General features: G+C 40.5%; 4 protein-coding genes across 5 annotated transcripts; all 4 read left to right on the top strand.

Moving 5' to 3' along the window:
- Positions 1 to 32,525: 32,525 nt before the first annotated feature.
- On the top strand, positions 32,526 to 93,630 carry mtmr8 (myotubularin related protein 8). Its single transcript, XM_060832126.1, has 15 exons — positions 32,526 to 32,587; positions 33,285 to 33,367; positions 37,434 to 37,556; positions 39,000 to 39,162; positions 45,878 to 46,035; positions 49,792 to 49,920; positions 60,074 to 60,208; positions 64,663 to 64,795; positions 66,676 to 66,785; positions 69,806 to 69,931; positions 74,047 to 74,096; positions 77,971 to 78,171; positions 79,232 to 79,360; positions 81,074 to 81,200; positions 92,189 to 93,630. Exons 2-15 carry the CDS (start codon positions 33,344 to 33,346, stop codon positions 92,510 to 92,512), a joined length of 1,932 nt encoding a protein of 643 aa, XP_060688109.1. The 5' UTR covers positions 32,526 to 32,587; positions 33,285 to 33,343; the 3' UTR covers positions 92,513 to 93,630.
- Positions 93,631 to 109,670: 16,040 nt separating this feature from the next.
- Positions 109,671 to 118,532, top strand: asb12a (ankyrin repeat and SOCS box-containing 12a). The gene is made up of 2 exons (XM_060832125.1): positions 109,671 to 110,718; positions 118,266 to 118,532. The coding sequence occupies exons 1-2, from the start codon at positions 109,902 to 109,904 to the stop codon at positions 118,400 to 118,402; spliced, it is 954 nt and encodes a 317-aa protein (XP_060688108.1). The 5' UTR covers positions 109,671 to 109,901; the 3' UTR covers positions 118,403 to 118,532.
- Positions 118,533 to 133,557: 15,025 nt separating this feature from the next.
- amer1 (APC membrane recruitment protein 1) lies at positions 133,558 to 151,246 on the top strand. Its single transcript, XM_060832513.1, is given in 3 exon segments — positions 133,558 to 133,696; positions 144,891 to 148,279; positions 148,282 to 151,246. Coding segments are annotated over 2 exon segments (3,585 nt in total). The 5' UTR covers positions 133,558 to 133,696; positions 144,891 to 144,996; the 3' UTR covers positions 148,584 to 151,246.
- Positions 151,247 to 215,908: 64,662 nt separating this feature from the next.
- On the top strand, positions 215,909 to 565,761 carry arhgef9a (Cdc42 guanine nucleotide exchange factor (GEF) 9a). 2 transcript variants are annotated; one of them, XM_060832122.1, is made up of 14 exons: positions 215,909 to 216,218; positions 235,521 to 237,098; positions 246,972 to 247,328; positions 255,838 to 255,982; positions 278,959 to 279,089; positions 420,485 to 420,664; positions 453,274 to 453,465; positions 457,605 to 457,784; positions 459,534 to 459,766; positions 474,615 to 474,744; positions 489,528 to 489,659; positions 540,568 to 540,811; positions 559,689 to 559,757; positions 565,251 to 565,761. In XM_060832122.1, exons 2-14 carry the CDS (start codon positions 235,722 to 235,724, stop codon positions 565,430 to 565,432), a joined length of 3,552 nt encoding a protein of 1,183 aa, XP_060688105.1. In that variant the 5' UTR covers positions 215,909 to 216,218; positions 235,521 to 235,721; the 3' UTR covers positions 565,433 to 565,761. The 2 variants fall into 2 exon arrangements, with proteins under 2 accessions (XP_060688105.1, XP_060688107.1); XM_060832124.1 differs by lacking the exon at positions 540,568 to 540,811 and having other exon boundaries at positions 565,251 to 565,334.
- The last annotated feature ends 10,955 nt before the right edge of the window (positions 565,762 to 576,716 follow it).

The raw sequence follows: 576,716 nt of genomic DNA, 5'->3' as shown, positions 1-576,716 counted from the left end.
CCAAATCATTCCCAAGAACAAACTGAATTCCTGGAACTGACACTCTGTCAACCACTCCCACTGTAACTTCCCCAGTATTAAGTTGGCACTCCAATCTGATCTTACATAGTGGAATGCTAAATTTCTATACTTCCATCCCACACTCTCGGATAACAGATCAGAATGAGTGCATATTTGCTCATCCCTTAGAGTCATAGAGATGTACAGCATGGAAACAGACCCTTCGGTCCAACACATCCATGCCTACCAGATATCCCAACCCAATCTAATTCCACCTGCCAGCACCCGGCCCATATCTCTCCAAACCCTTCCTATTCATATACCCATCCAAATGCCTTTTAAATGTTGCAATTGTACCAGCCTCCACCACTTCCTCTGGCACTCATTCCATACACATACCACCCTTTGCATGAAAAGGTTGCTCCGTAGGTCTCTTTTACATCTTTCACTTCTCACCCTAAACCTATGCCCTCTAGTTCTGGACTCCCCCCACCCCAAGGAAGAGACTTTGTCTATTTATCCAATCCATGCCCCTCAATTTTGTAAACCTCTAAGGTCACCCCTCAGCCTCCGACGCTCCAGGGAAAACAGCTCCAGCCTGTTCAGCCTCTCCCTATAGCTCAAGTCCTCCAAGCCTGGCAACATCCTTGTAAATCTTTTCTGAACCCTTTCAAGTTTCACAACATCTTTCCAATAGGAAGTAGACCAGAATTGCACACAATATTGCAACAGTGGCCTAACCAATGTCCTGCACAGCTGCAACATGACCTCCCAACTCCTGTACTCAATACTCTGACCAATAAAGGAAAACATACCAAATGCCTTCTTCATTATCCTATCTACTTGCGACTCCACTTCCAAGGAGCTACGAACCTGCACTCCAAGGTCTTTTTGTTCAGCAATACTCCCTAGGACCTTATCATTAAGTGTATACGTCCTACTAAGATTTGCTTTCCCAAAATGCATCACCTCACAATTATCTGAATTAAACTCCATCTGCCACTTTTCAGCCCATTGGCCCATCTGATCAAGATCCTGTTGTAATTTGACTATCAGTGACTAGTTAGATCCTATATCTCTCAAAATAGTCCTTCTCCCCTGCTCTTTCTGAGTAAACTTTACCCAGAGAGGCAAATCCTTTGTAGAAATGAAGTACTAACTTCTTACCCAGCCCCCACCTTGGCTATGCACTCTCCTGCAACTCCTCAGCTCTTCTTGAGGTTTCCTTTACTAACTTCACTAATGCCACTAGCTTATCTTCTTTTACCACATCTTTTCCCACAGTTCTTTTCTTTAACAACCTGCACTGTGACTTTATGTGTCCCACTGTACCACAATAGAAACACTTGAGCCTTTCACCTCCTTTCCACCCTCTTGAGTTTTTTTATCCTGTGGTAACTCCTTACCAGTGCTCCCCACTCTTGGTTTCTTTGTGTAGGATCTCCCCTTCTCCCCACTTCTATCTCTCATGGGACAAAATTCTGGCCAGAAGCTTGAGTTCTGTACCAACACGTATTCATCTGTTAATTCTGCTGCCCTTCTCACTTCTAAAACTTTCTATTCCTCACGTGAATTCTTACCATCTCTAGAAGTGAGTTTTTAAACTCCTCCTGCAGAGTAATCTCTCTTAGAACCTCAAAGGTCCTTTCTATTTTCAAAGCATGCATCCATGAATCAAAATGACTATTTTTAATTCTTTCAAGTTAATCTCTTGATCCCTCATCTGACAGTGCGGCAAATACCTGACTAGCTCTGCCTACCAATTTAGTCTGAACCAGCATTACCCATAAAACCTTGGACCACTCTATCTGCCTAGCTAATTTTTCAAATGAAATAAGGAAGGCTTCAACATCTTTCTCATCAAAATGACAGTTTTGACATATTTGTCTATATCACTACCTTCTCATTTAATCTCCATCCTGTTAACTTGACTTTGCTGACTAAGTCGCAACTTCTCAAGTTCAAATCTCGCTCTTTTTGTCTCTTCCTTTCTTCTCTCTCTCATCCTCTCTCCTTTTCTTCTCTCTCTCTTTTCCCCTTTCTTTTCTCTCTTTCTCTCTCCATCTCCTCTCTTTCTTCCCCTTTCTCTGTCCTCTCTCTCTTTGTTTATCTTCTAACTCCACTTTTCTTAATAGTAATTTATGTTTTTCTACCTCTACTGCACTTGTCTGTTTCTCTGACACACCTAAATGTTTGAGTAACTCCCTTACAATTTCAGTTTTACCTTTGTCCATGGTTAAACCCAAATTTAACTTATTTGCTAAATCTAAAAGTATGGTCTTTTTCTTTTCTTCTGAACATTCTTAGCAAATTTGAGAATCATTTTCAAATCCCAGAAACACTTCAGCAATTTTAAGAGCCATTTCTCTCACTTTTAATTTAATAATACACCGAAATTAAACAAATTGTCTCACCTTCATTTTATTTAAAGATCTAGAACACTAACCTGCAAGTGTTTAAATCTACTGAGAGTTTTTGTACCCCCAAATCTATTCAAATCTGTCTAAATCAGTTCAAATTCTGGACCTGAGCCCCCAAATTGCTACAACACCGGGTAAACCCTCCTGCTTAATTTAAAACCAGCAACACAGAAACGATTTATTGCATGCAGTAATCTATAAAAATTCAATTGGCCAAGAACTACTTAAAATAAAAATTAACAACTTTATTTCTTAAAGTATAGCAGAGAATAATAAACCAACAACTATTTACATCTCCTTTCTCTAACCTATCTTCTATAATGCTAGCCCAATAAACCCTTCCCCCCACCAACCACCTATTAAAATTTACAGAAAAATTCAAATTTTAAAGCCAGCCAGCAGTCGAATCTTCATCTTCATCGGACTCCAGGTCAGTGTTGAGGTTCTTCTCTGTGCAAACTCCTTCTCTAGACAGTTATCCCTCAGAGAGTTCCGACTAGCTGTCCACAGCTGTTGGTCTGGTGGCAGTTCTCACTCCCAACTGTTCAATTTTCCCCAGTCTTATACCCCAAAGTATCAGATTGTGTCATTGGCTTTTAAGATCGTCAATAAACTCAATTCAAACTTGATTGGAATTTGGTATTTTTCGGGGTATAATTTAAACTGATTGGCCTAATTCAAATCTGTTTTGTTGTTTCCAGGCAACCAGCTACTCCAGCAGCTGGAACATATGTTACATTGTGTCTTATTGAGAGCACTTGGTGCTGTCACTGCTAGCTTTTATTCTCTTAAAGGTACATTACAACCACATCTTCATAACAATAACTCAAAGTAAACATTACTCTTCACTACTTTTTAAAGTTCAGTTGCAGGTGACTAATAAATGTTGTCCATGCCAACAACACCCATATCTAATGAATTAGTATCAAAAAAATGAGTAGGCTGCCTGCACCCTAGGTTCTTTGAGGAGGTGACCAAACAGGTAGATGAGAGTACACTGGTTGATATGGTGTATATGGATTTCAGCAAGGAGTTTGATAAGGTTCCCCACAGTAGGCTATTATACAAAATGCAGAGGAATGGGATTGTGGGAGACATAGCAGTTTGGATCAGTAATTGGCTTGCTGAAAAAAGACAGAGGGTGGTGGTTGATGGAAAGTGTTCATCCTGGAGTCCAGTTACTCGTGGTGTACCACAAGGGTCGGTGTTGGGTCCTCTGCTGTTCATCATTTTTTATAAATGACCTGGATGAGGGTGTAGAAGGGTGGGTTAGTAAATTTGCAGATTACACTAAGGTCGGTGGAGTTGTGGATAGTGACAAAGGATGTTGTAGGTTACAGAGAGACATAGATAAGCTGCAGAGCTGGGCTGAGAGGTGGCAAATGGAGTTTAATACGGACAAGTGTGAGGTGATTCACTTTGGTCAGAATAACCAGAATGCAAAGTACTGGGTTAATGGTAAGAGTCATGGTAATGTAGATGAGCAAAGAGATCTCAGTGTCCATGTACACAGATCCTTGAAAGTTGCCACCCAGGTTGACAGGGTTGTTAAGAAGGCATACAGTGTTTTAGCTTTTATTGATAGAAGGATCGAGTTCCGGAACCATGAGATTATGCTGCAGCTGTACAAAACTCTGGTGCAGCCACACTTGGAATATTGTGTACAGTTCTGGTCACCACATTCTAAGAAGGATGTGGAAGCTTTGGAAAGAGTACAGAGACGATTTACTAGGATGTTGCCTGGTATGGAGGGAAGGTCTTACGAGGAAAGGCTGAGGGACTTGAGGCTGTTTTTGTTGGAGAGAAGAAGGTTGAGAGGTGACTTAATAGTGACATATAAGATAATCAGAGGGTTAGATAGGGTGGACAGGGAGAGCCTTTTTCGAAGTATGGTGATGGCGAGCACAAGGGGGCATAGCTTCAAATTGAGGGATGATAGATATCGAACCGATGTCACAGGTAGTTTCTTTACTCAGAGAGTAGTAAGGGTATGGAATGCTTTGCCTGCAATGGTAGTAGATTCGCCAACTTTAAGTACATTTAAGTCGTCATTGGACAAGCATATGGATGTACAAGCATGGAATAGTGTAGGTTAGATGGGCTTCAGATTGGTATGACAGGTCGGCGCAACATCGAGGGCCAAAGGGCCTGTACTGCGCTGTAATGTTCTATGTTCTATGTTTTAGGTTTATACACGGCACGGTGGCACAGTGGTTAGCACTGCTGCCTCACAGCGCCAGGGACCTGGGTTCAATTCCCGCCTCAGGCGACTGACTGTGTGGAGTTTGCACGTTCTCCCCGTGTCTGCGTGGGTTTCCTCCGGGTGCTCCGGTTTCCTCCCACAGTCCAAAGATGTGTGGGTCAGGTGAATTGGCCATGCTAAATTGCCCGTAGTGTTAGGTAAGGGGTATATGTAGGGGTATGGGTGGGTTGCGCTTCGGCGGGTCGGTGTGGACTTGTTGGGCCGAAGGGCCTGTTTCCACACTGTAAGTAATCTAATCTAATCTAAAAAAAAACAATGATCACCTGGGGTGATACAGTAAAGAGTTAGCAGTGTTTGGAGATTTATATCAGCATAAGGTTACACGTTAAATCTTCCATCTATGCTTCCTATTTACCCAATTTGATCTACTTTTCTCATCATTTTATTACATTTTGTGTGAAATAGTTCGGGTTTCATATTCCTAATTTTTGAAATGGATGTTGTGGACATAAATAACAGCCATATGGTAGAATCTAGCTTCCATTTATTCATCATATGTTTTGAAATATTCTTTCACCTAACCTTTTCGTCTGTAATTGAAATAACTAATATTCAACACAAGAGTTTAAATTTTAAACAATCCTGAAACATTTGAAATCCCAATTATCTGGGGAAGTAATCAGCCCTTGCTTCCATTCCAATTAGAAGGTTAATATGAAAAACAGTACAGAAACATTTTCCCTTTTTTGAGGAGGTATGGGTCACCACCCTGTCCTTGACCCTACCTTCCCTCTGATGGAACACACTTCTTTCTTTCTGGTGGTTTCTATGCCTCATTATTACCCTTAGTCCTAAGCTGAGTCCATTATTGCCTGGAAAAGTAAGAGCTCCTCTCACTTATCTCTCCACCCTTCAGGCTCTCTGCCTGTATCCCTGATGAAGGGCTTTTGCCTGAAACATCGATTTTACTGCTCCTCGGATGCTGCCTGAACTGCTGTGCTCTTCCAGCACCACTAATCCAGAATCTGGTTTCCAGCATCTGCAGTCGTTTTTACCCTGGAAAAGTCAGAGCTCCTAGTGAAGTGTTTTCCTGCACCTCATTACCTTTACAATTAATAAACCCATGAAGAGCAGTAGAAACTCTACTTCTCACAATACCAAGTGGGATGGATATTCCCAAAAACCCAGGCTTGAACTTGTAATCCTTCCCTGGTTCTATATTTGTGTACTCTGATTGTACATGCTGTTCCTTTGTCCCAAGAATACATTGGCGTCATTCAGTTAATTGGACTGATGAAGTAATTCAAGTTTCAACAATTTCTATATGAACATTTTTCAGACTTATGTGAGGAATAGATGAGATCAAATTTATCTATTTCTTTAATAAGGTAGAATGCATATTGAGTGATTTTACATGGTGCAGTTGGTGGGGTTGGTTACTGATGAAAGTTTGATCTGGAATGTTAACTCCACTTCTGGTTCCACACGGACTGCTTCAGTTGCTGAGTCTTTCCAGCAATTTCTGTTTTTATTTCAGATTTCCGAGATCCATACTATTTTTCTTTGGTGATGTGGAGAGGGAGAAACTTTCCTCATTGTAGCTTAGTTCACTATTTAAAAAAAAACATATTTTGAAGGTGACTCTTCAATTAAGTCATTTGGTATTATTTGGTTGCATGATAGTAAATTTTAAGATTTTAATGTGAACACATATTGGGCACAGAATGGCATAGAGACAAAAAAAATCCAGTGTGTCTTTCATCTATTTTGTATTTCCAAATATCAAAGTGAATTGTATTTTGAAAGTTTGAATTATTACATCAAATCTTTTTTGAAAGAAATTGGAATGCTTTTTTTTGCTAATTGAAAAAGCAGGAAATAGAAAAAAAGAGATATATAAAGAGAATTATCCAGAAATCAGTGATAATTGGTAATCTTTTGGCTGAAGGCACCTATATTGTACATAATTAACCAAGCCAGTTTGTCACTATGACAACTGATCTTTCATATATTGTACAATGTATTTGAACATACACTACAAAACAGTAGCACAGCCTAGTCAACCCAAAAAAAATCATGAAAATGTAGAGAAACCTACAAAAAACTACAGTTTTTATGGAATATTTATAACAGAGAAAATAGACACTGCAAATCTAATAATATCGGTAAGGCAGTGCCTCCCTCATCTCACCTGATAAATTGCCACTGCAAGGAACCAATAATAAAAATAACATATAGCACTTCTAACATAATAAAAGATTGCAAAATACTTCAGAGGAGAATTATAAAATATTGCATCATGTTGAACCACAAGGGATATTAGGTCAGGTGACTAAAAGCTTGCTCAAGGAGGCTCCCAAAGGTATCAGCTAAGGGCATGGACGGCTGCAGAGATTGTATTCCAGTATATAGAGCCCAGGCAACTGAAAGCACAACCATTCATGGTGGAGCAACTAAAATCAGGGATGCATAAGTAGAATTTGAGGTTCACAGATATCTTACATTACTGCAGAGCTGGAGGAGATTACAGAGAGAGGGAAAGACATGATAAACAGATGGAATTGTAAAAAATCTCAAAAGACCACAATCTTGGATGAGTCAAACCTATATTCTCTACTTCCGGTTGGCAGGGGTCCTGTTTAATCTTGTGCGGTCCATTAAGGGCACCTTCACATTGAGGCATCCTCAATGTGCCATCTCCCCTCGTGACTGTCGAAATTCTAGAACTTTTAGGCCCTGTTTTGGTCTGCAGCGTTGAGACTGCACAGAGGCAGCTGGACAGAACAGCTAATTAGCAACTATGGCATCTTTTTAGATCCAGTTGAGTGAGAATATGGGCACTCAAGTTAACATCTCATCTGAAAATCAGCACCTCTAATATTGAAGTGCCCTCTCACTGCTGCACTTGGATTCTAATCTGGGGCACAACTTGAATTCATAAGCTGTCTCAAGGCAAGGACTACAACAACATACACCATTGCAGGTTAAATGTAAGCACATGAATAAAGTTGTACAACATATGTAAAAGACATAGGGCTATAAGTTATAGGAACAAAATTTAGGCCATTCAGCCCATCAAATATACTTCGCCATTCAATCATGGCTGATAAGTTTCTCAATCCCATTCTCCCGCTTTCTCCCTGTAACCCTTGATCCTCTTGGTAAGCAAGAACCTATCTTTCTCAGTCTTAAATATATACAATGACCTGGCCTCCACAGCCTTCTATGGCAATGGATTCCATAGAGTCACCACTCCCTGGCTGAAGAAATATCTTCCTATCTCCTCTCTAAAAGGTCTTTCCTTTACTCTTAGGCTCCGCCCTCGTGTCCTAATCTCTCCTACCAATGGAGACATCATGCCAATATTTACTCTGTCCAGGCCATTCAGTAAGTTTCAATTAGCCCTCCCCTTGTCCTTCCAAAACTCCATCGAGTATAGACTCAGAGTCCTCAAACGTTCCTCATATGTTCCCCTTTTCATTCCTGGGACTATTCCCATGAATTTCCTCTGAAAGTAAAAGAAGTTTGTGAGAGCCCCGTGTCACCTCTTTTTGGAAAGACCACCAATGTTGCTCCACTCAGAGCTGTTGTCTTCCTGTTGGATAAGAACCTTGATCGTGGATGCCACTTGCCAAGAGCTTCTGGTCAATGAGGGGGTGCCATGTCTATTGAATCATAGTTCGACTGGTGGTGAGGCCACTGTTGATATATATTAACCCAAGGCCATAGATTGTTGCTGGATCCCAGGCCAGGCATAAAAGATGGCAGAAGGGGCAGGATAGGAGTTTTGGGTGCAGTAGGATCAGGGGTGCAACTCGCAGTGGGCTTGCTTCATGATGCTGGCACTGAGTGCCTTTGAATGAAAGGCCCCACCCTCCATGCCTGGAATCTCCAATCAATCCTCACTGTATGCCACTGGGATAACACCAGAATGAGACCCTTAAGTGGGCATTAATTGCATCTCAATTGGCAATGTGATGGACTAGCCATCCACGGGTCTTCTTGTCACAGACTTAATCAGGGTGGTGGAAGGATCATGACAAGGCTTGTACCTGCCAGCATCCCATTTAAATGCTTCTCCACATATCCAACCACAGGGAGGACAGAAGTTTCCAGCCAAGTCCATTAATTTAAAAACATAATTGAATTATTTAAAGCTAACATCAGTATTTGAAATATGACAGTGTGTTTACTTCATCCTCATTTCATTTCTTCAGAGTTGTTCAGACAACACACACTTGAATCTTGCTGCAAAATCATTATGGTGACTGCAGGTGGATATCCTTTAGACCTCCTCAAAAGAAAAACAGAGCCAGCCAAGGAGGAGTGCAGTGCTGGAACTTGTCTCTGATTTTCTGTCTCGTGTTGATTAAACATTTTAGCACTACATAAATTACATATATGGAGGAAATAGCCAACAAGACTGAAATTTTAAGCACAAGTTTCCAAGTTCACAGAACAGTACGCTAACAAATATTGCAAGTGGTCTACTCTGACAGCATGTTTAGATAAGAATTTCTTCAGGGCATAGCAATTTTACACTTTAGCTCATAATGTTTAATCGAAAACATCTGAGCTAACCCAGAAGTCCTCTACAACCTGATAATGTGTGCATGTGCATGTATGAGGGTATTTACTGTGGAAAAGGTCATTGTGGTCACAAATGATATACTTCAAAGTGCTTTGTGGTGTCACCCATTTTATTCTTTACAGGAGATAAAGAAACAAATGTTTGTTTCAGAGTAAAAATGGAGGAAACATTGAAGCAAAAAAATATTGAGGAACATGTTTTTAATTTAAACAACGTTAAAAACACACATTTTTGAAACAGTGGGACAATTTTGAAAATGGCTACAAAAGTGGAATCCAGTTTATAATTATCTGCTGCTTGCTGGTATTCTGGTCACTCATCATGGACACATCTTCAAGACATTTTTGTTCGAGCAAGCCAATTCAGAGGGCTATGAAGGCCAATCTGTACACTCTAACTGGACATGTGATCAAAGCAGCCTTTCAATGGCAGAGTTACAGTTGAGGGTGAAGGAGTGGAAAAATGGGAAGTAGTCAGTTTTTTTGGCATGCTAGCAACATCCCCCCGCACTTGCCATAACCATTGGGCTTTAGCTGCAGGCCACCCGACCAGTGCAGTTGTCAGATTAATGTTGAAATGTTTTACAGCCTCCTCAATGGACACTTCTTGAGGCATCTCTCTCTGTCTCTTTCCTTCATCGCTGACTTAAGTGCAGCTAGGTCTCACGCTAAACCTCCAGCCTCAAATTTCTACCGTTCCATCTGAGGATATTGCTTGACTTGTGTGCCCTCTCGCCACCAATTTTAAAAAATTGTGAAGGGCATCAGTCAGTGACACCATGGAGGATTGGGACCCAGAAATGCATTCAGCATCAGGCTCCCCTCTGCAGAGCATAAATTCAGGACAATATGCCAGGCAGAATGTTGTGTTCATTGCACAACAGATTTTCAGCAAAATAAACCCGAAATAGCACCCACAGCACCATCTAGTGACTATGGACAGAATAGACCATGTCTGAACAGCCATGTTGAACCAACCATTCGTAATTGCACCATTTGTTCAGGGAAAGTTAACGTTGTAGTTTTGGATTTATGAGGCTGGCTTGCACTTAAAGCCTTATTGAGTGGCTTCACATTCCCGATTTAAACCAAGCAAATTTTGCAAGGGGGGATTTTGCTGGACCAAATGAAACAACAGCAGACAAGCAAATGTCTCATTTAAATTTTATAATTATTTGCATAAAGTCCCATGCTGCATTTTAATAGCTTTTGGCAAATCTCCATTTCCAGCAAATATGGATGGGTACATGCCAGATATAGAGACCTGGCTAGCTTTAACAACATTCTTAAAGGGAAATTGCTGTAATTGAGTGAGGTGTTTTGTTGTTTCATCATAAACATTTATCTTCTTCTGCAATGCTCTGCTTTGCTCAGGTGCTTCTGTAGTTGTTTGAGTTGTTTTAAATTCTACAGGAAAGTACATTTTTGCTGTCCTTAACTTTGATTCAAATTCAGTTCATACTAGTTTTCTTTTGGAGTCACAAGGTCCAGATTTCATGAGCTGATCCAGGACTCGTGTACAAAAACCAAGACAGACGCTTCAGGGCAATATTAATTAGGTGCTGTCTTTTGGAGGAAACATTGAACTCTGATGTCATCTTGCAAATGATACCATGACATTATTACAAATAGGAACATTTAAGCCTAGTTTCCTAGCTGATAATTATTTCTCAGTAACATTACAAAAACAACAATAAGATTATCTTATTATTTTATTTGTTTATGAAAACTTCCCATGAGCAAATTGGCTGCGATATAACAGTGGATATCCTTCAAAAGTATTTAATTCACTATTAAGCACTTTGAGTCATCCAAAGATTGTGATAAGTGCTATATAAGTGCAAGTCCTTTTCATAAATTAACCCATGAAGATGGAATATATTTAGGTATTCTCATTGTGTTCTGTGAAATATGTGCAGAAAAATAATTTCATGAGTTGAATCTTCCCCATGTTTTCATGTGTTCATTCTCGTTAATGTTCAAAGACTAGATACATCCTGTGATCCCTTCCTCAGCATTGGTATTCACTGTAGAGAGTGTTTCCCACCTATTCCATCTGTTACAGCCTGAATTTACAGTAATTTCACAGGCTGGAACATCTATGAAGTTCACAACAACATTAAATTTTTATATAACAGAACTTCTCAAAATAACTTGTTTAGATTTATTCCATATTTTGCCAAGGAATAAGCATGTAGATAACGTAGGTAAACTTATTTTGGCACTTTTGATATGGCAACATATTTATGCATCTGCACCCAGAATTGGGAAACTGCATTCGCCTATTCTATAGAGCCCACCCCATATGGCTTGGGCCAAGAATTAACAAGCTTTTGGCTTTAAAAGAAGAAAGCTTATCCTCCTCAGCTGAAACTTTGGCAGCAGGACCTCTGAAACATATCCAAAAGCATTTCATTTTGCATATTTTCTGTTGCTGTTGTTATTCCTCATTTTATACTTTGCAATAAAGGCTTGCTTCTGTCCACAGAAAACAAAAAGAGAGGCCACACAAAAATGAAGGGGAACAATTTACCTTGCAAAATTTGATGCAGCTGGTCCTTGTAGTTCTATCAAAGGGATGTCAATGCATTGGGTGAGTGCACAAAACTGGAGCCATATTAATTGAATCAATAATATTAATCAGTAAGAATGATCTACTCCTATCCATCTCTTGGCCACATGTTACAGAGTAATACAGATTAGCGAACCTTAACTCTTATTTCTTGTGTTCACTGAGTTTGATGATTTTTAGCTACAGCAGCAGTGGACATGCAGTTCAATTCAAGGACCTTTAGAAAAAGTGTGAGAGGACCTGGATGCTTTATGAGGACAGTCGAAGCTCTGCTGTGATGCCCTCACAATTAAATGACCTTTCAGCACTCAACTATTTTGGTTCACTCGTGGAGAACAGCATCTTGCTCAAGATAAGAGTGCATTCAAATAATAAATAATAATTAACAAGCTAAAGCTTTAGAAATAAAACATTGACTGTAATCACAATGGGAAACTGAAGTTTAATTTTCTGACTTATTCTTTAACACTGATGGTAATTTCCTAAAAATAAACTGACAAGCAAAAAGAACAGAAAATGTGTTGCTGGAAAAGCGCAGCAGGTCAGGCAGCATCCAAGGAACAGGAGATTCGACATTTCGGGCATAACCCCTTCTTCAGGAATCAGGGCTTATGCCTGAAACGTCGAATCTCCTGTTCCTTGGATGCTGCCTGACCTGCTGCGCTTTTCCAGCAACACATTTTCAGCTCTGATCTCCAGCATCTGCAGACCTCACTTTCTCCTCCAAGCAAAAAGAACAATCCATCTTCCAGATGTTCCATTAACTTCAAGAATTTCTTCAAGCAGTGGCCTAATCAGCAGAACCAATTCATATTTATAACAAAGATTTACAAGATCCATAATAATGACTATAAAGGTTTGTTCCCATCATAGAGTTGTTACTTAATGAAATCTGAGGACTTTTGTTCTTCTTACAAAGAAGATAGTGAAGAGTAATTCATTGCCGAAGAAAAGGATTTTAACACCCGACTTCCAGGACCATGGATGAATGCCAGGCTATCGCAGAACATTAGTAGATCAAGTCATAAATGAACTTAAACCCAGGGTCTGAAAAGGCAAGGATATTTTTGGTTGTTTTGAAAGAATTTGAGATCTCACAAAAGGGTTGTATTGACAGCAATGTCATGCAGCATTATTCAGACTGAAGAATAAGTGTGTATCTTTAAACAAATTTAGCCTAAATATTTACAATATAACCATTCCTGAGGAAATTAATTTTGGCTTTAAATGCATTAAGTAAATGTCAAAAATGAAAAAAAAAAGATTTTAGGAACATGACCCTATACTTCCTAACAAATTTGTGAATATCAGATATGTGAGCCTGTGTTGGTCTGAGCGGCTCACCCACTTTCTTCCTTTGGATGACAAGTTTTTAATTATTATGGCAAGAGACTCCATCCCTCTTCAGGAGCACATCCTGCCTCATGCAGCTGCTGGACAATCGGAGTTGGCAACTCCACAATACTGGCAGCAACCCCCAGAGAGTTACTGTCCACTGCCAGTACTGCAGCTAGGCTAAGAAAGAGGCATTCAATAATGGCGACAAATATTCTCCCAACTAAAGGATCTTAGGCCAGTATGCCCCACTGATGGGTGCAGGGAGGGTACATTGTGAGGGAGAGCTCCTCTGATTAGCACTGGGGATCTGAAAAGGAAGTAATCCTTCTCGTACTGGCCAGCAGTTTACAGAGGAGAAAGTGAGGTCTGCAGATGCTGGAGATCAGAGCAGAAAATGTATTGCTGGAAAAGCACAGCAGGTCAGGCAGCATCCAAGGAACAGGAAATTCGACATTTTGGGCATAAGCCCTTCATCAGGAATGATTCCTGATGAAGGGCTTATGCCCGAAACGTCGAATTTCCTGTTCCTTGGATGCTGCCTGACCTGCTGCGTTTTTCCTGCAACACATTTTCAGCAGTTTACAGAGTCAAACCTGCTAAGCTGCATGTTGGGCTCAGGACACTCATGTTTACCATTAAATCTGAGCTGTGGTGGGATGGGTACATTTAATGCCCACTCAAGGGACTCAACTAGCCCTCTAATGGACAGCTCACCTGTTGACTTACCAAATACTCAGAAAATTGTAGTGGGGTGAGAACAGGCGGGCTGATAGTGGATGTGCATCTGGCAGCTGATGCCTTATTTTATGAAATGACTCACATGGCCTCCCTGCCCATGGGCAGTCCATAAAATCCAGTCTCTTTTTTTAAGTTGCAACATTTTAAAAGACCTGAGGGGAAGTTTCCATCTTGAGGTATCATATCTTTCCCTTACCTGCAATACCAAGTTGTAGCTTCTACAGAGTTGGAGGAGCTCACCCAACATTTTTAATTTGATCGTGAACATGCAACCTAACTAATAGTTATTCATTCAATCAAAATTCAGTGCCCCTATGTCATGCATTTGATCTGATGAGTGCAAGATGAAAAGCTTTGTTAGCATATGTCTTTTCTCAACAATATTCAACTTTACAAATGTAAATAGTGAGGGCTTTACTACACACATAAAAATGCAAAAATAATTTAAGAGGGGGTAGGATAGTTTGGAGTGAAGGAGAAAACCTAATTATGAAGGATCAAGAAATAGTTGAGACATTGATGATAAATATTTATCATTAGTTTTTATAAATGAGAGAGGAGGAAAAAGAATGTATTTGTGCTAGAGGAGGATACAGAATAATTGTCAGAGAAAATTGTACAAAGGGAAATGTTTAGGAAAAAAATACCAGAACTCAGGGCAAATAAAACTGGCTTCTGGCAGCTGCAATTTGGGCTGTTGAAATTCAACAAAAAAATTGATGAAGTTTCTCTCACAGTTTTTCAAACCCTGATTAAATTGTAAATTATGCTAGCCAATGTATTCAAGAGAGAGAGAGGAGAATAAAGTAAATTGTGATAGACAAGTATGAACAAATTTATATTACCCATAATAGTATGATCAGACAAATTCAACAGCTTTGTATGTTTGATAAATAGACTGTTTTTGAGGATTTGGTGTAGATAAAGAAGAACCAGCAGAGTTGAGTACTTGGATTTCCAAAATACATTCAATAAATAGCAACACAAAATGTTAATACTCAAGATAAGATCTCTTGGAGTTGGAAGTAAGATATTATTGTGAATAGAGGAATGGCTAATGGAGAGGGAGCAAAACCTCAGAATAAACAGGATATTGCCAAATTGACAGGCTGCAGCTACTGGACTGCCATGAAGATTAGTGTTAGACCCTCACTACATACAATGTTTAATATTTCATAAACATAGAGACAGAGTATTATATCTAAGTTTTCCGATAATACAAATCTGGATGAGAATGCAAGATATGAGAAGGATCCAAGTAAGTTACAAAAATAGGTTAAGTGAGCAAACGATAAAATGGAAAATGGAGTGTAATGTGGAGAAGTTTCAGGCTATACACTTTAGGAGTAAGAACAAAAATGGAGAATGTCTTTTGAACACGTCAAATGATGTTTGGAGAGACTCATACAAAGAACATAGATAATTAGCAATCAATTAGAAAGCCAAGTGGTCTTACTGCATGGGGTTGACATACAAGAATAAAGAAATGTTACCATGTACACAGTTCTGGTGAAATGACATCCATATTATCGTATGCAATTTTGGTCTCTGTATTTAAGGAAAGCTTTACTTACATTGGAAGTTGCAGACTGAAGCTTCATTCAAATGGCCTATTAGAAGAGAGCATTGAGTATGTTGTGCCTCAAGTCTCTGGAGTTTAAATATATGAGAGGTGACCTGATTGAAAGATACATGATTATGAAAGGTTGTGACATGGTAGTTTGATTTCCCTGGCTGGGGATTCTAGAGTGCAGAGGCACAACTTCAGGATAAGGAGCCGATCATTTAGGACTAAGATAAGGACAAATTCCTTCTCCTAAACGTTTAAGTGTCTTTGGAACAATCTACACCAGAGGGTTTTGAATACATCAGCATTGAATATATTCAAGGCTGAGATTGACGCAACTTTGCATACCAGGAAATTGAGAATAAGGGAAGTTGATAAGAAAGTGGAATTGAAATATGATCGCATTGAATGGCAAAGCAGGTGCAATGATCCATCAAGTCCACTCTACTCATGTTCATACAGTCATGGTCATAGAGTCAAACAGCATAGAAACAGACCCTTTGGTCCAACCAGTCCATGTCAACCATAATTCCAAACCAAACTAGTCCGACCTGCCTGCACTTCGTCTATATCCCTCCAAACATTTCTTATTCATGTATTTATCCAAATGTCTTTTAAACATTGTGACTGTACCCACAGCCACCATTTCCTATGAAGTTCATATCTCACATGAACCACCCTCTGTGTAAAAAAAAATTGCCCCCATGTCATTTTTAAACTTTCTCCTCTCACCTTAAAAACTATGCCTCCCAGTCTTGAAATCACTGACCTTAGGGAAGAGGTACCTGCGATTCACCTTACTTATATCCTGCATGATTAATGTTCTTAAACAGTGGGAATAATTGTAAATGATTTCAGAAAGAGAAAATCATCACAACAGGAAAACAGGCAGATGATATAGAATAGTTCAGGCATATGAGAGATGGTGCATTTTTGTGGAACAAAGAAAGGGACTATATACTATGTAGCAATGAACTGAAAGACTTTGAGGTTCCTGAGTTATTTTAGGACTATTACCTTATACAACAGTTCCCAATGTGCAACTTACTGAAAGTAAAAGTGTAATCAGATAAAGTTACAAAAACAACAGTATTTTGAATTTCATAAATAGATTTATGGAGTATGAAAATAAATTAAACATTTTATAAAACATTAATTACAGCAAAATTACATGTGCATAAAGTACCATTGTGTCCTGTTCTCATCTGTTGAAACAATTCTTGTTGGAGTGCAAACATAATGTAAATTTCTTTTCTCTACTGCAAACCATCTTCTTAAAATAGAATAGGCCTTTCTAAAATAAACAGGTAGTTAGAAATGATACATGTGAGAATAACGTGTAGTTACAAATTGTCAAACAAAAGTTTCAAAGGAAATGTAGGCTAAACTGTGGCAAAATATCTGCATAATATAGAACTGAGGACTGATACATCCTGCCATGAAGGAATCAGTGGGATTCATGTTATGCAAGAAGAGTTGCATCTGCTTAAGATGTTATATAAAATAATCATGAATTAATTTACAAAGAGTTGTTTTACTAATTTATTTGCCAATGCATTTAAAAGTAGAACTCTGTCCTTGATAACAAAGCAACCTGAGCTGCTATCCCTCAACCCTGTTTGGCCATTCGATAAGATCATGGCTGATTTGATTGTAACCTCTGATAAGCACAGAGGTGAAAGGTTATTAAAATCTTTCTATCTCTACCTTAAAAATATTGAAAGACTGCTTCCACTTTCTTTTGATGAGAAGCGTTCCAAAGATTGAGGACACTGTAAGAAATATATTCTCCTCATCTCTGTCTTAAATGGGTGATCTCATTTTTGAATGGATTCAACAGGAGTTTAGAGTCATAGAGATGGACAGCACGAAACAGATCCTTCGGTCCAACTCATCCATGCCAACCAGATATCCCAACTCAATCTAGTCCCACCTGCCAGCACCCTGCCCCTATCCCTCCAAATCCTTCCTATTCATATACCCATCCAGATGCCTTTTAAATGTTACAATTTTACTAGCCTCCACCACTTCGTCTGGCAGCTCATTCCATACATGTACCACCCTCTGAGTGAAAAAGCTGCCTTTTTGGTCTCTTTTATATCTTTCCCCTCTCAACCTAAACCTATGCCTTCTAGTTTTGTACTCCCCATGCCAGGGAAGAGACCTTGTCTATTTATCCTATCCATGCCCTTCATGATTTTATAAACCCATATAAGGTCACCCCTCAGTCTCTGACACTCCAGGGACAACAGTTTTGGCCTATTTAACCCCTCCATATAGCTCAAATCCTCCAACCCTGGCAATATTCTTGTAAATCTTTTCCGAACCTTTCAAGCTCCACATCTTTCCAACAGGAAGGAGACCAGAATTGCATGCAATATTCCAAAAGTGGCCTAACCAATGTCCTGTACAGCCGAAACATGATCTACCAACTCATGTACTCAATACTCTGACCAATAAGGGAAAGCATACCAAACGCCTTCTTCACTATCCTATCTACCTCCGAATCTACTTTCTTCTTTCACCAGATTTTCCACATCTGCCCTGTCAAAGCCCCTCAGAACCTTATATATACCTTTTAAGCTACATGTTGTGTCATGCCATTGTAGCTGTGTTGCTTACAAAACTAGATACACAGATAATCCATGCGCCGGGATGAATCATATCAGTAACTGCCAAGTGAAACCCAGTAGCAGCAAGCTAGAGGATGCATACGCAGTTATATGGAACTGCAAGTTGTAGTCTGAATGTTAAATAAACCTCCCCTCCCCTATCCACTTTCTGTAAAGACCCTTCCCTCCCCAATCCACTTTCCCTTAAAACCATTCCCTCCACAACTTCCTTATCAGGTCCACGCCAACCCCCCCCACCCCCACCCCCCCAACCAACCAACCCTCCCATCCCAGCACCTTCCCCCTGCAACCACAAGAATTGCAAAACCTACACCCACATATAAGTCCCCAAAGGAGCCTTCCACATCCATCAGAGTTTTACCTGCATTTCCTCACATGTAATTTACTGTATCCATTGCTCCAGGTGTGGTCTCCTCTATTGAGGAGACAGGACTCCTATTGCAGAGAGCATCAGGAAACATTTTCCCGATGCCTGCAACAACTAACCCCCCCGCCCCATGGCAGAACACTTCAACTATCCCTCCCATGCTGCTGAGGACATGAAGGTCCTGAGCCTCCTCCATCCCCAAACCCTAACCACCCAACATCTGGAGGAAGATCGCCTCATCTTCCGCCTAGGGACCCTCTAACCACACGGCATCAATGTGGATTTCACATTTCCCCTCTACCCGCCTTATCCTAGACTAACCTTCCAACTCAGCACTGCCCTCATGACTATCCTACCTGTCCATTTTCCTTCTCACTTCTCCGCTCCACTCTCCTCTCTGACCTATCACCATTACCCCCACCACCTATCACACTCTCAGCTACCTTACCCACAGCCCCACTCCCTCCCATTTATCGCTCTACCCCCTCAGCTCACAAGCCTCATTCCTCATGAAGAGCTTTTGCCCAAATCATTGATTCTCCTGCTCCTTGCATGATGCCTGACCTGCCGTGCTTTTCCAGCACCACACTCTCGACTCTGATCTCCACCATCTGCAATCCTCACTCTCTCCCTGTTCAATAAACCTTTCCATGCTTTTTAAGTAAGCTGAATTCAAGCTACTTAATGTGCATAATTTTCCAAAAATATGTTATGAAGTTGATAGTGTGTACTGTACCTTTAAGATGGAATGAATATGGTTTTGCACTGAGAGCTTACAAGCACCTGTCATATAACTAGCTAGCAGTCTCAGAGTGTACTGGAAAAATTAAAATATGTAACATTTGGCTGTGAAACAAATATTTGAGTTGGTTGCTATTTTGACAACAATTCAAATTTGACCAATCAGTTTAAATTATGCCCCAGGATACAAAACCCAATCGAGTTTGAATTTATTGTTTTTGCCAACTTCAAACCAATGAGATGATCCAATGTTCGGGTATTAAAAAAATTTTGAACATTAGACAGAGGGTAAACTGCCATTGAGACAGACTGCCATTCAAAACACTCTCTATCAAAGGTACCTTTTTCATTTGAAACACTGTTGCAGCAAAAGACAGACAATGACCCAGGGAGATTTTCAGCTGAAAGAAGGAGGACACCGGAGATGATAGCTGTCATGTGGTTTTGAAATTAAGTTGATATAATTTTAATACAGGTTTTTATTGGAACAGTATATTGTTATAGAGCTGGAGGCAGATAACAAACATTTTAGAGAAGGGAGACTTTAAGTTGCAAATAGGTGTTGTTTAATGTTCACTTTTAGAGTTAAAGAATAAATTAATCTTTTTCTTTAAATAGTAGAATTTAGGTGTTCTCTGTCCCTCATATTTTAACAGATTACGAGGCGAGATGAGCTTTTCTGGATGTTTGGTTTAATTAGCAGAAGGGTTCACCACCATGCCACAACAAATATAAGAAATATGATTGTCACCTCTTACTCTTATTAATTCCAGTGGGTACAAGATGAACTTGTCCAACCTATCCTCCCAAGATAACCCATTTTAGGAATTAGTGTAGCACTCCTTCTCTTAACAGCTTTCAAAGCATTTACATCCTCCCTTAAACAAGGAGATCAATACTGTACTGCTGCTCCAGCTGTGGTCCCACCAATACCTTGCAATATAAATATAATGCTGTTCCAATACAAGGGCCTCAACTGACAAGGATGAAGGAAGACCATTCATGGGCCTTTCCGGCATGGAATAATCAGAGCAGAAGTTCTAATGAGGTTCTACCTGCCTCACTTCCAACAGATTAAATGCACTGTTCCCCACCAAAAGATCCATAAAAGGGGATAGACCAAAATTCTGCCAATTGAATCACATGATCAGCACTTTGAATTATAAAGAAGTAGGATTACAAAAGTCAAGTATAGAGCAAGAAAAGACAAGAAGACATTTGTTTTTGGCTGTGTGTGTCCCTTAGTATAAAGTTTTCTTGTTGCAGCATTACAATGAAGTTGCCCATGCAGCTTGAGGTGCAGCATTGAAGTGTAGAATTGGAATGTAAGTGGATTGGAGAAGTAACATGAGGTTTCTAAGAAGCTGGTACATATTGAGTGCCAATATCTGAGTATGTGGGATGCAAGTGGCTAGTGTCCATGGTATGTCCCATGAGATGTTGTTTCCCAGTGTCCAACATGGAATTAAGCAGCGAGTTGAAGTAATCAGGTACCTACTCTGGCACTCATGTTGAGAATTCTTGGCATCTAGTTTGCTCACAGCAGATGGAAGGACATATTGCTGCATATTAATGAGGTGAGTTGTGGAATTAATAAGGTCATTAACAAGCAATAATCTCTTTTTAGACAACTCACTGTTCCCAAACAAAAATCTCACTTCAACGTTTGGAACTTAAATAAAAGATGATGTGAGTTACTCCTGACATCAAGATAGCCTTGCTGGGCTTCTTGTGTGATGCTGTCACATTTTTTTTCCTAAAGCTCACATTGATTCTGCTGCTATTGTATGAGATGGACTAAAATAGAATCCAGAATTGACATACTGAAGAAGATAATTGTTGAGGCATAGAATAGCTTCTGAACTGAATGCTACATCAGAAGCTGAACAAGTACATATACTTTTGTATACTTGGGAGGGTAGCAGATTAGAATCATAGAGTCATAGAGATGTACAGCATGGAAACAGACTCTTCGGTCCAACCCGTCCATGCTGACCAGATATCCCAACCCAAACTAGTCCCACCTGCCAGCACCCAGCCCATATCCCTCCAAACCCTCCTATTCATATATCCATCCAAATGCCTCTTAAATGTTGCAATTGTACCAGCCTCCAACACATCCTCTGGCAGCTCATTCCATACACGTACCACCCTCTGCGTGAAAAAGTTGCCTCTTAGGTCTCTTTTATATCTTTCCCCTCTCACCCTAAACCTATGCCCTCTAGTTCTGGACTCCCCGACTCCAGGGAAAAGACTTTGCCTATTTATCCTATCCATGTCCCTCATAATTTTGTAAACCTCTATAAGGTCACCCCCTCAGCCTCTGCCGCTCCAGGGAAAACAGCTCCAGCCTGTTCAGCCTCTCTCTGTAGCTCAGATCCTCCAACCCTGGCAACAGCCTTGTAAATCTTTTCTGTACCCTTTCAAGTTTCACAACATCTTTCCGATAGGAAGTAGACCAGAACTGCACGCAATATTCCAACAGTGGTCTGACCAATGTCCTGTACAGCCGCAACATGACCTCCCAACTCCTGAACTCAATACTCTGACCAATAAAGGAAAGCATACCAAACATCTTCTTCACTATCCTATCTACTTGTGACTCCACTTTCAAGGAGCTATGAACCTGCACTCCAAGGCATTGTTTTTTAATCGTTCATAGGATGAGGGCGTCACTGGCTAGGCCAGCATTTATTGCGCATTCCAAAGGCCAGTTAAGAGTCAATCACATTCTTGTGGATCCAGAGTCACATGTTGCTCAGACCAGGTAAGGCAGTTTTCTTCCCTAAAGGATATTAGTGAACCAGATGGGTTTTTCCAACAATTGACAATGATTTCATGATCTTCCTTCGATTCTTAATTCCAGATTTTTAAAAATTGAATTCATATTCTTACATCTGCCGTGGCAAGATTTGATACTGAGTCCCCAGAATATTTCTTGGGTCACTGGATTAATAGTCCAGTAATAATACCACTATTGCCTCTCCAGTGATGAAGCCATTTCTCATTAAGAGACAAAAGAGTCAACATATTCAAAGAGGCACTGAATGCTTTCAATAATTATTTCAATCTTAGAATTAATAATATTTTGAAAGTGTGAGATTTAACATAAAATAAAGCGTCTAGGAGAACCCATAGATGACTTCATTCATGATCTCTACAGACTACAGAAAAGGTACAATTAGAATGATTTAAAGTCAGAATTCATAAGAGAACAAATTGTTATCAGCATTATTAATAAGTCTTTGTCAGACCTATTACAGTCCAAAGCAGACTTGAAGCAAGAGAAAGTCATACAGCTGGCAAATGAAGCAGAGTTCGAGAACTAACTCATATCAGTGCTAAGGGAAGATGATGAGAGATATTCATAAGAGCCAGAGCCACTGGAAATGCATGTGACAATCCAAAAGGTAGGACAGATACCAGACATCAAAATCCTGTACAGCAATAAATCTGACAATCAGGAACAGTGTCCAGCTTTTAAAACCAAGCATTTTTATTGTAAAATGAAAGGTCTTCTTTTTAGAAATTGTGTTAAAGCAGGGCACAGCTGCAGAAAATAAAAAAATCCATACAAAGATGTAAAAGTAAACTTTCTTGTGGAAATCAATTATATTGCAAAGACCAGGGCCCAAGTCTCACACAGCCATCACCTTTGTACTCACTGACCTACATGGACTCCATTTAAGCAACACTTCAGTTTTAAAATCAACCTTATTTTCAAATGCCTCTACTGCTTTGCCTTAGGTTTCCAACATTTTCCACTCTGGGACTGCGTTCATCTGGTTCCATTCTTATCTATTGTTATGAAACCATGCTTTAGGAAACTTATTCATTGAAAGCCAAACAATGATTTTTTTAAATAAAAAGACATAAGTTACATGCCGAGGACTTGAAATCATAGTAAAAGATGGATGAGCATTTGCAATATTGCAGTATCTGTGGTATTAATAGGAGCATCCTGTCATTAATTTTGATCAGTGGTTCGGAGATGTTATTAGATACCTCTAGAGCAGGTCGGATTTGAATCCGGGCCTCCTGGCTCATAGATAGGGACACTATGATTGTACCAAAGGAGCCTTCAGTTTTGTTTTATACCTAGAAGTGCTATTATGCACAAGTGAGTGACTTTCACACCATTGAAATCACTGTTATTTTTTATGTTTCTTTCCTTTTGAGTATCACCAGTAATCATCTGTGTAACCAATTAAATGTTTACAAGCAAAGTCTATTGTGGGCATTGCAAATGTGAGTCGTGGGGAGGAAGTGGAGGTGAAGAGGAAGAGAAAGGACAAATCATAATGGAGTTGGAGGGGGAGATTAGGCATAATAACCCTCCCATGGTGCTTACCATTTGGTGAAGGGATTGAGAACATTGATGGACACTGCATGCTCCCTCTCCAAGGACACCTGAGCACGTACATAACTGTGGAAAGTACTCTTTGCTTGAAGGAGTATGATTTGGGAGCACCTCCTACCAATTAATAAAGCTTGCAAAGAATAACTTGAATATTCAACTGGCTGTAGACAAACCATACACATAATCAGTTGGGTAATGGGACTCTGGCTACGAAAGGAATTTGTTCTGATATCATCTAAAGACATGATCCTGAACCCACTGTAACACAGAGAGAGTGCCAAATGACATGCCAGGTAATCCTTTGTGTGTGTAAGCATCTATTTTCTCGACAGACCAGCACAAGCATATGAGACACTGAAGAGGTAACAACCCTCCTTACTCCCAGACAACTGAAAGTTTCAAACCCTGTTTGCTGCTTTTTATTCTCCGTGTATGGCATTTTAGAGTTTAAACAACAATCAGTCTCACAATTCCAGAAGGACAGATAAACTATCTGACTACATGTTTAAACCACCTTGACAGCATGCTCAGGAGGACCCTAAATAGTCTTCAAGTGGCATTTAGCTTTTCACTTTAAATTTCCTAATCTACCACACTTTTTAATCTATTCGTGTCTGTGTGGTCTTGTGTGTGAAAACAGTATTTTTTTTAGACAGGGTTAAATACAATAAATACAATTCTCTTTTCTTTTTGAAAAGCTTAAGGGAACATGCCTGTTTGTATCTTTTGTAGTCACAGCATATAAACAGTTAAACACTCAGAATAGCTTCTTTTCCCATTGCCAGGCCATTATCTCTGTTGTCCATGAAGAACCTAATCTTCATGCTCTCCTATTCCTCATCAACATTAGCAAGAACAACATTATGATTTGCAGATGCTGGTGTTGGACTGGAGCGTACAATGTTAAAAATCGCACAATGCCATGTTACTGTCTAATAGGTTTAATTGGAAGCGCTGCTCCTTTATCAGGTGGAGTACACAATCGTAAGACACAGAATTTATAGCAAAAGTTTACAGTGTGCTGTAACTGAAATTATACATTGAAAAATACCTTGATTGTTTGCTAAGTCTCTCATCTGTTAGAATGACCATGATAGTTTCACTTCTTTCATATGTAAATCACAAAATGTTTTTTAAAAGTTACATTCTCAGGTTAACTGTAAAAATTGGTGTCAGCCAGATAAGATGTTGAAGGTGTAAGCCCCCTGTTTGCTTTTGTCTGTGCCACAATGTTTCGACTGATTCTAATCTAAAATATGAATTAACAGAATCTTACATGGATTCATGCAGTTTTTGAGCAAAGTACAATGTAACTCTGCAAGTACAAATTCACCAAACAAGGTATATGTGTATGTGTGCATGTGAGTTTTTGTGTGTACATGATGGAAGGTGTCCCCATATGTATTGGTGGTATAAAAACCTCATAAGAACAGGGTACAATGCTCAATTCATCACGCGCCAGTTCCGATGTGCCACAGTGAGAAACCACAATGACCTCCTCAGGAGACAGACAAGAGCTGCAAATGATAGGGTACACTTCATTGTCCAGTACTTCCCAAAAGGTGAAAAACTACGCCGTGTTCTTCACAGCCTGCAGCACATTATCAATGAGGATGAGCACTTTGCCAAGACCTTCCCCATACCTCCACTGCTCGCCTTTAAACAACCACCAAACATGAAACAGATCATTGTTCGCAGAAAACTACCCGGCTTTCAGGACAACACCATACAACCTTGTCACGGTAGACTCTGCAGGATGTATCAAAGTGTTGACATGGATGCCACCATTTCCCGTGGTGACGCCTCCATGATGTACATGGCAGGTACTGATGTGACTTGACCAACGTTGTCTATCTCATATGCTGCAGGCAAGGATGCTCTGAGGCATGGTACATTGGTAAGACTGAGCAGTGGCTATGGTAACAGATGAATGGACACTGCACAACAATCAACAGACAGGAGTGTTCCCTTCCAGTTGGAGAACACTTCAGCAGTCAGGGACATTCGACCTCGGACCTTTGAGTGACCATCCTCCAAAGCAGACTTCAGGACAGGCAACAATGCAAAGTGGCTGAGCAGAGGCTGGTAGCTAAGTTCAGTACCCATAGAGAGGGCCTCAACCGGGGCCTTAGGTTGATGTCACACTAAAGGTGACCCTACTGAACACACACGCGTGTGCACACACACACGTTTGGGGGTGAATTTGTACTTGCAGAATTACATTTTATTTTGCTCAAAAACTGCAACTATAAGATTGTGTAAATCCCTTTTTTAGATTAGAATCAGTCTGAACATTGGGGCACAGACAGCCTCACAGAGGGCACCTCACACCTTCAATGCATTATTTGGGCCAACATGGTATCTATTGTTAAAGTTCACTTGAGAATGTAAGTTTGAAAAATCGTTGTCTTCAATTCTTAACACAAACTCTGCTCCCTAGATACCTGTTCCTTCCCTTTCCTGTGCTGTACTGTTATATGTATAACAGTACAGCACCGGAACAGGCCTTTGGCCCACGACGTTGTACCAAACATGATGCCAAATTAAACCAATGTCTCTGCCTGCCCTTAGTCCCTCCATTCCTTAGATATTGATGTGTTTATCTAAAAGTCCTTTAAATGCCTGTATTGTATCTACCTTTGCCACCACTCCGGCAGCATATTCCAGAATCCAGCACTCTCTGTGTAAAAGACTTCCCCACACATCTTCTTTGAACTCCCTCCCACCACCTCACGTCAAATGCTTGCCCCCTAGTTTTAGACATTTCAACTCTGGGAAAAAGGTTCTGACTGTCAAGCCTAGCTGTGCATCCTGAAATTTTATAGACTTCTATCAAGGTTCCTCTCAGCCTCTGCCACTCCAGAGAAAACAACGTGAGTTTTTCTAGCCTCTCCTTAAAGTTCATACCCTCTAATCCATTCAGCATCCTGGTAAACCTCTTCCGCATCCTCTCCAAAGCCTCCACATCCTGACCAGAACTGAATGCAATACTCTTAAGTGTGGCCTAACCAAAGTCTTAGAAAGCTGCAACATGACACCCTGACTTTTGCACTCAATTCCCCGAACAATAAAGGCAAGCATGCCATACATCTTCTTTAGCACCTTATCTACTTCATGGCCACTTTTAGAGAACAATGGACCTGAACCCCAAGATCACCCTGTATATCAATGCTATTCAGGGCTCTGCAATTAACTGTATACTTTCCCTTAACATTTGATCTCCCAAAGGGTAGCCCTTTAAACGTATCTGGATTAAATTCTGTCTACCATTTTTCTGTCCATATCTGCAACTGATCTATATCCTGCTGTATTTTTTGACAACCTTCGACACTATCCACAACTCTATCGATCTTTGTATCGTCTGCAAACTTACCAACCCATCCATCTACTTTTTCGTCCAAGTTGGAACATCACTAGACACGTATCTTCCACCACTACCCTCTGCCTTCAATTGGCAAGCCAATTCTGAATCCACATGGCTAAGTCACCACTAATCTCATGCATCTTAATCTTCTAGATGAGCTTATCAAGAGGGACCTTGTTGAAAGCCTTACTAAAATCCATGTAGATAGCATCCACTGCTTTATCCTCATCAATCACCTTTGTCACTTACTCAAAAACTTCAATCAGGTTAATAAGACATGACCTGCCCTGCACAATGCCATGCTGACTGTCTCTAATTATGCCATGCTCTTCCAAATGTGCGTAAATCCTATCCCTAAAAATTCTCTCCAATAGCTTCCCAACCATTGATGTGTGTCTATAGCTTCCTGAATTATCCTGATTTCCTTCTTAAACAGAGGAACAACATTAGCTACTTGCCAATCCTCTGGGACCTCTTCTGTAGCTAGCGAGGATACAAAGATCTTGTGCAAGGCCCAGCAATCTCCTCTCTTGCCTCTTTCAATAATCTGGGGTAGCTACCATCAGGCCCCAGTAGTATGATTCACCTAATGTTCTTCAAGAGACCCAACACCACTTATTTCTTGATCTCAAATGTCTAGCAATTATATGCAGCTGTACCTGATGGTTGAACCAAGTTGTGATTCTAACCACTTCACAGAATCATTGTAGTGCAGAAGGAGGCCATTCAACCTATCATGGCTGCAGCAACTCAATGAAGGAAGAATTGACTTAAATCCATTTTTACACTTTCTCTCTGTATTCCTGGACATACTGCTCTTGTCATGTTACCCACATAATTCTTTACAAAGTCACAAATTACATCCTACATGATTGTGACAAAGATAAATTATCCTTTCATTTCTTTCTTGGGCTGTTAGTAGCTTCTGACTCCAAAATGAGTTCCTAACTACATATGTGTATCATCACCAAGCCTGCTTATTTCTAGTTCTGTATCATCTTCATTGACTTCATTCCTGCCTTAGCTCATAAGCTGCTAAAACTTCCAAACAAATTTTTGTCAACCTTGAACTATTCCAGCGCACTGGTAACAGCCTCTCACTTTCCATCCTCTGTAAACTTGAGGCCATGTAGAACTCGATGTACATGTCCTTCCTTGCATTAAATCCAATTCTCTGTTCATGCTTATTTTTGCTAACATACTTTGGCTGTCGTTAAGCAATGTCTCAACTCTTAAATTCTCAATACTGTATCAAATCCCTGCACAGCCTCTCCACTTCTTGTCTGTCTTCTTCAAGCCACAATTTTCTGAGGTATCCTTGCTCACCAAATTCTGTCCTTTAAAGAAACTGTAATTACAACTGCTCCACCATTGGCAGCTATGCCCAAGATATCAAGCCACCAAGCTCTGGAACTCCTTCCTAAAACTCTCTAGCTTTCCACCTCTCTTTCCTTGTTTAAGATGCTCCACAAAACGATAAAACTTTAGCCAAATGTCCAAATATTGCCTCATACAGCTTGATGTCAAACATTGCTTTGTAATAATCTTGTGAAGTACCTTTGGATTTGTTTACTATAAATACATTTATAGAAATGTATATAGTTGTTGTTATGTACAGTTTTGAATGTTGTATAATGGAAAAGACATTAAAACCATATTGAAATCAACGATGTGTTTCCATGGATTAAATGTGGTCTTCGAAAATGTACTAAAACTATTTCCACTGAGGCTAAGATTAAGGAATCCACTAAACCATTCCAAATTACAAGTTGTGAAGTGAGAAGAACTATGTCAAAATATTTGTTTTTTTGAAAGGTAATCAAATACATATTTGAAACTGAGAAAGCATCGGCAGAAGAAGAAGCAGGCAGGATTAATTTTGCACAGACATATACTGCTCCTGTAATAACTTCCCTGCTGTAAATATCTGTCCAGAACTGAATGCAGGCCTCTTCCTGAGGTTCCCAGCATCACAGTCAATTCGCTTCACTGCAGATGATATAAAGAAAGAACATAAGATACTGAATACTACAAAGATTGCAGCATGAGCTGCAACAACATTCTGGCAATAGTACTGAAGACTTTTACTCCAAAACTAGCTACAACCCTAGCCAACCTGTCCAGTACAATTACAACACTCACATCCATCCAGCAATGTGGAATATTTCCTAGGTATATCCTGTCCACAAAAGACAGGGCATATATAATCTGTCCATTTATCACCTTATCAACCAACATGATCATCAGCAAAGTGATCAAAGGGGTCATCTGCAGGGCTATCAATGACACTTGTTCAGCAGTGACCTGTTCACTGATGCTTAGTTTAGGTTCTGACAGGGTTACTTATTCCTGGCCTCATTGCACCATTAGCCCAAACATCAGAAGTGAAAGTCTGAAATCGCATGGAATCAAGAATTGAACTCTGCTGGTTGAATCACACCTAGCACAAAGGAAGTTGGTTCTATTTGTTGGAGGTCAATCATCTCTGTCTGAGCACATCATTGCAAGAATTCCTCAGGGTTGTGTCTCAACCCAAACATCTTCAGCTGTTTTATCAATTATGTTTCATCCATGATAATGTCAGAAGTGGGATGTTTTGCTGTTGACTGCACAAAATTCAGCACTATTTGTGACTCCTCAGATACTGATACAACTCATGTCCAAAAGCAGCAAACACCACCCTCAAATAGCAGTAGCACTCAAGTCGCACAAGTCTCATGCAATGATCACCTCAAACAAGAATGAGTTAACATTCCAAACAAGAGTCCATCTATAAGATACACTGTCATAGCTTACCTAGGATTCTGTGACAGCATGCTTCATATACACAACTTGTACAATCGACAAGGACCACCAGCACATATATTGGAATACCACTCTTTCCAAGATCCCCTTAGATCCACTCACTATCCTGGCATTGGAACTATGTCATAATATCTTCAATGTGACTGAGATAAAGTTCATGGAAACACCCCCTGCAAGTTCCACTTCAAGCTGCACACCACACCCGTGCCATGTGGTAGTTAGAGTAGAAATGAAAGAATAGGCAGGATTAATACGCGATTTAAGAGATGGTGCTGGAGGGAGGGGTTCAGATTTTTGGGACTTTGGACCGGTTCTGGGGGAGGTGGGACTATTACAAATTGGATGGATTACACCTGCGCAGGACTGGAACTAATGTCCTTGGGGGTGCTTTTGCTATTGCTGCTGGGGAGGGTTTAAACTAATGTGGCAGGGGGATGGGAACCAAATGAGGACATAAGTGGACAGTAAGGAGGTAGTAACTGGAACTAGATAATGAAGTTAGCGTGACCAAGGGGAAGATGGGCAGAGAGCAGATGATGAATACAAAGGGACTGGTGGTCTTAGGTGAATTTGTTTTCATGCAGTAAGTGTAGTAGGTAAGGCAGATGAATGTAGGGCTTGGATTAGTACCTGGGAGTATGATGTTATTCCTATTGCTGAGACTTGGTTGAGGGAAAGGCATGATTGGCAAATAAATATGCCAGGATATCGATGCTTCAGGTGGGATAGAGAAGGAGGTAAAAGTGGTAGAGGAGTTGCATTACTGGTCAGAGATGATATCACAGCTGTGCTGAAAGAGGGCACAATGGAGGACTCGAGCAGTGAAGCGATATGGGTAGAGTTCAGAAATAGGAAGGATGCAGTAACAATGTTAGGGCTGTACTACAGGCCTCCCAACCATGAACATGAGATAGAGATACAAATATGTAAACAGATTATGGAAAGAGGTAGGAGCAACAGGGTGATGGTGATAGGAGATTTTAATTTTCCCAACATTGACTGGGATTCATGAGTGTTAGAGGTCTGGATGGAGCAGAATTTGTAATGGGCATCCTGGAGGGTTTTCCAGAGCAGTATGTAAATAGTCCAACTTGGGAAGGGGCCATACTGGACTTGGTTTTGGGGAATGAGCCCGGTCAGGTGGTTGAAGTTTCAGTCGGGGATTACTTTGGGAATAGTGATCAAAATTCCTTTTTTTTTAAAGCAGCCATACCACCAGTGCTTCACCAGGTGCTCACTGATGATGTTACCTAGTATGGTGATGAAACACCTGAAAATGAACCTTCCAGCTCAGCGAGCAAATGTACATCCAGACCCTCAACCTGAGCTACGGATTTTCTCAAAACTCGCTAGATACATGAATGGACATGGAGCAGAGGCATACAGACCTTTAGAAAATAGGTGACAGGATTAGATAGAGGATCTGGAACAGCACAGGCTTGGAGGGCTGAAGGGTCTGTTCCTGTGCTGCAATTTTCATTGCTCTTTGACTTGGAACTATATCACCATTCCTTCAACTGTTGCTGTTTTGAAATCCTAGAACTCCTGTCCGAAGATTTGATTTGATTTGATGTATTACTGTCACATATACCAAGATATAGTGAAAAGTATTGCTTTGCGTTCCAGACAAATCATACTTTACATAAGTTCTTCAGGGCTATATAACACAATGCAGAATAGCGTTAGTGGGCGGCACGGTGGCACAGTGGTTAGCACTGCTGCCGCATAGCGCCAGAGACCTGGGTTCAATTCCCGCCTCAGGCGACTGACTGTGTGGAGTTTGCACATTCTCCCCATGTCTGCGTGGGTTTCCTCCCACAGGTGAATTGGCCATGCTAATTGCCCATAGTGTTAGGTTAGGGGTATGGGTGGGTTGCGGGTCGGTGTGGACTTTTTGGGCTGAAGGGCCTTACTTCCACACTGTAAGTAATCTAACCTAAGCTACAGGGAAGGTGCAGTAAAAAAATCATCTCTAATATATGAGATCCATTCAGAAGTCTGCTAACAGTGGAGAAGCTGTTCTTAAATCTACTAGTATATATTTTCAAACTTTTGTATCTTCTGCCCAATGGAAGAAGGTGGAAAAGAGTTGGCAGGGGTCTTTGATTATGTTGACAGCTTTTTCCTGAGGCAGTGGGAAGTGTAGATGGACTCATAAGAAGGATGGGCTGCATTCTCAACTCTCTGTAATTTCTTGTGGTCTCGGGCAGAGCAGTTGCCTTACCAAGCCTTAATGCTTTCTATGGTGCATCTATAAAAAATGGTAAGAGTCATGTGGACATGCCAAATTTCCTTAGCCTTCTCAGGAAATACAGTACTATTGTGTCAATACATCTATGCTTCCCAAATTTCTTCCTTAGGTGCATGGTTTGAAACCTGACACAATGGCTCTATGAGCAGTCAGGGCTAGGAAATGACTTATTGAAGCAGGGAGAAGGGGGAAGGTGTAACAATACTACATCAGAGGTTATGATGCAAAATTTCAGTTTGCCATCACCACTTTGGATCCCAACTTCCACTTTGGGGAGCCCTGCACAAAGACCAAGAAATGCAACCGTTCAAGAAAGCAGCTGACCACATCTTTCTAAAGTGCGACTAATGACGGACAAGACACCAAAAATTCCATCACACCTTTTGTGTAAAGCATTTTGAAAATGCAAAGCAACCAGAGAGTCAGACTTCAGACTAGCAACTATGCCGAACTCAGCTGAGGCACAGAATTAATGATGTACATTTATCCTGCTCTAATAGGTCTCTGGGGACGCGAGGGCGGGGGCCGGGGCCGTTCTCGGGGGAGGAACCAGGGGAGGGGCTATGCTCAGGGGCGGGACTGAGACCTGGTCCTATGGCCGGGGAAAGTGCGGTGTTTGCTCGAGGATGGGGCTTGGGGTAGGTCCGGACGGGGCTTTGGGTTGGGGGGGGGGTGGTGGAATTTGAGGGTTGGTTCTGGGCACAGCCTTGTGCCGGATTCGGGGAAAGGGAGCGGGCAAAGACATGGGTGGGGCTGAGACCTAGGATAAGTGTTGTTGCGCTGAATGGGCGGAGCTAAATGCGGGGGGTGGGGCTAGGGGGCGTGTTGAGTTCTGGGCCGGGGACGGGAACGTTTTGCGGGAATGGGCGGGGCCGAGTCTCAGCGGGCCGGTGCGGGTGGCGGGGGCGGGGCAGGGGCCGGGTAGGGGCGGGCGGGGCCGAGTTGGGAGCGGGGCCGGATTGGGGACAGGAATGGTAGGCGAGGCTGAGTCTCAGGGGACCGGTGTGGGGGCGGGGCCGGGAGCGGGGGCTGGGAGCGGAAGCGGGTTGGGGACTGGGATGGTGGGCGGGGCTGAGCCTCTGGGGACCGGTGTGGGGGCGGGGTCGTGCTGGGGGCGGGGCCGGGTTAAGGACAGGAAAGGTAGGCGGGGTTGAGTCTCAGGGGACCGGTGAGGGGGCGGGGCCGGTTGGGGACTGGAATTGGTGGGCGGGGTTGAGACACGTCCTGGGCCGGGCCCGAGGCGGAGTGACATCTCGCGTGATGTGCATGGGGAGGAGTGTGGTAACGATGGCGGAGTGTAACGGTGTTGATGGCTGGAGTTCTGTTTAAAAACAGAAATGAAGACTCCAAGCTTTTTGATTTTTCAGTCAAGTTCCTAATCGTGACTTCCCACAATGGAATACATTATAACACCTAAGGTAGGAGAAAAGCCCTCTCCCGGCCACGTCAATCTAAATATTAAAAGCTGCTGTAACTCCAACGGGTTCACGTTGACTCTCATCATTCACTTCTACCGTCTGCCTTTCATTTCCTTTCCCTGCCTCGGGTTTCCTGTTATTTTAAGCCTCGTTGGTTTGAAGTTATTTTTGTGTCACAGAAGAGCAGATATGCCGACTCATATTATAAATTCATAATTAACTAGAGTGGAGGGCTCAGATTGGAGTTGATAAAGTTGAAATGCTCTCCCCTGACAGTCGGTTAATCTGATTGAACAGAGTACTTAATGCTGCTTCTCAAATTTATATACGAATCGCTATTTTTGGGGAAAGCTTGAATGTTTGGGCTTGTTTCTGTCCTCGTTGCAAACTGATTTCCTTCCACTTCTAGTCCACTCCCTATGTCATAGCGAAAGTACAAGCTGATATTGAATCAACAAGAGTCGAGCCTTAACCTGAGTCAAAGTGGCTAATCTGAAGATTATTATCATATTAAACATATGGCGTCATGCAGCTGAGGTATTTAATGCAGCTAAGGTACACAGGATGCATAGTGAGCATGTTAGCTTATGCACAAGATTTCACATGATAAAATTACTTTTGTGTTTTAAGAATATATTTTCAAACTAGTGCCTTTGAGGTTATCACTTTTGATTTATCTATTGCATTACTAGTGAAAATGTTCTGCAGCTTGCCCTGATTCCCTCTGAATTTACCATTCAGGAAACTATGGGATTGTTGTCATTTTCTGGTTTCTTTGGATTCTGTGATGATGGAAAATCTTTTTAGCACTGCTGTTTTAAATGTTACATTTTTAAATAGAACTTGGAGTTTAGTTGGTATGTTCTTGTGTATTTGAACTTTGGCTGAGCTTGAAAGTATCCTTTTGCTAAAGGGTACTTTCCACCGCATTTCCACCTCAACCTTGGCGCATCTGTCAAAACCCTGTGACATTTTTATTTATCTCCAGGTTAATCCAGTACTGTCCAACCAGGCTTTCTGTACTGCACTGTCTCTGTATTGTAAAGCTCCACATATTGCAAAGCTTCTCTTAAAAATCTTACCTTAATCTCAAACTCCTCAAGGATTTTTACCACTTCTTAGTTGTGTAGCCTTGGCTAATTTGGCACATTAGAGACGGTGATGAATTTTATTATCAATGTCTACTTTTGTTGGGAGGTGAGTTGCAAAGAATGAGAAATGATCCACATTTTTTTAGAAACCTTCCCATGTTTCTACTTGGTTTGGGGGTGCAAAATACATTGTAATATGGTGGTCTGTGGCAGGGGAAGAGTCTTAGTTTGGTGAATGTGCAAGACCCATTTTCGCATTGATCACACACAATTTGTGGGACATGTCTTTCACACTGACGCCAAAACCCTGAAGCAATTGTTGTACTCTATGCTCGGTCATGGAAGGACACTCTCAGCAATTCCTAAAGAGATCAAACGTCATCAGATACACTCTTTATTATGTTGCCATTTTTGCAATGATGTCCATTTAAGAGATTAAGATGTAAAAGAGCCAAATACCCTCAATGTTGTCACATGACCACAGGTCACAGACTGCCGTATAGCTTTTGAGGTACAGATTGTGTCTGGAGTTGACACTCTTTATTAGTTTAGCTGTAAGAAAACCCACCAGACATCTTCAAATTGGGTTTAATGGCATATTTTTGTGAAGTATATTCTATACATTTCTGTCCTTTTGAGCATTCCTAATTTCATTGCTTCCTTATTGATGATGGCATTTATACCTCCCATGACTTTAACGTTTGGAATTCCATTCTTAAGCCTCAACTCCTCTACCTATTTCACTCTTCCTTTAACGTATTCCTGAAAACTTAGGTCAAGAATTCCAAGGCAGAATGGCACATTGGATCCAAAATTAGCTGAGAGGCAGGAAGCAGAGAGTGACTTGGAGGGATGGTTCTGTGATTGGAAATTTATTTCCAATGGGATTCTGCAGGGTTGGTGCTCGAGCCCACTTGAGGTGAAAAGTAATGTTTGGACATAAATGTTGTGGTATGATCAAGAAGTTTGTGGATGACACAAAAATTGGTAGGAGGATAGCAGCAAAGTGCAAGAAGATATCTACAGGCTGGTCAGCTGGATGGAGCAATGGCAAATGGAATTTGCCCTGGAAAAACATGTGATAATGCATGTTAGGGAGGGCTAACAAATCATGGAATTACAATATAAATTGTTGGACTCTAGAAATTACAGAAGATCAGAAAGACCTTGGTGTGTATATCCACAGATTCTTGAAGGTAGCAGAGTAGGTTAGTAAGGTGTGTAAGAAAGTATATCGGATTTGTCTTGTTATTAACCATGGCATAGAATATAAGAGCAAGAAGGCTGTGTTGGAACTGTATGTATTGCTGGTTAGATAACAAGTGGGATGATTTCCAATGTTCTGGTCACTGCTGAAAGGCTGCGATTGCACTAAAGAGTGTGAGGAGGGGATTTAACAGGTTGCTGTCTGAGCTGGAGGGTCTGAAGTGTGAGAGATTCTGTTACAGGTATCTTTACTAACTCATTCATCAGCTCGCTATATTCATCAATACTGCATTTTCATTCATTCATTCGTAACCTTTTACTAACCCATGGTTTAGTATAACACTGTTTCTGTCATTCATTCATAAAACCGTGTATTTGTAGTGCATTTTACTGTTGCCACGTAGACTAAATTAAAATATCCCTTCCAAACTCATTACTGCTCCTTCACATCTTCAACCATTTTCAGGCCTATTTACATCAAAACATGTCTCTGAATAAATATCAAAAGCTACTAGCCTATTCAGGAACAATACTCGCACCGCCATAGTGTCTCCATGACCCATCCAAAACTATGGAAATGTTATAATATTAATCAGCCCTTACCAACCATCTCTCATGACCCGAACAGATCGCAGAACATCAACAGTTCCCCAACTAGTACGTACTTGTTAAGTACATATTAAACAGGGCCAGTAAACTTACTATCAAAACAGGGCTTCTGTGAAACTACTTGAATGAGTGAAACTCTCACCGGCCAATAGTAACCTCTTGTAACATTTGAGCAGCGTTTAAATATTCTCTTGCATTGCCATTGCCTCTAGAGTCAAGGGCCAAAAGCTGGAAAATGAGATTAGTGTAATCAGATTTGTTGACATAATGGGCTGAATGACTACCTCCTTCATAGTACATAAGAGTCTTTGGGTGTCCATATGAAGCAAGACGTAGGTGACAACTAGGTTTGGTGTATACGTTGCTTATGTGTCAGACAGCTATCCTCTTTATCAAAAGAGAATCTAATCATCGTTGCTTGTCATTCAACTGCATCATCATCATTGATTGCCTCGTTGTTGATGTCCTAGTGGTTACTATTAACTAGAAACTGAATTTGACCAACCATGTAAATACTGTCGTGATAACTGCAGATCGGAGGCTAGTAACCTCTAGCAAATAACTCGCCTCACTTCTACCCTTGCCTATCCACCATCTACAAGATGCATTTCAGGAACTAACCAAAGCTTCTCTGATGGCACTTTCCAAACAAACACAACTACCCAGAAGGTTAATGCAGTAAAAGCATGGGAACATCATCTGTAAGTTCCATCCAAGCTACACACATTCTGACTTGGAAATATATCACCATTTCTTCAATTGTTATTGACTTGAAATCCTGGAACTCCTTTCCTCATAGCCCACCTATAGCAGGTGGATTGCAGAAGTTTAACAGGGCAGCGTATCACCACCTCCAGGATAGTTAGGAATGAGCAATAAATAGTTGGCTAGCTAGTGCCTTGCACATCCCATGAAGGGATTTTAAAAAATGTAGCCTTCAACCAATATTGACAATACCTAGTCAGCCATGTCACAATGACACCTGTCCAGTGGTGGGTAGCTACTAACATTTGAAATAACACTTTACAGATTTTGCACTATCATATTTCAGCGATAAAGAAGCTGCCCCTTACTTCTACAGGACACTCATTGCTGATTCATTGCAAGAACTTCAGAGTTGCTCATTTCAATCCTAACGTTTGCTTTTTATTTTTTTACAGGTAGAGCAAGTAAAGTTACTAGACCGGTTTACTTTTAAGAAGCCAGCTATAGGAACACTTTACTTGACTGCGACACATCTGATTTATGTAGAATCATCACCAGAGATTCGCAAAGAGACATGGGTATGTAGTAACATTTTTCTTTGCTACTTTTGAATCGAATTTAAAGCAGAAATTCACACTTTACTGAACACACCTGATGGGAATGATACACATTTGCATGCTATGCACCATCTAATTTTTATGTGCCTTTGACTTCAATAAAGTGTAACATGAGCTTTTGATCTAAACTTGTCCTGTTCCTGTTGGATGAAGCTTTTGATTTTAGGGTTGAGTTTTTAAATAACTTTCCAAAGACCTTTTATGTTTTAAGATATTTTATGAAATTGAAGTGATGCTTGAAGTTAGTATTATAAGTCACCAAAGTTTAACAAAATGAAATAATGCTCAGATGATGCAAAGCAAGATTATTAAATGCCCGAAGTTGTAGAAGAATGGAAAGATCAAGGAAGCAAAGACATCTAATTCATTCTTTTCTCAAAGCAGTTAGAGTAGTAAACTCATAAATGTTGACTTTGTGAGCCAAGATGTAGGTAGGAAGAAAATAGAATGTAGGATGACCTATTTGCAAGCGAGGAAGAAACCAGGAAGAAATAAGAAAGAAACATTTGAAATTTGCTGGGATAAACCATGTTGAACTTTTTTTTTGATCCAGATTTCAAATTCATATCTCATTCTAATAACTTTTCTTACAACTTACAGATATCCCAAAGTAGGAAAGCTGTGAATTAACTTGCAATTAGTGGTGCAATGTTATAAGACAATAGGCTTTACTTATGGAACTTAAATTCTAAACAAGCCTAGACAAATAAGATGTGTGTGTTTCCTATCCTAGTACTTGTGATCCAGTGTCAAATGGATATGGCTAACTTTAGTCCAATTCCTGATTGACATTGCTTATCGTTTTATACTCAATATTTATGGGCGGCATGGTGGCACAGTGGTTAGCACTGCTGCCTCACAGCGCTAGAGACCCGGGTTCAATTCCCGCCTCCGGCGATTGACTGTGTGGAGTTTGCACATTCTCCCTGTGTCTGCATGGGTTTCCTCCGGGTGCTCTGGTTTCCTCCCACAGTCCAAAAATGTGCGGGTTGGTGAATTGGCTCTGCTAAATTGCCCGTAGTGTTAGGTATAGGGGAATGGGTCTGGGTGGGCTGTGCTTCGGTGGGTCAGTGTGGGCTCGTTGGGTCTAATTTAATCTAATCTAAAAAAATTTGGAATTCAGAATTTTTAATTCTAATCAGAAGTTGAAGATAGGGATTGTTTATTCATTTCTCTTTCTGGCTGAATGCTACAGTAGTGCGCTTGCCAATAGACAGCAGTCATATCAATTTTCACTTCAAATTTTACTTAATAACTTGATCTAACAAAGAGAATTGGGAATACTGCATGCAGAGGGCTGGTGTTGTAACTGCTGTTCACAAATGGAATAATAGTAGAGCATTGTATGGACTTCAAAGGCCATTACTAAAATAAATTTCTAATTTTTAAAATAATACTTCACAGATTTTGCACCATCATATTTCAGCGATAGAGAAGCTGCCCCTTACTTCTACAGGATACCCATTGCTGATTCATTGCAAGAATTTCAGAGTTGCTCATTTCATTATTTGTCGAGAACGTGATTGCCACGATGTTTACAGTTCACTTCTCAGACTGTCACAACCAGGTACCATACCTTTAGTGTGTAAATTGATGACTGTATTTTAACCACTGTATGGATTACTTTCATTCATGTAAGCTTTTGAAGTTGCCATTGGTGTATTCCACATAGTCTGTACAAATGTATGTGATAGTGTGATGTGATAGTGCCTTATCACATTAGAAAAATGTGCACTGCTATCTTGGTGTGCTGCTTATGTGAGCAGTCATGACAGCTGATTTATACACAACAATATCCCAAGTAGGAAAGCAGTAAATTAACTTGCCATTCATAGGCTATTTCTCAAACTTTAATTCAAAGCACACGAGGCAAATGGATGGGAGTGTTTCCTGTCCTGGCTTAATGATCCAACATCAAATGGATGCAAGGGAAATTGTGTCTTGCTAACTTGATTGAGTTTTTTTTAAAAGAAGTAACGAAGGGGATTGATGAGGGCAAGGTAGTGGAGGTGATCTATATGAACTTCAGTAAGACATTCGATGAGGTTCCTCATGGTAGACTGGTTAGCAAGATTAGATCCTTTAGAAAATGGAAAAATAGCCATTTGGATCAGAACTGGCTCAAAGATAGAAGACAGAGGGTGGTAATGGGGAGGTTGTTTTTCAGACTGGAGGCCTGTGACCAGTAGAGTGCCACAAGGATCCACTGCTTTTTGTCATTTGTATAATTGATTTGGTTGTGAATATAGGAGTTATGGTTAGTAAGTTTGCAGATGACACCAATATTGGAGGTGTAGTGGGTAGCGAAGAAACTTACCCCAGAGTACAATGGGATCTTGATCAGATGGGCCAATAGGCTGAGGAGTGGCAGATGGAGTTTAATTTAGATAAATATGAGGTGCTGCATTTCAGAAAGGCAAATCAAGGCAGGACTTATGCACTTAATGGTAAGGTCCTAGGGAGTGTTGCTGAACAAGGAGACCTTGAAGTACAGGTTCATAGTTCCTTGCAACTGGAGTTCCAGGTAATTAGGGTAGTGAAGAAAGCATTTGGTATGTTTGCCTTTATTGGTCAGTGCATTGAGTGCAGGAATTAAGAGGTCATGTTGCAGCTGTACAGTACATTGGTTAGGCCAATGGAATACTGTGTGCAATTCTGGTCTCCCTGCTGGAGAAAAGATGTTGTAAAATTTGAAAAGGTTCAGAAAAGATTTACGTGGATATTGCCAAGGTTAGAGGGTTTGAGCTATAGGGAGAGGCTGAATAGGCTGGGGCTAGTTTCCCTGGAGTGTCGGAGGCTGAGGAAATCATGACGAGCATGGATAGGATCAATAAATGAGGTTTTTTTTACCTAGGGTGGGGGTATCCAAACCTAAAGAGCATAAGTTTAAGGTGAGAGCGACAAAATTTAAAAGGGACCTAAGAGGCAACTTTTTCACACAAGAGGGTGGTGCATATATGGATTGAGCTGCCAGAGGAAGTGGTGGAAGCTGATACATTTACAATATTTTAAAAGGCATCCAGATGTGTCTACAAATAGGGAGGATTTAGAGGGATATGGTCAAATGCTGGCACATGGGACTAGATTTATTTAGGATACCTGGTTGGCATGAATGAGTTAGACCAAAGGGTTTGTTCTGTGCTATACCTCTCTATGCTTCTCTTTGGTGATTTACAGTTTTTGAACTACTGACAGTGTTGAACACTCATTCGTAATGGGTTGAGAGAAAAAGAAAGAAAAAATACATTGATGCTTTTAAGGCCGACACCTATGCCAAAATTAGGTGATAAATGAGAAAAAGTTGGAGACTGCCACATCAATAAAAATGACTTGTGTTTATGTTGTACTTGAGAAATGTTCCAAGGAGCTTTATAGAAACGTAAGCAAGCAAATATGACACTGAATTAAGGGAGAAGATATATTAAGGGAGCGAGTAAAAACTCAGGCAAAATGCTATAGGAATTTCCTGAACTACAGCGTAGATGTCTAATGAAACAACTAATGCTATTGAGATGAAGGGAGTGGAAGATACATTAGAGACCAGAGTTAGAAAAATACAAAGTTCTTGGTAGGGCTGCAGAACATTACAGATAGGAAAGTTTTAATATTCTGAGAAAAAAATTGGAATCTGTATCTGAAATTAAAGCATTGCAGACAGGACTGATGTGAGAACTAATGAAGATAAGTGAAAATTTGCTAATGGTTGAGCAGGATTTAGTGTGTAAACAATATTGAGCAATATTTTGGATGAATTGAATTTTGGACTGGACTTGAAGGACACTAGAGAGTTGTAATCGTTCAATCTGTAGTGAGAGGTACGATAAAAGATTATGGCACCTTCGGCCTAAGTGATATTAGGTTAGTCACCTGGCTGGAATTCTCTTCAACTATAAAATCCAAATAGATGTTTTGTCCTAGTGTAATCACAGGCGCATTAATCAGTGATTGTCTTTGATAACCTGCATGACTTTAACTAATTAAGCTTCAGAATCATAATACATACTTCTTGGTTCCAAAATATTTGATCTGCTGATGTGTGCTAAAATGCTCATATGTATCAACAAACACAGGAATGAGAAAGAGTGATTCACAGTGCAGAATGTTATGTGCTCTTTATGATAAGAGGCAAAAAGCCAAGAGATGTGGTAAATCTGCTTTTTAAAAACGTTTTTTCTCACCTTACATCTGCATCTTCTGCAAAACACTTTAAAACTGTGTCCGCTGGTTCTTGATCTGTTGATCAATGGAAACAGTTTCTCCTTATCTACTTTGTCCAGATCCCTCATGATTTTGAAAAACTCTATCAAGTCTCCTCTTTGCCTTCTCCTCTCCAAGGAAAACAGTTTCAATTCTAAAATAATGTGTGGCATACAAGGCATTCATCTGAATAATTCTATTCAATTCAGAACTCTGGATTGTAGAAGCCCATGTGACAAATCTAAGGACTGGTGAATATGGACCTTGGTTAGGCATTCAATAAGGTTCCCCATGGGAGACTGGTTAGCAAGGTTAGATCTCATGGAGACTATCTAAGGAACAGCTGTTGCGAGTGATGCACAAATTTGTTCCTCTGAGACAGGAAAGAAGGGTTAAGACTAAGGAACCTTGGATGATGAGAACAGAGGAACTTCTTGTCAAAAGGAAGAAGGCAGCTTACGTAACGTGGAGGAAGCAAGGATCTAGCATAGCTTTAGAGGATTACAGGCTTGCTAGAAAGGAGCTCCGTGATGGACTGAGGAAAGCTATGAGGGGGCACGAGAAAGGCTTGGCAAAAAGGATTAGGGAGAACTCAAGGCATTTTACTCATACGTAAGGAATAAGAGAATGATCAGGGAGAAGGAAGGGCCAATCAGCGATAGCAGAGGGCACTCGTGTGTGGAGCCTGAGCAGATGAATGAGTTTTTTGCTTCGGTTTTCACCAAGGAAAGGGAACTTGTTCTAAATGAAAACTTAGAGGAGCTGGGATACAGTCTTGACCAGATCAAAATTGATGAAGTTGATGTGCTAGAAATTTTGGAAAACATTATGATTGATAAGTCCCCAGGGCCAGACCAGATTTATCCTAGGCTGCTCCGGGAAGCGAGAAAGGAGGTTGCTAAGCACTGGCAAGGATATTTGCCTCCTCACTCTCCAGGGGAGTCATATAGGAGGATTGGAAGAAGGCAAACGTTGTTCCTCTTTTCAAGAAGGGTAATAGGAAAATCCCTGGCAATTACAGACCAGTAAGTCTTACATCTGTGGTCAGCAAAGTTTTGAAAAGAATTCTGAGGGATAGGATTTGAGAGTATTTGGCAAAGCATAGTGTGATTAAAGGCAGTCAGCATGGCTTTGTGAGGGACAGGCCAAGCTTCACAAATCTAATTGAGTTCTTTGAGGAGGTGTCAAGACAGGTCAACAACGGTTGAGCAGTGGATGTGGTGTATATGGACTTCAACAAGGCTTGGTAAGCTCATTCATAAAGTCAGGAAGTATGGGATACAGGGAGATTTGGCTAAATGGATTCAGAATTGGCTGGCTGACAGAAGGCAGAGTGTAGTTGTAGATGGAAAGTATTCTGTCTGGAGGAGAGTGTTGAGTGGGGTCCCACAGGGCTCTGTTCGTCGGTCTCTGCTCTTTGTAGTTTTTATAAATGACTTGGATGAGGACATTGAGAGGTGGGTTAGTAAATTTGTAGATGACACAAAGGTTGGAGGTACCACTGATAGAATGGAGGGTTATTGCACGCTGCTGCCCAACATAGTCAGGACACAGAGCTGGGCTGAGAAATAGCAGATGGAATTTAATCTGGATAAGTGCAAATTGATGCATTTTGACAGGTCGAACTCAAATGCTGAATATAGTTTTAAAGACAGGATTCTTGGCAGTGTGGAGGAATACAGGGATCTGGGTGTGCAAGTACATAGATCACTCAAAGTTGCCACCCAAGTGGATAGGGTTGTTCAGAAAACATGGTATTTTGGCTTTCATTAACAGGGAGGTCGAGTTTAAGAGCCGCAAGGTTTTGCTGCAGCTCTACAAGTCCCTGGTGAGACCATACTTGGAATATTATGTCCAGTTCTGGTTGCCTTACAATAGGAAAGATGCAGAGGCTTTGGAGAGGGTGCTAAGAAGGTTTACCAAGATGCTGCCTGGACTGGAGGGCTTGCCTTATGAGGAAAGGTTGAATAAGCTCAGACTTCTCTCTCTGGAGAGAAAGAGGAAGAGAGGAGACCTGATCGAGGTGTACAAAATAATGAGAGGAATGGATAGAGTCTATAGTCAGAGACTTTTCCCCAGGGCAGGATTGACTGGTACGAGAAGTTATAGTTTGAAGGTATTAGGAGGAAGGTATAAAGGAGACGTCAGAGGCAGGTTCTTTACGCAGAGAGTTGTGAATGCATGGAAAGCATTGCCAGCAATGGTGGTGGAAACAGATTCATTGGGGACATTTAAGCGACTGCTGGGCATGCACATGGATGGCAGTGAGTTGAGGGGTGCGTAGGTTAAGTTACTATATGTTACATTAGGATTAAATTTTGGTCCAACATCGTGGGCCAAAGGGCCTGTTCTGTGCTGTACTTTTCTATGTAATTATTTGGATACTGAACTGGCTCAAAGATAGAAGACAGAGGATGGTGATGGAGTGTGTTTTTCAGACTGGAGGCCTGTGACCAGTAGAGTGCCACAAGGATCGGTGCTGGGTCCACTACTTTTTGTCATTAACATAAATGATTTGGATGTGAACATAAGAGGTATAGTTAGTAAATTTTCAACTGATACCAGAATTGGAGGTGTAGTGGACAGTGAAGAAGGTTATGTCAGATTACAACAGGATCTTGATCAGATGGGCCAATGGGCTGAGGAGTGGCAGATGGAGTTTAATTTAGATCAGTGCGAGGTGCTGCATTTTGGGAAAGCAAATCTTAGCAGGATTTATATACTTAATGGTAAGGTCCTAGGGAGTGTTGCTGAACAAAGAGACCTTGGAGTGTAGGTTCATAGCTCCTTGAAAGTAGAGTCACAGGTAGATAGGATAGTGAAGAAAGCGTTTGGTATGCTTTCCTTTATTGGTCAGAGTATTGAGTACAGGAGTTGGGAGGTCATGATGTACAGGACATTGGTTAGGCCACTGTTGGAATATTACATGCAATTCTGGTCTCCTTCCTATCAGAAAGGTGTTGTGATACTTGAAAGGGTTCAGAAGAGATTTGCAAGGATGTTGCCAGGGTTGGAGGATTTGAGTTATAGGGAGCGGCTGTATGGGTTGGGGCTGTTTTCCCTGGAGCGTTGGACGCAGAAGGGTGACCTTATAGAGGTTTATAAAATCATGAGGAGCATGGATAGGATAAATAGACAAGGTCTTTTCCCTGGGGTAGGGAAGCCCAGGACTAGACAGCATAGGTTTAGGGTGAGAGGGGAAAGATATAAAAGAGATCTACGGGGCAACGTTTTCACACAGAGGGTGGTACATGTGTGGAATGAGCTGCCAGAGGAAATGGTGGAGGCTGGTACAACTGCAACATTTAAAATGCACCTGGATGGGTATATGAAAAGGAAGGATTTGGAGGGATATGGGCCTGGTGCTGGCAGGTGGGACTAGATTGGGTTGGGATATCTGGTCGGCGTGGACGAGTTGGACCGAAGGGTCTGTTTCTGTGATGTACATCTCTATGATAATTCCATAATAATTGGCTTAGGCAAAAAAAAAGCTGATTTGCAGAGATATTAACCTGTTAGTAAATATTCAGAAGATATAGGTAGACCTTTTTCCTAAAACACCTTTGGCATAACCACATAGATAGGTTAGTAACTTGGCTGGAATTCTCTGCCCAATAATTAGCTATAAAATCCAAATGGATGTTTTGTCCTAGTGAAATCACAGGCATATTAATCAATGATCTTCTTTGATAACCTGCATGACTTTAACTAATTAAGCTTCAGGATCATAATACATGCTTCTTGGTTCCAAAACGCTTGATCCACTGACCTGTGCGAAGATGCTTCTGTATCAGTGGACTGTGTTCCAAAGGGGGAGAGTATGCATTATATATTGGAGATAGAAACCCTGGACCTGGATGTAGACTGTTCAATTACTCAAATTAGAGACGTTCAACACAGTCATGAGTTTTCACATACTTAGACTTAACAGGTCAAAAAGCAGTGGAAGGTGTAGAATGCTGCCTAACACTTTTAATAATGGTGGATGTGTGGACTTCTTTATTGATAATTGTTGAAAACATTCCTTTAATACGACAAGTGTTTAACGACTATTAAATTTCTTGAAAATGTTATTTATATTTCAGTGGTGTTTGAGGAACTTTATGCTTTCTCATACAACCCTAAGCAGACTGAAATGAGCAGAGGAATGGGTTGGAAAATAATAGATATAGAAGATGATTTCCAGCGTATGGGAGTACCAAATGAATACTGGGAGCAGACTGATGTAAATGAAAATTATGAGGTGAGCAGTAATGATTCTCTGCTGCTTTTGATTTTTGATCCTGTGTTTTCTCTTCAGTGGCACTATAGTTATCAGATAGATAGCTATGAGCATCTCAACAATTCTTAGCCTTGCTTGAATAACCACTGCCTAGAATGGTCATAGAGAAGTACCGCATGGACGTAGTCCCTTTGATCCAACTTGTCCATGCTGATCTGATATCCTAAATTAATCTAGTCCCATTTGCCAGGATTTGGCCCATCTCTCTCTCAACCCTTCCTGTTTATCACACCAGAAAATGCTAGAATTGGAGTCTAGGTCTGCTCTAATAATTTAATTGGTCTCAGCCAGAGCAGCAGATGGAGTGCTATGGCTGTTCTCTCTCTTTAAACAAGGTAGAGATATAAAAACCACTTTAATTACAGTTCCCACTTTCTGATTCACAATCTATTGAATCCCAATCAAAAGTAAAAGAGTTAGCGTCAGATGAGAATTAGATTGAGGTAGGTTTTTAACATGCTGCATGGTCATGAAGAATGAGGAAAGATTGGTCCTGTTTCATTGAAGAATGAGAGCTGATGTTTTTGAAATGTAAAATTCTGAGGTTACTGGATGTGTTTTCCCTAATGGGGAATCTAGATTTGGGGACACAGTTTAAAAATAAGTGGTTGCCCATTTAAGACAGAAATGAGAAACATTTCTTTAAGAACGTTGTAAGTCTGCAGAATTCTCTTCTTCAGAGAACAATAGAAGTAGAGCCACTGAATATTTTTAAGGCAGAGTTAGATAGATTCTTGACTGACAAGGAAGCCAAAGTGCAGAAGGGGGAGAAAGGAAAATAAAGGTCATGATCAGATCGGTCATAATCTTTTCCAAGATTGGAAGAGACCTGAGGACCCATTCATGCTACTAATTTTCTATTCTTCTGTTCTTTATGTTCAGTTCTAGGAACTAGAATGGTTTTGCATAAATTCAAAAAGCAGTAAGATTAAACACTTCTGAAATGACAGTGGAATAATCCTGACTCTTGCTTGATCAAGTTTATGTTCAGCCCAGATAACTGGAAAACCTAAACATGAAGGATAATCATGTTTTCCACTCACTTAATTCTCTACTATTTTAATTGAGGAATTTGAGTTACAAAACTCACTTTTACAAAGATTCTGTATTTCATGACTTCTTGCTTTTTGATGCCTAGTGGGCAACACGGTGGCACAGTGGTTAGCACTGCTGCCTCACAGCGCCAGAGACCCGGGTTCAATTCCCGCCTCAGGCGACTGACTGTGTGGAGTTTGCACGTTTTCCCCGTGTCTGTGTGGGTTTCCTCCGGGTGCTCCGGTTTCCTCCCACAGTCCAAAGATGTGCGGGTCAGGTGAATTGGCCATGCTAAATTGCCCGTAGTGTTAGATAAGGGGTAAATGTAGGGGTATGGGTGGGTTGCGCTTCGGCGGGTCGGTGCGGACTTGTTGGGCCGAAGGACCTGTTTCCACACTGTAAGTAATCTAATCTAATCTAAAAAAAGTACCTAGTTTGCAGGAGCTGAATCAATACTTACAGCTCCTTTCTTTTTAAGGGATTTCTAAAATGCAACCTGCTTATTACTTTTCTACTGCTCCTACTTAGCACACACTAATAAAAGAAAATCTTCACTAATAGAAAAGGGAGTATTGAGGTCAGTCAGACTATCTCACCTTGCCAGTCTATTGCCTTTTTTTTTAGATTACTTACAGTGTGGAAACAGGCCCTTTGGCCCAACAAGTCCACACCGACCCGCCGAAGCGCAACCCACCCATACCCCTACATTTACCCCTTACCTAACACTACGGGCAATTTAGCATGGCCAATTCACCTGACCTGCACATCTTTGGACTGTGGGAGGAAACCGGAGCACCCGGAGGAAACCCACGCAGACACGGGGAGAATGTGCAAACTCCACACAGTCAGTCGCCTGAGGCAGTGGAACAGATTCACTCATTTACAAACGCAAGAAACAGTTGAAATGGGGGAAACAAACAGCAGATCTGAGAGAACAAAAATGTAAGTGTGACTAATTGGGTAGTTAGTTTAAAGAGTAGAAAGGGACATCTGTTATGATCCCAGCTGAATCCAAATCTAAATCCCAACTGGACAAGTCAGATCCCAGACTGAATTCTGGCTTGAGTGGTTATATTTTGTTTTAGTTATTTAACGAGGTGGTCTTTTGCTGAAACAGATCTGCAGTGCTGCAGATTTAGTTATAACAATAAAACAGAAACTCATTTTGCAAACAAAGAATAAACCAAGCTAGCTGTATCTAACATAAATTGAAAGATTTCAAAACATGCAGTAAAACTACACTCCCATCCATCCGAATTCCATCATGTTGAAACACTCAAACAACATGGACAGTTGCTTTTGTTTCACATCTATAGATTTAACATAACTATTTATGTTAATTCCCAGTCTAAAGTATCTGATAGCCTCTTCCTTGATTAGTCACAAAATTAAATTTAAACTTTCTCAGCTTTGAATAAACCCTCCAGCATTCTAAACAAATGCTTCTGGGTGTGGAGCTTTCAAACTGAAGTCCTGACAGCGAGTTTGTTTCCTAAATTTTTGAACTTATTCCTTTTGCTTGGCGAAACAATTTCATACATCAGAATTCAACCAGGATTTCTGTGAACTGAAATCAAAAGCTTTCAAAGCTGACATTTTACTTCTTAATGTTTACTTTGTTCATTTGCAAAACTCTTCCAATCAATGCTTCCTCTAAGCAGTGTGGTTGGACACAGACACAGCCATTCTGGTATTTGCACTTGGTGATTGGCATGCCAACATCGATTGCAACATTGACTTGCACTTCTGAAAGTTACTGTTAGGCGTGGAATTTGGAGGTAAGTGCAGAAGAAGACAACATTAGACACAATGCAATTAACCCAATGCAAACCAATTCCTATTATCAGCTGGAGTAACTCCCTCAAACTGATTTTAAAAAATTATGGGTCCAAAAATACTTACAAATTAATCATTAAACCCTCTCATACAGACCAAAATCCATATGCCACTTGTTCACAGACTGAATCATTTATTGTCACATATATCTAGGGAGGTACAGTGAAAAGTGTTCTGTTGAAACAAACCAGTGCCATTTTGAGGTATAAAAGAATAAAAAGAATGTACTTAAACAGAGTTCACCTTCATTGGCCAGGGTCTCAAACACAGCTCCAGGACTGCAAGGTCCCCACTCTGGGCCTACCACAGCCAGGAGCCCCCACTCTGGGCACTGCCACTGCCACAGCTGACGGCCGCCTGCTGCTGAAAGAGTCCACGCATCAGGCGTGACCTGGGAGTCACTGCTGACACTGCTCCCGCCAACTCAACTCCAGTGAAACATTCACAAAGGACAAAGATCCACACTCTACAAATATATTATTATTTATTTTAATATATATGGATCAGATACCTATGCCTTGCACCACTTCCTTCTGCAATGTTTTATTCACTTTCTCTAATATCTTGTTAAATGGCTTGGTATCATATTTTGTTTGATAATGCTTTTGTGAAGCACTTTGAAGGTTTGCTAGGGTTAAGGCACTGGATAAATGTTAAGTTGGTTTTAAAATCATATCCTATTCAGTTGAACTTAAATGTAAGAGCATTATAAGTTTTTTTCCTCAGTTTTGTACATTGGCAGCAAAATGAGGCTTTCTTGGGAAGTGTTATTCATTTTATAAAAACTGACCATCCCCTCCACGTACTTGTCAGATTCTACCATGCGATTGTTTTGGTTCCTTCTAGATTTGCAATACATATTCAACATTTCTGTGTGTGCCAAAGGAGGCGAGCAAGCCAGTAATAGTGGGCAGTTCAAAGTTCAGAAGTAGAGGGCGGTTTCCTGTTCTTTCATATTTTTCCAAGGAGAATAATGTAAGTATTTACCTATTTCTAATTTTGTGCTGAGGCTTGAATAGGACTTTAAAGAAATGCACTGTCTGCCTTCTCAGGTGAATGTAAAATATCTCCTGGTACTATTTGAAGATAAGTAGCGTAGTTATCCACATTATCCTTGTCAGTATATTTATTCTGCAATCAACATTACAAAAGATTTTCTGCTCATTATTATATTGCTGTTTGTGAGAGCTTGCTTTGCACAAGTTGGCTGCCATGTTTCCTACTTTACAACAGTGATTATATTTCACAAAAGCTTTCATCCACTGTAAGGTGCCTGGAGATGTTGAAGAGCAGTTGTCTAACTGTTTTTATATTGCTGGCAAATGCAACCTCTAATGCTTATCCCTAATTTCCCTTGAGAAGGTGAGTTGATTATTATGCATTTCAATATGTAGCTCAAGAGGCTGATGGCTCTCATATGAGGTGAATATTCAATTTACTAGTTAAAATAACAAATTTACTAATTAATGCTCAGTAGTTAAAGCACAAGTTTACTCCAGCATTTATGGTGTCGTGTTTTCCACTGTAAACTTTTAGGAGAGAGTCGTCCTTGTAGTATGGGATCTCTTTAGCCTTCCTACCAAAACTTATTACCTCAGACTTATTGAAGTTCATTCATGAGTTAAATTTCCCATCTGCTATATTATTAATGTCTTTGAATGTTTTGTCCCAGTCCTATGTGTTATCCACATATTATGAAAGTGTTCTTCTGTTCCTGAGACCGCGTACTTTAAAAAAGCTGCAACACAGTGATCCCAGCCCAAGCTCTTGTGGAAAATCAGTTTGCGCAATTTGTCAATCTGAGTGAAAACATCTTCACCTACTTCTTTTTTGGTCAGCTTGCATCCATGCTTCTACTTGTTTCGACTGCACAGATTCTGCCCTTCGTTATGAGTCTGCAACTTTTCTAGCTCAACTGAATAAACAAGAAGAGCTAGTAAGTTTCAGAACAAGTTATCTTTACCATGCTTAGAACAATCAAGGGAACTCTGGTCAACTAAATTCAGTCCCAAAAGATACAGGTCAGAAAGGTATCAATGTAGACCTATTCCTTTCATAGTTCATGTCTTGAATGAAGTACTTAAATTATGAAATATATCTGTGCCTCATCCCTGTAGTATGGAAATGGTATATTCATTTGTAATTTTAACATAAACTAGATTTTAATTATTTTAACCTCCTGATTAACGTTTAGCTGCTGAATTTGTCTATTATTGTATAAGAGGATTGATACATGAAATCATAGAACATTGAACAATACAGCGCAGAACAGGCCCTTTGGCCCTCGATGTTGTGCTGACCCCTGAACTATTCTCAGCCCGACCCCCCACACCAACCCATCATTATCCATGTGCTCATCCAAGGATTGTTTAGATCTTCCTAATGTGGCTGAGTTAACTACATTGGTCGTTAGGGCATCCCATGCCCTTACCACTCTGAGTAAAGAACCTGCCTCTGACATTTGTCTTAAATCTATCATCCCTCAATTTGTAGTTATGCCCCTTCGTACAAGCTGACGTCATCATCCTCGGAAAAAGACTTTCACTGTCTACCCTATCTAATCCTCTGATCATCTTGTATGTCTCTATCAAATCCCCTCTTAGCCTTCTTCTTTCCAATGAGAACAGGCACAAGTCTCTCAGCCTTTCCTCCAGACCAGGCAACATCCTGGTAAATCTTCTCTGCACCTTTTCCAATGCTTCCACATCCTTCCTGAAATATGGCGACCAGAACTGTACACAATATTCTAAGTATGGCCGCACTAACATTTTGTATAGCTGTAGCATAATATTGCGGCTCCGGAACTCAATCCCTCTACAAATGAAACCTAACACACTGTATGCCTTCTTAACAGCACTATCCACCTGGGTGGCAACTTTCAGGGATCTACGTACATGGGCTCCAAGATCCCTCTGCACATCCACACTACCAAGAATCTTTCCATTGACCCAGTACTCTGCCTTCCTGTTACTCTTCCCAAAGTGCATCACCTCGCATTTAGCTGCATTGAACTCCATTTGGCACCTCTCAGCCCAATTCTGCAGTTTATCTAAGTCCCCCTACAATCTGTAACATTTTTCTAAATTGTTCACTACTCCACCGACTCTAGTGTCATCTGCAAATTTACTAATCCATCCACCTATGCCTGCATCTAAGTCATTTATAAACATGACAAACAGTAATGGTCCCAAAACAGATCCTTGTGCCACACCACTAGTTACCAGATTCTAGGCTGAATATTTTCCATCAACTACCATTCGCTGCTTTCTTTCAGAAAGCCAGTTTCTAATCCAAACTACTAAGTTACCCTCAATCCTATGCCTCTGTGTTTTCTCCAACAGCCTACTATGTGGAACCTTATCAAAGGCTTTACTGAAGTCCATGTATATCATGTCAACTGCTGTACCCTCATTTACATACTTAGTCACCTTCTCAAAAAACTCGAGGTTTGTGAGACACAACCTGCCCTTGACGAAACCATGTTAACTATCTGAAATCAAATTGCTGCTTGCTAGATGATTATAAATCTCATCTCTTATAATCCTTTCCAAAACTTTTCCTACAACAGAAGTAAGGCTCACTGGTCTAAAATTACTTGGGTCATCTCTACTGCCCTTCTTGAACAAGGGCACAGCATTTGCAATCTTCCAATCCTGTGGTACTAGACCTGTAGACAATGATGACTTAAATATCAAATCCAAAGGTTCTGCTATCTGTTTCCTAGCTTCCCAGGGAATCATCGGATAGATCCCATCTGGCCCAGAGGACTTGTCTTCTTTCACTCCTTCTAGAATTGATAACACCTGTTCATAACTAACCTCGATCCTTTCTAGTCTAATATCTCGTACCTCATTCCTCTCCTCTACAATGTTCTCCTTTTCCTGAGTGAAAACCGATGAGAAATGTTCGTTTAGCACCTCTCCAACCTCCACAGGGTCCATCTTCAATTTCCCACTTCTGTCTATGACTGGCCCTATTCCTACCCTAGTCACTCTCTTATTCCTCACAAATGTATAGAAAGCTTTAGGGTTCTCCTTTATTCTATTTGCTAAAGACTGCTCGTGTCCTCTCTTTGCTCTTCTTAACTCTCTCTTTAAATCTTTCCTGGCTGATCTATAACTCTCCATCGCCTCATCTGAATCATCTTGCCTCATCAACACATGAGCCTCCTTCTGCTGAACAAGAGATGCAATTTGTGTAGTAAACCACTGTTCCCTTACTTTATCACTTCCTGCCTGCCTGACAAGGACATACCTATCAAGGACACGCAATATCTGTTCCTTAATCCAGCTCCACATTTCCATTGTTTGCATCCCCCCGTATTTTGCAACCCCATTCTATGCATCCTAATTCTTGCCTAAACAATTGCATCTTTCCTAGTGGTGCATTGCAGAATTTACCCACTCATTGCATACCTCTTACGATTGTAAACTCTTCAATCATAGCTTTTTGTATTTAAGGAAAACAGCTCCAGCTGCTCCAATCTTTACGTAAAGTCACTCATTCCCAGAACCATTCTTATACCTGTTAAAAAAATATCCTCTAAAACCTTCAAATTGTTCCTAAAGTACCCAGTACTGGCTACCCACTGTGTCCACTTCAGCATAGAACTCCTTAGTTTATTTGTCTCTCCTTGTTCATCTACCACTTTGCATTTTTGAGTGAAATTGCACCTAGAACATAGAAAAATACAGTGCAGTACAGGCCCTTCAGCCCTCGATGTTGTGCTGATCCAAGCCCACCTAACCTACACTAGCCCACTTTCCTCCATATGCCTATCCAATGCCTGTTTAAATGCCCATAAAGAGGGAGAGTCCACCACCGTTACTGGCAGGGCATTCCATGAACTCACGACTAGAGTAAAGAATCTACCCCTAACATCAGTCCTATACCTACGATCCCTTAATTTAAAGCTATGCCCCCTCGTAATATCTGACTCCATACGTGGAAAAAGGTTCTCATGGTCAACCCTATCTAAACCCCTAATCATCTTGTACACCTCTATCAAATCACCCCCAAACCTTCTTTTCTCCAATGAAAACAGCCCCAAGTGCCTCAGCCTTTCCTCATACGATCTTCCTACCATACCAGGCAACTTCCTGGTAAACCTTCTTTGCACCCGTTTCAGTGCCTCCACATCCTTCCTATAGTATGGCGACCAAAACTGCGCACAATACACCAGATGCGGCCGCACCAGAGTCTTATACAACTGCAACATGACCTCAGGATTCCGGAACTCAATTCCTCTACCAATAAAAGCCAGTACGCCATATGCCTTCTTCACAACACTATTTACCTGGGTGGCAACTTTCAGAGATCTGTGTACATGGACACCAAGATCCCTCTGCTCATCCACACTACCAAATATCCAACCATTAGCCCAGTACTCCATCTTCTTGTTACTCTTACCAAAGTGAATCACTTCACACTTACCTACATTGAACTCCATTTGCCACCTTTCTGCCCAGCTCTGCAGCTTATCTATGTCCCGTTGTAACCTGCCACATCCTTCCTCACTGTCAACAACTCCATCAACTTTCGTATCATCCGCAAACTTGCTCACCCAACCTTCTAGCCCCTCATCAAGGTCATTTATAAAAATGACAAACAGCAATAGTCCCAAAACAGATCCTTGCGGAACACCGCTGGTAACTGCACTCCAAGATGAACCTTTACCATCAACTACTACCCTCTGTCTTCTTCCAGCCAGCCAATTCCTAATCCAAACCTCCAACTCACCCTCAATGCCATACCTCCGTATTTTTTGCAGTAGCCTACCATGGGGAACCTTATCAAATGCCTTACTAAAATCCATGTACACCACATCTACTGCTTTACCCTCGTCCATCTCCTTAGTCACCTTCTCAAAGAATTCAATAAGGTTTGTGAGGCATGACCTGCCCTTGTCAAAACCATGCTGACTATCCTTGATCACATTATTCCTATCCAGATATTCATAAATCCTATCCCTTACAATTCTCTCTAAGTCTTTGCCCACAACAGAGGTAAGACTCACCGGCCTATAGTTACTAGGGTTATCCCTACTCCCCTTCTTGAACAAGGGAACCACATTTGCTATCCTCCAGTCTTCTGGCACTATTCCTGTAGACAACGAAGACATAAAAATCAAGGCCAATGGCTCTGCAATCTCCTCCATTGCTTCCCAGAGAATCCTAAAATAAATGCCATCAGGCCCAGGGGACTTATCTATATTCACCCTTTCCTGAATTTCCAACACCTCTTCCCTACATATCTCAAAACCATCCATTCCAGTTAATTGTGACTCAATATTCACATCGGCAACAATGTCCTGTTCCTGAGTGAATACTGACAAAAAGTATTCATTGTGTCTCCCCAATTTCTTCAGCCTCCACACGCAACTTCCCACTACTATCCTTGACTGGACCTATTCCTACCCTAGTCATCCTTTTATTCCTGACATACCTATAGAAAGCCTTTGGATTTTCCTAATCCTACCAACCAAGGACTTTTCATGTCCCCTCCTTGCTGCTCTTAGCTCTCTCTTTAGATCCTTCCTGGCTACCTTATAACTCTCAATCACCACAATTGAACCTTCATGCCTCATCTTTACATAGGCCACCCTCTTCCCTTTAACAAGGGATTCCAATTCCTTATTAAACCACGGCTCCCTCACACAACCCTTTCCTCCCTGCTTGACAGGTACATACTTATCAAGGACACTCGATAGTTGCTCCTTGAACAAGCTCCACATATAGATTGCACCCTTCCCTTGAAGCCTACTTTTCCAAGCCACGCATCCTAAGTCATGCCTCACCGCATCATAATTTCCCTACCCCCAGCTATAACTCTTGCCCTGTAGTGCACACTTATCCCCCTCCATCACTAGAGTAAAAGTCACCGAATTGTGGTCACTGTCCCCAAAGTGCTCACCTACCTCCAATTCTCACTCCTGGCCTGGTTCGTTACCCAGAACCAAATCCAGTATGGCCTCACCTCTTGTTGGCCTGCCTACATTATTGTGTCAGGAAACCCTCCTGCACACATTGGACAAACACCTACCCATCTAACATACTCGAGCTATAGCTTTCCCAGTTAATATCTGGAAAGTTAAAGTCCCCCATAACAACCACCCTATTACTTTCACTCTTCTCCTGAATCATCCTCGCAATCCATTCTTCTACGTCTATAGGACTATTAGGAGGCTTGTAGAAAATTCCTAACAGGGTGATCTCACCTTTCCTATTTCTAAGCTCAGCCCAAACTACCTCAGATGGCGAGTCTTCATCCATCGTCCTTTCCACTGCTGTAATACTATCTGTCAAGTCTTTGCTTATTTTACTAGCCTCTGCCCTCTACAAGTTTATCAGTCTCGTCTATACAGTTTATTATACTTCCAAGTTTTGTGTTGTGCAAATTTTTGAAATTGTACATCAATATTTAAATCATAAATTAAGAGAAGCTGTACTCCAGCACTGATGTTTTGGGAGCACCACTCAAGGGGAGAGACCGTAATGGATGTCATTTGATGAGTGATCCAGAGATAAAGGCTAATGCTCTAGGAACACCACTAGTCAGTGGAATTTGAATTAAATTAGTAATCCTGGAATTGAAAACCAGTCTCAATCAAGATGATCGTGAGACATCATGAAAATCTCCAGTTGATCCCCTAACATTCTTTAGAGAAGGAAAATTTTCATCCTTACCTGATCTAGTCCATACGAGTCCAACAATGTTGTTGGCTTTTAACGGTCCCCTGCAGTGCCTTAGCAAGGCATTCAATTCAGGGGAATTAGAGAGGGACATCAAACACTGATATTGCCGTTGACGCCCAAATTGTTGATACATACTCTGACTCAGTCCGAAAAACAGCCATTCATTGCACCACGGTTTCCTGTCTTCCATCGTCTTATCCATGCTACGACTTCCTCTTTCATTTATGACACTTTATCAAACAAGTTTCGTTGGGCTGAAATTGAATTACTCAACAAAGTTTCCTGAATAAACTTCAGAAATCCTTCTCCTTCTCTTCCATTTACATTATTATGTGTCAAATCGTCTTAAACTCTTGATAACAGCACTGGCAAACTGCTCAGTGATGACATTTGGTCCTGGCTCTGTTTAGGTGGTACCTTACCTAGAATTGGTCTCAATGTTTTAGGAATTGACAACTCTCCCTCCTTCATTGTCCATCCTGCTTTGGATGCATCCTCCAAGTTCTGTTCACACTTGTGTGTGACATTGAGAGTAGTCCAGATATTATTGCATTTTTGAGGTCCTGTTTCTTATTTTCCTTTCTAGGTCCCTTAAACTTGTTTATACAATTTATCTCTTCCTCCTCTTTTATACCAATATGGATTATACTGCTGGTTCTACGCCCTTTTGACCCCTTAATGTTTTTAGGCTGCTCAGTAAAATCTTGCACATAGGCATCACAGAAATATCTAGGGATCATGTATGTGGACACCCTGTAGTTACAGGATCCCCTCTCACTGTCACTCACCCATCGTGCTGTGGGCTTGTTTCTTGACTGTAAACACAGCTGAATACTAATTAGAGAGTGAGATACATTTTGAGTCCTGTATCAAGTGTCTGGTCCTCCTTGACTGGTGATCAGACGTTCCCCTCTTTGTCTGCTCACTTTTATGTTGTGGGGTGACCACCTCGAGAAACTTGCAGTCTATGTAGTTTTTGTCTCATGGATGCATTGCAGTGACAGTACTTGGTGCAGAAGCTCTGAAACCTAGAGCTTGGACTTGAAGCTTTTCAGCTATTGACATAGGATCTGTATTCTGTGAGACTGATGTGTCCTGCACTTATTAGATTATGAAATAAATTAGGAGATAGAAACAGGTTTAAATAAACACCAAATACTCATCAATTCCATTCCTTCTGCTGACATCACTTTGCCCATGGGCCCCAGTTATACTTGTTCTATTGTGAGGGTTCGTGGAACATTCCTTGTTTCAGACCTAGTTGGGTGCCCCCTCCACAAATCCTTAATTCATTACATCATCAGAGCTGCTTCCCCCCTCATCAGGAAAAATGTAGCAATTTCACTTTCCACCCTACTCTCACTTTCACCTACTCCATTTTTGACTCCTCCCATTCCTACCTCGATATCTGTTTCCATTTTTGGGGATAGTGTAGCCTTGACATCCACTCCAAACCACCAACTTCCACAGTTATCTAGGAAATGCATTTGACACCCTTGCTTCCTGTAAAGACTCTATTTCATTCATCCAGTTTCCCTGCCGCATCTGTTCTGTTGATAACATCTTCTGCAGGGAGCCTCTGAAATTTCCACCACCTCAACCAAAGATTTCCCACCACCGTGGTTGATAGGGCCCTCACCTGTATCCAACCCATTTCCTGAACTTAGGCCTCACCTCTTCTCTTCCATCGCACAATTTTCATAATATCCCCTGGGTCCTCACTTTTCACTTCAGCAGCATTCACATCCAAATGATCAAAAGCTACCATTTCCAGCATCTCGAGCAGGATGCCACAATGAGACATAAATTCCCTTCCATTCCTTATCAGCCTTCCGCAAGGACCATTTCCTCCAGGATACCCTGGCCCACTCTTCCTCCACACCAGCATGTTCCTACACCCCACAATATCTTCCCATGCATTCACAGAAGGTTTTTAGATTAGATTAGATTAGATTACTTACAGTGTGGAAACAGGCCCTTCGGCCCAACAAGTCCACACCGACCCGCCGAAGCGCAACCCACCCATACCCCTACATATACCCCTTACCTAACACTAGCGGCAATTTAGCATGGCCAATTCACCTGACCCGCACATCTTTGGACTGTGGGAGGAAACCGGAGCACCCGGAGGAAACCCACGCAGACACGGGGAGAACGTGCAAACTCCACACAGTCAGTCGCCTGAGGCGGGAATTGAACCCAGGTCCCTGGCGCTGTGAGGCAGCAGTGCTAACCACTGTGCCACCGTGCCGCCCCGTGTAACACCTCTCCATTTATTTCCTCCCTCCTTAATATCCAAGGGCCCAGACACACCTTCAAGTTAAAGCAACTTCACCTGATCTAGTCTACTGAATGCACTGCTCACAATGTGGTTTCTTCTACACTGGAGAGTTGAAATGCAGAGTGGGCGTCCACTTTGTGGAACTCCAATGTTCTCTCTGCAACAGTGATGTCGAGCTTCTAGTTGCCTGCGTCCCCATGCTAACACTACTGTTTTGGGGCTGCTGCAGTACTCCAAGGAGGCTCAGTGCAAACTGAAGGAACAACATCTCATTTTCTGCTTAGGAAGCTTGTAGCCTTCTGTGTGCGCGCACGCGCGCACACAGACACACCCCCTTTCTAATGAAAGATGGCTGGTCCTGGAACATTGACTCTGCTTTCTCCTAATAGCTGCTGCCAGATCTGCTGAGTTTCTCCAGCAATTTCTGTTATTGTTTCAGATTTTTATCATTCACAGTTCATTTTTTGAGCACTCTTATAGTTTGGTTAACACAAATGTTTCCTTAGAATCTGAGATCTATAGATAATGAGTCAGTATTGTGTCGTGGGGAACATTATTTGCTGTGGCGGGGTAAATTTCAAACATGAGAGAATAATTTTAAATTTGAGCTAGATTGCATAAGGTTGAGGTCACGAAGCATGTTTTAAAACAAAGAATAGTGAAAAGTCTGCAATTCTTATCCTCAAAATGCATGTTGAAACTGGACCAGTTGACAAACTGAATGTTAACTTCTGTCAATTTTTATTGGGGGATATGTGTTAAATGTTTCTGCTATGTCTTTAAAACTTCTCAAATATTTCCACCCATATATCTTCCTCGGATAGTGCATTCCTCATTCAAATAAGCCTTTATTTGAAAAAGAATACTTTTGATCATTGTATTACTGTGGTTAATACTTAATTACTTAAAGTTTTACATGATTTATCACTATGCCTTACACATTGGTTGTTATTAAAATATGAAACTGGACTCTCTATCGCTTGTGACATGAAACATTCACAAGCTATCCAGCAAGAAATTATATTTCATTCAGTGACTGGACATGATGGATGTGTCCAAATGGATTGTTAAATCATTACTTATCAATTAATTTGCTCTTTGTTTCTCTACTCTCAGCTCTACCTCTAATGGAATCCAATGCTTGTTTCACCAGGCTGCTATTTGTCGGTGCAGTCAACCACTTTCAGGGTTTAGTGCCAGGTGTATGGAGGATGAACAAATGCTACAAGCTATCAGCAAGGCCAATCCAGGAAGTCCATTCATGTATGTGGTAGACACGAGACCAAAGGTATTTTTGTTCACCAAATCATGCTATGGACATGACTTCAAAAGTTACTAAACTGAATGCTATTAAAATGTGCTGTTGTGTTTCTGTTTGGGAGGAAGGAAATTGGCTCTGGTGCCCAACTAATCCCATCTGGGATTCATATTGAAGGATGCATGCACATGATCATTAGCAGCACTGGAAGCTAGATGTCCACTGAGAGGGGTGGTGGAGTCCAGCCACTTCTGGTGCAGCGGCTCTTGATGGAAAGTGCAGTAATGTGGAGATTCCTGGATTTCTTCCATGTGCTGACACACCTATATTTGTGCTGTCATGACGTCAAATAGCCTTCTCGGCTGACTTGAAGTTCTGTTTATGAACTAGAACTACACAACTCCATTTAATATATTTGCTTTTGTCTGCATTCATCAGAACATTCCATAACATAATTTCAAGTTGTAAACAGCATTTATACTGCATGAGCGGAGATTGCTGATTTGGCAAGTGGAGTCTAATTTGTAGAGGCTTTGGCATGTAGAATGTAAATATTGCTGATTAACAGTTATCAGCTAAGCTTTGATTAGACTTTAAATCAGGCAGGCTAACTCTGATTCTTCAGGACATTGCCCTGAGAAATGAACTGGTGAATGTTGTTACCTGTTTTGTTGAGTTATAGAGTCATACTGCACGGAAACAGACTCTTCTGCCCAACCAGTTTATGCTGGCCATAATCCCAAACTAAATTAGTCCCACATGCCCACGCTTGACCCATATCACTCCTTGCATTTCTTACTCATGTACTTATTGAAATATATTTTAAACATTGTAACTGTACCTGCAATCACCACTATCTTTGGAAGTTCATTCCACACAAGATCCACTCTCTGTATAAAAAATTACCTCTCATATCTTTTTAAAATCTTTTTCCTCTCTCCTTAAAAATATGTCCTCTAGTCTTGAAACCTCCTACTCTAGGGAAGGAAAGTTGAAAGAATGTTGAAATGGACACTGTCTGTATACATGTTTTTATGTCTGCAAAGAACCAGGTCTTGTGTATTAGTACTTAATGCTTCCAGAACACTTTGTCACTTTGATAGTCAGACTGACAGTCCTAAGTTGTTTGTCAGATAATCCTTTGCACATTCAGATTATCTAACAAATGTTGTCCAATTACAGAATCAGACAGAATGTTAGGCACTGAGCAAGATTGCAAGAGCAGGAGAGTTGTGTCCTGTCAGTACCTTGCTTGTTGAAAACAGCTGAAAAGGCATGCTTTTTGATACTATTCCTAGTCTTTGTAACATATGGCCAACATACCTAACATTACACTGGCACTAAAATACAGATACAGCATTACTTGTTTGTGGGATGGGCAGAATATCATTTTGACTGAATGACAGTATTTCGTTAGTGGCAAACCCCACTACTGCATTACAGCAACGTGAAGCAGCTAGTTTCGCCTATTGCTCAAACTCTTGAGATATGTTATTCTTCCACAGTAATTGGATATAGAGTGGGCATTTTTCAAAACCAAAGTAACAGCTTGGTGCTTTTTTCAGTTTGTCCAATGAACAATTATGATGAACAATTGGCTACTTATTTGGTAATAATTGACCCAACTTGCCAAGTTACCACTAATGCCAATCTTATAGTGCATGAAACTGTAGGAGTCTCAATATGTCTGTTGAATAATGGGGGTAGGTTTATGATTTTTCAAGGCATTTCATTTGACTGTTCCATTTCAGATATGATTTTTAGTGCAGGATGGAGCTCATGAGGACATGTCAGGATATTATTTCATGTAGTTGCAGATACAAATGTGGCATATATGTCAACTACAGATTGAAAATTTGCAAAGGGTGTGAGGTTAGTTGTCATTTCTTTTAAAGATATGTTTCTCATAGTATCCAACAAAGGTATTTGCAAGCATTAGGGCGAGTGGGGATCCCATGGTAACACCATCTATTTGGGCAATCATGTGATTGAAATTGAACTCAATTGCACAAATTGCTGAATTCATAAGTTGAACATGTAATGATGGCCAGTCTAGCGCTGCAGCAGAGATGTCACTCTGATTCTTTGGTGAATGTTCATGAACACATGGATGATGTATCACCATGGATCTGCATGTCCTAAAGTCCTCCAACATGTAAGTGGAAGACTTGGTCAAAATGTGTTGTAGCAATTCACCAAATCATTTGGCAGTTCATGGTGTGTAGAGGTGCTTATAAGTAAGATAGGGCCTAAAGGAATATCATTGTTGTGTCTTGGACTTCCTGCACATAAGCATGGTGAGATGTGAGGAGGAACACTATTTAATCTGTCACCTGGCAACATACATTGCTTTTGTACACATACAGTCTCAGGATATAGGGATATCTATTTAAGACTGAGATGAAGAAACATTTCTTCACTCACAGGATGGTGAACTTGTGGAATTCTCGACCATAGAAGGCTGTGGAGGCCAAGTGATGAATATATTTCAAGAAGGAGACACGTTTTCAGATTTAAAAGGCATCGAGGGCTATAAGGAGAAAGTGAGAAAATGGAACAAAGCCTGATTGTTCACTGTTAATCAGCATTAATGGGTGTATTCTCCATGGCAATATCTCTAACAATCAGAATTCACTTGCCAACTAATCAGCACTGTCCCCTCATGCAGTGGAAATATCAGCTTTCCCCTTGAATTGGTATTCTTGCAAAATGTCATGATAGGTGCATGGTGAGAACCTTCAATGAAATGTACTTTTTCAGTAATATGCAAGTTCTGTGTTACCAAACAACTATATGTGTTTTCCACTCACCACAGGATGTGTGGTTGAGTGCAGGAGAGGACCACGTCGAGTGTTGTTTAAAGAGCAAAAGCACACAACTTTCAAGTAAGATACTTTTGCAGAACATGGTAGTAGGAACAACCTTTGAGGTGTTTTGGTGAGTTCCTGGATTGGGTCTGAAGTGTTCTGCAGGGAGGAGGGCAAAGGATTTGATGACTGGCCACAAAGACTGCAACAGGTAAGGGAGTTGCATTTGCACTTCCCCTTGGTCTGCAATGTTATAGGAGGTGTGATGAGGCAAAGCTCTGTGCAGTGCCTTTTGCCAAGTTTAGGTAGGTTGCCTCCATGTTCCTTGACTTTGACAGAATAGCCAGTGCACTCACCATCTTTGTTTGTTTTCTCCTTAATGTTTTCCATGTCCACTCTTGTAAGATTTTCATCTGACTTCCCTGTAGCTGTATTATCCTTGATCTCTCTGTAAAATAAGCTGATATTATTCTTTCCTCCAGTCGTGGCTGCAACCTCCTTATGCTAGTGACTCACCATAAGCCCAGCTCTCAAATCTACACTCTCCAGTGAGGTGTAGTGCCAGTATCTGAGCTGTTGTCTGGGTCAGGTCAAATGATTTGCATCTTAGTCAGATCAATACGATTGTGTGCTCTCCCTCTTCCTCCTGGGTGTGCTTTTGTAGTACAAGCAGAAGTTGCTATGAGAAGGGGAAATCAGAAAAGGTATATTGAAGTGAGGGGAAGCACGAGGTCTGTAGCCTCATCGCAACATCACCATGATGGCAGATAGCAGGATATTGATGGAACAGTGAGTAGGAGCAGTTATTTGAAGGTGCATTTCTTGACGTTGACCAACCATGTGAAGTCATTGTGCTAGTGGCACTGCTGTCTGATCTCTGTGGTCAGGATCTGGGATTGAATTTCCCAAACCTCCAGGTGTTTTTTGATAGGTTGGTATTCCCTCTGTTATGTCCTTTACCATCACTAAGCTGTTCACTCAAATGCCATCTATTTTCCTTGTTTAGAATTGTAGCTGTTGTATTCTGCAGCAGGCTCCTATGATTCAAAGCAACTTCACTTTAAAACGAGCACACTGTTTGCCTATCTGCTGTTTGTGATCACTGTAGTCACCTACTGAGCGCTCAGGCAGCCAACAGCATAGGTCTCATTCAGAACAATGTAAAAATCAGAGAAATGAGGAGGCATTCCCAGGATTGAATGTTGAAGGTCACAAGTCATGACTCTTGCATCCAAAAACAACCGCAGACAGGTACTTTGTCTTTTATGTACAGATGATGAGTGAGAATAGCTTGAGAATCAGCCATGATACCTTCCAACTAAGGATCATAACACATTTATTCTTCTGGGTGCTCAAATCTTTGGCCCCAGTGCATGTTGTTTGCTGTTACTGCTTCTGTGGGGCTAAAAGAATCCAAAAGAAGTCATCTTTCAATTATGATTGAAAATGCTGTTTAATTATATAACTTGAGAAGAGGGAAGAAAATTCAGAATCGTTTCCTAAATTTGCATTCAGTTTTTAAAATTATTTTAATCTCAGGAGTAAGACAAATTGAATACTGCAGAAATATAATTATTGAATATATGTTTGTGGAGGTGAGAATAAAAATCCATATCAGAAAACAAATGAATCAAAATTGCAGGGATAATGTTCAACAGTACTGATTTCTTTTTACAGTTAAATGCCATGGCAAACAGAGCTGCTGGAAAGGGATATGAAAATGAAGATAATTATTCCAACATTAGGTTCCAATTTATTGGTATTGAAAACATACATGTGATGAGAAACAGTTTACAAAAACTTTTAGAAGGTAATGCTTATTTTCTGTTCCAGCTATCTGTGAATAAGCAGAATAGTAATTGAAGTTTTAATGCTTGATATCGCTTTGGTACTTATAACTGCTGAAGAATCCTTAATTGAATTTATGTGCACTTCTGATGTAACAAATATCAATAAAATCAACACTTGAGATTTTTGATCTGCATAAACAGAGCCACAAAAGCAAAGGATGGAAATCAGAAATAAAATTAGAAGGTGATAAAAACTCAGCAAAACAAATACCATCTGTGGAAAGAAAATAGAATTAAGGTTTCAAGTCAATTATTTTACATCAGGCTTTGTAGTACACCAGGAGAAAGTGAGAACTGCAGAGTTGAAGAGTGTGATGCTGGAAAAGCACAGCTGGTCAGGCAGCATCTGAGAACCAGGAGAGTTTTGAGCATAAGCTCTACATCAGAAACTGAATGCATTGTTGATTGTTCTACAGCATCAAAAAATATTGCTCATGTTTGGTCAACCTTCCAAAACAAAGCTGGATCTTTTCAGTAATGACATCAATGAACACTAAGTACCAGCCAGAATGAACACTGACTGTGACATGAAAAATGTGTTTTTAGAAGTTGCCTCCTTTCATGACAGAACTGTTGCTGGTGCTGTGTGATAAATTTTGCATTAAACAAAACAACAACAAAAATGTATGTGTACTTGTAAAATAATATATAGGTCACCGCTTGTGCTGCAGGTTTCCATGTGAGGGGCCTCAGAAGCAAAAAGGTTGAGAAAAACTGTTAAGAACCATCAAAGCAATTTATTGGGCTAAGCATTAAATGTTGCATACATAATTAATTTAACAATTTTGTTCTATCAGGCTACATAATAAATGACTGATTAATGGAGAGCAAACATGAAGATGTTATTTGAACTTCCAAACCTTTCTTGCTCTTTCGTCTTTAATCCTATAACCGCAAGGATAAGATTTTACTTTTTAATAACATCACAATTTATGTATTTGCTATGTATGCTTGAGGGGAGCCAATTAAAACTCACATTAATATTAAGCATTAATTATTTTAGAAAATAGTTGAAATTGTACAGAAATATTTGACCATTATTGGACCATTACTCTTCTTCAGTGGAAGCAAGTCATCCTCAGCCCTGAGGAGCTGCAGAAGAAGGTGGTAAACTACATGCAATTGGATCTCTGATATCAAAGTACTTGTCCTTGGCTCAAACATTTTTTGTTTCATCCTGGCTTTACCCCTTTAATTCTCTCCTTAACTGAAAGCACTGTATTGTGCTTAAATGCTACCACATGGGTATACCTTGGCAAAAGTCAAAACTGAGTCACACACTGTAAATGTCATTTGAGACTGCTCAATAGTCATCAGAAGTGAAACTCAGATTTTCTTTAACATAAAATAGCAAAAACATTGGAAACAATAAATCTGACAGCTCATATTTTCTCTCCGGTCTACTATTTTTGTTCAGTTATTTCCATAAAATTTATTGATAAAGTTAATTATTCATTTATAGTTAGTAATGTTAGTTAAACATTTTTTTTTTGAAGATTACACTTTGGAAGATGTCCAAAATGTGTATGGAATAGCTCATTATTACATAACCTTTGTCATTGCATTGATAAGTACTTTTGCATGTTTTATGTATGAGGGACCTTCAGGTATTGACATGTTTTCTAATTCTCTTCTAATGTTGCGTTAGTGAGTTGTAAGAGCAACAGTGATATGATTCCATAAGGTATTATAGTGGGATGCTCCTACTTCAGTAAATATGTAAAGTACCTTCAAATTGGGAATCTCAAACCCTTTGTCCGTTGTTTTTGACCTTCATTTGTTTAATGGGTAATGGGAAAGAAAATGTTACAAAATAAAGTTTAACAATTTTTTTCTTTAGTGTGTGAACTGAAGGCCCCATCAATGAGTGAGTTTCTCACTGGCTTGGAAAATTCTGGGTGGCTTCGTCACATTAAAGCAGTTATGGATGCTGGTGTCTTTCTAGCAAAGGTAACAGCTTGAGCTTTTTTTTTCTTGGCTTTCGTGCCCTTTCTAGCCTGTGTTGAATTCTGATTGTAGTTTGCATCTGTGGCAGAATGTACAATTGACATGATTCTGAGCTCTATAATCACACTGCCTTGTTTGCTACCATCTTTAAAGCTGCCTTATGTTGTACTTCTTTAGCCAGACTTTCCTAATCCCTTCTTCAAATTAGAATTAAGTGTCTGCTTCTCTCTTAGTTTTTGGTTCATTTTATTCCTGCACTGTGCTGCTTTCCATAAATGTTTCCACAACTTGTTGTATTTACTTATTGTAAAAGATTAATTTGATTGTGGACTGAAATGGGGAAGGACCATTTAATAATTAATAACTGTGGAAGGAATTTTGAAAGTTTTTACAGGAACTCGTCGTGAGTTGTGTTTATGCTGTTGCATTGCGAGCAGCACAGAAGGAGAAATGAGGTGGCATGGTACTGGTACTGGTGGGGGTGAGGGGAGCTGTGTGTGTAAGTGAGATTTGTCTGGCAACAGATTGACTGTTTTATGCATTTGTAATCAGTTGTAAATGCCAGAGATGATCAGCCTGACTACAGGTAATGGAGTTAAGTACTTTGCAGCCAATATCATATAAAAATAAGTTTATTTATAGTGTTACAACCGACTTGGCAAAGTAAGCGGATTTTCACGCCTCACTTTTCCTGAGGTTGCCACAAAAGTTAGTGATTTGGTCAAAAAATGCAATGTTCCCAATTTACCTTTCTAATGGAATCAGATTAAATGGCCAGGTTTCAGTTTTTAACGAGGACTCGTGTTTATTATAAGTAATTTCTGGCCACAGGTAAACAAAACTATGAAGCCTCAACATTTAACTCTACTCTTTTAAACTCTGATCCCCTTTTAAAACCTGGGTTGGTTTCTGGGTCAGTTGAGCAGCTGGTGTGTGGCAATACAGACACAGATGGTCTCTAGACTGGAAGAAGCAGGGCCTGTGTCTCTGTTTCTCTGCAGTAAAAGTATCCAAAGCCTGAAGAAAACTAGTTATTTTCTCCCATCAGTTGCTATAATCTAATGTCTTTAACCAGTAACTAAGATACTTTACAATTAATGTACCAATCACCCTGTGACTGCTGTAAAGAAATGAAAGAATTCAGAAAAGGGATTAGAGAATAGAAGATCTTGGGAAGTGAAAGGGCTACCTTGTCAAATATTGTGGACTGGTGTCATTGAACTATGCTTCCCTAGTGTTTTTCCTCCACCATAATGCCAACGTTTTTGTTTTTTCTCTCTCTCTGTAGGAGTTTTTAAAGGGTCTGTAAGTTAGCTTGCTGAGCTTGAAGGTATGTTTCAGATGTTTTGTCACCACACTAGGTAACATCATCAATGAGAGTCTTTGGTGAAGAACTGGTGGTATGTCTTACCTCCCTATTTATAGAAGGTGAGTGATGTCATATCTGGTTCTTTTTTTTCAAAGGAAGGTAGATAGGGTCTAAATCTGTGTTTATTGATCGAGTTCTGGTTAGAATGCCATGCCTCTGCGAATTCTTGTGTGTCTTTGTTTCGCCTGTCCTAGGGTGTGTGTGTTGTCCCAGTCAAAGTGGTGTCCTTCTTTGTCTGTATGTATGGAAACTAGTGAGAGTGGGTTATGTCTTTTGGTGGCCAGTTGGTGTTCATGTATTCTGGGGGAAAGTTTCCTGCAAGTTTGTCCGATGTAGTGTTTTTTTTTACAGTTCTTGCATGGTATCTTGTAAATAACATTAGTTTTGCTGGTGGTATCTAATGGAGCCTTTAGGCCATTAGTCACTGTTGAAGTGTGTTTGTGGGTTTGTGGTCTACCATGATGCCAGTGGTCTGAGTAGTCTGGAAGTGATGTTTGATATGTCTTTGATGTAAGGTAATGTGGCTATATTCTAGGACAGGTGAAACAAAGACACACACGAGAATTCTTAAGCGGCATGATATTCTAACCAGAACTCCATCAATAAACACGTCGACTTAGATCCTTTCTACCTCCCCTTGAGGAAAAGAACTGGAAATGACATCACCTACCTTTTGAGACCAAGACCTATAACTAGAGAGGCAGGACATACCACCAGCGCTTCAACAGACTCTCTCACTGATGATGTTACCTAATATAGTGACAAAACATCAGAAAATAAACCTTCAAGCTCAGCAAGCTAACTTATAGACTTATCATCAACCTGAGCTACAAATCTTCCCAAAAATCGCAAAGTTTTAAAAGGGGTTAGAGTTTCAAATAATAGAATTTAATGTAAACAGTTCATAGTTTTGTTTACCTATGGCTGGAGGTTATTTAGTTGTAATAGACTGTAGTTCATGTTTAGTGAAAGAATCTGGTCAAAAGTAAACTTTGCTTACTTTGATTAAAGCACTAATTTTTGTGGTGACTTCAGGAGTAGTGGGGCACAAGAATCAATGCACATTCCAAAATTTTGTTTAATTCAGTCATAGAATGTGGGCATCACTGGCTAGGTGAGCATTTACTGCCCATCCCTAATTATCCTAACAGTCAACAACATTGCTGTGGATCTGGAATCATATATATGCCAGACCAGGTGAGGACAACAGATTTCCTTCCCTAAAGGACATTAGTGAACCAGATGGTTTTTCTGACAACCAACAATGGTTTTGTGGTCATCATTAGACCCCTAGATCCAGATTCATTATTGAATTCAAGTTCCACTATTCAGTATGGTGGGATTTGAACCCAGAGCCCCAGAACATTAACAGAGATTTTGGATTCATAGGCAAGCGATAATGCCCTTCAGCCATTGCCTCCTCCAATGGGTTATACTATTCTTGCCAAACTTTTTTTTTCAAATTGTATTGATAGTGAAGTATTCTTAACAATAGCCCTTCCTGCACACTTCTTCTCTCCTAACATACTGCTATTCTGTGGTTTTAATTGATTATCACTTTATTGGAAAGAAGGAAAAAAGATCAAATTTGTACAAAAAAAGGTACTTGTAGATGACCTGTTTAAAGTTGCTTGTATTTTTTCATTACTGATAGGCAGTGTCTGAAGAAAAGGCCAGTGTGTTAGTCCATTGTTCTGATGGGTGGGATCGTACTGGTCAAGTTTGCTCGTTGGCTGCTCTTCTCCTGGATTCCTACTACCGGACAATAAAGGGATTTATGGTGAGAGTGTACATTGTGAACGCGAGTGTTTGAGAATGTATCTACTTTGGCTATTTCAAAAGAGGTTTTGTTGTACATTTTTTTAATCAGATTACGATATGTTTCATAAATGATCAAAACACATCTGACCAAAAAATGATTTTTAGACCCTATAATTATGGCATTACCCTGGATTATGCAGAACAGATGATGCCCAATTTAATTATTTATCAGGCTGTACTCTAGAAGGGGTGAGGACGGGTTGGACTTGGGTTGAGGATCAAAGGTGGTAGCACTGGCTCCATAATTTGTTTGAGCATTTTGATGGGGTGGGAAGAAAACCACATTTGAATTATTCTTCATAGTTATTCAATCAATTTTGCATTAAAATGTTCAGGTATAGACAAAGCAGTGTTCAATTATAATCTCACAGTGCAGTCCTACGTAGTTCAATGATTTTAATAATCTGCCAAGACTTTATGTTCCCATACAAAGCAATGCTGAGGTACTAAAGAACTAATGGTACTCAAGGGACTCAGCAATGATCAGCACTTTCAAAAAAAGGAGAAACTTATTTTTTTTGTGCTGGAAGCTGCAAAAAAATGAATATTTGTTTAAAAAACATTTTTTTTTTCTTGCTCCTTGTCTTTTATTTTAAATACTAACATTTTTCAAAAACATTCAAGTGCTGTTGGATTTTTAGGGGCAGTTTGCCCTGTGGTGCACACTGACATATTCACAAAATGTTTACTAGATAATATTGAACTATTGCCAACTTAAATAATTCTTTCTTCTCCCGGATGTAGTGGTAGTAAGGCCAATATTGTGGTGTGTTGACTGTACGCTGACTGAAATAATAACAGTTTGAAGTTGAATTACTTGAGCTGAATAGCTCAAACTTTTTTAAAGGAAATGTTTTAGCTGTTTTATTTGTAAATGTTATGACTTTCAGTTTCTATGTTTTTTTTTCTGAACTTTCATCTTAATCGCATTAGTAATTTAGCGTCATAGAGATGTACAGCATGGAAATAGACCCTTCGGTTCAACCCGCCCATGCCGACCAGATATCCCAACCTAATCTAGTCCCACCTGCCAGTATCTGGCCCATATCCCTCCAAACCTTTCCTATTCATGTACACATCCAAATGCCTCTTAAATGTTGCAATTGTACCAGCCTCCACCATTTCCTCTGGCAGCTCATTCCATACACGTACCACCCTCTGCATGAAAAGGTTGCCCCTTAGGTCTCTTTTATTATCCTTCCCCTTTCACCCTAAACCTATGCCCTCTAGTTCTGGACTGCCCCACCACAGGGAAAAGACTTTGCCTATTTACCCTATCCATGCCCCTCGTGATCTTGTATACCTCTATAAAGTCACCCCTCAGCCTCCGACACTCCAGGAAAAACAGCTCCAGTCTGTTCAGCCTCTCCCTATTGCTCAAATCCTCCAACCCTTGCAACATCCTTGTAAATCTTTTCTGAACCCTTACAAGTTTCGCAACATCTTTCTGGTAGGAAGGAGACCAGAATTGCATGTAATATTTCAACAGTGGCCTAACCAATGTCCTGTATAACTGCAACATGACCTCCCAACTCCTGTAACTCAATACTCTGACCAATAAAGGAAAGCATACCAAATGCCACCTTCACTATCCTATCTACCTGTGAATCCTCTACTAAGGAGCTAAGAACCTGCACTCCAAGGTCTCTTTGTTCAGCAACACTCCCTTGGACCTTACCAATAAGTGTCTAAGATTTGCTTTCCCAAAACGCAGCACCTTACATTTATCTGAATTTAATTCCATCTGTCACCTCTCAGCCCTTTGGCTTATCTGATCTAGATCCCGTTGTAATCTGAGGTAACCTTCTTTGCTGTCCACTACACCTCCAATTTTGGTGTCATCTGCAAACTTACTAACTGTACCTCTTATGCTCACATCCAAATCATTCGTGTAAATGACAAAATGTAGAGGACCCAGCACCGATCCTTGTGGCACTCCACTGATCACAGACCTCCAGTCTGAAAAACAACCCTCCACCACCACCCTCTGTCTTCTACCTTTGAGCCAGTTCTCTATCCATATGGCTAGTTCTCCCTGTATTCCGTGAGATCTAACCTTGCTAATCAGTCTCCCATGGGGAACCTTGTCGAACGCCTTACTGAAGTCCATATAGATCACATCTACTCATCAATCTTCTTTGTTACTTCCTCAAAAAACTCAATCAAGTTTGTGAGACATGATTTCCCATGCACAAAGCTATGTTGACTATCCCTAATCAGTCCTTGCCTTTCCAAATACATGTACATTCTGTCCCTCAGGATTCCCTCCAACAAGTTGCCCACCACCGACATCAGGCTCACTGGTCTATAGTTCCCTGGCTTGTCCTTACTATCCTTAAACAGTGTTCTGGCATTTGTTTAACAGGAATGTTTCATGCAATGGCAGTTTTTTAAAACTGATATAAGGAATAAAGAACAAAGAACAGTACAGCACAGGAAGAGGCCCTTTGTCTCACCGAGCCACTGCCGACATGACACCTTTTTTAAATTAAAAAGCTTTTGCTTCTACACAATCTGTATACCCCTATTCCATCTATTCATGTATCTGTCAAGATACTTCTTAAACATTGCCTCATCTGGCAACATATTCCAGTCACTTAACACCCTCTATATAAAAAAAAACTGCCTCACATCTCCTTTAAACTTTCACCCCTTTATCTTAAACCTATGTCCCTTCGTAATTGACATTTCTAGCCTGGGCAAAAGACTTCAACTATGCATTTGGTCCATGCCAGTCATAATTTTGTAAACTTCTGTCAGATTGCCTCTCAGATGCCAGCAGTCAAGTGAAAACAGACCAATTTCTTTGTCCAATCTCTTCTCACAGCTAATACCCTCCAAACCAGGCAATACACTGCTAAAATGTAAATAAAAATATAAAATGTAAAATCCCATTTAAAAATTGACTTCCATTTGAGTAATCCCTAAAACTACTGACACGTTTAATGGGTATTAACATAATGCCATATTTTTTTTTGTTGGAAGGGGCCTCTTAAGTTTGAATGCAGAGGTATTTAAACTTGTTTGCGTGACATGTGGCAACTTAGAGGCTTAGTGTACAACAACTTTTGGATTGCAGATGTGCTTTGTAGTGGGTAAATATCCCAATTTCAAGTTATTCTATCTCTTTTAGCATTGAGTCTCTTGGCAAGGTAACCTATCAATTTATTATTTCTGCATTTAACCACCTGGGTGTGGTTGGCAGGATTTGGTCTCCTGACTGATTCTTCAATTATGTTTTATATTAATGACTTCACTTTTTCACTTTTATTGTAAAATTCTGGCATTGTCTTTCATGCATTGGAGAGAGTAGGTCCGAGAATGTTTAGGTAGATTTCCCACAGTGTGGAAACAGGCCCTTCGGACCAACATGTCTACACCGACCCTCCAAAAAGTAACCCACTCAGATCCATTTTCCTCTGTCTAATATACCTAACACTATGGGCAATTTAGTATGGTCAATCCATCTAACATGCACACCTTTGGACTATGGGAGGAAACTGGAGCACCCGGAGGAAACCCTCGCAGACACGGAGAATATGCCCAAGGCAGGACTCTGGTGCTGTGAGGCAGCAGTGCTAACTGCTGAGCCACCGTGCCGCCCAACATGTGCAGGAAGTTTTGACATTTTCAAACTACTTCCATACCCAGATATTGGTAGAATTATGATCTTCTGAAAAAAAATCAATTTTTGTAACATTGAAGACTGAAACTGTGAAAGTAACTAGTCAATGTGGGGATAACACTGAGGAAGGTTGATCCTTAAGTATGACTGAGAGGTTTGACCGTGTTTGATTGTAATCACAGAAGGAATTAGGAGGAGTAACCTCATGGTTGAATTTTTGAGCAGTATTTGAATTTTCCAGATGTGGAATGAGGAGCTGCCCCAAAGTTTGAAGCCTGGACCTAAGCAAAACTGATGTCATTTACATAAGGATTTAGAGAGAAATTAACTATTTCAAAGGAATCTTAAATCATATATAGCTCTTAAATTGCTGATTGAAATGTAGAGGAACTGCACGTGAATCTAGAAAATTATTTACAAAAAATATAATTGTGTTTATTGTTTTCAAGGTTCTTATAGAAAAAGAATGGATCTCAATGGGACACAAATTTTCCCAAAGGTAATCAGCTGCTTTTTCATTGTTATTTGTGTAAATGTGTGTGAATTGATTTAGTTTCTCAGTTATAAAAAAAATTTCAAGCGTATTGCAAAGTAGTGGTAAACTTCCCTGGACAGTTGAGACTGTGGTGCTGGAAACGCACATCAGGTCAGGCAGCATCCGAGGAGCAGGAAAATCGATGTTTCGGGCAAAAGCCCTTCATCAGGAATGAGGCCTGAATCTTCCCTGGGCATCATGGTGTGTAAAGACATCACAAATCACATGATCACATCGTATTATTAAGTCAGATGAGACAGAATGGTCCAGTTCCAATTGTTGGTATTTGTATAATTTGTTGATCTCAGTCAAGATGATAGTGAGTTAACTTAAATATGTTTGGGTTATAGAAGATAAATCTAACATCTGTTGCTGTCAAATTACTTCTAAAAGTGCAGATGGTTGAGATCTTGCTGTCAATTACAGGAATATCATTTTTTTCTCTCTTGCTCAATTTCTCTCTCTCTCTCTCTCTCTTGTTCAGACGCTCATTTTTTTCTTATCTCACTTCAGTTTATCTTTTAAACTGCTGAGACCCCGACATAGAAACAAAAGCTGCTTAGGTAGGCAGTGCTTCTGGAGTTGTACTCAGTGAAAGTTGGCTGTGATGTGAACAAAACATTGTAACTAAAGAATGTCAGATTTGAAGGCTGACTGTAATAGGTTTGTGGGTTTATACCAATTATTTTGATTATTGTGATAAACCTTTCAGTCTGGTAGCATAGCCAATCTGGGTTAGAAATTTATGGGTTCTTGTTCCTCTCCTGTACTTGAATGCGTGAGGTACTGCAGTGAAGATTGTTTCTGTTTCAAACCTGACCCCATGAAAGGGCAGACAATGTGGTATTGTTTTGAAGAAGGAGATGCCCCCTACTGTGAATCCTTTCTCAATACTTTGCAGTTCAGGAAATATTGCTGAGTGACAATTGCCTGCCTGTTCCTGTTTCTTATATTTTTAGGTATGTTACTTAGTCCAAAATTAATCATTGTATGAATTTAGTAGGTGATTTCTTTCAATAGAAAATCATTTTTTGTTTTAGCAGATTTGTATTTCAGCAATGGCTGACAAGGACAGAACGTCAGGTCCAGTTTTGGCTTCTTCAAACGATAAATAGCTGTACATTAATCCAGGATTTTGCTTCAGCAGATCAACTGGCCGTCATCCATATCATCTGTTACCTCTAGACTCATGATTTTAAAAACCTCTATCAGAACTCCTCTTTAGCTTTTTTTCTTTCGAGAAAGAAAACTTCTTCAAACTATTGAAATTTCTCATCCATGAAACCATTCTTAAAATGTTTCTACACTCTCTCCAATGCTTTCACATCCTTCCTAAAATACAGCACCCTGAAATGTATGCAAAACTGTAGCTGAAGTCTAAAGTGTTTTGGACACATTCAGTATCAGTTTCTTGCTATTGTTCACAATGCTGTTATTAATAAAGCCAAGGATACTGTATGCTTTATTAATTGTTCCCTCCTAGGACTACTTAGATATTACCTTTCAAACCCACAACCACTTCCATAGAGAAGGACAAGGGCAGCAGATACAAGGGAATATTTTCACCTGCAAGTTCCCCTCCAAGCCACTCATCATCCTGATTGGAAACGTATATTGTCAATTGTTCAGTATGCTGGGTCAAAATCCTGGAATTTCCTCCCCAATAATCATAGGTCTACTCATGGTATATCAACTGCAGCAGTGGAAGAAGGCAACTCAGGATTACTTTCTCAAAGGCAACTAGAGCTGGGCAGTAAATGCTGGCCAGCCAGTGAAGCCTACATCTCATGAATGAATAAAGAAAAACTTATCCTGCTGTCTTCAGTGATCTATTCACATATACACCCAAGTCCATCTGCTTCTGCTCCCCTTTCAGAACTTATGTTGAATTGAGGGTTACCTCAGTTTCTGAATTTTCATCCTTGATTTCATTATGTCAGTTGATGAAATTTAGATTTTCATGAATAATTCTGGGATATCAAGTTTATCTCAATGAGGCCTACATCTGACTCCAGACCTTCAGCGATGGTCGACTTGTAACTGTTCTCTGAAGTAATCTAGCAAGCCACTCAGTCCATAGGCAATCAAATAAATGCTGCTCTTGCCAGCGGTGCTCACATGCTGTGTTAGAATATCCCTCCATGGGTCACCTCTCCTGAGCTCTGGAACCACCTCAAATTCTGCAATAGTCAGTGAAATCTGCACTCCTCCAGTTCTAGCTTTATTTTTGTACGGCCAATTCATTTCAACAATGTCTTTTGCTGCCAAGCTGGAATGCTCTCCTTAAACCATTCTGCCCAGTTGCTTCTCCTTACAGATATTCCTTATAACCACATTTTTGACCATAGTTTTGATCAGCTGTGCTGATATCTTCTCATGTAATTCTGTGAAGATTTTGTTGGGTAAATCTTTTCTTTGTAAAATACCCCAATAGGTACCATATAATGTCAAAGGCATTATATAAATTCCAAATTGTTTACAGGGAGTGGAGAGAGTGCAACCAAGGTCTCTGTTCAGATTACTATCCAGTGTCTTCTGCAAAGAATGTACTTTGTATGTATGTTGTGAAGAGGACAGTATTGAGCTTTGATATTTGAAAAGCTTGTTGTGGTTCTGTTTGCCGAGCTGGGAATTTGTGTTGCAGATGTTTCGTCCCCTGTCTAGATGATATCCTCAGTGCTTGGGAGCCTCCTGTGAAACACTTCTGTGATCTCTCCTCTGGCATTTGTAGTGGTTTGAATCTGCTGCTTCCGGTTGTCAGTTCCAGCTGTCCGTTGCAGTGGCCGACATATTGGGTCCAGGTCGATGTGCTTATTGATTGAATCTGTGGATGAGTGCCATGCCTCTAGGAATTCCCTGGCTGTTCTCTGTTTGGCTTGTCCTATAATAGTAATTTTGTCCCAGTTGAATTCATATTGCTTGTCATCTGCATGTGTGGCTACTAAGGATAGCTGGTCGTGTCGTTTCCTGGCTAGTTGGTGTTCATGGATGCAGATCGTTAGCTGTCTTCCTGTTTGTCCTATGTAGTGTTTTGTGCAGTCCTTGCATGGGATTTTGTACACGACATTGGTTTTGCTCATGCTGGGTATTGGGTCCTTTGTCCTGGTGAGTTGGCTGAGAGTGGCTTTTGGTTTGTGTGCTGTTATGAGTCCTAGTGGTCGCAGCAGTCTGGCTGTCAGTTTGGAAATGCTCTTGATGTATGATAGTGTGGCTAGTCCTTTGGGTTGCGGCATGTCCTCGTTCCGTTGTCTTTCCCTTAGGTATCTGATGATGAAATTGCAGGGGTATCTGTTTTTGGCGAATACATTGTATAGGTGTTCTTCTTCCTCTTTATGCAGTTCTGGTGTACTGCGGTGTGTTGTGACCTTTTTGAATAGTGTCTTGATGCAACTTCTTTTGTGTGTGTTGGGGTGGTTGCTTTCGTAGTTCAGGACTTGGTCTGTGTGTGTGGCTTTCCTGTACACCTTTGTGCTGAATTCTCCGTTCGGTGTTCTCTGTACCATCACATCTAGGAATGGGAGTTGGTTGTCCTTTTCTTCTTCTCTCATGAATCGGATTTCTGTGAGTGTGGCGTTGATGATCCAGTGTGTGTTCTCTATTTCTGTGTTTTTACTGATTACAAAGGTGTCATCCACATATCTGACCCAGAGTTTGGGTTGAATTTGAAAAGCTTGTCATGATACATGATTGCATGTTAAGGTGTTGAATCGGACAAACATATGTGAAAACAGGTCTTACAGATCTGCTTGGAAGAAAAAAATAAATACCATTTCACTTTAGAACTTCATTATATGTGAGATTGGACAGTCTTATTAATTTCTTTTCAAACCTTTTACAGATGTGGGCATCTAGAAGCTGACCCTAAAGAAATTTCTCCTGTGTTTACCCAGTTTATTGAATGCACTTGGCATCTGATGGAACAGTTTCCATGTGCTTTCGAGTTTAATGAGAAGTACTTGTTGGAAATCCACGACCATGTTTTTTCTTGTCAATTTGGCAACTTCATTGGAAACTGCCAGAAAGAACGCCATGAGTTGAAGTGAGTAGGAAGACTGTGCATGTTGCAAATGAGTTAAGCCTGAGTTGTTAGGGTTCAGAAAACCTTATTGAATTTGTGTTTATTGCGACACTAATACCCTATTTAGTCATCAATCGTAACAGGTAATGTGTTTTAAATTAGATTGAAATTGCATTTATTTATTTTTGACAACTAGTTAAAAAACTTCAGCCCAATACTTCAGCCCAGCACAGTCCTTTGTCTGAAATGTTTGGGACCAGCTGGTTTTCGGAATTTGGAACTTTTCAAATTTCAGAATAATTAACAGTTCAGTGGTGAAATTTTAAATAATCTGACTGAACAGCAGACTCACTGTGACAGAATTGAGACCTGCCAGTGCTGGGCCACGCCCTCACGTCCCATCTGAATGACACGCATCAAATGGGTGGGGAATTGGGTTAACTGTATGCACATCAAACGACCTTGTTAATGAGACAAAAACTAAACAAAAAAACCTTCGGAATTTGGAGCTTTTCGGATAAAGGGTTGTCTACCTGTATTATAAATCCCTTGATTAATGGTGATTAATTTGCAGTGACAATCATGAGGAGCTATACCAAAAGTCCTGAATTTTACCAAGTTAGCTAACCTCAGTCAGGACAATGGAAGTGCTACAGGTTCAACAGCTCTAACTAGGAAACAAGTCCAAATCTTAATGGCTGTGTATATTTTTCTTAATGGCTGTATATATTAGTCTTGTGTGTGCAAGACTGTTGAGGTCATGTCTGTGATGTTCTCCATAACTGAGTAACTTGTTGACAACTGCTGATTCAGCTCATGTTTGTAAAGTGGTCACTTGTTTGAGGTAACCGAGAGCTCCAATACTCACTCAACTGTTTTGCATTTCACGTTTGGAGCTTTCAGAAGCAAAGGAGAGAGTTTGATTTGAAGTCATTGCTTGCATGTCAATTTTCAACATTGTGTATTATGTTTGTATTTTTAATGAGTTGAAAATCCTGCAATTACACTATCAAGTTTAAATAATTGCCCAACTAGATACTAAAATTGGTTCTACATTTAGAAATAATTTTTGTGGTTATAGGCTTCAAGAGAAAACTTATTCCTTGTGGCCATTCCTGTTGGCAAAGCAATACCTCTATCAGAATCCTTTGTATAAATCCAGTGCAGTCAACATTGTGTTAAAGCCCAATACTGCCCCTTTTAACTTCAAGTAAGTATACTTCAGTTCCTTGATCAATTACTCATTGAAAGCAATGCTGTCTGTAATAGTAGCTTTTGTTGCTGCTAATACAATATCCCAAATGTAACACTTTAGCAGCAACAAATAACATGCAGAAACAAATTTATAACATATTATAACATGATCTGTATTTCGTTGGGGGGAGGTGAGGAGAGTTGTGAATGGCAGAAAATTGAATTATTAAAATTGTTCTTATGCCTTTTAATTAGTTGATCATAGTCCAGTAATACTCTATAGGAGCAATTAATAGGAAGGTTAAATACTTTAAAATCTAAACCTACCTTAGTTCTTTCCATATCTAATTTCAATAGCTGGATGCTGCTGGAGGGAAGGGCTAGGTCTAACTAACCTACTGTTGGAAGGCAAATTGATCACTTGAATCATTTAAGGAAACTGTCTGCCTTCAGTTCTGCCGTATTTTTATATTTCACTTGTGGAGTCTGAAATTCCTGGACCTAAAGAATTGTCCAATAATAGGCCAGAAAGGATAGATCTATACTATACCTTTCGGGCATTGATTGTGAACCAGAAAGTGTAGCAGTGTTTCCTTCAGACCCAAAAATTCTACCAGCTGCAAATAAAACAGCTGCAATCAGCTGACCCCATTCCTGATGATGTCCAGTTTTTCCTGAACAGTGCAATGTGAGACTTGCCTCGCAGATGATCTTTGACTGTTTTTCCAAATGTCAATCAGGTGGAAAACCTGTTGATAGAAGATGAAAGATATCCTGTGGAAAATATGCTGCAGGATGTTAGCAAGAGTTCCCACCCCTCCACCCCAGCTCTTACCTCCCTACCTATCATTGTGATTCTAAGTAAATATTGGGGTTAGTGTGTGTGTGTGTGTGTGTGTGTGTGTGTGTGTGTGTGTGTGTGTATTGACATCTGTATTTGACTTGGCTGCAATGCTGTTCATGTTTGAGTAAGACTCGTGTATGAGTAGCAGTCACTTGCCAGAGTTAAATGGGAACCTATGAAACCATACTCACTATTAGTCAGCTGACAATCTTATAGGCGGCTCACTGTCGTCTTATCGAGAGCAATTAGGAATAGGCAATAAATGCTGACATAACCAGTGACAGACATTTCCCATGAATAAATCTTTTAAAATTTACACAAATGCATCTTGTAATAAAATGCTTTGTTGATGGCATTAATTTTTCCACTGATGAAGTAATTTTCTTGTCTTATGTCTTGCTTATGTCAAGTGTAGACCTTTTGTTTAAAAGAAACATAAGTCGCATATTGCATTTCAAATAAAAGAATTGGCCAGCATGTTCCTTTTTTGCCGTTGCTGCCTTTAAGCCAATGCTGGGGTCAGTGAATCACCTGACTTTAAATTTCCCTTTATGGGATACTAAATTCTATTGTTATAATCTACATGTACAGTTCTGTATGATTTGGTGCTTTGGAAGATCCACAAAGTATTCAACTGATTCATTTTCTTAGACTGAAACCTCCTTTTATTGAGCACCTAATATGTTTGCTATTCATATTTTTATTATATTCTGATTTGTAATAAAAATAAGTTTAATAATTGTCAGGGGTTCCTTAAGTTTCTATTTATTCACATAAGCTTTGAAAATGATCAATTCCAAAATGGTTGGTTTTGACTGTGAAGGCTTATTGCCATTTGTTGAAGTGCCACTATCTTTATACAGTTGAGTCTGTTTTCTTGATCAGGTTCTGGTGTGGTATGTACAACCGTTTTGATAAGGGAATGCAGCCAAGACAATCAGTTGTAGATTGTCTGCATGCTTCAGTGAAACAGAAAACAGACTTCGAAGAAACTGTCGCAGACTTAAATCAGGTAAGTAAAGTTAAAATTAATTCATTGGAGTTCCATGATGCAATACACCAATTGATGTCACACCATGGCATTCAAATCCAAATTTCTAGTTGCAGATTGCATTCCGAGTTACAGTGCTACATTTTGCCTAAACACCTGAGTTCAACAAGTAAAAGTCAGTCAGTTTTTCTACTCTTATTGTGTGCATGGTCTTCACGTTAATCACATCATTAAGAGTGAGACTCCACTGCCTGTGTGCACCTTTCAGTTTCTCCTACACTGACTTCTTCTCTGTCAGCAACCATCTAATATGACCTCATGATAACTGTTATGCTCTGTCCAAGCACTTTCAACATTTTACAAAGATAGAGACAAAATAAGCTAAGAGATTTTTCCTTTTTAAAAAGAAACTGTAGTTTATATTAATTTCTATGTCTCTTCAAACAGTGGTACCTTATTTCCGTGCCTTATTCAATTTGCGCTGTTCTTAGAGTGATTGCAGCACAGAAGAATTTCATTTGTCAACTTCGTTCTGAAGTGGATTGGTGCTGGAAAAGCACAGCAGTTCAGGCAGCATCCGAGGAGCAGGAAAATCGACGTTTCAGGCAAAAGCCCTTCATCAGGAATACAGTGTATGAATTCTCCTGAGGATATAGTAAAGGAGGAGTCCTTTGCAATTCTGAGAGAGTGTGGCCCTCAGCTGAGGCAGGGCAGACTGTAGAGAGGTTAGGTGCCGGTGCATTGCTGCGAGCGTGGAGCGGAGGATCCTGTATTCCTGATGAAGGGCTTTTGCCCAAAACATTGATTTTCCTGCTCCTGAGATGCTGCCTGAACTGCTATGCTTTTCCAGCACCATTCTGCTCCAGATTCTGGTTTCCAGCATCTGTAGTCATTGTTTTTACCTAGTTGATTTTAACCCTACTGCAAATCCTCTTGCAAGGATGCCTGCCTTGAAGAAAGTTTCCTCCCCTCTCCTGTATTCCTGATGAAGGGCTTTTGCCCAAAACATCGATTTTCCTGCTCCTGGGATGCTGCCTGAATTGCTGTGCTTTTCCTGCACCACTCTACTCCAGAATCTGGTTTTCAGCATCTGCAGTCATTGTTTCTACTCTTTGTCAACTTAGTGCCAGGTCTCTGTGACAGCAAATCACCTAGTCACGTTACACCATCATTTTGTTTAAGCCCTGCATGTTTTGTCTCTTTAGCTATTTATCCAATTCTTTTTGAAAATTGCAGATGAATCTGCCTCCAGCAGGTACTCGCCAACACACACTCAGCCATTGCATTCTAAACCATAACAAAATTTGGTAAATTGGAAAAAAACATTCCCTAACTCTGTGCTCAACAATTCTCAACCTTCTGCTAACAGAGGCAGTTTACCACTGTCTATTTTGTTTACACCCCTCATGACTTTAAATACTACCAAATTACTTCTAGATTTTTTTTATGACAAACAGCTTCAGCTTCTCCAATTTATCCTTCTACTTGATCAGCCCTGGAACTATTCAAAATCTTTTCTACACGCTCATTAAAACCTCCATTGACTCTATGGCTCTAACTTTCCTTAAGTTGAAAGCCCAGAATTGTACTCAACAGTCCAGTTGGGGCCAAATCAGTCTTGTTTTACAAATATTAATAACATTCTTGCTTCCATACTCCAAGCCTGCATTTATAAGGCCCAGGACCCTGTTTGTTTTAACAATTCAGTTTGTCCTGTAAGACAAAAACAAGAATTAGGAGCAGGAGTAGACCAGGAGTTGTCCTTGCTACTTCATTCAGTATGACATGACTGACCTGGGGTTTCAACTCCACTTCTCTACACATTGCACACATTCTGTGGTTCCTTAAAACATCTGTGACCTGCAACAATTTTGTGCACATATTCCCCTGGTTCTATGCAGTCACTTTGCATCATACAGTCATGGAGATGTACAGCACAGAAATATACCCTTCCGTCCAACTCGTCTATGCCGACCAGATATCCGAACCTGAACTAGTCTCACCTGCAAGCACCCGGCCCATATCCCTTCAAATCCTTCCTGTTCATATACCCATCCAGATGCCTTTTAAATGTTACCAATTGTACAAAACTCCACCACTTCCTCTTGCAGCCCATTCCACACACTCACCACCCTCTGTGTGAAAAAGGTGCCCCTTACGTCTCTTTTATATCTTTCCCCTCTCGCCTTAAACCTATGCCCTCTAGTTCTGGACTCCTCACCCCAGGGACACCCCCACTTTGTCTGTTTACCCTAACCATGCCCCTCATGATTTTATAAACCTTTATAAGGTCACCCCTCAGCCTCTGATGCTCCAGGGAAAACAGCCCCAGCCTATTCAACCTCTCCCTCTATCTCAAAACCTCCAACCCTGGAAACATCCTTGTAAATCTTTCCTGAACCACTTCAAGTTTCACAACATCCTTCTGATAGGAAGGAGGCCATAATTGCATGCAATATTCCAACAGCAGCCTAAGCAATCGCCTATGTAGCCTGAAAATGACCTCCCAACTCCTGTACTCAATACTCTGACCAATAAAGGAAAGCATACCAAATGCCGCCTTCACTATTCTATCTACCTGCGACTTTCAAGGAGCTATGAACCTGCGCTCCTCGGTCTCTGTTCAGCAACACTCCCTAGGACCTTACCATTAAGTGTATAAGTCCTGCTAAGATTTGCTTTCCCAAAATGCAACACCTCGCATTTATCTGAGTTAAACTCCATCTGCCACTTCTCAGCCCATTGGCCCATCTGATCAAGATCCTGTTGTAATCCGAGGTAACCTTCATCGCTGTTTACTACACCTCCAATTTTGGTGTCATCTGCAAACTTACTAACTGTACCTCTTACGCTCACATCCAAATCATTTATATAAATGACGAAAAATACTGGATCCAGCATCGATACTTGTGGCACTCCACTGGTCACAGGCCTCCAGTCTGAAAAATAACCATCCATCAACAGTCTATCTTCTACCTTTGAGCCAGTTCTGTATCCAAATGGCTAGATCCCTGTATTCCTTGAGATCTAACTTGCTAAACAGTCTCCCATGGGGAACCTTGGCTCCATTATCAACCTGTAGGGAACATCATTGTATTGCAGTCTCCAGCCTGAATTACAACCATTCATCGTTGCCCTCCAAACCCTGTCATTCGGCCAATTTATTTTTAATGCTGCCACTGTCCTTTTTTCCTAGGGGCTTCAGCGTAGTCAGTAAGTGTATTATATGGCACTTTACACAAAACAGAAGAAATGGGAGCAAAAGTGGACCAATGAACTATTGAACTAACTTTGTCATTCAACACTAATCTGATGTCCACAATCTGGCATTCTTAGGATCAAAACCATTTCAGATTTTAGGTCTTCTTTGATTTTGGATTGCACATCGTTTTGCACAAAGCTATCACTGGTTCCACCGGCTTAGGTCTCCAAGAATGGTCTCTTCATTTCTGCACTTACTCTGTTCTTGGAAGAGTGCCTAGATTTCTCTATAGAAAAATATCCAGTTTCAACAGATTTTTGATAGCGTGTCTGTGAGACCCATGGCCGTTGTGACCATGTAACTAAAATTCCAAGGATGTAAAGCCCAGAGCACTAGATGGAAAGTAATTTTCTCCAGTCTTATTTTTGGAGTGATGGCATGCTGTTGTCTGTAGGGTGACTATTCTCCTTCAATTTAAAAGTTGTTCGGGTGTACTTGGGTCTGTTCTTGTCTGAATTCTGTCTTCTGAGCTTTCTTTTTTTTTGTCTTTTTCACACATAGAATGTAGAGACACACACTTTGTGTCAGCAGACTCTGGATGTTTCCAACTCTGCTGTTGAACTGCTCAAGGGCTTTTCTTTGGCAAAATTTTCTGAACTTTCTTAGTTCTTTGTGCTGTTCGACCTCCAATTCTCCCCCTTCCTGCTTCAAAAACCAATATTGTATCACACAGCACAATGATATATAGAGCCCTTGATTTTTACATTGAACACCTTTCCTGCTATTTCAATTATAGCAGTCCAAGTCTAATTTTAATTGATAGAGCCAAGAATGAAAAATATGTAGTCTTTTGCAGATGTGAAAACCTGACCATGGAGGGAGAGCTGAGGGCGGCACTGTGGCTCAGTGGTTAGCACTGCTGCCTCACAGCGCCAGGGACCCATGTTCAATTCCATCCTTGGGCGATTGTCTATGCAGAGTTTGCACATTCTCCCCATGTCTGAATGAGTTTTCTGTAGCTGCTCCGGTTTCTACCCGTAATCCAAAGATGTGCAGATTAGGTGAATTGGCCATGCTAAATTGTCAATAGTGTTCAGGGATGTGTAAGTTAGGTGCATTAGTCAGAGGTAAATATAGTATAATAGGGTAGGATGGGTTAATCTTCGGACGGTCGGTGTGGACTTGTTGGGCCGAAGGGCCTGTTTCCACACACCCACTGTGGGGATTCTGTGGTACAAAACAAATTTCCAGAGTTGGTGCTCATAAAGTAAATGTGACAGTTGCAACATGGGCCCAAAATTTCCCACGTGTCAGGGAACAGAGTAATGGTTAATGGATGTTTCTCACGCAGGGTGAAGGTCTATGATGGTGTTTCCTGTAGGTCATTGTTGGGAGTCTAGCTTTTCCTGATGTGTATATAGCTGATTTTGATATTAGAGTACAGGGCAAAATTTCAGAAATTGCAGTTGATTGAAAATATTGGGAACTGTGAGGAGGACAATGTAGAACTTCAAATGTTGATGGTTTGCACAGATACGAACTATATGATGATCAATATGGAGAAATGTAAAGTGATACAATTTGGTAGGAAGAACATAGGCAAAGTGAAACAGGGGTAAAAAATGAGGTCTGCAGATGCTGGAGATCACAGCTGAAAATGTGTTGCTGGTTAAAGCACAGCAGGTTAGGCAGCATCCAAGGAACAGGAAATTCGACGTTTCGGGCATAAGCCCTTCATCATTCTTGATGAAGGGCTTATGCCCGAAACGTCGAACTTCCTGTTCCAAAGTGAAACAGGGGTCCAACTCTAAAGAGGGTGCAGGACCACACGGACCTGTGTGTATAATTACTTAAATCATTGAAGCTAGCATAATGATTGCAAGAGCAGTTAATAAAGCACAAAGTATCCTAGGTTTTATTAATCAATATCTCAGCTGATAGCAATGATCCTATGATGAATGCCACCTGTGCACTTTCACTTCCGAATGTTTCAAATTGCACGTATGTATATATGTGCATTCAAAATCATGACAGGTTAGGATAGAATAAATAGGGAGAAAATGTTCCCACTCAGTTTAGAAGGAGAGGGGACTGATGTAAAGTAATTAGTAAAAGATGTGAGACTGATATGAGGGAAGGCTTTTACACAGACAGTGGTTAAAGTCTCTGGAAGGTACTGCCTTAGAATGTATTTGAGGCAAGTTCAATGAAGGCATTCAAAAGGAAATTAGATAATATCCTTTTCGGATAACGTGCAGTGTTGCAGCAGAAGAGATTGGCAATCAGTGAGATACTCTGAGACAGTGCAAACAAAATGGGCTGACTTGCCTCTTGTGTTGTAACAATTCTGAGTTTCTATGACCAAGCAGATGAAGAAAAGACTGAACTCCACGCAGCTGAAGTGCTGTCATTACTTCCATGCTGCCATAGGAGCCAAAGCTCAAGGAAGTGCCACGAACTATCGACAATTTGATCTCCCCAAGGAGGGGGGAGGGGGAGCACAACGAAACACAGGAACTAAAGTTGTCTCGTAGAGAGCTAGGATCATGGCGATTAAATTCTGTTTTGCAGGCTAGCCAACTGATAGACTATAGTCTTTGGAACTGAGATTATGAACACCTGAGATGTGAGATGATATTGGGGCAGTCTGATTTGGAGTTCTCAACTTGTTTAGTTTACATAGGACATAGTACAGTACAGCACAGTTCGGACCCTTCAGTCCTTGATGCTGTGCCAACCTTTTACCCTACTGTGAGATCAAATTAACCCACACACCCTTCATTTTGCTATCATCCATTTGCCTATCCAAGAGTCAATTAAATGTCCGCAATGTATCTGACACTATGCACCCATCTCTTTCTGTGTAAGAACCTACCTCTGACATCTCCTCTAAATCTTCCTCCAATCACCTTAAAGTTATGCCCCTTGTGATAGCCATTTCGCCCTAGGAAAATGTCTCTGGCTATCTACTCTGTCCTTGCCCCTCATTATCTTGTACACCTTGTAAAGTCACCTCTTATCTATCTTTTCTCCAATGAGAAAAGCCCTAGGGCCCTCAATCTTTCTTCATAAGATATACCCGCCAGTCCAGCCAGCATCCTGGTAAATTTCCTCTGCACCCCCTCTAAAGTTTCCATATCCTTCCTATAATGAGGCAACCAGAACTGGTGGTCTATATAGAGCTGCAGCCTAACCTTGAGGTTCTTAAATTCAGTTCCCCTGCTACTGAGAGCCAACATACCATACGCCTTCTTAACAGCCCTATCAATTTAGGTGGCAACTTTGAGGGATCTATGGACATGGACCCCAAGATCCCTCTGTTCCTCCACACTGTCAAGAATCCTGCCTTTAACCCTGTATTCTGCATTCAAATTCGACCTTCCAAATGAATCACTTCACATTTTCCAGGTTGAACTCAATGTGCCACTTTTCAGCCCAGCTCTGCATCCTGTCAATGTCCCATTGCAACCTACAACAGCCCTGCACACTATCCAGAACTCCTCCAACCTTCGTGTCACTGGCAAACTTACCCATCCTTCCTCTTCCTTATCTCCGTCATTTATAAAAATCAAAAAAGCCTGCTGGTGGAGAGAAATTAATAGCCAGATATTTAAGGTAGAGAAGCTGAGTCCCTCATCATGAAGACAATGTTTAAAAGATTTTTATGAATTGCGATGATCACTGATGTCAACATAGATTGCTGAGGGAATTTGTGGGCTCTGCCTTATTTGTATCTATTGTTTGATAGTACAGTATTCATAGTTTGCCTACTAATGTATGTGTCCCTCATACTAATTCTGAATGTTAGAGTGCAGGATAGATTGTACTTAAGATTACATCTATGACTCTTGCATAGTAAAAAAATTGTTTGCGAGTTTTGAGAAGATTTGTAGCTCAGATTGAGGTTCTGGGTGTAAGTTTGCTCGCTGAGCTCGAAGATTCATTTCCTCACCATACTAGATAATATCAATAGTGAACCTCCGGTGAAGCACTGGTGTTATGACCACTTTCTATTTGTGGTTAGGTTTCCTTGGGTTGTGATATCATTTCCTGTGACAATGTCATTTCCTACTTATTTTTTGAGGTTGGTAAATGGGGTTCAAGTTGATCTGTTTGTTGTTAGAATTCCGGTTAGAATGCCATGCTTCTAGGAATTCTCGTGCATGTCTCTGTTTGGCTTGTCCTAGGATGGATATGTTGTCCCAGTCATAGAGTCATAGAGATGTACAGCATGGAAACAGAACCTTTGGTCCAACCAGTCCATGCCAACCAGATATCCCAACCCAACCTAGTCCCACTTGCCGGCACCCAGCCCTTATTCCTCCAAATCCTTCCTATTCATATACCCATTCAAATGCCTCTTAAATGTTGCAATTGTACCAACGTCTACCACTTCCTCTGGCAGCTCTTTCCATACACGTACCACCCTCTGTGTGAAAAAGTTGCCCGTTAGGTCTCTTTTGTATCTTTCCCCTCTCACCCTAAATCAATGCCCTCTAGTTCTGGACTCCCCGACCCCAATGAAAAGACTTTGTCTATTTACCCTATCCATGCAGCTCATAATTTTGTAAACCTCTGAGGTCACCCCTCAGCCTCCGGTGCTCTAGGGAAATCAGCTTCAGCCTGTTCACCCTCTCCTTATAGCTCAAGTCCTCCAAACCTGGCAACATCATTGTAAATCTTTTCTGAACCCTTTCAAGTTTCACAACATCTTTCTGATAGGAAGGAAACCAGAATTCATGCAATATTCCAACAGTGGCCTAACCAATGCCCTGTACAGCCGCAACATGACCTCCCAACCCCTGTACTCAATACTCTGACCAATAAAGGAAAGCATACCAAATGCCGCCTTCACTATCCTATCTACCTGCAAATCCACTTCCAAGGAGCTATGAACCTAGCAACCCTCCCTAGGGCCTTACCATTAAGTGTATACATACTGCTAAGTTTTGCTTTCCCAAAATGCAGCACCTCGCATTTATCTGTTTTGAACTCCATCTGCCACATCTCAGCCCAATGGCCTATCTGGTCAAGATCCTGTTGTAATCTGAGGTAACCCTCTTTGTTGTCCACTACACTTCCAATTTTGGTGTCATCTGCAAACTTACTAACTGTACCTCTTATGCTCACATCCAAATCATTTATGTAAATAATAAAAAGTAGAGGACCCAGCACCAATCCTTGTGGCACTCCACTGGTCACAGGCCTCCAGTTTGAAAAACAACCCTCTACCACCACCCTCTTTCTTCTACCTTTGAGCCAGTTCTGTAGCCAAATGGCTAGTTCACCCTGTATTCTGATCAGTGACATCCCTGACCCGAGCACCTGGGAGACAGCATACCATCTGGGGATCCCGTTTTCGGCAACAGAACCTCCTATCTAATCCCCTCACAATAGAATCCCTTATGACTATGGCCCTACGAGTCTTTTTCCTACCCTTCTGAACGGTAGTGCCCGACACGGTGCCATGATCTTGACAACCGCTGCCCTCCCCTGGTGAGCCATTTCCCCCAACAATATCCAAAACGGTATACCTGTTTTGGAGGGAGATGACCGCAGGGGACACCTGCACTGCCTTCCTACTATTTTTTTCTGTCTTTTGGTCACCCATTCACTGTTTCCCTCAGCAATCTTAACCTGTGGTGTGACCAGTTCACTAAATGTGCTACCCACGACCTCCTCAGCATCGTGGATGCTCCACAGTGAGTCCATCCGCAGCTCCAGAGCCGTCATGCTGTCAAACAACAGCTGCAGCTGTACACATTCTTGCAAGTGTAAGAGTCAGGAATGTCAGACACGTTCCTAAGCTCCCGCATCAAGCAACAGTCACATGCCATGGGTCTGAGGTCCCTTGCCATTGTAAGCTTAGCTTTATATGAACTAACTAAAACCAAACAACACACTTAAGTAAATGAAAAAGAAAGATAAGAAATAAAAGCTTTACTGTACAAGGTGTTTTTCTTCCAGTTAGAGGAGGGGGGCGGGAGGGAGATACTACACGTGTAGTATCTCGGGTTTAGCACTGCCCAAATATATATTAAGCCCTTACCTTCCCGGCAGCCCTCGATTCACTCCTCCTTCTTTCCTCGCCGCTCTGGCAAAATGGAGGCCTGACTCCCGAGGTAAGTCCCTTTTTATGCGGGTAAACTTACCCTTCCCGGCAGCCTTCGCTTCACTCCTCCTTCTCTCCTCGCCACTTTGGCAAAATGGAGCCTCATTAATCCTCTTTACTATTCTTCAAAAAACTCAATAAAGTTTGTGAGACATGATTTCCCACGCACGAAGCCATGTTGACTATCCCTAATGAGTCCTTGCCTTTCCAAATACATGTACATCCTGTCCCCCAGGATTCCCTCCAACAACTTCCCCACCACCAACATCAGGCTCACTGGTCTATAGTTCACTGGCTTGTCCTTACCACCTTTCTTAAATAGTAGCACCACATTAGCCAATCTCCAGTCTTCCGGCACCTCACCTGTGACTATCGATGATACAAATATCTCAGCAAGAGGCCCAGTAATCACTTCTCTAGCTTCCCACAGAGTTCTCGGGTACATCTGATCAGGTCCTGGGGATTTATCCACCTTTATGCGTTTCAAGACATCCAGCACTCAAAGTGATGACCTTCCTCATCTGTATATAAAGATATTAGTGATAGTGGGTCCTATCTTTTTGTGGCTAATTGATGTTCATGTATCCTGGTGGCTAGTTTTCAGCCTATTTGTCCAATGTAATGTTCTTAAAAGACCCCACACAGACAACAAAAAAAATGAACGTCATTTACAAAATACCTTGCAAGAACTGTTACAAACACTATATTGAACAAACAGGCAGAAAACTAGCCACCAATATACGTGAACAAGAACTAGCCTCAAAAAGACATGACCCACTATCACTATTATCGTTACATACAGATGAGGAAGGACACCACTTTGGGACAACACATCCATCCTAGAACAAGCCAAACAGAGACACGCACGAGAATTCCTAGAAGCAGGGCATTCTGACCAGAACTCCATCAACAAACACATCAACTTGGATCCCATTTACTACCCTCTGAGAAAAAGAACAGGAAATGACATTGCCAGAAATGACATCACCAACCCAAGGAAATCTAAACACAAAAATAGGATGCAGGTCATAAAACCAGTGCTTCACTGGAGGTTCTCTGATGATGTTACCTCGTTATGGTGATGAAACGTCTGAAAATGAACCTTTCTGCTCAGAGAGCAAGCTTACTTTTTTTTTAACTTCTTTAAATCTGTGCACATTTTATTCTCTGAGTGAGTATTTGGGATTTCTAATTTGTCTACTATAAAAGAAAAAAATACAGGTCCCTTATTGAATTGTAAAAGACTGTGGCTCTTGCCTAGAATTGCAGCAGTTCAAAAAGGAGATCGAATCAATGGTGAAAAACTTTGCACACAGTTTCTTCTGCATTTGAAACTCTGTCACACACTGTTAAAGGAAAATCTGTTCTGTTTAAATACGAAGTTAACCATGATTGCTGAATTAGAATTCCATGCCCATGATTATGGGAAATTCTTTGCCCTCTGAATCACTTCGAACTGTGCTCTTGGTTTGCCTTCAAAAGCAGAGGAAGAACCATTGCTGTGACAAAGTTGTATAGCTGTTGGTATTTTAGGAAAGGTTAGAAATCTCTACCAATATATAAATCATGAGCAATTTTAAAATTGGTGTTTTAACTTACGAATTTATAAGAAAATAATTGGTGCCTTAATATATATAGCAGTGCACATTGCTACTTGCAACTTTTCTGATGCTTGTTCTATTTTTCTTACAACAGAAACTAACTCATCAGGATAAATCACATTCTGATTCTACTTTTATCTTACCAATGAAACTTTCTATTGAGGAAGATTCCACCCACTTGCAAGTAATTGGTGCTCCTCAGGACTATTTGGAAGAAGAACAGATGATGTTTACAAATGGCGCAGAAGAGGTAATTGAAACTGTTTCTGCTGGGAGCCAGGAAGTGGATAATGTAACAGACTCCTCTTTCACATGTCAGTCTACTTTGAATAACATTGACTCCCTTGAGCTAGTCAAGTTGAACATACATGTAGATGAAGACAACCATCAAATATCCCAAGATACGATTGAAAAATAATTACTTATCTCCATACAATTGTATGCATTTGTTCACAAATGTATTCATCTTGATATAAATATCATTTTTCAGAAGTGTCAGAAATGGAAAATGCCAGCAGATAGCCTTTAACAAAGGGAAAATACCGCAAGATCTTTCGGAGAACCTTGCTGCTTAAATGAGAGGATAGGTTTTAAAGGGAAATGTTATAAGACTTTGTGTGGATTCTCAGTTGCCAGAAGCCAATACAGAAATTCAGTGGACTGTTCATAATGGATAGGAAATTGTGCTCATTTTCCACCTGAATTCATTATGCATTTCTAGTGGTGAAATGCAGATGTTATGAACTGACCAGTAATTGAAGCCCGTCTTAAAATTTAATAGACCAATTTGAGTATGTTGCTTCATTGTAGTGTTTTAGTGTTTTACTACTGAAGAAGCCAGTGTTGGGTGTGGTGAACGTTTTTGAGAATCCTAAGCTGGCTGTTGTGTATATATTGTGTAAATGACCAATATGTTTTCTAAATTCTCAAAGTTTTAGATTAAATACTTTATATAAAGAATAAACATCATTGCATTTCCCTTTTTAATTTTTCTCCAGTCTTCTCCCCTTACCTGTCTTTCTGTTCCCCTTGTTCAGAAATAGTTCCATGGCTGCCACAAGCCCACTGATCTGTTGCCAAGTTGCCAAAGTGCCTGTTCTAACTGTAATCCAACAAAATAAGTTATTCTCCAATGATATTTGAATCTAATTCAGTTTGTGACAAATCTCTGCCACGTGCAAAAATTACTGCATCATAATTAGGGATAAGAGCTGACATTTTTAAGGCCAGCTACTCCCTTAACTAAGAGAATTCACTTGACCTATGAGATGTGGGGATTGATTCATGAATTTGTAGTCTTCGAGTGATTCAGAACCAGCTTGTATTGGAAGACGCTTTCTAGGCCAAATCATTGGAGGAAGCTGTATTTCAGTTTATTGTTTCTGCAAGACAATTTTTGGATTGTCCTGTTCTGTATATTGTGGACAGTATTGGTAATTCGCCAAAGGTTTAATAGCTCTTTGAGTGATTGTGAGACATTATCGTTTCATATTTTGCCTGCTGTTAAAATAGATTTGTTTTATTTTCTATGTTAGTCAGAGCCTGTTTCTTTATCAGACATCATGAGGAAATTTCTCAATGTCTCAATAATGGTTAGAATTTTACAAAATAAATCATAAAATTGCTATAAGTGGAATTTTATTATAAAATGCATCAATATACTTCTGTAAGACTGAACATTTGGTTCATACATCAGGATGGAAAGTAAGGGTCTTGTTAATACATTTTATTGTGATGAACAGTGCTGTGGTTCATGTTGGGAGTGCATTCATTTGCAAACTGGCTCCCATTCAATCAAGATTGCGCAGCACCACCTTTCTCTCAGGCTTTAGGTCACCCATTTGTAAGGGTATTAATATAAAGGGTATAAAGAGTATAGAAGGCATAGTCGAACTGTAGTTTATATCAGTACTCCTAATGGATACACCAAAGTCCTTCTGGACATCATTTAGTAGTTTTGCACTTTTAAAAGATATTGATTTTCCATCCTTGCAACCAAAACAATGTCATTTCATTTGTTATTTCGTCCAGTCACTTAACCTATCTATATTTTTCTACAACCACTTTTTATGGTTTCATCTCACAGTTTAAATTCCCACTTTGTATTATAGAAAATTATTTTACATTTTTTTTGTTGGAAATCTTCTATCAGGATTATTGGGTACCTGTCAAATCTATAAAAGCTGAAATGTCAAACCTTCATTTATATATGAATTAGCAAATGCTGATTTTTTTTTATTTACCAGAATACATGTTTGCTCTGCCCATACTTCACCAACTTATTTTATTTAAATACTTACAATAAAAGTGCCAGATTCTACACTCATTTGGCAGTCTGTGCAGAGATACTTGCACTATTACTTGGGGTCCCTGGATTTCGAAACCGCATAAACTGTGACTGACTCCCCATTTCCTCAGGCAGATGCTGAGGCCCTTTGAGAAGTCTTTTTAATAATTCTAAATTAAGACAACTGCCAGCACAGAATGAGAATTTAGTTTAAGACCTTTACAACTTAAATGGCTCAGTTGACTTTTATCTTGTTCATATATTCCTTTCTTAAACATTTTAAGGATAGTGTTACATTGAAATTGACTTGATTTTTAAATAGTGATTAAATAGACTTTAAGAAAATCTACCCAACATGAAGGCAACTCAATGAGCTTATGTAGAACGCGTCTGATTATTAATTTCTAGGTTTTTTTACTTGTCTCCTTTTGTGAATTGTAAAAGTTGTTGTCAGATCAAAATAAGCAAAATGGTTGACCTGCAGTCAGCAAAGGAACTTTATTTTTTTTTTAATTGTCATGTAGTTTGATTGCAGATCACTGTTTAATTTGTGCTAACTGCTTCTGTATAAGTTTGTTCTATAAGTTTCTATGGATAGCATGGCGCTTGTCATTGAAGTATTAATTGAGGCATGAACCATATGCATTCGTATACAGTATTTTCTTTCAGTTTTCCAGCAGCTGCATTGTTTCCTTTTAAACAATATTCAGTATTAATCTGTACAGTAAAATCAAACAGGGAAAGACTTACTGTTGCTGCTCAAATGTTGAGTAATTATTCAGTAAGCGAACAAAATTCCTTTAGATTTCACCATCGCTCTGAGTTATAATCTCTGAATTAATAGATGTTGAACATCAGCTCAAAACTGTATTTTTCTGAGCTGTTTTCTAATAGGGAAATTGCTCCTGCTTCTATGATTGTGATCAGCATTTCTTCTCGGCTACGTGAATGCATGACTGCACAGCACTCGAAGAACTCAATGCTCATGAGCTAAACAGACTGCCCCTGAGTAGCAGTTCCTTTAAGATTAAAAAAAAATTCTAAATTCTGCCTGGCAAATATTTATGACTGATCAAAATTTTAGTTTGGAGTTTACTGCATAGAAAGAAGTTTGGGATGTGCTTGAGAGATTGTTGTTGCCTGTGCATTTTTATCCTCCATTTTACCACCTATCCTTCCATGTTGTTGATTTGTGTTGGTGTTTAATTCAAGAAGCATTGGATGTCTTTTGTTATCATTTTCGAATTCCCATTATTTCTGAGGGTCTGATGGTAGCTGTAGGTAAGTTAGTTGTCATATGTCACTGTTGTTTAACGTGTATTTCCTGTTATAATTAAGTGATAGTGATCAGCAGAGGAACCACGGTTTATTTTTTTCTTTCTCCTTCTCACTTAAGTCAGAATGGTAATGATATTTGTACAGCCCTTACTCATTGCCCAAACTAGTAAATTTGAGTACTAATGGGTCAACTTTGCTATTGAGGGAAATCATTATTGTCAAATTTAAATTTTTCAACTTGTCACTATTGTATGCAGCAGTAACTCCAGCTGTAACTCTTTTTGACAATTTTTACCCTCCTGAAGACAGCCTTGCAGATGGATTTTTAACAAGCCCTTGATGTTTCGATACTTACTGAAATTTTTGTTCTCCATACAAGTGAGTCTGTGAGCTTTGGCAGTCTATTTCACCATTAGTACATTATAACCAAATTGGATGATATCCTCATATCACTATGCAGGTGTACTGTTTGTAGAGATCAATTGGTAATGACGAGGAACTGATATTCCCTCCATTCTAATTCAGGTGTAAAATGTGACTTGCCAGCAGGCTCTTATTCTACCCTCTGTCAGTGAGCACATTATTTTGAGCACTGGATTAAAATTGCAAGCAAGAATGCACACTGATTTTGTTTTATTCTCTTGTTGCCCCAAGAGGTTGCTGAGGTTAAAGTGCCAAATAACAGTACTGCAGATGTTAGAGATCTAAAGTGAAAAGTACTGGAGAAACTCCACAGGTCTGGTAGCATCTGCAGAGAGAGAAACAGAATTAATGTTTTGAGATCAGCATGTCATTTAGGATGGAGGATAGGAAATTAATTTTCATCTACTTCGTGAATATACATTATTATGTTGATAGTTTCCTATCCTTTATAATAGTTATTATGTGAATATCAATAATTCAGCTTCTGAACAATCTTACTCCCAACTGTGGAAATTGATGTGGTGGTACTTGAATGGTTAGTCTCTGTTTTAGTTGATTGTACCCCTACCTAAGTTAATTTTCAGTTCTTCAGAATGTTGAGCTGTTCCTTCTTTGCATCTGCACCATCTCCTTGGCCTGAGCCCATGTACGAACATCAACTTCTCCAGGACCCCTACGCCCCATGGTGATACTTGATGTAACATGATCAAATCCCCTATATCAGCATTTGGAGAGTGTTAGTAAAATTTGTGATGAGTAAAGAAATTAGTCATAAATGATAGTCTTTTGAATGGTCCCTGTATGATAAATGGGACTGATAGTTAACCATTTTAAGCCATTAATGAAAGATCAGTAATATGTACTTAAGTCCTGTTTCTATATCTAGCTGGTTATGAATTGGTTGTGATACACAACTTTAAACCTATTTTTTGGTTCTTGTCCTCATCTATTAGCCTTGCACCATTCCAAATTTCCTTCTAAACTGTGCTGTTGTGCAGCTACCTAAGGTTCCTGTGCAGGTTCATAAAAGTCGGTCTATTTCAGTTGTCATATGTGTGTGACTGACACTTTTTTTTAAAAAAAATGCCTGTACTCATCAACAAAATCACCTCTGACATTTTAATCAGTTCTGCTTTCCTTTATTCGTTCTAAATTTTGGCTCACCTTCCTTTTCCCCTGCCCTTGTTGCATCTGTAACATTTTCTAGTTCACCACCTAAACAAACATTGTACCTATTTCTCACTACCTGTGTTGCTGAATATATCCAGCACTTTGTTTATATTTGAGATGTTGAACATCGACAGTATCTTACATAAATTCGTTAAACAAAGTTAAGTTGTATTTTCAAATAAAGCTGTCTCAGAATGAATGATCAGTTTTAGTTTAAATCAATATTGCCTAAGCAGTAACCTTTTAGCTTACTGAGGAAGCTAGATTGTATCAGGAATTTCCTTTTCACCTGAATTAGTGAGATTTAGTTTTGTTTTCACCATCATTTGTCACACTTATAAATGTGGTAAGTCAAAGAAATGCTCAATCTTTTGGAGCTTTATGTAGTGAATTCTGTGTGTTATTTGAAAATGGGATAACATTACAGTTTTTAAAAAAAACATTACATTGCGTGTCACACATGGTTTAATACAAATACATTTGTAAAATATTTGAAATTCGATTATTTGGATATGCCAGAATATGTACACTTTTAGTTCATTATTCAGTAAGACTTATATTTGGACATTTCTAACCACCTTTCTGTTTCAATGTTGCTACTTCCTCCCCACCTAGCTCACCAAAGCAAATTGGGATATAGGAACAAAGCTGAATGATTTAGCTCCTTGAACCAGTTTTACCATTCAGTTTGCTAATGGCTGATCTGTAGCTTAACTCCATCTAATTGACTTTGTTCCACAATCCTTAATACCCAACAAAACCTAATTAAAAACAAGAAAAAAAACAAAGAATTGCGGATGCTGGAAATAAAACAAAACCTAAATTGCTGGAAAAACTCTGCAGGTCTGGCAGTATCTGTGAAGAGAAAGGAGAGTTAATTTTGAGTCCAAAACTTTCTTCAGTACCTTCTTCAATTGACCTTAGTTTTGAAAATTATAATTGGCCCAGCCTCGGCAAATCCTGGAGGAGAGAGTTCCTACTTTTTCTCCCATATTAAATGTAAAAGTGTTCTCTGACATTAACTTCGACCTACAACTCTGTTTTAAAGATATTATCCTTTTGTTCTCTCCAGCCCCCTGCTTACCTGCCTTTTCGCTGCCTCTGTATATTAAAACTAGTGACATCTGTTAAATTTTGCAATTCTAATGAATATTCATCATGCTGTTATGAGCTCTCTCAGCAGAAAAATGTGCCATGTCGGCCAAGACTAATTTTGTGAAGAAGCTGGAAACTAATGTAGGACCTCCGTTTCTGTGTACTGTGGACCTGATTTCAATTTTGAATACCAGCATGTGAATTTATATTTTCTAGTCACGTGATGACCAGATTACTTCAGTCATTAAAACGAAAACCATATCTTTACCAAATTTGGTCCTTTGTACTACTGAATGAATAAACTCCTGTATTGTATTAGAACACAAGCAACATTTTCAGGGAAGACAATTCAGTACTGTCCCATTTTGTGTTTAAAACTAATTTCCACAAGATGTATAATTTATTTTTGAGGCCAGATTGTACTGCAAACTCAATCTGTACACTTGTATTCCAGACAAGTATCAGAAAAGGGAATCCTATCTGTCTTTTCCTTATTCAAAGGTGCTGAAGTGACATATATTCCCAGTTGAGATCATCTAACTTGGCATAAAGCCTTTACCAACTGACGTAATCAGAGAAAATCTGTGAATTAATAAGTATGTTGACTAATTACAAAACAAACACGTTTATTTGTTTGCCCTAAAAGGGAATAAGTTATTCAATGTGCACTACTTTTAAAGAATGTTTTGTGAATCAAGCCATTAAATATTTTGTACCAGCATATTTGTCTTTATCATTCTTGTACTTGTATTTGTAAGCAGTAAAATGTTCTTTTTTGTAAATAATAAAAATATTGAGTCTGTCTCTCCTATGTAAAATTATTTATGGTTAACTATTTCTTCTCTACATTTGTAGAGAATTTGTGATTTTAAATTGTGGTTGAAAGACTCAACCTTTTCTGAAATAGAAATACACAGCTAGGGAGGACATTAGGCCCATTGTATCCATGACAAATGAGAAAGCTTTCCTGTCTTGCCTTTTTATTTCCCCAGGTTTTTCTGAAGGTGTTGACATTTTTATGTAGGCCAGCAATCCTGTTGTACCTTTTTGACCATTATTAATGTCCGCTTGAACAAAAGTGGTGGAAGCTTTATATAAAAAAAAGTTAGACCCTTACCTTTACAGTGGAATAGAGAACAAAAAACTAAGTTGTACTATGCTTTCATTAATCCCTGATTATCAGTTCTGGCTTCTATATTCTTTGGAGTCTAGTATGGACTAGAGACTGTTATAAAATGGTACTAGAATGAAGAAGTTTGGTTATGTGGATTAATGGGAGAAGCCAGAGTTGCTTTACTTTAAAGCATTGAACAAATCTAATAGAGGTGTTCAAAGCCAAAACGTTCTGACAGTAAAGGAAAAGTTCACATGACAGATGAGTTGGTAATCAAGAATATGAGTTTAAGTAGATTTCCAAAAGAATCCGAGATACCATGAAGAGAAAACTGTGTATACAGCAATGTTTTTGTGTGATCAAGTACAGGAAAGGTATTTGAAATATTTGAAGCAGATTTAATTAAAACATTCAAAAGAAAATTTGATATATACTTGAAGGGCTATGGGGAAAAAGTATGGTTTGAACCATCTACGTTAGATAGCTCTTCCAAAGTGCTGACAGACATGATGATATGATCTGTGCTGTATAGTTCCATGAGTATTAAATCAGATATGCCAATTTAACCGGTGGCTAAATTCTAGGAGCTGGAAAGCTTGAACATTAATCTTTGGGTGGTTTCACACCGAAACACAGAAACAATGTTGATTGATGGAAGTGCCTGAACCACAACACCCGATTAAAGCTTTTCAAACATCATGGTTACCTGAGTGATTTTCACACCTAGGGAAACATATGTCTCAAAATAGCTCAATTTGTTGACAAAATCACTAACGTGTCAGCTTTTACAAAGCAGCATAATCATTAAGTGAAAAAATGCAGAAGGTTGGATTTAAATCATTATCCAACAAACAGGATCAGTTAAGTTTGTCTTCCAAGACTCACTCTCTTTTGCAACCCTGGAATATTGATATCCAAGAACATTTATTTTTGCCAGGAATGATTGTATTTTTGCCAAAAGATGTGTATGTAAAATTGTAGAGATTTAGAGAGCAGAGAGATAGCTTTTAGTTTTTTATGCCTTCACTTTAACAAAATAATCTGCAATTTTATTGCTTGTTCTCACTGAACCTCATATCTTCCCCTGTTTCAGAAGTTTACTCTGCAATCAGAAAATGCTGCCTCTATTCCCAATGGCAAAGCATTCCATATTGTAACACCTTTTCCCAGTAACCTCTCTTTGAATTTGCAATTGGGAAATAATCTTTCTATTTTCCCCCATAAAATTCCTTCATAAACTAAAATGTTACACTTCTTAAAAAAATTCCTTGACTTATGAAATGAGGCATAGAGTGCAAAACAAAGGGAGTTTTGGTAAACATCTAAGTGGCTGGTTAGTCTCGCCTAGAGCCTTCTATCCAATTTCAGTCAATACACATGTTCCAAGAGACATCACTTGACACTTAGAATTGCATCTGCTAGCCACATGTCTTATTCTTTTCCATATCCTTAGTTCCAACATAACTTATAGCTGTTCGCTTTTGAACTTTTCTTTCTGAATTTGCTCTTATTTACAGAACCACAATTATTACCATGCAGAAGGAAGCCATTCAGCCATCATACCTAGTTCAGCTCTGTTATCTAGAGTCAGTCTCGTATCTTTACCCCAAGTCCAAGCATACTATTGCATTATTTTTAAAAATCTGCAGCCTTAATTGAAGCTGCCTCCATCACACCTCCAGATAATGCATTCCGTCCCTTAACAACTTGAGAGTGAAAAAAAATCACACCAACACTCTTGCTTTGTTTGCATATCACTTTAAATCAGTGCCCCCTTATTGTTTCTTTTACGAGTAGACATTTTACAAGCATCCGATCTACTCTGCCCAATCCACTCATGGTTTTGAAAATCTCAATCAGATTTCATCTCTGCCTTCTCTCCACAGAGAACTGTCCCAATCTCATCAATCTATCCTCATCTAAGATTTTTACTATCTGGAGATAGTCTGGTAAATCACTTCTGCACGGTCTCCAATGCAATCATATCTTTCCTATAATATTGCACCCACAAATGCACACAGCACACCAGCTGGGGTCGAAGAAGTGCTGTGCTTCAAGTTTAACAATACGTCTTTGCTGTTGTGCTTTAAACTATATATGAAGTCAAGAACACTGTTTTATTTACTGCCTCCTCCACCTGTCTTGCCACCTACAATGATCTGTGCACATTTACACGCCAGTCCCTCCAAACCTGCATTTTATTTAGAATTGTGCCCCATATTTTACATAGTCTTTACTCTCATTCCAACCAAAATGCATCACCTCAAAATTCATTGAATTCGCCTCAATTCTACATTGAACTACACCTGGCATCTATCTGTCTACTCCAAATGTCGATGTTCTTTTTGGTGTTCCACACTATCCTCACTATTGACAATTCTTCCAAGTTTAATCTCATCTGCAAATTTGGAAATTGTCTCCAGTACATCAAGATCTGGATCATTAATTTATATCAGGAAAAGCAAAGGTCCTTGGAGAATGCCACTACAAACCTTACGTAGGCAGGCAGGAGGCAGGAAGAACAGCAAACTCGGCAGCATCAGAAGGTGGAAAAGTCGACATTTCAGGTATAACCCTCCTTCAGAACTAGAAGCGGGTGTAAAGTGAACTGCTGATAAATGAGGTGGTGGCAGGGGGGTGGTGGGGAGGGAAGGGTGGTGAAGTGGGGATAGGTGAAGACAGGTAGAGGATATGAATTGACTGATCAATGGGAGGAATGAATCGGTTGGTGGCAAAGAGGAACGGAAGAGAAGGGACGGTCTGAAAAGGGAGCCGGGGGATAGGAAGGGAGATTATTTGAAATCGGAGAACTATATGTTGAGTCCTCTAGGTTGTAGGCTGCCCAGGCAGAAGATGAGGTGTTGTTCCTCCAATTTGTGCTGTGATTCATTGTGTCAATGGAGGAGGCCAAGAATGGTCATTATTGGAAAGGAAGTGGGAAGGGGAATTAAAATGGGTGGTGACTGGGAGGTCTGGTCGGCCCCTGCGGGCCCAGCTGCAATGCTCTGTGAACCATTCTCTAAGTTTATGCTTGGTCTCCCCGATGGAGAGAAAACCACATCAAGAGCAACTGACGCAGTAAACTAGGTTGGAAGAGAGGCAGGTGAACATCTGTCTTACCTGGAAGGACTGTTTAGGCCCCTGGATGGAGATGAGGGGGTTGGTGTGCCTGCAGCTTTTGCATCTTTTCCGATTGCAGGGGAAGGTACCTGGGGGTATAGTGGGGAGTGACACAAGCCAAGGACTGTAGAAGGGAATGGTCCTTGCGGAAGGTGGAGAGGGGAAGATGTTCTTGGTGTTGCGGTCTAATTGGAGTTGCTGGTAGTATTTAAGGATAATGTGTTGGATAAGGAGACTGGTGGGGTGGTAGGTGAGGACAAGGGGGACTCTGTCTTTCTTGATTGTGGGGGTTTTAGAGCAGGGGAACGGGGAATTGAGGTGGTGCAGCAGAGGACTATCTGGATGATGGGGGGTGTGGTTGAAGCAGAAAGAACGTAGTTAGAAATATGTGCATATCTATGATGCTCGCGAGTGGAATGTCTCCTCATCTGAGCAGAAATGGAGGAATTGGGAGAATGAGATGGAGTTCCTGCAGGATACTGGGTCAGAGGAGATGTAGTCCAGGTAGTTATGGGAGTCTGTAGCTTAGTGGTAAACATATGTCTGGAGACTCGCCGGAGGTGGAAATGGAGAGGTCAAAAAAGGGAAGGGAGGTGTCCGAAATGAGCCAAGTGAATTTGAGGGCGGGGTGGAAGTTGTGGGCGAAGTTGATGAACTGCTCCAGTTCAGCCTGGGTGCAGGACGCTGCGCTGATGCAGTCATCGATGTAACGGTGGAAGATTTGGGTTACAGTGCCTGTGCAGGTGCTGAAGAGGGAATCAATGCCATCCAACTAAGTGCCACCCACAAACAACTGTACTTGCTGTATGAATGCCTCAGGAATCAGGTACTACCAAAGTGTCTCGAATACAAACCAGTATTCAACACCCCACAAGCCAAAAGATTTGCAGAACAGAATGGCTGCAGAATATTGCAAGAAAAGATCAATGATGACCACAACCGACTCCACAAATACAATCGGGAAATTTCACACCAAAAAGCTTTATACACCCCAATGTGACAGACATGAATGGACAGACACACTAGAACGGGCTATCAGCATCAAACAACAGCAAACAAAGAAAATGAAAAAAAAATCTCTAAAGGAAAAACTGGACAAGCTCTCGTAAAAGAACAACACTGACATCTCAGAGGCTTGGATTAAAAACCTATTAGACCGACGACTAACAGACACAGAAAAAGCCTCCCGAATAAGAGGTTTGAACTACAACTACAGAGACTCAGATAAAAAGGGACTTCTTAGCAGCATTAAAAAATAACCCTGAAAGACAACCAACTCTTAGAAGAAACCCATCAGACCATCAGACAGAGAGTAGCACCAACACTAAGCAGAAAGAAGGAAGGGAATGCCCTCAACACACAGGAAAGCAAAACCCTAAAAGGACAAGAAAAGACAGAAACATTGTAATCTATTGGCAGACAATGGATGCACGACTGTCATTCTAAACACAATACAATACATTGAAAAGGTGAACTCACTGCTCACAGATACCAACACTTACCAACAGGTAGCAAAAGACCTGACTCCACAGCTAGAAAACTGTGTCACAGCTACCTTGAAGAAATTTTAAAAATCAGGACAAATGAACGAGACAGATCTCCAAAAAACTGGTCAGATCCAACACACCCTGCTCCCACGGACTACCTAAAGTACACAAACCAGGGCCCTCCTCAGACCTATAGTCTCACTACCTGGAACATCGTCATACAGACTAACCAAGGAACTCCACCAAAAACTGAAATACCACGTAGAAGAGTCATTCCACTCCATTCACTCCACCCACGAATCCCTGAACACCAAAGACACCGAGATAGAAGAGGACGAAATAATGGTCTCCTTTGACATAACAGCCCTGTTCACATCAATTAACATCGGCCTGGCCAAAGAAACACTGACCTCACTACTAGATGAACCAAGGACACAAACACCAGACAGCACCAAGTCCACCACCAAAGACAAATTTCCTCAAGCTAGTGAACCTGTGCCTCATTAGCCCCTTCACATTCAATAACAAGACCTACAAACAAATCAATATCCCAGCCTCATTCCTGAAGAAGGGCTTTTGCCCGAAATGTCGATTTTCCTGTTCCTCAGATGCTGCCTGACCTGCCATGCTTTTCCAGCACCATTCTGATGTAAACTCTGTTTCCAGCATCTGCAGTCCTCACTTTTGCCTAGTTGATTTTAACCTTACTTAGAATCATCTTGTAAGGATGCCTACCTTGAAAAAGTTCTCCTCCTCTCTCCACAAGAATCTCAGTGACTCTTTGCTACCTTCTCCTCAGCCCCATGCCCTCCCATTTATTTCTCCGCCCTGGAGGCTTCCTGCCTCGATTCCCGATGAAGGGCTTTTGCCCAAAATGTCGATGTTCCTGCTCCTCGGATGCTGCCTGACCTTCTGTGCTTTTCCAGCACCACTCTGATCTAAACCAAAAGACATGACCCACTATCACTAGTATCCTTACATACAGACGAAGAAGGACACCACTTCGCATCCATCCAATGACAGGCTAAACAGAGACACTCACGAGAACTCCTAGAGGCTTGGCATTCAAACCAGAAGTCCATCAATAAACACATCGATTTGAACCCCATTCACCAACCTCTGAGAAAAAGAACCAGAAATGATATCACCCACATTAAGAGACCAAGATACATAAGTAGAAAGAGGGACAGAACACCAGTGCTTCACCGGAGTCTCACTGATGATGGTGATGGTGATGAAACGGCTGAAATCTTCCAGCTCAGCGAGCAAACTTACATGTTGAACTCTTCGATATAAAAAAAATGGTAAAAGAAAGGAAATGTTTCCAAATCTGCTCACAAGAATTAAAAAACATTCTGGCCCAAGAGTATAATTCTGCAAATAAAAGGGGCATGTGTAGAGTTCACTCCCAAGCAAAGAATGCAAAACTCGATTAAATGCATTGTTTTGGTTGTCCTGCCTGTTATTGCAACTGTGGTCTAATCAGCTCAGATATGTGAAAGGCAGCTGTGGACTGATTGTAGAAAGATAAAATTAAAAGTAGCTCATCAGAAAGGGGCTCTTGAAGTTGCAAATGTAATGGCATTTACTGTCTGAGCCTGAACAACTTAAACAAACATAGCCATCACTCATCTAGGCCTCACTGGGGAGGGTCCACAGCCGCTGGATGACTTTTTTTCCACACAATGAGGCAGCTGGCAGTGTTGAAATTATCCCACAGGCAGGGTGTCACTCATTGATGTTTTCTTTGAAGGAGGCACATATATTTTCTTCTGCACAGAGAGTGAAATTTAATTAAATGCTTAACCAGCTGATTTTTAAAGAACAGGAGGAATGAGGATGTGCACTTAATCCATGGATTTTAGTATTCTGTACAAGAATCCTATAAAAATGATGAATGTAGTAGCAAGGGCTTTATATTACTGGAATTATTAATTAAAGGGCACTGCCTTTAAACAAAAGAGCTGATTTGGGCACAGTAGCCACATAAATTATTATATTTTTACACTTTAGAACCAGGTTCATACATCAGGATTTCTAGCAGTAACAGTTATTGAAGGCTTATTGCTAACCTTAAAGCCATACACTGTATCACTTTGAACAAAAATGGCTCCACTAAGGATGTTGATTTTCAGCAATCAAGTTGTGGAGGATTTACTGCAGGGGGTCCTCAAGCAAAGAATGCCCCCCACCCCCTTGGAAGAGAAGGATAATGCTAAAATAAAATGAATTAGGATGAACAGAATCAATCAATGAAATTACATCTATGGCCCAAACCTGGAAGTAGATGAGGAAGAAATTCTTTAATTTAAGCGAATTTGCAAAACAAAGAGAAACTAGCAGGGTAAAAGAGTGAAGTAAAAACAAAGAATGCTGGAAATGTTATTGGACTTAAAACGTAAACTGTTTCTCCCTCCACACGCTGCCAGGCCTGCCTGGGTTTCTCCAGCAATTTCTCTTCTTATTTAAAATTTCCAGCATCCAAAGTATTTTGCTTTAAATGGCAAAGAGGTTTTTTTTTGCCAACCTTCTTCATTATTTATTACTAAACCTGATAAAACACAATTGAGTCTAAATGCAAAGATCATTATCAACTTATGATCTTTGTAAATCAATGTACACTTTTTTTTACAATTTTGCTGTACCACATTGCACTATCAAATGGAACATGGGATTATCTTGACACATCAAATAAATTAGATAAAAACAAGGACTGCAGATGATGGAAACCAGAGTCTCGATTAGAGTGGTGCTGGAAAAGCACAGCAAGTCAGGCAGCATCTGAGGAGCAGGAAAATCGATGTTTCGGACAAAAGCGCTTCATCAGGAATAGAGGCAGGGTGCCTGCAGAGTGGAGAGATAAATGAGAGGGGGTGGGGGTGGGGAGAAAGTAGCATAGAGTACAATAGGTGAATGGGGGTGGGGATTGAGGTGGTAAGTCAAAGAGGAGGGTGGGGGAAGGTAACAAAGAGTACATTGGGTGAATGGGGGTGGGGATGAAAGTGATAGGTCAGAGTCATGGGTGGAGTGGATAAGTGGAAAGGAAGATAGGCAGGTAGGACAGGTCATGAGGGCGGTGCTGAGCTGGGGTTGTGGTGGGGGAAGGGGAAATGAGGAAATTGGTGAAATTGGTGTGAGGCATTCTTCCTCGAGGCGTCGGGTGGTGAGGGAGCAGCGGTGAAGGAGACCCAGGACCTTCATGTCCTCGGCAGAGTGGGAGGGGGGAGTTGAAATGTTGAGCCACAGGGTGGTGAGGTTGATTGGTGCGGGTGTCCCAGAGGTGTTCCCTAAAGCGCTCTGCTAGGAGGATCCAGTCTCCCCAGTGTAGAAGAGACCACATCGGGAGCAACGGATACAATAAATGATATTGGTGGATGTGCAGGTGAAAGTTTGTTGGATGTGGAAGGCGCTTTTGGGGCCTTGGATGGAGGTGAGGGAGGAGGTATGGGCACAGGTTTTGCAATTCCTGCGGTGGTGGGAAGGTGTCAGGAAGGGAGGGTGGATTGTAGGGGGGCCGTGGACCTGACCAGGTAGTCACGGAGGGAACAGTCTTTGCAGAAAGTGGAAATGGGTGGGGAGGGAAATATATCCCTGGTGGTGGGGTCCGTTTGGAGATGGCGGAAATGTCGTCGGATGATTTGGTTTATGCGAAGGTTGGTAGGGTGGAAGGTGAGCACTGGGTGGGGGTGGGGTGGGGTTCTGTCCTTGTTACAGTTGGAGGGGTGGAGTTTGAGGGTGGAGGGGCAGGATGTGGACGAGATGCATTGGAGGGCATCTTTAACCATGTGAGAAGGGAAATTGCGGTTTCTAAAGAAGGAGGCCATCTGGTGTGTTCTCTGGTGGAACTGGTCCTCCTGGGGGCAGATACAGCGGAGGTGGAGGAATTGGGAATACGGGATGGCATTTTTGCAGGGGATAGGATGGGAAGAGGTGTAATCCAGGTAGCTGTGGGAGTCTGTGGGTTTGTAAAAAGTGTCATTGTCAAATTGGTTGTCATTAATGGAGATGGAGAGGTGCAGGAAGGGGAGGGAGGTGTCAGAGATGGTCCAGGTGATTCAAATAAATTGACTATTGCAGGAAGAAGGAAACATGAAAGCTGATAGGGAAGCATTCTGCAACATGCAGGACTATTATTATTTTCACAGATTGCCTATTTGTTGATAGAATGAGACCGCTTTCTGTAAATAGTTAAGTGGCTGAGATAGATATTTGGGTTGCTGGGACTAGTTGGCTCAAGTTGAGGGGGTATTTACTCCAGTGGTTTAAGGCTAATCAGGTAGTTAGGGGTTAGTTATATGGTAGGGGGGGTAGTTAAAAGTGCTAGTGGTGGGGACATAGCCAGAGAAGTGATTGGACGGAGTGTCAATTATGAATTTATTCAGGCGTTTGACTAAATTTTTATCTGTCTAACATTTCCTGAGTAACTATCAAGATGATCTTTTTCCCCAAGTCTGTATTGCAAGCTTAGAGTTGGAAACTTTCAAGCAATTTCCTAAGCAGCAAGGAACGACCCATTAGAATTTTAAGCCCTTCATCGCTATTTCCACAGCATCCCAATGCATACCTGTCATTATAGGTTCGGTCTTCAATCAGCTGGAGACTGGAAGACCTTGTAAAATGTCATAAGTTGAACAACAAGTTATAATTAAATAGTGCCTCGAAGAAAACGAAATGTCACAAGGAGTTTTATAGGAACATTATAAACTAAGGTGTGACATTAAGTCATGTAAGACGATGTTATTTCAGACAATCAAAAGCTTGTTCAAAGAGGTGAGGATTGTTTAAAAGGAGGAGCATGAGATGGAGAGATATGGGCAGGGTACTCCAGAGCTTGGAACCCAGGAAACTGAAGGCACTGCCTCCGAACAGGGAGAGCTAATGGATGTCAGAGATGAATGTCAGTGGAGTAGGAATTGCCGAGGGTTAAGACACTGGCAGCTGAGAATGGAGTTTACGGAGAGTAGAATGTGAATACTGGCCAGAAGTGCACTGGAATAGTCAAGCCTCGTGATAATGAAGGAGGGGAATTTCAGTAAAGCCCAGCAATGACACTACTGATATTAAAAATAGGAGGTCAGAACCAATCTCAGGATCAAATGTAACACCAGAGTTGCAAACAGACTGGCTTATTCTTGAACTGTCTCCAGGGAGGTGAATGAAACAGAAGCACTGCAAGTACACTTTCCAAGAAGCTTTCACACTGCTGCATTCCTGAGTTAGATTGGGAGTGAACCCTGTGATTATACTATCTAAGACTATTAACACTAAATAAGCCTATCAAACCCATTTTTATAAGAACTCTGATGTGGTTATTTTACTTAAAGAGTTAATGACAATGTTTCCACAACCTTTTTGCTTTTACAAATTATATTTTAATGTCAACTATTTGTGATTTGACAATTTTGTTTTTTTTATACTTCAGTTTCTTACATTCCCTTCTTTACTTTTTCTCAAACAGACACAAGCCCACATTGTTACCTATCTATATTTACCCACACTGGTAGGCTGACCAAGTAAGGAAGGGCATAAGGGCTAAATTTAGCCTGTTCTGTGCATCTCTGTACAAACACACTTGCGGTGATATTTGGATAGGCTACTAGACTGAAGAAGTAGTTTGGATCAGCTTAAGATTTGGTTATTTGGTTACAAAAGTAGATCTGGGAATCCTGCATGTTACTGGATCAGTAGAGGGGCAGTAGAATATTTTGTTGCCTAACTTCATTTCTGCTCTTTTACATCTTTGACTGTATTTAAAATCAGCAAACGTTAAGGAGTGACTCGAGTGAATTATGTCGGGTTGTGGCTGCAATTGAGCAGATGATCTTTCAGTAACATGGAACTGGATATTATGTGGTCTATCAAAATGAGCCTTGTGGATATTACGAAGATATTTTCCATGTTTCAGCCAACTGAAGAAGAAGGCAATGGAGAAATAAGTCACTTAAACCAAGCAATCTCTAACGATGATGACAAACTACTAGCTGAACTTTTATCTCAGGAAAGGTACATGAGATTTATCAATAGTCGAAGTGGGTGGGGTGTTCCAGGCACTCCTCTACGTTTAGCAGCTAGTATGGGTCACCTAAAATGTCTGGAGGTCCTCCTCGCCCATGGTGCTGAGGTGGACAGTTTAGACGTGAAAGCTCAAACACCTTTGTTCACTGCTGTTAGTGGTAAGCATTTAGATTGTGTCCAAGCTTTGCTTAGGGCTGGAGCTAATCCTAATGGTAGTATTTATAACAACAGTTCACCTCTTTTGATTGCTGCAAGAGAAGGGGATGTGGAGATTTTAAAGGAACTGCTGGATCATGGAGCAGAAGTCAATGTTCGTTGCAAAATGCCAAATTGGGCCTACAATCCCTGTGCTTGCAGTGGTCCTCTCTACCTTGCTTTGGTTTATGGACACTTCGACTGCTTTCGTCTTCTTCTGTTATATGGAGCCAATCCAGACTTTAACTGCACTGAGGAAAAACTACTGTCAAGAATTAAATCACCAAAGACAGCTCTGGAGATGTGTTTTAAATATGGCTGTGGAACTGAGTATGTCCAGTTGCTCATAGACTTTGGAGCAAATCTTTATTTACCAGATCTGTCAGCAAGTAAAAATATAAAGCAAAATGAAGTGCTTAAACTTCTAGACAGAGCCAGAGGTAAGTATGTATTTAATTGCTCTTTTTATATTAAGGAGTCATACTGTTAAGTAGCAAGTCTTGTGCATTCATTGAACAATAATGACCAAATCATTATGTATTTTCTCATTAAATGGCAAGCTAGTATAAAAGAGAAAAATCCATCTTCTGACCCTCAAACAAAAACTATTTCAATAAAAACAAGAGGAAGAATCACTGTCACTACTTACTAACCAGAATTTAAGTATTGTGGAGGTGATTGTGGTGATTTTTCAAAACCAAAATTATCATTGAAATTTTGCATATGTACAGAGTAGTTCTAAATATATTAACTGTTAAAAATTATTAATAGAATCCCCTCAGTTGCAAAGTTAATATATTAGCATGGATTAAAGATTAAGTAAAAACACAATACTGCTGGATAGCTGAAATTAAAACAGAAAATGCTGAAGGAGTTTATGTCCAACAGCATCTTTGGAGGAGGAAACAGAGTTAGCATTTCGAGTCCAATATTGTTATTCTTGTGAACTGTAGATAGAAGGCAGAAGATTGGCTGTCTGGGGAGAAAGCAGAAACTATGCATAAATAGATCCTTATCTGATTGATAGGCTGTGACAAATGGAGTCCCACGAGAACTTGTGATGGGGCCTTAACATCTTAAAATTTATATCTATTACTTAGATGAGGGCTATGAAGACTTGATAGTTGAATTTGCTGATGACACAATGAAACATAATTGTGAAAAAGACAGGAAGTTTACATCCAACTTAGGGAATACTGGAGAAACTAGATTGGTATGGCATATCTGTGGAGAGAGAAATAGTGTTAACATGTTGAGCCCTGTATGAATCTTTTTCAGAATACAAAAAGTAAAATATTAAACAAGTATTTTGTATCAGTATTTCCTGTGGAGAAGGATATGAAAGCTAGACAACTTTGAGAAATAAATACTGATATCTTGAGAAGTGACCATATTGCAGTTGAGGAGGTGCTGGACTTCTTAAAAAGCATAAAGGTAGGTAAATCTGTGGGACCTGATAAGGTGTATCCCAGAACTTTGTAGGAAGCTAGGGAAGTGATTGCTGGGCCCCTTGCTGAGATATGTGTATAAGCAATAGCCACAATTGAGGTGCTAGAAGATTGGAGGGTGGCTAATATGGTGCCATGATTTAGAAAGGTGGAAAGGAAAACCAGGGAACTCTAGACTGGTGAGCCTGACATCAATAGTGGGTAAGTTGTTGGAGAGGATTCTGAGTGACAAAATACAAATACTTGTATTTCAAAAGGCAAAGCCAGATTAGGGACGGTCAACATGGCTTTGTGCATGGGAAATCACTAACTTACCAATTTTGAAGAAGTGACAAAGAAGTTTGATGAAGGCAGTGCGATGAATATTGTCTATATGGATTTCAGCAAGGTTTTTTTTTGATTCTCTACAGTGTGGAAACAGGCCCTTTGGTTCAACAAGTCCACAATGCCCCTCTGAAGAGAATCCCACCCAAACCCATTCCCCTACACTATATTTACCCCTGCCTAACACAGTGGGCAATTTAACATGGCCAATTCATCTGACCTGCACATCTTTGGATTGTTGGAGGAAACCAGAGCACCCGAAGGAAACCCACGCAGACACAGGAAGAATGCGCAAACTCCACACAGGCAGGAATCGAACCCAGGACCCTGGTGCTTTGAGGCAGCAATGCTAACCACTGAGCCACCCTGCTGTTCCACAAAGGTTGACAAGGTTCCGCATTGTAGATTAGTTAGCAAGGTTAGCTCACATGGTATCCAGGATGAGGTAGTCATTTGGATACAAAATTGGCATGAAGATAGGGTTAGAGAGTGGGACTGAAGGGTTGCTTCTCGTAAAGGAGGCCTGTGACCAGTAGTGTGCCGAAAGGATCGATGCTGGGTCCATTGTTTTTTGCCATTTATATAAATGATTTGGATGTGAATATAGGAGAATTGATTGGTACTTTTGGAGATTACACCAAAATTGGAGGTTTAGTGGGCAGTGAAGAAGGTGATCTCAGAATACAACAGACAAGGAGTTTAATTTCGCTAAATGTAAGATGCTGCATTTTGGAAAGGCAAATCAGGACAGGAATTATACACTTAATGGTAGGATCCTGGGGAGCGTTGCTGAAAAAAAACCTTGGAGCACAGGTTCATAGTTCCTTGAAAGTGGAGTTTCAGTAGATAGGAGTAAAAAGTGAGGTCTGCAGATGCTGGAGATCAGAGCTGAAAATGTGTTGCTGGTTAAAGCACAGCAGGTTAGGCAGCATCCAAGGAACAGGAAATTCGACGTTTTGGGCCAGAGCCCTTCATCAGGAATAGGGTAGTGAATAAGGTGTTTGTTACATTTGCCTTCATTGGTCAGTGTATTGAATATAGGAGTTGGGATGTCATGTTGCAGCTGTAGAGGACATTGGTTAGACCACTTTTGGAATACCGCATTTAATTCTGGTCTCCCTGTTATAGGAAAGATGATGTTGAACTTGAAAGGGTGCAGAAAAGATTTACAAGGATATAGCTGGGGTGGGAGGATTTGCATTATAGGGAGAGGTTGCATAGGCTGGAGCTATTTTTCCTGGAGGCTGAGGGATGACCTTACAGAAGTTTACAACATCATGAGCGACATGGATAGGGTAAATAGACAAGTTCTTTTTCGCAGGTAGGGGAGTCCAAATCTAGAGAGCACAGATTTAAGGTGAGAGGGGAAAAATACATAAGGCACCTACGGGGCACTTTTTTTACACAGACAGTGGTGGTGTATGGACTGAACTGCCAGAGTAAGTGATGGAGGCTGGAACAATTATAACAATTAAAAGGCATCTGGATGGGTATATGAATAGGAAGGGTTTAGATGGATTTGGGCCAAATGCTGATAAACAGGATTTTATTAATTTAGGATATCTGGTTGGCATGGGTGAGTTGGACCAAAGTAGGACCATGCTATACATCTCATGACTGTATGTTGGAAAATAGGCCCTTTTTAATTCTTTTGTTAGAGATAAAGGAAGAAGGGGATAGATGGCATAGAGGCCCCATGCAAAAGACAAAGGTGTTGTTAATACTAAAGGAAGGAAAAGGAGGTGTAAATTAAGGGATGAAAAGTAGCAAATTGGTCCTTTCTAATAAGTGCAAAGTAAAAAAGACAAACATTACGTGGTTGTGGGAGAAGCAGGGTGACAGGAAGGGAATATAAGAAAAAGGGAGAACAGATATCATGCAACCAGTTTCTGAAGACTCAAGATTGTGAAGTGCTTAAGCAGAAAAATGAGGTGTTGTTGCTTGAGCTTGCATTGTGCTTCATTGGAACATTGCAGCAGACCCAGGATAGAAATGTTAGCAAGATGTTTTATTAACATGGCTAACAGTTGGGAAGTCGGGGTTATTCCTGCTGACAGAGTGATAGTGCTTTACAAAACTGTCACTGCATTTGATCTTGCCAATGTAAAGAAGACCTCATTGTGAACAGCAAATGCAGGAAACTAGGTTGAAAGAAAGACAAGTGAAAAGCAGCTTCACCTGGAATGTATGTTTGGGGCCTTGGACAGTGAGGAGGGAGGAGGTGAATGATTGAGTATTACACCTTCTGTGATTAGATGGAGGGCACCATGCAGAAGTGAGGATGTGTTAGGAGTGATGGAGGAGCAGATCAGAGTGTCCCAGAGGGCATAGTCCCTGTGGAATACTGATAGTGGAGGGGAAGGGAAGATGTTCTGGATTGTGAACATAGGAGATATAGTTAGTAAGTTTGCAGATGACACCAAAATTGGAGGTGTCGTACTTACAGTGAAAAAGGTTACCTCAGACTATAGCGGATGGGCCAATGGGCTGAGGAGTGGCGGATGGAATTTAATTTAGATAAATGTGAGGTGCTGCATTTTGGAAAAGCAAATCAGATCAGGACTTAATAGTAAGGTCCTGGGGACTGTTGCTGAATAAAGACACCTTGGAGTGCACGTTCATGGTTCCTCAAAAATAGGTTCACAGGTAGATAGGATAGTGAAGAAGGCATTTGATATGCTTTCCTTTATTGGCCAGACCAGTGAGTATAGGAGTTGGGACATCATGTTGCAGCTGTACAGAACATTGGTTAGGCCACTTTTGGAATATTGCATGCAATTCTGGTCTCCTTCCTATTGGAAGGATGTTGTGAAACTTGAAGGGGTTCAGAAAAGATTTACAAGAATGTTGTCAGGGTTGGAGGATTTGAGCTATAGGGAGAAACTGAACAGGCTGGGGCTGTTTTCTCTGGAGCGTCAGAGGCTGAGGGGTGACCTAATAGAGGTTTATAAAGTCATGACGGGCATGGATAACATAAATAGACAAGGTTTTTTTCCCTGGAGTGAGAGAGTCCAAAACTAGAGGGCAAAGGTTTAGGGTGAGAGGAGAAAGAAAGGGACCTAATGACAACTTTTTCACACACAGAGGGTGATGTGTATATGGAATGAGCTGCTAGGGGAAGTGATGGAGGCTGGTACAGTTACAGTTTTTAAAAGGCATCTGGAATGGTATATGAATAGGAAGCGTTTAGAGGGATATGGGCCAAGTGCTGGCAAATGGGACTAGATTAAGTTAGGATATCTGTCCTGCATGGACGAGTTGGACCGAAGGGTCTGTTTTCAAGCTGTACATCTCTGACTCTATGTTATTTGTGATGACATCCTGCTGGAGGTGATGGAAATGGTGGAAGATGATCCTTTGAATTTAGTGACCAGCGGGATAGAAAGTGAAGACAAGGGAACCATATCATTGTTCTGGGAAGGAAGTGAAGGGGTGTGGGCAAAAATACAGTAGATATATCAGACTTAATGGAGTCCTTGGTTGAAGAGAAAGGAAGTCAGAATGAAAGAAGCCCAGTGGAAGCTGGCAACATCAGAACAGACATGATGGAAACAGAGAAACTGGGAGAATAGAATTAAATCCCTGCAGGAAGCAGGGTGCTATAAAGTGCAGTCGAGGTAACTGTCAGAATTGTTGAGCTGATAACAGATGTTCGTGGATAGTCTAAACCTAGAAATAGACACAGTGAAGTTGAGGAAGGGAAGGGAACATTCAGAGACAGACCAGTTAGAGATGAAAGAAGGTTGAAAATTGGAAACAAAACTGATTAATTTTTTCAATTCCAGATGAGAACAGGAAACAATACCAAATATTGATGTTCTGGAGGAAGAGCTGGAATTGTTCTGAGTAGGGATGGAAAAGGGAATGCTCCACACACCCTCTAAAGAAACAAACAAAGCTGGGACCCATGCAGATACCCATGACCATACTTTTGAAAGGAAATTTTGCATGTCCACAAAGACTAATTTTTATAAATGCACCATATAAAGCATTGTATCTGGATGCATCAAAGCTTGGTATGGCAACTGCTCCTCCCAAGACCACAAGAAACTACAAAGGGTCATGTACATATCCCAGTCCATAACACAGACTCGTCTCCCACTCATTGACTCCATCCATAGTTCACACTGCCTTAGGAAAGCAATCAACATAATCAAAAACCCTTCCCACCCCGGTTATACTCTTCCACCCTCTACCATCAAGCAGAATATACAAATGTTTGAATATTTGCACAAACAAATTCAAGAACAGCTTCTTCACTGTTTTAGAGTCATACAGTAATATTGAATGGGCCTCTCAAATTTTAATGTTGGTCTCGTTCTGTGCACCTTCTCTGTGGCTCTAACATTGTATTCTACATTCTGTTCTATTAAGATAACTAACATAACACTCTTCATTGTATCTTAGTACAAACAAATTAAATTAAATCAAAAAGCTGAATGTGAATAGCTTGAACAAATAGGCAAAAGTCTGGCACATGAAGTATATTAGGGGAAAATATTAAATTGTTCACTTTGGCAGGAAGAATGAAAAGCAGAGTATTATTTAAATGGAGAATGGCTGCCAAATTCTAAGGTGCAGAGGGATCTAAGCATAAGTCACAAAAAGTTAATAAGCAGATAAAGCAAGAAGGCTAGTGGGAAACTATCTTTTGTTACATGAGGAATTCAGCAAAAGGTAAAAATTATGTGCTTCAGTTATCTGGGGCTTTGGTTACAACATTTTGAGTACTGTGTGCCGTCACATTATATAAGGAGGGATACAAATGTGTAGAGCTGGTTCAGAGGAGGTTGACTGGATTAGTACCTGGAATGAGCAGTTTGTCTTCTGAGAATAGATTGGACAGACTATGAGTTTTTGAGCTGGAGTTTAGGAAATGTGAAGTGACTTAATTGAAATGTATAAGATTCTGAATGGTCTTGACAAGGTTTACATGGAAGAGGAGAAAGTGAGGACTGCAGATGCTGGAGATCAGAGCTGAAAATGTGTTGCTGGAAAAGCGTAGCAGGTCAGGCAGCATCCAAGGAACAGGAGATTCGACGTTTCGGGCATAAGCCCTTCTTCAGGAATGAGGAAAGTGTGTCCAGCAGGCTAAGATAAAAGGTAGGGAGGAGGGACTTGGGGGAGGGGCGTTGGAGATGCGATAGGTGGAAGGAGGTCAAGGTGAGGGTGATAGGCTGGAGTGGGGTGGGGGGCGGAAAGGTCAGGAAGAAGATTGCAGGTTAGGAAGGCGGTGCTGAGTTCGAGGGATTTGACTGAGACAAGGTGGGGGGAGGGGAAATGAGAAAACTGGAGAAATCTGAGTTCATCCATTGTGGTTGGAGGGTTCCTAGGCGTTTTTAAAAAGTTGTGAGAGTGTTGTCCTGAGCTAGGGTAGGTCTAATTGCATTTTTAAAAAGTCCAACCACAAGGGATGAACTCAGATTTCTCCAGTTTCCTCATTTCCCCTCCCACCACCTTGTCTCAGTCAAATCCCTCAACTCAGCACCGCCTTCCTAACCTGCAATCTTCTTCCTGACCTCTCCGCCCCCACCCCACTCCGGCCTATCACCCTCACCTTGACCTCCTTCCACCTATCGCATCTCCAACGCCCCTACCCCAAGTCCCTCCTCCCTACCTTTTATCTTAGCCTGCTGGACACTTTCCTCATTCCTGAAGAAGGGCTTATGCCCGAAACGTCGAATCTCCTGTTCCTTGGATGCTGCCTGACCTGCTGCGCTTTTCCAGCAACACATTTTCAGCCAAGGTTTACGTGGAAGCAATGTCTCTTTTCTTGGGTAGTTTAGAATGCAGGATACCGTTTTAAAGTTGAGGATTGCCCTTTTAATATGAACAGAAGTATTTTCTCTCAAAGGATTGGGTGACGCTGGAACCCTCTGCTTCAGAAGTCAGTGGAAATGGACAATTCAATACTCTTAGCTATTCTTTAATCTGTGTAAAGCTCTGGTTATACTGAAACTGGAATACTGGGTGACACACTATAATTTACCTCTCTCCGGATACCTACCGTATGCTTATGGCAACAACCAGTACTATTGAACAGAACCTAGAAATGCAAGTTCAGATCATGTTAGATCTCAACCCAGGTGCAGAAGCCTAAAAAAAAATCAAAACCTTTACATTCAACACCTAGGTTTGAATACTGAGAAAAAAAATCACAATTACTATTGATACTTTTGCTCTAAGAAATTGACCTAACGTATTTTTAATTCCAGCTCGGCCAAGGTGCTTGATGTCACTTTCCAGGATAACCATCCGCAAATACCTCAAACAAGCAAGTGGACTGCATTCCATTGACCAATTGAACATACCCCCAATTCTAAAAGACTATGTGAAACATCATCTGAGTTGACTGTTATGTTTTTAGAAGCATATATGGTTTGTGTTTGGTAGAGATGAGATCAATTTAGCCAAAAACCTTTCTTTAAAATGTATGATTTTAAAATTGTGATTTCACATCTGTCATAGATAGAGCATTTTACTTCAATGGTTATGAAACTAACTGGATTATTACCAATTGGAATTGTCTTGTGTGTTGTATAACAGGAAACTTTCAAACTTCAACTCTCTGTTATGGATAAGGGAAATTTAGGTTTATTCTTACCAATAGAATTTCTTAATTTAATTTAAAGGTAGTACTCAATGCTATATCAATAATTCCATGTATAAGTTCAACAAAATTTTGTTAGACATGACACATTCTTCAACAGAGTAAACCCTAAGATATTCAGGCAAATATATATTAGATAGGATAATGTGATGTGAACTAATCGTCTATTTATTTAATAAATAATAATTGTAGTATATTTAATAATTCAACAATTTTGTCAATTACTTATTTGTGCTTTTTTACTTCTACAATTGAAAACATGTTTAAATAGAATTGTGACACCTACCACTATTGAGTTACCTGATGACATTTTAATTGACCCAATTTTAATTGTTCAGTGAATGAGCCCTGCTTGTTTAGGTTTACACATGAAGAATTGAGATTTATGTTAGATGCCAGAATGCTACTTGGCACTTGCTGAATGAGGTAGGATAAAAAACAGAAGGGCTGAAAGCAATGAGAAAATAAAAATAAAACTTCCATTGAAAGAAATGGAGTGCTTCCCCTCCCTTAATATATTTATTGTTTGTGGAGTAGGTAAAATGCTAAGTATAAGATCACAAACTGTTATGAAGTTTATGTTATCACCTCTTTTGAATTGCTAGTAGGGGTTGATTTGGAGTATTTTGTTTGCAGGCAAAGGGATCTCTGGCAAGCGGGAAACCTTTAAAAATGAGATAGCTCAAGTCCCTGTGAGGGTGAAGGTTGGCAAGAATAGGGAATCGGGAACCCTGGATGACAAGAGATATTAAGGCTTTGACCAGAAAAAAGAAGGCATGACGCAGGTACAGACAGCTGGAATCAAGGGATACCCTGGAGGTGTATAGGGAATACAGGAGTTTACTGACAAAGAAAATCAGGAGGGCGAAAAGGGGGTGTGAGATAGCCTTGGCTGAGAAGATTAGTTCGAATCCAAAGAGGTACTTTAAGTATATTAAAAGAAAAAGAATAACTGGAGAGAGAATCGAGCTCCTCAATTACCAAAATGGACATGTATGTGTAGAACCACAGGAGATGGGTGAGCTCCTCAATGTATATTTCTCCTCTGTGTTTATCATGAAGAAAGACATGAAGACTTGGGAACTTGCGGAAGTTAGTGTGATATCTTGGGAACAGTCCATATCACAATAGAGGAGGTGTTGGATGTTTTAGAATGTATGAAGGTGGATAAATCCCCTGGTCCTATCCAAGAAACTAGAGGCTAGAGAAGAAATTGTGGGGACCCTGGCTGTTAGAGTTCTTTGATGAAGTGACCGGGAGGGCAGGGTGGTAGACATTGTCTAGGTGGACTTCAGTAAGGCCTTTGATAAAGTTCCACATGGTAAGCTGCTCAGGCAGGTTAGATTGTGTGGAATCCAGGGCAAGCTGGCAAATTGGATACAGATTGGCTTGATGGTAGGAGGCAGAGGGTAATAGTGGAAGGATGCTTGTCAGATTGGAGACTTGTGACGAGTGGAATGCCTTAGGGATCAGTGCTGGGCCCATTGATGTTTGTTATTTATGTCAATGGTTTGGATGACATTGTACGAGGCGTGATTAGTAAGTTGGCTGTTGACATTAAAATAGATGGTATCATGGACAGTGAGGAAAATTATCAAAAATTGCTGCAGGGCCTTGATCAGCTGGGGAAGTGGGCAGAGAAATGGCAAATGGACTTTAATATAGATAAGTGAGAGGTGTTGCATTTTAGAAAGTCACATTAAGGTAGAAGTTTCATGATGAATGGTCAGATCTTATGGAGTGTAGTGAAACAGAGGGATCCTGGAGTTCAGGTGCATCGTTCTCTGAAAGTGGAGTCACAGGTGGGCAGGGCAGGAGGCTTTTGACACACTGGCCTTCATCAGTCAGAGCACTGAGTATAAAAGTTGGGAAGTTAAGTTACGGTTATACAGGACTTTGGTGATGCTGCACTTGGAGCATTGTGTTCAGTCTTGACCACCTTGTTATGGGAAGGATGTTATTAAACTGGAAAGAGGGCAAAAGAAATTTATAAGGATATTGCCAGGACTGAATGGTCTGACTAATAGGGAGAGGTTGGACAAGCTAGGATTTTTTTCTTTAGAACACAGGAGACTGAGGGGGGATCTTCTAGAGGTGTATAAGATCATGAGAGGCATGGATAGGGTGAATGCACTCAGTCTTATTCCCAGGGTTGGGAAATCAGGGACAATGAGGGCATCAGTTTAAGTTTAGAGGGGAAAGAACAGAGGGAATCTAAGGGGCAATTTTGTTACACAGAGGGTGGTATGCATGTTGAATGAGCTGCCAGCGGAAGTGGTTTAAGCGGATGCATTAACAACATTTAAAAGGCATGTGGAGAAATACATGGATAGAAAGGTTTAAAAGGATGTGGGCCAACTGCAGGGAAATGGAGTTGGCATGGGCAGATATTTTGGTTGGCATGGACCAATTTGGGTCAAAGCGCCTGTTTCCACGCTGTCGGTCTTTATGACCCTATGACTTTAAATGGCATGTTGCTCCTAAGCATTCTATAAAATACAGGATCCACTTCAAATATTGAATGAATGTATCTTATGCAAATAAATGGACTTGAATTATGATAGGTGCTGCTTTTGTAGATAATTTATTATCATTCAGACCTACCATCAAAATAACATTTTCACTGCATTTAGGATTTTTAAAATTAGAATATCAGCACTGAATTAGCAAAAAGTATAAATATTAATACAAAAGCAGAATACTACTAATGCAGGAAATCTGAGATATTAAAAATATAAACAATCAGCAGGTCTGACAACATCCATTAAACACAGTTAACATCTCAGATTGATAGTAAAGGTAAAGTCTCCATTGTCCTGCTGGACTAGAGAGCTTCTGTCTCATTAGAGAGAGAGAGAGATGACTGGTGGTGGTTTAACCTGAGGATCACTATGCCTCAGACAAGGGGAGAGGTTAAAAAGAGAGTCATCCATGGTAACCTGAGCCAGGCAACCCACACTGTTTTTATGCATTACAAACTAGCCATCCAGCTAACTGAGTTAATTGACCCCCCCTTCACCTTGATGACCATTCAACATTACACATTTTCAGGATTTACTGTAAGACACAACCAAATGGCAAGCAAGTCTTTCTCACAACTATCAATATTTGAGGGACAATTCTGAGCAAGCAAGCAATTTATACAAAAAGCTGTCTTAAACAACATTTGCTGAGATGAAAAAGAATGGAAACAGGTCTGTACACCAGTCTTCCTGCTGATGTGATGTCTCCTCAATTCGTTTTGTCTCAATCTTTTCATAAGCTATGTCCAATGTTTTGTTACTGAGTGGAGCCATTCCAAATTGTCAAACCACACTATTAATGTTCAGTATATGGTTAAAATTTCCAGATAATTTCTGATTAGGAATCATGGACACGAAACATGAACTTTGTTTCTCTCTCCACAGATGCTGTCAGACCTCTTGTATTTCTCCAGCAGTTTCTGTTGTTGCAGATTTACAGCATTCCCAATACTTTGCTTACAGTTGGTTAAGGTAAAAACAATGACTGCAGATGCTGGAAACAAGATTCTGGAGTAGAGTGGTGCTGGAAAAGCACAGCGGTTCAGGCAGCATCCGAGGAGCAGGAAAATCGACGTTTCGGGCAAAAGCCCTTCATCAGGAATACAGGCAGAGTGCCTGAAGGGTGGAGAGATAAATGAGAGGAGGGTGGGGTTGGGTAGAAAGTAGCATAGAATACGATAGGTGATTGGGGGTGGGGATGAAGGTGATAGGTCAGGGAGGATAGTGGGGGAAGGTAGCAAAGAGTACAATGGTTGAATGGGGATGGGATGAAGGTGATAGGTCAGAGAGGAGGGTGGAGTGGTTCGGTGGAAAAGAAGATAGGCCGGTAGGACAGATCATGGGGACGGTACTGAGCTGGAAGTTTGGAACTGGGGGTGAGGTGGGGTAAGGGGAAATGAGGAATCTGGTGAAGTCCACATTGATGCCGTGGGGTTGAAGTGTTCCGAGGCGGAAGATGAGGCATTCTTCCTCCAGGCATCAGGTGGTGATGGAGCAGTGGTGAAAGAGGCCCAGGACCTCCATGTCCAAGGTTGATTGTGGCCAGGATTTTTAGTCAAGACAGTCAGTCAATGCATGAGGTCCATATACAGAATGACTTGATAACAGGTTAACAGATGTCTGTCATTAATACTGTGTGGATGTCTGTTTTAAGCTATTACCCTTTGAAGAGTCATACAATGCACAAGACATGGAGCCCCTTTGTTAGAGGAGAAATACACTGCAACCCTTGTGCGTGGTGACAGACACTTCCTATTTTGATTGCACGTTTACAATTTGGATGCAGTTAGAAGGCAATACAGGTATCACTTCACTGAATGAATCATAAGTTCAACCTTTCAGTCTAGCCCCCTTTCCCAAAAAAGATGTTCATTTTTGCTTGTCCTCCCCATCAACCCTGGAGGCTTTGGCCTTCTTCATATTCCTACCAAACCCATTTGTTTAATTGCTCATTCCCCCACTTTACTCCCTGCGCCCCAGGCATATGAGTTATTCATACCAAACTTAGTATTGCAGTGTCCCCATATCAAAGAAGGTGATGATCCTTTCCTACAGTACCCTTATTCTCCTATACTGTGTTACTTTCCATTCTCATATGTTGAGTTACTGCCTCCACAATTATTAATGGGTGGCATGGCTGCCCAGTGGTTAGCACTGCTGTTCACAGTACCAAGGACCCGGGTTCAATTCTAGCCTCGGGCGACTGTCTGTGTGGAGTTTGCACATTCTCCCTATGCCTGAATGGGTTTCCGTGAGGTGCTCCAGTTTCCTCCCTCATTCCAAAGGTGTGCAGATTAGGTGAATTAGCTATGCTAAATTGCTCATAGTGTACGTTATTAGTCAGGGGTAAATGTAAGGTAGGGGAATGGGTCTGGGTGGGTTACTCTTTAGAGGGTCAGTGTGGACTTTTTGGGCCAAAGGGTCTGTTTCCACACTGTAGGGATTCTGATTCTAATTCCAATCCCTCTGCATCCCAGCAAGGTGCCTCCATTCCCCACAACTGACTTCCCCAGCATCCCCACTACAATACTAGCACTTGATAAGCCTCGTAATTTTCAGAGTACAGATCCTCTCAACTGAATGATTTGGAAAGACAGCCCTGACAGATAAATGACCAGATCCCTGACTGATTTTTGTGCCGCTCTCATACTGATGTCCATTAATTCTTAGATGGGACCTGCAGGACTGACTTTGGTTGACTCTTCAGAAAGTAATGCTACATATCCCCTGACCTGGATGCCCCAAGCAGCTGATTAATAATGTCCAAACCTCTGAACTGAGATTAGATTACGTCCTTGACTTACCGTGCTAGTAGCCCCAGTACTCTCCTTAGAAATTGAAAAATAGCCATTTGGTTACAGTACATGCTGTTTGTTTCTAATGTATGCTGCTGCCTCATGCTGCAGGTTTGATATTAATGTAACAGTGCAGTACAGCAACAGGGTGCCTAGCTTTGTGTTGGCACTAAAAGGCAGGGCAAGACAGAAAGATTGTATCCTTGTAATTCTCACAGAAGCAAAAAATGCAAAAAGCCAGAGAAGCTGTGAATGTTTTAGCAGGCAAAAGTGATTGAGCACTAAGAGAGTGAGCAGGAGTCCTCAATTGCACCTTGCTCCAATCCATGAGATGAGACATTGTTCCTGTGTGCAAAGTGACTGGAGGCAGCATTACAATGTAAAGTGTTGGTACACTCCAAAGCGCAGTATTGAAATGGAAAACTGTATTCTATGTGAGCCAGAGATGTACCATGGTAATGTGGTGAAACTGGTACATGTCCAATGTCAGCCTTTGTGTGCATGAGGGTCCACATAGTCATGGAGTGTACCTTAAGATGTTAGAGACTGCTGAACAAGTTGGAGACTTGGAGGAGAAGGTTTGTAGCTGCCAGGTAACTGCTCTGACTTTCACATTGGGTATTGTCACCATGTGGTTTCTCTCAGCCACATGGGGAAGTGAGACATTGCATATAAATAAGGCAATAATATGTACTAATAAGATGAAAATGCAGCACTCTTCTTGCCATTCCAACCCTGAGTAGAAAAGACTCTGTTTCCTCATCATCATGAACCTAAATTTTCTGATCTTTTCACATTCCAAACTAATTTATCATTGCGGAAGAGAAAGTGAGGGCTGCAGATGCTGGAGATCAGAGTCGAGAGTGTGGTGCTAGAAAAGCCCAGGTGGTCAGGCAGCATCCGAGGAACAGGAGAATCAACGTTTCGGGCATCAGCCCTTCATGAGGAAAGTGTTTACCATTGTCCATGTTACTAAGGGGCTGGGAAAATGAAGCCCGCTGAATCAGCAACGGCAGTAACCAACCTTTACTGGAGCATGGAGAACCAATTTAATTGTTCAAAAAAATAAAAAATATTTGTTATTGTCATCTTTGTTATTTAGTAATTAATATTTAAAAGCACAACATCAAATATGTACTATAACAAACAAAATAACATGTTTCAAAATAACATTAAAGAAACCTGCCAAATTGTTTTGTGACTTGAAGGGCTTTGTTAACATTTTTAATTTAAGACTCCCATCTCAAGGCATATTACTTGATATTCTTCCCATTTATTTCTCTGTCAATGTAAGGGATTTAACAACCATACCAAGACTGTTTGTGTATGTCAATAATATTCCAGTTTGCCTCACAATAATTCTCATGTCATTGTGCATAAGTCCCTTTGCTAAGTTATTACATTTTTATGAGATTGTTTTACCAAATAATTTCTAAGCAAGCTAACACAAAAATGTTAAAGCCTTTTCCCAAGGCATGTTTTGACAAGAAAATTATTTTCAAGCGTTATTTTTATTTGAGAGTGCCTCAGCGCAATATTAACTGACAAGGTAATAGCTTGCATGAGAGAGGGAAGGAGTTTGACACTGAATGGGAAAGAGATTGACTGAGAGATTGATATGAATTTAATTCGACATGGAGAGAGAGAAAATGGCAAAGTTGCATTGGGACCACAGAGTAAGGGACACACCTAAACAGACTTAAATTTGGATTATCAGAGTAAGGCAGAGGGAGAAACAGGAACAGACACACAGAAAATGGAATCATTACATTTTTAACACATTCTCATTAGTTATCCCACCAACATCCAACATGTGAAAATCTTTGGTACCTTATTGTCTGTTCTCAAGACCATGTTGTAGTAACCCTATATTATCAATTCTTATTGGTTTCCTTTCCTTCTAGAATTCAACTGAACTGATCTAGTAGCCTTCCAATGTGAAGCAGCTTCAACCTCCAACTTTCCCATACATTATCCCTCTCACTCAGAGACATGGCTGCCTCAACTATAGTTAAAACTCCCTTCATAAATCTATCTGCATAACGTCTTTGTTCCTTATTTTAAAAGTAGCAGTAATTATTTTGTTAAAAAGATTATTGCCACGCAAATATTTGGTTTCAATGAGACTATGTAAATCAGCTATATTATATTGTTTTGAGTTCATTTCATAATTGTAAAAGTTTAAATTGTGGTTTAATATACGTAAGGAATGGAATGTAGTCACATTAAACTTCCAGTAAGCAATCAGTCAGGCTGGAATAGTAACATTAGCCCATCAGTGTGGTTAGTATTGAGGTGTTTGACAACAAGATTTACTCCAGCAAATACTTTTCGAGAGGAATGTAACTTTAAATAAACAATTGCATTTTATGTATTCTCTTAAATAATTGAAATAAAAACATTGATAAGAGCAGGATATCAGAATTCTGGGTAAACCTAAGTTCACATATGGAGAATGATCACTTAGACAAGGTAATGAAGGGATGTCTGCTGTCCAGCAGCTGTACTTAACAAAAGACACTGGATTTTCAAGGGAATTAAGGGAAAGTGTGGCAAGGTAGAGCTGAGGCAGAAGATAAGTCACCATACTATTGAATAATGGAGCAGGTTTGAAGGGATAAATGGCTCACTCAGCTGCCCTTCCCAAAAAGAAAACAATACCTCCAGCTTTCAAACAATTCTGTTTTAATAGGAAGAGAACTTTGATGTTAAGCCCCGGCACCAATTTTTGAAAATCTAGTTTTATCTTTACATGAAAAGCAATTTCAAAGTGAATCTCTTCAATTTACTGACAGTAGCTGATTACTAAACTGGAAGGAATGTAAGTTGGTGCATGTCACATCAGGAACACTTGTGGTTAAAACACATGCGAAAACATAAACATGGTATATAGACATTCCAGGTAACTCTATCCAATCTATTTCTCTTTAACTCACAGGAGGGTAGCTGGTGAAAGATTTATTATTCCCCTTCCTTCAATTGCCATCCAACATATATATATTTTATATATATATATATATATATATATATTGCATATCAACTGATGATGATCTGGCACACCTCCAAACATACTGTTACAAATCTATAGTTGATAGTTCATGTATTTTGGATATTACATTTGGTTTTGGGAATTAAAGTTTTGGCGGGGGAATGGAGGCATCTGGTTGAGAAATTTAGAGTTTATTATACTTTGAAAGATGGAGGTCATGCTGACTTAAGATGTTACCATTTCAAAAGGTATGATCATAAACAGTAGATGTGCTTACATAGCTAAAGAACAAGAGACATGGCACCGACAATTATTCCAATAAAGTATAAATTTATTCTCCTTCCCCACCTACGCCAGATACAATGACCTTTCTCAGCCATTTCCACTCCCTTTGCCTTTAGTTCTGTGACACCTGTGGTCTCTAATCTCCCTTGCCCTCTAAAATTTCCATGACATTCTCTTCTGTTCCACTTGTTTATTTTTACATGTGTCCTCTGATTCTAGACTCCCCAGTGATGGAAAATGGCTTACCTGCATTTAAGAGTAGTTTAAGTTTCAATGAGATCACCTCTCATTCATTGAAACTCTACAGAATACAGGCCCAGACTGCCCAATCTCTATAGGACAGAACTGCCATTTTAGGAACAAGTCTAGCAAACCTTGCTATGTGGCAACAATATCTTTCCGTAGATAAGGAGATGAGAATGGACACAATATTCCAGGTGTGGTCTAACTAAGCTCCTGTACAACTTAATCATGAAGCAATTGAAGCATGAGTGCTTTGTTAATTGCTGTCCTACTACCTTCAACTTATGCACATATATGCCAAGTCCCAACAAGGAGGTTGAGTGAAGTGATTACGCCACAGTTGAAGAGGGTGAAGACATGACTGCCAAGCTGGTTCAGTGTGCTACATGCTTGATGTGGGAGGTCAACGACTCTGGTGTGTCTGGCTCGTATAAGTGTGGAAAGTGTGTGCACGTTCAGCTACTGACAGAGCATATTGCAGCACTGATGAAAGAACTCGAGGGCCTTAGGCTCATCTGAGAGAGCAAGATCTTTCTGGACAAGACCTTCAGCAAGGTTATTACACCGACCATATCAGAAGAGAGCAGACGATGAGGAAGGCAGAGAGGAGACAGGTGCAAGAGACCCCAGGGGAAGTACCTGTCAGGAACAAGTTGAATCGTTTGGAAACAGCAGAGACAGATGACACTGCCAGTCCGCGAGGCAGCCAGGTCTGTCAATCAAAGGTTGGCATGGAGGCAGAGCGGAAGAATCGCACATTGCACAGAGCCGTGGTAATAGGGGACTCCATAATGAGAGGAACTGACCGGGGTTTTTGTGGCAGCAGGCAGGACTTAAGGATGGTGTGTTGCCTTCCTAGTGCCAGGGTTAAAGACATCATAGACAGAGTGCAGGAAATCCTCAAGGAAGAAGGTGAAGAGCTAGAGGTGGTGGTACATGTCGGCACAAATGATGTCGGGAAGAAGAGGAGGAACATACTACAGCGGGACTTCGGAGAACTAGGAAGAAGGCTGAAAAGCAGGACGTCCAGGGTGGTTATCCCCAGTTTGCTTCCAGTTCCTCGGGCTGGTGAGGCCAGAAACAGGGAGATAATGGATGTGAATGTGTGGCTGGGGAACTTGTGCAGGAAGCAAGGATTTAAATTCTTGGATTACTGGTGTATGTTTTGTGCTGAGCATAAATTATACTAGAGAGGCAGTTTGCACCTTAATAGGCTGGGGACCAGCATTCTGGCAGGCAGGTTTGCTACTGCAACACATCTGTGAGTAAACTAATTGCTGGGGGTGGGGACAAACTGGATGTTTAAGAAGGAAATTAAAAGTTAGAACAAGGGAAGTCAAGAAAGACAACTGTATCAATGAGGCAGAAAACTCAAAAAGGGATCATGCCGTAAAGTTGAGTGAAATAGGAGTTGATGGGAAGGGTAAGGGCAGTAACAAATTTAAAATATTATATACGAATGCACGAAGCATTAGAAATAAGATGGATGAGCTTGAGGCTCTTTTGGAAATTGGCAGATATGATATTGTGGGGATAACTGAGACGTGGCTTCAAGTGGCTAGGACCTGGGAAATGAATATTCAAGGCTACAGGTGCTATCGTAAAAACAGACTGATGGGCAGAGGGGGTGGGTTGGCCCTGTTGGTAAGGGATGATATTCAGTCCCTCGCGCGGGTGGGGGTGAGAATCAGAAGGTGTAGAGTCAGTATGGATAGAGCTGAGAAATTCTAAGGGTAAAAAGACCCTCTGGGGAGTTATCTACAGGCCCCCAAATAGTAGTCTGGATGTCAGATGTAAGTTGAATCAGGAGCTGAAATTGACCTGTCACAAAGATGTTACTACAGTTGTTATGGAGGATTTCAACATGCAGGTAGACTGGGAGAATCAGGATGATATTGGACCTCAAGAAAGAGACTTTGTGGAGTGCTTCTGAGATAGATTCTTAGAACAGCTAGTGCTGGAGCCAACCAGGGAGAAGGCAATTCTGGGTCTGGTATTGTGCAACGAACCAGAATTAGTCAGGGACCTCAAAGTGAAGGAGCCATTGGGAAGTAGTGACCATAATACAATAAGCTTCAATCTGCAATTTGAGAGGGAGAGGGTACAATCGAAAGTGACAATATTTCAGTTGAATAAAGGGAATTATGGAGCTATGATGGAGGAGCTGGCCAAAGTTCAATGGTGCAATACCTTAGCAGGGATGACAGCGGAGGAACAATAGCAGATATTTCTGTGTATAATGCAGAAGATGCAGGATCAGTTCATTCCAAAGAGGAAGAAAAATCCTAGGAGGAGGCATGGGTGGCTGTGGCTGACAGGGAAATTAAGAAACATATAAAGTTAAAAGAGAAAAAGTATAACAGAACAAAGATAAGTGGGAAAACAGAGGACTGGGAAGTTTTTAAAGAACAACAGAGGATTACAAAGAAGGAAGTACGCAGAGAAAAAAATGAGGTACGAAGGTAAACGAGCCAAAAATATAAAGGAGGATAATAAAAGCTTTTTTAGGTATGTGAAAGGCAAAAAAATGGTTAAGACTAAAACTGGGCCCTTGAAGACAGAAACAGGGGAACATATTACGGGGAACAAAGAAGTGGCAGAAGAATTGAATTGGTATTTCAGATCTGTGTTCACTGGGGAAGACACAAGCAATCTCCCTGAGGTAACAGTGACTGAAGGACCTGAACTGAAGGGAATTTATATTTGCCAGGAATTGGTATTGGAGAGACTGTTAGGTCTGAAGATTGATAAGTCCCCGGGGCCTGATGGTCTACATCCCAGGGTACTGAAGGAGGTGGCTCGAGAAATCGTGGATGCGTTGGTGATTATTTTCCAGAGTTCGATAGATTTGGAATCATTTCCTGTGGATTGGAGGAGGGCTAATGTACCATTTTTTAAGAAAGGTGGGAGAGAGAAAGCAGGAAATTATAGACCAGTTAGTCTGACCTCAGTGGTGGGAAAGATGCTGGAGTCTATTATAAAGAATGAAATTATGACACATCTTGATAGTAGTAACAGGATAGGTCAGAGTCAGCATGGATTTATGAAGGGGAAATCATGTTTGACTAATCTTCTGGAATTTTTTGAGGATGTAAGTCTGAAGATGGACGAGGGAGATCCAGTAGATGTAGTGTACCTGGACTTTCAGAAAGCTTTTGATAAAGTCCCACCTAGGAGGTTAGTGAGTAAAATTAGGGCGTCTGGTATTGGGGGCAAAGTACTAACTTGGATTGAAAGTTGGTTGGCTGACAGGAAACAAAGAGTAGTGATAAATGGCTCCATTTCGGAATGGCAGGCAGTGACCAGTGGGAAACCACAGGGATCAGTGCTGGGACCGCAGCTTTTTACAATATATATTCATGATATAGAAGATATTATTAGTAATAACATTACCAAAATTGCTGATGATACTAAGTTGTGTGGCAGGGTGAAATGTGAGGAGGATGTTCGGAGATTACAAGGTGACCTGGACAGGTTGGGTGAGTGGTCAGATGCATGGCAGATGCAGTTTAATGTGGATAAATGCATGGTTGTCCACTTTGGTGGCAAGAACAGGAAGGCAGATTATTACCTAAATGGAATCAATCTAGGTAAAGGGCCAGTAAAAAGAGATCTGGGTGTTCTTATGCACCAGTCAATGAAGGTAAGCATGTAGGTACAGCAGGTAGTGAAGAAGGCTAATAGCATGCTGGCCTACATAACAAGAGGGATTAAGTATAGAAGCAAAGAGGTTCTTTTGCAGCTGTACATGGCTCTGATGAGACCACACCTGGAGTATTGTGTGCAGTTCTGGTCTCCAAATTTGAGGAAAGACTTCTGGCTATTGAGGGAGTGCAGCGTAGGTTCACGAGGTCAATTCCTGGAATGACGGGACTACCTTACACCCAAAGACTGGAGCGACTGGGCTTGTATACCCTTGAGTTTAGAAGACTGAGAGGCGATCTGATTGAGACATATAAGATTAGGAAAGGATTGGACACTCTGGAAGCAGGAAGCTTGTTGCGCTGATGGGTGAGTGCCGAACCAGAGGACTTAGCTTAAAAATATGGGGTAGACCATTTAGGACAGAGATAAGGAGAAACTTCTTCACCCGGAGAGTGGTGGCTGTGTGGAATGCTCTGCCCCAGAGGGCAGTGGAGTCCCAGTCTCTGGATTCATTTAAGAAAGAGTTGGATAGAGCTCTCAAGGATAGTGGAATCAAGGGTATGGAGATCAGGCAGGAACAGGATACTGATTAAGGATGACCTGCCATGATCATATTGAATGGTGGTGCAGGCTCGAAGGGCAGAATGGCCAACTCCTGCACCTATTATCTACTGTCTAATCCTGCAGCTCATTTAGAATTGTCCCTTTTGTTTTACAGTGTCTTTCTAAATTCTTCCTACCAAATGAATCACTTCATACTTCACTGCATTAAATTTATCTGCCATTGTTTGCCCATTCCACCAAAAGTAGTAAACAATTCTTTCCAAGTTTTGTGTCTTCTGCAAATTTTGATATTTTACCCTAAATGCCACAGTTAGGTAATTCATATATCAGGAAAAGCAGGCGTATTAATACTAATCCTTGGGGAACTCCCCAAAAGCTTTCCCTCGTCTGAAAAATAACCATTTACCAATACTCTTTCTTTCCTGAAACTCTGTCAATTCCATATCTACCTTGCTACCATCTCTTTTATTCGATGAACTCTAAACTTGCTCTAAACTTCTGAAATAGGAGCAAAGTGGACCATTCAGCCCCTCGAGCCTGCTCTGCCATTCAACAGATAATGCCTGATTTATTTGTGTTTCAAATTCCACATTCCCATATACACTTGACAACATTTGATTTGTGTGCCTCACAAGAACATTTTTAAGGTAAAGGTACCTTAAAAATATTAAATACCCTTGCCTTCATTGAAACTCTTCCTCAAAAGGCAATGTCACACAATCCTCTGTGGGAAAAAAAAAGCTGCTCATGTCTGTTCTAAGAGGGTGACCACTAATTTTAAATCTGTGCCCCTTCATTCTGTACTGAGCACTGTAACAAATGACTTCTGGAAGCCAATGTACAACATATCAACAGCATTATCCTCATCAAACCTCTCTCTTCCTACATCATGAAACTCAAGCCTGTTTTTCTTTTGAATTAAGCCTTAATTAGTTTCTTTCTTTCCTTAATTAACTCACATTTGGCAAAGTGAGTATTAATTTGTTCTGAATTGTTATGTTTAAAAGGTTCCCCATCACCAAGGTTAAACTGACTACACCATGGTTACTGGGCTTATCTTTGTACACTATTGTGAATTCTTCAATTAAGCCTCTGGAAGTTTGAACAATTATGGCTTCTGCAATGTCTATTCTCACTTCCCTGTCATGTTTCTTAACTAGAACTCCCCGTTCTCCCCGTGTCAGCGTGGGTTTCCTCCGGGTGCTCCGGTTTCCTCCCACAGTCCAAAGATGTGCGGGTCAGGTGAATTGGCCATGCTAAATTGCCCGTAGTGTTAGGTAAGGGGTAAATGTAGGGATATGGGTGGGTTTCGCTTCGGCGGGTCGGTGTGGACTTGTTGGGCCGAAGGGCCTGTTTCCACACTGTAAGTCTAATCTAAAAAAAAACTAGTGCCTTATCAATCTTTGAACACTTCAAGCATCTGAATTTCATTCTAACTCCTTAGTGTTCTTACCTGACCCAGTCTTACTCCCTATTGCCCCTTATTTGACTCCGTCTCAGTCCTGCACCTTTTTGTTACAGTGTCATAACTAATTCCTCTCCCCCTTTGTTCCAGTATCACTTCTCCCTGTTGCCTCTATTTGACAAAATCTCATTCCCAGTTTTTCCTATTTGATCCAATCTCACTCCCCACTGACCCCTATTTAACCCAGCCTCATACCCTATTGCTTGACCCAGTCTCAATCAAACATTGACACTGCCCCCTATACACTGTCTCTGGAAATGCTTCTGGGCGGCCCCGTACCGCGGACGGAAGTCCTGCCTCCTCGCCGCCCGACTGGCGGGCGTAACCGGAAGCTGATTGGCGGCGGTATGGTGTCAATCACATTGTGGGTGTGGCCTAGGAGCGAAGCGGAGGCTGGTTGAGGCCGAGAGGCTGGAAGCGGCTCCGGGCATGGAAACTATAGCAACGGTAATGAGAGCAAGAGGTGAGCGCGGCGGGGCACCGAGTCGAGCGTTGGCCTGTCTCCTGAGCAGCTGGAGCAGGATTTGGGTAAGGCCTGGAGCCGGGGAGTGTCTGTAAGTGACGGAGCCTGCTGCTGGGCGGGGGGGCGGGGTAGGGTAGGACATCCCGAATGGTCCATGCAGACTGGCCTATTCACTACCTTTTAGGGTAGTCACCAACAAAAAAAAGTTAACAGCAGACTACATTAATGACAGGTTGATTCTGTGTTGAAGTTCCCAGGACTTTATCAAAATGTGTGGAGACTCTGCAGGGAGTGTTTGTAGCTGACGGTGAGATCTTGAGGTAGATCTAGCAAATAAACCCAAAAGCAACAACACTGTCGTTTCTTGGGAAAGCACCAAGCTACTTTAGTATCTGAAGGCTTAAGGGTAAAACTCTGAACTTTTGGTTTTGGGTTGTGATTGTAATTGTTACTGAATTTCTGCATTAATCTCTCAGCCAGATGTCTGCTTTTTCTGTTTATAACGCAATAGTTAAATGTGTTGTGCACTATCAGTTTTGTAATGTTGACTAAGGATAATAAGGGATAGTGTACTTGCTCGTTTCAGAGCACTTGATTGTGTTTCAGTTTTTCTTTGAGGCTGGGCAGCCCAGATGTATGCTAATCACTGGGATGACATTGCAACAGAATTGTTTTTTTAAAGAAATGAGGTAATCTGTTCATTCATTATTGTCTAACTGTTTGAACTTGTTAAAGGAGGTACATAATGACTTGCATTGATATCACAGTAAAAATTGAACAGATGGCTGACCATGAATTATGAGGGTGGATTTTCTCTGGTGGGACTAGAATGGTTACAGAATATCTGGATTGATTTCTGACCTGTGCTGAGCAAGTTGATCACAAATGGGACAGCCAGTTCAAAGTTGACCTTGACCATTGCTTCTGGGCTGGAAGTAAAGAAAAAGCATCCAGTATTCTCATCCTTGATTGTCTGTCTTTAATGTTGCACTGTCATGTAGCCTGAGTGGTACTGAAGTGGGCTGTGCCTGAAGAATTATGTATGAGGTACTGAAAACTCCAAAGGGTTCCTGGTCCCAGACAAACCTTTGTCCAACAAGATTTAGTGCATTCAGGGGAGAACAGGAATAAATTAGCAGGAAAAGCTCACAACTGATTGAGTCAGACTGTTCTAGCCTAATTAAAACATTATCACAGTACAAATGACTGAATATAGCAAGTGTTACTTTATCTCTTTGGGAGTGAAGTTGATATGCTTTTAAATGTATTAATATTAATGATGGTTTGGGCAAAATAAAATTGCACATTGCATTGTGGGTAAGGTAATAGTAGAATTTCTCTCATACAACATCCAATCAACACACCACTCTAAGGAAGTAAACATAGGCAATTACATCTAAGAACATTCTTTTGCAAAAGATTTAAGTCACTTTTGAAAATGTGTGTTGTAGCATTTATGTATCTGCATATGGGACTGCTGTCAAAGTTACAGTAAACCTGAGATGCTTTGGTGCAAGAACTGGTCATTTGGCACATTAAATGACAATCTACAGTTTGTGTAATTATTTTATTGTAGGTTTCCACCATCATGTCATAGAATTATTTATGACACAGAGAGGCTATTCAGCCCATCAAATCATGCCTGGTTTGAGACAAAAAACTGCAGATGCTGTGAAATCCAAGGTAGGCAAGCAAGAGGATAAATCGTGCCAGCTCCCTGCAGAGCAATTGGTTAATCCCACTCACCCATTTGATCCCCTTAGTCTAGCAAGTTTATTTTATGTTACAATCATTGAATGTTTCCACTTCCATAACCCTGTTGTACCTCCAGTTTGAAGTCATTGCCAGTGATTGCATTAAAAAGTTCGTCCTCGCATTCCCTGTGCATCTCTTGCTCAGGTCTTCAATCTGTGTTTTCTAGACCTCGTAGCATCAACTAATAAGTATAGTTTCATTTTGTCCATCTAATCAAAGTCTAACATAAATATATGCATGTCTACTGAGTCTTTGCTCAATCTCCTTTACTCAAAGTAGAACAACCTCAACTTTCAAATATAACATTTTATCTAAAACTCCCATCCTTGGCACCATTTTGTTAAATCTCCTTTGCACACAAGAATGCTCAGATTCTTCAGAAAATGTGATGACCAGAACTAGATGCAGTACACAATTTGGGCCTAACCAGAGCTTAACTTCTCTGTTTTGGTACTCTGTATTGGTATTTAGTAAACCTAGGAGAATCCTAGCTAATCACATGTGGGCGGCACGGTGGCACAGTGGTTAGCACTGCTACCTCACAGCGCCTGAGACCCGGGTTCATTTCCCGACTCAGGCGACTGACTGTGTGGAGTTTGCATGTTCTCCCCGTGTCTGCGTGGGTTTCCTCCGGGTGCTCCGGTTTCCTCCCACAGTCCAAAGATGTGCGGGTCAGGTGAATTGGCCATGCTAAATTGCCCGTAGTGTTAGGTAAGGGGTAAATGTAGGGGTATGGGTGGGTTGCGCTTCGGCGGGTCGGTGTGGACTTGTTGGACCGAAGGGCCTGTTTCCACACTGTAAGTAATCTAATCTAATCTAATCTAATCACTCTCTCAATATGTCCAGCCACCTTCAAGGATCAATATACCTGCACCCACAGGCTCTTCTGTTCCTGCACATGCTTTATGATGGGTGCTAGTGAGTTTCTATTGCCTGTCCTGTCTGACAAACACAACACCTCACACTCCTGTATGCTAAATTCCATCTGTCACTTGCCTGTCTGTTCCTCGAGCTTATATGAGTCCTTGCAGGTGATCCATATCACCCCCACTGTTTGCCAGTCCTCCAAATTTGGTATAATGCAAATTTTGATAATTTACTCTGTATTCCAAGATGCAAATCATGTATGTAGCAAGAAAAGCACCTTTCCTAGCACTGATCCTTGGGGAGAACCAGTGTCGACCATCCTCCATTCTGAAAAACAATAATTTACCATGACATGCTGTTTTCCTGTTCCTATATTTAAGTTTTATCCAACCTGACACTGATTGTTCTTTTACATCACCTCAATTTTGTGAGCCTTTTCTGTTATTTCATGGAAAAAAAATGGATTAGTCAAATATAAGATTTGCCTTTTTATAAATCTGTGTTGGCTACCCTTAATTAACTAAAATTTCTCCAAATGCCTTGGTTTATTATCTTCCTCCATGATTATTGTTTCTAAAGCTAGTTGGCCTGTAGTTGCTTGAGCTAACTTTGCATCTTTTCTTCAGTAATGCTTTTGTGTTTGAGATACTCTAATCGTTTGTATCTCTGTAATATCCTGGAGTAATTGGAAGACTATAGGCAAACTTGTTTGCCAGTTTGAACCCCTCTTCTTTCACCAAACTCAGGTGCAACCAGTACAGACCAGTTGACTTATCCACTGTTAGCATAGTCAGCCTGTCCAGTGCCCTGTCCTTCTATTACATCTGTTTTAACTACACTATTGGATTCCTGTTGTTTCATTAACACTGCAAAATTCTCCTTAAGCATTTTAATTTTGTACTCCTGTCACTTTGTATACATCACCTTCCTTGACCCTAATAGGAATCGCTCCACCTTAAATAATAACTTGCTAACTACTTATATGGTAATAAAGATTTTTCAGTTCTGTTTTAATTTGACTGGCACCTGTTCTCATTCTCTTCTTGCCAGCCTATTGTATTCCCCTTGACTTAACCTTTGTGACTTGATTCTCAGAGGAGTTTCAGATGGAGTTTAATTTAGATAAATGTGAGGTGTTGCATTTTGGTAAGATGAACAAAATCAGGACTTCCACAGTTAATGAAAGGCCCCTGGGGAGTGTTGCAGAAAAGGCCAACCTAGGGGTTCAGGTAAATAGTTCATTGAAAGTTATGTCCCAGGTACAGTGGTAAAGAAGGCCTTCATGCTCAGACCATTGAGTTTAGGAATTGTGACGTCAGGCTGTGGTTGTATAGGATGCTGGTGAGGTTATTTTTGGAGTACTATGTATAGTTCTGGTCGGCTTTGGAAGAATACTATTAAATTGGAGAGGGTGCAGAAAAGACTTACAAAGATGTTACTGGGACTGGAGAGTTTAGAGTCATAAAGTCATAGAGATATACAGCATTGAAACAGACCTTCAGTCCAACCCGTCCATGCCAACCAGATATCCCAACCCATAAGCTGGGACCTTTTCATTGGAGCATAGGAGGTTGAGGGATGACCTTTATGGAGGTTTGTAAAATTGAGGGGTATAGATAACGTAAATGGCAAAGGTTGTTTACCTAGGGTTGGGGAATTCAAAGCTGGAGGGCATACTTTTAAGGCGAGAGGAGAAAGAATTTTAAAGGGACCTTTTGGCAACTTTTTCACACTGGTAGTTCGTGTATGGAATGAACTGCCAGAGCAAGTGGTAGATGCAGGTACAGTTACAACATTTAAAAGACTTTTGGACAGGAACATGAATTGGAAAGGTTTAGAAGGATATGGGCCAAACACAGGCAAATGGGACCAGTGTAGTTTGGGATACATGGTTGGCACGGACGAGTTGAACCAAAGGGTCTGTTTCTATGCTGTAGGACCCTATGGCTTTGACTCAATGATGCTGAATTCCTTTACTTCCCTCTTGTTGGAAAAAACTGCAGTATAATCAAATGCCCACATAACTTATAGAACCTCCTCCCCCCACCCCCTGCAAAATAATCAAATTTATTGACTTAGTTCAGGTGTCAGTTAATCAACTGAGTCCATACATTACAGGAACAGTGTATTTTTAAAAAAATTGTCCAAAGAGGGAGATGCTTATAAGATGGTGCGCATCAATTTTAATTATTAGTAAATGAGTAAAATAATTTACTGAGACAGTTCAGCTCAGTGCTGTATTGGCACGGTAGCACGCCAGACTAGTTACTGGCTTCATTAACTGGCCCTTTCTCGCACTTGAAACGATTTGTGATCTTTGAATCTACTTGATCCAAATGACCCAATTTCATGTATCACCTATTAATTGAATTGAGATTCTGATTTTTGTTCTGTTAAACTGTCAAGATCTGAAATCTGGCATGGATTCAGTCCAGAGGTTTCAGGTTTTGAGATACTATACCTTTATGTATTGGTGTTTATAGATTTCCCACTTACTCACTTTCAGTGCTTGTGCATAGTTGGACCAGGATGATAGAGAACATAGGATAATAATGATAATCCTTGGTGTGGTAACCCCTCTTTTACATTGAATGTGCATCATAAGCCAACAGGTGCAAGATGAAGCAACCTATTTGAGGTAACTGAAAATTTAAGGATTATGATGCAAATTGTTTATTTTGTTGAACCACAAGGAAGTTGGAAGTAAGTAGGGCTGTCAGGTTGCAACCTGTCTTTTTACTGAAACTTTGCATTTTTTTTAAATGCAAAAAGCACAAGTGATCCAGTTGTTTCTTTTCCCCACTGGACAGTTTGTCAAATTCAGTACTTGGATTTAAAGTTCCTGTATTGTTCTGAGATCATCCGTACAAGGTTGCGTCAGATGCATCATGCGTTCCCTACACTAACAGCAAATCTGTGGTGGCTTAGCATATTTCTTTGTTTGCCAAAGATACTATTTCAATTTCAGACATCTGTGGCTCTCTTTACAGGATTTGTTCTGACCAGTTGAGATTCACATTTGCTATCTGGGATTATGGAATTAACATGACTACAGTCATGCATTATTGGCAGGCCCTGATTGTCGTGATGGATTATGGAGTCCTGGTGTGGGAATTAAAATTATGCTAGTATTTTGCAATTGTAATTGTGCTGGAGTTTGGGGTCAGCAGTTATTTTTGCAGCATTTAAATACATAAGAATGAACTATGGACTAAAATGGGGAAATTTATTGATAAAAATAACAAACTAAAATCAGAATTCTACAATATTTTTAAAGATGAAAGCCACCCAGTTCAATTAACCAAAATTCTAGAAATTAACCTTAGGGAATTTCTTTCATCTAATATTATGGAGTTTACAACAAAATATTAACCAGGAAAAACTTGAACCTTTTGTTGATATTGCAGATCCATCAAATACAATTTACCTATTAAACCTCTCCTTATTCCTCTTCTGAGTGAGTAAAATTATTTTGACCTGGTACATTTTCTAACAGTTGTGTTGTGGGGGGGTGAAATGACTAGGTGGCAAAGTTTAGTGTAACTGAAACCAGAAAAATTTCTATGATAGAGGTTTACAAAATTGAGGGGCAAGGGTAGGATAAATAGATAAAATCCTTTCCCAGGGTTGGGGGAGCCCAGAACTAGAAGGCCTTTATGACTCTGTCTGGCATTGTCAGCTACTATTGTGCAAATTCAGTTCAGGGATCACTTGTCAGGTGGAGGGGCTAGAATTGTGATAGTATAACTTTTAGATTAGATTACTTACAGTATGGAAACAGGCCCTTCGGCCCAACAAGTCCACACTGACCTGCCGAAGCGCAACCCACCCATACCCCTACATTTACCCCTTACCTAACACTATGGGCAATTTAGCATGGCCAATTCACCTGACCCGCACATCTTTGGACTGTTTGGTAATGTGCATATGATTTTGTATAAGTAAATTGTTATTCGTATGCATTGTATGAAGGTTGTTTTACAATGGCCTATTGCTTGTGCGTTTGTTATCTGTCTCTGGCTGTTACTTTGAATTGAGGTTTGACAGTGTCATTAATCAAGGTGTGACTAGTTATGTAATTTAATAATGGCTTGTAGCAATTTGGTGGCTTCAGCGCATCTTGAAATAAGGGGTGTTATTACAAATTATTCATGCCTTTGACTGGCATTGACTATTTTTACTTCAGTACCCCATCAGCTAATTGGATGTCTTTTGTACTTTGTGGAGATTTAAATACCATTTTACAAAAGTACTAATTTACAAAACATAAATTCGCTTACTGAACTAACACTACTGGAGTTGGAACAAATCACTGCTCTGCTCATTCTATCTCATGTGGCCCATGTCACTCTGTATTTGATCTTATTGAAACAACTCCTTTCAACAGTAAAACTCATCTGTATCCTGCAAAGCTTATTACTCTTCACAATTCCATTCTTTCCACGGTCAGAGAAAGTTAGCCGTAATGTTTAGACTCACTGTTAGGATTTATTTTCTTAACTATTAAAAGTTCATTATTGGCAAAATACTTAGTTTCCATTTTGTTTCTTTTTTTAGCTGTGTTGTAGCTTTATCTAACTAGCGTAAAGCCCTCAAAATTATTTGTATCATACTGAGGATCATTGTATGCCTACCTTTCAGGAAAAAACTGTTGAACTGAGGCACTGTGGGTATAAAAGATCCTCTACCACCGTTTAGAGCTTGGTGGCCTGACAATGGTGATGGTCATGTAATTTTCAGCTGGTATTGGATTAATGCATCTCTAAATTGGATTAATAAAAAATTGTATTGAAGAAATAGTCACAGTATTGATGGCAATGAAACCACTTTTTTGTTGCAAAAGGTTAACTAATGTCTTACAGGGAAGGAAATCTGTCCTTATGTAATTTGATCAATATATAACTCCAAACCAAGCAGCGTGGTTAACTCTTAACTGCCTTCTGAAATGACCTAGTACAAGACTAGCAAGTTACTCAAGTGTGTTGAATCACTGTTGGATGCCCTACATTATAACAGTGACAATATTTTTAAAGAAAGCACTTTCTGAAGAAAAATAATACCAGACTTGAAACATTTACTCTGTTTCTGTCTCCACACTGCCAGACCTGCTGAGTTTCTTCAGCAGAGAGAGAAAATGCTGGAAAATCTCAGCAGATCTGGCAGCATCTGTAAGGAGAGCAAAGAGTTTCTCCTGTGTGTGTGTGTGTGTGTGTGTGTGTGTGTGTGTGTGTGTGTGTGTGTGTGTGTGAGAGAGAGAGAGAGAGAATGTGTGTGTGTTTCCAAAAAGTACGTAATTGATGGTAAGGTGCTATGGGACATTCTATGGTCGCAAAAGGTGCTTTATCAATGAAACTATTTTTGCAAAGATGTTTACGCTATGGAGGCTGTCTTATGTCTGTCATTAACAAAGGCTGGAAAAGCACCAGCTGGAGATTTTGCTCTTGGTAGTTGTCCACTACTTGAAGTATGGTGCTGTTGGATGAGAATAGTATTGATTTTAGCTGTGATGCCTCCTAGGTTGCAAAACTTTTATTTGCAAGTAAAAACCGGCTGCCTAAGTTTGGCCTTCTGTCACAAGTGTAAAATGACATGAAGTCTGGAACAGTCAGGGTATTTATTCAACGGTATGAATGCAGATATTGCTGAATTTTTTTATTTATTTATGCAGTTTTGTACTTTTTGAGCTGCATAAACCCCAGTTAACAGGTTTAAGTATTTTTTAACCAATCTGTTCAGAAATTTCTTTCACACTTTGGCATAGGTTGAACTTGAACCTGGGTCTCTTGAATTAGAGGTGGGGACACTCCACTGTACCGTAAGGGCCCCTTGTGCCTTTGAGGCAGATCATCAAAGCTTCAGATGCAAGTTTAAGATTTAAAAGGATTTTTAAAAAATGGATATAAATTATGTTGCAAAGATATTGAAGGATTTTGTCATTTTTACATCAGGATTGCAGTGAAGTATATGGTGAGAGCATGGAATTTGCCACTTTGGACAGGATGAGTTCATTTATTTGGCAGACTGGTGCGGAGCAATCAATAATTTTAGATTTAGTGCAAATAGTACGTTAAAACATTGTCACGTGTTTGTTATGAAGTTGCACATGAACTGAGTGTCTGATCTCTTCCAAGGGAAAGCAGATGCTGGATAGTTGAAATAAAAGCAGAAAATGCTACATATCTTCAGATCAAGTAGCACCTGTGGAGGAGAGGGGAAAGGCAGTTTAGCTTTCAGGTTCTAGCACATTCATCAGAACTGGGCAACAGATATAAGGGCTAGGAGAAGTAGAAGAAGCAAATGAGTTTGATAAGGTGGAATCAGTCGTGATGAAATGATAAAATAGTTGAATGTGCATGTCAAAAGGAGATACCACTAGGATAACTAAAGAAAATTAGGAAAGGATTCAGAGATGGTTAACTGGTAGAGGATAAGAATTATCTATTGATGTCTGCAAAAATGGGAGCAGTGGTTCTGATCTACAATTTTTGAACTTGATTTTGAGTTTGGACGGCTGTAAACTGATTAAAAGATAATATACTGTTCCTTAAACTTCCCTTGAGCATCATTGGAAAAGTGCCGCAGTCTACTACTGAAACAAACAAACTACTGAATTGCCTCCAACCTCTAATTTGAGGTTCATTTGGATGTAATAAAGTTGTTGGATCTGCGTTGTGAATGAATTGCTTTCACTGTATCCATTTAATGTTGTAATTCATGTTGGAAAAACTCTGTTAATAATGTCTTTTATTGGTCAGACTATTGAGCCACAAAAATGGAACAATGAAACTTGAGTTTCAACTCAGTGGGTAATAAATTGTTCCTAGAGATGTTATTTTTCCTAAAACTTACATTCCATGTTTTTTGGCTCTTCTGTTCTTTCTTCACCCCTTTCATTGATTTTACTTCAGTTTACTACCTTCTGTAATTCGCTCTTTCCTTTGCTATTGTTTTGCTCCATTGTTTAAAGCATATGTAATTGAACATAAAATTCATTTGGTCCCAAAGGCAATGATGTCTTATTAACAATTAGTTTTCAGCAATTGTGCACGAAAAACAGCTAGCTCAGGTAGTCAGGAAGGCTAATGGAATATTTCCATTATTTCAAGGAGGTTAGTAACAGTAAAGAAGCCTTATTACAACTGTATAAGGTACTGGTGAAACCACTCATGGAATACTGAGAGCAGTTTTGGTCCCCTTATTTAAGGAATATCATTTCATTGCAGGCAGTTCAGAGAAGGTTTCACTAGAATGATTCCCAGTATGGATGGCTTGTCATATGAGCAAAGGCAAAATAAGTTGGAACTCTGCTCATGGAAATCTCAAAGAATGAGGGGTGATCTCATTGAAATATGTAGGATTCTTAAGAGGCGCGAATAGGTAAATACTGAGAACATGTTTCCACTCATGGGAGAATCCCTGGGCAGGAGCATAGCCTCAGACTAAAGGGTTACCAAATTAAAAATGATATGAAGACTCTCTTTTCAGAGGATTGAGTCTCTTTGGAACTCCGTGCTGCAAAGAGCTTTGAGGCAGAATTCTTGTGCATATTTAAAGCTGAGTGAGATAGATTCTTGATCAGTACAGGAATTGATGGTCCTGGTGAAAGGGCAGGAGTGTGGACATGAGAAATATTGGATTGACCATAATCCCATTGAATGGCAAAGTAGGCTCAAGGGGGCTGAATGAGCTAGACCAGTTCTGACTTCTGATCTTACAATATGGAGAAAAAAAAGGACATCTATATTTTGTTTTAACTATGGTTATTTTATTAGCATTGTCTCTCTATTGTGTTATATGGAACATAGAACAATACAGCACAGAACAGGCTCATCAGCCCACTATGTTGTGCCAAACATTTGTCCTAGCTTAAGCACCTATCCATGTACCTATCCAATTGCCACTTAAAGGTCACCAATGATTCTGACTCTGTTACTCCCACAGGCAGCGCATTCCATGCCCCCACCACACTCTGGGTAAAGAACCTACCCCTGACATCTCTCTTCCCCCCCCCCCCCCCCCCCCCCCCCCCCCCCCCCATACCTTCCACCCTTCACCTTAAATTTATGTCCCCTTGTAACACACTGTTGTACCTGGGGAAAAAGTCTCTGACTGTCTACTCAATCTATTCCCCTGATCATCTTATAAACCTCTATCAAGTCACCCCTCATCCCCGTTCCAATGAGAAAAGGCCTAGCACACTCAACCTATCCTCGTATGACCTATTCTCCATTCCAGGCAACGTCCTGGTAAATCTCCTCTGCTGAAAATGCGCAGCAGGTCAGGCAGCATCCAAGGAGCAGGCGAATCGACGTTTCGGGCATGAGCCCTTCTTCAGGAATGCACCCTCTCCAAAGCTTCCACATCTTTCCTAAAGTGAGGCAACCAGAACTGCACACAGTGCAAACAATAGTGTCAAATGTGATGATCTTTCAGTAAATTATAGTGCAGCAAATTTTAAATGGAAAATTTTATCTTGAGTAGTGATGCTCTCATTTAGTTATAGAAGAGCGTTGAAGTTTCCATGCAGAAGTTAAATTATGACAGTAACCTCAAGAGAGTGGTTAGTCAGGTAAGAATGATGTATGGAAAATGCCCCCTTTCTAGTTTATAACTTGATTTTCTGTCTTTTCTTTGTAGGACAATGATGGTTGAGCAGGTATATAGACTTTGTGGCAGCGATTTGGGTGTTTGCCTGTCTAACCCAATTTACAGCTGATTGCACCTGTGTATGGACACGGTTGCCATGGAAACTGACGGCAATGAAGAGACAGCTGGAACAAAACCTTTGTCTCCAGGCCGTGGGGAACTTGCCAGAGGGAACCAGACCCAGGGAGCTGCTATACATGCATCGTCAGAGTGTACTAATACCACTGATGCTGAACAGTCTTCTGGGAAGCTTAAGAAAACAGCATTCAAACTGTTTGGAGGAAGGAAGAACATTTGCACATTACCTAGCTTTTTCACAATAAAGAACAAAGGGCAAGTAAAAGGACCCTCCAAAAAGGGAATAGCCAAAAGCAAAACTCACAGTGGCATAAGTGAAGTGATGTTGGATATCAACCAGAAAGAAAGATCTGATACTGGATGGATTGGATATACTGATTCACCTAGTTGTAATTCTGCTGCAGCAAGAACATTATGTGGCTCTAAAAGTGAGCACTCGGCACTTGATAACAATGTAAACTCTAATCTCCATAAAGGTGAATCACTACAATCAGAAAACTCTGAATGTTTTGCTCAGAAACAGAACACAGACAAGCCCTCGAGTGTGCGAAGGTCAAAGAAGGGACTACGGGGTCTGTTTAGTAGTATCAGGCGTCACAAAAAGAACAAAGCTATTGATTCTACTAAAGAAAATCCATTGGACAGCAACTGTGCTGCTGACTTTGCACATATGGAACAAATGACAGTAGGAGAGGAAGGTGTGTGTGCTGAATTTAAAAAGGGCTTGGAGGAGCTAAATTTGAAGCCTGCATGTAAAATGAACCATTTGGTAACTGGTGATTCAGTTGATAAAAATGTAATTGCAAATAGTACAAGTTCTTCATCCAAATCATGTTCCATTAAAATAGAAAATTCATTGAAAAATAAACGACGTGATTTTGAGACATCTTCTGCAGAGGTCCGTAAAGCCAGTCCAGTTGAAATTAAGACATTAAGTGAGAAGGCAGGTACTGTTATTCTTAATATGGACACTAATTTTGGTAGCATGCCAGATATTGGAAAACCTAAATGCCTCGACCATGATCCACCTTCAGTACATTCTTTTGATCATATCAGCTTAATTTTTGGTGATGTGACCTCACTGAAGAGCTTTGATTCCCTGACAGGATGTGGGGACATTACTGCTGACCATGATGATGATAGCATTGCTGAAAGTACAGTGTCTGGTGAGAGGGGTAGAACAGCTGGGAAGCGAAGCTCATGTCTGGTCACTTACCAGGGTGGTGGGGAAGAAATGGCAACTCCAGATGAGGTGGATGAAGAATACCTTAAAGCGTTGTGGATGAAAGCAACAGGAGCAACTATAATCTACGGTAGCAGTCAAAGTATAGCAGAGGATGGAGGTGAGTGTCCAAGATCGCCAAGTGATGTTGAACACACTGCCTTGCAAATCAGTCTGGCTGATCCTTGTGCTCTGAGGGGGATCACTGATAGTGCAATTAACAGCAGTGAACTAGTGACACCTCAGAGTGACCACCAAGAATCTGCACCAAATAGTGATGAAGGTTATTATGACTCTACAACCCCAGGACATGATGAGGAAGAGGGAGATAGCATCAGCCAAAGCAAAAATGAACAGCTTCCAAGGGATAGCTATAGTGGGGATGCTTTGTATGAGCTCTTTGTTGAGCAGAACGATAGCCTCATGAATTCCCCTCCCAGTGATGAACAGTCTTTAGAATCAAAGCCTCTTTCTTTGGGAACCTCATTTGCAGGTATTTTAAATCTTCCTATGCTAGGGGGTATAAATGTTTCTCATATTCCAAACAAGCAAACTATTGTGCTTCCTTCAGGCCAAGATAAATTGGACTTTATTCAGGAAGATGAAATCAGATTAGCTCACTTGCAGCAGCTGACTTGTTGGGAACCAGGTGGAATGACAGCACTTGAAAAAGGCCTGGCCTTTCAAGAAAAGGACATGTTCTTTGGTGATGTACACAATACTGAACTTAATAATATTGCTGCAGAAACTGACAGTATTATTGCCAAAAGCCAACAAGATGGTCTGAGCAGAAATGGGCAGGTGAAAGATGATTACTTGACAGACATAGCTGATGAGCAGAATTGGACAGATCTTCTGGGGTCTTGCTGTTTAGAAGAAACCAATAATATATACATGGAGGGCAGCCAGAATGTGTGTGGAAACTATAGCAAGACGAACCTTCAACATCAGATGTCGGGAGAGAACTACACAGAAGAATACAAAAGTAGGAATTGTGATGAATGGGAACAACAAACGAAAGAAGTTGAGAATCAAGATCTGAAAAATGTAGCTTCGGATAATATAAGTGTCAAAGGTGCAGTTGGTGATTCCTGCAGAAATGTCTCTTCCTGTAATATAGCGGAAAAGGCCGAGGAGCAATGTGAACAAGCTATCAATTACTCACAGGCTTTAGTTGAATTCACAGCGAATAGAAAACTTTATCCTATTCTCTCTGATAGCCTTGGGAGTTCTGGTTCAGGTTCACACTTCGCAAAGGATATACATGCTCTGCCAACAATGGTAACGTTTGATGTTGTTGATGTGGAGAATGAAGGTGAATGTGACCAGCAGAGTGAAATGGTCACAGATGAGGAAATTTCTGCATCTTATGAGACCTTTGATAACAGTTATATAGAGAAAGAGCTTTATCACCATTGTGATGATAGAATGTTTCATATTTGTGCCCAGAATTCCTTCCTTGGCAACTGCTGGGGTGCTGCCAGTCTTCCACGTCACTTTAGCCTTTATAAATTAAGTCCGTCGTTGCCAGCACCGTTATCCCTTAACAGAAGGAGCAAATCCCTTGATACTGACAGCTTGGAATCTGAGCTCATTGATTTGTATCTGTCAAAGGTCACTTCGGTGTCAAAGAGCACCCCACAGTCTCCTGATGTTCCTCAGTACAAGCAGGACCATAAGAAAGGATCGGTTTCTCATTGGTTTGGCAAAATAAGTGGTCAAGCAGTTTCTTTGGAAACCCGGGAAACCGCAAACATTTCAAATTGCTTGGAGCAGCAGCTTCTTCAACGTAGGGAGGAGCCTTTGTCTTCAGACGAGAGAAATGCACAGTCCAAGTCTTTCTGTCCTTTGGATACAGTTTCGGGTACTGAGCACATTGACCTGGGAGGAGACTTGAGTTTATACTGTCAATCTAATTCTGTTAAACTGCCAGTTCAAAACTTGTCTGCTAAACAGCATCTGGAACCTATAATTAACAATAAAATGCTTCATAGCTCTAGAAAGTTGGTTAGACCCACGCATCTACCATTGCAAAATGATAGTTGTATGTTACAGTCAGGGACTGTTTCCTTTAATTCTTTAATGGAAAACAGGCATACATTTCATCTTCATTAAATGAGAGACAAAAGGATGACTTTTCTAAAACTGTACCCTCAGTTCAGTATTCTGGTTCTGACTCTGAACTTGATGCTAAAGGATATAGGGATGTCAGGCTACCTCTGGCTCTACCTCCATTTTGCTCAAATAAAACAGAGAGCCTGAAACACTGCGTGAACTTCACAGGACTTTACACAACTGCCAACAATAGCATGTTTAAGGGAAGAAGCGATCTTAAAGTGAAACTTCCTGTTGGCTGGATCAAAAACACTACAATGGATGTGTAGCATTTAACAGACTTTAGGATGGGAACATTCACGAGGGTGCTGCAGAATATTTAATTAATTTGTTTTTGTGTTACTGATTGTAAATTCACAAAACATTTTTTTAATATTCACCAAAGGCTTTGAATATTACTTTTTTTAGGAAAGATATTAGTGTAGCATTATTTTTAAAAAATGTGAAATGCATGTTCTTTTTTTAAAATATACGTTAGATGTGGTAAAGTGGATGGTTAAAATAGAATTTCCACTACTTTGGTACAAAATGCTGCTTCGTTATAGGCGAAGTATGGGAATTTTGTGCTAAAATATACCAAATGTGACTCTTAGCAGTTTGGAATTTTGTATTACTGTGCAAGCTTGATTTATTTGTACTTCCAGTATCTGTTCTCTCAATTATCTTCAAGGATTTCATAAGGTTCTGTGCATTGATTTTTCTAACCCAAAATCAACTGAATGCAATGGTATTATCATTTAATTTTTCATACGGACTGGATTTTCAATCCAACAACATAAATAGTGGTAATCTGGCTTTCCTGTGCTTAAAATTAATATTAGACATTTCTATTTAACTGAAGTTTCTCTCAGTCAGGGCTACGTCACTTTTCAAGAATATTTTCTGAAATAAATGGACCAGTCATGAAACAATAAATTAGTTGAGTCAGACTAATTTGTTACCTGACATAGTAGAGTCATGTAATAGGTAACTGCAGTTCCATGATAAAAGGACTATTCAGTAGTAATTGTTATGGGAGTACCTTAATCGGTATTTAAACCAAGCAAAAACTTTGGAAAGAAGTACTGCTTATACATCAGGATTTATATGAAGTCTTAGACTTTAAAACGGATTTTAATTCCCCAAACGTTTCTGATGTAGCACCTAATCATGATAGCCATCTGATCCCAGCTTTGATTCCAGATGAGATCAACTAATGTGGCATTTGGAAGAGAAAAGTTAATTATTGACAAGAGGAGCAGTTTTAAGATCATCCAGTGATTCATACTTTTCTCTTTAGGTTGAGCAACTGTCCAATACACACTATCTAGTTTTGCTATAAATATTTACATGGATGAAATATGGACATAGAGGACTATTTATCAGTTACTGTGGAATCATTTCTCTCAGTTGGGGGGAAATGGGGAACAAGCTCCAGTCCCACCTTATTTCACATCAGTTTTAAAATAATCAAAGGAATGATTAATTTAAGATAAATCAATTGTAACTAGAAACACTTAAACGAATGAAATAAACACTACAAATTCTGTATGCTACGTAAAATTAGTTGCTTTTCTACAATGCTACTATCTGATGTAACATAGCCACATTGCATGTTATCATTTGGATTTGGGTGAAGTGCAACAGTAAGTCAATGTGATCTATGAGAAATACACACAATTATGCATTTTTGTTTTTTCAAACGTGGGTTGTGCCTAGAGACTGAGACATCTAATACTATGTCAGTGTACTGTGATTAAATAACTAAACAGAACTGAAACTGCTTGTTCTGTTTAACATTTTCTTGTTAAGTTTTAATTTGTAGCAGAAAGTTGCAATATTAGTGCTAAGGTTTAAACCTAAAATGAAATTTCTATGCGCATACTTGATGCAACTGATAAATTTGTACATTTATCTTGTTAACTATTAAATGTTGCTTTTAAAGAAAAGGCTAGAAGGGAGAAAAGTCCGCTTCAGTTCCTGCTCAGTCTGTTACTTTGAAACGCCTGCTTCAGGCTTCTATTTATTTGGCTGTGCCTGCATATTTTGATTAACCTCCAGAACAGTCATTGTCTAAGAGCATTCATGAAAATACTCGTGGGTGACTGCGTGAGGAAATGTGGTAATGTCTTCAGCAGAGCAAGAATTGCTGCATTTTAGATTACTTACAGTGTGGAAACAGGCCCTTCGGCCCAACAAGTCCACACCGACCCGCCGAAGCGCAACCCACCCATACCCCTACATATACCCCTTACCTAACACTACGAGCAATTTAGCATAGCCAATTCACCTGACCCGCACATCTTTGTGACTGTGGGAGGAAACCGGACCACCCGGAGGAAACCCACGCAGACACGGGGAGAACGTGCAAACTCCACACAGTCAGTCGCCTGAGGCGGGAATTGAACCCAGGTCCCTGGCGCTGTGAGGCAGCGGTGCTAACCACTGTACCACCGTGCCGCCCTGCATCTTTTGCATCCTATGATTGTACTTATTTTTGGAACACAATTTTTTTAAAAATTGGTTGTAATTCCCAATGTTCCAGAAGTAGACTCTGTTGCCACAGTCTTTCTTTCTCTTCTCTACCTGAAGAAGGGCTTATGCCTGAAACGTCGAATCTCCTGTTCCTTGGATGCTGCCTGACCTAATTTTGTTTGATACATGGCATGTTAATGTTGGGAAAATTTAGCTTTTCTTTTTTCAGGCAGCCATTACAAGGAACAGGCATTTTAAATCAAGCCCTTGAAATTCCTCCCAGCAATGTGTCTCAACCTTTTTACCAATCCTTTCATTTTCTATCACATGGTGACCTCTGACATTCTTTAAATGATGCTCAGTTGTTGCTTGATATTGACAGATTTGCACAATTGAGACCAGACAAATTTTATATTATAAAACATTCTTAGAGCTGGCAAACCAGCATTAAAGTTGAGTTATTTTTAAACATTATTAAAAGAATGAAATTGGTTATCCTGTTTAGGAAATGCACAAGATTGAGATTTTGGTTTCTTTTTTGATCTATTGTGATTTTTATCCATTGTTCTGAAACCTGTATAAGAATCCCAAATAATTAAATGTTTCAGAAAACTGTGGTGGTCATTTTTTTCATTATTCTACATTAATGTAGATTGAGTTATCAAACTTTGGAGAGAGATTATGCTAAACTTGAAATGTTCCAAGTTTATGAAAAGATAGATACTGTCTAAACATTTGAATATGATTCTCGTCTTGTGTTAAACAGAAATTACTGGAAATACAGAAGAGGCATATCAGTAACTGAAAAGACAATGGGAAAGCTTCTGCACAAGTCTTCACACAAGTGTTCCAAACTGAATTATTAATCAGTGGTTGGGCATTTTTGGATGTGGCTGACCCATGTATTTCCAACATTTATTGAGGTTGCTTGAAAGTATGAATTTTTAAATGTTCTTTTTTGCTATCAGTCTTATTTGGACATTTGTACAAGTGCATGCTTTACCTAGTGAATGGTATATGCGTGTGTTCTAACATCAACAAAGGTCCATATGGTGTCTCTGTTGTGTATAATAAATATATTGAGGTGCCTTAAGTAACAAGGTTTGGGCTAGTCACATTGATAAAATTGTTGCTGTTGTCATCTTGGTCAACAATGAATACTGTTGGCTGCCCACTGTTCTGCTTGCATGAATAACCTGTTCTGTGGTAACTAAACATCAGGTAGTCAATGTAGTCACTTTCAATCAATTGAGGCAATGTACTTTGTGTCGTGTAACCTCTTTGTAAATATGTTGTACTGTACATAACTATGACTTTGATTGTGGAAATGCCTTTTATGTGTTGTAAATTGTATTGCAGGTCTTCAAAATCAAGCTGGTATGCTCCAAATATTTATGACCATTTGTTCTTCCATTATCAGGTGTCTCAAATAATGATTTACACAGTTGTGTAAAAAATAAATAAACCTAAACTATGGAGCAAAAAGTCTGTGATTTTTGCTTTGCTGAAGTCCTAATTTATTGGTTGTTAAATGGGCTAAAGTCACTAAAGAGGCAAATTTAGTAGCAATTTGTGTGTATTAATATGAAATAGAACACGTCATTTTAGGCAAGCCTTTTTCACATTATCTTGGATATGAGAGGTAGTGAACCTGTGTGGTCCAAATGTTAACAAGGTAATCAGCATCTGGGCAAGTTAAAATTTGGCTGGCAATGATCTGTCAGACTGAAGAGACTCGGCGATGTTAGTCTATTTCGCAAATATTTTTAATTTGACATTGAAGTTTAGTTTTAAAATTAAATTTATTGTACAGTGGTTGGTGGTACAGTATGGCTCCTGTTAACCTGCTCCAAACATCTTCATCTTATTATTCACATTCAGTTATTTTAGTCATAATTTGATCTTAAATTTCCCCACATTTTCTATAATCCACTAGATTGCCTGCTGATTTGCTCCCTTTGCACGTGCTAAAAGTCCCTCTTTTCCCTCTTATCTAGTCCAGAATATTCCTAAATATTCAGGGCTCTCTGGGATTGTTGCTCCAATATATCCCTGTATTCTCCCCATTTCTGCTGCTGATTTCTCTCCCCACCCAAGTAGCTTTGACAGTTTGTTAGCCAGATGCTGCCTTATTTTTAAAAAAAATCTGCTTTCCTCCAATCCAAGCACTTGAATTTTTTGCAGATACTCTCCTCTTTTCCATAACAAACTTTAAAACTGGGTATTCTGGGTGCTTTCATGAATTTTTCCCAAATGCTATTTTGAGTTTGTCTGCTTCATTCTCCAGGTCTAACACTGGGCTGTCCCATGTTGACACAAAAAAGGCCTCCTGAATACATATCTAGAAAAGGGCCCCTCTGGCCCCTTCATACTATGATTGTCCCAATTAATGTTTGGAAAGATGAAAACCCCTAATATAATAACCTATTATTACACACCTCAGTCGATTGTCTATATATCTGTTCCTCAATTGCCCATTGACTCTTTTTGAAGGCCTATAATACATTTCAAGCAAAGTTTTCCAACACAGAAAAATAGTTCTTTAATGGGATGCTCTCTGGAGCTTTCCTGGCTGCCTGCGTATGTTGTTAGATTGAATGTGCCTAATGGGTTCTTTAAGATCTGATCAAAATGAATTCCAGAAAGCATCCATTTTGATTACAAAGCAAATCTATTAGCTTAATATAATTTAATTCACTCATTGGTTTACATATGTTAGCTTAAACTACTTAAGACATAGACAACTCCTGAGTCTCAATGCCTCCCTGATGGGGATTCCTAAGTGACCGCTGGCACTTGGAGTTCTCTGTGCATTTCCCCGTCTCTAGTCTCACTAACCCCAGTGCAATGGTGAAAGTCCTTGGCCTTGAATTCAACTCTGATTGTGAGAGGTTCCAGGCCACCATTTCATGAACCCCCAAGCCTGCTGCTCCCCCCCCCCCCAATCCACCCTACTCCCCCCCCCCCCCCCCCCAATCCACCCTACTCCCCCCCCCCCCCCCAATCCACCCTACTCCCCCCCCCCCCCCCAAAATCCACCCTACTCCCCCCCCCCCCCAATCCACCCTACTCCCCCCCCCAAATCCACCCTACTCTCCCCCCCCAAAATCCACCCTACTCCCCCCCCCCCCCCAAAATCCACCCTACTCCCCCCCCCCCCCAAAATCCACCCTACTCCCCCCCCCCCCCCCCAAAAATCCACCCTACTCCCCCCCCCCCCAAAATCCACCCTACTCCCCCCCCCCCCCCCCCCCCCCCCCAAAATCCACCCTACTCCCCCCCCCCCCAAAATCCACCCTACTCCCCAAGTTGGGCAATGTCTCCAGTATTAATGCTATCCTGAATCTGATATTAAGTGCCATATGAGTGTTTTTACCAAGCGTTGTGTTAAAACCGGTCCAGGTGTCTGTGCCTTTGCACAGCGGTTTGTTCCCAAGCCCAGTTAATATCATTGTGGTTACCTTTCAGCCAAAAAAAAAGGTGTTCCTACTTTAAGCCTGATTTTCATATATGTTTTTTCGATTGCTCATTGTCATATCCAGTTAACCCTTAATGATTAGCCCTTAACAATCTGCTTTGGAGATATTTTTAAGCCTAACACAACATTGCCTCACTCCTTTCCTCTGTCTGGTGGTCACCTCATTTCTTCTCTGTCAGCAGTTCCTTAGTCTGAGGGCTGGCCACCTCTGAAAATTTTGCTATCCCTGTGGCTTTCAGCCTCGCACCTTGCATCTCTATGCTTCCGGTCAATGTTAAAGCTCCAACTCTCAGTGCTGAAGCTATTTGAACTGTTGGCACTTTGTACAGTCATGGTCATCCTGACTGAAGCATTTAGGAATTCCCACAGGATACAGGCTTCACAACACAACTAGTTTGTGCTCTCTTGCTATTTAAATAATCTTCAAGAACCTTACATTGGAGATAACTCGTAGGAAAGAGCTAAATTCCTACACTCTTGACCCTTTTGCAAAAAGCTTTAAAATATGAAAATGGTATAAAAACAACTTAAATCACAATTGAATATCATAAAAGAGTAAATAACAGTAAAAAAAATTCTGAAATGGGAGGAAAGAGAAGTACTAACCAATTGCTTAGCTGAGATGTTGCAGTGTTGACTCAAATGTTTCAGGACCAAAATGGCTTATCTCCCAGCTCCTTTGTAATGAAAGCACCATTTCCACATTTCAGACACCCATTCAATGTACTGCTGCACTCTCTCATATCATAATTGACACATTATTATCTATTGCAATTCAATTTTGATGACAATTTTTCAAAGTAGTAGAGAATGCAGGATTTGGGAGCAAGGATGCAATATTTTACTCTACTGAATTATTTTGCTCAACAAGAGAGTAGTTGCATAAGAATACTCTGTGATCTCCTGCCTGGCTATTATACATCTGCTAGTTAATAGTAATTTTTAATGATCGATGGCAGTTTGCTTTCTTACTTGGCATCAGCTAAGGACAAATAAAGGCACATGAAGGCCAGGTTCTGGTGTCTGGACAATTATTAAGAGAGTGGAAAGCATATGTTCATGCATGGATGAAACCTTTTATGTTTCTGGAATTTTATGTATAACTGCAATAATGCACATTGTGGATAGAAAATATTAAAAGAAAATAGAAAAATCCATTAAATCTGTTGGAAATTTATCAATGGGGGAGTTAAAACAATTAGATTTCCTTACATTGATGGTAATGTTGAGTTATTAATCTTCACAGATGCTAAAAGCAACCTTGATATCCCTAAATAAGCAGGGAAGTAATTGTTTGGTTTCCCATTCACAAACACTATTCAGAGACATCACCTGGAACCGATTTGCTCAAATAATTTATTCAGGCTCACCTCAAGGCTCAATCATAAACAATGCAAATTGACATTGCTATCCTTGATGCAGTGGTAATTCAATCTTGAACATTGAGACTAATCATCTGGTGGGTAATGATTTAGCTGTTCATTGTAGTTTAACCTAAAGTAACTGCTTCAGGACCTTACCATGTGAAAAAAAAATCAGTGATGTCTCTTTACAATTTTTATCTTGTTGCAGGTAGAATTTGCAATCCCTATTTACGTTTTGAAGCAATTTTATTTCCTCAATCAACAGCTGCATACATTTTAAGATGGCAAATTAATGTCTGGAAAATGGTTAGAGAAGGTAATGTTCATGGTTGACTTATTTTGATTTTCTTTTCTAAACAGTGACATTGTTATCCATAAACTCTGGATAAGAATATTTTCAATATCAATTCAGCCATGAATACACAGTGCGTTCTGAGGTTGTCCAGGCTATTCCCAAATATCATATGGTCAATCCTTGAGTGAAACACTGTTGATTGGAGAGCTGCAGTAAACAGACAAACAGAAGCTTAAAGTATAGGAGGTATGGTTAGTAAGTTTGCAGATGACACCAAAATTGGTGGTGTAGAGGACAGTGAAGAAGATTATGTCTGAGTACAGCGGATTCTTGATCAGATGGGCTGTTGGGCCAAGATGTGGCAGATGGAGTTTAATTCAGATAAATATGAGGTGTTGCATTTTGGTCAGACAAATCAAGGCAGGACGTATACACTTAATAGTAGGGTCCTTGGGAGTGGTGCCAAAGAAACGTTGGGGTGCAGGTTCATAGTTCCTTGAAGGTGGAATCATAGATAGACAGTGTGGTGAAGGTGGTGTCTGGTATGCTTGCCTTTATTGGCCAATGCATTAAGTCGAGGAGTTAGGGTGTCATGTTGCAACTGTACAGGACATTGGTCAGGCCACTTTTAGGATACTGAATTCAATTCTGGTCTCCCTGCTAAACTTGAAAGCATTCAGAAAAGATTTACAATGATGTTACTTGGGTTGGAGAGTTTGAGGATTAGGGAGAGGCTGAATAGGCTACAGCTATTTTCCCAGAAGGTCAGAAACTGAGGGGTGACCTTATTGAGGTTTATAAAATCATGAGGGGCATGGATAGGGTAATAGTGGTGGACACTAATACAATTACAAAATTTAAAAGGCATCTGGATGGGCATATGAATAGGAAGGGTTTAAAGGGATATGAGCCAAATGGTGGCAAATGGGACGAGATTAACTTAAGATATCGGATTAGCATGGATGAGTAGGACTGAAGAGTCTGATTCTGCATTGTACAACTCTATGATACTATAATAACCTGCAACTCTCATCGTATTTCTAAGGTCTTTAAAGCTGTTGAGCAGGTGAATACTTGTTCATATGACAACACCATTCACTCACCTTATTCATTGGAAGGAATGACAACTCTCCACACCATGCTTTGCCTTGACTTCTAGAATGTGACAACTGTAGCTAACTTCAATAAGAAAGATAAATTACATTAGAAAACTATTGAGCTAGTTCCCTTTTTCCATAGTAGGGAAAGTTCTGACATATATTCTCCTGAATCGCTTACTCCATGTGGCTGAAGAAATCTATCCAAAGACATGAGGTAGATTTAGACCTTCCAGAGCAACCTCTGACGTGGTCATTGTTGCCAGACCAATCTAAGTAAAATGTTGAGGAAACAGCAGGAACTTTCTACTGCATTCATCTGCCTGGAGCATTCTACTCAGTAAATTAAGGTTCTCTGGATTGTACTTTAAAGATAAGAATGTCAAAGAAACTTCATTACAATTCTGTATAACGCCATTGTCTTGAGTAGGTGATCTGAAACAGGCGCCTTCAAAAGTTGGATCAGGGTCGAGCAAAGCTGTGTGATAGTTCCTACTTTTCTCAATATGCCATTGCTGATAAGAAGATCCAGTGCCAGATTAGCTGCACTAACTTGGCTTTCTAGAAACTGGAGCAGTTGAGTGTTTGACAACAAAGACCTCTGAAAATCAATAGGAATTCTAGCGTACAGAATAGGTGTCATTGCCACACCCCTGTACCAAAGTGATACTGAAATAGTCTCAAACACTAACGTGTCGTTATTAATGAACTTCCATCACTAATGCCTCCTCTAGATTTCAAGGAAGGATGATTGAAGAAGCATTACGTCCTTGAAGAACATTCAGGCCAATGCAAAATGAACCTGAAGTTGCTTATGCCCGAAACGTCGAATTTCCTATTCCTTGGATGCTGCCTAACCTGCTGTGCTTTAACCAGCAACACATTTTCAGCTGTGATCTCCAGCATCTGCAGACCTCATTTTTTACCCGAATAATCATTCCCTGCCAGGTTTCAAGTAGTTAATCTTCCAGGAAAGAATGAAATAAATGCTTCAAAATACTAACACTCTCCTTGAAGCAGTGCAGCATGGATATTCATGACTTGGATGAGCTTGTTTCCAATTGCTACCAATGGAATTAAGGGGAAAGTACTTTGCTAGTTGTAATCAGGAATGTAGGAGTTTTGATCAATAAGTTTGTAGATGATACGAAAAGTGGTGTGATAAATAGTGAGGAGGACAGCCTTAGACTACAGAAGGATATAACATAGGCTAGTCAGTTGGCAAGTGGAACTCAATCCAGGTAGGTGTGAGGTGGTATACTTGGGCAGGACAAACAAGGCAAGAGAATCCATGATTAATGGTATTACCCTGGGAAGCAGCAACAGTTAGAGGGACCATAGTGTGCATGTTCACTGGTCCCTAGTGGGATGAACAAATAGATAAAATATTTAAGATGATATATGGAGTACTTACCTTTATTAGAGTTGAGAGTGTGGTGCTGGAAAAGCACAGCAGGTCAGGCAGCATCCAAGGAGCCGGAAAATTGACATTACGGGCAAAAGCCCTTCTTCAGGAATTTTGGGTTTTTGCCCAAAACATCGATTCTTCTGCTCCTCAGATGCTGCCTGACCTGCTGTGCATTTCCAGCACCACATTTTCAACTCTAATCTCTAGCAGCTGCAGTCCTCACTTTTGCCTAATTATCTTTATTAGCTGAGACATAGAGTTTAAGAGCAGAGAGGCTATGTGATATGAAAAGTTGGTTCGGCCACAGCTAGAGTATTGTGTGCAGTTCTAAATTCCACTTTATAGGAGGAATGGGACTGCAATGCAGCGGGTAAAGAGGAGATTTAGTAGGATATCGCATGGGCTGAAGAAAATTTGTTGTGAAGGGAGATTGATTTAGACAGGGATTGTTTTTTTTAGACCAGAGAAGACTGAGGAGAGATATGATTGAGATGTTTAAAAGCACGAAGGGCATAAACAGGAAAGACAAGGAAGAAAAATTTCCCTTTGGTGGGGGGGACATAGATTTAATGTTAGAGGTAGGAGTTTAAGAGGATATGTGAGGAAAAAACATTTCCATTTGGAAGGAGATGGGAATCTTTAACTCACTGCCCACAAGAGTGGTAGAGGTAGAAACCCTCATAACATTTAAAAATATTTAGATGTGTACTTGTAATGCCAGGGCATACGACACTATGGATCAAGTGCTGGAAAATGGGATTAGTGCAGATCGATGGTTGTTTTTAAAAAATGCAATCTTAATATGCCAAAGGGACTTTTTCTCAGAGCTTTAAACCACTATGACTGTGATTATTACTATAAATAGCACAAAAGAAGATGGTTATGGTTGTTGGATGACAATCATCTCAACTCCAGGCCTTCTCTCCTCAGAGTAGTGTCCTAAGCTCAATCAGTTTCACCAATTTCATTGATGGCTTCAATCCATCATAAGGATGCAGGTAGGGATGCTTTCTGATGGTGGTGCATTGTTCAACACATTGTTCACCACTCCTCAGAAAATGAAGCGTCTGCATCCAAATGCAACAAGGCCTGATCAATATTCAAGCCTGGGGCTGTAAAGTGGCAACTAATATTCACACCATGGTAGACAATGACTACTTTCATGAGGAGAGAATCCAACCATTGTCCCTTGACATCACTGAATCCCCCACTATTAACTTTCTGGGCTTAGCATTGATCAAAATTTCAGCAGGTGTGACAATCTGAACTGTCCCTATTCACTACCACCCTCCTCCACTTCTCCTTTAAATCCTCCCATTTTCTTCAGCTCACAGGTGTGACCATAGGTATTGGCATAGGCCCCAATTATACCTGTCTCTCTGTGGGGTATGAGGAACATTCCTTGTTCCAGTCCTACTTGGGATCTATCCACAACTCTTTCTCCAGTACATTGATGACATCATCAGTGCTACTTTCCCCTGTCTTGTCCAGAATTGGAAAAGATAATCAACTTTGCTTTCAAGTTTCACTCTGCTCTCACATGTAGCTGTTCCATCTCTAATGCGTCTCTTTCCTTCCTTAACATCTCTGTTTCCATTTCTGGGATAGGCCGGCCACTGATATCCATCACAAACTCACTGACTCCCAGTTATCTTGACTATACATCCTCACACCCTGCTTCCTGTAATGACTATTGCATTCTCTTAGTTTCTCCATCTCTGTCACATCTTTTCTGATGATGTCAGCTTTTACAAGTGGGTATAAAAATGTCCACCTTCTTCAACCAATGCAGTTGTTGACAGGGCCCTCGGCTTGGTCTAACCCATCTCCTGCATTTCAGCCCTCACCTCCCCCCGCCCCCACCCCACCCCCCTTCCTCCCACAATAATGATAGGGTTCCCTCTTGTCCTAGGCAAAAGTGAGGACTGCAAATTCTGGAGATCAGATTCAAATTTAGAGTGGTGCTGGAAAAGCACAACAGGTCAGGCAGCATCTGAGGAGCAGGAAAATCGATGTTTCGGATCCACTCTTTATCAGGAAGGTTCTTCCCTCTGGTCCTTACCATCCCACCAACATCCACATTCATAGGATCATTAGACCTCATCTCCTTCACCTCCAGTGGGATGCCACCACAAGACACACATCCCTCACCTTTCCCTTGTCAGCCTCCACATGGACTGTTTCCTCTGGGACACCTTAGTCCACTGTTCCTCCATTCCCAACACCTTCCCATTTGCCCAAGGCACCTTCCCATGCATTCACAGAAGGTGTAGCATTTGTCTGTTTATTTTCTCCCTCCTCACTATTCAGACACAGTTTCCAGGTGAGACAGCAATTTGATATGCTTTTTGGACCAACTGATCTTTGGTCAATTTCTCTCTGAAGCTCACAACATAGTCTGGAAGCATTGTCTCTCAACTTGGTTTGCCAACTTCTCTTCTGTCAATTTAAGTACCTTCTTACTTAATGTCCATGTATTAGTTCAAAATGACTAAATCCCGTGTCTTCCAATAGCTTTATTGGTTTATCTCTTTGATTTGAAACACAAGTAAATACCTTTTTTTTAAAATCGCGGTTCATTTTATTTAGGTCAAGTCATATCCCAGACTGAAATTTGGCTTGATAGAATTTAGTTTTCATTTTATTATGGTAGTCTTTCACTGAATCACATGCATATTTGATTTTAAGAAGGAAACAGAAGTGTGTTACACAAACACAGTGAAGAAAATGTACAGTAAACCAATCTTTATACATTGAACACATTTGACAAAACATCACTCTTTCCCTTGTCCATCATATCTCAAAGGTGTAACTGATAATTCAATTCCCGGTCTTCAGAATCTGCTAATTTCTTCCTTGAGTTTTGATACAACAGTGGTTAGACCTTCTCAGCTTCAAATAACCTCTTCAGGGATTTAATCAAATACTAGTTAGGGTTAGAATCTGGAACCTACAAATTTAGCTCCTTACACTGAGGTAACTTCTTTCCTACTAGTTCTGATTTATCTCCCTTCTTTACTGAAAACAATTTTACATATTCAGCTTCAACGAGGACTACTGCAAGCTCAATTGAAACCAAAAGGTACAGGTGTTTTGCCCACACCAACAAAAAAACTAACCACCTGGATTCTTCTCATTGAAGCACAATGAACTACATTGAGAGAATTTCACAAATGTACAAAGTAAACAATGTAAACAAATTCCCATTAGACATTCAAAGGTGTTTTTTTTTTGACAAATTATTGCTTCAGACAGTAAATAATTAAATTCCTTCATAAATGAGGTCAAACCCACATGCTACTTGTTCATAATCCAAACGTGACAATAAACGATATTTCACTATATATTAATTACATACCTTGCAACATAATAACCACCAAGAACTTATTACTTCCAAGGCAGGAGAAAAGAGAAAACAGCAAAACAAGAATGATCCATCTCAGCTTCAATTACGCACAACCGCTGGAACTGCAACTGAAAGCTGTATATTACCAGTCACTGTATAGACAAAATGGCACACCATTTATCATATCTGGCACTAGGGGAAGCACTTAACTATGAGTGATAATTCTGTCAAAATATATTGTTTTGATTTAATTAAAGACAGAATGTACAGGAGATTAATTAACTGAAATGGAGACAAGCAGATGAGGAAAAGGTGTAGTTCTTCAGAGAGAAGAGTCAAAATAGTAGTTAATTGTTGTTAATAATGAGTAGTCATGGTGTTTGCTTTGAGTCAGAAATCCCTTTAATCCCTTTAAAAGAAGGCACCTTTTATTTAAAAGTTTGATGTGAGCTTCACAAAATAGCAAAACAAGTATATTTAATTGGTTACATGTATTTTGATAGATATCATTTCTATTAAATGCCAAAATTCCTTCCAGTCCTGAAGAAACTTACTTTTTCATGAAGCAGCATATAGTTCCACAGGCAGCAATAGTGTTTTGCTTGCTTCTTCAATTCTTCATTCCTCAACATCCACAGTCAATGCCTGCAGGTTGTTCAATCACTGAAGAAATCAAAGGCAAGTCCTGTTAGTGGTACAATGAGTAAATCGTTATAATGCCACTGAACACATGACTCTGATATCAGTTCGAAATGAGACAGAAGCCCAGAATGAGGATATGGTGAAAGATGTCTAAAAGAGAGAATGGTATTTGTAGTAGTATATCTCATAATATGTTTGATAGCAACTTTAAGTAAAGAAGTGTCATAGTACAAAGAAGTTTGATGAGTCTCAGTTAGAAATAAAGAGCAAGCAGCCTCAGGTTCAATGTCTGTGCACTCACCTGCACCCCCAGATATTTCAGACAAATACTTCAATATCCAGGTAGCAGTGTTGACTTAAAATATAAGGAAAAATACTTTCCTTAGTTGACATTCACAGCTTTCACACTTTCTATTAGGAGTCATTGAATAGCAATTTATAAAGTCTTTATGCAACTGGGAATAATAAATTCTATTGTGGAGTTCTGAATTGCTCCATGTTTTCGGGAATACATCAAATTTGCAACCCAGTCCAGCACTAAATAGCACCTCAAGAAGGAAGCTTGAACTGATCTTTATTCAAGTCCCCAGCCAAGAAATAATGGCTTGATCTTCCAGTCTTCAGATAGTCAGAGACCAGATGAATCTGAAAGTTGCACATGGGACCCCACAAAAGTCTTGATGGGATGACTGTGAGGTAATTGCTTGAGAAGTTGAAATGTCTGATGGGCAATTTCCTGACATCTGGAACTCTCCTTGTTTTCATGCCATGAAAAGTGGATGCAACCACCACAGGGATTCCCTGCACACTTTCTGGAAGAGTTCCTGCACTTGAGGACTGCTGCATAATCCTGCATTAGAAAGTGGGCCCCAAACATCACCAAAAAAGTACCATGCAACCTTTTGTCTTATGCATTCAAAATAATCGCTGATCAAAGTCAATTCTTGCAAAGCTGAGATCAGGGAGCTATTTTTGGTAAAAGTGAAAGCAAACGCTCAATGGAAACATTGTGAATAAGACTGGCATATTTGAAAGTCTGAATGTTGACTGAATGCTGCATTGTGGATTACCACAAATTGAATTTGTCTGGAGGTTTTAAAATTGAATCCTGCAACTTTGGCACTCAAATGTAGATCAGACACATGTCTCATGGAACAACAGGTTCCTTGCATTCACTTCTACTAAAGATCATAATGTGCTGACTTGCACACAGCGGTACACTGCAGGAATGCCCTGGAACTAGGTGAAAGGGTGTGCAAGCTCACGGCTGGCATATTAGAGCTCCCGGTGAAGAAGGTCTACAGGAAGTATATCCTGTCCCTGGGAGAAAAAAAGATGCCACCTCACTTATCTCATCCACCTGATGGTGCTCTGCCATCCTTGACATGTCCTTCCTATATCCATACATTAAATGGGTCCCCTGCAAGTTGTCCATGATAAAGAACTTCATTACTCCTGGTATCACCTGCATGGTGTCCAATGAAGTGAAGCATCACAGATCTTATTCTTTTCTAGTGAAGTACTCAGAGAATCTTTGAATAAGTGTAATTTTGACCGTATGCCCCCAGAAAAAAAACACCGAATATGTTTCATAGATCCACTTTAGAGCTTGAACAATAAATTAACACAAAATGTAAATAGTCCTTTAGTGTAACTTGAATTTTATATGTACACCAAAATTGCCAATCACTGATAGGAAAGGGTGTTAAGACAAGTGCTGGCCACCAAAATACTTTGCAGTCTTTTTAAGAGCGCTTACAGACATTTTAAATTACAGCCAACCCATTAAAATCCAGACAAAACTCACAAGTCTGGCAGCAGCTGTACAGAGATCATTAAAGATCCAGGTGGTTGCTCCTGGTATAGACTTCAACTCCTTCATTAAGATATGCTAAATGAGGGCAAAATGGATGCTTCACCTCAAAGCCCTATCTTCCCAACTCAAATGGTCATTAGCACCAGAATGCACTGGTGAAAATCAATCCCTCCCTCCAGGACTTGTGTATCATTGAATCTATATGACTTGGCACTCTTACAACATTGAGCCAAAGTAATCTCCTTTGATTCGAGTTAAGGTTAGTCTGTTACTACCTCACGTGTGGCAGAACCTTATCATGTGCAGTTGGAAAATATGGGAAGATTAATAAAATGAGATTCTCAACATCAAAAAACAGTCGATTTTTCACCCATGATTTAATGGTGAGATGGATCCTCACTAGTGAGTGATGAGGTCTATTTGCATGCATTAACTTCTCATGATTACTTAATTATGTCTCATGTTTATGTTGCTTGCAATTTTAGGCTATATTCTGTAGGTAGTGAACATGTACATCCTTTGTCCTCAGAGGCTGATATTGGACACACACCACTGTCACGACATTCACAATAACTATCTCCCATGTTTCCCATAACCCTGTATATTTCTCATTATCAAGTATGCTAATTTCCTCTTGAAAATTACCATTGAATCTGCTTCCACAACCCTACCAAGCAGTGCACTCCTCATTTTTTTATGAATTATAAAGTTTTCGTTTGCCTAATGACACATGTTCACGCTGAAGTAAACAGTGAGTCATGTCTTTTAACCTAATTCCCCTGAACACTGCTTTATTGGAATATGTTCCCTGCAATGAAAAAGCACCTTAAATACAAGTATTTTATAAATTGACAACAGAAATGATGAATGAATGATTAATGACTTTTTATTGTCATGTGTATTTTAAAGTGAGAAAAACAGTAAAATAGAGTGAAATCCTTTCCTGTATGTGGTAACGAGAGTCCATCAGTCCTGAGCTCATCGTCAATGATGCAACAATTTTTGAAGTTGTCACTCTTACGGTGCCATCTTTCGCTGCTTGGCTGGTTCTCCTCTGTTGCATCTCTCAACACTGGGCCCACCTCGACGATATTGCTGTGATGTCCTTCTGCCATGGCTTCACTACCACCAACGCCAGACCCAACTACAGCAAAGTCACTGATCTTCAGGTGCCATGTTTTGCTGCTGGGCCAATCTCACCGAAGTCACCTCCACAGATATCGCAGTTGCTGATTCTGATGCTAGGTCCTATGTCCACCTTGGAAAAGTAAGTAGGGAAACACTCACTGCCACCACCAAGTCTACACTGGGCCTACTCACCACCACCATGTGGTCTGCACTGGGCTCATTCACTGCTTCCACAAGATCTACATTGGACACATTCACTGCCCCCACTGCCCCCACTGGGCCACTCACCACCACGAGGTCGACATAGGGCTCATTCACTGCTGCCACGAGGTCTAGGTTGGACCCATTCACTACCACCATGAGGTCTACTCTGGTTCACTCGCCACCACAAAGTCTACACTGGGCTCTTTAACCACCGGCACGAAGTCTACACTGGACCCACTCATTGCAGCTATAAGGTCTACTCTGGGCTCACTGGCCTCCACGAAGTCTATACTGGGCCCATTCATCACCGCCATGAGGTCTACAGTGGGTGAATTCGCCACCACCACAAGGTCTACACTGGGCCACTCACTACTACCACGAGGTCTACACTGGGTTGACTTGCTGTCGCCATGAGGTCGAAACTGGGCTCACTCGCCATTGCCATGTGGTCTACTCTCGGCCCACTCACTGCCGCCACGAGGTCTACCCTGGGCCCACTCGATACTACCATGAAGTCTACTCTGGGCCCACTGGTCACTGATACCATGAGGTCTACATTGGGCCCACTCACCACTTCCATGAGCTCTACACCGGGCCCACTCACTGCCACCACGAGGTCCATCATGGTGTTCCTTGCAATGCTGTCTAAACTCAGGACAAGAGGTAAATAAAAAGATAACAAAGAAAATCGGTTGTAGCAGACGTGCCCTGGAGTCGGAGGATGAAATAAAACACTTCACACCTCACGGTGCCCACCTCTCCCTGAAAACCTCGAGGGTGTTGATGGACATCGCGTTCTTCTTCCTTAAGGACACCCAGGGACAGACGTAACCGCGGAAGAGGGGCAGGCAATCTAACGACCCTCTCCACGGCCCACTGCCTGGACCAGTTTATGGCCAGTTTGGTCAGGCCCAGGAGCAGATCCATGAGGAGGTCCTCTGACCTACCCTTCCCCCTCTGCACCAGGTGCCCAAAGATCAGGAGCATGGGACTGAAGTGCAGCCAAAAGCAGAGAAGAAGGTTTTAAAGAAACTCAAAAAGGGAGTGCAAACACCCACACCCAATATATACATGATCCACAGACTCCACAGCACCACAGAACAAGCAATTGGGCTGGGAGGACTATACTGTTCTTTTTCTCTTTTTCTCTGACACTTGCATAGTCCTTGACACTGATCCAGCTCCCTCAGAGCCAGCTCTCACACTGAACAGAACCTCTGACAGTTGAAAATGTGTTGCTGGTTAAAGCACAGCAGGTCAGGCAGCATCCAAGGAACAGAACCTCTGACAAGCCTGTTTTATTTTTCTTTTTTCTTCTCTTTTTCCTTTTTATTTCTTTCTTTTCCCCCACGCTACTGCCTGACAGCGGTAGTGCTTATTTTTCCCCAGCATCCATGCCATGTGTGTGCAGGTGTAGGACACAATGAAGAACAACAAGTGCATAAATCTTTATTTATATTCCACAACCAGGAAGAAAGACAACAGCTGAGTGGCCAGTGACAAGCAGATACCTTCTCAAAGGGCAATGCTGTGTGATCAAACAGTGAAGGGGAGGGCAGGGATTAAATCAAAATAGAGGTGGAGGGGGAAATAATGCACTCCAATCCCTGCAGTGCCCACCTTTCCCTGAAAATCTCGAGGGTGTTGATGGACACTGCATTCCTGATGCCATTTTACACCCCCCCCAAAAAAACAGGACATTGAGTTCATGAAAGGATCTGCATAATCAACATGTAACCAAGTCCAGTGTTTACCTGACCATTCCCATGAATGTGGGGGAGTTGCAGTAATCTTTGTCCTTGTTGGCACTTATGGGCCCTGCGCCATGTCTTCATCCAATCCTAGCCACCAGACATAACTTCTCACCAACATCATCATTTTGTAAACCCCTGGATGACCCCGGTGGAGTTTAGCCAGTGTCTGGTGGCAACTTTTGCTCAGGACAATCACTCTTGCTCCTGAGAATAACGTGTCATTTTTTATTGTGATCTGGTCTCTCCAGGTCCAAGAAAGTTTCAATTCTTGTTGTGACGGACCTTTTGTTTACCTCATCAGTGCCGGCTGTTTCAGTTTTTCCAGGACTGAATCTTTCTGTGCCCAAAGTCTGATATTGTCAGCTGTGACTAGAAGAAAATTTAAAACCATTATGGGATCTTCCAGTTGCCATACCACCAGTGGATTTGCATTTGCATTTGTTACATGGCCTCCCAGATAGGGTTCCACTCGTAATTGTACACACTTAGCATTAAAGCCCACCATGGAATTTGGCCTAAAACTATGGATTGCACTGCCTTGTGCTGTTTAAGTAAACCTAGCAGGAGTTTATGGTCCATTATTATGACAAATTTATGTCCGTTAAGATATTGGTGGAACTTCCTGACTCAAAATATGACCCCAAACCTTCCTTCTCTGTCAGACGTTTTTACACTCTGCATTTGTCAAAGTCCTGGATGCTCTGGGTGCTCCTCTCCATTGGGCCATCCATGAGTCAATACCACCCCGATGCTGTACAGGGAGACATTACATGTCAGTACCAAATCTTGCTTGGAATCATAGTGTGCCAAAACTATAGAGGATGGTAGCTGTTTCTTCAGTTCCTTGAAAGCTATGGCATGGCTACCCAGCCATTTGCAAGGCTGACCCTTTTCTAAGCATTGGTGCAAGGTGCCAGGTTGGAGGCCATGTTATGTATGAATTTTCCTTAATAATTCACCAACCATAGGAATGACCTAAGCTACAGTACAGAGAGCTAGGACATCTTTGATCACCCATACTTTATCTTCCAACAGGTGTACTCCAGTCTTGTCGACTCTGTAGCACAAGATATCCCTTCTAAGGCATATGCCTGCCTGGATAAATGTTTAAGAATTATGTCCAAGTTCTTTACGTGCTCCTTATTGATCTTCCCTGTTCTTAGTGTGTGATCCAGATAAATAGTGACCTGGGATAGACCTTGTAAAATGTTCTCCATCAGCTGAAAAATTGCACAGGCTGCGGATACCCCAAATGGCAGTCTTGTATATTGGTACAAACCCATTTGAGTATTAATTGTAGCATACTTCTGGGAATCCTCATCTAACTAACAGTTGTTGTTACGCAGGGCTCATGTCATTCCCCATCAGCTTTGTGTATAATTCCTCTATGTAAGGGATTGGGTACTTACTCAGCTGTAAAGATTGGTTTACCATTTGTTTAATATCCCACAAAGGTAAACCAATCCATTGGGCTTCACAATCATATGATCTGTGCTACCATTCCACAAACTGGACTGGATTGATGATTCTTTTGCTCTCCAGCCTCCTGATTTCAGCCTATACCTTTGCCCGTAAGGCAAATGGCATGGGGCAGGCCTTGCAGAATTGTGGAATGCTTCCTGGTCAACATGCAAGGTGGTATTAGCTCCTTTGATAGACCCTAGACCTTCCTGAATAACTTCCCGGTATTTAATTAGGACTTCACTCAGGCAGACATTTCCTTATTTAAAATGTTGAGCCAATCTTGGTGAATCTTTCTTAACCAATCTTGATTCATCATGCTTGGGCCTGAATCATTTACTGCAATCAGTGGTAACTGAACCAGCTGCTTCTCATATCACTCAGGCAGACATTTCCTCATCGAAAATGTTGAGCCAATCTTGGTGAATCTTTCTTAACCAATCTTGATTCATCTAGCTTGGGCCTGAGTCTTTTACTGCGATCAGTGGTAACTGAACCAGCTGCTTCTCATAAGAGAAGCAGCACGGTGGCACAGTGGTTAGCTCTGCTGCCTCACAGCGCCTGAGACCCGGGTTCAATTCCCGACTCAGGCGACTGACTGTATGGAGTTTGCACATTCTCCCCGTGTCTGCGTGGGTTTCCTCCGGGTGCTCCGGTTTCCTCCCACAGTCCAAAGATGTGCGGGTCAGGTGAATTGGCCATGCTAAATTACCCATAGTGTTAGGTAAGGGGTAAATGTAGGGGTATGGGTGGGTTGCGCTTCGGCGGGTCGGTGTGGACTTGTTGGGCCGAAGGGCCTGTTTCCACACTGTAAGTAATCTAATCTAATCTAATCTAAAAAAAAGAGACCAAAACCAAAGGTTTACCCTTATTCTGTAATGGTTCCCCTGTAAAGGTTCTCAGTCTAGCTGAGACCTTGCGAAAACTGAAGGTTTGGAGTCCAGGTTGAATTTTGCTAAAGATTGGTTCTGTGATCACTGAAACAGTCGCACAGTTATTGACCTCCATTAGAACTGGATGACTATTTAACCAGACGTCTATTTTGATTGGCCATGATTTGATGTTGCTAAACAATTTAAGAGTTCAAAATCAGATGTAGGTGGATTTTCAAGGGCGTTCTCCTGGATACCAGCTTATGATTTCTCGGACTCAATTTAGGTCCAGTCTGCAGACGGGGAGCAACCTACAATGGCTTCCCAGCTTGGATCCTGAAAAAAACTCTCACCATTTGGCCAAGGTTTGACTTTGTTTGGGGTTTTGCTGTGGGCAGACCTACTGCCCCTCTGTTTAGGACATGTCCTAACTGAGGCTATGCAAATACCTTCACTCAAGGGTGGCACAGTGGCTCAGTGGTTAGCATTGCTGCCTTACAGCACCAGGGACCCAGGTTCGATTCCAGCCTCAGGTGACTGTCTGTGTGGAGTTTGCACATTCTCCCCATGTCTGCGTGGGTTTTCTCCCACAGTCCAAAGATGTGCAGGTCAGGTGAATTGGCCATGCTAAATTGCCCATAGTGTTAGCTGCATTAGTCAGAGGGAAATGGGTCTGGGTGGGTTACTCCTTGGAGGGTCTGTGTGGACTTGTTGGGCTGGATGGCCTGTTTCCACACTGGAGAGAATCTAATCTAAAATGGTGTTCCCCAAGCTCAGTCAGACTGGTGAGGGTGTCCACTTCCATCAAAATACCCTGCAACTCATGTGCTTCACTTGCTGGCATTTTCTAATATTAAAGCCAGTTGTAATGGCTGTTTAAATTTCAATTGAGCTTAGTAGGCACTTTTGCATAGTTATATCATAGCGTATACTATAGGATAGCAATTTATTGTTACATTCATTTATGAAAATACACAAAAATGTGTATAAATCACAATAATCTGGCACCATTTTAATTACATAAATTATGAAAAGAAATGAATCATTCGAAGTCAGGACAAATATACCAGTGTTGACTGATGTCATTCAGATTCTAAAATGTTCCAGCTTCCTTTCGAAGGATGAAGAATGAAATAGTGGCAGTCTGATCTATTTGTGTAGTGTAGTGATTGTAATGAGGTCAGCCAGGTGGACCTCAAAGAATACGAGTTCTCTGATTGGCTGTTATCTAGTCCAGTCAGAGAGCCCCAACCACAGCTTCTTGAATTCCTAAATGGCTATGGGATGCTGCCACACTCTGCAAATGCCAAAGTTGTCCCTGAGTCTGCAAGGCCCCCCCCCTCCCCGACACCCCACAAGGAGGAAGCCTGTTGAAACAGCACTCACTGCTGCTGGCAGGGCTCAGACCGCCATCTCTACCAAAGTTGCCTCACTGCTGCTGATACTCCAGATGCCACCATAGCCAGGAGACTACCTCAAATGTCGGGGATCATTAATCCCACACATCAATTAGTCTGTCAGCATCCCATTAAAGGTTAAACCAAAGTCGTATTCCTCTGCCATTCATCTTAACTGAGTCAAAAATCCTGATACGGATTTCCCCGGTTCTCGGGTTGCTGAGTAAAACCAATAACTTCTCAGAATTAGAGGAGGCTTGGGTTTGCAATATTTCTTTGTTAAATCTGTCAACTCTTGAAAGGTTTTAGCATCCGCTGCCTTAAAGAAAGTTAGATTTATAATAACTGAAGAAGCTGAAGTGAATTGAATTGAATTTATTTTCATGTGTACCAAGGCACAATGAAAAGCTTTGTCTTGTGAGCAATACAGGCAGATCACAGAGTTAAGTAACATAGATAAGTACATAATAAGTAAACAGCGGCAAAAACAAAAACACAGGTATAGGCAAATGTTAAGGGTTTGTGAGTCCATTCAGTATTCTAACAACAGTAGGGTAGAAACTGTTGCAAAACCGGCTGGTGCATGTGTTCAGGCTTCTGTATCTTCTCCCCGATGGTGGAAGTTGGAGAAAAGCATTGCCAGGGTGGGATGGATCTTTGAGAATGTTGGCGGCCTTTCCTTGACAGTGGGCCTGGTAGATCGATTCTGTAGATGAGAGGTTGGCTGTTGTGATGGCCTTTGTAGCAGCCTTTGTGACAGTTTCAGGTCCACAAGCTGTCAAGAGAATTACTTGTTGCTTTTCACCTGCCCCAATGTCATTTTCTAAGAAAAAGTAATGCATTCTTTCTAAATGCAGAGCTCAGTCTTTAATGGCAGGATCGAACAAATCAGGCTTCCCAAATAATGGCATGATGCCAGAAATGCTTGCCCCAATTCATTGATGATAGTAGCTTGTGAATTTCTTCAGGCTTCTGCTTTTCTCTCATTGCTACTGAAAGAACTCCACAGTGTCCAGTGTCCCGTCACCAAGTCACCCTTTATTTGCTCCCTCAGAGCCAGCTCCCAGAGACAACATGATGTCTGACACTCCTGTTCGTTTTTATAAACCAGAGCTCTCTGATTGTACTAGATAACAGCCCCAAACAGGGAACGCATATTCTATGAGGTCCACTTGGCTTTGTGAAAAGTGGACCGCATTATAATCACTACAGTAGGTACACTACATAAATAGATCAGACTGCCACTATTTCATTCTTCATCCTTTGAAAGGAAGCTGGAACAGTTTGGAATCTGAATGACATAAGTCAACACTGGTATAACCGATGCAGAATTATGATGCCAGGTGTTTTACCAGGCTGGCTCATGTCTGTGGTAAGCAAGGTACTGGAAAGGATTTTGAGAGGTAGGAATTATGACTATTTGGAAAAACATAGTTTGATTTAAGATAGTCTGCATGGCTCTGTGAGAGGCAGTTCATGTCTCATAAGCAACCAGTTTGATAGGGTTGTTAAGAAGACATATGATATTTTGGCTTTCATTAACAGGAGTTTGAGTTTAAGAGCTGTGAGGTTTTGCTGCAGTTCTATAAAACTCAGGTTAGATCATACTTGAAATCTTGTGCCCAGTTTTGAGTTTTTCATTATAGGATGCTTTAGAGAGGGTGCAGAGGAGATTTACCAGGATGCTGCCTGGATTGGAGTGCATGTCTCATGAAGAGACGTTGATTGAGCTCAGGCTTTTCACACTGAAGAGAAGAAGGAAGAGAGGTGACTTGGTACAGGTATACAAGGTAATAAGAGGTATAGTTAGGGTAGATAGCCAAAGACTTTTCCCCAGGGCATAAATGGCTGTCATGAGGGGTCAAAGTTTTAAGGTGACTGGAAGAAGGTATAGAGGAGATGTCAGAGGTAGGCCCTTTAGGCAGAGGGTGCTGGGTGTGTGGAATGCACTGCCAGCAGTGGTACTAGAGTCAGAGACATTAGGGACATTTAAATGACTGCTGGACAAGCACATGGATTGCAGTACATTTTAGGTGTGTAGGTTATGTTGATCTTAGATTTGGGATAGCCTGCTTTAACTACCCCAAATACACATTTTAATAGATGGTTTGCCAGCTAGGAGTTGGCTCTGCTCACTATATTAACATTTCAGTCCTCTCTCTCTGTGGTAGTTGTTTTTTGAAAACGCATATTGGAACGAGGATTTCAAAATGTTAAACTTCAGGTTCTGATCTGTCGTTAAGACAAGAGTGAGCTAAGAGTAATGAATGCTACATGTTAGCACAAAGAAACATTTAATTAATTTAATCTGCTCAGAACAAATGGTTTGGCACTTGCAGTTTCCTTTTAACAAATGCTCAAGGATACATTAAGGCTTTTTAATCAGGCAATAATGTGTTATGTGTAAAAACAAAATCAAGTGACAGAAATATAAACAAGCTCCAAAATGGAAGGCACTGAAGTGCAAAGAGGAAGAAAGAGGAAGGGAAATAAATCTGAATATCTTGTAAGTCCGATTTAAACAAATGGTTCTATTTTTATGACAATCACATTTTGCAAATGATCCATTACCATTTTAAGACAAAGCAAATTGATTTGCAACTGTATTATTTTCAATCAAAAATGAAAGAATTTCTAGAATCATAAAATGATGCAACATGGAAAGAGGCCATTTGGCCCTTTGTAATTATACCTGTTTTGAAAGAACTATCCTGTTAGAATCCCTCACCAGATTTTTCCCTAAAGCCATGCAAATGTTTCATCAATTTTTGTAAAAGACAAAGTATGCTAAATTGTTGTTTAAAAAGAAAAAAACCACAAAACAAATGAGGAAGTTTTGTTAATAAATCATTTTATAAGTCTCAGTAATATGTTGTAGTCTTGACATCATACTTTAGGAAGGATACTGTGGCATTGGAAAGGCTGCAAGGGAGATTTACTAGTCAGGGCTGTCGAATCTCAATGTATGGAGAGACTGAGAAATTGAGATCATTCTCCTTAGATCAGAGAAACCTAAGAAGAGAGTCAATAGATGTTTTGAAAATTATGAAGCATTTTAATTAAGTAGTTAGAGAGAAACTATTTCCACTATTAGTATAGTGCTAACTTACAATAATTGTCAAAAAAGATAAGATATCTTACATCAGTCAGTTATTTTACTCTGGAGTTCATTGTCTTGAAAATATATTGGAAGCTGGGTCAATGGTAACATTTAAGAAAGATTGGAAAAGGAGAATAATACAGGTCTACAGTGAAAGAGTGAGAGCAAATGGATAGCTCTTTCAAAGATGTAACTCAAATACAATGGGCCAAATTGTTTTTTTCAGTTCTGTATCATTGCATGATTCAGTTAATAAGACTTAGAAGAAAATATTTGTCATCTTTGGAATGCTTAAGAAGCCTGGAGGAAAGATTAAAAAAAAAGATTATGAGAGTAAGTAAATTGAAAATTCTACTTGAGATGTAGTAAAATATATAGGATGATATGGAGCCAAATATGCACAGCTATAAAAGCAAATTAGATATTTTTCAAATCTGATAATGTGGAGGAATCAGTGACCTTGAAGTTTTCACCTCTTCCTTCAGGTCTGGCAGCACGAATCTGATCTATTGCCTATAATCCCACAGATATACAGTTGGTTCCCTAACAAGGCAAAGTTTAGTTCATTATGGATGTGCATTCTGTGAAGGAATGGTTCTAGGCTTTCATTATTTTAACCATTATAAATTCAGTATTCATGTCTAAAATGGATTGATTGTCCCAAGCTTCCTTATAAATTCATTCTTGAGCAGCTTGCTGTTGGCTTTAATTCATGCTATCAGTAAGAATGCCTATTTCACCTCTGCAGCATTGTCTGTTATCACTTGTTTCAGCTCATCTGCTGCTGAATCCCCATGTATGCCTTTCTAAGCTTGAACCATTCAAAGATCCTTCATTGTTATGTTCAGTGAAATGTATTTGTTCCCAGTTAAGCAATGTTTTGATTTTCAAATTCTAACCCATGATCCTGTCCTCTTTATCTTCTTAATGTCCTTCAACTTCACAATCTTCAAGATATCTATGATCCTCTAATTCTGGCCTTTTGTGCATTCCCAATCATAACTGCTCCATCATCAGTACTTATGTCTTCAATTGCCAAGGCCCAAAACCTGCAACTCCCTTCCTATTCCTCAGTGTGTCACTCTCTCCATTTCCTTGTTTAAGGCACTCTTTAAACCACAACTCTTTGGGGCAATCTCTATATGAAGTGGTTTGAGACATTTCATTACTTTGGAAGTGCTACATAAATGTAAGTAGTTGGCTGTAAAGGAATTTAAAATGTTCAAAAATATCGTATAGTAGATTTTCTGGCTTCATAAATCAGTGCAATGTGCAACATCCAATTCTTAGGTCTGTTATATTATTCCTCAGTTGTAATCCGACTGTTAAATCATTTTATGTTGTAGAGATTTTGGGCACAGTTTTCCATTGAGTTATATTGTATAGATGGGTGAGGGTCTAAAAAGGTTAATTCTGAGAAGTGTATTAAACATCACCCAACATTCTGATATCATATGCACTTTGGACTTCAAAAGAGTGAGGCTTGGTTTTAATGAATAATAATGTCCATTATAATAAATAAAACAAAATTGAACATCTTAGAGAAAACAATTCTTGTCAGAACTGCTTCCAAGCTAGATTCTAAATAGAAAGCTGAACAAGTTAATCTACTTGTGTATTCAACTGATGATGTTATGGCTCATCAAAGTATAAAAATAACAACAAATATATTTGATCATGTTCTGCAAGCTTTTCACCAATAAATTTAACCTTGGACCAAAAATCATTCTTTAGTGCTAGATTTAACAGAAGATTTCAGCACCCAGGAAAATCCACAGAAGATATTGTTGATGATCTCTATAGATTAGAGGAAAAAGTGATTTGCAACTTTAAAATCAGGATTTAAAAGCAACAGAATTACTATTGAAATTACTGATGAATCCTGGCCTGATTTATAACAGCCAAAGGAAGATTTTACTCTAAACAATGTCATTCAGATGGTGAATGAACCAGAAATTGAACAGCAACACAGGTCAGTCCCAAGAGGAAAGGATCAAACTTTTCACAGGGGAATCCATTCAGTTCTTAAGGGACTACAATTCTAAAGTCACATGTGAGAAGCGAGTGGACAGGATGAGTCCAAAGTGTGTATTCAGCAGATCTAAAATCATTGTCAGCATTGTGGAGCAAGAAAACCTCACAAGTACAAGGAGTGTTTAGTTATTAAAAAGAATAATGTTTCTTTGCGAATCACTCAGGACTGGATAGCAAATACCCACACTGGGTTTGTTTTTGAGTGATGTGGAAATGTAAAATAGGATGCGTAGCTAGTCAGCCAGTTTCCTATCCAACCCAAACTCATTCCCATATGGACGTTGTCAGTTGCCAAAATTGGCAGCCTGCTCACATGATGTGGAGAAATAACTTAGGGTCAGTTGAGCATCTTAAAAGCTCAATTAATGCCAATATTACACAGGCTATGTCATGAAATGCATCACCTGTGCATTCCATTGTATGACAATGCATGTAATGGAAGCAATGAGGAAGGTAGTGAATTTGGAAGGGTATACGTTGCCTATTGTGGCAGTTTAGAAGATTGCCCCACCTTTCCTTCTTACCCATCTACATTACTAAACCCCTTTATCTCTATCCCTGAGATGCAAATCAAAATCTTGTCAAAGCCACCTTGTCTACTTCATGCTGGAGTCTACAGGGCCTCCAACATGGGCTTGCAGTGCCCAGTGTAGAGCTCTCTCACTCTCAGGACTGTATGACTTGGCCAGCAGCAACAGTGAGTGGGACTTTCCCAGTCAGAGAATCCAATTCAGCCTGCCACTTTTGGAGCAATCATATTTGTAGTTTGTTGGCTGGCTTTTGCCACCAGCTCAGAGATTTTCAGCCCTAGGTCACTATCAGAAAATTTGCTGCAAATTGTCACAATCACGGAGTATCATAGAATCATAGAGTCCCTACAGTGTGGAAAAGGCCATATGGCCCAACAAATCCACACTGACTCTCCAAGAGTAACACACTGAAACCCATTCCCCTACCCTTTCACTCTACATTTACACCTGACTAATGCATCTAACCGACACATCCCTGAATGCTGTGGGCAATTTAGCATGGCCAATTCATCTGGATTGTGGGATGAAACTGGAGCACCTGGAGGATATCCACACAGACATGTTGCCCGAGGCTGGAATCAAACCTGGGTCCCTGGCACTGTGAGCCACCATGCTGCCCATTAAGCTTCCTTGCTGCCCATAAATAGTAGTAAGTTAAATGGCTACTCACATAAAAAAGTTCATCAGATAGGGCAGTTTACAATAAAACAAAAGCTAAATTATTCCAAGGGGAAATGCTGGACACAGAACTAACCTTTTGATAACATTTATGGCAATGGACATCGCACTAAGTTAAGCTTGACACTGAACAAGTGTTACGCTATTATTAGATAGAACGCTATGGATGAAGATACTGCAGTTCTGGAGAAGGGTCACTGGTCTCAAAACGTTAATGGTGATGTCTCTCCACAGATGCTGACAGACCTGCTGAGCTTTTCCAATTGTTGGTTTTGATTTCCAGCAACTGCAGTTCTTTTGTTTTAAACACAATTTATAGCCTGCAACTACATCCTCCAAGAAGCACCTATCAACGGCCTCCCTACTTATGACAACCTCACATAAATCAACATCTCACCTTTGTCGATTACTCATTACATCCCAATTTATTTTTCTCTTTGCCTTTGCGATTTGCATCTTGTTATCTCAATGACAACATAGAGCATCAACAAACAGTTTTATTCCTGTCCCAATATCTTCTATTTGGAACAACCACACATTTGACATCTTTAGGGCTTAATGTTTCAAATAACATTCATAATGTTCATAATAATAAAAATAGAAAATTAAAAGAGACACTAATCCCAATAAGCACATACTGCAGGTTAATTAAATATGTTTCAGTTACTGCTTTTGAAATGCTAACTGTGGTGAGAGAAGGTAACATAATTTTCAAGAACTCAAAACTGAGTTCAGAGCATTGAAGGTACTTGATGAAGGAAGAAGATGAAAAACCTTTCAAGGTGAAATCAATGCAAAGTGTAATAGACTGAGTAGCTGGATAGATAACAGTGAAAAAATAAGTTAAAGAAGAATGAGAATAGAACATGGAGTGCTAACAACAAAAAGATGCATAAACCTGGATTTCAGAAGATACTCCTGATATAGTGATCCAGTTAAAGCCAAACCAAGTATAACATTAACAAAAGGGGATTTTGTAGATAAAGCATGAAGCTTTTCAAACAAATGGGATGTTGACAACTTCAGTCCTACCATCATATAGTTTTTAAATCACATCATAAGCTCATTTGCAAATAACTTCATGGGGAAGGCTCATCTGCAGGCAATTCAAATCTGGCTGACTGGTGTTAATATATTCAGGAACTTATTCATGAACATAATTCCATAAATATCTTTAATGCAGACTAAACTACCCATTTTTACATATACCCACTGAAAGAAATTACCATGCCAAGGACCAAGATTCAGTTGTTATTGAGTAAGCAAATGATCAAATATTGCTTTTTGTTGCTGCAAACTGAAAAATGTGGCTAGTGACTCATCTTCAAGTTCAGAAAGCGAATGTGCTTGAACCAGGTTCCCTGTTTGTCAAAAAGCTACAAAGCAAACCAGAAGGCTTTGAAGGCATCAACAAGCTAGCCACATGACCACTGCAGGCAGCTCAATCGCAAATTCCTATTACATGTGGATAATTGCTACAAGGACTAAATGCTATACAATTGATTCCTCTCTTATCTGATTCAACTTTAATTACTCAGTAATGGACCATGGTATAATTAGAAATTTAACTTTAAATTTTAAATTTAAATTTAGCTTTTACCACAAGATGCTTTCCCATAAGAACATTCCCTGCCAGGAATTTGGTAAAAGCTTCAATGTAGTCTTACTCCAGAAACGAACGCTCGGAAGAATGCCTGAGATATGGTGAAGCAGGAAGCAATCTGGAATTGCTTCATATGTATAATTTTGTTTGAAGCTAATGATAACAGCTTCAATGGATTTTCACCACATAACATTGGGGAAAATGATGTCGACATTGTATTCTTCTCAAAATTAGGATTAAAAAAGGGCCGGGGGGGGGTTGGTGGTTGAGAAAAACACAAACTTTGCATTAAAGAATTCCTACTCTTGAGTTAGTTGATCTCAGCCAGTTGTCGAGAGTGTTTTGCTGGAAAAGCACAGCAGGTCAGGCAGCATTCGAGAAGCAGGAGAATCGACATTTCGGGCAGGAGCCCTTCATCAGCATTCTCAGCCAGTTGCGGTGATCCTTTGCAATTTGCCAACTGTTGCCACAGGTCCACAGCAGACACCATCTCCATGGCCCTCCCCTCATCCCTGTAATATCTGGACAGTAAGAATACCTATGTCAGACTCCTACTTATTGCCTACACTCCGCTTTCAACATGATAATACCAAACAAACTCTGAGACCTAGGTCTTGGTTTCCTCCTCTGTAGCTGGACATTTATCTGTAGACTGCAATCAGTAAGGATAGGCGATAACACCTCCTCCACCATAACCCTCAACACCAGTGCACTGCAAGGTTGCTTACTCAGCCCCCTACTATACTCCTTATACTCTCACAACTGCATGGTCAAATTCCACCCCAACTGTATTTACAAGATTGCTGATGACACCACTATTGTAGGTCAGATCTCAAACAATTAGACAGAATTGCAGGAAAGAGATGCAGAGCTTAGCAGCATAGTGTGGAGAAAACAATCTCTCCATCAGCATCAGCAAAATTAAAAAGCTGGTCATTGACTTCAAGAAGTGGAGTGGAGGGCATGCCCTTGTTTGCATCAATGGTGCTGAGGTGAAGATGGTCAAGAGTATCAAGTTCTTGGGAGTAATTATCACTACAAACCTGTCCTGGTCTTCCTGAACAGATTCAAGAACAGCTTCTTCCCCAATATTATCAAACTTTTGATCGGACCTCCCAAATGTTAATTCTGATCTCTCTCTCAGCACCTTCTGTGTGGCTGTGACACTTTGTTCTGCTAACCTGATGCACTTTGTGTGGTGTGATCTGCATGTATGACTCGCAAAACAAGACTTTTCACTGTATCTCGGTACATGTGACAACAATAAATCAAACTCAAATTCAAATTCCAGACAAGGAAATGTAAAAATCAACATTGTTTCTCAAAGCTATTATGTTAGTTTTGCTTGTAAGATCATATGTGCATTTTGTGTGAGGATAGATCAAGATTGGTTTTGATTTCCCTTCAGTTCGGCTAGCTGCTAACATTCATTGTTTATATTCATAAGAGAAATGGCCAATTGCCAGAGGTGCTGGAGGGCTCTTGCTGGTGCGTGACCTCTAAAAGCCAATATCTTCAGGATAGGGAAAGAAAAGATAAGGTGAGAAATAACAGTTGCTGCATTCTTCAATAGAATCATGTAGCTATTCAGCAAATAATGGATTGCAAGGACTTGGTGACCTTTAAAGCAATGGAGCCACTGTATTCATAAATGGGAGACTGTCTAGTCTAACAATGGTATCTATTATTAAAATGTAACAGTGAATTTGGAGAAAATTGGCGACTCTAACATAGTTCTGATTCAGGTTCCCTACCAGCTAGATCAACCTTTCAGATCTGAGGGACTTGTTATGCATTTCCAACATTTGGTGTTTTTTTTAGGTTTCAACTATTTGTAGGTTTTCTTTTAAATCTGTAGGACAAATCCTTATTATTTAATAATATCTAATACCCTATATTGCATTAGAACCTGGAATAAACAATCTTTAAAGGAGTAATTGATCAGTTAAATTTTAAGGCACATTTTTACTGAATTGCACAGTTTCTTGACAGAGCTGTACTGACCCTTTATTTCTGTTTGTCATATTGAAAATCTGGAAAACCTTCCACGTATTTGTATGAGATACCAGTAAATTTACATACTGAAAAAAATGCTCACTGTTTAGATGTAAGGGACTGGTTATGTACAGAATTAAATACAAGTAATACCTTTAAAACCTGAGTTTGAACCCGTCTATATGAATGTGTTGCTGGATATAAGGATAATGTGTCAAGTATGTTAATTGAATTCAAAATTCTCTCGATGATAGGAAGCAGAAGGTAATATTTGAAGGTTGTTTCTCAGATGTTGCCTGTGACTAGTAGTGCGCCACAGAGGTCAGTGCTGGGATCTTTGTTATTTGTTATTTACATAAATTATCTAGAGGTGAATGTACAAGGCATGATTACTAAGTTTGCAGGTGATACAAAATTATGAGGTATTTTTGATAGCAAGCAAGGAAGTTTATCAAAAAGTACAGAGGAATTTTGATCAGATGGGGAAGTAGGCTGAGGATTGGCAAATGCAATTCAATACAAATAAATATGAGCTGTTGCATGTTGGAAAGTCAAACTAAGGTAGGACTTACACAGTAAATGGTAAGGTCCTGAGGAGTGTTGTGGAACAGAGGGACCTAGGAATACAAGTACATAGTTCCTTGAAAGCAGCAGCACAAGTAGACTGGCCTTCAATGGCCAAGGCATTGAGTATAGCAGTTGGGATGTTACGTTACATTGTACAGTCATGGGTGAGGTGCACTTGGAAGTATTGTGTACAGTTCTAGTCAGCTCTGAAAATGTGTTGCTGGTTAAAGCGCAGCAGGTCAGGCAGCATCCAAGGAACAGGAAATTCGACGTTTCGGGCATAAGCCCTCCATCAGGCTTATGCCAGAAACGTCGAATTTCCTGTTCCTTGGATGCTGCCTGACCGGCTGCGCTTTAATCAGCAACACATTTTCAGCTCTGATCTCCAGCATCTGCAGACCTCACTTTTTCCTCCTACAGTTCTAGTCACCCTGGTATAGGAAAGACATAGTTAAACTGGAAAGAGTGCAAAGCAGATTTACGAGGATGTTGTCAGGGCTAGTAGGCCTGAGTTATGTAGAGAGGTTGGACAGGATAGGATTTTATTCCTTGGAATGTAGGAGAACGAGGGGTGATCTTGTTGAGGTGTATAAAATCATAATGGGCGTAGACAGGATGAATCTACATAGTCTTTTTCCCCAAGGATGGAGAATCGAAATCTAGAGGGCATAGGTTTAATGCGAGAAGGGTAAGATTTAAGAAGGAGCTGAGGGGCAACTTCTTCATGCAGAGAGTGGTCCATATATGGAATAGACTGCCAGAGAAAGTGGTTGACACAGGTAAAACAGCAACATTTAAAAAACTTTGTTTTTAATTTCAAAAATATACTTTATTCATAAAATAATTTGATGGTCTGTACAGTTGGTCATGCCATACATACGTAAACATTTGCATACAGAGATCAGAATTTATCATTGTATATGCAGGTCTATACATTTATCCATCATATATTCATATATTTAGCTGAGGCGTCAGCGGAGCCCAAATGACTGGGTGGGCCCCCTGTTCTTCTTAGGCAGGCGGATGTTACATGGTGGTCTTTACCTACCGCACCTTGGCGGCAGCTGCCCCAAGCTTCAGCACATCCCTCAACACGTAGTCCTGGACCTTGGAATGTGCCAGTCTGCAACACTCAGTCGGGGTCAACTCCTTCAGCTGGAAGATCAAAAGGTTTTGGACCGCCCAGAGAGCGCCCTTCACCAAGTTGATGATCCTCCAGGCACAGTTGTTGTTCATCTCAGTGTGCATCCCGGGGAACAGACCATAAAGCACGGAGTCCCACGTCACCGCGCTGCTCGGGATGAACCTCGACAAACACCACTGCATTCCTCTCCGGGCTTCTGCATAGGCACATTCCAGAAGGAGATGTGTGACTGTTTCGTCCCATATATATGGGAAAGGTTTAGATGGATATGGATCAAATTTGAGCAATTGAAACTAGCTGAGTGGGCACCATGGTCAGCATGACTAGAGTCATAGAGTCATAGAGATGTACAGCATGGAAACAAACCCTTCGGTCCAACCCGTCCATGCCGACCAGATATCCCAACCCAATCTGGTCCCACATGCTAGCACCTGGCCCATATCCCTCCAAACCCTACCTATTCATATTCCCATCCAAATGCCTCTTAAACATTGCAACTGTACCAGCCTCCACCAAAGGGCCTGTTTCAATGCTGTATTACTCTGTGACTCTATGTTGAGGCAACATGAATCTTGTGCCTAATGGAAATGAGCATACAACACAAAACAAGTTTTAATCAAATACTGTTTAATGCTATTTGCATATGGAACCCATATGCTTGCAAATGGTGCAGGCAAACAGTAAGAGTGGTCTCTAATAAAAGAAATTTTACCATTTATCTGAAACGACTGGAGGAACAGCTGGCAAATTTCACCGTATACTTTACGTACTAAAGAAATAAAGAGGCATTTACAATGAGGTCTTTAGCTGAATTACTGACTTGACTTGTTTTTAATCAAGGCACCACCTTGCTAAAGGCAGAAAATGCTAGAGAAACTTAGCAGGTCTGGCAACATCGGCGGACAGAGAAACATACTTTACATTTCAAAGCTGATATGCCTCTTCTTTGGAACCATCCAAAATACAAGTTCTATCATTTTGTATTCACTGCTGCTGGAGTTGTAAAAAAGATCCTGACTCATATCGACATATGTTATCAAAAGCATGCCAATACTTGAGCAACCATTATTCTACAAATTATCTGAAAACTTCACCTAAAAATAGTGTCCTTTTCTACTCCACTTAATGGCTGGTGTCAGTAGAAAAGGAGTGCTTGGGTCAGAGATTGCAAAGGGTTTCCCCTGGTGTGCATGAGGAATGAGAAAAGGCCAGGCAAAATAGAGTAATGGCTGCTACAGAAAAGAGTTATGTTGGAGTGATGGGGGGAAGGTGACCTCCTTGACCTATGCAGGGACAGGCTATTTCTTCTCTCAAATTCCTCGCCAGGTTACCCCGCATCACAATCAGAAATTAGGAAGCATCACTTTTGTTGAGTTTTGTGGAGGATCTTCTCTATGATTCCAAGTGAATTCTTCCTACAATTATCCCAAACTCATCTCATTAACTAGATACCATACCCCAGGGCACTTTTCTCATCTGATGCGACACATATTATCCCATTCACTGTAAATGGAAGTTCTTGCTGTCAGTGAACTTCTCACCAATGACATCCACACTCAACCTGTCCATTTAAATCTTCATCTACTGACTTTACCCCATCCAGCCTCAGGCCTATCAAATAAATGTGCCTGATCTAGTCATCCACTGCAACCCCCCCACTGAAGTCAAGGTGCTGCTTAAAGATGATGACCTCCCTCCCACATTACCCCTTTCCCTTCAATACTCAAAAGTTTCCCCCCACATACATTGCATTGCCCCATTCACTGTTGTCTCTAATTCCTACAATAAGGTCCTAAGCTTCACTCTCACTGCAGTTGCCTTTGATATCCTTCAAGGACATTTCGTTGGATGGCCCTGCCAGATGAGTGACCAGACCCCTGAATTATGCTGTACGGCTCCCTGTCTGTCTTCTTGCAACTTGTGATACTGGACTAACAGGGCTGACTGCTGCTCAACCTCCCAGACTGTACAGGTATGGGGCCTCTGAGCCTGACTACCCCAAAGTTACTGGGCTGACATTGTTCCCAGGCTCCTGGGCTGACATTGGAGGTTGCCCTTGACTTACCTAGCCAGAGCTTAAAAATGTGTTGCTGGAAAAGCGCAGCAGGTCAGGCAGCATCAAAGGAGAATGAGAATCGACGTTTTGGGCATAAGCCCTTCTTCAGGAATCTTTCCTGAAGAAGGGCTTACGCCTGAAACGTCGATTCTCCTTCTCCATTGATGCTGCCTGACCTGCTGCGCTTTTCCAGCAACACATTTTTAAGCTCTGATCCCCAGCATCTGCAGTCCTCACTTTCTCCTTACCCAGCCAGGCCAAAGGAAGTCTCCTTGAACCTTACTAAGGGCTACCTTCCTTCGACTTTGCAGTGGCATTGTTGTGGACATGCTGGCACATGACACATATTTAACACAATGTGATAAAGCAACATAATTGCTTAATGACTGCTGATCATCATGATAAGCTGCCTTCCCTTGTGCTAGCTCTGAAAGAAACATCAAGCACAATGACTGTGAGCCTTGAAGCTGTAACTGATGGGACAAAGCAGCAAAATGCAACTAGGCCCATAACTGAGTGAGTGCTATGAAGGTTAGCAACCCTCAGATGCCCTGTATTCTGATGCATGAGCTGGGTGCCTGTTCCGGCACACAAAGTGCCTCGCAGAAGCATTGTAATGAAAGGTGCCGGAGCACTCTAAAATGCAAGCTTGAAGTGCAGAAGTGCAGTATAACTGGATTAGAGACGTACAATGATGATGTGTAAGGCTGATAAATGGTGGATGTCATTGTCTTTGCCCCTCGGGTGTTTGCAGCTGCTACCCTCGGGAGTATGTTCTGACATGTTGGTGCCTGTGACCGAGATGGAGATCCAGAGAAGCAAGCCATAAGCTAGAATCACCAGGTAGCAGCTCAGACTTTCACTTTGGGAAATCTAGATGTCTGGTGGTGGAAGAATTAGAACCTGCATATTAATGAGGTGAGATTAAGTAATAATGAAGATAGCAATGAATGATAATTCATGCTAATAGACTTTTCTCATTCACCAGTGAGAATTTCATCACAACATTCGGAACTTAGTTGGAAAATGCGACCTTTTGGTCTTGGTGTTGAGAAGGACCTCTACAAACATCTTACCTGATTTTCCTAAATTTTTGACCATAGTTCATGTTGTTTAGGGACTGGGAAGATTCCACAACTATGTGCCCACCACATATAAGTGGCTGAACCAGTAATGAGCTGCTATGTGCCAATCAGAGTATTTCACATCTTCACTGGAAGTGGGTGATGCAAGGAGCTGATATATACTGCTCATGAAAATTGTGCCTAATCAGCACTTGAGAGCTAAACCTGATATCTCTGAGTTTAACACCTGTATGCAGATTCAAGTCTTGGCTATCAACTTGTAGGACCAAAATTATTTGCTAACTCCAGCTGTTTGAAGCTGTGCCTTCTTCAGACTGCATTCATCTGAAACCAGCCTAGAAGAAGTGACTCTGAAAATGTAATGTGTAGAAGTCAAAGAAAAATTGTGTCAGCAAATTGTTTTCCAGTATATGAATCATGAATCTCATATATTGGGTTATTACCTGGCCTCAGTCGGCAGGCCCAGTATAGCAATGGAATACAAAAAAAACTGGAAAGAGGTACATTTAATCCCTGTTTTGGATTGAGCAAGATTTAGATTTAACTGTCGTGTAGGGGTCATGAAGTGAAAATTTTGTGCACATGTTGATAATTGCACTTTGATAACTGCAGTTGGTTTTTAATGGGTGATTAGCTGCATTGGCATTAAGGGTTGTGGTTCCAAATTTGGAGCTAAAGCATACTGGTAGGACTGTGCAGAGAGTTTTATTTAATATCTAACTACACCATAGCTGACTTGAAAATTTTAACATCCCAGTGCAATAATCCTTCATTTTAATGAGCACAATATTACTCCTGAGAAAGGGAAGTGATTCAAGCCTTGGAATGCAAATTCAAATTTATTTTATACTATTGAGCAGTATTACAGATAGAAGCAGAATAAAAATGCCACATGAGGTCATTAGTGGAACGTGCATACCTATATTGTGGGACTTCATTAATCACACCTTTTTGTGTTGACATTGACTCTATGATAAATGGATTGCTTGTGGTGCTTTTACTTTTGCACTGATCTTTCTATTGGTTGACTTCTGTTGTCAAAATTGAATCCCTTTTGAGTTTTATTGTCTGTTTGAGTATGTTTCTGTAACACCATTTTGAGAGATAAGAAGAGGTTTAATCGCACATGAGTTGACAGAATGTCGTCAGACTTATCATAGATTGTAGAATCCCTGTTGTGCAGAGAGAGGCAGTTTGGCTCACTGAGTCAGCAGCAATCCTGGTCCCTCTGGCTGAATTTCAAACTGGTACTGTTCCAACAGTTCATTGGTACCCTGCGTAATCTGTACCTAATAGAACACAGGGTATAGAACACTACAGCACAGGTACAGGTCCTTTGGTCCATCATGTCTATGCCAACCATGATGCATATAGCCCATTTCCCCCATTCGCTGTCTGATCATGTGTCTGAGTAAATGTCTCCTTAACTTTGCTAAACGTTTCTGCTTCTACTATCTCCCCTAAAACTTAGTCTTGCCATCTCCTTTAAACATTCCCCCCCCATTCACTTAAACCTATACCCCCCAGTATTTGACATTTCCATGCTGGGAAAGAGACTCCAACTATCCACCCTATCCTTACCCCTCATTATTTTATACACTTTTACCAGGACACCCCTTAGCCTCAGAGAAAACAACTAAAGTTTGTCCAAACACTCCTTATAATTATACATTCCAATCGAAGCAACATCCTGATAAATCTCTTCTTCACCCTCTCTAAAACCTCTACATCCTTCCCATTGTGTGGTGACCAGAACTGCACACAATATTCCAAATGTGGCCTAACTAAAGTCTTATACAGCTGCAACATGACTTGCCAACTTTTACATCCAATGCCCCAATGAAGGCAAGCATGCCATATGCCTTTTTTTACCACCCTATCCATTTGTGTTGTCACTGTCAGGAAACTATGGGGGACTTGCACCCTAAAATCCCTCTGTACATCAATGTTACCATTTACTGTATATTTTCCTCTTGCATTTGGCCTGCCAAAATGCATCACTTTACACTTATTCTGATTAAACTCTTTCTGCTATTTCTTCGCCCAACTTTCAATCTGATCTATAGCCCGCTACATTCTTTGATATGCTTCTTCATATTTTCAACTCTGCCAATTTTTGTGTCATCTACAAACTTACTAATCAGATCTCTTACATTTTCATCTGAATCATTTATGTATGTTACAAACAACAGAGGTCCCAGCACAGATCCCTGTGGAACACCACTGTCACAGACCTTCAGTCAGAAGAACACCTCTCCACAACTACCCTCTGTCTTCCATGACCAAACCAATCCTGTATTCTTACCATGGATACCTTGCGACCTGATTTGCTGTACCAGCCTACCATGAGGAATCTTGTCAGATGCTTTAATAAGGTCCATGCAGAAAACATTCACTGCCCTACCCTCATCAATCATTTCCTTCACTTCCTCCAAACACTCAACCAAGTTTGTGAGACATGACCTTTCTTGTTTAAAGCCATGCTGACTATCCCTAATAAGTCTGTCCTTTTCAGATACAAGTAAATCCTATTTCTAAGAATCTTCACTAATAATTTCCCTATCACTGATGTAAAGGCCACCAGCCTATATTTCCTGGATTATCTCTGTTGCCTTTCTTTTACAAAGGAAAATCGTTGGTTCTACAGTCTTCTGGGACCTTGCCTGTAGCTAAAGCAGATATGAAACCTCTGTCAAAGCTGCAGCAATCTCCTTCCCTTGCCTGCCTCCAAATCCTGGAATAGATTCCATCAGACCTTAGAAACTTATCTGCCTTAATGCTTTTCAAGACACCCAATATCACCGGCTTCTTAATATCAAAATGCCCTAGAATATCAACATATCCCTCCCTAATCTTATCATCAAATGTGTTCTTCTCCTTGTTGAATACTGATGCTAAATACTCATTAAGGACCTCACCCATTTCTTCTGGCTCCACACATAAATTCCCTCCTTTGTCCTTGAGGGAACCTACCTTTTTACCCTCTTGCTCCTGATGGATATATAAAATGCCTCAGGATTCTCCTTAATCCTATTTGCCAAAGGCATTTGATGGTCTCCTCTAACCCTCCTTTCTGCTTCCTTTATATTCCTTTATATTCCTCAAGGGCCTTTTTGATTTCTGTTTCCATCACACAGGGTCATTTGTTAAATTATTGTTTTTTTGTGAAATTGTTGGTCAGTTTCTAAGCTTGCTAGATTGGCATGTTCATGTTCATTGGAATGTTTTAGTCTGCATGATAATTAACTAAGAAGCAGAATGTTAACTTGACTGTTCAGAACTTTAAAGTCAGTGTCTACTGCACCCTAGTGGAATATTAACATTATCTCAGTGTTTAGTAAAATTACAATATTTGATTAAAAACCTTGGATTTGCCGTTGCTTTGTGGAATCAGCTGCTCTTCGAGTACAAATTTCTCAGCCACTCTACTCAGGTATGTTCATCGCTACTTGAATGACCATTGGTAATGCAGCCACTAGTGACAAGATCCTTCTTTTCACAATTACAAGTTTCGGTTGAGATTTTCACTGTCAAGGCAAATGGTTCACTTAGAAAATTTCCCAACTTGGCAAACTTGCTTCAATTTAAAGGGCCTAATTTTCACTTTCTGAGGGGTAGGCGCAGGGTAGACATGTACACAGAGGCAGATATTAGGTGGCCACAAGATAGTCATTTGCTGAAATGAACTGTGTGGATGGCCTACTTTTGTTCTTTACGACAACTTTGACTCAATAAAACTGATTAGGCCCTCTACTCCTCATATATCCACACTTTATTCCACTCACCTGGCCCGCTTCATTTCTTTGATACCAACTCATTTAATGTATCCATTTCCCATAGCTCATGGTAACTTATACACTATTCAACATGGGCAGACCTCGGAAATAATGCAGATGAAATAAAAGTAACATTTCTAGATATATACGAGAGCTCTACACATTTGACAGTGAAAGAACTTCCATTTATGAATACCGATATGCCTTTTAAATTTCAAGTACCTCATCTCTTAGAGAGTCAGAGTCATAGAGATGTACAACACGGAAACAGACCCTTCAGTCCACTCGTCCATGCCCACCACATTTCCTAACCTATTCTAGTCCCATTTGCCAGCACTTAACCCATATCTATCTAAACCTTTCCTATTCATATACCCATCCAGATACCTTTTAAATATTGTAATTGTACCAGGCTCGAGTTGAAAAATGTGGTGCTGGAAAAACACAGCAGGCCAGGCAGCATCCGAGGACCAGTAGAATCAATGTTTCGGGCATAAGCCCTTCTTCAGGTATGGGCTCCTCGGATGCTGCCTGGTCTGCTGTGTTTTTCCAGCACCACATTTTTCAACTCTGGTCTCCAGCATTTGCACTCCTCACTTTCTCCTAATTGTACCAGGCTCCATCACTTCCACCGCCAGTTCATTCCATACACACAGCATCCTCTGTGTGAAAAAGTTGTCCCTTAGGTCCCTTTTAAATTTTTTCCCCTCTCACCCTAAATCTATGCCCTTTAGTTCTGGACTTCCCCAACCCAGAGTAATTACCTTGTCGATTTACCCCTCATGATTTTATAAACTTCTATAAGATCACCCCTCAGTCTCTGATGCTCCAGGGAAAACAGTTCCAGGCTTTTCAGCCTCTCCCTGTAGCTCAAATCCTCCAACATCCTTGTAAATCTTTTCTGAACCCTTTCAGGTTTCATAACATTCTTCTGATAGAAGGGAGAGTAGAATTGTACATAATATTCCAAAAGTGGCCTAACCATTGTCCTGTACAGCGGCAACATGACTTCCCAACTCCTATATTAAATGCTCTGTCCAATAATGGAAAGTGTACCAAATATCTTCTACACTATCCTACCTACCTGCAACTCCATTTTCAAGGAACTATGAACCCGCACTTCAAGGTCTCTTTGTTCAGCAATACTTCCATGGACCTTACCATTAAGTGTATAAGTCTTGCTCTGATTTGCCTTTCCAAAATGCAGCACCTCACATTTATCTAGATTAAACTGCATCTGCAACTCCTCAGCCCATTGGCCCATCTGATCAAGATCCCATTATAAAACCATTCATACATTACAATAAAAATAACTAACATCATCTTTAGTTTTCAAATTTTGAACTCAGAATCACAGGATGAAGTAACATAGTTTTTGAGAGTCAGCCAAGCTTTCATAATGGCAAAATAATCGCTTTCAAGGAAACATCAAGAAATACTAGGAGAAAGTGAGATCTGCAGATGCTGGAGATCAGAACTGAAAATGTGTTGCTGGAAAAGCGCAGCAGGTCAGGCAGCATCCAAGGAACAGGAGATTCAACATTTCGGGTATAAGCCCTTCCTGAAGAAGGGCTTATGCCCGAAACGTCGAATCTCCTGTTCCTTGGATGCTGCCTGACCTGCTGCGCTTTTCAAGCAACACATTTTCAGATCAAGAAATACTACACAAGTGCTACTCCAGAGCAATCCAGTGGAGTAATTTTTAAATAATCACTAACAATGCTAACTTTTAAAGTTTGAATAGTGAGATATTTAACCAACTTCATAACAATTAATAACTTTATCTGCACTTCAAGAGCATTTATATCTCCTCATAAATTAGTAGCTTTGACATTGTGTGGTAAGGCCTTTGCAAAATCTAAAATGTTTCAACTTAGTGCTGAGTTGGTTGAACTACTGAGTTTGAGTTTCCCTTTAAATGTGAATCACACTTCACTCCCTTTCCCTTTTCTGGGGGAAAAAAAAAGGAATCTGTCTGTATGGGATGTCTTTCAATCATTCCTGATCGTTTTCAGAATTTCTGCTACTCATTCTGCTATTAAGTTTCACCTGCTCACAAAATTCCAGTCTCACTGGTATTGTGGATCACTCAGCACCTGAGGTTATAAAAGTGAGGTATCTTTAGAAACTATGGTGTTAACAATTCTGTTTGAGTTTATGTGAACTCATGAGTCAAATTGATCTAAACTGTTACAAAACTGGAGAGATGAATTTTAACTTTCAAAATATCAACCCGATTAGTGTGAGCCCAAGCCCTGATTGTTGCCATGACATTCAATTGTGAACATTTGGCTGAATCCAGTGCTGAACTCATTCAATGTTCACACATTCAAGGAGTATAAGGAAGTGAACACTGCCAGATTTCCACCTAGCTAATCCAGGAGCACCAGAATTGTCAGCAGAGATCTACAAGTTCAATGTGAACTGAAGACTGGAGCTAGACACAGTTCATTTGCCAGGAAAGCCATAAGGCTTAACAGCTGGCTTTTCATTCATGCTTTGTGTTAAATGATTAAAATCTGCATTATTCTAAATAAACACCATAAATTTTACATGCACAGATATACTTTAAAATAAACAAATTAATGCTCATAATTCATTATTCAGCAGCCGGTCAGTATGGTCATCTCCTGTGCTTTTAATTTCACTCAGAATTGAACCTGTTTCTCATGAGATCTCTTAAATTAGATTATCTGCTTCATAAAACATTTCACCAGGTGTCAGAGCAGCATTCTAGCTATGTATAATTACCAATGGGTTTGTAAATCTTCGTGGGAAACTTTAGTTAATAAAAATGGATTGATATGAAACATGGTTGCTTTTTCTTTACTTCTGGGTTGAAACTATGCTGCAAAATGTTAGTAAGAAAAATAATAATGCAGATATATAATTGCTTTACTTTTTATGAAGCAGGAGATGCAAATGTTGCTGTGAAAATTATATCTTAAAATACACTGAATTTGTTACTTAATAGCATACTGCTACTCTTATGAATGGCATAATGTATAAAGGAGAAATCTTGGGGTGAAAAATAACTACTCAGCCCATTAAACCTGTTCCTTCCTCAGTCCACATCACAGTATCATCATTATGCCGAACATGATATTATTGTAGACAACAACTTCGAAATGACAATCCCTTTATCTCAACATAACCTGTCCATGTTGCTTTATGCTGTTTGTAAATGTTGCACTGTCTGTATGCTTGCATTATACTGTGTGATATACAGTGATAATGCCAGCTACAGTGTGTGGGATAATGTGGAAGGCGGCATGTCACAGACAGAAGAATGAATCTGTTAGAATTTGTTACATTTAGTGATAGGATTGTATAAAGGAATTGGAGTGATAATAACATCTATTAAATCCATAGTCTGGGCTTCTGGCAACATGTTGCAAATTTATGATTGTGTTACATTCTTTGGGATCTTTGTTTAAATGTCATATCACAGAAGGATAAATCTGTTAAAACAGTTGAAACAACTTTCATTGTTGACATCTTTTATGAATATTGTTGTAGTCAGTGCTCCACTCCATTTTCCTCTCTCATTCTGCCAAGTTCCAAATGTAGTAGTCTACACCAGGTTAAAATGAAGCCTTACTGTACAAAGCACTCCATTATAGGCCTTATTGTTTCCTGTATACTGTATCTTTCTGCTTTCTAACCATCTTGAAGGTTTAGCGTAACCTAATCATTACTTCTTGATTAATCCTACTTCTCCCTTGTTGTTTTCAATGTTGGCAGGGTTCTAATTTAGTTCTGCGCTTTGATTTCTTAATTAGTCGACCTATTTCTCCATAGAGGTTCTGACAGGGGATTTCATCTTTCATTATAGAAATTAACCTTGTTCATTCACAGTTGGCCAGCATGTTGACAAGAGATCAGACCTTAATTCATTTTTAATACTTTACTCACCAATAATTTTAATCTGGAGATAGTCCTGACATGGGATAGAGCATTTAGATTTTCAAATATGTTTTACAACAAATGTATTCAGCAAATTTAGCTAATTGATCGCTCCAGCCATCAGTTGATTAGATTACTAATTAGATTACTAACAGTGTGGAAACAGGCCCTTCGGCCCAACAAGTCCACACCGACCCTCCGAAGAGCAACCCACACAGACCCATTCCCCTACATTTACCCCTTCACCTAACACTACGGGCAATTTAACATGGCCAATTCACCTCACCTGCACATTTTTGGACTGTGGGAGGAAACTGGAGCACCCAGAGGAAACCCATGCACACACAGGGAGAATGTGCAAACTCCACACAGACAGTTGCCTGAGGTGGGAAGTGATTGGAAGAAAGCAAATAAAGAATTGCTTCTGTCTTTTGTCTTGTACCATTGACTTTGTCAGGAGGTCTCACACTGCTGCATAAGCAATGAAGCAAATTTAAAGCATAGTTACTTTTATTTCATTGGCAAACATTGATGTATGAGGAGAGGGTGAATCGTTTAGAATTATATTCACTAAAGTTATATTCACTAGAAGAATGAAGGGGAACAAATAGAAATCCATAAAATTCTAACAGGACTGGACAGAGCAGATGCACAAAGGATGTTTCAGATGGTGGGGGAGTCCAAAAACCAGGGGTTACAGATGGGATAAAACACTTAGGACAGTGATAAAGAGAAATTTTGTCACTCAGAGAGTGGTGAGCCTGTGGAGTTCACTACCACAGAAAATAGCTGAGGCCAAAACATTGTCTGATTCCAAGAGGAAAGAGTATAGCACTTGGGGCTAAAAGAATCAAAGGATTTAGAGGAAAGGCACCAGAAGGTTCAAGAACAGCTTCTTCCCAGCCATTATTAGACTGATGAATGGATTCTCTAAGTTCAAAGAATGTTGATCTTGCCAGTATTGATCTTGCCTAGCACACACCCTGTCCGGTGCAACCTGTTATCCCTCTGTCCACATTTTCTTTTTCACCCAATGATCTGTATGTGCTTGCTTACTATGATCTGCCTGCATACTGCTCATAAACAAAGCTTTTCACTTCAGTACATGTGACAACAAATCAAACCACTCCAATCATTCTTGCCCAGAGAGGAGTGGTTATTGAGGTGAATGATCAGCCATAATCATAATGATTGATGGAGCAGACTCAATGGGCCAAATGGCCTACTTCTGTTCCTATTTTCTATGTTTCTATGGGTTTTTGTTTTGAATTGAATGTGCTTCCTTCACAACACATTATATGTCTCACAGTCACATATAATGGCATTTGTGACATCGTTAAGTATTATTTTTATTCTGTGGCAAAGTGGAAATATAATCCTTGGGAATTCTATCCTTTAATCTTTCCACATTTCTCACCCCATATAAGATACTTCTTATAATCATTACTCTTCTGAAGAAAAATCAAAATTGACTTGAAGCATTAACTCAATTTCATTCTTCAGTGATGCTGCCAGACTTCTGGCTGAGTTTCTCCAGCATTTCATGGTTTTATTTCAGATGTGCAGCATCTGCAGTAGTTCGATTTTATCTTGAGAAAATGTTATGGTTTGTTTGTGAGGAGCAGGAATAACATCCAGCCTCTCGGGCTTGCTCTACCACTCAATAAAACCATGGCTGATCTCACTTTGGCCTCAGCTTCACTTTTCTCCCTCGACCCAAAATCTTCCAACTCTCTTACTAGGCGAGAATCTATCTAGCTCTGCTTTAAAAGGATTCAAACACCCTACCTCCACTCCTCTCTGGGCAAGAATGATTGGAGTGGTTTGATTTGTTGTCACATGTACTGAAGTGAAAAGCTTTGTTTATGAGCAGTATGCAGGCAGATCATAGTAAGCAAGCACATACAGATCACTGGGTGAAAAAGAAAATGTGGACAGAGGGATAACAGGTTGCACCGGACAGGGTGTGTGCTAGGCAAGATCAACATTCTTTGAAGTTAGAGAAGCCATTCATCAGTCTAATAATGGCTGGGAAGAAGCTATTCCTGAACCTTCTGGTGCATATGTTCAAGCTTCTGTGTCTCCTGTCTGACAGAAGAGGTTGTAGGAGAGTATTACTGGGGAGGAAGGGGTCTTTGATGATATTGGCAGCCTTTCTGTGGCAAGCCATGTAAATGGAGCCCATGGATGGAAGGTTGGCTTCCGTGATGGACTAGGAGTGACATGACAGTGTTGGTCTGTGGTGGTGCAAGTGGGGAAACGTGGTTATGTTTCTCCAGTGAGTATGTAGGCAGCACAGAGGGCATTCAGGGACTCAGATCCTTGAAAGTGGATTAGATTAGATTAGATTACTTACAATGTGGAAACAGGCCCTTCGGCTCAACAAGTCCACACCAACCCGTCGAAGCGCAACCCACACAGACCCATTCCCCTACATTTATCCTTTCACCTCACTCTACAGGAAATTTAGCATGGCCAATTCACCTAACCTGCATATTTTTTGACTGTGGGAGGAAACCGGAGCACCCGGAGGAAACCCATGCAGACACGGGGACAATGTGCAAACTGCACACAGTTGCCTGAGGCGGGAATTGAACCTGGGATTTTGTGCTGTGAGGCAGCAGTGCTAACCACTGTGCCACCGTGCTGCCAACAAAGAGAGTTTACAAACCACAACACTGCGATGGCTGGGAATCGAACCCAGGTCAATTACTTGGAAGGCAGCTATGCTCACCACTATACCACCATCCCCCTTAGAGGCGCAGATTAGATAGAATAATGAAGAAACATTTGGCACATTTGTCTTCATTGGTCAGAACAATGAGTACAGGAGTTGGGAAGTGATTTTGTGCTGTACAAGGCATTGGTGAGGCCACCTTTGGAACAGTGCATACAATTCTGGTTGCCCTTCTATAAGAAGGATGTTTTTAAACTTGAGAGCGTGTAGAAATGATGTAGAAGGATGGTGCAGGGACTGAAGTGTTTTAGCTATAGGGAGAGGTTGAATAGGCTGGGGAGTTTTTCCCTGGAGCATCAGAGACTGAGGGGTGACCTTATGGAGGTTTATAAAATCATGAGGAGCACAAATAGAGTGAATAGCAAAGGTCTTTTCCCTTGGATTGGAGAGTCAAAAACTAGGGTTCATAAGTTTCAGGTGAGAGGTGAAAAATTTAAAAAGGACCTGAGGGGTAACTTTTACATGTAGAGGGTGGTGCATGTATAGAATAAGCTGCCAGAGGAAGTGGTGGAGTGAGTACAATTACAACATTTTAAAGGCATCGAGATGGGTATTTTAATGGGAAGGGTTTAAAGAGATATGGGCCAAATGCTGACAATTGGGACTAGGTCAGATTGGGATGTCTGGTCAGTGCAGATGAGTTATACTGAAGGGTCTGTTTCTGTGCTGTATGACTCTATTTCTGTACGACCTGAGAGCATAGCCTCAGGATTGAAGGGGTGACCATTTAGAATTGAGATAAGGAGGAGTGTCTTCAGCCAGAGGGTGGTGAATCTGTGAACTTGTTGTTGTAGAATTCTGTGGAGGCCAAGCCATTGAGTCTATTTAGAACAGAGATCGATAGTTCTCAGTTGGACACCAGGCATGAACATCTCTGGACTTACTCCATGAACAGCAACACGCATCCCCCATTCAGGAGCATTGGCATTGAATATATACCAACATCACCATATCATTATAAAACATCTCTGATCCACTTACAGTACAATTCTGCACATCAAGGCTGTACTTTGGCCATTTTTCCCCCTCAGCCAGATCTTAAAGACTCTTGCTGTGCTGCTGAGCACGAACACAAAGCCAGGATACTTATTGCCAAATGGCAGTCTGCTGTTTCAATTTCAATTTCATTCCTGCAGCATGAGCCAGCAGCTGACATGGCAAAGACACTGCATGCACATCAACTAGATGATCTTGTCTCAAAGTTGAAGTGGTTAAATCTTCAGTAATTTCAAGGCTCTTCTGTTATTCAGAGGGTCATGGTACAGTAAATCAAAGGCATTGTCCAACCTCAATACAGAGTTTGGATGCAGTCAGGGAGTCTGTTTTGCTACAGTCTGGGCAGTGAATCTCCAGTGTAAATAATTAGGGGACTTGAGGTAAGTTAGTCAGGGAGTTGCGCAAAATCAAGTCAGGGATTTGGTCAGCAATCAGTCAGGGCAGTCCATCCAAATCAGTCATGAGGGTGTATAATACTCAGTCCTCGGGGTCAGCTGAATGAAAATCCAGAGAGGTTACCAGGGGACACTGAAGTTGGGGAAATCAATGCTGGGGAGTGGAGGCACCGACCTGGGATGCAGACAGGATGACATAAAATGGGTTTTGATGATGGTACATGAGATTCTGCAGGATTGGGAAGCTATTGATGGTCACCACCACTGTTGCCTCAATTGGGCGGGGGTGGGGGGGGGGGAGACTGGTGCAGTGTGATTGTGGGCAGGACCAAGTTGAATAGATTAGATTACTTACAGAGTGGAAACAGGCCCTTTGGCCCAACAGGTACACACCGATCCTCCGAACAGTAACACACCCAGACCCATTCCCCTACACCTAACACTATGGGCAATTTAGCATGGCCAATTCACCTAACCTGCATATCTTTGGACTGTGGGAGGAAACCGGAGCACCTGGAGGAAACCCACCCAGATGCGGGGAGAATGTGCAAACTCCACACAGACAGTTGCCCAAGGTGGGAATTGAACCCGTATCTCTGGTGCTGTGAGGCAGCATTGCTAACCACTGTGCCACCATGCTGCCCATAAAGGGGCCAAGGCTCTGAGGTAACAAGGGAGCACAGGTTCAATGTGTGGAGTGGGAGGTTTAGGGGGGGGATGTGAGGAAAAGCTTTCTTACGCAGAGGGTGGTGACAGTTAAAAAGTACTTGGATGAGCACTTGGCATATATAACATTCAAATCTATGGGCCAAGTGCTGGTAAATGAGATCAAGTTGAAGGTCAAGAGTGTCTCATGTGTCAGTACAGGCTTGATGAGCCAAAGGGCCTCATCTGCACTGTTTTATTCTATAATTCTGATATGATAATGAAACAATGTAATTTCAGATGACTGTGGGAACATGTGATGTGTCAGGACATCTAAGTTGGGTCAGGGAGTGCCTGGAATAAAGAGACCTGGAGGTTTGGGAAAGATCTTTGAATTCTAGGCTGAGCCCAGGATACACAGTTGCTTTCCATATTCAATTGATTTCTAAAAATATACTGCAAATGGAAGATGGTTGCAACAACACCACACAGGTTCACTGCAAGTGTGACTGATGGATCCACTCAAATCTTGATTGCAGAGAATCATGTTTATCCCCTGACAATATAATTCCCTGCTATCAGAACTTTCCTTATAACTCTCTCCCGTGAATGGCTTTCTGTGCATTTTAAATTACCCATTCACCCTGTAGACAACTCTTTCATTCATATTGATGGCAAGAACCTCAAACCTGTTGCCTTTATTCTAGTAAAACTTCCTAAAGAGCTTCACAAAAGTGTTAGCAAAAAAAAAACAACTCATTCATGACCAAAAACTTTGACGAAGAGTTAGGCTTTAAGGAGCATATTAAAGGGGGTGAGAGAGGTGGAACAGTTTTAGGAGGAAATCCCAGGAACAGGTTTTTGTACCTTCCACAGTCTCAAAAATGCTTTTATTGAAGTCCCAAATTACATTCATATAACTTCAAAAAAAGTTAAGTCCATCTCCTCATTCTTTTCAACCTTCTGGAGCACATGACATGGTTGAAGATATAAGCACAGAGTGGCATGGTGGCTCAATGGTTAGCACTGCTGCCTCACAACACCAGGAATCCAGGTTCAATTCCACCCTCAGGTAACTGTGTGGAGTTTGCACATTCACTCTGGGTGCTCCGGTTTCCTCCCACAGTCCAAAGATGTGCAAGCTAGGTGGATTGGCTATGCTAAATTGCAGGGAGAAAGTGAGGACTGCAGATGCTGGAGACTAGAGTTGAGAGTGTGGTGCTGGAAAAGCACAGCATGTCAGGTAGCATCTAAGGAGTAGAAGAATCAACGTTTTCGGCATAAGCCCTTCATCAAGAAAGAGGCTTGTGGGCCGGGAGTCATGAGAGATAAACGGGAGGGGGTGGGGTTGGGGGGAAGATAGCTGAGAATGCAATAGGTAGATGAAAGTGGGGAAGAAGGTGATAGGGTGGAGTGGATAGATGGAAAAGGAGGTGGACAGGGCAAGAAGGCAGTGCCGAGTTGGAGGCTTGGGACTGGAAAGAATGTGGGGTTGAAGTGTTCAGCCATGGTGTGAAGTGGTTGGTTGGTGCAGGTGTTCAGCCATGGTGTGGTGCAGTTGGCCCTTGTCTGTGGAAAGACCTGCCCATGGTTTACTCAACACATTAGTATTCAATAATATTTTTGATTTAGGGTTTTGGAGTAACTCATATATGAGTGACCACTTCAACTCCCCCTCCCACTCTGCCAAGGGCATGCAGGTCCTGGGCCTCCTCCATCGCCAAACCCTTACCACCTGACAACTGGAGGAAGAGCGCCTCATCTTCCGCCTTGGGACCCTGCAACCACACAGGATCAATGTGGATTTGACCAGTTTCCTCAGTTCCCCATCCCCCACCTTATCCCAGTCCCAATCCTCCAACTCAGCACCTCCATCTTGACCTGTCCATCACTTTTCCCATCTATCTGCTCCATCCTCCTCTCTGACCTATCACCTGCCCGACCTTCATCTACCTATTGCATTCTCAGGTACCTTCCCCCCAACTCCAACCCTCTCCCACTTATCTCTCAGTCCCCAGCCCGCAAGCCGCATTCCACTTATACCTGAAATGTCGATTCTCCTGCTCCTCGGATGCTGCCTGACCTGCTGTGCTTTTCCAGCACCACACTCTTGACTCTGTGCTAAATTGCCCATAGTGTCCAGGGATGTTCAGCTTGGGGGATGGGGATTGCAGGGCCATCTCTAAACATGCCTATTTCCATCTTTGTAACATATTTCAGCTTATCCATTCCTGAAAATTTCACCCCTCTACTTGACTATTCTATTTCATTTTGGCTGGCCATACACATTCTACCTCAGTAAATTCGAGGTCATCTAAAACTCTGCCTCCTGTGTCTTTACTTGCAGGAAGTCCAATTCTTCTACCATCCCTGCGGTCACCAACCTATGTTTGCTCTTGGTCAAACAATGTTTTGATTATAAAATTTGCATCCTTGTTTCCAAATCTCTCCATGGCTTTGCCACTCTTGCCTCTAAAATCTCCTCCAGCCCCATAGGTCTGAGATATCTGAGGTATAGGGGAGATGTCAGGGGTGGGTTCTTTACCCAGAGAGTGGTGGGGGCATGGAATGCGCTGCCCGTGGGAGTGGTAGAGTCAGAATCATTGGCGACCTTTAAGTGGCAATTGGATAGGTACATGGATGGGTGCTTAATCTAGGATAGATGTTCGGCACAACATCGTGGGCCGAAGGGCCTGTTCTGTGCTGTATTGTTCTATGTTCTATGTTCTATGTTCTATATCTGTGCTCCTCTAACTTTGCTCTCTTGTGAACTCCCAAACCTCATTGCTCCAGCAGTGGTAGCTGTGCCTTCAGCGCTACAAGCTCTGAAATACGCTCTCCACTTCTCAGCTTCTCCAATTCACTTTCTCCTTTAAGATGCTTCTTAAAGCCTACCTCAGTGATTCTGCATCAGAATTGGACAATTGGAGAAGACTCATATTCAATTTTAAAAGTTAACTGTCTCTCTTTGCACAGATGTTGCCAGAGCAGTTGATTATTTCCAGCATTTTCTGTTTTTATTTCATATTTCTAGCATGCCCAGTGTTTTGCTTTTATTTTAGTAGGAAATTCCATTCTGGTTCACCAGCAGGAATTAAACACAAGTCCTATAAATGCTTTGTTTTCCACAATATTGAAATGATAGGCTGCCCATTTTGGTATTGAAAGGCTTAGTTAAGCACCAGTCCTGAATACTTGCATAAGAACGAAAGAGGACTGGAGTTTGACAAGCTGAAAAGCATTTTCAAGTCCTTGGCTTTTCCCACATGATCACCCATTTTGTGCACGTTCTCCCCGTGTCTGCGTGGGTTTCCTCCGGGTGCTCCGGTTTCCTCCCACAGTCCAAAGATGTGCGGGTCAGGTGAATTGGCCAAGCTAAATTGCCCGTAGTGTTAGGTAAGGGGTAAATGTAGGGGTATGGGTGGGTTGCGCTTCGGCGGGTCGGTGTGGACTTGTTGGGCCGAAGGGCCTGTTTCCACACTGTAAGTCTAAGTCTAATCTAATCAATAAACCAATTTACTCACCTCAGCAGAGTAAGTACTGTGGGTGATTCTACACACTGAATACGACATGCATGCATATGACATTCCTTTGCCTGTTTTAGTGCTGGAATTTACCCATTTATTCTAAATGTGCTAAGGCATCCACTAAAATAACTAATGAACACATCCATTAATATCAGCAGCATAAATTCTTCAGTGTACCTCAATTCCTCTGTGTTCAAAAATAAACAATTGTTTCTTGAATCCACTTCGATCAATGGTTCAACTTGGTAACAATTTTACTTGAGTAAGAAATATATTTTTTCTTTCTCACAATTCTGCATTTTTACTATGTTTTTCGATATTTAACATTGCAAACGTTTCAAATTTTACATGTGTATGAGTCGAACAGCAGAGCCAGAACTGTCATTAAATTTGTATCAGGACCAAGCATCACAGACTTGCGGATGTCTACTGCAGACATGAATTAAAACATTTTATCAGCTAATAATGCATTTGCAACACACCCAAAGCACAGCAAAAGGAATGGGTCCCCAGACTGCTCAGTAAACAGTGCTGGTTGCTGACTACAGGCAGATTCTTAAATATAACAATGAAGGAATGTAATTGCAGTAGCCAAGTATCTAGAAACAGATTATAGCACTGTCTAGCTTAAACTTTGTTCTTGTTCATAATTAACTTCAGCCACAAATTCAAACATTACAGTACATTCTATAATATTGCTGAAGATTTATGTAATAAAGCGATTTAGCGAAGATTATGTTTAATTCTTGTCTCTCTAGGATGGGAATGTAATAAAATGTAATTCAAACATTGTTGAAGCTCAAGATTGAACATCGAGTCTTTTACTTTGGAAGGAAATTAACTCACAGCTACAAATGGCTTTTTATATATGAAAATGCAACTACAATGAATTCAATGAAAATCATTTGCATGTGGGGTGTACATCAGGTTGAACTGTTCACTTTACCAACTTGTAGGAGTTGGCAGGAGTCCCATGCCATTTTTGTGGTCTATCCTCCAATGCAATTGATAATCATTCTCCCTATAAAAAGCTTGGCAAGTGAGAGGGTGGGAAGTCCAGCAGGGTGGGTGTATGTAAGGCAGTTTGCAATCTCTTAGAGATGCACTTTTCAATGGTGGTTAGTAGAATGATTTTCTGAAGAAGCCATCTGCATTACTTCATCAGAGCCTTCAGATTCTCTGTTTAAACCATGGAGAGCAAAAGAAATCACGAAAGTTAGCCCCTGCGTCTCTCAGTGGTGCGTAAACAAGTGAGTAAAAAACAAAGGAGAATTACTGGAGCAAATAAATACTATTGGAATTAATCCCAGGACATGTATGCAGTATAAATGAAACTGAATGACTCCACCAAGGCTGACTAACTATGATTCCATTCATATCACTCATTGTCTCTACGATTCTTCACCAACTTATTTTGCCCCAACTCTATCAATCCTTCCCTACCTATTCTAGATTAGAGTGGTGCTGGAAAAGCACAGCAGGTCAGGCAGCATCTGAGGAGCAGGAAAATCAACATTTCGGGCAAAAGCCCTTCATCAATTCCTGATGAAGGGCTTTTGCGCGAAACGTTGATTTTCCTGCTCCTCGGATGCTGCCTGACCTGCTGTGCTTTTCCAGCACCACTCTAATCTAGAATCAGGTTTCCAGCATCTGCAGTCCTTGTTTTTACCTAGTTGATTTCTTCCCTATCTATTCTCCAAGCCATTCCTTCAACTACAATAGAATATTTCACTAAATTTACCAGGCTTATGCTCACACTGTTTAATAAAGTGTGGGCAAAACTTATAGAACCAATCCGGAATCCCAAGAAGTAAAGTGAAATGTCACCACACTACTCCATCAGAACTATATTTGAAGAGATTTGCTGAAGGAGATATAGAACTATGTTTTCTATTTAAAATTTGTTATAAAAAAGGCCTGTCAAAGTAAAATCTAAACAAAGAATGGATTGTGAATGATGGATGTTATCCCCTACAGTGATTTTATTGTATTGCTGGTATCCATCCACCTTAGCAAACGATTGGCAGTGCCCACCCATGTCACCTCTGGATTGAACATCATCTGTTGTGGATATTGACACCAATTTGTGCGTGGCAGTTGTTTTGCACCTGGCACAGGTGAATAATGTTGGATTAAGGTAATCTAATGTTCTTTCCTTCCAGCAGGGTCTCTTTTGGGTCATTTAGTCATTTTCTTTTGTCCTTTTTTTTAATACACCCTTCTTGATTGTTTCTTTCCAGGCACGCTCATTCATTGGCTTCAATCCTGGTCAACTTCCAATCTTGCCCTCAGATGTGGGAGAGCTGTTTGTCTCAAGCCGATAACAGGTTCACCATAGACTCTGATTGTGGGGATTTGGCCATTATCCACTTGGCTCACATGATCCAGCCGATGGAATCATCACTGTCACTACTGCACATTTGGTTTTCTTACCTGATAGGAGATGCTCCTTATTTATCTGTGGCAGAGGAGGTGGATGCTATCAAACCTTTTTTATTATCTTCCATAAATTGTCCATGCCTTGCTGCTGTAAAGGAGACTGCTAAATAGAAATTCTGTTACACATGATGCAGATTGTGAGTCCAACTACCTTGCAGGCCCAGGAGAATTGATCAATATGATGTGCCAGTGCAGCTTCATCACAAACAGCAATTCACAGATTAGGATATTGCGCACTTTGGTCCTGGCATACAGTTATGCCAAGTTAGCCAGCTTTGGCATCTCGGGTAGACACCTTCATTTGAGTTTGTAAAAATGATTAGATTAGATTACTAACAGTGTGGAAACAGGCCCTTCAGTCCAACAAGTCCACACAAACCCTCCGAAGAGCAACACACCCAGACCCATCCCCCTACATTTACCCCTTCACCTAACACTATGGGCAATTTAGCATGGCCAATTCACCTCACCTGCACATTTTTGGACTGTGGGAGGAAACCGGAGCACCTGGAGGAAACCCATGCAGACACAGGGAGAATGTGCAAACTCCACACAGACAATTGCCTGAGGCAGGAATTGAACCCGGGTCTCTGGCACTGTGAGGCAGCAGTGCTAACCATTGTGCCACCGTGCCACCCATCCGTACAATTGCAACATGATTCCAAACAGAATTGGCAGTATGGCACTTTCCTGTATTACCCGATTGTGAATTACTGAAAAGATCTGAAATGAAAACAGCAAATGCTGGAGAAACTCAGAAGTCTGGTAGCATTTGTGGAGAGAGAAAGAGAATAAATGTTTCAAGGCTGATGTGATTAATGTTCAGAATACTGTATTTTTGTTTTAGGTTCCAGCATCTGCAGTGTCTTGCTTGTATTTGAAAAATCTGATGTTGCTTCATTTAAACGAATGAAATTATACTCTTGTGGAAAGAAGAAATGACACGTAGGAGTCCAGCTGGACAGGCAATTCTCCTCAACAAAAGCAGAAATTGCTGGAATATCTCAGGAGGTCTGGCAGCATCTGCAGAGAGAAATTCGAGTTAACATTTTGGGTCCAGTGACATTTCTTGCAGAACTGATGGTGGTGAGGAAAAATGTTGGGATACAGTATGTGGCACAGATTGGATGGCGGGGTGGGGGCTGCAGGGAGAGAGTAAACAACAAGTGGAGATGGAGCCCACAGAGAAAAAACAACAACTGGGCGAACAAAGGAATATACTACAGTCAGCCTAGAGAATGAATAGCTGCTAATGGAGTTCATTAGTGGCTGACAATACATTGTTTGTAGTAGCAGCCCATGTGATGACAAGGCCTGGTGTATGGGCATTGGGGTAATGATGTGTGAGAAGGTGCTCAGGCCCTAAAGTTGGCGAATTCGATATTGGGTCCTGAAGGTTATAGAATGCCCAAGTGAAAAATTAGGTACTGTTCTTCCAGCTTAAGCTGAGCTTCGCTGGAGCACTGCAGCAAGGCAAGGTGGAGATGTTGACCGGGTGTCACAGTGCTGAAATGGCATGTAACCTGGAGTCCTGACAGAATGTAAGTGTTCTGCAAAGCAATCACCCAGTCTGTGTTTTGTTCCCCAATGTAGAGGAGACCACATTGTGAACAGGGAATACAGAAGACTAGATTGAGCAAAGTTCAGATAAATCACTGCTTCACCAGGAAGGTGTGTCTGGGGCCTTGGATTGTCAGTAAGGAGAAAGTAAACAGGCAGGTATTACACCTTCTGTTGTTGCACAGGAGGTACCACAGTGGTGTGGGGAGGTGTTGGGTGTGGAGGAGGATTGGACCAGCTTGCCCCAGAGGGAACTGTCCCTATGAAATGCTGAAAAGGGAGGGAAGGGGAACATGTGGTTGGTGGTAGCATCCTGGTGGAGTGACGGGTAATGGCTCTTTGGATTCAGAGGCTGGTGGGATGTGAGTGAGGACTGAAGTAAGTCTATTGCTGTTGTTCGGAGGGAAGAGAGGGAATGGGTGCTGAAGTGTGGGGGATGGGTCAGACTCCACTCACCACGGTGGTGGGTAACGCTCAATTGAGGGAGATGGTGCTCTGCAGAAGGTGTTATCATTAAAACTGTCGCAACGAAGGTGGAGGAACTGGGAGAATGAAATAGAGTCTTTACAGGAACTAGAGTGTAAGGATGTACAGTCAAGGCAACTGTGGGAGTTGGCAGGTTTGTAGTGGATATTGGTGGCCAGCCATAAATGGATACAGAGATGACGAGGAAGGGAAGTGAGGCATCAGAGATAGGCCAGGTGAAGGTGAGAGCAGGGTTGAAGTTGGAAGTGAAATTGATAAACCTTTCTAATTCTGGATAAAAAAAAGAGAAACAGCACTAATGATGCCATTGATGTACCAGAGAAAGAGTTGTGAGTGGGGGCCAGAGTAGGATTGCAACATGGAATATTCCATCTACCCCACAAAGAGCCAGGCATAATTGGGGACCATGTGGGTACCCATTGCCACATTTTTGACCTGAAGAAAGTAGTAGCAGTTAAAGGAGAAGTTGTTCAATGTGAGCATGAGTCTGGGCAGAAGGAGGAGGGTGGTGGTGGGTGGAGATGGTTCAGGAAGAAGGGCAGAGCCCTGAGATGATCCTGATGGGGGATGGATTACACATCCATGTAAAGTGGAGGCAGTTGGAGCCTGCAAGCTGGAAATTCTGAAACTGACGTGAAGTGTCAGAGGAATTGTGGATGTAAGTGGGAAGGGAATGGATAGAAGGAGAAAAAAATCGGGTCGAGGTGGGAAAAGATGAGTATTGTGTGGCAGGAGCAGGCAGAAACAATATGTCTGCCTGGGCAGTGCTGTTCGTTAATATTCGGAAGGAGGTACAGGCTGGCAGTGGGGGTTGGGAGACTATGAACTTGGAGGCATTGTGGGGGGAGATTACCAGATGGAGTGAGGTTAGTAGCCATTGTGGACACTATGACATGGTGTTCCATGGTGGGGTCATGGTCCGGGGAAGATAGGAGGAGGTACCTGACAGTGGGCACGCAACCTCTGTAATGTAGGGGTCAGTATGCATGATAACAACAGCACCACCTTTGTCGGCAGGCTTAATTACAAAGTCAGGGTTGAATCTGAGAGCACAGTGTGCAGTCAGTTTAGAGGAATATGGGTTGGGATGGGTAATAGAAGACAGAGAAATTGCGGCAAGCAATGTCACGCCAACAGTTCTCTATGAATAGGTCGAGTGCAGCTAAACAGCCAGAAGGACGGTGTCAAGGGAGAGGAAGAGTATTGAAGATGAGTGAAGGGATCTGTTGGATGGGGAGAGGACTCTTGTGCAAAGAAACAGGCACAGAGACAAAGAGAATGGGAGATAAACTCAATGTCATGTCATACCTGAAATTCATTGAGGTGGGGGGACACAGTGGGATAAAACAAAGACCTTTGCTGAGGGCAGAAGATCCAGCATAAAAGAGCGGAAGGTCAGAAGGAATAGTAAATGCACTATAGGAGGTGGAGTTAGGAGTCAGAGGGAACAGGAGGGGAGGAAGTTTCCAAAGGGGTGTGAGTATCTCAAAGTTGTTGTCAATTTTTGCAGCAGATTTAAGGATCTGCTGTCATGGCAATGGATCAGAACCCAAATTACTTAAGAATGTATTAAACTTTTGGACAAGGAGTGGGGTGGAATCTAATTATTTTTGGCTATGTCTGAGTTGTGCCTACTTGTTTGGAGGGATCACACAGTGACGCCTAATGAGGTCTCTCACTCTGTCTTATCAACGTCGCCTCATTAACCAACTTTCAAACTACCCCAAACGTGCCCTCATGTTAGATTTCAGCCTCATCTTACCATGATTTGGAGGTACCAGTGTTGGACTGGGATGTACAAAGTTAAAAATCACACAACATCAGGTTATAGTCCAACAGTTTATTTGGAAGCATTACCAGTCGGAGCGCTGCTCCCTCATCAGGTGGTTGTGGACTACAAGATCATAAGCTGAAAATGTGTTGCTGGAAAAGCGCAGCAGGTCAGGCAGCATCCAAGGAGCAGGAGAGTCGACGTTTCGGGCATGAGCCCTTCTTCAGGAATGAGGAAAGTGAGGCATGAGCCCTTCTTTTCATTCCTGAAAAGAAGGGCTCATATCCGAAACGTCGACTCTTCTGCTCCTTGGATGCTGCCTGACCTGCTGCGCTTTTCCAGCAACACATTTTCAGCTCTGATCTCCAGCTTCTGCAGTCCTCACTTGTTCCTACAAGATTGTAAGACACAGCTAATGAATTATCTTACCATGCACCATTCCTGGAACAGGATATATTAATTAACTGGGTAAAGATGGCTGGTCAGGTGATGTACTGTAGCTGTTTGATGTGGGAACTGGCTGATCGCATTGTGAATGGCAGTGACCACATCTGCAGCAAGTGTTGGTTGCTGGAAGAACTCTGGTTCAGAGTTGATGATCTGGAATCTGAGCTTCAAACACTGCGGCACATCCGGGAGGGGGAGAGTTACCTGGACACTTTGTTTCAGAAGGCAGTCAGATCAGGTAGATTAAGTAATTCAAATTCAGTTAGTGATCAGGGACAACAGGGTATGATTGCACATAAGACAGTAGAGGGATCCTAAGTACAGGAGTAGAGGAGCCTCAGCTTTTGACCTTATCCAACATGTATGCGATTCTTGCTCCCTGTGTGGATGAGGAAAAGGGCTGCGGGGACGATGAGCCAGCTGACCACAGCACCATGGTGCAGAAGGCCATTCAAGGGAGGGAACAAAAAGGCAAGTGGTAGTTAAAGGGGATTCTATAATTAGGGGAACAGATCGTATCATTTGCAAGCCGGACCGGGAGTCCCGCATGTTGAATTGCCTGCCTGGTGCCAGGGTGCAGGATATCTCTGACCGGCTTGAGGTGTCATTGGAGCAGGAGGGGGAGGATCCAATTGTTGTGGTCCATGTTCGGACTAACAATATAGGCAAAGGTCGGATGGAGGACCTGTTCAGCTATTATCGAGCACTAGTAATGAAATTAAGGAAAAGGTTCTCAAGGATCATAATCTCCGGAATACTGCCCAAGACATGTGCAAATTGGCTTAGGGACAAGAAAATTAGGGAAGTAAACACATAGCTACAGGACTGATGTGGGAAAGAGGGATTCCATTTCATGGGACATTGACATCAATTTTGGAACCGGGTAGGTCTACCGATGGGACGTTCTCCACCTGAACTGATCTGGAACCAGTGTTTCAGCAAAAAGATTAAATAGAGTGGTCACCAGGACTTTAAACTTGTGAGTTGGGAGGTAGGGAAAGGGAAAGCAACAGGAAGTATGGTGATAAATGAAAAGGTAAGCAGCAGGTTGTATGTATGCAGGAGGGTTTAAGTTCAAGCCACACTATGGAAGAAGCAAAAATGAAGGATAACTCAGGAAATATTGGAGATGTTTGAATCATGAGGGTAAGACAGCTAGCATAAAGGAACTTTACCTGAATGCTCACAGCATTCAAAGCAAGGTTGATGAGTTAATGGCACAAATCATTGTGAATGAATATGATTTGGTCGCCATCACAGAAACATGGTTGCAGAATGGTCATGACTGGGAATTAAATATCCAGGGGTACCAGACTATTCAGAAGGACAGACAGGAATGCAAGAAAGGTGGTGTAGCTCTGATATTCAAGAACAACATTAGGGCGGTGCTGAGAGATGATATAGGTTCTATGGAGCATGAGGTTGAATCCATTTGGGTGGAAATTAAGAATTCCAAGAAGAAAAAGTCATTGATAGGTGTAGTCTATAGGCCGGCAAATTATAACATCATATTAGGTTGGGTAATAAACAAGGAAATAATTAATGCCTACAAAAATGTTAAGGCTATTATCATGGGGGATTTTAATCTGTATGTAGATTGGTCGAATCAGTTCAGTCAGGGCAGCCTTGAGGAGGAGTTTCTTGAGTGTGTCTGTGATAGTTTTCTTGAAGAGCATGTAATGGAACCAACGTGGAAGCAAGCTATCCTAGATTTGATCCTGTTAACGAGAAAGGAATAATTAATGATCTCTAGTCAGGGATCCTCTTGGAAGTTTGGTTGAATTTAAAATACAGCTGGATAGTGTGAAGATAAAATCCAATACTAGGGTCCTGTGCTTGAATTAGGGGGACTATTGTTATGGTTCTGTTCGCCGAGCTGGGAGTTTGTGTTGCAAACGTTTCGTCTCCTTTCTAGGTGACATCCTCAATGTGTGGGAGCCTCCTGTGAAGAGCTTCTGTGATGTTTCCTCCGGCATTTATAGTGGCTTGTCTCTGCCGCTTCCGGTTGTCAGTTCTTGCTGTCTGCTGCAGTGGCTGGTATATCGGGTCCAGGTCAATTTGTTTGTTGATAGAATCTGTGGATGAGTGCCATGCTTCTAGGAATTACCTGGCTGTTCTCTGTTTGACCTCCCCTATAATAGTAGTGTTGTCCCAGTCAAATTCATGTTGCTTGTCATCTGCGTGTGTGGCTACTATAGACTATAGTAGGGTGACTATAATAGAAGGAGGGAGGACTTGGCTAAAGTAGACTGGAAACAGAGATTTTATGGTGTGACAGTTAATGAGCAGTGGAGGATCTTCAAAGAATTGTTTCAAAGTGCTCAGCAAAAGTATATTCCAGTGAGAGGGAAGGACTGTAAGACGAGGCGTAATCTGCCATGGCTGTCTCAGGAAATAAGGGCTTTTGCCTAAAATGTCGATTTTCCTGCTCCTTGGATGCTGCCTGACCTGCTGTGCTTTTCCAGCACCACTCTAATCTTGACTGTGATCTCCAGCATCTGCAGTTCTCACTTTCGTCCTATCTAAGGAAATAAGGCAGGCAATCAAAGTGAAAGAGAAGGCATACAAAGTGGCGAAAAACAGCAGGAAACTGGAAGATTGGGAAAACTTTAAAGGTCAACAGAAAGCCACAGAAGGAGTTACATAGCAAAGTAAGATTGAGTATGAGAAAAAACTAGCACGAATTACAAAGACAGATAGCAAAAGTTTCTATAAATATATAAAACAAAGAAGAGTGGCTGAAGTAAATGTTGATCCTTTAGAGGATGAGAAGGGGTAGTTAGTTATGGGGTATGATGAAATGACTGAAGCATTGAACAGGTACATTGCGTTGGTCTTCACAGTAGCGGATACTAATAACATGCCAGTGACAAAGAGACGATGGTAGGTGAGGACCTGGAAACAATTATTATTATGGAAGAGCTAGTTTTGGGTAAGGATCAGAAGCTAAGGATAGATAAGTCTCCTGGCCCTGATGGAAAGCATCCCAGGGAACTAAAAGAGATGGCAGGAAAAATAATAGGTGCAGTGGTGATAATTTTCCAAAAATCGCTGGACTCTGGGGCAGTCCCAACAGATTGGAAAATAGCAAATGTGGTGCCACTGTTTAAAAAGGGGAGTAGACAAAATATGGGGAATTATAAGCCAGTGAGCTTAACCTCTGTAATGGGGAAGGTGCTTGAGTCTATTTTCAAGGAAGAAATAGAGGGCATCGCGAAAGAAACTGTCTCATTGTACAGATGGAGCATGGGTTCATGCTTCACAAATCTTTTGGAATTCTATGAAGACATTTCAAGCAGGGTAGACAATGGGGACCCAGTAGATGTGGTGTACCTAGATTTCCAAAAGGCCTTTGACAAGGTGCTGCACATGAGGCTTCTGCAGAAGATACGGATGCATGGTGTTAGGTGTAGAGTAGAGGATTGGTTGGCTGACAGGAAGCAAAGAGTGGAGAAAATGAGAGCTATTCTGGCTGGTAATCAATGACTAGTGGCGTGCCTCAGGGATCGTTGTTGAGGTCACAATTATTTACAAATATATATCGATGATTTGGAGTTGGGAACCACATGTATGGTGTCAAAATTTGCAGATGACACGAAGATGAATGGCAGAGCAAAGTGTGCAGAGGACTGTGAAACTTTGCAGAGGAACATAGATACATTGAGTGAGTGGGCAAAGGTCTGGCAGATGGAATACAATGTTAGTAAATATGAAATCATGCATTTTGGTAGGAGTCATCGCAAAATAGATTATTACTTGAATGATAAAAAGTTGCAGCATGCTGCTGTGCAGAGGGTGCTGGTGTCCTTGTTCATGAATCGCAGAAGGTTGTTTTGCAGGTACAACAAGCAATTAGGAAAGCAAATGGATTTTGTCCTTCATTGCTAAAGGGATTGAGTTTAAAAGCAGAGTGGTTATGTTGCAGCTATACAAGGTGCTGGTGAGGTCACGCCTGGAGTACTATGTGCAGATTTGGTCTCCGTACTTACGAAAGGATGTACTGACATTGGAGGAGGTGCAGAGGAGGTTCACCAGGTTGATTCCAGAGTTGAGGGGGTTGACGTATGAGGAGAGACTGAGTAGATTGGGAATATATTCATTGGAATTCAGAAGAATGAGGGGCGATCTTATAGAAACATATAAATTTGTGAAGGCAATTGTCAAACTAGAAATGGATAGACTGTTTCCACTGGTAAGTGAGACTGGACAAGGGGGTATGGCCTCATGATAAGAGGAAGCAGGTTTAGAACTGAACTGAGAAGGAACTTATTCACCCAGAGGGTTGTTAATCTATGGAAATCCTTGCCTAGGGAAGTAGTTGACATTACTTCAGTAATCACATTTAAAGCTAAGGTAGATATATTTTTGAAAAATAAGGGAACTAAGGGATATGGTGAAAACGTGGGTAAGTGGAGCTGACGCCACAAAAACAATAGCCATCATCTTATTGAGTGGCGGAGCAGGCTTGAAGGGCTGGATGGCCTACTCCTGCTTCTAGTTCTTTTGTTCTTATGTTCTTATAACAGCTCATCACTCAGCGGATATCCTGGAATTCAATGTCTGGAGGAATGCACAACACTGAAGAAAGAAGGTTAATGACCTTCCACACTCTACCAGCATAAGTTTCGCCACCTTTCACTGATATCCCACTCCTATCCCATTTCTGCTGTTGTACCAAACTTCCACTAAGTGTCATGCTCTCCACTCTGACTATTGCCTGTAACATCTTCTCTCACTTTCTCCCACTCACCTAAGCCCTCAACAACAAAAGCCCTTCATGTCCTCAGTAGTACCTCAGCACTCGATAGGGAGAATTCACCACCTGCAACAAAGCAAAAGCTGTGCCACTCACTTTAGTCTTCCATAATGGTTGCCTCTATCACGTTCCAGAAGAAAAAAGCATAGGGGAGAAACACTAAAGATGATTGGGGATGGGGGGGGTGGGGCTCTCAAAATTTGGCTCCTCACCCCATTTCTTGACATCACACAGTAAATCAAATTCACTGAAGACTGGTGTCTGTGATACTGAGGAACCTCAGTATCAAAGTATGGTTTGATATATATATATATATAAAGTATATCAAAGTATCAAAGGCTGAGATGGATCATCATTTGGCACATCTGGATGAAGGTGTTTGATATAGTTTAGACTTGCTTTTGGTACTGATTTGCTAGGCTTCTTCATTATTGAGAATAGGATTTAGATTTAGATTAGATTACTTACAGTGTGGAAACAGGCCCTTCGGCCCAACAAGTCCACACCGACCCGCCGAAGCGCAACCCACCCATACCCCTAACCTAACACTACGGGCAATTTAGCATGGCCAATTCACCTAACCCGCACATCTTTGGACTGTGGGAGGAAACCGGAGCACCCGGAGGAAACCCACGCAGACACGGGGAGAACGTGCAAACTCCACACAGTCAGTCGCCTGAGGCGGGAATCGAACCCAGGTCCCTGGCGCTGTGAGGCAGCAGTGCTAACCACTGTGCCACCGTGCCGCCCCAAAGAGGATGTTTCCTCTTGTGAGACAATCTTGGACTGGGAGTTATTGTTTAAAATAATCAGGGATCACTCATTTAAAACAGAGGTGAATTTTTTTTCCCCATAGGAATGTGAGTCTTTGGAATTTTCTTTCTGAAAAGATAGTGGAAGCAGAGCATTTTAATATTTTTAGGCAGAAGTAGTTAGATCTTTGTTTAGCAGGAGGTTGAAAGTTTATTAGTAGTGGGCAGGACAACAGATTTGTGGTCACAGTCAGATCAGCCATAATCTATTAAATGGTGGAATAGGCTCAAGGATCTGAAAGGTCTGCTCCTGCCCCATATTCACATGTTTGATTATTAGTTTAATTGTCCACTATCATTTTAAACTGAATGTGAGTGAACTGCCGAGTTCTGACCATACCTGTTCATTGTGAGATTGCTTAGCTCTATCCATTGCATACTGTTTTTCCTGTATTCTCACTTTTGTGTTTGGCAAGGTGCTGCTGATGTGCTCCCTACCATCATCATTGAACTAGCATCGATCCCTAGCTTTATAAAAATGGTAGATTGAGGGATGTGCCATGCCTTGGTGTTATGGTTTGTGGTTAAATACAATTCTGTTGTTGCTGATGGCCCTCAGCCCCTCATGAATGGATAGTTTTGAGCTGCTAGATGTCCTGAATCTATCCCATTGAATATAAAGTCTCACTGCTCCATGGGCATGAGCCCAAGTGTTTGCCTTTACCTGAGTTGTGTGACGTTACTGTTACTGACACAGACAAAAACACTTGGAACAGGTTTATTCAAAAGATTAAATGATAATGCAATCCAAGTTAGAAGGCTCCCAGTTTATACTTGTTATGATTCAAATATATTCAGTTATTATATTGATGCAACCAGATTTTCATGTCTCATTGATTGAAAATAAAGCTGGGAATGTCACCCTTCCATTGAATGCATGTTATATTTTAGCAAGCAAGAGGAAGCTACGTGATTTAGAGTTACAGGATGTTGGGCAGTTGAAATGCAGCTGAAATTGGCTTTGTAAAGTGTTTAGATAAGCTGCTGGATGCTTTGCATACTTTCTAAACTTATTTCAGATTCGTTTAGTCGGGTAAGAAAATAAACACGATCTCTTAAACTCTTAACATGAAAGCATTACTGGTGGAGAACTGGAATATTTGCTCATGTATGTGCAAGTTGTTTTTTGCAAATGGAATGCAAGTTGCAGCTAGCAACATAACTTGAGTGCAGTCAGTTATGTTTCGAACTGTTGCCCACTCTCACTCAGGGGCTGACCAGAAGTGTTTACTCAAATGAAGGATAAGGGAGTTGATGTTTCTGAATCCCCAAACACAATTCACTGCAGCAAACTCATTTATAAAAGCACCTCCAAGCTGATAATTCAGCCAAAAAGCATTGTTAAAACACCAACTAAAAAATAAAGTTTAAATTTAAACCAGATCTTTATTTGCCAATTGTCTTAACTTTAGGGGAGACCACACCAAAATGTTGTTTATTTTAACAAATTCCTGAAATTGTCTGACGTTTCTATGTATGAACAACACTTTAAAATGATGTTTAGATAACTTAAAAGGTCATTAAATGTACAGGCCAGAACCAACATTTTAATGTGGGAAAAGTAAGAGTTGAACGGCACTTCTTAAAAATTGGAAATAGGAAGCCATTTACAAACAACTTTTGCAATCTTCATTAAACATCATACTTTTACTTTTATGTTCATGGAGATTAACTTCTTTTGGTTGAAGCCATGACTATCCAGTAATTAGAGGAAGATCTGTTTTGACATTAATTGTCTTGCCTCTGGGGAAACAGTAATTAGGCTGATCATTACTTTCCGTTGCCTGCAAAAGCCTGGCTGGAAGCCTATGTGAACAGCCAAAGCCAAGGATTCCACACTTTATGAAACGAGGTGGAAACTGAATTAGACATATACTGTTTGGAGGCTTAATCGTATTGTGGTTTATTATCAAAGCAACGTTCTTACATTCAGTCCATTAAAAGCAAAAAACAGCTCTGGAAGAGGGGTGGAAACAAGTTGCAGAGATTAAAAGTTCACATTTTGTCCAACACGCAAAGCTCAAGACCAGTGTATACGATAGGACATGAAGTGATCTTTAATGGAATGACAAAGATTTCATTGACTCCAAAGCCTCTGGAAAAATTCTTTAACAGCACAACTTCAGATTTCAGACTTATTTAGGTAAGTCCTTTTGCTTTCAATTGAGCTCTTTATGTGAAAAAGGGGATGAAGATTGGCTCGGCAATTGCACAGATCTTAACAGTACTATCCTTTCAAAATAGACCTCCCTTATGATCAATTTAAAGGAGAGCGAGGCATTTCAAGTGTTCCCAACATCCAGGAACAGCAATTTGCACTTGATGAGTTTTTGAAAATACAAGCGCCAATCTGTGAAACTTAAAAAAAATAAACTCACAGTGTTCACTGTTGGTGAACACTTCAGAACTAAACGAGGAAAGGAAGTTATTGTTACAACAAACCTTTCATCCAACCTATGTAATTGCAATTTTAGGTTTGCTGCAGTCGGTTATGTTTGAAAATATAAAATCATCAATCAGTTATGTTTGAAAATATAAAATCATCTCAGTAACTCTGAAGAATTACACCTGATCAGTCTCTGACCAGGTCAATAATTCTAAATATAACTGACTTCACACAGTCGTAACAAATGGATATGCAAATGGTTATCCCAACTAATATTTTCTGTTCGCATTAAGAGTGTAAACTTAAAAGGATTCTTAAAAGGATTCTGTGAACAGTTTATAAAGTGTGCAAAATATTCAATAGATTCCTAAACAATTTTTAAACCTAATTTTTGCTGTACAACATTCTGCAACAGTGAATCCAGTTGAGAATATGATTTCTGTGTGCAAGCTATTATGATGTGTATTATTTGCAAAGGTTTCCTATATTAGGACAATGAATAAAATTCTGAAGGACTCAACAAAATTATCAATTCAGTATCTAAACTTTACAGTGCATGAATTTGATATGATTTGTTATTGTTACATGTACCTAGTTACAGTGAAACATTTTGGTTTGTGTGTAGTACTGGCAGATCATACCATACAAAGGGTAATAGAACAAAGTGAGGAATACAATATTATGGCTGCAGAGAAGGTGCACAAGGAGTGAGATTAATATTAAATTTAAAATTTGAGTGGTCTGTTCAAAGTCTAATAACAGCAGGAAAGAAGCTTTTCTTAAATCTATTGGTACATGTGTTTAAGTTTTTGTATCTTCTGAAAGAGGTTGGAAGAAATTATACCCAGGGTGGAAGGAGTCTTTCATGACATTGGCTGCCTTCCTGAGGCAGCGAGAAGTGTTGGTGACGTCAATGGATGGAAGGTTGGCTTGTGTAATGGACTAGCTTGTGTTCATAACACACTGTAGTTTCTTATGGTCATAGGCAGAGCAGTTGCCATACCAAGCTATGTTGCATCTGGATAAAATGCTTTCTATGGAGCATTCATAAAACAATTGATAAGAGTCTTTCCAGACATGCCAAATTTCCTTGGCCACCTGATGACGTAGATGTGTTACAGTGCTTTTTAGATTGTTGCATCAACATGAGTGGACTGGGACAGATTGTTGGTGATCATCACTCCTAGGAGCTTGATGCTCTTGACCATCTCCACCTCAGCATCATTGAAGTAGACATGGGCATGTCCTCTACCTTGCTTCCTGAAGTCAATGACCAGCTTTTTTATTTTGCTGATCTTGAGGAAGAGATTGTTATCTCTACATCATACCATAAAGCACTCAATCTCCTTCCTGTATACTGTCTTGTCGTTGTTTGAGATCAGACCTACAACGATGGTGTTGTCAGCAAACTTGTAGATGACGTTAGATTGAAATTTGGCCGCACAGTCATGAGTGTACAGGGAGTACAGTAAGGAACTGAAATGCAGACTTGTGGAACATTGGTGTTGAGGATTATCACGGAGGAGGTGCCTATTTTCACTGATTGCTGTCTGTGGGTCAGGTGGTTGAGGATCCAGTTGCAGAGGGTAGAGCAGAGACCTAGATCTTGGAATTTGGAGAGGAGTTTGTTTGGAATTACAGTATTGAAGGCAGAGCTTTAGTCAATAAGTAGGAGCATGATGTAGGTATTCTTGTTATCCAAATGTTTTAGGGATGGGTGTAGGGCCAACAAGATGGTATCTGCCGTGGACCTGTTGTGATGGTAGGTGAATGTCAAGGGATCAAGGCAGGCTCAGAGTCTACAGTTGATATGAGTCATGACTAGCCTCTTGAAGCACTTCATTATTATAGAGGTAGTCATCAAGGCACACTGCATGAATTTTTTTTGCGATGATGGTGGCCTTCTTGAAATAGGTGAGGATTCAAATTGCAGGAAGGAGAGGTTAAAGATGTCAGCAAATGCTCCCACCAACTGGTACCTGCAGGATCCGAGTGTATGACCAGGGACTCCAACTAGGCTAGTCAATTTCCATGGGTTCACTCTCAAAAAGGTTGATCTGATGTTGGTACTGAGGGAATGACCCAGGGTTGGTTCCTGAAAAGAGTTGAGCTAGGTATTACTTTTTCAGGAAACAGGTAATGATATTCCATAACCGTCCATTCTGGGCCACAATATGGAAGTGAAATTGATGCTTGTTAAGCCAGTTTTCCAGGCATAAAGGTAGTATTGCTGGGGAAAATATTCTGTGCCTCCAGATACCTTAAAGAAATGCAACCCCTTATTGGTTGTTAATTTTTCAGGAGGCCTCTTCAAATATCTGAAAGGCATTACACTTCTTACCAAAGATTTCTCCTAAGTTTTGAATTGAGACTCAATTTATTGTGAACTTTAGCCCTTGGAGTTAGGTGCACTGAACGTATACCATTATGCGCCCAGAATTTTGAGACTAACCCCTAAGTGTAATTAAAGTTGGAAAGACAGAAAATGCTGGAAATATTCAGGAGGTCTTTCATCATCTATGGAGAGAGAAGTAGAGTTAATGTTTCAGATCAATGCCTTCCATCAGAAAGTCTGAATAAACATATGGATGAGTTTATGGAGAGAAGGACTTGGAATGATTTAGAGTCATGGAGTCATAGAGATGTACAGCATAGAAACAGACCTTTCAGTTCAACTTGTCCACACCGACTAGATATCCAAAATTAATCTACTCCCATTTGTCAGCATTTGACTCTTCCATCTCTAAACTCTTCATATTCATGTACCCATACAGATGCCCTTTAAATGCTGTAATTGTACCAGCCTCCACCACTTCCTCTGGCAGTTCATTCCATACATGCACCATCCTCTGTGTGAAACCATTGCCCATAGGTCCTTTTTAAATCTTTCCCCTCTCACTTAACCGAAACCCTCTAGTTTTGGACTCCCCCATCCATGGGAAAAGACTTTAACTATCCAGCCTATCCATGTCCCACATGATTTTGCAAACTTCTATAAGATCACCCCTCAGCCTTTGACCCTCCAAGGAAGATAGCCCTAGCCTATTCAGCCTCTCCCTTTTGCTCAAACCCTCCAATACCCGGCAACATTTATGAAGAAGGTTGATTGATGATGCATGAAATCAATTAATTGACCCTGGCATCTAATTTTCAGGGCATTTTCTGCAGTATTAGCAGCAGGAAATCAATAAAATCCCCACAGAAGTAATGCAGTTGACAATGTTTTGATGTTTATCACAAACAAAAACAGAAATTGCTGGAACATCTCAGGAGAGAAATCAAAGTTTACTTTTCTTGTCAAGTGATGCTTCTTCACAACAACATTTAGATATTTATATTGTTTCTCCATAAATTCTACCAGTCAAATACTGCAGAACACCAGTGGAAACTGCAGCTATCCCACTTTTGTTTACAGTTGAGGATTCAAGTGGAAGTTTAGACACAGCAATAAAGGGAATGTCCATCTAATTAAGAGAATAATGGTCCAAAAACAATTAGAGAATTAATAAGACATTACTTTTCTTTGTTCCTGTATGGGCATTACCAGCAGGTCCTGCATTTGTTGTCCATCTGCAGTTGTCCTTGCATTGATTAGTTCTCTAGGCCATGTCAAAGGGATTCAAGTATATTGTTGATGCCAAGAATCACATGTCAGAAAAACAAGGTAAGGATAGTAAATTTTCTTCCCTAATGGAAGATGGGAACTTTTAATAACAATCATCACATGTTCACCATTGACCATGTTATAATTCTGAATTTTATTAAACTCAAATTTCTCAGTCTACCATGGGGGATCAAGCCCATGCTCCCAAACATTAACCTGGGCTCTGGATTAGTAGTTCACTACCATTACCATTAAATTATCACTTCCCCAGAAAAGTTGCGATAAGACAGCTTGCTCATATTTTCCTGAGCTGTACTCATTTTCACACTACAGACCGAAAGCCACTACGTGGTTTTTCAAGTCTCTTATTCAGTCTCTACTTGAACATCAGTAAAGTGATGGAAGATCTCATCAATAATGCTGCCAAGTAGTACCTGCTCAGCAATAAACTGATCAGTGATGTCCAATTTGGGTTCTGCCAGGGCCACTCAGCTCCAGACGTCATTACTGTCTTGGTTCAAATACAGACAAAAGAGCTGAGTTTCAGAGGTGAGGAGAGAGTGAGAGCCCTTGACATCAAGGCCACATTTGACTGAACATTGCATCAAGAGACCCTCGTAAAACCAAGTTAATGCAATTCAGAGGGAAAGGTCTCCATTACTTGGACTCATACTTGGCACTTAAGAAGATGGTTATTGTTGTTGGTCAGTCATCTTTATTCCAGAGCAACCCTGCAAGAGTTCCTCAGGATAATATTCTCGGCTCAACTATCTTCAACTGCTTCATCAATGACCTTCCCTCCATTATGACATCAGAAATGAGAATGTTTACTGATGATTGCACAATGTTCAGCACCATTTTCAACTCCTCAGATACTAAGGCACTCCATGCCTAAATGCAGTAAGACCTGGACAATATCCCAGTCTTGCCTGTCAAGTAGCAAGTGACATTTGGATCACACAAGTTCAAGGCAATGACCATCTTCGACAAGCCGAGAATCTAACCATTTCCTCACGACATTCAATGACATCACCAATACTGAATCCTCCATCATCAACATCCTATGGATTACCATTGACCAGAAAATGAACTCAACTAGTGATATAAATACTGTGACTATCAGAGGAGGTCAGAGACTAGAAATCTTACAGCAAGTAACTCACTTCTGACTGTCCAAAGCCTGCACTGAAAATAGGAGCAGGAGAGGCCCTTTCAGTGCTTCAAACCTGCTTCACCATTTCATATTATCATTGTTGATCTTCTATCTCAATGCCATATTCTTGCTTTCTCTACATATCCCTTGGTGCCTTTAAAATATAAAAAATCTTTATTGAATATGTTCAATGACTTCATTGGAGAGAATTCCATTCGATTAACTATCCTTTTAGAGAAGAGACATTTCCTCATCTCATTCCTAAATGGTCTACCCCTTATCCTGAGGCTGCATCTCCTGATTCTAGACTCTCTAACCAGGGTACACATCCTCCCTGCAGCCAATATTCAGTCCTGTTGGAATTTCATATGCGTATACCAGACTACCTCTCATTCTTCTAAATTATAGAGAATACAAGTATCAGCTCTCCTCACAAAACAAACCTTAACTTAACAAATCTATGGTGATGTTTTTTTGTGCATGTAGCAAGTAGAATAGATAAGGGTGAATCAGTGGATTTGGTATATTTGGATTTTAGAAGGCCTTTGATCAGATTCCTCAAAAGAGGTTTATGAGCAAAGTTAAAGTACATGGGATAGAGAATAATATATTGTCATGCACTAAAAATTAAACGACAAACAGGAAGCTTTCCTGCAATTCCCCTGTGGCAGTTATATATTTTTCTGTCTTAGGTATAGAGACTAAAACTGCTTACAATACTCCATAAGTTGTAAGATATTCCCACTTCTGATCTCAAATCCCATTGAGAATGAATGCTTGTTCTACTGCCTGTTTATTTTCATTGACAGGTGTACAAGGACACCCAGATCCCATTGTACATCTACCCTTTCCAATCTATCACCATGTAAATAATACTCTTCCTTTTTGTTTTCATGCCAAAGTGTATAACTTCATGTTTAGCCCCATTATACAGGTTCTACCAGGTGTTTGCCCACTCATTCAACTTGTCTAAACTATCTTGCACCCTTTTTGCATCCTCCTCTCAACTCATAATCCGGCCCAAATTTGTTTCATCGGCAAACTTGGAAACATTGCATTTGCTTACCTCATCTAGGTCATCAATATATATTGTGAATAGTTGGAGCCCAAGCACTGACCCTTGTGGTAGCCCACTAGTCACTGACTGCCACTCAAAAAAAGGCTTGTTTATTCCCAATCTCTGGTTTCTGTTTGTCATTTAACTTTCAGTCCATGGCAATATATCATTCTCTATTCTGCGTACTTACCTTTGCCCACAAACCTCTTATGAGGAATCTGATCAAAAGCCTTCTAAAAATCCAACTATATCACATCTTACTAATCTATTCCACTTGTTACATGCGCAAGGAAATTGCTGTAGATTTGTTGAGCATGGTTTTCCTTTCCTAAACTCATATTGGCTTGTCCAATCTTGTAAATTATTTCCAAATTTCAGTTATCTCATCTCTTGTAATAGACTTGAGCATTATCCCCATTACTGACGTTTGACTAACTGGTCTGTAATTCTTTTTATTAATCCCTCTCTTTTCAAATTAATGGGTTACATTTGCAAAACCTCCAAATTGTTGGAACTGCTCCAAAATTGATAAAATTTTGGAGGATGACCACCAATGCTTCCAATATTCCCAGGGCCACTTCCTTTAGTGCTTGGGCTCCAACTATTCACAATATATATTGATGACCTAGATGAGGTAAGCAAATGCAACGTTTCCAAGTTTGCTGATGAAACAAATGTGGGCAGGATTATGAGTTGAGAGGAAGATGCAAAAAGGGTGCAAAATAATTTAGATAATTTGATGTAGTGTATCAGCCCTAGCCTTTAAGTCAATAATTTCCCAAGCACTATTATCTTACTAATAATTCTTCGTTTCAATTCTGCCTGCACACTAGATCTTTGACACTATCAAATGTTTGGGAGGTTATTTGTGCTCTCTTTTTGTGAAGACAGTACCAAAGTATGATTGGGTGAATAGACAAGGTCTTTTCCCTGGGCTGGGAGAGTCCAAAACTAGAAGGCATGGTTTTAAGGTGAGAGGGGAAAGATTTAAGATGGATCTAAGAGGTAACTTTTTCACACAGTAGGTGATGTATGAAATGAGCTGCCAGAGGAAGTGGTGGAGACTGGTACATTTACAGTGTTTAAAAGGCATCTGGATGGGTATATGAAGAGGAAGGATATGGGCCAAATGCTGGCAAATGGTACTCGATTAATTTAGGATATTTGATCGGCATGGACGAGTTGGACCGAAGGATTCTTTTCCATGCTGCACAGCTCTGAGGTTCTTTGTGTTGAATCCTTCTGCCATTTCTTTGCTCCTCATTCTAATTCCCCATGTCCACCACCTACAAAGCAAAAGTCAGGAATGTGATTCAATATTGTCGAGAGTGTGTTGCTAAAAAAGCACAGCAGGTCAGGCAGCATCAGAGGAGCAGAAGAATCGACGTTTTGGGCCAGAGACCTTCATCAGGAATGTGATGGATTATTCCCCACTTGCTTGCCTGAGTGCAGCTTCAACAACACTCAAGAAGTGGGACAACACCCAAAACAATGCAGCCCACTTAATTGGCAACACACCCACAAACATTCACTCCCTCCATAATTGATGCTCACTAGCAGCAGTGTATATAATCTACAAGATGCACTGCAGAAATTCACCAAAGATCCTTAGATAGCACCTTCCAAACCCACGACCACTTCCATCCAGAAGTATGGCGTAGCAGATACATGGGAATACCACTACCTGGCAGTTCCCCTCCAAGCCACTTCCCATCCTGACTTGGAAGTATATCAGCATTCCTTCACTGACACTGGATCAAAATCCTGGAATTCCCTCCCTAATGGCATTGTGAGTCAACCTACAGCATGTGGACTGCAGTGGTTTAAAAAGGCAATTCACCACCACCTTCTCAATGAGAATCAGGAACAGGCAACAAATGCTGGCTCAGCCGACGCTTATCTCCCACAAATGAATAAATAAAATTTAAGAAAAGAAGCTTGATACTATCCAGGACAAACAGTCTCTTGATTGGCACCACATCAACAACCATTCAGTCCCTCAACCATTGACACTCCACAGCAATATGTGTGTATCTACAAGGTAGCTCATGGCCATCTTCTTAAGGGTAACTAGAAATGGGCAATAAATGCTGGCCAGCCAGTGATGCTCACATCCCCTGATTGAATTTATAAAATTTTTAATTTTGACATATTTTTTAAAGGAAGATTGCTACAGCCTACAATTGACTGCTGAAGTAAATTTAGTGATTTTTTTTTGTGGAGAACCCTGTGTGGGCCCATGGAATGCCATACCTGCACGGAGTCAGGGAAAGAATGAAAAGGAAGAGATTAGTTTAGATTCCCTATAGTGTGGAAACAGGCCCTTTGGCCCAACAAGTCCACACCGACCCTCCAAAGAGTAACCCACCCAGACTAATGCACTTAACACTATGAGCAATTTAGCATGGCCGATTCACCTGACCTGCACATCTTTGGACTGTGGAAGGAAATTAGAGCACCCAGAGAAAACTGGAACAGACACAGGAGAATGTGTAAATGCCACACACACACAGTCACCTAAGGCAGGAATCGAACCCAAGGCCCTGGTGCTGTGAGGCAACAGTGCTAATGACTGAGCTACCATGCCATTCCAAAATGGAAGGCTAATTGACCCTCTTTCAGCAGGAAACCAACACCTGCAGAAATGTTTGTTTTTGGTTTTCCAGGAATGTAGAAAAGTGAACTTTAACCATGGACTGTATTTGTTAGTGACCTCATAATCTCATGTGAGGATTAGTGTGCTGTGAATGTCACAGCTTCGAGAACAACCATTAAATACTCCTGCATTTCAGATAGAGAATGAAGCAAGTTAGCAGTCACTATGAAAAGGAACCAGGACTTCAAGAAAAGGAACCAGGACTGCAAGGTGGCTCAGTGGTTGCTGCCTCACAGCGCTAGGGACCCATGTCAATTCCCACTTCTGGCAACTGTCTGTGTGGAGTTTGCACATTCTCCTCATGTCTGAATGGGTTTCCTCCCACAATCCAAAGATGTGCAGGTTAGTTGAATTGGCCATGCTAAATTGCCCATGGTGTTAGGTGCATCATTTGGGGGAATGAGTTTGGATGGGTTACTCTTTGGAGGGTAGGTGTGGACTTGTTGGGCTGAAGGGCCTGTTTCCATACTGTAGGGAATCTACTCTATCGAAATACTTAAGAAAATAATATATATTTTGGGGTGGCTCAGTAGTTAGCATTGCTGTCTCACAGTGCCAGGGACCAGGGTTTGATTCCAGCCTCAGGTGACTGTCTGTTTGGAGTTTGCACATTCTCCCTGTGTCTGCGTGGGTTTCCTTCGAGTGCTCCGGTTTCCTCCCACAGTCCAAAGATGTGCAGGTCAGGTGAATTGCCCATAGTGTTAGGTGCATTAGTCAGAGGGAAATGGATCTGGATAGGTTACTCTTCGGAGGGGCAGTGTGGACTGATTAGGCCGAAGGGCCTCTTTCCACACTGTAGGGAATCTAATCAAAATAATTTCAATCAATCTGTATCAGACAAAAGAATCTCAAATTTGACTGTTCAACTATACATGTCAGTGCTATCAGTAATATCCACTGTAATGGCTGCAACGTACAGGGGACTAGCTATTCTTTGCAAATGACTCAGCGACCAATCTATGTACTAATTCTTCTATTGTTTAATTTATAAACTTACTGTTTTGTTAATTCAAGAAAGCTTTGTTGAATTAGCTCCTTTTGAAACATACGTTCATTTTGTTTGCAAGAATGAATGAATAAATGAATGATTTTATTGTCAAGTGCATTTTTCAATGAGAAATACAATAAAATATAATGAAAAACTTCCACTTGTTGCCAAAATATATCACCATTTTGATAACTTAAGAATGAAGACATCCAGAAGGAAGCGATCTCTTTAATATTAACCTTTTTGCAACCAACCAAGAGCTTGGGTGAATAAAGAAGGGGTGATGGTTCATTGCTCCTCACTTGGGACCTTAACAATTAGGGGCATTCCATTCCGAACTGTAACAAATTAAGGGAACTTTGCCAAAGGCTGGTCTTAATAATAGTAATGAACATGGTAGTCTGGCACTGATCTGGAAATACACTTTAACTGTTTCTTTTTCCTCAGGAAAGTAGATGTTCCATGATGCTCAAACAGACGTAGAGTACCATCTGATTTTAGGTTTCATACAAGTTTGGCACTTGTGCAATTATTTTTGAGGGACTAGGGTAGATGTCTGGCAATGGTAACAGCAATTGAGACTGCGAATTGAATAGAGAGTCACTGAGCCATACACCACAGAAGAGGCCCTCAAGCCCATGAGGTCTGCACGAACCTATCTACAATAATCCCATTTTCCAGCACATGGTCCATAGCCTTGAATGTTATGACATTTCAAATGTTTTCCCACTTCAGCTATCCTCTCAGCAGCACATTCTAGACCCCCACCACTCTCTGGGTGAAAAAGACTTTTCCTCAAATTCTCTGTAAACCTTCTGCCCTTCACCTCAAACTGCCCCTTATGATTCACCCTTCAAACAAAGGGGAACTGCTGCTTCCTAGTCACCCTATTCATGCCCTTTATAATCTTATAAACTTCAGTCACGTGCCACCCTCCTCCACCAGCCTCCTCTGCTCTAATAACAGCAGTCCAAGCCTATCCAATATCTATTCATTGCTAAAATGCTTCATCCCAGACGACATCGTGGAGAATGTCCTTTATGTCACGTCTAATGCAATCGCATCCTTTATATAATGTGGGGATCAGAATTGCACACAGTACTCCAGCTGTAGTCATCAGGATGAAGGGCTTATGCCCGAAGCGTCAATTCTCCTGCTCCTCAGATGTTGCCTGACCTGCTGTACATATCCAGTAACACACTCTCGAGATCATCTGCAGTCCTCATTTTCTCCTAGTACTCCAGCTGTAGCCTCACCAAAGTACAGCTCCAACATAACCTCCCTGCTATTATAAACTCTGCCACAGTCAATAAAGCCAAATGTCTTGTTCGCCTTCTTAACTACCATATTAACCTGTCCTGCTGTATTCAGGTAACCGTGGACCAGCACCCAAGATCGATCTGTTTCTCTGAGCTTCCCCTAATGCCCGGCCATTAGTACTCCCTTGGCTTGTTATTATTTCCAAAGTGCATCATTTCACAGTTTTCTGGGTTAAATTCCATCTGTCATTGATCTATCCATCTGACCAACCTATCTATATTGTCCTGTAATCTATGACCTTCTTCCTCATTATTAACTACCCAGACAATCTTCGGGTCATCCAATGGGGAGACCTGGTGTTCTATCACTGGAGCAACTTAACTGCAGTTTTTATATTCACTTTAATTCTCTCTGAACTACTGTATTTTGCAGATTCTGCCCACAAAGGTGGGGTGCTGAGGCTAATGGTCATATATTCTTCTGCCAATTTGTGGAAGATAACTAGTTCTCGACAAAGTTGGAGTGAGTCTGCCAATGCCCATACAGCACATTGATTGGCATTGTTGGATTTTAATCATAATATTTTCTGATGTAACATAGAAGGAAAATAATCATTTGTGATCCAGCTGTCAACTTAATATGATTTTAGAGCCAGAGATGTTGGAATACATTTGCTTTAGCCTAGTCCACAAAAATCACAAAAAAAATTGACATAATCCTATTTGACATTGCTTATTTCTATTGAACACCAGAATGAACTGAATGCACCATGGCTGCTCACCAGTGTATTGTGATTTTTTTGAAGAGCATTGAAGTTTGCAAAATAAGATATGACTGGCTTTTGAATCTCATAGAAAATGAAGCAAGGTAATTTCCATTCTACACTGTATCAAAGGAACTTCCCCTTCTTGTTTCTTGTCAGCTACAGGACCTATGCTTCAGTTCCAGTAGTTTTAGCAAGTACCATGATATATGGGCTTTACCATGTCTAGTTACCAGCCATTGGAAATGAAAACTGTGGACACAAGCTTCAATGTAACACTGAAAAGTACACTGCGGTTCCTGTGATAGAAAAGGATAGATAAAGCCAATGTCCCTGCTCTAGTGGCTACCTACACATTTCCACTCGGATTGCATTATGTGGATATTGAATGAATGACAGAATTAACCCAACTGTGTTTCCATTACCAAATTTAAACATCTGTCCATGTTTACTGATTAGGCATTCATTTGAATAATAATCACTGGGAATATCTTGTGGGTTTCCAAGGAACCATGTTCCTTTAAAGTCCATGTCTTCAAGATAGTTGTGGAGCAAAGTGAGAAAAGTGGAAAAGAAAGCTAGATATTGGATCCACAAATGATACACTAAGGAGAGAATTGATCTTTTGTGTGATTCAGTTTGGCTTCATATCTGAAATGAACATATTATTAATGCTATTTATCATAAACAAGTCTACTCTATGGGTTAAATCTGAACAACATGGGCTCTGGTGGGACATGTGGCAGCATCGGATGAGAAGTCTCAAGCAGTTCTTACGATGTTGAGATCATCTTGCTTCTTTCCTTCATGCTTTTCATAAATAGTGTGCTAAGATTCTTGCTGGGCAGTGGCAAGATGCCAATGGATGATCAAAGTTAAAAACCACACAACACCAGGTTATAGTCCAACACGTTTAATAGGAAGCAGTAGCTTTCGGAGTGCTGCTCCTTCATCAGGTAGTTGTGGAGTACACGATTGTAAGACGCAGAATTTATAGCAGAAACTTACAGTGTGGTGTAACTGAAATTATACATTAAAACAAACCTTGATTATTTGTTAAGTCTCTCATCTGCTAGAATGACCATGTTAGTGTCTCCGCTTTCATATGTAAATCACAAAACTTTTTTTTATAAGTTACTTTCTCAATTGGTGTTGTCAACAGCAATTGTTAAAGTTCACTTGAGAATGTGACTTTAAAAAATGTTTTGTGATTTATATATGAAAAAAGAGACACTAACATGGTCATACTAACAAATGAGAGACTTAACAAACAATCAAGGTATGTATACTTTCAGTTACATCACACTGTAAACTTCTGCTATAAATTCTGCATCTTACAATCGTGTACTCCACAACCATCTGATGAAGGAGCAGTACTCTGAAAGCTAGTGCTTCCTATTAAACCTGTTGGACTATAACCTGGTGTTGTGTGATTTTTAACTTTGTACACCCCAGTCCAACACCAGCATTTCCAAATAACGGATGATCAATTTGCTTATTAAATGCCTTGTTAATGTCACAACATGCCTCATTAAAATTCAGTCTCTCATCTTTACAAATCAAACTTGATCTGGAAAACTTGACAAGGGAACTAGAGAGTGGATTCAGCTTGCTGTTTGCTCCAAATGACCTCCATATTGCCAACCAGGCACTATTATCTCAGGGCATGCCTCCTGGGCACTGGCCACAGGCACTCCACATCCACTCAGGGCACATTTCCAATCTACTTACACTACTTTAGTGCTGTATTTTAAGCTGCACCAACAACTATCATTGTCATGCTGCAGCAAGGACATTGTGTGCTCAAGGGCATGCACCCAGCTTTTGGACTGGACAGATTGCACCTTCAGCTCTTTGCCTGCTGTCAGAGCTCACAATCACTGAAAGTCTACCTGGATAACTATGCATTGCACAGTTGTGTTTTGCTTTTTTTGTATTTTACCTCTTCAGTAAGAAATACTGTGATAATACTATGACTTGATGCATTGTATTTTGTCCTGTTTTTTTTCATGAAGAAAGGTTGAGCTAGAGACAATAGACAATAGACAATAGGTGCAGGAGTAGGCCATTCAGCCCTTCGAGCCTGCACCGCCATTCAATGTGATCATGGCTGATTATTCCTAATCAGTATCCGCTTCCTGCCTTATCTCCATAACCCTTGATTCCACTATCTTTGAGAGCTCTATCCAACTCTTTCTTAAATGAATCCAGAGACTGGGCCTCCACTGCCATCTGGGGCAGAGCATTCCACACAGCCACCACTCTCTGGGTGAAGAAGTTTCTCCTCATCTCTGTCCTAAATGGTCTACCCCGTATTTTTAAGCTGTGTCCTCTGGTGCGGCACTCACCCATCAGCGGAAACATGTTTGCTGCTGCCAGAGTGTCCAATCCTTTCATAATCTTTTTGTCTCAATCAGATCCCCTCTCAGTCTTCTAAACTCAAGGGTATACAAGCCCAGTCACTTCAGTCTTTCAGTGTAAGGTAATCCCTCCATTCCAGGAATTGACCTCGTGAACCTACGCTGCACTCCCTCAATAGCCAGAATGTCTTTCCTCAAATTGGAGGACAGAACTGCACACAGTACTCCAGGTGTGGTCTCACCAGGGCCCTGTACAGCTGCAGAAGCACCTCTTTGCTTCTATACTCAATTCCTCTTGTTATGAAGGCCAGCATGCTATTAGCCTTCTTCACTACCTGCTGTGGAGGTACTGAACCATTTTCTCAAAGCCAATAAACAGCTTATGAGGCTTTGGTTTTTTTTTAAGTTAAAACAATAGAGGCAGCCTGGGTCAATCTCCCACAGGATTTTTAATTTTAGATTTCAGTAGTTTCTGGATACTTGAAGTTGGATGTGTAAGTTTGAATTCCTCTCTCTGTTAAAGATAAAAGCTGGGGTTCTCCTCCTGCTGCTAGAATTACATGTGAGAAAATCTATTTTACTGAATTTGCCTTTGCTCAGGGTGTGTTCATGGAATATTACTATATTGTAACAGTTAATTAGAAGTAGCTTATATATTACGTTGTGAAACGTTTTGGTAGAGTTATGGTTAAGCCAATTCTTTCCTTTTGTTTTTATTTTGTCTGTAATTTAACTTTAAGCAAAACACACTTTATTTTTAAACTAAAGTCGAGGAGCTCGATCAATTGAATTGCATCTGGAGTGCAATATCTTACCTTTAAATTAAGAAAAAGTTTGGGTTTAGAGTGGTATCTTAATATATTTTGAGGGGGTTTGGTCTGGTCCATAATAATACTGAGCTCATACCACTGCAAAGTCAGGAAGGTTATTATAGTTGTCAGCAGTCCTCAGTCAAGTGAAAGGGGTATAGCCTTCACTCAGGGGTTCCCAGCACTGTAGTTAAAAGCAGCCTCCGATACTAATCCAGGAACTGCTTAGGCAGTAAGTGTCAGGATGGTCTCCACCTAAGGTGGAAGGACCAACATTAGATTAGAATAGATTCCCTACAGTGTGGAAACAGGCCCTTCAGCCCAACTAGTCCACACACCCACACTGACCCTCTGAAGAGTAACCAACCCAGACCCATTGCCCCTAACTAATGCACCTAACTCCACAGGCAATTTAGCATGACCAATTCACCTAACCTGCTAATCTTTGAACTGTGGGAGGAAACCGGAGCACCCAGAGGAAACCCACACAGACATGGGGAGAAAGTGCAAACTCCACACAGACAGTTGCCCGTGGCTGGAATCATATCCGGGTCCCTGGCACCGTGAGGCAGCAGTACTAACCACTGAGCCACCGTGCCACCCTGCTCTGGGGTATACACCAGCCATCTTGACACTTTGTCCTTTTATGAGCTGTTTTCATCTTGGAATGTAAGAGAAGCTTGTATTGCACGAGATGGAAGTGGGTGGGTACAGCTGTTATTTTTGGTGCAGGTGTAAGTGTGAGTAAGCAGCACTGAGGGCACGTAACGCTCAGGGTGTCCAGGATTGAGGTGGGTGCAGTGAGTGAGGGAAGATGTTGCAGGCAATATTGAGAGTAGTAGAGCATGGAACTTGATGGGAAATAGGCACAGTGGCAGAGATAGAGTGATAGAGGAATCAGATTGAGAATGATGGTACTTATCCTGGTGGAGTAGAGAGCACCATTGACCTACCTGAGTATTCATCCAGGTGGTTGATACTGCATTGACCTGGATGGCTCTCCTGAATCAGGCTGCATGGTCTGATGTCATGGTCTGCACTATTGAGCCTGGTGATAGAGTAATTCCCATTTTGGTATCACCCGATTCATCAGGATCCTGCCTGCAAATTGGAATGCTGATTTGCCCAGTATGCCATGTCTAGGGCAAATGTCATCAATCATGCAGGGTAGCTCTGGACTGAGATTGCCTATCAAGGTACACGATGGCCTTTTAAAGATTTTATTGGCATAGGGCATGCTGGGGGATTCTGGATATCCTCTGAGTAGAGAGTTGACCTGGAAAAGTGCATGTTAAGATGGGATAGAAATCAGATGTGAGAGATGTCAAAGGGATTGTTAAATGTAATTAATGAGGTGAGCTTGGTTACTTACAATGAAGGAACTCATTAGGCCTCACAGTAACAAGCCCTCCATAAAACTTGGTACTGCTCAGATTTTGCCAAAAATACTCAAGATTCAGTCACAGTCAGATCTATATTTCTGAAACTTTTTAAAGTAAAATTCACAATATATTCCATGTAGTTTCAGAACCTTTGACTGCTGTGTTACCATATATACTTGTGTAAAAATCAATTATTTTAAGACTATTTTTAAGGTTTAATTTAGTGGGGTCAACTATTACATGGATACTACTTTTGAGGGGCTGAAATTCATGCTAGGGTCTAAAATACCAAATCATGAGCAGAAGCCCAACTGATCTCTAAATAAACAAAGAAAAAAAATGAATTATGAATTATGGTAATTCTCAGATAAAGGCAACAGAAACAAAAATTCATGATAACTTGTAGCCTTCCTTCTGCCAAATTCTGATTACGAACTGGTGAAACTGTAATATCTTATCTTCTAATTCAGTAAGCTGTATTTGTACAATCTTAGCTCTCTGCTGAAGTACTAAGATGTGACCTGACTCCAGGCTGACACATCTTAAACTTTTGTACCAAATTGGTGTGAATTGTACATCAAAACACATAACAGCATGAAAAAAAAATTCCTCATCATAACATTTATATATTGGGTAATACCTTGACTCACAAATCTTATCTGTTAACTGTGAAGAACCAAGATTGACTTTTACATGAGATATATGGAAAATTCCAGATTTTTCACCAAAAATAACGGATCGACTTTTACATGAGATTGACTTTTACTTGAGTCTATATGGTAAATGACAATAAGAACAATTGAAATTTATATAAATAGAAACAACAAAGGAACGAGATTGAATGCTTAACTCTTTTTAGAAAATCAGGTCAAGTACATTGTTCCAACAAGTCTTCTACTTTGTAAAGTCCCACTATTCTTTCATAATAAAAAAAGAAAAGGAATAAATACTAACCAAATCTTTAGCTCAAATAACATTCTATAACTGGTGGGCTTCGAGTAGAAATGACTTTCAAGAGCTGCAGGGCAAACTTTCTCGTTACTAACTTCTGAGGATAGGTACCCATGTAGATAAACAGGGGACAATTTAAAAATCAGACTTTACCTCAATATTTATTGCTAATGTTTTCATACAGTGATGCCCATAATCACATTGTTTACATAACAAACAATTACGAGACATCTGGAATATTTCTGTAAATTGGATTTCACTTCTCAGAAAGTATATTTGATGAACAACAGAGGCTAAAGTAATGCATCAAGAAACATTTGCATTGCTTTTCAATGTAACTCATAATAATAACATTTATTAATCTTTTATACTCGTATGCACTTAACCCATTTATCAGATCACTGGCCAGCATTTATTTGAGTTTCAGACTGCTAGATTTCTTTCCTCCAACAGGTGAATAATTGTGAATGCAGGACAATGTGATAATGGTTTGAGTTCATCATACCATGAATATTTTTTTGAAATGTTTGCAATTTTCACCTCCTCTTCTTCGTTAGGCTGATGATTGTGTGGCAGTTGTTCATAGGTAACTGAACAATATATATTGGAAAGCCATTAAACAATGATGGCACACCATGCAGTAGGGCTCAGAGGCAAAGGCAATTAGGAATGATGACATGGGTGCATTTGTTTCCAGTCTCTGGTTTAGTGGTGTTAACATATCATGAGATCAGAAACAGGAGTAGGGAATTTGACCAACTGAGCTTGTTACACCATTCCAAAAGATCAGGTCTGATCTGATTGTCTCCTGATTTGCGTTCTACTGCCTGCCCCCTCTTTTTGTTTTCTTATCTATCTTTGTATAGTCAGGAAATTTCACTACAAGACAGTCCACCCTTTCATCTAAGACACTCATTTCGATCATAAATAGTTGAGGCGCCAGCACTGATCTTTGTGGCACTCATTACACTTTGCCCAAGTGAACATTATACATTTGCCCTGATCAATGATCAAAATATTTTGATAACTCTTTCTACATAGGGTTCTCTTCAGCATTACATATTTTTGAAATGATTGCAAAAGGATGTATTTCTATGCGTGTAGTGTATCAACTGGCTTGAATAGTACTTGCATTCATTGAGGTAAATTTTAGATTTATTGCCGGAGTGGAAAACTTGCATTGAGATGGTGGCAACACACCAACTCAAACAACTTACATTTATGTAGCACCTCCAATGGCATAAAATCTCCCAAGACGCTTCACAGAAGCCTGATAAAACAAACCTATATGGGAGAATTAGGATGAATGACTAAACGCTTAGTTGAAGAAGTAGGGTTTAAAGACTTTTTAAAAGTAGTCAGGTGAAGTGTGGAGACAGAGAGGCATAAGGAGATAATTGCAGATTTTACGACCTAGGCAACAGATAGTATAGCCACTAGCAGAGGAGGCTTAAAATCAAGATGCTCGAGAGGTAAGAATTTAGAGGATTGGACATACTGTAGACAAAACCAGTTTAAATTTCCATTGAACCTTAATTTCTCATATTATAGACAGATCATTCAACAATGCAGGAGATAATGAGAGCTGCAGATGCTGGGGAGTCAGAGTGGAGCTGGAAAATTCACAGCCACCTCCTAGCGGCATCCACCTATCACCATCACACCCACTTTTCCCCCAGGCACATCACCCTCTCTCTATTTAATTCACAGTGTCTTTCCCCTCCCCCAGTCCTGATGGAAGGTTTCGACCTGAAATGTCAACTCCCCTCCTCCTCTGATGCTGCTTTTTCCAACTCCACTGATATGACAATCTAGGTTATGAGTTTAAACTCTGGTGATGACAAATTGGACAGCTTCAAAATTGTAAAGGAATCATTAGATCAGCCTGTGATCACTTATTATTAGACCAACAAAATTAACCAGATCATTCTCAACCTGGTGCGTACTAGTAACGCTGTGAAGCCTTTGTTAAGTTTATTTTTTTCCGCACGTAGAACTTGTCTTGTTTTAAGAATTCAGTTTTATGCTTGCTATGCACTATTTCAAATTGATTGATTGATTGCTTTCATTCTGCAGGCATTGTGACATTTTCAAGTATTGAATATTTCCAGTCAAAATGGTTCCAGGCTTTACAAAGATCAAGGCTGAACGCTGTGAAAAATAGTGATTCTGTGGAAAGTGCAATCAACAACTCCAGCAACCCAGATTGTATTGTGAACAGATGTGTTAGGGCAGATTCTCATACTTCTGGCATTAAAGAAAACATTAAGGAGAAAGATGAAGTTCTATGAATCCAATTCTCATCAGCCCAAATTCAGTGATGGTGATGGTGGTAATGATGCAGATGAGATGCCCAGAATGGCTACATTTTTCCATTCCCTTTTCAAAAAACACAGAGCCTTCAGTTTCAGGAAAAGACCGACTTCATTGATTGTTTTCAGAGAGGCTTCCAAGCAAAAATCCAGATTGTCCTTCATGGACAGACTCCGATCACTCAAAAGGCTCAAGTCAATAGAATTCTTCAGGCTTCGATTTGCCAGGAACATAAGACACAGAACCTCTAATATATGGAGTCGGCGTAAAGGACAGACGCTAAATGGTGTTTTGACGTGTGATCAGGCATCAGATAAAAGAAAGTTTAGACATACATTTGCAGGAGATTTGCAAGACTTTGACACTACTGGAGCTGCAAATCTAATTAGCACTGCTCTGGAGACAGTTAGCATTGAAGATGCAGAAGCCCATGAGGTTAACAAAAGGTGGAATAATGTACAAACATGTCTCGAAGGTTCAAATAGAAAAACATTTGACCCAAATATTAAAAGTTGTTGCAATTCCATAACTGCTTTTGCAGAGGATCCAAATAATAAATACATGAAAATCCCCGAAGAATATAAACAAAGTAGCAAAATGAATGTTTTAAATTACTTGAAAAATATGTCACTAAAAAAGAAGTCAAACACAAGCTCTGCTGGTGAGGAAACAGACTGCAATGGCCAAAATTCAGGTGGATTAGTTGACTGTGTGACTATTAAGCAGGAATGTGAGCAAAATCATTCAAACACATTTAGTAGAATAAAAGATAGAAAAAACATGTCAAAAGGTATTGACTTCAGCAAGGTTGCAAAATTAATCAGCCGAGCAAGTAAACAGAGGAACTTTTCAGATGTCTACACACAGTTTGAGGAGGCCCCAGAGGCTAGATCCATCAGTCATAAGCATGATCTTCAGATAGCTCCTATTATTCCGGAGAGCGGAGATGGGAAATGTGTCCTGCTGTCACAGTCTTGTCTCACTTCAGACCATGGAATATGTAACCCACTCAGTCAATCCAGATCACCAGAAAGCCGACAATTACATGAAGTAATAAGGGCTGACATTTCTGTAAGGAGATGTAACTCGGAACTACCTGACTTCCTCCCTCCTGCTTCACTCTCTCGTGATGGATCGAAGAACCCTGACAATGTGGCAAAGTTTCAGGCTCCAAATGTGGCTACTCATTCTGATAAGATTGTTGAGTTCCCAGAAGAATCTAGAGGTAAAAAAAATGAGATTCAACCACATAATCTAAGTGAAATTGTACAAGGAGATGAAGCTCCAACTCAATGCCATCACGCAATATTACCCCTAACATCAGTGGATGATTCAAATCAGGTTGGTAATGACTGTTCTACCCTTATGATTCTGCAAAGCACCTTGGATTTTAAAACAATTTAACCAAAAAGATATGACATACAACATTTGTTTGAACAGAAGCTGTAAATCCCGTGAGTGAAATGATTTCAATGTCATGTTTTGTAAGTAGGTCTTGTGTTGTTTCTCTCACAGGTCAAGTTTACTGTTGGCAGATGATAATCACAAATAGTTCTGCCTTTCGTTTATGGTTATGATTTTCTCTCATTCTGCCCTTTTATGCACATATATCTTCATATGTATTTGTGGATATTCCCCCAAACTCCTATATGTTTCTCTTTTACTCTCAATTCTGCTACTATCCCTCCGCTGATGCTCCATCTTTATCTTTCTGTAATTGAAAGCCCTGCCATGCTTCTCTATCACTTTAACAGAAAGTCCCCCTCTATCTCTATTACTGGAACAGAAGGTCTCCATGTCTTTATCACTGCAACAGAAGGTCCCCCACAATCTCTATCAGTGCAACAGAAGATCCCCATGTCTCTACCACTGTAACAGAAGATCCCCCTCTATCGCTATCACTGTAACAGAAGGTCCTATGTCTCTATCACTGTAACAGAAGGTCCCCCTCTATCTCTGTTAAAGCAACAGAAAATCCCTCTATCTCTATCACTGTAACAGAATGTTTCCCCATGTCTCTTTCACTGTAACAGAAGGTCCCCTTATATCTCTATCACAGTAACAGAAGGTCCCCCTCTATCGCTATCACTGTAACAGAAGGTCCCATGTCTCTATCACTGTAACAGAAGGTCCCCCCTATCTCTATCAGTGTAACAGAAGGTAGCCCTCCATCTCTATCACTGTAACAAAAGCTCCTCAATGTCTCTATCACTACAACAGAAGGTCCCCATGTCTCTATCACTGTAACTGAAGGTCCCTATGTCTCCATCACTGTACCAGAAGGTGCCCCTCTATCTCTATCACTGTAGCAGAAGGACCCACTGTATCTCTATCACTGTAACAGAAGGTCCCCATGTCTGTAACACGGTAACAGAAAGTGCCCTTCTATCTCTATCAATGTAACAGATGGTTTCATGTCTCTATCACTATAACAGAAGGTCCCCATGTCTCTGTCACTGTGACAGTTGGTCCCACTCTATCTCTATCCTCTATCTCTATCACTGTTACAAAAGGTCCCACTCTGTCTCTATCACTGTAACAGAAGGTCCCCCTCTATCTCTATCACTGTAACAAAAGGTCTCCAAGTCTCTATCGCTGTAACAGAAGGTCTTCATGTTTCTATCACTGTAGCAGAAGGTCCCCCTCTACCTCTATCACTGTAGCAGAAGGTCCCCTCTATCTCTATTACTGTAACAGGAGGTACCCTGATATCTCTATCACAGTAACAGAAAGACTCCCTCTATCTCCATCACTGTAACAGAATATCCCCATGTCTCTATCACTGTAACAATCTGTCCCTCTATCACCATCGTTGTAACAAAAGGTCTCCCTGTCTCTATTACTGTAACAGAAGATCGCCCTCTACCTCTATAAGTATAACAGAAGGTCTTCATGTCTCTACCACTGTAACAGAAGGTCCCTCTATCTCTGTAACTGTAACAGTAGGAACCTCTCTATATCTATCACTGTAATAGAAGTTCCCCCGATATCTCTATCACTGTAACAGAAGGAACCCTCTCTCAATCACTGAAACAGAAGGTCCTTCTCTCTCTATCACTGTAACAGAATGTCCCCCACTATCACGACCACTGTAACAGAAAGTCCCTCTCTATCTCTATCAGTGTAACAGAAGATCCCTTTTTCTCTATCATTGTAACAGAAGGTCCCCCTCTATCTCTATCACTTTAACAGAGGGTCTCCATGTCTCATTTCACTGTAACAGAAGGTCCCCCTCTATCTCCATCACTGTAACTGCAGGTCCCCCTATCTCTATCACTGTATCTGCAGGTCTCTTATCTCTATCACTGTAACCACTGGTTCCCCTATCTCTTTTATTGTGACAGAAGATCTCTCAATCTCTATCACGGCAGTAGAGTCAAAGAGCCATAGAGATGTACAGCATCTTTGGTCCAACTCATCCATGCCGACCAGATATCCCAACCCAATCTAGTCCCATGTGCCAGCACCCAGCCCATATCCCTACAAACCCTTCCTATTCATATACCCATCCAGCTGCCTTTTAAATGTTGCAATCATACTAGCCTCCACCACTTCCTCTGGCAGCTTATTCCATACACATCACTACTCTCTGCATGAAAAAGTTGCCCCTTAGGTCTCTTTCATATCTTTACCTTCTCACCTTAAACCTATGCCCTCTAGTTCTGGATTCCATGACCCCAGGGAAGAGACTTTGTCTTTTTATCCTATCCATGCCCCTCATGATTTTGTAAACTTTTATAATGACACTCCTCAGCCTCCGAAGCTCCATGGAAAACAACCCTAACCTATTCAACCTCTCCCTAAAGCTCAAATCCTCCAACCTTGGCAACATCCTTGTAAATATTTTCTGAATCCTTTCAAGTTTCACAATATCTTTCAGACCAGAAGGAGACCAGAACTGCACACAATATTCCAAAAGTGGCCTAACCAATGTCCTGTACAGCCACAACATGACCTCCAAACTCCTGTACTCAATACTCTAACCAATAAAGGAAAGCATACCAAACACCTTGTTCACTATCCTATTTACCTGTGACTTTCAAGGAACTATGAATGTGCACTCCAAGGTCTCTTTGTTCAGCAACACTCCCGAGGACCTTACCATTAAGTGTGTAAGTCCTGCTAAGATTTGCTTTCACAAAATGCAGAACCTTGCTTTAATCCAAATTAAACTCCATCTGCCACTCTTCAGCCCACTGGCCCATCTGATCAAGATCCTGTTGTAATCTGAGGTAATCTTCTTCGCTGTCCACTACACCTCAAATTTTGGTGTCGTCTGCAAACTTACTAACTATATAACTCTTATGCTCACATCCAAATCATTTATATAAATGACTAAAAGTAGTAGACCCAGAATCGATCCTTGTGGCATTCCACTGGTCACAGGCCTCCAGTCTGAAAAACAACCCCCCCCCCCCCCCCCCCCCACCCTCTGTCTTCTACATTTAAGCCAGTTCTGTATCCAAATAGCTAGTTATCCCTGTATTCCGTGAGATCTAACCTTGCTAACCAATCTCCCATGGGGAACCTTGTCAAATGCCTTACTGAAGTCCATATAGATCACATCCATTGCTTTGCCCTCATCAATACTCTTTGTTACTTCCTCAAAAAACTCTATCAAGTTTGTGAGACATGATTTCCACACACAAAGCCATGTTGACTATCCCTAATCAGTCCTAGCCTTTCCAAATATATGCACATTCTGTCCCTCAGGATTCCCTCCAACAACTTGCCCACCACTGAAGTCAGGCTTACTGGTATATAGAGGCCTGGTTTGTCCATACCACCTTTCTTAAACAGTGGCACTATGTTAGTCAACCTCCAGTCTTCCGACACCTCACCTGTGGCTATCGATGATACAAATATCTCAGCAAGAGGCCCAGCAATCACTTCCCTAGCTTCCCACAGAGTTTTAGGGTGCATCCTGATCAGGTCCTGGGGATTGATCCACTTTTATGCATTTCAAGACATCCAGCACTTCCTCCTCTATAATATGGACATTTTTTAATACGTCATTGTTTATTTCCAAGTCCTTTTCCACTGTAAATACTGATGCAAAATACTCGTTTAGTATCTCCCCCATCTCCTGCGGTTACACAAAGGCTGCCTTGCTGATCTTTGAGGGGGCCCTAGGCTCTCCCTACTTACCCTTTTATTCTTGATGTATTTGTAAAAACCCTTTGGATTTTCCTTAACTCTATTTGCCAAAGCTATCTCAGTAGAGATCCCTCTATTTCTATGGCTTGTAATTGAAGGTCTTCCATGAACATACAATCATATAAGTTCAGAACAAGGGCAAGCCAATTGGTTGCACCTTTGATCCTGACTCTCTGGTACTCCACATTCTCACAACATTCAATAGCCCTTTAACTCTTGTTTATCACAAATGTATGTCTGCCTTAAAAATATTCAAAGACTCTGCTTCCACTGCCGGTTGAGGAAAATTGGGTGACAGGAGAATTTCAAAGACTCACAACCCTCTGTGAGAGAAAAAAAACCTCCCAGTCTCTACCTTAAATACTAAGCCTCTTATTTTTAAATAAAAGGCCCAAAGTTTAAGATTTTTGCAGGAAACGTAGATTCCACATGATCACTGTCGAGATGCTTCAAGGTCTTCTATGCTTTACGGTCTTACTCTTCTCGTCACCATTACATACAAGCCAAGCTTAGCCAGTCCAACCATTCCAAACTGCCTTTTAACCGATCTTTCTTGCTTTTCATCTACATGATAAGTTGATGTTTCCCCTTTCCTTTGTCTCTTGCTCTCCATCCCCATCTATATGATATTTGTAGTTTTTATTTCTTATTTGTATTTCCTGTCTCTTTTCTTGGGCTATATGGTCATCCCTGAGGCAGTTGGGAGTTGGGATTTTTCTCAGCTTTTCATGCCGGAGGAATGGCTCCCGAGGTGTAACCTCTGATGTTGGGGGTAGGTCGCCAGCTGAAATAAGCCTCAGTAACCCCAGAAAATGTTCGGACATCAGCACAAAGAATGCTGGCTATAGAGGTGGTCTGTTCAAAAGGCTCACCTTGACACTGTGATTCTGTATCCCAGTTGCAGTAAATAAACAAAAATGACCTGCAGTACTCACTCCTCACTCTCCATCCTCCATCCTTGCCAGACATCCCCATGGACCCCCAGTACCCTGGGCCATTGTTTACTAGCGACAAACACTAAAGTGACATTTAGATGTGTGAAAAGAAAGTTTTAAAAATGAGATTCATTCCTAACTTTTCATTGTAAAAGGACTCCTTCCTGTGGTGGGTAATATAAATGTCAGTCATCCAGGGTCATTAAGGTTTCATTACCTGAAACCACAAGGCACTCAAAAGTCAGAGATCAGACAGCCTAGCTGTCAATCAAGCTAAGATGAAGCTACCTCAGCTCTAGCCCATGGATATGTTTGGGTGGCATTCCTAGGCAGAAGGGGCACGATGGACCATTGAAATTGGAGGCGAGGCACTCCTTAATATGGGAGGGGTGGCATGAGAAGGACTTACATTTCAGTAGGATCCCTCATGCTGACTATGGTGCATCACACCTTAATTGTGCCTTAAAAAGCAGGCTTAACTTCCATGAAAATTGCTGGGGACTAGGTCATGCTGGTCTCTGTAATGGAGCCGGACAGATGGGGAGGTCTAGCTCCACACTCTGAATCAGCCTGAACCCTTGAAAAGCACACCCACGAATTGTTAAACCCAGAAATGGGGTAGGAAACCTCAGAGTGGGGTCCCAACTACTTTTTTGAATTGGCTTTTGAGTCGACCCTAGTAAATAAAAATAATGGCCCTGTCTGAATATGTTTCTCTCTGCATAGAGTCATAGAGGACTACAGCACAGAAAAACATCCTTGACCCATCAAGTCTGCACTTTTGATTCATTCAAAACAAGCACCTAACTATCCTAATCCCATTTTTCAGCACTTGGCCCAAAGCCTTGTGTGCCTTGGTATCAGGTAAAAACTCCTCGGATGCTGCTTGAACTGCTGTGCTTTCCAGCACCACTCTAATCTAGACTCTGCCTTGGTATCTGAGGTGCACATCTAAACACTTTATAAATATCCTGAGGGTTTATGCTTCAAACACCTTTACTGAGTACCAGAGTCCACCATCTTTTGGGTGTGAAATATTTTCCTTACATCCCCTCTAAATTCCTGTGCTTTACCTTACATCTCTGCTCCCTGGTCATTGGTCTCTCCACTAAAGGGAAACGTTCCTTCCTATTTCCCATACCTACGCCACCCTGCACACCCTAACTTTGACCATCTCCAGCATGTCCCTCTCAGTCACATGTGCTCAAAGGAAATCAACCCCAGTCTGTCCAATCTCTCTTCAAAACTAAATTTTCCCACCTGTTAACATCCTTACAAATTTCCTCTGCACACTCTCTAGTGCTATCACATCCTTCCTGTAATATGGATTTCAAAACAGCATACATTACTCTTGCAGTCTCATCGAGTTCTGGCCTAACCTTCCTCTCTTATACTCTAAGTCCTTAGCTAATAAAGGCAAGTATCCCAAATGCCTTTATAAATACTTTATTCACCTGTTCTGTTACCTTAAGGGGCTGATCGGCATGCATGCTAATGTCCCTCTGATCCCTGGTGTTCCACAGGATCTTACCATTCATCATGTATTCCTTTGCCTTGTTTGTTTTGCCCAAGGGCATCACTTCACACTTGGGAAATCATTTATGAGGGGTGACCTACTTAAAATCTGGCATTATACGCTTAGAATCTTAGTATGGGTACAACGAAGAAGATGGTCATTGTGACCATTCTGCCTGGCTGCAAGTCAAACACCTAGGACCCTCCACCCCCCCCCCGTGCCCCCTGACCCCTCCCCTTCCCCACTGAGAATGGTTACAACAGAAAAATCTACATGTTTTGAGAGAAAATAGATACATGTTTGAAGGGAATCAAATACAGGTGTAGGGAAGAGAGAAGAACAGATAAGTTTAGTTTTTGATTGCTTCAGCAAATGACCAAGTACCAATGTGATAGGTCAAATGACCTTCCTCAGTTCTATTGTGCCAAATGTTACTATCTGCATGATAGGAACCAGATGAATGGGCTATTAAAATGGTTTGGAATTTACCTGCGGCTCCCATCACTTCAAGTCTAATCTTAACCTGTCCTCCAGTGAGAAAAAGAGGGAGACCTGCTGGAACCCTGGTATCACAATCAACATGCAAATCAGGCACCAAAGACATCTTTGCAACCTGACTGTCCTTGTAATTGAAGACTTGCATGGGAAAGTAGCTTTGCTGCCCAAGCTTTGTTAACATCTAAGTCACTCGCCACTCCTCAACCGAAGACAAGGAAAAGCAGGAGAGTAGATAAAGAGACTGACAGGGAACCACTAGCATGAAGACATGTGAAGGGAGAAGAATACAAGAACATAAAACTTTAGTAGCAAGAACAGGCCATCATAACTAATCTGATTGCAATCCCAATACCAGTTTCCTGCCTCCCCACGAAGACTCCCTTGAGATGACTATTACAGCAGTATAGAATTGTTATAGTGCAGAAAGAAGCTATTCAACCCACTGTGACTGCAATCGTTATCTCCAAATTATAGTGTGTATGCAAGTTTGATCAGTTGACACTTACAGTATGCTGTTATACAGATTTTTTGAACTAGATTCATATATTTCTTTCTAACTTCTTTTGCCCTAAACATTCATATATAAAAATCTCCTCATACATAATTTCATGTGAAATGTCAATTTTTTACTAACATCTGCTTAACATTTCTAATATTACATAACTTTACAGGGACATCATTTCAATATCATCTGAACGTCAAGTCCTCATCAAACAACATATCACCTAATATTCCATGAACAGCATCATGAGTTAACAGTGCTCACTCTTGAGATTTTGCATTGGAAGGAGAATTTTTTTTTCCCCCATAGGTCAAAGTTGAAGAGTTTTCCCACACAAAATGAAAATAATACTTTTCATGAGGCACAACTTGAGAGAACATGGTGATATTCCTATTGCACCATCTAGTGGGTATTTATGGTAATTCTACAAACATCACTTGCTGACAATCATATTTTCTCTGGAAAGAAAGCATTATCAGAGTTCAGATTTTTGGCTTTCATTTTCAGTGAGTTAATCATTTTGATAACAGAGTAAGCTCAGGCATATGTTTCAATGCACATGATGATATTTGTGATGCTAAGCATTCTTTTAATCCAGACCACGTTGCCTGTCAATGGTAGTTTACAAGGCTGCACTGTTTTTGAATTTCTTCTGGAATTCCATCTCAATGTGTGTCACAAGGGCTAAGTTTTAGTTGTAACAACTAGACCACTCCAATGATGGTGAACACTATCCCCTCCATTGGTGTAAGGAAACACAGGCACCTGTCCTCACCAGTTAGGTACTGCTGTCTACCTGTACCTATTTGTTTAACTCTAATCAAATAGCCCACAGCAGAAACCAAATAGCAAATTGTCATGAGACGTCCCCACAGACTTCTCAGCAATTTTCCAAGACAGAACAGTTTTGGATATCCAGTCAGTGTGGACGAGTTGAACCAAAGGATGTTACCATGCTGTATAATTGTATGACTCTCTATGACACTATTGACACAATGGGCCATCAAATCTCATGTAAACCTCACAAGGAATTACAATACCTTGCTTTTTCCAATCTGTCCTTGAAACTCCCTCTCAAAGGCCAAATTCCATCATGGAATTCCTAAATGTTTGCCCCAGTTTCAATCAATCACTCTCCTGTCCTATGTCTATGCTCCCCTGGTCCATGAAAAGTCCTTGTACTAATTATTCACGAGCATAAGTCCAGCTTTACACCAGGATCTACTTTTGCCAAGCTAGATATGTCCCTGGCTTTTGCCCGAGCTCTAATCTTGCTCAGTTGAATAAGGTAAATACTTTAGGGTGTAGGTTTGCTCGCTGAGCTGTAAGTTTGATATCCAGATGTTTCATTACCTGGCTAGGTAACATCATCAGTGGTGACCTCCAAGTGAAGCGAAGCTGTTGTCCCCTGCTGTCTATTTATATGTTTGTCCTGGATGGGGTTCCTGGGGTTTGTGGTGATGTCATTTCCTGTTCATTTTCTGAGGGGTTGATAGATGGTATCTAGATCTATGTGTTTGTTTATGGCGTTGTGGTTGGAATGCCAGGCCTCTAGGAATTCTCTGGCATGTCTTTACTTAGCCTGTCCCATTTCAACTGGGACAACACATCTATCCTGGGAATCCAGGAATGACCTTGAATCAGACATGCAGCCACTCAACAACAAACTGGCTGCAAACTGCAACTATTATAGTGAGCAGACATCACATAATGTGCATGCTACTGGCATCATGAAGAATAGTGCAGGTAAATCACACATTGCAATTATCATATTTGTTTTAGCTAATATTTCCTTTCAACCTTTTCACTCATTTACTGGTCAATGCATACATTCTGTGTGGTCCTGTGATGTTCATGGGACCTCTCAGACAACCACTGATTTCATGGTCAGTGTGTTTGAGGTTTTCCAATATAAGCCAAATACATCTGAGACCCTGCCAATGATTTAATTCAAAAGTTCCTCATTAGATTCCATCTGTCAATAAGTCTGTTCTCCAATAGTTTAGTTTAGTGCCGATATCAGGTACTGTAGTCAGATGCAAAGTGAAACTATTTCCATTCTACCTTACCAATACATTTGAAACCAACTCAATCTCAGCCATTACCTCACTCAGTAGTTTGACAATGTTACAGTTCCTATTACATTGATGTTATGCTTTGTGTGAATGAGCTTATCAATATTTTTCCAGATCGTATACCAGGAGGGAGTATTTATGCAATGTACTACTGCCAGTAGGAACAAGATTTAGAATGCCTAACTTATCTATCAACTGACTGTAAGTTATTAAATAAGTCAAGCACTACCTGGATGTCATTGGAATACGAAGGCAGCTCCTAGGTCTTATAAATCTTATAAATACTAACTCATCAATATTATAATTCACTGCTAATGGTTGCCAGGATTTCACAAATCAAACTATCTTCCAACATATATATTTTCCAGCTGTATCTTTTGGAAAAGAGAATTATGAAGAGAAAATGAGACAAAAAAACACTTTCTGAGTGTAAATTAGGTCAATGTTAATTTTTTTAAATTTGCGAATGCAATTTTATGTGTATGCAGTTTGCAGAAATATAGTATAATAATTGAAATTTAAATTCACAAGGTCACTGCAAAGAAGTATGTGGATGAGCTGTCTCATAATGAAGAAATTGGAAGATGTGAAGACCTGAACAATGAACAAACACAAGTAAATTGCAAAAAACTACCACGTCCTGTATCTGATTGTGGTCAGTTTTGCAATTGGCAATGTGCAATCCCAAAAGAAGACTCTCTTGCGGTAGCAGATTTCAGTAAAAAGCCCAGAGCACTGGCAGACACAGCAGCACTTGGAATGTCCAGCAACTCCTCACCAGCTTCCAAGATAAAGCTGAGAAGCAAGCGAGCTAGGCAACGGCCAATCTCTGTGATAGATGGAGCAACTCTTGTTGAACATTGTGAGAAGACAAATAATCTTCATCAAGTAAGGTTTGGTTTATTACTAGTTCTTATCTCAATCACTTTTCTGTTAGATGTTTGAGAGACTGCACCATAGTTATTTATTCCTTTCCTTCACTTTTCTTCCTTTCAAGCTGATTTTCTTGTTTCAACTTCTTGTCTAGTTTCTGGAATATCGCAGCAAATCAGTAAAACTAACTGCAAGAATAAATTTGTTGGCTGAGTAAATTTTGCTTCTCATTTTGCACAATGTCTATAATCTTTATCCATCTAGTGTTTTAATATGGATAAGTTAGACATAAATTTCAGCATTGACTGTAAATATGAACAAATTCACCCTTGCTTCACTTTAGTATAGTGAACAAAAAAGAAGTATTGGTGTGGAATATAGTTTTGTTTAATATCCTCTGAATACCCTGTAGTCAATAAATGCATTGCTCCTTGATGTTTTATTTTGTACACTCTATATATTCCCAAATTTTATTCCTGACCTGTGCTAAATGTGGGAAAGGCAGAAGCAGTTGTATGAAAGTTGGCCTCAAACCAGCAGGATTAACAATTAGCAAGAATCAATAAACTATTCTTTCCTGATTGCTTTTATGATCAATGGTGGAAGGCTTTGGTGGATATTGAATGAAAGGACAAAAATGATCCAACAATATGTCTTCAATATTGAATACATTAGTAGCATTCTTTTATGCATGAGGGATAATAACTTGGTCCCACCAGATGACTATGATATCTATTGGAATAAAACTTAGTATGTGCCAGGTTCTTTTGTAAAAGAGGGGATAGAAGTGAGAATGAAAAGTATAGACATGTAATTCTATTGTCAAATTGAATTTTCATTTGTCAGCATAAGCAGACTCTGTTTAAAATAAGTTGGGGGGAAAGGGAAAGGGAAAGCAACAGGGAGTATTGTGTCAAGTAGAAAGATAAGCAGCAGGTTTGCATGTGTGCGGGGTTTACGTTCATGGCAGGCTAGGAAGGAAGCAAAAAAGATTAATAACTTAGGACATATTACGAAAGATGTTGGAAATCATGAGGATAAGAAAATTAGCATTAAGGCATTTTATCTAAATGTGCGTAGTATTTGTAACAAAGCAGATGAATTAGCAGCACAAATCATTGTGAATGATGATGATGTGGTGGGCATCACAAAGACGTGGTTGCTGGGGTTCAGGCCTGGCAGTTAAATATTCAAGGAATTACAACTTACCGAAAAGACAGGGCGGTGGGCAGAGGGGGCGGGGTTGCCTTGGTTAGTTAAGAATGAGATTAAATCTATAGCACTGAATGATATTGAGTCAGATGATGTGGAGTCTGTATGGATGGAGATGAGGCAAAGACCACAAAGGAAAAAAAAAGGGGAGTTATGTACAGACCTCCCAGCAGTGGTCAAGACCAGGGATGCAAGATGCACCAGGAAATAGATAGGGCATGTCAGAAAAGCAAGGTCATGGTGATCATAGGGGACTTCAATATGCAGGTGGACTGGGTAAATAATGTTGCCGGTGGATCCAAAGAAAGGGAACTCATGGAATGCTTACAGGATGTTTTTTTGGACCAGCTTGTGATGAGCTGAAATTGTGTTGCTGGAAGAGCGCAGCAGGTCAGGCAGCATCCAAGGAGCAGGAGAATCGATGTTTTGGGCATGAGCCCTTCTATGTAATGAGCCAGACTTTATAAAAGACCTTAAAGTAAGGGAACATTTAGGAGGCAGCGATCATAATATGGTAGAGTTCAGTTTGCAGTTTGAAAGAAAAAAACAAAATCTATGTAATGATGTTACAACTAAATAAAGATAAATACAGGGGCATGAGAGAAGAACTGACAAAAATTGACTGGAAGCAGAGCCTAGTGGGGAAGACAATAGAGTAACAATGGCAGGAATTTCTGGGTGTAATTGAGGACAAGTACAGAGGTTCTTCCCAAAGAAAAGACAGATTATCCAGGGAGGGGTTACACAGTCATGGCTGACAAAGAAAGTCAGGAAATGTATCATAGAAAAAGAGAGAGCTTATAAAATGGCCAAGAGCACTGGGAAATCAGAAGATTGGGAAGACTACAAAAACAAACAGAGGATAACAAAGAGAAATAAACAAGGAGAGGATCAAATATGAAGGTAAGCTAGCTAGTAATATTAGAAGTGATAGTAAAAGTTTCTTTCAATAAATAAGAAACAAACGAGAGGCAAAAGTAGAAATTGGGATGTTCCAAATTGATGCTGAAAGGCTGATGATGGGAGATAAGGAAATAGCTGAAGAACTTAATAAGTACTTTGTGTCAGTCTTCACTGTGGAAGACAGGGGTAACATCCCAATAATTAAGAAGAGTCGGGGCAGAGTTGAGTATGGTAGCCATTACAAAAGAGAAAGTGCTAGACAAGTTAAAAGGTCTAAAAATTGATAACTGTCCTGGTCCTGATGGGTTATATCCTAGAGTTCTGAGGGAGGTGGTTGAGGAAATAGTGGAGGCGCTGACTGTGATCTTTCAAAAATGATTGGAATCGAGGAAAGTCCCAGATGATTGGAAAATCGCTGTTGTAACCCCTTGTTCAAGAAAGGATCAAGACAAAAGATATAAAATTATAGACCAATTACCCTAACCTCGGTTGTAGGTAAAATTCTAGAATCCATCATAAAGGATGAGATTTCTAAATTCTTGGAAGTGCAGGATCAGATTAAAATAAGTCAGCATGGATTTAATAAGGGGTGGTCGTGTCTGACAAATCTGTTAGAAATCTTTGAATATGTAACAAGTAGGTTAGACCAGGGTAACCCAGTGGATGCTATCTATCTAAACAAAATGCCTCACGGGAGGCTGCTGAGTAAGGTGAGGGCCCATTGTGTTTGAGGTGAGCTACTGGCATGGATTGGGGATTGACTGTCTGACAGTAGGCAGAGAGTTGGGATAAAAGGTTCTTTTTTGGAATGGCAGCTGGTGACAAATGGGGTCCTGCAGGGTTCAGTGTTAGGGTCACAGCTGTTCACTTTATATATTAATGATCTGGATGAAGGGACTAGGGGCATTCTGGTGAAGATCACTGATGATACAAAGTTAGGTGGACAGGCAGGTAGTACTGAGGAGGTGGGGAGGCTGCAGAAAAATTTAGACAGTTTAGGAGAGTGGTCCAAGAAATGGCTGATGAAATTCAATGTGAGCAAGTGTGAGGTCTCGCAATTTGAAAAAGGAATACAGGAATGGATTATTTTTTAAATGGTGAGAAAATCCATAAAATCAAAGTACAAAGGGATCTGGGACTGCTAGTCCAAGATTCTCTTAAGATTGATTTGCAGGTTGAGACCATGATTAAGAAAGCAAACATAATGTTGTCATTTGTCTCAAAAGGGTTGGAATATAAAAACAGCAACATACTTCTGAGACTTTATAAAGCTCTAGTTAGGCCCCATTTAGAATACTGTGTCCAATTTGGGTCCCACACCTCAGGAATGACATACTGGCACTGGAGTGTGTCCAGCAGAGATTCACACAGATGATCCCTGAAATGGTAGACCTAACATATGATGAATCTCTGAGGATCCTGGGATTGTATTCCTTGGAGTTTAGAAGGTTAAGGGGAGATCTAATAGAAACTTACAAGATAATGCATGGCTTAGAAAGTGTGGACACTGGGAAGTTGTTTCCGTTAGGTGGGAAGACTTGGACCCGTGGGCACAGCCTTAAAATTAGAGGGGGTCAATTTAGAACGGAAATGAGGAGACATTTCTTCAGCCTGAGAGTGTTGGGCCTGTGGAATTCATTGTCATGAAATGCAGTGGAGGCTGGGAGGTTGGATGTCTTCAAGGCAGAGATTGATAAATTCCTAATCTCGCAAGGAATTAAGGGATACGGGGAGAGTGCGGGTAAGTGGAATTGAAATGCCCATCAGCCATGATTGAATGGTGGAGTGCACTCAATGGGCCAAATGAACTTGCTTCCACTTCTATGTCTTTTGTCTTATGGTCTTATGCTATGGTTAAATCCCTCCATTGCCTTCACTCCCCTATATTGGTAACTACTACTGCAGGCCTACTACCTCCTAAATATATATCTTCCAATTTTGGTTCCTTGTACATCACTGAATTCATTACTCCATTAGCAATGTCTTTAGCTGACTGGGACCTAAGCTCTGGAATTACAATGCCATATGTCCTATGCTCTCCAGCACTCTTTTTCCCCCGCTTAAGTACTTAAAAACAACTTCTTTGATCAAGTTTTCTAATTTCATTTTATATGGTTGGGTGTCAAATTTTGTGTGATATCACTCCTGTCAGGTGCCTTGGAATGTTTTGGCGATATCACATATGTTATAAAAAATGTAAATTGTTGTTATTATCATTTAAAGTAAACCAGGATCTATATTTATGAAGCACAGTTTTTCAGAATAACCTATCCAATTTAATGTGAATTGATTACTGCACAAAAGTATTGATCATTCAAAAAGAATGAAACATGCGACTAAAATTCAGAAGTGACAATAATAATAAAGAATATTCAACACAACCTATTGCAGATACAGATATCCATATTAACATTATTTCAACAGTGCTCTTAAACTTCAATGAAATTGGAATAAAAGCAAGCCATTCATTATTTTGCCCTATATATCTTTCAAGCAAGTGCCTTCTCCTCCATGAAATACAGTTTTTCTGCATCTATATCCAAGTTGGATTGTCTTCATTGTGAATCCATACAACTAATCTTAACATGTTTTGAACAACAGCAAGTAACACAGACATAAATGAATCTGCCCTCATTGATATTAATTTATGCATGTAATTCAAATAATAGTCACTGCATAGCTAACAGCTGTCAGTCATTCCTCTTCCTAGCTCAGGAACACTGAGGCCATTGTTAGTATGTTTACATTCTGGCTCATGGCAAACTTGAACTTTGATATGAGCTACTTTCAGCACAGCCAATCCATTTTCACCTATTTATGGTCCCCATTATCAGTTTTTCACCCACTCATGGTCCTATCATCAGTTTTTCTTCCCACTCTCCCCGGAGTACAATTATCCATTGATTTGTCTTTCTCCAGCCTTTCTCTTTCTCCAGGCTCCATCTCCACCTATTCACTTACTCCTTTCCTCTCACCCCGTCATTAGCATGAATATCACCTTTTCTAGTTACTATTAGTTCTGAAGAACTGAACTGAAGAACTGGACTGATCTTGAACTCTGCTTTCTGTCCACTCATGCTCCAGACTAGCTGAGTTTCTCCATCAATTTCTGCTTTCGTTTCAAATTTTCACCATCTTTTTTTTTTTAACTTGGAAGTTTTGATTTGAATGGCCTTAGCCCTATGTCTTTATCCACTAGCCTTTTGATTGATTTCAGGAATTTCAACTTTCATATAATGGGCTGCAGACTATTGGTCACCCAATATCCATCGACCTAATTGTCCTTTACATTTGATGGGTTCAGCTTGACATTATATATAATGGTTGGCTAATCCATTACAGGATGTTCTGCTATAACATACGTTTCATTAACACAAGTTCGCTCTAACACGATTGACAAATTGTGGACACTGTTTCAAAGGTTTTAAAGCTTTTATTGGTTATAACACAATTCCAGTCCCATTAGTTTAAATGGTGCTGTTATTACATAATTTTCTTTTAACACGGGATAGCACAAGGATGGATCTACTGCGTTGTAGCAGAACTGACTGTATAATGTATTCTACACCAGTATAAATATGGAAGTTTAATTCCATTTCCTTACTTGAGAGACAGAAGCAAGAACTAGTTGTTAATTGCACCTAATTGCAAATACACAAGAGAAGGTTATTGTCCTACTGTGATTAAACTGCTATTTACATTTCATTTCAGAAACACAATTCGGGCAAATATTTGCAGAAACTCATTTATTGCTCATAAACAAAATTCAGAAACAGTCGCTTACAAATTTCTCACATCAAAAATGTCATTTCTATAAATAAAATGAACCTATACTGCAAAATTGGTGACAATCCCATGATGATTTTGCTTTGTGAATTGCAGCATTCTTGTAATCAGGTTCACGGCAATTCATTTGATACAACTAAGTCTGTCTTTACCAATAATGTGCAGTACAATTTTAATTCTATTTTGTGCAGTTGAAATGAACAGAGTAAATTGTAAATAACTTCAATGGGGAGATTGTAACAGGCAAATTGAAAAAAAATTGTATACTAGTAAAATTATTAGTTCTCCTATTTGCAGAGAACTGGACTCAATAAAAAAAAACTTAATAATCTTTTCTGCTTGTGATCGGTTTGTTTACCACCAGTAGACTGAATAACTCACAACTCATGGCATCCTAAAGCATCAAAACCTCCTGCTTACATAATCAAATGTTATCATGGCAGTATGCGTCAGTCTCCAGCCCCAACTGAGAAAAGCAACTATAATCATCTCATACAGTGCTGAATTACACTTTAAAACATGTTATGATGAAATTATCCTTCAGAGTAATATGCAAAATGATATTTATGATTCTTCAATTTGATCTTACTAAAAATAGACTGCACAGTTTTGGTTGGTTACATGTCAGCAATTTCTCCTGAAATGCTTTTAGCTTTAATTGCTTCAGGTAAACTCCTCTGGATGGGGCATTAGGTAATGCTTACTTTGTACTTTATTTGCTCTCTGTACATTGAGAAAGCTGCCTGGAGGATCTCTGGTCTATGGGTATCTGCACACACAATATCCCTGAGGCTGCTTGTTCATCACTAAATGAAGCTTTCCAACACCTTTTGCACCAGAGCATTAATTCATTTACATCTGTACATAGCACATTACCAAATAATCTTAGTTACAAATTAGTACTTAAGAACTTTGTCCTCACATTACAGGAGCTGGTGTCCTTTGTTACTAATGTCAGAGTTGTGCAATCATTTACATCCTCATGACTTATATGAATCATATTATACCACAGTTACTATATTGGTAAAGGTTCCAGTGAAGTCCTGTGTAAATAGGGTCTAATGGCTGTAATGGACTCCTCCCTGAAATTGGGCACTTCGTCCTAGGTGATGCCACAGCTTGCACATTTAGTACTATCAAGTCTGTGAGATACCTAACCAGGAGTCCATGAATGGACTTTTGAAGACCACCATCAAAAGATAAAACTTTGTTCAAAGTATTTGAGAAGATTTGTAGTTCAGGTTGTGGATGGTCTGGTAAGTTTGTTTGCAGATGTTTCATCACCATTCTAGGTAATATTATCAGTGGTGAAGCTGCTGGTGAATTCTGTCCCGCTTGTTATTTATGTATCTGTGTCTGCTGGGGTTGGTGGTGTCATTTCTGGTTTTGTTGCTGGTTCTCTTTCTTAGTAGTTGGTATGTGGGGTCTAACTCTACATGTTTGTGAGTGGAGTTCCAGTTTGAGTGCCAGGCTTCCAGGACTTCCCTTGTATGTATCTATTTGGCTTGTCCTAAGATGGATACGTTATCCCAGTCAAACTTGTGTCCTTCATTGGTTATCACTTCAATCCATACATATGGAAAATCTGTGATCAAACAGTTCATCAGTTCAGCGAGCAAGTCAACAACCTCATAAATTTTGTGAAAAGGTTGCAGTGCAATGGATGGAACAGCTGTCGCAGATACTTTTGCCAGACCTTGCATGCTTTCTCCCGATTGCTGAACTCTCCTTTTAAAATGCATGAAGGTCAGTGCTGGTATCGCAACTGCTGGAAGCTGATGTCCACTTTGTTGACTAGCAGCCTGGTGATGCACAGCAGCTGTGTGGAGCTCACCAGTCTCTTAAACAAGTCACAATGTCCAACACTGATTACAGATTTCAACGCATTTACTTGGTTTGATGCAAGGATTCATGCTAACTGTTGAATACTAACAAATTCCATCACCACCCCCTCCAACACCCCCTGCCCTATCCTACCCATTTATTCAGTGTTTCTTCATTATTCAATTCTGTGAGGTTCCGAGTATGAATTATATACAAGTCTTTTTAAACTAATCTTTGATTCGTGGAGTTGGTGTTAGCTTTCAGACTGTCAAAAGAGTTACTAAAAGAGAGGGTTTTTTAAACAGTTCATATTCTGGATGTGAGATAGTTTTTTTTCATTCATTCATGGGCTGCAGGCTTCACTGGTAGGGCCAACATTCACTACCCATCCCTAATTGCCCAGAGGGCAGTTAAGAGTCAATCACTGGATTAGGTTTGGAGTCACATGTAGGCCACAATCAGGTAAGGATGGTAGTTTCCTTACATGAAGGACATTAGTGAACCAGACGGCTTTTTCTGACAATAGACAATGGTTTCATGGTCATCATTGGACTTTTAATTCCAAATTAAAAAAACCAAAATCCACCATGGCAAGATTTGAACCCAGGTCCTCAAAACAATCATGGGTCTCTGGATTAATAGCCCAGGGATAATAACACTATGCCAGCACTTTCCTGTCCTGGGATGGTATACTGGAATGATATTTGTATTACTAGTCTCAGTTTGGGATATTCACAACTTATTTTAACCATGTTTTGTACTATCACACATGCTTTTAATTCTTTCTTTCAATTTCTAGCCAGCAAGTTGCCGCCCACCACCACCAAACCAAGTTCCACCTTTCAGAGCAGTATCCGACAGGAATCGACCACTCGTCTTGTCGCAGAGCACACCGATAGGGCTCGATCAAGTTGGCTGGAAAAGCCATATGTTGGTAATGACAGGTGGGCAAGAATGTACCTTATACATGTATCTGTTATTTTCTAGAAAGTGCTGTTCAGTTACATGAGAGATCCAAATATATTTGGAATCAAGGACAGCACACTCACTGTAGATACAAATTTCCAAAGCAGCACCACATGCCCAAACCCCATGCTTTGATTACAGTTCTGGCAGATGGGTTGTTTGTCTCAGATACATTAATTCTAACTGGTGAAGATACAGAATGCTTTATGCAAGAATAATTTTGAGTGGTTTCAGGTTAACGTGGTAAGAATATTGCCACAACGCGTTGTAGAGAACAGGTTCCTCTCGACACGCACCCCCCAACCGTCTGTACAGACATTTTTTGGCAACAAACGTGCAAGCTCAGCTACTATTTCACTTTTGATTTTCCACACTCTGGCATGGAGAAATGTATTTGAGGGTTTTCTGCAGTACATTTAGAATGGATGCCCTGGAAATATGCAGGGAAGAGGTTTTGGGAATATTGGAAAGGATGAATATAGATAAGTCTCCTGGGCCTGATGGCATTTACCCCAGGATCCTATGGGAAGCTAGGGAGGAGATAGCAGAGCCATTGGCCTGGATTTTTATGTCGTCATTGTCAACGGGAATAGTACCAGAGGACTGGAGGATAGCGAATGTGGTCCCATTGTTCAAGAAAGGGAGTAGGGATAGCCCTAGTAACTATAGGCCAGTGAGTCTGACTTCAGTGGTGGGCAAAGTCTTAGAGAGAATGGTAAGGGATAAGATTTATGAACATCTGGGTAGGAATAACGTGATCAGGGATAGCCAGCATGGTTTTGTGAAGGGCAGGTCGTGCCTCACAAACCTTATTGAGTTCTTTGAGAAGGTGACTAAGGAAGTGGACGAGGGTAAAGCAGTAGATGTTGTGTATATGGATTTTAGTAAGGCGTTCGATAAGGTTCCCCATGGTAGGCTAATGCTAAAACTACGGAGGTATGGCATTGAGGATACATTAGAGGTTTGGATTAGGAATTGGCTGGCTGGAAGGAGACGGAGGGTAGTAGTTGATGGATTATGTTCATCTTGGAGCGCAGTTACTAGCGGTGTACCACAAGGATCTGTTTTGGGACCATTGCTTTTTGTTGTTTTTATAAATGATCTAGAGGAAGGACTTGAAAGCTGGGTAAGCAAGTTTGCGGATGACACAAAAGTCGGTGGAGTTGTGGATAGTGAGGAAGGAAGTGGTAGGTTACAGCGGGATATAGATAAGTTGCAGAGCTGGGCGGAAATGTGGCAAATGGAATTCAATGTAGCTAAGTGCGAAGTCGTTCACTTTGGTAGGAATAACAAGATGATGGATTACTGGGCTAATGGTAGGCTACTTGGTAGTGTGGATGAGCAGAGGGATCTTGGTGTCCATGTACACAGATCTCTGAAAGTTGCCACCCAGGTAAATAGTGCTGTGAGGAAGGCATATGGTGTACTGGGCTTTATTGGCAGAGGAATTGAGTTCCGGAGTCCTGAGGTCATGTTGCAGTTGTATAAGACTCTGGTGAGGCCTCATCTGGAGTATTGTGTGCAGTTTTGGTCGCCATACTATAGGAAGGATGTGGAAGCTTTAGAACGAGTGCAGAGGAGGTTTACCAGGATGTTGCCTGGAATGGTAGGAAAATCTTATGAGGAAAGGCTGAGGCACTTGGGGCTGTTCTCATTGGAGAAGAGAAGGTTTAGGGGAGATCTGATAGAAGTGTATAAGATGATTAGGGGTTTAGATAGGGTAGATACTAAGAACCTTTTACCGCTAATGGAGTCAGGTGTTACTAGGGGACATAGCTTTAAATTAAGGGGTGGTAGGTATAGGACAGATGTTAGGGGTAGATTCTTCACACAGCGGGTTGTGAGTTCATGGAATGCGCTGCCCGTATCAGTGGTGAACTCTCCTTCTTTATGGTCATTTAAGCGGGCATTGGATAGGCATTTGGAAGTTATTGGGCTAGTATAGGTTAGGTAGGATTCGGTCGGCGCAACATCGAGGGCCGAAGGGCCTGTACTGCGCTGTATCCTTCTATGTTCTATGTTCTATCCCTTCTACTTCTACTACATCAACTATTACATCACCATATATATCCAACTTGGATTATAGAGTCATAGAATCATAAAGTCATTCAGTATGGAAACAGACCCTTCGGTTCAACTCATCCACCCTGACCAGATGTTCCAATTTGACCTATTCCTATTTGCCAGCACTTGGCCCAAATCCATCTGAGCTCTTCCTACTTATCCAGATGCCTTTTAAATGTTGTAATTGTACCCGCCTTCACCACTTCCTCAGGCAGTACATTCCACACATGCACCATCCATTCCTTAGCCCTTTTTTGAATCTTTTCCCTCTCATCTTAAACCTATGTTCTCTCGTTTTGGACTCCTCTGACCTAAGAAAAAGAACTTGGCTATTCACCTTATCCATGCCCATCATGATTTTATAAATTTCTAATAAGTCATCCCTCAGCCTCTGAAATCTCAGAGAAAAAAAACCCGGCCTAATCAGCCTCTTCCAGTCCTCAATCTCTCCACTCCCAGCAACATCAATGTAAATTTTTTCTGCAATCTCTCAAGTTTAACAATATCCTTCCTATAGAAGGGTGACCAGAATTATCTGTACCTATTCCAACAACATTTTGTCTTCAGCTATTCCAAAGGTGTCATGCCAGATGTGCCATTCCAAGAACACAGAAGGCTCAGGGGCATAGGTTGGGTAGGTAGGGAAACACTTTCTTTTTAGTAGAAGGGTTAATAACTAGCGGGCACAATTTTAAGGTAAGGACCAAGGGTTTAGAGGGGTTTTAAAGAAAAGCTTTTTCATCCAAAAGATGGTAGGTATCTCAAACCTGAAAATGTGTTGCTGGTTAAAGCGCAGCAGGTCAGGCAGCATCCAAGGAACAGGAAATTCGACATTTCGGGCATAAGCTCTTCATCAGGAATGAGGAAAGTGTGTCCAGCAGGCTAAGATAAAAGTTAGGGAGGAGGGACTTGGGGGAGGGGTGATGGAGATGTGATAGGTGGAAGGAGGTCAAGGTGAGGGTGATAGGCCGGAGTGGGGTGGGGGCGGAGAGGTCAGGAAGAAGATTTCAGGTTAGGAGGGCGAAAAGTCGAATTTCCTGTTCCTTGGATGCTGCCTGACCTGCTGCGCTTTAACCAGCAACACATTTTCAGCTCTGATCTCCAGCATCTGCAGACCTCACTTTTTACTCAAAGGTATCTCAAACCCACCACCTAAAAGGATGTAGAGGCTGGGCACTTGAAACAGCACAGAATGCAAGACTAAAGTCAAAATGCTAGAAAATTAGATTAGAATATATCGATGCTTGATGACTGGCATGCGCACAATGGGCCGAAAAATCTCTTTCCGTGCTGTTAAAACTGTATCATTGTATATCAGGGCAGAATGAAGGTGGGATGGCAACATAAATGGTAGCAGAGGAGCATGTTCAGAAATCCTGCCTGTGTTTTCGATACAGGGTATTGAGTATTGTACACAGTGTGGGAAAGGTTAAACCAGACCCATGCCTACTAAAGCTTCAGTTAATCAAAAGGCTTCACTAATTCCATGCAGCTCGTGGGGCCATTAACAGTAACAGGGTTATGTCAGCAGACAAGGAAAGCCTTTGGAAATTTATTGGAACTATGTATACTAGCTGAAAGGTCTCACCGCACATACTGAAAAGCTACAGAAGCTCATCACTGAAGGCTGGAAGTGCAAGGGTTAGCCCCTGGCATATCAACAGCTAAAAACAGGATTGGCATTGCCAGGTATCAAGGCACTGAATCAGGCTACTTGAGCCTGGGTAGCAGGAAGGGTGCATCTGGAAACAGGCCAACCCCATCACACATTGAAGTCATTGAGGCATGACAGCAGCAGCTAGAAAAGTGAGGAAATCTCAGTCAGCCTCAGGAGTTCACTGCTGCACAGGCAGGGCCATGAGGGAGAAAAACAGATGAGCCAAATTTCCATCACCTGCAGTTCTTTGTTTTATAGGTAGATGAACCAGAGTGCAGGATATACTGGAAAAGGAGAAGCCACTTGGATTTGTCAAAAAGGTAATATTGGAGGAGACTCTGTCTCTCCTGGGTGATGATCACAGACTTCTGTGTCATCAGCAATGAGGAGCTCACACCTCGTGTCCTCACAGCCATGCCCTGCCAGAGGAAGTCAAGGTAACTGGGGCTTGAACATTGCGCCCCAGCACAGCTCAGGGCTCAGCTGCAGTCTTTGATGAAAATTCACAGTTGGCTGCACACCGTTCCATAAAATGATCACAGGCAATCTCTTTGCCGAGGCTGGAAACCACTTCAAATTCTTCATCGATGGAATTCCCAGACTCAGAGGGTCCTTAGATTTGTCACCGCGACCTGGTTCCCATGATTACAGACTCTTATTTACACTTGTGTGCTCATCAAAGCATTAACTGACAGACCAAGGGATTCATTGACAGGAAAGTGTACCACTCCACAGAGGTACAACTGATCTGTAACCACAGTAAAATCATCTGGAATGTTTATGCCTGATTCCCTGGAAACTCACCTGGTGTATAGATTCTCTGCTAGTCAAGCTTTCCATTGCTTTTCCATCCTGTGCCAAACCCACCCTGCCATCACCACCATGTCTATGGATAAAGTTTAGGAGATAAGAGTTATGCCCTGGGGTGACCGCTCCTAGTCTCTGCATGTCCACCATAAACTGCCCCCAAATGCATGAAAATGATACCCATTTGTTGACAAGATCTCTCAACAAACAGGTGCGATCTGCTGCACACTTCATGAAACACTGCATAGGAGAGGGACGATTGAAGAGCTGGGGAGAGGGGAAGGTCTGATGACTTGAGAGGGAGAGGATGAGCAGAACATGAGATAGGGGTCACAGAGGGAGAGCCTCTGCCACCTGAGGTGCTTTGAGTGACCATGGAAGTGAAAAGATGCAGAAGGTCCATTCAGGAGCCACCACGGCGAGGGACAATTTGATCCAGTAAATGTTCAGCAGATGGATTCAAGGGATCTCTGAGTCTAATTATGTTGCTGTGAATGAACAAGATTGCATTGGCAAGGGGGAAGGCAACCGTGAGGTCAGCCCTTTCAATCTTACTGCTACAACGTGAAACTGTCTACCCTGTTACTGAGGAGAAGTTATTATTTTGTTAACAAATTGTTTCTACTGTTTAGTATAATGTTATATTGATAGTTCATCCCACAGTAACAAAGAATGAATTTACTTATGTAGTGAAGCAGCATCCGAGGAGCAGGAAAATCGACGTTTCGGGCAAAAGCCCTTCATCAGGAATAGGGTTCTCTATCTCTATGGATAAAGTTTAGGAGATAAGAGTTATGCCCTGGACGGCTCCTAGTCTCTGCATGTCCATCATGAACTGCTCCCAAGTGCATGATAATGATGCCCATTTGTTGACAAGATCTCAACATCCGAGGATCAGGAAAATCGACGTTTTGGGCAAAAGCCCTTCATCAGGAATAGGGCTCTCTATTCCTGATGAAGGGCTTTTGCCCGAAACGTCGATTTTTATGCTCTTCGGATGCTGCCTGAATTGCTGTGCTTTTCCAGCACCACTCTACTCCCGAATCTGGTTTCCAGCATCTGCAGTCATTGTTTTTAACCTATTTACATAGTGAACCAAACTTGATATTTGCATGCAACATGTCACAGTGACCCATGACAGTGATCTACCTGACATTCAGACACTCCTATGTTATGTCACTCATATTGCCTCTGGATTTGGGACTGTGTTGGTTGTCCTTTTCTTGGAAAAACTCATTTAGGTTTCTCCTGGGCCTGGTCTGCCTGCAATCTTGTGTCTGTGTCTTGTAACCAGAGTGCCTGAGGGGGTGTGGGACCCTCAGCCTTTTCTTGGCAGGATTTCCCATTTGCTTGAAGGAGCCTGCTGCTGGGACACAGCTGGCATCTCTCAAACCACCACCGGACCACCAATGGAATTCATCAATTTTCATTCAAATTTCTATCCTTCTTACACTTCACATAGTCTGGCAATTCCCTCCCCTTCCTTGACTTCTTTGTCACAATTTGTGGAGATAGGCTACTATTGAACGTTCATTATAAGGCAACTGATTACATCAGCTATAAAAGTATTGTGGATGCTGAAGTTCTGAAATAAAACCAGAAAGTGTTGGGGAAATTCAGCTGGCAGCACCTGTGGAGAGGGTGGTAGGGCTAACGTTTTGCATCCAATATGACTCTTTGTTGGGACTGCCACAGCTATCCCGACTACTCTTCATCATACTCTTTTTCCTAGAAGGACGCCATTCCATTTTCCAGATTCTCAATCTCTATTCCATCTGTTATCTTTCACAGCAGTGTTTTTGATGTGCCTCTTTCTTCCTCAGTCAAGGACTACCCCCCCCCCCCCCCCCAACCTCAATGCAGTGGACATGGCAGTCAACGATATCCAACCAATTGCACAACTGAAGGGACAGGGTAAAAAAAGGAAGCCAGTTCATCCCTCTGCAACCACGAGCTTGACAATTTGGGCGATATTGTCTAAAGCTGTGATAACTAGGGGAACTTCATCTGGGGTCTGCTTGTCACAAATTGGAGGCTCATCTGGCATATATGGTAATGCAAAGACACTCATAAAATATATGTTTTATTACTATTTGTGGCAGAATCTTATTCTGAACAGTTACTCCTCTAAACCCTTTCACCACTCCATTTCTCTCTTCACTGTTAACATACTTCTGGAAATTCCACCTTTTAGTCAAATTTTTGGTGTTTTCTCTCAAAATAGTGAAGCTTCTGTACCGTTAATCCTTTTTTTCTATTAACTATGTAAAACAAGCAGGATATCGTATATGAATCAGGAACCCAGTACATTTAGCATCTGCTCAAAGAGAAGAAGTTTAAACAATGAAAATAAATGGCAGCATGGTGACTCAGTAATTAGCACTGTTGCCTTACAGCACCAGGGACCTGAGTTCAATTCTACTCTTGGGTGACTGACTGTGTGGAGTTTGCATGTTCTCCCTGTGTCTGTGTGAGTTTCCTCCCACAGTTCAAAGATGTGTAGGTTAGGTAGATTGGCCAGGGATGTGTGGTTTAGTGATGGAGTCACAGGGATGAAGTGGATTTGGGTTGGAATACTCTTCTGAGGGTTAGTGTAGGCTTGATGGGCCAAATGGCCTACTTCCACGTTGGAGGAATTCTATGATAATTGGAGTTAGGTTTTTTTAAATGATAAAACAATTGAGAGTAAACATGGAATAATGCTTTTAAACGAAATTTGGAAGGGAATATTGCTTCAGAATTCAAGTTAAACGTGTTCAAGAAAATCTTTGCACAGAGACTTATGATTGTAAAGCATGTTGCCTCAGAAGGCCAGAGATGCAAAGCCAGAAAAAAGTGTTTACAGGGAATAGAAATGGTAATTTGTGTAGTTAGGCTTTATGTCATGGAGAGTGTGTAGGGAATTGAAGCTGAAAAGATAAAAAGCTGCCATTGCTGAAAATCTGACTGGGCAAAATCAATGAGCTAAATGATTTTCTCCTGTTCTTGTCATAAATATAACATCCTGTGAAATTGTTTAATGCAGGAGGATCGATTAATGAATAATGGACAGTTAAAGACTGCACATACTTATGCTAAAATTACATCTTTATTCAAAAAGACTAACACAGACAAAATATAAGGGAAAAGTGAGTGATTGAAAAGTATCATGCTGTAGTCAGATTGCACGTAAAATACTGCATCCTGTTCTGGTTGCCAGGAAACAAAAGAGATTGTCAAACACTGGAGGCAGTGCAATAAAGATCCATAATATTATACAATATGTGACTTTAAATTAAATTCTGAAAGTTGAACTGGGGCTACAAGTTCAAATGGAAAAGGGTTATTTCAGGACAGGTATCAAGAATGCTTGAGCAAAAGAAATGATCACCATGTGGAATAAACCTCCAGACTGAGCCTTGGATCTCAAATCCTGATAATGTATGAGAAATAGATTGATCATACAATTGGAAAATGCTAGGAAAGTTGAAGAAGATGAGTCAAATGTCCTTTCTAATTTGTAATTGCCGCATGAAGGTTGTACATAATACTCATACAATGACTTTAAAAACAAAACTCCTTTTCAAAATGGCAAGAATATCAGTCCAAAATACTCTGTCAAGTTAAATTGGTTGCTACGGATACCAATAATAATGGCAGAGCATGATTTATGGCTGGCAGCAATATCTATATTGCTAGCTAAATGTTGCTTTGAGCTTTGGCAACAAAGATGTGCTATGTAGATCTGCTTTGTTACTTAGAGAGCTTTGTTCATTGGGCAATTAAATGGTCTGTTTTACAAGACACTGGAGATGCTTGACCTTTCAACACACAATAAACACATTGAAAAATATATTCTGACAGTTCTATACAATCCAGTAAGAATACAACACCACAGCAGACAAGGTCAACACTGGGCATGAACCCCCCCAAAAGTTGCACAAGCTACAGTTTTTATGGAGGCAGAGTTAATGTGTGGCAGAAATAAGTGAACCAAAAGCAACAAGTCAAGAACTGACTCAAAATGGTTGCACAACTCTGTTTTGTGTACTAAAATCAACTTGCTTGTGATGCTCTGTTACTCTTGTTTACCCAAAGCTGCGTTGTGTTAATGTACAGGAACATAGAAAGACAAGGGTAGCATGTACATGGTATTAACACTTCTAGGTTCCCTTTTAAGTCACATATTAACCCCACCAGGAAACAGATTATCATTCCTTCATTGTTGCTGAGTCAAAATCCTAGAGCTCCAAACTGTCAGTGCAACTTCATACACTGTGATGGTTCTCTTTCACCTTGTTAAAGGCAATTAGAGATTAACAACGAGTGATGACCTAGCTAGTTAAAAATCACACAACACCAGGTTATAGTCCAACAGGTTTAATTGGAAGTGCTAGCTTTTGGGGCGCAGCTCCCTCATCAGGTGGTTGTGGAGGACACAATTCTAAGACACAGAATTTATAGCAAAAATTCTGCATCTTACAATTGTGTCCTCCACAACCGAAAGCTAGTGCTTCCAATTAAACCTGTTGAACTATAAACTAGTGTTCTGTGCTTTTTTACTTTATACACCCCAGTCCAACACCAACATCTCCAAATCATGGCCTAGCTAATGACTTCCCTGCATTGTTAATAAATTAAAATAACAGCCACAGAATAACACAAGCAGCTTTAAAGCTGCACACATTACTATTGTGATAAGATGTTGTTAGAAATATATATTGCTTCCATCAGTATTTCTCCACGAGTACTTTGCCAGTTAACATCCTAATCTGTTCTGTTCTAATTATATATACTAAACTGCTCATGGCTCATTTAGATACCACAAGTACAAATGTTAGGTACAGAAAAAACACTACAATTGAAATTATAGTTTGACATGTATCAATAGGATATTGAATTATTTTCTTTTTTTCTTTATTAAATTATTTTCAGAATCAAGATTAGAGTGGCACTGGAAAAGCACATCATTTGCTCAGGAAATGATGAAGGGCTTTTGCCCTAACATTGATATTCCTGCTCCTCGGATGTTGCCTGCCCTGCTGTGCTTTTCCAGCACCACTCTAATCTTGACTCTGATCTCCAGCATCTGCAGTACCCACTTTCGCCCATTAAATTATTTTCTTCATTTCCACAATATTATCAAACTTACTAAATAAAACCATTTTGGTAAAAGGTGAGAGATTTTATATATGCCTGAACCCTTGTTTATGTTGAGAAAAACATTCTGTACAATGGCAGCCCAACCATGCTCTCTTTCATGAAATTACATTTTTTGAGTGGGGTTTGAAATAGTCGATCAACATTCTTACCTGAAACCGATGGGAACTATATTTCAATACTTAAGCCTGTGTCCTGTTCCCAGTTAGACTTTGACACAATATTAGTGAACCAACTGATTGGCTTTGCTACAGAGCAGTCTAACTTATGGTCCCTAAGATGACCATTGCAGGCTGCTGCAAATATGGGGCCAAAACATTTTGCTTGACTTATTTCTGGCACACATTAATATCCTTCTGCCTCCATACGAAAGGGCAGCTTGTGCAAATCTCCTGAATTTGTGCCAGTTCTGAATAGATTGTAAATTCAAGCTCACAAATATTGGTACTACTAATGATAATCTTTATGCAAGTTAAAATTTCTCTGCAGAGAGCTAAACTAAATGTCATTTATTTTTGAATATATCTTTAAGATATCCGAATGATTGGCATTAAAATGGATTAACATCAATGGTTATATTTTCTCAAATGTTTTGTGTCTAATGTGCATAAAAATTGTTCAATGGCTTCAGACTTCAATGTTCATGCACAGAAGAACTTAAGGAAGAAATATGGTGTTAGCTGAGTGCTCTCCTTCAATCCTGAATCTCTATTTGTTTAACATGGGCTGCTAATTTTCTGCATGGTCAGTGGATAGTCAGGAAATCCTGGCAGTTCTCCCTAATGAGTGGTTTGTGTTGACATCTATTATCAAGCTCATTATGCTTTCTCTTGTGCTTGATATTAAGGTATACAGCTTCCAGTCTGTTTTTGATTGCACCTACAGATGTGGCATGCAGTGCACATGGTTGAGTTCATATTTAGAACAGACAGATTTAATAGATAGGAGAAAGTGAGGACTGCAGATCAGAGTCTAAAAGTGTGGTGCTGCAAAAGCATAGCTGGTCAGGCAGCATCTGAGGAGCAGGAGAGTTGATGTTTCGAGCATTCCTGATGAACAGCTTATGCTTGAATGTTGACTCTTCTGCTCCTCGGATGCTGCCTGACCAGCTATGCTTTTCCAGCACCACAGACTTAATAAATTTGCTGCCTATCTTTAGGGCCTGTATCCTTCTATATGTTCTATGTTCTATAACCCATATTTTCTTGATGTTGAAACACCTAATACAAGTTTGATTACTATGTCATGATTTTTAAAATCATTCTCAACATCAGTTTGAATGATAGCCCTTTGCTTGGTCACCTGTGTATTTAACAATTAATACAATTTAAAAATGCTCATCCCTGTATACACATCCTTCCATGTCACTTTCCCCCGCAAATATTTATAATGCCACCAGCATTCCGGCCCTCAAAGGTTGCTGCTTCAATTCTGTGCCTCTGTGAATCCCTAATTTAAATTATTTAGTTATTAATGGACCAGTGGCCATGATTCTGTTGCCCAAGCCTGAAATTCTGACATTCCCTCTCTCAGCCTCTCTTTGTCATTACTCATTCTTCTTCTTTATAACAGTTCTTTAGCGAAGGGTTTAGCCACCTGTCTTTATCTCCCATGTGGTTTGGTGTCAAAGTTTGTCTGGGAAGGCTGATCTGAAGCACCTTGGGGCATTCATTAAAGGTGCTAAGTAAATGTATGCTTTGCTGCTTTACTGAATTGTCCACATTGAATTCCGTCAGCCAGTTCTGATGTGATTTGAATGTGTTCTTAATGCCTTTTCCAGCTCAGCTGTTCCTCAGTCGTACAGCAATTTAATTCTGCTGGAGGAAGTATAAAAATATCAGCATTTGTCACATTTAGTTTTGCTTGACATAACTCAATAGTTCTTCACTAGTAGCTTGGGTTTGACTTTTCTGCTTGAATCTTGTTGCATAAAGTGTTTGATTCTGAAAGGGGTAATGGTAAAATATGCATTAAACTCCATTCAATATGCTGAGATGGGACTTCCATTAGGTAGCTGCTAGAAGCCTATTAATAAACATTATTGCTTATTGCTAGCTTTACTAATCGCAAACCTCACCTCATTCATGTGCAGCATCCTTTCCTATCACCCACTGCAGGGAAACAAGATGTCCACAATTCCAAGCATGAATATCACAGTGGGGATCTGCTGGCTCCAGCTCACCATTTGCTCCTTCAGGCTGCCATCTTGAACACTCAGAGGGCACTCCATGGGATGACATGATCTTGTCCTGTGTCCATAGGGGCTGACATCCAATACTTGCTAAGCACTCAGGAACCTCGTTGCACCTCTATAATCCATGCACAGGCTGCTTCTGCACATTTAGAATGTACTTCTATGTGCACTGGCAATTTACATTTAAATGTTGCTGCAAAGACACTATGTGCTTCAAAGGGTATTCAGCTCATGGATTGAGTGAAGCTGTATTTCAGAGCTGTTCTTTTTTCATTCACTTGTGGGACATGAGCGTTGCTGGCTGGCCAGCATTTATTCCCACTGCAGGTTGCCCTCAAAAAGGTGGTTGAGCTGCCTTCTTGAACCGTTGCAGTGCACGTGCTGTATGTTAAGCTACATGGTCACTAAAGATGGAGTTCCAAGATTTTGATCTAGCGACAGTGAAGGCAGGGTGATATATTCCCAATTCAGGATGGTGAGTGGCTTGGAGGGATGGTATCTGCTGTCCTTGTTCTTTTAGATGGAAGAGGTCTGAGTTTGGAAGATGCTTTCGAAGGATCTTTGGTGAATTTTTGCAGTATATCTTGTAGGTAGTACACACTGCTGCTACCTACAAGTGGTGGAGGGAATGGATGCTTGTGGATGTCATGCCAATAAACTGGGCTGCTTTGTCCTGGATTGTGTCAAGCTCCTTGAGTGTTGTTAGAGCTGTAATCACTGGGCAAGTGCAAAGTATTCCATCACATTCCTGACTTCTACTTTGTAGATGGCAGACAGGCTTTAGTGAGTCAGAAGGTGAGTTACTCGCTACAGTATTCTTAACCTCTGAACTGCTCTTGTAGCCATTGTGTTTATGTGGTGAGTCCCATTGAGTTTCTGTTCAATGATAACTCTCACAATGATGTTGACAGTGGGGGATTCAGTGATGGTAACATTATTGAACATCAAGGGACAGTGGTTTGATTGTTATTGGAGATAGTTATTTCCTAGTATTTGTACGGTGCAAATGTTACTTGCCGCTTGTCAGCCCAAGCTTGCTCACTTAGCAGTCTTGCACCTTGAGACTACCAGTATGTTTACAGAATCCTGAGTTTGCCTTGTCTTGCCTCTTAGCACTTTTGTCCCTTCACTTAGAGCTGACTGACATTTGGCTTCTCACCCCTCACAGTGACAGGATGCTGATTCTGACCACTCTGCATGGCTGATTGATCTTGATTATGTCCTTGTGATTGGATTCCCTGAGCAAAGGCTATCTCCCTTGGCTGCTGACTGCTGAGAACAATGACAAGTTTCCTGGCTTTGTGTCTGTGCTAATAGCAATAAACAGCATTGTGTTCCTGGTGTCTTTGACTGAGGGACTAAGCACAAAAAGGCCAGGCAAGGCAGGAATGCTGTGAGAATCAAGATAGGTTCTAAGGGAGTGAGTGCTAAGAGAACAAACAGACAGCCCAAAGATGCATACTGGTCCAATCAATCAGCTGGGTACATGGCCATGAGTTCAGTTTCCTTGTTGCAGCATTTGATTGATAGTTGCTGTTTTGTCCTGGGGTGCTGCATTGAAGTGCAGAAGTATTCAGTCATGAGGGTTCCTAGAGGCACATGTTGAATGCCAATGTCTGTGGATGCATGCTCTGAGATCTTGGTGCCTGGTGTCCAACATGGAGCTCCTCTGTAGCAAATGATGATCTGGTGTTGTGGGTACCAGCTTTGACTTTCAGGTCAAGAATTCTCAGCATCTAGCCTATTCACAATAAGTAGTAAAATAAGAAGCTGCAAATTGCCGAGGTGAGATGTGCAGTTAAAAAGATTGTTAACAAGGAATAATCCCCCTTAATTGTTTAACTGACTGGAATTGGGTACAATGTTGATTCTAAGTGGAATCTTGTTTCGATGCCTGAAAATTGGTTAAAAGATAGAGTGAGTTGCTCCTCACATTCAGATAGATCACATTAGATTTCTCATGTGATTCTGTTCTCTGTCAGAACCCATGTCATTCAGTGACCTATAAGATTATATCCTAGGTTTCCATGTGACCGAAACATAAACATTTGCGAGAGACACCTGAGCTGACTCCCGTCCTGTATCAATTGCGATCTTTTTGAAGAGTGCAAAAGTTTCAACAGCACATTAAGCACCAAAAGTGCAAATTAACATAAAGCATGTTGCTCTATATTTGCACATGTGGAACTCTTTGGTATCAGCTGCAACCTAACTCACTATGGAATAGTCCGATGCAGTTTAAGGAATAGTTGAATGGAAGAACCATTTCCTGGTTTCAACCAAACTCTAGTTGCCAGTGAACCAAGTTGGGAGGGTTTTCTGGAAGCAGCCTATACGTTGGATCCAAGGATGGGTTTCTGAGGGTGTAGGCCCAATCAGGTGACCTGTCGCCTTACAGAGATGGCAGTCTGACAGTCAAAGATGGATCATGAACCGAGAAAACATAAATCCAAGCAGGCCAGGATTTGTTTGAAAAGACTCCCTAAGACAATAGCAAGGCTGTTCTCTGTGGAAGATAAATCATGTCTCAAGATGACCAGTGGTGGCAGCTTTAACCCAATGATGACTGTAGTTCTGCTCAAGCTCAAGTTACCTCAAGGAACCTGCCAAGCTTGGCCCTTGAGATGGGATGAAGTATCTGCCAAAGGAAAGGTCAAGATTAGTACTTAATGAAACTACAAAAGAAATGTTAATTGTGCAACTTGGCGACTCACCAGTGGGGTGAGCTGCCTTTCCAGTAGCAATCTACTTCTAGAAAGATCAACTGAAGGTTGGAAAATGTTGATCATCTGACCTGATGCCAACTTCTATGAAATTCCTTCCTATTCCACCTTTAAACCACCCCGCATCACCAAAACAATTCTGACCATATGGAGGGAAACCCACTGGATTAGATGGAAGATCGATTTCATGCCCTGGTCAGTGGAGATAATTTTAATGTATCCCATTAATTGTTTAACTGTCTGGAATTGGGTACAATGTTGATTTTACATCATGCTATAATGAAGTCCGTGGATCACATCTGGCAGGCTGTGAAATAAACATTCCACTTGGTCCTTGTGTTTCCTACACATTGAGTTAGGTTAAATTGTTCCCCATGGGTCAAAGCAGAAGTTGGGAGGGAACTCCATATTCCTTCTAATTATGCCCGGAAATCTAACTCTCTGGTCAGAAAATGCCCTGTGAAATCCACAATCTCATCACAACTACCTGATGACGGAGCCACGTGCTGAAAGCTAGTGCTTCCAAACAAACCTGTTGGACTATAACCTGCTGTTGTGTGATTTTTAATTCTGTGGTAATGAATCCCATAGATTCACCACTCTCTGGCTGAAGAAGTTTCTCCTCATCTCCAAATTAAATGATTTTCCCTTTCCTCTAAGGCTGTGCCCTCAGGTTCTAGTTTCTCCAGCTAATGGAAAATCTTCCCAACATCCACTCTACCCAGGCATTTCAATATTCCGCAAGTTTCAATTAGATTCCCCCTCATCCTTCTAAACTCCATTGAGTATAGACCCCAAACCCTCAAACATTCCTCATATATTAAGGCTTTAAACTCCTGGACAGCACATAGACGACAGTAAATTGAGGGCTGTGTAGGTTAGGTTGATCTTAGATTAAGAGAAATACTTGGCGCAACATTGTGGACTGAAGGGCCTGTACCGTGCTGACCTGTTCTATGTTCTCTGTTAAGCCTTTCATTTCTGGGATTATTCTCGTGGACCTCCTCTGGATCCACTCCAGGGCCATTACATCTTCCAAAATATGGGACTTAATCTACTATCCAGACCCTGTTGGCAATAATGTCAAACCATAGGTACTAAAGAATATATGCCTAAAATTGTAGAGTTCATGTTTAAATTTGCAGGTTGAGTACCAATTATGTCACTGGGGTCTGAGTACACTTAAAAGACTTGTGCAGCTTCACTCCCAAGCCAAATCTATTGAGAATTGGACCTAAGGCAAGGTTGTTTCTTTTGATTTTTAATTTAATTTTTCTGTTTCTTTGTGGGCCAAGATAAACAGGAGACCTGTTTAGGATTACTTCATGATCATTTCTTCTGATGCAAAACTCAACTATTTTCTATCATAGGACCTCAGGTTTCAAATTTGGATTGTTTTCGTATTATTTTCTCCACATCCCCTCTTTCAGATCAAGATTTTTCGCTTGTAATCTCAGCAACACTGATAAGATCTGAATTAGCATTGAACCCTTTTGCCAATGTATTTCTACATCTACTTCTTAAGTCCTTTGCTTTCTTTTTTGACAGCTTTTGGGCCTTTTGTTTTAACCAGTGTCTGCCTTTTATGCTGCCTAGCCATGTTACCTCTAGCAGTATTTCCTTTCTATGTGGTAGTCATCACCTCTTTAGCCTCTCCATATCTAATTAAAAGCCCTATGTCTTCCTAGCTTGGTAAGTGAGACTTGAATCTATCTTGGCTCTTTAAGCAAGATTTATTCAAGTTGAACTTTGTGTTTCTCCTTCTGAACTGTATTTTCTTTTCTTCCTTCCACTCTCCCATCATATTTTCTTTCAGTCTACACTTTGCTTTGGCTTTCTTTCATTCTTTCAGTTCCATTCCCTTTTTCCTCTCCTGATCTTTGCCTGAGGTGTTGTTTTCCTTTCCTCTCTTTTCCCTTCTCTAAATGGTTCCTTATTCTAGATCACCAAAACTCCAATTCCTCGCCTTCATAAACATTTGTTCTCTTTGTCAGATACCTATTGCTTTTCTTTGCCTTTCTAAATCCCTTATCATATCTCCAGCAGCCAGATGGAATAGTTTAGAAATTTTGAATATAAATTCTTGAAGCTGTGTCAACAGTTGGAACAGGTTCAGAAACAGAATGTGAAAAGTGAGCTTATAATAGCAGAATGACCCAAATAGAAGTGCCATAAATTTTGCACAAGTGACACAAAGAGCGTGCATGATGCTGGTTATCAACAGCTGCAAGATTTAAGACAGGGGACATGCCAACACTTGGATAAGAGTAAAGAGTGTCAATGTTTGTATGGAGGTGACAGTCTTGGTGGGGAGGCAAAGGTGAAATGAGGAAGAGGGAAATCATAGAATCCCTAAGTACAGAAGCAGGCCATTCAGCCCAAAATTCCACACCAACCCTCCATAGACCATTTTACCCAGAACCACCCTTCCACACTATCCCTGTAACCCTACATTTCCCATAGCTAATCCACCTAGCCTGTACATCCTTCGATCCTATGGGCAATTATGGATGACCAATCACCTACCCTGAACATCTTTAGAAGCTCTGACAGACCATAGGGAGAATATGCAAACTTCATATCAACAGTCATCCAAGGTTGGAATTGAACCCAGATCCCTGGCACTGTGATGTAGCAGTGCTAACCACTGAGCCGCCGTGCTAGTAAAGGAAAAGGATGACAAGGAAATGTTTACAAGCATGGGTAGAAGACATGAGGAGTCATTTCGAGCAGTAGGGACAATTTTGACAGTGTATTTTTATTTAAAAAGGAAATGTCATCCTGTTCAGACACACACTGGAGCAGATGGGACTTGAATCTCAGAAATAGGAACGCTACCACTGCCCTAGACAAATTGCTGCTTGACAGAATACATTCAAACATTGACAATAATGTTTGGGAAAAGCTAATGACAAATGATTAACATTTGCATTTACATAGTACCGTTAATGTGGAAAAAAAACATTGCAGGCCTCAGTACTATGAGAACTTCCACCATTGCTGCCAAGCACAAGACTGGGGAAGTGTAGTACATGGAGGCAACATGCATACTTAATGAGGCAAGCTGTATTAACAAATCTCTAGGGCTCAGGGAGCAAAACCCTCCATGAAACTCCCCAAAATTGATAATTACACAAATGTTATGCAAATTAGAACCTTAATCTTAAAGGAGGCAATGGAAATGGAGACTAAAGAGCAAATTCCATAACATGGTCTGATGCAATGGGCCCATTGATGAGGGATGGAACAAATCTAGTCATCACAAAGCTATCCTCTTATTAAGGAGAGAAAGAGACCACAGTAGTTATTTGATCTGCATATCTCAGGCCAGGAGAGAGGTTTTTATGTTACACCTTCATAGCAACCACAACATGTGTAGGATTGAATCCATACTATTGGTGTCACTCTGCATTGAGAGATCAACTATCCAGATAACTGAGCTAACTACCTCTCAGGTGGAGGAAACTACCTTCAAGCACTATTTTATAGTTTACCCTCCTACTCTTTACACTTGTAGTGCTGTCCTTCAATATAAGAGTTGGCAATTTACTTCAAATTTCAATGTAGAGAAGACTGCAAAGTTTTAACAATGCCCTCGAGTTGGCACATAGGTATGTGAGGTATTGCTTTTTATATATAGAGTGGTTTATTATATTTCAGTTTAACAACCGTAGAATCGGTGAAACATGTTTCAAATGCCTCTGGGTCAAGATAGCTGAATATGTTAACTTCCATCACTTCCGTCTGAAACCATGCAGACAAAGCAAGCCCTTCATTTGGCTAACCAATATGGACCACAACTTGAAGTTCAGAATATCCCAAGCAAGGTATAATTAACATATAATTATGATGGAAAGATTTACCAATCTAACTATAAATGGTCTGATAAAGGGTCACTGGATTTGTCAAGTCTGTTTTTCTCTCAACAGGTGCTGTGAGACCTGCTGAGTTTAACCAGCGTTCATGGGTTTTATTTCTGACTATAATCAGTCCTTCTTCAGCAATCTATGACATGATAACATGGAAACCATGGTGGATTTCAAAATGTTATGTATATGTGATAGAAAATTTCTTCTGAAGTTAAGATTTAAGTTGGGGTCACAAAATGTAAGTGGCTATGTGTAAATTACACAACAATTACATAGCATTCTAATTCAGTGCGTGACTCATACATTTCACAAATATATATCTGTATTGCCAGAACAATTAATCAAGAGTTAGATAATTAGTCAAGTTTTATTTTATGTAATCATTTTTAATGTTTTTGCTACCTTCAATGTGTATTACCTGAACCAAAGTAAAGTGAAGACCAATAAGACATAGAAGATGAAATTAGGCCATTCAGCCCATCGAGCCTACTCTGCCATTCAATCATAGCAGATAAGTTTCTCAGTCCCATTCTCCCACTTTCTCCCCATAACCCTTGATCTCCTTGATAGTCACGAACCTATCTAGCTCTGTCTTCAATATACTCAATGACCTGGCCTCCACAGCCTTTGTGGCAATGAATTCCATAAATCCACCACTCTCTGGCTGACAAAGTTTCTCCTTATCTCCATTCTAAAAGATTTTCCCTTTTTCTAAGGCTGTGCCCTCGGGTCCTAGTCTCTTCTACCAAAGGAAACATCTTCTCAATATCCACTCTATTCAGGCTGTTCAGTATTCTGTATGCTTTAATTAGACCCTCCCCCTCCTCATCCTTTTAAACTCAATTGATCCAGAGTCCTCAAAAGTTCTTCATATGTTAAGATTTTGTTCCTGGGACCATTCTCATGAACCTCTTCTGAACACGCTCCAAGATCAGTACAGAGTAAAAAGTGAGGTCTGTAGATGCTGGAGATCAGAGCTGAAAATGTGTTGCTGGTTAAAGCGCAGCAGGTCAGGCAGCATCCAAGGAACAGGAAATTCGACATTTCGGGCGCAAGCCCTTCATCAGGAATTACTTTCCTCATTCCTGATGAAGGGCTTGTGCCCGAAACGTCGAATTTCCTGTTCCTTGGATGCTGCCTGCCCTGCTGCGCTTTAACCAGCAACACATTTTCAGCTCCAAGACCAGTACATCCTTCCTGAGATATGTGAGCAAAACTCCAAATGTGATCTGACCAGAGCCTCGTAGAGCTTCAGAAGTACATCCCTGCTTTTATATTCAAGTCGTCTCAAAATAAAAGCCAACATTGCATTTGCCTTCCTATCTACTGACTCAATCTGCAAGTTTACCTTGACAGAATCCTGGACTAGAGCTGAAAATGTGTTGCTGGAAAAGCGCAGCAGGTCAGGCAGCATCCAAGGAGCAGGAGAATCGACATTTCGGGCATGAGCCCTTCTTCAGGAATAAGGGAAGTGTGCCAAGCAGGCTAAGATAAAAGGTAGGGAGGAGGGACTTGGGGGAGGGGCGTTGGAAATGCGATAGGTGGAAGGAGGTCAAGGTCCAAACAAAATTTGGACCCAACCAGGACAACCAGTACCTACAACAAATCCGAAGCCTCCAGCAACAGACCTCTCTCCGGATCCTCCGCTCCTTAACCTCCTTCCACCTATCGCATTTCCAATGTCCCTCCCCAAAGTCCCTCCTCCCTGCCTTTTATCTTAGCCTGCTTGGCACACCCTCCTCATTCCTGAAGAAGGGCTCATGCCCGAAATGTCGATTCTCCTGCTCTTTGGATGCTGCCTGACCTGCTGCGCTTTTCCAGCAACACATTTTTCAGCTCTGATCTCCAGCATCTGCAGTCCTCACTTTCTCCTAGAATCCTGGACTAGAACTTTCAAGTATCTTTGCATGTCAGACTTGTGAATTTTTTCCCCATTTAGGAAATAGTCCATACTTCTATTCTTCTTGCCAAAGTGCATTACCCACACTTTCCCACGTTGTACTTCACCTGCCACTTCTTTGCTCGCTCTTCAAACCTGACCAAATTTTTCTGAAACCTCCCTGCTTCCTCAAGACTACCTGTTCCTCTACCTATATTTGCATCATCTGCAAATTTAACCAGAAAGTTCATCAGTTCTTTCATCTGGATCATTAATATACTGAGTCTCTCAGAACATCAGTTGGCACTGGCTGCCATCCTTTTATGCACACTCTCTGCTTTCTACCAGGCAGCCAAACTTCTATCCATACTAGTACATTCCTGCTGACACCATTGGCCCTTGTGTTACTCAGCAGCCTCCTATGTAGCACCTTGTCAAAGACTTTCTTGAAATTCAGGTAAATAACTTCCTTTGGCTCTTCTTGGTTTAACCTGCTCGTTTGTCTCCTCAAAATATTCTAACAGATTTGTCAGGCATGACCTCACTGATGAAACCATGCTGACTCTGCCCTATTTTACTATGCATTTCCAAGTATTCAGAAATCTCATTCTTCACAATGGACTCCAAAATCTTACCCATGACTGAGGTTAGGCTATATGGCCAGTAATTTTTGGTCTTTTGGTCTTTTTAAATGGAGGTGTCACATTAGTGATTTTCCAGTTCTCTGGGACCCTCCCTAACTCTACTAAGATCGCTATTAATGCCTTTGCTATCTCTTCAGCTATCTCCTTTAGAACTCTAGCGTGTAGTCCATCTGGTGCAGGTGATTTATCCACCTTCAAGCCATTCAGTTTTTCCAGCACCTTCTCTTTGGTGAAAGTCACCATACTGACCTCCACCCCTTCACTCTCTTGAATTTTTGGGATAGTACTTGTGTCTTTCACTGTGAAAACTGAAGAAAGTAATTATTCAGTTCCTCAGCTATTTCCTTGTATCCCAGTACTATCTCTCCAGCGTCATTTTCCAGTGGTCCAAGATCCATTTTTGCCTTTCTTTTGCCCTTTATATATCCAAAGAAACATTTACAGTCTTCCTTTATATTACTGGCTAACTTACCCTTGTATTTAATCTTTTCCCTCCTTTTTTTTGTTGCCCTCAGTTGGTCTTTGTAAGCTTCCCAATCCACTGTTCTTTGCCACATTGTATGCCTTCTCTTTGCTTTTATGCTATCCCTGACTTCCCTAGTCCTCCCTATACTATATTTCTTTTTTCTAGGGATGAATTTTGCTGTATCTCCCGAATTACTCACAGAAACTCCTGCCATTGCTGTTCCACTGTCTTTCCTGCTAGGCTCTTCTCCCAGTCAATTCTACCCAGCTCCTCTGTTGTTGCCTTTATTCAGCTGTAATACTGCTACCTCTGATTCTATCTTCTCCCTCTCAAATTGCAGAGTAAATTCAATCATATTACGACACTGCCTCTAAAGGGTTCCTTCACCTTCACCTCCCTTATCAAGTCTGCCTCATTGCACATTAAATCCAGTATTGCCTGTTCCCTACTGGGGTCCACCACAAGCTGCTCTAAAAAGCCATCTTGTAGACATTCCAAAAAATTCCTTTCCTTGCAATCCACTCTCAACCTGATTTTCCCAGTCCACCTGTATATTGAAAATGCCCATGATAACTGTAATTTTTCCTTTCATTCACAACTTTTCTGTTTCCTGCTGTACTTTGTGTCCCAGCTCCTGACTACGGTTTGAAGGCCTGTACGTAACTCCAACTATTTTTTTTTAACCTTTGCAATTCCTCAAATCTACCTACACAGATTCTACACCATCTGACTCTAATTCATTTCTGACTATTGATTTAATTTCATTTCATACTAACAGGGCAACTCTACCCCCTCTGCCCACCTTGCAACCTCATCTCCGTGATGCCAATTTCGATCTAAGCCACAGGCTTATTTGTGCATTCAGACATAACACCTTCAGTCCTGTATTAACCGTCTGTCTTCTTATTATCATTTGTTTGTCATTTGATTACCAAACCTTTCCAAATACTCTGTCCTATTTGTGTCGGTGGTGAAGATTTTAATAACCTCTGCTGAGTTCTCATTGCCTGCCATTTCTTTCATATTTTTCCATGCAGTTAACCTGCTGCTTTGCTTCCCACTGGGGTAAATTTTACCCTTCCCTTCCCACCCACTACCTCATTTAAAGTCCACTTGACCAGTCTATTTATCTTTTTGTTAGAACATCGGTTACAGCTCGGTTCAGGTGGAGACCACCCCAGAGGTACAGATCCCTCCTATTCCAATACAGATGCCAAACGCCGTGAAAATGAACCTCTCTTTCCCATTCCTTTAGCCATGTGTTTATTTGTCTTATTATTGTGTCCCTATGCCAATTTGCACGTGGATCGAGCAGTAATCTGGAGATAATAATCCTTGAGGACCTGTTCTTTAATTTGGTTCCTAGCTCCTGATAGTCCCTGAATCAGTCCCCTTCCCTCGTCTTGCCTGTGTTGTTAGTTCCAGTTAAATTACTAAGGTCACTTGACAATGAAAAACGATGAAGGCTGTCATTGGCATATTGCATTACATTATGGCATGTTAACTTTGCAGATGATGCTGTACTTGGAAGTGAAATGTCCCGAAACCATGAAAATAATGGGGGTAACAAATACTGCGCTGGTTTCTTTCATGGCACTGTCAGACCTCTGAAGCATGGTGCAGAGCAAGTACCAGTGAGTAAGGTAGGAAAAGTTTTACTCAGAAAATTACAAGTGCATTTCTGCTCTAAGATGTGTTCCAGTGCTCATAATTTACTATGCAGATGATTCATTGACCTTTCTCAAGATGCGGTATCAGAGGACCTCAGTTCCCAGTGCAAAAAACAATATAAACCATCAAATGTTTCTCTGTGATTTGTTTTTGTTTCTTTTCTGATATCAATGGATGAAAATGGAGTTCAAGGAACAAACTTTGCCTTAGATATTATTGTATGGTTCCATGGTGGCTTTAACAGGAAGTACAGTTGAGTAGTTGATTGTCTCTGTATCTTGGGGTCTGGAATTTTCCCATTTGAATTGCCCACGAAAAATATAATCTAAACAAATTCCCTGAGGCCTATGTATGAACACACAGACTTGGTTTTGAAATCCTGCCTGTTGGATTGTGCTTTATTGTACCAACTTTGGATCGTTCCTAAAGGCGAACCACTGAAAAGCATCCTGCTGCTGTACTGAGAAAATCATATTCATTACTGCAATATTGACACAAATAAATAAGTACTGATGTAACATTTAATTTTGAAACACTTCAAGTGAGGAACACCCTACATTTAAAGCCTATTTCCTCTAAAAGGAAAGCAGTGCCTTTCTTGATGGTGTGCTTTCCTTAATGTGCAGCAACAGGAATAGCAAGGGAAAAAATATCGCCCTATAAGTACAAAAAGATAGGTCATGAAACTCAATTTCTTACCGTCCTGGAGTTTTGGTACTGCTGGTGCTGTTTCACCTCCAAGTTGTGCTGCAGGGTGTGCACGGGTTTTGGGGGATCACAAGAAATGTCTGCTAGAAGTAGGAGAGTACTCGGCACACTGCCAGCTTCTCAAGGGCAGTTAGAATAGGCAATAAATGTTGGTCTTGTTACTGAGTAAAATGTGAGGTCTGCAGATGCTGGAGATCAGAGCTGAAAATGTGTTGCTGGAAAAGCGCAGCAGGTCAGGCAGCATCCAAGAAACAGGAAATTCGACGTTTCGGGCATAAGCCCTTCATCAGGAATGAGGAAAGTGTGTCCAGCAGGCTAAGATAAAAGGTAGGGAGGAGGGACTTGGGGGAGGGGCAATGGAGATGCGATAGGTGGAAGGAGGTCAAGGTGAGGGTGATAGGCCGGAGTGGGGTGGGGGGCAGAGAGGTCAGGAAGAAAATTGCAGGTTAGGAGGGCGGTGCTGAGTTCGATGGAATCGACTGAGACAAGGTGGGGGGAGGGGAAATGAGGAAACTGGAGAAATCTGAGTTCATCCCTTGTGGTTGGAGGGTTCCCAGGCGGAAGATGAGGCGCTCTTCCTCCAACCGTCGTGTTGTTATGTTCTGGCGATGGAGGAGTCCAAGGACCTGCATGTCCTTGGTAGAGTGGGAGGGAGAGTTAAAGTGTTGAGCCACGGGGTGATTGGGTTGGTTGGTCCGGGCGTCCCTGAGGTGTTCCCTGAAGCATTCCTCAAGTAGGCGGCCGTCTCCCCAATATAGAGGAGGCCACATCGGGTGCAGCGGATGCAAAAGATGATGTGTGTGGAGGTGCAGGTGAATTTGTGGCGGATATGGAAGGATCCCTTGGGGCCTTGGAGAGAGGTAAGGGAGGAGGTTGGGTGCAAGTTTTGCATTTCCTGCGGTTGCAGGGGAAGGTGCTGGGAGTGGAGGTTGGGTTGGTGGGGGTGTGGACCTGACGAGGAAGTCACGAAGGGAGTGGTCTTTGTGGAATGCTGATAGGGGAGGGGAGGGAAATATATCCCTGGTGGTGGGGTCCATTTGGAGGTGGCGGAAATGACAGCGGATGATACGCTGTATACGGAGGTTGGTGGGGTGGGAGGTGAGAACCAGTGGAGTTCTGTCCTGGTGGCGGTTGGAGGGTTGGGGCTCAAGGGCGGAGGAGCGGGAAGTGGAGGAGATGCGGTGGAGGGCATCGTCGATCACGTCTGGGGGGAATCTGCGGTCTTTGAAGAAGGAGGCCATCTGGGCTGTACGGTATTGGAACTGGTCCTCCTGGGAGCAGATGAGGCGGAGACGAAGGAATTGGGAATATGGGATGGCGTTTTTACAGGGGCCAGGGTGGGAGGAGGTGTAGTCCAGGTAGCTGTGGGAGTCAGTCGGTTTATAGTAGATGTCTGTGTTGATTCAGTCGCCCGAGATAGAAATGGAAAGGTCTAGGAAGGGGAGGGAGGAGTCTGAGACAGCCCAGGTGAATTTGAGGTCGGGATGGAAGGTGTTGGTAAAGTTGATGAACTGTTCAACCTCCTCGTGGGAGCACGAGGCAGCGCCGATACAGTCATCGATGTAGCGGAGGAAAAGGTGGGGGGTGGTGCCAGTGTAGTTGCGGAAGATGGACTGTTCCACATATCCTACGAAGAGACAGGCATAGCTGGGGCCCATGCGGATGCCCATGGCAACTCCTTTAGTTTGGAGGTAGTTGGAGGATTGGAAAGAGAAGTTGTTCAGGGTGAGGACCAGTTCAGTCAGGCGAAGGAGGGTGTCAGTGGAAGGGTACTGGTTGGTGCGGCGGGAAAGGAAGAAGCGGAGGGCTTTGAGTCCTTCGTGATGGGGGATGGAGGTGTACAGGAACTGGATGTCCATTGTGAAGATAAGGCGTTGGGGACCGGGGAAGCCTGCTGGACACACTTTCCTCATTCCTGATGAAGGGCTTGTGCCCGAAAGGTCGAATTTCCTGTTCCTTGGATGCTGCCTGACCTGCTGCGCTTTAACCAGCAACACATTTTCAGGTCTTGTTACTGACACTTACATCGTGTAAAATTAAAGTTGTGAGATTGAGATGCTATGCCAGAGCTGCCATTTTAGAGATTAACATTTATGTTAATACCCTGTCTTAGTCTCACTCAGCTAAGCATGCATTATGAACCATCCAAAACATTGCTATTTAAAGAGATTATCAACTACTTCCAGTTGAATTGCTGATTTATTACTATTGACATTTGCTGTAATTTTAGAAGTATTTGGCAGTGTCTAGAGTCCTTCCAAGTTGCTAAAATGTTGTGACAGTGTTGTGCTGCTTGGCAAAGCATGTCATCTTGACTTCATGGCCTTTGCACAAGCTACTTGCTCTTTGCCCCATGTACAATCCTCATGGACTTAAACATAACTGGGAAAATGAGGAACAGTCACACAGAGCAAGAAACCCTCTAGAAAAGGGAGGAGGAGGACAAGGAGAAGTGCCCTCAACAAAATGCCAACCTCACTCTGGATGAATATTAATGGGGAATAGTGCATCAGAAGACAACAGTTCCAGAAGAAGTGCTGAAATATACCAAAAGCTATTGCAGCCAAAGCTTCAAATTCAAAGCTGGACAAAGTCAGCATTACCATTGGCTGTAAGGTGCGTTTGACCACGAATCTAAATTTGTTTGGTTCTTTCCACTCTCCCTAGCTGCACTACGTTCATGCTTTTTTCCTACCAAGACTCTTGCAAACAAGAGAGCGCCTGCACTAGATAAAATGCATCCTGTTTTCAGAGATGAGTAACCTTGGTTCACCTACTGAATTATAGAACATAGAACATAGAACAGTACAGCACAGAACAGACCCTTCAGCCCACGATGTTGTGCCGTCCACTGATCCTCATGTATGCACCCTCAAATTTCTGTGACCATATGCATGTCCAGGAGTCTCTTAAATGTCCCCAATGACCCTGCCTCCACAACTGCTGCTGGCAATGCATTCCATGCTCTCACAACTCTGTGTAAAGAACCCGCCTCTGACATCCTCTCTATACTTTCCTCCAAACAGCTTAAAACTATGACCCCTCGTGTTAGTCATTTCTGCCCTGGGAAATAGTCTCTGGCTATCGACTCTATCTATGCCTCTCATTATCTTGTATACCTCAATTAGGTCCCCTCTTCTCCTCCTTTTCTCCAATGAAAAATGTCAGAGCTCAGTTAACCCCTCCTCATAAGATAAGCCCTCCAGTACAGGCAGCATACTGGTAAACCTCCTCTGAACCCTCTCCAAAGCATCCACATCTTTCTTATAATAGGGCGACCAGAACTGGAACGCAGTATTCCAAATGCGGTCTAATCAAAGTTTTATAGAGCTGCAACAAGATCTCACGACTCTTAAACTCAATACCCCTGTTAATGAAAGCCAAAACACCATATGCTTTCTTAACAACCCTGTCCACTTGGGTGGCCATTTTAAGGGATCTATGTACCTGCACACCAAGATCCCTCTGTTCCTCCACACTGCCAAGAATCCTATCCTTAATCCTGTACTCAGCTTTCAAATTCAACCTTCCAAAATGCATCAACTCACATTTATCCAGGTTGAACTCCATCTGCCACCTCTCAGCCCATCTCTGCACCCTATCAATGTCCCACTGCAGCCTACAACAGCCCTCTATACTGTCAACGACACTTCCAACCTTTGTGTCATCTGCAAACTTGCTGACCCATCCTTCAATCCCCTCATCCAAGTCATTAATAAAAATTACAAACAGTAGAGGCCCAAGCACAGAGCCCTGTGGAACACCACTCACCACAGACTTCCAGGCAGAATATTTTCCTTCTACTACCACTCGCTGTCTTCTGTAGGCCAGCCAATTCTGTATCCAGACAGCTATGTTCCCCAGAATCCCATTCCTCCCGACCTTCTGAATGAGCCTACCATGGGGAACCTTATCTAATGCCTTGCTGAAGTCCATATACACCAAATCCACAGCTCCACCCTCATCAACTTTTCTAGTCATATCCTCAAAGAACTCGATAAGGTTTGTGAGGCATGACCTGCCCCTCTCAAAGCCGTGTTGACTGCATTTAATCAAGCCATGCTCTTCCAGATGGTCATAAATCCTATCCCTCAGAATCCTTTCTAACACCTTGCAGATGACAGACGTGAGACTTACTGGTCTGTAATTGCCGGGGATTTCCCTATTTCCTTTCTTGAAGAGAGGAATTATATTTGCCTCAGTCCTCAGGTGACTGTGGAGAGCAGTCCAGTGGAGAGCGAGGATGAAAAGATCCTCACAAGTGGCGAAGCAATTACATTTCTCATTTCCCAAAGCAGCCGAGGACAAATCTGGTCCAGGCCTGGTGACTTGTCAATCTTAATGTTTGACAAAACTTTCAGCACATCAGCTTCCTCTATCTCTATCCATTCCAGCATGCACACCTGCTCTTCAAAGTTTTCATTCACTACAAGTTCATTTCTTTCGTAAAGACAGAAGCAAAAAAACTCATTTAGGGCTTTCCCTACCTCCTCAGACTCCACACACAAATTCCCTATGCTATCCCTGATTGGCCCTACTCTTTTTTTGACCATTCTCTCATTCCTCACATAAGTATAAAATGCCTTTGTGTTCTCCCTACTCCGTTCTGCCAAGCCTTTCTCGTGCCCCCTCCTGGCTCTCCTCAGACCATTTTTAAGCTCCTTCCTCGCCTGCCTGTAATCCTGTAGAGCTGAGCTTGACCCTAGCTTCCTCCACCTTATGTAAGCTACCTTTTTCCTTTTGATGAGAAGCTCCACCGCTCTCATCATCCAAGGTTCCTTTATCTTACCACTTCTTGCCTGTCTCAGAGGGATATATTTATTCATCACTTGCAACAACTGTTCCTTAAACAGTCTCCACATGTCTATAGTGCCTTTACCATGGAACAATTGCTCCCAATCCATGCTTCCTAACTCATGTCCAATTGCATCATAGTTTCCTCTTCCCCAATTAAATATCCTCCCATTTTGCCTAATCCACTCCTTCTCCATAGCTATGTAGAATATGAGGCAGTTGTGGTCACTATCACCAAAATGCTCTCCCACCACAAGATCTGATATCTGCCCCGGCTCGTTTCCGAGCACTAAGTCTAGAATGGCCTCTCCCCTCGTCGGCAGCAACTTGTTTGTATGTTTGGAGTTGTTGCATACAGGAGCCATATAAATTTGCAGGCAACACAAAGTTGTCAAGTTGGTCTGTATGGAAACAAAAGGTGCAGACTAATCTTATTGTTTAAGGTAAAGCATTTGAAGGATTAATCTTTGAGACTCCATTAGGCTTCACCCAATCTGATGATATCATATCATCTTTAAAACACAGTATGATGATCACATGAATCTTTTGAGATCCCTTTACATTTTCCCTATTGAAAAAGTGAGGAGGTTAGAAAGGAATTGACTGTGTATTTGTGTGTGTGGTGGTGGCAGAATCTGTGGACTGAGAGCAATAGGGAGTACAGAAGGAGATGTTAATAATTCACTGGCCTCATATCAAAATGTATGCATTTGGATGTAGCCTCCTAGCAGGCCAAATTCTAAATTGCTGTTATGCTTCTTTCTCTGGGAGTTAAGACTATAAGACCATAAGACATAGGAGTGGAAGTAAGGCCATGACTGATGGGCATTTCAACTCCACTTACCCGCATTCTCCCCGTAGCCCTTAATTGATTAGCTCTGTTGGCTGAATGACTTGTTTATAACGTGGAGTAACACCGACAGTTCCATACTAGCTAAGGTCACTGTGAAGATTCCAACTCTCAACTTTGCCCCTCACCTGAGGTGTGATCCTTAGGTTAAGCCACTACCAGTTAACTCTTCCTAATGGAAGAGTGGGACAACGGTGATTTTATTTTCCTCCACACTAGAATTCCTTTAAACAGGTTTACAAACCTTAGGACTAATAGTTCATCCCCACCACCCCCCATCCTCATCCCATCCTTAAGTGCATGTTGGTTCCATGTTACATTTCTAATTTGAAGTTCACCAGTTGATGAATATAGTTTGGGACAATTTTTTTGTTTCAGATCACTGATCGCAATTCAGTGGCCCCTAATCATATGTATAAATGTTGGTGAGGATATGATATCCACCTCTGTTGATAAATAGCTTGCTACCATTAATTCTCTGAGCTTCCAAATAAAAAATAACACCTTGGGTGAGATATTGATAACCCATGCTGTGTGGAAGTGCTGGCCCAGCTGCAACACCTTGAGGACCTAGCTTACCGGTACTCACATTACATGTGGGGAATGCCTATCAGGCAAAGTGTTGCAAGTTTCAACTACCCCAACAAGAGTCAGAAGAAAACAGGCAAGGCAAAATTGGCAAACGATACTAGTATCACGATGTAGTTTTGGAAGTGTTCATGAGTCACTTACACCTGCATAATTCCTGACTTACTGAGATCTGACATCACTCAATGGCTTATTTTGCATACACCCCCACACACCATCATTTATCCACTATACATTATTTGTGCAAATCTGGAGGAGATAAGCTGAATCACTTGAACAAAAGAAACTGTAGAAACATTTGGACTTTTTGACATGTGCTTAATGAAATGGGGATTGAACCAAGAGACTGTAAAAATGTGTAATGTTCACAGTTAAGGAATTACTTTTATTTGAAAATATTGAACATTTTAACTGAGTTGGGAAAAAAACATCATAAGCTATGAATTTCATTAAGGCCGCTTGTCCTCATTATTATTGTAGGGGTGACCTGCCAGCATCTCTCCAGGTCAAGGAGGTAGCCTAGACCCCTAAAGTTGGTCCCATTTTTATGTCAACTTGTGATTGTTGAAACTGCAACCAAATTACTGGTACTGAAAGGGAAGGTGGCATCCAAGGTACGCCTGCATAGCCCGTCTATCCATTTAAAGAAGGTAAATATTGGGCCTGTCGGTCACAGCTGAATGTAAATCCCAGGGAAGTGGAGCATAATGTGTAGAACTAAGGACTGGGACTATTATGGAGCAGCAGGTTCACCCTACTGTCCCTGGTTTCATAGGAATGAGCTTTCGCAGGGTGAGAGATAATCAACAGGCATCTGAGTGGCTGCCATCTGTGGTTTTTAGAGTCACTGTGGAGCTGAGAGGAGCAAATTTTTTAAAGAAATTTTGTCTTTTGCTGGAGGCCTCTACCAATCCTTTTAAAGGAGTGATCATGAAGTTACATGTAGACATGTTTATCCTTCCGATTAATAGGCCCAGTAGACATAGAATGATTACAGAACAGAAGGAGCTCTCCAGAGAAGGAATTTGCCTCATGCCACATTCAAATCTTATTACTTCACCCTGAGACTAATCTCGCCGCTGATAGGTGATCCTTCTACAGGGCCAGAGGTAAAAGACAGAGGCGATCACTTGGCCAGCTACTATATCTTTGAATCTTTACATTATGTCTTTCTCAATATACCAATTTATAGACAAAACAGCAGCCAGTCTAACCATTTTATTTTTTAAATTATGCCTGAACTTAGGACAGTAATCCTACAAGGAAGTTGTAAATACAGCAAGTTCTTGAGTGGTAATGTTCCCCTTGGTCTACAACTCAATCGGGCTGCCATGTAGTACTATATCACTGTGGATTTCATTGATTTGATAATGCTCTTGTGAAAAGCTTTGAAACATTTCAATACACTTTATGCGCTCTATAATAGAAATTATTGTTATCACTTTAGAGTCATAGAGATATACAGCATGGAAACAGACACTTTGGACCAACCCATCCATGCCGACCAGATATCCCAACCCAATCTAGTCCCACCTGCCAGCACCTGGCCCATATCCCTCCTTGTGCTGAGCATGCTATCAACATAACTGCGAACTGAAAATGTTGAGCTACCAAACTCTATTTGTAGGCAAACCTTATGATGTCCAAATTTCTGGGCTCAATAACTGAAGAAACTATGACCCTGTGACTAACTGATATGTTACTTATTTAATTTCAACTGAACCCAGTCCCCCTCATTGATTTTCCAACTGCTTTTCAACTTTTGCATGATATTGCTTCAATGATGAAGCATTACATAAACAAGTTTCTCCTCCTTTGCTCATTAATTGTAGAAGTACAGAATAACCTTCTGCTGTTTTATGGATAAAAATGAACAGAATTGTAGCTCATGTGAAAATGCAAATTTTTATTGTCTTTTATTGCAAAAGCAGATTTAAAAAAAAACTCTGGCAAATTTGTCAAACCTGGTTCCTCTATCATTGAACCATGTTGACTCTATTTGATTGTGTTCCTTGCTAAATATTCAGCTACATCTTTACTTAAGAATGGACTCTACCAATGACAGATGTTAGCCTAACTGTACAATAGTTTCCTGCTTTCTGTCTCCCTCCCTTCTTGAAGAGGAGTGAAGTGGGAGATGGCATGAGGGCAGGGTGACACTAGGCACATGAACACACAAGATGGTCGCTGAGCCATAAGTTGGCCACTTGACACACAAGATGGCCACCAGACCACAATATGGAGAAAGACAGCAGAGTAAACACAGACACCGCCTGGGGCCACCAGAATGCCAGCACAATGCACTCACAACCTCGTTGATTAGTTTAAGGTGGGTGGGAGAGAATGAACATGAGTAGCGTATATTGCCTGCCGAAGAGTCTGGGTCCAGCCAATATCTTTGATAGAAATGCTAACAGTTTGATACGGACTCAATACAAGGTACTAATAGCCAGGGCTGCAGTAATCGTTCCTTTCAGGAAGAGCGATTAGCACCCATTACTACAGCAATGGACTTCCACACAGACATTGAAACTAAGAACGACTCCACTTAACAAAGGCTGTGCTAGAACTGACAATGACTGCGTCAAAACTATTAATGATTCTGCCATGTTTACAATAAGCAAACTGTGTTACAAAGACCATAAACTCATCACTGACCTATTATATTACTAAATGTGTAAATATCTTGACATGTGCTCTGGGTTGAGAGAAGACTTGCAGCTGACTACTCTGCTGTTGGTGTCTCTCTCTCCCTGGGGCTCTGGTATTTCCTTGTACAGTAAACTCTGTTGTTGAACCCCGACTCTGACTCTGAGGCTGGTGATTTTCCCCACAACAAGACCATTAGATTAAAACTAATTAAAAACCAAAAACACTGCAGATGTTGTGAATCAGAAACAAAAGCAGAATTTTCTGGAAAAGCTCAGCATCTCTGGCAGCATCTGTGAAAAGAAATCAGGGTTAATGTTTTGGGTCCGGTGACTCTTTCTCAGGACTTTTGTATTAGCTCAACAGTTTCCAGTCTGCTGAAGCCCCCCCAGAATCAAGTGATTTCTGTACTATTTTGACGAATGTCATCATATTATCTTCAGGCACTTGGATATAGGTTTTCAGGTCCTGGGGACTTGTCAACTGTCTCAGTGGCTTATGATTATATCCAAGTAGATTTGCCTTTGACTAGAATGAACAAGTTCTAATACCACTTACCTCTACTATGGTCTGTTCTCATTTTTGAATTTTATCAGTTTTGTAATTGTGTACTCAATGATTATACTTGGAATGCGTGGAAATTAGATCATCTGATTTGAAGTGTCACTCAGGATAGCTGGCATGAAGTTGCAAGCCTGTGATTGTTGGATAAGTGGCTAAAAGTTCTTTATTGGATTTCATGGTGGCAACAGCCCTATACATGATGCATTGGTGCAGTTGTATCCACAAAGGTTGCAGAAATAGAATAGAATAACTTGACAAGTATGTTGTGGTGCATCTCCCCGATTTTTATTAATCTTGTCAAATGTTATGGAAAGACTTAGAGATAGAATTGACATACATTTGGAGAGGCAAGGACAGATCAGAGACAATCAGATGGCTTTGTGCTTGGGAAATCATGTCTCATAAACCTGAATGAGTATTTTGAGGATGTAACTAAAAAGACTTATGAGGGCAGTGGATTTTAGTAAAGTCTTTGACAAGGTTCTGCATGGTAGATAGATGAATAAAGTTAGATCTCTTGGGATTGAGGAAAAGCTTGCCAATTGGATACAAAATTGGCCTGATGAGAGGAGATAGAAGGTGATTGTAGACAGTTGTCTTTTTGACTGGAGACCTATGACTAGCAGTGTTACGAAGGAATCGGTGCTGGGTTCACTTTTGTTTGTCATTTGATTTGGATGAAAATTTAGTTAATAGGTTTGTGGATGATACCAATATGGTGGTATAGTTGACAGTGAAGAACATTGTAAAGAAACCTTGATCAATTGAGCCAATCGGCTAAGGAGTGGCAGATGAGGTTTAATTTGGATAAATGTGAGGTTTCCCATTTTGGTAAAACAAACACGAGTGGGATTTATCTAGTTAATGGTGGAGCCCTGGGTAGTGTTACCAAAACAGAAAGACCTAGTGTTCAGGTGAATAGTTCTTTAATTTTGCGTCATAGGTGGCCAGGATGTTAAGAAGGCATTTATCATGTTTATCTTTATTTCCCAGACTATTGAATATCGGAGTTTTGACATTATGTTGAAGTTGTACAGGACGTTAGTGAGGCCACACTTGGAGTCCTATGTTAAGTACTGGTTACCCCTCTATAGGAAGGATTTTATTAAATTGAAGAGCGTCCAGAAAAGATTTACCAGGATGTTACTGGGACTGAAAGGTTTGAGTTATAAGGCGAGGCTGGATAGGCTGGGACTTCTTTCACTGGACCATAGGTGGTTAAGAGGTGACCTTACAGAGATTTATAAAATCATGAGGGGCTTAGATAAGGTGACTAGCAAAGGCACTTTCCTAAGGGTGGGAGATTACAAAACTAGGGGGCTTTTTTTAAAGTGGGAGAAAGATTTAAAAGGGACCCGAGGAGGTAACTTTTTCACACAGAGGTGGTTTGTACATGGAATGAACTGCAGGGGAAGTGAGAGATGCAGGTAAAGTTACACTATTTAAAAGACATTTGGACAAGTACATGAATAGGAAAGGTTTAGAGGGCTATGGGCCAACTGCAGGCAAGTGGGACTAGCTTAATTTGGAAAACTTGGTTGGTATGGATGAGCAGGACTGAATGATCTGTTTCTGTGCTGTAATACTCTATAACTCTACACATGGATACTGGATTGATCAAATGCACCAAAAACAAAGAATTAGAGAGTTGTATTAGAAATATCAACCTTACCATTGCCCATTAAAGGTTAACTGAGCTGAAGTGTGAGCCTGATCATCAGTATTCCTTAAAAAAAAGATTATTTTTGTTTTGGTAGCATTCAAATTGTAAGATTTACTTCAAAACAATTTTTAGAACATTTTTGCATAAGCAGTAAGTGTTGATGAGTAATGTGCTTGACTGTATGAGGAATCCAACTTGCCACATAGTGTTGAAATGACAAGATATGGTGAAGCATCCTGAGTAAATGACAATCTCTATTGATCTTGACTAGACTCTGACTGTGTGTGGGTTCATTGCCAGCCCTAAATAGTTTAAATTTATATACATATGTCAAATATTGGACATTTAGACATGCTTTTTAAAATATTTTGGACAGACATACTATTTCTAATACAATACTGACAACTATAATCTTATGTTAATTTTATATGCCATGGAAGTACCTGTGATATATCATGTTTAACAGTATCCAAGGAGTGATGTTTCTTTTGCATGATAAATAGGAGGATGACTGTTTTCAACAATAACAACAGAAAATACTGGAAATTTTGAGCTGATCTGAAGTATCTCTGATGAGGGAAAGAGGGTTTCAGACCTGTGACCTTTCATCAGCATGCAATAGAAGATTGTGTGCCTCTGAAATTAACAATGACCAAATTAAATGATATTGTTTCAATTAACACATCCCAATGATTTTGCATGTGGACCATCAATTGTCCAAAAAAAAAAATTTCATTGAACTGAAGTTCAGATGATAGGTTTAATTATGTTATTTTGTTGAGCTACAAATGAGTTTTGGTGGTCATAATCAGAAAGTCATACCGCAGTGAAACAGACCATTCGGTCCAACCAGCCCATGCCGAACATAATCCCAAACTAAACTAGTCCCACTTGCCTGCTCCTGGTCCATATCTCTCCAAATCCTTCCTATTCATGCATCTATCCAAATGTCATTTAAACATTAATTGCAGCCACATCTACCACTTTCTCAAGAGGTTCATTCCACAAGCGAACCACCCTCTGTGTAAAAAAATTCATCTCTTGTATCTTTTTTAAATCTCGATCCTCTCACCTTAAAATTGTGCTCCCTCGTCTTGAAATTCTCCATCCTTGAGAAAATATAACTACCATCAACTCTATCTATACCTCTCATTATTTTATAAACTTCTATCAGGTCATCTCTCAACCTTCTAAGCTCGTGAGAAAAGTCCCAGCCTTTCTTTATAACTCAAACCTTCCATACCTGACAACATCCTGGTAGATCTCTTCTGAACCCTCTCCAGCTTAATAATTTATGAAAAAGCTGGAAATAGTTCAACACATCTATGTTGTATCCTCTGAAACAAGTGAAATGCCCAATTTGTATATTATATAAAATATTTTTGAAGTTTGAAACCTCTTTTGCAGTCCTCTTTGGAATATAAGCATATATAGTTGAAGATTTTTTTACTTGCCTCCTTTTGCAGATTTTAACATTCCATTCTGAATATATCGACAGAACTACTAAAAGACACTTGGGAGTAAACGACTAGGAAAGGCACTTAGCAAAGAAGTGTGACTAAGTGTATACTGCAGGTCACAACATATAAAACAAATTAGGTTGAGTGAATCCCCAACATGCACAATTAGATGTTGCTAGAAAGCATATTTTGTTTTTAGGCACATATGTCCATATTTAGGACATGAGTTTCGGGATGAAGAGGCTTGGCTACAAAACAGTCGTTTCCCTTTGTCAGTTTCTTTTTCTTTATTGAAGGTATTAATTAATTATTAGTTTCATAGGTGCTGGCCATCCTTTGATAATGGAGCCAAATTATTACTTTGCATGTGTACACCTGAACAGCAGGTTTTGGAAAGCTGTTTGGAATGGAAATGGGGATGGAAAGCAAATCCACATCAATCTACTTTTGAGCCGTACTCACTGGATGGCATTAACGAGGAGAAACCTTGTTTAGTTTTCCAACTTCCAATGAGAGATTATGTCTTCGTAACGAATTAGTTGAGAACCTTTAGAACCACTGTTGATCTATTACCACAATGCCTATTTTCTCTAATACTTTGGTATCTGACATATTGTCAAACTTTGTTTCATACTCAATGACTGAGCATGCACATCTCTCTGGGTTTGAAAATTCCAAATGTTTCACAATCAACTGGTTGAAGATATTCCTTATATTAGTCCTAAAATATTGACTGCTAATTTTGAGACTAAAAATTCTAGATCCACAAATTGGGAAAACATGTTATGAACATTTATCCATTTTAAGAAATATATATGATTTATTGAGATAGATTTTCCTTCTTATAAATTTCAGGGGAGACAGACCCAAAATGCTTGACTTGTCCTCAGAGGACAATCCCTGCATCCCAGGGATCGGTAGAGTGAACCTTTGCTGCACCCACTCTAAGGCTGGTATTCCTTTCCTTGGGCAAGGTGACCAAAACCTGACACAATATTCCGATGTGGTCTCATTATAGGCCTTTAGAAATGCAGTATAACATCTTCACTTATATATTCCAATCCCTTTGTAATAAAGGATAACACGCTATTTGTTTTCGAATTGTCTGCTCCATGTTAAGTGTAATTCATCTACAAGGCTACCCAGGTTCCTTTGAATAAAAATGCTTTCCCACTAATGACTATGTAAAATATGAACCACTTTTGTGGTGTTGTGTGCAGTTTTGGTCGTCATACTATAGGAAGGATGTGGAGGCATTGGAACGAGTGCAGAGGAGATTTACCAGGCTGTTGCCTGGCATGGTAGGAAGATTGTATGAGGAAAGGCTGAGGCACTTGGGGCTGTTCTCATTGGAGAAAAGAAAGTTTAGGGGAGATTTGATAGAGGTGTACAAGATGATTAGGGGTTTAGATAGGGTTGACAGTGAGAACCTTTTTCCGCTAATGGAGTCAGCAGTTACTAGGGGACACAGCTTTAAATTAAGGGGTGGTAGATATAGGACAGATGTTAGGGGTAGATTCTTTACTCAGCGGGTTGTGAGTTCATGGAATGCCCTGCCAGTAGCAGTGGTGGACTCTCCCTCTTTATAGTCATTCAAGCGGGCATTGGATAAGCATATGGAGGTTATTGGGCTAGTGTAGGTTAGGTAGGCTTCAGTCGGCGCAACATCGAGGGCCGAAGGGCCTGTACTGCGCTGTATTTTTCTATGTTCTATGTTCTATGTTTTCTATTTTGCCTTGAAAATTGGATAATTTTTCATTTCCCTGCATTATATTCTATCCACAATGTTCATGCCATTCTCTGCTTTGAATTGATTCATTGTGGGTATTGTTGACTGAACCAGTAGGTACTGAAGGGTCGATAATGAGCGGCCATAATATTAAGGAGAAGGGGGGGCGGTGTTCAGAGATTATTTGAAGAAAATGTTTTTCATCCAAAGGGATGGTGGGAATCTGGAATGAATGGTCAGGGAAGATATTTGAGGTAGGAAATCTGGCAACTTTTAAAAAGTTTGTGGATGGTCACTTGAAATATCATAACATTCAAGGCTATGGGTCAAGTGCTGAAAAGTTATATTAGCTCAGATATGTTGGCACAGATATGATGGGCCAAAGGACCTCTTTTGTGTCACTTGACTCGATATTTCAAAGTGATCTTTTATCATAACCCAAAACAAAGCTGTAGTCTGACCTCCTCCTGCATTTCCATCTTCAAAGATGGCAGTCTTTAGCCAATACAGCACCTGCAAACCTCACTGTCTCCTTTAACCAATACAATTCATTCCATGTGATAAACAAACAGATGCAGATACTCTTTATTGTAAAGGCTATGAGCTTTGTGATTACTATCATCAGTTTGGTTTCAATCAACAGCAAACTGAATGGAAGGTATCATTGACAGTGCTATCAAACCGCACTTAAATGTTAAGAATCTGCTTACTATTGCTCAACATGGATTCTACCAGACCATTTGGCTCCTGATGTCATTACAGCCTTTGGCCAAACATGAGCTGTGGTGAGAGTAACTGCGTTTGACATCAAGACAGCATTTCACTGAGTGTGGCATGAACTCAAGCAGAACTGGAGTAAATGGGAATTGCGGAAAACTCTCCAATATGTTTGGAGCCATATCATACACAAAGAACAATGGATATCAGTACCACAATATTGCTGCAGAAGTGCCTCAGGATCATGTCCAAGACTCAAACATCTTCAGTGGCTTCACCAATGACCATCCCTCCACCATAAGGTCAGAAGTTGGACTGTTCTGCTGATGGTGACATAACATTCAGTACAAGTTGTAATTCATCAATACTGAAGCAGTGATAACTGTATTGTCTGTGACTGATATCCTGGAGGTTGCCTTACTAGAAACTGAATGAGATGAGCCACAAGAATATTATGGCTACAAGAGCAGATCATGTTAGGAATTCTGCACTGAGTAAGTTATCTCCTGACTCTGAAAAGTCTGCTCATAATCTACAAGACTCAAGTCAGGAAAAAATAGAATATGATAGAATATTCTGCACCTACTTGGATGAGTATGGCTCCTAATACATTCAAGGTGTTTAACATCATCCAGGTCAAAGCACTCCGGCCACCATTTCAACAGTTACTACCTCCAATGTGCAATGGTAGCAGGGTGCACTACATTATAGATGCATTGCGGCAATTCACCAAGTTTACCTTGACAATACTTTTCAAACTGGATGTAGGTTTGCTCACTGAGCTATAAGGTTCATTTTCAGATGTTTCATCACCATACTAGGTAACATCTTCAGTGAGCATCCAGACGAATCATTGCTGATGATTCCTGCTTTCTATTTATATGTATGGGTTTGTTTGGGTTGGTGACATCAAAGACATCCCGGAAATGACTGCAGACTATTCACACTCCTTGGCATCATGGTAGCCCACAAATCCACTACCCATCACACTAAAACAGCAGCTAATGAACTTGAAAGATCCTATACAGGCAACAAGCAAAACTAATGTCACTTACAAAATACTGTGCAAGTACTGTAACAAACACTACATTGGACAAACAGGCAGAAAACTAGCCACCAGGATACATGAACATCAACTAGCCACAAAACAGCATGACCCTATCTCACTAGTATCTTTACATACAGATGAGGAAGGACATCACTTTGACTGGGACAATACATCCATCCTAGGACAAGCCAAACAGAGACATGCACGAGAATTTCTAGAAACATAGCATTCCAACTGGAACTCTATCAACAAAGACATTGACTTGGACCCGATTTACCACCCCCTGAGAAAAAGAACAAGAAATGGCATCACCATAGGAAATGACATCACTACAAGAAATGACATCACCAACCAAAAGAAACCCAAGCATATAAATAGAAAGGAGGAATTATCAGCAGTGCTTTGTTCAGAGGCTCACTGAAAATGTTACCTAGTATGGTGACAAAGTGTCAGAAAATGAACCTTCCAGCTCAGTGAGCAAACCTACTTCCAAAACCTCAACCTGAGCTACAAATCTTCTCAAAACTCGCTAGCTTTCCAAACTGGCAACCTCTACCACCCAAAAAGACAAGAAAATTGCATGCATGGAAGCACCATAACTTGTAAATTCCCTTCAATTGGCACAGCCTTCTAACTTTCTATATTTCCATTCCTATTATTACCAATTTTCTCATTGTCTTCTTTTTTGAATAGCAGAATTGCACATGGTACCTTCTAATCCATGTGAATGATCCAGAAACTGAGACTTGCAGTAAGATCAAAGCCAATGCATTCACGATTGTAGTGATCTCTTTTTTATAAACTAATAAACTGGCCATTTTGTCCAGAGGAGTTGTCAAAATTAAGTTGCATTCATTTTTCTAATGTTATTTCTTTACCACTAATAAGGAAGATCCTTACTTCTGCCTCCCCTGAAATTTATAAGAAGGAAAGCTGATCTCAATAAATCACATAAATTTCTTAAAATGGATAAGTGTTCATAAGATGTTTTCCTTTTATGTGGATCTACAATTTTCAGCATCAGAGAGTTGCGCACACTCAGTCATTGAGTACGAAACAAGGTTTGACAGTATGTCAGATACCAAAGTATTAAGGAACATAGGAATTGTGGTAATAGATCAACAGGGATTGTGAAGATTCTTACTTTGATTTGATCTCTAGTTCCTCAATATAGGGGTCCTTGATTTACAAACATCCAACTTATGAATGGTCGTACTTATGAAAATAATCCTATACAGTGGTGTAATTTTAAAGATCTGACATATGAAGCTTTCCTGTACTTATGAGTGACTGCTTTATATTGTTCTGCATTTTATTTGTGCACAAATTGACTTTTCAATGGACTTCAGAACAGAACAGGTTTTCAAATTGGTGACTGCCTGCATTTCATCATTAATATTTTTGTGTTGGAACTTAATTTGTAGTTTAAAACTAACATATCAATTGAAATATTTTAAAATGCATTCATTTTAAAAGTTAGTGCAGATGGAAGTAATAAATCTTTAATTTTGGCAATACTTTAAAAATTCATCCGATTTATATATTTTCTAAATGGAGAAACAAAATGACTGAAGTCTGTTGGGCAGAGCACCAGCAACACTAAAACAATGAAAAAGATGAGCTAAGTCAAGAACTATTCTGTCCACATCCACATGTGCAAAAGGTTTCCAGTATCTTTCTTGTGTACCTTGTATAAGATACCAAATGGCTGGCATACAACTGTGCCTGAGTCAACAGCTTCAGGAGAAGAGAGAATACCATGTAAAAAAAAACTAGAGCAATTCACGAAAGCTTTTATCCTTCATAATGAAAGCAATACAAACAAGAAAATTTGTGTGTTTAGTTTAACTAGCACATCACACAGTTTATGTGTCCTTAACTATAACCTTTCTAAGAATCCACTCTAAGTCACTGTGACTCAGTGCCCAGTGGACACTCAACGCTTGTCACTATCCAGCAGGAAGATATCACATAAAGGCAAGCAATCTGACAATTCCAAATATGAACTTCTATTGACAGCCAGCAGATGTGAATGCAAACGAGATGAATGGAGGCAGTAGTTCATTCCCACAATGCAAACCAGTCATCTCATCAAGACAAATAACTGTTCGACAATCTCTGATGTTCTGCTGAACTCATCTTATATCTACTAGAATAAAGTGTCAATCAATTCCTACCTGGCTTGCAGCATCCCCCACCACCTCCACTGACTCTCTTGTACCCTCATTAACGATTGATGGACAGACCCTCCCACCCCCATATCTGTATTTTCACCAGACCTCAGGTAACTTTAACAAGCAACCTCTAGACCTGACTGACAAGAGCACTGACCGCAATGTTTACAGCTGCTCTGCTGATAGTAGATTTCACTGACTACTGTTGCTGGCTCTATAGGAATGACCATTGCATACCACCAGATTAAAGTCGGACATAGAACCTGACTATGAGCATCCCAAGCAGACAAGTGGCCACAGTCAAGTCTCAGGGCTGTCAATGGACAGCCAATGGCTGATGGTACAATAATTCATGAACAATAATGCCATGCCTCCCCTGGCTGGACTGAGGTCTGCTCTCAATCCACTTTCTGACATGATCATTTGGTGGAATCAATCTGCATTGTTTGTGTCCAGGCAGTTGGTATCTCAGTTTGCTGTACAACAAGATGCTCTGTCCCCAACTGGAAAAACCTAACAGAGAAGGCATGACATGCAACCTGTCTGTCTGCCTGTGCAAAAAAGAAGCGACAGTATGGCAATACTGACAGCCTGTGGGTCTGGTTAAAACCAGTACATAGCTTGGCAAAGCAAGATGGATGCTGCAAGCATACAGGTAGGTGCTAAGAGAGCGAGCACTGAGAGCAAGTGAAAAGCCTTGAGATAGTCTGATCTATGAGTTGGGTGCCTGTCCATGCACATTGACTATCCCTGCTGCAGCCTGTCAATGCTAAATGCGGTGCAACCTGCAATGCAGATGTGTGCTTCCTAAGGGACTTACAAGTGGATTGGGGTTGTGCCATGACAATCATGAGGTGTTGAAAAATGTCTGTTGTCAAATGGCCAATGTCCGTAGATTAGCATTTCATATGCCTGGTACAGGATCGTGCCCTGAGCTATTGCGTTGTGCTGAACAACATTGAGTCTTGTCACAGCCAGAGGTGAGCTAAAGTTGCCAGGTACTGGTTTGACTTCCATGTTGACCATTCTTGATGTCTGATTTGTTCAGCATGTTTGATAAGAAAAGAACTTGAATATTAATTATTTGAGTTTCAGCATTAATAAAACATTTAACCAGCTATAATTCCCCCTTCAGTGGTTACTCACCACTATCGAGTGAGAAACTCATCTCCTTGTCAGCAAATGCACAAAAGATGCAACAAGTTGTTCTCAACATTAAGGTAGGTCTTACTAACTCAGTGTCTGAATCTTAGATACAGATCATCACTTCTGAGCACTTTACCTGCCCTATCATATTTATTTTATTTTGTGTAATTAGTTATAGTTTCAAGTTTAGAAATATCACTGTACATTAATTAGTAATTATATTAAGTAGTTTAACGAGATGAGCTATAAATTAAATACAGTATTAATATCTCTCCAGACCACATGGAACCAAGAAATTTAACACTTACTTCTTACCTAATTACTGCTTCTTAATTTCAGCACTCTGGTCTCACTGTTTCTCTCACCCACTCCTTGTTCTGTCCAAGACCAAGGTACCAGCTCTTCCCTTACAGTGCTATTTTTTTTTCTATTGCCAAATTCTCAAGTGTAGTACTCTGTGATTGTTCTAACTGGAATTCCAAAAATCCTAAATTAGGCTGTTCTGACTATGGAACTGGTTCCAATTAGCCACCCAATTAATTGTGAGGCTGCTATTAGCAGGTTCACCAAATTGCTACCAAACAGCTTCCTCTTCCAGACAGGCAGCCTGGATAAATTTAATAAAATCTTCTTCAAGAACTAAATAATATTGTAACACTGGGGATCTCTTTGATTAATATAGAGTTATAGAGTCATAGCGATATATAGAACAGAAACAGACCCTTCGGTCAAACTCATTCATGCCAAGCAGTTATACTAACCTAATCTAGTCCCATTTGCCAGCAATTGGCCCATATCCCTTTAAATTCTTTCTATTCATATACCCATCCAGATGCCTTTTAAATGCTGTAATTGTACCAGCCTCCATCATACCATCTGGCAGCTCATTCCATACACGCATCACCCACTGTGAAAAAGCGGTCCTTTAGATCCCTTTTAAACTTTTTCTCTCTCACCCTAAACCTATGCCCTTTAGTTCTGGATTCACCTACCCCAGGGAAAAGACCTTGTCTACTTATCATTTCCATGCCCCTCATGACTTTATAAACCTATATAAGGTCACTCCTCATCCTCCGACACTCCAGGAAAAACAGCCACAACCTATTCAGCCTCTCCGTATAGCTCAAATCCTCCAATCCTGGCAACATCCTTGTAAATCTTTTCTGAATCGTTTCAAGTTTCACAACATCCTTCCAATAGGAGGGAGACCAGAACTGCATACAATATTCCAAAAGTGGCCTAACCAATATCCTGTACAGTTGCAAAATGACTTCCCAACTCCTACACTCAATGCTCTGACCAATAAAGAAAGTATCAAATGCCTTCTTCTCTATCCTATCTACCTGCAACTCCACTTTCAAGTAAATATGAACCTGCACTCCAAGGTCTCTTTGTTTAGCAACACTTTGCTGAACCTTACCAACCAGGACAGTACCAATAAGTGTCTAAATCCTGCTTTGATTTGTCTTTCCAAAATGCAGCACCTCATATATATCTAAATTAAACTCCATCTACCACTCATCAGCCCATAGGCCCATCTGATCAAGATTCCTTTGTAATCTGAGGTAACCTTCTTCACTGTCCACTAACCTCCAATTTTGGCGTAATCTAAAAGCTTACTAATTATACCTCCTATGCAAACATTCAAATCATTTCTATAAATGATGAAAAGCAGTGGACACAGCACCGATCCTTGTGGCACACCACTGGTCACAGGCCTCCAGTCTGAAAGGCGACCCTCCACTATCACCCTCTGTCTTCTACCTTCGAGCCGGTTCTATATCCAAATGGCTAGTTCTCCCTGAGATCCATAAGATCTAACCTCACTAACCAGTGTACCATGAGGAACCTTGTCGAATGGCTTGCTGAAGTCCATAAACATCACGTACACTGCTCTGCCTCATCAATCCTCTTTGTTACTTCTTCAAAAAACTCAGTCACGTTTGTGAGACATGATTTCCCATGCACAAAGCCAATAAACAATACTTTTCTATAATAGACGGCTGAGCATTAATATTTTAAGTGTAGATGTTTTGGAATACTTCAATAGAACTGATCAATGAAAACATATTAAACTTCAATAAGGAGTCTTCAATAAAGAGAACTACAATGTGGGGATTCAGATACAGTTATCAAATATATGAAACAGAACACACAGTACAAATTGCATGTTTAGATATTCTGGGATTTAAAGATCGGTATCATTCCAGATGAATGAAGAAACCAGAGAAATTTGAGTTCAAATCCGATCTCCAGCATCTGCAGTCCTCACTTTCTCCCCTATACAAATACATAAATCAATTACTAAATGTTACAATCAGTTGAAGAAGGGTAGACTAGTTTTTGTCTTTTCTCACTCCCTATTCAACTGCAATAGATTTCTGAATTTTTAAACTGTCAATTCAATTTGTACTTAACCATATAGCTCTGTGTAAAGAAATTGGCTAATTAAGTTCCTTAAAGTAAAAAAACCAGGAATTTGTTTTATTGACAAAATTTACTCAGTTCAGTTTCGGGTCAACGTTAATGTTCAAGAATGGTTTAAAATTCCAGAATCAATGATTGTAATGTTATTGAATGTCAAGGGTGATAGTTAGATTCACTCTTGTCAGAGAGGGTCATTGCTTGGCATTGGCATGGCATGAATTTCACTTACCATTTATCAACCCAGACATGAATATTATCCAAGCTTTTCTGCATGTGAACATGAATTGCTTCTGTATCTGTGGAGTCATGAATGTGCTAAACATTGTACAATCATCGACAAACATTCCCACTTCTGACCATAAGATGGTTATTGATAAAGCAGTTGGTTTATCATGGATAAAGGTGGTTATGTCTAGGACACTTCTCCAAGCAACTCCTTCAGATAGGTCTTGAAGCTGAGATTACTGCCCCCCAAAAACAACAGCCAGCTTTCTTTATGCGGCATATAACTCCAACCAATGGAGAATTTACTCATGATTTCCATCGACTCTTATTTTAGTAAGCTTCCTTGATGCCACATTCAGTCAAATTTGGTCTTAATATCAAGGTCAGTTGCTCTTACTACTTCTTTGCTGGATCTGTTCTCCCGGTGTTTCAATTAAAGACTCTCTCTTCGAGAGTAAGGTAACAGCGAGCTAGCATTTAGACAAAAGGAAATTGGACAATAAAAGGTTCTTTCTCACAATGAATGCTGGAATTCAATCCCGGTCAAAAGCAATCATGACTAAACAATGTAAGAACATAAGAATGAGGAGCAGTAGTAGGTCAATCAGTTCCTCAAGGCTGTACTGCCATTTATTACAATCATGGCTGGTCCCAACCTGGCCTCAATTCCATTTTCCTACCCACTCCCATAGCCCTTTAACCAAATACAAATTAAAAATTAGACAACTTCCATAAATGTATTCAGTGTGTCATGTCCTCTGCACTCTGGGGTATGAATTCCACAGATTCACTACATGTTGAGAGAAATAATTCCTCTTCAACTGTGTTTTAAATCTTCCACAAATTAGACTGAAACTAAAATTTTTAATTATAGATTCCCTCATAAAGAGAAATATCTACTTTGGTAATCTCCATTAGAACCTTTAATAACTCGTAGTCATAGAGTCATAGAGATGCACAACATGGAGACAGACCCTTCGGTCCAACTCATCCGTGCCAACCAGATATCCCAACCCGATCTAGTCCCACCTGCCAGTATCCGGCCCATATCCCTTCAAACCCTTCCTATTCATATACCCATCCAGATGCCTTTTAAATGTTGCAATTGTACTGGACTCCACCATTTCCTCTGGCAGCCCATTCCACACATGCACCACCCTTTGCATGAAAAAGTTGCCCCTTAGGTCTCTTTTATATCTTTCCCCCCTCCCCCTAAACCTATGACCTCGAGTTCTGGACTCCTCCACCAGGAAAAAGATTAGATTAGATTAGACTTACAGTGTGGAAACAGGCCCTTCGGCCCAACAAGTCCACACCGACCCGCCGAAGCGAAACCCACCCATACCCCTACATTTACCCCTTACCTAACACTACGGGCAATTTAGCATGGCCAATTCACCTGACCCGCACATCTTTGGACTGTGGGAGGAAACCGGAGCACCCGGAGGAAACCCACGCTGACACGGGGAGAACGTGCAAACTCCACACAGTCAGTCGCCTGAGTCGGGAATTGAACCCGGGTTTCTGGCGCTGTGAGGCAGCAGTGCTAACCACTGTGCCACCGTGCCGCCCACAAATATTGTCTATTTACCCTATCCATGCCCTTCATGATTTTATGAACCTCAATAGCACTGTTGACTATCCCTTATCAGTCCTTGCCTTTCCAAATACATATGTATCCTGTCCCTCAAGATTCCCTCCAACAAATTGCCCACCACTGAAATCAGGTTCACTGGTCTCTCGTTCCCTGGCTTGTCCTAACCACGTTTTTAAATAGTGGCACATGTTAGCCAACCTCCAGTTTTCTAGCACCTCATCTGTGACTATCAATGATACAAATATCTCAGCTAGAGGCCCAGCAATCACTTCCCTAGCTTTCCATACAGTTCGAGTGTACACCTGTTCAGGTCCTGAGGATTTATCCACTTCTATGCATTTCAAGACATCTAACACTTCCTCTTCTGTAATATGGCCATTTTTCAAGGTGTCACCATCTATTTCCCTACATTCTAATGTCTTCCATGTCTTTTTTCCACATTAAATACTGATGCAAAATACTCGTTTAGTATCTCCCCCATTTTCTGCGGCTCCACACAAAGGCTGCCTTGCTGATCTTTGAGGGGCCTTATTCTCTCCCCAGTTACCCTTTTGTCCTTAGCGTATTTGTATAAACCCTTTAGATCCTCCTTAACCCTATTTACCAAAGCTATCTCATGTCCCTTTTTGCCCTCCTGATTTCTTTCTTAAGTATACTCCTACTGCCTTGATACTCTTCTAAGGATTCACTTGATCTACCTTGTCTATACCCGACATATGCTTCCTCCTTTTTCCTAATGAAACCATTAATTTCTCTTGTCGTCTAGCATTCCCTGCACCTACCAGCCTTTCCTTTCACCCTAACAGGAGTATACTGTCTCTGAACTCTTGTTATTTCATTTCTGAAGGCTGCCCATTTTCCAGCCATCCCTTTGCCTGTGAACATCTGCCCCCAAGCAATTTTTGAAAGTTCTTGCCTAATACCATCAAAATTAGCCTATCTCCAATTTAGAACTTCAACTTTTACATCCAGTCTATCCTTTTCCATTACTATTTTAAAGCTAATAGAATTATGGTTGCCCGCCCCAAAGTGCTCCCCCACTGACACCTCAGTCATCTGCTCTGCCTTATTTCCCAAGAGTTGGTCAAGTTTTGCACCTTCCCTAGTAGGTACATCCACATACTGAATCAGAAAATTGTCTTGTACATTCTTAACAAATTCCTCTCCATCTAAACCCTTCACACTATGGCAGTCCCAGTCTATGTTTGGAAAATTAAAATTCCCCACCATAACCGCCCTATTATTCTTACAGACAACTGAGATTTCCTTACAAATTTGTTTCTCAATTTCCCTCTGAGTATTAGGGGTGTTTATAATACAATCCAAATAAGGTGATCATCCCTTTCTTATTTCTCAGTTCAATCCAAATAATTTCCCTGGATGTATTTCCATGAGTACCCTCCCTCAGTACAGCTGTAATGCTATCCCTCATCAAAAATGCCACTCCCATCCTCCCTTGCCTCCTTTTCTGTCCTTCCTATAGTATTTGTATCCTGGAAGATTAAGCTGTCAGTCCTGTCCATCCCTGAGCCATGTTTCTGTACTTGCTATGATATCCCAGTCCCATGTTCCTAACCATGCCCTGAGTTCATCTGCCTTCCCTGTTAGACCTCTTGCATTGAAATATATGCAGTTTAATTTATCAGTCCTACCTTATTCTCTGCTTTGTCCCTGCCTGCCCTGACTGAGTCGCACCTGTTCTCAACTGTACCAGTCTCAGATTGATCTCTTTCCTCACTATCTCCATGGGTCCCACCACTCCACCTTACTAGTTTAACTCCTCCTGAGCAGCTCTAGTAAATCTCCCTGCCAGTATATTTGTCCCCTTCCATTTCAGGTGCAATTTGCCCTTCTCATACAGGTCAGTTCGAACCCAAAAGAGATTCCAATGATCCAAAATGTGAATTCTCCCATACACCAGCTCCTCAGCCATACATTCATCTGCTCTATTTTCCTATTCCTGCCCTCACTAGCTCATAGCACCGGGAGTAATCCAGATATTACTATTATTAAGGACCTTCTTTTTAAATTCCTGCCAAACTCTCTGTAATCTCCCCTCAAACTCTCAACCTTTTCCATTCCTATGTCATATGGTTCCAATGTGTGCAATGGCCTCCTGATGGGTCCTCTCCCTTTGAGAACATTCTACACTCTCTCTGAGACATCCTTGATCCTGGTATCAGGGATGCAACACATCACTCTGATTTTTCACTGCTGGCTACAGAAACATCTGTCTGCACCTCAGACTAGAGAGTCCCTTAACACAATCAATCTTTTGGAACCCGATGTATCCCTTATTGTATTACAGCCAGTCTCAATACCTGAAACTCATGCTACGTTCCCCTGAGAATCCATCACCCCCTACATTCTCCAAAACAGCATACTTGTTTAAAATGGGGATAGCCACAGAAAACTCCCGCCGTACCTCCCTACCTCTCTGACCTTTCCTGGAGTCAACCCACTTCTGCAACTGTATCTGCAACTTTTCCCCCTTCCTATAACTGCCATCCATCACACTCTCTTGCTCTTGTAAATTCCTCATTACCTCTAACTGTTGCCCCAACCATTCCATTTGATCTGATAGGATTCACAATCAAAGGCATTTATTGCAGATATAATCCTCAGTATCACTGAAACTCTCCCTAAACTCCCACATCTGACAAGAAGAGCATATCACTGTACTAATGGCCATTTTTGCTCTTCCAATCTGCAGACCCAGAAAATAGCACCGTCTTATTCCTCTACAAAACACAGCTCCAGGCTAATTTAATAGTTATGGCTTATAGTTTTAAGTTTAATCAAGAGACATATCTCAACAAAACATATAATCAAGAAAGAACCCACTCTATTCACCACTGTAGACTTACAGCAAGGCCCCAATGTCACACTTAAAACTATTCACTTATCTGTCTCTGTGCTGTGACCTCTCCTGAACAGGTTCCTCCAAGAGCAATTCTGAATTTCATTGTTTATTAAGTTTCCCAGATGCACTCTGATGTCCAGTGATACATGCGATTAGATCTCCTCTAATTCTTCTAACTTCTAGCTAGTAAAACTCTAAGCTACTCAATCTCTCCTTCTCAACCAAGCCTTTCACCTCTGTAGTTAGTGGGCGGCACTGTGGCACAGTGGTTAGTACTGCTGCCTCACAGTACCAGAGACCCGGGTTCAATTCCCACCTCAGGTGACTGACTGTGTGGAGTTTGCACGTTCTCCCTGTGTCTACGTGGGTTTCCTCCGGGTGCTCTGGTTTCCTCCCACAGTCCAAAGATGTGCGGGTCAGGTGAATTGGCCATGCTAAATTGCCCGTAGTGTTAGATAATGGGTAAATGTAGGGGTATGGGTGGGTGGCAGGTTGGTGTGGACTTGTTGGGCCGAAGGGCCTGTTTCCACACTGTAAGTAATTTAATCTGATGAACCTTGTTTGAAGTGCCTCCAATGCGATTACATCTTTTTTCAAGTAATGGAACAAAAGCTGTAAACAGAATTATGTAAATTCAACCAATTTGTAAAGGTACAGGTAGTGAAATCACCTATCCAATTACCAACATGAACAATACTGGATACCTTCACTGTAGTGGGTGAAAGTTTCAACTTTCTGTACTTCATGAATAGTTAAGAGACTGATCTATGTATATTTTTTAAACCTTTACTTTATTGGACTCACTTCTCACTTCTAATCTTGTGTTGCAAATTGTTCTCATGTTTAGCAATTAATGAACTCTCTCTTTAGTAACTCAAGAAAGCCTGGATAATTTGATTTCTTTTAAAATATAAACTCATTTGGATCTGGGAGAAAGGAATCCACAAAGGAATGGATCTACTTTTTAAGCTAACCTTGCTTCAACTGCTCAGGAAGCAGGTGAATAATAACAGAGTTCATCTTTCCTTACTCAAAACTTAACGATTTGGAATATTCTCTCTGGTACCATGTAAAAGTAGATAACCTTAAGTCGGAGCTGGTCATAACACTTTGGAGCCACTGTCTTCGTCAGCTACATGAAAGTTGCTCCAGAATAAGAATAGATGAAAAAAGCAGAGTACCTTTTTGATTAACACAGAGTTCAAGAAAATAAATGAAGCCAAGAAGAGATTCTTTCTGACAGAAGCTACAGTTTGACTTATCAAAGATTGTAGACGGTTCTTTACTCATCTAAGGAAAGAGTTTCAAAATGCAAATAATTAAAACTTCAAACGGATTATTTGTCTTCATGGTTCCACTGATGAAACCTGACATGTTGCTATTTAAAGTTGATAGTTTTTGTGCCCCAGCAGCACCAAAACAATTCTAATTCATTGAATGTTTGATCATCCCTGTTGTTATAATTCTTCTTCTTGTGCTCGGTGACTATTCATTATAAAATGACCACAGAGTCAGGAAGCTCCCTGGATGCAATTCAATTTATTACAACTGCTGTTCTAACATTTGTACTTGCAAGGCCTCATTAGAGAGTTTTGTAAGTGCAAAGATATAAAAATGAATTAATATGCTTAAATTACACTTTTTATCCTTTCACCTCAGATTTGTGTTTCATTGATGGAACTGTGCTTTTTTAAAATTCTCCCATATGCGTTTGGCCAATTTGGATAGTTGCAGGCATAAATATTAAAATATTTCTGATTTGGCATTAATTTATTGCTAATTTGGCAATCTTATGCAAATATTCTGTATTATTGGTCATGTTGGTAACTGACCATTCTGCTTATTTGAAATTGTGATCAACCGTATCACAGAATCTCGAATGAAAATTTATAACTCTACATTATGCCTGATTCGAGAGTATCTGATTACCTGCAGTAGAAACTGTTCCATTCTCCAGCACTGGCTTTAGTAATAATCATAAAGTTGCACAATATTGAAAAAGTTTTACATTTGTGTTAAGTTCTTATTAACAAAATCTCTTCCATTCTCATGATGCTTCAGACAACCTTTTGCTTATTATTTATTCAGTAGTGATAATACTATTTACAGTGTGATGCCTGTGGTGGTGCTATAGCATCTATTTATTTCTTGACCATCTGGCAGCTCCTCATCTGATGTGACAGAAAAAGCTCTTCTGTTCAAATTAAATCTTTTTCTCAAGTTGCTGTATATATACCAATAAAAATTGTTAAATAGAAGCATCATAAAAATAAGGGGATGGATTCTGGTGTTGATTTGAATATGGCTTCTAAGCAGGGCAAGGAAACACTGGATGTCTGAATATGTTAGAATCAGCATCGAAACTAAAACAATTAATTTTCACTTCTGTGCCTTCAAGCTGCACTATGAGCAGAGCCACATAATGAAATCTCAACCATATTAAAAATGGAAATTGCACATTCAGAATGGATGGTATGCATAAAGCAATGGGAGCACCAGATTCATCAGCTCATCACTAGAGTTACACTTGGATGCAGCCAGGGACATAAAAATTGCTAAATGGAGACAAAAAGTTGAGCCTTTTCATCTTGTACTCATTAGAACCAGGACACGAAAAACAAACTTAAAAACAAACCATTTTATATCGAATGAGAAGGGGGGTACTGATTGGTTGAGTCATCATTGGAGTGGAGATAGAGCAAGAACCGTTAACTGTCAATTTTAATTCTCAAACCAGGCAGATAGATTCTGACTGTTGATTTGCTTGCTGAGCTAGTAAGTTTGTTTGTTGATGTTTTGTCACCATACTAGGTAACATCATCAGTGCACCTTCAGTGAAGCGTTGGCATTCTGTTCGCTTGCTATTTATGTATCCCAGTTTACTGAGGTGGATGGTATCACTTCTGGTTTTGTTTTTTAGTGGTTGGTGTATGCGGTCTAACTCCACATGTTTGTTAATGGAGTTCCAGTTTGAGTGCCAGGCTTCCAGGAATTCCTGTGCAGGGTTGGAGGATTTGAACTTTAGGGAGAGGTTGAACAGGCTGGGGCTGTTTTCCCTGGAGCGTTGGAGGCTTAGGGGTGACCTTATAGAGGTTTACAAAATTATGAGGAGCATGGATAGGAAAAATAAACAAAGTCTTTTCCCTTGGGTGGGGAGTTCAGAACTAGAGGGCATAGGTTTAGAGTGAGAGAGGAAAGATATAAAAGGGACCTAAGGGGCTACCTTTTCATGCAGAGGTTGGTGCGTGTATGGAGTGAGCTATCCCGAGGAAGTGGTGGAACCAGGTACAATTATTGCATTTAAAAAGCATCTAGATGGGTATATGAATAGGAAGGGTTGAGAGGGATGTGGGCCAAGTGCTGGCAAATGGGATGAGGTTCGGATATCTGGTTGGCATGGATGAGCTGAACCGAAAGGTCTGTTTCTGTACTGCACTTCTCTATTTTCCTATGACTCTATGTCTTTGTTTGGCTTGTTCCAGGATGGATATGTTGTTCTCGTTAAATTGGTGTTCTTCTTTGTCCATGTGTATGGGCATAAGTGATTGTTGATCATGTCTCTTGGTGACTAGGAGGTGTTTGAGTACACTAATGGCTGATTTTATTCTGGTTTGCCCTATGTAACTTCTGTGGCAGTCTTTATGTGGTATTTTGCATTTAACATTGTTTCTGTTAATTGTACTGTCATCAGTAGCTGTCATAGTGTAGTTGTCGGTTTGTAGGCTACCATGATACCGAGGGATTGGAGTATACTGGTAATCATTTCCCATATGATCTTGAGTTGACAGGGTGACCAATCTATCTGGATGTGTTGTGTCTTCCTGTTGTGGTCTGTTGTGTAGGTACTGGTGGACTACACAATTTGGTAGATTCTGAGTGGTCAGGGCACTACCATGGAACACATTAGAGCTTGGCTATCTCCATTATCTTTTGCCTTGAAGTAGGTGTGATGTGTTTACTAATTTCTTTTGCTTCCATAAAACAGAGTCTTGTGTATTTATTTACATAGACATAAGATTGTTTCTTTTAAGTTTGTTTCTTGTGTCCTAGTTCTGGTGAGTGAAAAATGAAAATGTTCAACTTATTGTCTCCTTTCAGCAACGTTTAAGTTCTATGCTACCAAGTATCAATTTATATAAAAGGCACACTTTTTCATGACAATGTGAGGAAGCCATCAGTGCTTGACTAACAACAGCTGAGGAGGTCAGCAGAAGCAGTATTGTGTTCATGTCCTGGATGTAGGAGGTGATTTAATGATCTCCCTAAGGCAAGAATGGTGTCATTTGCTGATTCAACTGTTACTAGTGTTTTAAGCCTTTCCCCCACACCTCTCCCCTTCCGATATTCTCCTTGACTAAATATTCTCCAGTACATCATTCCTCACACCCACTCAACTTTCAGTACCACACAGCTATCACTTGCTGTGCACTTCATCACCCTCCCCATGTAACCATACTTCAAACGTTCAGCAATGCAATGTCTGTGTCTCTTAATTGCACTAACTGAATATATTGCATTATTGTGTGAATTCCTGACTTCACTCACTCACTGTTATAAAACTTTGGCTCTTTGAGAAGAAAAAAAGGTTTAAAATAACATAGAAAATATGATACTCCATTAAGCTTCTTCCCCCACAGTACAAATGTTCTCTCTGGGCTGAAATTGCACACCCAACTCACGATCACAGCCACAAACATTTCTGACTCTCAAACTCCCTACTAAGGAAAGGAGGGTGCAGAGCACTAACTAGAGTGCAGTGCACAGGAGAATGAGAGTAGGAAGGATAGGACAGGGTTTTAGGGTTGCAGGAATGAACTGGCAGACAGCAAGTTGGTTTGAAGTGTGTCTACTTCAACACCAGAATTATCCAAAATAAGGTAGGTGAGCTTGCAGCATGGGTAGGTACCTGGGACTTTGATGTTGTGGCCATTTCGGAGACATGGATAGAGCAGGGTGAGGAATGGATGTTGCAGATTCCAGGGGTTAGATATTTTATTAAGAACAGGCAAGGTGGTAAAAGATGGCGAGGTGTGGCGTTGTTAGTCAAGGATAGTATAACGGTGGCTGAGAGATCTTTTGATGAGGTCTCGTCTACTGAGGTAGTGTGGGCTGAGGTTAGAAACAAGGGAGGAGAGGTCACACTGCTTGGAGTTTTTTATATGCCTCCACAGAATTCCAGGGAGGTGGAAGAGAGGATTGGCAAAATTATTCTGGGTAGGAGTGAAAGGAACAAGGTGGTCATTATAGGGTACTTTAACTTCACCAACATTGACAGGAAATGCTATAACTCTGGTACGTCGGATGGATCAGTTTTTATCCAATGTGTACAGGAGGATTTCCTGACACAGTATGTCGAAGGGACAACAAGAGGGGAGGCCACACTGGATCTGGTGCTTGGTAATGAACTAGGCCAGGTGTGTGATTTAGTTGTAGGTGAGCACTTTGGAGAGAGTGACCATAATTCAGTTATGTTTAGTTTAGCAATGGAAAAGCATAGGCACATGCCACAGATCACGAATTATCGATGGGGCAAGGGCGATTATAATGCGATGAGGCATTATAGGGCAGCACAGTAGCTCAGTGGTTAGGGCAGCTCGGTGGCTTAGTGGTTAGCACTGCTGCCTCACAGCACCAGGGTTCCATGTTCGATTCCAGTCCTGGGCAACTGTCTGTGTGGGTTTCCTCCGGGTGCTCCGGTTTCCTCCCACAGTCCAAAGATGTGCAGGTCAGGTGAATTGGCCATGCTAAATTGCCCATTGCCCAATGGTACAATACCATTGTATTAGGTGCATTAGTCAGAGGGAAATGGGACTGGGTGGTTTACTCTTCGGAGGGTCGGTTTGGGCTGAAGGGCCTGTTTCCATACTGTACGGAACCAAATTGAATATAATTAGGATGCGTAGAATGGAGTAGCAAAATGCAGACAATGGAAATGTGGAGCTGGTTTAAGGAACAAACAATGCGTGTCCTTGATAGGTATGTCCCTGTCAGGCAGGGAGGAAGTGATACGGTAAGGAAACCGTGGTTTACCACAGAAACTGCATCTCTTGTTACGAAGAAGAAGGAGGCTTATGTGTTGATGAGGCAAGATGGTTCAGATGAGGCGATGGAGAGTTACAGATCAGCCAGGGAGGATTTAAAGAGAGAGTTAAGAAGAGCAAAGAGAGGACACGAGCAATCTTTAGCAAATAGAATGAAGGAGAACCCGAAAGTTTTCTATAGGTATGTGAGGAATAAAAGAATGATTAGGCTAGGAATAAGCCCAATCAAAGACAGAAGTGGGAAGTTGAATGTGGACCCTGTGGAGTTTGGAGAGGTGCTAAATGAACATTTCTCATCAGTTTTCACTTAGGAAAATGAGAATATTGTTGAGGAGAAGAATGAAATATGAGATATTAGACTAGAAAGGATCGAGGTTAGTTATGAACAGGTGTTATCAATTCTAGAAGGAGTGAAAGTAGACAAGTCCCTTGGGGTGGATGGGATTTATCTGAGGATTCTCTGGGAAGCTAGGGAGGAGATAGCAGAGCCTTTGGTTTTGATATTTGAGTTGTCGTTGTCTACAGGTTTAGTATCAGAGGACTGGAGGATTGCAAATGTTGTGCCCTTGTTCAAGAAGGGCAGTAGAGATGACCCAGGTAATTATAGACCAATGAGCCTTACTTCTGTTGGAAAGGATTATAAGAGGTAAGATTTATAATCATCTAGCAAGCAACAATTTGATTTTAGATAGTCAATGTGGTTTCGTCAAGGGCATGAGATTTTTGAGATGAGGGTAGAGCAGTTGACGTAGCATACATAGACTTCAGTAAAGCCTTTGATAAGGTTCCACATGGTAGCTGATGGAGAAAATGCAGAGACATGGAATTGAGGGTGATTTAGCAGTTTTGATTAGAAACTGGCTTTCTGAGAGAAGGCAGCGAGTGGTAGTTGAAGGAAAATATTCAGCCTGGAGTCCGGTTACTAGTGGTGTGCCATAAGGGTCTGTTTTGGGACCACTGCTGTTTGTCATTTTTATAAATGACTTAGATATAGGTATAGGTGGATGGATTAGTAAATTTGCAGATGACACTAAGGTTGGTGGAGTAGTGGACAGTTTGGAAGAATGTTATAGGTTGCAGGGGGACTTGGATAAACTGCAGAATTGGGCTGAGAGGTGGTAAATGGAGTTCAACACAGCTAAATGTGAGGTGATGCACTTTGGGATGATTAACAGGAAGGCAGAGTACTGGGTCAATGGAAAGATTCTTGGTAGTGTGGATGTGCAGAGGGATCTTGGAGTCCATGTACATAGATCCCTGCAAGTTGCCACCCAGGTGGACAGTGCTGTTAAGAAAGCATACGGTGTGTTAGGTTTCATTCGTAGAGGGATTGAGTTCCAGTAATATCATGCTGCAACTATACAACATGCTGGTGCGGCCACACTTGAAATATTGTGTACAATTCTGGTCGCCATATTTCGGGAAGGATGTGGAAGCATTGGAGAAGGTACAGAGGAGATTTACCAGGATGTTGCCTGGTCTGAAGGGAAGGTCTAATGAGGAAAGGCTGAGAGACTTGGGTCTATTCTCATTGGAAAGAAGAAGGCTAAGAGGGGATTTGATAGAGACATGCAAGATGATCAGAGGATTAGATAGGGTAGACAGTGAAAGTCTTTTTCCTAGGATGATGACGTCAGCTTGTACACGGGGGCATAACTACAAATTGAGGGGTGATAGGTTTAAGACAGATGACAGAGTCAGATTCTTTATGCAGGGAGTGGTAAGGGCGTGGAATGCCCTGCCTGCTAATGTAGTCAACTCAACCACATTAGGGAGATTTAACAATCCTTAGATAAGCACATGGATGATTTTGGGACAGTGTAGGGGGACGAGCTGAGAATAGTTCACAGGTCGGCGCAACATCGAGGGCTGAAGGGTCTGTACTGTGCTATATTGTTCTATGTTCTATGGAGTCAGGCTGCCTGCAGACACAATTCAGATGCAGTCACAGGGTTGCCAGGTCCTGAGACAGGCTGTTTAAAATGTCTACCACTGTGATCTAAGACTGAGGACAAAAGAAATCAACTAAAGCAGAAATAATGTGCAGGGCCTCACACATAATGTCACACACCCACACCCCCCCAATACCAACGTAAGCCACTTTCCAACTCAGTGGATCCTCAGACACTCCATGCCAACATACACCTTCCTCCATTCTCCTATGACCTTTCATAACCTACATGCCAACCCAAAGCATACTACAAATCTTGAAGGTCCTTGTAGCCCCTATGCCAAATTCATTCCAAAGGATGAAGCATTTAATGCCTTATAAAACCAATCATTTCCACCAAGTACTTAATTCCATAAAAAGAAACAAACATTTGAATTTGTTTCTCTATCTCAAAGGCAACTAATTCACTTATAACTTCTCTGAGATATCAAACAATCATGTATAGGAACCTAGCATGATAATGCTAGGTTGTAGATACAGTAAAGCAGCACTAATCTTACAATGATCGAGGCTTGTGTCAACAAATATCTGCTCAAACTGAGGCTTGAAAATTGGTGTTAAGCATCAGTGAGTACTGTGAGGTGGGCAGGGCCTGTGAGAGCAGTGGCCTATCTGCTAGAGCAGATTGAATAACTTAATTGGGACTCGACCGTGGCCAATGATTCCTCAGACTTTGCAATACTAAAATGTCAGTATATGACCTCATGTGGGGGGAGTCCAAGTCTCCCTCCGGGAATCTTTGGTATAGACCGTTCCTTCAAATATCTAAAGCCCACAAGTCATCATTCAGAAACCTGAGTGTTGAAAATTGCTTCTGTTTGAAGGCAAGCTGCACTTTCAGATGTGCTGCTCTGTCTATGAATCCCAGTTGTGTGAAATACCTCCTGCCCTACTCTCTCCTGGTGAAAGTAGTAGGTGTCAGGATCAGAGTTGGTACTTTGGGAATCGGAGCTCCAGTGCCATTTTAGCTGAGGATCAAATCTCTGCTGACTTTATGAAAACTCAGGCCTCTTTGACGACTCCACCAAAATCTTTCATTATTTAAAAATCCTTAAAAGATCACCTGTAAGCTTCTCTTTTGTGGGGGCTTGAGATCTAGCCTGTTCAGTTTTCCCTGATACAATTTCATATTTCTGGTACCTTTGTGCTGTCTTTAAGAGAGTTTACCTCTTCAAATATAACAATCCAAACTGCATACAAAAGCTCCAAATGTGGTCTAACAGAATTAAATGTAAATTTCAAGTCATTTAACTTCTAATTTTCTGGAAAGAAGTACTGATGTTTAATTTACTTTTTTACGGTCCTGAGTAATTTGAGTTGCTCCTTTCAATGACTGTGCATTTGGATTCCCAAATCTATTTACTCCTCTATCTCATTTGAATTAATATCTTCCAAGTGAAATGCAATCCCTTATTTTTCTTGCCGCTTTATACACCTCACATTCTTCTATGTTAAAATTATTTTGCCAATTACATGCCCATTCTATAAATGTATTAATGTCTTCTTGTAACCTATTGCTGTCCTCCTCAGTGCAGACTATTCCTTTCAACAACTCAGCATCAATTGTACTATCTGCAAAAATTAACTTAAATGTACTGCATGACCCTTATCTACTCTCTGCCTAAAATGGGCTGATAAGTGACAAGTGACAATTATTCCACACAAATGCCAGGCAATGATCATCTCGATCAAGAGAAAATTGAATTATCTCCCTTCACATTCAGTGAAAATTCCATTGCTGAATCCCCCATAATTGGGGTTCTTGGGGTTACCATTGACCGGAAACTGAATTGGACCAGTTGGAGAGATACTGTGGCTATAAGAGCATTTCAGAGACTGGGAATTCAATCGGGAGTGGCTCACCACTTGAGTCACCACACACTGTTCTGACCATGAACTATATTTTTCTTCATTCCCTGTTATTGGGGAACTCCCTTCTCAGAAGTGCTGTGTGTCTTTCTGAACAAGATTGACCCAGAAGGCTCACCACTACAAAAAAAATAAAGATGGGCAAGAAATGCTGGCATTACTAATGACAACCATATCACATGAAAGAATTAAAGAGGGTGGTAAGCTACCACAAATAATTTAACAGTTATGCGTTCTGGAGGTAAGTCAGTGATGGAGAATTAGGGAATTAACAGATAGCGTGTGATGAAGTTGCTAATATCTCTGATAAACATGTTAGAAGTGGGAGAGAGCAAATAGAATTTTTCATTATCTGTGACCTGCAGGACTTTCTTATCCAATATTTGGACATCTTTTGTGGTTAGTGGTTGATTCAGTAATGGGTAAGGAGACACAATATCCAACACAATAATCATTCAAAGATGAGTGATGAGCCCCTACATCTCCCTTTACCTGCAATCATCTCTATAGCACAATGTTGTGCAGATCACAAGGTTCCATTAGTATGTTCAAGACTTTGACTGTGGAAGGCTGGAGGACATTTCTAGGAGCCTATTAGATACCTGAAGTGCATCGCCACATCTAATAGTTTGTTCAATAGGGTTCAGGTGAACCTTGGTCTAATGCTCTTCCTCCTCATTGGTGAGAGGGTCCCTTTTGTGGACAGAGGTAGTGTCCCTACCCCAGACCAGGAGGCCCAGCTTCAAGTCCTGTCTGCTTCAGAGGTGTGTAATAGCATTTCTGAACAGGCTGACTAGAGAATCTCTGCATTGGTGGGGCTCCTCACAGGTGTTATGAGCTTTGTTTGAAATAGAAATCCCTTGTCTTTTACAAACCAGCCATTAAATCTGCTTTCTCCAGATTAGAGTGGTGCTGGAAAAGCACAGCAGGCCAGGCAGCATCCGAGGAGCAGGAAAATTGACGTTTCAGGCAAAAGCCCTTCATCAGGAATAGAGACAGGGTGCTTGCAGAGTGGACAGATTAAATCTGCTTTGTCAAATGAAAATATCTGGATTATTAGATTGCTGTGGTATGAAGTTATCGAGGAAGCTCCAAGGGATGTTCTGCATTGAATTTCTCCTAAAGGTTGTATAGCAGCTGTCCTCTACTGATGGACAAACATCCCTTAGAGTTTATGAGATTTCCTATCGCTGCGGTAGTACTTAAGTTGCTGCATGTGTGCAAAGTTGATGGTATCTTGTATCCAAGGGAGTGCTGGCTTAGCCAGTGACACTGAGGTCCCATGATGAGTGAAAAAGAAATCCAACAAGGGAAACACCTCAAAGTGTTAGTTCATGCTGGTTAACAATGTTACAGGAAACTTACATAATTCTCAACCTTGGCTAACAATCTGTCAGTTTTATTTACTTTTGTGCAGTATGTAATATCTCTCAGGGAGAACCCTGGAAGAAGTCAGAGGTGAAAACATTGAGGGCGGTAGACACTGGTACTGCCTATCCAACTAGTTAGCAGGGAGTCTGCCACCACCTGATAGCACATCCTTAGCTCCTTGAGAGATTGCGGGGGCTGCACCTTGCTTGTAAAACCTGTGATGCAGGCAATGCCTCCTTGTCTCTTTTCTGTCTACTTCTGTCCAATACACATGCTGACGCCAATACAGCATGTCATTGCTGCTATGACTAACCATGGTCTCTCCTCCTGATGTGCTGACAACATGGCACTGCACCTCCTTTCTTGAGGTAGTCATTGTGAACACCTCCAAGCTTTACAAGAACTGTCTGCACACAAGAATTCATGCTAAGTCTCTGGCAGACATCAGGTGTAATAAGTAATTTTTTATTCTGATAAGGTAATGAGAAACTTAAAGACTCACTTGAAATGTTCTTCAAACTTGCCTCTGTTTCCCTGTTCAATTGCTTGAATTCTAACAAGCCCATCAATATTTACCCTTCAGCCTAGACGAAAAAACATATTGTTTGTTTATTATCACAATACTGTTTGTGGTATTGTATCTATCACAAATATTTAATTTTATGATTCATATGTTTGAGGAATATAATTTCTGCTTCTGGATTGACGTTTTCAGTTGTAATTCAAATGAAAACTCTTGATTTGAAAACTTGAGAAATTGACCAAAAGGAAGGATAATTCAAATTGTGGCCACGTTTGGTTTATAAGGTGCAACTGGAAGTGGGAACACACTAAACAATGGCTGTCCCATCTTTGAGTTTCTTTGTGAAGAAAGGTATCTGTATTTGCCTCATTAAAGGATTAACATGATTCTTAAAAACATAAGAAATGCTGAAAATACTCAGGTCATCAGGCAGCCTCTGTGGAGAAAAATAGAATTAATGAACTGAATTTTCCCAGTTTTGGCAAGTGTTTGTTTGAGTTAGATCCATATTGGCTGGACAGCTATGACCCATATTGCCTTTTCTCATGCAATCTTCCACTCTTCAGCTTAATAATTATATAACTGGCCTCTTTGGCACCCATGTTGGGAATGAGCTAGATCTAGTTCTGTGACTGTAAAGTTAGCTGATATTAATTACAGAAGTGGCATGACTGCTAAAACTGGCCCTGCTACACTGATTTACAACAGGGAAAATGTCAATCAGATACTTCTTTCTTCATGTAGTGAGTGAGCTGCTATGATCTGAATTCATCACATGAAAATTTCCAAAAGAAGAGCAGATAAACTTGAAATTGAGTAATTTGCTGAGTATGATGACAAGACTGTATCTGTCTGCATTGCCACACAAAAGGTGACACATGGCAATGGAAGTCCTGATCCAACACATTCAGAGTCTGCTACATATGTGCATGGACCTGTACTCCATCACGCTAACAATAGGCGTTCAGCATCAATGCAAGACAAGGACGTCATTCCACGTACTATTTCTTCTCAGGGAGATAGCATGGTGCCCATAGTCACCCAGAGTGTGGATATGTCATACACCTAACCTTCCTCTCCGGACTGCCCAGCCTCTCCACCTCCCCTTATCTGTGATCACTGAGCTGCAAATCTTCATGTCAAGGAGTGTGAGTTTCGGCAGAACATTCTGAGCAGACCTGGAATCTTCGAGGCTTAAGCATCCCTGGAATGACACGACATGTCTTTCAGGCAAATTACAGAGTAGGCTTCCTGTACTGCAGCTGCAGATGTCAGGACTATTTTTAGATGTAGTGGAAGGGCAGGGAAGAAAAATGCACGGTTGGTCCATCATTATAAATAACTGCAATTTTGTAAAGATATGCTCAGTTGCTCTCATAAAATCTCTGTTCCACTGTCTTTATCACTGTTAGACATGATGAAGTTTTTATCCATTTGAGAGATGATCAGCCTCTTCAGACATCTCAAGGATGAAAGAAGTTGTAATGACCAATCATTGTTTGCTTACCACCAGCAAATAAATACTTTGTGCAGCCCAGGAATTAAGCTTATGGATTTGTGAATCATGATGTTGGTATCTATAGCCAAGACATGATGCTTTAATGTTGACAACACTGAAGCAGCAGGCAATGTGCAGAGATAGTAATAGAGCCTGCTCTGCAGAAATTATCCACCCTGTGAATGACAGCACAGAATCAATAATTCCATACATTCAAAGTTTGTGCGAAGATTTGTAGCTCAGGTGCTTGTTGTAGTGGTTCTGTTCGCCGAGCTGGAAGTTTTTGTTGCAAACGTTTCGTCCCCTGGCTAGGAGGCATCATCAGTGCTGTGGAGCCTCCTGTGAAGCGCGTCTTTGATGTTTCTTCCGGCATTTATAGTGGTACCACTATAGTGGAAGAAACATCAAAGAAGCGCTTCACAGGAGGCTCCACAGCACTGATGATGCCTCCTAGCCAGGGGACGAAATGTTTGCAACAAAAACTTCCAGCTCGGCGAACAGAACCACTACGATTCCATACATCTCTAGAGGCAAGGTTTTGTTCTATCAGCTTTTCAAGGGAGTGCCTTGCCATTCAAGGCCGAGTGGCATAGAATGGATATTTCATGTGTTCACTCTTCCTCATAGCTCAGTGGCAAGCTGAGAAAAACTGCATAAGACATTGCTTCTCTCTAGATGAACAATGTCTCATAGGATGCACGAGGATTTCAGGACAATTTAGCTGTCAACGTGAATTGTGAAACACTGATGTGCTAACCAATGGTGGGACGATGAAAAGGAAGTGCCTCAGGATTGCTCCCAAACCATTGTTTATCATGAGGTGTGGATTGCACATCACTCAGATATCATATACTGACTGAATATTTTAAAACTATCTAAATTTAATATCACACAGTGTCAGTTCTGTTTCACTGATTGTTGCTTTCTACCTAACAGGCAAATGGGCCTATTCTGTGTAAATATTTGAAAGTGGGGTTATTCTGCTTTGGAATGTATTGGAATAGCAGTCTAGTAATACTCATCCCTGGACTAGTAATATGGAGATTCAGGCTAAATGGTCTGGGGATATGAGCTCAAATCTCACCATGGAAAAGGGAAATTTGAATCATGAAATGCTAGCCTAATGGTGACCACGCAACCACTGTTGATTATTGTAAAAACCTATTTGGTTCATTAAATATACCATAAGGAAGGAGATATGCTGTATTTGCGTGGTCTAGCCTAAATGCGATTTCAGATCTACACTAATGTTACCTTAACAAACTATTTAGTTCAAGCAGCAGTTCAGGATGGACCAGTAATATCTACTTCTGATGAACAATTTGTTTTAATTCAAAGTGACCAAGGATAAAATCCATTAAGCAACTGAGAAGTCGAAGTACTGAATATGTATTTTGGATTGATCAGACACTGCTTAATATATAACCAAGAGAAAGTTACATAATGAAAAGAAGTTCAAACACAGCTCATTACTCCTGGAAATAGGTTTCAATTTGCCTTCACACACTCAATGGTGCATAACTCCACAATGCTTTATTTGATGTGTTTCTCAGTGAACGTCCTGATCCTCATTCTCATCTTTAGAAGATTGTTGTCAATCTTCCATTTCCTTAGTATCTAGGACTTCCATGCTTTATTGGCCATTTGATGAAGGACACAGTATGACATGGCATATATCTGGGTTATACTGCAAGGCCCTGCCAGAATAGTCCAGGCATCAAGCCTCATCCCAGGAGGTCCAAGGCCTGTTCCACTATAGCCCTGGTGGTAACACACACAATATTGTATTTATGTTGTGTATCAATCTGGGGGTTTCGTAAAGGCATAATCAGCCAATTATGGAGGCTATAGCCCTTGTTTCCCAGCAGCCATTCCTGTACAACCTGAATACCTTGAAAGGAGGCAGGAACCTGTGAATTCTCCAGTGTGTACACATCATGCCAGATTTCAGGATAGCTTCTCGCATTCACCACCAACATCTGGCATCTGGGTGACAGTAAAGTGAACTTTGATAGAGTGGAGGCTTTTTTTTGACAGAATCTGCAGATAACTCTCAAAGCAATATTGATACAGTCTATTGTGCTCTATACCTGGAGGAAGCAGAGATATTAGAGAATCCTACTACCCAGGCTGCTTAACTCTCCAAATCTTGGAGAAGGATACAAACCACTGTAGTCTAAGAAAATGGTATCAATTATATCCTGGATGCTTTTGTGCATTGCAGATTGAAAGATCTCACACAGATACCCAATTGCAACTTGGAATTAGCTGCTAGTGTAAAAATTCAATGTAGCTGTAATTTTAATGGCCATTGGGATGGGATGGTCAACAAATCTTCCTGAGCACATGCAGCTCCAGCAAATTATACAGTTTGGTGATGATGGCCTGGAACGTCCTTAGTCATTGCCTGCATTTGTTTTCCAAAAGTAGAAAATGACAATGAGGCCTGAAGATGAAAGGTGTGTTCATTTCTCTCCACCTCCTTGGAGCATCTTCATCCACTGCTTCTCTTTGTGGAGACTGTGCAGAAGAAGACTGTTGTGGAGCTTGCTGGTCATGTTGGAATCGCTGATGACATTTTCGTCTTTTTCATCATTTTCTTCACTTCTGCACCAAGGCCATAGGGAAAGCATAAGCTGCAAGGTCCATCTCAGCATGAACTATTACTCTGTAGGAAATATTGAAAATAGAACAGCATATAAGTAAGAACTCTTCTGAGCCTCCAGATCAAATACTATGAAATGTCTTGCTATGTCCTGACTGACATGAAAATTTTGCAAGATGGTCAATGTCAGGCCTCAGTAAGTAGCCCTAAAGTTTATAAACTTATCTAGATGAATTCTGCAGAACTGAAGTGCGAATGCCACACTGGGAGTGATACAAGCATTTATTCACCCTTTACCAATAAAGGCATCTCTTACATATTTATAGTTCAGTGTGCAAATGTGGCAGCTCCAAAATATTGTCTTCTCATATATAGTATGAAATGTGATATAGAAATGGCAAACACAGGTGAGACTTTTAGGTTGGCAGCTGAATAGATTTGCTTAACTGACATGACAAGGAGGCAATTTAGGCAAACCATGTAATGGTCATGACTGATTAATGCTGATTTTTGATGTTCATTCTTGCAAATGGAATGGCCTTACAATGAAATGCAATTTGATGCCAGATGGATGGCATTATAGAATCAGGAGATGCATGATTAATGCACTTGCCCCTAGTAGGGACTCAATTTCAAAGAATTATATTCTGCCACTGAAGAGAAGCACAGTAACTTTCTCCACCCACTCTACACACAGAGGAGCATTTTGCCTTGCTATCGTCAGTTGAGTTGGATTGACTATGGTAATGTTTCAGCTTTATGTGCTCGTGTGTGATTTACAAGCTCCAAGTGAGAGGCACAATGAATCCCCCCCACCCTCAAAATTCATGTTCCATTCTGTGTTGTTTTTCTTGTACTCTCAATGACCTTTCATTGCCCCCAGCACCTATTTCTGTTCAACTTCTTTGTATACATGTTACAATCGTCAATTTACCACCTCAGCCTATGGCTTTGTAAATTGACATGCTCTTGGTAACCATCTATTGTCCCTATTTGAAGCTAGATGAACATGGATTGTGAAATCCCTCCCAGGGCTCCTTGCCTCACCTTACTGTTCCACATGGCACTTCTACTTGAATTGTCCCTGTCATTATTCTCTCAGCAACCCCATCCAATTAATGCTTCCAAGATTTATGCTTTCCATTTTCCGCAGGACTCCTCAGAAAGGCCAGGTTACTGCTCCTGGAAAGGTTTTCTCAACAGCAAATATCAGATTTTTTCCATTCTTGTTGATTCCCAATTTTCTCACTATTGTGCACACTGCTCAAGGGAATGGAAAGTTCTGCTCAAAGTTCCAGTTTGAGATAATCTTTAATCAGAACACATTTCATCAATTCCGATGCAAGATCATCCAGATTTGAATTATTAATTATGCTTATCTCCTGAGGTGCTGTCTTACCTGCTGGGTTTTCCTATATTGACAAAATAAAATATTGTTGTTTGCCCTTCCATTGACATATTCAGTGTTCACAGATGAGCCCACCTCTGGAGCTTCTAATTGCTTTGAATTACATGCCTGCCTGCTCGTATATCAGATGCCAGTCTGTGGTTATCCTAACGTCTTCATTGGGTAATTTACCTAATGTTTATGGAACTGAACAGATGACATATTCAGTATTTACACAAACTAAATAGCTGTTTAGTTGCATGAGAAGATTGAATAGAGTTTAGTGACACAATGATAGGCAGGTATTCTTGTTGCTTGTTTTCTGGATGAATTTGGATCGGAAATAAACCTCAGCGCACAAAACCGCATGCAGGAATTGACTTCTTTTGGGTTTTTTTGTTATATCAAGGTAATGAACCATTTTTTGGAGTAAATGTCTTTACTTTGAAAATAGCAATTTTTTTTGAGAGAGCATCACAACTTTGCTTCATATTTTTATTTGCTTGAAAATTACAGCAATTTCTTTGTAAACTGACATGGTTCCCAATATGTATTCCAAGCATGGGAGATCTCACTGCTGCATATTAAGCTTTTTGAATGCACAGGAGCACTCATTACTTGAATTGCTGAAGATTTCAGCAATATTATTGTAGAGTGCAATTATTTTGGGTTTGAGACTAGTAGTTGCAAAGTGGAAAGAGAAATCTGCTACATCTAACTTCCATTGCAATTTACCCTCCGGCCACTAGGGGGGATCTCCTGCCCATGCCTTTACATGATGAGCTAATAAATTTTTAATACTTTCAAAGTACAGGCCTGTGCTTAGAACATTAGCAAAGGACATCTTAAGCTTTGTCAATGCCTAGGATGTTCTGAACATATGAGCATTTTGTAAGCTTGGTTTCACACAGGAGTTGCTCTGTATAATAAGCCAGTCTCGGGCAAAGCTTCTTGGAGGAGATTTAATACTGCTGCACTCAGAGCTGGACTTTGCTCCAGAGTTGAACAAGTGTTGCTGCAAAGCAACAAAAATTAACATATACTGCATTCTCAAATAATTGTACATATATTTTGTAAAAAAAAAGTCAAATTGACTGATTTGAAAAAATGCATGGGTGGAGAAAATATTTTACCATTTCATGTTTATCATTTTTTTAAATTGACCCTTGAAATCGGCACATTCAGAATACCACCTAAAGTTCATCTTCCCAGGGTGGTATCACATATACTGCATTGTCTAGCAGCGAAAATTAAATCTGTAGGAGTTACCACTTGTGCTGCAGAGTACGTCTGTAAAGATGACTCATTACCATACAGATAATGCATATAAAGACAGATCTCACCAATGAACAATTTTCCCAACCCACTCATTTCAATTTTTGTTGTTTTCATTAAGTGGATCTATTTCTTTAGGATTTTTTTCTGACAATAATAAAACAATTGTTTTGCAAGACAATACTACCTACTGCTTTGTGAGACATTTTTATGAAACCTAGATGATGACATGAATCGTGTGATCTATCTCAGATGGTGTTTGCAACACTGAGGTAGTGCTCAACTCTTCTATAACATCCTACACAGCTTTTCTTTTCCCAACCTTACATATTTTCTCATATCAATGCAACTCAAAACCTCCTTATGATATAATGGATGAAAAATGTTGATGCCTCCTTTTTATGACTTTTGACAGTTCCACCTCTATCACATTTAATAGTAGAATATGAGAAACAGGAATCAGGCACAGTCATTTTCAATGACTTTTTTTTGAAGTTCAATGGCATTTTTCAGAAGGAAAACCATCCTAACTTATAAATTCTCCATCTTCCATGCGATTTGTGAAATCCTTATGCAACATGTAGCAGGTGGAGAGTACAAGGATGTAAGAGTTTGAAAGAGTTAATGCTGAGGAGTGCACTAGGCATCCATTAATATGATGATGTTATATGAATTTGAGCAAGGGATCAAAACCCTAACATCCAGGTGTTCCTTATCATCTATTATATCAATTTAACTTGTACAAAGTTACTACCATGCAACTGCATCCTGTTTCTGCCAAATGTTTCCTCTAGATAGACTAACAGCTGCTTTTCCTCTAACCTGCTAGACCTGCAGGCTCTGTAAATTCCTATCAGGAAAGAAGATGGTGTTAATAGACCTACCAGGTGGACCCACGAGTTGTGGTTAAGATTAATCTCACAACTCCAACTCTTTTCAAAATCCCTTATTGGGAATTTCCTTTGGCATTTTCCTGATTCACTATTGTATCTTTGGGAGATACCTCACGTACATAATCATGTTTCCAATTGATCTCCAGTCACAAATGAAAACCTTAGTGGAAAAAAACAATTTTATTCTTTTCTCCTTACTACCTTTGAAGTAAAGATGCTGAAATAGATTTTCTACTATAAATTTGAGAAACATAATTCAGGAAACTAGGTGGAAATCTGCTACACTGAGGGTTGCTTGTTCCCAAAGGAGGTGAAAAGGCAGTGTAATTGGGATTTTAATTGGAATGCTGTTTGATTCGCATGGAGACAGGCTCCCTATCCATTCAAAGGCAATGGTTGATTCTCAACCTGGTGGGCTGATCAGAAACCTTTCAGTTTCAGAGTAATACCTGGCTATAATGAGGGGTATGTAATTAAGGTGGCATGTCAACATCCAATACACACCTCCAGACAATTGAACTGTACCTATCAGGTCAAGAACCTCGAGGATGACTGGAAAATCCAATTGGCCTTCATTCCCTGTGGTTAATAGGCGCTTAATAGGCTGTTGCCTTGTGAAGACAGGTAGCCCTGCAGGCTGTAACTCTTCCTCAGCAAAAATGCGTCATTCTCAGAATGATATCAGGAAACTGGCACATTAATGGCACTAGTATTTCTGGGTCACAAGCTTCTCTGCTCTCTTGGTGGAGCCTGAAAATTCAGCCCTGAATGTCTGTCTATGTTTTGTAATACATATATTTTTGTAAGTGAGGAAAAGTGGGGACATCTGCCTGAAACTGGGCCTATTCTCTGCCCAATGTCTAATTTTACTTATTTCTTGTGCAACGGAGTAAAGATAGGAATGGGAAGAACTTTGCCATTGTACGTTTATATGCGTTTGTACTCCAAGATCGGGCAGGGCACAGGCATTCGAGGCTATGTTAAATTAATCTTTAACAATCCTAACTCCAGTGAAATTCATTGAAGTCCCCTGCCATCCGATCCTCCTCAAAGTTTAGAACATAGAACATAGAAAAGTACAGCATAGAACAGGCCCTTTGTCCCACGATGTTGTGCTGAGATTTAATCCTAATGTAAAATAAAGTAACTTAACCTATGCACCCCTCAACTCATTGCTATCCATTTGCATGCCCAGCAGTCGCTTAAATGTCCCCAATAACTCTGCTTCTTGTAACAATGTTTGACATATTAGTGTAGTCTATGGCTAGTTGCAAACATGTAAATAAACATAACTTGTTAAGTGCAATGAGATTTTGTATTTAGATCAGTAAATGGGTTTCTTCTAAAACATTAGACAATGCAGTTTCCTACACTGACAGACAAACTTCATCATTAGCAGCAGTTTATCCAGCTGGGTTGCCCGTATAATATTCATAAAATGTAGATGTTTGCAATTGCTGATTTGACTCTGAAATGTATATATTTAAAAGGTGAAAATGTAAACATGGATTTAGAGTGCCATATTGCTTTCTATACACCAACATTTCTAAATATGTTCTTACTAAATTGATCTGTATTGTGACCAAGAAATTTTAAGGAGAGCTAGGATGCTATCCCCTGTAATTTTAGACTGTCACAAATCATCTTTAGCACAAAGGATGTCCTGTTTGGAAACTTGTTTTACATGTGTTCTTTGAAAGAAGAAACAAAAGGAGAAGAAACTAGGAAAAATATGGCATAATTGGGTGGCACAATGGCTCAGTGGTTAGCACTGCTGCCTCACAGCACCAGGGACGCAGGTTCGATTCCAGCCTTGGGTGGCTGTCTGTGTGGAGTTTGCACATTCTCCCTGTGTCTGCATGGGTTTCCTCTGGGTGCTCCGGTTTCCTCCCACAGTCCAAAGACCTGCAGGTCAGGTGAATTGGCCATTCTAAATTGCCCATAGTGTTAGGTGCTTTAGTTAGAAGGAAATGGGTCTGGGTGGGTTTCTCTTCAGAGGGTCGGTGTGGACTTGTTGGGCCGAAGGGCCTGTTTCCACACTGTATCTAACCTAATCATAATTGCTGAAGGAGACTTCTAACTCACTGTGAACCAAATAAGTTGGCCACAAAGCAACGAACACAAAAGAAAAACAATTCTTTCTTAGGCTCCAGTTCACTAGAAACACTGCCTGCCTCAAAGGTTCAGTTAACATCAGAGAAGTTGATGGTTACCTGTTATCCTAAGTCTTTTTCAAGGATGCTAATAACATCTACCACACTGTAATGATTTGCTGCACTAAGTGTATAACATTCTGTTTTCCAATGCAGACAGGCACATCGTCTTTCTCATTGACTTCAGGGGGTAATAGAAGAGACCCCTGCATCTTTTTAGAATGGCAGTTTTCTCAACACTCCAAGACATCTTTCAGGTTACCCAATAGCCCTGTAGAAACAACATACCGGAGTGCCTCGTACCTGATTCTTAAACTCTTTCAGTTCATTAATATTCATTGTGTGGTACTATCTACACAAAATAGAGGCAGAATACAGGTTTCCATAACAACTGCCATGATGTCTTCACTGTATAGTAATCATCCCTGTTGCCAATATTTGTAGGTGCTTTGCAAACTAAGGTCTGAATTCCCAGATATCAGAGAAACCTGTTGATGTCTTGGTTTATGACTCACACTGTGTGAAGCTGCTGCATTCCCAATAATTGCGCAATTTAACAAGGGGCACCAGGGAAGTGTTGGAACAAGAGTTACTGAGAAATGGCTAAAGGATGTTACTAAGGAACCTGAGAGATCATAGCACCAGGACTTTAAATAGTTTTAAGATACATTCAACAGATGCTTTCTACTAATTCCCTCATGGATCCTTCCTGTTACCAATTGTGTCTGTGTCTTTCCCAGCCTCTACAGTAAGTCATAATGCATAACATTTTTACAACCACCTATGTGTCTGCCTGGAAGATCATCTTGCTAACAGTACACAGTCCTTACGCATCATAGAACATAGAACATAGAAGGATACAGCGCAGTACAGGCCCTTCGGCCCTCGATGTTGCGCCGACCGAATCCTACCTAACCTATACTAGCCCAATAACTTCCAAATGCCTATCCAATGCCCGCTTAAATGACCATAAAGAAGGAGAGTTCACCACTGATACGGGCAGGGCATTCCATGAACTCACAACCCGCTGTGTGAAGAATCTACCCCTAACATCTGTCCTATACCTACCACCCCTTAATTTAAAGCTATGTCCCCTAGTAACACCTGACTCCATTAGCGGTAAAAGGTTCTTAGTATCTACCCTATCTAAACCCCTAATCATCTTATACACTTCTATCAGATCTCCCCTAAACCTTCTCTTCTCCAATGAGAACAGCCCCAAGTGCCTCAGCCTTTCCTCATAAGATTTTCCTACCATTCCAGGCAACATCCTGGTAAACCTCCTCTGCACTCGTTCTAAAGCTTCCACATCCTTCCTATAGTATGGCGACCAAAACTGCACACAATACTCCAGATGAGGCCGCACCAGAGTCTTATACAACTGCAACATGACCTCAGGACTCCGGAACTCAATTCCTCTGCCAATAAAGCCCAGTACACCATATGCCTTCCTCACAGCACTATTTACCTGGGTGGCAACTTTCAGAGATCTGTGTACATGGACACCAAGATCCCTCTGCTCATCCACACTACCAAGTAGCCTACCATTAGCCCAGTAATCCATCATCTTGTTATTCCTACCAAAGTGAACGACTTCGCACTTAGCTACATTGAATTCCATTTGCCACATTTCCGCCCAGCTCTGCAACTTATCTATATCCCGCTGTAACCTACCACTTCCTTCCTCACTATCCACAACTCCACCGACTTTTGTGTCATCCGCAAACTTGCTTACCCAGCTTTCAAGTCCTTCCTCTAGATCATTTATAAAGATAACAAAAAGCAATGGTCCCAAAACAGATCCTTGTGGTACACCGCTAGTAACTGCGCTCCAAGATGAACATAATCCATCAACTACTACCCTCTGTCTCCTTCCAGCCAGCCAATTCCTAATCCAAACCTCTAATGTATCCTCAATGCCATACCTCCGAAGTTTTAGCATTAGCCTACCATGGGGAACCTTATCGAACGCCTTACTAAAATCCATATACACAACATCTACTGCTTTACCCTCATCCACTTCCTTGGTCACCTTCTCAAAGAACTCAATAAGGTTTGTGAGGCACGACCTGCCCTTCACAAAACCATGCTGGCTATCCCTGATCACGTTATTCCTACCCAGATGTTCATAAATCTTATCCCTTACCATTCTCTCTAAGACTTTGCCCACCACTGAAGTCAGACTCACTGGCCTATAGTTGCTAGGGCTATCCCTACTCCCTTTCTTGAACAATGGGACCACATTCGCTATCCTCCAGTCCTCTGGTACTATTCCTGTTGACAACGACGACATAAAAATCCAGGCCAATGGCTCTGCTATCTCCTCCCTAGCTTCCCATAGGATCCTGGGGTAAATGCCATCAGGCCCAGGAGACTTATCTATATTCATCCTTTCCAATATTCCCAAAACCTCTTCCCTGCATATTTCCAGGGCATCCATTCTAATTATTTGTGATTCCATATTCACATCAGCAACAGTGTCCTGTTCCTGAGTGAATACTGAGGAAAAGTACTGATTTAATGTCTCTCCAATCTCCTCCGCCTCCACACACAACTTCCCACTACTATCCTTGACTGGACCGATACCTACCCTAGTCATCCTTTTATTCTTGACATACCTATAGAAAGCCTTTGGGTTTTCCCTAATCCTACCAGCTAAAGACTTTTCATGTCCCCTTCTCGCTTCTCTTAGCTCCCTCTTTAGCTCCTTCCTGGCTACCTTATAACACTCAATCGCCCCTACTGAACCTTCACGCCTCATCTTTACATATGCCGCCTTCTTCCCTTTCACAAGGGACTCCAATTCCTTACTAAACCACGGCTGCCTCACAAGGCCCTTTACACCATGCCTGACATCGTCCCCATCTAAGTTATAAATCCTTCAATCTAATACCTTTTCTAAATCATGACACCACATCACATTTCTTTCACATTATACAATGATATGAAGCACAATTGATCATGGTGCATTTTTTTTTGAATCACAATTGATTTGCTCTGTCTTCAAGACTCGTTTAGATGCAATGTTGGGCTTTTTACCTTCAGAGTGGTATTTATACCTGATAAGGAAATGCTTTTGTTAATTCCCATAACATAAGAACAAAACATGGATAATGCAATACTGAACAATTGAAGATACATTTTCAACAGCTCCTACATATATTACAAGGACAGGCACTACTATGTCAAGGCTAGAGATGAATAATTCACCTAACTATTGCTTTCTCTCCTCAGCATATCATGCTCCAGGTGATCCCTGTAAGATGAAGGTTGAGATCTTTGTATCAATGGGTCACATGCCATGATACAGCAATGATAATAGGAAAATGTCTCTTAAACATATACTGCATACTAGATGTGAGATATTAAAACAATTAGAACTGATATTAATTTTAGAGTGTCAAATAAGAGCATATTTTCAATATTACATTACGTTAAAAGTGAATTTAAACCATTGTCCAGTTTTTCATAAAGGTTAGAGTTTCAACCCTCCTGGGGACTCTGACTGGAGGTAAGCACAGGCTGAGAATAGCTTTGCTGCCCTGCATGCCAATTCTTTGGCTCCAAAGTGTCCCTGGGTCTTTTTGTGGAGATGGAATGGAGACACAGCAAAGTTAACTGCTTGGAAGTAGCATTAAAGGCCAGCTAAAATAAACTGACTGGGTATTTGCAGTCAATCTCCAAGTTCCTCCAGGCAGTAGAAGCCAATTTAAGTGCCTGGAGATGGTCACACAGTGCCAGACCAGGAAACCAAAACCACTAGTGGCCTTGTCTGCTGTGCTGCCCACAGAATGCAGATTTCCTCTTCCAACAGTGATGACCTACAAGATTCAGTTTCTTCAATCTAGCAATAAAGATGTTGAAAAAAGGGTGTCTCCATTTCAAAACAGCTTCTCCCTTAATTATTTTAATCCCAACTGTAGTCAAGAGGTCCTGTCAAGCTGATTCAATGTCCTGTCCTGTTTCAGAGCCCACTCATGATGTACTTAATCAATGGCAATCTCATCTTCAAGCCAATGAAAGCAGTGTCTGAATGGAAATTGGGGATAGGTACCCTCCCCCACCTCAATCCAGGAATGGGGTCAGAACTTGGAAGCATTCCTAATCTCTGAATCTGAGAACATCTTGCCTGATGTGTTCCGTCTGGATATCGTAGAGTTTTGGCAACACACAAAAAGGTCCTTCAGCCCATTGTGTAAGGTTTAATCGTCAATCATCAACATATTAGCTGTATTTGTTGCCCAGTTAGATGCCATTGAGAAGTGTTGGTGGGCTGCCTTCTTGAATCATTACAATCCATGTCCTGAATGTTGACCCCCCCCACCCCCCCAATGCCTGTAGGGAGGGAATTCCAGAATTTTGACCCAGCAACAGTGAAGGAACAATGATTTATTTTCAAGTCAGGATGGTGAGTGTCTTAGATGTGAACTTGCAAGTGGTTCCCATGAATCTGCTACCCTAGTTCTTCCAAACGAAAGTGGTTGAGGATTTGGTAGATGCTGCATAAGGATCTTTGGTGAAGTCCTGCTGTGTATCTTGCAGATAGTGCATACTGCTACGACTGAGCATCAGTGGTGGAGGGAGTGGATGTTTGCAGCTGTAATGCCAATCAAGCTTTGCCTGGATAGTGTCATGCTTCTTGAATGCTGTTGGAGCTTGACCCATCCATCTTATATTTGCCACTAATTGTAACTTTGTTCTCCGATGGGAAGAACTGATACCAAGCTTTTAATTAGTTTTGGTAAATTACTGCATCTTGTAGGTTATCTGAAATCATTATTATGATTAAGGGAAGCAGTGGCATAGTGAAGTTAAAACTTATTCTAACAATGACACTTTAACCATTGATGATTGTCATAAAAACCTATCCGGTTCACTAATGAAGGAAAATCAGCAACTCTTACCTGACCTGGCCTACACATACTTTCTGGTCCATAGCAGTATGATTGATATGTCAGTGTCCTCTGAAATGACCCAGCAAGTCACTTAGCTGTTATAAAACCTGACTAAAGGAAGGAAGGTAGACACAGCACACACAACCCTGTTCACCTGACAATGTCTGAGGGCTTGTGTCAAAATTGGGAGAATTGTCCCACAGACCCGCCAAGCAACAGCAAATGACAGGCAATGTCACAGATACTAACAGCATTATCCCTGGGCATTTCCTGTCCCACTGGCATAGTTGTATACAGTTGAAAGGTTGTAGTCTTGGCAGCCCTCGACATTGACACCAGACCCAATGAATTCATAGCGTTAATGGGTCAAATACCACCACAGAAAATTGTTGTTGATTTCCACTGAATCCATTCCCCACCCCACCACATATACAAGCTCATCTGATGAATCAGTACACCATGTTGAGCATCAGTTAGAATTCACACTCAGGATGGTAAAGGTATAGACTGTGGTCAAGATGGAGGATTTCAATAACCATCCCTAAAGATGGTTTGGTAGTACCACGATTGAACAAGTTGGTGTTGTCCTAAAGGACATAGCTGGAGGACAGGGCCTATGGCAAGTGTGACAGGAATTAACAACAGTGAAAACTATACTTGACATTGTCCCCACCGATCTATGTGTAGCAGTTGCATTTACCCTTGCCATTATCAATAGGAACAATCACTGCACAGTCCCTGTGGAAATGAAGTTTTGTTTTCAATTTTGAGATATCTTATTTCATATTGTGTCAGCATTACCACCATGCTGCATGGGATGATTTTAAGCAGATCTAACAACACAAGACAGTGAATCCATGATTTGCTGTGGTTCATCAGCAGCAGAGTTATATGTAACCACAATCTATAAGCTTATGGTCCAGCATATCTTTTTCTCTCCCATTAGCAAAAAAGAAAGGGATCTACCCCAGTTCAAATAAGGTATGTCCAAATTACTTGTAGAATATGTTAGGACTAGCACCAGCCACACCTAAGAATGAATTATTAACATGATGACATTACCACACAGCTTCTGGCATACCAAGCAGCGCAAGTAGCAAATGATAACCAAAACTAAACAATTCCACATCCAGCAGATCAGGTCTAACTCCGCATTCCTGTCAAATCAGTGGTGAATGGTGATGGAGAATTACTACTCACCAGAATCCACAAACATCCCCACCCTCAATGATGAGGGAGACCAGCACATCCGAACAAAAGACAAGGCTAAAATATTTGCAATAATAAAGTCAGAAATGCTGAATGGACAATCTTTCTTGGCCTCCTCCTGAACTCCTTCTATATTATAGATACATTCTGAATAATTCTGCATGACATTAAGAAAAGTCTGAAGACACTGGATACTTCAAAGACTATGAGCATCAGCAACATTCTGGCAGTAGAATTGAGAAGTTGCATTCCAAATCTAGCCATGCTCCAAGCCAAGCTGTTCCAGCACAATTACAACACTGGCATCTACCCAGCAATGTGGAAAATTGCCCAGAAGTTTGTCTTGTCCACAAAAAAAATAAATTCATTTGACAATTGCTACCCCATGAGTCAATTCTCAACCACTAGTAAAGCGATTGCAGGTGTTATCTTGTTTAACGTGTTTTGATACCTTATTATGAGCTTAGGTCCAAGACAGACTGGTTGAAGAGAAGGCAAGTCATGAATTGTCTTCAGGCTAAGACTTCAAAGTAATACTATTTTTTATACATTAACACTAAATGCTGATGTACATAGTAATCAGATATATCAGGCTTTGATCTTGTAGATATCTTCGGTAAGGACTAATCTTTCATCCTCCTGTTTATATCCGGGTGCTCTCAAGACTCACTCATTCAAGCACAGTTTAACATGGTGTAAATTCCAGGGTAGTGTGTTCTAAATCTGTTCATACTGTGTTATTTATATATACTAAATGATATGCTCATTAACATCATCACAAGATTACTCCAAGGTCCTGAAGCCCTCACACTACAATATCAAGTGGTACATACTCAAAAATAACCTGCTCATTCATTCTCTGCTTTACCCTGTCAACTCCAGACCTCAATGCAACCTTGGTCTAAACATGAACAAAAGTGCAAGACTCAAGGGTGGTATAGAAGCTGACTGATCTTCACATCAAAGCAATGTTTTATCGAGTAACCATGTCATCCAGAGCCACAAACCAAACTGGACTTAATGGGAATGAGGTCTATAGCTTTAAATATTATGACATTGTAAATCTCCTCAACACCTATCCATCAGCTACGTGGTGCAAATCAGGAGTGGGATAGAATATTCTTTACTTGCCTTAATGAGTGTAGCTATAACAACACTCAAGAAGCTCAGCACAATTCAGGACATAGGTCTGTCCTCCAACTATGTCCTTTAGGACAGTCCCAGTTTGTTGGCATGGTGGCTCAGTGGTTAGCACTACTACCTCACAGCACCAGGGACCCAGGTTTGATTCCAGCCTTGGGCAACTGTCTGTGTGGAGTTTGCACATTTCCCCGTGTCTGCTTGTGTTTCATAGAACAATACAGCATAGAACAGGCCCTTCGGGCCACAATGTTGTGCTGAACATTTGTCCTAGCTCATGTACCTATCCAATTGCCGCTTAAAGGTCACCAATGATTCTGACTCTGCCACTCCCACAGGCAGCGCTTTCCATGCCCTGACCAGTCTCTGGGTAAAGAATCTACCCCTGACATCCCCTATACATTCCACCCTTCACCTTAAATTTATGTTCCCTTGTAACACTCTGTTGTACCCGGGGAAAAAGTCTCTGACTGTCTACTCTATCTATTCTCCGATCATCTTATAAACCTCTATCAAGTCACCCCTCATCCTTCACCGTTCCAATGAGAAAAGGCCTAGCACTCTCAACCTATCCTCGTAATTTCCTCTGGATGCTCCGGTTTCCTCCCACAGTCCAAAGATATGCAGCTCAGGTGAATAGGCCATGCTAAATTGCCCATTGTGTTAGGTGTATTAGTCAGAGGGAAATGGGTCTGGGTGGGTTTATGGTCGGTGTGGACTGGTTGGGCTGAAGGGACTGTTTCCACACTGTAGGGAATCTAATTTAAACATAGCAGACTACTTGATTGTGATCCCATTTGACACTTTCATCATGCATTCCCTCTACCACCAATGTACAGTGACAACACTGTATATCACAACAATCACCAAGTCTCTTTTGACAGTACCTTCCAACACACAATCTCCAACACTTAGAAGGACAAGGGCAGCAAATACATGGGAACACTATCACCTTCAAGATATTTACCAGCCTAACTTAGAATTATATCACTGTTCTGTCACTTTCACTTGGTTAAATTTGTGGAACTCTCTTGCTAACAGCACAGTGGTGCATCTACAACATATGGACTGCAATGGTACAAGATGCAACTCACGCCCACATTCTTCACAACATCGAATAATGGACAGAAAATGGTGGCCTAACCAGTTACACGTACATCCTGTGAATGAGGTTTTGCAAAAAAGATGAGACATTTGTGTGCTGACTGGCTTAGTGGTACCTGTTCGATTCTGACTGCCCTGAGAAACAACAAATTGCATGACATCCTTTGTTGTCTAAAACCCCTTATAAAATGTTCTGTATGATTTGTCTTTTCATGTTATCAGTACTGTGAAGCAGAACAGTAACTTAAACAGAATGACAAATCTTTTTCTGGATTGTTTATGTTGGAACTTCTAAGTGTAAAATCCAAGTATTCTAAAACTTACAATGCTGGACTCTTATCTCTAACTGTCTGTGAACTCTAAGTTGACCAAACACATTATTTTTTTTTAGATTAGACTTACAGTGTGGAAACAGGCCCTTCGGCCCAACAAGTCCACACCGACCCGCCGAAGCGCAACCCACCCATACCCCTTACCTAACACTACGGGGAATTTAGCATGGCCAATTCACCTGACCCGCACATCTTTGGACTGTGGGAGGAAACCGGAGCACCCGGAGGAAACCCACGCAGACACGGGGAGAACGTGCAAACTCCACACAGTCAGTCGCCTGAGGCGGGAATTGAACCCAGGTCCCTGGCGCTGTGAGGCAGCAGTGCTAACCACTGTGCCACCGTGCTGCCCAGAAGGTCCAAAATGGAGGAGTTTGTGGCAGCAACTAAAATTTGGACATGAAAGTTAATTTCAGAGAAGACTTTTAAAGGAGGCCAAAACACATTTCTGGAATGGGTTTCCAGGCAATGGAGCTGCTGTGGCTTCAGGATCTACCATGAATATCTGAATTGATTAGGCTAATGAGAAGAGAAAGCAGGAGTTAGAAGACCAGAATATACACAAAAGTGAAATAAAAAACGAGTATAAAGATTATGGTGAGATGTGAAAACAAGGATAAGAATTGTCCAAGAGAAGGTCAGAGGCTAGAAGTCCTATGGTGAGTAACTCACCTCCTGACTCCCCAAAGCCTGTCTACCACTGACAAAACATATGTCAAGAGTGTGATGAAATCTTTTCCATTTGCCTAGATAGATGCAGTTCAAACAACACTCCAGGGACTTTTGTTGCTGTATATTCTTGTATTTCAGTGTCCAAATTTCAAAATTCTTATCCTTGTTTTCACATCTCACCATAATCTTTATACTCGTTTTTTATTTCACTTTTGTGTATATTCTGGTCTTCTAACTCCTGCTTTCTCTTCTCATTAGCTTAATCAATTCAGATATTCATGGTAGATCCTGAAGCCACAGCAGCTCCATTGCCTGGAAACCCATTCCAGAAATGTGTTTTGGCCTCCTTTAAAAGTCTTCTCTGAAATTAACTTTCATGTCCAAATTTTAGTTGCTGCCACAAACTCCTCCATTTTGGTATGATTTGCTTTCTTGTTTCACTTTTATTGATGTTGGTTCCTGCTGGTCAAGGAAATTGTGCTGCCAGTAAGCTTCAATGAACTTTCAATGTGTCATTCATTACACTTGCTCCTTGACAATCAATAGCATTACTATCGCTCAATCCCCCACTTTCAACATTTGCCAGAAACTGAGCTGGACCAGTCATATAAATACCATGGCTACAAGAGAAGGTCAGAGGCTAGAAGTCCTATGGTGAGTAACTCACCTCCTGACTCCCCAAAGCCTGTCTACCACTGACAAAACATATGTCAAGAGTGTGATGAAATCTTTTCCATTTGCCTAGATAGATGCAGTTCAAACAACACTCCAGGGACTTGACATCATCCAGGACAAAGCAACCTCATGATTGGCATCACACCCACACTCACTCCTTCAACCACTGGAGCTCAGTAGCAGCTCTGTGTATCAACTACCGAATGCACTGCAGAAATTCACCAAGGATCCTTGGACAGAATGTTCCAAGCCTATTACCACTAACATATAGAAGGTCGAGGCTGTAGATTTAGGGCAAAACCCCACTTACAAGATTCCCTCCAGCCACTCATCATAACATTTGAAAATATATTGTTGGTCCTTCAATGTCACGAGGTCAGTATCTTGGAACTCCCTTCCTAATGGCATTATGGGTCTATCTATAGCAAATGGATTGCAATGATTTAAAAATTCAGTTCACCAACCCCTTCTCAAGGTCAGTTAAGAATAAGCAATAAGTGCTGGTCACTCAAGTCACTTAACTGATTGAAAAAGCACATTGAGTACTTTCAATTTACATTAATCATCTGACCTCATGTTTTGAGCAATAGTTACATTACTTAGGCGTAGGCTGACAATAGCTGGCAGTTCTGTGCTCAGACAAACCTAACAATAAATTTCACCTGGACTATACTCTTTTCTTTCTCAGTCTTGATATCAACATAATTTACAGGAAAATGGTGCCGCCTTTAATTGTAAAGAAGTTCTCTATATTTAACATGATAAACTTAGAAAATATATAACTTTGTGTAAAAAGAAAGTTATAACTTTTGATCCTTTCTTGTTTTAAATTAAATGAGGGAATTGAGGAAACCATATGACCACCATGAAGTCAGGGAGATTTTAATTGCATGCCCATGTATCAAAATGAGGAAAGGGGGATGCTCAAGGTAGGTTTTTTAGACTTGGATGATTTTTACTAATAAGATGAAATAAAATCTGAACAGAAATTTCCTTGGGCAGGATGTCTTCTTCCACTGTCTTTTCTAGTTGGTGGAAGATTTTCCTGGTTTTAATTGGGTCCATGGTGCCTGATAGCATTATTACTGGAGTATTAGTTATGATATTAGAAGTCCTTCAGAACCTTATCAAAATGCCAATTTTTTGAATGCTAGAATAGACAGGGAGCCTATTCTCAGAAAATGACTGATCATTGGAAGTGGGGTAAGTGCAGGTGGGAGCTGATGCAGCAAACAATTGTGCATTTTTACCCACCGTCTTGGAATCACACTTTCAGAAAATACCAGTTGAAAATAATCATGAATCCTGGTTATCTTTTTGCCTTCTCATCAGACATCAATTGCAGTAACTACTGTGCAAGATAGATTGAAATAACTTTCAAATTGAATGTGAAATCTTTTTCTTTGATCAGAGTTGTGTTGTGGGATGCAATGCGTTTATCCTCAGTATCATTATTTAGAAATGAACTATGAAATTTATGTGACCCATCTTAAGCATAAGATGGGGATGAGACGTGTATCAAGGCTCGGCATCAGAAGTATTTACAAAATAAATCTCATCATTTAACCTCAGAAATTCAAACCACATTGAGAACAGACAAGGTTTGTTTTAGATTTTTTGTCTTTAAAGGCAATCTGAATCAAATTGGAATTGCAAATGTTCTGAAAAAGATGTGTTTCTGTTGATCTAAAAATAGACAGCTACTAAAACTCAACAGGGGTCTTCCTTGTGCAGCCTGTGCTGTGACACTCATTTCTATTGATGTGCAGATTTGTGACGCAGCCTTGTTGCCGAATCCAAAAAGAACTGTTAGGTACTTTAAAATGGTACATTTTACAATAAAATCCAATATGCTTAACGTGAACCATTTTTATATCAGCTGCAAGGATCAAATCACAAATTCATTTACCTTCATTTCTAATACTTGCACTCCAGAAAGGTGGCCACAGCAACTTGTGAAAAAGCAATTAAAATTGGAAAAGGTTTTCCCTTTCCAAATCTGTGAATTCACATGGAATGTGCTAACCTAATTACTGTGACGTTATCATTGGTGTTTTAAGTTTCCCACTCCACAATATGACTTAAATGCCAATAATTTGGAAGGCTTATAATGTTGTAAAATTAGAACAGTTAGATTTTCTCTTCCTGCTGTATGAGCTGTAGAGAATTTCTGCACAAATGGCTGGCTTGCACTCTCCCTTTCAGCATTTTCCTTTATAATGGAGCATTTAAAAAAAAATAGCTGAATGTTGTAATGGGGAAGCTATAGGTTCTTTCTGAATGAATTAATTGCTACTAGCCAAACAGTCTGTCATTCTTATTTATGCATTGATTAGGTTATTAAAAAAGTGAATATCGTTAACAGAGAGACAGGCTGCTTAAACATCAGTGCCATTATAATGTACATCTCAATGATTAGCTTAACAAATCAATCAGCATGTTCCGTCAGTTGTTTAAATTAGGCAGAGTGCAGACTATACCCAAGCAGCTGCCACTTGCAAAATTCAAAATAAAATGTTTACTGTTATATTTGATATTGTGAGCGGGCAGCACTTACTGAACAATTACAAGTGTGCTAATAGCTACACAGATGGCCACTTTAAGATAATCAATCAAACTCACAAAATAGTTCATTTCTACTTGTTAGAAGCGACATATATTCATATTCAGGAAGCCATTCTCTGCAAATAAAAAGAATTTTTTCAAACCATGAACATTTTTGAATCATTCTAGAGCTTGGAGAAACCATGGTTATTCAATGTTTTCTCCAAGGCAATACCTGACCCAACCAAAGTAAGAATTAAACAGAGTAGAATAGATTGAAATAGAATAGAAATTTATTGCCTCATATACTGTTACATGAAAGATACAGGGGAAAGTTTTATAAGTTGCTGCACCATGCCATCTATATTAATGACAGAAGTCACACATAATAATTCAAATAAAGACAAAGTTCATCATGGTTCAATTAACAGCTCCTGGGAGCAGGAAAAGCTGATAAAGGAATGATGAAATACCCTGAAGATGCAGCCGTGATGAGACCACCATTCTGCATTGAGAATGTCACGCCGGAACACCCTGGGATGAGACCTCCATGCCAGGCCACAGGAATACTGGACTGGAAGCTTCTGCTGAAGAAGACTGCCATGTCAGGCTGAGATCGGCATGCCAGGCTGCTGGAAGCCACCTCATCCTTGGGACGGGAGAAGCGTCCCACTTCTCCAGATCCTATCTGTCCCTGTCAATGATGCTTTCACCCCTTCAGGTGCCTGGACTTAGCTGTGGATCTGGACCCTTGGCCCAGCCCGCACGCCAGCTCAAGAGCTGCTCCTCGCTTGATGGGAGATCCCAGGCTGGGGTGGAGTCAATGTCTGGCTCAGCCTGGTAGTGCTGCCGCTGCCTCCGGAGGCTGCCTCCTTCACCCACCACTGTCCAGGCTTTAAATAAAAGAAAACAAAGATAAAAGAAGATAAATGAAAAAAAGCAAAAGTAAAAAGAAAGAAAGAGGCAGAAAGCTGATGAGAGTGAATTAGCCCCTGCTTCAGCTCTCCTATTCTGCCACCATCTTGGAACATCTGTAAAGTTGGCTTGCCAAGTCAGATCCCTTTTCTCCTGTAATATAAGTCGTTGCGATTGCTTCATGGTTAGTATCCCTGTATATGTCCTGAGGGCAAAGTGAAAAGTTTTAGCAAAATGTCTTTCTTTTCAAGAACAGTTAAGTTTTGTACTAAAGAGCAACTATTTATTAAGCAACTCTGTATGACCGAATTTGAATTTATGCTGAAATGTAAAAACATCATGAATCATTAATTTGTTTTGAGCCTATTTTCACCAATTGGAAAATTGTGATCTTCGTTTCATTATTCAATTGTATTCTTTATTAACACATTCCTTTCCTCCCCTGAGCCCTCTACCAGTACCATTTATTTTGTTTTGGCTTCACTTGTTTTCTACTCTGTCAATCAAAACAACCATTTTTTTTTACTCGCAGTCCCACCAACCCCAAGTCACCCTATTCTCACTAAATTATGGCCCACCCACCCACCTCCCCTTAGCCGACATTGGTAACAGTTCTCTGTCTTCAGGTATCATTTCTCTCAAAAGAACAAAACAAATTTCCTAAGTTTGAGGCCATTCTAACTCTGCTGCCTCTGTCCTGAAAGTGCACTGAGTACAGGCTGGAAAAGCAAGATGTTAAAGAAATACTTACAGCTCATATTGAGTATCAACATCATAACAAGTGTACACCATGAGACATGAGAAATGGAAGTAAAGGATCATAAACAAAATATTAATCTGAAGTTACAGACCAAGGGACATCGCAATGCATTAATTAAAGTGATGATGTGGAATAGATTAAAAACCGAAGCAGGCCTGGTCTAATAGAGAAGGGAAGTTCATAAAACTCAGAGCTAAGATAAAGACAGAAGTTATTTACTAAAAATATGAGGAATGAAAATCATTTGGTATAATCATGCACAAAGTGGGAATGGTTCATTAAAGCTCCAGACATTGGGAGCCATTTGTCAAAACAATGATTAAGTAGGAATCATTTATTAAGATTGCAACTGTACAATTCATATGGAAAGCTCTGAAAAAGGCAGAAGTAACTCACCTCCTGACTCCCTAAAGTATTTCCACCATCTATAAGACACCGATCAGGAGTGATGTGTGCAGCTCCAAGAATACTCATGAATCTTGACACCATCCAGGACAAAGCAGCCTACTTGATTTGTTCCCCAACCACAAATATTTATTCCCATAACCATCAATGTTGGGTAACGTCAGTATGTGCTTTTAAAAACTGCACTGTAGAAATTCAACCAGGCTCCTTTTACAGCACCCTCTGAACCATGATCACTTCCATCTAGAAGGACATGGACAGTAAATCCATAGGAACATCATCACTTGCAAATTCCCTCCAAATCACTCACCATCCTGAGTTGGAAACAAAGCATCATTTCTTCAGAGTCACTGGGTCAAAGTCCTGAAATGCCCTCCCTAACTGTATCATGCAGGTACCTACAAAAAATGAACTGCAAGAAGGCAGGTCACCACACCTTTTCAAGAGCAAAGAGAGATGGTCAATAAATATTGGGCCAGCAACACCCCTTGAGTTAATAAAAGAAAACAATCTTACTGGTGAAGGTTGAGAACCTTCGAGTTTCATATAGGGAATCCTTCCAATATGTCCTCAAAGAGCAGCAGAACCACTGTTGCTGTAAAGTAAAATTCTTTTCAGCAACGAAAAAAATATAACTACATTTTGAAAATATGGACTCAGATACAATATTGCCAGGAAGAAATAATTTCAGAGATGGGCCAGGTAAGACAGAGAATGCAACAGAATAGCATCAAAATTTGAAACCAAATCAAAAGATGAAAAGTCCACACAATTCTACTTTGGATTGCAAATATAGCTCTTGACATTATAACTTACCAAGGTATAATAGAAGCAACAGATGCTTTTGAGGTACTGCTGAAAACCTTTGACAATTACTTAAACCTCAAAACTAATAACATTCTTGTAAGACTAAGGTTTACTTAAATAGTTCAGCATTCAAGGTATCCATAGACGAATTCATAAGAGACATATTTGGATAAGAAGTACTAATGGATTTGGTGAGCTTTATTACAGTCCAAAGAAGATTTGACTCTAGAGAAAGCCATTCTGATGGTGAGTGAAGCAGAAGTCAGGAAGAAGTACACATCAATTCTAAAAGAAGTAGGTCAGCCTTTGTAATGGGAGATCAGCAGAAGCCGTTCAATTCTTTCACTGTAAAAACTTCAGCATCAAACATGAGAAATACACACATTAGGCCAGGCATGAGACACTGAAAGTCCTTATTAGCACTGTGAAGCAAATAAATATCATAGGCAGTATCCACAATACAATGAAAGCTTCTGAGGAAGGGCTGCCAGACCTGAAACATTAACTTTGATTTCTCTTCACGGATGCTGCCAGACCTGTTGAATTTTTCCAACAATTTCTCTTTTTCAAAAACTGAAAGCTTTGCCCTGTTACAAAACAGGTTACTTTCAGAAAATTATGCAGAGGTGGACTGAGTTTCAGAAAAACAAGAAATTAAAATGTTACCTACAGAAAGGTTCATGAGGTAAAACAGATGTAGTGGCTTCCAACAAAACAGAAATCTAAATTATTCCTAAGGGAAAGAGGAAGATGGAAAATTAAGGAATAATCCATTTGGACCTTTAAGCCTGCTCGACCATTCGATATGATCACAGCTGAACATCAAACCCCACAACCTGTTCCTGCTTTCTCCCTATACCCTTTGACCCTGTCAGTCCCAAGAAATATTCAATAGTCAACTGCTTGCTTTGGCAGAGAATTGAATAGAATCACCATTCTAAGATGTATCCCTCATCTCAAGCCTGAATGGCTGATCCCATATGATGAAGGGCTTTTGCCCCAAACGTCGATTTTGCTGCACTTTGGATGCTGCCTGAACTGCTGTGCTCTTCCAGCACCACTAATCCAGAATCCATTTGCTTAAATCATGACCCCTGATTCTGGATTCCCCATTCACTGGGAAAATCCTTTCTGCATTTACCCTGTCTAGTCCTGTTAGAATTTTATAGGTTTCTTTGGGACACACCCTCTTCCCTCGAGACTCCAGTGAGTATAGTCCTAACCAATCCAACTTCTCTTCATACACCAGTCCTGGCATCCTAGGAATCAGTCTGGTAAACATTCATTGCACAGCATCTGTAGCAGGAACATCCTTCCTCAGATAAAGAGACCATAATTGCACACAATACTCTAAGTGTGGTCTCAGCAGGCCCTCTACAGTTGCAGCAAGATATCTCTGATGTACCCTTCTTTCCTTGAGTCCGGCCTATGACAATACTGGATTGGCACAAGTGGTTTCCACTGTTGTCAACATTGGAAAGTGCTCAGGCTGCAAGAACCATCAAGATTTGTGAAGAAAAACAAGCAGTATGATAGCAATTATACAGTGGACCCTTCTTGAGACAATTGACAGATCTCCAACTGGCACAATTTTGCACAATGGCTTGTGGCACAAATAGTTATGATAGATTCAAGTTGGACACTAGATGCTGAGGTTACTCAACAGAGTCGAGATCAGGCAAAATATTTGACATCTTTATCTTTTGAGGAAGAATCCCCAGTAACTGTGAGAGAAATCACAGAAGCAATTCTGCCAAGCCAGAAGCAATCTCAAATAACACAACTGAGGAAATGAACATGTTGGTTTCACCAATACTGCAATCACTGAGGGCAAGTGAAAGAGTCCAAGCCATTCAACATGCTGAAGTAAAAAAAAGTCACATGCCTCAGCATAAATCTACAGGGTAATTGAAAATACAAATTTGTTGACACAGTTTGAAGTTGTTGTGCATAGAACTCCAATGAGAGCCAACACTGAAAAGGGATGACCAATGTTCAATGATACAAGATACTGTAAAAAAATTATTTTCCTGTTTCAGCAGGATCCAAGTCCTTTGTAAAGGAAATCCAAAGGATTAACTGTCCCCCAAATAATGAAAAGAAAGAACTCCCTGTTTCAGCAGGGAAGATATCCTTCATGAAGTAAATCCAAAACAATAAAGACTTTCCAGTTCAAAAGGGTCCACAAACCTTAGACCGTGAAAAACCAGAATCGAAGTCAAGATATTCCATCCAGCAAACTGTCATTTTCGGAAATCCAAAGTGAACACACTTTGGAAGAAAAGTGAACCCTCCAGAATTCTTCCATTTAGTAAAGTCAGAGACTTAGATGTAAACGTAATTATATAGATAAATGCCTAATACTCATAAATAAAGGGGCGGGGGCAGATGTTGTATATGGGGTCCGAAAGCATTAATAGTGTTGTGTGACTGAAGCACCACTTAATATGATGCTTTCATATGGACTAGTGGATTGAACAGTTTATGAGGCAGTGAGGCTGAACAGCTGGCCCTTCTCAAAATCTTTGTAACAATGTCTATCCCGTAGAAATGTGTTATATCTTGTTCACTACAACTGATTCTGCTAGTTTGACCAGAACTAGTTTTTGCAATTGAAGATGTAAGAAAATGTCGACCTGTGTCCCCTTAGAATTAATATAATGTCATCATTACTCATTCAATTACAATCTATTTTTTCTTTAATCAAAAGATGCTATGTAAAATGTAACCATTTGCAATACAATCTAAAATTAAGAATAACTATTTCAGAAACATATTGGAGCGTGCAAGTGCCTGTCAAATTGTAATCTCAGTAAAATTCAATGCTTTTATCAATAAAAATGACGAAAATTCCTGTCAATTGGCAAAGTAAAATGTCCAAAAATGTTTTTTACAACTACGGCATTGCATTTTCTTACTAACTTGTACTGTCCAAGGAATGCTATTATGTTACAACACAAAGAACCAGACATTTCAGAGGTATTTTTCAGAAAGTGTTTGCAGCATTCTGGTGACGCCTGTGACTTGATAGGCTGCACCTCTTATAAAAATACATTTCCCCGAAAAGTTAAAAGCTGTTGGTTTTCTGACACAAATGTACCTTTTGCAATTCGGATATAGAGAATTTTCTACAGTCTGAATGACCAAAATAACTGCTGTGGCCACTTCAAAGCTTACAGAATGTTCAAGGAAAGAAATATTTCTATTATCTAATGCTTTTAAAAGCTGATTCCTTGAAGCTATTATCATTGTTTTGAAAATAAACATATCACCTTGTTTTATTTGTTCACAACCCTGGCTTGTGTCTTGAACATTAATGCATAATTCTTAACAGCTAAAGGTTGCAAATATCTACCCATCTTAACTTAGTGCACACATTAACCTTGGTATCTATAATATACTGAAAGATCTTATGTTGCTTTCAGTTCGTGTCAACAGCACATCCTGCTGTCATTTTACTGGAACACTTCCCATCAGAAATGCTTAAATTCATACTTATTACGTGCTTTCCTATGAAAATTTATTTGATTGTGTAATTTAGCTACGGAATTCCTCCAAATCTTTCAAAGAAAATTCTGAATGTTTTCACTACCATTTTTCCCCAAATAGCTGAAATTTCTAGGCATTGAACTTAGTAATACTGAAAAATGTGTGCAAGATAAATCCATACCTCATGGTGTACCCTGTTTAAAATTCAAAATAAGAACCTAAGCCACCACTTGAGAGGACCCGTTCCCGGGTGAGATTTCCCAATTTGCTATAGCTCCACACAGAATACACAAAATTGTTAAACTCCCCAGTGAGGGGGGGTGATCTGACTCAACTCCTTCATTTATTCACCTTTGTACCACACCAAATTAATGTTGTAAAAGGAGCCAATGTAACCAAGCTTTCTTGAGTTAATAGATGAGAGAGTTTAGTTTCTAATCACAAGACGAAGTAATGGTAGACAAAAGTAGATAAATCCCTGGGGCCTGACCAGTTATTTCGCAGAAATTTGTGGGAAGCTAGGGAAGAGATTGTTATGTCCCTTGCTGAGATATTTGTATCATTGCCAGCCGTATGTGAAGTGCTGGAAGACTGAAGGTTGGCTAATCTAGTGCCATTATTTAAGAAAGGGTGGAAGGAATGGTCAGAGAACTATAGGCCAGTGAGGCTTACATCAGCAGTGGGTAAGTTGTTGGAGGGGATTCTGAGGGACAGAATTTGCATGCATTTGGAAAAGCAAGGACTAATTAAGGATAGGCAGCGTGGCTTTGTGAATTAGAAATTGTATCTCACTAACTTAATTGAATTTTCTGAAGACATGACAAGACAAAAAGATTGATGAAGGCAGAGAGGTAGATGTTATCTATTTGGACTTCAATTCAACAAGGTTCCACGTGGCAGACTGTTTAGTAAGGTTATCTCACATGTGATCGAGGTGGTGGTAGCCAATTGCATTAAAAATTAGCTTGAAGGTAGATAACAGAGGGTGGTGGAGGAGGGATGTTTCTTAGACTGAAGACCTGTGACCAGTGATGTGCCACAAGCATCAGTGCTGGGTCCACTGTTTTTTGTCATTTTTACAAATGATTTGGATGCGAATGCAGGAGATATGTTTAGTAAGTTTGCAGATAACACCGAACTAGGTTATATAATTGACAATGAAGAAGATTATCTTACAGTACAATGGGACCTTGGTCGGATAGGCCAATGCACCGAGGAGCAGCAGGTGGGGTTTAACTTTGATAAATGTGAGATATTACATTTTGGTTATGCTAACCAGGGTAGGACTTATACAGTAAATGATAGATGCTAAGGGAATGTTGCCGAACAGAGAGAGCTAGAGGTGCAGATGCATAGCTGCTTAAAAATGGAGTTGATAGGATAGTGAAAAAGGCATTTGCTATTCTTGCCTTCATTGGTCAGTACATTGAGTACAGAGTTGGAATGTCATGTTGTAGCTGTACAGGACATAGGTAAGGCCACTTTTGAAGGTGTACAATTCTGGTCACCCTTCTGAAGGAAGGATGTTATTAAACTTGAGAGAGTACAGAAAAGATTTACCAGGATTTTGCCAGGATTGGAGGGTTTGAAAAGTATGACAGACCGAATAGGCTGGGGCTATTTTCCCTCGAGGATTGGAGGCTGAGGGGTGACCATATAGAGGTTTATAAAATCATGAGGGGAATGGATTGAGTGTAGAGACAATGTCTTTTTCCCAGTACAGGGGAATCCAAAACCAAAAGGCATATCTTTAAGGGGAGAGGAGAAAGATTTCAAAAGGACATGAGGAGTAACCTTTACACAGAGGGTGGTGCGTGTTTCGAATGAGCTGCAAAAGGAAGTAGTGGAGACTGGTACAATGAGAACATTTAAAAGGTATCTGGATGAGTGTGTAAATAGAAAGGGTTTAGAGGGAAATTTACCAAATGTTGGCAAATGGGAGTTAGTCAGATTTGGATGCCTAGTTGATGTGGATGAGTTGGACCGAAGCTGTTTCTGTGCTATATGACTCTATGATTGTATAATGAAGAAGCAACAAATATACACACAGTGTGGAAATGAGTGGAGTCCAAAAATGATAAAAGTTGAGAAAGAAAAAGATCAGTCTCTGTGTTCTGTGCAGAGTGGATAATGGGATGCTGTGGGTGATACGTTGGTAATACAGGTAACAGTGAGGTTGATAGAGGAGTCGTTGATTTCTAGATGCTTGCCTTGCCAAACCAGCTGAAAGGCGTTTGTCCTGTTTCCTGTTCATTGTGTTTTCACTTGCTTCCTGGCATCCAGTAAAGAAAGAGACTTCCTTCATCTTTACCTGCAGCACAAGATGACTGAAGTCTTTCTGCTCTAACTGTCAACAGGACAAGCCTTTGCCCACTAACACATGTAGACCAGAGTTAGATTTGGCTTTAAGACCCTGTTCTTGTGTATTCTCAAAATAGAAAAATCATAAATATGCCTCTTGTGCAGAACGTATTTTTTGTTCTTCCAACATGCACACAGTCTGGTGGGAGATTGTAATTCAATTTACAATGGGTATTATTCCATTTTAAAGTCCTTTTCTCTGATGGTTCCTTCACGCCTATCATATGTCATGTTGCAGCATCCCCCTTGATATTGAAAATAACCACACACAAGCCTTGCAGGCATTCACTGAATCACATTGATCAGAATTTCTATTCTCAGATATTTTTTAGCTATATGTCCCTTAAAAAAACACATGCGTTGTAATTAAAAGTCCAAAATGCCCATAGGCGATCTGACATTATGATCTATCAACATGCCATATTTATAGAAAATACAATGAGTTATTCCTGCATTCCACAATCAACACAATCTTAAATCTAATTTCTATTTGTGCATAAAATGTATGTGAACACTGGACAAATTCACTACACTTTAAAATTAACATGTTGACTTTAAGGTATTATGAGGATATGTGTCAATTTGGATTCAAGCTAATTGGTCTGATAGAAACCAAGGCACCTTTACTTGCGAATATGGTTTATTAATTTTTCGGTCTCACAGAACAATCCAAATACCTGTCACAGTTGTTCCCACTACATATCTATCCAACCAATAAATCAGCAAATTAATCCCAATTACTGGCTAGATAAATAATGTGAAAATAAACTTATTAACGTAAATTATCAGAGATTATCGCATATGCTTGATCAGCAATATACTTCTCCAAGTTGAGATTGTGCTCTGAAGATGGAATTTATTTGCACCAGCAGAAAAGCTATCTCAAGTGGTTGGAAATTGAGGGAATACATGCTTAGGGATCACTTAGCAAAATGTGTATTCTGACCTCGGTATGAGAAAATTATGGTGCAGCATGCACTTAGTTTTTTAAAGAAATGGCTTAGTCACTAATCTAGTACATATCATGAAATTCCTTGACAAACTATCATAAGAGGTGTCAGATATTTGTTATAAGAAAAAAACTGCTTCACTGTTGCCTTCAGGACAATGAAGTCTGCCACTCCCAGACAGCCGGATTTATAAATATTTTCTAATCAACCTGTTCAGAGATGTAATCACACACCTCTGAACAGGTGGATTTGAACCCATTTCTCCTGATCCTGAGGCAGGGATGTTACCACAATAGCTTTCAGCCTGATTTACATACTGTACATAGTCCTATACAGTTGCCTTTGATGCTACTTAAAAAGCTGGAATGACTAATGGTAGCTGCCATTGTGATGTAAGGTGTGTGAGTTACATATATTAACATCACATTGTAAAGATTAGTTATGAACTAATGGCATGCAGGGGTTGTTCTCCATGTATGAGGGATTTAATAATTAACTTATCAGTCTTTCTGGAGTTGTGATTTTTAAAAAAAAACTATTATTAGAAATAGATAGTTCCTGGAGTGACAATGCAAATGTGTTTACATGGTTAGAGTCTTACGATTGAAGAAAGCAAATAATGAAAAACATTAGCTTACTTGCAGTTCAGAAGATTCAGAAACAGATTTTTTTTTCAGAGGGGAAATTCCCATAGATTGGAAAGCATTTGGGGGCAGATGTCCGAATTGAAATTAGACATAAGGATAGCTTCTCCCTAGAGAAAAGAGTTAGTTCAGAGCAGGTAAGGAATATATTACCTCAGAATAAGGGTATTAACACTAAGCGCGTGATTAGAAGTCTGAACAGGTTAGATAAAACTAAGGTAGTTTGAATGAAAGTGCAGAGAGAATGCGTTTCTTTAGAATGTGCTAAGAAGCAAGGGATGGCTCAGGCCAATTCTGAAAAATATTTTTAAAGTATTGATTAGGGAAATCAGGCCACTGGGGTTCTAAATATTTTACCTGAAAAAGGGAGGTAATCCCTGATGCTTCAAATCAGGAAAGGAACCAATAAAATGTATTGAGAGATACTGGAGCAAGGCAGTCACTGATTCTGGCTTTATCTTCCAGAGGGGTTAATGAAAGAGAAAATGTTAATTGTAGGCATGCATGGAGGTTACAAAACTCCCCCATTATACAATAATTTGTTTAAAGAAATTATCTAAAATTGAGAAGTTGAACTGGTGTCTAATGGACAAATTCTTCTAGACGGGTCTGACAAAGGGTCAGAGAACTCAAAACGCTAACTGCTTCTCTCTATACAGATGCTGCCAGTCCTGTTGAGTTTCTCCAGCATTCCTGTATGTGTTCCTAAAGAAGGAATTGACTACTATTTCAGTAAATGACCTGTCAAGTTCAAGAATATTAACCTCACTAACATGTGGCCAAGAGTGGGAGTAAAATCAACTGAAAAGTTGCAGTTGGAATATGCTGGATTGTTTGCTGACTGTGTTGTTCCTGGATCTCAGGTCCATAGATATAGTCTGGAAGTAAACAGGAGTTTATAAAACAAAGGGATGATTGGGGAAATTCAGTTAATACATATAGTTTTCAAAAATTTAACTAAAAAATGTTCCAGATAAAGATAAATGTGGTTGATATATTTAGCTCTTCTTTAGTAGAAATAAACTAATTCAGAATGAAAATGTATTATAGAAATTGAGACAGAAACAATATTTGAATGTTATTACTTGCAAAATAAAGTAAATAAATCAATAAAATATTAATATTACCACTTCAATTACCAGCCAATGAGGAATGGGTAGTAATTCAACAGATTCCATCTGAGTATCATAACAAATATCACCAATGGTTCACAAAATTCCAATAACAGATCATTTATATATTAGGAAAGCATAGGCTAAAATATTAAAACATATTTATTGGCCAGGATTACATAAAGATTTGATCAAGTTTTGCTAGGCATGCCAGACACATCAGATCTCAATTCGACCCTCAATTAAACTTGTACAAAAATCCAATACCAGCTTTTGAAGAATGATTTCGAAGAATCTTAATATATTGCATAGAACCCAATGTAAAACCAGCAATGGGAATCAGCATCATTTAACAATTATGGATGATTCTACAAGACTTCCTAAAACAGTGCCTTTGACAATAATGGAAAGGTTAGTGCAGTTGTTTTTTACAATATATGAATTACCAAAATAAATAAAATTTGAACCTTGATCTGATTGTATGTCATAAATATTCAATGAAATGATAATTAATTTGGGAATAAAACAATTTTCTGCTTATCAGTGACAATCTCAATGTGCATTGGAAAGATAGCATCAAACCTGAAACACCACGATTAGAACATTTTACTATAAATATCCCAATGATTGAGGTAAGGGAATTCTATTGCACTTTTTGCAACTTAGGGACCCTCCTATTGAGTCCACCTGATTTAGTCATTTTGAACCAATATATGAACATAAGATAAGAGGATTATTTTAATTCATTTCAGGAAAAATTGCTACACCAAAACTCAGACTAGACTTTCAGTTTATTTTTCAAGCTACAGGTCAAAACTAGACAAAACATATAGAGTCATAGAGTGATACAGATGTACAGCGCAGAAACAGACCCTTCAGTCCAACTTGTCCATGCTGACCAGATATGACTTGTTTAAAATGCTCAACATAAAATAGAAACAAGAGCAATAAAAAGGCAAGAACTGGAAATTTTATTGCTGATAAAAAGGTGGTGTTGTTATCTGTCTCTGGGAAACTATCAGACAGAAGTTTCACTGGACCTTATTGAAACAAAAAGAAATATAATGATGTAAGTTATGTAGTCAGTACCCCAGGCAGGAGAAAGAAAAAGACTGTGTGTCATATTTAAATGTGTAAGAGACATGACAAGAACGAAGTAAGAGAAAAAGATATACTTACAGTAGCGAAAGTGGGAATTGAAACAGAAATAGGACAACTGGAGAATAAATCAGAAATTGAAAATTCAAGTTTACGCTCTGGGAATTACATTGGTAATACAAAGGTGCTTAAACAGTCAGATAGTATAATATTTTATTTTCCAGAAAGCTATTCAAAGGACTTATGAAGACCATTGTATAATAAATTTTTGTGACTAGGTCAGGAAAAACAGCTTTGGCTGTTTATGATACCAATATAAAGGATGTGTTATCTGTAAAGCAACATTCTTAATCCAGAGATAAAGTTGGGGAAGAACTTAAATTCGTGATGGACAGCGACATTTTTCAGGCAGGAGTGGGTACTACAGATGCTGGAGATTAGAGTCAAGATTAGAGTGGTGCTGAAAAAGCACATCAGGTCAGGCAGCATCCAAAAAGCAGGAAAATTGATGTTTCAGGCAAAAACCCTTCAATCAAGATAGATACAGTGAAAATTACCTGGAGCGAGCGAGCTAGGTTGACTACTAGGTTTTAAAACAGACTGAAATTTATTCACAAAATTACACAATGAAACAGAAAGAACAGAATAAAGAACTCTTACAGAGCTTAGTCTATCCAGATTAGACTTAATTATGCTGTTCCAAATAGACACAACAGTCCCAATAAGCTAACCGCCTTAAAACACAGATTTAAATAAATGGAACAGATGTTTACAGGTTGAAGTTAGAAGGGCAGAGGGAGAGAGATATAAAGAGAGAGAGAGAGATAGTCTTTGCTGTTGAACTCCTAACTAGTTGTGGACTGAACTTCTCAACTAGAGAGCAGACAACTCTCCTTTCATTATACAGGTCACTTCTAAAACATGACCACCTTAGTCTGAAGTTTCTTCTGTTTTCATATAAACAAAAGGCTTCTCAAACTCCTTTTTGTCTCTGTACCAGACTAGTCTAATTGGAGCCCGGCTCGTTAATGACCCCTCTGAGAAAAATCAAGGACACGTTACCCTTGGAAAAAGGAATAGGTTTTAGAAAAAAAGGAACCAGCATTGCGACAGTTGTCAAGACTGGGTCATTAGGTACATTCAAGGCTGAGATGAACAAATGTCAAATCAGTAAGGGAATCAGACATAATGGGGAAAAGGCTGGAAAATGGAGTCAAGCATTGTCAGATCAGCCATGATTGTATTGAATGACAGAACATACTTAAAATTGGGTTGAATGGCCTATTCCTGCTCCGATGTCATATGGTCTTACAATTACACCAGCTGGACTTTATCAATGCAAAATTATACCATTTGAAATTTAAAATGCGCTAGCAACATCCCAACCAATTAGCCAACAAAATAACTGAAGGACTATGTAGAAATATCTTTACATTGACGATTTGGTTGTTTTGAGTCAAAGAGTGTGGTGCTGAAAAAGTACAGTTGGTCAGGCAGCATCCGAGGAGCAGGAGAATTGACCCTTTGGGTATAAGCTCTTCTGTTTTGTGTCAGACCTGGGAAGACTTACACCACTTGACTGAACAATTTGATCAGCTACAAAAAGGCCAATTTCATTATAAATTTGCCAAAATAGATGTGACTTATTTGGGACAAGGTCAAGTAGCACCTGAAGAATTGAAAGTCAGGGCCATTTTGGATTTTCCCATGTTTAGGACAAAATATGAAACTGTGTGTTAAGTTGGTATGAATGGATCTTATCACAGCTGCCTTCCAAATTTGTGCAGTATCATAGCACCTTTAACAAATTTGTTGAAAAAGGACAAAAAATTTTAAATGGACACAGAGTGTCAAAGGCCTTGAAAAGTTTAAAAGTTGTGTTGACAACCTGATGGCTTTTGCTGTGGTGAACTATGAGAAACATTCAAACCTGCTGTGGATGCCAGCAACATCGGTGTGGGGCTGATGATGAGATCCAATGACCCATCAGTTATTTTTCAATGGAACTGACTGCTTGCCAGCAAAAATATTTAATGATTGAGGAGAAGACATTGACTCTTGCATTGGCACTGCACCAGTTTGAAATATACATCGCCAAAAATGTGGGTAATACTGTTATTTATATGGGCCATAATTCTTCGATTTTTTCGGGAAAGTTTTAGGACAAATAATTGTTTCAGTAAGCTTTACTCTCCAATTGTATAATTTCAATTTGTCTGTGTACCTGAAAAATACTCCGTCATTACTGGGTACTCTATCAAAATTCTTTAGAAGAACACTGAATGCTGTGGTTCCCATCGGCTTGTGTAGATTATGGTTGTCATGTAATTCATTGCATGTTTAATGTCAATATGTTACTACTATCTATATAACATGGAAGTAATGGTCAGATAATTTCTGTTGGGGAATTAAAGGAAACATTTTAATTCATCTTTGATGGGAAGTGTGATGTGATGCACGTCACTTATTTATATAGAATCCCTACAGTGTTGAAGCAGGCCATTCAGCCCAAAGAGTCTGTACTGACCCTCTGAAAAGAATACCACCCAGAATCATCCCCTATCCTATCCCTATAACCTTGCATTTCCCCTCATTAAGGCACCTCTGGACAGGGGTAATTTAGCATGGCCAATCCACCTGAGCTGCACATCTCTGGACTGTGGGAGGAAACTAGTGCACCCAGAGGAGACCCATGGAGTCATAGGGAAAATGTGCAAACTCCCCATGGTCACCCAAGGGTGGAATTGAACTCTGGTGCTGTGCGGCAACAGTGCTCAACACTGAGCCACTGTGGCACCCTACCATTATTTATTTCATAGTTTGAACTAGAATGTATTTTTTGATCTGTATGTAAGAGGGTATTTAACAATTAAGTTGGCAGTGTTTCTGCAGCTATGATTTTTATGAAACTAGCATAAGTAAGAAAGTCTCTGGAATGACAATGTAAATTTGTTTGCATTGTTTGAGTTTTGCAATCAGGCAAGGCAAACATTGAAAAGCATTGTCTACTTTTGGTGTAGAAGAATAAAGATTTGACTTTTTTCTGAGGGAAAAAGTCCATAGATCAGAAAGTATTTTGAAGCAGTTCAAAGAGGTTTTGGTTGGAGTTAAATATAACTGTTTCACCCAGGAAAAATAATTAGTTCAGGACTGTCAGATAACTTTATTCCTGATGAAGGGCTTTTGCCCGAAACGTCGATTTCGCTGCACTTTGGATGCTGCCTGAACTGCTTTGCTCTTCCAGCACCATTGATCAGAATCTGGTTTACAGCATCTGCAGTCATTGTTTTTGCCCTGTTAGAAAATCAGTCATCTCTGCTTTAGTTTGTGTTTTGTTCTGGAAATTCCATGATAGAACAGTTTAATTCGAATCTTGAAGTGGTTGTTTGAAGCTGAGAGAATTTGAGCTCAGTTGTATAACTGATTAAGAAAAAGGTGATCAAATTCTTAAGACTGGGAATTGAAAGAAATTAAGTCAAACCTATAGATGTGAAAGATGTGGGAACTCTGGTGATGCAGTACTGTAAAATGATGGGGTGCGATTAATTGTTCTTAACCATGTGTCTTGTGTCACAATGCTAGTCCCTTTTTTCCTAAGAGCTATTCCTTGCCTCAAGGAGATTCTATCCTTGATTTCTTTCAGAGGGGCAATAAACCGGGCTGGACTCCAATCAGTCTGGTTTGGTACAGAGATGAAAAGGAGTTTGAGAGACCTTTTGTTTATATGTAACCAGACGAGATTTCAGACCAAAGTGGTCATGTTTTAGGAGTGACCTGTATAATGAAAGGGGAGTGGTCAGCTCTCTAGCTGGGCTGAGCAATTTTGGTTTAGTCTGAACTGGTTGGAAGTTCAACTGAGAGCTGTGTGGAAGCTCTGTCTCTCTTCTGTCCTTCAACTTAAACCTGTTAGCATGTGTTCCATTTGTAATGGTTTTTAAAGGGAGTTTGCTTATTGGGACCGTTGTGTATATTCAGAACATCATAATTAAGTCTAGTTAGATAGGCTGAGTTCTTTGTGTTTCATTGTGTAATTTTGTGAATAAACTTTTGTCTGTTTTAAAATCTAGTAGCCAATTTAGCTAACTTAATTCGGGTAATTTTCACTGTACACTTACCGAAGCAAATTGCAAAGTTATGGTCTGGCCTCCTGCTTAAGAATGTTTTGAGTGGTTTGGCCTAGTCCATAACACTTGAAATTTTTCAAATATTGTAAGATGTCAATTGCTTGGTTCGTAACAGTTTATCTATGTTATCTTAATTTCATTTGCTTGTTTTAGTTAAACTCTTGTTTTAGTATGATCATCCCTCAGTCTTTGTCTTTAAAACAGTTTATTTGAGCATATAATGTTTTTGTGTAGCTAATCTCATTCCCAGTCCAATTTGACAGATGCTGCAAGACTTGTGGAACCTAACTGTTGACAAGGTGGCTGCTGTATTTCCTTACACAACAATAATCTCTACACTTCATAACACTTTATTGTGAATTTCTGAGTTTGGAAAAGTTGCTACACTTTGTTTTGCTATGTTTTGCCAGTGTCACTCATATTGTGAGAACAATTTATTTTAAGTATTAACTCACACGACATTGAAATGAGGAGTTTGATTCTTCTACTTTGCACCTTAATAGTGTGTTCTCATGAAGTATGGATATTGATAAGATGCAAAGAACCCAATCTAAGTTTGTGTGTGGACTTGGCCTCTGTGAGCAGTATATGAAAAAACAGGCAGCTCAATGAATTAAGCAAACTTTGGACTTCCAGTTAGGTAGATTGCACTATTGGTAATGATTCCTTGCTAGGTTCCTTTAAATGCGCCATCCTATATGGCATCCATTCCCCAGACCTGTCAGCAGCGTTTGCAGCATTACTTTTGCTTACAACCTGCTTCCAGGAATGACAAACTGATGTGCAGTGGAGAGCATGAATAAGATGTGACAAATATCTGAAAATAGCTTTTAGATCATGATAAAGACAGATATAAATATATGTCTCCGTAAGGTGGGTGCTTATCTTTAAATGTGCAGAACTCTTTAACTTAGATCAACCAGCGAGAATTTCCCCTAAAAAGATTATTCCCAACAGCAGGGTAATGCGTAGAGGCACTAATGAATAATTACTTAAATCAACAGAAGCAGAAAGCTTGGCATTGTCAATTCCTTACTCCTCTGGTGGACGATGGCTTAGTAATTTGGCACCAAAGTGTAATTACATTAAAATAGAATTTTCATCTCTTGGTTCTTCAAAACGTATACAGGTTTTTGGACATTTTTGGATGCGGTGATTTGTGACAGAAGTGAAAAAAGCATTTGCATTCAGCTGGAAGGAAAAATCATTAATCTTTAAGAGGAGGTGATTTCACAAGTTCAATCTTATCCATCAACAGTGTTCGTTATCACAATTCAGTTAGTAAAGCCAGTAGATAGCTAAGTGACCAGGATCAGTCAAGGCCTGTGTTGAATAAGCTGCTGTCAGCTAAAGTAGCAGTCAGGACTTCACAGATGTCCTCCACACCTTTAGCAGGGAAGGGAAAAGCTTGGCATTGGGTATTGCATGATGATCTGTTGCTGGAATATTCAAGGATTTGTAGGATCAATGTGGAAAGGAAAGCAGAGACCTCTGCTGCTATTTTTTGAGTTCACTGATGACATTTGCTGTTGACTACTGTGACCATAACTATTTAAGGAGGATACTGGAATGAATCTGGTAGTTGAAGAAATTACCTCAGGTCAGAACCATCAGTGAAGAAAAAGAGAGGAAGATGAATGAGGGAGACCATGCTTTTTAAAAATGCCTGGAATATGAAATGGAATTTCCTGTGTGCACTAGGGAATTGTATTTATTGTACCTTCTAAGCCTCTAAGGAACTTAAGTATATATACATTATTTAAAGTCATGGATAATTGGTGACATCTCATCTAAAAACACTGTGCAATATGGTAATATAACATCCATAAAATCACAACTGTATGTTGCCTTTGCAAATCCCAGAGCAGTTTAGATACATTGATCACCAGAAATTAACTGTTTGTTGGCATCTTATATCACCTCTGATCTAATGAATGATGTATTTGCAGCCTTGACTGAAAATATTGCCTAGCATTCTGTTGAGGTGGGAAATTGGAGATCATTTTCTTTGGGAACTCAACCCCTCCTCATCACCATAAGTCTGGAGGACCAGCGACAGAAATCCATGACAAATACAGTATACTGTTTATGCCTTTTTCAAAATAATTTCCACAGCTTTCAGGAGGATCTAAAGGGAATGCAAAAGGGAATGTTAAATAATTGGGCAAGACTTTGGTAGATGGAGTATAATGTGTGGAGTGTGACATCATCCATTTTGGTCGGAAGCTCAGAAAAAAATACTTTACATAGTGACAGATTCATAAATGTTGGTATTCAATGGTGTTGGAGATCCTTGACATGTAGCACACAAAGATGACATGCAGGTCCAACAAACAATTAGTAAAGAAATGGTATCTTGTCCTTTATTGCTGTAATGTTGTATTTAGAATAGGTAAGGAAATTTTTTCTGCAATTATTTAAGGCTTCAGTGAGACTACACCTGGAGTCCTATTTTTAGTTTTGAGTTCCTTCCCAAAAATGGGTTAACTTTCTTTAGATATGGTGCTATATTGGTTAATTTGATTCATTTTTGGGATTAGAGATTTCTGATCTGAAGAGAGGTTAATTTGAATGGTACTGTATTTTCTGGAGTTGTGGAAAATGAAAGATTTCACTGAAGCATATACATTTCTTAGGAGGCTTCATAGGGTGGCTGGTATGAGATTAATTCTCCTAACTAGAGCATCTATCTCAGGATAAGTAGTTGGCTGTTTAAGACTGAAATGAAGAGAAATATTGTGAATTTATGGAATTCTCTACTACAGACTGTTGTAGTTCCTCAATTGATAAATATGTTTGAGATTGAAATCAATGGAATTTTGGGCCCTAAGGAGATCAGCCACAATCTTATTGAATGGTGAAGGAGGCTCGATGGGCCACACAGCTTATTCTTGCTCCTATTGTCAATGTTCTGTTGCTTTGTCTATGCAAGGTTTAATGAGTAGGGCAGCCTATGTGGAACCCTTCTTTTAAGTGTAAGTTTAAAAGGTTGTGAACCATATTCTTCATTTTCTATGGGTCGAATTATATCAGGGCTTGAGCGATGTGGGTTATGGTGAGATGTGCGGTGCAAAACATCAGATTAGGCCTGTTTCTCTATTGAGACCATTTTGTTGCATCTTTTATGCATGTGGCAAGCGGGTGATAAGTTTCTTGCTAGCAGTTGCAATTTGCCAATTACAGGGGATGACAGGTTGCTATAAACACCATAACACATCCCGTTAACTTTAAGTTTCCTATATTATAAAAATGCTGAACAAGGTAGATGTTGGGAATTCTTGGCAAGGTAGTCAGTATGTACATGGCAACTTTTGCTCACTGATGGCTACATCCTGTATCTATGACACTCAGCACCAAACAGAAACTCAGGGCATGATCTTGCATTTTAGAGCACACCAGCAACTACCATCAAAAGGCTGCAGCAAGGACACTTAGCACACAGGAATTAGCTCTCTGATAGTATCAGGCTGTATCTTACTTCCTTAGTGCTCACTCACCTGGACGGTCACAGCATCTCTGCCTTGCTTTGCTGCACCACTTACTGCAGTCACACTACCAGGCAGCTTGTCTTGTTGGCAGAAATCTGCAGTCAAGGGGCAGTACATCTTGCTGTATGGAAGTGTGCAAGATCAATCTCACACCTGCACCAGCAGCTTACCCAATAAACACACCACACATGAAATGAGTAGCAGTCAGGTCTCAATGTCTTAAGGGAATGGTCTTCCTTGAAGTCCATGTAGGCACTTGGGTTTCTGGCACAGTATGGCAAGGGTAGTTGTTTGTACTGGACCAGGAAATTGACCACAGTCAGGTGTCTAATTGAGATGATCTCAGTCATGGGGTCCATGTTTCTGCAGTGCAGGGAATGGGACAGAGTCAGTCATTGTGGCTCCATCAAAACTATGCAGTCAGGGATATTCACAAACTTCAATCAGAAATCTAAGCATTTCTCTTCTAGGGTGTTCAATTAGGTCACTGAAGGGGATAGGCCACAGTCAGTCCTGTAAGAGAAACTGAGGAAGAAAGGGGGTGAGAGTGACAATGAGCTACTGCTGTGGGAAGGAGACTTGGAAATCTAACTTTTGGGATTGGGGCTGCAGGCTGGGGGCATGGGGTTTTAAATTCTGAAGGGGGAGCAACAGTATTTATATGGAGGAGATATGGACGATGTGCCCATGTTCGGGAGTAGTCTGGCTTGAAAAGTAGAGTGTTTGACCACACCTAGCATGGTCACCTCAAATGTCAAGGTTTGGGGATAAAGGTGGGAACGTCAAAATGGGTTTGGTGGGTATCCGGAGAGGTGAAAGGACTATGGAGTTCATGAGAAGTGCTACTAGGAAGGAGATCTGGATGTTGGGAGTTTCACTGCTATGTGGTGTTTAAGGCTGGAAGCTAATGGCCAAATGGCCCTTGCTGTAGCTTTCCATTGTACTGGAACTCAAAAGTACATAACGAGAAGAGAAATGGCTATTACCAGGAGTGGGTATGGTAAGTGTCACAAACTGTGTAAGGAGGGGATTGCAGCATTCACTGACATGAGGTCCTTTAAAGGAATACAACTTGTCACACAGACCCCCTACACTATACAGGACAGTAACGATGGGCTTCCTAACCCCTGGTGAGCTGAATGCTTTGGCTCTGTGTGTCCCTACCCCTGATGTTGGCTGACCACTTCATTCACATCAATGTTTTTCCACACAGATGCCAGGGAAAGATTAGAGATGTTTTAGGATGAGGAGTAAAGGTATTAGCAGAATACATTGCCTTGTACACATCTTGTCCATCTCATTTTTAAATGCTGCAGCAGAGTCTAAATACAGACGGTGATCCATGATCCATCCTGCCTTGACATATTTATCATCATTTTGGCCCAGTTACATTCAAAGCTACACACACTCAACAAACAGAAGTCATGCAAAAACAATCAAATTTAACAAATGTGAGACTTCATATACGATTCAGTGTCACTCGTGCCACCAATGTGCTCTTAATAGATTTTCTTCTTTCTCTCCCTCCCACTAATAGGTAAAGTCACAATGTTCTTACCAAGGTGATTACAAGTGGGAACATAATAATCAATAAATTGATAATAACAAGTACACCTATGATTAGTTCCTGTCACCACAATATCCCCAAATATATTTGAAGGCCCTGAAACACCTAGCTGCAGATGGTCATGGGTAACCTTTTTCACAGGATCCATGCCAGATGTGAAAGAGTCCCACCCAGTGCAAGGCTATTTAGATGAACCTACAGAACATGGCAATCATCTGAAGATTAGCTCCATCTCCTTGCAGGAACATTTTAATACTGACTTTTAGGAATGGTGCCAAGGAGTGGTTAGATTAGATTAGATTAGATTAGACTTACAGTGTGGAAACAGGCCCTTCGGCCCAACAAGTCCACACCGACCCGCCGAAGTGCAACCCACCCATACCCCTACATTTACCCCTTACCTAACACTACGGGCAATTTAGCACGGCCAATTCACCTGACCCGCACATCTTTGTGACTGTGGGAGGAAACCGGAGCACCCGGAGGAAACCCACGCAGACATGGGGAGAACGTGCAAACTCCACACAGTCAGTCGCCTGAGTCGGGAATTGAACCCGGGTCTACAGGCGCTGTGAGGCAGCAGTGCTAACCACTGTGCCACCATGCCGCCCATAAACCTCTTAGGTTAACCTCTGTGCAAGTAGAACATAGAACATTAACAACGCAGTACAGGCCCTTTGGCCCTCAATATTGTGCAGACTTGTGAAACCAATCTGAAGCCCATCTAACCTATACTATTCCATTATCATTCATACGTTTATCCAATGACCATTTAAATACCCTTAAAGTTGGAGAGACAACTGCTGTTGCAGGCAGGGTGTTCCACTATTACTACTCTCTGAGTAAAGAAACCATCTCTGACATCTCTCCGATATCTATCACCCTTCAATTTAAATCTATGTCCCCTCATGCTATCCATCACCATCTGAGAAAAAAGAGTCTCACTGTCCATCCTATCTAATCCTCTGATCATCATGCATGTCTCTATTAAACCACCTCTTAACCTTCTTCTCTCTAATGAAAACACCCTCAAGTCCCTCAGCCTTTCCTCAAAAGACCTCCCCTCCATACCAGGCAACATCCTGGTAAATCTCCCCTGTACCCTTTCCAATGCTTCCACATCCTTCCTATAATGTGGCGACCAGAACTTATGCAATACTCCAAATGCGGCGTGACCAGAGTTTTGTACATGACCTCATGGTTCAGAAACTCAATCCCTCTACCAAGAAAAGCTAACACACCATACACCTTCTTAACAACCCTATCGAGCTGGGTGGCAACTTCCAGGGATCTATACCCTTGGACACTGAGATTTCTTTACTCATCCACACTATCAAGAATCTTACCATTAGCTCAGTACTTTTTATTCCTGTTCCTCCTTCCAAAGAGAATCACCTTACACTTTTCCATATTAAACTTCATTTTCCACCTCTCAGTCCAGCTCTGCAGCTTATCTATGTCCCACTATGACCTGCAACATCCTTCTGCACAGTTCACAACTCCACCAACCTTAGATAAAAGCAAATTAAAGCAAATTACTGCAGATGTTGGAACCTCTTTTGGTTCCACCAACCTTAGTGTTGCCACCTGCACATTTACTAACCCATCCTTCTATGACATCGTCCAGGTCATTTATAAAAATGACAAACAGCAGTCGCCCCAAAACAGATCCTTATGGTACATCACTAGTAACTGAATTCCAGGATGAACATTTCCCATTAAACACCACCCTCTGTCTTCTTACAACTTCTGATCCAAACCACTAAATCACTTCTCAATCCCATGCCTCCATATTCTCTGCAACAGCCTACTGTGGGGAACCTTATCAAATGTTTTATTGAAATCCATATGTAGCACATCAACCGCTTTACCCACATCCATCTGTTTGCTCACCTTCTAAAAGACCTCAATAAGGTTTGTGAGACATGACCTACTCTTCACAAAACTGTATTGACTACCCCTAATCAAGTTATTCCTTTCTAGATGACTATAAATCCTATCTCTTATAATCCTTTCCAACACTTTACCCATAACCGAAGGAAGGTTCATGGGTTTATAATTACCAGGGAGGAGAAAGTGAGGTCTGCAGATGCTGGAGATCAGAGCTGAAAATGTGTTGCTGGAAAAGCGCAGCAGGTCAGGCAGCATCCAAGGAACAGGAGATTCGACGTTTCGGCATAAGCCCTTCTTCAGGAATGGCTTCATTCCTGAAGAAGGGCTTATGCCCGAAATGTCGAATCTTCTGTTCCTTGAATGCTGCCTGACCTGCTTCACTTTTCCAGCAACACATTTTCAGCTCAGTTATAATTACCAGGGTTGACTTTACTCCTCTTCTTGAACTAGGGGACAACATTTGCTATCTTCCAGTCTTCTGGCACTATTCCTGTAGACAATGACGACATAAAGATCAAAGCCAAAGGCTCTGCAATCTACCTCCTTGCTTCCCAGAAAATCCTAGGATAAATCCCATCCAGTGCAGCGTACTTATCTATTTTCACACTTTCCAAAATTGCTAACAGCTCCTCCTTGTGATCCTCAAACCCATCTAGTCTAATAGCCTGTATCTCAGTACTCTCCTTGACAAGATTGTCTTTTTCCTGTGTGAATACTGATGAAAAATATTCATTTAGCGAGTCTCCTATTTCCTCTGACTCCACGCACAACTTCCTACTACTATCCTTGATTGGCTCTAATCTTTCTCCAGTCATTTTTTTATTCCTGACATCCCTGTAGAAAGCTTTAGGGTTTTCCTTGATCCTAGCTGCTAAAGAACTCTCATGTGCCAACCTGGAACTTCTTAGCTCTCCCTTTAGGTCCTTCCTGGCTAACTTGTAACTCACAAGCACCCTACCTGAGTCTTCATGTCTCATCTTTATGTAAGCCTCCTTCTTCTTCTTGACAAGAGATTCAACTTATTTAGTAAACTACGGTTCCCTCGCTCAACTACTTCCTCCCTGCCTGACAGTACATGCTTATCAAAAACACGCAGTAGCTATTCCTTGAATAAGCTCCACATTTCAATTGTGCCCATTCTCTGCAGTTTCCTTCCCCATCCTATGCATCCTAACTTGCGCTTAATTGCATCAGAATCGCCTTTTCCCCAGCAATAACTCTTGCCCTGCAGTATATACCTATCCCTTTTTCATCGCTAAAGTAAACGTAACCCAATTGTGGTCACTATCACCAAAGTGTTCACCTACCTCCAAATCTAACACCTGGCCAGGTTCATTACTGAGTACCAAATCCAATGTGGCCTCTCCCTTGTTGGCCTGCCTACGTTCTGTGTCAGGAAACCTACCTGTACACATTGGACAAAAACTGACCCTCTAAAGTATTTGAACTATAGCATTTCCAGTCAATATTTGGAAAGTTAAAATTCTCCATAACAACTACCCTGTTACTCACGCTACTGTCCAGAATCATCTTTGCAATCCTTTCTACTACATCTCTGGAACCTTTCAGAGGCCTGTAGAAAACTCCCGACAGGTTGACCTTTCCTTTCCTGTTCTAACCTTAGCCCATGCTACCTCAGTAGACGAGTCTTCATTAAATGTCTATTCTACCATTGTAGACTAACAATGACACACCTCCCCCTGTTTTACCACCTTCCCTGTTCTTACTGAAACATCTAAACCCCGGAACCTGCAATAACCATTCCTATCTCTGCTCTATCAATGTCTCTGAAATGACCACAACATCTAAGTCCCAGGTACTAACTAAAGCTTCAAGTTCACCCAACTTATTCTGGATGCTCCTGACATTGAAGTATACACATTTCAAACCACCTTGTTGCCTACCGGTACACTCCTGCGACCTTGAAACCTTATTTATGACCTCACTACTCTCAACCTCCTGTACACTGGAGCTACAATTCAGGTTCCCATCCCTCTGCTGAATTAGTTTAAACCCTCCTGAAGAACATTAGCAAATTTCCCCTCCCCCAGAATATTGGTATCCCTCTGGTTCAGGTGTGCAGCATACTGTTTATAGAGGTCCCACCTACCCCAGATTGAGCCTCAATTATCCAGGTATTTGAATCCCTCCCTCCTGCACCATCTCTTTGCCCACGTGTTCAACTGCTCTCTCTCCCTATTCCTCACCTTGCTAGCACATCACATGAGTGATAAACCAGAGATAACAATTCTATTTGTTTTAGCTCTAAGCTTCCACCCTAGCTTATTGAATTTCTGCCTTACATCCCCATCCCTTTTCCTACCTATGTTGTTGGTGCCTTTATGAACCAAAACTTGGGGCGGCTCTCCATCCCCCTTAAGAACCTAAAAACATGATCTGAGACATCTCGGACCCTGGCAACACACCAACTGCGAGTGTCTCTGGTTCCCACAGAATCTTCTATCTGTTCTCCTAACCTATGAAGTCCCCAGTGACTAAAGCTCTGCCCATCTCCTCCCTTCCTTTCTGAGCACCAGGGACAGACTCGGTTCCAGAGACCCTTACCCTATGGCCTACCCCGGTAATTCATCCCTCCCAACAGTATCCAAAACTGTATACTTGTTACTGAGGGGAATGGCCACAGGAGATTCCTGCACTGTCTGCCTGTTCCCTTTCTATACCCTGACTGTAACCCAGCAACCTTTTTCCTGTACCTGAGGTGTGACTACCTCCCTGTAACTCCTTTCAATTGCCCTTAGAGCCTCCTGAATGTCCGAAGTTCATCCAGCTCCAGCTCCAGTTCCCTAGCGCAGTTTTCGAGGAGCTGGAGTTGGGTGCAACTCCCACAGATGAAATCAATGGGGACACTAGTGGCGAACCTTACCTCCCACATTCTGCAGGAGGTACATTTAACTGTCCTGAATTTCTAAAGAAACTATTAAAAAAAAACTAATAACCTTACAAATCCTGATGGTTTTTTTTTGGTTAGAGGAGGTGGCTGGGTGGGAGATACTACCTAAGTAGTGTTTTGGGTAAAGCAACTACCCAAATTTATTACCACACTTACTCAGCAATTCCATGTCCATTCCTTCTGAGCGTGTGCTCTGCCTATACATGAGGTAAGTTATTTAAAGAAGGAACTTGCCTTCCCAGCAGCCCCTGGTCGTCGCTCATAAGACTTCATCAGCTCCAATGTTGAAGGATTAAATACAGGGTCAGATGCTAAACTATTGAATCAATGGCATGTATGTGCTTTAGGTTTTGCATATCCATCAATCTTGTCTGCCAAATTTAGCTCCTTACCTCTATAGATTGGTAATGAACTAGGTTGCCTTCTGTGCTCTATAGAGTTACGAAATTCATGTACTTCTGTAACTTTTCTCATTTGATTAACATCAAGCTGCACTGTGCAGAGAGTGTATCATTCCAAAGTCATAAGAAATTCAATCAACTTGCTTGAAGGATGACGCTGTGAATCATTTAGTTATTTAGTGACCCATTTTAGATAGGTGGCAAAACTAAAAAACTTGTTGTGCTTTGAGCAGAGAAGGTTAAAGAAAGAATAGAAAGCAATGGAGAAACTCTGTAGGTCTGGCAGCATCTGTGGAGAGAGAAAAACAGAATTAATGTTTTGAATCCAGTATGAGTCTTTTTCAGAAACTCTGATCTTTGACAGATTGATTGGAGAAGGTACTGGAAGAAATGGAACTTGTTTGCACTCCACTAGTTACATGTTGCCATCCTGAAAATACCTCCTAACTGTCTGTCATCTAAAAGTTAGAATATCATCTATCTATGTTAATATACTCTCTCAATGCCATGGGCTCTTATTTTATTAAGTATCTAATGTGTGGTACCTGAACAAATGCCTTCTGGAAATTTCAGCACATTACTGGTTTCTCTTTATCTATCCTGCTTTTGATCTTTGCATTTCTTTTATTGGTTTTGCTTCTTTCTCTTTCTACATTTCCCCTTTAAGCTTCTTTTTCCCTTTATTTATCCATGTTGCTTCCCATTTACTCATCTTTGTCCCATTCAACCCATTGCTTTCACAACTCCAGGCTTATCATTTTTGGCTCCTGCCTGTAGGTGGCATTTACGCCAATGAGGTAGTCATACTGTCATGTGGGCTTCCCTCTACTTTTACACTGGACTTGAAAAAGAAAACAAATGAACCAATTGAAGTCTGGTCACAGATAAAGCTTTTTAATGTAGAAAATAACTTAAAAATAATTTGAAGCTGTAGTTTCTTTAATGAGCACTTAAAGCTGCACCCTCAGGAAAGTTTAACTGCCTTTTAAACAAAATTTGGATCAGCAGGTGCTCAGGGTTTTTTTCTTTCAAAGGAAGAGAGAAAGGGTACTCTTGTGGTTCAGTGGTAGTGTCCCTATTTCTGGAAGAGACTTATGTTTAGGTTCCATCTGCTCCGAAGGTGTATAATAACATCTCTGAACAGGTTGATTAGAAAAAAAAATTAAAATTTAAAGACAGAAAGGGATAGAGAGAATTTTTTTCTTATGTTTGTGACTTCAGCCTTTTTTATTGGTAGGTAAAGGGAAACATAGACATTTGTTCTATCTTGAAAGAAATAAGCTCTGTCCTCTGGTTAATCAATATCCTATCTACAGATCTGTATGGTTGTCTGTACTTATGAAGACTAAAACGGTAGGTTGTCCAAATTCAGTCATATCTAGAGTTTTTGTTCAGTTATTGTTTAGATTAGATTAGATTCCCTACAGTGTGGAAACAGGCCATTCAGCCCAACAAGTCCGCACCAACCCTCCGAAGAGTAACCCACCCAGACCCATTCCCCTACACTATATTTACCCCTGACAAATGCATCCAACACCATGGACAATTTAGCATGGCCAATCCACCCTAACGTGAACATCCCTGGGCACTATGAGCAATTTAGCATGGCCAATTCACCCTAACCTGCATATCCCTGGGCACTTTTCAATTAGATTTCCAAACTTCTACCGCCAAGAAAATAGTTACTTCTTTGTGGGTGGTCACTGCTGATTATCATGATGCGGCTTTCTTCTCCAATAGTACACTGATGTAACCATGTTTGTTACCCCTTGTAACACACGAAACTAGATGTGGATAATGTAGTATTGAAGAATCCAAAAAACATCTGCTATAGCTGGCAACTGTATACAATTATTACATTTGTAGGTACATGAGTGTCTAGGCTAATTTTAAGATATTAAGTTGTACAATCAAGCATGTTTTTAGTAGTATGTCATCCTTCAAGTGGTCCTTAGGATTAGATAAAGTATTAACATTTAAACCCTTAAGGCCACTTTCTGTGGTACAATGATAACATTGTGAATATGGTTTTTAAGGTTGTACTGACAAGTAAAATTGTGCATAGACAAAAAATACATGCCCTTTTAGTTTCTTTGCACATGCCTGTACTTCTCTAACTCTGCTCTTTTATGTATTCTCAGTTTTATTTCCTCCACCATTGATGGCCATGCCTTTAGTTGCCCAGGTCTTAAACTCTGGAAGTTTCTCCCTACAACTTTCTAATTTTCTACTTCATTTTCCTCCTCCAAGGCACTCCTTATAACCTACCTATTTGTGCATTTAGTCATTTTGCCTCATACCTTTTTTTGGCTAGTTATCATATTTTGTTGTAGAACATTCCAAATATAAGTGCTTTGGAATGTTTTAGATTAAAGGCACTATTTAAATATACTGTCATATCACTCAGTAACCAGAGATTAGCATGCCTAAGTTTTAAGGTTACATCTTGTCACCAGAGAGAACAGTTTATAAAATCTTCAAAAGCACAACTGGCTTAACTGGACCTGTCAGACTTTAGATTTGACTGTATTTCTTGATCCAATAATAAATGTATACTGTGACTAACACACAAATAGTCACACAGCTGTGCAAATGCAAATTCTTTTACACTTCCATAAACTTGAACTAAAAATAACTTTATAAATGGACAGAATGGGAAAGCAACAGTATTAGTGGTTTTGTGATTAAACTCACTAAAGAGCAATTCCTGAAGCTTCAGTATTCTGTCCATGCTGATGGAGATGATTTCTTCCCAAACACGATTCGATATGCGGAATTTAATGGACCTATTCAGGGGATAGGAAATATCTGTTATGGTTTCTGATCATTGCCCAAGAAACATCCAGAAAATGCAACTGTTGTGATGTTATATAGTTTGTTCACTGAAATCAGACATCAAATAATGTTTGTTTATCCCTGTCTTAGTATATCTTCTTTTGTGTGTCTGAATGAATTTGCAATATGAGTTTTAAAATTGAAATGGTAGTTGAGAAAAAGTCCTTTTTCTATGCTTAAGTTCGGTCTGAGCTTTATTACTGTAGCATTGAAACAAAAGTTAGATGAGTCCATAATTCATTTTCTTCATTTGATTTTTTTTCCATGTTTTCCTCTTCTCCTAAAGCACTATCACTGAGCTGTATTTGATCAGTTGCCAGTTGGCTACCATTACCACTTCAGGCCTGAGTGAGGACAAAGAGTGTCAGGACTTGAAATTATTGCAAATGGGCATGAGAATCAATCCCACCCCACCAAGGCTTCACATGTATACACCGACACAGGTATACACATACAGACAGACACACACACACTTTCCTGCGAGAGTTACTATGGATAGGAATCAGGTGTATGAAGTCGAAATGAATTTTCACTGCCTAAGGGGCTGAAGCCAATTATATTTTTAAAATTGTTGTCCCAGCTGAGATCAGGAAAATTAGATCAACCCCTTTATCAAACTCGGGACCTTCTGGAGTGTTTGACTCAGAAACAGTCTGCTTAACTAATTAAGTTATCACAGGAGCTTTTCACGGTTGAACACCAAGCAAAAACAGCTGCGCTGATGGCTTGTCAAATAAATTTTAGCTTGCAGAGGAGTAATGTTCTGACAGTACATTTTTCACAAGGTCACAGCATTCAAACTGTTAACATGGTGATGATTGTTTGGCATCCAGGAAACAAGCAAGCACACTGACATTTCCAGCGACATTTATCTGTACCTTTCAGAAGACACCTTCCATTTTTCCAATTGCCCACGCTGTAAAATGTTGTCATCATCCCCTTCCTATATCTCCTCCCCTTTATGTTATTTGGTAGATGACGACTAAATGTTCATGATATTAGCATTTCATGTATGATTGGCAGCTGCATCCCTGCTTGCTTGATCACTGAGTGATTAACATGCGACGCCCGCCTCAGCTGTTGCCTCACACTGTGAGATCCTGCTCACGGGGCTGTTATTCGGAAACTGGCACTCTCTTTCTTATCTACATACAGAGTGACGTGTAATCTCTTGCCGAATGGGTTTCTGCAAGGAATTTAGTGCAAGTGAAGCACTTGAGACTGATGCTGCAATCAGCTGGAATGGAATGAATTAGAAGGGGAAGAAGAAATCTCATCTGGCATGGTGGATCTGTTGGACAATTTTAGTTCAGAGCCCAGGTTGACTTCACAGAGCCTGCCAGATCCGCATCTTGAGTACTACAGTCTCCTGCATTGCACCATGACCTTGGATATACAGACCATTGTTGTATTTGCCATTATCGTAGTGTTGGTACTGGTGAATGTAATTTTAATGTTCCTGCTCGGCACACGTTAATGGATGACTCTTGAAGTATTGAGTGACACAGCGCTTCAGAGGGACAGCTACAGTATGGCCCTGCAGTGATATGAATGACGTTGGTATATTATCTACCTAATCTTTTGTCGTGTCTTGTCTTTAATATGCCTGTAAGTCTAGTTATTTGTTGGCTAGATCTTGTTTAATTTAACAAAAGAAAAGAAAAAAGCTCTTTTGTGGCATATTTTCTAGCATTGGAAGCTGTCCTCAGTAGAAATTTCTAGCAAGCAATTATTGATGGTTTGTGTATTACTGAAGCTTGTGCGAATGTGTACGGCTCCTGAGCAGTTGTGGCTGGATGAGTATTAATTTTGGTAATTACGTATTAAATAAACAAATTATAGGTCATTCCCCAAACAGATCTTTCTTTAAAATGACTACCATTACAGCAATGAATTTGCTGCTGGATTGTTGGCCTTTTAAATTGGGTGTATTAAAATAGTGAGGAATAGCATGTTTTTGCTTACAGTTTTAAAACAAATTGTTATCTGTATTAGAAATAATCCTTTAGACTTTGTTATGAACAACATGGCAGATTGTTTCTGCTGTGAGTCAGGGTATAGTCTGAAATTAGAAATGCTGGCCTTTCTTTTGCTGAATGGATATGGAGCTAAAGGTTCAGACCTGAGAGAGTTAATAAACCTATTGCAGACTAAGTCAGACCTTCAGGCAAACCTCTTATTGCAGTGTTAATCAAAATATATTTGATTGCTGTTTATTGGTAAAACAGCTTTGTTAATCTTGCTTTAGTGATTTTTGAAGAAGGAAAAAAAAACAAGAAATCAGACTGTTTGTACCAATTCCTATGTATTTTGACAATTTTTTTCTCATAGAATGTATAATGATCTGCAATTTCCTTCAGCCATTTTTAACATTTGGGCTACAAATCTTCTAAGATTGTACCCATACAAAATTTCAATGCCGTTGGTCATCTTCATAATGTTTAAATAGTAAAAGGGGTGCAGATTATGTGAAGGCTGTATGCACCTGGATGCACCTGAATTTCCTTTGGAATTAGTGAACATCACATAGCACAATTCACCTTCTGGCTATTACTGGGGTCTCAGTGAGTGAAGGGATCTGAGAGGTGTTTAAAAATACCAGCTAGTCAGAGCAAGGAGGAGGATCAGTTGTGATTCATGGGAGCTGTAAAAGAAACGTCAAGAAGCGAAAGGCAGGCCCTCTGCCCTACTATCATCGAACTAAGATGAAAGATAAGCACTTCGAGTTTGGGCACATGAATAGGATGAGCCATGTAGTGTTGCCAGTAGAGTGATATTTTAGTCAACAAAATCTCACCCAATCTTGATATAGCTGCTTGCAGAATTTTCTCTATTGTTATAGTTGGAATCTTTATCACTCTGAGTTTTGGATCAATATCAGTAAAACCACCGTCCACTCTGACAAAATAAATTATCTGGTCTAAATGTAATGCAAGGCCTGTTATGACAAAATATGATTTATTTTGTAAGGCAGCAGAAGACATTTCTTCATTTTTATTCTTTTTCCATGCCCACTTTTCTCCCATTAGACAGAAGCAGCTCACCCCAACTCATCCTATTAGGGATTGGTGGGTGCAGCAATAGGGATGCAAGCATTTTTAAATGAATTTTTGTAAGTCGATCAGAAGGCTGAATTTAGGGCCGACAGAATTTTTCCCAATAGTGTCCTATTCCTTGAATTGTTCTTTCCAGCAAATATGTAATTGACAGAATTCACCTTAAAAACTGACTTTAGAACACAAGATCATAACCTTGCTGTTATTCAAGGTTTAACCTTTGCTGGACTTGAAATAAAAAAGATTTTATTTTAAAAGTAGTTGAAAATAAAGTAAAATACATGAAATTAGGGAGTACTCTTGGTAATGTGACAATACAAGTGCTGAATTCACCAAGGCAAATTTCTCAGTTTACTGTTTTAATGCAATTATTGCCCATTTATTTTAAATTGATTAGTAATTCCAATTCAAAATAGAAAAGAATGTGATAAAGAAATGCAGTATTTGAATTACTAATGAATGCGAAATTGCAAATGTGAAAATAATGTTTTCTTTTTTTTCCTGACAATTTCCTAGCCAATGCTGTTCCATTCCTGATGGTGCTATCTGTTGCTAGGCTACAGCACAATGATCTTAAGCATCTGCTAGTATCTCATGCTACTGTCCTTTCAGTATGTACTCGTCTTTAAGTAGGGGTAGGCTTCTTTTTTATGTGGTGGCGTTATTCGGCTGTCCATTATTGAAAGTGCCGAATTTATTTTCCATTGATTTCAATGGACGCGAAGAAAATCAGGCCTTGGTACAATAGCTTTCCAATCTGTAATGCCAGCTTTATGTCCAAACACTGCCGGAAACCTACTCTGTTGATCCTTTGACAGACACTTTGACCACAAGGATGTCATTTGCATCTATTTATCACAGTTGGGATAACTGAAAAGTGATTGCGGACTCAGGCTGACTTTACCTATTTAATATAAGAGTGCTCATGACATTTGCAGCAATCCATTACAGCTCCAGCTGATGGTGCTCTGTGTTGAGATTTCTGTGCTCCTTTAATTATGACTTTTGCACATCCCTGATTTTAATTGCCCTGCCATTGCTGGCCATGACTTCAATTGCCAAACTCCAAGCTTTGGAATTTTCTTCCTAATCATCTCTGCCTCTTCCTCTTCCTTTGAATTGAATTTATTGTAACGTGTACCGAGGCACAGTAAAAAGCTTTATCATGCGAGCAATACAGTCAGATCACATAGCTAAACAGCATAGAGAAGCATAAATAAAAGGTAAATAGTGGCAAAAACCAAAAGACGGTACAGGCGAATGCTAAGAATTTGTGAGTCCATTCAGTGTTCTAACAACAGTAGGGTAGAAACTGTTTCAAAACCGGCTAGTGTGTGTGTTCAGGCTTCTGTATCTTCTCCCCAGTGGTCGGGGTTGTAGAAAAGCATTGCTATAGTGGGATGGATCTTTGAGAATGCTGGTGGCCTTTCCTTGACAGCTGGCCTGGTAGATGGATTCTGTGGATGGGAGGTTGGCCTTTGTGATTATCCAGGCCAAGTTCACTGCTCTCTGTAATTGTTCCGATCTTGAATGATACAATTGCCATACCAGGTAGTGATACATCCAAACAGAATGCTCTTGATGGCAAGGGTATTCGCCATCATGCCAAATTTTCTCAGCTGCCTGAGGAAGAAGAGATGTTGTTGGGCTTTCGTAACCAGTGCATCCACATGAAGAGTTCAAGAAAGCTTGTTGTCAATGACCACTCCCAGGAGCTTGACATTCTCCACCCGTTCCACCTCAATGCTGTTAATGTGTAGGGGGCATGAGTAACATCCTGCCAAGCGTCAATAATGAGTTCCTTGGTTTTGTCTGCCTGCCTCTTTGACCAAACTTTGGTCACTTGACCTAATATCTTTTCATGTGGCCTGGTGTCAAATCATGTTTGACAATGTGTCAATGAAATATCTTGGGAGGTTTTACTATACTAGTGGGGAAGACAATGGCCTAGTGGTGTGATCACTAGATTGTTAATCCAGCAACCCAGGTAATGTATTGGGGGCGTGGGTTTGAATCCTGCCATGGCAGGTGGTGTAATTTTAACTCAATAAAATCTGGAAGTAAGAGTCTAAAGATGACCATGAATTCATTGTTGATTGTTGGAAAAATCCATCTGGTTCACTAATGTCATTTTAGGGAAGGAATCTGGCCTACATGTAACTTCATACCTAGAGCAATGTGGTTGACTCTTAACTGCTTTCTGGGCAATTAGGGATGGACAATAATTGCTGGCTTGTCCAGTGATGCCCTCATCCTTTACATGAATATATGAAAATAAATTAATGGTCCTATATAATTACAAGAGTTTATTGGTATTTAATTCGGAGATATAGGATTAACCTCAGACCTTAGTGAACTGGATAGCTTTGGCTAATCATGGACTTAGCAAATATTCTAGTTGCTGAATTCATTTTTAACATTTTATGGTAATTATCTAAAACTATTAGCTGTCAGCAAGACTTTCTTGTTAAAGTGACATCATTATTGATAAAACCTATAGAACTACCATTTAAGTTTGATTTGTTCCTCAAAATCTTCTCATAGGATGTTACAACCATTGTTTAAGGCCAGAGGAGGTGATGGCCTTATGCTATTACTGCTAGACTCTTCATTGAGATACCCAGGTAATGTTATGGGAACTTGGTTTTAAATCCTGCCATGGCAAGTGGTGGAATTTGAATTCAATAAAAAATTCTGCAATTAATAATTTAATGATGTTTGTAAAACCATTGCCAATTGTTGGCGAAAATCCAAACTGATTCACTCATCTTCTTTAAAGAAGCAAAGTGCTGCCCTTATCTGGTCTGGATGACACGTGACTCCAGACCCATAACAATATGGTTGACTCTTAACTGACCTCTGAGCAATAAATAATGGCCTAGCCCCTGCTGTGCACATTTTGTGAATGAATAAAATACATTTTGTAATGGTAGCAAATTAGATACTTGATAATTTGTGAGGTTAATTGGATCCCTTTATTAAAGACAATTACCTCAGAAAAATGTAACTCATTGTGACAACACTATTCAGCCTTATTAAGTATCCAACTGAGTTTCTGGAATTTTAAAGGTTGTAAGATCTACACGCTGAGGAAAAGTCCGTGTGAAAACAGTTCAATTTATTTAATGTAACTTTGTATAATTTATATAATGGTTGGATTTTGTAGGGCCTATTGGTTCCAGACATGGTCCAAACACACAAAAAAGCTGAATTCCATGGGTAACTCGAGTGAATGTGATTGACATCACGGCATTATTTGATTGACTGTCATCAATGATCTTGAGTAAAATTGAAGTCAATATAAATTAGTTGGAAAGCTCTTTATTACAATGTTATTGTAGTTATTGGAAGCCAATCTCAGTCCCAGAACATTGCTGCATGACCTCCATAGGGTTGTGTCCTATCTCAAACCATTTTCAGCTTCTTTATTAATGTCTTTCCTTCTATCATGATTATAAGTGGAGTTGTCTGCTAATAATTTCAATTTTCAGTTTCTTATAACGTCTTAGGTAATGAAGCAGTTGGTGACTGCCAAAGTAGGACCTGTAGAAAATTTAGGCCTTATTTGATCAGTGGCTTGTGACTAATGCTTTGCACATGTGTCAAGCAATAACCATTTCCATAAAGAGCAAGTCTAACCACCTTCCCTTGACATTAAGCAACATTACAATTGCTAAATCTCCCATGACTGTAACCACAAGATCAGGCCAGAGTTGGGTATTCAGTGGTGACTGACTCACTTTTTGACTTCTCAATTACTTTCCACTACCTATATGGCACAAGTCAGGATGAGTACAACATCAACAATACTCAGAAAGCTTGACACCACCTAGGACAATGCAGCCTATTTGATTTGCACCCATCTATCACCATCTACCAGTGCATATCTATTAGAAGACATGTTGCAACAACTACCAAGGCCTTTTCAACAGTTTCTATCAAATTTCCTACTTCTATTAACCAGAAGATCATGGTTGGGGGGGTTGGGGGGGCAACAGCGTCGCCTGCAAGTTCCCCTCCTTCTCACCATTTATCATGATTTGGAAATATAAAAGCAAAGAACTATAAATGTTAAGATCTGAAATCAGAATAAAAATTAAATAAACACAACAGGTTATATAGCATCTGTAAAGAGAAACAGAGCTAGCATTTTAGGTTGATGACCTTTCATTAGAACTGACTTGGAAATATATTAGCATTCCTTTACTGTTCTTGGGTCAAAATGCAGAAACTTATTGTCGAATATCTCAAAGGGAGTACCTTCAGTATACAGATTGTACTAGTTCAAAAAGGTGGCTCACCTTTGCCTTCATAAGAACATTTAGCTAAAGGGCAATAAATCTTGATGCTGTTACAATGCTCTTTGTCAGATTTATTGCATGATATCCAACAGGTGCAACTGCTAGTCGGGCATAATTATTGGCATTTTAAGGACCTAGTGTAGATACATCTTACAATGTCCTGATCCCAAGTGAGATTATCCAAGTTATTACTGGTCCTGAAGCATACCTCAAATAGTTAAGCTTCCTGGTGAGAAGAGTCATAGAGATGTACAGCATGGAAACAGACCCTTCGATCCAACCCGTCCATGCCGATCAGATATCCCAACCCAATCTAGTTCCATCTGCCAGCACCCAGTCCATATCCCTCCCAACCCTTCCTCTTTCTATACCCATCCAAATGCCTCTTAAATGTTGCAATTGTACCAGCCTCCACCACTTCCTCTGGCAGCTCATTCCATACCCAAATCACCCTCTGTGTGAAAAAGTTGCCCCTTAGATCTCTTTTATATCTTTCCCCCTCACCCTAAACCTATACCCTCTAGTTCTGGACTCCCCGACCCCAGGGAAAAGACTTTGCCTATTTACCTATCCATGCCCTTCATAATTTTGTAAACCTCTATAAAGTCACCCTTCAGCCTCCGACGCTCCAGGGAAAACAGCCCCAGCCTGTTCAGCCTCTCCCTATAGCTCAAATCCTCCAACCCTGACAACATCCTTGTAAATTTTTTCTGAACCCTTTCATGTTTCACAACATCTTTCCGATAGGAAGGAGACCAGAATTGCATGTAATAAGTGATGAACAGTCCTCTTCTCTCCCATCCTCATCTTTATTCACAACCATCTCTTGTTTGCAACAAAGCTAATATAAAAAATAATCCTTCTGTGTGGATGCCTTTCTCCCTGACCAAATTAACTTGTTTTTAAAAAGGAAACCTTGAACCAAACTTTAAGTTAACAAAAGAATAGGTTTGTTCATTACTAAATTAGAAAATAAATAATAATAACACATATGACACAGATTAGGAAAATAAAATGAATCCACAAAAGAAGTTAAAAGATGTACAAGTCACTCTCTTAGTGGTTTGCGAAAAGTATATGGTGAAATATTGAGAGCTGAACAGTCAATTTAAGGATTCTAGGCCTTTGTAATTAATTGAAATTTTTCTGTCTTATTTTCTTTGGCGGTTAGCTGCCAGAACTCAGAGTGAGGTTCCCCTTTACCTGCAGTACAGGGATAAGTAGTAGGTGGTTCTTCAATTCTGGCTTTTACAGCATCCTAGTGCTTGAACCCAGCACAGTGTACATTAGCTTCAGTTCACTGGACTATCTTCTTCCATTAGCACATGCAAACTAAGGTTGTGATTTGTTTTTAAACTTTTTTAATATGCCTGGAGGGTAAAACATACTCATCTTCATGAGGTAGATACCCTCCCTCATTGTTTCTTCCTCTTGTTTTGATCTGTTTAAAATTTCCTAGATATTCAAAAGATGCAACATTCTATAGGCAAATGCTTACCAAGTCGGAGTGTGAGGATTGGCATCTGTTGTTATACTGTTCACTTGTTGGGCCGTCAATCTCCAGCTGATGACATGCTTGGCTACAACTATCCCAACTCCCTTGCTTGGAGGTTTCCTCCTCCTCTTCCTGTCCTTAGAAGAACTCACCTCATTGTGGTCCCTAAACTGGCTCTTCGGATTGAAGTGAGACAGCCTGTCTTTCCAGGTCTACTCAGTTTCCCTTTGCATATTGTAACCTGGAAAATCCAAATGTTGATGAGATTTCTCAAACATGCCTGAGTCACTTAGCAAGGTTGAGCCCACTGTTTTAATGTTAGGTGGGATGAACTGCCACTATCTTGCCATTAAATCAAACTTGTCATTCATGAAGAAACTGAACAGATATAACCTGATCAGTGGTAGTGTTGGCTTTGACTTCACTTCAGCTTTGCGCTGCATGACACATCGCCTATGATTTAATGTCCTCAGCTGAGATGCTCATGTCTGGACTGCAGATGTTCATGCTTCACGCTGATGCCATTTGTAACCATAAAGCTATCAACATGTGAATAATGAGTGAGACACCACAGAGCCACCAGCACCTCCTCCATCAATAGTCATTATCTGAAAGATCAAAGTCGAGAAATTTTGAAAAAAGGTAGCAGGTACAGCTGAAGGAAAGACAAGGAGTAACATTCATATTAACAGATTTATGCTACATATACTGGTGCATACTGTATAATGGAATGCCAAATTTTCAATTAACAGTTATAAGATTAACATTTATAATGGTTAGAAATGTCTACTATGTAAATATCTACTTCAATGATAATTGCGTACATTGATTCCTAATGTTGAGCACTACCAAAGTTGTCAATACCATGGCAATTTAAGAGGTGAGATATATAATCAAAAGTAATCAGGCAGCTCACAAACCCTTTTAAAAACACAGTTTTAATAACTGTAAGCATCTACTCACCTCCTTATCTGAACAGCTTATGATCACCTTCAGCTACTGTCTTCTCAAATGCATCACAGTTACCCTCCATCAATTATGTCCTCCCAACCCTGAAAAGTCACTGTTACCATCACTCAAATCTCCCTACTTCCTTGCAGAGGAAATCAAGTTATTTGCTAAGATGTAGAGACACAGGCTGGGGAGAAGTAGGTCAGGGTGTACCTATAGTGACAGAGTCTTGCATAAAGGTGTAGTCCACAAGGAAGTAAGTATTGTTCTACACGTTTGCAGGTGTCAGCAGTGACCCGCTGTGAGAACCTGAGTCTTGTGGGGCACTGGTGCACATATATATGGAAAGAAATCTGGGAGAAAAACGTATTCATGTAACACTGCTGAACAAATGTCTTTCCTTAAGTTTTAAACAAAAATGAATTAATCTCATTCTATCCGTAAGTGACTTGACAGACCTGGTTGCAGCACTTTGAAACAAGTCTATAAGTGAGAAAGATAAATATGATTTCTTAAAATGATTTTTGTGCAATCACTGACTATAATCTGGGATTGTGTTTTTTAACTTCAAATTATCATGCATTAGAACTGTTTGCTCCTGATGCATTACAGCTTTGGTCCAAATAGAGAAAAGAGCCTGAAATTGAGAGGTGAGACAAAGGTGACTGCCTTTGGTATCAAGGCGGCATTGGACCAAGTATGATATCTAAAAGCTTGAGAGAAACTGAATTCATTAGGAATCATGGGAAAATTAACCACTGGTAGGATACAAACCTAGCACAAAGAAAGATGTTTATGATTGTTAGAGGTCAACCACCTTTGTCCCAGGACACCACTGCAGAAGTTCCTCAGGGTAGATATTTTTTAATCAACATGTTCACTGATGTTACGATACACCTCTGGAGCAGATGGGGCTTGGGTCTAGGCCTTCTGCCTCAAAATGAGGACACTTGCTCACAAGAGCCCAGAAGGTTATGATCTACAATATTCCATCATATGCCTGACATGTACTTGCAGATGATTGACAAGCATTTGGGAGACAAATGGTGGTGGGCAAAGACACTGGCTAGTAGATATTTTCAAATCAGCCTGTTTAGAGATATTATTATGCATGTCTGGAGCTTTACCTGGTTTCCTGGCTCAGAGGTAGGGACACTATCAGTGCATCAGGGTAGTGTTGTTGGTCTAACCATTTTAGCTGCTTCATCAAATATCTGCCCTCCATCATTAGGTTATAAGTGGAAATGTTTTCTGAGGATTGTACAAGACTCAAAACCATTTGCAACCCCTAAATAGTGAAGCAGTCAGTGCCCATATAGAGCAAAATCTGGACAAGATCCAGGCACAGGCTGATAATTAGCAAGTAGCAACATTCACACACACAAGTGCCATACAGTGACCATGTTCAACAAGAAGGAATCTATATCTCCTTGACATTCAGCAACATTGCCATTACTGAACTTCCCTCTATCTATATCTTGTAGGTTAATACTGTCCAGAAACTGAACTAGTCTGGTCATATAAAAACCATAGCTATAAGACAAAGGCAGAGAATAGAAATACAGTAGTGAGTAAATCACTTTTTCTCTCCCAATACTTGTCCATCATTATCTTCAATTACATATTAGGCATATAAAAGAATAGTTCCCCCACCCGCCTGAATGGCTGCAGCTCTAACAACACTGCAGAGGCTTTCTGCCTTCAAGAAAAAAGCAGCGTGCTTGACGGCAGCCCATTTACCATCTTCAAAATTCATTCCTTTCATCACTGGTGCACAGTGAAAGTAGACTTTACCCTCAACAAAATGCTCTGCAGCAATTATTCAATCCATCTTTGACAGCACCTTCCAAACCAATCACCTTTATCACTGAGAGGTGCAAAGGCAGCATATGCATCAGAACACTGTGTTGTACAAGTTTGTGTCCAAGTCACACACCATCCTGATTTGGAAATTGATCATCATTCCTTCTCTGTCACTGAGTCAAAAGCCTGGAACACCCTTCAAGAAGGTATTGTGCGTGTTATTCTCTCCAAGGACTGCAGCAGCTAAAGAAGACAGCTCACCATTGCCTTCATGAGGGTGATTACAGCCAGTTCCAGCTCTAGAGTCATAGAGATGTACTGCACAGAAGCAGACCCATCAGCCCAACTCATCCATGCTGACCAGATATCCCAACCTAATCTAGTCCCATTTGCCAGCACTTGGTCCATATCCCTCTAAACCCTTCCTATTCATATATTAATCCAAATGCCTTTTAAATGCTGTAATTGTACTAGCGTCCTCCACTTCCTCTGGCAGCTTATTCCACAGATGCACCACCGTTTGTGTGACAAAGTTGCCCCTTAGATCCCTTTTATATCCTTCCCCTCTCACCCTAAACCTATGCTTTCTAGTTCTGGACTCCCCTACCCAGGGAAAAGACCTTGTCTATTTATCCTATCCATGTCCCTCAAGATTTTATAAACCTCTCCGCCTCCAATGCTCCAGGGAAAACAGCTCCAGCCTATTCAGCTTCTACAGAAAGCTCAAATCCTCCAACCCTGGCACAACATCCTTGTAAATCTTATCTGAACTCTTTCAAATTTCACAACATCCTTTTGATAGGAAGGGGACCAGAATTGCATGCAACATTCCAAAAATGGCCTAACCAATGCCTGTACAGCTGCAACATGACCTCCTAAATCATGTACCCAATACTATGACCAATTAAGAAAAGCATACCAAACACCTTATTCACTATCCGATCTACCCGTAACTCTACTTTCAAGGAATTATGAACCTGCACTCCATGGTCTCTTTGTTCAGCAACACTCCCATTACTATTAAGTGTGTAAGTACTGCTTTCATTTGCTTTTCTAAACTTCAGCCACTCACATTTATCTAAATTAAATTCCACCTGCCACTCCTCAGTCCATTGGCCCATTTGATCAAGATCCCGTTGTACTCTGAGGTAACCTCCTTCACTGTCCAATTTTGGTGTCATTTGCAAACTTACTAACTATACCTCCAGCGTTCACATCCAAAACATTCATATAAATAACGGAAAGCATTTAATGACTTAAAGGTTGTTATTCCTAAATCTACTGTGGGCGGCACGGTGGCACAGTGGTTAGCACTGCTGCCTCACAGCGCCTGTAGACCCGGGTTCAATTCCCGACTCAGGCGACTGACTGTGTGGAGTTTGCACGTTCTCCCCGTGTCTGCGTGGGTTTCCTCCGGGTGCTCCGGTTTCCTCCCACAGTCCAAAGATGTGCGGGTCAGGTGAATTGGCCAAGCTAAATTGCCCGTAGTGTTAGGTAAGAGGTAAATGTAGGGGTATGGGTGGGTTGCGCTTCGGCGGGTCGGTGTGGACTTGTTGGGCCGGAGGGCCTGTTTCCACACTAAGTCTAGTCTAATCTAATCTAATACTGGGATTTAGTAGTGGCTCAGGAATTGTCTGGAAATTGGCCAGGATTTCCCATGATGCCTGATGTTTGCCATGCAGATTCTGTTAGAACTGCCAGCAGCCTTTCATGGAGGTCACTCCTTCAAAGATACTTTGTGCCCAATAGAATCACCCTGCTGTAGAAAGAGGTTGGGAGGGTGATGCTCATTGAAAGCCAACCCCAATCAGTTAACCCTTTTACACAATTTCCAACCTTCCCACCCCCCCTCACTTCTTACCACCCAATGACCTCAGGTGAATGGCTCACTGTGACACCAAGATCAGATACTGGCCTGGTGTCTGTTCCTGACTGGACTGCTGCTGATTTCTGATTGGCTGTCAGAGGGAGGCATTCTGCCAGAGTTGTAAATCTCTGGGAAGCACCTACACTGGCTCCTCAACGACCTGTCAGATGGTGGGATACTGACTATGATTGCACTTAATAATTTCCCTCTACTTTTCATCATATGTACTCTGTTTTCTCAATTCAATACCATTTTTATATTGAAGTATAAGGATAACCTCCAGCATAGTTCATCCATCCATGTAGATTCCTGTCACAACATCCAATTGCTTCTTCAGTAATTCCAAGATGGTGATCACTCAACTAATCAAATGAGAAATTCTCTCCATGTGTTCATCATTCATTATTTAAATAACTTTATGATTTTGGTCCCTGAATTTATTTTTTGCTACTTTCAATCCATATTGTTTTAAATTCATAATTATTTAGGTTAAAGCGGTACTGTAGTCCATTTGTACTTTCAAGTATGTAACAACTAAGAACTAAGAACAGAAGAAAATAATTCAGGCCCTTGGGCCTACTCAGCTGTTCGAGCCTAGGTTTACTGCTCACTTCTTAGTCACTGCTTTGAAGGTGTGTTTCTTCAGTCTTTCAGTCGTCTGGGAGCAGGCTTCAGGTCCCAAGGTTTGGCAATGTGAATTAATCCTCTGGTTCTGGTTGTAAATTCATTGTGGAGACAGAGAGAGTTGTAAGGTTTTAATGTTAGAATAATGCAGCACTTTGCCTTCGTTATCATATTTTAAAAAGTCTGTGTTGGCATCAGGAAGCGGAAACTTGCTGAAAGACATCATCTGACATTTCTTCTGACTCAGCTCCCAACAGATAGTACCCCTCTCCCTGCAACCCATCTCTCCCTCACTCACCTGTGCCTTGGGTCCCTACTCAATCCTAGGCTTGTGGCTGCATTACTGGCAGCAGACATTCATCCCAGTGGCACTGATGAATAAGAGAGTTGTCTGCCTCTGATTGGGCCTTGAGACAAAACAAAATTGCTAGATGCTGGAATCCAAGGTAGACAAGCAGGTGGCTGGAAGAACACAACAAGCCAAGCATCATTCGGAGTTGGAGAAGTCAACATTTCGGGTGTAACCATTCTTCAGGACTCCAAGGGTGGCCATGGACACCCAGATGGACCCCAGCTAACCCTCCCTCTTTGTCGGCTCTGTTGGATGGTTCCTCCTCAGTACCTACAGAGGCACTGTGCCCCAACTCTTCTGCATTACATTAATGACTGCATCATTGCAGTGTCCTGCATGCAGGCTCAACTGGAGCAGTTCATCGAATTCACCCAGAACTTCCACACCGCCCTTAAATTTACTTGGACTATCCAGGTCTCCTCCCTCCCCTTTCTCTCTGTTTCCATCTCTGGCAACAGTGTCCAGATGGATGATAACCACACACCCACAGACTCTCACAACTACCTTGACTACACCTCCTCCCATCCAGTATCCTGCAAGAACTCCATCCTGTTCTCCCAATTCCTCTGGCTCCATGGCATCTGCTCAGACAAGAAGACATTCCACTCCAAAGCATCCCAGATATCCACCTATTTCGAACAATGTGCTTCCCCCCCCCCCCCCCTTGTCATCCAGACATCCCTCCACTGCACCACCTCCATTCCCTGTTCCATTGCTCTGAAACCCCCTCCAAACGCAATAAGCTCAGAACCCCCCCCCTTATCCTAACCTATCACCCCACCTATCTTCACATCCAAAGCATCATCCTTAAACACTTTGGCCAACTCCAACTAGACTCACCAACAAAACATCTTCCCCTCCCCATCCTTCTCTGCCTTTCACAAGGCTCATTCCCTTCGACAGTCTTTGGTTTGCACCACTCGCCCCACCAACCCCCCTGAACCCCCAGGTATCTTCCCCTGCAACCGGCAAAGATGCAAAACCTGCTGGTACACCACCCCCCTCACCTCCATCCAGGGCAAATTGGAGGAACAACGCTTCATCTTCCGCCTGGGCAGCCCACAGCCTGGACAACTCAACACTGAGTTCTCCAATTTCAAATAACCTCCTTTCTCTTCCCCAAAATTCCCTTCCAGCCCCTCCCACTCCCTTCCACTCCTCCCAGCCACCTACCGGATTCATTCCTCCCATTGACCAATCAGGTCATACCTTCTACCTGACTTCACCTACCCCCACTTCACCACCCCCTTTATCTGCATCTCCTCCTACACCTACCCCAGTCCTGAAGCAGGGTTACACCCGAAACATTGACTTCTGCACCTCCTGATGCTGCCTGGCTTGCTGTGTTCTTCTAGCCTCCTGCTTGTCTACCTCAGACTGGGCTTTCCCCAACTGAGGCATACAAACATAAAGGCGATCTCAGAGTGGGTGTAGGTATTTCTTTGCCATTCAGTAAGGCAATGCGAATTTACCTTCAGTTTCTAATTTCACTCATTGTGTGATTTTCCACTTATACTGTCCTGCATCTTCATCACAGTGAAACCCAAGGATTGATTCTGCAATCCGCATGGAATATTTGTAGCTGGAAATCCATGGACAGAACCTTGTAAAGGCAACATGGATTTTGGGTGGCAGCCGGACAACCAGAGAGAGCAACATATTCGCTCTTTGAGAAGGCCCGCTACATCTTATGACCAGCGATTTGCCACAAGGATTGGTTTTGGGTCCGCTGCTTTTCATCATTTGTATAAATGTTTTGGATGTGAACATAGGAGGTATAGTTAATAAGTTTCCCGATGACCCCAATACAACGAAGATGGTTACCTTAGAATAGAGTGGGACCTTGATCAGATTGGCTGAAGGGCTAAAGAGTTTAATCAAGATAAATGTGAGGTGCTACATTTTGGAAAGGCAAATCAGGGCAAGACATATGCACCTAATGGTAAGGTCCTGGGGAGTGTTGTCAATAAAAGAGACCTTGGAGTGCAGGTTCGTAGTTCCTTGATAGTGGAGTTCCAGGTTGGCAGGATAGTGAAGCAAGTGTTTGGTATGCTTGCCTTTATTGGTCAGTACATTGGGTAAAGGAGTTGGGAGGTCATATTGCGACTGTACAGGACATTGGTTCGACCCCTTTTAGAATTCTACATTCAATTCTGGCCTCCTTACTATAGGAAGAATGTTGTGAAAATTGAAAGAGTTCAGAAAAGATTTACAAGGATGTCGTGCCAGGGTTAGAGGGTTTGAGCTATAGGGAGAGGCTGAATAGGCAAGGGCTATTTTCTCTGAAGCATTAGAGGCTGAGGGGTCACCTTGTAGAAGTTTATGATATTATGAAGGGCATGGATAAAGTGAATAGACAAGGTCTTTTCCCCAGGGTAGGGGAACCCAAAGCTAGAGGGCATTGATTTAAAGTGAGAGGGGAAAGATTTAAAAGGGACCTAAGGACCAATCTTTTCATGTAGAGGGTGGTGTGCATAAGGGACGAAGTGCCCACGGAAGTGGTGTAGGCTGGTACAATAGCAATATTTAAAAGGCAGCTGGATGGCTATATGAGTTCACATTTCAAAATAAATTCAGAATTGATAAGATCAGTCTAGCATATTAGTCTTCAAACAAAGTAAACAACAGGTTTTTCCAAAGAATATGAAGGAAATGTTAATTACAACTTGAGTGTGAGACACATTCATTGTAGTTGAACTGACAGCATATTTGAATACTTTATTGTTATCTAATGGCACATCACCTAGAAGGTGCAAATGTGGAACAATAGCACTTACACAATAGAACAATATTACATGTAGCATTTTTTTTTCATAAAAGCAGAATATACAAGAACAGAAAAGACTACAAAGTTTAACGAGATTGTCCCCTGTCCACTGTCCATCTGTGTTTTGTTTTTTACTTTTCCAATATAATCTCCTTTTTCAGAGGAGATTTCAGAATTTTTGTTTTCATTTCTAGTTGCATGGAAAGGTAATTGGAATAAGGGTAAAAATCAAAGGACATTGAATGAAACAATTGAATGCCTACTTCAATGATGATTTTGAAATGATCTTCCAAAAATTCTGAATCCTTTATTTCTGTATTTTTATTGCATCTCCAAATTTAGTTTACACCCTTCTGAAAATTGATGGCCATGTCTTCTGCAACGTAGACCCTACGTAATGGAATTCCTCCCTTAAATATCCCTGCCTCTCTGTCTATCCTTCCTAAGACATGCTTTAAAGATGAAGCTTATGGCGACCTTTCCTAATGACTTCTCTGACTTGGAGTCTATTTCTTTCTGATTATATACCTGTGAAGTGCTTTGGGTTGTTTAAAAATTGCGAAGTTTTTTTTGCAGTTGTTACATCTATAACTGTGAGTACTTTCCTGATTTGACTATAATGCTACATGGTTCAATTTGTTGCCTGATGATCTGCAACAGGTAACAATTGTTAACCATTAAGTGAATCCACCTCCTCTAACCTAATAATAAGACCAATTGTGACTAGCGGGTAAGTGCTGCATTTTCCTTGTTGGTTTCTTTAGATTTAGTTGGTTTTTGTTGTTTTTTAAGGAAAGCTTACTTTGAGAGGGATGGCAGTGCAGAGAGGGCAATGTTCCTCTTGCAACATGTATGAGGTGAGGGAAGCCATCAGCGTCCCTGCTGAGTACACTTGCAAGAAGTGCACCCATCTCCAGCTCCTCCAAACCCGTGTTAGGGAACTGGAGCTGGAGTTGGATGAACTGCGGATCATTCGGGAGGCAGAGGAGGTCATAGATCGGAGCTATAGGCAAGTAGTTACTCCGAAAGTTCAAGATAGATGGGTGACAGTGAGGGGGAGTGGGAGGAGGAAGCCAGTGCAGGGACCCCCTGCGGTCATTCCCCTCAAGAACAAGTATACCGTTTTGGATACTTGTGGGGGGGATGACTTACCAGGGGTAAGCAACGAGGTTCAGGCCTCTGGCACGGAGCCTGGCCCCGTTGCTCAGAAGGGTAGGGTGGAGAAAGGTAGAGCGATAGTTCTTGGGGACTCGATAGTGAGGGGTACAGACAGACGGTTTTGTGGGGGCGACAGGGACTCACGTTTGGTATGTTGCCTCCCAGGTGCAAGGGTACGTGATGTCGCTGATCGTGTTTTCCGGGTCCTTAAGGGGGAGGGGGAGCAGCCCCAGATCGTGGTCCACGTTGGCACCAACGATATAGGTAGGAAGAAGGGTGAGGATGTAAGGCAGGCTTTCAGGGAGCTAGGTTGGAAGCTCAGAGTTAGAACAAACAGAGTTGTAGTCTCTGGTTTGTTACCCGTGCCACGTGATAGAGAGTCGAGGAACAGGGAGAGAGAGCAGTTAAATGCGTGGCTACAGGGATGGTGCAGGAGGGAGGGATTCCGGTTTCTGGATAACTGGGGTCCTTTCTGGGGAAGGTGGGACCTCTATAAAAAGGATGGTCTACACTTGAACCTGAGGGGCACCAGTATCCTTGGGGGGAGGTTTGCTAGTGCTCTTTGGGATGGTTTAAACTAACTCCGCGGGGGCATGGGAACCAGGACTGTAGCTTTAGGGTACAGGACCTTGAGTGTAGGGAGGTTAGGAATAATGCAGCGATCTCTAAGGAGGGTGCCTGTAACCAGAAAGGTGGATTGAAGTGTGTATACTTCAATGCCAGAAGTATAAGGAATAAGGTAGGTGAACTTGCAGCGTGGGTTGGTACCTGGGACTTCGATGTTGTGGCCATTACAGAGACGTGGGTAGAACAGGGACAAGAATGGCTGTTGCACGTTCCAGGGTTCAAATGTTTTAGTAGGATCAGACATGGGGGTAAAAAAGGGGGAGGCGTGGCATTACTTGTCAAAGACAGTATCACAGCAGTGGAATGGACGATGGAAGAGGACTTGCCACCTGAGGTAGTTTGGGCTGAGGTTAGAAATAGGAAAGGTGAGGTCACCCTGTTAGGTGTTTTCTACAGGCCTCCTAATAGTCCAAGAGAAGTAGAGGATAATATTGCGAGGATGATTCAGGAAAAGAGTGAAGGTAGCAGGGTGGTTGTTATGGGGGACTTTAACTTCCCAGATATTGACTGGGAGAGCTATAGCTCGAGTTCATTAGATGGGTCGGTGTTTGTACAATGTGTGCAGGAGGGTTTCCTGACACAATATGTCGACAGGCCAACAAGAGGGGAGGCTATATTGGATTTGGTTCTAGGTAATGAACCAGGCCAGGTGTTAGACTTGGAGGTAGGTGAGCACTTCGGGGACAGTGACCACAACTCGGTGACTTTTACTTTAGTGATGGAGAGGGATAATCGTGTGCCACAGGGCAAGAGCTATAGCTGGGGGCAGGGAAATTATGATGCAGTGAGGCATGACTTAGGATGTGTGGATTGGAAAAACAGGCTTCAAGAGAAGAACACTAATGAGATGTGGGGAGTGTTCAAGGAGCAGCTACTGCGTGTCCTCGATAGGTATGTACCAGTCAGGCATGGTGTAAAGGGCCTTGTGAGGCAGCCGTGGTTTAGTAAGGAATTGGAGTCCCTTGTGAAAGGGAAGAAGGCGGCATATGTAAAGATGAGGTGTGAAGGTTCAGTAGGGGCGATTGAGAGTTATAAGGTAGCCAGGAAGGAGCTAAAGAGGGAGCTAAGAGAAGCGAGAAGGGGACATGAAAAGTCTTTAGCTGGTAGGATTAGGGAAAACCCAAAGGCTTTCTATAGGTATGTCAAGAATAAAAGGATGACTAGGGTAGGTATCGGTCCAGTCAAGGATAGTAGTGGGAAGTTGTGTGTGGAGGCGGAGGAGATTGGAGAGACATTAAATCAGTACTTTTCATCAGTATTCACTCAGGAACAGGACACTGTTGCTGATGTGAATATGGAATCACAAATAATTAGAATGGATGCCCTGGAAATATGCAGGGAAGAGGTTTTGGGAATATTGGAAAGGATGAATATAGATAAGTCTCCTGGGCCTGATGGCATTTACCCCAGGATCCTATGGGAAGCTAGGGAGGAGATAGCAGAGCCATTGGCCTGGATTTTTATGTCGTCGTTGTCAACAGGAATAGTACCAGAGGACTGGAGGATAGCGAATGTGGTCCCATTGTTCAAGAAAGGGAGTAGGGATAGCCCTAGCAACTATAGGCCAGTGAGTCTGACTTCAGTGGTGGGCAAAGTCTTAGAGAGAATGGTAAGGGATAAGATTTATGAACATCTGGGTAGGAATAACGTGATCAGGGATAGCCAGCATGGTTTTGTGAAGGGCAGGTCGTGCCTCACAAACCTTATTGAGTTCTTTGAGAAGGTGACCAAGGAAGTGGATGAGGGTAAAGCAGTAGATGTTGTGTATATGGATTTTAGTAAGGCGTTCGATAAGGTTCCCCATGGTAGGCTAATGCTAAAACTTCGGAGGTATGGCATTGAGGATACATTAGAGGTTTGGATTAGGAATTGGCTGGCTGGAAGGAGACAGAGGGTAGTAGTTGATGGATTATGTTCATCTTGGAGCGCAGTTACTAGCGGTGTACCACAAGGATCTGTTTTGGGACCATTGCTTTTTGTTATCTTTATAAATGATCTAGAGGAAGGACTTGAAAGCTGGGTAAGCAAGTTTGCGGATGACACAAAAGTCGGTGGAGTTGTGGATAGTGAGGAAGGAAGTGGTAGGTTACAGCGGGATATAGATAAGTTGCAGAGCTGGGCGGAAATGTGGCAAATGGAATTCAATGTAGCTAAGTGCGAAGTCGTTCACTTTGGTAGGAATAACAAGATGATGGATTACTGGGCTAATGGTAGGCTACTTGGTAGTGTGGATGAGCAGAGGGATCTTGGTGTCCATGTACACAGATCTCTGAAAGTTGCCACCCAGGTAAATAGTGCTGTGAGGAAGGCATATGGTGTACTGGGCTTTATTGGCAGAGGAATTGAGTTCCGGAGTCCTGAGGTCATGTTGCAGTTGTATAAGACTCTGGTGCGGCCTCATCTGGAGTATTGTGTGCAGTTTTGGTCGCCATACTATAGGAAGGATGTGGAAGCTTTAGAACGAGTGCAGAGGAGGTTTACCAGGATGTTGCCTGGAATGGTAGGAAAATCTTATGAGGAAAGGCTGAGGCACTTGGGGCTGTTCTCATTGGAGAAGAGAAGGTTTAGGGGAGATCTGATAGAAGTGTATAAGATGATTAGGGGTTTAGATAGGGTAGATACTAAGAACCTTTTACCGCTAATGGAGTCAGGTGTTACTAGGGGACATAGCTTTAAATTAAGGGGTGGTAGGTATAGGACAGATGTTAGGGGTAGATTCTTCACACAGCGGGTTGTGAGTTCATGGAATGCCCTGCCCGTATCAGTGGTGAACTCTCCTTCTTTATGGTCATTTAAGCGGGCATTGGATAGGCATTTGGAAGTTATTGGGCTAGTATAGGTTAGGTAGGATTCGGTCGGCGCAACATCGAGGGCCAAAGGGCCTGTACTGCGCTGTATCCTTCTATGTTCTATGTTCTATGTTCTATGAATTCCAAAGTACAGAAGCTGGCAGAAAAAGATGATACTGCCAATGGAGGATTAAAATTGGCAAAAGGTGCAAAAGGCTGGAGACAGAAAAGCTGAGAGTTTGTGGGGATAGTAATTGCAGGGATGAAAGAGAAAGCATAGATAATGAAGAATAATGCCATGAAGTAAATTAAGCATAATGTTGGGAATTTTAAGTTTAAGGCCTTGGGGACTGGGAACTATTGTAGGGTAGCAAGAGTAGGATTGATGGGTGACCAGAATCTGCTATTGAACTGGCTATGTGCTGAAGTGATTTAGATTATTTGAAGATTATGGCAAGTGAAGATTGGGATGTGATCAGATGAACATTGGACCAATTACACATGGAGGTGATAAAGGCAAGGATGTGTTTAAATATGATATGGTCCAAGGCTAAAGTGCAAATGGATGACATTGAGGACTTGGAGGTGACAGTGGCATTTTTTGTGATGTGGATTGAATGAAATTAAAAGCTGACATCACGATAGCTGATTAGGCAATGATCAGGTTGAGGGATCAGGTTTTAGAGAATAGACAGTAGGTGCAGGAGTAGGCCATTCTGCCCTTCGAGCCTGCACCACCGTTCAATATGATCATGGCTGATCATCCTTAATCAGTATCCTGTTCCTGCCTTATCTCCATAACCCTTGATTCCACTATCCTTGAGAGCTCTATCCAACTCTTTCTTAAATGAATCCAGAGACTGGGCCTCCACTGTCCTCTGGGGCAGAGCATTCCACACAGCCACCACTCTCTGGGTGAAGAAGTTTCTCCTCATTTCTATCCTAAATGGTTTACCCTGTATTTTTAAGCTGTGTCCTCTGGTTCGGCACTCACCCATCAGCGGAAACATGTTTCCTGCCTCCAGAGTGTCCAATCCTTTAATAATTTTATATGTCTCAATTAGATCCCCCCTCAGTCTTCTAAACTCAAGGGTATACAAGCCCAGTCGATCCAGTCTTTCAGCTTAAGGTAGTCCTGCCATTCCAGGAATTGACCTCGTGAACCTATGTTGCACTCCCTCAATAGCCAGAATGTCTTTCCTCAAATTTGGAGACCAGAACTGCACACAATACTCCAGGTGTGGTCTCACCAGGACCCTGTACAGCTGCAGAAGAACCTCTTTGCTTCTACACTCAATCCCTCTTGTTATGAAGGCCAGCATGCTATTAGCCTTTTTCACTACCTGCTGGACCTGCATGCTTACCTTCATTGACTGGTGTACAAGAACACCCAGATTTCTTTGTACTGCCCCTTTACCTAAATTGATTCAATTTAGATCGTAATCTGCCTTCCTGTTCTTGCCACCAAAGTGGATAACCATACATTTATCCACATTAAACTGTATCTGCCATGCATCTGACCACTCACCTAACCTGTCCAGGTCACCCTGTAATCTCCTAACATCCTCCTCACATGTCACCCTGCCACCCAGCTTAGTATCATCAGCAAGTTTGCTAATGTTATTACTAATACCATCTTCTATATTATTAATATGTATTGTAAAAAGCTGCGGTCCCAGCACTGATCCCTGTGATACCCCACGGGTCACTGCCTGCCATTCTGAAATGGAGCCATTTATCACTACTCTTTTAGATTAGATTAGATTACTTACAGTGCGGAAACAGGCCCTTTGGCCCAACAAGTCCACACCGACCTGCTGAAGTGCAACTCACCCATACCCATACCCATACCCCTACATTTACCACTTATCTAACAGGACGGGCAATTTAGCATGGCCAATTCACCTGACCTGCACATCTTTGGACTGTGGGAGGAACCAGAATACCTGGAGGAAACCCACGCAGACACGGGGAAAATGTGCAAACTGCACAGAGTCAGTCGCCTGAGTCGGGAATTGAACCCGGGTCTCTGGCGCTGTGAGGCTGCTTCCTGTCAACCAACCAACTTTCAATCCAAGTTAATACTTTGCTCCCAATACCATGCACCCTAATTTTGCTCACTAACCTCCTATGTGGGACTTTATCAAAAGCTTTCTGAAAGTTCAGGTACACTACATCTACTGGATTTCCCTCATCCATCTTCAGAGTTACATCCTCAAAAAGTCAAGAAGATTAGTCAAGCATGATTTCCCCTTCATAAATCCATGCTGACCCTGATCTATCCTGTTACTACTATCCAGATGTGTCATAATTTCATCTTTTATAATAGACTCCAGCATCTTTCCCACCACTGAGGTCAGACTAATTGGTCTATAATTTCCTGCTTTCTCTCTCCCACCTTTCTTAAAAAGTAGTACAACATTAGCTACTTTCCAATCCGCAGGAACTGATCCCGAATCTATCGAACTCTGGAAAATAATCACCAACGCATCCACGATTTCTTGAGCCACCTCCTTCAGTACCCTGGGATGTAGACCATCAGGCCCCGGGGACTTATCAACCTTCAGACCTAACAGTCTCTCCAACACCAATTCCTGGCAAATATAAATTCCCTTAAGTTCAGGTCCTTCAGCCATTGCTACTTCAGGGAGATTGCTTGTGTCTTCCCCAGTGAACACAGATCTGAAGTACCAATTCAATTCTTCTGCCATTTCTTTGTTCCCCATAATATATTCCCCTGTTTCTGTCTTCAAGGGCCCAGTTTTAGTCTTAACCATTTTTTTGCCTTTCACATACCTAAAAAAGCTTTTATTATCCTCCTTTATATTTTTGGCCAGTTTACCTTTGTACCTTATTTTTTTTTCTGCTTATTTCCTTCTTAGTAATCCTCTGTTGTTCTTTAAAAGCTTCCCAGTCCTCCGTTTTCCCACTTATCTTTGCTATGTTATACTTTTTCTCTTTTAACTTTATATGTTTCTTAACTTCCCTCGTCAGCCACGGCCACCCATGCCTCCTCCTAGGATCTTTCTTCCTTTTTGGAATGAACTGATCCTGCATCTTCTGCATTATACACAGAAATATCTGCCATTGTTCCTCCACTGTCATCCCTGGTAAGGTATTGCACCATTGACCTTTGGTCAGCTCCTCCCTCATAGCTCCATAGTTAGATTAGATTAGATTAGATTCCCTTTATTCAACTGAAATATTGTCACTTCCGATTGTACCCTCTCCCTCTCAAATTGCAGATTGAAGCTTATTGTATTATGGTCACTACTTCCCAATGGCTCCTTCACTTCGAGGTCCCTGATCAATTCTGGTTCGTTGCACAATACCAGATCCAGAATTACCTTCTCCCTGGTAGGCTCCAGCACCAGCTGTTCTAAGAATCCATCTCGGAGGCACTCCACAAAGTCTCTTTCTTGAGGTCCAATACCATCCTGATTCTCCCAGTCTACCTGCATGTTGAAATCCCCCATAACAACTGTAGTAACATCTTTGCAACAGGCCAATTTTAGCTTCTGATTCAACTTACATCCAACATCCAGACTACTGTTTGGGGGCCTGTAGATAACTCCCAAGAGGATCTTTTTACCCTTAGAATTTCTCAGCTGTATCCATACTGACTCTACATCCCTTGAATCTAGGTCCACCCCCGTGCAAGGGACTGAATATCATCCCTTACCAACATGGCCATCCCACCCCCTCTGCCCATCAGTCTGTCCTTATGATAGTACATGTAGCCTTGAATATTCATTTCCCAGGCCCTGTCCACTTGAAGCCACGTCTCAGTTATCCCCACAGTATCGTACCTGCCAATTTCCAAAAGAGCCTCAACCTCATCCATTGTATTTCTAATGCTTCATGCATTCATATATAGTATTTTTAATTTGTTACTGCCCTCACCCTTCCCATCAACTCCTATTTCACTCAACCTTACAGCATGATCCCTTTTTGAGTTTTCTGCTTCATTGATTCAGTTGTCTTTCTTGACTTCCCTTGTTCTAACTTTCCCTTCAATTTCTTTCTCCCTGGTAGGCTCCAGCACCAGCTGTTCTAAGAATCCATCTTGGAGGCACTCCACAAAGTCTCTTTCTTGAGGTCCAATACCGTCCTGATTCTCCCAGTCTACCTGCATGTTGAAATCTCCCATAAAAACTGTAGTAACATCCTTGCGACAGGCCAATTTCAGCTCCTGATTCAACTGGCATCCGACATCCAGACTACTGTTTGGGGGCCTGTGGATAACCCCCAAGAGGGTTTTACCAAGGGTTTGGAGTTTATGGCAGTGGCTGGAAATCATTGCCTCTTCCTTCTGCAGGAAATTGTGGCCATAAAATATTCAAGAGAGTTGCTAGAGCTGTGTCTAGTCAGTGTTCAGATCAAAGGTAACTTTAGGCTCAACAGTAATGTCATCAAGGTGTAGCACACAAATGAGGAAGGAGGTGCTGGTGTATCAGGGAAAGCATAGATCCTTTTAGTAATGGTTTGCTTGATTGAAGAGAAGGTATTGCTTAAGATGCTTTATCTATGTCAGCATAAGCAAAGTTTAACCAAGCAAGATCAATACAACTCTGCAAGACATGCGGGAGAATGAAGGTATAACTGTGCAAAGGCTGCACAGAAAGCAGTGAGGAGGGATAAGGCACTATGACCACAAATTTAATTATTAATAATGTTTATAAATGGTCTCAAATTCTGTGTTTCTTTGAGTCACTGGCATTGCTAGCAGACTGCTGATCCAGACTACCGTAATGAGAAGACAGGCAGATTTCATGATTCTAGTTATACAAGACAGCTTTAGGTGATATTTCCATTATGTTATGTGGTGGCTTTGTGGTTGAGTCCATCCCAGTGTGTATGAGTGATTGGATGAACAAAATGCATTATATGATAAATAGATCAGAGCTCTACAAATTTCATTCAGCCTTTTCAAAAGAGAAGTAAGGACATAATAGTTTTGGAATAGCAACAGTAATTGCTGAAGAAATTCAACAGGTCTGTAGCATCTGCAGCGGGAAAAAAATGAGTTCCAGAGAAGAGTCATAATGGACTCAAAATGTTAACTCTCTTTCCCTTCACAGATGCTGCTCGGTCTTCAGAGTTTCTCCAGCATTTTGTTTTCATTGTAGATTTCTGGCATTGATGGTGTTTTGCTTTTGCTTAATTGTTCACTTGGTGCATTTCCTTTTTGAAGAGGGCATGCAATTATCCAATTTTGTTGGTGGTGGGGAGCATTTGTCAGCCAGTTATAGCTCAATGACTAGCTCATATTCCTCCAGAAAACAGCTTCCCTACAGTGTGTCCAGGAATGTGGAATTAATCCTACAAAATTACACAACTATTGTGATCCATCGGTGTGACAATAAATGAGTCTCCAGCTAAGTTACATTAGCAAGAAGGTTCTCACATTTCACTGCCACAACAGTTTATTTTGTAAATTACATCTTGCATATGTGACCTGCTGCTGTATGAAAGGCTGTAAGTTATCTTAATGCCTTAAATGGAAGTACACAAACACATCATGAAGCATGCGTGTTTGAGATCATTAGTTGGCAGAGAGTTGTCATTTCATCTTAGCCAAGCAATTTTGTCTAATTCTGTCATTTTCTTGTATAAACACATCTTCTAAGTTTTCACTATGCCAGTTATCTGCTAGCAAACTTGTTGTACCATTCTTTACCGTTGATCCAGCCTTTAATATCCAAGAGGACACCCTCTTCTTTGTGTAGTGTGAATTAATGTGCACCTAGTGACTTCAGTGATGCATAGACAGCATGTCTATTGTGGAGGGATTTTGCTGCTTAAACCTGTTCCATTATGCTGCAGGCAGAAGTATGACGAGATAAATTATTTTCAGCTGTGATCTTAGTAAAAACATGCTATTATTATACTGATGGGGATTATTTGAGAAAAAGTAACATGAGCAAGTGGTCATGTTAATGCGGCCAAAGGAAAATTTGCTTTGCACTAATTTGAGTATAATCTGGATTTTCCATGATATAATTACATCGATTTCATTTTCACTGCTTTCTTCAATGGTGTAACTTTTTAATGTGTAACCTGCCTGGATTCATTTATATTCCATTTGAGGAGATGAAAAATGAGCCCAAGACTGGAATTTTAAACTGAAACAAGGGCAGTTATGAGGAAATGAAATCAAAACTAGCTAAGGTGAACTGGCAGATTAGGTTATGGTATAGATCAGCAAAGATGCGATGGCAGACACTTAAAGAGATCTTTCAAAAAACAGAATAGACACATTTCAACGTGCAAAATAGTTTCCAAGGGAAGGCCCCACCATTTGTGGTTTACTAAAAGCATTAAATATCGTATCAAACTTAGAGAAAAGCTAAAATTATCCAAATATGGACAACAAGGCAGAAGATTGGACAGAGCATACTTTTTAAAAAAGCAAAGAATTATTAAAAGGTTAATAAGGAGTGGAAAAATTGAGTATGGGAGATAGCTAGCTAGAAAGAAAACAATAAACAGATAGCAACAATGTCTAGAGATATTTTAAACAAGAAAACAGAATTAACAAAGTGACTATCGGCGGTATAGGAAGTGAGCTCAGAAATTAATAATGGAAAATAAGGAGATGGCAGATGAATTGAACAAGTATTTTGCATTGGTCTGTGCCATAGAGGATACAAGTAACATCCTAAAAGTAGTTGTAAATTAGGAAATGGAAGGAAAGGAGGAATGCAAGAAAATTACAATAACCAGAGAAGTGGTACTTGGTAAATTGTTGGAACTGCAGACTAACAAGTCTCTGGGTCCTGATGGACTTCTTTATAGTGTCATTAATGAAATCGGTTAGTGAGGTAGTTATCATTGATTTCAATTTTTTAAAATTCCCAAGGTTCTGAGGTGTCTTATTAGATTGGGCAATAACAAATGAATCTCCTTTATTCAAAAAATGAGCGACTCAGAAATCAGGAAACAACAGGCCGATCAACCTCACATTTGTAATGATTTGGAGTTGGGAACCACATATAGTGTGTCAAGCTTTGTGGATGACACTAAAGATGAGTGGTAGAGTAAAGTATACGTAGGACTGTGAAACTTTGCAATGAGACATAGTTTAAGCAAGTGGACAAAAGTCTGGCAGATGGAATACAATGTTAATAAACGTGAAGTCATCCATTTTAGTAGGAATAACAATAAAAAGTACTGTTACTTGAACAGTAAAAAATTGCAGCATGCTGCTGTGCAGAGGGACTTGTGTGTCCTTGTGCATGAGTCATAGAATGTTGGTCTGCAAGAGAAACAGGTAATTAAGAAGGCAAATGGCATCTTGTTCCCTAATGCTAAAGGGGTTGAGTTTAAAAGCAGAGAGGTAATGTTACAGCTGTACAAGGTACTAGTGAGGCCACACCTATGGAGTACTATGTGCAGTTTTGATCTCCTTACTTGAAAAAGGAAATACCAGCACTGGAGAGGGTGCAGAGGAGGTTCACTAGGTTGATTCCAGAGTTTGGGGGGTTGGCTTATGAAGAGAGACTGAGTAGACTGGGAATATGTTCTTTGGAATTTAGAAAAATGAGGGGGAATCTTATAGAAACATAAAACTATGAAGGGAATAGATAAGATAGAAGTAGAGAGGATGTTTCCATTGGTGGGTGAAAATAGGACAAGACGGCACAGGTTTAAAATTAGGGGGAGCAGATTTAGGACTGAATTGAGGAGGAATGTCTTCACCCATAGGGTTGTATGAAATCTATTAAATTTCCTGCCCAGTTAAGCAGTTGAAGCTTTCTCAGTAAATGCTTTCAAAGCTAAGATAGATAATTTTTTGAATAGTAAAGAAATTAAGGGTTATGGTGAGAGGACGGGTAAATGGAGCGGAGGCCACGAAAAGCTCAGCCATGATCGTATTGAATGGCGGAGCGGGCTCGAAGGGCCAGATTGTCTACTCTTGCTCATAGTTCTTATGTTGTTATGTAATAGGGAAGATATTGGGTGATATTATTAAAAATATCAAAGCTGGACATTTAGAACATTTCAGGGTAATCAGATGGCAACAAAGTTTTGTGAAAGGGAAGTCATGTTTAACCAATTTATTAGAGTACTTTGAGGAAGTAATATGTGCAGCAAAGATGTCACATTATTACAGAAAATAAAATCTCATAGTTAAAAGAGCGACATGGGGATCCAAGATGGCGGCGACCCAGCAAGACTGAGTCCACAGTGCTCTACCCAAAACTTGGGAAAAGTGGGCTATCCACCCCCACCACACTCACTAAACCATTTATAATAGTTGATAACCTTAAATAGTTACCTATTAGTACATTTAAATAGTCTAATTCTAGCTGGAAAATGAGTAAAGGGAAGGGAACAGGCGGCTCTAAGAAAGCAGGGACCCCTCCCCCACCCTCTCCCTCTTCAGCTGCAACAAAGGTGTCTTCAGCTGCTTCAGGAGATTTACCAACGAAGATGAGTTTTGAGGAGATGTTTGCCAGGTGGGAGGCGAAGATTGATGCTTTTATCGATGAGTCTCGGCAGAGCAGAGAAGCACTATCAGCCGAGCTGCAGAAGCAGGGCAGAGACATTCAGGAATTGGAGTGCCGAGTCAGAGAGGTGGAGTCGAAGGCCGCAGCCTCAGAGACTGGGATAAAATCGGCAGCCGACCACATCCGTTTTCTCGAGAATCGAGTCCAGAACCTAGAAAACCACATTGATGACCTCGAAAATCGATGTCGTAGAAAAAATATTCGGTTGTTGGGCCTGCCCGAGCAGGAAGAGGGAGGTCAGCTGACAGCATTCTTAGAGCATTGGCTGCCACAACTTTTAAATCTGCATAATGGATCAGGCCAGGTAAGGGTAGAATGGGCCTACCGGGTCACAGTACGTGGGCCCGGCTCAACCCAGCACCCACGCCCGGTCCTGTTCCAGCTGCAGAGCTATAGGGAGAGGCAGATGCTCCTGGAAGCCTCAAGAAATCTGGGAAAAGATCCCCAAGCTATGACGCACAAAGGATCCAGGATCATGCTGTTCCAGGACTTCTCCCCAGCTTTAGTCCGAAAGAGGAAGGCATTCGATGAGGCGAAGAAGCGTTTAAGGGACTTAAATATCCAGTACTCCTTACGATATCCAGCGATGCTACGCCTTAGCCACGAAGGATCCATATATAACTTCGGATCACCGGAGAAAGCTAAGGAATTCTTGGACTCTCTTAAATAAACTGTAAGAGATTGTGGACGCTGGTCTGCCTTTCCCATTATTTTGGTTTACATCCCTTCATCTTTTCTTATCTTTCCCCCTATGTGTGTATGTATATATATATATGTTGGGGCATTTGGTTAATGTTGATGGGGAGAGGTGGTTACCTTATTCTATTTTACTTCTGTTTTTAGGAGCGGGGTTGTTTTTCTTTCCCCTTTTATTTTGTGGTATTATATTTAAGTATTACATGTTGAGATTGTAATCTTATAGTTATATATGGTATTAATATTCCCAAATATATTTAGGTGTGGGTGGGGGTGGGGTGTTCACTGTTAACTCTAGCTTTATATTATATTTGAATTCTCCTCATTTTATTGAGGAACACCTGGTCAAGGGTGGGGCACTGGTTGGAAGAGGGTAAGATGGACTGTGGGAGAGGAAGTGACGCTCCCTGGGAACAAGGGAGAAAATCTCCAATTCGGAATGTTTTATATTTTTTATACTTAGAAAGAGTTTTTTGTTATATTGTTTTGAGTGTATCAGAGAGTCTTTACTTTTGGAAATCTTGTATGCTCCATGCTCGGGATGTTCGAGATAGGGTTTCCCCTCCCGAGGGGTCTTGGATCTGTCCAGATGATTATGGCTGAACAGTCGGTTAAGTGGTGCACCTGGAATGTCAGGGGGAGTAATTCGCCAGTTAAAAGGAAGAAAATATTATCAAATCTTAAGGAGGGAGTTGATATAGCTCTCCTACAGGAGACACACCTGTCGGATAAAGAACACTTAAAATTACGACAGGGCGGATTTGATCAGGCCTTTTTTTCCTCTTTTAATTCAAAAAGCAGGGGAGTCGTTATCCTTGTCCGGAAGAACTTCCCTTTGAAAATTCTAAATCAGATAAAAGACGAATCTGGACGATATATTTTGATTAAAGCCCTCATAAATGGAGAGGAATATGGGATCTTAAATGTATACTGCCCCCCGGCACACCCCTTTAAATTCATAACGGAAGCTTTTTCAAAACTGATGGCCTTTGGTGCCCGTCATACAATTATAGGGGGAGACTTTAATTGTATTATGGATCCGGAAATAGACAGGATTCCCAAGAGTGCCGCTGGAGTATCTCCCAGATCTAGACAACTGGCGGACCTGAATAAAGAATTAGGATTGGTAGATGTATGGAGATGTCTCCATCCACAGGGTAGAGATTTTTCTTTCTACTCTAATCCACATAAATGTCACACAAGAATTGATATGTTTTTTGCCCCATCGATTTTTCTAAACTCTATAGCAACCTGTAAAATAGGTACTATAGCAATCTCTGACCATGCCGCTGTATACATGGAAACTAAGGTAAAGAACAATGGGACATCTGCTCGGCATTGGCGTATGGACCCCTTCCTGATAAAAGATAGTAAATTTTTAAAGTACTTCTCCCAAGAACTTAAAACTTTTTTAGAAATTAATACTGGTACGGCTAGCAATCCGTCAATGATGTGGGAGACCATCAAAGCTTATGCACGAGGTTTGATCATCTCCTATTCAGCGACCCAGAGGAAAATGAAGGGAGAGCAACAGCATCTGCTCGAAGCTCGCCTAAAAGCAGCCGAAACAGCATACGCTGATAGACCTTCTATCACAAAATTGCAGAGGATTACAGCTCTTAGGACAGCTTTAAACACCGCGCTTACTCAAACGGCTAAAAGGGAAATATTATTTGCGAAACAAAGATTATATGAATATGGCGACAAACCGGGTAGATACTTAGCATTTCTTGCAAAGAAAAAGAAAGCCCCTCAAACTATTCCGACCATCAAGGAAAGTACAGGTACCCTGACTCATGATCATAAAAAGATCAATGCGACCTTTAAAGAATTTTATTCTGAACTATATAGATCGCAGGATTGTGAAGATAGGATTAGGAGGATGCAGTCATTTTTAAAAAATTTGACCTTCCCGGGCCTGACTCCGGAACAGGTGTCGGCCCTAAATACCCCTTTAACAGTCCAAGAAATACTTGAGGCAATTAGGCAACTTCAGAGTGGAAAAGCACCGGGCCCGGATGGTTTTCAAGCTGAATTCTATAAAGAATTTACAGGAATATTGGTTGACCCACTTATGGATATGTATAATTTTGCGCATAGTCAGGTCTGTCTCCCGCCCACGCTGAAAGAAGCAAATATTTCTCTTATCCTCAAAAAAGGAAAAGACCCAGAAGATTGTGCATCTTACAGACCAATATCCTTACTAAATGTAGACTTTAAAATTCTCTCAAAAATGTTAGCACTAAGACTAGAAAGGGTACTGCCATATATTATAAAGGAGGACCAGACGGGATTTATTAAGGGCCGCAGATCATCCAATAATATCAGAAGGGTCTTGAATATGATCCAAGCCTGTCATCAGGGAAAGATACCAGGAGTAGTAATTTCATTGGATGCGGAAAAGGCATTTGGTAGGGTTGAATGGTCATATTTATTTTACAGTAAAAAATGAGGTCTGCAGATGCTGGAGATCACAGCTGCAAATGTGTTGCTGGTCAAAGCACAGCAGGCCAGGCAGCATCTCAGGAATAGAGAATTCGACGTTTTGAGCATAAGCCCTTCGGCTTATGCTCGAAACGTCGAATTCTCTATTCCTGAGATGCTGCCTGGCCTGCTGTGCTTTGACCAGCAACACATTTGCAGCATATTTATTTTACACATTGGAAAGGTTTGGCGTTGGACAGGTGTTTACCAAATGGGTTTCAACATTGTATAATGACCCCAAAGCAGCTGTTATTACTAATGGGTTAAGATCAGATGGCTTCAGTGTGGGTAGGGGCTGCCGTCAAGGATGTCCTCTCTCACCATTGTTGTTTACACTGATAATCGAACCATTAGCAGAAGCCATCCGGACTGATCCTAATATAACGGCCCCGAGGATTGGTACAGGTAAACACAAAATTACCCTCTATGCAGATGACGTTCTCTTATTCCTCAGTAATCCTTTAATGTCAGTGCCTCGTCTAATTCAAGTTATTAATACATTTAGTGCATTCTCAGGTTATAAAATTAATTTTTTTAAATCGGAAGCCATGCCAATGGGTGGTCTGGCTATGATACCCCACTTAATGGACGGATCCCCTTTTCCCTTCCGTTGGTCCCTGGAGGGCTTCTTATATTTAGGCATTTTTATCACGCCAGTATTTGATCAGCTGTATAGGGCTAATTTTGTACAATTAATGGAAAGGATAAGGCAGGACCTCCAGCGATGGAGAGACCTTCCGATTTCCTGGCTAGGGAGAATAGCATTAATTAAAATGAATGTTCTGCCCCGTCTCTTATATCCTATGAGAATGCTCCCGCTGATGCTGCCAAGGCTAGCCCTACGTAAATTATATGGCTGGTTGGGCTCCTTTATTTGGAACCATAGACGGCCCCTTATTAAGCTGAAGAAGCTACAGCTTCCACAGGCAAGGGGAGGACTGGACTTCCCAGACTTTAGGAAATATCAGTTAAGCTCCCTACTAAGTTACATAGCTGATTGGGTTTCATCTGGTCCACAATCAATTTGGCTGGATATCGAAGCCTCCCAAGTAAAATACCCACTTATTAACCTTTTATTTTCAGATAAGAGGAAAATCATTACAGACCACTGTAAAAATCCCATAATATTAAACACAATTAAGGCCTGGAATATAATGCGGCAAAATGAGGGTAACTCACATAAAACATCCCCCCATGCACCAATAGTAGGCGCATGGGGATTCCAACCGGGGATTACAGATGCCACCTTTAAACTCTGGAGATCCAGGGGCATCTCATGCTTAGGGGACCTATTTAAAGATGGGATCCTGATGTCCTTTGAGCAGCTGCGTCTGAAATTCGGAATACCTAATGGGGATCTCTTTCGATACTTCCAAGTTCGAGATTATATACAGAGGAAGACTACATTAATAGATAGTCTTTATAAATCAGACAGGGAACGTAATGTCTTACGACCAGCGGGGGCATCCTCCGTTAGTACTATATACCATTTGCTACATGATGGAGTCTCAGGAGACATGGATGACCTGCTTAAAACATGGGAGCAGGACTTGGGGCTAGAAATCTCTGAGGATATGCGGAATGACATTTGGGAAAATACTAGAAGAATTGCTATCTGTAACAGAACTCAGGCTATCCAACTAAAGATACTTCATAGGGCTCATATAGCTCCGGCTCGACTGGCAAAATTTAAGGCAGGAGCATCTCCAATGTGTCCTAAATGCAAAATAGAGTTGGGTACTCTTGTACATTGTCTGTGGACTTGTCAGAAAATCCGCAGATACTGGACTAAAGTGGCAAATACCCTGACAGAAATTTTAGGAACGGAAATTAGGGTGGACCCTGTATCTCTCCTTTTGGGCTTTTCGAACCTCTCATCTCTGGATATGCATGGGAAGAGACTATTTTCTATTCTCTCTTTCTGTGCAAGGAAAAATATTTTGGTGAACTGGGTGGCTGAGGGCCCCCCTGGACTTTCAAATTGGCACAGATTAATTATGGAATATATCCCCCTTGACTTCCTCACAAATATGGTGCACCGAAAGACTGAATTATTTTATAAAATATGGCAGCCCTTTTTGAATTATATAAATGCAGATATTTCGGCTATCCTAACAAGGGCTTTTATTTAGTGAAGATTTCAGACCGGGCTGCTCCGGGGCCCCTTGGGAGAGGAATCCTGCGCGAATACGGGTTTTATTATATTTGATGTTTATACATTCCGAGCATGTAAGAGACTTAGGTATACACTCTGGTTAGTTATAGGTTAGATTAGTAGAAAGTTGAGGGTTTTTTTTCTTTCTTTTTTCGTTTCTTTTTTTTTCTTTTTTTGTTTTCTTTCTTTCTCTTTTCTTTGTTAAATTATGACTATTGTATATATGATTTAATTGTACATCAATGTTTGTATTTGAGAGTTTTGTTTATTTTTGTAAATTTGCAAAAATGTTAAATTTCAATAAAAATATCTACAAAAAAAAGAGCGACATATTGGCACAAATATATGGTTTGCTATCTAATAGAAAACAGAACAGCTGCAAGTTGTAACAACTGGTATACCACAGGGCCTCAACATTTTACAATGTATAGAAATGACTTGATGAAGGGACCGAAAATATGATTGTTAAATTGATAATGACTCAAAACAAGGCAGGAAAATAAGTTGCAAAGAACAAATAAAGGGTATGGATATATTAAATGTCTGGCAAATGGAATACATTGTGGAAAAGTGGGAAATTACCCATTTCAGCAAGAAGAATAGAATAAAGCTAATTTTTAAATTGTGAAATGCCGCAGAACTCTGAGGTGCAAAGGGATCTGGATGACCTCATGCATGAATCTCAAAAGACGAGCATATAAATATAGCAAATAATTAAGAATGTTAATGAGGTTATGCTCAGTTATACAGAGCATTGGTGAGGTCACATCTGTAGTAGTGTACAATATTTGTCTCCTTATGTAAGGAAGGACGTAATTAGAGTATAAGCAGTTCAGATATAGTCTACTAAGGTATTTTGTGAAATAGATCGGTTTTCTTATGAGGAAAGGGTGGTCAGGTTAAGCACGTATCCACCCACTAGACAGTCAAAGAGGAAGAGATAGATTGATTGAAACATGCAATATCTAGGGAAGCTAGGGAGGAGATAGCAGAGCCATTGGCCTGGATTTTTATGTCGTCATTGTCTACGGGAATAGTACCAGAGGACTGGAGGATAGCGAATGTGGTCCCATTGTTCAAGAAAGGGAGTAGGGATAGCCCTAGTAACTATAGGCCAGTGAGTCTGACTTCAGTGGTGGGCAAAGTCTTAGAGAGAATGGTAAGGGATAAGATTTATGAACATCTGGGTAGGAATAACGTGATCAGGGATAGCCAGCATGGTTTTGTGAAGGGCAGGTCGTGCCTCACAAACCTTATTGAGTTCTTTGAGAAGGTGACTAAGGAAGTGGATGAGGGTAAAGCAGTAGATGTTGTGTATATGGATTTTAGTAAGGCGTTCGATAAGGTTCCCCATGGTAGGCTAATGCTAAAACTTCGGAGGTATGGCATTGAGGATACATTAGAGGTTTGGATTAGGAATTGGCTGGCTGGAAGGAGACAGAGGGTAGTAGTTGATGGATTATGTTCATCTTGGAGCGCAGTTACTAGCGGTGTACCACAAGGATCTGTTTTGGGACCATTGCTTTTTGTTATCTTTATAAATGATCTAGAGGAAGGACTTGAAAGCTGGGTAAGCAAGTTTGCGGATGACACAAAAGTCGGTGGAGTTGTGGATAGTGAGGAAGGAAGTGGTAGGTTACAGCGGGATATAGATAAGTTGCAGAGCTGGGCGGAAATGTGGCAAATGGAATTCAATGTAGCTAAGTGCGAAGTCGTTCACTTTGGTAGGAATAACAAGATGATGGATTACTGGGCTAATGGTAGGCTACTTGGTAGTGTGGATGAGCAGAGGGATCTTGGTGTCTATGTACACAGATCTCTGAAAGTTGCCACCCAGGTAAATAGTGCTGTGAGGAAGGCATATGGTGTACTGGGCTTTATTGGCAGAGGAATTGAGTTCCGGAGTCCTGAGGTCATGTTGCAGTTGTATAAGACTCTGGTGAGGCCTCATCTGGAGTATTGTGTGCAGTTTTGGTCGCCATACTATAGGAAGGATGTGGAAGCTTTAGAACGAGTGCAGAGGAGGTTTACCAGGATGTTGCCTGGAATGGTAGGAAAATCTTATGAGGAAAGGCTGAGGCACTTGGGGCTGTTCTCATTGGAGAAGAGAAGGTTTAGGGGAGATCTGATAGAAGTGTATAAGATGATTAGGGGTTTAGATAGGGTAGATACTAAGAACCTTTTACCGCTAATGGAGTCAGGTGTTACTAGGGGACATAGCTTTAAATTAAGGGGTGGTAGGTATAGGACAGATGTTAGGGGTAGATTCTTCACACAGCGGGTTGTGAGTTCATGGAATGCCCTGCCCGTATCAGTGGTGAACTCTCCTTCTTTATGGTCATTTAAGCGGGCATTGGATAGGCATTTGGAAGTTATTGGGCTAGTATAGGTTAGGTAGGATTCGGTCGGCGCAACATCGAGGGCCGAAGGGCCTGTACTGCGCTGTATCCTTCTATGTTCTATGTTCTATCTTGAGTGGTATTTTCAGTTAATGTGGAAGTAATATTTTCTCTTGTGAGAGAATCTAGAACTATGGTCACTCAGTTAAGAGAGAGATGAAGATAATGTTTGTTTCTAATGTGGTATCAGTAATTTTTGATGGCCTCAAATGTTGATGCAAGCAATACTTAAATCAGAGGTAGAGAGAGTCTTGATAAGCAAGAGAGGAAATGTTATGTATGAATTTGGGGTCACTGAAAATATGAAGAGCAGGCTGGAGAGGGTTGAATGGCCTTATGTTCTTGTTTCATACATTCATATGTGTGTACACATTAGTGAGTATTTTACACTTGAATTCCATTCTTATTCAAGTTTCCTCATAAGCAGCTTTTAATAACCAGGAATAACATAACAAATATTTATTTCTATCTTTTGTTATTATTTCTCATAATAAATTCATTAGTCAGGGGGCTCTTGTGGCACAATATTAGTGTCCCTATATCTGAATGAGAAGTGTGGACTTAAGTCCTGCCTGTCCAGAGAGTGTCGTTAATATATTTGAACAGGTTGATTGAAATACCTAAGCTCAAGCAGCTTTAATGAAATTATCTTCAGATCTTTTGTTCTGAAAACAAATTCAGGTCAGCTCCTATTATCTTTCCTCTGAACTTTGATATTTGATACTGGAATTTTTGATAAAGATGGACAAAATCCCACACTGAATTGTTTTTAGTTTCAGCATGTTGAAGAACTTTATTCTTTGTAATGGCTTGCCTTACTAAACTTCAAAGTGAATTCATCTAACTCATAAAGCTCTGTGCAATCAAAGAATCTCGTCCAACTAAAGTCAACTGTTCTATTCCAGTTATTCTCCTTGAGTCAGGATTTGTGATGCTCAGGAATTATTCTTTAGTTTATATCCAACTCCTTCCTGAAATTATACAATGTTTTGGCCTCAATTGCTTTCGGCGGTAGCAAATTCCACAGCGTCACCACTTTCTGGATGAAGAAATTTCTCCTCAACTCAGTCTTAAATGTTCATTGCTGTATCCTTGGACTGTGACTCCTAGTTCTAAACTTTCCCTGTCATCAGGAACATCCTTCCTGATTTACCCTGTATAGAACTTTTGGGACTTTATTTGTTTCTCATTCTTCTGAACTCCAGCAACTATACTCCTCATCAATTCAACCTCTCTGCATATGTCAGTCCTGCCTCCTCAGGAATCAAACTTCATTGCAATCCCCTTATAACAAGGACATCCTTCCCACAGATAAAGAGACCAAAACTACGCACAGTATCGCAGGTGTGGTCATATCAAGGCCCTGTATAAATGCAGCTAGACATCCCTCCTCATATACTCAAATGCTCTCGCAATGAAGGCCAATATACATTTGCCTTGAACAGCTGCTGCACCTACATGCTTAGATTCAGTGACTGGTGTGCAAGGGCAACCAGGTCTTGCTACACATTCTCTTCCCTCAATTGATAATTATTCATATAATAATCCATCTACCTAATTTTGCTCCCAAAGTGGATAACCTCACATTCAGTCACATTGTACTGCATCACCTGAGCTTTTGCCCACTTACACAGCTAGTCCAAGTCATAATGAAGCATCTCTGCATCTTCCTCACTGCTCACACTCTCACCCAACTTTGTGTCTTCTGTAAACTTTCCTCATCTGTATTATTAATATATGTTGTGAATAGCTAGGGTTCCGTTTATGCCAACCCTTTGCTTCCTGTCTGCCAACCAATTTTCTGTCCATTTCAATACACAAAGACCATAAAGACCAAAAGACAAAGGAGCATAAATTAGGTCAATCAGCCCATTGAGTCTGCTCTGCCATTCACTCATGGCTGATAAGTTTCTCAAACCCATTCCCTCACTTTTTCCCCGTAATCCTTGATCCCCTTGATACTCAAGAACCTATCTATCTCTGTCTTAAATATACTCAATGATCTGGCCTCCACAGCCTTCTGTTGCAACGAATTCCATAGATTCGCTGGTTGAAGACATTTCTCCTTATCTCCATTCTAAAAGGTCTTCCACTTACTCTGAACTTATGCCTTGGGTCCGAGCCTCTCCTACCATTGAAATGTCTTCCCAACATCTACTCTATCCAGGCCATACAGTATTTTGCATGTTTCAATTAGATCCCCCCCTCATCCTTGTAAACTCCATCGAGTATAAGCCTAGAGTTCTCAAATGTTTTTCATACATTGAACTATTAATTCCTGGGATCATTCTTGTGAACCTCCTCTGAACACACACCAGGGCCAGTACATCCTTCCTGAGGTATGGGGCCCAAAACTGCTAACAATACTCCAAATGTGCTCTGACCAGAGCCTTACAGAGCCTCAGAAGCACATCACTGCTGTTATATTAAAGTCCTCTTGAAATAAATGTTATTATTATATTTGCTTTTCTAACTACTGACTCAATCTGCAAGTTTACCTTGAGAGAATCCTGAAGTAGAACTCCCAAGTCTCTTTGCTTGTCAGACTTCTGAATTTTCTCCCCATTTAGAAAACAGTCCATGTCTCTATTCTTCCTACCAAAGTGCAGGACCTCACACTTTCCACATTGTACTCCATCTGCCACTCCTTTGCTCACTCTCCTAAACAGTCCAAATCATCCTGCAGCCTCCCCACCTCCTCAATGCTACCAGTCCTCAGCATATCTTTTTATTGTCTGTAAACCTAGCCAGATTGCTGTCAGTTCCTTCATCGAAATTGTTAATGCATAAAGTGAAAAGTTGTGATCCCAACACTGAGTGTAATGGAACACCACTTATCACCGGCTGCCATCCTGAGAAGGACCCTTTTATCCTCACTCTCTGCTTTCTGTCAGGCTGCCAATCTTCTATCCATGCTAGCACCTTGCCTCTGACACCATGGACCCTTATTTTACTCAGCAGCCTTCTGTGCAGCACCTTGTCAAAGGCCTTCTTGAAGTCCACATAGATAATATTCATTGGCTCTCTTTGGTCTAACTGACTTGTTACTTCCTCAAAGAATTCTAGCAGATTTGTCAGTAATAGCCTCCCCTTGATGAAACCATGCTGACTTTGCCCTATTTTACCATACACTTTCAAGAATTCAGAAATCTCATCCTTCAGAATGGACTCCAAAACCTTACCCATAACCAAAGTTAAGCTAATCAGTCTGTAATTTTGCCTTTTGCCTTACCCCCTGTTTAAATAAGTTCTAGTCCTCTGGACCCCTCCCTGATTTTAGTGATTCCTGAACGATCACCATTAACGCCTCCACTATCTCTTCAGCTATCTTCCTTAGAACTCTGGGGAGGGTGGGGGGGTGGGGGGGGGGTAGTCCATCTGGTCCAGGTGATTTATCCACCTTCACGCTATTTGGTTTTTCTTGTACCTTCTCCTTGGTGATGGCCACCATACTCAGCTCTGCCCCCTCACACTCTTGAATGTTTGGGATATTATTTATGTCTTCTACAGTGAAGACTGACATGAAGTAATTATTCAGTTCGTCAGCCATTTCTTTGTTCCCCACAACTATCTCTCTAGCATCATTTTCTAGTGGCTCAATGTCCTCTTCTGATTTTCCTAGTCTACTTGCATACTGAACTCCCTCATGATCACTGTAACTTTGCCTTTCCTACACATTTTTTCTATCTCCTGATGTACCTTACGCCCCGGCTCCTGACTACTATTTGGAGGCCTGTACATAACTTAGCTATGGTTTTTTTTACCTCAATGCTACCCACACCGATTCTACACCATCTGACTCTATTTGTTTCTTACTATTGATTTAATTTCATTTCATACTAATACGACAAATCTGCCCCCTCCGGCCACCTGCCTATCTTTTTGATAGGGTGTATATCCTTGAATATTCAGCTCCCAATCCTGATCCCCTTGCAGCCTATAATGCTCACCACGTCATATCTGCCAATTTCAATCAATTCCTTAGACAGCATGCATTCAGATATAAGACCTTCCATCCTGTATTAAACGTCCGTCTTCTTATTGTCATTTGTTTGTTGAGTGTGTTTGAAGTTTGATTAATAATCCTTTACAAGCACGCTGTCCTGTTTGTGGCTGGGCTGGAGATTTTAGTAACCTCTCCTTAAAAGTTCTGGCCTTAGTCCTTAGTTCTGGCCTCTTACCTCCTCCTTTAATAGGGTTTTGTAATTTCCCCTATAAGTGAATCCTCCCCCCACCCTATTTAGTTTAAAGCTCTGTTCACAGCCCTGGTTATGCAATTCACTTGGACTCTCGTCCTAGCACTATTCAGGTGAAAACTGTCCCATCAGAAAAAGGTCCCCAGCACTGGTGCCAATGCTCCATGAATTAAAACCCATTTCTTCCGCACCAGTCTTTGAACCATGCATTTACTTAATCTTATTGACCTTGTGCAAATTAGCTTGTGGTAATAATCCAGAGATTATTACCTTTTTGGTTTTGTTTTTTAATTTAGCTCCTAACTTTTCATACTCCCTTAGCAGAACCTCTACCCTAGTTTTATTGATGTCATTGGTACCTATGTGGACCACGACCACTGGATCTTTACCCTCCCACTCCAAGTTCCTCTGCAGTCCCGATGAGACATCCTGAACCTGAACACCGGGCAAGCAACAGGATCTTTGGGACTCTTGATCCTGGTTGCAGAAAACAGTGTCTATGACTTTAACTCCAATCCCATGTGCTTTATTATATATCCTATGCTCTTATGTAGAACTTGTTGAAATAAAGTCCAAATAAACAACAACCAGTTGCTTTCTAGAGTCATAAAATCATAGAGATGTACTGCATGGAAACAGACCCTTCATGAACTCTGAGTAACATCCTCACAGAGTTCCAGTTAGATTTATCAATCATGATTTCCCTTTCGTAAAGTCAACCTGACTGTATTCCAATCCTACTACTGTTTTCCAATTGTCATTGAGTCATAAAGCATAGGAGCAGATCCTTTGGCACACCATAACTGTGCAGACCATTTCCTACCAAACTATACTAATCCCAGTTGAACTCGTGCTCAGCTACAAAGTAATTTATAAAATGGACTCTAGCATTTTCCCCATTACCAACATCGCGCTGATGTTTATCACAACTTGTCTGACCACAATAACTTTAATTTTAGTTTCCAGCATCTGCAATCCTCACGAAATGAAGATCCTCAGATTAGCCACCAACGGTTGTCACTGTCTAATAAGAGAGCAGTCTGATGGAATGGTACAACGATGGTGACTTTACTTCTTTTTTTGCCAACCATCTTGATGCTGACAGTTAAATAGTTAATTGCAACATTTTGGCTTTGTAGGTTGATAACATTTCTTTTGTCCTGATTGCTTTTGGCAGTGGCTGACTGGCATTATTCAGGGACAGAATGAATCTTTCAGTTTTCTTCACATGCAGCACAGGGGTGTTATGAAATGGTTCTGAAAAAGAGTCACTGAACCCAAAACATTAACTCTGCTTTCTCTCCATAGTTGCTGCCTGACCTGCTGAGTTCTTCCAACAATTTTTTATTTTTGTTTCTGGTTTCCAGCAGCCATAAGTCTTTGGGTTTTTTTTTCGCATAGATTGCTGTCCTCAGAGCACTGCATCCTCATAGTGCTCTCATTAACAGACGAAAATGTAAGGACTGCTAAAACACAAATAGGGTCAAAGTTCAATTTTAACTTCTGTTCCTTTGTATTGTTGAAGTGGGGAAAGTATAAATATGCTTCCTGCCTAGACTACTGTCTTTTTTGAAAATCATCCTGTTCACAAATGATGCTACTAAGAGATTATAAATTCAGTTTGCAGTGCACTTTCTCCTTTTGAAGCTTCTTTGACAGTTTGTCAGGGGTAACATTCCAGTGTCCCTTTCTGCAGGCAGCTATTAAATTTATATCTGCAGTCAACATTTGACTCTGTGTCCTTTGCTTGAAAAAAAACTAAAGTGCATCTATGCCCATGGATGCTATGATTCGTGGTCATGGCAATATTTGGATTCATGAACACATTTCCCATTTTCATCGAACAAAGATTGTGCCTGTGAATGTAATTCCAATAAACTGGGTTGTGAATGAATATTGATGAAAGCTAATGAATGGAAAACAGGCTTGTGATCATGCAAAGGTCAAGAAAGCTGCCCTGTCTGAAATATTTTGAGAATTAAATACCAAAGCTTTAACCTGCTGTCGGGCAACAAAATCTTTTGTGTCCTACCCAACTGAATTTCTCCTAGGTCCTCCTAAAACATCCAGGCAAGCACAGAAAATCCTAATCAATGTCTCTGAAAGATGCAAGAAAAATCAATTAATGGGATGAAGAGGTGCCAAATAGTAAAAGATGAATTAATGGACACAGTTGCTAAGTAAATTGTTTGGGGTTAAGAACAGAAATTTCATTCTGTATTCATAACTATTAAATAGATACAAGATTATTAATATCAGGCTGTACCATGCATAAAGTGTTTAGATGCATAGAGTAGCTGTACCAGGGAAGTCTATTGCAGTGCTTTAGCAACAGCACATGGTAGTTTAGACATTACCTCAAGTGAAATCAATCTTTACTTGAGAGCATTGGAGATCATTTGTCTGTTTTCTAATTCTCAGAGATTGACATAAATTGTCTTTCAGAGTAAGTTTTTCTCCCCCCTATACCTGCAATCTAGTTAAACTTTCATAGGATTAATGCACTAAGATGTGTCTGTAAAATGCTGACTGTTGTTACTCGATATAGAAGAGACAGCATACTGCTATCCACGACTGTCAATCCCAAGGGTAAAGAGTGGTGCTTGGTGTAAAGTGCCCTTGTAATTATCTGTTTGCAATGGTCAAGTCGCAGAAGGTTAAATCTGTTCTCATCATGCTGCAATAACCATAGCTTTGTAATTCCCACTGGTGAAGGGATTCAATCAAACTTTCTTCCAAATGTATTTTTGGGTCGATGCTTTCCTTGACTTTTGTATGGTACTGTTTAATGAAGGGTGATGAAAATAGAGGGTTAGTTTTAACTCTGCCTTTCTGATGAAAATCAAGCAGGCAAGCACTTAAAATCAACCAGAAGGTTTATCCATAAGCTTCCTGTTCCTTTTCTGTTGTATTCAATTTTAATCCACACATTAGAGATTTGATAAGACATGGGGGGTTCTTTCTGGACCAGTATTTATTGCTCATCCTTTGTTGCCCTTGGAGAATTTCTGTAGTGTGTCTTGTAGGTGGTACGCACCACTGCTACTGAGCATTGGTGGTGGAGGGAGTGAATATTTGTGGAGGTGATGCCAATCAAGGTGGGCTGCTTTGTCCTGGATAGTGTCAACCTTCTTCTGTTGTTGGAGCTGCACCCACCCAGACAAGTGGGGAGTATTCCATTACACTCCTGACTTGTGCCTTATAGATGGTGGACTTTGGATTTGGGGAATCAAGTATTGAGTTACTCGCAGCAGGATTCAAGCTTAGACCTACTCTTGCAGCTACTATATTTGTATGGCTAGTCAAGTTCAGTTTCTGATCAACCCCCTAGTATGTAGGCAGTGGACCATTCATGATGATAATGACAGCCTTTCTCTCCCATGATTGTTCACTGTCCCCAACTTCAGTAAGTTTCTCGGATACCATTGGATAACTTTGATTCCATGAGATCATTGCAAGCAGCAGGTCAGTCCAATTCACAGGCAGTGTGAGGACAATTCCCACCATCACTGGTTCAGATACGGAGTTATATTCCAGATGCCTCAGTAAATGAGGATGGGCAAGTACCTCCTTCAATTGCTTTTACCAGCATCTTGGCACTTCCTGCATGGTCTGGTGGGAAGGTCATGCCTTTTCTCAGTGGTACCATTTAACTGATCCCAGTATCCGTCAGTATCAATACAGGCTTGCTCTCCTCATCCTGGGAAATGTAACCACTGTTCCTTTAGGTACGAAATCACAGTAATGCTCAAGGATTTGTTTCACCTCATCCACACTCTCAGGGGTGCCTTTTACAGGGAGTCAAAGCTGCATTCAGTACCTTGGCCTGGTCTGCTATGCTTTCTGACTGACTCCCATTCTTTGCACAGTGTGCTTGTGCCCAATAAATCCTATTTTTTTCTGCAGCCTCCACCAGTTGACCAGGACATGCCTTACCTGTCAACAATTAAATCTCAAAGGCTTCTAGGCCTCACCTTTCATCTCACTCCAACCTTTCAGTCCTGAGGAGGGTACCCAGAATTTCTCCCTCTTCCATGGGTGCTCGGTTTCCTTTTGCTCTCTCAGCTCCAGCCTTTCCAATAGGGTAGGAGTGACTAGGAGAGGGTATTGTCCACAACAGGGCTCGTGCTCCTTGTGAATCAGCACATGATCATCAGCCAGTCTGGTTGACTAAAGTCACTCAGTCACTCTTTGTTCTTGAAAGTGTATTCATATCAAGTGTGGTAAGTGGCTTATTTTTTAAGTGTCTGTTCTCATTGGTCAAAAACAAATTGTTTAAGCCTTTCAAATTCTATGTCCATTTGGTCAGGCTGTTCCCTGTATGTATGGGAATTTTGACAGTTTGCCTCCAGCATTAACTGGTACCTTCTTTACCTTGTATTTAGCCACACTTTCCCCAGGCAAAGGGGACAAAATCTCACCTGGTTTCCCTGAGGGCTAACTCTGCTTTAGTTAGCCATGTTAATTGCTATTCTATCCACTTCAAAGAGATAAAGGAAGTCTGCTGCCTCAAACATAGGAATTAAATAAGCAAACTGAGTTACTTTTGCCTTCAAGACTGCGTCAGTTGTTTCCAAGGGACATATTATGGTTCCTGTTGCTCAGCTAGAACTGTCTAGGTTCAAACTCCTTCTTTGTAGTTTTTCCTGGAACTCTTTCTTCTCACCTTGCTCTTTCCTCTCCCTCTTGTTCTCTCTCTCTCTTTTGTTTTGAAATTCTAATTTCTGCTTCTCCATGTTTAAGCTCACAACTGCTACTTTAATCATTTCACAATTTTTAAAAATTGCGCATGGGACATTGGTGTTGCTGGCTGGCCAGGATTTATTGCCCATTCCTAGTTGCACTTCAGAAAGTGGTGATCTTCTTGAAGTGCTCCAGTCCACGTGCTGTAGGTTGATCCACAATTCCCTTAGAGAGGGAAGTACAGGATTTTGATCCTAGTGATAGTGAAGAAAAAGTGATATATTTCTAAGTCTGGGTGTTGAGTGGCATGAAGAGGAATTTGCAGGTGGTGGTGCTCCCATGTATCTGCTGCTGTTTTCCTTCTAGATTCGATTCGATTAGATTAGATTCCCTATAGTATGGAAACAGGCCCTTTGGCCCAACAAGTCCACACCGACCCCCTGAAGAATAACCCACCCAGACGCATTACCCTACTCTATATTTGCCCCTGACTAACGCAGCAACACTATGGGCAGTTTAGTATGGCCAACTCACCTGACCTGTACATCTTTGGATTGTGGGAGGAAACTGGAGCACCCAGAGGAAACCCATGCAGTCACGGGGAGAATCTGCAAACTCCACACAGTCAGTCACCCGAGACAGGAATTAAACCTGGGTCCCTGGCGCTGTGAAGTAGCAGTGCTAACCAGGCGAAAGTGAGGACCGCATATGCTGGAGATCAGAGTCAAGATTAGAGTAGTGCTAGAAAAGCACAGCAGATTAGGCAGCATCCAAGGAGCAGGAAAATCGACATTTCGGGCAAAAGCCCTTCATCAGGAAAGTGCTAACCACTGAGTCACTGTGCCACCCTTAGATGGAAATGCTTGTAGTTTTGGAAGGTGCTATCTAAGAAGGCTTGGTGAATTTCTGCAGAGCATCTCATAGATTGTACATCTTATAGATGTAACTAGTCCTGAAGAAGGGTTATACCCGAAACATCAACTCTCTTGCTCCTCGGATGCTGCCTGACCTGTTATGTTTTTGCTACTTTATCAATTCTGACTCTCCAGCATCTGCAGTCCTCACTTTCTCCAAGATTAAACACATTGCTGCACACTAGAGGAAGAGGTGTAAAGTATAATGGGTTATAAGTAGTAAACAAATGTTCCATTTTATAGTTTAAAGTATAGGTTTCCAACAAAAAAATGTCTTTTTTTATCATTCATTTGTTATAGTAAAAGTTTTAAAATATAAAGTTTTATCATGTCATTCTTTTAGCCAGTGACTGGAAGTTGGAATCTGTTAAAAAAAAAAAGGCCTCTACAGATCTCTTAACAGTACCTGAAAATGGAAAGCACTTTAGTTACTATTGTGGAAAAGATGTAGTTGGGGGCTATTAGTGCATTATTCACATTTCAATTTTAGTGAAAATATTGTATATGAAAGGTTATCTGATGGCTGCTATCTCTTTCCTACCCTATTAATCTATTATTCATTAATGCTGTTGACTTTGTTTCACTGTAATGATTCTAGGTATGTTGTGTCATGGAGGTAACATGATAAAGGAAAAAACACTTCTACCTTTTGAGCTGCTCTGCTTTTGAGTTTGCAGCAATCAGTGCTAAGGATAGACTCCCTCTGCAGCAAGGAAAATCTTGTGTGCAACCATTGGAGAATAAGACATTTCATGGGCTAATCTCCTCCTTCAGACAATGGCTGAGAATATTTGACGGTGCTATACCTATTTCTGAGGTCCAAACTGGAGCTTAAGCTGGTAATATGGTAGGCCAGAAGCGCATACTCATGACCAGTCAGAAATGCAGCATTGGGAAAAAGAAGCAAATGTTAAACTTTCCATAATTAAATCAGTGCCTCCTTCAAGAAGACCAGATCTATACTTGACCCAACAAGCAGTCCTTAAAGTGAACATTGCATGCTGATAAATTTTAGAATATACTTGTACAGGAGTGCAGCTGGGAAGAACAGAAGTAATCCTTCCAACTGCAATTCAAGTCATGTCAATTGCTGTTGACCAATATTCCACCTCACAATGATTACCTTAACTTCAATCTTCTCCAGTCACCATTCACTGCTCCATATCTTCCCCAATACCAGCCACCACTACCCATCCTCCTCCTCACTGCGACTGTTCTGTCCAACCATCGTGACCTATCCTGCTGTGAACACTGTTATTCTTCTTCCTTCCCCAGGGATGCTCATTTAGTGTCCACAGCTCACTGGCTCAAAGCTAACAAGGCCCTAGAGCTCAAAATTACATACACCAATCTATTCAGGATCAGGGATCAATCCCCATAACCTTAGTACATCCACTTTGGGTATGAATGAATTCCATGTATTTTTAACTAAAGCCTTCTTAGTTCAAAATCCTCAAAAATCATAAACCATTTGAGCTGATCAAAGAATGAAAATGTGTTTTATACTTAATGATTAGGTATGGTTATGATCTAAATAAATTAAGTAAATTGAGAATGTGGTTTTATGTGCAAAAATAGGTAGGCTAGATCAATGGACTGAAAGGTGTAGAATCTTCAAACAATAGGAAATAACATGTTGGTGGATTAAGTCTTTGACTTGTGGATTAAAATTAAAAACTAAATTTAAACATATAGGGAGGAAAAGAATCTATTCTTGGCTCAGTGAACATTTGAAAAGCATGTTATGCAATTGAGTTTGATGAAACAAACTGCTTCTCCTTCATGACTTGTTTTTTTAGTTTTCATCTTTTTTAGTTACATTTTATTTATCTTGCACCCCCTTCTCCTTTTCTTCAGCTGAGGTAGTGGAAACCCAGTCATTGCTCACATTGAACCTTGATAGATACATGCCAATTCATCACCAGGCGGTGACATATACACTCTTCTGATAAGATTACTTAAAAATAATCAGGAGCAATAAATGTCTTCATCTTTCTTCTTTCTAATTCAGGGATCCCAACTGAAATGCTCTCATTATTGAATTAATTATGCTCATTGAGTTATTGAGTATTATGTATTATCATCCCTGCAAATCATTACATCCTTGTATGCACAGAATCGACTCATCCTAAATTCCATTCTAAGGAAATGTGCTAAACATTTTTTTTTGTTGAGTGTCTCATCCATATTTAGTTGGTTGTCTTTTTGACAAAAGAAGACTCTTTCCTTGCAGTAATTTTCTTCTCTGTTGGGTTCGATTCACATTTTGTCAACTTTAACCAATCATACATCATATAATTATCTAGTCAATCAACCACCAAATAGAGTGTGATCATATACCAGAGATTGTGTGTGAGATGGATTCTATTCTTTGTGATGATAATAACCTTAATCTCGCGTGTTTTTTTCTTTCTTTCCTTTTCTGTGTTTATTTTTAGCTGATCAGTGGCGGTTACATTGTCAGTGCTGAGGCAGTATGGGATCACGTCACAATGGCCGACCGTGAGTTGGCATTCAAAGCTGGGGACGTTATTAAAGTCCTCGATGCCTCTAACAAGGATTGGTGGTGGGGACAGATCGACGATGAAGAAGGCTGGTTTCCGGCCAGTTTTGTGAGGGTAAGTGAAGGAGAAACCAAAATTTTCCATTTATGGTTGATTGCTGTTTTCATGGGAAATTAAGCACAACAGTAGCACATACTGACATTTGTGAACAAAGCAAAAATGTAAAAGATAAAAAAAACTGTAATATTGAAACTGTAATGTGAAATATGAACAGAAAATACTGGAAATACACTGCACTTCTGTTGACAGCTATAAAAAGTGAAACAAAATTAATTATTTTAAAATGATATTTGAGTTGGCAATGTTCTGTCAATTCTGATATAGGGACTAAATCATAAACTTTGATCTTACTTTGTTTATAAATGCCATAATTTCACTTTACATATTTAACATCTAAGATTTGGAAAAAGTATACTTATATTTTCATGACACAAAGGAATCAATGCATTAGAAAACTGTACAAATGATTTGTCTTACCAGTTGCTTTCCTATGACAGTGAACAGTATTTTAATTTATACCTTCCCCTGAATTCTTGTGCACCTGAAAAAAAAATGACTTGTGACAAATGGCAAGGTTTATTTCATTGATCAAATGCCAGATTTATTTTCTGCTTAACATCTTGCCAAGTGATTAGAATGGTCAAGTCAGTCAATATAAATTCTCCACTGATTGGAAAAGTGAAAACAAATTAAGTTGTTGACTGCTCCCAAATCTTACTGTCAATGGAATTGTAGAAGCTGGTCACATCCAGATCAACTGACCTCTGTCTGTCTGGAACACAGTCCAATATACCAGACCCTCTTTCAAAATACGAGCAGTCTCGGAGGATTTCCTTTCGTGCCCTTGAGAACTCATGGAGATGTTTCCTATGGGCTGCTGCTCGACATTACACCTTGTCCTACTTTCTGGAGGCAAAGATCCCAAGTGGACTCCTTCCTCTTTTCATCAGGGATCTGAAATGAAGAGGGTTGCACACAGAGGTCCCATGCAACAGAAGGTTAGGTAGCCAGATGCCATGCCACTTCAGATTTTGTGGCCTTGAGGAAACTGTATTCCAAATGTATGTTGAATGTTTTCATTTGTAGTCCCTGTTTAGTTTCTTCAAAGTGCTGCCTTCAAATTTCTCATTGTATTCAACCTCATAATCGTAGCCAAAGGGCACTCTGTGCAGAGTCAGGTGGGTAGAAAAGAAGAACTCCTCATGGACCTACTCCTGGGCTTGGCCACAGTGACCATTATTAGATCCAGGCAGCTGGCAGTAGACAGGGTTGTAGTATCATCACTGTCTGCCCCTCTTCCACAGCTATCTTCCATTGAGTGGAAGATGTGGTGCCTGCTGGCATGGGAGAAGCCTTTAGAGTTTGGTGGGCAAGGGCTCAGTTACATCATTACCATGTGATTGTGACATCTTAATTTGATTTGGATAAGTTTCTATTCTGGTTCTGGAAAGTTCCATTGACTGTTTAGTTTTTTTTTGCAGTTCCCCACGAGGGACTATCTAATCTGATTAATGTTTTGTTTAAAAGAGCAGAAAGAAATTTTGGTGCCTCACCAGAGACCGTCTGACTTGTTTAACATTTATTTGAAAGGAGTACAGGAGCTCCTGTGGTTCGGTAGTAGTGAACCTATCTCTGGGCAAGAGGTCTTTTTTTTAGTCCCACTTATCCCAGAGGTGTGTCATAGCATGTCTGAATATGTTTATTACAAATATCTTTAGATTTAAAGTTGGTTACAAATGAATGACTGTCATTGGCTCCACTGAACAAACTGACTATATGATTTTCTTTTGGCTGGCATTGGCTATTACCAGTAGTGCAACAGAGAACGGAAAATGCATTGAATGTAATTCAATAGGGCTGTCACATAGATAATTCTCAAACTATCCAACACAGCCACCTGAATACAGCGGCAAGATGGTACAAATTGAATTAACTACATGTTGTGATATTTACTTCCATGTCTTCCAACCCAACCTTTAATGCATGCTTCCTGCAACTGGAAGCAAAGGCCAAACAATTTCAATCTGATTGGTGTTTTGCAGATCAATAAATGCAGAACAATGACCCCTAAGAAGGAAACTTCAGTAATGCATAAAAGTGTATTAACCTGAAGGGATACTGTCACAAGGGTTGTATGTGGTTACTGCAGTAGGTACTGGATTGAATGACTTAATCACCTGTCTTTAATCTCTTAGATCTAGAATCAAGTCCAGCCCAGACTGATAGAATAATGTGTTTCCAAGGTATGGATGCACACAACATAACTGCTTGTAATAAGTTGCTAAATTGGCAATCTTGTTTACAAATCAGTAGAAATAGAAATCAGAATGCGGTGCTTTCTTGGTTTTGAACAATTGATTGGATAGTTTTATTCTGTAACTAAACATGCTGTGTTAATTAGGGAGTGATACAGCTGTTACATCAGAAGTAGTGATAACGTTGTAACAAATTAAATGTTACAGAAAGATGTTTTATCTACTAATGAGATTTAGAAGCAACAGCTTCAGACAATTTCCTAGATCAATGTGTATTAAAGGGGTTACAAGGTACCTTAAAGCAAGTAAGCGATGTGTGGTTCATAGTCACTATATTTTCAACCCTACTAAATTTGATTGGACTTACTGTTTGAATGCGACCATTAATGAACAAAATAAGAGGTGTAACAGCTGGTATTGGCAAATGTATTTTACTTTGCAGGATTTCATATGAGAGAAGAGATTATCTGTGTTGAATTTAACTTTATTTTATAATGCGCAGCTCAATGAATTAAATCCTCATATTTTAATGTGGTTGTTAAGCTGAAATGTGAGTGGTTAAATGATATGTCACTAGGAGAAATTGAATTTGAATTTAATGCATTGAATAGAAGAAAATGTCTCAGACAATTCTGTTTTTCTTGAAGATGAACATTTTCATTTCAAAATATTTCATAAGAGGCCTTTTTTTAAACTTAGAAAGTAAAACATCAGTTAGGAGGTTGAATTTAGAACTTTGAATATCATAAAAAAAGCAATTAAAATATTCTCATTGCAAATGCAAATACTTTAAAACTCAGTCTGGTCAACTAAGTGAGAAAATTGAAGGCCAGTTTCCTGCAAGTCTGGTTACAAGAAACAGACTAGGTATAAGTGTGTCATGTTCTGGATAGCAAGATGTAAAGACAGGTGTGCCATATGGATGAATGCTGCAGCCTCCCTCTTTACTATTTATATAAATGACTTGGATAAAGGGACTGAAGACATGGTTGCTAAACCTGCTGAGAGCACAAGGAGAAGTATGAAGTTGTAAATAGGACATAGGAGTAAAGGAATACAAATAGGTTAAGTGAGTAAACAAAGATCTGGCAAATTAATTATGGCGTGGAAGATGTGAAATTGTCCATTTTGGCAGGAAGAATAAAAAATAAGTTAATTGGCTAAATTGCAAGAGGTATAGATGGATTTGGGTATCATAGCGCATAGATCACAAAATGCTAGTAAGCAGATACAGCAAATAATTTGAAAAGCTAATAGAATATTGTTCATTGCAAGGAGAATAGAGTACAATTAAGGAGGTTATACTACTTCAGTTATACATGGCATTGGTGAGACCACATCTATTGTTGCCTAGTATTGTTCTCCTTATTTAAGAAGTGATGTAAGTGTGTTGGAAACAAATCAGAGAAATCTTACTGGATTAATATTGGAATCGGCAAGTTGTCTTATGAGGAAACATTGAACAGAATAGGCTTGTATTTGTTGGAGATTAGACGTGTAAGAGATGACTATTGAAACATATAAGATCCTGAGGGGTCATTCAAGGATGCATGTAGAAAGGATATGGGAGAAAGTGGAACTTGGGGCATTGCTTCAAAATAGGGAGTTGCCCATTTAAGACTGTTATAGGGAAAAAATATGTTTTCACAGGGTGTTGGGAATCTGGAACTCGATTTATGGAAACAAAATATTTGAATAATTTTAAGCAGTGATAGATAGAGTTTGAATAAGCAAGAGTAGAAGTTTATTGGGTTAGGTGGGAATGTGGAGTACCCATTTTAGCTATGGTCTTCTTGAAAGGCAGAGTAGGTTCAAGGTAGTGTAACTAATTCAAATGTTTATACGTTTGTCATACGATTAAACCTTATGTATGTTTCCAGCTGTTTTCTACCCTGTATTGAGTCCACTTATATTGGTAAATCTGCCTGGACTACAATTTCTCCATTTACTTTTGTTTAGGTTTATTAACAGTGGGAAATATGCTTTATTTCATTATCTTGAGCACCAAGTTAGGTGTATGTATTATGAAAAGGAAATGCTTTAAAGACTCAGCAGGTCAAGCAGCATCTATGGAAAACAAAACAGTATTAATGTTTCACATTGATGATCTTTATTGGAACTTCTGGTGAAAGATTATCAACCTGAAAAGTTAACTTTGTTTCTTCCCCCTCAGATGCTGCTTAACTTGCTGATTATTTCCAGAATTTTCCACTTATATTTCATATTTCCAGCCTGCACATTCCTTATGTTAGGAGTCCACATGTCTGGCGAGCTTAGGTTTTGTCACAGTGACTAGTCTTGTCACTTTGTACTGATGGAAGCAAAAAACTGGACACTTCCTTCCAATGGTTTTTTGCTGATGAATGGATTTCATCACAGCAAGGAGTTGCAATCTCAGAAGAACAGGTAGGGGAAAAAAAAAAGCAGGAAAAAGAGGGCAATAAAAATAAATTCATAAACATTTTAATATTAAAAGGCCAGTACAAGTTGACAGATAAAGTAACAGCAAATGTGATGGTTGCAAAACAATCCTGAAAATAAAAGCTACCAACCATTAACAAATGATTTACTTTATGAAAGCATTCAAAGCTCCTAAAAATTGCTTAAGTCTGCTTTATGGTCATCCCTTGCTAACAAGCTGCCAGTTGTGTCGGCACACACATCCATTACAGGCTAAAAATAGCTCCTGATTTCACCATCTGTAACACAACCCTGAGCGTGTACCTTCTGATCATGAATCTGACTAGTCTGGTGATATATAAACCTTTTAGAAATTAAATCATTAAAAATCAGACAGACCTCTGAATGATGTTGGACAAGAAATATGAACGAAATGTGGACTAATATAATTAGTCAATAATACAAGACAGCTTAGTGAGATCAGAATATCCCAGCGTAGATAAACCTGCATTTTGTTGAAGGTTTATATTGCAAAGGAAAGGATGCAGTGTGGAACTTCATGAGGTTATGTCTGATCATTTTGTAAACTCCCTTATAATTGCTTTATCATTTAACAATGATGTCCTGCTCATAAAGAACAGATATATAAATTGTTGTTGGTTGTCCCTTGACCTGAGGATGACATCTACTCGGGTCATGAGTTTTTGCAGTGGAGTTTTGTATAACACAATCAAAGAAAACTCATTACAAGCTTATTAGCCTTAGCACTTTTCCAAACAGAAAGTCAATTGAAAGAGGACAAGATTGTCTATTCAGACCTAACATTAATTTACTCCCAGATGTAAAACTGTTTAAGGGAATAATCATTTTTCTTTACTTGATTGTTCTTCTACATATAAAATTTAACTGTCATAATAATCCAATAACTGTGCAGTTAATTCATATCCACAGCCACAGCTTAAATCTCCACAAGCAAGTCAGTAGTTCTCTGCATACTTAACCCTAACTTGGTATTTGAAGCTTGACATGAGGTACAGGTGATGCTGGTGTAATTTCTTTGTTGAGTGATGCCAGACTATTGGCTTTTCAAAGCATTTATGCAGCGAATTTATACAGGAGCTTGCATTTATTGATACTGTCAGGCACCTAAATTGTCAGGATTCTCAAAGTCATGCACCTTCGTAAATAACGTGAGTAATCGCTCTGCCTCACCTGTGCATTTATCTTAATTTTGTACATTCTGTCCAGAGTGTAATTTGACTGCAGTCGATGTTAGAGGTCAAAACATCTTATTCTGCAGATAAACTATCTAATCCATACACAGAGATTTATATCTTCATTAAAGTGAATATGTACGTTAATCCAGCCACCTAGTGGAGTGGCTGATGTCATTAATGTTAAAGCATTTAGTTTCCATACAGTCACTAATTGTGGCTCTCTCATTCGTTACATCTCTGCAGACTTGAATTTGAATTCACGTTTCTGTGGTTCCGACCCAAAATCTGAATATATTTGGATCGTTAACTTGCTCAAAACATATTCACAGGACTGAATCTTGCCATATGTTGGTTAAGTGTGATTTTCTTCAATTATCATGGAAGGTATCTTTCCACAAAGCCTTAAAAGTTTCCTTGTGTTGGCATTCTGCTATTGCCTGACACAGCCTCACATAGGTAGGTGAGATGGCATACAAGGAGAAATTTGCACCCCCACTTTGTGGGCAAGGACCTTGGGTCTTGATGGATGGGGTGGTGCAAAGGAAGGATGAACTGTTCCTCCAGAATCATCGGGGGAAACCAAGCCACGTGACCCTGCAAACCTGGTTGCTATGCAGATCAGTGAGGTCCCCACAGGCCGGAGGTTCCAGCAATAGAGGACGAAGTCCAATGACCTTCTCCATTCTGCAAGGTAAGTGCCACCACCTTCTCTCTGATACCTCACACATATTATATCTCTCCTTCTGCACTAAGTTTTATGCTCTGCCATGCACACTATTTCCTGCAACATCTTTTCTTGTTCACTGTAGGCTAGCACAAGCCCTGACAATACTAACCCTACATGCCCCTTGCGCTGCCAATCACTTGCTTGGTATATCTCTGCATCTGCACTAAAAATAGTAGCTGTGCTACCCACTGTCTTCACCAGTAATACCTGCCTTTCTTTCTTTTCAGGAGGGAAACAGCTTGAAACACGGCAGAAAGGTCAAAATGGATGGTGTTTGATCCTATGTTCAGTTTCTCATCCCTTATGAGGAGAGGATCCTAACTCTGATTACCGCAAACAGCTAACTGACTGTGTGTAAACCTCCGGACTGGCATTGGAGGTTTCCCAAGACTGTTGCACTTGGATCCCATTGACCTGACTCAAGATTGCTGATAACCATAAAAAGCTTCCTAGCATTCTACCTATATTAACCAGCATGGATTTGTTATCTCTAGTCGAGAGGGTAAAACAAAAAAAAAGGCAGTGCAGAGATGGTGTGAGCATCCAGGCAGGGTCAGAATGAGTGAGCACTAAAGACTGAGCAAACTGGTTGGAGAAATCGCCTGGTCCAGTCCATGACCACAAATTGTCCTTACAGAAGCGTTACAATAATAGTTACCAGCACAGCATTGAATTGTGGAAGTATATTACAACTGGACTGGAGATATGCTATGAGGACACTTAGATGCTTAGATAATCGTGCCCATGGACGTAGGTGTGTGTGCCTGGTGCTGTGCAGTGTGCCTTGAGATGTTGGCGGTGGGGTCCAACATTGAGGTCCTTGGAGGAACGTGACAAGCTGCAGTATCTAGGTTTATGCTCTGATTTCCATATTGAGATTTCTCAGCATCTAGCTTGTTCAGCGTGTTTGTGTGACATTAGTCAGGCTTTCAACACATCATAATCCCTCTTGCCGAATGAGAAATTCAGTTCACTGCTCAGCAGATACACAAACACCGCAACAAGTTACTCTTGCTGGTGAACTAGACCATGTCAGACTTCTGGCATGTTTTTGCCACATTAAACTCCATTACCTATGTCGTCCAGGTCCCTATAAGATCTGCCCAGTCTATCCCAAATACTGTACACACCTCCTGCCAAGGCTCAGCACTACCACAATCTCTCTCACAAGCAGCATCTTCCTTCACTCATTGTCACCCACCACAGACTACTAACCCTCACGCCCTCGGTGCTGTGTACTCACTCAGTGGGGTGATGTCACCAACTTTCCCCTTCCCACACCAGCACTAACAGCTGTGAAACCCAGTGTCATCTCACTGAATCCCTCCCTTTCTCTCATTATGGGTGAAAATGGCCCACATCAGGGCCGAGAGGACCAGAATAGATGGTGTTGTATCCAACATTTGGCTCACTGCCACATCTCTGCTTCTGGTCAGGGAGAAACTCCACAGGGCCCTGCCACTTGGAGGACTGGCAGAGACAAGGCACTTGCTCAGCACCAGGCAGTTGATGTCCCCATTGTGTCAGCAGGCAGGAACTTCATACAACTGTATGAACTGACACAAGACAACAGGCAGCTTTGTGGGACAGTAATGGCATAATAGTTGTAGAACTGCAGTGATGCTATGGAGAGCCTGCAATATCAAGCAATTGATCATCAAGTAGCCTCCTTGGAGAGGTTGACATTTGCCATAGAGATATAGGTCCAGCAGTTTCAGAATCTGCTCAATGTGTGGATTGCCCTGTAGCCCACCATCCTAACCATTCATCTCCAGCACTAATAGCAAAGCAGCAGAGGGATGAAGGTTTTGATCTTACTTCAGGTTCCCCTTCCTCACAACATGGTGCCAGGAGGAACCCGACACCCCAAAAGTGTCCAGAGATTGCTGGATCTTCCATCTCCACCCTGCAGCTATCCTTGGTCTTATGTGAGTTAAAACTGGGAGGCTACATCTGGCTCTCGCACTCAGCATGTCTTGCACCTTTACACACAAGTGCCCAGGAGATTGGCCAAACAAAACTTCAAGGCCAACAGTCTTCAATGTACACTGGACTCCCTCCATCTCAGGTATACAGCCAATGACTGCAGAGATGTAATGGGAGGGAAAGAAAGAACAAGCCCTTATGAGGGGACATTGGTAACACAAGTGTCATTTCATTGTCAATAGGTTCTCATGTTTGCAAAATCTTTGTTTAGTTCTGAGTATCATCTACTTGTGTAAGTCTCTGTCGATGCAAATGCAACCTTGAAGGTGCTGAATCTATTGATCTTTACCCCGAGATGTTTCAAGGAAGAAGGTTGGAAGTGAGCAGCTGCTGTCCATGAGCAGGCAGTGGGTGACTTACAGATGACTGCAACATGGACAACCAGACTCCATCACTGCAAGTGCATAGAAGATACTATTGCCTCACAGGCATCAGTGGGCTTCAGCTGTTAGTCTCCATGAAATAATCAGGACTGATTGTTCAGGGGGTTGGACTTGACATGGATACAAGGAATGCTGAGTTTACAGGCGTGTTTCACCTTCACTGTATGGGGATATATCTGCTAGTGTTGCTCTTTGAAGGGCCTGACATTTCCATAAATTGCAGCACCTACCCTGCTCACTCAGTGTGTGATCACAGCCATTTTCATTTCCGTTGTGCAATTGTAAGTTATGGAAGGCAACAGCAGCCATTCCTTAGCCTGGGAATTCTAGGCTCCACCCCAAACATCAAAACCCTCCTCTTGTAGCCATTGACATAGCAATGTGTCATATAGCACTATATACACAGCCTTGTATATGGTCGGTAACAGTCATGACAATTTGCCTGGCTTTGTGCCAATGTTCAACATAAATAGAGCATTACCATGAGTCTTCAATAACAGCAAAATACTGCAGATGCTGGAAATCTGAAACAAACACAGAGGATACTGGAGAAATGAAACAGGTCTGGCAGCATCTGTGGAGAAAGAAACAAAGGTAAAGTTTCAGGTGTGATATGACTGCTCTTCAGAACTCTTTTTAAGAAGATCAATTTCTCATCATAGCCCACATAGGTAGGATTCTATCTATTGTTTCTGACAATTCAACCTTTAGTCTGTGCAAAAAGTAAGCATTTGCTAAAGATCTGATTTTCTGGTATGGACTCTCAACAAATATGTCTTTCCACTGGAGAAATGGCAAAGCAGCATCATTCTTTTAGTGGACGAAACAAACTAATGGATAATCAGGTTGTGTGAAAAGTAAGTTGATGAAGAATTATGATATTTCAGCTTTGAGTGGAAGTGTTTGGTTGACCTAATTGTGTTTTTATGCTGCTCTGGACTTTCTTCGTCTAATGAGCTACTATGGCATAGTTAGCAAAGTTATTTCTACAGCAATGAAACGTGCAAATGAGATGATGATAATGTATGGAGAGTTATGTGATAATACCTGCAATAGTAATTGAAATGCCACCATTAGCATCAATGCCTCTAAATTGAGAAATGATAAATCAGAAATCAAAGTTTGCTATCCAGTGACTTCTATGGAAAAATGCTAATGAGTGAATGCCTGATGGGGTGCTGATCATGTTCAGATATGAAATTTTCAATGATTCAGCAGACAGCTAGCTAGGCTCTTATTTACCTATTGGCCAGCTCGTACTGGTATCTATGGGTGCAATTGGCCAGTTAACTGCAATGGTATTTTAAGTATGAGGTAATATATTCTATTAGTTTTAAAATAGTGATGGAAAAGGATAGACAGGATCTAAAAGTTGAAGTTCTAAATTGGAGGAAGGCTAATTTTGACGGTATAAGGCAAGAAATTTCAAAAGCTGATGGGGGGACAGATGTTCGCAGGTAAATGAGCAGCTGGAAAATGGGAAGCCTTCAAAAATGAGATAACCAGAGTCCAGAGACAGTATATTCCTGTTAGGGTGAAAGGAAAAGCTAGTAGCTGTAGGAAATGCTGGATGAGTAGAGAAATTGAGGTTTTGGTTAAGAAAAAGAAGGAAGCATATATCAGGTATAGACAGCAGAGATCCAGTGAATCCTTAGAAGAGTATAAAGTCAATAGGAATATACTTAAGAGGGAAATCAGGAGGGCAAAAAGGGGACATGAGATAGCTTTGGCAAATAAGGTTAAGGAGAATCCAAAGGGACTTGATGAATACATTAAGGACAAATTGATAACTAGGGATAGAATAGGGCCCCTCAAGGATCAAAGATCAGCTCCTGGGCCTCCTCCATTGCCACTCCCTTACCACTCGATGCCTGGAGGAAGAACACCTCAGTTTCCGCCTCAGGACCCTCCAATCGCAGGGCATCAATATGGATTTCACCAGTTTCCTCATTTCCCCTCCCCCCACCTTACCCCAGTCCCAATCTGCCAGCTCAGCACTGTCCTCATGACCTGTCACATCTGTCCCACCTATCTGCTCCACCTTCCCCTCTGACCTATCACCTTTATCCCACCTCCATCCTCCTATTGCACTCTCAGCTACCTTCCCCCCAGCCCCACGCTCCTACCATTTTTCTCTCCACCTCTGAAGCTCCCAGTCTCATTCCTGATGAAAGGCTTTTGCCCAAAATGTCGATTTTCCTGCTCCCTGGATGCTGCCTGACCTGCTGTGCTTTTCCACATCACACTTCTGATTTTAAACTCCTGCATTTGCAGTACTCACTTTTGCCCCTCAAAGTTCAGCAAGGCAGCCTGTGTGTGGAGGTGGGGGAGATACTAAATGATTACTTTGCATCAGTGTTTACTGTGGAGAAGGGCATGGAAGATATAGAATGTGGGGAAATGGATGATGACATCTTGAAAAATGTCCACATTGCACAGGAGGAGGCGCAGGATCTCTTGAAATGCATAAAAATGGATAATTCCCCAGGACTTGATCTCTAGTGGGAAGCTAGGGAAGTAATTGCTGGGCCTCCTGCTGAGATATTTCTATCATCGTCAGTCACAGGTGAGGTCCTGGAAGACTGGAGGTTGGCTAACGTGGTGCCACTATTTAAGAAAGGTGGTAAGGAAAAGCTACGGAACTATAGATGGGTGAGCTGACATCAGTGGTGGGCAAGTTGTTGGAGGGAATCCTGATGGACAGCATTTACATGTATTTGGAAAGGCAAGGACTGATTAGGAATAGTCAGCATGGCTTTGTGCGTGGGAAATTGTCTAACAAACATGATTGAGTTTTTTGAAGAATTAACAAAAAGGATTGATAAGGGCAGAGTTGTAGACATGATGTATATGAACTTCAGTAAGGCGTTTGATGAGGTTCCTCATGGGAGACTGGTTAGCAAGGTTAGATCTAATGGAATACAGGGAGAATTAGCCATTTGGACACAGAACTGACTCAAAGTTAGAAGCCAGGTGGTGGAGGTGGAAGCTTGGTTTTCAGACTGGAGGCTTGTGACCAGTGGAGTGCCACAAGAATCAGTGCTGGATCCACTGCTTTTCAGCATTTATATAAATGATTTGGATTAGATTAGATTACTTACAGTGTGGAAACAGGCCCTTCGGCCCAACAAGTCCACACCGACCCACCAAAGTGAAACCCACCCATACCCCTACATTTACCCCCCACCTAACACTACGGGCAATTTAGCATGGCCAATTCACCTGACCCGCACATCTTTGTGACTGTGGGAGGAAACCGGAGCACCCAGAGGAAACCCACGCAGACACGGGGAGAACGTGCAAACTCCACACAGTCAGTCACCTGAGTCGGGAATTGAACCCGGGTCTCAGGCACTGTGAGGCAGCAGTGCTAACCACTGTGCCACTATGTGAACATAGTGTGTGACACCAAAATTGGAGGTATGGTGGATGGTGAAAAAGATTACCTCAGATTACAATGGGACATTAATCAGATGAACTGATGGGCTGAGGAGAGACAGATGGAGTTTAATTTAGATAAATGCTAGGTGTTGTATTTTGGAAAATCAAATCAGAGTAGGACTTAAACACTTAAGGGAAGGTCCTGGGGAGTGTTGCTGAACAGAGACCTTGGAGGGCAGGTTCATCGTTCCTTGAAAGTAGAGTCACAAGTAGATAGGATAGTGAAGAAGGCGTTTGGTATGCTTTCCTTTATTGTTCAGAACATTGAGTATAGGAGTTGTTGCAGCTGTACAGGACACTGGTTAGGCCACTGTTGGAATATGGCATGCAATTCTGATCTCCCTGCTATGTTGTGAAACTTGAAAGGGTTCAGAAAAGATTTACAAGGATATTGCCAGGGGTGGAGGATTTGTGCTTTTAGGAGAAGCTGAATAGGCTGAGGCTGTTTTCCGGAGCATCAGAGGCTGAGTATTGACCTTAGAGTGGTTTATAAAATCATGAGGGGCATGGATAGGGTAAATAGACATGGTCTTTTCCCTGGGGTGGAAGAGTCCAGAACTAGAGGGCATAGGTATGGGGTGAGAGGGAAAAAATTAAAAGGGATTTAAGGAGCAACTTTTTCACACAGAAGGTGTGCATGTATGGAATGAGCAGTCAGAAAAGGTGGTGGAGGCTGGTACAATTGTAGCATTTGAAAGGCATCTGGATGGGTATATGAATAGAAAGGGTATATGGGCCAAGTGCTGGCAAATAGGACAAGATTAGATTATGATATCTGGTCAGCATGGATGAGTTGGACTGAGGGGTCTGTTCCTGTGCTGTACGTCTCTATGACTGTAATACATAACACATTTTGGTCAGCAGAATACGGAGGATGTATACTTTTTGAAAAAGAGGGATTTTGTTTCCTACTGGAGGTGTTAATCAGGTTTTAAAATACTCTATTATTTTTCTAACAAAACAAACTTGCCCTTTGCATGATTTTCATGAGTCTAAAGGAAAAATGCACACAACATTCCTCTGAGATTGGGAACCCCATTGTGAGGACCACTGGAAAACTGCACTTCCTACTGCGTATAAAATCTGTGTGCTGGTGTGGGTTTTGGAAGCCAAAAATGCATCACTGGGGAGAGTTTTTGACAACTGGGAGAAGCCTCCAGGGAGTCAGGAACATGCTGATAGGTAAGTGAAAATTCAAATGTCACTTTTAGATATTATATTGTAATAGAGGTCTAATGCAGTGATTGAGCTTTGCCAGGCAAAGGTAACTTAAACTTTACATTGACCAGCATTATGTAAGTCTTGCCATGGATGTAGCAAGGAAGATCAGAAGGACCATGCAGCTGCCATCTTAAGGGGGAACAGTAGTGGTGTGGTGATCTGAAGGCACATGGGAATGAAGGAATGCTCCTGTTTGGAGATGTCTTCTTTGGGAGCTTATGGCTGTTCCATTTAGCTGGCTAAAGACCAAAAGAAAAAGAGACAGGATTTAGGATGCTGCACAATTGATGGAGCAATACATCATAATGTAATTTGACATAGTTGAATAGGCTGCATATTTTTCAGTACTTTATAGCGTGTGTTTAGTATCTGTCAGAGATCCTTATAAGTAAAGCCTTCAGCCTCAAAATTGCTGATATGTACAGGTTTGGAAGTGCCACAGATTTCTGTGGCTTCTATGACTTATTGCTTCAGATAACCTCATAACTTTGAGCAATTTGGTCATCCCTCACCTGTGTTCCTTTCATGATTATTGTACGCCAATTGAGATGGTGAGAGTTAGGAAGTAGCTACTGAAAGGGACTTGTGGACAGGATTATAGATTAGACAGTCAGATGAGATAGCAAGGCACAGGGAATTTTGGATTATATAATATGAAAGTAATTACAGGCCTTACAGTCAAGAGATTCATCCCTGAGAGAAATGTTGAGTGTAATTTCAATCTTATTCCCAGCTGAGTCATAAATAAGATAAATTGCTATGAAGTCTGATTTGTGAATTAATTTAATTTGAGTTGTCCTGGTTAATGGATAAATTCAATCAAGGTTATCCTTAATTAACTGATTTATTTGGCACAGTGATACCTAGCTGGTGGAATACTTTGGCTCAAATAATCACTGGGTCAATAATCTATAGAATACTCATCATTTAACCACGAGACTGTGTTCAGTCCATCTTTGCAGTAGGCAATTTAAAACAATCAAGCAAGTTAAGTTTGAAATATTCTAGCTCCCATCTCATATTCTAGATGTACCAAGATTTTCATGCCAGCCTTTCTAGGTTGAAAAAAAAGTCATGTTGCTGGTGTACACAAGCTCCATTTGTCCTGTTTCATGAAGAAAGGTTGAAGTAAAAGTGACGAGCAGTCTACTCAAAGCCAATAGAAAATAGCTTGTGAAGTCTTGAGGCTTTTTAAAAAAAAGTTCAAACAATGCAGCACGGTGGCACAGTGGATAGCATTGCTGCCTCACAGCACCAGAGACCTGGGTTCAATTCCCGCCTCAGGCAACTATCTGTGTGGAGTTTGCACATTCTCCCCGTATCTGCGTAGGTTTTCTCCAGGTGCTCTGGTTTCCTCCCACATTCCAAAAGTATGCAAGTTGGGTGAATTGACCATGCTAAATTGCCCATAGTGTTAGGTGAAGGGGTAAATGTTGGGGAATTGGTCTGGGTGGTCTTCGGAGAGTCGGTATGGACTTGTTGGGCTGAAGGGCCTGTTTCCACACTGTAAGTAATCTAATCTAAATAGAAGCAGCCTGAGTGGGTAGGATCAAGCTCTTTTCAAATCAGGATTATTAGTTTTAGCTTTCTGTAGTTGCTAGGATCTTGAAGCTAGATGTAGAAGCTTTTATTCCTCTCTCTGTTACAGCTAAAAGCTGGTAAAATTGCATGTGAGACAATCTATTTTAATGAATTTGCCTTTTCCAAGGTGTGTTTATAGGATGTTACTATATTGAAAAAGTTAATTAGTAATAGTAAATCTATCTATTATTTTGTGAAGCATTTTGATAGAGTTACAATTAAACCAGTTCTTTTGTTCTTATTTTGTCTGAATTTTAACTGTAGTGTAAAAATAAAGTGTGTTTTGCTTAACCTTGAGTGATTTGACTATCAAATTGCATCCGGAATTCAATGCTTTACATTTGACTTTAAAGTAGGAAACAGTTAAGTCTAGGCTATCTCCTTGACTTGTTTTAAGGGGGTTAGGTCTGGTTAATAACATACCTTAGTGAATAATGATGGAAATCCATCTGTGTTGAATTTTATAACTTCTGTTTCCACTATTCTCCCATTGCAAGCTGGCTACATAAATGTTTACAAGGTTTATCAAGTGCATCACACCACTGTTACAAATGGATCATTAAAACCTGAAGATTTCCTTTTGACAGATTTTTTAGATTAGATTAGACTTACAGTGTGGAAACAGGCCCTTCAGCCCAACAAGTCCACACCGACCCACCGAAGCGCAACCCACCCATACCCCTACATTTACCCCTTACCTAACACTACAGGCAATTTAGCTTGGCCAATTCACCTGACCCGCACATCTTTGTGACTGTGGGAGGAAACCGGAGCACCCGGAGGAAACCCACGCAGACACGGGGAGAACGTGCAAACTCCACACAGTCAGTTGCCTGAGTCGGGAATTGAACCCGGGTCTACAGGCGCTGTGAGGCAGCAGTGCTAACCACTGTGCCACCGTGCCGCCCACTTTTGCATTGAATATCGCGTGACACTGCTATTCCACTTTGTGTTTTTGCCTCTTTTGGTAGTCTTTAGTTTCTGGAAACAGGTTTTTCTGGAGTCTAGGTAATTATTGTTGTTGTGCTAGTTTTAACTAATAATGTCAGACAGTGAGAATTCTTTGTTTAATGTCAATCCATTTCTATGGATGAGTACCTGAGCAGCCCTCAAACGCCAATAACTGACATCACCTCTCTGTCGAACATAGATGACCTGACATAGTCATACTTTTGTAATTGGAACCTGCAGAGTATCTAAAACACCACGATCACTATCCCCAGGTATATTTTGTCCTTTTGTCATGGTAGACCCAACAGAAGCGCAGCATAGGGATATGCAATCGGTCAGGTTGTTGCCCTGAGAGTTCTGAATATTTACTGTGAACTCCTCAAAGTCTCAGGGTATCAGGTCAAACATGGGAAATGAAATCACAGCTGATTAGCATCTACCACACTACCCACTTCCTTGGCTGATGAATTCATACTCTTCATGTTGAATGCTCCTTGAAGAAAGCACTGAGGTTGGTGAAGATGAAGAATAAACTCTGGGTGGGGGATCTCAGTGTCCTGAGGTGGCTGGGTCTTAAAGAGCATAGCTGTCAAACTTGGGCTGCATCAGGTGGAGAGAGAACAAAAGGGAAACACATACTTGACCTTATCTTCTCCAATCTTCCTATCATAGTTGCAATCATTTATGATAGAATTAATAAGAGTGATCAGTGCACAATGTATGGATGATAAAATTCCATCATGAGATTGAAGATCTACTTCATCGTATTGTGTAGCTTTATCGCTGATCTAAATGACATACTTGAACAGATCTAGCAACTCAAGATCTGGCCATTTATGAGGCACCATTGGCAATCAGCACAAACAGAATTATATTCATCCATAATCTGTAACTTTGTGGCCCATCATAACCCCCACTCAACTACTGCAATCAAATCAGAAGATCAACCCTGGCCCAATTAAGACTGTAAGAGGCAATGTCAGGATTAACACAAGGCATTCCTAAAAATGAGTTATCAAACTGATGAAATTACAATCAGGACTTTTGCATGCTAAGCAACAAAACCAGCATAGAAAAGACAGGGCTAAGTGATCTATGCTCTGCAATCCTACTACATGTAGTCTTGAATAGTAGTGGAGAATTAAACAATTATTAGGAGGTGGAGGCTCCATAAATGTTTCAGTCCTCAATGATGTGGGAGCACAGCACATCAATGCAGAAGACAAGGCTGAGGTATTTTCACCCATCATCTTCTGGAAATGTTGAGTGGGTGATCCATCTTGGCCTCCTCCTGAAGTCCCCAGAATCACAACTTTCCGCTTTCAAATCCATGCTGACTATGCCCAGTCAGATTATTTTTATCCAAATGTCCATTTATCACAACATTTATCATAGAGTCTCCCTTATTCTGTACTACTGATGTAAGGCTGACAAGCCTGTAGTTTCCTGTATATTTCCCTTGCTCCTTTCTCAAATAATGGGTGCTATTTGCAAGCTTCTAGCCTATAGGGGTCATTCTACAATGCATGGAATTTTGAATGATTGCCAATGTATTGATCATCATTATAACCATCTTCTCAAACACTCTCTGGGATGTTAACTATTATTTCCCAAGGCTTATCAACAGTCAGCATCATTATTTTCTCCAGTAGAACTTTCTTACCCTAGTACTAATTTCCTTCAATGCGTCATTCTCCTAAGTCACTTGGATCTCTAATGCTGGGAGATTCTTGTTTCTTCTTCAGTGAAAATAGATACAAAGCAATCATTTCGTTTCTGTACCATTTCTCTGTTGCCTAATATAAATTCTCCTGACTCTGATTTTAATGGACCCATTAAAATCATTCCCGTAGAAGCTTTTACAATCCAGTTTTTTGCCAAACTGAATTTATATTCTATTTTTCCTGTTCTTCTTCAGTTTATTGGTCCTCCACCTCCATAATGATTACTTGGAAGATGCAATCACTCTTATTTTAACCATTTTATGAATTTCACTGAAGACACCAATATTGGCAGTGTCCACTTTTCCCAGATCATCTGTCAACCGTGGACAGAGTCAGTGCTCTGACTGACCCTCTTACTTCACATGCCAACTGGACAGGATTCTTGGAGACAATCTGTTAATTTGTTGCCACTGTTAAATCCAATAGGCAGTCAGTTTAGGAAGACTATGAGAGTTTCAATGTACAAATGGTCTTAACATCCCAGAACCTTTTAGATTCCTGTAAGATTCCACCTATTGAGTCATCTAATGATGAAATTTGTAAGAGGAAGGGAACTCTGAAGAAATGTATGTTCTACAGTTTGTAAATCTTATGAAAAGAATGAGTTGGAATGTGAGAATGTGAAACTATACACTTTAAAATCCTTAGCACCAATTAAGATAACTCTAGTGTTATTCGGTAATTCTTCATCAGTGTCAAGATCATTGACACAGTTTTGTGAAAGAGCTATATAAAATCACGATAAATATCAACTGATTTGAGAATATCAGGGAATCAGCATTTATTTGTTGCTATTTTTAGACTCTTAATAAAAGTTATTGACGTTCATTGACAAAACTATGGAACACCTGTCAACAACCCAGACATGATTTCACAACAACTGCATAGTCATTTGGTTAAATATCTTATCTGAAAGTTGGCATCTGTGACAGTGTAGCATTCCTTCATTACTGAGATAAAATGTTCATACCCAAATCTGTGGAATGGGTTTTACAGATCCAAAGCCCTCTGAATCAGAGATGAAGAAGCCACCATTATGTTATGTAGATTAGTAACTCATGTTTAACTGGTCTCAGCCAGCCATCATAATTACCCAGTGGGTGAAATCTTACCAAATTAAAAGAATCTGGAGTATCACAACCATATATACATTGCAATCCTGATGGTCTTGTCTTGTCTGCTTACTTGACCCTTAATGGTGGCAACAAATTAATAGAACCAAGCAAAAGGGATTAAGCACCCAGAGTTCCTTTAATAAATCATGAAGCAGTGACCTCTACTAGCAAATGCATATCTGCATATTGGTCAAGGACAGGATTAGATCTAATTGTACAGCGCTCACTGTTTAGTAGTGCTGAAATTGCTTTGCACATGAACAATAATCATTGAGGACATTACCAAAGAGTTGTAACAATGAAATTGTAAAGCAGCAAAACCAATATCTTCAATGAACTGAGAAAATTGAAAACAGTCAGTCAGCAAGATTCACAGTGTTGACTTATGGTTTAGGAAAACTGAATTATAAGGAAAAAGGGGCAGGTGGAAAGCTCGGAATTAAAAAGAAGCAGGCAACAGAGTTTTTATGGAGATATTTAAGACACTGGTGAAATAGGAAAGGTTACCCTGGCGCATTATTTTTGTTTCCACCACAACTACAGGATAAAGGGATATATGTACTACATGATACTACAAGAGGCAATTCTTCACAAAAAGTATGATTAATAGTCTTCTACAATGATTTTCTGACTAAAGTTGTGGAAGCAGAAACTGACGTGATATATTGCAACAAAAATATTTTTTGCATTTCAAATGCCAGATATGGGAAGGGAATATTTAGTTAATTTAGCCACTCAAGCCTGCTTCATCATTCAATGAGATGGCTGTTCTGGCTCAGTGGTTCACAGTGGCTCACAGCACCAGGGTTCCAGGTTCGATTCCAGCCTCAGGAGACTGTGTGGGGTTTGCACATTCTCCCTGTGTCTGCGTGGGCTTCCTCCAACAGTCCAAAGATGTGCAGGTCAGGTGAATTGGCTAAATTGCCCATATTGTTAGGTGCATTAGTCAGAGGGAGATAGGTCTGGGTGAGTAGCTCTTCGGAGGGTTGGTGTGAACTTATTGGGTCAAAGGGCTTATTTCCACACTGTAGGGAATCTAATCTAGACCTAACTTCATGTTTCTGTTTTTGTTACATCTCCACGAATACAGTTGGTTAACAAAAATCTATCAATTTCAGATTTTTAAAAAAATCTGAATGAGTTAGTTGTGGAGAACCCTAGATTTCTATCACACCTCGTGTATAAATCGCTTCCTAATTTCATTCCTGAAATGACAAATGTTTAGACTGTTCCAACCTAGCCTAAGCAGCAGCAATGGGGTTGATAGAAACTATCTGTTACTCTTGATATGACCAATCCTTGGTGAAGTTCCTCCATTTATTACACTTCCAGATTGGACTCCTCAAATTGACCTGCTTGTCAGCTGGTCATGCAAGGTTAATTTAAAAAGGACGCCCTCCATTTTGACATTTTTCTCCCAGATCAAATTTATTTTACAAAGAACCAATCTAATGAAGCCTTGTTACATTAGTAAAGAAGTTAGTTTATGAGTTACTAAATGAGAGAAGAAATAATAATGTAACATACATACTGTTTGAAGAAATGAAATTAGTCAGAAAAATGATGGAAAAACGTACAGATCAGTCTTTGAATCTAAAAATCACACACACCAGGTTATAATCCAACAGGTTTAATTGGAAGCACTAGCTTTCGGAGCGACGCTCCTTCATCACCATCTGATGTTTTGAAAGTCTTGGCTTTGCAGATTGATTGAAGTGCTTTTGTTCTGCTTCATTTTGATGGTAGTATTCAGAATAAGAGAGAATTTCCCTTTCCTTTACCTGCACTGCAGAGGTGTTTATTGGCTGTTCCAAAGCTCTGACCTTCATGGAAAACCAATTCATACACTAGGACATCAGGTTACTAATACACCTAGACCAGGGTTGAGCTGAAAATGTGTTGCTGGAAAAGCGCAGCAGGTCAGGCAGCATCCAAGGAGCAGGAGAATCAACATTTCGGGCATGAGCCCTTCTTCAGGAAACCTTGTTACATTAGTAAAGAACCCTTAGATCAGAGTTGAAACTCACTATTAAAATCTGAATTTGTGCATTCTTGCAAAGGGAAAATGCAAACATGTCTCTCACCCAGAATGCTATTTCTTCACTCATCATGTTGATTGAGATAAGAACAGGAAATCACAAACATCCCGCACAGGGAGTTGCTTAACACTTGGGATAGGAGGTAATGTATTGGCATGTATTTGACATTAGCTAACAGACAGAAAACAGTAGAAATAAATGGCTCATTCTCACATTGGCGGACTGTGACAGTGGGTATTACAAGGATCAGTACTTGGGTCCCAGATTATCACAATATCAGTCAATTATTTGGGCATGAGTTCCATATGTAATATTTCCAAGTTCTCAAAAGATACAAAACAAAGCAGGAATGTGTATTTTGGGGGAGTTGTAAAATGTTTTCAGGATTTGGAAAGTCTTAGTGAAAGTGCAAGAACATGGCAGGTGGAATATACTATGGAAAATTTTAAGATTACCTACTTTAGTAGAAGAACAAATATACATAGGAATTCTTAAATGATGAGAAGTTGGAAAATGTAGATGTACAAAGGAATTTAGGGATCCTTGTCATTAAATGACTGAAGGCAAACATGCAAGTACAGCAAGCTTTTAGGAAGGCTAATGGAATGTTAGCTTTCATTGCATGAGGATGTACATACAGAAATAGTAAAGTCTTACTTCAGTTGTAATTAGATTAGATTCCCTACAGTGTGGCCATTTGGCCCAACAAGTCCATGCCGAACCTCTGAAGAATAACCCAGCCAGACCCATTTCCGTTTGACTAATGCATCTAACTTTACGGGCAATTTAGCATGGCCAATCTACCTGACCTGCACATCTTTGGATTGCGGGAGGAAACTCAATGCAGACACACCTGGGCCTCTGGCACTGTGAGGCTACAGTACTAGCCACTGAGCCACCATGCTGCCCCGAAGCTTGTACTGGACCTTGGTTAGACTGAACTTGGAGTAATATGTGCAGTTTTGTTCTCTGCATCTCAGGACAAATTTTGCCATAAAGAGAGTGCAACATAAGTTCACTAGCATTGAACTATGAACAGAGATTGGACAAACTAGCCCTGTGCTCATGCAAATTTCAAAGAATGAGGGATAATCTCATTCAAACTTCAGAAGAAAACTTATATGGAGAGAAGGAATGAAGATATTTCCCCAGGTTGGGAAGTGTAGAGCCAGGAGTAACAATTTAAAAAATAAAAGGAATACCAGTTAGGATGGAGATTAAGACAAATTATTTTACTCAGAAGACAGTGAATCTTTAGTAGGATGTGGAAGTTTATTCTTTCATAGGTAGAGAATGATACACTTCTGATTACTAGTGGCATCCAGAGTGATGGGGATAGGGTGAGTAAAAGGTATTTGTGTGTTTGATCAGCAATGATTATACTAAATGATTAGGCTGAATGGTCTATTCCCATCTCTCTGTTCAGTTTGCAGTGCATTTGTAACTTTGAAGTTTCTTTAACACCTTCAGGTTTGATATACCAGGATTCCTCTCCAGCCAGCCTATGAACTTACATTTGTAGCATTAAATTGATGGGTCAGAATCATGAATTACTGAATATTTTTAACTTGGTAGTTCTGAAATTCCAAAATGTTTTTTTTAAGTTCTAATACAGCCAAAACTGGTTGTGGATATAAATTGATTGACTACCTAGAGGGACTTTGGTGGAACATTTTATTCTCTTGTAGAATATTGATGTTACTGGCTTGCCAGCATTTGTTGCCCATCCCTAGTTGACTTTGAGAAGATGGTGGTAAACTGATTTCTTGAATCGGTGCAGTGCATGTGCTCTATGTAGACTACGATACCATTGGGGAAGGAATTCCAGGATTTTGTAAAGTAGCCATACAGTGTCAAAGTAACTTCAAACTGAGTGAACTGTAACTTCTTTTCGACAACAAAGGTAATGAGGGAAAGATTAACCTTTACTCAGCCGCACTTATGAATTATACCGCAAACTGCAAACACACTTTATGTTTTTCTCTTGGAAGAATGCACACGGAGAAGAGAGACAGTCCAACGATTTGGGTTGTGTGTGGGGGGTGGGTGAGTTAGGTGGATTGGCCATGCTAAATTAGCCACAGTATCCAGGAATGTACAGGCTAGATGGATTAATCATAGGAATGTAGGGTTACGGGAAATGGGTGGAGGGCTTGGTCTGGGTGGAAATCTCTTTGGACGGTCAGTGTGGTTTTGGTGAGCTGAATGGCCTGCTTTCACATTGTAGGGATTCTAAGATTATAGGAGTTAAACAGGCAATTTTAACTCTACTGGAGTGGACATCTGGAACTGATGTCAGCATAAGTAGCATCCTGCATTTGAGTGTTAACATACTGTGAAGGTCACAGTATACAAATTATCCTCCATTTACACCCATGTCATACCTCTCTCTCATTCCAAATACTGCAAACCAGGTAAAGGAAAAAGGACAGCAAAAGCCCTCCCTCACCATGAATGCTCAAATTCAGTCATGGTTGAAAGGTAGCAGAACTCCAAAATCTCAACTAATCGGTAAAACCATGGATTGTGGAGTAAATTGTTCACCAATATTATCATTGTTACCAGTAATCTCCACTGGAACAGCCACAACATTTAATTTTCTATTCCTCATAAACAATTCAGAGACTAATCTGCAATATTTTTGGAAACTCTTTTTGGACTTAGATTAGAAATAAGAGGTTATATATGTTGAATTAGCAAATCCGCTCATGTTTCGTAGTTAGAAACATTATTTTTGTTAGTTAAATTTTGTTAGCTAAGTTAACTTAGCTTCTTTTAACATCAAAAGAGAAAGAAGCAGAAGTACGTCCTTCAACTCTTTGAGTCCACTCCACCCTTCATTGTGATTTTGGTTGATGTGGTAATCTTCAATTCAATTTTCCTGCCTTTTCCCCGTAACTCTTAATTCCTTTCCAGATTTAAAATCTGTCTGTCTCTGCCTTGAGTATCCTTAATGATTCAACCTCAATAGCTTTCTGTGATAAAGAATGCCTCAGATTCACTACTACCTGAAAGAATAAATTTCTCCTCTTCTCTGTCTTAAAAGAGTAACCCTTTACATACAGACATAGGAAATAGGAACAGGAATAGGTTATGTGGCCCTTCAAGCCTACACTGCCAATCAATAGGATCATGGCTGATCATCTTACACAATGCAGACACAGTCTGGGTTAATTTAAAGCTATCTGATGACAAACAGTAGTACACCTCCATGAACCTGACATACTTCAAGTAGAGGAGAAAGTGAGGTCTGCAGATGCTGGAGATCAGAGCTGAAAATGTGTTGCTGGAAAAACGCAGCAGGTCAGGCAGCATCCAAGGAACAGGAGATTCGACGTTTCAGGCATAAGCCCTTCTTCAGGAATCCATCCAAGGAACAGGAGATTCGACGTTTCGGGCATAAGCCCTTCTTCAGGCAGGGCTTCAAGTCTTTTCTGACTTGCACAGTTTCTGCCCAAAACGTAGAATCTCCTGTTCCTTGGATGCTGCCTGACCTGCTGCACTTTTCCAGCAACACATTTTCAGCTCTGATCTCCAGCATCTGCAGACCTCACTTTCTCCTTGAAGATTTTAACCTACTGCGAATCCTCTTGCAAGGATGCCTTCCTTGAAGAAACTCTCTTCCTCCCTCTACATTCCTGAAGAAGGGCTTATGCCCGAATCTCCTGTTCTTTGGATGCTGCCTGACCTGCTGTGCTTTTCCAGCAACACATTTTCAGCTCATACTTCAAGTAGACCCATTTAAGGTGGAATCTGGAACCCTATATCTTCAGGTCACAGGCTCTGATACAGTGATACAGTGCTCTGATATCATGATCAGGTCTCTTAAAGGTGTACTGTGTACTAACTATGAGAACTAACACAACAGAGTTATAATGTTTTAATGATCTTTCACTTTGGGCTTCAAGTCTTTTCTGACTTGCACAGTTTCTGACTTTCAACATTTAGAAATGATTCTAATCTATCGTCTTTTCTAGTTCCAAAGTATCTCTTTGCAATTTTCCTCTTCTATTGACATGGCTTAAAATGCCACTTGTCTTTCTTGGTCATTTGCAAGTTTATATATTTCTTTTAATTCTTTCGTCATCATAATTATGTTATTTCATTCTGGAAACTCATTTGCAGTCCAAAGACTGAATTTCCTTTTGTCTTTGATCTCTTTAATCAAGGTAGAAACATACAATAATCATGTAGTAAAAAAGAACAAATTTAGGATTAATACAGAAGTCTTAAACCGCAAATTAAAAGGTAAAATTGAACTAAAATGATAGTAAGTCTATAAACCAATATGCCATTCCTACATTGCAGGCACTGCAGTATGCACAAATTTAATCATATATTAATTTATTGAAGACCCAAACCAAACCATGTGAAGAAGAGGACAACATTGGTTCTTTTCCATCCTGTTCCTTACGGAGTGGAGTTCAGTCGAGTTACCCTTTTTACTCTGGGTTTTGGGGAGCTAGGAATTGCAACCTGTTAGTTTGGTTAAATTTCATCAGGAATTTTCCTAAGTTCATAAAAATATTAACACTTTTTGTTTGCAGAAGTTCAAAACTTGTGGTAGGAAATTATTTATCGTTAAATTTATGAAGTTAGGTAAGGAGTACAGATGGTGAATTTACGTACGTTACAATTACAAAGAATTTGGAGGCTATTTGGAGCAGATCCTGGACTAAACTCCTCTCACATTACATATTCTAATCTTCTCACCATCATCTTCTCTTCCTTCCTCCCTCCTGCATTTCTCTATCATTGTCTTTAAAGAGGACTAGAATGTTGGTCTCGGCTACTCAGTGATTGGAAATTTTTTCTCAATCTCTTGTTAGATTTATTCATGAATATCTTAAATTTCAAGAATTCTATAAGAAAAGTGTAAATGTGTGAAATGTTTTTTTCCTCATCTGTTTTATCATGGTGTTATGTAAGCTTTGAGAATGAATCTGTAAGGAAGGGGAAGCATTTGTATTATCGCTAGACTCTTAATCCAGAAACGTTGGCGATGTTCAGGTTTGAATCCCAGGATAGCAAATGATGAAGTTTGAATGCAATAAAAATCTGGAATTAAGCATCTAATGATGACTGTGAAGTCATTATTGATTATGAGCAAAATCTCCTCTGGTTCACTAATGTCCTTTAGGGAAGGATATTTGCCATCCTTATCAGGTCTGACTTACATATGACTCTAGCTGCACAGCAAAAGGTTGACTCTTAAAATGCCCTGACAGTTAGGGATAGGCAGTAAATGGTGGTCTTGCCTGCAACTCCCATGAATAAATAAAAAAAGAATGCTTCTGATTAATACTATGTCCCTATTCGACCTGATCCTTTTCTCACTTGACTTCCACATGCTGTATATTTTGCTGCAGGGGTTTCTGAATAGTGCTTGGAAGTTAGAGCTTTGAATGAGTTTTCTTATATAGCTCAAGCCACTGCAGTTTATTTTAGCACTCTGAATGTCACATCAGTCAGTAAACTGTTAATACAGCATAAATTCGGTGAGCAGCAAATCTAGCATCTTCTAGTGTACAGTTTTATGCGTTACGGAATGGTGCCTTTACCCACAGGGTCACTGGCTAATTGAAGTCAATTATTAGATTAGAGGAAAGTTTTTTTTTAAATGATTCAGTGCTCAAAACAAACTGGAATTAATTCTACCACAATGCTGATAATGAGCAAAATTATGGATTAGGTCTCTGCATGTAACATGGGAAGTGGATTTTTTTTATTATCTGTATTAATTCATGTATTGTCCCTTTTGAGTAATAGCCAAACAAAAAAGTATCAGGATTTTGCTGCTGTCTGAATTAAAGCAGTGTAAAATATACAGCACTGTTGTTACCATTGAAGTTTATGGACATTTTGAATATATTATGTGTGTAGGGGAATCTGCAAAAATCAGCCTTCGACTGAAATGGCAAAATAATGAGAATGAATAAACACCTGGTTGATTTGACTTTACATTGTATTATTGTTAGTGATAAATATATTTATTAATTCATATAAAATTTATATATCATGCTAATTAACCAGTTATTAACCCCTAACAAAGAAATGTATCATGAATGTGTTAGTATGAATGATGCTGTTATCATATAGCGGAATTTTTAACCGTTTGTATTTTAAATCCTGGACATTACTTTGGAATGAATAATAGAAACAGTGTTATGCAATATAGTATTGTAATTTCGTAATTGTAAAATGTAATAAGCTGTCACGCACAGCCATTGAAATACACAGTACAAAATGAATTCAAGAAATAATTGGAGAGAGAATATTGTTAGTTAATGATCTCATCTCATTTTAAAATCTCTTGCATGCATTGTTTATGCATCACTGAAACAGGTTTTTTGCCCCACCAGGTTTATGCTCATGTTTATGCTTCATTCTGGCCTCCTCCCATCCTTCTTTAGTGAATGTATGAACAAATCCTTTTATTCTTTTCAGCCTCGTGTACTTTTCTGGATTCATCTTAAATGTATCTATTATTGATCTCAAACGTTCCTTCTAAAAAGCATGGTGCACCTTTGTAAAACATCAGTTTGGCTTCAATTTGCATTATTTTTCCACAACACACTCTTCTTAATGCAAAGACATTAAAGAGGATGGAGAAAAGACTCCTCCGTGCAATAACCATATATCATAATTTGATTCCATCTGAAAACTTTTAAATTGTATTTCTACTGCCTAAGTCCAACTTACTTGCTTAGATAGTGAGCAACATGGTCCCCACTACAGATCCTTGAGCAATATCACATCTCACTCTTTCCCAATCTGAGTTAACATCTTTACCCCAACTCTGTCTTTTCTGTTTCATAAAAAGCTTACTATGCATTCTGCTACTTATCCCCCAACTCCACACATTCTGTATTTCGTCAAGAGGCTATCATGTGAAACATTTTCAAAGGCTTTTTTGGGAATCCAAAATGTCACCTCTATGCATTTCCTTTATCTAAGGCTTCTGCTAATTCTCCAACTAATTCACTAAGGGAATCTTTTTGAATCTTTGATAACTGTGTTACAATGTCACATTTTAGATATTTTTCTATTCTTTTTGTGAGTGAAGATTCCATTATATTTTATACTGTCAATGTTATACTAATTGATGCATAGTGCCTGGAATAGTTCAACCTTGCTTTTTATATTTAGGAATCACATTAGCTATCTGCCAGTCTTTTGGCACTATTCCATTTTCTAATGACTTTTTAAAAATATAACTAATAATGTCTCTGTTATCTCTTCCCTAACTTTTATTAACATGCAATCCATCAGATCAGAGGATTTAGTCTCTCTAAATTTGATTAGTTTATCAATTATCTCTCCTCCTTCTGTCTTAAATGACTACACATTTTTTGATCTGTTCCATTGTAATATCATTATGTTAATCTTTCTGCTAGATACAGAGGCAAAGTAATTATTTAATATTTCTGTCATTAACTACTTATTGTATTCTTTAGTGGTCCTATCCCTATTCTGATATCCCTATTTTTATTTATGTGTCTTAGGACACTTTTTTATTATTCCAAAATAATTTGTACTTAGAACATAGAACATACAACATTACAGTACAGTACAGGCCCTTCAGCTTTTGATGTTGTGCCAATCTGTGAAACCAATCTGAAGCCCACCTAACCGACACTGTTTCATTATCATTCGTATGTTTATTCAATACCATTTAAATGCCGTTAAAGCTGGCAAGTTTACTACTGTTGCAGGCAGAATGTTCCATGCCCTTGCTACTCTCTGAATAAAGAGCCTACCTCTGACAGTTGTCCTATATCTATCACCCCTCAATTTAAACCTATGTCCCCTTGTGCTCACCATCCGTGGAAAAGGGCTCTCACTGTCCACCCTATCTTTCTTTCTTTCTTTCCTTCCTATTTCGTTTGACTTTTTCCCTTTGGCTGTAGATTCCTTTGATCACTATGTACTTATTGGCCTGAATTTCAGAGTTGGGTTGTTTGCATGCTCCTCAGATCTGCTATTTGAGAAAATACACTGCATTGTCAGACTTTTGTTCTAGGTTCCGGTATGGTGTTGAGATTGAATGGGTGGAGGGCGATTGTACTTTCTGACATGTGACCACAAAATGATTAGGAGGGACAGGCCAGGTTTGCCTCAGTACTCCCAGACAATCTAAAAGCAAAAGAGCCCTCAGGCCTCACAGTCTCACAGCCAGACATGCTCTCTTACCTCCGTTCTCCACCCATGGCCCTTTACAGTCTTCATGCCCTCTACCCATCTGACAGTTCCACATTCACTCCATGCCAAAACTGAAAATCTTCACCCAAAGCCATGGCCTTTTATAGCCCCTAATGGCAAATTAGTACCAACTCAAGCTATACCAGGCCAACCGTACACTTTTTATACATTTTTCTTCCCACTTTCCTTTGTCTGTTGATTTTACTCCAGATATCAATAACCCAAGGCAATTCTAACAATGGAATATACCTAATATTCTTTAGTAAAGCAAAGTACACTATGAAAAATACTGCAAAAATCTTATACAAACAATGTTTGCAATCACAAATGATTTATGTCGACTTGACTGAAGATCAGACCAGAACAGGTGATAAGCCTACTCTGTCCCAACTAATCATTGTTAATTGATTGAAATCTTTCTCCAGCAAGATAAATTTTACTGTGAGGTAAGCTGCTTCACAATAAACAGAAAACAAAAGAACTGCAGATTCTGGAAAGCATAAACAGAAATTGCTGGAAAAACTCAACAGGTCTGGCAGCATCTCTGGCGAGAAAGCAGAATTAATGTTTCAGGTCAAGTGATCTTTCTTCAGAAACAAAGCTGCTTTATATGTTTTCTATACAAAGAAGCTATGTAGTTTACACTCGACACTTTCCAGTCCCCAAAAAAGAATCAGTTTCACAACTGATAAAAAATCGCAAGTAAGTCATGTTCTCCACATCAGTTTGATCAATTGACTCATTAAGTCTCATGTTTCTTGCCCTTAATGAATATTGACATAAAACTTTAGCTTGTGCTTGGTGTTTACTACTTGAATCTTATCTAATCAATGATATGATATTCATTGAATCCCTACAGTGTGGAAGCAGGATATTTGACCCATCTGGTCCACACTGCTCCTCAGAAGAGCATCCCCCATCCCTGTAACCCTGCATTTCCCATGGTAAATCCACGTAGCCTGCACATCCCTGGACACCATAAGCAACTTAGAATGGGCAATCCATTTAACCTGCACATCTTTGGACAGTGGGAGGAAACCCATGTAGACACAGGGAGAATGTGCAAATTCCAGACAGGCAACTCCCTGAAGCTGGAATTGAATCTGGGGCCCTGGCGCTCTGAGCAAGCAGTACTAATCACTGAGCCACCATGTCACCCTAAATAGCATAATTTCATGACAATCACAAGTACATCTGATAAACAATCCATCTTATCACATTTGATTCACTGTATCTGTTTTAAACAAAGCTTCAGATTTTCCAGACTTACTGAGACAATTTAGTCTATTACTGTTTGAGTTCCAGACTTGATGTAGACAAACATGGTCATTCTTTCAGCCTAACACAAACACTTTGAAAACCCACTTTAAAAATCCCCTTCTAATCATTAGGTCATCACCAACATTAAACGCTTTCTTCTTCTCATTCCATTCTGATTTTGTTTAATTTAACCTTATTTTGGCTAAAACAGCAAATTTTAAGGTTAATATCTCCATACCCTTACCCTTATTCCTATTAATAGAACATAGAAAAATACAGCGCAGTACAGGCCCTTTGGCCCTCAATGTTGCGCTGACCCAAGCCCACCTAACCTACACTAGCCCACTATTGTGCTAATTCATCCAGTATTCACATTAGGCAGGCCTCAGGATCTAAGCCTTGATGAGATTAAATAATGTTTTAAGCGACTATTGCAAAATTCACTCTTTCAGAAAAACTCTGCATACATCACTAAAAATCTATTCACTATATGTAACTTTGTTTAATCCCTTATAAAAACAAGCTTTGGAAGTCCAACTTCAAAAAGTCTATAACCACTTGCAGTTGTCAGCGATACGGTGAACTGAGAAGTGCTTCACAGTTAAAGATTGTGAAATTAAACATTCAGCACTCATCCAGTAATGATAGTCCTCAGGCTTATATCAACAAACAGAATGAAACAGCAAACATTGTTTTATTTAAAGAAAATAAGAAACCATACACAGTTTTTCAATTATTTAAAGGGTGGGAACTTTAAATGCCCTGAGTGTTCGATTGCACCTTTTGACAGTACTGTTTACAGCTCCTTTTGGCAATTCTGCTGACAGTTCCAATGAGTTTATGCATATTTTATGCATATTCATGTCTATTTAAATAATCTAAAAGGGGACTCAACTCTCCAAAGATTTCTAGTAGCTTTAGACTTTCTCCTGTTAAGTCAAAAGTGCACAAGTCATGTTTTGGATATTCCATTAGCAAAAATAAGATCAGTCTGATGCTACTGTACATTAATATGGAAGCTGCTAATGTGCAAAATCCATTTGTACTTTGAAACAAAGTCCAATTTGACCTCACCATCCTCCAAATATAATAGTTGCTGCGCTTGTGAGTGAGCATTCTTGATTCAAGCTTCTAGAGTCATTTTTGTAAAGATGGAGAGGCTTTCTGCTTTTTTTTCAAAGATTCAGGCATGTGTATGCTTTTTTCTTCATTTTTAATCTTGCCCTAATTTCTTTATTCATTCATGGCATTTCACTTCGGCCAATTTGTTATTACGTTTTAGTTGAAATTATTTCTCCTGAATGTGACATATCACCATTTAATTGTTTCCATTGCTGTTCTATTTCTTTGTCCATAAACTTTTCAGGTTATTTTCCCAACATTTATTCTCACCCTTTTACTATTACTTTGGTTTTTGTCTTATCGATGACTTTCAATTTTTACTAGAATCCTTACTATGCCTTGATTGCCATTGCTTAGACTTGTTCCCTGTTTGAGTTGATTTCCCATTAGTAGATCATGAGAAATAATAGCAAGAGATGGCCGCTTGGTCCATTAATCCACTTCACCATTCAATAAGATCATGGCTGATCTGAATATGTACTTCACTCCAACTTCCTGCCTGCCCTGTTGCCATGTCAGATGGAAAATCTGTTGACGTCCGTCTTGAATATATTCATTGTCCCAACATTCATTGTGCTTTGTGGAAGAGTATTCCATAGACCAACCCCCTGAGAAATCATTTCTTCCTCTTATCATCTCCTCATTGCTATCTTAAATACAAGACCCCTTCTGAAACTGCACCAAGTAGCATTAAATCCTCCCTCCAATGAGGGGAAACATCCCTCAGCATCTACCTTGTCCATTCCACTCAGGTCCCATATGTTTTAATAAGATCACATCTCGTTCTTCTAAATGCTAATGAATATAGGCCCGACAAGTTTGAATGTTTCTCATAAAATGACACTTTAATCCCAGGAATCAGCCCACATAAACTTCCTCTGATCTGCACCCAATACAAATATATCCCTCATTAGGTAAGGTGACCAAAACAAGTTAACTGAGATATTTTCTCCTAAAAATATTCAATTACCATCAGTCACCTGATATAAAATAATGTCAGTCAATTATTCATACTCTGTGTTTATTTGTTCAATTACAGCTTTGGGTGAACCAGGAAGACACTGTAGATGAAGCCAGTAGTGAAATTCAAAATGGGCATCTGGACCCAAACTCTGACTGCCTGTGCCTTGGCAGGAGTGTTCAGAACAGAGACCAGATGAGGGCAAATGTCATCAATGAAATTATGAGCACAGAACGACACTACATTAAACATCTGAAGGACATTTGTGAGGTAAAAATAATATTATAACAGCTTTGAGTTCCCTTATTCGAATGATATAAATTGCATGGAACAGCTCTGAGGTACTCTCAATAATTGTTAAACATTTGTTCTTGGAAAAATTCAGAGCTACACTGCAAAATGTCATGAAGGGCTGCTGACTATTTAAATATTAATAAGTTATATGTCTGCAGTTAAAACCTCGACGCAATAGAGTAAAGAATCAGATTACTCATTTAAGTAATCTTCCAATGCAGAGCATTCCAGGTATAATAATTTAATAACATTATGGTGGAAGCGGGTGAAAGTGTAATGTTCTGATTCACTGTTACATTATGCATGAAGTGATTGTTTTTATCCCTGAGACAGAGGATATGTGTTTACCTGTAATTTCCTCAGTCCATCCCTTATACAACATAACATTTAATTAGCTGATTCTTCGGATTCCTCAGTTTGTATGGAGTAGTGTTTCATCGAGTGACATGGGTTAAAAGTTGAATTGTGAATTGATAACATAACAGTGACATTTAGATTGTTACAGTTGGCCTGAGGGCCAGTGAGCTTTTTGATTTCTATTCAGTGACAATTTAACTTGTGCACATATATCCGATCATTAATTATAGTGTTCCAAAATATCTGCCTGACAGTCAATATGGCTAAGGTGGTGACTTTTAAATCATGCTTACTTTGTTGTAATGAGGAATGGAATATCGAGTGAGGATATGCTCCATTTTATAAATAAAACTCAGATTGGGTCAATTATCAAATTAACATGCTCAGGCTCAGCAATAGATTTAGGGTTTGATTTTCAAGGCATTGGCAAGACACTATGGGATCTGGATGTGGAGGCAAAAGTGAGGACTGAGTCCTGACGAAGGGCTTTTGCCTGAAACATCAATTTTCCTACTCCGCGGATGCTGCCAGACCTGCTGTGCCTTTCCAGCACCACTCTAATCTAGACTCTGGATGTGGAGGTCCAACCCACTCCAAGAATTCACATTTATGACAGCAGAAGAAGAGGGTTGGGCATCATACACAAAGGAGGGAAGCCCAATCTCAGCAGGACCACTTGAACTTGCTGCTGAGTTCAAACAGACCAGATTTTGGCTTTTCAAGGGTGTTATAAATTGATGGAATGGACATAGATACTTGAGAAGTCTGAATAAGCCCTTTTAATATTTCCAAGTGTGTGTAGAATGCCAAATTTCCCTGAAATGATTGAGCATCCTGTAGGATAGCATTGAACCTGCAAGAGATGACACATTATGGAGTTTTCTTCAGCACATCAGGGCACTGTGAAGGAGAGTGCACATTGTACTTCTCCCAACCTTTGTGGCAAGTTGCTCCCTCGGAAAGCTGATAGAATGAAATCTTCCCTTCAAAGCTGTGTGAAATAATCAGTGATTATGTACTGTTACTCTCAAGGTGGGTGCATGTGTGGAGTGATGTACAGGCCAGGCACCAGTACCTGACCAGTGCATTTCATTTAGTTTCAGTGTTATCCACATTAAAGTGCAATGTCTTGGCTATGGTGATCAACATCACAGTTCAAGGACCCTTGACATCTCAGGCTCTCTGAAGTTTGTAAGAGATGAGTAATGCTTGGGTCATTGCAACTTCTTTCATCCTTGGCATGTCTGAAAAGACTGCTCATCTCTCACAGGACCATCGGTAAAAAGGATACAAGAATGCAAGTGAACGCATATTTGTAATGATGTTCCATCTGTTACAAAGTTGTACATTCAGGAACTTTTTTCTATTTCCTTTACATCGCCTTCAATGTCTACATCTTTTGCAAGCTGGGGTGAAGAGAGCCTGCTTTGTGATTGACTCTGTTGCCTTGAAAGAGTAGCCCAGTCATCCCTGGTGCTTTTGGGCTCGAGACATCTGTTGGAATGTCCTGCCCAGATGTGGGTTTGCCTTCATTGATTCGAACTTCTGTCAGCTTCAGCATTGCAGGTCGCCAGCGGTGGAGGGGCTAGTCATCTCTGAAATGTCCTTGGAAGAGGATTGTGGGGATCACAAGTGTGGCTCCTGTTTCCTCTGGGTGCCTGCTGGCACCACGTTGCCTCGTGGGAGGAAGGGGCACCTGGACTGAGGTTAAGGTCCCTCATTCCCCTCTCATCTTTATCTCATTGATAGTGAGCACCTATGGCTAGAGCAATGCAGAGCGAGTCTATGTGCATATCTGTCAGACTCTGAGTGTGCTGCACCTGGATCTCCATGGTGAAGTAAACAGCCAAATGCAAACTTACAGAGGCGTTACTGATAACATTGGTGGACTCATCCAACCTTCAATCCAGTTTACCAACTGCCTCTGACAAACCTGCCTGCTGTTCTTGCACCTATCTGTGCAATTTAACAAAGTCATTAATCTCCAAAATTATGGGATCATCTTCTATCCAGACAATGGAAGTACCTGTTTTCAGAGATCCTCCAGTGATCTGGAGTGGTTCTTCATTTTCCAACCAGCTGCAAAGATGTCTCAGGGATGTGCTCACCAGATTGTGTTCCTGGATTTGACCTAGTAAGCAAAACTCCTAAAGTGTGAGTTTGTGAGCTGCAGGTGACAGCCTTTCCAATGTATCCTTGGAGAATTCACAGGAGAATGTGGATATGAGAGTCCCTGGCACTGGCCTCTTCTTGCCACGGGTGTCTATCTAAGAGATGAGAGGACATATGTTGTTTAAGAAGAAACAAAACATTGTGCAGGTTAAGAATATATGTTGGTGATAATAAGAGACTAGCACACAACTGCACAATAAAGCTTAGTGGAATGGCTGGCCTTTGAGCTCTCCCTGTACCCATTTGAGTAGCCACGTTCTTCTCCAGCTAGGTTGGGTACTTTCTTCTCATAAAGGCTGATGACCCTGATGTTCATCGTGCACCCCCCCTCCCCAACCAAGCTTAGTTGTGCTGTGATTGAATTACAATAAGCCTAAAGAAGGCATTTGGTATGATGAAAGTGGATGGAAGAATAGGTAGTGGTGATGCTGAAGCAAGTGAGGTTAGAAGAATGGGGTGGGTGAAATCCATTGAGTGGTTATGATGCATGCAACAGTGAGAGTTGTTATCTATGAGCCTTGGCGAGATGTGTGTGTAAATAGCAGATTTTGAGTAAGGGGTGGTTGCTCTGGGAATCTGAGGATGCAGACAGTAGATGATAACACTTAACCTTGCAGGTGTGCAGGAAATCATTGACTTTTTTCCTGCCCTGCTGAGCTTTATACTACATCTGGGTCACCTCATTAACCAAGGATACTATCTGAGTCCATTTCTGTGTTCACTTGGAATGAAGATGTGGTTTTCTTTGGTGAACAGCAGGAGAAAGGACTGCCTTCATCAACCTCTACATGTCCTTGTCTATAATCTGGGGAATGAACTTTACTTTCCTCTGGCCCATGTATTTGTAAGAATTGTGGAACACCACAGCGTGAGGGGCAGTTCCTGGATTGCAGTATCTGAAGTCATTTCCAGTTGGGCTCTTAGTATGGCATCAGCAATATAAAGCTGGAAGATCTCAGCAATGTCAGGTGCTTCTGCCCCTCCTATCATGGGATGCTCCAACAAAACACTTTAACTGAAAATAGGAGCATTTTGCTTGCAATGTTAGTATCAATCACATCTAGGTCAGAGATACCACAGATGATAGGTAGATTAAAACATTTGGATTTCTGTTCAATTGATGGGAGTAAGTGGCAACAAATGCCTTTGTTAAGATTTCCCTTATATGATGTATGTTCTGGCCACTATAAGAGAAGTTTATCAAGAAAAAGAGAACCATTTGGATCCTTTTAGTCTGCAGTAATTTACAGTGACAAAAAAATACATCAGCACTGAAGTGCATTCCAGATTTCCATATCCATTATTTTAGGCAAATTGCAGAATTCATTTGGCCCACAACTGGAATGCATCACAAGGAGAATGTTGTACCTGAAAATTTATCATTATATCTCTGTTCAATTTATTGCGTATCAACTTGTTAATCTATCCCCAAATTATTCATTCAATGTATAAGTACTTGGGCGAGGAGCAAACAGTTCAACAGAGATTGAATATTACACTTGTGCTAATTATTAATTGTTATGAATATATTTGCTGCTGGATGTGAAGTTTACCACAAGCAGTTAATTTTTTTTTTCTCTGTTTAGGGTTACCTTAGGCAATGCAAGAAACGTAGGGACATGTTCAGTGATGAACAGTTGAAAGTCATATTCGGAAATATTGAAGACATTTATAGGTTTCAAATGAGTTTTGTCAGAGACCTGGAGAAGCAGTACAACAAGGAGGATCCTCACCTGAGTGAAATTGGACCCTGCTTCCTGGAGCATGTAAATTATAATCCTGTTAGATAAGATTATTATTTTCATAATTTTCATTTCTGCATGTAATTCGTGTGTTCCTGTGCGCTGACCTGCAGTGCTTCTCCTGTCAAAAAAAAGGTTCACAGGGGTGTTGAAATTGTGGTGTGCTTTATTAGCAGCTAATGTATATGAAATTTCGATGTCTACTGTTTTAATGAAAACATTACCTCCCTTAATGGGCCTTCATTAAACGATGGACAGAGGAATTTCAAATGAATGGATTCATTAGCAATATTGCACATCACAATTTTAACACAAAGCATATTTTAATTTTGTTGCCTTTACTTGTACATTAATGGCATTATTGGATGAACATCTTTCTTTTAAATTATTCTTCCATTTCAAACAACAATATTATTGAATCATAAAAATATAGCATAAAAGATAATCATTACTCGAATAGAATAAATTGATTCAGAATTTTAACTGAAGCTATTAATTCTATGTCTGTTTTTCTGTGCCGTTTTTGTATCAATTTATATTCTTTCTTTTCAAGTACTTCTCTTATCATTATGTTATATACTCAATTGCTGCATGCACTAAAACAGTCCATTTATTTAAAACTCTCTGTATGACAAATATTTTCTATTTGAACAATCCTGAACCTATGTCTAATCCTGTTGGTATTGATTTGTTTATATGAATGGAACCTAAGATAAATTAAAAATATATTTTCACAAGGGAGAACAAGCCCAAAGGATTGTATGTCTCAAAGCAAGACTTTCTAATTTGTTGTCCAATAATTGAAATGGATAGATAATTGGATGTACTCTGCTACAAATATATGAGATCTCCAATTGATGTTCCTTTATGAGCTGTGTCTGGTGTTAAGTTATACCTAAATACAAAAAATGAATATTTAGCTCAAAGTGTTACATAGCTGGCTAATCTAAACTAAAAAAAATCCCAACTCAAAGAACGAAAAAGACAGTTCAGAGGCTTGGACTAAAGTTGTTGGAATATTTGCTGGGCATCTACATTTTGAATACAAATAAAGAAATAACTTTCCCCTTTCATGGATTCACACTGTAACAAAATACTCAGCAGCCATTAAAATTGTTCTGAACTGTAGTCACTTATAATATAGGGCAACTCTGGACCATCGGTTCATAGTAAAACAAGATCAGGTTATCTATTTTAGTGGTATTGGTTGGAGGTCAAATATTGACCAGAACACCTTGGTAACTCCATCTGCTCCAATTCTATCATAGAATCCTTTATATCTATCTTAAAGGCTAGATGGTTCCTCGGCTTAACATTTCATCCATAAGACAGAACCTGTAAAATAGGTAGACGAGCAAGAGGCTGGAAGAACTCAGCAAGCCAGGCTGCATCAGGAGGTGGAGAAGTCAACATTTCGGGTGTAATCCTTCTTCTATTGGTGTAAAATTGCAGCCTACTCTGAACTACTACAGTGAAATATCAGTCCCTTCATAGTTGAACCCACAATGTGCTAAGTAAGAGGTAAGAGAGCTTCAGCTGACACATGGCTAACACAATGTGGGAGCAATTCTCTTTCAAGGTTTGTCTGAAGGAAAAAGAGTAGACATAAATAATTACAATCTACTGTTAAAGGTTTTATGAGCATAGCGCCTCCCTCAGCTGGTATTTTTTTGTTATCCATTCTGATGTATTAGTCAGACAGTTCAAGAAGGTGAATAGTTGGTTTTTCCTGAACATCTGATATTGACATGTTTTTGTTGTATTCATTTACAGCAAGATGGATTTTGGATTTACTCTGAGTACTGTAATAATCACCTGGACGCGTGCATGGAACTTTCCAAGCTGATGAAAGATGGCAGGTATCAACATTTTTTTGAGGCTTGTCGACTCCTTCAGCAAATGATTGACATTGCCATCGATGGCTTTCTCCTCACGCCTGTGCAGAAGATCTGCAAATATCCACTACAGCTTGCAGAATTACTCAAGTATACAGCATTGGAACATAGGTAAGCAATGAAAGCAATTTTTCATCTTGAGGCCAATTGCCATTAATTTTATAATTTTATATTCTATCTGCATTTTTGAGTTTGGTGTTACTTAGCAAGAGCCAATGGTCTCAAAGAGAATTTAGGTGTGGAGGGACCATGGTAAATTTACCTCAAAGAGTGTTGGGAGTGTGGTGGGACGTAAAGAACACCAACTCATACAGTGGAAGTAATGAAGCATATGGAAGCTAAGTGCCAAATATCACACAAAGGCCGGGCATATCTATTCTGGCCAATTACTGCCCCATCTGTTTACTCTTCATCAGTACAGTAATGGAAGGTGACATCGACAGTGGTATCCAACAGCACATTGCACGCTTATTCATTGATGATCAACTTGGGTTCTGCCAGGCGCTCTCAGTTCCTGGCCTCATCACAACATTTATCCAACCCTGGGTGAAAGATCTCAGTTCCCGAGGTGAGGTGAGAGTGACTGCCCTTAACATCAAGGCCACATTTGACAAAGTGTGGCATCAAGGAGACCTAACAAACCTTGATTCATTGGGAATCAAGGGGGAAACTCTGCTTGTTGAAGTCATACTTAGCACAACAGAAGATGGTTGTGGTTGTTGGAGGTCAGTTATCTCAGCTTGACGTCATCAGTACAGTAGTAGCTCAGGGTCATGTCATGCACGTTCCACCATCGTTTGGTCAGAAATGGGGATTTTCAATGATAATTGCACAGTGTCCATCACCATTCATAACTCCACGGATAATGAAGCAGTCCATGCTCAAATGCAGCAAGACCTAGACAATATCTGGGCCTGAGCTGATAGGTGGCAAGTATCAACTTCAGAAGTACCAGGCAATAACTGTCTCCAACAGGACAGAATCTAACCATTGTTCATTGAAATACAACGTTGCTGTGATTGCCAAAACTCCCATTATCAAAACCTGGTTGTTATCATTGATGAGAAACTGAACTAGTCATATGAATATAAAGGCTACAAGCAAATCACAGGCTGAAGTGAGTGCTGGCTTCCTGACTCCCCAAATCCTGTCCACCATCTACAAGACACAAGTTAGGAGTATAATGGAATACTCCCTATTTTCCTGGATGAGTGCAGGTCCAGCAACACTCAAAAGCTTGATACCATCCAGGAAAAAGCAGGCCACTTGTTTGATATGACAGCAATAAAAATGTATTCCTTCTCCTAACAATATACTAGCTGCAATATAAACCATTTACAATTTAGACTGCAGAAATTCACCAAGAGTCCTGAGGCAACATCTTTCAAATACACCCATTACCGCCTAGAAAGAGAAGGACAGTTGATAAATGGGAATGCCACAACTTTCAGTTCCCCTCCAAGACACTGACCATCCTGAATTGGAAATATATTCCCATTCCTTCAGTGCTCCTGGGTCAAAATCCTGGAACACTCAGCCACAGAGAGTGTGGATTAAGAGCAGTTCAAAAAGCGAGTGCATAAGCTCCTACTTAGGGGCAATGAGGATATGATAATAAAAGTTGGTCCAGCCAGTGACTTGCACATTCCATGAGTGAATGAAAAGCAGCACTGTCTATGATATTGTCTATTAAACAAGCTAGATAAATTTAGGATTCCCTCCAATTGGTCAAAGGCTACCCTCTAGAAATGCCTGAGGTTTCTGCAATATTGCACTGTTGCATTAATGATTGCAACTGTATTGAATTCAAAATACTGTGTAATATAGGCAATTTTAAATCCACAGATTTGCATATATCAGTAATCTGCATAGATTGGTAGCTTTAAAATCAAACAAGAAGCAAAGAATTGTTGATATTTTTGGTAGTGTTCTTTGCAAAAGTTCTTTATCAATTTGTATAGATTATTGTATACTTTTAACAGAATCTATCAATTTTGTGTGAATGAACATTTATTTATCTTATCTTTCATTCTTTGAACCTTAACTTTGAACTTATAGCTATGAAATGCACTTAGAACCTGACATGAACAGTAGCCTATTGATCTGGGTCAGTGTGTTCTGCTTCAGACAAGTAACATTCAGATAATGGCTCCTTCTGCTAACTTTAAATCTCAGTCATGCACTTAATGTGGACTTTATCATATTAGTTTAAAATGTAAATATTTACTTAACATTACTAAACCAGGCCATCTGTACTGTTATGAAGTTGAAGGCATGTACTGTACCTTTAAGCGAGAAAGCTTACAAGCACCTGTGTATAAGGCTAGATGGAAGTCCTAGAGTGTACTGGAAAATTGAAAATATGTTCCATTTGCCTATAAAATAGATACCTGAGTTTTGGAAAGGGTTAAGAAAAGATTTACAAGGATGTTGCCAGGGTTGGAGGATTTGATCTATAGGGAGACATTGAATAGGTTGTGGCTGTTTTTCCTGAAGCATCGTAGGCTGAGGGGTGACCTTATAGAGGTTTATAAAATCATGAAGGGCATAGATAGAGTAAATAGAGAAGGTATTTTCCCTGTTGAGAATGTGGTGCTGGAAAAGCACTGCTGATCCGGCAGCATCCGAGGAGCAGGAGAATCGACATTTTGGGCATAAATTCTTTTCCCTGGGGTGAGGGAGTCCAGAACTAGAGGGCATAAGTTAATGGTGAGAGGAGAAAAATATAAAAGAGACTTAAGGGGCAACTTTTTCACGCAGAGGGTGGTGCATGTATGGAATGAGCTGCCAGAGGAAATGGTGAAGGCAGTACAATTGCAACATTTAAAAGGCATCTGGATGGATATATGAATAGGAAGGGTTGGAGTGCTGGCATTGATTGAGTCGGGATATCTGGTTGGACTGATGAGCCTGCTTTTGTTCTTTACATCTCTATGCTCTATGACTCTAATTTAAATTTAACCAATCAGTTTAAATTATGCTCCATAATGCTCCATACTAAAACCCAATCGAGTTTGAAATAATTGTTTTGCCAACATTGAACCAATGAGATGATCCAATGTTGGGGGTATAAGAATGCAGACATTTCGAAAATTAGAGAGCAACTGATGTAGAGAGAGAAACTTGTGGAGAGCTAATTGCCCATCTAACATCTTGCTCTCCAAGAAATTTAGAAACTCTATCAAAGGTACCTTTTCATGCGAAACATACTCACAGTAAAAGGAAAGACGATGACCTAAGAAGATCACAGCTGGAAGGGTGAAGACACAGAAGAAGACAGTGACTGTGTGGTTTTAAAATTAAGTTGATGTCATTTTAATAGGGTGTCTTATTGGAACAGCATATTGTTGTAGAGTTGGAGGCAGGTAGCAAGCTGTTAAGAGAAAGGGGGCTTGTGAATAGTTGTTTAATGTTCACTTTTAGAGTTAAAAAAATTTTGGATCTTGTTTTCTTTAAATCATGTAATTTGCGAGTTCTCTGTCACTCACATTTTAACAGATTATGAAGCGAGGTGAGATTTTCTGGGTGTTTGGTTTAATTAACAGAGGGGTTCACTGCCATGTTGTAACAATATCCTGTTTTGAACAATGGATTGTAACTCCAAATTATATTTGGAATTGGTTGGACTTGAAATTGCTGCACTTTAAAAGTGGGTACTGATTTGTTTTTTTTTAAATTTCTGGGCCTTGAAGGTAAAGATTGGAAAAGTACCAGAAGCAGACAAGCAAACTGGAGTCTTAGCCTAAACTGTTTATTGGCTAGAGTCAGCTCCCACATTTTACAGTGTGGGGGGAACCACTGCCTCGAGCATAAAATACAGCCCTTATTGTTTTTGGATTTCAGGAAAGAATGAGCGCGGACTTTGGAATATTTGCACTTTAGGAATTTGGGAAAAAGAAACAAAAATTCAAAGCACGACATTTCATAGTATAGAGACAAGAAATGGAGGTTAGAGGCTGGAGGTGAGAGAGGAACTGCATATCATATACTGTCTTGCAGCTTTCCTTTCCATCTGGTTCCCTTTTCTTATCAATGTTCAGTCTGCCACTTTTATTTGTTTCAGATGTATTTGCTCTTCTTTCTTGTTTTCTGCTTTAATATATTTCTATTCCTATTTTTATATCTTTTCTTTATCTACTAACGCTGTTTCATTTTGGTGGAAGACATAATGAGTATATTTACAAAGTTGCTGCATATGGCAAACAAAAAAGATGTTTTCATTGTTTTTCTTTGTTGCATTTATATCATACCTGTTCTTTATTCTTCATTTTTCTAAATCATCACATGCTGTTCTCCATAAAATTTGTTACTTGTTCTTGAACTTCAGTTTTCTGTATCCTGATCTCGCTGTCTACTCACTAGAAACCTTGCAATGAAGACTGAGTGGCCAATCTAATTTGATTAAAAATAAAGTCGTCAGAATTTCATTGTCGCTTTCCACTTGCTAAATATAACTACATTGTACACAACAAGGTTTAAGAGAAAAGCTGTGGAACTGGGCCTAGATTTTTCCAAGTTTTTACCGTTGACAATCCTGAAACTTTTCTTGAAAATGGATAATTTTATTAAGGTCATTAGTAGTCATCTTAGCTCAATGAATTTGCGCCAATAAGTAGCTGAACTGCATTGTACAGATTTGATTCCTTATCTAAGCTTGTAGTGACAGAAATTATACAGTTGCTCTCAAATCCTCCTGGTTCAAAGGAGTAATTTGTGTCATTACTTGATCTTCGTATACAGCTTCTTTCCAACTATTCATTGTGCGGTGATTAAGGGGATATATCATGATAATTTAACATTCTCAAAGCAGCCAGCACAGCACAAGCCTAGGAATTTGGAGCCTCCTGACTATTGCAGGGTTACATCTACACTGGGAAGTGCTCTTGCTGAATGATCTATTCATGGAACTCATGTTTCCAGTTTGACAGGATAGCTGAAATCAGGAATTTGCTTTATATGGAACAAGGGGAAACTTTCATTCTTCACCATATATGTATATATAATCCACTGTATGTATATATTTGCAGTAAAATGAAGTCCTGAATGCCATTCTATAAATTAAATACTAAAATACATAAAGGTGAGTTTTAGAAAAAAAAGGTGAGCCACCTGTACTTCAAAGGTATCCCTTCACCAAGATGTGAAGAAGTGTTGCTCTGAAAGCTAGTGTGCTTCCAATTAAACCTGTTGGACTATAACCTGGTGTTGTGTGATTTTTAACTTTGTACACCCCAGTTCAACACCGGCATCTCCAAATCATTCCAAGAAGTTAACATTTTCCAAAGGATATTTATCTAGTTTTGGGATCTTGTTTATTAACTGCTTCAGGAAAATGGTTTTGTTTGTTTCAAGATTGCACTTCAACTAACAAAATGAGAAAAATCTTCACATAACGTTGAACAAATAATATTGCTCTATTTTGATAATGTTGGTCATTTTGAAGTATCTCTGTCACCAGTCTTCACCCACACATTATTTTTAAAAGTAAATTTGTTTTCCAAAGTTTGCTTAATCCAGTTGTTCTTCAAAGACATTTTCAACCATGAGAAATCCTTTTTTAAATAATAATTTGATCATGTTTTGCCTTTCAACAAGACGGACTTTAAATACATGAAATAAAACACTCTTCATTTTCAGCTTTTGAGGTCCCAATTCAAAGCAGGTATTGCAATAACAGATACATGGTAAGGTTCTCTTTGCTTTGTTCAACCTTAGAATAGCATAAGAATTATATAGAATAACATGCAAGGTCTTTCTCCTGTACTGACCTCTCAGAATGAGATTGCCAGTTTAATGCCAATTTAGGAATAGATTTGTGCTGTGTTGTTACCTATCACGAATTTCATTGAAGCTGCTAAAACTCATTTCATTCAAGACTACCCTTGTAGTATGTACCCCAATTAAACAATTTTTTTGTGAGTTTAAGAATAAAGGACCTTGTTTATTCTCACCCTGAGTTCAGTACAATATCGCACTTGCTTTCACTCATGCACCCAGAAACACAGATTGGATACAGATAAAGGTAATATACTTTAACTGATGGCTCTTTCACTTGTCTCAAAGGTGGCAGACCTGTGGTCTTTGAATAGTTTCAATTAGTTAAAGTAGAATTGAGAGTCATACTAGTTGGAAGGGTCAGACAGATTGTAGGTTTATCACAGTCAAATAACCAAAATGGGATGTTCTGCGGTGAGCTATTAACTGAAGCATGGTATGTACTCTGCTGCCTGAAATCTTACAGCTTGTTTTTGAGTCTGGTTCATGGACTAGGCGAACTGATAGCTCAGTGGCTTTGTTGGAACTGACTGGAAACAGGTATTTTTCTTTCACCAGAGTTTTTGAAGCTTTTTACGTGAGGAGCCACAAATCAATTTTTTTCTCAGTCCACCAGCCATTGAGCAAATTTCAGAAAGATGCAGTTTAGTGCAACATTAAACATAAGTTTCAAAATAAGTTGAAGTATGAAGCAACTATTTCAGTAAAATAAAACAACCAATAAACTGATCATTTGAATACATTGGTAATTATTAAAAACAATTAGAAAGTGCCACATAGCAAAGCTAACTACGAAAACTCTTTTTGCCTTTTTATTTAAAAAGCAAAACTGGAGCAAGACAAACTTTGCTCCAAGTCCTGATCATCAAAGAAGAGTATGAGAACTGGAGCCATGTTTACACATTGGATTTAACTAACACTAGATTTGTGTTCATCTCTGGTGGTGCAGACTCTGAGCTGGGCTCAGCAAGATTCATATGAGAGTGTTGGTCAGAAGTAGGCTGCCTTTCAGCCTGGGAGTTCCTTCTCTCTCCTGTACAGATGGTTTTGGGACAAGAGAAGAGAAGCAAGAGAAGGGGAATATTTGCAAATCTCAGACTAGCTCATTACAATTGCACTCTTTTTCTCTCTCACTCACAAATTCAGACTCACCTTTCTACACAGACATGCATCAACTCACTCACTTGCAAACTAATGCACAAAGGGTGGAATTTTCCACTCCTTTGAAGACATATAAAGTGATAGATATTTGGGACAATACAATGAAAATAGAAAAATCAAATTTTTAATGCTGAGAAAATATTTCCAATTTTCCCTTTAGGTGGTGAGTTCAGAATTTCACTCATTCATGTATTGGCTTGTCATTATAGCCCAATTCCCCTGATTTCTATGCAGCTCCCAATTCTTCTCTCATTGGCTAAGAAACTAGATGTCATCAATTCTGAATATGAAAGTCAATGCTGTCACCAGGCGGTAGCAGCTTATGCTGGCTTGCTTTTCTGGTGCCTCATTGAACTCCAACATTATGTCCAAGGACATTCTTCCATTCTTTGTTCATGAAAGTGGGCATCACCAAATGACCAATACCGGTTACCTTTTGGATTATAACAATGGCCAGTCCTGCAGGTCAAGCGTATCCAGTCTGTGAATTATAGGTAGGTTGTTGGGACGCTGTGGGCACATCAGTTAGGGGCTACGTCAATCGCAGTTGAGGCTTTCCTGCCAAGTCAGTCTGAGGGCTTTGGGTGTTCATTGTCAAGGGCTTTTCAAGGGGCTGCACACACACAGTTCTGGGAAAGTGGAAACCTGAAGTCGAGGGATGGGGTCCTTTAAACCTGGTCACTGAGAAAAATAATTTATGTGAAATGGAGCAATTCAAGATAGTAGAGTGGAATCAACTAGAGTATCGGAGGGAACTGGGAGTTCTGGGGAGGGGGGTCATATTTTCACAAATAACATTCACTCTGGTCTCAACTTGGGGAGAGTATATTGGCAACAAGAGCAATTGCAAAGCTGTAGGTTCAGGGGTAACCTGAGGACATTCACAGGTATACAAAGGAGATGAATGGAAACAGGAGGAGGCTAAAAAATCATTGGGGACACAGGAACATCATCATCAACTCATCAACACAAATAGAACATGAAGGATGAGTGGATCATTCTGCATCTCAGGTAGAGCCTCCTCAGCTGGAGTGTGTTACCAAGACAAGTTTAAACATTGCCAGAAAACGTGGCTGACTACATGTAGAGTAGGTAGGATAATTTACTGTTTTCCTGTTTGTGGGAGGGATTGGGCAATGGAGGGGGTGGGTTGAAGTAAAATTCATTAAATTTGAGGCTCTAATAGGGGCATTAGGATTAATCATGCATCCACTGATCCAGTTTCTCTGCCCACCAGGCCTCAAATTGCACTTCATTGACAGGTCACTATTAATGCAAGTACAAACATTAAAAATTATAGCATCAACTGATCATGACCATTATGAGTTTTCACTAATTGTTCTCCTTTTCATGTCAGATAAGGAAATCTGTTCAGATACTACCAGGGTCTCACCTGGGATTACCATTTCTGAATCACATGTCGTGAGATGACAATGCTTCAGAACTGCTACACTCAAACACTGAATCATCCTTGACCCACTACATGTCTGAGATAAGTCACCTGGGCTTTAAAGAGCTCACTCTTTCCAAGATTCCCCACTAGATCAAATGACTACTTTTGGAAAAGGGCTTTAAATTACTGGACGTGTGTGTCCCAGGTCTCACTTTAGCATCTAGGTATATTTTGGATTTAAAAGTAAAAATGTTTGAGCATACTTCAGGATTCTGATCCATCTTTGGAACAATATAGATGACTTTCTCAGGTAAGCCTTATAACAAACGTGGCACATTGCTATAGCCTCAGTGTTATCTGCATTAAGGTGCATTGATATGGTTATAGTCATCAATGCCATGGTTCAAGGATCCATGATATCTCATACTGTCTGCAGCCAAGGCATTGGTTATTTGTGAGAGAAGAGCAGAGCTCAGTCATCACCCCTTCATCTATCCTTTGGATGTCTAGAGGCTAGGAAAAAGTTTGGAGGCTGCTCATCTCTCAAATGGGTGCAACCTTAACAGATCCAGCAGTGAAATTGTTGAGAGCAAACACTTTGAACATACAAGTAATGTATCTTTAGAGAAGTGCAAGAAACTTCATATTGTTGTTCACCCATTCCACTATGTGCATTAATCTTTTGTTTCTCCCTTTTCCTCCCACCATACTGAGATGCAGCCCTGACTTCTGCAGCAGGGATAGAGAGAGCCTGCTCTATGGTTGGTCCTGTTGGTCTCAAAGACCAGGCTAGTCATCCTTGGTAGTGTTTAGGCCTAGAGAGCTCTTCTATCCTCTGGGTGCCTGCCTTCACTACCCTGTTTACCTGAGCAGAAGGGGCACTTGGAATGGGGTCTGTTTCTTTCCCATTTATGTTTAAACCTATGGCTGGAGTGATGGAGTGCAGGTCTGTTTGCATATTGGGCAGATACTGACTGTGCCTGACCTGGGTTTCTATAATGGTAGCTGACCTGTCCATGGAGGCACTTACATGCACATGTGCATGAGCCAGCACTGAACTGATAACATTAATGGACTCCTTTATCCTTTGATCCAGTTTATTGATTGCCTTAGTCTCCAACAAACCTATCTGCTGTTCCTATGCCTGTCTGTGTCAAAGTCATTGTTGTCCAAGACCATTTTCTGCCTGGAGACTGCGTGTGGCCTCCAGCAGGTTATAAATGTGGAGAACTGAATGTTTCTTCTTCAACCAGCTCATCAGATTATGTTCCTGGGACCAATCTAACTGGAGAACCCATTGAGGTGAAAGTCTCTGAGCTGGTGGAGAGCACAGCTGAAAGCTTTTCCCAATGCATCCATTGAGTGGCTTCCTCCACAGAGGTGGAGGTGGAGCTGATGGTCTCTTGTACTGACCTTTTCCAAGCAAGAGTTGCCAGTGCCTGCTTAAGAGAAGAAATTGATTTTTTTGTGTGAAAGGAATAAACATTTGTGTAGGTTAAGAATGAGTTAGTCTTGTTGGTAATAGGACAGCAGTACATTGAAGCTCACTGGGCTAATTGTCCATGAAGATCAACTAAGTAAAAACAAGGACTGCAGATGCTGGAAACCAGAGTCTAGATTAGAGTGGTGCTGGAAAAGCACAGCAGGTCAGGCAGCATCCAAAGAGCAGGAAAATCGATGTTTCGGGCAAAAGCCCTTCATCAGGAATATTCCTGATGAAGGGCTTTTGCCCGAAACATCGATTTTCCTGCTCCTTGGATGCTGCCTGACCTGCTGTGCTATTCCAGCACCACTCTAATCTAAACTCTGTCCATGAAGAATTCTGCAGTCCCACAAGAGCAGTCATGTTCTTCCCCAATCAAGTCTAACATCTTCTCACAGTAAGTGTGGAAGCTTATGTTGTGTATCAGCCTGCCTACTGGTCTTCAGCATCTTGGCCTGATGGTGAGACAGATTTTCCTGCAATGAGACAAAAAGAGGATTGAGTGTGATAGAATAGATGGGAGAGACATTGGTGATGATGCATGAGCAGGTAAGGTGGTGAGGTGCCCGCAGTGAGTGTGTAGCAAGTGCAGAGGGCAGGAAGGTTTAGTGGATGGAGGATTTGGGTGAGAGCCTTTAACTGGTCATACTGCAGGCAAAAGTGAGAATTGCAGTCTGAGAAGTGAGCCATAGTAAAAGCTGTGTATACTGACAGGTTCAGTGAATAGTTGTGACCATGTAAATGTACAATAGCAGACATTTACCCTTGTAGATTGCAGAATATCATCGGCCTTCTTCCTGCATTGAAGGACATTTCTTTTAACCCAGGACACTGCGCTAACCCAGACCACTGTCTCAGTCCCAGCTCGTTCAGGCTGGTGGCATGGCCTCCTTTGTCAGTCAGCACGAAGAAGGATTGCCCCCTTCCCACCATTGTGTTCACCAGTATCTTGTGGTCCCACTCCACAAAGTGTGAAACTCATTTGTCTTTTTGGGCCAGTTCCTCAGGGATAAGATTGGAACAACACAGGGTGAAGGCCAGTACCTGGAATACTGTGTAGCTGAGGTTTAGACATTGCTCGGTGATGTGAACATTGCAAAGTCCTGGCAACAGTATGCACTTCATTCCCTCCTGCCACATTATTTCACGAGGCAGGTACCGAGTAGGCCAGTTGTACATTGAGATGAAGAGTAAAGTCAGCATGGGCCATAATGGACTGCCTGCCATGAATTTCAATCAAGAGGCTCTGCCAAAATCTGGAAAAATTCAGCACACACATGCAAAATTTAAAAATGCAAATTGAGGCATAAAACGTCCCTCCTCCTCTCATTCCCTCATTTCATTAACTCCCCATGCCCTCTTGGTGCTCACTGATGCAACCTCCCCATCTCCAGGGTTCTTCACTTCTCCCTTCATACCCAGTATGATTCCAAGACCCTGATAGCCCCAAACTCTTTGTTGCACTCACCATCTTTTTCCTGCCCCCCTCCTTATCACATCATTTATTATCCAATACGTGCATAACTGAGGAGGCATCCTGAGAGAAAATAAAGTTAGCTGCCTATTGATGAAGTCACCATTTAAAAAAAACTCTGTTAGATACAAAACAACGCTTTGAAATCGCTTCAATGACTTCCTTATGAAAACAAACGTCCACCTGAGTGCTCCATGTCTTATATAAACAACCATTTTCATTTAAGAGAAACCTTTCATATCGGCAAACATTCCCATTCAATAAGCCTTCTGAGCTGTTCATAAATAGGAACCCCATTGTGAAAATGACAGTTTGGGAAATAAATCATGCAGCACAAGTTGAATAATTGTTTTATGTGATCAGGCATCTGAAATAGCTAGCACTTTTTTTTTGAAAGCTCCACATATTTTGGACGGTTTCTTGACAGCTTTGCCAGTCCTAATGAGTTTATGTATTTCTTATCAGTGTGCCTTTTCACAGTCCTAATCAGTGTTCTACCTCCACTAAAGAGTGCCTTATTTCTTCAAAGGATACTTTAACCACACCAAAGGTGTGGACGGAGCAGATTCAAAAGGATACCTTACCTTCCCAAACAGGGAAAAACATACCTTCAGCCCTCAGCCCCCTCAACCCCTCCGATATGCTAATGCCAACTCCTGCTGGTTCCTCAAGGACTAAGTTCCTCAAGGACTAAGACATGACAATTTTGTGGCTGTTTAAAAACACCACCATTTACCTCTTCACTCACCATGGCAACTCAATGATTATCCACATGTAACCATTCACATAGGACCAAAGATATACTTCCGTTACTTGAATTTCCATATTGCAAGCTACATTCTACACAGTGGCATGGTGACTCCATGGTTAGCACTGCTTCCTCACTGGGCCAGGGACCCAGATTCAATTCAGTGTACTCCGAATGGGCCAAATGGCCTGTTTCCACACTATCGGAATTCTATGTCAGAAAACACTTATCCATAACTGCACTTGCATAAACTTCTTGATAGGTGGCGGCACGGTGGCACAGTGGTTAGCACTGCTGCCTCACAGCGCCTGTAGACCCGGGTTCAATTCCCGACTCAGGCGACTGACTGTGTGGAGTTTGCACGTTCTCCCCGTGTCTGCGTTGGTTTCCTCCGGGTGCTCCGGTTTCCTCCCACAGTCCAAAGATGTGCGGGCCAGGTGAATTGGCCAAGCTAAATTGCCCGTAGTGTTAGGTAAGGGGTAAATGTAGGGGTATGGGTGGGTTGCGCTTCGGCGGGTCGGTGTGGACTTGTTGGGCCGAAGGGCCTGTTTCCACACTGTAAGTCTAGTCTAGTCTAATCTAATCTAAACACAGGTCTTGACATTTGATGACACCTTCTTAAAAGGTCAATAAGTGTTGACATGTTGGACAATTCCAAGGGGTTTATGCACCATAAAATCTTCTCCACAGTTAACAGCCCTAGAGGGCACCTGACCCCACCAAAAACATCCCTGAGTTATACCATGGAAGCATCGTGGGTTCATCTCTATAGGGGTACCTCAGCTTTCCAAAGGGGCACCCTGACTATCCGAAAGAAAAGCACTGAGAACAGCTCTACTTTTACCTGGTAAAAACTCTATACTCTGGGACACCAATAACAGACTTGATTGGAGGCAGCTGTTCATTTAAATGGCCCCAGACTCGTTCACTTGCACATACACATCCACACACACGCGCGCGCACACACACACACACACACACACACAGTTATACGGTCTCCCCCCAAACCCCAACCACCACAAAGGCCCATGTGCCTTGGTCTGTGGCCCCCACCTGTATTTTCTTAAGATGCTAAGACACCTCTTTCTAACCCATGGAAGAATTCTGAGGTGTAGATCCTCTGACTTGATGATAATGATAGATTGGATGAAAAGCCAGGCCATGTGACTACAGTTTATAGTTAAATACAATGGTCCACAGCACATTGTGGATGCCCAGTTTTTGATTACTAGATTCAAAAGCTATCCCATCTAGCCTAAAGTTAATGGAACACAAAATGTTGGTTGGCATCTACAGTGTAAAGATGGAACTTAGTCTGCACACCAATTGTTAGTCACTCTTACCATCCTGTCACAGATGCATCTACAACAAATATATTGGTGAGGAAGTGGTCAAATAGATATTTCCCACTTCTTGGCTTGCTCACCACCTGCTACAGGCCCAGTCTAACAGCTATGTCCTTTAGGATTTTGCCAGTTCAGTCACAAATGATGATACCAAGCCACTCCTCCTGATAATTGAAATCCCAGAACTGAAGGATATTCTGGCCCTTGCCATCCTCGGTACTGCCTCCATGTGGTGTTCAACATGCAGCAACACTGATAGATGAGAGGTTACCGAAGATTGCCCTAATCCCATGAGATCTCATGTGATACAGAACCAATCGTTGAGGATTCTCAGGGTAAATTCCTCTTGACTGTACAAGGTAGCACCACTTCTGGTCGGTCTGTCCTGCTGGTGCGACAAATCATACTGAAGGATGCGATATCGTTAGGTAAAATTCCATGAAAATGACTATATCAGGCTGTTGCTCAACTAGTCTGTGGGACAACTCTCCCAATTTTGGTACAGGCTGCCATTTATTAGTCAAGACCTTTGAAAAATTAGCAGGACTAAGTTTGTTATTATTTTGTAGATGTCTTAGAATCACCACAGTGTGTAAGCAGGCCATTTGGCCCATTGAGTTGACAGCATCTAACCAGACCCACCCCATCATTTGCCATGGATAATGCACTTAACTTGCCTACTGTGGGCAATTTGGCATGGTCAACCCACCTAACCTGCACAACTTTGGACTGTGGGAGGAAACCAGAGCATCTGGATGAAACCTATGCAGACATGGGGAGAATGTGCAATCTCCATACAGACAGTCATCTGAGACAGGAATTGAACCCAGGTCTCTGGCACTATGAGGCAGTGCTAACCACTATGCCAGCGAGTTGCCCATTATTGTTGGTGGAAGCCTAGTTCAATGATGAGTAATCTATTTGGTTTCATTCCTTTGTGACATTTATGTGATTTGATATAATTAAGTGGCTTGCTTGGCCATTTCAGAGGACATTTAAGGGTCATTGACAGTGGGTCTGCAGTTACACGTAGTCCAGGCAAGATGTGCAGTCACATTTCCTTCCCTAAGGACATTAATGAACCATATTGTTTTTATGGTTACCTGTAGGGTAGCTGTTGATTTCAGATTTCTTTTTTAATTAGTTGACTTTAAATTCCACCAGTTGACTTGAATCCATATCCCAAGATAAAAAGCTCTGGTTTCTGAATTACTAGTTCAGTCAGATTATCATGACATCCCTGCCTTCCTGGAAGTTCCTGCTGAGTTACATGTAGCTGTAACAATATATCAGATGTTCTGCTGCACAATGTACTGGTCCTAGACCTTTAAAAGAGCTCTCCATTCCGTCTAACCCCACTGCTCTATTTTGCGATAGCTGTACAATTTTTTCCCTTTTCAAGTATTTCTCCAGTTGTCGTTGGAAACGTTATCTTCAATCTTCTTCCATCATTCTTTCAAATCATGAAATCCAGACCACACCTTGTTCCATAGAAAACTTCTGCTGAAGTTCTCATTGATTGTTTTGGTAAATAACTTTAGAAAGTGATATCAAAACTTTTTTAAAAATTCTATTTCAGTGACTATAGATACGTTGCTGCTGCTTTAGCAGTCATGAGGAATGTAACGCAACAAATCAATGAACGCAAAAGGAGATTGGAAAATATTGACAAGATGGCACAATGGCAAGCTTCAGTCCTTGACTGGGAGGTAGGCCTTTCACTATTGGCTGCAATATGGTTCAGTGCTGATGCTGAGTGTCGTATCTTAACTTGAAAAGTATTTTGTTGTACACATGTTAAAAAGTTCAATTTAAATGATTCTAGACACTCGGCATGATTGATAGTGTTTTAAATGATCTTTTATCTGAAAATACTTTTGTGGAACCAATCTGGGAAAAAAATACATAGTTGTAATATTACTGTAATTTTTTTAAAGCATCTGTTTTTACTTTTTAAAATCTTCTTTCTTCTTTCCATAATCATGGCTAATCTTCTCAATCAATCAATGAGTAAAAACTCCAGTCAATGTTAGTTTTAATCTCCTTTTTGAGTCATAGAATATGCTTATGGTTTAAATTATTCCTGATCTCTATCCTTCGGTTTACTTTTATCTTTCACTGACATTGATCATTGGGTGAATATTTTGGTATTGGTTGATGCAAGTGCAGGCAGAGTTTGACATGTCAATCAGTTTCCATTTCCTTGGTTCCACCTGCACCTGGGCTATTTTCCCAAAATGTGAAATGGGAGTGTCAGTGGAGACACTTGCCCCATAAACAGTGATAGCCAATTTAAAATAGCTAAAGGTCTATCAAGATTTATACCTTTAAAGTTCAGGCTCTCAGATGCATTAGTGAACATGACTGTCTGGGTGTGGTCTTCACTTCAGATGATAGATTAGGTGATCAGCCATCCAGGTACTCTTAGAAGTCTTCCCGTCTGCCTGGTTTCAGCTATAGCTGTAGGCCACAACTGTACCCTTCATTGTTTAATTTAAAGTTAAAAATAAACTGGAGAGAAGGTGCCTCCATCTACTTACCTGCAAAGGCAACCTGCTGCCTCTGCTGAGCAGGTGATCCTCATAATAACCCTTTAGCTTCAAGAGCCCATCCCTCATCCTTAATTGAATTTCAAGCTTGCTCCTCTTTATTCATTTGCCAGTTTGAGAAAATTTGCGCACAGAGTGAGCTTTTGCCAATCCTTGGCCGTACTGACAGGATTCCAAAGCTTGTAGGTTATATCTTGCTCCACATTTCTGCTGTTCTCACAAGTAAGTAAGCTGTGTTTCTCCCAAGATATTGAAATAAGTTATGTGAGCCTAACATAATTTATATTCTTGCAATTCAGCAAATATATCAAAAATGCCAAGTTAACTCAAAATTGTTATCAATAGTTACAAATAATTCTGGACTTTTCCATTTTTAAAGACTTCAGCTACCAATCCGTGCTTTTCTGTGTCTTTTTTTTTTACTTTTCCTTGCCTTGGAGACAGCCTGTACTAACAGTAAAATTATATACATACAGTACTCACAATTTCACAAAAGTTTATAGAATTAAAGAAGAATCTTCTTTTTGTCCAAATTCTCTCTAAATATCACCAACATTTCTAATATCAAATCAATAAGAACTTCTAAAATTGATAATGGATGAAACAGGAAATTTACCAAGCAGTCAAGCCAAAATAAAAACTATAAAGACTGGTTCAAAAATTTAAATTTTTCGATGGTCATTTGCTTTGGAGAAAATGAAGAAGAGTCATTTGAATAAAATGGCTGCCTTGCTGGTTTATTGTTGATGTTCATTCTTGGTGTCAAACCATTTTCTCCCCTTTTTGGGAAACTAAGTAAGTTAATGGCACCATTAATTACTAAGAGAAACGTTCCAATTATTAATATATATCAACATCATAATCGAGTCAGTAAGTCAATGGACAGAGCTGGTATTGTGGTATAAATTGCAAGGCAAATCAGTTTTAATCAGACATCAATGCAATAAATACTTTTTCTGCTGTTGCTGCTAGTTCCCTCATTGCAAGCCTTTATATACACAAGAAAAAAATGATTCCATATTTATGAATGGCATGACACTGATAATCTAAGTGTCACTGACATAAAGTTTCTAGCTTGTTCACCATAAAATTTAAACAAGTTATTTTCCACCAAGTAGAAAGCAAAAATATCTAATACCAGAGACTCAGATATTCTTAAGCATATTTGAACAGTCTTCTGTACCAATTTTGCAATTCCGTTTGGTGGAAAATTTGCTGCTATTAAGAAAATAATATTTAAAAATGTAAATCAGCTTTTAATAAGCACATCATTCATAGGAATTGCATCTTTGATGTGCAGAATTGTAGAGATTGGCTCATCCAGGCTCATTATTGGCAAGATATGTTTCTCATCAATTATTTCTGCTCCCCTTCCAAAGATGTTAACTAGTAACTGGAGGACAATTTCAAAGGTGATGATTATCTTCTAGTCCCCTTTGCATTTAAATATGAACCACGAGACTTGAAAAGCTCTTTGACCATAGATTAGAGTATTCCAACTGTCTTCACTTAGTGTTCTCATGTTGTTATGATCTCTAACAGAACTACCAAATTTATGTTACAATCTGACTGGGGATCAGTAACGTTGTTGTTTAAAGTAGCCCAAGCGTGACATCCAGTGTACTGAGGAAGAGATTAAAGCCACAAAAAAATTCCAAGGTTTAAACAAACAAAACGATGCAAAGTTAGAATTGCAAAATAATGTACTTCGCAATTTATACTTAACAACCAGAATTAACATGACAGCAAAATGAGTAACACCAACTTTCTTCAGGACACATGAATGAGCAAGTACAGTCAAGATGGATCACAGATTTTTCAGAGACCCCTCAGATTACTGATACTGTTTGTCACTAACTCTCATTAAAATTGTTTCTCCCTTACAAGGGATCAAACTCTTGGTTTGTGAAATCTGGCTTTCAAATTCCCTCAAAAATTCCACCATGATTGCCTCAATGATTGCTCACATCTTAATAACCGAATCTCTTTTTCTGGGATGGCATTCCACTGGATTGCTGAGTTTCTACTCCAGCACCTACAAATTGGCACAATTCCAGCTGTTTCGCAGACACCTACTTTCACTCAAGTGGCACTGCCCCTATGATTTTCCAACTCCAATATTTATCAACTATATGGCAAGCACTATTTGTGGGCTTCATTCTGCCCAACTCTTGGCTGCACTAAATTATCAATGCTTCCCAGGACTTTTTTCAAGGTCCACCTCTCTTGATGTCTCCCTGCACTTTTCCAAAGCCCTAATCCCAGCTCTTGGCTGTACACATTGTCTCCCAGGACATTACTGGCCTGAACAGTCTGGTGCCTGCTATTGGGATACAGCCTCTCTTCCCTCTGCCAGACACCTAATTCCCAAACTTATCATGCAACTTACCTTTTATTGCTGTCTGAGTATCTGTGATCTCTTTCTTGCACTAGTCCTAGTCTCATGCTGTCTCCTTTTGCAATGTCCACAAGCCGACAAATGTCCTGATGACCAAGATGGCTGGGCCTTTTCATTTAATAAAATAGCACAAAGCATGCATCGCTTGTCATATTGCCACTCTGAACATGCCAGGAACCGGATGTCTTGACATCAGCCTGAAAAGCTCCCCAGAGAGTTGGTAAACCAACACTTTATAACAATGTTGCAGGCCCATAACCCCAGGGGCAAAGAATGTGCCAATTGTATCACTGCTGCAGTTAGTCTTCAGAAACCAGTTGCTAAAGGATAGAATTGGAGCCAATCTTTACACACTTTTATCAGCATTATTTACATAATCACACAATACAAGCCTGTACTGCCAAACATAACAAACACATTGTCAGAGTCAAAACTGTCCGAATTCTGAGAGAAGGGTCACTCAGCTGGAAACATTAACTCTGATTTCTCACCACAGATGCTGCCAAGCCTGCTGAGCTTTTCCAGCAATTTCTATTTCTGTCTCTGATTTGCAGTATCAGCCATTCTTCCAGTTTTTAAACACATTTCAGTCTATTAAAACAAAATATTAATCAGAATTTTCATTCGAATGGTGAGAATCATTAAATTAATGCTGTTTCTTCTCAAGTTACATCACTTCGCACCATAGAATAGCAAAACAAACAAATCATCAAAGCAAATAGAATGCTGCATTATATCATCAGTCAGTACAGTATAAATTTAAGTTGTTAGAGTGAAACCATACAGTGATCTAGTCTCTGATGTTCTGGTTTACTCAGATGATGTTTCTAAACACCTATCCACTTTCGTTGAACAAAGCTTCAAATCACTTCTGCAGGACCTGGAGACAATGCTAGTTTGTGATGAGGGTGAGAATGAAACTATGAGTATGAAAAATTTGTTTATTCACTTGAAATGGACTAATGAAAAGGAGTATGTGAAAGGGTAAATTGGATATAAGAGCTAAATACAACGTCTAAATTTAACGTGTTCATTAAATATAGCATTACATGATGATTTAACTGGTGAAAAACTGATGGCAGGCAATTCCTCGCACAACTAGTGATTAGCATCTAAATTTGACTATCCAGACCATTAATAGTGACAAAAATCTCGAGCGTAGGAAACAGATTTTGTGATTAGGCAGAGCTGGATTTTACAGAGCATGAGGCACATATCAGTGGTGAGGAATCTATTGCAGAAAATTCTGAAGGAGAGGATTAATCTCCACTTAAGAGGCAAAGTTTGATCAGGGATAGTCAGCATGGCTTAATCAAGGTGATGTCATGCATAACAAACTTAGGTCAATGTTTTGAGGACGTGACCAGGTGTGTAGTTGATGTAGTTTGCATGGATTTCAGTAAAGCCTTTGACAAGGTCACATATGGAGACAGATCAAGAGGGTAAAAGCTAATGATGTCAGCTAACCCGTTCAGGTACTAACTCCCTTACAGACCACAGCCAACGTGGAGGCAGGCTTATCCCAACATTTTATGTGGGACAGGGGTCCACTGCCTCCATATAGAGACAAACAGCACAGAGGACACTCTTAGTTAAAGCTAGAAACATGGGATCCAGGTTAACTTGGTAAGATGAGTCCAAAATTGGCTGACTGATAGAAAACAGGGGTTGGTGGTAGAAGGCTATTTCTGTCCAGGCACAAGCCCAGTGGCATATCACAGAGATTGGTGCTGGGTTTCTTATTGTTTGTGATATATATAAATGTTATAGGTAAGAACGTGGGGGGATGTAAGTAAGTTTGCACATGACACAAAGATTGATTGGTAGTTAATTGAGAGGAACAAGATGTCAGGTTACAGGAAGATATTGACAGGTTAGTTCGATGAGGAGATAGAAATTATTAGGTGATCCACTTCGGAAGAGGTAACAAGACAATGGAGTACTCAATGAATGGTAGGGCACTAGGAAGTTCAGAGGAACAGTGGGATCTTGGGGTGCTTGTCCACAGATCCCTGAAGGCGGCAGGGCAGGTTCAGAGCATAATTGAGATGGTATGTAAGATACTTGCCTTAATCAGTCAAGGAATAGATTAAAAAAGCAGGGAGGTTATGTTGGCACTGTACAAAATTTTGATAGGCCATATTAGATTAGATTACTTACAGTGTGGAAACAGGCCCTTCGGCCCAACAAGTCCACACCGACCCGCCGAAGCGTAACCCACCCATACCCCTACATTTACCCCTTCACCTAACACTACGGGCAATTTATCATGGCCAATTCACCTGACCTGCACATCTTTGGACTGTGGGAGGAAACCGGAGCACCCGGAGGAAACCCACGCAGACACGGGGAGAATGTGCAAACTCCACACAGTCAGTCGCCTGAGTCGGGAATTGAACCCGGGCTCTGGCGCTGTGAGGCAGCAGTGCTAACCACTGTGCCACCATGCCGCCATATCTGGAGTACTATGTGCAGCTTGGCTCATCTTACTATAAGAAAGATGGGATTGCAGTGGAAGGGGTGCAGAAGAGATTTAGCAGGATGTTGCCTGGATTGGAGCATATTAGCTATAAAGAGAGCATAGATAAGCTCGGTTTGTTTTCTTTGGAGTAGAGAAGACTGAGAGGGGATCTGATTGAAGTGTGTAAGTTTATGAAGGCATGGACAAAGTGGCTAAGTAGCAGCAGTTCTCCTTAGTTTGAGGAAAAATCTTTTCACTCTGAGGGTGGGGGGAACCTGGAATGCACTGACCAAGATCGTAGTAAAAGAGGGAAACCTCACAACTTTAAAAACTTTGAAGTTTAGAATCCCTACAGTGAAGTTTAAAGTATGTGGATAACACTTGAAATGTCATAACAGTCAAGGCTATGGGCCAAGTGCTGGAAAATGGGATGAGTGTAGATATGTCGATGCAGATTTGATGGATCAAAGGGCCTCTTCTGTGCAGTATGGAGGCAGTGGAGCCCCTTCCTCAAGTCAAAAATGGGGATAAGCTTGGCTGGTTCTATAAGGGACTTAGTACCTGACAGTGATTGGCTGACATCATGGGATAAGCTCTACCCATCAGGGTATAATGTACTGTTCCTGAAAGGAGCTAACCAGTTGTTTTCTAGTTCAACTCCACATTACTACAAAGCCTCCATAGGTACACAGTAATGTATACTTACTTTTATGTGTAACCTGAGGTCTTGTAAAGGGCTGTCATAAAAATCAGATGTGATGACACTAGTTCTCCCATCTATATAATAAATCTATTATGTTTATGAAGACTGAGTCTTCATTTTGCTGGAAGAATTTTGTGGCCAGCTTTTCCCAGTTGGTGTCAATAACTTAGACTAATCGAGTACCATTGAGAAAGGTTGGTGGCGGTAAACCTACCCAAAGCATTTCTAACCAAAAAAAAACCATATATAACTGACCTGGTAACCCTTAATCCCGTGTTGATTTTATGGTCACCAGGCTATTCAGTGGCTCAGTGTGAGACCTAGACTTATCTTTATTCCTCCTCAGAGAGCTGTGAGAAAATAAGATGGCCAGCAGCCCTCTTATCCCATGAACGCCACTGGGAATGATGGTCAGTACTGGGACTACATGTAGCCCATCACCCAGAGAAGCTGTAGAAACGACTGAAGACAAGAAGATTTTTGCTGGGTCAGTCTGGCAGGCTCCTCTCTGGCAGATTCATGAGGATGATGGAGCCAACCACACAGATGTGGGTTGGGAGTAATTCCCAAACGAGACACATCTCAATTAACATCTTAGTAGGGTTCAACTGGAGTGTTGCAATGTTACTTGGGCATTCCTATCACTGGTGAATTATCAACCAGCAGGCTGCAGAGGCTCTTCAGTAGGTATTAACTTGCAAAATCCCAGGCAGAGGTGTATAAGTGATGAGTATGATACCACTACTATGCCATTCTGATTTTATGCACCCACCCACCAGTTCACTCTCAATGAGAGGGTGATGAAACCATGAAATTCCTCTCACAGATTTTTCTTCGGGGTTGAACTGGAGACTGCATCCTAAAGTTTGACATCAAGATAACTCTGCCTTTGGAAGTGGAGTTGAGAGCCGAATACAGTATTTAATTAGGGCTGGGTGAGGTGCATTGAGAATTTGAATTGGAGCTGCAGGAGGTTGCACAGGAAGGATGAAGCTGTGGAGAAATGTATATTAATGCAAAGAAGCGATTTGAAATTAGTTTTAGAATTTTGTCTTTTTCAGCTTGTGGCTGATGTTTCAGCTTATGTTGTCTGTATGGCATCAGGAAAACTGAACACTGAATTGCAAATTATTTGAAGAATGTGCAGGTATCATTACAATGTTCACACTCAGAGCATTTTGGTACTTTGACATGAATTTAGGGCAACAGCAATCTTTTTAGTTTGGATGTTTGTTTTTTTTACAGCTTCACAAGCAGCCTTTAGATGATTTATACAACAGGGATTAAAAGATGGTCCTACCTCTGTGGCTTTGGATCTTGCAGAACTGACAGTGATTGCCATGGGAACAGTTAAAACTGTTACTGTGATCACATTGTTTTTACAGCCTTCCTGGGGGAAAGCAGATGACCTTTATGATTTAAATGCTGCAGTCTCCTGATAAATAGAAATCCTTCATATCTTACACCAAGTGGCTTCATTTTTTTTCCCCAAGTACCATTGGTGCACTTTGGTTCACATATTCACTTTAATTCCTGTTTTATTTTACCAGTCATTATCTGTTAAAAATAAACACATTAACAACTGTGCAGACAACGATAACACAAACACCTTAAAGCACTAAAAATAGTGCAGTAAAGTAATTATACCACAAGGTGTACCCACAGTTTATTGTTGAAGCTTGCAAAACATCCCCAATTTCAAGCTTATTGTGTACTTATAGAACATTACAATTGCACTGCTTTTTTTCTTGATTTAAGTTTTGTGCTTACTGAGATATAGGATGTCAGTCTCTCATTCCTGCTGTTCTTGCATGGTTTAGGGCATGTGGCTGCTTCCTCAAAACATTCTTACAAGTTTCTTTCAAGACCCCAGGTTTTCATTTGGAGACCAATTCTTTTGGTAACTTTAATGTCCAGAGCTAAGAATTTCAAACACACCTAACCCTCCAATTTTCATATCATTGTCTGATATAACATTTAGTGGACTTGTACTTTCTTAAAAAAATTCTTTTAAGGGATGTGGGTCTCTCAGCAGGTACTTGTTGCCCGTACCTATTTCCCTTTGAGAAAGTGGCTGTGACTCATTTGCTTGAACTACTAATGTCTATGTGGTGTAAGTATGTGCGTAGTGATGTTAGAAGGTTTGATTTGATAAATCACCTGATGAAGGAGCGTCGCTCCGAAAGCCAGTGTGCTTCCAATTAAACCTGTTGGACTATAACCTGGTGTTGTGTGATTTTTAACTGGTTTGATAATCAGTATTGATAGTTGGTAAATGACAGATAAGGCTGGTGTGAATCTTATGCACTGCTGAGAAAGTATAATCAGCCAATTTATCAAGAAAATGGGAATTCCATTAGCTCAGTTTGGTGGACGGCTGGTTTGCATAACAGGGTAATGCCAACAGAATGGATTCAATTACCACACCAGTGAGGTTACTAGAAAGGGCTCTCCTCCTCACCCTCTCCTCTCATCTGGTGGACAATGACTGTCAGATGAGAGAGCAGCAGTGAGATGGTCCTTTGGGAATGGCGTAACTTTACCTTCTTTTCAAAGAAAACAACATCTTTGTGACTTTTTAAAGCATTCATTCCTTTCAGATATGTAAGGAAACATTTATACTGATACCTACAGTGTATACACTTACTCCCAACTGGCATAAACATAAAGAGTATTTCTATAACTTCCAAGGCTGAGGGATTAGAACAGAAAAATACCATGAATAACCTGAATGTATTATTAAAGTGCTTAAAATTTGAAATATGGGTAAGCTAAATGTCAATATGTTTAATATTTCCAACTTCGAAGAAAGGTAATGGAAAGGCAGTTTAGATTTGATTGCAGGAGTATGGGCCCAGGTAAGCATGCAAATAGGCTTTAATTTTATGAGCGTATGCAAGCAGTAATTTAGTTAGTATTTGGCAAAACGTTTGATGGTAAATATAATGCCAAGATATTGTGAAATCTGTCCTATGTTCCTTTGTAAACTGCCCTAATCTAAACATGTTAAGTAGTACATCAAATATATTACACTTTTCCCAAATAAACCCAAAGAACTTGGAGCATACATCTTATACTCCATCACTTTAATTCTAGATGTATCAACTATGTCACCATACAAACAGTGTAGCCATCTTTTCAAAGCTGCATATCTTACCTATAAATTTACATTCAAATTATTTAACATACATCCTATGCTGCATTATTTAAACTTTAATTGAATATTTAAAGATATGATAGTTTCAATTATTTGGCTTCAATTATTTCTTTTGAAATAACAAATTACCTTGAAATAACAGTGGTATGTTAAAACAGACTTTGTACTCAGAAACAAACAATAAAATTTCTAACTGTGCAAGCATGACACTATCCACACTATCTCATGGGAGGCTTTCCTATATTTTGATGAGAAAATAACTTTATGCCAAAACCTTCTAACAAGTTGTCTGGAAATAATCCCATAATTAGCTTTTTTGGTTTCTATTTTTCTCATTTTAGGCATTTATTAATGGCCGTATTTGGGAATTTTCATTCCTGTTAAAAGCTCAAATAATATTGCACTCTATACAAAATCAAAAATTAGTACTAATAACAGGGTTTGAAATTACATGGAGTCAAAATCTCAGGCTGTTTTTATGTCTAAATTGTTAAAGTATGCTAACATTAACCGTTGTAACAACAAAACTGTTATTTACATTTTGCAAGTTATGTGACTTATTACTTAACCAAAGAAAATATTCAAGCATACAAATCTCCCAAAAGGTGTGAAAGCTTTGCTTAAAAGCAATTGTTGTTTTTTAGTCAGCATTTTCACATAACTGTAATGTTGAGGGTTACATAAAGAAACACGACAGAACGTTCTTCCTGAGAAGTGATAGGGCAGGTGGTGGGAGGGAAGATATTCAGGCAGTTTGGCATCAGGAAGATACCTACCGCCTTGGCACACCACAGGAATTAGGTTCTATGCAGAAGGGCCCAGTCTTCACTTTCTCACCCCACCGCCAATTGGGATTTATAAGTGATCAATGAACTGTCATTTAAGGGCCTCTTCATGGTGAAAATGCTGGTAAGTCTTCTTGACTGGTGAACTAGTCTGCCTGCTGGGCTCGGCTGGGTTGTGTGATGGTGGTGTGTCTCAATCTATCCCAGTCTGGGGGTAATTGGGGCAGTGATGGTTAGCAAGAAGTAGCCAATAAAATCCAATCCAATTGCCCATAACTACAATACTATGACTTCCTATCCAAGAGAATCCTCTACCCTGTGACATCCCTGAAAAGTAACCTATCGTGAGCATTATTCCTGGACTTTGCCATTACTGAGCTGTGAACAGCCCTCAGCCTCTAAGTGGCACTGTGATTCACAGTGTCTGCCAAACTCTGACTGGCCAGCAACTTTAAGCAGAATAGGACATTACTGTTCCAGGAAGTGGCCACCTGGTGACTAGATAGGTGCTTGATCGGCTCAAGAGCTTTCCCATTTGGGCGTGTCCTGTACATTTTGATGCCTGCCTTTACAACTGGCAAAAGAAAATGTCAGATGATCCACAGTTTCAAAGATTGTCTTAATTGACACATTGCACTTTAAATTATGTAGCACACAATTGAAAAATAAATATAAAATTATTAATTACAATAGCAAGTCTCAAAGAATGGGGATAACTTGATATTGTGACATATGTGGAATGATTTGTCCAATTTTTGAAGGAACAAATCGTTTAAGTGGATGATCAGAAAGCTTAGTGTAATTGAGAAAAGGCTTTCAACTTGCCTAGCTCATCATACTGTAGAAACCTATGGTCTCCCAGTCATTGGGCTGGACTTTTGCAGATTTGGGGCTGTGAATCTTTAAAACTGATAGGTGGGACCTGATTTCAGGATTCCTGATTCCCTCAATTTTCATCAGCATGAGATAAGGGTGCAAGTCTGCACCCTGCATTTCCTTCCTGGCTTGCTTCATTTGTGGGGATAGACTTAGCTCAGCATAACTTTTAAGGAATCAGGCCAGCTTTTCAAGAACTCATGATTCACAGCCACATAGAGGTTTCATGAATCATGGAAGAGGGGACCTTATGAATGGCAAATTCAAAAGTCTTCCTATGTCCCTATGTCAACCTGTGGCTATCACCCACCCTAATTGCTCCTTGTATCCTCCATGCCAACCTATACACTTTGCTCACTCCCAATGGCCTTTCATACCTTTCATATCAACCAATGACACTTCTGTCTTTATTCTCTCAGTATACACACTGTACAGAGCCAATTAATAACAATGGCATGTGTGGAAAAGGAAAACAAACAAGCCTTCATGTTTTCCTTTTGAAGAAAATTTCCTTTACTACAACCCTGTGAAAATATCAACAATCCAGATGTTTAAACTATTAATAGCAGAGACTACAATCATATTATGCCACTTTATCTCATGTAAACAAAAACTGATGTATTTTCTCAATTACTCAAAGGGAAAAGCTCTCAATCATGCAGTGGCTTCCTTTGGGTACAGCAGTTTCAACAGACTAATGGATTCCTGGGCTCTCATGAAGTAGACATAATTAGGGGAGAAGTTGGAGGACCACATCAGGGCATGGAGAGGTCATAGTTTCCCATGAATAGGACATGTGGAGTGTGTGAAGGAATTTGAGGGGTGAGGCATGGATGACCTAACTTCTGTAATTACACTAAGAAGGAAATCCCTGAGCACTGAGACAAGTCTTTTAAACAGCCTGTCAGCACTCAGCAAACCTGTGGCTGCCTCCAAACAGCTTATTAGGGTACTGGGCTAATTCCAGTTAGCATCTGCCATCCTCAAACAAAAATCTTACTGTAGGCACTTTGTCCAGAAGTGGGCACACCAAGCCAACAAATTTCTAAACTCCCACTACAATGTTCTAAGGTGAAAACCTAGCCCACCATATCCAATTCCTCCTGGATTGTTCCAGTTGTTTTTTTGCCTCTGTTAACCAGTCTGGAAACCACTCTAATCTCACTATGTTCCATTATGTTAATTCCAAACATGCCTTTTTCCAGTTTGTACTTCAATTCCTACAATTGAATTTGAAATTAGAACCACGCTCTGGATTATTCTTGTTCGTTGCACTCAGTGGGGAATAAAAGTAATTCTGGCTAATAGAGAATTGTCAGCCCCATTTTTAACTTTTTACAGCTTTCTTTTGTTTTGAATTTACATCCTGAATAACTACTAGACCCCTTTAAGACTCTCTTTCAGTTACGTCTGTTGAAGACTAAAAGCAATGATTCTTAATCCTCGCATTTAACACAATCTTTTGACACTAGGGATCAGCCTGTCACAGTTCCTTTCACACCTCCAGAACTTGCAGTTTCCTTGTGTCTTGGTGATCATAACGAACATTATTGTTGAAGATATTGGCTGGGACACTTGCAGCTTCAGCATAATAGCCTTGGATTTATATCCCAACTGAATTAGCAATATATAAACGTGTACATTTTTAAACTCGGCATGAACTGAAGATATAGTGAAAAAGCACTGATTTATGAAACAGGATTGGAATTTTGTTTCCAGTGGCTGCCTGATTGATTTGTCATTGTCTAAAAAGCTCTTGTATGGAAGTTTGTCACTGTCCAGTATGGCACAAGAAAGGCTGTGATGTTGCCTTAATATGTGATCAGGCAACATGCAAGGAGCAAGAGAATTGACGTTTGTGGGGGTAGGCCCTTCACCAGGAATGAGGCTGGTGGACGGGGCACAATCCTCATTCCTGATAAAGGTTATGCCCAAAACAACGATTCTCCTGCTCCTCAGATGCTGCCTGACCTGCTGTGCTTTCCCAGCAACACACTCTCAACTCTGATCTCCAGTATCTGCTGTCCTCACTTTCTCTAATATGTGATTACTCTGGGAAGTCTGAGACCATCACAAAATTGTGAGCCAGGTCTCACGTAAACAATCTGGGAGATCTGGCTTTGTCCCTGTTACATCTCCACGGTCAGTTGCACTTCTGTGTGAGTGAGTTTCAGGTCACCTGCTTCAGTAGCTTGAAGTGGCTACTCGGAATGGGGACAATTATGGTCAAAGGCATTATGGTAGGGAGTATGGTTGGGGCAAAAGAAAAATGGAGCAGGAGGAACACAATTTTTGGCTCTTTGTGTTTTTTTTAATGTTAATTCTACTGAAAATGTAAATGCAAAGCCTTTTTTTTAGATTTAGATTACTTACAGTGTGGAAACAGGCCCTTTGGCCCAACAAGTCCACACCAACCCGCCAAAGCGCAACCCACCCTTACCCCTTACACTACGGGCAATTTAGCATGGCCAATTCACCTGACCCACACATCTTTGGACTGTGGGAGGAAACCGGAGTACCCGGAGGAAACCCACGCAGACACGGGGAGAACGTGCAAACTCCACACCGTCAGTCGCCTGAGTTGGGAATTGAACCCTAGTCTCTGGCGCTGTGAGGCAGCAGTGCTAACCACTGTGCCATTGTGCCACCATGCCGCCCTTGTAGCACTGCTGTAACTTAAGGGCATTGCATAACACTATACAATCACCGAGGACTTTTTAAAGTGTAGTTTCTGTTGTAATGTGAAAAACAAGACAGTCAATTTGTACACAGTAAGCTTCCATAAATGACAAGAATGATCTGATGTTTTAATGATCTTGATTGATGGAGAAGAATTATTGGATAAATTAAACAGCCCCTTTTTGGTTGAACTGATTTCAAGGACGTGACATGAGTGGCACTGGGTGGCAGGATGGCTCACTGGTTAGCACAGCTGCCTGACAGTGCCAGGGACCTAGGTTCAATCCCTTGGGCGACTGTCTGTGTGGAGGTTGCACATTCTCCTGTGTTTGTGTGGGTTTCCTCCAGGTACTCCAGTTTCGTCCCACAATCCAAAGGTGTGCAGGTCAGGTGAATTGGCCATGGGAAATTGCTAAGTCAGGGGTAAATGTAGGTGAATGGGTCTGGGTGGATTACTTTTTGGAAGTGTGGACTTGTTGGGCTGATGGGCCTGTTTCCATACTGTTGGGAATCTAATCTAAGACATAGGCAAGGTGAATCTGAGCTCTGTAATTTAGGTACCTGCACTGTTCCTTGGGTCACCAACTTCCCAAAAGGTCATAAAACAGCTGGTTGCTTTTCCATTTATGCTATAGTTTGATAAATAGTCCAATCAAGTTTCAATCTTTGTTTCCTGATATTAGCTCACATTACAAGTAAAACAGTTACAACTACATCTGCTTTCTACTCCTTATGTATTAATGGTCAAAAAAGGTCAAATTTGATTAGATCAAATAGATAACAGTAATAAAGCTTCTAGGCTTTTCAAAAGATTTAAATATTAGATAACTTCTCAAGGTTAGAAAGATGCAAGTTGTTATATAAGATGTTTTTGATATTTTAAGGGTGATGATGTTCTGGACAGGAGCTCTGAGTTGATTTATTCTGGGGAAATGACATGGATTTACCAGCCTTATGGACGGAACCAGCAGAGGACATTCTTCCTATTTGACCATCAATTGGTGATGTGTAAAAAGGTAAGACACTTTTAATGTGGATCCTCTATGTTTGTGGTTATCTGGTTATGGTGAGAACAAGAAATAAGCTCCAAAAAGGAACATTTTTTGACTATTTTATTTCACCCTTAAGAAAACCTCCCACCCACCAAATTGCTGTTACAATGTTGGGCAAAAACTGAAAGACTACAATTAGCCTCAGAGTCTATCTGTCAGCGAAACACACGGCACTTCAGTTTTCTGTCCACTGAGTCCTGCTGATGAACAACCTCCTCGGGTAGATGATGGTACTGTGCTGGTAACTGAGGAGCTGTGTGCAAGAAAGCGTCTATGGATGAAAAATATATATTCATTTACATTCATTTTAAGGGACTTTAAGTGTCCTTAAAACTCCAGAAATGGTGTCCATGGTGCACCACATTCTTCTGAGGTGAAATGTGTTGAACGTCACATTGGTGAGCGCATGCAGTAGGTAGATCATCATGTCAGTGAGCATACAATGTTGATTTGATGTCAGTGCTACCATTTGGAGCTCAGTGCTCTAGCTAACACCCTCTCTTAAAGAGTGGAACATGCATTCAGGAGGAGAAAAAGTTTCTAAATAGCATTATTGAAAAAGATAATTAACTGCTTACAGATGAGTTACTGGTTCTTTTCTTTTTTTTTAGTTCCTGCATTTTAGTGCTATCCATTTTCAAAGTCTAGAGGGAGTCAGATGAAAGGTTGTGAAAGGGTTTTAACAGACTTTAAGGTTTTTACACGATCATTTGTTCAGGATATGGGTGCAGTGGTCGCTTTTTGCCTTAGATTACTGCATAACTTGGAAAATAAAGAGACCACAAAGTTCAGGACAAATTGATGGGAAAAAAAGGAGTGGAAGAAAAGCTGGGATGTTCAGAGAGTCATTTTCTAATTTAATTCTGTGTGGGCAATATTGTATGAAGTATCTCTGCTTTATCAGGATGTCCACACATTGAAATGTGTAAACTGTTTGAGCCACAATTAGAGACTCAGAACAGGACAAAAATCACATTGGCACTGACTGTGAAGGGATCTGTGATAGTTACATTGTGTGTCTGATATTTACTGAGTTGAAGTTGCATGCAATGTCTTGGAGTTCTGCTTTTGTATAAGGACCACAGAGGCGCTCCCTACAGCAGAAGCTGATTGTAATTCGTTCTCTGTTGTCAGAGTCAAAAAGTTGAGGTGAGCAGTGACTTCATTAGCATTGTGAGCATAAATTGGTGGTGCCATAAAATAATATAGTTAAAAATCACACAACACCAGGTTATAGTCCACCAGGTGTATTTGGAAGTACCAGGTTTCAGAGCTAGCTACCTGATGAAGGAGCTTGTACTTCCAAATAAATGTGTTTGACTCTAACCTGGTGTTGTATGATTTTTAACTTTGTCCACACCAGTCCAACATTGGCACCACCACATCATGAAATAATATAGAAGCCATGTTATTTTGCAGGTGCTAGATGCCAACTGTGCCCTATAACAGAACTGGAAGGAATTCAGTTCCTTCAGTGTATGTCCATGGGCGATGCATCATGCAGGTCACATGGTATCTGGGCAGCAGTCATAATGCCTTTGTTCTTTAACAGTTTGCTATGCCTGTAGCTTTTGAGGCACTACAGCAAACCAAAGAGTTGCTACTAAGCACCAACAGCTATCCACTGACTATATGGGTGATGACTCTATTGCAAAGTCATACTAAAACAATGCTTACACTACTGAATCACTCTGGAAGAATCCTGCAGAAGTTGTCAACTCTTCATGCAGATGTCAAGGTTTGAAATAGTGCGAAATAAGTGGTATAGCTGCATCATCAATAGTGGGTTGCTGCTATCACCAGGAGAAAGTGAGGACTGCAGATGCTGGAAATCAGAGTCAAAACGTATGGTGCTGGAAAAGCACAACCAGTCAGGCAGTATCTGAGGAGCAGTAGAGTCAATGTTTCGAGCATAAGCTCTTCATCAGGAATGCCTGATGCTCAAGCTTATGCTTGAAACGTTGGCTCTCCTGCTCCTCAGATACTGTCTAACTGTGTGTTTCCAGCTGCTATCACTAGCCATGTGACAAAAGCTGAAGAGCAGGAAAACCATCAGAGAAAAGGAGGAGGAGAAGGAGGCAACTTAGATAGCTCCTTTCAACCAGAGCTGTCTGTGAATAACTCATTCAAGGGCTACACTAATAACTACAAGCCCAATTCATCGTTTACCTACTCTCCCATACATTGCCTTTCCTCTGTCACTGATCAACACAGCATCCACTTGACCTTAATAAAACATGTAAAGTCTATTGAAATAGATAGTCAACATAATTTTCTTTAAGTAGTATCATATCATATTGCAAATAAAAGTGAGCCAGTCATTCCCATGTATTCATTCCCAGTTCCTCCCTTCATACATGATTCTTTATGCTAGTCCTCCTTACACCATGCTGCATCCTGGCTGGTGGAGGGCTGCTGACATACAATGGGACAGATTGCAGGAATACTTGGCAGGACTTTCAGGAGAAGCTTTGTGGCGAAAAGGCCCATCTTTGGATTCCACCATTTCAGCACGAACAGCATCATTCTGGGCTGGCTGCCTGACAGGCAACAGCAAGAACACTGGCAGAGTGCAAGGGGTGAGTGGAGGAATGGTTTATTCTTGGGAGAGGAGAGCAAACTTCCTTAGTGACACCTCAGCAGTTCTAGTCATCTGTTGGAAAGCAGATCACTGGATGACAGCAGTCAGGTGTTCAGATGCTACTGTTTGTACTATAGAGACAAGACTGACCATCAGATGGTATTTTGGTGAAGGGTTCTTTAGTGAATGAATGAAATTGGCTATCATTTCTAACATGGGAAGGATCAGCGTCAAGCTTTGTGCCAACACTGTGCAAGTTGGTCCAGGATACCTCTCTGCTCATTAGCATTGACCACAGGCTCTCTGGCTGACTTCCCAATGTATCAAGCATTTGGTTTGCATACCTATTAATATTTTCCTGTAATCCACAACAATAGAGACCTTTTTAGATTAAATTAGATACCCTACAGTTTGGAAAAAGGTCATTCAGCCCAACAAGTCCACAGTGACCCTCTGAAGAGCAACCCACCCAGACCCATTCCTTCACCCTTTCTTTACCCCTGACTAATGCACCTAACAGTATGGGTTATTCACCTGGCCTGCCCATCTTTGGATTGTAGGAGGAAACCAGAATACCCAGAGGAAACCTCTGAATAATCCCTTTCTAGTAACTGCTGTTGTTTAATCCAGATGCAACTTCACTCTGCAGTAAAGCTTGCTTTCTGCCCTAATTGTAACCTATCTGTGCCCAGTGTTTGATCATGTTTAAGACCTCTATTCTAGCCTCTAAGCTTTGTGCATAGGAAATCATATCTCACAAACTTGATTGAGTTTTTTTGAAGATGTATAAAAGAAGATTGATGAGGACAGTGTTGTGGACATGATCTATATGGACTTCAGTAAGGCATTCAACAGGGTTCCCCATCGGACACTGGTTAGCAAGGTTAGATCTCATGGAATACAGGGTGAACTAGCCATTTGGATACAGAACTGGCTCAAAGATAGAAGACAGAGAGTGATGGTGGAGGGTTGTTTTTCAGACTGGAAGCCTGTGACCAGTGGAGTGCCACAAGGATCAGTGCGGGTCCATTACCTTTCATCATTTATATAAATGATTTGAATGTGACCACAAGAGGTATAGTTGACACCAAAGTTGGAGGTGTAGTAGACAGCGAAGAGGGTTACCTCAGATTACAACAGGATTTTGATCAGATGGGCCAATGGGCTGACAAGTGGCAGATGGAGTTTAATTTAGATAAATGTGAGGTGCTGCATTTTGGGAAAGCAAATCTTAGCAGGACTTATACACTTAATGGTAAGGTCCTATGGAGTGTTGCTGAACAAAGAGACCTTGAAGTGCAGATTCATAGCTCCTTGAAAGTGGAGTTGAAGGTAAATAGGATAGTGAAGAAGGCATTTGGTATACTTTCCTTTATTGGTCAGAGTATTGTGTACAGGAGTTGGGAGGTCATGTTGCAGCTGTACAGGATGTTGATTAGGCCACCTTTATAATATTACATGCAATTCTGGTCTCCTTTCTATCTGAAGGATGTTGTGAAACTTGAAAAGGTTCAGAAAAGAATTACAAGGATATTGCCAGAGTTGGAAAAAATGAGCTATAGGGAGAGGTTGAATAGGCTGGGGCTGTTTACCCTGGAGCATCGGAGGCTGAGAGGTAACCTTATAGAAGCTTATAAAATCATGAGGGGCATGGATTGGACAAAGAGACAAAGTCTCTTCCCTGGGGTGGGGGAGTCCAGAACTAGAGAGCATAGGTTTAAGGTGAGAGGGCAATGATATAAAAGAGACCTAAGGGGCAACTTGTTCACGCAGAAGCTGGTACATGTATGGAATGAGCTGCCAGAGGAAATGGTGGAGGCTAGTACAATTGCAACATTTAAAAGTAATTTGAATGGGTATATGAATCAGAAGGATTTGGAGGGATATGGGCCAGGTGCAGGCAGGTGAGACTTGATTGGGTTGGGATATCTGGTCGACATGGATAAGTTAGATCAAAGGATCTGATTCCGTGCTGTACATCTCTATGACTCTGTATATCAGTAGCATGTAAGCAACGTCAGAATCTGAACTGGTGACTGAGAGTTTGAAATTAAGAGACAATGCTGTGCTATCATAATCACCCTCTTTGTGTTCCTCCACTGTCTGATTAGTATGTACCTCACTGAAATCTAAAAGGAATAGGCTTAAGGCAATGTTTATGGTACATATTATGGTTATAACATCTGCAGTGTGTAAATTAGATGCAATGGGAAGCATGAAGAAGGCTACCTGTATTTCACAGGGATCATTCCCTCCGGCCATCCTAGTCTATTCTACGTCATCCAACACCAACCACCCCCCTTCCAACAGCACCTTCCTGTGTAACCACAGAAAATGCAACATTTGCCCCTTCGCCTCCTCCCTGCTCACCATCCAAGGGTCTAAACAGTCTTTCCAGGTGAAGCAGCATTTCACGTGTACCTCCTCCAATCTTGTGGATTGTATTCGCTGCACCCAATGTGATCTATTCTAGATTGGAGAAACCACACACAGTTTGGGTAACTGCTTAGCTGAATGCTTCCAGTCTGTGTGCAAGCATAACCCTGACCTCCTTGTAGCCAGTCATTTTAACACAGCATCCTATTCACTTGTCTGTCCTTGGCATGCTGCAATGTTCCAGTGAATCACAGAGCAAACTGGAGGAACAACATCTCATTTTCAGACTGGGCACTTTAGAGCCTTCTGGACTTAATATTGAGTTCAACACCTTCAAATTGTAAACCAACTCCCATTCCTTCCCTTTTTTTAAACTTGTTACATTCTGTTATTACGTCAATCCCTGGACATTGTTAGAGAGGGAGCACACATTGCACACTTGAAGCTTCATGTGCCCGGCGGGTACCCCAGGCAGTGGAGTGCGGCAGTATCCCCTCCAGTGATATCTTAATTTAAAGTTCCCTAATTTTCCTATGAAAATCTGAATTAAGCTATAGTGCCCTTTATTTAAATTTGCTTTGATTTATTAAATTTGGTCTTATTATTTTCATTTATCAAAAATGAACTCAAATGTGTACATACAGAGCAGACAGCCTATACTGAGGGATTGACAGAATGGAGATGTAAACTCTGTGGCAAACAACAAACAATCTTTGCCAAGGCATTCTAGTCGTAGTATATTCTGCACTGAGAGAATTGGAGATTCTCTTATATTGGATATGAGTCCTGACTGATAGAAATTATTGGAAAGTGAGTAATGGTGGTGCTCTTTGTTGTACTTGACATTTGGAGATGCATCCAGTAATCATGGGTACTTGTTCAAGGCGATTGAACTTCTTGAAGAACTACCTTCAGATTCTTGAGTATTGTACTTTGGTATTCATGCCTTAGCTATCAGCTCCCAAAGGCAAAACTTCTGGACCCTTGCAGGTATGGTTAGATTAGATTCCCTACAGTGTGGAAACAGGCTCTTTGGCCCAACAAGTCCACACCGATCCTCTGAAGACTAACCCACCCAGACCTACTTCCCTCTGACTATTGCACCTGACACTATGGGCAATTTAGCATGGTCAATTCACCTAACCTGTGCATCTTTGGACTGTGGGAGGAAACCGGAGCACCCGGAGGAAACCTACGCTGACACGGGGAGAATGTGCAAACTCCACACAGACAGTCGCCTGAGGTTGGAATTGAACCTAGGTACCTGGTGATGTGAGGCTGTACTGCTAACCACTGAGCCACCATGCTACCATATAGGGCATCTAGCCTACTCACCAGTCCTCTGCTAATTAACTCTTCATGCAACATTAGGTGTATGGCATGCTTACCTTTATTGGTTGGAGAATTGAGTACAAGAGTCAAAATATTACATTGCAAGTTTATAACACTTTGGTTAGACTACACTTAGAGTATTGCATTCAGTTCTGGTTACCACATTACAAGAAGGATATGGAGGCTTTGGAAAGGTTGCAGAAGAGGTTTACCAGGATGCTGCCTGGATTAGAGGGTATGAGCTGTAAGGAGAGGCTAGAAAAACTCATGTTATTTTCTCTGTAGCAGCAGGAGCTGAGAGAAGACTTGATAGAAATCGGTACAACTATGAGATACATAGATAGGGTTGATGGTCAGAATCTGAGCTCAAATGTCTAAAACTAGGGAGCATGCATTTAAGGTGAGAAGGGCAAAGTTCAAAGGAGATGTGGGGTCAGGTTTTTTACACAGAGAGTGGTAGGAGCCTGGAACACACTGCCAGGAAAGGTCGAGGAGACAGATATGATAGGAGCATTTAAGGCACTTTTAGGTAGCATCTAAATGTGTAAGGAGTGGAGGGATATGGACCAAGGGCAGGCAGAAGGGATTAGTCAAGTTTGATATCATATTTGGCAAAACATCATGGGCAGAAGGGTCTGTTCTATGTTTAATCTGTTACACTTGCATGCTGTTTCACAGGGTGGGTGGACTTTCCTCATGACTGACAACAGGGAGGAATTTATGATTTTGAGACTCTTGCCAATGTATGCACTCAGTGAACAGCATGGATGAGTGCATATTTAATTGTGGATTGAAATAGGAAAAGGACTATTTTAAAAATCAAGGTTTGTGGAGAGGATTGCTGCACCTTTACAGTAAAATGGAGGAACATAACAAAAAGCAGCAGGAGTAGGTCATTCAGTCCTTCAGATCTGTTTTGTCATTCAACAACATGATGGGTGATCATCCAGCTCAGTACAGGTCATTCTGCTATAACACACATTTCATCAAAGCAAATTTGCTGTAATGTGATTGACACATTGGAGATGCTGTTTGACATCGCCATCAATTCTTTCTATCACATGGGGTTGCAAAAGAAAGCAACCATTGCAGTAGAGAAGAACTGCCTGTACCCTGATCCCACTTTTCCCGTAACCTTTACTCCCTTTAGCCCTTTACCAACTTGCAGAGAATTCCACAAGTTGACAATTCATCTGGATGGGAAGTTTCTCCTCATCTCAGTGTTGTATGGCCTACCCCATATCCTTAAACTGTGACACTGGGTTCTGGATTCCCAAGTCAATGGGAAATTCTTTCCTGCATTTACCCTGTACAGTCCTGTTAGGATTTTATAGGTTTCAATAAATTCCCCTCCAATTTTCTAAACTCCAGTGAAAATAGTCCTAATCAATCTTCATACATCAGCCTTGCCATCCCAGTCTGGGAAACCTTCAGTGCACATGGCTAGAACATCCTTCCTCGAATAAGGAGATCAAACCTGCAGACAGTGCTGTAGGGCAGGTCTAACCAAGGTTGTATACAATTGCAGCAAGATACCCCTGCTCCTTTACTTGAATCGTCTCACTATGAAGGTCAAAATACCATTTGTCTTCATCTCCAGCTATATCTTTCATCGACAAGTGTATGAGGATGCACAGGTCTCATTGCGTCACCCTCCTTTCCCAATTTGTCACCAATCAGATAATAATCTACCTTCCTGTTTTTGCTGTTTTGCTGTTTTTGCTCATCCAGTTTTCTGTCATCTAAAAACTTGGATAGATTATATGTATTGCCCTCATCCAAAACATTACTACAGATTGTGAATAGTTGGGGTTGGAGCACTGACTCCTGGGGTACCTCTTTGGTCACTGCGTACAACTCACAAAAGACTAATTTATTCCTACTCTTTATTTCTTGTCTGCCAACTAGTTCTCTATCCACGTCGGTACGCTATCCCAATCCCAGGCAGTTTAATTTCACATGCTAGTATCTTAAATAAGACCTTATCAAAGGCCTTCTGAAAGTTCAGATAGGCAACACCCACTGGATCTTCATTAAACTCTACTAGTTACATCCTTGAAAAATACATGTAGATTTGTCAATGTTGATTTTCCTTTCATAAATCCATGCTGATTCTGTCTGATCTTGTCACTGTTTTCTAGGTTATCTGCTGTTAAATCTTGTATAATGGATTCTAGCCCTTTCCCCGCTACCGATGTCAAGTTAACCAGCCTATAATTCCTTGTTTTATCACCACCTCTTTTTAAATAGTGGAGTTACATTAACTACCCTCCAATCTATAGGAACTGTCACAGAATCCATAGTGGTAAATACTAGCAAAAACAGAAATTGCTGGAGAAACTTGAAGTCTGACAGCATTTGTGGAGAGAAAGCAGAGTTAACATTTTCAATCCAGTCACCCTTCTTCAGAACTGATTGTAGTTAGGAAAAGGTTAGAAATATGATAAGGATGGGATGGAAGGGAGAAGGTGTAAACGATAGGTGGAGAAGGAGCCCAAAGAGAGAGAAAAACAGTTGAGCTGACAAAGGAATGGGTGAAGGTCATCCTGGGGAAAGAATAGCTGCTACTCGGGAACATTTGTCACTGACAATTGGTTGGTTGAGGTAACCCCGAGCTGTGTAGGGATTGGAGTAAAGACATGAGAGAAGGTGCTCAGGCCCTGAAGTCATTGACCTCGATATTATTGAACCTGAAGATGACAGGGTCCCCAGCAGAAAATGAGATGCTGTTCTTCCAGCTTGCACTGACCTTCCCTTAAGCAAGCCTGAGACAGGGAACACAGTGGTATGTTGAAATGGTGGGCAACAGGAAGCTTAGGGTCACTTTTGAGGACAGAACTAGATATCCTGCAAAGCATTCACCCAGTATGTGTTTCATCTCCCTAATGTATAGCCGACCTCATTGTGAGCAGCGAGATGAATGCAACACCCACTTCCTGAAACTCCATCCAATCTCTTAACTTCACCTCCCATCATGCATTTACTATCCTTTCTGACCTTGTGTTGCCTGAAGCTGAATGTTCGGTACTGAGTAAAGGTCTCAATTTTATCCCACATCAATGAATTTTGAGTATGACATGATGTTGAACACTTCTTCCGACACCTTTGACTCAATGCCCATTTCTTTGGACGAGAGTCCTCTCCCCCTCCCATAGATCCTTCAACCACCTCCAACATTCTCCCTTCTCCTAGACCTCACCCTCTGCCTGTGTACCTGAACCTATTCATCGAGAACTGTCAGCGTGACATTAATCGCCTCAATCTATCTGCCCCCCCACCCCTCGTACTTATTCAAACCCAACTCCATCTAAACTGACTGCACTCTGTGCTCTCAGATACAATCCTGACTTTGTAATTAAACCCACCGACAAGGGTGGTGCTGTTGTTGTCTGGCGTACTGACCCCTACACTGTAGACACTAAGTGCCAGCTCTCAAATACCTCTTCCAATCTCCCCCGGACTCATGATCCCACCATGGAACATCAGACTGTTGTGTCTTCAACAGCAACTAATTTCATTTTGTCTGGTGACTCTTGCCGAGATATTTGTATCATCGATAGTCACAGGTTGAGGCTGGCTAACGTGGTGGTAAGGACTAGCCAGGGAACTATAGTCCAGTGAGCCTGACGTTGGTGGTGGGCAAGTTGTTGGAGGGAATCCTAAGGGACAGGAATTACATGTATTTGGAAAGGCAAGGACTGATTAGGGATAGTCAACATAGCTTTTTGCATGGGAAATTATGTCTCACAAAGTTGGTTGAGTTTTTTGAAAAAGTAACAAAGAGGATTGATGAGGACAGAATGGTAGACGTGATCTAAGTGGACTTCAGTGAGGCGTTCGGCAAGGTTCCCCATGGGGAACTAGTTAGCAAGGTTAGATCTCATGGAATGCAGGGTGAACTAGCCATTTGGACACAGACCTGGCTCAAAGATAAAAGACAGAGGGTGGTGGTGGAGGGTTGATTTTCAGACTGAAGCCTGTGACCAGTGGAGTGCCACAAGTATCGGTGCTGGCTCCACTACTTTTCATCATTTATATAAATGATTTGAATGTGAGCATAACAGGTATAGTTAGTAAGTTTGCAGATGACACCAAAATTGGAGGTGTAGTGGACAGCAAAGAAGGTTACCTCAGATTACAACAGGATCTTGATCAGATGAACCAATGGGCTGAGGAGTGACAGATGGAGTTTAATTCAGATAAATGCGAGGTGCTGCATTTTGGGAAAGCAAATCTTTTAGAACTTATACACTTAATGGTAATGTCCTAGGGAGTGTTGCTGAACAAAGAGACCTTGGACTGCAGGTTCATAGCTCCTTGAAAATAAAGTCACAGGTAGATAGGATAGTGAAGAAGGCGTTTGGTATGCTTTTCTTTATTGGTTAGAGTATTGAATACAGGAGTTGGGAGGTCATGTTGCAGCTGTACAGGATGTTGGTTATGCCATTGTTGGAATATTGCGTGCAATTCTGGTCTCCTTCCTATCGAAAGGATGTTGTGAAACTTGAAAGGGTTCAGAAAAGATCAACAAGAATGTTGCCAGGGTTGGAGGGTTTGAGCTATAGGGAGAGATTGAATAGGCTGGGGCTGTTTTCCCTGGAACGTCAGAGGCTGAGGGGTGACCTTATAGAGGTTTATAAAATCATGAGAGGCATGGATAGGGTAAATAGACAAAGTCTTTTCCCTGAGGTGGGAACTATAGGGCATAGGTTTAGGGTGAGAGGGGAAAGATGTAAAAGAGACCTGAGGGGCAACATTTTCATGCAGAGGATGGTGCAGTTATGGAATGAGCTGCCAGAGGAAGTGGTGAAGGCAGTACAATTGCAACATTTAAAAGGCATTTGGATAGGTATATGAATAGGAAGGGTTTGGAGGGATATGGGCCGGGTGTTGGTAGGTGGTACTAGATTGAGTTGCGATATTTGGTCAGCATGGACGAGTTGGACTGAAGGGACTGTTTGCGTGCTGTACAGCTCCGTGACTCTATAACTGAATTCCAGAGGTGAGCTGAGAGCAACTGTCCTTAATATCAAGGCAGCATTTATCAGATTGCAGTTTCGAGAAACCTCAATATAATTAAAGTCAATAAGAACAAGTAAGGAGACTCTTGCCTGGATAAGAGGAGATGGATTTTAGTGCTACTAGCAATGAACTAACAATTCAGAGACCCAAACAAATGCTTTAGAGATATTTGCACAAATCCCACCTTGAATATTGCTGGAATTTGAATTCAATTATTAAATCTGGAATTAAGTGCTAACATTAAAATGGTGACCATGACAACTGTCATCAATTGTTGCAAAAACCCATTCAATTCACTAAAGTCTCTGAGGGAGGACAATCTACTGTCAGTAAATGATCTCATCTACATGTGACTTCATACCCGTATGAGGATATTGGCCTTCTGAAATGGCCTAGCAAACCACTCAGACCAACAAATATTGGCCTTACAAGTGACTCCCACTTCCAAGAAAGAATGAACTTCCTTCTTACTGCTTTCTGATTTGCAAATACAGCATCCTACATGCATTTGTCAGATTTGTATTTCCTCATTCGTGAAATCAAGATTTTTCTCCATTCCCTGTTCCAGTGTGTCAGTCTGGAAGCTGCAATTCTAATGATAGTAGGACTATTATTATTGTGTCAGACTGACAGCAACTTCTCATATCAGCACATGCATGGCTAAACATGTGTCCGGAAATTGATGTTGGTAATATATTGCTCCACAGATGCAGTGGATAGATACAGTCTACAGGAATTGACAAGAAACTCAATTTTTTTACATAGCAAAATCACTTAAAATGTATAGTCTTGTTCAATTAGAAGTAAATTGAGTTTTTAAAATGGTGCACTGATCAACATCAGTGTCCTTTTGTTATTGAAAATGGCTATTTCTCAGTGATAGACAGTAAACACAGCTTTGTAGTGTTCAGTCCATTAATAACTGATGTGTCTATCAGGAGAGATTCCCCATCAATGCTCAGTACAGGTGAGAAGCCACATGTGACATACACTTCAGAGCTATCTCAAAATTCCTCACATCATGCTGATTAAAATAAACGTGAAGCTCTCAGATCAGCTTGGCCCACTATGCATCTTGCGTCCTACACAGCTTCTGTTGCAGCTTCCTCTTGCTCCCCTGGAATAATTTCTTAGCAGCATAAATATACGTTTCCCAGCCATGCTACATTTGCTACATTTTCTTCCTGTAACAGTTCCTTAATTGCGTCATCATTTTCATCAAACAACATTCAATGGTTTATTTTTATGTTCCTAAGACATCATTAGTGGCTTCCAAGACTATTGATTTGAAGATTAATTATGCCATTTCAACATCACTTGGGTTTTATTTAGAGAATGGCTAAGCCTGACATTTTCATGGCACTTTGTGGATGCCAATTTGTCACATCTAGCTTTGTTGGTATTCTTGTACATTTTGTGATCTGTAGAACACTCTGTACCTTTCCTGTACCTTGGGGATCATAACATCGATTGTTTTATCAGTTGGATGATGATAAAGTTAATCCAATAGTAATGTTGAGATCTTCAATGTATCTACAATTTTTTTGTCTTTTGCCAAAAAATAATATTGATGATTGACATATTTCAGCAGCATGTGTTGCATGTCCTTGTTGTTTTTCCTTCCCCATGCTTTGAATCCTGAGGACATTTCCTCACTTCCTACTGTTGCATTGAAGTTCCTCATAACAATGTCCTCCATTGAGCATTTGCAATTACTCTGTCCAGGTCCTCATAGAGTTTGTCCTTGATTTTGCCATAGATAACAGGTAATTTTCCATCTCCTGATGCTACCTGGCTTGCTGTGTTCTTCCAGCCTCCTGCTTCTCTATCTTGGCATCCAGCATCTGCAGGTTTTTTTTGTCTCTAACCAAGTTTGTACCACAGCAAAGTGTCTTCAAAGGATGCCCACTTTGAAGAAGTTCTCTGCCTCCCTCAGACATGCACTCAATGTGTTCCTTTCTCACTGCCACAGCATTGTGACCTCTTCATTGGTAAGCATAGATGAAAGAAGGAAATTAACATTTTATTTTCTTTTGAAAAAGCATGGAGAATGAACAATCTGTTTGATAACAAAATGAATCAGAGATGACCAGCTGACCTCCTTCTTTCCCTGCTCATCAGCAAGAAACCATCCAAAGGTAGAAATAGCCTGCTTATGTCAAGAGGACATTAAAATGTAATAACCTTTGGGAACTCACCCGAGGAGACATTAAAAATTCAACAAATCTCTCAGAGTTAACAACTGTTGTTGACTGAATGCTCACAAAAGCGTACAATGGCCAGTTGACCACATGATGAAATAAACTAGCTCACCTATCCCATCTCACCAACCTGCTCCCCCAACCCCGTTATCTGCAACTCCCCTTATACCCACAACAGTCCTGAAGAAGGATTACACCCAAAGCATTGACATTTCCACCTCCTCATGCCGCCTGGCTTGCTGTGTTCTTCCAGCCTCCTGCTTCTCTACCTTGGATTCCAGCATCTGCAGTTTTTTAAATCTCAAACCAAGTTTTTACCACAGCAAAGTCTCTTCAAAGGATGCCCACTTTGAAGAGGTTCTCTGTCTCCCTCCGATGTGCATGCAATGTGTCCCTTTCTCTCTGCCACAGCGCTGTGACCTCTTCAGCACTCCAACTATTTGACCACATGATGAAACAAACTTGTTTACTAATCTCCACCTCACCACCGTGCTCCCCCCCCACTCCCTTTATCTGCAGCTCACCTTATACCCACCCCAGTCCTGAAGAAAGGTTACACCCGAAACATTGACTTCTCCGCCTCCTAATGCTGCCTGACTTGCTGTGTTCTTCCAGCCTCCTACATATCTACCTTGAATTCCAGCATTTGCAGTTTTCTTTTGTCTGTAGCCAGATTGAATGACTGCACAATGAAATTCCACACAGAATGGGTGTGAAGGAAAACCACTCCACAAGGAAATGCAGAGCTGAGATTCAATCCCTATTGTGTGTCAGTGTTCATGTTGCCAGGGACTATTTGTGTGGTCAGTGAAAAACATCATGATCACTGGGTACTTATGACCAGCCTCATGTCAGTCCATCTCGGAAACTCAAAGGGAAGAGATCCCAATGAGTAAAGGAAATACTTTTTTCTAGAAATTCGCTTAACAGAAGAAAAGTGGGGCTATCCTTTTCATCTGTAAATTTGCAGAACCAATCCATATCGTTACTACAGGACCTCAACTACAACCAAAAGGAAGTCAGAAACTTATCATTGCAAAGGGTAAGCTAGTATGAATTAATTGCCAGAAACTTCAAATCTCCATTTTTTCATCAAACCAAAAAGGAAACATTAGATCTGCAAAGTTCTCTGTAGTTTCAATCACAAAGGACAATGTTTTAGTGACCTTTTTGATTTTGTAAACACTAAGCGCATGCAGTTGTTTTTGTAATTACCTTTTCTTGTATGTGCTGTATGTGTGAATGTGAGTAGGTGTTGTTGCAATCACAGTTGGGGGTGTTGAGAAATAAATTAGTATTCTTTCTATTTTTAAACTTACCAAAAAAATCTGTTCTGTGCCTGTTCTTGAGGTTCACAGCACTGAATTGGTTAAGAAAAACCTACTTCAAACTATGTCTTGTTGCGGCAGAATATCTCTCATTTCTGTAGCAATACCAGTAGGATTTGTTGCTGTTAGCCCAAATGCATTTGTACTGATACTCACAGCATGATTGTTCACAAGCCATTGGCCTAGAGTCATGAGGTGATCATTTAGGAAGAAGTATCCAGATTTTTGCAATGTCAGCAAAACCAATACCTATCTCTCAAGTCTCACTTCTTGACTTTGTCTGTCCAGAAGAATACCTGCTGATAGCTCTTTTTTTATCAGCTGCCTTCTTTTTAGTTAGGTTTTGTTTAAAGCAAGAATGTCAATAGCTGTAGCAATAGCTCCTTATCAATTATAGCAACTTTGCGCTAAAGTCAGGAGCTATTGTCTTTATCGAGTACTGTTCATACATTTTGAAAGCTAAGTAGAGTTCATTTTTCTTCCTTTTGGTCTCCCCTACAAAATTCTGTACTGTATGGGTGGATGCATTTCAGGATTTGATCAGATGTTTGTGAAGGAGTCCCACAAGAAACACTTGTACACAAGTTGGTGAGTTGAGTGGAGATGTGTTAATTGTGACCAGCCTCATTCTCTTGGTCTTGCACATCAGTTCCCGATAGCTTGACATGTCAAGACAAATGAAGGTATGGTCGACTGTAGTGGTTGCCCTTTGCTGGTGACATTTATGTAGCTGTGCTGTGAAGCTTGCTGTGCACAGAAGGACTATATCTGTCAATGCAGTTTCTTTATGTACTTGGAAAAGGTGGTTAGAGGTTGGTACCCTCCCTCATATGAGATGCAAAGTCCTGTGCAGATGCAGAAAGAAAGGTTTGGGGGGGAACATGATAAAACAGAAAACCAAAAATCAACTTGTCGATGAGAGCTAAAATGAAGGTATTAACTTCAGGGAAGTTTGAAGGTTGTTTGAGCAGCATGGGGCAGTCCATTTCCATGCATTCGTATGTCTTGCACAGTAGTTAAAAGGCAATGTCTCCAGAGTTAAGTTCCTCTTCACAGTTATATTATTGTGAGTGAGCAATGCATGTCTTCAGATGTAGGCTTGCACATTAGTGACATGCAACTGGCAGGGTCATCAACTTTCTGGTGTTGGAGCTACTTTCATTTTATGCTTTGAAAAATTCAAGGATATGATGATAGATGCCAAGTTGGGGACAGTTTGGGGAACCACTGGGCAGGGAGTCCAGCCAAGGCATGGAGTGAATAGGACATTGTAGAATAAAAGGTACTATTCCAAAAGGTGTGCAGGAGCTCAGAGACCAAGGTACATGTACATAAGTTATTTGAGATAGCACGAAAGGTATTTAGTGTTGTTTTTAAAGTGTACAGTATTCTAGGTTTCACAAATAGGAGCGCATAGTACAAAAACAGACAAGTTATGATGAACTTTTAAAAGACACTGATTGGGTCTCAGCTGAAGTATTGTGCACAGAAGTGTCATAGAATACTCTCCACTTGCCTGGGTGACTGCAACTCCAACAACACTCAAGAAACTTGACACCATCCAGGTCAAAATAGTCCATTTGATTTCCACCACAACCACAAACATCCACTCCCTCCACCACCAAAGCTCAGTAGCAGCAGTGTGTGCTATCTACAATTCACCAAAGATCCTTAGACAGCATCTTCCATATCTATGACCAATTCATCTAGAGGGCAAGAGCAACGGATACTCACCAGAAAGATGGCTTACAATCAGTCTGATAAATCTGAACAACCGCACTTAGCAAAGGGGGAGATGATTTTGTAGAGAAAAGGTAATGAGCTAAATGTCTTTTCTGACAAGGAGGAAGGAGAGTACAATGGTGCAGATGAGGGAAGGGATCTTGTGGATGCAATGACAGAAGTCAAAGCAATGGCATGATGTAGCTATTGTCACTCTCATTGTCACCTGATTCCAGGCTGAGTCAGGCACCAATACATCTCTACTCCACCGAGATTTATAATCCTCCATTGGCTTGGTGGCTATAAGACCATAAGATGTAGGAGCATAAAAAGGCCATTCAGTCCATCGAGTCTGCTTCAGCATACACTGAATTCATGGTTGATCTGATAATCCTCAATTCCACTTTCCTACCTTTTTCCTATAACCTTCAATTTGCTCACTGATTAAACAACTATCTTAGCCTTGAATGAACCAGCTTTGACAACCTTCTGATGTAAAGAATTCCAGGACTCACTAACTTCTGAGAGAAGAAATCTTTCTTCATCTCTGTCTTAATTATGTGACTCCTTAGATTGAGATTATGATGCCTGGACCTAGTCTCTCCCACTAGAGGAAACAACCTTTCTGCAAGTACCCTATCAAGTCCTCTAAGAATCTTGTAATTCTTCAATGTTCCAATGAGTGCAGGCTCAATCCGCTTGACTTCTCCTTATAAGCTAGTCCCTCCATACCTGATATCAACCTTGTGAACCTTTTCTGGGCTGCCTCCAATGCCAAGATATCTTCCCTTAGGTAACAGATCCAAACGTCTTCACTGAATTCCAGCTGTGGTCTGATGACTGCCTTGTACAATTTTACCAAAACCTCCTAACTTTTATATTCCATTCCCTTTAAAAAGAAGCCAACATTCCATTTGCCTTTCCCATTAGCCACCTCATTTCAATGCTAGCTTATGATTCATGGATGAGGACCCTCAAATCCTTCTATTCCAAAACTTTCTTCATTGTTTCTCCATTAAAAAAAACAGTTCCTCTATTCTTCCTGCCAAAGTGCATAACCTCACATTTCCCCACACTATATTTCATCTGTCAAGTTTTTCCTCAGCATTTACCTTCCTAGCTATTTAGTTTTGTCTTGTGGACAGTTTTGTTTCAATTTGTTGTTCTTCTCATATGATAACCACATCAAATTTTGTGTTTTCACTTTAGGAGCCATAATAGCAACAGTTTTAATAAACAATTTCAAGCTTGTGCAAAATGTTCCCCTCAGTCAACGTTGAAGCATCTGAGTCAACAGTACTTGCATACTGCTACATGTTCCTGTGATGTATGGCAGAGCATGAAGTGACTCTCACATTCAGTCCATTTTCCCCATCTGCCACCCGGCTATTATCTGCTCTCTGATACCCACATCTATACTGCTTACTGTCCTTATGAGGACCAGCTTGCAGTGAAAACTGTCACTTGAGTCTTGCCGTGGATTGTGGAAAGCTTCTCTCTGTTCCTACCCAGAACATGCTCTGGGCCCCATAACCTCTGATCTGCACTGCCACCTCCATCCAGGCTATCAGGATCAGTTGGGAGGTCCTCCTGTTGCCATACCAGCAAAATAGTACCTCCCATCTTCCCTGAACAGTCTGAAAAAGCAGCTGCAGCAAGACATTGCTGGACTGTGGAGCCATTTTCTATCATTGGCTGTCACTCCAAGTGGAGGAGAAGGAGAACTGACAAGAGAGATGAATGAATCCATCTAGTAAGTTGATGAAACAAGGATATATGCAGATGAAGATAAACAAGGACAGGGGTCTAGTGAAGAGAGGGTATACACAGGTGAAAATAAGTAAGCAGGGGAGGGGATCCTGGTGAAAGGAGGGAATAAGCGGTTGCAAACATGGCAAACATCCAGCAAGAGATGAATGGAATGAATGCTGTCTGGGCGCTCTTTCAATTAGCGCCCAAAACTTCAGCCTCCCTTGTTAACGTCAAGGACATTGACTACATGCCTGTCCCTCTGCAAGTCCTGCCTCCCTTATCACGTATGCATATTATTTAACTGATCACAGTGATGTCATAAAAAAGCTGTCCTGTGCACAAGTAGAAATGAAGTTCACTCCACCAGAATTCCTACTCCAGAACAGAAGATTCTGCCTGTGGATATCCAACTGCACATTACCCTCACATGATTTGGCCTGCAAATCAATGCGATTTCTAGAATAACAAAGATGTCCTAAGTCATCAATAATATTGAACAACCTCTCTGGCTTTGATAAAATACTTCTAAATGTGGAATGGCTTTCTCTCAGAAAAGTTTGAAAATCAGATGAAGTTTAAAATCATAAAAATTAGGCTTTTTCCAAATTTACTTCTATTTCAGTTTTTACCCTAATCCCATGTACATGCCTGGATCTTTATTACCATCTGCAATGATTACAATATGTTTTCATCTTTTTTTTTCATGCTGTCTGTATAAATTTTCCAATCCCTCAAGTTGATCAGTCTGCTTCCTTTGTCAGGCATTACTGATGGTGCCAAGTTTAAAGTCACATTCAAGGAAGGATAAATGCTACTTCCTTATGGGCTAATTTCCTCAAGGCCAGTGGCAAGCACCATCCCCTCCAGCACTGACCCCAAGAACAGGTTCTTTCCCAAAGACTTTAAATTTTTAAACACTTTACTCTTACAATCTGTCCTCCAATCATCCTCAAGCTTATAAAATCCAAATGTAATATTAATGAAACATTAATTCCTGTTACAACTCATTTTCTACCTTTTTAAATCTCAGTGACATCTCACTAAAAAGCATATTCTTTCATCTTGATTTCCAAATACATTTCCATGTATTTTTATTCAGAAAGTCTTGCAGGATTAGCATGTAACAGTTTTGCTTTGCATTGACAATAACATACCAATGTAAATACAAATCCAAGTTCAATTCAGCACTGGAGCAACAGTAGCATGTTAGGCCCTGATTCTGGATTTATGTTTTAATTTGCTACCTTTTACTCAAACTTCTTGATATTTGTGTGAAGAGAAATGCTTCCTACTGATGCACAGTTGTAATATAAATCCAACTTGAGTAAGCAAAAGGGTGATCTGACCCCAGGCATCTGCCATTGTGTCTGCAATCGAGATGGATGAGAGTGCCCCAAAGTGACTCATTCTCTGCTTCTCTCCACTTTCCCTGTTGCTATGTTACTGTTACCAAGTGTAGTTGCTCATGGTAACACAAAAATGGCAGCAAATTCTGTGCAAACTATTGGCTACAGATTTATACCAATCACGTTGAGGTACACACTGTAAGAACAGCAGAGTAACTGCACCAATATCATGTCACAAATCATTTCAAAGGATATTTGCTTTGAAGCAAACATCAGGCAGATTGAAAAAAAGTAAAAACAGCTAAATACTTCTATTTAAAATTATGAGAATTGGGCTGAACAGTAACATTCAATTTAATTTATACCTATCCGTTCTTAGGTTAGCAGTTCAATCTGTGCACTTAGATTAACCCAAAGTGGCAAAAGATCAGTTAATAAAATCCTTCATTTACATCATTAGCAGTGTCCTATAAAGGTTAATGCACTATCGATTAGTGAATAGTATCTGCGTTATAAGTGACACTCCATAAAGTCAGATAGGCCTCAGTCGGAGCATTCTGTCTCTGTTTAATAAAGTGTTCAGAGTCTGTAGGAAGTTCAATATTAAAATAAAAGGCCAGAGAATTGATTGAGCACATATGAAGCAGATCTTGTGCTTCAATTAGCATAAGATATTTTTGTCCAGGGTGGGATTTGCAAGAAACTGTCATAACCATTATCAGCTTGATTTCATTTATTAATTCTTTCTGTACAGCCCAAAGTTATACAAAAGGAGGGCCTCTAACTGAGAATTAGTGAATACAAATCAGCTAAATCAAATATAAAATTCATGGAGCCTAATCTGTAGTAAGTAGAGAAAAGTAAGTTATTTGTATAAAATGAAAATTATAGAAAAAGCTTGACAGGAAAAGATACTGCACAAAGAACAGTCTTCATCTTAAAACCTGTGCAGTTTCCTTACTGTCCAAACATGGTGCCTTCTATGACTCAGACTGTTTGGCAGTGGGGTAGTCACTCACAGACTGTTTGGCAGTGGGGTAGCCACTCACAGACTGTTTGGCAATGGAGATTATAATATCCTGGTCCAACCAAGTGATCACTCAACAGGGATCTTTTGTTGATGGATCAGAATTTCTGCTGAAGTCAATGGAAAACAAAACTGTGCTTTGCTATGTCATGACCAAGGGTCAGAACCAGAAGTGCTGTGGACATTTTTGACTTGTAGTTACAAAATGTGAAGCTTTGAAAAGGAGGTGATACAGGCAACAGTGGCTGTGAATGTAAATTAAGTGGTTATCTGGAGTGAGACAGAAGTCTATGGAAAGCCGGACCAAAGGATGCAAATGAAACTTCAGACCACAATCTTTCAAAGGGGGATGATGCAAGTTAAAACAGATTGGTCAGTGGTCTCTCCTGGTGACAAATATAATTGCTCTGTGAATTATGGCCAAACTGCAGATACATTTTCTATTTTTCCTTTTGAAGAATACACAATGACAGGAATTTAAAAGCCGTATAACATCTACTGGAGCATGCTAGTATGACTGAACATTCTGATGGGTGCTAGTGAGCTAAGGTATCAATGTGCATTAGCACGGGTCAACATTCCCAAGCTTCCGCACACGGTGATCTGCATTGGCACACAAATTATAGGATTGATGTCTGGTTTCAAAACTTGTTGCCATGCACGAATCTCAGAGGCCCGTGCAGCTGGAAAGAAAATTAGGGGGCACACTAACCAGTGCTTCAAGCATTAGCATGCTGCAAAGGTCACAGTCTACGAACTATCCCTAAGCCATAAAAACCAAAGAACTCCAGATTTTGGAAATCAAGAACAGAAATTGCTGAAAAAACTAAGCAGGTCTGTCAGCATCTGTGGAGAGAAAGCATAGTTAATCAGTGCAGTGAACCTTCTTCAGAACCAGCAGTTCTGAAGAAGATTCATTGGACCTGAAACATTAACTCTGCTTTCTCTCTGCTTTCTAGCAATTCTTCCATTTATTAATTAATACACTTAGCCTTTGTTAACTCAAGATAGACTGATTAAATTAGCTCCAAGGCCCCAAGGGATCCTTCCATATCCGTCACAAATTCACCTGCACCTCCACACTTCAAAGACCGCAATTTCCCCTCAGACGTGGTTGATGATGCTCTGCACCGCATCTCCTCCATTTCCCGCTCCTCCGCCCTTGAACCCCACCCCTCCAATTGCCACCAGGACAGAACCCCACTGGTTCTCACCTACCACCCCACCAACCTCCAGATACATCGTATCAGCCTTCGTCATTTCCGCCACCTCCAAACAGTCCCCACCACCAAGGATATATTTCCCTCCCCTCCCCTATCAGCATTCCAGAAAGACCATTCCCTCTGCGATGCCCTCGTCAGGTCCACACCCCCCACCAACCTAACCTCCACTCCCGGCACCTTCCCCTGCAACCGCAAGAAATGCAAAACTTGCACCCACACCTCCCCCCTCACATCCCTCCAAGGCCCTAAGGGATCCTTCCATATCCATCACAAATTCACCAGCACCTCCACACATATCATTTATTGCATCCGCTGCACCCGATGTGGCCACCTCTACATTGGGGAGACAGGCTGCCTACTTGCGGAACGTTTCAGAGAACACCTCTGGGACACCCACACCAACAAACTCAACCGCCCCGTGGCTGAACACTTCAACTCCCTCTCCCACTCTGCCAAAGACATGCAGCTCCTTGGCCTCCTCCATCGCCAGACACGACGCCTGGAGGAAGAGTGCCTCATCTTCCACCTAAGAACACTCCAACCACAAGGGATGAATGCAGATTTCTCCAGCTTTCTCACTTCCCCTCCCCTCACCTTATCTCAGTCCCAACCCTCGGACTCAGCACCGCCTTCTTGACCTGCAATCTTCTTCCCAACCTCTCCGCCTCCACCCCCTCTCTGACCTATCACCCTCACCTTAACTTCCTTCCACTTATCGCATTCCCAACGCCTCTCCCCCAAGTACCTCCTCCCTACCTTTTATCTTAGCCTGAAGAAGGGCTTATGCCCGAAATGTTGATTCTCTTGCTCCTTTGAACCTGCCTGACCTGCTGCGCTTTTCCAGCAACACATTTTTCAGCTCTGATCTCCAGCATCTGCATTCCTCATTTTCCCTCTTGATTAAATTAGCTCCCTTTTAAAGCATAATTTAGATCTGGGGGAGGGGTGGGGTGGGGTGGAAAGATTTATTATTAATTAACCAACCAACGCAACTAGTTGATTTGGGGTATCTTAGCTTGAAACATTACAAGTTATGGAATCTTGCCCATGGTCTGGGTGGAGGCGTAGCAACTGTTTTTCACCAATCAATAAAATTTCAAATTAACCTCCTCATTCTTACACATGCATTTTCCAACTGGAGTCACAGAGTCATAGAATCATACAGCACAGAAATAGACTCTTTAGTCCAACCAGTCTATGCTGAACATAATTCCAAACTAAACTAGTCTGCTCCGGGACCATATCCATCCAAACATTTCCTATTCATGTATTTATCCAAATGTCTTTTAAATGTAATAAATGTACCCACATCAACCACTTCCTCATGAAGTTTATTCCACCTGTGAACCACCCTCTGAGTAAAAGATTTGCTTCCTCATATCTTTTTTAAATCTTTCCTCTCACCTTAAAAATGTGACCCCTAATCATGGAAAAGCATTCAATAATTATGGATTCTGGTTTAATTCTGCTTCCATAGTTCTTCAAAACTCACGAGATAACTGCCCTTATTGTGGCGCCATGGCTCATCAGAAAGATTCATGGGTTGATTCTTCCAAGTTGTCAAATTGAATTTTTTTAAAGCCTACAACGGTTATGGATATCTTGGGGAAGACCAACATTTATTGCCCATTCCTAATTCCCTTTGTGAAGCTGATGGTGAGCTGCTGTGAATATAAGTAGGGTATTTGCTAGACCACTCTAGTGGGCAGTTATTCATCAATCTTGTTGCCCTGGGTATGAATTCACCTATGGACCAGATCAGTAACCTTTCCCTAATGAAAATCTGGTTGTTTCTTCGCCATCGTTAGTGACACTAGCTTTTTATTCAAAATTTAATTAATTCACTGAATTTGAAATTCCCCAACTGTTGTGTTCAGATTTGAATTAATATCTTTTGATTATTTTCCAGGCCTCTTACCTATTGAGTTATGTAATACTTGATGTTACTGTTCCCTCAAACTCTTGTAATTCCTGAGCCAGAGTTAATAATTCACCGTGGAACCAGTTGGACTTTCAGTAAACCCAATTTGACCTACTGATGCCTTTTAAGGAAGAAAATTTGTTACCTATACCTCTTTTGGTTTACTAATGATTCTAGTTCCACACTATGGTTTTATGTTTATCTCTTAATCACCTCAGAAAAATATGAATGAACAATAAGTGTTACCACATTCTAAAAACAACTTTTTCAAATTATGCTCAGTGATTTTATTTGAGTTAGAGTTATTTTAAAAACACTTACTCAAATTCTGCCAAAATGCATAACATATGTTGTAAATATTTATGTCTCCAAACTCATTTAGCATCACATATGTTGTTAGTTTCTTTCAATGTATGAAATCAAAATCTACTTACTAGGTCTGTTATTCCAATTACAAAATGGTTAATCAATTTCTAAGGTATGTTGATTTAGCTAATTTCAGCTGCAGAAATACTGTCTCCGCATTGTTGGAGAAGCATCATCCAGGATTCTTACTTCTCATTGGTGCCTATGATGCCTGATATGTAGTGGTCATATAGGGAAAGATTTGGAGCTTCTTGTGATACATTGCACAGTCACATAAGCTGCAGAATTTGTCTAAGCGTCCACAAAAATTCTTACAAGAATGAGATGTAACTTGGCTGTGGGAACAAGTACAACAAAATTTATCTACATCTTCAACAGATGTTGAGAGAGAGAGGGACAACAATATGATAAAAAAAAAGAACTTCTGTTTTTAGGCAATGTTCTGACCATGAATATCATTAAAAAATCATATTTCTTGGCCATGATTTCTTGGCATTTGGATTGTTCGAGTTGAGGACTATTTTGAAATGTGTCTCATTATGACCAGTTAAGCAAGTGTATTAATATATGTCTTCCTGCTCCTGGGGAAACAATACCTTAGCAGCAGAGCTACTTGATCAGAAAAAATAAGGAACTACAAGAGCCATCATTAGAAAACAATTCCATTTTCACTACAGTCTTGTTGAAATAGATGCCTTGCTTTAGGAGATCAAAAAACATTTCTATCCAACATGCAAAATCTGGACAGGTGAGCAAGTAAAATTGCCCAGATTTCTTGCTGACATCCATATCCCATCATCCATGAATATATCTGAACTTCCAGACAAAAGCTTGTGTATTTTCTCAAAGCCAGCTAGGTACGGTAAATGGGAGTTAATAATGATAATTTCATCTTGGCAGCATTTTTACTGGTGCCCAAGTAGGGAACCAGCTGCAGCTTTTCTACCAGAGTTGAAAAACGTGGTGCTGGAAAAACACAGCAGGCCAGGCAGCATCCGAGGAGCAGGAGAAATGCTGAATCAATTTCTCAGCATACCTTAGAAATTGATTAACCATTTTGTAATTGGAATAACAGACCTAGTAAGTAGATTTTGGTTTCAAATAAGGGCTTATGCCCGAAACGTCGATTCTCCTGCTCCTGGGATGCTGCCTGGCCTGCTGTGTTTTTCCAGCACCACACTTTTCAACTCTGGTCTCCAGCATCTGCAGTGCTCACTTTCTCCACAGCTTTTCTACCAGTTGAGTCAGGACTTGCCAGGAGGAGTAACTTTGAAATTTTCCAATGGGACAGTGGAAGCTGAATATACTCCTTTTAAATGCCATGAAGAACATTGTGATTTTCCCAGCCTCAGAATCTGGTACAATCCGAAGTCTTTTCCCTAACGCAAGATTCCCTAGAAACCACTTTCTACAATTAACTGAAGGTCAGCATTTTCCAAAGGTTCACAGTGAGTTCCAGCCCACTTTTCATCTGATTCCACAAGCACTTGCTGCCTCCACCACTGATGCACAGCAGCAACAGTGTGTATCAACTATAATATGCACTGCATGTGAACAATCAAGTAAGTTGATTTGACCTGGATGGCATCAAGCTTCTTGAGTGTTGTAGTGCAATCATCTAGGCAACCAGTGGGTGTATGCAAAGAGAAGAAGAGAAGCTTGATAGGTGATAACAGGAACTATATGTAGTTAAAAATGAATTGGCACTGCTGATTTTAATCCAATTCATGACAGGACCTGTGGTTGTGGGGATAGTTAATAGACCTGGAAAGTGGTGTTTATGCTCTGAAATTGTTAAATTTATGTTCAGTCTTGAAGGCTGTAAGATACCGAAATGGAAGATGAAGTGTAGTTCCTGCAGCTTGCATTGAAACTCACTGGAACACTGCAGGAGGCCTGAGACAGACATGCTGGCATGGGAACACAGTGGTGTGTTGACGTGGCAGACAACTCGGAGCTCAGCCTCATTTTTATAGACGGGATGTTAGTCTTCTGCAAGCATTTGTAAATGCTGGTCAGACTTTGGGGAGTCTGGAAGTGAGTTACTTGCTTCAGGATTTTGAACCTGTGAACTGTTCTTATAGCAACAGTACAAAGATGAATAGTTCAGTTGAACTTCTGGTCAATGGTAACCCCCGGGATGTTGGTCGTGGGCGAAATCAGTGATAGTAATGCCATTGAACGACAAGGGATGACGTTTATATTCTCTTTTGCTGGAGATGGTCATATTTTGGCATTTGTGTGGCACAAATATTATGAATGGTGTGGAACATTGAGCAATAATCAGTTAATATCCTGCCTCTGATGTTATGATGGAGGGAAGTTGATTGTATGGTTAGAAATGAATTGGTTTGATGATTTGACCTGGTACACTACTGTGAGGAGCACCTACAGAGATGTCCTGGAGATGAAGTGACTGACTTCCACAGCCATCTTCCTATGTGCCAGCTATGACTCGAACCAGCAGAGAGCTTCCCCCTAATTTCCATTGACTCCGGTTTTGCTAGATTGCCTTGATGCCAGACTTGCTGAAATGCAATCTTCCTGTCAAGGGCTGTCACTCTCACTTCACCTCTGGGATTCTGCTCTTTTTTCCATGTTTGGAATAAGATTGTGATAAAGTCAGGAGCTGACTGATTCTGGTGGATCATAAACTGAGTGTAAGTGAGCAAGTTATTGCTAAATAAATGCTGCTTGATTTTTTTTTAAACTGATGGAATGAGAACAGAGATGAGTGGTCTTGAGCCAGCAGTCATTCATTTAACAGCTAAATGCACTAACCAATTGTAGCACAGAAAGGGGTATAAGTACTACTTGATAGCACTGTTGATGACACCTTCCATTAATTTACTAATAATTGAGACTAGGCTAATGAGGCACTAATTGGGCAGATTGGATTTGTCCTGCTTTGTGTGTACAGTTCCTACCTTAGAATTAGAAATAGGCCACATACAGAAGTACAGTGAAAAGTTTACAATGTCACTGCATACGGTGCCACCTTAGCTACAAACTACCTTCCATTTACTCATAGCATAAGTTTAAAAAAAATAAGAACTTAAGTTAAAAAGTTAATTTTCTCTACGTTCAGCTGGATGCAAGTGTTCTGGCTGTACTGGAAAAGCTTGGCTAGGACCTTCTTGGCCTTCCTTCTTCAGATGCTTTCAGGATGGCACAGAGTGACTAGCTTACACTTATAAAAGGTCTCTGGCTTATTTATTAAAAGTCACAGTTTACAGTAATTGTTGAAGGAAGATTAGACTGGTTTTCTTCAGGCTTAAAATGGATTTTTGCAGAGAACAAATACAGCTCCTAAGTTTCTGAAGACTTCTCACAGGCTGGTTCACAGCTCCCAGCAGTTCACTTGCCGTGTTGTTGGTGGGCAGATGGCCTTGATCTTGTATAACTCACTACTGATCCATGGGCCAATCAGCTATCTGTGTCGGTTCTACTTTGTGTGTACATTCTCCCACCACTGCTTGAACAGCATCTGTGTAACAATACATAGAATGAGTCTTAGGTTACTTGATTTTTAAGAAATGCAGTAAGACATCTGCAGTCCATGACTATAAAATAGTTTCTTTCCCACATCGGTCCAAATGAAAAATACAGAAGATAAAATACACTTTCTTCACACCATCATCAAATAGAGTCATAGAGATGCACAGCATGGAAACAGACCCTTCCGTCCAACCCATCCATGCCGACCAGATATCCCAACCCAATCTAATCCTACCTGCCAGCACCTGGCCCATATCCCTCCAAACCCTTCCTATTCATATACCCATCCAAATGCCCCTTAAATGTTGCAGTTGTACCAGCCTTCACCACATCCTCTGGCAGCTCATTCCATACACGTACCATCCTCTGCGTGAAAAGGTTGCCCCTTAGGTCTCTTTTATATCTTTCCCCTCTCACCCTAAACCTATGCCCTCTAGCTCTGGACTCCCCGACCCCAGGGAAAAGACTTTGCCTATTTATCCTATCCATGCCCCTCATAATTTTGTAAACCTCTATAAGGTCACCCCTCAGCCTCCGATGCTCCAGGGAAAACAGCCCCAGCCTGTTCAGCCTCTCCCTGTAGCTCAGATCCTCCAACCGTGGCAACATCCTTGTAAAACTTTTCTGAACCCTTTCAAGTTTCACACCTTTCCGATAGGAAGGAGACCAGAATTGCACGCAATATGCCAACAGTGGCCTAACCAATGTCCTGCACAGCTGCAACATGACCTCCCAACTCCTGTACTCAATACTCTGACCAATAAAGGAAAGCATACCAAACACCTTCTTCACTATCCGATCTACCTGTGACTCCACTTTCAAGGAGCTATGAACCTGCACTCCAAGGTCTCTTTGTTTAGCAACATTCCCTAGGTCCTTACCATTAAGTTTATAAGTCCTGCTAAGATTTGCTTTCCCAAAATGCAGCACCTTGCATTTATCTGAATTAAACTCCATCTGCTACTTCTCAGCCCATTCGCCCATCTGGTCCAGATCCTGTTGTAATCTGAGGTAATCCTCTTTGCTGTCCACTACACCTCCAATTTTGGTGTCACCTGCAAACTTACTAACCATACCTCTTATGCTCGCGTCCAAATCATTTATGTAAATGACAAAATGTAGAGGGCCCAGGACCGATCCTTGTGGCACTCCACTGGTCACAGGCCTCCAGTCTGAAAAACAACCCTCCACCACCACCCTCTGTCATCTACCTTTGAGCCAGTTCTGTATCCAAATGGCTAGTTCTCCCTGTATTCCATGAGATCTAACCTTGCTAATCAGTCTCCCATGGAGAACCCTGTCGAACGCCTTACTGAAGTCCATATAGATCACATCTACTGCTCTGCCCTCATCAATCTTCTTTGTTACTTCATCAAAAAACTCAATCAAGTTTATGAGGCATGATTTCCCACGCAGAAAGTCATGTTGACTATCCCGAATCAGTCCTTGCCTTTCCAAATACATGTGCATCCTGTCCCTCAGGATTCCTTCCAACAACTTGCCCTCCACCGAGGTCAGGCTCACTGGTCTATAGTTCCCTGGCTTGTCCTTACCACCCTTCTTAAACAGTGGCACCACGTTTGCCAACCTCCAGTCCAACGGCACCTCACCTGTAACTATCAATGATACAAATATCTCAACAAGAGGCCCAGCAATCACTTCTCTAGTTTCCCACAGAGTTCTCGGGTACACCTGATCAGGTCCTGGGGATTTATCCACCTTTACCCGTTTCAAGACATCCAGCATTTCCTCCTCTGTAATCTGGACATTTTGCAAGATGTCACCATCTATTTCCCTACAGTCTATTTCCCTACAGTCTATATCTTCCATATCCTTTTCCACAGTAAATACTGATGCAAAATATTCATTTAGTATCTTCCCCATTTTCTGTGGCTCCATATAAAGATCATTTTGCTGATCTTTGAGGGGAGAAAGTGAGGACTGCAGATGCTGGAGATCAGAGCTGAAAATGTGTTGCTGGAAAAGCGCAGCAGGTCAGGCAGCATCCAAGGAGCAGGAGAGTCGACGTTTCGGGCATGAGCCCATTCCTGAAGAAGTGTTCATGCCTGGAACGTCGACTGTCCTGCTCCTTGGATGCTGCCTGACCTGCTGCGCTTTTCCCGCAACACATTTTCAGCTCTGATCTTTGAGGGGCCCTATTCTCTCCTTTGTTACCCTTTTGTCCTTAATATATTTGTAAAACCCCTTTGGATTCTCCTTAATTCTATTTGGCAAAGCTATCTCATGTCCCCGTTTTGCCCTCGTGATAAACTAAATAGTTAACAGTGATTAAAAAAATCTTTATTGAAAGAAAAATCTGGCATAGATTCACACTTCCCTTGTATACATCTTGATAAATATTAATGTGGAGGACTGTGAGATATCACTCAGCATGAGGGAAAACAAATAGGAAAATGTAATGGCTCTCAACAGCAGCTTACAGATCAAATGACTGAATGTGAGGGAAAAGTACATGAGTTATTATCATTAGGACGTGTCGTTAGGACATTCTAATTAGTTTCACAATCCGCAAGTTCTGTTTGGCATGGAGTTGGATGAGAATGTAGAAAACACAGCAGATAATATAAACACAGCAAAATCCCACAGACATCAATGAGTTAAATGAGCAATTTTGCTGGTTCAAGGTTATCCACTTTGAAAGTAAAAATAGTCAGGGTATTATTTAAATGGTGAAAGAGTGCAGCATGCTGTTGTGCAAAGGGACTGGAGTGCTTGTATATAAATTGCTAAAAGTTGATTTGCAGGAGCAACAGGTAATCAGGAAGGCAAACAGAATATTGGCTTTCATTGCTCAAGGGATTGAATTTAAGAGCAGGGAGGTTCTGCTGCAATTGTACAAGGTGTTTTGGTGAGGCCGCACCTGGAGTATTGTGCACAGCTCTGGTCTCCTTACTTGAGAAAAGACATACTGGCTTTGGAGGCAGTGCTGAGGAGGTTCACCAGGTTTATTCCAGAGATAAGGGCTGACCCTATGAGGAGACGTTGAGCCTCCTGGGACTGTACTCACTAGAATTTAGAAAAATGAGAGGGGATCTTCTAGAAATATATAAAATTATGAAAGGCAAATGTAAGATAGAGGCAGGCAAGTTGTTTCCTCTAGTGGATGAGACTAGGACAAGGGGACATGGCCTCAAGTTTAGGGGGAGTAGATTTAGGAAAGAGATGAGGAGGAACTCCTTTTCCCAGAGAGTAGTGAATCTGTGGAATTCTCGGCCCAAGGCAGGAGAGGCAGTTTCATTAAATATATTCAAGACATAGTTGGATGGGATTTTGTGTTGTATAGGAATTAAGAGCTGTTAGGATAATGCAGGTAGGAGGAGCTGAGATGATGGACAGATCAGCCATGATCTTAATGAATGGTGGAGCTGGCTTGATGGGCCAAATGGCCTACTCCTGCTTTTATTACTGCGAAACTATGAAACTTTGCCACTGGTTGAGAATAAATGAGGCATGCACGCTGGGAGAACCCTCTTGCTATACTTTGAATCAAACCATGGGATTTTTTAGATCCACCTTTGATGGCTGGATTGTGAAGATAGCTTGTAATCTACAATAATATAAGATGCAATGCAACAACCATTTTATTATGTGTTCTTAAATTTATTCATCAGGAATTTTGCAGAACCAAATTTTGTGATCATATTACCTCACTGAAAGTTTAGTTGGTTGTTGTATACTTCTGATTGTTCAGCAATGCTGAATACAATATGTACAAGTATTAAAGTTAGTTGACACAAAAATAAAGTTGAATTAACTGAACTAGACTAAATTTATGTTTCATTGCCTTTTTAATAATATAACTGCATTGCACTTTTCTTGAATTCTGTAGTATACATTTAATAAAAGAGTTTACAGGTGGTCAGTTATTAACCAGATTTCTTTACTTCTATACCCAGGAATCAAAATCAATCTTGGGTTTGGGGTGCAAAAAGGCAAAACTTATACCTGCTGCTTTCATGTTTATTGACATAAAGCAAGAAGAGTTGAAGGAAGAAACCCCTGAACCTCAAGCTTTCCTGACTTCACATCAGCTTGGAAGTGGCATGTTTGAGGAAGTGGCAAAACAAAACCAGAATAAATAATGCCTGAGGGACCAGAATAATCTTTGAGACATACATTGACCTAATATAAAGGAGGAAGTTCTCCTTTCTCTTAGTAGGGACATAATTCATTCACCTCCAAACCTGAGTTGGCAAATTGCATCGAAAGTTTTGGTATTTTAGGGAAGTTTTGGTATTTTAGTACAAAGGGATCTGGGAGTGCTAATTGAGGATTCTCTAAAGGTAAACATGCTGGTTGAGTCCGTGATTAAGAAAGCGAATGCAATGTTGTCATTTATCTCAAGAGGGTTGGAATATAAATGTTGTTCTACTGAGACTTTATAAAGCTCTGGTTAGGCCCCATTTGGAGTACTGTGTCCAGTTTTGGTCCCCACACCTCAGGAAGGACATACTGGCACTGGAGCGTGTCCAGTGGAGATTCACACGGATGATCTCTGGAATGGTTGGTCTAACATACGAGGAACAGCTGAGGATCCTGGGATTGTATTCATTGGAGTTTAGAAGATTAAGGGGAGATTTAATAGAAACTTATAAGATAATATATGGCTTGGAAAGGGTAGACGCTAGGAAATTGTTTCCGTTAGGTGAGGAGACTAGGACCCGTGGACACAGCCTTAGAATTAGATGGGGTCAATTCAGAACAGAAATGCAGAGACATTTTTTCAGCCAGAGAGTGGAATTCATTGCTGCAGAGTGCAGTGGAGGCCAGGACGCTAAATGTCTTCAAGGCATTTCAATTAATCTTCAATTAATAAATTCTTGATGTCACAAGGAATTAAGGGCTACGGGGAGAATGCTGATAAGTGGAGTTGAAATGCCCATCAGCCATGATTGAATGGTGGAGTGGACTCGATGGACCGAATGGCCTTACTTCCACTCCTATGTCTTATGGTCTTATGGATGGAAGGTACCATCAGTTTGTTTTAAGTTTATGCACTTTATGGAATCCATGTTTTACTCATTGCAGCAGATGCAGAAAAAATGACAAAGGAATACATGGTCACCTTTACAGGAGACAGCACAGACAGTGAGCGGTTTATATTGTGAATTTAGGTGAATGATTCACTGTCTCTCTCTTTCCTTTTTGAGCATAAGTAGGAGGGTGGATGTGTTAGGTTGAAAATGTGTTGCTGGTTAAAGCACAGCAGGTCAGGCAGCATCCAAGGAATAGGAAATTCGACATTTCAGGCATAAGCCCTTCATCAGGGATGCTGCCTGACCTGCTGTGCTTTAACCAGCAACACATTTTCAACTGTGATCTCCAGCATCTGCAGACCTCATTTTTTACCCTGGATGTGTTAGGTGTCAACTAACTTGCTGCCACCACTGCAAAGAAAAATCTAACAAGCTGATTAGCACACAATTGGTGAAGAGCTGACTGGTGAGCTTTGCTGAGTATCTCAGTCCGATGCAGGAATGTGTCCAGGCTCACCAGAAGCTGACACCATTTTGAGACCTGCAGTTCTTCAGTGGTAAAGACAGTTCATCAAGGCCTACACCTCAGTGGGTACAATAGTGAGAAGGTAGATTATTTTAGTTTGTGTTTCATGTAGGGAGTTCACAGAAAGAGAGGGATCAGAGATCGCAGGCAAGACAAGTGACAACACTTTCCCCAATCTAGCAGGCAGGTCATGTCTTTCACTGAAACCAGTATCTTTTCTTCCCTTTCCTCAGGGAGTTTGTGAGTGGAGGCTGTTAAGTGGCCTTTAACTGTTCACCTTCAGCTAGTAATTGGTGGCAGGTCAAGAAAATCCCAGCTGGACGGTCTTATCCCAAACTTAAGTAGTGAGGTGGTGAGAAGTGGGGCGAGTATCTCTCTGGGAAAACTCACCCAAATATTTGACTCCCTCACCACAATATCGTCACTTCTAGTGAAGGGAAAATTCCATCCACTAAAAAGTTGGTTCAAGCTTGCTCAGTTTAACGGTAGAGAAATTAATGGGGAATACAATGTGTTGAATGTATTCATATTGTACAAAGTAAAAGTGAACTTGCCCTTTTTTGAAGAAATTCACTGCAAATCCAAAGATGAGCAGGTTAGATGAATTGGCCATGTTAAATTGCCCATAGCATTCAGGGATGTGTAGGTTAGATGCATTAGTCAGGGGTAAATTTAGAGCAATAGGGTAGGGGAATGAGTCTGAGTGGGTGACTCTTTGGAGGATCTATTCAGCACTGTAGAGATTCTATAATTCTATGAAATTGTAGTGTGTACTTGACATTTAGCTTAACTGGCAAAATTTAAGCACTAGTCTTCTCTGTCTTTCCAGGATAATGTATTCAACAGAATTACAACAAAATTACATTCTTATGTGTTTTTGGTTTTTAATTTACACGACATCTGCTTCAGGAGTTTTAAAATGCCTCCTCAAAGGAAATGACATAGATTTACAAATGAAGCTTGCAAAGAAGTATTTATAGAAATGTACCATGGTTACATTGCCAGTTTTCTCTCCTTTCCTCTCTGGATTCTTTGCTAGACATTGTTTATCCAGTATCTGAATCAATTGTCTTAGTGGTGGGTGTCAAAAGATTGTTCAATCATGTTTGATAACACAACTAAACTCAATTATCTAATGTCTTCATACACTTCCACCAGGGCCCATACACAGCTATTAGTTGATGAGAACATGTTTGCTATTCTTCTAGAATGTGATACTGAGGCTAACTATAATGAATTGCCAATTGGTCTTTAAACACTAGCCAAGTTTTTTTTCAGTGAAGAGGAAAGATTCATCCCAGAACAGTATTGGTTTGTATATTTTAGCTGTCGATGGCTAACATGCTTAGCTACCTAGAGAGCCAAATAATTTCTGAGCCAAATACTGTTCTTAGTCCAATAACTTGACTTTTCTCAACTAAATCTTGGCTTCTGCTCTAGAGGAGCAGATGCAGTGTACAGATTGCAATAAATGTAATTAATCCTCTGGCAAATTCACTCATTTAGAAAAGAACTGGATAAACATGCAGTGAAGGTCACCAAAATAGACAGTTTATCAGATATCTGGCAGAAAATATCTCCTGTACTTTTGGGACCATCAGATTTGCCTTAAAAATGGGATAGCTCGAGATGGACAGTACATTATTGAATGTATAATAGATAGTTAAAAAAATAAATTGAGGTCAAGGAAAAATTTCTCAAGGCTTTGCCTTCTCTCAGAGCTCAAAATATTTTGAACATTGACAATTGTGTAAGAGGCATTGCCTTTGGAAGTTGTAAGATTCCTATAATGAGAAAGAAATAATTAGTAATCTCTCTGTGTGAAGAAGAGTGCTTGGGGAAGAGTGACCATAATATGATTGAAGTCTTCATTAAGATGAAAAGTGATGTAGTTGATTCTGAGACTAGAATCCTGGTAAGGCAACTTTGATGGTGTGCGATGCAAGCTGCCATGATAAGTTAAGAAATTCAGTGAAGATGATGGTGGATAGGCAATGGCAAACATTTAAAGACCTCATGGAGGAACCACAGCAAGTTTTCATTCCTGACAATGGCACAAAATTAAAAGGGGAAAGGTGTGCAGACCATGAATATTGGATCCAAGGGAAGGGATACAAATTGAGGGGGGGGGGGGGAGGAGAGTGGGAAAGCACCAGACCCGATGATTGGAAGTAGTTTAGATTTCAGTAAAGGAGGACTAAAGGGATTGATTAAGTTGGGAAAATAGAGTATGAGAGTAAACTTCTGGGGAACATACAAATGATTGCAAAAGCTTTGATAGGTGTCTGAAGAGAGAGGAATTAGAAGAGACAAATGTAAATCCTTTACTGTAAAACAGACTAAGTTATAATGGGGTCAAAGAGATGGCAGATCAATTAACTGCATACTTTAATTCTGCCTTCAGAAAGGATGACACGGATAATCCCGCAAAAATGGTGGGAACATAAGATCAAGGGAGACACTGAAGAAAATTAGTATTAGTAAGAAAATGGTGTTGAGAAAATTGATGGGAGTAAAGTTCAATAAATCTGTATGGTCCATTAATCTACTGCCAGAGTATTTAAGGAATTGGACCTAGAAATATTTGATGCATTGCTGGGTATCTTTCAAGATTCAATAGATTTGTAACATATACTGTGAATTGGAGGGTTGCCAATGTACCCAGCTATTTAAAAAGGTGTTGAGAGAAAATAAGGAATTATAGACCAGTTAGCCTGACATTGGTAAAGGTAAAAATACTAGAATCCATTAGAACAGATTTAAAAGCAGAGCACTTGGAAAACAATAACAAAACCAGACAGAGTCAGCATGGAATTATGAAAAGAAAATCATTCATGATATATCTAATGCAACTTTTCAATAATGTAATTAGTAGCATTGACAATGGAGTACCAGTAAATGTTGGACTTTCAGAAGGCTTTTGATTGAAGAGCTTAACATAAAAAAACTAAAGCACATGGGATCAGGCACAGTGAAATGACATTGTTAACAAACTGGTTGGCAGGCAGGAAACAAGAAAGTGCCACAGGGATCAGTGCTTGGATTCCAGCTGTTCATAATATACATTAATGATTTTGATGGAACTAAATATAATATCTCCAAGTTTATAGCTGGCACAAAATTGGGTGGGAGGGTGTACCATGAGAAGGATGCTGAGATGCTTCAGTGTGATTTTGACAAGTTGAGTGATTGGGCTACTGCATGACCAGTGAAGTATAGTATGGATAAAAGTAAGGTTATTCACTTAAAGAGGAAGGCAGATTATTGCCTGAGTGGAGATGGATTAGGAAATGGGGATGTGCAACGAGACCTGGGTATCTTTGTACACCCGTCACAGAAAGTAGTCATGCAGGTGCAGCAGGCAGTGAAGAAGTCAAATGGTACGCTGGCCTTCATTGTGAGAGGATTCAAGGACAAGAGCAGAAACATCTTGCTGCTGTTGCACAGGGCCTTGGTGAGACCACACCTCAGCATTATGTGCAATTCTCATCTCTTTATCTGAGGAAGGATGTTCTGATTATGGAGAAAGTGCATTGAAATTTACAAGACTGATTCCTGAATTGGCGGGGCTGATACTTGGATTGGTTAGGACTATGTTCACTGGAATTTAGAAAAATGACACTAAATCTCATAGAACTGTATAAATTCTAACAGAATTAGACAGAATTGGCAGAGGAAAATGTTCCCAATGACCAAGAAGTTCAGAACCAGGGATCACAGTTGAAGGATATGGGGGTCAAGCATTTAGGACTCAGATGAGGAGAAAGTTCTTCATTTAGAGACTGCTGAACCTGTGGAAATCTTGGTCGGTTGAGGCCAAAACATTGAATCTTTTCAACAAAGAGATATTTCTTTGGGTTAAAGGGATCAAAACATCTGGAGGGAAAGCAAGAACAGGGTACTGAGATGGATGGAGAAAGGGACGACTGCAGATGCTGGAGGTCAGAGTAGAGAGTGTGGTACTGGAAAAGCACAGCAGGTCAGGCAGCATCCGAGGAGTAGGAGAATCGACATTTCGGGCATAAGCCCTTCATCAGGAATGAGGCTGATTAGTCATGATCATCTTGAATGGTAGAGCAGGCTTGAAGGGTTGTTTGGTCTATTCCTGCACCTATTTTCTATCTATCAATGTATGAAAGCCACATTTTCTTTGTTCAGAAGTATAGCATTTTTTCAATATCTTCATCGATGGAGGTCTACTTCAAAGATAATTTTGAAAGATAATTTTTGCTTGAAATTTTATTTTATACATTTTTATCCATTTCTCAGCTCAGTTTAAGGCTTCTGAATCTTGCACTAAGACCTGTCTGTTATCAGAAAAACGATCATCAACAAAAAATAAAAAGATTCTATATCTCCCATGTCTTCTATTATTTTCAATGACTTTATTAAATTGCTTTTGGTGAAGTTACTCAAAGGAGAAACATAGACAAGAATATTAAGAAATTGCACTGCTCTTTAAATTGTTCCAAGTAATTTTCACATCAAGTTCAAGCATAGAAATAGGCAGATAAGACTTCAACTTAATGTTCATCCATAAACATGTAGCTTTGAGTATGCTACAGTACTTGGCATGCCAGCCTACATTAGGTACTCATGCTCTGGTGTGGAGGTTGAATCTACAGTCCTCTGACTCAGAGGAAAATGTGTTCTCAAATTGAACTGAGCCAACACGTTAATGCAAATAGATTTAGACTCTAAAATATACTACTTTATGTACTCAACCATTGCTGCTTCTTACCATTTCAAGAAGTAATCCATATTTCACTGCAGGGCTGTTTGACATTCACAGTCCATTATTAGAGTTGGTTTTGATGTAATCAAAGCAGCTTGAAAAAAAAATCATTTGTCATCCATTGTAGGTCAATCCCATGTACAAATAGGTATTATGACCTTATGATTAACAAACTGACCATCACAAACAAGTCCAATGAATTTGTAAGGAGAAATGAAGTATTTGTAGAAGTTTGGACTGATAGTTTGGACTACTTTAAATTGTAAGTGTAAATGGTATATAACACTTTCATGTGAAGATGTAGAAAAACATCCCTCACATCATTCTTCTTTTTCTCCAAAGGTAATGACTGTTGCTCTTGGTTTATTGTTACATGTGTGACCAAATTCCTTGGTTATCTTTGTGTGTGACCTTTGGTGGAGCTTATTACTGGGCTATTCAATCTGTCATGCACCTTGGTGAAATCAGGAACAAATGAAGAACATTTCACACCTCCCCCTTAGTTGTTTCACCCTTCAGTTAGATCAAGGTTGATATCTTCAACCATCTACTCTTCATGTTTCTATAAGCTAACAAAAATCTATCAATCTCAGTTTAGACATATTCAATTGACCTAGATTCAGCAGCTTTTCCAGGGTGAGAGCTGCAGATTTCCACTACCGTCTCAAGAATTGCTTTCTGGAATCACCCCTGAATATTTTGCTTTGATTTTAAATCTGGGCATCCTTGTTCTGGACCCTCCCATCTGAGGAAATAATTTCTCTTATATCTTATAAACCTTAATTAAATCATAGCTTATTCAATACATGTCTATGTAACACCAATATAATTCTGTTTTAGTCAGCATCCCATTTCTCTAAATATACTGGATTGTTCCTTCATTCAGATTATCTAGCCATTATCTAGCCTTTTCTGTTTGTAGTTTACTGTGTACAAATCAGTTGTTATGTTTCTGCCATTATAATGGTACAATGGTCAAAAACACTTCATGGATGTAAAGCACTTTGTAAGTCTGGTGGTTGTGAAAAGAGCACTACAGATGCTAGTCCAGGTCAAATTCTGCTCAACCCTGACTTCCAGCAACAGCCACAAAGTATATCCACTTAAAAAGGTGTGTGTTAGCTTTAGGCACTGGCTTGAAGTAATGTCAATGGTTATATTGAAACCCTTGTTAATAATTTTCTCTTTATTTGTTCATGGAGTATGGGAGTCATTGCTAGGCCAACATCCCTAATTTCCCTTGAGAAAGTGGTGGTGAACTGTCTTCTTCAACTGCTGCAGCCCATGAGGTATGTGTACCCACAGAGCTTTTTAAAAAGGGATTGCACAATTGTCCCTGAGCAACAGTGGAGGACTGCTGACAGAATTCTAAATTGGCATACTGTGTAGCTTGGAAGGAAACTTGCAGGTAGTCATGTTCCCATGCATCTGCTGTCTTTGTCCTCCCAAGTTTTAACGTTTGTGCGTTTGGAAAATGCTGTTCAGAAGGCCTTAGAGAGTTACTTCAGTATATCTTGTCGATGATACGCACGACTATCCTTTGTATCAATGTTGATGGAGGGAATGAATGTCAAAGGTAACAGATGAGGTGCCAGTCAAGCAAGCTGCTTTATTCTGGATGGTGTTGAATTTCTTGAGTATTATTGAAAGTCATCCAGGCATGTGGAGAGTATTGCATCACACAAAAGCAGAAATTACTAAAACAATTCAACAGGTCTGACAGCATCTGTGGAGAAAAAGCAGAGTTAATGTTCCGAGTCAGTTTTTTTCCACAAATGCTGCCAGAACCGCTGAATTTCTCCAATAATTCCTTTTTTTTTTCAGGTCTTCACTATTTGCAGTTTGATTAGATTACTTACAGTGTGGAAACAGGCCCTTCAGCCCAACAAGTCCACACCAACCCTCCGAAGAGCAACCCACCCAGACCAATTCCCCTACATTTACCCCTTCACCTAACACTACGGGCAATTTAACATGGCCAATTCACCTAACCTGCATATTTTTGGACTGTGGGAGGAAACCGGAGCACCCAGAGGAAACCCACAGAGATGCAGGGAGAATGTGCATCTCCACACAGTTGCCCCTGATGGGAACTGAATCCAGGTCTCTGGCGCTGTGAGGCAGCAGTGCTATCCACCATGCTGCCCACGGTTGTTTTATTTTGGTATTCCATCACACTCCTGATTGTGCCTTGTAAGTTATGGGCAAGTTAGGGAGTCACTGCAGAATTCCTCACCTCTAATCTGCTGTTGTAATCACAGCATTTATGTATTTGGTATGGATCAGTTTTAGGTCAATGGTAACCCATGGAATGCTGATAATGGCACTTATGTAACGCAAATGCAACTCACCATTCATCAGCACAAACCTAAATGTTAATCTGGTCTTGCTGTACATGGACACCAGCTGCTCCAGTGTATGAAGAGTCATGAATGGTCCTGGTAATTATGCAGCCACCAGTGAACTTTTCTACATCCTGCATATTTGGACTAAGGAAGATATTCTGGGACTGAAGTGATTGACCTCCAACAATAACAACCATCTTCCTTCATGTTAGATATGAATGAAATCTTGTGATACATTGGTAGTATCTCTATCTTGGGGCTAAAAGCTAAGGTCCAGGTCCCATTTCAGGACTTGATAGACATGAAAGCTACATCATAATGCATCTGTAAACTCTTGTGAAGTAGTTTGGGCAGGTGGTGAGAACAGGATTTCACATTCAGCTAGATATGTGCAGTAGCTGCTGACCAATAGCCTCCTTATGTTAAAGGACTTCAAATGCAGGTGCCCGCCATAAGCACATGTCATTCTTGTTCCAAGTGACCACCCCTCCCATTATCCAACCCCCCCCCCACCAAACATACACACACAAACACACACACACTTTATACCTCTAAGCAATCAAGACTTTTTGCTTTCTTTCTTATTAACTCCAGTTTTGCTCGGGCTCTATAATGCTTGGTCAAATGTGGCCTTGATGTTAATGGCAGTCATGTCCAACACATCGCTGGATATTAACTCTTTGTCCATGTTTCGACTAAGGCTGAAATGAGTTCAGGAGTTGTGAGGACATGGCATCAATAAACAAACTATCTTTGAGCAAGTGTAGTTTAATTGCACTGTCAATGAAATCTCCCATCATTTGCTACTGATTGAGAGAAGGCAGATAGGGTGGTTATTGGAGTTCTTACGAAGCAGTGGTAATGACTATACCTCTGTATCAGGAGAACCGGGTTCACATCCTATTTGTTCAAGGTATGTAATAATACCTCTGAACAGGTTGATTAGAGAATACCTACAGTGGTAATTGACTGAGCGGGATTTGTCCTGCTCTTTGTTGCCAGTATGTACCTGGGCAATTTTCTATCTTGCCAGTTTTAGGGCCAAGATTGCAGCTGTATTGGATCATTTAGATTGGGTGCATGGCTAATTCTGGAGCACAGGTCTTCAGTACTGGAATTTTTTCAGGGTCCAAAGTGTTTGCAGTATTCAAAGCTTTCAGCTTCTTTTTGGATATCACATAGAATTAATCAAATGAGGTTAAAACTGGCACATGTGATGCCGGGGACCTCTTTTGCTGACTGTGATGGGTCATCCAGCCAATAAAAAGCATGATTATGAAAAGTAGCATCATGATCCCTGTGCCCATTTTCAGAGGTGATTCAATTCGATTCCAATCAAATCTCTCCCATTATTGTTGTATTTTTATTGGTTTGGTTTCTATTTGCCAGTCGAGGTGGTTCAGTAAAGAGAACATCTCTAATTTTCCTTAACTGGTTTCCCAATCCTCCCATAAGCTTTTGTTTTGAATCATAACATTTTTTTGACCAAGATTTATAGTTAAATTTCAGATTACTCATTTGGTTTTGTGCTATTTCCCATGTGAATCTTGTTTTTCAACTGTATTAGACCCACTCATTATTCATGTACAGCCACTTAAGTAAAGTTGCAGTTAATTACAGCCAGCCTACGATTGTATCCAATAGCTCCTGTTGTGAAGTGCACAAATGTGGTTATTGGATAAAGAGAGAATCAAGCTTGTCCTTGCTATCATACATAATGCAATATTCTGCCAAAATTATCTCAAAGATAATTACGGATGAGGGAGGCCAAATTGGCTCATCAAGCTTTCATAGAAACCCACAGTCTTCATACATATTCACCCGTAAGAATAGGCACTTGAGTGAAGTAACAAGAGAGAGTTGCTGCCTATGGAATTGTATATCTGAACATTAGCGGAGGAGGGAAAGTGATTGGTGATACACAAAATACAATAATGAAAAATCCTGCCTTAGTAGTGTGCTTTTTGTGTTTTCAGTGCCACATTCAGAGTGAAACAAATTTTGGAATCTCAATGTCAATTTTTCTAAATGTATTAGGTGCATCAATGTTAAGTTTTTGTGAAGTCATGTATTCGACAGTTCTATTATTTGTGGCAAATTGGAGGTACATTTCTTCTGCTCAGCTTACTGTTGTTCTCCATATTTTTATTCTTGTTTCTTCTGGAACTACCAGGAATGGTTTGATGGCCTCCAGCCTGAGTTCAATTTTGACAAATTGGCCTGAATTAAGTTACTTCACAGAAATTTGCAATTCATTTGAACAATATTATTGCAGAGGTTATAAATTGAGCCACTAATACAGACTCAGGGGTAATATATGCATAATGGGACCAGAACAGGTTTTGCAACTCCCAAAAGTATTTTACTGATTTGAAAGGAAGTGTATTACTATTCCATGACAGCTGAACAACTTTTCATTTCAATCCAGCAATTTTAAAATTAAGTTCTGAAATGGCCGAAGGATTGAAAACCTGATTCAACGTGTGTCACAATGAGTTACATTTTAATATTTCTTTGGTATGACTCAATGCTGCATATAAATCCATGTGTATAGTGTATTTAAGATGTACATATACATACATAAAATGTGCATTAATGATTTTTGAAACAAGCAGCTTTAATATCACATGCCTAGCTATGAAGTTTTAGTACAACACAAAACAAAAATAATCTAAGGAAACATTCAGAGAAATAAAATGTGAGCTACTTGTTAAAAATGAAAATACTGGAATTACAAAGCAAGTCATTTCAGCCAAAACCATTCTGTTAAGAAAAAGGACAATTGAAAATCATAATGACTTTAATAATAGTGTTATAGAGTCATCAATTACCCTTAGATCCTGCATTAAGCCATTTGCCAAAATGCCCAGATCTCATAGACTCATAGCTTCTGAACCAGTCTGCTATGTGAAACCTTGTCAATTCAAGACTACATCAACTGGACTACCCTCATCTACACATCAAGACACCTCCTCAAAAAATTAAATCAAATTTGTTAGACCCCATCTTCCCTTTGCAAACCATAGTAATGCTTGCCTCTCCAAATGGGGATTAATTCTGTCTTTCAGATTTTGTTTTGCAATGGTTTCCCTGCCACAAATGTAAGATTCATTGGCCTGTAGGGTTCTGGGTTAACCCTAAATAATTGTCCCTTCTTGAATAATGCTACCACAATAGCTGCCTACCAGTCCTCTGGCATCCTATCTGTGGCCATGGAGGATTTGAAAATTAATGTCAAATTCCTCTCTTGCCTCCTCTATTGGCCTAGCGACATTTCATCTGAGCCTGGGGTTCATCCACCTTTTAGCTTGCTAAAACTAATGATACTTCCTCCCTCTCAATGCTAATTTGGTCAAGTCTATCACATTCCCCTTCCCTGACTTCCAGACCAGAATTGCATACAATATTCCAACAGTGGCCTGACCAATGTCCTGTACAGCCGCAACATGACCTCCCAACTCCTGTACTCAATACTCTGACCAATAAAGGAAAGCATACCAAATGCCTTCTTCACTATCCTATCAATCTGTGACTCCACTTTTAAGGAGCTATGAACCTACACTACAAGTTCCCTTTGTTCAGCAACACTCCCTAGGACCTTACCATTAAGTGTATAAGTCCTGCTAAGATTTGCTTTCCCAAAATGCAACACCTCACATTTATCTGAATTAAACTCCATCTGCCACTTCTCAGCCCATTGGCCCATCTGGTCCAGATCCTGTTGTAATCTGAGGTAACCCTCTTCGCTGTCCACGACACCTCCAATTTTGGTGTCATCTGCAAACTTACTAACTGTACCTCTTATGCTCACATCCAAATCATTTATCTAAATGACAAAAAGTAGAGGGCCCAGGACTGATTCTTGTGGTACTCCACTGTTCACAGGCCTCCAGTCTGAAAATCAACCCTCCACCACCACCCTCTGTCTTCTACCTTTGAGCCAGTTCTGTATCCAAATGGCTAGTTCTCCCTGTATTCCATGAGATCTAACCTTGCTAATCAGTCTCCCATGGAGAACCTTGTCGAACACCTTACTGAAGTCCATATAGATCACATCTACTGCTCTGCCCTCATCAATCTTCTTTGTTACTTCATCAAAAAACTCAATCAAGTTTGTGAGACATGATTTCCAACGCACAAAGCCATTTGACTATCCCGAATCAGTTCTGGCCTTTTCAAATACATGTGCATCCTGTCCCTCAGGATTCCCTCCAACAACTTGCCCACCACCGAGGTCAGGCTCACTGGTCTATAGTTCCCTGGCTTGTCTTTACCACCCTTCTTAAACAGTGGCACCATGTTTGCCAACCTCCAGTCTTCTGGCACTTCACCTGTGATTATCGATGATACGAATATCTCAGCAAGAGGCCCAGCAATCATTTCTCTAGCTTCCCACAGAGTTCTCGGGTACACCTGATCAGGTCTTGTGGATTTATCCACTTTTACCCGTTTCAAGACATCCAGCACTTCCTCCTCTGTAATCTGGACATTTTGCAAGATGTCACCATCTATTTCCCTACAGTCTATATCTTCCATATCCTTTTCCACAGTAAATACTGATGCAAAATATTCATTTAGTATCTCCCCCATTTTCTGTGGCTCCACACAAAGGCTGCCTTGCTGATCTTTGAGGGGCCCTATTCTCTCCCTCGTTACCCTTTTGTCCTTAATATATTTTTAAAAACCCTTTGGATTCTCCTTAATTCTATTTGCCAAAGCTATCTCATGTCCCTGTTTTGCCCTCCTGATTTCCCTCTTAAGTATAAGACCATAAGACCATAAGACTTAGGAGTGGAAGTAAGGCCATTCGGCCCATCGAGTCCACTCCGCCATTCAATCATGGCTGATGGGCATTTCAACTCAACTTACCAACATTCTCCCCGTGGCCCTTAATTCCTTGAGACAACAAAAATCTATCAATTTCTGCCTTGAAGACATTTAGCGTCCCGGCCTCCACTGCACTCTGCGGCAATGAATTCCACAGGCCCACCACTCTCTGGCTGAAGAAATGTCTCGCACTTCTGTTCTGAATTGACCCCCTCTAATTTTAAGGTTGTGTCCACGGGTCCTAGTCTCCTCGCCTAACGGAAACAATTTCCTAGTGTCCACCCTTTCCAAGCCATGTATTATCTTGTACGTCTCTATTAAGTCTCCCCTTAAGTATACTCCTACTTTCTTTAAACTCTTCTAAGGATTCACTCGATCTATCCTGTCTGTACTTGACATATGCGTCCTTTTTTTCTTAACCAAACCCTCAATTTCTTTAGTCATCCAGCATTCCCTATGCCTATCAGCCTTGCCTTTCACCCTGACAGGAATATACTTTCTCTGGATTCTTGCTATCTCATTTCTGAAGACTTTCCATTTTTCAGCCATCCATTTACCTGCGAACATCAGGTTTTGAAAGTTCTTGCCTAGTACCGTCAAAATTGGCCTTTCTCCAATTTAGAACTTCAACTTTTAGACCTGGTCTATCCTTTTCCATCACTATTTTAAAACGAACAGAATTATGGTCACTGGCCCCAAAGTGCTCCCCCACTGACACCTCAGTCACCTGCCCTGCCTTAGTTCCCAAGAGTAGGTCAAGTTTTGCACCTCCTCTAGTCGGTAAGTCCTGAAGGACGAAAAAGTATTGTAAATTATAGGTTGCAAATAATTGAGGCCCCGACAATAATCCATGTGGCACATCACTCATCATATCCTACGAGTGCAAAATTACTCTTTAATGCCTACACTCTATTTCCTATTTGCCAACTAATTGTCTACGTATGCCAATATGGTGTCCCTATACCATGAGCTCTTAGTTTGCATACTAACCATTGATGTAGCACCTTGTCAAAAATCTTCTGGAAATCCAAGTTCATATATCTGCCAGTTCCCATTTATCTAGTTTGCTTATTACTTCATCAAAAACTTTAACAAATTTGTTCATTATCATTCACATTTCACATTATCGTGCACTGTCTGGTTGCATTCAGATTTTTGAAGCTGGCTGCGATGACCGTCTTATTAATAGATAATAATGACAGTTATGAGGCTAGCCAGCCTATAGTTTCTTACTTTCTGTCTCCTTCTATTCTTGAACAGAGGAATCAGATTTAATGTGTTCCAAATTGAGGATGATAATTCCAGAATCTAGGGAAGTTAGAAAATTTAAAACCAATGCACTTACTCTCTCAGCAGTCACTTCCTTGAATACCCTAGGATGAAGTCAATCAGTCACAGTGAACTTGTCAGAATTAAGTTCTAACAATTTTCTCAGCACCCTTTCCTTGGTGATTGTAGTTGTTTTAAATTCCTCGGCCTCCCTTTCGAATTTTGATTAAGAGTTATTTCTGGTACGTTTCTTGTGTCCTCCACAATAAGGATAGATGCAAAATATCTCTTTGATCCTTCTGCCATTTCACTACCTTCCATTATTAATTCTGAAGGCTGACTCTCCCAAAGGTCAACACTCACCTTTCTTACTCTTTTCCTTTTTTTTAATTCCCTACAAACAAATGTATACGTGATCATGAGCATTAGGAGGAAGAATAGGCCACTTAGCTGTTTGAACCTGTTCCATCATTCAATAAGACATCGGCCAATCTGGCTGCTTAACATTCCTGCCTATCCCAATAACCTTTCATTGACTTGCCCATTAAAAATTAATTTACTTCTGCCTTAAGTACATTCAAGTACTCTGCTTCCAATTTTTTTTTCAGGAAGAGAATTTCAAAGATACAAGACCCTCTCTGAAAAAAAATTCTCCTAATCTTGCTCTTAAATTAAACAGTGACAACTAGTCAGAGACTTTCCTAAAAACAAAACATCTTTTCACATCCACCCTCTTAAGATCCCGAGGATCTGGTGGACTGAATCTTATATTTTGTTTTAACCAATCCAAGTCGTCTCAATTTTTTTTGGAGGATTTCTTGCTGCAAGGTTCCAGTAGGTTCTCTAACTGTATCTTAGCAAATTTACCTCCGAAATTACCTATCACATCACTATAGTTTCCCTGTCTGATTTCCACCCTGCACACTGTTCCCAGAGCAACTCAACACTCAGCACAAAGCCTGGATTCATCAGTATCCCTTGTGCCCATGCTATCATTAAAGTCCATGCTGCACCCAAACAAACACTGTGGGTCTTGAGATGCCCTACATGGTTGCTGACATTTGCCATGAACATGACATACAGGGAAATGGGCAACCTATGTTTTTGGCCTGATCCTGGAGGTCCTCCTGGATGTAGTGTTGCACGGATAGGACGTCCTCATACCCCAGGATCAGCAATGTAGGCTATGATAAGAAATACTCCAGCCTAATCTCAGGTGGTTATCCAGATTAAAATGGTCTCAGCCATCTGGAGGAATGGCCATCACAATAGGAAGATGGTCAAAGTGTTATTCTACTCTGCCACTGTAAGGTCCACCATCTACTCTGTGGTACCTCACACAATCTCTGCTCCTGCACTCACCTACCACCAAGGCTAATGCTCATCCATTCTCACTGTTTCATGCAACATCCCACCTCACCCACCTCAATGTGAGATACCAATAATCTTGCTAGTCCTCTGTACTGCCTGCTCACTTGCTCGAGACACCGCCGCATCTACACCAACAATATTTGCTGAGCCACCCACTTTAATGGTTGTAATACCTGTCTCTCCTTTATTCCAGAATAGGGCAGAAGGAGTCCAGATGGGTGGTGCCCTGCAAACCCCTGCCTTCCTTTATAAAGAGATGATCATGATTCTGACCATCCCAAGCAGGCTTGAACTGGTATTGGAGGTTGTTCTTAACTTAATGTACTGGAATTGCAGAGTGACTGCTATCCTCTTTGAGTTAGCTGAGGCCTTACGACAACTAGGTCTGAACTGTAATGTGTGAAGCCTTTAGTGATTTCCATGCTGAATATATCAGAGTATATTTGGAAATCCTCGCAACAATTTACCCTTTGCCTTTTGGTGTGTGAGTGAGGACAGGATGAGGTATGAGACTGATTTTTGTCTCTCACTTGTGTACAGAGAGGGAGAAAAAGGAGTAGCAGCAGCCATGAGAGCCTGCTGTCAGACCAACACATAGGTTTGCACAGTGGCTCAGTGGTTAGCACTGCTGCCTCACAGCACAAGGGTCCCAGGTTTGATTCCAGCCTTGGGCAACTGTCTGTGTGGTGTTTGCACATTCTCCCTGTGAGTTTCCTCTGGGTACCCTGGTTTACTCCCACACTCAGAACATGTGCAGGTCAGGTGAATTGGCCATGCTAAATTTCCAATAGTGTTAGGGTGCATTAGTCAGAGGGAAATGGGTCTGGCTGGGTTACTCTTCGGAGGACTGGTTGGGCTGAAGGGCCTGTTCCCACACTGTAGGGAATCTAATTGTAGAGTTTATATTTATGGTGCTGACCAATGACTAATATCTAAGGAAACTCAGATTATCTCTGCAGACTGTACAAGGTCACCTGTAAGTTTGCCAACTGGTCACTCACTTCTTCAGACTGTAGCCAGTTTGCAATGCTGAAATAGCTCATATACTAGTCATCCACCTTCATAAAACAAGGCATACATTTGATAAGGCAAGTAAAAAGTATTAAGTTCCCCTTAAATGCTAACAGTAAGCATGCCAGAGCAGTAAGATATGCAGCATTTTCTGGGTCAGCGCCCTCATATGATGAGTAAGGTACTGTCACATGAGCCAATAACCATTCTGAGCAGGAAGGAGCAGAACTCCTTTGGTGTGCAGTGGTGCGTGGCCATTCTAGATGCAAGTGTGTGCAGGGAACCCTGCCTTCATGCTACAACAGTCCAACATTTCAACACCTTTTGAGTAAGGACTGTAGACCAAAACTGACTAAAATGAGTCAAGGGCTATGTGTTATTGCCATGATGCTGAAAACCTATTGGATGGCAATGAATTTTAGCTGAAAAACAGTACAATAATAGTGGGGACATTAGTGCTGAAATGGAACAAACTATCAATAGTGCTGAAACAGTGATTTTGATTCCTGGAGAAATCAGCAGAAATTCTTCAATACTGGCTTCATCAAGTCTCACAAAATCAGATTGTCTTTTATATTCTGCTTAACCTTGTCCACTAATATGACCAAGAGCTCAAGCCAGTTGCGGAGGATTCATTTTCAGGGGAGCATCTTTTCCTCCAATGCTTCTTTTGCAGGTTCTGTAGACTGAGAAGAATACAGAGTAGGGCTAATTGTATTCTGGTTGTAACAAATGAAACAGTAAATTGCTGCAGCAATCCTCAAAGTAAAGAGTTCTCTTTGCTCCTTCTTCATAATATTTGTGATCATTTTGTTACCAACTCCTGAAACAGAAAATTGTCTTTGCTTTGTATTCTGCCGAGATTTTTCATAATTTAAAAATCCTTTCCATTTCACCCTTTTTAGTATCTGTCTGATAAAGGATTTTAACAGGGTTGTTTACAAGAAACCGATTCCTCAGGTGCATAACAAAACAAATGGCAGTATCAAAGATAGAGATTCACCATTTACCACTAAAGTACTTGGAAATTTTTTCCACACAAAATGTCGTGAAAATCTAGAATTGTTCTCTCCACTGACTGTGAATACTGGATCAATTTATGTTGTTAAGACTGAAAAACATAATTCTTTTCTATCTGAGAAAAAATAGCAAAGACAATTAAATAGAGTGAAGGTATAACTATAAATCTATAAATAATCAAGGTCTAATAGAATGATGGAACAGACATAATGGGTTGAATGGCCACTGTTATTGCTATGTTCCGACCTTATATTTTGTCATATTGCAGTATCTTCTCATCCCAGAGAAGAGAAAACAGAAGACAGGATTCGAGGGCAATTATTTAGTTGGGAAGGAACTGTATCCAATCCTGACACTTTCTCATCTCCACCAGAATTAAGCTCTGACTGGGAAAGTCTGTGGCCATTGTTCTCACCCCTCGACTATTTGAGGCCCTTTTAGATGGCAAATTGAGTGCTCCAGCCCACCACTGTTTGGATTAAACCAGCTGTAAGTGGGCCTATCAACAAACGTCCTTCCCAGAGGGATAGCAAAAAGGAGTGCAAGCTGTAGGTCAGCTTGGGTTGAGGAAACTGAAGCAAAGGCATTCAATGTCAAATCAAGGGACTGGTCATCAGGCAGAGTAATCTCCCTGTCCCTACTTCTGACACACAGCCTCTCCTACCTGTGAACCCTCAACCATGACAGAAAGCCCCCAAAGGGGATGTCCTTGCTGCAAAAGCCTTTACGTCCTTTGTAGCACAGCTGAGCACAGGACCAGCTGGCCACTGATTAGCTAGTGGCTCACACAAGGTGGGAAATCTGCCTCTGGGATCTTGGTTCCAGGAGAAGACCCACAAGTGGCCGAACCACTTGGTGATTTACATGTGGTTTGGTGGGCATACCAAGAAGAGGTAGCACTGGTCTCTCTCAAGCTCTTCAGTTGGAAAGCCCCCAGTGACCCGAAAGATTCTGCCAATTGTTTCTCAGTGATAACAAAGCATTCTCATAACTAACATCAATAATTTTCAGGAATGAATCTTTACAGAGCCTTCTGTTATAACTTTTGTTGTTTCTCAATTTTTTTTTTCCTCAAGGATTTAATACGACGGGACATACTTTACTACAAATGCAGAATTGATATGGACAAATATGAAATAAATGACGTTATTGATGGAAGAGATGAGGAGTTTAATGTTAATGCCAAGAATGCCTTCAAACTTAAGAACAAGGAAACAGAGGAAGTGCACTTATTCTGTGTAAAGAAACCAGAGGAAAAGCAAAGATGGTTGCGAGCACTTCACGAAGAGAGGAAAATGGTTCAAGAAGATGAAAAGATAGGCAAGATTATTTGTTACTTCTCTTCCACTACATAAATATAAAATTTTCAGTGAGAACCGTATGAGATAACTTGCATTGTACATAGATGGCATTACAAAACAAGTTATATCAGTGAAATAAAAGAATGAGTGGGAGCAGAATATAAGAATTAGCTGTGTTGAAATAGTTCGTAGGTGCATTTGGGTCAGTAATGGGATACTGGTCAAATGATGGTCAAGGAAAGATCCTCAACTTCCAACTAGCCCTTATGCTAAAGTTAAACTTTTGTTTTACCCAAATGCTACAAGGTTCATTGGGAGGAAAGGACATTATTTTCAATTAATGCCAGCAATGGCTCTACCAACCCAAAAGAAGTTGGTTCAGATGTTGTCGCAGGCTATTTGTCTGTGTTGCCTTTGTCAGATGTGACCATTGCCAGAAGTGTTGTATTTTTGTTACTTGATGGCATATTGTCAATACAAAGTTGCCTCTGAAATTAATTCCCAACCTCATTGACATATGGATTGCTTGCAGTGGAGCACACTGCTGCAGTAACTTCACATTCTGATGGCTGAACATTAGACTGGGGTAAGTGTGTATCAGGCCCGAGCCTTATTTTAGAAACTAGGCAAATTATCCTTGCCAATGTTGTAAGAGTTTCCAATCCATGACTTCCTATTTTCTTGTGAACTGAAGTACCACAGTGGTATGCCTATTACCAAGGGTAGTAGAGTTCAACTAATGGTCGAGGTTGGGATTCTAGTTGCTTCAACTAATGTGACTCTCGTCCAGTGGCATGATTATTGAAAGATATCCTTATAATCCTGCAAAGCAAATGGACATCTCTTTGCATTTATATCTGTAAAAATATCCTGGGCTGATTTACACCTTCTTTTGTGCTTTATTAATTTTGTTGAAGCAATGCATTGTGCCATTATGCTTGGCAACAATGTCGAAAAAGTAGCTTTAGAAAGAGAGCTTATTCAACAATAATCAACTGAAAATGTTGCATTTGAAATTTTTAAAGAGAGAACTTGTGATTAAATTAAGCTTTTAACGGAATCAGCAATTCCCAACGATAATTTGATGGCTTTGTCAGATCTTTTCAATTGGATGTAGATAGAGTGAAAGGAATGAATACTATTCACGAGTTGACCTTGAAAGTGTAGTATGCAAGAATGATAGAATAAATCAGCTGGCATCTGCAGTGTGAGAGCAAGCTAACAATGGAATTCATTTAAATACCACACTTCAACTTGTGTAATTTCAAGACTGTTTATTGATACTTCACACGTATTAGTTTCTTGTTGGTGATCCAATTTGTACATCATCAATCCTGTCTGACTCAATGACTGCATTCCTGGAGGGTTTTTCTTATTATTATATGTTGATGAGTACATTAGCTTGGATCATTGTGAACATTCTGAAGCCGAGTTGAGAAACGAAATGAAATCAGAAAAGTTATTGATTTCTGTTAATGCTCAAGGATGTGGATTCTGAAGTGAATTGAATACAGACATGATTTTGAATGAAGCATAAGTTATTTTGGGTGCAATACAATCCATACTTACAATCCATGATAAGAGTGAGACAGTGTCATAATTTGACATCTCTATAGACAGGGATCACTAGATAACAGGCATGATCACAGAATCAAATAATTGCCATTGTTTCTCTCTATTTAATCTGTCCAGACTTTGTACCATTTTGAAATGTTTTGGTAAATCTCCCATAGCATTCTTTTTTCCAAGGAAAGCAGTCCTAACTTCTCAATCTATCTTTATAACCAAAGTTTCTCATCCCTGGAACCATTCTTGTGAAGTTTTTCTGCACTCCATCCAATGTATTCACATTTTCAAAATGTGAAATTGTACATAATACTCCAGATGAGATCCAACTGTGTTTTTAACCAAGTTCAACATAAGATTCTTGCACCTGTACTATATGCCCCTAATCAATAAAGCCTAGGATATAGTAGGATTCATTAACTGCTCCTTTCACCTGTCCTGCTACCTTTACCAACCCACAAATACAGCTGAGTTTCTGTGCTCCTGCACACTTTAGAGCAGTACTTTTTAATTTAGAACATCTTTCCATGCTCTTTTTGTCAAGGTGAATCACCTTGTAGTTTTTGACATTGGGCTTCAGCTTTCACCTATCTGCTTACTTCACTAGCTTGTCTTTTTGAAGTTCAAAAAACTAATTTTTCTTTCCTTTTCTCCCTGAAGGTAATTATAATGCCATAACTGTTTGACTAAGATCAAGAAATTCATCACAGACCTAGCATTGCATATATAAGCATTGGTTGCTTCACAACAGCATGGTGGCTCAGTGGCTACCACTGCTGCCTCACAGCACCAGGGATTCAGGTTCAACTCCTGCTTCAGGTGACTGTGTGGCATTTGCACACTCTCCCCATGTCTAACTGGGTTGACTCCAAGTGCTCTGGTTTCCTCCTATAGTCCAAAGGTGGGCAGGTTAGATAAATTAGACATGCTAAATTGCCTACAGTGTATGGGGATGTGTAGGTTAGGTGGATTATCAATGGAGAATACAGGGATAGGGTAAGGGGCGAAGCTGGGTGGGATGCTTTTGGAGAGTTGGTGTGGACATGTTGGGCTGAACAGCCTGTTTCAACATTGTAGGAATGCAACTTAAAAACACCTCTCTTACAATAAAGATTTGAGTATACAGCAGAAAATAACTTACTAACCTGACACATCAGTACAGTATTTGGGGGCTTTTATGTTGCCACAGGTCTTTGAAGATCCTACGACTGTTCAAAAAAACAGGAACCTTCCCAGGCTCAAAACCAAAAGTCCCAAAATATTTTAAATTGTTTTTCTTCTGTTTTGTTTTTAGGAAATTAACAACTCTGATGGGCTGCCATATTTGCCCAGATAAAACAGAGTTATACAAATTCATACAAAATTACAATAAGTTTAAAATTGACAAGCTGAGAAGTGTGGGAAAAAATTCCTTTGTTCCATGATACTTTTTGTTTTACAATTGAGAAGCATGCCCTGTGTAGGGTTTGTAGGGTTTCATGATTAAAAATTGCTATATCTGCTCCTGTTTTCATAAATTAACAGAAAATCATCCATTGGGAATGTGTGATTTTCTGATATACATTTCTAGTATTTGTCAGGAAGAGGAGACATTGCAGTGGAATTTTTACCTCATAATTGTTGACTCACCACTGATTATTCATAGAAGCAGCTTAATGAAAAAAATGGTAAGACTGGAATGCCACTGTATTGTAATGAAATACCTTGTTAGACATTTCTAAGTTATGGGTAAAAAGTGAGGTCTGCAGATGCTGGAGATCAGAGCTGAAAATGTGTTGCTGGTTAAAGCACAGCAGGTCAGGCAGCATCCCAGGAACAGGAAATTCGACGTTTCGGGCCAGAGTCTGATGAAGGGCTCTGGCCCGAAACGTCGAATTTCCTGTTCCTTGGATGCTGCCTGACCTGCTGTGCTTTAACCAGCAACACATTTTCATTTCTAAGTTATGCTTTGCATAACAAATAAAATCTAGTCCAGTTTTTTTAAAGATACCTTTCTCATATGACTGAGAAGCAGGTGGTGCAAGTCCACTGCATATTGCCTGCTACCCAGAAGATATTTTGAAATCAATCTTATTTCTGTAGCAAACTCCTGGCCTGGATTTGAGCTCTTCGCTGGCTTTATACAATACTGCTAAAAAGCGTAGGAGGAATTTCTAGACAACCACTACATTTGTGTTAAAGGGTTGAACAGTTTTTGACAAATGAAAATTTCATCTTAGCCTGAAACTCTGCTGGAATACAGAACCACAACGTTCCTGCTTGGTGGATGTAGCTATGGAATTGCAGCTTCAGGAAATGGTGAAAGGAGGCTTGTTCTCTTTGGCCTCCTCCTCATAAGACCATTTTTGGATTGTGTTATAGGAGTTTGAAAAAAGTATAAATGCAGTATCCAACAATCAGAAGGCCTTGAAATAAATGAGAAAAAGGTTTCTCAGGAGAACATTTGCCATCTCTTTCCACCTAGTAACATATAGATGTCTTAAATGTTTTCTCCCAACACATATACTTTAACTACAGTGCATTTATAGCACACATTCAATTCTGTAGCTCTTTCAAAGTTTACCAGCATGTCCAAGCTGCAGCAAGCATATTATTCAGATAAATGGACTGGATTTTCTAAGGAATGGTAATCATACACAGATTGCAATTTTTCTCTGTTTATGTTGTAAATAAAGAGTTTTGTACTTCTAACATTGGATTCTGAACAGGCTTCCTCAGAAATGCAGAGCCGTAGTTTAAATTTGACATGTCCCTCATAGTACAGTATAGTCAGGGGAAGGCAAATCATATCCACAGTTTCACAGCAGCTAGTTACCTTGTTTTGTGTTCCAGAACACTGACCATTTTTACATTTATCGACTGGTACCTGATGCAATTTCTGAACATCTATATATGGCCAGTCAGCACCAACATTAATGCCCTAATAAAGGCCCTGAAAATCTGTAGCTCATCCAACATACACCTATTATAATATTAACAAAAGGTTTCTTAATTAGATTGGAATCTATGTTGAAACACAATGTGTACGGTCTCAGCCTATAACAGTGGTTTGCTGTGTAGCTGGTTCACAGCAGAACTACTAAATATTCAAGAATTTGTACTATAAAGTGAAGTCACTGTAGTCTTACCAGACCATAGAGAAGCTCTCTTATTGGAGTGAGATGTGGTTTAACCTGAGGGTCACCATGCCTCAAGCAAAGGGAAAAGTTGAGAAGGAGAGACACTTATGATAGCCTCAACCAGTGCAGGAACTGAACCAATGTTGTTGGCACTAATCTGCAACACAAACAAGCCATCCAATCAATGGAGGAACCAAACACCAGTTATGCATTTGCAGCTGAAGACATAGAAATCAGTTGGCAATCTGCTTCATAACTAATAATGTATAATATTGTCTAAAATAAATGAACTTATAGAGTTAATCCCTGACAAAGAGTTGACTATTAGATCATTATCATGAGGAATGGGGCACTGAACGTTATGTTCCCATTAGCTTGCTCCATTTTTATGCCCCAGTGGAGATATCCCTGATCATTGACTAATGAGGAGCTGAAGTGGGCCCTATTTTGAGTTCAGATTGCCATTTTGGCCTGCACTCACAAGCACAGCTAATGAGAGATTCTAGAAATCACCTTCTCCTTCCCAACACTTTCCCTCCTCCAGATGGTCACTGTTCAATCAGAGATTTCATTTCCGTCAGAAGCAGAGTCCTGGATATGCCTGCCTTGGCCTTCAGAGTTTTCTGACAAGTGCATCCCAACACTTGCAGTGAAATCTGCACCATAGTGAATTTTCAGGGTGGAAATATTAAATATTGTAAAAAGAGAATGTCTGCTGGCATCCCAAAGTGGCTACAGTACGTGTTCAAAATGTTCAGTATTCCTGCCTGTGCTGTCAATGATGTCATTCTGTCCTGTTAGCTCATATTTATTGGGCTGACTTGGGCACTTGTAATTTTTTCCATTGGCAAAGAAGTTCATAACATGCGTGTATACACAGAATAGACAGTAGGAACTTTTGGGGAGTTTTGGGAGATACAGCCTTGTATAAAATACTGAGTCTATCTGCTTGGCATATCTATTCACTATTGCTACAACTAGTCACTGGACAAGGGTCTCAATTCATTGTGATTCCAATTGGAATACCCCCAAACCATTGTATTCTCAGATAAGAAGGCAGGAACCAGCTCCTTTACTGTTCTTTACTCAACAACCTTGCCTTGCATCAATTGGTCACAACACTTAACACAAGGGATTCCTTCCCTGTAGGATACATTTCCTAATTCTGATGTATTTATGTTTTGAAAGGAGCCAATTTTACCAGCCTTTTTTGAGTTAAGAAAAGAGTGAGTTTATTAGTTTTACCAAAAATTATTTTAAAAAAACACAACACATATATATATAGATCAGATGTTGGGATGTTGTTCTCCTGTAGATGCTGGTTTGAAGTTGCCCATTGGCTGTTTGCTCTACTCGGCCAACCATCCAACCCAAGATTTGGGTCCGCCATGTGGATAACACCTTTGTCATCACTAAATGAAACAAATTAGAGGAAACCTTCAAGATCATCAATAATACCCTTATTGGCATAAGATTCACTAAAGAGGAGGAAAACAACAACAAACTGCCATTCCTATATGTCACAGTTGAGCGAACAGCCAATGAGCAACTCCAGACCAGCGTCTACAAGAAAACAACACATATAGACCAAATATTGAACTACAGAAGCAATCATCCCAAAATCCACAAATGAAGCTACACCAGAACATTATTTCAATGAGCCAACACACACTGCAGCACAGAGAAACTGCAGAGCAGAGGAAAATCACCTATTCCGTGTATTCAAAAAGAATGGGTACCAATGAACACAGTCTGCCAATTTCTCAGCAACATACCGAAACAAGCAGATAAACACATCCAGAAACATTATCACTCACCCCTACATCAAAGACATCTTGGAAATGGTTGCCAGACTACTCAGACCCCTTGGCATCATGGTAGCCCACAAATCCACCAACACACTAAAAAGCAGCCAATGAACTTGAAAGACCCTATACAATGAACAAAACTAATGTCATTTACAAAGTACCATGTAAGGACTGTAACAAACACTACATCGGACAAACAGGCAGAAAACTAGCCACCAGGATACATGAACACCAACTAGCCACAAAATGACTTGACCCTCTCTCACTAGTATCCTTACATACAGATAAGGAAGGATACTATTTTGACTGGGACAACACATCCATCTTAGGACAAGGCAAACAGAGAGACGCACGAGAATTCCTAGAAGCATGACATTCCAACTGGAACTCTATCAACCAACACATCGAGTTCGACTTCATTTACCACCCCCTGAGAAAAAGAACAGGAAATAACATCACCAACCCAAAGGAACCCAAATAGAAAGCAGGAATCATGTACACTGCTTCACCTGAGGCCCACTGAAAATGTTACCTAATAGGGCGATGAAACGTCTGCTCAGCAAGCAAACCTACATCCAATGAATTACATTCTTAGAATTTACATTCCCAGTTACCTTTGGCTTTATGTCTTTTTTATTGTTTTTTAAATAAAAGATTTGAATTTCTTAAACATTAAATATATCTTTAGTAGTTTGGGGCTACGATCCACTATCATGATATTCTGGAATGGCTAATGTTTCACTTGTTTTCTACTTGCAACTTGATGCAAACTTCACCTCCTCTGTATAGGCTCAGACCAGTAGATTGAGGACATATTCTGGCTAAATATAGAAGGAGTTAGTAGAGATGCTGTTATACAAGTAAATATAACAGTGTGTGTCAACTTCCTTAGAAGTAAAATATTTTGAACAGTGAAAGGCACAATTAATGCCTCAGAATTCAAAGCAGTATCTACTGCAAATACAAATTGGTAAATGTCCAAAAGTGAAATATAACTAAAGGTATGCCTAATTATTTTTGAATAATGAGAATTATACTTGTGTGGTTCATTTTAGAGAGAAATATCTCAAGGTAATTTTATAGGCAGGAAGGAATGAAGACAACATTTAGGAAATATGATCTAAGAAATAATTCAAGATATAGATTTTAAAAGGTAAGATGAAATAACACGAGGAGACAGGATTTAGAACACCATGGTTTCAAGATGGAAATTAGTGATTAATAAATGATTTGCCACTGTGCTCATAAAAGGGTTTTTTTGAGACTATTACTCTGTGAAATGAAAACTCCATTTGGTTTGACGTGAGCAAGAGGGGTACGTAATTGGGACAATGCAGAATATCATACAAACCTTGTAGTTGTTGGCATGTTGGAGACTGCAAAAGATTGAGACATGAACTGGAGAAATTTAGCCCTGGACTTGACATAGACATTGTTTTAGTGATTTTTATCAAGTGGGGCTGGAAGATATTGCTACCAAAGCAATTCTGTACCATTATTTAAAGTTTCACAGTTTCATCAACAGCAGAACAGTAACTCTGATTTAGAAATAGTCCCTTTCTGTATTAATAAAATAACTCCAGTTGAACTTGATTATTGACCTTTGTGAAAAGTGAAATGCATTAATGAACAGATTGGGCCACTGATTTAAAAGCTTAGGAATACATCTTCCTCACTGCTTATGAGTACACCAAGCAGATTTATAATTTAAAGAGTTTTAAAATCTGAAATAATGTAATTCCTTGCATACTTCCAAAATTGTTGTGCCTGCATCAAGAAATACTTCAAATTATAGTGCTGTAGTACACCTAAGAATATATAATATTGATGAAAGCTTGTTTTTCCATTTGTTTTGCAAGTGCAACATTAGTGCTGGAAAGGTACAACAGGTTATGCAGCATCCAAGGAGCAGGAAAATCGATGTTTCGGGCAAAAGCCCTCCATCAGGAATAACCTCACTGCAAATCTTCTTCCAAGGATTCCTACTTTGAAGAAGTTCTCCTCATTCCTGATGAAGGGCTTTTGCCCGAAACATCGATTTTCTTGATTCTCAGATACTGCCCTGACCTGCTGTGCTTTTCCAGCACCACTCTAAGCTTGACTCCAATCTCCAACATCTGCAGTACCCACTTCTGCCATGGATAAAAATATTACCCAGGCTTCAATCAACACTTGATTTTAGAGATGGATTTTGTACTATTGAAAAGTTATGAATTAGAAGTACAGTACAGATTCCCAACTGGGCAGTTGATCCAGTGAGAACTAATAATGTTCAAAAAGGACATTTATTATTTAGATAATTATATCAAAAGGACATTTAGATATTTATTTGGGAATGGGATTAAGGGTTCTAACAGCAATTAGAGAGACAAATAAAAACTGTGACATATGATGGAACCAATTCCCTCAATGTTCTGATCTCATATATTCTCATTTAATCAAAACCAAAACACTAAAGATGTGATCTGCCTAGGCCACTGTCTTCCGGCTTACCTTCTTTGATGCTGCAGTATATTTCAGCATGTATTTGCTGTGTACAGTACTACTGCACTGTTGTTTAACATTTTAGTTAGATTTTTATGCTCAGTAAAGTCAAAATTTTTAAATTCTAGGTCTTACACTTTTTCCAAGAACAATTTTCACACCATCCATAAAACACTTGGAGCATCTATTATTCCTTCTATTTTACTGCACCCTACATTTAATTGTAACTATTGCATGTTACAAATTTTATTTCACTAATTTTGCAGTTCTTTTGCTATTGCCACCTACCTAACTGCTCCATCTCCACCTTTACAAATCTGGCCATCCATTTGTTTTCTAGGTTTGTGTTCTAAGAAGAATTTAAGAATAGTGGATGTGTGGCTTCACCTTCTCAGATGTTTTGTCTGTGTTTCTGTATGTCTTTATAGAATAATGACGACGATTAAGGGAATTGCAAACAATTTATTGCAAGACTTTGTGAAATTGAAAGCTTTTTCTCATTTCATAGCAACATCTGTAATAAGTGGTGAGCAGATTCATGTTATTGTCTTAATTAAGCATTACTGGGGGTGCTGCCATTTATATTTTGGTTCTCCTCTTCCATGATTTATTTTTTATTACATGGTAGTTTTATCATTCCTGTTATGGGTCTTATCCTGATAGGAATTCTGGCATGATGACAGTGAGTAAGGAGGAATGCCTGCCAAGAAAGGAAATTAATGGATGGGGAGAAAGCTACGCAAGTGACTCATGTTTTTAATCAAATCTGCAATGAGAGACAGAAATAACTTCTTGTCTGATTTCTCAGAGTGTGGAAGTATCGTTTCTTCAAATCACATTCTGGAATATTCATTGATAGATGTAAAAAATGTTCAAATGAGAAAAATCAGTCATTATTTATTTCACACATTGATGCCAGGCAGTAGACAAACCTTAATCTTCATTCCGATGTGCATTCATTCACAGCAAAACAGATGCTTCACAGGGAAACCCACTGAGGTGAAATTAACATGCTTGTACAAGTTATTTTTTTCTTAACCTTTCTCCTTTTTCTGTCCTTCACTGCTGAAGGTACTGAAGCTTGCTAAGGCATGTTTCCAAATTTACCAGTGCCAAATAAACTGCACTCACATGTAATGATTGTAGATTTCTGCTCAAAATGAAAGTTCTTGAATGTAAATGTGTAAAGGTAAGTTCCACCGGACCATTGGGCTGGTATCTCGTTACAGAGATAACTGGTGGTGGTGGTGGTGGTGGTGGTGGTGGGTTAACCTGAGGGTCACCATGCCTCTGGTGAGGGGAGAGTCCTTCATGACAAACTTAGCAGTGTGGCAATTAGGCCCATGCTGTTAGTGTTACTCTACATTGCAATCCAAGCTGTCCAGCCAACTGAGCTAACTAACCTCCAACCTGTAATTAGATCATAATACTAAAACATTATCTTTCAAAAGTACAAGAATCACAGTGATGCAGCACAGAAGGAGGTTATTTGGTCCATCATGTCACTTCTGGTTCTTGAAGGAACATTAAAATTCATTTCACTCCCCTGTATTTTCACTCAGTCTGTGTAACTTGCTCATTTCAAGTCTTCATACCTTGCATTTTTGAAGGATATTGTTGAAAATATTTTCAACATTTTTCTGGCACTGCATTCCAGTTCATTGTAACAATCTCTCTGCCACCACCACCACTGGCCCCACCCTGAACATCCCCCAGTTGAGGGAAAATAAAAATCCCCTCTCTCCATTTTGGTTCTTTTGTTGAAACTTTAACTCCGTGTCTTGTCAATAAGGACTTAGTTCCACTGTAAACAGTTTCTTCTTATTAACTATATCAAGTACTTTAATGATTTTAAAAGGCTGTAATAAATTTATCCTTAACTTTTTCTGCTGTAAGGAGAATAAACCTAGCTTTGGGATTTTCCATCTTGCAGGCCAAGTATAAGGATGGCAATGTTCAGTGGTAAGTGACTCCACTCCTCCAAATGAGAAACCTCCCGCACCCCCCTCGACCAGCTTAAATTTCAATCAGCTTGTTAAGAGCTGACTGACAAGCTTCTTAGTGAATCACAGGCCTCAATATTGAAGCCCCATCTCCCTAGAAGCTGTAACCTAATCCAAAGCCAGCAAATTCTAGGTCCAGAGGTCCTCATTGACAGCCTAGACTAAAGAAAATGTTTTATTTCAGGACTCTCATGGTGGGTTCTAGGAGGTATGGTCAAAGGCAGACAGCTGGCTTTCAACCCTGAGCCTCTTACCCTCAACCCCAGACAGATTGTCTTTATTTCCTAATAAACCAGATATTTTTCTTATCTGCTGTGAAGGCAGTAATCAGGTAGGTGCTGAGTTGAGGCCCATAAATGGCCATGAGTTGACCACTTGAGGGCTTTAACTGCAGGAGGGTTGAGAAATTTCCCAATGGAAATTTCCCAAGTTTCTCTTCTATCCCAGCAAAACACTAAAGTGGCACGAAGAGGTCAAGTATCTCATCAAGGCCAACTGACCCAATTATTTGTGCTGCCTTGCCATTTTTGGTGAGGGTAAAATTACAGCCCAGTATCTTACTGTATAACGAAAATAAGATACTTTATTAAAATGACCTAATTTTAGATCTGGTAAAGGTTGCAAATCTGAAAATCAGGATTTGGAGATGCCGGTGTTGGACTGGGTGTATAAAGTTAAAAATCACACAACACCAGGTTATAGTCCAACAGGTTTAATTGGAAGCACACTAGCTTTTGGAGCACCACTCCTTCATCAGGTGGTAGTGGAGGACACAATTCTAAGGCACAGAATTTATAGCAAAAATTTACAGTGTGATGTAACTGAAATAAAAAGTTGAAAAATAACTTGATTGACTCAAATTTTTGCTATAAATTCTGTGCCTTAGAATTGTGCCCTCCAATATCAACTGTAGAAGGAGCGGTGCTCTGAAAGCTAGTGTGCTTCCAACTAAACCCAGTGGACTATAACCTCATGTTGTGTGATTTTTAACTGAAAATCAGAATCTGTCTTTTCTTTGCAACAGCTGACTGACGATTCTGAAATTGTCTCATTGTAGGTTTGTGTTTCAAATATCATTCCCTTGACCTGAGAAAAGAAGAAGGATTAGTGTTGAATCCCACTGTAGTGATTGGAATGATATCAGTCAAGTGGATATCATAGCATATGAGTTCCCTAATTGGGGCCGTTAACCTGGTTCAATCAGGGAGCCTTGGCTGATGGGTAGAAACAAGAGTATCAGGGGCTCTAATCACACTAGGAGCTGGCTTTGAGCCTGTTGGTCAGTATCATGTGCTATGCACATATAAATAAAGGGTGGCTTGGTGACAGGATGCCAACCTATGTGGAGTTACTTCACCCACTTTAGCTAACATCTGAGTTGAGAGGGCTTTACATGATTTATAAGGAGCAGCATGTCTGCCAAGAACCACAAGTGCTGGAAAGTGGAGCAGGAAATGCGTGCTAGATTGGATAAGTAAAACTACCTAAAGGCGTTGTCATGTGAACGGGATTACAGTATAAATTACAATATGAGCTGTCCAGAGTTCTGGCCAAGTTAGTCCATAGATATCAAATGTTGTCTAGCAGCTACCAAGAAAATTAAAATTAACCTGCTAGAGTTAGTTACAGGAAAAAAACAGGCACACTAACACTGTTAGCAAAGTCAGAATGCTATCATAGTTGGAAAGCAGTAAATCAGTAAACACAAGTTGTGATGCCAATAGTCAGGATCATGAGTCCAACATTAATGGTCACACCAGCAGTGTTACTGGCTATAGTGCTGGAAAGCATATATATTTCAGGTATTGGTTCCCAAAAAGGTTATTTCTCTACGTTTTTATGTATGGATCAAGCGTGAAGAATTGAAACTGAAAGTGTGCTTAGAATGTGTGGGGCCCTTTCCATTGCTTGTGTAGGTGAAGGTGCTGAGGTTGAGGTGATTCCTGAGATATTAAGTATGTATCCCAAATGACAAACAGGCCCTGGGCAAGGTTCCACAAGTTGGTTCACTTCCAGTCGGATACCTCAATAGTTTAACTCCCAGCTGATGAGGGGTTATTTGGTTCCCTTCTTTATTCATTTATCAAATTACCCCCACCTTCCCTCAGTTGGTTGCATCAGGCTTAATTTTTAAATTATCTCTCTATTGTTTTTCTGCCTTTCACTCAAAACAAATGAATTTATGTTTAAAGAAAAAGCTGATTTAACCAGGCTCTCTCAACAAAAGGTTGAGTTTATGAGTTACTAAACAAAAACAAGACCTAATGCGGCACATGTGCATACAAATTGGGAACAAGCAGTAAATCTTAAATAAAGGTAACAGTTGTATGACATACAGATCAGTCTCTCTGGGTAGTTTGGGAGGTGTAGACAATGGACTATTGAGAATTGAATGGCTGATTTCAGGATTCTTAACTGAAAATGTGTTGCTGGAAAAGCGCAGCAGGTCAGGCAGCATCCAAGGAACAGGAAATTTGACTTTTCGGGCATAAGCCCTTCTTCCTTCCTGAAGAAGGGCTTATGCCCGAAGCGTCGAATTTCCTGTTCCTTGGATGCTGCCTGACCTGCTGCGCTTTTCCAGCAACACATTTTCAGCTCTGATCTCCAGCATCTGCAGACCTCACTTTCTCCTTCAGGATTCTTAAGCTTTACAGTTTGTTGAAGTTCTTTTTGTCCTATTTCCTTTTTACAACTGGCTTGGTAACAGCACTCAGAATGGGAAGCTCTTTCTGTCCTATCTCCTCTTGACCGACTTGCTAACTAGTTGGCTTCTCACACTCAAATTGTGTGAATACCGTTACCTGCAATGCAGTGACTGGGTCTTCAACTCTGACCTTGACAGAACACTAACATTGAACCCAGATTTGTAAACATAGGTGCCTCAGTTCACTTCAACTGCTTCAGTAGTATACCTTCTTCTGCAGGCCTGGGTTGCAATCAGTTTTTAACTGCTGTTTTTGTTTGCTGGGATGGCAAAGCACAAAACATGTCTTCAATAGGTGGCTTTCCACTGAGAGGAAAACAATAGTCAGCCCCACCATTATCTTTTCCTGTTATGTTTCTCTCACTGTTATTGAAGTTTCCCTGACAGGTGTGAATTTCATGGGTCCCACAGAAGATTTTTCCAGCAATGAGTTTACGTCTGTGATCTTTTTTGGTTGTAGGAGTAGTACTCTTTAAAAAATAAACATATTTTGGTATTAAAAGTTAAAAAAAGTCCATAGTATATCAGAATTCTGATCCATTCTTATGATGTGAAGTACCCACAAAAAGCACGTTGGCATTATTCATAGGCACAGTCCATGTTTTCACCTTCAATTAAAGTATATTCTTTTAGACTGGGAATAATTACTGATCAATACTGAATAACCTTTAACCATATGTAAGGATATGTCAAAACAAGTAGCATTAAACATTTTGTTTGGCTGCTATAGTTTGGAATATCAAAGATGAAATTAACACTGTTAATATATTGTGAAATAACTGAAACCGCTTTATTTAATAGATTGTGTCATGTTAAGACCATCTTTTGTTCTAACAGAAATGGTCACAGACTCATTGTTACACTTATAACTCTCTATCCATGTGCAATGGCAGAAATTAGTTCCTGAACTTGTTTTTTAGGTTAGCTAATACTTGAATCCCAATGAATGTAATATGGTCCACCCCTACCAGTTTCCTAGAAGCCATTGGAAATAATAAACAGGTTTAACGATAGTGCAATTTGATTCAAAAAAATTAAACTCAGGGCCAGATTTGTGCAGAGTATTCTCATGAAACCTCTGAATCATATCGCAGAATGTGGTCGGTTTAATATCTAGTGAGGTGGGTTTCCTGTCATGTTGGCAACATGCCATCTCACTGCAGCTGAGCACCACAAAATAAAAGGAAAATGCCAAAAAGCAGACAGCAGCTACTGTGCTATTAGGCATGATTATAACTATTTCTGAGACATTTCATGAGCTTACACCCAGGGTTTAAAGTCCCAAAGGCTATGTTGCATTGCCCAACCTCAAATCATTAAATAAACCTCTCAATACATTATGATAGCTTCAGAGTTAAAACTAGTCATGGCCTTCTCTGGCTTTCATGTATTTTTCAGCAGGGGTCTTTGAATAGTTACAAGGAATAGGAATCCTAATTTAATATTTTGTTTTTGTCATGTGATGAGGCCACATTTTTTTTCATTCATTCATGAGATTTAGGAGTTGATGGATAAGCTAACATTTATTGTCCATTCCTAATTGCTTTTGATAAGGAAGCAACTCACCACAACCTACTCGAGGATAACTAGGAATGGGCAGTAAATCCTGACCTAACTAGCAATGCCTCCATCCCATGAGTAAATAAAAAATTACTTTTACCATCTTCACTGAATTCAGCTAATGCAAACAGACTCAATTGAATTTGTAACTTTCCTAGAGTATATGATTCAATTTTATATTTCACCCGACGAAGGGCCAGTGTTTCCAAAGCTAGTGCTTCCAAATAAACCTGTTGGACTATAACCTGGTGTTGTCTGACTTTTGACCTTGTCCACCCCAGCCCAGCACCAGCACCAGCACCTCCACATCTTAAAACATTTAGAAAAAGCTAAGCTACTATACTAAGGTATATTTATATTTCTAATGATAAGAAAAGAAAAGCTGTCCATTAGATCTCTTTGAATGTTAGACATTTTCCTTGCAGTCAGAGGTAGAGAAGCAAAGCTCGACACAGCTTCAGCAATACAATTGCACAGTGTAAGTTTTGTCAATAATTGCTAGAGTGGCAATGATCATCGAATATCATAAAAATCCATGAGAGCTTGCTATGTATGAACAGGAGTAAGCCATTTGACCATTGAATCTGATCCTCCATTCAATGAGATTATGGCTAATCTGAAAATCTTCAATTCCAGCTTTTTGCCTTATCCTTTAATAGCTCTTGATTATGGAATTGATTAAATATTTGTCAATCTCAGTTTTGAATCTTAATACTGCCCTTTGAAGTAAAGCATTCCACAGATTCACTACCCTCTAAGAGAAGAAATTCCTCTTTAGTTCTGTTTTAAATGGGAGATTCCTCACACTGGAATTATGTCCTCTGGTCTTAATCTCTCCCACAAGAGGAAACAACCTCTTCATATCTAAATTGAAAAGCCTGTAAGAGACTTCAACGTTTCAAAAAGGTTGTCTTTAATCCTTCTAAACTCCAATGAGTACAAGCCCAACCAACTTAAATTCTCCTGATAAGAAAAGTTCTTCCATACCTGGATCCAACCTAGTTTTCCAGGACTGCCTCTAATATCTTTGCTTAGATAATGGGAGAAAAATTGTTTACAGTACTCCTGGATTAGTTTGACTAGAATTGAAGAAATGTCACTGGACATGAAATATTAACTATGTTTTCTGCCTACAGACACTGCCAAACCTGCTGAGTTTCTCCAGCAATTTCAGTTGCTGTTTGATTTTGGTCTGAGTAGTGCTTTATATAATTTTAGCAAGACTTCCTTGTGCTTCTGCATTCTTTCCGCTTTTGTTACGGCTGAAGTGCCTCACATTTACCTACATTACATTCCAACTGCCAAGTTTTCAACTGTGTATATCTCTCCACACACATTGTGTCATTCCCACTACTTGCTTTCCCAATTATTTTTCTGTCACTTGCAAACTGGTAGCTATAGATTCTCTTCTGTCATCCAAGTAATTAATATTGATAATAATTATGTATTTGAAGTTGTCTGAGTTGCAAACACTTTTTAAAATATGTTCTCTGTGGATCACCTTAGCGTTCGGCAGAGCCTACATGCTGCAACTGCAACACATGAACCAACCCATCATCTCTACTACACTTTATATCAGTTATTAATTAAGTCATTCAAGTATCCCTACTATTTTCACTTGAAGAATTCCCACTCTGAAACATTTATTTTTATTGCATTTTTATGGACTAGTATCAATCTTGAACCTAACAAGCTATTCTTAAGAAATATGGCATTAAAAGACTAGACAGCTAAGCATGAATTAAGTATCTTATTTTTAGTTTAAAACTAGGAAAAGGTACCAGTCCTACTCCACAATCAGCTACTTTGTTCAGAAAAAAGCAACAAAACATCTCTCTCCTTCCTCCACTGAACTCCTTGAAATGCTTAACCCTGTAGCTGTATAGTAAATTACATTCAGATATTAACTCACACCAACTTGTTTATATATACATGTTCCCAAAACATAGAACCTAGTTCACTCAGTTAATGAGGATCCAGAGTCAGCCAGTTCATAGGCGGAAATGGGTACTGCAGATGCTGGAGATTAAAGTCAAGATTAGAGTGGCGCTAGAAAAGCACAGCAGATCAGGCAGCATCTGAGGAGCAGGAAAATCGCCATTTCAGGCAAAAGCCCTTTATCAGGAATGAGGTTGGGATCCTCGGGGGTGAAGAGATAAATGGGAGGGAGGGTGGGGCTGGGGAGAGGGTAGCTGAGAGTGCAGTAGGTGGATGGAGGTGGGGATAAAGATGGTAAGTCGGAGAGGAGGTTGGAGTGGATAGGTGGGAAAGCAGATTGACAGATGGGGCAAGTCATGAGGATGGTGCTGATCTGGAAGGTTAGAACAGGGGTAAGGTGGGGGGACGAGAAATAAGGAAACTAGTGAAGTCCATGTTGATACCATGATGTTGAAGGGTCCCGAGGCGAAAGATGAGGCTTTCTTCCTCTAGGCATCTGGTGGTGAGGGAGTGGCAATGGAGGAGGTCTAGCACCTGCATAACCTCCGCAGAGTGGGAGGGGGAGTTGGAATGCTCGGCCATGGGACGGTGGGGTTGATTTCTTCTCGCAGAGTGCTTCAGGGAACATCTCAGGAACACCTGCACCAATCAACTCCACCGCCTCGTGGCTGAACTCCCCCTCCCAATCTGCTGAGGACATGCAGGTCCTGGGCCTCCTCCATCTCCACTCTCTTACCACCCGATACCTGGAGGAAGAACACCTCATCTTCTGCCTCAGGAGCCTTCAACCCCATGGCATCAATGTGGACTTCGCCAGTTTCCTATTTCTCCTCCCCCCACCTTACCCCAGTTCCAACCTTCTAGCTCAGGACCAACTTCATAACCTGTCCTATCTGCCAATCTTCCTTCCCACCTATCCACTCCACCCTCCTCTCCAACCTATCACCTTTACCCCTTCCTCCATCCACCTATTGTACTCTCAGCTACCTTCTCCCCAGACCCACACCCTCCCATTTATCTCTCCACCCCAGAGGCTCCCAGCATCATTCCTGATGAAGGGCTTTTGCCCGAAACATCGATTTTCGGATGCTACCTCAGCCAGTTCATAGTTATTCTTTTACTTCATTTATTGAAAATACGCATGCTCAAACCTTACAACTTTAGAACATTAAATTGCAAATTTTATTCATTGCAAATTAGGTGTGCACTCAGTCAAGTCCATCTGGATGACACAATGCTCTTTACTTGATGAAATTGGCCACCCTTGCCCAGTTTTGCTGAAATTTGATTCCAGTGGCAAAACACTAAGTCTTAATTGCTCACTGAAACAGATGACCAAGACACTTGGGGATGAGCAACAAAAGCTGAATTTGTCAGCAATATCCAGATTCTATGAAAAATAACAAAAACAAGAGTATATATCTGTACTATCTGCTCGTATAATTTTAAAAATCATTACTAATGTATCAGCAATACACCTGCAGCACATAGATTTCAATGGTTATTGATCCAACAGGGAAAAGATATAACATGTTCAAGCAGCAAGAGTTCCCATTCTGAGATTAGAGATTAGACTGTTGCAATATTATCCTGCATCAATCATTCCTTACCTATGAATGGTTGCAACTGATACTTAAGTACAAGATAATAGAAACAAAACTCTTTAAGAATTCTTTGCATTGGAATGTCTTTCATTTATTGTACTGTTTTTTAGGATTTGAAATCTCGGAGTATCAGAAGAGACAAGCTGCAATGACTGTAAGAAAAGTCAGCAAACAGAAAGGTGAGTGTTTGTGCTTACATTTGTCTTTCATTGTACAGGCAATTTTAGAGAAGCTGAGTTAACTATTGGGGTGAGAATCAGTCAGGGGTCTGCTCGCTCCTTCTTTGGGGCTGTCCATGTTGGGTCACTGTCAATCCTGGGCTGTGTTCACAAGAAGTCAAGGGAAGTGGGGGATGGGGTGGGGGTGTCAGTGGAAGGGAGAGTGATGGTGAGGGGGGAGGTGGGAGTTCTAATCATGGATCACTGCTGTGGGAGAGAAACAAGGAAACTGAATTATGTGCTTTGGGCAGCATTTTAGGATGCAGAGAGGAAATACAATTGTGAAGTGGGGCAACTCAATATAAACGTGGGGGGAGCAATAAAACATGGAAAAGAAAGGGATAATGCAGGTTGGGGGTGAGGGTGTTGGTCATTTACAGTTAATAGCATCCTAGCATCCATGGGGGCACTACTACATCTGGAATGTTTACTCAATCCACCTGGGACTGGGCACAGAGAGCTAGGACGCAAAATTTAGATAAATGGTTTGGTTGGGAACATAGGGAAGTTTAAAGCCTATGACTTTGATGGGGACAGATACCAAAAAGAGAATGGCTACATTTGAGGGTTCACCACGAGTAAGATTCTGAGTGGCAGATTCACAGTGTGGGAACAACTGCTGTATCCCCGCATTGTGCTGAGAGTTCAATGAAGTTAAAAATGGCAGTCACCATGCCCATGTGGGAGGGTGTTGGTGTTTCTTTCTATGAGGGAGCGGCTTCAATGTTGAGTGATGGGAGCCCATCCAAAGGGTAATAGCAGTATACTCGCACACCCATACAATAAAGCTGAAATGGATCGGCGAGCACTACATGATGTGTACGGCTTAGACATTAGCCTACTGTGTCCAGTCCATATGCCTGCCACAAGCACTTTTGACCACATTATGCAGGATCAAGAAGCAATGCCCATAATGACTATGACCCCTAAGTAGTCATGATCTTCCAAGTGTCCAGAGCCTGTACATGGTAAAAGAGTTGCTCACTTCACAACTTGGACCATAAAATGTCATGAAGCACTAAGGATGGCTGGGCTCCGAACTTTTAGTATTGTAATAGATATTTGCTTGCACTGCTAATAATAAACATGTATTTTGTTTAAAATGTCAGTGTATTTACAAGGATGTGATACCTGTGTGCCCTCAGAAGATCTTCTTCAATCTTTCCCTCCCACTACATCTTGATGCATTCCCAGAGTCCCCAGCTGGGGTGGAGGGAGCCTGTCCTACTGTCTCACTGAAGCCCATTGGCATTGGAGCTTTAGTTGGGTGACTCTAAGATTTTTGCATCTAAAGGGCACAGACTGCAGAGTGTGTCTTGCTCACAGACTGGTGTCCCTCTTTGGTTTGACCACCACAGGGGCTGAGGATGTTATATAGGGTGCAGCTGGATGCTTGGCTTCCTCTGGAGTGTCCTGAGAGGAGACATTTGGGTGACCTGTATGTGGACCCTTCTCCTGCTGGCATCCTCCTGTCACCTTGTTAGGAAGGGGCATCTTAGAGTGAAATCATGGTTCCTTGTTCCCCTGTCACCTCGCTGTTGATGCTAAGCACAATGGTTAGACCATTGGATTGCAGGTTTGTGCACATATCCAGCAAATAGAGTGATGGGCCTGACTCTGTACGGCATTTACCAATCCATCCATGTCAGCAGCCAGATGTTAACATTGCTAAGGCATTAGGCATTGCTACAGTCATGCCATCTTTGTGTCAGCTTGTCCAGTGACCACACTAAGCTTGCCTGCTGCTCCTGTCTGTGCATTTTATGAAGACACAAATTGCCAGAGGCTTGGGCTTCTTTCTTGCCTTGGATTGAGCAGGTGCCTGGTTTCTCTGTGTGCTAGCAACCTGGGGCATTTCTCCATTTCAACCAGCTGAAAAGCTGTGGCAGTGATGTGCTCACCAACAGAAGCTCCCATCTCTAATCTAGCTAAAATACCCACAAGGCTCTGAGTGTCTAAGCTGGCTAAGGCAATATATCTAGTACAATCCCTAAGATATCCGTGCTCCCTTGCTCAGAGGTGGGGCAGGAGATATTTTGCAGGGACGCCTTATAAACTTAAGAGGCTGTGCTAATACTACTTGTATCTACAGGGTATAAAAGAGGGAGTATGTCACGAACAGGGAGTGAATATTCTGGCATGTTAAGATTTTCATCATTTATATAAATGATTTGGATGTAAATGTGGGAGGTAGGGTTAATACATTTGCTGATGACACCGAAATAAGTGATGCAATTGTCAGTGAAGAATATTATCTCAGAGTACAATGGGACCTTGATCAGATAGACCATTGGGCTGAGGAGTGGCAGATGGAGTTTAATTTAGGTAAATGTGAGGTGTTGCATTTTGGTAAGGGAAACCAGGGCAGGACTTATACAGTAAATGGTAGGGCCCTGGGGAAGATTGCCAAACAAAGAGACTAAGGGGTGAGGGTTCATACTTCCTTTAACGTGGAGTCACAGCTGGACAGCATGGTGAAGACAATGTTTGGCATGGTTGCCTACATTGGACAGAACATTGAATTTAAGATTTCAGACGTCATGCTGTAGCTGTACAACAGATTGGTGAGACCCTTTTTAGAATACTGCGTTAATTCTGGTCGCCCTTCAATAAGAAGGATGTTGTTAAATTTGAGAGTGTGCAGAAAAGATTTACAAGGATATTGCCAGGACTGGAGGTTTTGAGCTATAGGGAGTGGCTGAATAGGTTGGGGCTTTTTTTTCCCCTGGAGTAGTGAGACTGAGGAGTGACCTCATATAGATATATAAAACCACGAGGGGCATGGATAGGGGTGAACAGCTGAGGTCTTTTCTGAGGATGGGAGAGTCCAAACCCAGAGGACAGAGGTTTAAAGTGAGAGGGGAGAGATTTTAAAAAGGATCTGAGGGGTAACTTTCTCATGCAAAAGGTGGGGTGTGTATGGAACAAACTGCCAGAGCAAGTGGTGGAGATTGCTACAATTTAAAAGGCATCTGGATGGGTATATGAATAGGAAGAGTTTAAGGGTATCTGGCCAGATGCTGGCAAACGGGGCTAGATTGGATTGAGATGACTGTTTGGAGTGGATGAGTTGGACCGAAAGGTCTCTTTCTTTACTGTGTAATGCTATGACTCTAGTACATTCACAGTTGGAATAGTGGAAGATTAGCACAGCAACAGACAATGCTTCTTGCTTGTTTGCTGGCACATGCTGTTTCATTGTCTCCTTCAGACAATCCCAATTCTTGCCAGCAAGGGCCAAGATCTTGTTATTATAAGAGGTGAGAAGCTAAATATCTGGTGCCCCTATTCCCATCCTGGCTCTTTTGCCCCTAATGTGTGCAGTTTCTCCTAGAATAAGAACAAAGGGTGAAATGAAAGTTGGTGCCATTGTTAATACTGGTGGAGGAAAGTTGGTAGGGTGACCCAGCTGAGTGAGGAGGCAGCATAGAGGCAATGAAGAGTTAATATTTGGGGGCTTGAAAGGGTGACAGTGAGTGGGGGACCGCATGCATGAGCCTTGGTGGCAGGTGGATGCAGCCGAGATAGAATGAGTGTAAGGTAGTACACAGTAAATGGCATTACTAACCTTAGTGGAGTAGGAAAGGTCATTGACCTTCTCCCTAGTCATTCCTCTATAAGGTTGAAACCACAATGATGTTGGTTGATCTTTGGTAAGTTTCAGCTATAATAGTGACACACTGCTTCTTTTGAGCTTAACTTAAACACTTAGATACCTATTGTCACCTAGAACCTTCTCCAGAGATCTGATCACATGGCTATCTAAGTTTGTACTACATACACAGAACCAGTGTGTTAAACAATAAATAAAATACAAGATGCTGGAAATCTGAAACAAGTACAGAAATTGCTAGAGAAATGTATAAGGTCTGACAGCACCTGTAAAGAGAAACAGAGTTAATGTTTCAAGTCTAGAATGACTCTTCTTTAGAATTTCTTCAGAGCTACCTGTGCCTGTAATTCACCAACTTTGTTTACTGCACAGTGTTTTTTCATGAATATGTAAATTAAACTCAATTTAGATATTATTACATTTCTTCAACTAATACACTACAATTTTCGCAAGGTTTGTGAAGGTTTGTAGCTCAGGTTTAGGGTGTATGTTTGCTCGCTGAGTTGTAGGTTTGATATCAGACGTTTCATTACCTGGCTAGGTAACATCATCAGTGGTGACCTCCAAGTGAAGCGAAGTTGTTGTCTCCTGTTTTCTATTTATATCTTTCTCCTGAATGGGGTTCCTGGGGTTTGTGGTGATGTCATTTCCTGTTCGTTTTCTGAAGGGTCTATGTGCTTGTTTATGGCGTTGTGGTTGGAGTGCCAGGCCTCTAGGAATTCTCTGGCATGTCTTTGCTTAGCCTGTCCCAGGATAGATGTGTTGCCCCAGTCGAAATGGTGGTTTTTTTTCATCCGTGCGTAGGGCTATGAGGGAGAGGGGGTCGTGTCTTTTTGTGGCTAGCTGGTGTTCATGTATCCTGGTGGCTAACTTTCTTCCTGTTTGTCCTACATAGTGTTTGTGGCTGTCCTTGCATGGAATTTTATAGATGAAGTTGGTTTTGTCCATGGGTTGTACTGGGTCTTTTAAGTTTGTTAGTTTTTGTTTGAGAGTGTTGGTGGGTTTGTGTGCTACTAGGATTCTGAGGGGTCTCAGTAGTCTGGCTGTCATTTCTGAAACTTCTTTGATATATGGTAAGGTGGTTCGGTTTTCTGGCTGTGTTTTGTCTGCTTGTTGTGGTTTGTTTCGACTGGGACAACACATCTATCCTGGGACAGGCTAAGCAAAGACATGCCAGAGAATTCCTAGAGGCCTGGCACTCCAACCACAACACCATAAACAAGCACATAGTTCTAGATGCCATCTATCAACCCCTCAGAAAATGAACAGGAAATGATATCACCACAAACCCCAGGAACCCCATCCAGGAGAAAGATATAAATAGAAAGCAGGAGACACAGCTTCACTTCACTTGGAGGTCACTACTGATGAGGTTACCTAGCCAGGTAATGAAACGTCTGGATATCAAACCTACAGCTCAGCAAGCAAACCTACACCCTACACTACAATTTACTGAGATTGTGGTGGAGGCAATCATGGTTTTCAATTGAGAATCGGAAAAGTACCTAAAAAGAAAAAGCTAAGATGGATCTCGAGGGAAATTGTGAGAGGATGGGGGTGGTGGTGGTGGTGGGGGGGTGGGGGGGTGGGGGGGGAATGGATAAATTCCACTGCAAGGAGCAGCACATATTCAACAGGCCTGTAGTCTCTTTCTATGGTGTAATGATTATGTGCAAAGACTTGATTCAAGTTACACGTATGTTATAAGCAATTTTGATGTGAAGTAAAAACACTTTTCAATGGTCTTACTGTAATTTTAAATACACATTTAGCTAGCTTTTTGATACTATGACGCCAAATCACTGCAACGTAAGATTGCTGAATTTTTTTTCTCATTTCAGGAGTGAACTATACAAGGTCATTACCTCCCTCATACCCAGCACCCCCGGATCCTGTCCATCAGAGAAACTTCATGCTCACTGATGGTATCCCTCAGGGGTCAATGTATGAACTAACGGAGCCCAAACGCAGCCAGTCACCATTCTGGCAGAACTTCAGTAGGTTAGCACCCTTTAAAAAGTAATAGGCCATGTTATTATGGGAGGACCTAGCCCTTGTCGATTACTCCTGGCAGTTAAAAACAAAATGTGGACCAACAAACGATGTTTGGATCATGGATATAGGTGATTAAACCATCTGCTGACACCTTCCCTGCTGAGCCTTGGTTCAAAGCAACATTTTAGCTAATTATTTCTTAATGTGGGTTCAACTGTTCAAAAAACATACAGTGTGACAACAGAAGGTCAGAAAGGAATACTGAAATTGAGACTCAAACTCCATCACATTATTTCATTTGTGATTATGTGAACTTAGGTGTGCTCTTCAGTGCACTGTTATGCAGCTGTACACAAACACACACACATATATGTATATATGTTTATGTAATATATGTGTGTGTGTGTGTGTATATATACATATATCTCGCTTCTGTTATTCTAAAAGCTTATTACATATGTACTGGAGTGTGAAAGTTTTATTGCTTGATTAGTTCTACATAAGCTACTACAGATGTTTTAATAACAAATAATGTAGCCACACTTTTGATGATTTATTATATATCCATGTAGATGATATGTTGTACCAAGTGAGCAATCCCAAACTCCATTTGAAGACATAAGAGTTTGAGAATATTGGACTATTAGTCATTATGCATTTCTAATGCTAGTCATGGGGTTTGTAGTTATTCACAAGGTAAGATTTAACTGACAGGACCACTTCTTCACTATCTCTGTACTTAACTGGTTAAAAGCCAATTTTATTCCTCAATGCAACAAAATTGTTAAACACAATGGATATATAATTATTACCTTTTGATCATACAATTAATTGTTTAATATAACAATATTTGCTATGTTTTAATACACATTTGTTACAGCATTATACTTAATAGTTAATAAGGTTCAACAACTGATCCTATTGCATTTTACATTGTGTTGGTAGATGTGGTGTAACATCAACAAGTCCTTTCAGTAGTCAGTTTATCCTTTCTTCACCTTGTGCATTTTTGGACATTTGCCAGCACTTCCCACAGGAATGGCATTAACCATCAGATTGATATGATGTGGTAACTTTACAACATCTCTGGACTATTTTAACTGAAATGTTTGCAATTCAATGGAGCTCTGTGGATTGAACAGTGCACTAGATCACAAACTATGTTATGAAGGAATCATTGCTGATTAAGGAGTTAAGTTATCTTTAAATATTGTCCTACAAAAATGTTTTGTGCCACAAGTGATGTAAGCATTTGTTTTGTGATGTGCTAAAGTTTCATTATTTTGCATTTCCAATGCACTTGATGAAATAATACGTAGTTTAAAAATGGTGAAATCGCCAATCTTTTGAAATAATAATGAACATTTTTATAGAATTACAGAGCTACTTTTCCAATAATCATAGCTAGATATTATTTTCTAACAATCTAAATAATTAAATATTTATTAAACTAGTGCCAAAAATTATAGAAATAAATTCAACAAAGAAAACCTAGTTAGTATATGATTCAATACACAGGCACTTAGCTATGTGAGGGTCAATCACCATCAACTGACAGATTGCTCATTCTGTGCTAACGCTATATAAAGGTTGTTGGTGCCCTATAACTTAAGTAATTAGCTAAAAACCTGTTTAATCATGAAGGTATTTTCTCAAACTGAAGATACGGTCCTTCAGGTATATGTTATTGTGATCCATTTAGGAAATTTAGTGGCTTGCTTTTGTTTTGTTTTTCCTTATTGAATTATTAAAGCCCAAATTACTTAGTTTCATTGTAATTGCTGTGATATTTGGCCAACCATATTCAAGCTCTTTGCTCAGGTAAATTTCAGAATGACGTGCCATATAAACTAGTGGTGGACTGGTACATTGTTCCACTAATTCAGTTTTTTTCTGATGATTTTCAGTATATGACTATATTGGTAAGTATGTCAGATACTGTTCAAATATCAGTTGGACCAAATATGAAACTGCTGATTGAAATTGGTGATTGACATTGTAACACAAGCCAGCAGAGCTTTAAACTATATGAAGAATAAGGCCAAGACTCCTGTGTTGCTGTATTCTGAGGGCAAGCAAACACAATCTTTGACTTTTTTTTAAGCATACCATCAAATGACCACATAGGATGACTCAAATCATATCTGTGCATTTGCATTTAAGGCATTCATTTTTGTCATTTGATCAGGGTACTGGACAGGAGGTTTCTCAGGGGAATATTGGCCAGAATACTGATCTTGCTAGCTCATGCTCTTTGCAATAAGTAACTAATGGATCTGCATTGCCCAGAAAGCCCAGATCGAAATTCAAAATCTTGAACAAAGTAAGCCTCCCCTATGTGCCACAAGTCAGTAATCTTAGTGCTGGATTGGAATGCAGTGTGAACTGATAGGAATGTGATATGGTCCAGTAAAGAAAAAAAGATTGCTACTGCTGGGCCAACCAGAGCTACTATGATAAATAGCATAATGAATTTATCACTTATCATGCTTACATGGATGGGGACTGGTTTCCACTGATGCTTTCACAGATATTGATAAGCTATCTTTGCATTTTTTGCTGAACTTATCCACCACTCTTAAGAAAGGAAAATAGAAATTATCTGTCACCCTCGTGCAGAAGATAGGTCTAATTGTAGTTACAGGTTTCCTTCAATGGTCTAATTGGTAAAATCCCAACCAGTGAAGTACTCTGCCACACATACCTTAAGTTTTGATTGTTGGTCTGTACCCCTGACATGATTCAGGTTATCAATAAGAACGCTAAAACTGATCTCATCGACCATGGGCTCCCACCATTGAACTCTATTCTGTAATATTTGTGACAAGGTGCATGCATGCAGAGATAAGATAAGAGCAGGTTAATCTTCTGATACCCATTGTCCAGGTTCATCTGTGAAGAATAACCTTTTGGCAATGAAGTTGGAGACTGCTAAACCCTCAGGTACATGGTTCATCAATGATACTCGCAATGTTCAGAGAATAAATACTGTTGAAGGTATTTTAAAATAAATTAGATGTTTGCTCTTTGGTTGAATATGAAATGAAATGTCCAGAAAATTAAAGCGGGGGTGTGATGGAGTTGGAGACTCCTCACCCTACCTGCAAAAAAAGTGTGCAGTGAACCAACGGACGAAAAAAGGTCGACTGCAGCCCTAACATGCTGCAAAAAGCTGAAGTGCTGGGAGTGTCGGATTTCAACCTCTCACTGGAGAAGAGGTGCCACCCTCTGGGAATTTGGTTTTGCAGCAGTTCCAACAGACTTTGCAAAGTTCAGTAGTGGGCACCACCAGAACTCCAGGAAAGTCCCCAAAAGAGACCCATTGGTATCGAAGTGAGGCAAATCAGAGATATTGAGAAAAGCATTTGCAACCTTTATGGAAGGAGACAATGTGAGTAAAGATTGGGGTTGAAGTATATTAGGACAAATGAGGAGGGGCGGGGGGGGTCTCTCTAATTGGGTTGGTGATTTGATGCTGTCGGTCTCAATGGGCAAAAAACATGCTCCTGCCATTTTGAAACTTTAAAATAAAAAGGCTACCCATACTCACTTTCCAATTTATTATTGCATGTGCAGGATCATATTGGGGATCAACTGAGCTTTTAACCAACTCAAATACGCTTTATTTATGGTGAACAGATTTTTGACTTCAGCATCCTCTGAATGCTGGGGTTGAGCTGGCAGGGGGGGTGGAAGGGGGGTTGGAAAGTTGGCGGGATAGCCACCCAAATGATTTGCTATGCTCCTCAGGCTGAAAGCACACCCAGCAAGCGCACAAAATATCCAGCCCAAGGTTACAGTTTCTACACCCAGCTAACTTTGCCTCACTTCGAGGTCAACTAAAAAAACACAAGCTTTTTCTAAAATCAAACTGTCTCAGGGCAAAGTATTCCATGCTTGTAAGCATATTAACTGATGCCATTACAAACCAGGTTATTGTACCAATCTGTCACTAAGAAAATCCTTCAATTTTGCTTCATTGTGTTAACATAATGGATCAAACTTGTATCTTCCAAAGGGTGTTAACAGCTTCCCGTTTCATACTGTATTGCACAGTTGCTCTTGGGTCATCTAGAACAATATACATCATAACGCTGTCAAATCTTGACACTAGAAAAATGCCACACATGGCATTTACACAAGTATGCAGATTTAAATCAATGTAAAATGTTTCCATGATTTTATGCAAGTCATTGACACACATTCTGTATAGCAGCAGAATTGCTGTCATGAAAAAATACTTCAAATTACCTTGCTTGGGAGTGTCTCCACCTTCCAGTTCCTGTGGAACTAAAGGTAAAACTGCCAATTTTTTTTAGTTTATAATCTCATACTGGAAGTGTCTCACGATGGAAGACATGATACCATTATCTCAATATGTCAGTGCCGCACTGTTGAGAATCAATTCTCAAAACTGCCAATTCATATAAATAAAACACTGAACACATGAACAAATTAAATAATAAGTTTGGGGGGTGGTAGGGTCTGGGTTAAGGTGGCCGTCAGTAGACAGAGAGATGTGAAATTTGGAAAGCAGCATCCTCTAATAATTCACAAATTCAGGCATAAGAATTACCATTAAACAAATTTCTTACTTCTGAAAACAAGTTATGAAGTAATTAAGGTTACAAGGTGCAGGAACAATTCTTTAAAAGACCATACAATTCAATTAGAATTATTTTATTGAGCAAGACTAATGGTTAAGTTACAAACTCTTACTTTTTTACTACATGCTGTGTAGTTACAAACACTGGATTTGTAAATTATGTCAAATTATCCATTGAGGTGTGTTGTTGCAAAGTGGTCTGAACAAAACCATCTCCTTGAACAGACAACTTAAAGCGACACTGACTGCAATTACATAATTATAATAATACAACCTAAGCAGCCTCTACTGTCTTAAAATGAATAGGACTTTCTTGTGATTGATATGCATGTCCAAATAAACATTGCTCAATATAGAAATGTGGTTCTCATGACCATATTATAATACTCCATGAAATGGGTGATCAACAAGACAGTCCTGTTGGAGCTAATATGAAAAATGAATTAGTTGGAATGAAGGCTGTAAGTAAACATCATAATTTAGCTTGGCCTGTAAAATATCAGCATTTTGCTCAGAATTTTATTTCTACATATGTACAAATTAGTTGTAATAGGATTATTTCATGGGTTTGCACAATTTCTTTTGTATAAGTGATGTTTGAATTTGAGAAACAATGCATGCATGATGCCATTGGATACTATGCATGGTCTCACTGCTGTTTTTTGGAACACACATGATGTTGATTGATAATTTTTAGGGAGTGATGCAACACCAGTAAATAAAATGTAAGTGCAAATCCTGACTTTTTGTTGCAAGAGAAAGCATAGCATGGTAAAATCACCAGTAAGACATGATGTTAGATATTAATTGCTACCAATTTAAACAGGTCTGAGATTCCTATGTGAATCATACTACGAAGTGTAGGATAAGATTGGCAGATTGAGATCTAACCAATAAGCTCCAGCAGACTAGAGCTTACTTTCTGACATCAAAATGGCCAATGTTATAATGAAAGGTTCGTACATGGACTTTCTTAGTATGTGGATGTAGATAGATATGTAAAATTAAACATTACCTTTCATGAAAATAACTCCTGAATATAGATTCACTTTAGTTTTACTCACTCATGTAGAATATAATTGAGATATTCCCCTGATGTGTAATTATATCTCCAGCTTACTGTCATTTATCCTAAATCTGTTGTGACTGTGGTTAGTCCTCATTAGTTTATATACACTTGTATCAGTGATTCTCTCACATGAAGATGTATTATTAAAAAAAGACATGTAATTATTATCATTTACCAATTAATTATAAAAAGAATCGATACCAACGATGTGTTGAAGGATAGTTTTTAGATCTCCACCGATAGAGGAGCAGGACTTTTTGGAATATTGGCAAATTGTTGATTGTCAAGTTGGAAGTCTTATTTGTTGCAACTGATCTTCTCAGTGGAACCATACAAAGTTGGAACATCATAAGTGAAACAGGATGGCTGAAGGATATAGCTGTAGCTGACTCACATATGACCACATTACATCTGGAAGTTCGGAAAGTTTATTACTAAAACAATATACTTGCTACTTTTAAAAAATAGTATTGATTTTCTGCTACAGTTATATAAAATTAATACTTATAGTTGCTCCAAGTAATCTTTTAAATATCATTTATTTAAATTCAAACCTTTTGATTGAGGTATAAAAAATGTTCATAAATGATTCCTTTTCCTGCCATTTAATTAACAATTTTGGCACTAAGTTAACGCTTTTGCTAAAACAGCAATCAGAAATCCAGTATAATGATCTTAACAAAACATTTACCTTCACACAGTATTTCAGCCTCGATATTTTAAATGTCCTAGTTAACCGGCACATCATTACTTAGAAAGTATTAATGGTAAAGTATTGACAATACTTTTGGTCTTTGTAACAGCCTAAATGGTAATACCCTCATTGTTTATACTATGGGAGAAGATTCTGCAAAAGCTTATTTTCTCTATATTAGAGTTATAAATTGCCAATAAGAGAAGTTTAGGAATTGAAATCATTAGTTCTAATAATTAATTTATGCAGCATATTGTTTTTGTGATTCATGAATGAATTTATGGATAAACTGTAATAATGTCAATTGGACCGATTGGTTATAATACTGGAAAACATTTTTCAAATGGGTTAGTAGATAAAGGTAATGATCTACTTTGTCCCAAGATCTATAGGCAACAAGGTCCCAAAATTGATGGGTGATCTTCACCAGACCAGCGAATGGAGTACTGCAATTTTTCTCAGCACCCGGTACCTTGAAAATTATTTTTATGTGAATGACTGCAACATTAGGTTTGGGTCAGAGAGCTGATGAGGATGGTCTACACATGAAATTAGACTGCTGACATCTACACCACATCACATTACAGAATGCCTACTTGGACCAGATACTAGCACTATGGTACTGGTGAGGCATACAAAACAGGCATATAATCAGCTAACTAAAGTAAAGTCATCTATTCACCTGCCAACAAACAAATATTAACTGAACAGAGCTTCTTGTACTACAGTAGTAGTATCCAGGTTCAAGTCTCACCTAAGAATAGAACATACACAGAGGTGGGTGATTACATGTCTAAACAGGTTGTTTTAAATTAAAACAAGCACTAACTTGCGTATTAGAAAATATTTTCATAGTTTTCAGTTCCTTGGCAAGTCACCAGCACAGTCAGAAAGCAGACAGTGATGGTATTAACCAGACACTAAAGACTATTAATGGACTTGATTAGACACTTGTTTCCTGCCTCTGCAGCCTAGGTTTTAAAATTAACCTAGCCTGATAAATAGTGGGATAGTGTTCTCCTTGGTATTTTGCCTATAAAGGTCCGATATGAAATTAAGTTGAGTATTTTCAGTTTATTTACCATATTTGTAACATAAACTGTCCCAAATTAGCATTAACTAACATAAAAATGTGTGTGGGGGAAAATGGTAGTGGTACAGTAAAGGCTGTTGTTCTAAGGTTGTTCTAAGGTTAGAGGTGACGCTTATTGTTAGGCAGATTGGAGTGAGCTTTGCCTTGGCATATAGACTTGTGAATGGATTGTAAAATGTTTGCTGAAAATTACTGATTCTGGTGATAATTTATTTAGCAATCCCAGAGTTGTATTTAACTTGTTTCATGTTTTTGGTGTGAAGACATAGGGGTTCCATAATTGTCAGCCTACGGCAAAATAAGACAATGGCCATTTCAACTACTGGACTTCATGAATATGCACTCTGCTAGCTGAAATTGGACATTGTGCAGCTGGAGACCTGTGAGAAATCATTTAAAATAGTGATGAAGAGAAATTATTTCTCTCAAAAGGATTGTGAAGCTGTGGAATTCACGACCTCAGAATATGGTGAATACTGGGACATTGAGTGAAATAAAGAAGGAGAGAGACATTTTTAATTAGTAATGGTTTCATTGGAAATGGATGGGGGAGGGGGTGCAGGAAAGTGGAGTTGAAGCTGTGATGAGATCAGCCATGATCATATTAAATGGGGGAGCAGGCTTGATGTGCTGAATTGCCGACTCCTGACCCTATTTCTTATGTTTTTATAAATGATGAAATAGGAGCTGGTCAGAGAACATCACATGATTGGGAACTAACAGTCTGAGGCAAGTTAAGTCTCACTTTTCCTTCTCGGTACTGCTGCTCCTCCTGGACTCAGAACTCATCTTGAAATGTCTGTTTTCCTTTTGATCCTCTTCTCACAAGTTTGCAAAATTCAAAGACTTCACCACTTGATCCAAGGTTCAAACTGTAGTTGCGGAATGACCCCAATCTGTTTATTTAAAGAAGGGAAATGCCAGTTTAGTCAGTACAGCCATAGCAGTAAAAATCATCAGCTGTAGGATCAGTATAGGACCTATTTGCTTGAACAATTGCAGGAAGTTCAAAATAAGAAGCTTCCTATAATATTTTCTACACAATCAATATTAACATTAATAATTTGAAGATATCTTTAAAATTGATATTTTTCATTAAACTATCAGTCTTGGTTGTAATGTTCTCTTCATCAAAAGCCATCATTGGAGACAATTCTTGACTGATTGATCAAATTAATTTAGCGACTGGAAAGAAGACATGAATTGGATTTATTGTGTCGCTGGTGAATGGCAGATGTTGGGCTTAAAATATTCCTGCTGCAGTTTAGCCCAGTGGCCTTTCTGCTTGACGTGAATGCTAATTGTGATGAGTGTTGACTCTCAGGCTTCCCAGTAGGATTTGTTTCAGTGATTGCAATCAATTACATATTTGGCTGAACTCACAAATCTGTATTAGTCACACACTTGATTCAACCTTCTTAAATTCTCTGCTTTATGTTGTTTTAATTAAATTAGGGATACAAATTCAAAACTAAAGAAAGTATTGATAGGAAGTATTGTGTTAATTCATACCCATTTGGACACATTTGAAGTGTCACTTGTGAACATGTTCATAGGATGATATGTCTTTCAGAAGATAAGGATTTACAGGACAAAAAAAACACCATCTGATCTTTCTTTACTTACTGACAATAATGCTAAATTTTGCTGGGTTCTACATAGAATGGCCTTTCTTGCCTGTAATGATGTAAGTCACATTAAAAATAATCATTTTCATGTCTTAATGTAATTTCTCCTCCATTTTATTGAGAAAAGAACATCGACAAGTTCAGTTAACACCAGTGTACTTCCCATGTTGATTCTAGTAAAGCACCATGGCCTGCAGGGTACTGCTCATAAGAATATTGGTTTTGATGTGCAGTGATTTCTTTGATAAGGTCAAGCCTGTGTTAAAAATCACAAAGGTACATAGGTTCAAGAGGAAAGCGAAACATGTCAGTTTTTAAGAGCTGTTACCAATAAGTAACAAGAAGAATGGGTGCCAAATTACAGTTTTTACCAGATCTGCAGTGAGAAAGATCAGAAGTTGCATACATTTCTCTGAATTTAGCAGCTAACAGCCTTGTCACTATCTTCCCCTAAATACTGCTGGCAGAACGAATTTCAGACAATCTCCAGTCCCCACCACCTTCCCTCACTATGTAAAGTTATAAAAGTATATATGTAAGCTTGGTGCTGTAATGTTGGAAAAGGAAAAAAAATGTTCTTTCTATTTTGTTTATCAAATTTAGGCATAAGAATTTTGTAACTTTTGTGAATGTTTGTCAATGTTGTTCTACATGCATTAAAAACTGTCTTGCAATTAAAAAAGGTAACAGCTGATTTCCAAAGGTTTATTTTTAAAAGCTTCGTTGCTATTCATTAAATGGAACATTTGTCATTTGTGTAGAGATTGTGCAGAACACAACTAGTACTATTCCAAAAAAATTAATTTTGTTCTTTTAAGAAATATAATTATGTCCATGATAGGACCCATAGTTATCTGTAATTATGAACTCAAAGTGAAATTATACAGCTGCAAAAGCTCTTGAAAATATCAATGCACATATCTTGTGAAATTGTAATAGATCTCAAATTTTGATGCCCTTTCATAAAGACCCCTTCAGAACCTTCGAGATAAGTGATGTAGATAACTTCCCATTTTCTTATGGGTTCAGAATAAACAATTCTGTTATTGGTATAAATTTTATGAGCGAATATTCCCTCGAGTGACCCATTGGTTAGTTACAAGTAGGTCATAAAAAGCAGAAGATTCGAGCTTTATTGTGAGGTAATCTGGGCAATAGATTTGGGATTGTAATGCTGTAAAGTAGAAAGAGTGAATGTTGAGTGAGGGCAGTATTGACATGGGCTTTAATACTTTGTACAGTTGAATACCTTGCTGTGAGATTCTCATGTCTCATATCTGATGAAATAATACTGGAAAGTTTCCTATGTCCATCAACTGTACCTTAGTATCACTAGGACTTCAGAGTAGAGAAAAGATGGAGAAGAAATGAAAAAAAACTAAGTTGCTGAGATTTACCTTGTCACTTATTGACAGTGAATAAGGTACTGATAAATTTAAGCATAAAATGATACAATTTGAAACACGATTATAGACTGAAGATTCAAAATCATAGCCACTTACTGTCAAAGGTTATTGGGGTAGACAGTAATGTGGAGTTGAGGCCAGAATCAGATCAGCTATGATTTTGTTGATTGGCTGAGTGGGTTTGGGGTGCCAATGACCTTCTCCTGCATCTAATTCATATGTTCATATATATGTATGTATGTATGACTCATGTAATTATTTGGCCATTTCAAGATTGTAAAGTGTAGACAAAGCAGATAACATAATAGGTGTGCATTTAACAGTCATAGAATGCAGAGTGCATATCAACTAATGGAGGGCAGATTAAGTTTCAAAATTCCTTTAAAATCAGACATTGCCTTTTTAAAAAAAATACTTACTGACCTTGTTTCTTGCTGGATATTTGATTGCATTTTGTGAAATAATGATCATTTAAATCTGAACAACGTTTCATCTGATAAAACTTGGTTTATGTTTTGCAATATTGCTGCTTACTGCTTTTCAGTACTTTTATGAATGCCATTGGGTGTTTTCTTTTCCACAGCATTTAATTTTCTGTGTAAATAAGGAATGAATTTTCTTTCACTGTTTACTTGGTTCTGGAGATTTTAATTTCCTTTTGTCTTATGGCCCTGTGTATGTATTCTATAATGTTTGTGGCTGAACAATATTTTGTTATAGTTTTGTACCTGTATTGAAATCACACAATGTACACAATAAATGCTTTCAGCTAAATAATGCATTGTATGTGCCTTTGCCACAAGTGGTGGCCTAAGA

This window comes from Hemiscyllium ocellatum, chromosome 11 (assembly GCF_020745735.1).
Source record: "Hemiscyllium ocellatum isolate sHemOce1 chromosome 11, sHemOce1.pat.X.cur, whole genome shotgun sequence".
In the NCBI taxonomy this organism is placed as follows: domain Eukaryota; kingdom Metazoa; phylum Chordata; class Chondrichthyes; order Orectolobiformes; family Hemiscylliidae; genus Hemiscyllium; species Hemiscyllium ocellatum.
This window is presented reverse-complemented; position numbering and strand designations above follow the sequence as displayed.

Excerpts from the sequence above, each read along its gene's own strand:
- mtmr8 (XM_060832126.1), top strand. The coding sequence starts at position 33,344 with ATGGAATACATTATAACACCTAAG. Across the intron at positions 66,786-69,805 it reads CTGGTGTCTTTCTAGCAAAG|GCAGTGTCTGAAGAAAAGGC; the intron begins GTAACAGCTTGA and ends CATTACTGATAG. Across the intron at positions 78,172-79,231 it reads AAAGAACGCCATGAGTTGAA|GCTTCAAGAGAAAACTTATT; the intron begins GTGAGTAGGAAG and ends TTGTGGTTATAG.
- asb12a (XM_060832125.1), top strand. The coding sequence starts at position 109,902 with ATGGAACTGGATATTATGTGGTCTATCAAAATGAGCCTTGTGGATATT. Across the intron at positions 110,719-118,265 it reads ACTTCTAGACAGAGCCAGAG|CTCGGCCAAGGTGCTTGATG; the intron begins GTAAGTATGTAT and ends TTTTAATTCCAG.
- arhgef9a (XM_060832122.1), top strand. The coding sequence starts at position 235,722 with ATGAAGTTCTATGAATCCAATTCTCATCAGCCCAAATTCAGTGATGGT. Across the intron at positions 420,665-453,273 it reads TTCCGGCCAGTTTTGTGAGG|CTTTGGGTGAACCAGGAAGA; the intron begins GTAAGTGAAGGA and ends GTTCAATTACAG. Across the intron at positions 559,758-565,250 it reads AAAAGTCAGCAAACAGAAAG|GAGTGAACTATACAAGGTCA; the intron begins GTGAGTGTTTGT and ends TTCTCATTTCAG.